The sequence below is a fragment of the Phyllobates terribilis genome, unplaced genomic scaffold (assembly GCF_046119375.1).
Source record: "Phyllobates terribilis strain yellow unplaced genomic scaffold, ASM4611937v1 Scaffold_2__4_contigs__length_985480577, whole genome shotgun sequence".
NCBI classification, from domain to species: Eukaryota; Metazoa; Chordata; class Amphibia; order Anura; family Dendrobatidae; genus Phyllobates; species Phyllobates terribilis.
Window position 1 is genome coordinate 865,332,548 of NW_027362762.1, and position 463,449 is coordinate 865,795,996.

The 463,449-nt window shown below is 45.5% G+C and overlaps 3 protein-coding genes across 4 annotated transcripts; 2 read left to right on the forward strand and 1 right to left on the reverse strand.

Annotated features, from left to right (window-relative positions):
• The first annotated feature begins 33,363 nt into the window (after nucleotides 1–33,363).
• Nucleotides 33,364–158,308, forward strand: LOC141234697 (transient receptor potential cation channel subfamily V member 3-like). The gene is made up of 16 exons (XM_073668034.1): nucleotides 33,364–33,621; nucleotides 64,199–64,279; nucleotides 65,994–66,133; nucleotides 74,477–74,653; nucleotides 97,340–97,480; nucleotides 102,629–102,909; nucleotides 105,965–106,141; nucleotides 110,804–110,959; nucleotides 133,135–133,233; nucleotides 133,999–134,072; nucleotides 136,253–136,418; nucleotides 138,787–138,853; nucleotides 139,770–140,041; nucleotides 141,010–141,122; nucleotides 154,680–154,759; nucleotides 157,562–158,308. The coding sequence occupies exons 1-16, from the start codon at nucleotides 33,437–33,439 to the stop codon at nucleotides 157,732–157,734; spliced, it is 2,382 nt and encodes a 793-aa protein (XP_073524135.1). The 5' UTR covers nucleotides 33,364–33,436; the 3' UTR covers nucleotides 157,735–158,308.
• A 1,809-nt stretch (nucleotides 158,309–160,117) lies between these two features.
• SPATA22 (spermatogenesis associated 22) lies at nucleotides 160,118–178,113 on the forward strand. Of its 2 annotated transcripts, XM_073670795.1 has the most exons (7): nucleotides 160,128–160,223; nucleotides 162,500–162,637; nucleotides 163,701–163,761; nucleotides 169,262–169,577; nucleotides 170,700–170,829; nucleotides 172,337–172,434; nucleotides 177,772–178,113. In XM_073670795.1, the coding sequence occupies exons 1-7, from the start codon at nucleotides 160,205–160,207 to the stop codon at nucleotides 177,964–177,966; spliced, it is 957 nt and encodes a 318-aa protein (XP_073526896.1). In that variant the 5' UTR covers nucleotides 160,128–160,204; the 3' UTR covers nucleotides 177,967–178,113. The 2 variants fall into 2 exon arrangements, with proteins under 2 accessions (XP_073526895.1, XP_073526896.1); XM_073670794.1 differs by lacking the exon at nucleotides 162,500–162,637 and having other exon boundaries at nucleotides 160,118–160,223.
• An 11,074-nt stretch (nucleotides 178,114–189,187) lies between these two features.
• On the reverse strand, nucleotides 189,188–456,718 carry LOC141234713 (LHFPL tetraspan subfamily member 7 protein-like). The gene is made up of 3 exons (XM_073668036.1): nucleotides 456,139–456,718; nucleotides 335,102–335,240; nucleotides 189,188–190,133 (listed from the first exon to the last, which is right to left on the reverse strand). Exons 1-3 carry the CDS (start codon nucleotides 456,460–456,462, stop codon nucleotides 189,907–189,909), a joined length of 690 nt encoding a protein of 229 aa, XP_073524137.1. The 5' UTR covers nucleotides 456,463–456,718; the 3' UTR covers nucleotides 189,188–189,906.
• Nucleotides 456,719–463,449: the final 6,731 nt, after the last annotated feature.

The following is a 463,449-nucleotide window of genomic DNA, read 5'->3' on the forward strand; positions in this document are numbered from 1 at the left end:
TAGCGTGCTCCAGCCACACTATCTGAGCAAATAAAAACTGATTGGTAATTTAGTGACAGGCAACTGACAGGTCTGGGCCTAGTGTTGTGAAGCAGCTGATTAAAGGAGGGGAAGGGTACATCCAACATGAGTGGGAAAAAGCGAGGTCGTGGTGGAAGGGGGAATAGGCTTGATGTTCAAGGTATACGTGCTACTGATCAAACACAGTCTCGGCCTATCCAAAGACAACCAACATATTCTATTACTGGATGGGCTACTCCACTCCCTTTCTTTGGCAGCCGCACAGTGGTACGCCTTGTAGATGAGGGCCAGAAAGAGCTTGTGTTCCAATGGATAGCAGGCGCTGCATCAAGTGGCCTCTCCTCCTCTTCCTCCACCTCAACATCACACACAGTATAGTCCTCAGAGCTGGCAGCCCAATTACCCTTGTTTCCCCCGCTTCACAACTCTCCAACCACCCAACTGAATATGGGGAACCACAGATGGGTGAGTCTGCAGAGCGGTTCATGGGCATCAAAGGTCTGCTCCAAAGATTCACAGACTCAAGAGGAGGAAAGCATCTGTACCAATGTCCAAAATTTTTTTCTTTTGGATCCAGGGCTGGACGAAGTAGAGTCCAAACAGAATCCAGACCTTTGTCACCAGACGTTAACTCCCGGGGTGGAGGTAATCCAGATGAGACTCAGATACCTGAGACGCACGCGGACTGTACTGTGCTGTCAGAGCAGGAGGTGGGTGACTCTCAGGGCGAGGCGTTAAAGAACAGAGAGGATGACGATGAGGTTGTAGATCCCACTTGGTGTGAACCCAGAGGCATGCAGCTGAGTAGTTCAGCAGAAGAGGTGGAGGAGGAAGACAAGGAGGTTATGTTGCGGCCTCCCGCACAGACACGGAGTGATGCAACCATGACAAGCACTGCATCCTCAGCCACAACTGTGGCAGTGATCAGAAGCGGTCGTGGGTCTGCAGTTCGCAGGGGCGACAAGGGTTGCCTAGCCTCGGCCTTTTTTGAGACCCAAAGGATGAGCCAGCTCACGTTATCTGTCAACTTTGTAAAATAGAGGCAAAAATTGCAATAATTTGACTACTACACTGGTACATGCGCTATCAACATGTATTAGTGTGGGAATCTCACTGCGATAAAATGCGGACTAGTGGGCCTCACCAACCACCGGCTGCCCCATCAACTACATCAGCTGCTTATTCCTCCTCCATCACCGTGGCAAGTGTTCTCACACAGGTCTCCGGCCGCAGAACCTCCACTTGTTTACACGTTAGTCGGGGTGAGTGAGAGTCCGTCAGCTGTTATGGAAGTGGACATGCCTACTGTTTTTGTTTCACTGCGCACACCACATCTTTCTCAATCCAATAGCAAACTGCTGATACAAAAGACTGATTTAGAAAAATAGATTGGATGTAGCAATAAATCAAAATTAAAATGTAACTTTTAATAATAACCATTAAAAATACCTGAATGGTAAAAAGTGCAAGTGCTCAGAGAACAAGACAAACAAGCAAAAATCTTTAAATGAGAAGGTGTGTCCAAACTTTTGGTCTGTACTGTATATAATATGCTATTATAACAGAGTCAATACATTATCACCATAATAGTGATCAGGTGTACACATCATGTAAATATACAGACCGGTCATTCCGTCTAGAGAGGTGGATATGAGAAAAGCATGGTATCAATCATCCACGCTGCAGCATTAGTGTTGAAATCCCTTCTCCTGGCATATACTATTTTCATAAACCAGTTACAAATATGTTCATGACGTAGGGATATTTAACCACACCAAGTCCTGTTCCTACATATGACCCTTTTAAATATATATGCATAGTAGGGTTCTCAATAAGGAAACTGTGGATGGATCTCACCCGAGGTAGTGGAATGCCATGAAATCAAAACCTCCTCAAGGTAAGCATCCTCTCATGTGAACCTCCCAACGCGTTTCGTCATACTAGACTCATCAGGGGAACAATGTTCATCGGTGAGTATTATGAGGGCAGAGCCGTAGCCCAAAAGCGATACCCTCCAGAAGTGATGGCTGTTGAGAAACGTGTTTGACTATCCTGGAGTCGTGGATTTTTAGTTAGTAGGTCAATCTTGGCCTTTTTGCTTGTTTGTCTTGTTCTCTGAGCACTTGCACTTTTTATTATTCAGGTATCTTTCTCAATCCACCATAACATCTCTGCCTGTGCCTCACTCATGGTCCAGCAGTTTGTCATATTCACCCTACCCCACCCTCTCTCAGCACAGCAGCCAGCCCTCAGTCCCGCAGTTGTGGTCACATAAAAGATTGTTTCCTCCTACACATGGCAAAGCTAAGAGCCTGATCTCCAATCTGTTACCCACGGAAATGCTGCCTTTCCACCTGGTGGATACAGATGGTTTCTGAAAGCTGATGGCTGTCGCAGTTCCCAAGTACCAGTTGCCCAGTCGCCATTATTTCTCTAACAAAGCTGTGCCTGCGCTACCCCAGCATGTTGCAGACAACATCACCCATTACTTAAAAAAATCTATGTCTGCCAGGGTGCATTTCACCACAGACACCTGAAAGAGGAGGAAGCAGAGGAAGATGCAGAAGGGATAACAATACCTGTAAGTTCTAGACTGTCATAGCAAAGGCGGATGCCAAGTGAGGGTGGATTCCAGTGATCAGGGTGGCTCATGCTACCAGACAAACTGTTAGTGAAGGTGCAGCAGCCGAGGACAAATGGAGGAGGATGAGGAGGAAGAGGTGATGGGCGTGCAACAGTCAGGAGATGAAGGGGATAATGATCCCCTCTCTGTTGTCCATAGTTGGAGGGTAGGAAGGAGGAAGCAAGCTTGAGTGTTACCCCGCCACCAACACACCATGGACTTGGACCTCATGGAAGGACCAGACACATGATCGCCTTCTTGCTGCACTATCTGCAGCATGCTCCCCATATTGTTAGGATTCTAAATAGCGCTTACTACTGGGTGGCCACTCTGTTAGGTCCGCAGTACAAGAGTCAATTTTTCCAGATGCTTCCCACCCTGGAAAGACACACGCGCATCCTGGAGTATCGACACACGCTTGTAGACAACCTTAAAAGAGTGGTTTTCCCCAAAACAGCAGTGAGGCACACAGTGTGCATCGCAGTGTTAGACTTTCAACCTCGGGAACGTCGAGTTGTCAATGCCAAAACATTATCTCAAGCTCATTATCAATGTCACAATGCCATCAGCGAGGGTTTGGACCCTTTTGCATTTTAGTCTTCAAAAATGGATGAGTGGCCTGAGCTCGCCTGTCACGCCTTGGAGATTTTGTCATGCCCGGCAGCCAGCGTTCTCTGAGAACATGTCTTCAGTGCTGCTGGTGGTGTCCTGACAGATAAGCGCATCCGGCTGTCCCCTGAAAGGGTAGACTGCCTAACTTTCATCAAGATGAACAAGTCATGGATCTCAAAGGACTTTTGCACCCCAGACGTAGACTTTGCAGAATAGGCGATGGTGTAGTTTTTAGTGTGCTGCAGCTGCATTGATCTCGCGTTATTGCAGTTTCTGACATGTTTGTCGTGGCTTCTGTGCCTGCTGTTGCTACTGCTGCTGATGTTACTAATAATTTTTTGAAATGTGAAGTCTCCAAGTTGGGTCTCCATCTGGTGGGTTGCCTGTAGTGGAAGGGGTGTCAGTGCTCCATCATACTAGTTCTACTCTGGTAAAATTGATGGCACTTTAGTGGTGTATGGCAATAATTTTTTTGAAATGTGAAGACTCCAAGTTGGGTCTCCTACATATGTGTTGCCTTTAGCAGTAAGGCTAAGTGCCCACGATGCAGAACTGCTCCGGATTTTTCCTGAGCGTTTCTGCATCTCCCTGGCAGAAAAAACGCATGTGGATTTTACATGCGTTTTTCCTGCCAGAGATATGCGGAAGTGAAGCGTTCTCCACATGCATTTCCGCATGCGGGTTGACAAGCGCTTTCCAAGCAATTTTAGCATCACTTGGAAAGTGCTTGACAACTTGGTCACACTATATAAATTCATGCAATTTATAAAAAATAAAAAAAATACTTACCTTCTGATGGCCCCCAATCTTTTCTCTGCTGCATCCGGTCTCTTGTACAGCTCGCGGTGGTGAGAAAGGACCTTCCATGACGTCATTTGGTCATGTGACAGGTCACGCAACCTCCGATGTCAGCGGTCGCGTGAACCGTCACATTACTAAATGACGTCATAGCAGGTCCTTTTAGACCATCGCGAGCCGTACAACAGACCAGACGCAGCGGAGAAAAGACCGGGGGCCATCAGAAGGTAAATATAATGTATTTTTTTATTTTAATTCTTCTTTTATACAGGTACCATGGTACCCGGGTCTGGAGGAGAGTCTCCTCTTCTCCAGACCCGGGTACCATCCGCACATTGAATTGCTTAATATTCGCATGTGCACAAGTAGTCATGCGGATATTAAGCGATTCAATGCAAGTCAATGGCGGCGAAAACGCCGCGATTCCGCAAAATAACTGGTAGTGCTGCGGATTTTTCCGCAATGATAATCCGCATCAGAAATTTCTGCAGCATGTGCACAGCACATGCGGATTATCATTGGGGAGCATGGCAGACCTTCTACCAAGCGTTTTTTAAGCGTTTCTGCAGCGGAATTGCCGCTGCGGAAATGCTTAAAAAACGCATAGTGAGCACACAGGCTAAAGCTCTCAGACCAGTAAGCCTGCACTTACTTTCAGTCAACTACCGTGGTTACCATCCTTACATTTTTCAAGAAATAGGAGTCTACGAAACTGATATTTGTGCCACCTGAGAGTGGGCTCCCAGCACAGCAGGCCTACACCGGTCCCTCACCCACCTTGTCTTAATTTGAACTTAAATTCAAAGGTGTAAATGCTGACCCAGACCTGATGCCTCATGCATGACCTATGGCTGATTGTTGCTGTGCCATTATAAAATTTTGACTGTTAGTCAATTGATACCACTTTTCCTGGTGTCTGCCCCTAATTTGAGCTGTCTTGGTAGGTTTTGGACCCTCCTGGAGGTGTTGTCAATGCATTTGGTTTTGCCTCCCATTGAATTCAATGGGGTTCGGATATGTTCGAGGAACTGTTTGGCGAACATTGGGACGTTCGCCGATCCAAACCTTGAAAGGTTCAATAGTCATTATCAAAATTCTCAATTCTGAGATAAAATCGGTATTCAGTGAAGACAGACTTTACCATTACTGAAGTAAGAATTGGCAGCTGCTACTGCTGAGATTCTATGTAGATAGAAGAGGGAGAGGAGGAGGGTGAAGCTCTGTCTCTAGCTCCTCCTTCCTCTCTGTCTACATAGAATCTCATCAGTAGCAGCTGTCAGCTCCTATCTCAGTAAAGTAATAATCTGTCTTCACTGAATACAGATTTGACCTCAGAATTGAGAATTTTGATAACGACTGATCAATTTTAGCAGAGAAAGAAGCACATTTTCCTGATAAGATATATTAAAAAGTTTCCTATTTTCACGTGTACTATTGATTTATGAAATGAAAATTAAAATGACGGTTACGCTTTAAACTTACAATATATACATATTTGTCCTCATGTGACCGAGCACAATAAGAAATCAGTCTCTCTTCTCCTATTCTGATATACCATAGAAACATAATGTAAGGCTGTGTGCCCACGATGCGTTTTTTAAGCGTTTGCGCAGCGGCAATTCCGCTGCAGAAACGCTTAAAAAACGCTTGGTAGAAGGCCTGCCATGTTCCCCAATGATAATCCGCATGTGCTGTGCACATGCTGCGGAAATTTCCGCTGCAGATTATCATTGCGGAAAAATCCACAGCACTACCAATTATTTTGCGGAAGCGCTGCGTTTTTGCTGCCATTGACTTTCATTGGAACACATGGAATCCGCATCACTGCATCTGTACATGCGGAATCCATGCGTTTCAATGTGTGGATGGTACCCAGGTCTGGAGAAGAGGAGACTCTCCTCCAGACCCGGGTACCATAGTACCTGTAAAAATAAAATAAAAAATAAACATTATACTTACCTTCTTATGGCCCCCGATGTCTTTGTCTTGGCTTGCCGGCAGATCGTGGTGGGCTCAAGGACCTGCCATGATGTCATTTATTCATGTGACGGGTCATGCGACCGCTGACGTCGGCAGGTCCTTTAGTGTACCGAGAGCTGCCGGCAAGCCAGGACGCATTGAATAAAGACTCCGGGGGCCATCAGAAGGTAAGTATATATTTATTTTTTATTTTTTACCATTCTTTCGGTCACACTATATAAATCCATGCCGGTTGCATGGATTTATATAGTGTGACCAAGTTGTCAAGCACTTTCCAAGTGATGCTAAAATCGATTGGAAAGCACTTGACAAACCGCATGCGGAAATGCAAGTGAAGAACGCTTCACATCCGCATGTCCCTGGCAGGAAACCGCATGTACAATCCGCATGTACAATCCGCATGTACAATCCGCATGTACAATCCGCATGCATTTTTTGTGCCAGGGAGATGCAGAAACGCTCAGGAAAAATCCGGAGCATTTCTGCATCATGGGCTCATAGCCCAAGCATTGTTTTTTTCTCTTTGAGCATGTATTTGTAACTGTAGCAACACATTATCTACATGTATCAATAGTTAACATAACTAGACTGCCTGAGTGCATGTCGACATACCTCTAGCTATATCTTTGCTACTAACTATTTAATCAACCATATCAATTATTCAAGGTAGGCGACATCTGATTGTGCTCACATGCACAGCAGGGATGTGACAAAGCTTCCACTCATCAACAAAGTATTTTATTGTATGTATTTTAAAGTTCATACTTTATATTAATTCATTGTTATTGCAGTGCTCTACTAAAGGGAAAATGACAAAAGGAGCCATTATAAAATTAGACCTAGACCTACAGATTTTCACTGATGACCTCCTGAGCCTTATAAGATATGAAAGACTTTTGTAATTAGTGATCATAATGATTCCACAATTAAGACCTTTCCATAAATGGTAAAAAACACAAAACTAGCATGTGACTGCAATACTATTGCATGGCAAAATAAAACTGCAAATGATCTGGCAAGAATTGGCAAAAAGCTGTCACATAATTGCTTGTGATTTTTTTAGGAGTATAAAAAATCACCGGGGTTACGGTGACATGATCTCGTTATGTTATGGCAACTGTGGGAGAGCAGGAGGGTAATGTCCTGAACGGAGTATATGTGTCACAGAGGCGCCTAGTCTCGGTGATGTAAAACCCGGAGAGGGGGCTTCAGGAGTGAGAGGTTTATTAATGGGGCTGGATTTTGGTTCCGGATTTTAGGAGCAGCTGGGAAAAATGGGTGGGACTGGCTATTCCCATGTCTCCAATTTAGGCCTGCCAGCTAATATAAAAGGGCTGCTGATCTGCTCCATAGGGGTCTGTGAGCAGAGGTGGAAGCACCTTTGATATGCTGGTCATTCTCTGGCAGAGTATATCCAGGTGTGGGTCTAACTTGCAAACAGGTGAAGGCCGTACCTGCTATGGGAATTGTTTTGTTGATTTGTAACACACTTGTTTTATGTTGAAGGAAGGCTATGTTTGTTTGTGTGCTGTGAACATTGTTGGACTTTGTAATAAACCGCACACTGACACCAGAACTGGATCCCTGAGTGTAAGCTACCGACTACCAGAGCTACTGAAATCCCTACAATTGGGGCTTGCAGTGTGGACAGAAATCGCAAGGAGCACAGGTGATGCTGTGTGGAAATTGTATGGCCCGGGTGAAGACAGCTACAGCATTGCAAGAACAGTTGGACAAAATGGAGGAGCTTGCGAAACATTTGGTATAAGCCAACATCCAGCAGCAGCAGAAATGGAAGCATCAACAGCACAACGAGCAAGAGACCAAGTGTTATGATCTGCAACAAGAACTAAGGAAAGATAGGGGAAAGCTGTCCCTACAGTAAGACTAAGCTGAATCCCTGCAATGTAGCGGGCTGCCTGTTCCTAGTGAACAGACCCGCCTTCGTCCTTGGCTAGTCTGAACGAAGACCTATAGAATTAAGGGAGGGGTCCCTAAAAGAACTAAGGACTGGGACAAAAAATGGGACACCTCCTAAACAGAAATTGCTGTAGAACGCAAAAGACAAACTGAAAAAAGTACTAGACGTCCAAGAGAACCAAGCAAACTGACAGAGAAAGGCACCGAAGCACCAGGCTAGCAAAACAGTCAAACAACACTGAAGTCTAGCAAAGCCAGAAGGACGGAGCTGGAATATATAGGCAGATGGTCACGTGACCGCAAAACACAAGATAGAAAAAACTAACAGGAGGGTTCTAACAGTACCCCCTCTTCTATGAGGATCCTCCGGATCCTCCAGGCCCAGGCCTATCCGGAAACCTCCTGTGAAAAGCTTTAACAAGCCTAGGAGCAGAGACATCATCCGTCCTTACCCAGGAGTTGTCTTCGGGACCGAAACTGTTATGATCTGCAACAAAAACTAGGGAAAGAAGGGGAGAGCTGTCCCTACAGTAAGACTAAGCTGAGTCCCTACGTTGTAGCGGGCGACCTGTTCCTTGTGAACAGACCCGCCTTCGTCCTCAGCTAGTCTGAACGGAGACCTATAGAGAAAGGGAGGGGTCCCTAAAAGAACTAAGGACTGGGACAAAAAATGGGCTCCTCCTAACAGAAGTTGTTGCAGAGCAAAAGATAAACTGACAAAAGTACTAGAGGTCCAGAGGACCAAGCAAACTAGAGATAGATAGGCACAAAAGCACCTGGCTAGAAAGACAGTCTAAACAACACTGAAGTCCAGCAAGGCCAGAAGGGCGGAGCTGGAATATATAGGAAGATGGTCACGTGACCGCAAAACACAAGATAGAAACAAAAAACAAACAGGAGGGTTCTAACAGAAACCCTTCCAGGAGACAAGATACTGTAATCTCCCTCTATGCCATCTAGAATTCAAGATACGCGAAATTTCAAATTCGCCGTCTTCCACCACAGGGGGAACTGTGACAGTGGCGTCCCTATCAGATACGTCAGCCTTTTTCAACAAGGAAACATGAAACACAGGATTAATCTTCCAGGAAGTAGGGACATCCAACCTAACAGCAGACGGGTTAACAACCTGAAGCACTTTAAATGGACCCACAAACTTAGGACCCAGTTTTTTAGAGGGAATCCTCAACCGCAGGTTCTTCGAGGACAGCCAAACCATGTCACCCACAGTAGACAAAACCTCTTTACGTTTCCTGTCAAAATACTTCTTGGACTTCTTGTTAGCCTCTTGAAGGTTGCAATGTACATTAGTCCAAACTCTCTCCAAATCACCGGAAAAATTCTCCTCCTCCGGCACCGCCGACCTTAATTTGGAGAACGAGCCAAAAGACGGATGTCTCCCAGTACAACAAAAAAAAGGAGAACACCCAGCAGAGGAGGATGTATGATTGTTAAGAGCAAATTCTGCGAGAGGCAGAAACTCAGACCACACCTCTTGATTGTCTGCCACAAAACATCGCAAAAACTGTTCTTTCAGTCTCTCCATTAGACTCAGGATTATAACCAGACGAAAATGACAAATGGACTCCCAACCTGTCACAAAAAGCACGCCAAAAGCGAGCCACAAACTGAGGTCCTCTATCAGAAACAATATCTGTGGGAACGCCATGGAGTTTGACAATCTCCTTAACAAACGCCTTAGCGAGTGTCTTGGCGCAGGGCAACTTAATGAATGGAACCAAGTGACACATCTTACTAAAACGGTCCACGACCACCCAGATGACAGTAAAACCCTCGGACAAAGGAAGATCAGTAATAAAATCCATTGTGAGATGCGTCCAAGGCGCACTAGGAACTTCCAGAGGGCAAAGCAACCCCGCAGCAGGAGTATGTGAAGCCTTTGACCTAGCACACACAGTACATTGACGCACCCACTTGATGACTTCCTTCTGCCATCCAGGCCACCAAAAACTGCGACTGATAAGTCTTAGTTTCCGAAATTCCTGGATGACCTGCCAACCGAGACTCATGACACTCCACAAACAAATCTCTCCTAAAGGCTCTAGGCACGAACAACCTCCCATGGGGAGTGTTAGATGGAGCATCATCTTGAGCTTTCAGAATCCCATTTTCCAAAACGGAGTCCAAAGCCACCACCACAACTCCTTTCTGTAACATACCTGGCGGCGTCCTTGCATAGTGGTCCATCTCCCACTGTGCAGGAGCGCGCACTTGATCTCCTGTCCAGAATGTCTCTCTGGCTTCCCTCCATGCTGTCTGTTTGTGTCTGTCTCTGCTGCCTAAGGGCGGCGCCCGATCACTTCCTGCTTTTTGTACCTGCTGTGGGTCACACCCCTTGTGCGTCCTCAGCCTATTGCTGTCTGACACTTGGTATATAGCTCAGCAGCTCCCTTCTATCCCTGCCTGAGCATAGTGTTTCCTTCAGTGTGTGCTTGCACTCTGAAGGTGCCAGGTCCCGTTCTTTGTTTCCTTGTCTGCCTTTCCTGGAGGCTGTATTTCCAGGCCTGTCTGAACTGAGTCCTGTATGTCTTCTGCTTTGCGGTATCAGCTCCCGTGTCTGAACTGAGTCCTGTATGTCTCCTGCTTTGCGGTATCAGCTCCCGTGTCTGAACTGAGTCCTGTATGTCTCCTGCTTTTCGGTATTAGTTCCCGTGTCTGAACTGAGTCCTTTCTGTGTTCTCTTGTCTGTCCTGTCTGAACACGCTCCTAGCCTGTTCCTCCTGCCTTCTAGGGGCCGATTACCTAGACCCGTTCCTGTATCTTGTCTGACCTGTCTGAACACGCTCCTAGCCTGTTCTTCTCGCCTTCTAGTGGCCGATTTCCTAGACCCGCTCCTGTGTCTGGTCTGTCCTGTCTGAACACGCTCCTTGCCTGTTCGCTCCGCCTTCTAGTGGCCGATTTCCTAGACCCGCTCCTGTGTCTGGTCTGTCCTGTCTGAACACGCTCCTTGCCTGTTCGTCCCGCCTCTCTGGGGGCCGTATTCCCAGACCCGCTCCTGTATCCCTCTGCAGTGTCGGTCTCCTCCGTACACTCAGTTCCAGTCTGAACTCTCTCCTGTCCTTTACCTGTTTTGCCTCTATGTCCGTTCCCTTCCTTTTTCTGCAGAGTCTGAACTCGTACCTAACTCCTGCTTGTTGTCTCTGCAAGTACTGTGTGAGTATCTGGCTCTGTCTTTCCCTTCCTGTCTGTTCCGTGTGAACAGAGCCCTGTCCTCCCTGCTCAGCCTTGTCTGCACTCTAGCTGTGCTTGCCTGTAACCCTCTGCCTGTATTGTTCCTGAGTCCCGGTGTGTACTGGGTCCTATCCCGCCTGTGTTCCTACCTGCTAGTGCCTCCCTGTCTGCACTCTAGCTGTGCTTGTCTTTACCCCCCTGCCTGCATACCCGCCTGCCTGCATACCAGTCGTGCCTGCCTATACCCACCAGTCTGTGTGCCAGCCTACCAGCCTGTTCCTGTATTCCCCTGTGTGGGTCAACAGCCGTGTCCGGGGTCTGTCCTGGAGTAGCACCTGGTCCCTCTGCTCGGTTCCTCCTTGGTGCACTGGCGTCGTATGCCGTCGTGCGACCCTGGTCGGATCGGGTGAATACTTAGTCACGCCCCTCCAGGCATTCACTCTCCGGCACGGTCCAGTGGAATCACTACCAATCGCACGCACACGCCGCTTAGCCCGGGCGTGTGCATAACAGCATGCTCAGGCCATGGTTCCCGTTGAGCCCCACGGCCTTCGCTCTTTGAGAAGTTTTTCCAGCGAATACATGCATTAAAATAAATAAATAAATTTTTTTCCCTTAGCTGAGTTCCAGGCGAATTAAGCACCGTCCAGATGGATCTATCAGCTCTCGTTCCTGCGGATCCGCCACGTTACTATGGGGATCCAAGACAGTGTCATGCATTTGTGGAGCAATGCATGCTACACTTTAAGGCCTACCCTCTCTATTTTCCTTCCGATTGGGCTAAAGTGGCCTTTATTATGTCTTACCTGGCGGGTGATGCCTTGGAATGGATCAACCCCCTATATGAAACACAGGATCCGATCCTCCTGGACCTAATGGCCTTCCTGGTGGCCTTTCTAATGGTCTTCGATGATCCTAACCCGGAGGCTCCTGCTGAAGCTTCACCTCCCAATATCCCGGAGCAGCCCCGATGGGTAATGTGTGTGGGTAGCGCAATAGTCCTCCAGCCCAATGAGACTACTGCCCACCCAGAATCCTCACAGGGTGACTACGCTTTCCGGAATACTTCTCTCAACCTCAAGAGGCAGTCCAGACGTGCTAGACTTAGAGGCAAGCCGTCACGCCAGGGTCTGTCCTCCCTGAGACCTCCTGACCCCAACCTTGAAGTCCCTACTGAAGCTTCATCTCCCTGTATCCCGGAGAAACCCCAATGGGTAATGTGCGTGGGTAGTGCACCAGTTCTCCTGCCCGAAGAGACTTCTGCCCATCCAGACTCCACACAGGAGAACTTCCTGCACCCGGCATCAGATGCTTCTCTCTCTTTAACCGGTGTGCATGTCCAAGGATGCTCCAAAGCTGTGGTTACCTCTGAGTCTGTGCACCTCTACTACCTGGCGGAGGATCCCCTGTTGCCTCCTGAATCCTCCGGGATACCACTCGATGACAAATGGAGAGAGACTTCTCTACACCCGGTACTCAATACCTTGTCCGCTTCGTCCTGTGAGCCTGACAATGGGTACCCCAAAGTGGTAGTTACCTCCGAGTCTCTACACCTCTCCGACCAGGCGGAGGATCTCCAATTGTCTCCTGAACCCTTCGGGGTGCTACCTGGTAGCGAAAGGACAGAGACTCTCCTATACTCTGTACCTGATACCTCGCTCGCTTCGTCCAGTGAGCCCAACCTAGTGTACTCCGAAGCAGAGGTTACTCCTGAGTCTCTACACCCCTCCGACCAGGCGGAGGACCTCCAGTTGTGTTCAGAACCCTTCGGGGTGCCACCTGGTGGTGAATGGACAGAGACTTTCCTATACTCTGTACCTGATACCTCGCTCGCTTCGTCCAGTGAGTCCAACCTAGTGTACTCCGAAGCAGAGGTTACTCCTGAGTCTCTACACCCCTCCGACCAGGCGGAGGACCTCCAGTTGTGTTCAGAATCCTTCGGGGTGCCACCTGGTGGTGAATGGACAGAGACTTTCCTATACCCTGGATCTGATACCTCGCCTGCTTCCTCCAGTGAGTCCGACCTAGTGTACTCTGAAGCAGTTGTTTTCTCTGAGCCTCTGCACTCTTCTGACCCGGCGGAGGACCTCCAGTTGTTTCCTGAATCCTCCGGGATACCACCAGATAACAAAGAGACAGTGACTTTTCCTCATTATGTACCTGATAACCCGTCTATTTTTTCCTGTGAGCTTGACAAGATGTACCTCGAAGCAGAGATTACCCTCAAGTCTCTGTCCCCCTCCAACCCAGTGAACGACTGGTCCTCGAATTCCCTGCGGAAGATTCTGGCAGGCCTGAAGAAGAGGGGGCATAAGGGGGGAGGTACTGTAACATACCTGGCGGCGTCCTTGCATAGTGGTCCATCTCCCACTGTGCAGGAGCGCGCACTTGATCTCCTGTCCAGAATGTCTCTCTGGCTTCCCTCCATGCTGTCTGTTTGTGTCTGTCTCTGCTGCCTAAGGGCGGCGCCCGATCACTTCCTGCTTTTTGTACCTGCTGTGGGTCACACCCCTTGTGCGTCCTCAGCCTATTGCTGTCTGACACTTGGTATATAGCTCAGCAGCTCCCTTCTATCCCTGCCTGAGCATAGTGTTTCCTTCAGTGTGTGCTTGCACTCTGAAGGTGCCAGGTCCCGTTCTTTGTTTCCTTGTCTGCCTTTCCTGGAGGCTGTATTTCCAGGCCTGTCTGAACTGAGTCCTGTATGTCTTCTGCTTTGAGGTATCAGCTCCCGTGTCTGAACTGAGTCCTGTATGTCTCCTGCTTTGCGGTATCAGCTCCCGTGTCTGAACTGAGTCCTGTATGTCTCCTGCTTTTCGGTATTAGTTCCCGTGTCTGAACTGAGTCCTTTCTGTGTTCTCTTGTCTGTCCTGTCTGAACACGCTCCTAGCCTGTTCCTCCTGCCTTCTAGGGGCCGATTACCTAGACCCGTTCCTGTATCTTGTCTGACCTGTCTGAACACGCTCCTAGCCTGTTCCTCTCGCCTTCTAGTGGCCGATTTCCTAGACCCGCTCCTGTGTCTGGTCTGTCCTGTCTGAACACGCTCCTTGCCTGTTCGCTCCGCCTTCTAGTGGCCGATTTCCTAGACCCGCTCCTGTGTCTGGTCTGTCCTGTCTGAACACGCTCCTTGCCTGTTCGTCCCGCCTCTCTGGGGGCCGTATTCCCAGACCCGCTCCTGTATCCCTCTGCAGTGTCGGTCTCCTCCGTACACTCAGTTCCAGTCTGAACTCTCTCCTGTCCTTTACCTGTTTTGCCTCTATGTCCGTTCCCTTCCTTTTTCTGCAGAGTCTGAACTCGTACCTAACTCCTGCTTGTTGTCTCTGCAAGTACTGTGTGAGTATCTGGCTCTGTCTTTCCCTTCCTGTCTGTTCCGTGTGAACAGAGCCCTGTCCTCCCTGCTCAGCCTTGTCTGCACTCTAGCTGTGCTTGCCTGTAACCCTCTGCCTGTATTGTTCCTGAGTCCCGGTGTGTACTGGGTCCTATCCCGCCTGTGTTCCTACCTGCTAGTGCCTCCCTGTCTGCACTCTAGCTGTGCTTGTCTTTACCCCCCTGCCTGCATACCCGCCTGCCTGCATACCAGTCGTGCCTGCCTATACCCACCAGTCTGTGTGCCAGCCTACCAGCCTGTTCCTGTATTCCCCTGTGTGGGTCAACAGCCGTGTCCGGGGTCTGTCCTGGAGTAGCACCTGGTCCCTCTGCTCGGTTCCTCCTTGGTGCACTGGCGTCGTATGCCATCGTGCGACCCTGGTCGGATCGGGTGAATACTTAGTCACGCCCCTCCAGGCATTCACTCTCCGGCACGGTCCAGTGGAATCACTACCAATCGCACGCACACGCCGCTTAGCCCAGGCGTGTGCATAACACTTTCTGTAAAATGCTCTCCTCTTCCTCGGCATCGACCGTAGGAGAGAAGCTGCGAGATAAAGCATCGGCTATAACATTCTTAGTACCAGGGATATAGGTAACAGAAAAATGAAACTGAGAAAAAAAAAGTGCCCACCTAGCTTGACGGGCATTTGACGCGCTCAGGGGATGGGGACGACTACTCGGCGCCCGGGCCTTGTTGTTGGTTTTGGGGGATGTCGCGGCGGCCTGCTCCCGGGCCCGTACCCTGGGGTCACTCTTAAAAGCAAAGAATGGGAAAGGTATATGGGATAGGGGAATTGTTCGTGACACCACCCGTGGTGTCTGGTGATGATCACCAGCGCTGCGACAGTCCTCTGAGGCCGGTGTTCAGGCAGCTTAGTTGGTGCAGCTCCCCACAGGTGGAGCGGGATCTCATGGCAGCGTAGAAGAAGGGTTGCAGGATAGAGCGTTGGCGGGTGCAGAGCCGCAGAGGAAAGAACAGACAGAGGCAGTATTTGAAGTCATCCAAGTCTTTACTCACGGTGGTGCTTTCTCAGCTCAGAGCTTCTCTCTGCTGTCACACGGCGAGCTGTGGCCGACAGGGTGGGGTTCAGCACACTCCAGGTTGTTCAGGAGTGCTTGACAGGACCCCCGCTCTAAAGTGTTCCTCTCCTTGTGAACTTCTCCCGCCTTGTGTCCCCCACTGTGTCCCGTACGGATACTGCAATGTCCTTGAGCGAAGAACAAACGGAGAACAAAAGAGTAGTTAGCAAAGAGACAAAATCTTTATTAGTAATTCATAATCACAGTGATAAAAAGCTATATAGAAAAATAATAACAAGGCAAGGGGATCAGGAAAAAACAGTGCCAGAAACAGGACAACCCCTGGCAATAAAATTGCTGAGCAATCCAAAATACAAAGATACAGATAAATCTACAGGCAGAGGGACACTCCATAAATATATAACTGCAAGTAAAAGCAGTAGATAAATATTACAGTTCACCCATTAAGGGATAAAAGTCAATAAGATAGGTATAGTCAACCATAATATATACAAGAATCGCTAAATAGCAACAATAAGAGAAGGATCCAAATTAAGGGTGAATTGTACAGCTACCCTATGCCTCGTAGTGTTAGGTGGAAGAGTATACAAAAGGTACCCGGAACCTAGATAGAATCACTCACCCAATGGCAGAGTGTCCGGGAGGCAGGAAGCTCGCAAGATGCCAGGGGAGCCACAGAACGTGCTGCAAGGTAAAAAGCGCGCCCCGACGCGCGTTTCGCTCTTCTTTATCAAGAGGCGCTGTATGTGTGCCCGGCAGGACCTGATTATATACGCCCACCACTAGTCACGTGATACATAACAGAGAAACACATTGGTATGTAGCGGTGCGTGTACCCGGAGCCGCGCCCCCCGCCGCACACGTCACAGCCGTCAAGTCCCGAGCGCGCCCCAGGCAGCGTGCCTAGGAAACGCCCCCAGGGGCGCGCCAGGGACAGAGGACAGCCGGACACGGGCACGGGTCAGCCAGGAGCCGGGAGACACGCATACCATCAATGTGTAAGAAAAAGTAGATATTGGAGATACAAACAGAAGATAGTAAGCAGATGACTAAATAGTGTAATACATATTAAATAAGACAAAAATGCTCTCAGGCACAAACAAATGCATAAGATAACTAAATGGAGCATAATTATAATAAGGATCCATCAAATAACTCCTAAATAGTTACAATAAATACCCAGAAGGGTAAATAAATATGAGTCCCGATATATATGTGGAGAGTAGTCAGCATAGGACCATTTCCCACAAGAATAGGAAGATGATAATCGAGGGGCTCTTGAAAGATGCTCCATGTTATCCGCTATAGGATGCCTTGAACAGTAAATAGAAGAAGGTGACGGAGGAGGAGGCTTTACAAAATCTGGAGGATCTTCTATCTGAACAAACCATTCCTCCCTCAGGTGGGTTACCACAGGTTAGGAATCCTAAGTCAACGAGGTTCCCTCCCCTGTCTATTTGTCCGGCAGTAGAAATTTTTGTTAATCTAGTGGCGGAGGATTTCAAAAAACTCTCCACACGGAGAAAGTTTGATAATTTAACCTCCGCCCAACGCCAAGCGATTCGACAACTTCAAACTCTTAAGGATACAGTCATTAAGCCGGCAGACAAGGGAGGGAATATCGTCCTGTGGCCCCACCACAAATATGAGAGGGAGGCTTTGCGACAGCTGAGAGATAAGGACACTTACTCTAGGCTGTCATATAACCCCACTGCCTCCTTCTCCGCCACCTTGCAGGGTATTTTGGCCCGGGCTTGTGAGGGGGGTATTATAGATAAGAGGACTGTGGAGGCTCTGACTGTACGTTCCCCCAAAACAGCTACTTTTTATCTACTCCCCAAAGTACATAAGGATGCCATTAACCCTCCTGGACGTCCGATCGTGTCCGGCCTGGGGGGTTTATGTGGTCCTATTTCACAATATGTTGATAGTCATTTGAGACCACTTGTGGGGACCCTCCCGTCCTATGTACGGGACACGACGGACGTCCTCACTAGGGTTGATGGCATCTCTTTGGAACCTGGCACTATTATGGTCACGGCCGATGTTGAGAGTCTGTATACCTGCATAGATCATGATCTTGGCGTGACTTCCGTCGAGCTTTTCCTTGGGGGTTCCGACCTGGACGGCCCTTCACGGGAATTCATCCTCGAGCTCCTCCGCTTTATCCTTTGCCATAACTATTTTCTCTTTAAAGACACGATATACCTGCAGCGACGTGGGACGGCCATGGGGGCGGCCTGTGCACCATCGTATGCAAACCTCTTCCTTGGTGCATGGGAGAGGGACATTTTTGGGGGCGATGGTGTGCGGGGCGCTGACCGGGTCGTGGCATGGCTCAGGTATATCGATGATGTCCTATTTTTCTGGCGGGGTTCGGCGGAGGAGCTTGATGATTTTATGAGGCGGCTTAACACCAATGAGTGGGGCATTAAATTGACGTATACTCACAGCCTTACACGCTTGGACTTCCTGGACGTCACTCTGGTGGTGGACTCACACTCCCTCATCCAGACTGACGTCTACAGGAAGCCCACTGCGGTGAACTCTTTGGTGCATGCTGCCTCTGGTCATACCCTCTCCACCATTAGGGCCGTCCCGGTCGGACAATTCCTCAGGATCAAGCGCATTTGCTCGACGGAAGCCAACTTTGAGAAGCAGGCGGCAGCTCTAACACAACGCTTTAAACAGAGAGGCTACAGTAATCGCTGCATCGGCCGTGGCTATGGTAGGGCCCGCAGCACCCCCCGCAGTTCTCTACTATATCCCCCCCCGAGATCATCTTCCTCCGGGCCTCCTGAGAGGACCCGCTTCATTTCCACTTACAATCATGAGTGGGTTTCTATGAGGCGGGTCCTCTCACGACATTGGAATGTTCTTGGGGCGGAGCCCTCCCTGAGGGATGTGGTGGGACAATTTCCACTTATGACTGCCAGACGTGCCAGAAATTTGGGTGATCTGGTCACTTCAAGTCATTATGTCCCACCAGCATCTAATCCTTTCGGGTCGCGCGGTCCCAGGGTTGGGTCCTATCCATGTGGCCATTGCAGGGCCTGCGCTAATGTCCTTCGCAGTTCGTCTTTTACAAGCTCAGATGGCTCCCGTACATACCGAATCCTCAGATATATTTCCTGTGGTACAACACACGTGGTCTATTATGCCACGTGTAGTTGTCAGAAAATCTATGTAGGTCTCACCTCAAGGGAATTGAGGATTCGGGTGCGGGAGCATGTGCGGGACATTGGCGCAGCTAAATCTGTGTCGGACCCCCGTGAGCTCAGAACTTTACCGCGACATTTTAAACAAGTTCACGATTGTGACCCACGCAGCCTTTTGGTGCGTGGAATTGATGTGGTACATCTGGGCTCTCGGGGGGGTGACTACAGACTTTGCCTTGCACAAAAAGAGGCCGGGTGGATTAGTACCCTGGACACCCTGGCACCGCGTGGCCTCAATGAAAATCTGAGCTTCTCCTCATTTTTATGATTGGGTCCTTTTTGCTTGGCTTTTCTCTCCCTCAGTGTTTACTCTTTCTGTTCTAAAGTCCGTGCTCCTGTTTTTAGCCTGTTTTTATCATTTGTTTTTAACCTTGTTGTTTCTTACCCTTCTAGACTCGAGGCTACTAACTCATTATCCTTGTGCACCATATGGACCTTCTTCTATTTACTGTTCAAGGCATCCTATAGCGGATAACATGGAGCATCTTTCAAGAGCCCCTCGATTATCATCTTCCTATTCTTGTGGGAAATGGTCCTATGCTGACTACTCTCCACATATATATCGGGACTCATATTTATTTACCCTTCTGGGTATTTATTGTAACTATTTAGGAGTTATTTGATGGATCCTTATTATAATTATGCTCCATTTAGTTATCTTATGCATTTGTTTGTGCCTGAGAGCATTTTTGTCTTATTTAATATGTATTACACTATTTAGTCATCTGCTTACTATCTTCTGTTTGTATCTCCAATATCTACTTTTTCTTACACATTGATGGTATGCGTGTCTCCCGGCTCCTGGCTGACCCGTGCCCGTGTCCGGCTGTCCTCTGTCCCTGGCGCGCCCCTGGGGGCGTTTCCTAGGCACGCTGCCTGGGGCGCGCTCGGGACTTGACGGCTGTGACGTGTGCGGCGGGGGGGCGCGGCTCCGGGTACACGCACCGCTACATACCAATGTGTTTCTCTGTTATGTATCACGTGACTAGTGGTGGGCGTATATAATCAGGTCCTGCCGGGCACACATACAGCGCCTCTTGATAAAGAAGAGCGAAACGCGCGTCGGGGCGCGCTTTTTACCTTGCAGCACGTTCTGTGGCTCCCCTGGCATCTTGCGAGCTTCCTGCCTCCCGGACACTCTGCCATTGGGTGAGTGATTCTATCTAGGTTCCGGGTACCTTTTGTATACTCTTCCACCTAACACTACGAGGCATAGGGTAGCTGTACAATTCACCCTTAATTTGGATCCTTCTCTTATTGTTGCTATTTAGCGATTCTTGTATATATTATGGTTGACTATACCTATCTTATTGACTTTTATCCCTTAATGGGTGAACTGTAATATTTATCTACTGCTTTTACTTGCAGTTATATATTTATGGAGTGTCCCTCTGCCTGTAGATTTATCTGTATCTTTGTATTTTGGATTGCTCAGCAATTTTATTGCCAGGGGTTGTCCTGTTTCTGGCACTGTTTTTTCCTGATCCCCTTGCCTTGTTATTATTTTTCTATATAGCTTTTTATCACTGTGATTATGAATTACTAATAAAGATTTTGTCTCTTTGCTAACTACTCTTTTGTTCTCCGTTTGTTCTTTATATTGGATATGAGTAGGCAATTTGAACCCGGTACTGGACTATTTGTCTTAGCACCGGGTTTTGTATTCTAGTATATAATTGGCCAGTTTTGTCTCAATGTCCTTGAGCGGTAGCGTATAGTTTCGGACCGACTGGGAGCCCTTCTTGGTTACTAGTGGTGAGAACGTGGCGTAAGGCCGGGTCCCTCTGGATGTGTTAGAACTCTCCTGTTAGGTTTTTTCTAGTTTGCTGGTCACATGACCATTTTTGCCTATTTAATCCGGCTCCGCCCTCCTGGCCTTGCTGGACTTCATTGTATTTACTACTCTTGAGCTAGCTTGGTGCTCTGTTACCGTTCTCTGTTAGTTGTGCTAGGTCTTCGGACCTCTATGTTCTTTGTTGTGTGTTTGTCTTTGACTGCTACAATTTCTGCTAGGAGGTGTCCAACTTTATCCCAGTCCCTAGTTCTTGTAGGGATTCCTCCCTTGCATCTATAGGTCTTCGTACAGACTAGCTGGGGACTTTAGCGGGTCTGATCGCAGGATTAGGTTCCCCGTTACACCGTAGGGATCCAGTTTAGTTCTATTGTAGGGACAGATCTCCTGTCTTTCCTTAGTGCTTGTAGCAGATCATAACAGGATGAACTCAGATTAGGGAATACGGGTGGCGACTCCGCTCCGTCCGTATCCCCCTGGGATCCACATAAGCCTCCGGACTTTTCCGACAGAGACGTGAAGTGCAAAGTCAGATAATCGGGGACCGGTACCCCCTCTTGCGGCGGGGTCTCTCTGGCTGGGCCAGAATAAGGTATGCAGGTGGCGACTCCACTCCGTCCGCACCCCCTGAGATCCTTTCGCCTGTGGAGCCTATCTCCTCTGCTCCCCTCCTGGGCCTTCTTGGTTGGACTCTGACCGGGGACAGAGCCAGTTATAACTCTGCCCCAATCCCCCGTCTCGAGGCCTGAGACCGGGAACCGTGGACCTTCAGCCGGCTGCAGCCTTGTGCTGACCTGCCGTCTCAAAGACCCACGACTAAAGATCCGGTTGTTAAAATGGCCTCCAATTATATATGATTCTATTAAGTGCAAAAGTAAAGTGCTTCCTCCACCCTCACTCACTACATGGTTCCCCCTAACTTTGGTTCCCCCCAACTCCTCCATTCCGGCCCGGGGCAGCACTATGGTGCTTTAGGCCCCCTTCAGAACTGGAGTGTTGTAGTGTTGAGTGTGTGGTTGGGGTCCTGTGTGGTGCTCCATCCTTACATTGGAGAGGAGATACCACACCTCATTCTGAGGTGCAGTACCCCTGTGGCGACTGAACCCTCAGGGGCGCCACACATTCAAGCGCTTGGCAGCATCCAGATAGATCAAATTCTTATGATCTGTGAAAACCTGAATAGGAAATCTAGCGCCTTCCAAAAAATGATGCCAATGTTCAAACGCAAGTTTAATAGCCAGCAACTCCCGATTTCCAACGTCATAATTCAGTTCGGTTTCCGAAAATTTCCTCGAAAAGGCACAAGTAAGTACTCCACCCTTGTTCTCCTGAGACAAACTTCTCCGACCCCTTCCGATGAAGCATCGACCTCGACCAAAAAAGGCTTGGTCTCATCAGGCTGCATAAGGATAGGGGCAGAACTGAACCTCTCTTTGAGATACTCAAACGCTTCTATGGCCTCAGTAGTCCACTGGGCCGTATTTGCACCTTTCTTGGTGAGATCGGTTAGAGGTTTAACAATTACAGAAAAATTCTTAATGAATTTCCTGTAATAATTGGCAAAACCCAAAAATCTCTGTATAGATTTCAAACCAATAGGCCTAGGCCATTCCTGCACAGCCTGAACCTTCACAGGGTCCATCTCAAAGCCCTCGCTGGAGACAATGTAGCCCAAAAAACTAAGTTTCTGCACAGCGAACTCACATTTCTCCAGTTTAGCAAAGAGTGAATTATCACTCAATAACTGCAAAACTTCACGTACACTCTGCCAATGGGACTCCAGATCTGGCGAATAAATCAAAATGTCATCCAAATACACAACCACATTCTTACCAATCAAAGGTCTCAGGATGTCATTAATAAGGTTCTGAAAAAATGCAGGTGTATTGGTAAGACCAAAAGGCATCACCAGATTCTCAAAATGACCTACCGGAGTGTTAAAAGCAGTTTTCCATTCATCACTCTCCTTCACTCGTAACAAATTTTATGCCCCCCGGAGATCAATTTTCGAGAACCACTTGGCTCCCACTAACTGGTTAAACAAGTCAGGAATTAACGGCAATGGGAAGGAATTGCGTACGGTAATCTTATTAATTTCACGAAAATCCAGACATGGACGTAAACCGCCGTCCTTTTTTTAACAAAGAAGAATCCAGCTGCCACAGGCTACTTAGAAGGTCTAATGTGACCAGCAGCCAGGCTAGTCTGTATGTACTCCTCCAAGGCCTTTCTTTCAGGGATAGTCAGATTAAACAAGCGACTTTTGGGAAGAGTAGCACCCGGAACAAACTCAATGGCGCAATCATAATCCCTATGAGGAGGTAAAACTTGTGACTCCTCCTCCGAAAAAAACCTCCAAAAATCTTGAACAGGTACAGGTAATTCCCCTTTTTCCACAGCCACAATGCGACCTTTACAACATTTATCATAGCACTTCGGGCTCCAAGACTTAATCACATTAGTAGACCAGTCCAATAAAGGATTGTGCAGTTTTTACCAAGGCAATCCTAGAACGACCGGAGAGGGTAAATTATCCAAAATAACCAATACCAAAATTTCTTGGTGACCTCCATTGATAGTGAGAGGAAATGCAGCCATCTTGTGAGTAATACATTTCAAAGGAGTGTTGTCAATTGCAACCACAGAAATAGGTGATGACAAAGGTTTGGATTTCAATTTAAGGTTTTCCAAAAACCCTTTATCAATCACATTAAGTGTTGAACCAAAATCCACAAATACCTGAAATTCAATCAAATCTCCCTGCAGAGTAGTACTCCCAGAAAGAAACTCTCCTGCAGAGCATAAACAGGCTATACGGGCGTAACTGACCTTTTTTTTTTCTTTACTTAAACGACGCTCACAATACTTAATCAAATGATCAGCTTTACCACAATAAAGACATAAACCCTCGGCGAATCTCCGGTCTCTTTCCTGAGAGCGGAGTGACATCGCCCCAACCTCCATTGGTTCTCCGCTGTCAGAGCAGATTTTCTGGGAACTAGGACCTGACGTTACAGGAGTTTTTACATCATTCACCCTGGACCTCAGTCTCCTGTCCACACGAACAGCTAACTGCATAGCTTCCTGCAGAGTCTCAGGTGCAGGGAATGCAATTAGCAATTCCTTAACCCTTTCACTCAGACCAGCAAGAAATAAACACCTCAGCACAGAATCATTCCATTTAACTTCTGAGGCCCATCTCCTGAAGTGTGTGCAATAATTTTCAACATCATCTGACCCCTGATTCAAACGTCTAAGTTCTGATTCAGCAGATGAGATTCGATCAGGGTCGTCATATAATAGCCCCATAGCAGAAAAAAATTCTTCAACAGACCTTAAACACGGATCATTAGGTTGGAGAGAAAAGGCCCACCCCTGTGGTTCTTTGCGCAAAAGTGACATAATAAAACCAATGCGCTGTGATTCATTCCCAGAGGATCTTGGTCTCAAATGAAAATATAACAAACAAGCATTTTTAAAGGAAAACAAATCTTGCTGTTTACCATATAAAACATCAGGCAGTCCTACCTTGGGTTCGACAAAATGCGCTCCAGAACAGCTACTCACGTGTTGCTGGAGCTCGGCCACCTCCAGAGACAATCCCTGCAAGCGTTCAGCCAAATCCTGGACGGAAACCATACTGATCCCCTTATTTTTTCCTTTAAGTTTTTTGGGCTGGACTTACTGTTATGATCTGCAACAAGAACTAAGAAAAGATAGTGGAAAGCTGTCCCTACAGTAAGACTAAGCTGAGTCCCTACGTTGTAGCGGGCAACCTGTTCCTAGTGAACAGACCCGCCTTCGTCCTCGGCTAGTCTGAACGAAGACCTATAGAATTAAGGGAGGGGTCCCTAAAAGAACTAAGGACTGGGACAAAAAATGGGACACCTCGTAAACAGAAATTGTTGTAGAAAGCAAAAGACAAACTGACAAAAATACTAGAGGTCCAAGAGGACCAAGCAAACTGACAGAGAAAGGCATCGAAGCACCAGGCTAGCAAAACAGTCAAACAACACTGAAGTCCAGCAAATCCAGAAGGGCGGAGCTGGAATATATAGGCAGATGGTCACGTGACCGCAAAACACAAGATAAAACCCTCCTGTTAGTTTTTTCTAACACCAAGAAACTCCTGATGCAGCAGTTCCAACTAAGGCAACAACAAATACTGCAGCAGCAACAACTGCAGCAGTGACACCATTAGCAGAGGCTGTCAGTGGCAAGGAAAACGCACCACCCCCATACCGAGGTGATAATATCCAGCTGAGGAAGATGCTAAGGGGGACGTTGCAAAAGATGACTCCTCTTGACAGTGTCGATGGCTTCCTGATGGTGTTCAAGTGGGTAGCAAATCGGGAAAAATTGCCTCCAGAGCAGTGGGTGGAGGCTCTGGCGTTATATTTGTCTGGGGATCCGCAGAAGGCTTATTACAATCTGTCCCTTCAGGATGCCAAGGAGTACAGAAAGCTCTAGGCCTAGATCTTGGCTCGTCTGGGCGTAATTTTTGCAGTCACGGCACGACAGGTACACCACTGGGGCTACCACAGGGACAAGCCTCCCAGGTCACAGATTTTGACTTACTGCACTTAGTACATAAATTGCTTCAGCTCGAGACTTGTTTCCCAGCGCAGATGGTGGAGAGAGTGGTGATGGATCGGTTCATCCGCACGCTGCCAAAGTGGGTTCGGTGCTGGGTGCCCATGGAGATCCTCAGAACGCAGATGACCTGGTGGGCCTGGTGGAAAAGTATCTGGACATCAAGAATTCCCTGGGGATTCAAGAGGGTTCTAGGTCACTTTACTGGAGTTAGTAGAGTACTGGGGTTAGAGTAAGTTCCTCATCATATGGCAAGTGTAGCACCCTGAGGATTCGGCTGCTACAGGGGTATTGCACCTCAGCCAGAGGTGTGATATTCCACTCCCGGGTAAGGATGGAGTGTGGAACTGAGCTCAGTAGGCTGCATGCACTACACACATCCCATTTCCGGGGGACAGACCAATGGTACTCCCACTAGAGAAATGTGCAGGTACGACAGTGTCTGTCCCTGGCTGGAGTGGGAGGGGGGTGGAACATCCCAGTAGTGTAGGGGCAGATAGGGGGAGCAGTCTGGGTAAGGCTAGGAGCTCATTGGGTGCTGGTCACCTGAGCTCACACATAGAGGGAGTATATAAGGTGGGCACCATCTTAGATCAGGGTCAGTCAGTCAGTCAGTCTTTTGTAGAGAGTGGAGCAGAGCAGAGAAGCTCAGCCAGGAGGGCTGACAGGGAGTTGTGGTTCCGGCTGGGCCCAGCTCCAAGGCCAAGTCTGAGAGAGAGAGAGAGGAGTCAGAAGGACCCAGAGAGAAAGAAGAAGGAACCCCAAGACCCCAGAATACAAACAGCAGGGTGAAGGGTTGGCACCCAGGGTACCGGATCCCAAGCTGGTGGAGGCCACTAATCCTCAGCCAGAAACCGGAGGTCGTGGGCAGGATCTGCCACGACCCTCACCAAATCCACTAGGAAGGCATACCAAGCATAGGGTCAGGGAGCCCAGAGGAGGCTTGACCACCAAGAGGCCCGAGGGAGCCGGACATAAGTGGATCCCTGGTGAGAACGGCCAGAAGAGAGGGAAAGTCAGACAGGAGCTCAGGACCACGCTCCAGAATTGCTTGGGGGTTGGCCGAGTCCGGGACCTGGTGGACGCAGCACGGCTCGGGTGGTCACTCAAGGCCAGAGTGACCACAAGAAAATCAGTAAGTAAAAACCCCTGAACTGCACAGCCCGACTCTGAGTCTTCTTGCTAACTCTCCTGCACCTCCACAACCACCATCCTCTACACCTGACCCCCTGAGGCTATACCCCTCCCGTTGGGGGTTATACTACCACAGCTGCACATATACCAACAGCCTCAGCGGACCCTGCTGCAGCGGCGGCCTTTTGACCGCAAATCAACGGGTGGCGTAGTCGACACTAAGAACATTTAATAACATCTGTAAAGACTGCCACACACTGAGCTTGACACCCTGGGCACGGACCGGGTCACCGCCACTCGGAGACTACAACCCCCATCTGATCCGGCTCCGGGTATCCCCCAAACAACACTGGCCCAGGGGGCGCGTCAACTTTGGCGTAGTCGGCAGGATAACGTGCCCGCAACAACCGGGTACTGCGTGCCTGAAGAAAAGTTCACCGTTACCTCAAAAAGAAGTCTCCCGCCGGTTCCGGAGGGTCCCCGCCAACGGACTCCATCACAGGTCGTTTCCCGCCGGTTGTCCGCCATTTGCAGCTTTTTCCCGCCATCCATGGAGTTTCCCGCCACTGGGAGACGATTCCCGCCATTTCCAAAGATTTCCCGCCTTGGAAGAGCGGACGCCATTATGGGCGTGCCAGAGGGTGGCAAGAGGCCACCTCCCATCGTGGGCCAGGTCGAAGAATGGCACCAAAAGCGGAAACCGCGCCCACCAACAGAGACTGTGATGCTGGAAGTGTCCATCAGCGTGAAAGAACTGCCCCTGGAACTGACAATCACAAAGTTGCCCCGGGACCACCCTCAATGTGGGCGGAGACAGAACAAAAGAGCAAAGATGGGTGCCGCCTGGAGCAGTCTGGAGAGAGCGCACCCGGAGACAAGAAGTCTGGAGAGGAGTCCAGAGAAAGCGTACCCGGAGATGGAGGGAGAGACAGGCAGCACCAACCCAGTGGTCAGGAGCCTGCTACAAGCCACAACCCCACTAGGCCTAGTGGAGATCCTGGCACAGCTCCCCCAAGACCGGGAGTGTGCGCAGACCGCGCTGGAGGGCCTCGCACGGAGGATGGCCCAGGTGCAGCGAGAGACGTTGGCGGAGTGGAGCCGAGAGATGGCCCAGCAGACCGAAACCCGTCAGCGGAGCACGCCACCCGAGATGAGGAGACAGACCGCCTCTGAGGATGGTGCAGGAGGACTCAAGGCCGGAGACGGCGCCGAGAAGGGAGCTGAACGAACGGAGGCAGGTAAAGGGGACGTCTCTACCCCGAGCCGGGAAACCGCGTGCCAGCCCCAGCTCCCCGTCGCAGAGCCCGAAGTTTCCCCTGCCGTGCCCGTCGCTGCATCGTCACCGCCGCAGACTAGGCCTCAACCGGAAGCCGCGGCCGCGACCCCTGGGACGTCACACGCCTCGACCCTGAGCGCGACCAAACAGGAAACACCACCGGCCTGGTCGCAAGGCCTAGTACCCCCGGGCGCCGCAATTCCAACAGCGCCCCCTACCTCCGCGGAGCTACCGGCCTCGTCGCAGGGCCGAGTAACCCCGGGCACCGCCGTCCTTACGGTGCCCTTTAACTTTAGGGTGCCGCAAGCCTGGTCGCAAGGCCTGGTCAACCCGGGCGCCGCTACCATCAACGCGCCCTCAACATCTCGAGTGCCGCACCTGGGCGAAGATCTATTTGCCCAGCACACGTGCCCGGATGGCCAGCCCTTTGTATGGCCCCAGGAGTACTACCAACTGGAACTCCAAAGAGCAAGGCCCCTGTGTGAGCCCCTGATTCCGGCTCCGAAGCCCGCTAGGAGGACTCAGCCCCCGCTAGAGGAGGCACAGTTTGAGTGGGACCCCACCGGAGAAGACCTCATGGGGTTCACTCAGGAGACTCGGGCGGCCGCAGCGGAGCGTGCAGAGAGCTGCCGCCAGCAGCTCGAGGTCTTCGGAGGGAGCGGAGAGAGAGGCGGGTCCGGGAACAGCAAGCGCAGATAAGGAGCGCGGAGCAGAAGAGCCGGACCAGGAGAGAACCCCGTGCAGCGCATGGTCCCCGTACCACCGGGACTGTGATTAAGTTCAACCTGCAGCATGGGTGGGGCTTTATTAGAGACCACCACACCCCCGGCGACGTCTTTGTCACCCGCAGAGACGTAGAAAGCCATCTGCCGGATTGACACAGAGGTCGTGACCTTTATGTAGGGGACGAGGTCACGTTCACCCGGCACAAGTGTGCCAAAGGACCCTACGCCCTCCATGTACATCGCCTGACGGAGGAGGAGCTGCGGTGTGAGGAGGAGCAAGAGGACCCGGACGGGTCTGAAACCAACCAACAAGAAAAAGCAGGAGGACGCCGTCATTGAAGTACGGTAGAGAGAGACTGTAAATAGTTGCCCGTAGGGGTACCAGAACTGTTGCTGCTTTAAATATGTTCCCCGTTGGGACAAAGTGTGAACTGTTACCCGTGTGTCCCTATTTCCATTACCTGGCCGAGGACTGAGAGCGGCCACTTTCCATTGTATATAGTTGCGCTTTCTAAGGCGCCCCCTACTGGTTTTATAGGAAACCATTTATCTACAAGAGGGACTGTCGCACTTTACCCGGTCACAAGTTGCATCGTGGCCGGAGGAACAAGAATGTTATTTATGAAAAGTTTTATAGCTGATAATATATATAATGTTTTATATGTTGATGTTTTATGAAAAAAAAAATTGTATGTTTTGGATGTTTATTCTCTTACAGCCCGAGGACGTGCTGTGGTTTACCAGGGGGGAATGTAGCACCCTGAGGATTCGGCTGCTACAGGGGTATTGCACCTCAGCCAGAGGTGTGATATTCCACTCCCGGGTAAGGATGGAGTGTGGAACTGAGCTCAGTAGGCTGCATGCACTACACACATCCCATTTCCGGGGGACAGACCAATGGTACTCCCACTAGAGAAATGTGCAGGTACGACAGTGTCTGTCCCTGGCTGGAGTGGGAGGGGGGTGGAACATCCCAGTAGTGTAGGGGCAGATAGGGGGAGCAGTCTGGGTAAGGCTAGGAGCTCATTGGGTGCTGGTCACCTGAGCTCACACATAGAGGGAGTATATAAGGTGGGCACCATCTTAGATCAGGGTCAGTCAGTCAGTCAGTCAGTCTTTTGTAGAGAGTGGAGCAGAGCAGAGAAGCTCAGCCAGGAGGGCTGACAGGGAGTTGTGGTTCCGGCTGGGCCCAGCTCCAAGGCCAAGTCTGAGAGAGAGAGAGAGGAGTCAGAAGGACCCAGAGAGAAAGAAGAAGGAACCCCAAGACCCCAGAATACAAACAGCAGGGTGAAGGGTTGGCACCCAGGGTACCGGATCCCAAGCTGGTGGAGGCCACTAATCCTCAGCCAGAAACCGGAGGTCGTGGGCAGGATCTGCCACGACCCTCACCAAATCCACTAGGAAGGCATACCAAGCATAGGGTCAGGGAGCCCAGAGGAGGCTTGACCACCAAGAGGCCCGAGGGAGCCGGACATAAGTGGATCCCTGGTGAGAACGGCCAGAAGAGAGGGAAAGTCAGACAGGAGCTCAGGACCACGCTCCAGAATTGCTTGGGGGTTGGCCGAGTCCGGGACCTGGTGGACGCAGCACGGCTCGGGTGGTCACTCAAGGCCAGAGTGACCACAAGAAAATCAGTAAGTAAAAACCCCTGAACTGCACAGCCCGACTCTGAGTCTTCTTGCTAACTCTCCTGCACCTCCACAACCACCATCCTCTACACCTGACCCCCTGAGGCTATACCCCTCCCGTTGGGGGTTATACTACCACAGCTGCACATATACCAACAGCCTCAGCGGACCCTGCTGCAGCGGCGGCCTTTTGACTGCAAATCAACGGGTGGCGTAGTCGACACTAAGAACATTTAATAACATCTGTAAAGACTGCCACACACTGAGTTTGACACCCTGGGCACGGACCGGGTCGCCGCCACTCGGAGACTACAACCCCCATCTGATCCGGTTCCGGGTATCCCCTAACAGCACTGGCCCAGGGGGCGCGTCACAAGGATCCTATGAGGTGGTGGAAAGTGTTGATGAAGGCAACTACAAAGTTCACCAACCAAGGAATGCGGATACCCTGTCAAGTGTGCACTATTGGTTGGCAGAGGGTGTCCAGCCCTCAGCTTTGGGCAGAGGGAGAGGGTATGTAGGAGAGCAGGAGGGTAATGTTCTATGTATATTTGTCACTGAGGTGCCTAGCCTCAGTGATGTAAAACCTGAAGAGAAGGATCCAGCACTGATAGTGCTGTGAGGTTTATTTAACCCCTTTACAGCCTGTGGCGTATTAGTAGGCAACAGACTGTAACCCCCAGTTCAGTGAGGGCTCCTGCGCAGAGCCCGCACTGAACCGGGCACATGTCAGCTGATTCTTACAGCTGACATGTGCCCACAACAGCCGTAGGTAGAATCGTGATCAACCCGCGGCTGTTAACATATTAAATGCCGCTGTCAATCTCTGACAGCCAACCAAGAAAGAAAGAATTGTGCGGTGTTAGTGAAGCGCTAGAACAACTAGACAGGGGATTAGGTTATAACACACAAACCTTTTATTGTTTAGTACGCTCTCTAACGCCACGACGCGTTTCGATAGCAGAAGCTATCTTCCTCAGGTAGATAGTAATCGGTGACCTTGTGACGTGATCGCGGGTCACCGATGCGTGGGCATGACAACCCTGGGTCTGCAGCAGACTCCAGTGGTTGTCATGAGCTGATCGCTATGAACGCCACCTACCACAGGACCATTTCTGCTACATAGAGGTGATCTGCTGATCACCTCTATGTAGCAGAGGTGATCAGACAAGTGCTGCTTCTAGTCTCCGATGGAGACTATAGAAGCAAGCAAAAAGTGAAAAAAAAAATGTTTTTAAAAATATTTAAAAAATATAAAAGTTTAAATCACCCCCCTTTCGCCCCATTCAAAATAAAATAATTAAAAAAAAAAAACACATACACATATTTGGTATCGCTGCGTTCAGAATCGCCCGATCTATCAATATAAAAAAAGAATTAATCCGATTGGTAAACGGCGTACTGAGAAAAAAATTCTAAACGCCAGAATTACGTTTTTTGGTTGCCGCAACATTGCAATAAAATGCAATAACGGCGATCAAAACATCGGATCTACCCCAAAATGGTATCAATAAAAACTTCAACTCAGCATGCAAAAAATAAGCCCTCGACCGACCCCAGATCCCAAAAAATTGAGACGCTACGGGTCTTGGAAAATAGCGCAATTTTTTAACATTTTTTTTAGCAAACTTTGGAATTTTTTTTCACCATTTAAATAAAAAAGAACCTATACATGTTTGGTGTCTGCGAACTCGTAATGACCTAGAGAATAATAATGGTAGGTCAGTTTTAGCATTCAGTGAACATGGTAAAAAAAATGTAAAAAAAAACATCTGTGGTATTGCACTTTTTTTGCAATTTCACCGCACTTGGAATTCTTTTCCCGTTTTCCCATACACGATATGGTAAAACCAGTAATGTCGTTCAAAAGTACAACTCTTCCCGCAAAAAATAAGCCCTCACACGGCCATATTGACAAAAAAATAAAAACGCTATGGCTCTGGGAACAAGGGGAGCAAAAAACGAAAATGCAAAAATGTAAAATCCCAGGGTTGCGAAGGGGTTAATAGCCCTGGTTTTGGGTCTGGTTTTAAGAGCAGCTGGGAGAGATGGGTGGGATTGGCTACTCCCATGTCTCCAATTTATGTTTGGAAGCTGAAATAAAAGGGCTGCCTTTAGATGATAATATTGTACTAAGTTTGGACTAAGTTTTTGTTCCTTCATTCATTTTCAGACCCCTGTTATGGAGTTTGGACAATATTTCAAGCTTCAGATTTATGTTTAGTGGGATTTTCTCTTCCAGTAATATAGGCTGAATGTGAGATCTATGTGTACCCGTGATGCTGCTGACTTCATTAGATTCTATCTTGCACTTATTTCCTTTTCAAATGTTTTCCTTATTTTCTCTGCCCTCCCTGAGACTGCAGATGCTTTCTATCCACTGGAGGTCTGTGTACAACCTCCCTCCCCTCCCTGCTGCTGTCTCTAATACTGAGAGAATCAAGGAGGAGAGTAGAAAGACATCAGAACCTGGACCAGGAGCGTTGATGGATTTGTATCTTTTGCATATCACTCAGCTCAATAAAGGACTTACAAGAAGGACACTCTACAGCAGAAAAATGGTAGAAAATATTGTTTAACTTTTGTTAACAAATTAAAAAAAATATGTGTGAATGTGTGCATTGTCTTTAAGTTTGATTGGCAAATAAACTTGCTGCATTAAGGCCCAAAAAGTTGAGGGGGGCACAGGATAGACTTACTTCTATCAGTTTGCGATGGGTGAGATGGGAGTTAGCTCATTGCTCCATTCAACTTGGATAATGGTTAAAGGTTTACAAATGTATTTACAAAACTTAAAGGGGTTTTCCAGAACTATTTAATTTTTTTTACTATGAGCATAAGAACTCACAGGCAGGTAGTTGCTAACTACCTGTCTGTTGTGCCCAGCGCCGATCTCAGACCACTCCTCCACTCTGCTCTGTTTATGGGGCGTGACTGCAGACATCATCCTGATTGACAGCCGGCTCCCCAATGCCTTCTTGCGTTGAGCCTTCTGTCAGTCAACATGATATCAGCAGTCACAGACCGTCAAGAAGAGCTGCTCTGTTGATGTAGACATCTGAATCTCCGGCAGGCGGCAGGAGTGGTTGGTTACTGCTCTGAGCCGGCACTGGGTAGAACATGCAGATAGTTTCCTCTGTCATCAACTACCTGTGTGTTAGTTTTTAGACCCATAGTAAAAATAAAAAAAAATAGTGCTGGACAACTCCTTTAACTCAAAGGCTTAGCAATGAGTTTATCATCTTTTTCTTCCAAACAGCATGCTGTTTATTATACAGCTTTATAATGTAATCCAGTGGGATCACCTGATGCATCAGTCATACTGTATCTGTTGAGGAATCTGAAAATAATCGGGAGCCAGACACATTGTTAGAGGCATTTTTCATGTCAAGGTGTGTCAGGAAACACCACCGCATTAGCCATAGAACAGGTTAGATCAGTCAGAAGCTGATCCTCCCCCATTACTCCACCTGTGTGTACTCGTATCCAGCTTTATCACATATACAGAGCACTTCCAATGGATTGCTCAATACGACGAACTGGATGCTTCGGGACCAATATATTAAGTGTATGCTTCTCAGTATCACAAGCTGACAAAATGACTTCTGAGAGCTCTACTCCCTCGGACTCTGCGGATGACCCAGCTTCTCCCATTTCTTCTCTTGTGCTTTCCAAACCTATGGACTCCAACATTACAGTATGGTAAATATCCTTATTCACCTTCCATGAACCTCTTGAACTACTAATCAGGATTTTGTTAGGGTAAGGCAACAGCCCCACTATCAGTATTTGGTCAGTATTCGGTCAGTATTTTTTCTCAGGAGTGGGAGCCAAAACCAGGTGAGGAACAATCAGAGAAAAGGTATAATAGAAACAAGTCACCAATTCTGCATTTATCACCCACTCCTGGTTTTGGCTCCCACTCCTGAGAAAAAATACAGACCAAATACTGATAGTGGGGCCGTGACCTTACAGGGATAATTCTGTTTTGGTAACTGTTACTGCAGCATTTAAGTAATTGGTACTGAGCTGAATTACATGGTACAGCTGCCACTACATAGACAAGATGCCTTGGTATACAATAAGGCTATGTTCACACGTTACATTTTTGTAAAACCTGCTCTCTAGGTATTAAAGAAGCAACGTCAAAAAATCAGGTTTTGCTGAGCTTTTGCAGCAATTTTTTGCGCCGTTTTGTTACTGTTCATTTGTCTCTCGTGCATGCCGATAAAGTTTAGTGCAGAAAAAAAATAATCTAATTCAACATCAGCAGGTTTTGGCACCAAAAACGCTGCAAAATCTGATATCTGTTTTTTTGCTGCATTTTTGCACTTACTCATTGCTTTCAATGGGTGAAAAACGCTGAAAGAAGTGACATGCTGCATTTTGCAAAAACGCAGCTTTTTGGCAAAACAGTCAGGAATAAAAAAACAAGGTGTGTGCATGAGATTTCTGAAATCACATAGACTTTGCTGGTACTGTAAAATGCAGCTGAAAATCTGCATTTAAAAAATGCTGCAAAAACACAACGTGTGAACATAGCCTAACAGGGGAAACACTTTACCAGGAACACAACAGCCCCTATATTGTTCTGATTGAACAGGGTTTCCAGACCTTAGCTGATTGAACATGCTGAAAATATAATTTTACTGGAGAGGCATAGGGATTTTAGTAATACCATTATTAGAATCATAAGAGTAATACAAAATATAAAACTAATCCAAAAATTAATAAATGGGTTCATTTTTAATTGTAATAGTGCAGCAATAATAAAAATGGTAATAATACATTTGTGAGGCCTAGTCCCAGTAAGTTAGTATGTTGGTGTAGTGTTGGTATGGGGAGTACAATTGGGGGAGAAAGGTTGAACTGGATGGACCTAGGTCTTTATTCAACCTACGTTACTATGTAAGTGGTGAGACTACTGGGGTCCTCACTCCCTTATTCATGGTGGAGAGGGCGCACAGAGTTCCTACAAGACCTGGGCCGGTGGGTAGGCCCCACCAACTCATTCTAATTAAAATTCTATAAAGACAGAGACATTATACTAAGAAAATCAAGGGAGAAGCAAAATATTCAGCTTGGTGGGAAAAAGATCTCAATATTTCCAGACTTCTCTGCTGAAGTCCAACGCAAAAGATCCTTGTTCCTGGATCTTAAAAAGAGAATGAATATGCTGGGACTATAAGTACTGTAGTACTTTGCTCTGGTCTGGTCAGGGTAGAGAAGTACGACTGCACAGGAGCGTAATGCCGGTGAACACTGTGTGAGTGACATAGGACGCATCATCCACATGAAGCACAGAAGGAGGACAGCTTCGAAAGAAGAAGGGAAGCGCCGGAGCAAGACCTGCGACACCCATCAGACCTGATCACCCTGCAGGTGAGTCTAATGAAAGGTCTTTTTCTTTTGTTGCAGGCGGGATTGGGGGCATATATGCAGCATATTAGAATGATGTATATGAGGGCTGAAAGGTGGTGGTCTTATCTCATATAGAACAAACCTGGTGACAGGTTCCCTCTAACACGGTTATAACCTCTGTAATCCACTTGGACCAGGCAGGCTTCATGCCTTCTAAACCTACAGCCATTAATTTACATAGATTATTTCTCAATATACAAGTGTCTCAAGAGGATCCAAGAAATAGGGCTATTCTTTCCTTGGATGCCACTAAGACCTTTGATAGTGTGGAGTGGGAATATTTATGGGCAGTTCTTAAGGAAATGTGCTTTGATCTTTTACTATATAGGGCCGCGACCACTAGTGAAGGGCTAACTGAGATATAGCTGACACTCTAGAACTGCATAGGGGAACAAGGCAAGGCTGCCCTCTGTCACCGTTACTTTTTACCTTCGCAATCGAACCTCTAGCCTATATTATTACTTTATTAGAAAGCATCCTGGTATAGAAGGCTTTAAATATGGGGGCAGAGAAGAAAAGATTGCATTAAATGCCGACGACCTTCTTTTATTTGTTAAAAAATGTTAATACTTCACATATTGTTTTGGTCCAAGGGCCACATTGTGATCCTGAACCAATCCCAAGGGCTGCAAAAAAATTAAAGGGGTACTTACATAAACATACACCCCCAGTACATGACTACATCACCAGAAATAAGTTCTGAGACTAGGAGGAGGATTTGGAGAGTTTCAACTCAGTTTCTACTGCAAAAAACTCAGTGTACACCCTAACTTTCACTGAACTTTTAGAGCAGAAATTGAGCATAATCTTTTCTTATTATCCTCAAAAAGTTTGGAGGAGTTTTGAGTTTTAACATAGTCATGTAGTATGTCATCTGATCAGTTTTGGATTGATGTGTATGACGCGCCCCCTGGGCCAGTGTTGTTTGGGGGATACCCGGAGCCGGATCAGATGGGGGGGGGGGTTGTAGTCTCCGAGTGGCGGTGACCCGGTCCGTGCCCAGGGTGTCAAGCTCAGTGTGTGGCAGTCCTTACAGATGTTACTAGATGTTCTCTTATGTCGACTACGCCACCCGTTGATTTGCGGTCAATACGGCCGCCGCTGCAGCAGGGTCCGCTGAGGCTGGTGGTGTGTGTGCAGCTCCGGTAGTATAACCCCCAACGGGAGGGGTATAGCCTCAGGGGGTCAGTTGTAGAGGATGGTGGTTGTGGTGGTGCAGTGAGGATGGTAATGAGACTCAGAGCCGGGCTGTGCAGTTCAGGGTTTTTACTTACTGCTTTTGTGTTGGTCACTCTGGCCTTGAGTGACCACCCGAGCCGTGCTGCGTCCACCAGGTCCTGGACTCGGCCAACCCCCAGGTGATTCTGGAGCGTGGTCCTGAGCTCCCTTTCTGACTGGTCCTTCTCTCTGGCCTTCCCCACCAGGGATCCACCTATGTCCGGCTCCCTCGGGCCTCTTGTTGGTAAAACCCTTGTCTCTGGGTTCCCTGACCCTATGCACGGTTTGCCTTCCGGGTGGATTTGGTGGGTGGTCGTGGCAGATTCTGCCCACGACCTCCGGTCTCTGGCTAAGGATTAGTGCCCTCCACCAGCTTGGGATCCGGTACCCTTGTGCCAACCCTTCACCCTTCTGGTTGTATTTGGGCTCTTGGGGTTCCCTCTTCTCCCCCTCTGGGTCCTTCTTTCTCCTCTCTCTCTCTCTTCTCAGGACTGCCGACCCTCTACACAAGGCTGACTGAACACTGTCTGCCTGTCTGACTGACCCTGATCTAAGATGGTTCCCACCTTATATACTCCCTCTATGTGTGAGCTCAGGTGACCAGCACCCAATGAGCTCCTAACATTACCCAGACTGCTCCCCCTATCTGCCCCTACACTACTGGGATGTTCCACCCCCCTCCCACTCCAGCCAGGGACAGACACTGTCGTACCTGCACATTTCTCTAGTGGGAGTACCATTGGTCTGTCCCCCGGAAATGGGATGTGTGTAGTGCATGCAGCCTACTGAGCTCAGTTCCACACTCCATCCTTACCCGGGAGTGGAATACCACACCTCTGGCTGAGGTGCAATACCCCTGTAGCAGCCGAATCCTCAGGGTCCTACATGTACAAAATTAGAACCACCATCAGTACATGTGTACAAGATCAGAACCACTGTCAGTACATGACTGTGGCATCAACTTAGTACAGAGATTAAATGCAATGTCAGGTCAGCTCTATATACAATTGTATCGCATGAACCTGCAACTCCCAGATTAACAATGATAAGGAGATGTTGGAAGTTGTTGTAACCAGCTATCATTAGACTGCAGACCACTCAGGAACCACAGTACTGATGAGACGCAGTAAATATCACAATAGTTACCAAGGTACCTTATAGGTGACATGTTCCATCCCTTTTGTCTCCATGTAGTACAAAAGCCATGATGAGATTTCACGTTCAAAGCTCGTCGCTCCAGACTTCCCTTTTCTCTGGTTTTCTGTAGCACATCCTGACACAGTGCCCTTAAAAATATCATTATAATGAATAAAAATATCTTCTATGCTGTGCCCCTCAATAAAAAAATTGCCCCTTACTGTGCTTCCTGCACAAAATATGACCCCTATACTGTCAACCTTATGATACATTGCCTCCACACTATCCTCTTTTATGAATTATAACCATCACACGGTCCTCCCTTATAAATTACTAGATGGTGGCCCGATTCTAATGCATCGGATATTCTAGAATATATATGCGGCCGACCGGGTGCGACTAAGCAGCGAAGCAGTATATAAATGGGTTGTGCACTACTTTAAATTAACCCCCCAATGTATCCCCCCGGGGCCCCTAATGAATTTTATCATTACGTCATGTTGTCAATCCTGCTTGTGACAACATTGCTGACGACGCACAGCCAGCACGTAATTCTCCCGGCAGCAGCCGTCTCTTGCTTCCGCTTACATCATGACTATTTGCGGCTGCAGCCAGGGGTCTCCTGTTCCGTGTACCACGGTGAATGACGGGCTGTGAGCGGGCTTATCCCTCATCGTGTCACACCCAGCATCCACCACGCGCTCTGTCAATGAATGCTCGTGCTGTGAATGCCGGGTGTGACGGGATGTGGGATAACCCCGGCCACAGCCCATCACTCACCGTGGAACGCGAAACAGGAGACTGCTTGGCTGCAGCTGCAAATAGTCGTGACATAAGCGGAAGCAAGAGCCAGCTTCAGGCGGGGGTACATGCTGCCTGTGCGCGGTGACCCGAGTATAAGCCGAGACCCATAATTTTTCAACAAAAAAAAAGGGACAATTTATTGAGTTGAGTATAAGCCTAGGGTGGGAAATGCAGCACCTACTGTTAAATTTCCATATGCTGGTATGTATAGCTCCCTCATTCTGTAATTGTGGTATGTATAGCTCCCTCATTCTGTAATTGTGGTTTGTATGGCTCCGTCATTCCTCTAATGCTGGTTTGTATGGCTCCCTTATCTTGGATTGTACGGCTTCCTCATCCTTGCTTGTATGGCCGCCTTATCCTGGTTTTGTATGACCTACTCATTCCCCCATCCCCACAGCACAGTTAAAAAACTAAACCCTAATCCTCCCCTTGTTTCCTTTCTCTGCTCCAGCGCTGTCTGTCCTGTTTTCAGCAGCTCCTCGCAGGAACGGAGGCACAGCACGCGCTCTCAGATACTGCTGAGATTAGCTGCTGTCTGTAGATTCGCTGCTTTCCACGCCGGGACTAAGTGCGTGGAGAGGCACAAATCTGCATTCACTTTAGTAGCACATGCTGCAGATGCCGCTATGAAGATTTAACAATAATACAATGAATACACAGAATTTTCTGGGTAAAATAATACTTCATTATTAAATATTATTGCTTATAGAACTTAATACAACTGAACAAAATTATTAAACAGATGATCCAAATATATAAACTATTCCATGAATATCTAACTATTTTTTTAAATAAATCATCGGACAAAAGAAGTACGACACTATAATATATTTTTTAACAATATCGACCCAAAATATTTTTGTACACTACATTTTTGGTGAATACTTTTGGACTATCTGTAAGCAACTTTCCTTGTAAATGGGTATCCAAAACTTGAACCTTGACATTGGATCTCATTTTAACTCTTGAAAACGCAAGAGAGTTGTCCATGACCAAAAACGGGCTCCGGTAAATATATGCCAACAAGGTGTAGAGTTTGACCTTGTGACTTGTTTATTGTCATGGCAAATGCTGGTTTTACTGGAAACTGTCGACGCCGAAGCCTAATTGGAAGACCGGTGTCTGAAGGACATAAATCAATGCGTGGAATGAACACTTCGTCTCCTTTTGCAGATCCAGTGATCACTCTTGATTGAATTATGTGGGAATGGAGTCCAGTAACAATAAGGCGAGTTCCATTACATAGACCATTTCTTGTATTTAGATTCCGCAGCAACATGACGATTGCTCCAACTTTAAGTTGTAGTCTGTGGGATGGCATTCCTGATGGCGTAACACTATTTAAAAATTCAACTGGATAATGCTCTCGTTCATCTTCATTGTCTACATCCACCGAATCATCACTTTTGTACAATTTATACTCTCCAGGCATTCTATCCTTCACACGGGAATTTAGCAGAGCTACGTCATCGTTCTTGTGACAGAGAATTCCATAGGAAGAGGCCCTCTCAACACTGCTTTGGTCGTTCACATCAATTTCAACACGTTGTCCAAAAACATCACTTACTATGCAGTCAGTGCACAACATGTCTTCTAGTATTTCAATAATGTCTTCTCCAAGGTTATATTCATTGCTAAGTTCACCATTATCAAGTTTAAGAAGCCAGTTGCTGTACTCTGGGTCAGAAGATCGCATGTTTTTAATTAGTTGGAGTTGATTAAACTCTTTCCAAAGGTCAGACATTTTTAAGGTGGACTCGATAATATTTGTTCTTGTTCCATTTGGTACAACTGGAAGGCATTGCCTAAAATCTCCGCCAATGACAAAAACTTTACCTTCAAAAGGAATTTCATTTTTTTCAGCAACATTTGTAGTTATAACTTCACGCAGAAGTCTGTCAATTAAGCTCAAAGCATATTTGGGTGCCATGGTGCACACATCAAGTATCAAAAGATTTGCACTGTTTAACTGTTTTCCTGCAAATGTGTCTTGTTTGATTCTGGAAACAGAGATTTCATTGACTGGAACTGGTATCCCAAAGAGTGAATGCATAGTGCGACCTCCTCGCAAAAGGTTTGCTGCAATACCTGTTGTAGCCGATGGCAATACGACTTTTCTCAACCCTCTAACGTGATGCATTAAAACTTCATAGAGGTATGTTTTACCGCTGCCTCCAGGACCGTCAATAAAGAAACATTTTGGCGTTTGATCGGCTTGGTTTTCTACAGTGCTCACAATAGTGTCATATGCAATCCGTTGTTGTTCATTTAAGGAGTTTTTCTTCTCTGTTGCCAACAATAATTCATAAGCTTCGTCATACTCTTGAATTTCTGGAACTTGACTTGCAGGCTGTGGCAAATTAAAGTCTGAAAATGTTTTTCCATGCAGTAGTAGGATATTTTGGACATCTTGCATGGCATAAGATTCGCAATTTTGACAATTTCCACTTTTGTTGTGAAGACGTAAGCAGTAATCTTCAATTATATGTTCTTTGAAATTTGTCCAAAGTTGAGCCGGATTTGTAGGCGGTCCAAAGACACAAATGTAGGCAAACAATTCGCGAAGTTTCTTACATATGTAGGGTAACTGCGTCTTCTAAAGTAAGTGTCCACACAGTGTCATCCAATAGAAGTCCTAAAGCCAAAGCTGCAGCTTTAAATGTATCATGCAATACTCCGTTAACTGTTTTCAAATCGTCGTAACTTCTAGCTCCTTTCACATGCAGTAGTAACAGCCGAAGGCAATATCTTTCTTGATCCTTGACACTAACAGTATACATGCGTCCAATTATTCTGCTAAGTCCTCGTTGTCTTGGATTCCAAGTTTTATTCCAAATGTAATGCTCTGGAATCTCTCGATACAAATACTGCCTTGCGTTTTTGTCACGTTGGTTCAACAAAAACCATTCCATTAATGTTGACGTTGTGGTTAAAATTTTTGAGACATCTTCGACTTTAGCATTTTCAAAGAAATAAAGCTGCTGTTGATTTGGTAAATGAATAGCTAAACGTATAATGGCTTGGGACTGTGAATGCATTGGAAATGCAAATATTCTCCAAGCAGCTTCTGGAGCACTGACCTATCTTGAGTCAACAAAACGTGATGATTCATCGTGATTGACTGTTTTCTGTTGTATTTCAACGTTAGCTTTGTCATGCCCCTTGTAGATGTACTTGAAAAGATATTTTACACTTTTTATTGAAGCGCAGATTTCAACGTTGATGTGACAGTTGTAGCGTTTTAATAAGTACGGGTTGTATGGAACTATCCATGAGTTATTTATAATTTTTTTGTTGTGTACAATGTTATCAATCAGTTGTCGCCGGTAGGATGGGTAGCCATCCAAATCTTTAACAGTGTGCTGTTTCAACTGCTTTGGAAACCCTTTTGTACACTTTCCGTTTTGCATGCATGGACTTTTTGGATTTGTTACACCACATGGGCCATGAACCATATTCCAGATTACAATATTATACAATTCAGGATACTTTTCTTGGTTAGCAATTTCAGCCCACACTATGTTGTCAATTTCGTCCTCCGTGCGAAATTTGGAATCCGCTTCTAAGATAATTAGTATATGCGCATGTGGGAGACCTCGTTTCTGAAACTCTATGATGTGTACCATTGCTATGACTGTTCCAAAAAGCCCATTTTTGATGTCTTTAAAAAGGCTGCTGAGTTTTAGTCGAAATACGCATGCAACTAAGTCCGGCCTGTGTTCAACTTGCTGCCAGGGTTGTAGATTTTCGGTAATTTCCGGCCATTTAGGATTACAGGTCATTGTTAAAAAAAATGTCAGGTCTTCCATACTTTGTTACTATTGCCGTTGCATCTTGATAACGCTGTTGCATGTTGCGGGGGCTACCTTCAAACGACGACTGGAGAATTACTGTTTTTCCAATTGGAATTCCTTTTTCAATGGATTGTTTTTGCAAATGTTCTTGAACGCAGTAGTCTTCAACTTTAAGTTGTTTTTGGTTCATTCGTATGAAATTGAGCCAATTAGCTTCAATTTTAACGTATGCGTCGACTAAGTACTGTTGTGTCAGTTTCCCACCATTTAAAATAGGATTGAAGTAATTTCGGACAGACAGAAGAAAACTGTAGTACTGTAGTTGTGTAATTCTTCTTGAAGTTCCTTGCTGGTGTAGGTTTTCATGCCACCCTTGATCACCGCTTGGAAAGAATAGCGGATACAGAAGAGCATCAAGGTTGCTGTGCAAAATGCTAATTCATTGTGTTTTAGGAACGAAATGGTTGTTTTGGTGTGGCTTAAGATGGACTAATATATCCCTTTGAAAAGGAGGCTCTCCATCATCGTTTTTAAAAACAACTGCGACCTCACTTACACGTGGTTTGTTGTAACATCGAGGATCTTGTTTACGTTCTTGTTTAATGGCCATGATAATAGAAGGCATTTCCGTCCGATTTTGTATAGCTCTCTGTTCCTCCTCAGCTTCGATGTCTTTTAGCATGCGATATGCGGCAGCAAATGGGTTGATTGTTTGTAAATGTACGGCAATTAGGTTCATCAGTTCTGCATTACACTTTTCATTTTCTTTCAGGTTCATCCTTTGTTCTGTAGCCTCATTTGGATCAAAGATGTATAATTGTGCAAATTTTGGTGGTTGTCCTAGTTCTGGGTGAAGTGTTCCAGTGCGGTGGTAGATCTGGCCATGAATTTTAAAACAATACGGTCCGAATCCAGGGGGCGGTGCAATGTTGGCACCAAATGAAGCAAACGCATGAGAACTGTTGATACTTCTGATATTTTCCATAAAATTTTTACTGTGTTCATGCGTTCCTTTCATCAACTGCTCAAACAGATCTGAGTAGTGACGTCTCGGTAGCATAACTTTTCCTTTTTGGCAGCATTGAGTAAACTGATTGTCAGATGGTTTTTCCTCGATGAAATTCAGAGAGTCGCATTTAGAACAAACTACATTCATATTCCCACAGTAGTGTTGAATAATTATAGTTTCATTGTCTGTTACGTAACATGCAAGTTGTTGAATATTCTGCTGGGTTTGCCTTAGTTGGTAGAGCATTCGTTTTTGATAAATTTGCCGATCGTGTTGTTCTCTGTTTGTCCTGGATTCTGGAGATTCATTCAGCCGACATTGTCTATGGAATTCCGCATCGTGTTCCTGTCTAGCTGCAGTGTGTTGCGGTGTTTCCCGTTCCCGACGTTGTCTGTGAGATTCCGTATCCTGGGCTTGTGTGGCGGCAGTGTGTTGTGATGTCTCTTGTTCCCGACGTTGTCTGTGAGATTCCGTATCCTGGGCTTGTGTGGCGGCAGTGTGTTGTGGTGTCTCTTGTTCCCGACGTTGTCTGTGAGCTTCCACATCCTGGGCTTGTCTGGCGGCAGTGTGTTGCGGTGCCTTCCATTCCCGACGTTGTCTGTGAGATTCCGCATCCTCGGCTTGTCTGGCGGCAGTGTGTAATGGTGTCTGTTGCTCTCGACGTTGTCGTTTTCTTGCTGCTTGTGCTGCTTTTCTGTCATCCTCCATGGCGTATTTTCGCTTATGACCCATTGGAAGACAGGAAGCGTCAAGAAGTATCTCTTCAGCGCGCTGTCACTGGCAGAACGTGTTCAGTAAATGTGACTGAAGTCCATCACACACTGTGACTGACAAAACATGTTCAGTACGTTATGGGCAGTTGGTGAGTCACATGACCACATGGGCGGAGTCAGCCCTGCTATCTCCGGAAGGTGGCGTATTTCTTTGTTTAAAATTCGGCGCCAATTTGCGGCCGTGCTGCGGCAGTCGCTGATTGATCGCGGCGGGCTGGGCGCGACCAATTAGAGAAGCGGGGTTTTAAATTTCGCGCCAATTTCGCTGATTAGTCGCGGCCGCGACAAATCCGCACAGTGGTGTTTAAACTTGGCGCCAATATCGCTGATGTCCAATCAGCGTCGTATTAGTGAGGACCAGGGAGCGGCGCTGCCTGTGCGGGTACTTCCGCTGTGAGCAGTTGGGAGATGAGCGGCTGCTCGCAGCAGAAGCATCCCGACCGGCAGCGCCGCTCCCCGGTCCTCCGTTCACACTTGCTGTCGGGAGATCAGCGGTCCTAGCTGCTGATCTCCCGACGGTAGCCGCATGGAGGTCAGCGGCACCGCCGGTCGGGGTAGTTCTGGTGCTAGCGCCGCTCATCTCCCGGCTGCATCACCGCTGACTTCCGTGCGGCAGATGAGCCGCTAACGGCCGCCATCTTTTTTCTGAAATCCCGCGTCGCTGATTGGCCGCGGCCGGACCAATCAGCGACACGGGATTTCCTAGACAGACAGACAGACGGGATAAGACAATTATATATTAGATAATTACCATGCTGTCTTTCTTTTCGAATTATGGTCTTCATAATTATGGTCCCCATCTTCAGTGTGCTGCTACATCTCCATACTTTCCCTTCACACTCCCACCTCTCCATACTATCACCACACACTTCCCCTTTCTATAATGTCCCCAACGCTGCTCTTTCTGTTACAGTTTTCCCTCCACTGGCAAATAATGTGCCCACACAGTACTACCACCTCCAATCTACAATAATAATCCATACATTCAATCTTCGGATACTTCATGGAGCAATTACTTTCTCTGCTGTGTTCACCGCGTCTTCTCTTCGCTGCCTCTGCAGTTACAGTGCAGTGTGATGAGGTCAGCAGAGTAATAACCTCATCACATCGCTGCACGTCAGGGCGAGTGCTCCTCTGCCCCTGTCCTGCGCTCAAGTGTAAAGTGGAACAGGCGTCTACCGGTTCGGTTCATTGCAGGCCATATGTTGTGCAGTTCTGCCTTAAACATTTAATCTCATCTTCATTGATGGGTATGTATTATTTTTATTGTTTACAGTTCATTACCTAGAGGATTGGCTACTGTAGGGGTCTAACAGCAGTGGCTATACATGTGCGTTGCTTATAACCTCTGCCGAATAGAGTTTGTAAGCTCTGCACAGAAGCTAGCTAGGATTGTCAGAGTTAACTGTTAGCTTCTAGTCCCAGACAGTTCCAAGGTTGCAGAATCAAAGTTTCTTCATATAGCAGCATCGGAGAGTGCACAGTTTGGACTAGGGGTGCAATTATGCTGCTGGTCCAAATAGTCGGTCAAGTAGGAGCATCCAACGGCCATCAATCTGGAAATTTGCAGATTTTTGCAGAAATTTGCAGATGCACACATGACACCTTGCCCGTCCGTCTAATTGAAAGAGGAGTACAGGGCAGTAAGGAGATTCGCAGGCCTCCTGTCGAGCGGTCACAGATTACTGACCTGGCCAATGAACTGGAGTCCTTCGAATTGATTCTCCCATCTCTAGTATCAACTGAATTGTACAGACCAGCAGAATAATATTACCAGGTAATTTTTACCACACAGGGTATGTCGTAAAAACATGATGACTATGGGCAGACAGGAAAGCGATTAAATGGAAAATGGCTGCATTAAAAAGGAGTTAAAGGAGTACTCATAACTGGAATAAAATGGATTAAAACTGCGCTTCCATCGAAAAGATGAAGGGGACACAGGAATGCCAAGATTGCGGTTTATTGGTCAATGCTTTTCGATGTCTCAAACTTCTTCATCGGGACAAACCACAACGATCTCCCATCAAGGAGTACTCTAGGAGAATATAAATAAAGCTCTTTCTAGATAATTCTATGAAGATGTGATGTTAAAAGAAAGTCTAAGCTCTTCTCCATCTACAGCCGCAGCCTCAATCCCCCACCTGAGATCAGGACTCGAGGACAGAATTCAACAGAAATGTTATTAGGAAATTAGAGGTTGTCTAGAAGCTGGAATATTTATGTTCTTATGGAGAACCCCTCTAATAACATCTTATGCCCTGAGGTCACCACGTTCTGTACATTCGGTTCACAAACACGAGATTGTATTATTTTGTGTTAATTCTACAATGCAGCAAAGTCTCAACTTCATTCCTGCTAAACACATTTCCATCCACCCAAATATATTACGGTACAAGGAGTAAATGGACCAGGAGCCGTAATGTGTTCTCTGCCCATGTACCAATTTCTAAGATCAGTGCAGCTGTAAATGGAGGGATCAAACATGAAACACTTTGTAATGGAAGTTGCAGGATAAGGATCTTTTAGAGCTAGATTTATCATTCCACTCACTGTTATAGGATAATTCAATAAATTAACCCTTTCATTACCGGAGTATTTTTGCCTTCCTTCATACCGAGAGGAAAAGTTTACCTTTTGTAATAATGAACTCTAAAAGGAGAATGATTTTTTTTATTATTTCTTAGGCCAGTGTCACAAGTCAGTTTTGGTTTTTTATTGTCATCCGTGAAAAACGGTTTGATTTTCATCATTGTTTTGGATCCGAGTTTCATTAGTGTTTAGTTCTCGTATGCAAAACAGAAAATGATAAAGGTTTCTCATATCCAACAGTCTGTGAAAAAAAGCTTTGTGATGAAACTAGAATGCCATCAGTCTGAGTGTTTCACTGATTCATAGACTTGTATGGGGGAGTGTAATCCATTTGTAGGATCAAAATCTGACATGTCTCCATTATTTTTTGACAACACCCACGCAAACACAGGGAGAACATACAAACTCCTTGCAGATGTTGTCCTTGGTGGGATTTGAACCCAGGACCCCAGCACTGCAAGACTGCAGTGCTAACCACTGAGCCACCGTACTGCCCTATCAATTTACGTGGGGTGGGCTGAAAAGAATTACCATCTAAGCCTATGTAAAATAGTACACACATGTAATTTTTGCCTGTTGTCTATAGAGTGCCAACATCTTTGGCAGACCTACATAGAGATTACCACCTTTTGCGTTAGTCTTTGTTCCCAATGGGGTACATAAAACAATCTCTTAGTATACTGTATATATCACCAATGTCATAGAAGCATAGTATGCTATTAGTGTGCATGAGAAAAATGGAGAGTCTATAAAAAATGGAACCATACAAGTATGGCCAAAACATAATTGTACTGTGAAAATCTGGCCATTTTTGGGGGGTTAAAAATAATTAAATAAAAATTGTAAAATGATTCCCAGCCTTCGAGGACAATTGTGCTGACCACGGAGCCAAACTCAGAGGATTTCAAGGGTGCACATGCTATAGAGAAAGTGTCTTTGTTGGGTCTCATAAAGATAGATTCCCCTAAAAAAGAAGTCCCCTTTGTTCTTCAAGAGATAGGTAGAGGAACTAACAAGCACCAGGATGGAAAGTGATCGAAATCAGAATCTCGGTCATTTATTTCTTGGCAGGGAGTCCACTCTATTCTCCTGGAGAACTTATTTAAGTAAAATGAGGGTATTTCTATTTGCTCTAAAATATTGTCTGCCAGCAGCAAACCCATAGAAATGCTCATAAAGCAGGATTTCGTGTCCTTCTCCCCTTTTATATTCATTATAAAAGCCTTCGATTCCAACAAGCACGGCTATAATATATTTGAGACTTTATAAAACTTTTATAGAGTGAATGTCTTTCACTACATCACAGAGTAATAGAAGTTTGCAGCAGTGATGTAAAAATCTTATGATCTGATGTGAAGGAAAATGTGGGTAATATTCTCCTATAAACTATATTCTGTAACCTTTGCTTCTGCATAATATACAGAACATAGGTGTACAGATGAAAAATAATAATTGTAGAGTACTGTATAATATAGGATGGCAGTGCAATCATTTCTAACACCGATTTAAATTTGGAGTTTTCTGCAACGAAACTCACAATGCATTTTTTGGAGGGTTTTCACATGTTTTTTGTGACTTTTTTTTTTATATTGTTTCCCAGCCTTTTTTTCCACTCTCTTTAGTAATGAAGTAACCACTTGTGTTTTTTAATCAAAAACAATGTCAAAATGTTCCAAAAAAACATCTCAGCATTTTTTGAGTTTTACCATTGACTTCTATTGTAAAGTACAGTCTGCCTTATATACGGAACCAATTGCCGTGGAGACATTCTAAACCCTGAACAAATGCTAATCATTTTTACATACAAATGCATATTTTCATTTTTTTGAGTGTTTTCTGATACATACCATAAGGGTATGTGCCCACGAAGAGCTTTTGGTGAGTTTTTGACACTGTAGAATTCCTGCACTATTTTGGCACCTATTATGTAAATTAAGTTACTTGCGTTTTTTCATTGCGTTTTTGTGTGCGTTTTTTTAACATGCGTTTAACATGGGTTTTTGACGCTGTGGTTTTTGTCTCTCGGTGTGTATTGCGTTAAATAAAGCCACTTTATTTTTGATACTTCCTGGCAGTGGTATAACTAGAGTCTCATGGGTCCAGTGCAAGATGTGGACCAGGACCCCCTACCCTGATTTTATACATCAAACTGTGCTTTAAGACTCAATCTCGTTCCTAAAAAAAACGCTCTGAGTTTCATCAGTGTTTTGGATCCAATTTTCATCAGTGTTTTGTGCTGGTGTCAGTTTTTACCATTAGTGTTTGATCAGTTTTTCTTACATAAAAAAAAAATAAAAGATGGAGGTTATTCCAGCTTCTCTTCAGTCAGTCAGTGAAAAACAGACAGCAAAAGAATGGCACCCGAGTGCTATCTGATCTTTTTCATGGACCCATAGGCTTGTCTTAGCAAGTTTCTGTGATTTTGTGCGGATCACTCAGTAAATAACTGTTGGCAGTGGATTAATCTCTGTAATCTTGATGATCTCCTGATTTCAATTTCACATGATTTTTCTGTTGCTTCTTCAGTGGTTGAAGAACCTTACCAAACTTCTACACCCTTTTCCTTGTTATTTTGAAATAGTGACTGAGATTGTTGTTGCTTCAGCTGGATTACTGGTATGATGTCATGAAACTTGAGCGACACGAAGTTCTCATCAATCATTTCATCTCTGCTTATTGTGACCTTGTTTGTTTCTGGGCACAGCATTCTATATCTTTTCTGGATTTCACCATAGCCCACCAGGATACTCTCTTTTGCATGAGATTCCCACTTGGTACATTTTTCTTTGGGAATATGTATACATATTTACTTCCGAATATTCTAATGTGTTGTAGTTTAGGCTTCTAGCTGTTCAATTGCACAAATGGAGATTTCTCAGTAGCTTTACCTGGTAATCTGTTTTGAAGATAGAAAGCTGTATTGATTGCTTCACCCCAACTTCTTCCACTTTCACAAAGTGTCTGGTTCCTTCTTTCTGCTACACCATTTTGTTCAGGGTTGTATGGTACAGTGAATACCACCAGAATACACACAATGGAGGACCACAAAACACCTTTGAATTAATATAACAGTTGTTAAAGCATAGATAATCAGTGTTGGTTCAAACGATAGCAAAAATGACCTCCAAAAATGGAGAACTAATAGCTCGAACTATATGTATTGCATAATGCCAATATTGCCAGGGCATTAACATATCGGATTATCACTAATGTAGAATCATGTATCTTATGGGTGTTTGTATGGGCTACACAAAATTGACATTGCCCTCACAAAGCACTAATGGCTCTATGTGTACTACTTAATATAAGTTTCTGGTGTTATATGCTTCGCAGAGAGACCCAGCAAGACTGGTACCAAACCAGCAAACGCACAGCCACAGACGCACTTGGCACAAGCTGCCCAGCTAGGCGAGCCCTTGAGGGTCGGGAATACTCTTCACCCAGCTCCCAGTAAATGGAAGGGGGACTTTGGCAGAGCCATTCCCAGGCCCACTGTCTGGTGACGTGGCTTGTGCCTAGTCAAGGACCAGGTGAGTAGCTCTGCAAGGACCCCAGGAAGTGAAACCAGAAGAGAAAATGAGAAAGCCCCTAAAAAGATATCAAAACCTAATGCTACCACCACTGTTAAAATATACTTATTTTTGTATATTTTTATAGAGGACTGTTTATCAGATGCAATTCTTCCAGAGAACAGATCACAATATTCTTATTAAAAAATTTATTGATTTATTCTTGGATTGTCCATTAAAAAGAATAATTGCAGTAGTTACATAGAATAGGTGAAATAGTTACAAAGTGATTGTCCATTTGTCCATAATTAGCTTATTAGTTGAGATTCACCCATATTTTCCTGGGATACTGGATGGTAGGTTGCGTCTGTCTGTGTCCATCATGTGTATCAGGGACTACCTGTCAGCTGCTTCCTCCAGCGCGTAGATCCCCTGTCTAGTGTCGTATGAAGTCCAAGAGAGAGAGACCCCTCCCTGTGACTGGCATGGGTTATATAGCCCCGTCATAGCAGCTGTTCATCATATATGGCACTAACTTACACTAAGCTAAAAATGCAAAAATAGCACATTGCAATGTCAGCTAAAAAACCCTAGCATGAGGCTGGTACAATCTTAGGCAATGTATGGATACAGAATTTCAGAATTAAGTATAAAAATGAATATCCATAATTAATATTTAACAATTCCCCCTTTTGAGGATGACAGACATCAACTGGAATCCTCAAAGTAGATAGGTTCATCATTGGGATAACAGGATCATTTTTCTTTTCTTATACTTCCTAGGCAATATAATTTAATAATTAATAATATCAATATCAGGTTACTGTTATACTTCCCTAAATCTAAATCGAAGCAATCACCGGCCCAATCGTCATCGAGTTTTCATCCCGTCTTCTTCTTTGTTCTCTTAAAACACAGTCTTTAGATGAAAACTCCTTTGAAATAAATTACAACGTGTAGATTTTGTACAGTCCATAATTGTATTCATTATTGTTCAGTCCATAAACTGTACTCTTTATTAGAAAGACCATGTGTGTCAATTAAATGTCTGAGCAGTGTCACCTGGATTGTCTTTGGATAATTCTGGAATCCTCCGTGTCATCCGCACTTGTCTCATGTCCCTTTTTGAACAGATGTGATGTCTTTGGTCAGTATAGTAAGGGTTACCTTGACACTTCCCTACTTAATATAGCACCATAACCAGTACTTAGTCTTTAATGCACAAGACAGGCATGTCAGGCTGGCAGCTTCTTGACAATTAATGTTTACCAGCTTTCATTGAAGCTTCCAGGTGATAAGAAACCACTGGAATGTAATGAAAACTTGAACACAACAGTTCATTTAGGATCATCGACCTGGTGATCAGTCGTGATTATCGATGGTGAGAATGTATTGTATGTAATGGACACAGTCTATTATCACTCAGCATTCACACCTGTTACCTTCTGAGACTTCCAGATATCGGCTCTTTCTTCTTGTAACTTTTGAGAATCTCTTTGATTTATAAATATGAAAAGTCTTTTTCAAAATATAATTCATAATTGCGATGTTTTGATTGAAGTGTTCATTCCCTAATATAATACCAAATCTGGCAATTTTTCTAACGTATAATATCACAGCGTACCATAGCAATCAGTAATATCCATCTAATTATCAAAATATTAATATAAATGATGTTTGAAATAATAAAACAATAATAGATAATAATTCATTATTAATCAGGTTCTTCATGTGATCGAACATTTTTATGTCATAGGTGTAATTACCTTTTCCAACCCGCAGGTGTCAGTGTGTTTGGATGTAACAAGTGTTTATATCCTTATTACTCAAACTTTATTAATTGGAGATATGTAATACCAAAGAATGTATACTCATGAACCAAAATTACTAAATACATGAATGAATGAAAGAAAGAATGACTTTTTGTATTTTCTCAGAAAATTTAAACATTTTTCTTCTTATATTGTAACCATATCATTATATTTAATGAAGCAATATTCTTGTACTAGACATTAGTTTATTAAATATTGATGTATTTTCTCAATTGTGATGTTGAACTGAAATAAAATAAAAATGAGAATTAAAAATTAAAAAAATAAGAAGAAAGTAAGAATAAAAATTTAAGAGTGAAAATAAAAATAAGACCTTTATATGTTAATGACAAATGCAGAGTAATAACCTTGTATTACGAAAAATAATTAAGTTATGCAACTTTGCATATAATACCCTTCTTAGTTATATCATTGTTCCTTATTAATATTTCTTCTTTATTAAAATATATGAAAAATAAGTATTGATCAAAAGTGATTATGTAATCAGGATCAACACATTTTCACCCTTAATGTCAAAAAATATTATTTTATAAAATAATTAATGTATCATAACCAAAATTAAAAAGAATTACTCTTCTATAAATATTTTGCATAAATTTCAAATCAATTTGTAGCATATATTGGTCTGAAGATGTGTGTACTTATCTGGGTAATCATTAAAAAATAATAACCTTGAATACTATAAAATTATCATGTGTAAAAATGATTCTAAATGTAAATTCTTTTATAAACCATTTTGATGTGTGGTTCCACTTATCCACAATTAACTAAATCAATAAATAATAATTACTAAAATATAGAAAAATATATATATATATATTATGTAAATAATACTTAATTATGTATCATAATATTCTCAGAATTAAACATATTTCTATGACTTCACATAAAACCAGTTTTTTTTTTGTTTGTTTTTTTCCAAACATACATAAGGCCACACACTCAGTCAGTCTCACAATAGATTTCAGCTGTTCATAAGCTTATCTGTCACTCTGACTGTCACAGATCTGTTCAACCCATACATTCAACATAAGGTATGAATACATATATATATATTTATTTTGTTAGCACAAAATTATTGAATCCTAATTATCGATGCGCATTGTAAACTATTACATTTAATATCTTAATATTTCTTTGAATGTTCCTCGAGGTACATATAATATAATATAAGATTTTTCTTTACGGAAATTTAGGATGCTTAAAGAATTTTTTAGAAATTTCTTTCTACTGGCTACAAGTTTTAAGTTACACCAACTAAAGATAGAATGAATGGAATCCATATTATTTGCTCACAGTTCAGAGGCTGCAGCTGTCACACGTCATGCTTGTCATGCAAAAAAAACACTTTGTGCACAGAACATATTAGCAGCACAAAAGAATTAATTAATAAATGTTACACATAACATCCAATTCGTTATATTGTTACTATTTTAAAAATGTTATACACATAAAATCATACAGTTATTACAACTTCCTGTGTAAATAAAGAAATAAATGCATGTAAAAGCTGTTTGATAAAATCCTGCTTTGAAATGAAAATTCTAAGGAAACATAAAAGATAAGATTAAATATCAAATTCATACAGAAACAGTATTATTTAAATATCTTATACATGTAATCTTTTTGTGGCGCAATAACTTGAGATGACAGATTTAAGAATTTTAATTTTTGTACAAAATTTGTTATCATTTGTTGTACTTTTCCATTTTTGATGAGAGTTTTGTACAACCATTCAAATATGGACATGAATGCATATGTACATTCTTTCCTACCAATACTTACATTTTAAAGATCCTCTTTGGGAAATCATTAGTGGCACAGTAAATCAAATATTTTAATCGGTCCAAATCATTTATCCATTGATTAGGAGAGTCATGTTCAGAGGACATTAAATTTAGACGTCTGGAAAATGTCACAGGAATCCACATTTTAAATAATTCATTCCTCTCCTCATTGGTTAAATCAAACGTATCAGCAAAGCTCTCAAATATCTCTGAATTTCTACAGACATGGATTTTGACATCATATTCTGGCATGATTTTGTATAATTTCAACAAACTTTTCCTAACTTTAATTTGGAGTTGGGCCTCTGTAGCTTCTACATTTTCTTCTATTTTTAGTGGCCCTTGTACGTCAGCTCCTCCTACAGCACTTACGTCAATAATCATGTCTCCTCCCAAATCACCTAATATGTCAGTTTCTCGTATCTCAGTTTTTCTATATCCATCTCTTTGTTACCTCCAGTAGTTGTCACAGACACATGTCTCACATGGCCAATTTCCACATTACAGTCAAAATCAGTAACATCATTAGTATTTGACACTATTTCTACAGAATTGTCCCTAGACTTTCCTGACACAAGATTATGAAATACATCAACCAACTGTAAAATATTTCTCAACTTCACCTTTTCTCTATGAAAGGACACAAGCTTAGAGTCTAACTGTAAATTCTCCAGTTCACATTCCCCATATAAGCTGAGCCATATAACTTCTAAGTCAGTTTCGTCAGTAGCCTTAAGATTAAGTTTACTTTGCTCAGAAAAAGAAGAAATTATATCCTTATTTTTCTTACCTTCAGATTTCTTAGTTTGTCCTTTTACGCTGGGCTTGGGTGATCAGCACATCTTATCCTCAGCTTGTCTGATCCTTGTAGTACCTCTGGTACTAGTCAATCCATCTGGCGCATCTTAGTCCTTACTCATCTGTAGGTTGTTTCTGATTTTTGTGACAAAGTTAGTCGAATTCCTGACACTTGGACAAAAACTCGTCTTCTCTCCCCCCTTGTTCAAGGAGAAGAAATTCCACTTTAAAAAACACAAAAAATCAGGACTGACGGCTCACCAAATGTTAAAATATACGTATTTCCATATATTTTCATAGAGGACTGTTTATCAAATGCGATTCTTCCAGAGAACAGATCACGAACATACTTATGAAAAAAATTATCGATTTATTCTTGAATTGTCTATTAAAAAGAATTGCAGTAGTTACATAGAATAGGTGAAATAATTACAAAGTATCTATTTGTCCATAATTAGCTTATTAGTTGAGATTCACCCATCTTTTTCTGGAATCCTGGATGGTAGGTTGCGTCTGTGTCCAGCACGTGTGTCAGGGACCACATGTCAGCTGCTTCCTCCAGCTCGTAGATCCCCCATCTAGTGTCGTATGAAGTCCAAGAGCGAGAGCGAGAGAGCCCCCTCCCTGTGACTGGCATGGGTTATATAGCCCCCTCATAGCAGCTGTTCATCATATATGGCACTAACTTACACTGAGCTAAAAATACAAAAATAGCACATTGCGATGTCAGCTAAAAAACCCTTAATTCAGAATTAAGAATAAAAATGAATATGCATAATTAATGTTTAACAACCACTCACTACCAAGCACATAGGGATCTGTAAACTGCAATAAACAGCAAAGGACTGAGCAGGGAACAGGGTTAAATAGCCCGCCTAATGATCAGGTGTTGATTACCTCCCAATCCTCCCCAGACAGCCACTCCCTACTAGCTTCAGCAGCAGACTGAACATAATCTCACCAATGCTCAGTACAAAACACAACCGCATCCTGCATACTCACACATCCCACAACACCAGAATGCAGCGCTCCACAAGATTGGGACCATTTCCCTACACGCGTAGTAGCTCGGCCTCCAGGGTCAGGACAATGGCGGCGCTTGCGACCCACGTAGTGTAGCACCGGACCTGCTTCATTCCCAGGTGGAAACACAGAACCACGATTCATATCAGCTGGTGAGACTAGTTCATACACTGATGCATCTTGTGTGCAAGAAAAATAGCTACAAAACAACTTACATGTCCAAATGGAGTGTTATGGAATGTGGTCTTAGTGCCCCGACAGACATTTTCACCCTTGCTTCATCAGTTGGCTCCCCCCAACATGGAAATCCTTTAGATCTTCTCCTATGCCCTGCAGACGCTGCATAATTTCATATGTAATTCTGCATATTTTGGCCCTTATTTAGCTTAGACTGATATAGAGCTTGTTGCTGAAATTTATCGTTTCATGCACTTTCTGCAGCTGTTCCCACATTTCTTTTCACATTTACATCCATGCACAATCTGCTCATCATCTATACTGAGGGAGATAGTGCTTCGTGATTTTTGATCCTTCTCTACCTAGTCTTCTGGTAGTGGGTCAGGTCTAGACTCATGTGTGTATTTCCACATACCTTTTCTTATCAGCAGCATCTTTACTTTGAATTTCCAGGATTGGTAGTTCTGGTTAGTCAAGTTCGGCACGGTAAACTTCACAGAGTTGCTGCTGGCAGCCAACTTTGCTTCTTCTTCTTAGTACACTGTTGTTCTCTCTCCTCTAGGCTGTTCTCTGGTTCTTTGGGTTTCTGGGCCCATAACCTGTTGGCAGCAGATTAATCTCTGTACTGTCCAGCCATTCAACAGTGAATATATGTTTATTCAGGAACAAAGATAACACCGCTTATAACTGGTAGTTCTTATAGCTTAGGATCTTAGCATCTTGTCAGCATTCAAAGTAAAACTAAAATGTGCTCCAGCTACACACACAGAGTGAACAGGGACTTCCTGTTCTTTTTTTTTCTTCTTAACAATGTATCATTGGAAATATAACACTGTTGCACTGTTGCTGGAGACAGAAACTCATGCACTATTAAACAGTAGTAGATAGTAGTTGATGCAATATATACAATAATAAGCACTATTCCAACAATAACCCCATAGAGTGTGTGCAGGCTTGGACTGGCCCACAGGAGAACAGGAGATTCCTCTGGTGGGCCCCTGTGCAAGAGTGGGCCACCATCCTCTTATATGAGCAGTACTTGGCACAATATATAGTATTTGAATCGCTATGTACAGAGAAAGGCAGCATCTTATTCATTTAACAAGCTACCCAGTTCATTGTTATATAAATTTGTGATTGAGGATAATGTCACATTTGCATGTAGTCGAAAAGTGGGGCCCTGGAGTTGGTTACTGGTGTGCCCTTGACACCCCAGTCCGACACTGACTGTGTGCATAGCCTCACAGAGTATATCAAATACAAGTCCTATCCATGAAAAACACAGATAGACGATGAACGTGAAAAATTCATATTTGAATGATCCTTAAATCACCCTCCTTGGCTCAGCACTGGACCCAGGGAGGGTGAGTGAAGCTCGTTTTTAAAAAAAAAAAAAAACTGCAGCCGGGAGACAACTGTTTTCAGAAAACCTCTTCAAGACCCCCCAAGGCTGTGATAATACATAGGGCTCCACATTTATGATCCGCACAAGGATAGTGTGAGTACTGTACCTTCTATAGATATAGCATGTGTGACACACAGTGCCCAGGGAACCCAGTACACTGGACATTGGTTGGATCCTCTGCGTCATCGGTGGTGGTGGCCTTGCCCAGTGCCTGGTGCAGTGAATAGGACACATGGCTGTGGATGTGCAGGGGTTGACACTGCCATTTTACTGTTCTCTCACATCTAGGTGGTTAGTAGTGTTCCCCGTGATGTGATGTGGTGGAGAAAACAGGAGAGGGTACGCAGGCAGGCATGATTTTAAACAAAAGCAAACTTTACTTTCAATGGCAGCAGGTGTCAAACAGAAGATGATGGTACATTTTCCTTTAAGGCAGATTCCAGGATACAGGCTGTCATCAGAAGATATAGAAACCAGGTTATGTGAGAAGTGCATTGCAGCAAGTCTGTCCAGGGTGTAAGCTAAAGTCCAGTACTGACACTATGGATGTTATCAACCCTTGTAGGGCCATGACCCCTAGCTGGCTTCAGTGTCCCAATACCTGCTAATCTTCATTACTTGTAGGTAGCTAACGTCCCTATCTGCTCTATGGGCGACTTACATCAGTGCTCGTCCAGCGTCCATGGCATACTTGTAACTAGACTGTGTGCACTCATGGACTGGGGTAATCCTCCTTTCCTGTACTGGAAGTATTCTATGTGCTGTCCAACATCTTCTCAGATTAGCTTTCTGCATCCAGCCTGCTGGAACAGGGAGAATAAATCTCCTACATGTTGCTGTGGCTGCTCTCTGCTCTTTTCCTACTACTCTAACTAGAAACCATGGTTGCAGCAGTTTTGTACCCAAACTCCATGCACAAACTTATTCCCTAGCTACCAGCCAAATGGTGAGTTTAACCCTTGGTGTGTGTGCTGCTGCATACCTCATGCAAAACAGTACAAAACTCCAAGTATTTAAATGCATGTATAAAATGTACTTCACATCAGGAGTACATCAATGCAATCCCCAACTTTGGGGCATTATACATGTATGTATATTACAGGTTAAGAACCTAAATGGTAGGAGACACAGAATCCCCTTACCACAGAGCCCGCAGAAAGTAAAAAGATGTGAGTGGAGACTCTGAAGCTTTAGTTTCTGCATATATTTTTTCTTAAAAATTAAAGGGGTACTCCAGAGAGATAAAAAAAAGTACTGTTCCTGCCTTCATAAACTATAAAGATGAGATGCCCAGTGCAGTTCTATTATCTTTATAACACTTGTAATTCAGTGATACAGCAGCTGCTCCTCACTGCTCTCCCCTCCCTTCTGGGACATTATGTCATACAGCAGTGTGAAGCTCCCTGCTGTGAGTTCTCTGCAGAGAAAAGGCTATTATCAGGAGACTGGCTGATCGTAACAGCTGGGAGCTGCACACTGATGTAATGTCCCAGATAGGAGGGGTGAGCTCCTGTCACACCAGCTCCCTAATAATGTCTCCTCGTCTGCAGTATGAGGTGAGGGGTGTGGCCCACTAGTAGCCCTGCAGCGAAGTAGACATTATCAGGAGGTTGGCTGCTACGAAAAGTCTAGATCAGGCCACACCCCCACCATGCCCCCTCCCTTCGGACTGCAGACAAGGAGACCATATCAAGGGGCTGGTGTGACAGGAGCTGCTCTTCACTGCTCACCCCTTCCATCTGGAATATTACAGCAGTGTGCAGCTCCATGCTGTTACTATCAGCCAGTCTCCTGATAATAGCTGTTTCTCTGCAGAGAACAGAGGGTGTGGCCACATCAACTCTTCTTGGACTGGTTGTTACTTACAGCGGGGAGCTTCACACTGCTGTGTGACATAATGTCCAGGGACGTACATAGAAATCATGGGGCCCCATACCAGAAGTTCTAATTTGTCCCCCACATATTGTAATAGCTCCACATAGCCTTCCATATAGTATAATGCGCCCCCATAACCCTCCATATAGTATATTGCACTCCCCATGGTCCTCCATAGAATGTAATGCTCTCCCCATGGTCCTCCATAAAATATAGTGCATTCCCCATGGTCCTCCATAAAATATAGTGCATTCCCCATTGTCCGAGAGAAGATTATATAAATGGGTAGGCACAGCTATATATGTGAATATCAATATGGTTATCAAAAGGGTGCTACGAAGGCCTTGCAGATAATTAGCGTAAATTAAAGAGAGACAAAAGCCGTGGCAAGAGACGAAAGCCGTGCACTCACATTATTTTAGAAAAATACAAAAGGTCTTTATTGAACATTTAGCAGACAAAACGTGCAAAAGACTTTTAAAAACATTTAAAACAACCAATATACAAGTTGTTCCAATATGCATAACGGGTTCAGGTATAATAACTCAAGAATCCTCTTAGTCTTGCAGAGCAGGAAATAGAATAATATTACCACAAATAGTAAAAATCATTATTGAAAACCTCTCCCCCCATAGGAATAAATTTAAAGGTAGTTCTTTTATTTAATCCAAATAAATTGAAACCTGGCGCACATAATAAACAATCACCAAACAACACCCCCAAAGGTCACAAAAGGATTCCTCTGGGTGAGTGGTGGAAATATCTCAAGGAGATTAACTAATACCCTATTAAAGTCCCATGAATAAGATGATTGGGGAAAGGTTTTCCCTGCAAGCTGAAACACCCAACGCGTGTCGCTGCTCCAAGGCAGCTTCGTCAGGGATAAGTTAGCATATGAGGTGTCTGCTTTTTATATCCTAACTAATTAGTACCAGTGACCAAAAAAGTGGCAGCAGCTGTCTATCTGTGATTAAGGGGAGGGGGTGGCGTAGCCCAGGATGCGGTGTGCGTTTCAGCTGGTTAGGCGCACTGACTTAACATATATGTTGCTTAGTGTTCTGCTGGCATCACGTCCGATATTCAGAGGCGCTCCAGCAAGCAATCGCGGCTGAGCGCTAGCCAGATGTGACGTCACAAATTAAAGGAACAGGAACTTGATCGCATAAGCTGGAAGTGAGAGATCTAATCTCAGGTTGGCGTCATATCCCATATGGCTGCATGGTATGCGTTCCAACTAAGGATCACGGTGGAACGCAAGCCGGATATGTAATTCTGCCTGTGGGCACCAGGCAGAAGGAAAAGAAAAAAAGGGGGAAAGAAAGAAAAACATTCCCCATGGTCCTCCATAAAATATAATACACCCTCCATGGTCCTCCATAAAATATAATGCACCCTCCATGGTCCTCCATATAATAAAATGCTCTCCCTGAGGTCCTCCATATAATAAAATGCTCTCCCCATGGTCCTTCATACAATATAATGCACCCCCATGGTCCTTCATACAATATAATGCACCCCCATGGTCCTTTATTCAAGTATAATGCACCCCCATAGGCCTTCATATAGTATAATGCACCCCCATGGTCCACACAATATTATGCGCCCCCCTATGGTTCTCCATTCAGTAGTATTCACCCCCATGATCCTCCATACAGTATAATGCACCCCCATGGTCCTCCACACAATATAATCCACTCCCCCCATGGTCCTCCACACAATATAATGCACCCCATGGTCCTTCACACAATATAATGCACCCCCATACTGTATTATGGCCACCAGTCACTGATTTAAAAAAAATTAACACAGTACTCACCTCTCTTGGTTCCACCCGATGCTCCAGTTTCCACAGCATGCAGTGTGAAGCGCCGGACATTTCAGAGCAGTGGGCGCCCTGTAATGATGTCATCGTGGCCAGTAGTCTGACACGTCAGATGTCGAGGAAGAATGATGGGGGTGGAAGCGTCTGGTGACACTCCCTCCTCCATCATTATTGTTCAGGCTGACCGTCAGCACAAGCAATGATGATGGAGGAGGGAGCGTCGGCAGATACTTCCACCTCCATCATTTTGTGCTGGCGGAAAGCCAGGTGCTAACAGGCGGAGGCGGGGCCCGGTGCAGGTAGGGCACGGTGCGGGAAGGGCCCACTATGAGCCCCATAGCAGTGGCTTGGCCTGCTGCCATTGGCGGTACGCCAGTGGTAATGTCCCAGATGAGAGGGGGGAGCAGTGAGGAGCAGCTCCTGTCACACTGAATTACAAGTGTTATAAAGATAATAGAACTACAGTGGGCATCTCATCTTTACAGTTTGAGGGCAGGGATAATACAACATTTTTTATCTCCCTAGAGTACCCCTTTAATATGATAATCCAATCCTGGAGGGGACAAATTATCACAATGTCACTGTACTTGGATGCTCATGACAATGCACCTTCCCAGCCGATGCTGATAAGACCAAATTCACATTTGTGTTTTGACTTTCTATGTTTCTATTCAATGGAATTAATATCAGAAACAGAGTAGTTGCATAATTCAGCCCTATCTATGGTGTGGTGCTGCACAGTGGGCCGCCAGCCCGTTTTTCCGTGTGGTGGCCCCTTGAATTCTTCAAGTACTGGGGGTGGGGCCCACACTCCTGTAGTGTTCATTAACTGGATGCCACAATGTACATGTGGCTGGAGGCTGGAACACTGACACGAGCACACGTCAGTATGGTCTTGGTGGGCGGAGTAACTTCTCTCTGCAATCCTGCTCCGGATTACTTCAAACAGCAGCTGCGAGCGCCGGGTAGGATCTGTAGCATCTCCAGCTTGGTGAGCATAGGCGGATTATAATGAGGGCAATCTGTGCTACCGCCCGGGGCCCGAGGCCCCAGGCCCCAAGGGGGCCCATGGCCCGATTGCCCTCACTCTAATGTTTTGTGTGCCATCATTGTTGGTGCAAGTGGTGTCGCGCCTCAGCCCCGGATCTCCTGTTACTTCCGCACTTAACTGTGTCGGCATCGCGTCAACATGACCAGAGGAGGGCTGCGCCTGCGCTGATCCCAGATCAGCTGTTGAGGGGTCTGCAGTCTTAGTAGCCGCTGGCCGGCACTGTACTCCTGTGTGCTGCTGTGCCCTGCCGGAGGCATCACTGTATAGTAGACGCGGTCACGTCACACACCACGCTATGTGCAGCCGCTAGCCATCATGACACAGAGCACGGGAGATCCGAAGAAGGGCCCTTTCTGCGGCGCTGTGGCAGGCGGCGGAGGGCCCTGACTGCGGTGCTGTGGCGGGCCTTGCATTAAACTCTACTCACCTGACCAATCCCAGGGATCCACTAATGCACACCTGGAGCTCTTCATCCTCCTCCATCTCAGGGATCTGGAGAGTGAGTCCCAACATGGAAACTTTTTTAATGTGTGTGTATATACAGAAGTTGCTGTATATTCAATATATAGATGATACTGCTTTATATATATTATGTACAGTACAGACCAAAAGTTTGGACACACCTTCTCATTTAAAGATTTTTCTGTATTTTCATGACTATGAAAATTGTACATTCACACTGAAGGCATCAAAACTATGAATTAACACATGTGGAATTATATACTTAACAAAAAAATGTGAAACAACTGAAAATATGTCTTATATTCTAGGTTCTTCAAAGTAGCCACCTTTTGGTTTGATGACTGCTTTGCGGACTCTTGGCATTCTCATGATGAGCTTCAAGAGGTAGTCACCGGAAATGGTCTTCCAACAATCTTGAAGGAGTTCCCAGAGATGCTTAGCACTTGTTGGCCCTTTTATCTTCACTCTGCGGTCCAGCTCACCCCAAACCATCTCGATTGGGTTCAGGTCTGTTGACTGTGGAGGCCAGGTCATCTGGCGTAGCACCCCATTACTCTTCTTCTTGGTCAAATAGCCCTTACACAGCCTGGAGGTGTGTTTGGGGTCATTGTCCTGTTGAAAAATAAATGATGGTCCAACTAAATGCAAACCGGATGGAATAGCATGCCGCTGCAAGATGCTGTGGTAGCCATGCTGGTTTAGTATGCCTTCAATTTTGAATAAATCCCCAACAGTATCACCAGCAAAGCACCCCCAGACCATCACACCTCCTCCTCCATGCTTCACGGTGGGAACCAGGCATGTAGAGTCCATACGTTCACCTTTTCTGCGTCGCACAAAGACACGGTGGTTGGAACCAAAGATCTGAAATTTGGACTCATCAGACCAAAGCACAGATTTCCACTGGTCTAATGTCCATTCCTTGTGTTATTTAGCCCAAACAAGTCTCTTCTGCTTGTTGCCTGTCCTTAGCAGTGGTTTCCTAGCAGCTATATTACCATGAAGGCCTGCTGCACAGTCTCCTCTTAGCAGTTGTTGAAGAGATGTATCTACTGCTAGAACTCTGTGTGGCATTGACCTGGTCTCTAATCTGAGCTGCTGTTAACCTGCGATTTCTGAGGCTGGTGACTCGGATAAACTTATCCTCAGAAGCAGAGGTGACTCTTGGTCTTCCTTTCCTGGGGCGGTCCTCATGTGAGCCAGTTTCTTTGCAGTGCTTGATGGTTTTTGCAACTGCACTTCGGGACACATTCAAAATTTTCCCAATTTTTCGCACTGACTGACCTTCATTTCTTAAAGTAATGATGGCCACTCGTTTTTCTTTACTTAGCTGCTTTTTTCTTGACATAATACAAATTCTAACAGTCTATTCAGTAGGACTATCAGCTGTGTATGGGGGTGGGGAATGTTAAAGTGTGTGGGCTGGTGGAGTTTGTGTGCCACGGCTGCTTTTTTTGACCGAGTCTGGCCCTGGTTATGTGTCCAATTTTAGAACGGAAGAAATAATAAATTGTAACTGATCTGTGTTTTTAGTTTTTACCTTTTTTGTATTTGAATATACTTAAGAACAAAGCAAACAAATGGAATGTCCAAATGGAAGTGTGAACATTGCCTAGAGTAACTGCTGATAATTTGTAATGTCATCGCCGGCCATGACTGATTACTACATTATGTCAATGTTATTTCATAGCATGGTAATAAATTCATTATTATTTCACACCTTAGTCATAAGTATTAATGACCAGATAAATGGTTTATTTCTATTAATTGTGCTTTTTTTCTCATAGTGACAACAGCAAGTGTGACAATATTGATTCCCCCTCAGAGGATGTGACCTCCTGCCTGCTGAAAGTGCACAACAAGAACCGGTAACTTCTTCTTACATATCGGTGATATAAAGGGTGACACTGCATGGGGCGGCTGCATGCAACTGAAACTCCACCCACGCATAGTGGCCAAAGGCCACATGATTTAGTCAAAAATGGCTTAAAAAAAATTTAACAATGTAAAAAATAATAATAAAACATAATTCATGTATAATAATAGTTTATAATAATTGATAATAATTAATTACTTAATGTGGGGGCACAAGTAAGCCATTGTGTGAGCAATCATGTGACAATTGTACATTTTTCCATAAGTGTAGGTAGGGGATGGTGTAACTTGGCTGCCACCCTCACTGCGGTCACAACTGTTTGCATGTTCCCTGTCCTGCAGCAGATTTTACAGATCAGATGGGGAAATACATTTAAGAAGTCATTTTAAAGGGATATGGCAAGTACTTTTAGAAAGTGACCAAGCATTCTTTTAAAGGCAACCTGTCATGTAAAATAACGCTATTAACCTGCATATATATGATTAATCTTCAGATTAATAACGTTCTGACACTGTGCGGCATCGGCACTGAGAGCCCTGCTGCCAGGAGGAAATTAACTTTATTCCTCCCGGAAGCTCCGGGCTTTCTGTTATAGGAGTGCGGCTGGTGCAGTTTCAGTCACCGCTCAGTGCATAGAGAGCGGCAGCTGTAACCAGGCATGGTTAGCATTAAAGTGAACTGTCAGTCAGTGCAGGGAGCGCTCTCTATACAAAGAGCGGTAACTGAAACCGTGTCGGCATGACCCTTACCCTTATGACTGAAAGAGCGAGCCTGCTGGTGGGAATAAAGTTCATTGCCTCCTGGTAGTGGGGCTCTCAGTGCCGGCAGCGGGGCTCTCTGTGCCGGCAGCGGGGCTCTGTGTCGGCAGCAGAGCTCTCAGTGCCGACAGCGGGGCTCTCAGTCCTAGCAGCAGGGTTTGCAGAGAATGTGCCGCACTGTATCAGAATAACCCCATATTTGCAGGTTAATAGCGTTATTTTACATGACAGATTGCCTTTAAAGACTACCCATCAATGTATGACAGATTTATCCACAGGGCACAACCAATTGCAGATTAGATCTAGTGATTTTGAAGCATTCGCCGTGCTAGTAAAAAGTTGTGCAGGAGCTTGATAACCATGGCATTACAACATTTGATAAATCTGATATTACTTTGTTATTTAAAGGGAACCTGTCAGCATGTTTTTCCATATATAAATAGTGGTATGGTTGTATAGATCCTTTCCACCTAATAAAAATGTTCCCTTTTCAGTTGAGATCCGATGTGCCCGTCATGAGAAATCCAGTGTAATAGTAATATGCAAATCAGGCTGGAAGTGCATTGAGGGCAGGTCAATGCACATGGAAGAAGGAGTGCAATTGTAGTGGCACGCCCACAGGGTGCTTTCAGTCTGATTTGCATATGACTTCTACGCTAGGTATATAAAGACCTGCACATCGGATCTTATATAAAAAAAAGTTTTTTATAAGGGGATACTGCTATGTACTACTTCCAGATGCTGGCCAGTTCCCTTTAATTATAATTGGCTTAAAATCAGTCACTTTTGTTATGATTTCTGCCTTTTAAGGTGTAAGTTTATTTCGAAGCCTTTCTATATTGAATACCATAGTAAAAGGTTTGGATATTTTATTTTTCAATGAAGTTGCAATAAAATGAATACAATTTGCAGATAATGTTCTAAAAGTCTTTTTTACAAACATTATAGTAAACCTGAATGCAACTTAATACATGAAAAGCAAAGTAATGACAACCTCATATTGAAGGCTATCACAGAAGGCGACATATTGTCACTAACCAGACTCCTGGAAGAAATTGAAGCATTGTGTGCAGATAAATCTGCTCCAGGTAATACAATGAGATGATGAGATGATATATTCTGCTCTATGTCACTGTGATTATCTACTAGTAGGGATATTTTCATGCTGCTTTTTTTTCTTTCCAATACATACATATGCTGAGAAAGCTACAAGTATATGCATTTAATTAGAAAGATAGCCCAAATATCAAAAAGTGGGTGTAAGTGGGGGAACAGGATCCTCCCGAACACCCTCCTATACCGACTCAAGAACAACATTTTTTACGAGAGAAAAAGAATCATCATGGTTTAGAAAAGAATACATATTTTATTGAAACATTCGTTAAAAGATATAACCCAAAAAGGACCAAAGTGAAAAGCAAGGTAGACAATGAAATATCCGATCTAGCCAAACAGAGCCTGCCTAAGTACTGGATATATTGATCAAATTGGCATAAATTTGCAAGTAGAAAAAATTAGAGCAATATACCATAAAGATGAAAAAACATGAAAAACACTGTACCCAAAATTCCTGAACAAGAGGGTAAAGATTATAAAGGATTTTTTGTAATAGACTTTAAAGTTTAATAAAGTGCATGATAATGTCAGGATTTAACAGGCTATTATTAGACTGACCATGTGGTGGCGCACTTTGTCGTGCACTGCTAAAAAGCAGTCAGACCAAGCCTGTCAAATAAGGTGCAGTGTGCATATTTTCAGTAGTATAAGGTTTTGCAGATAACAAGACATTTTAAGCGAGATTCCCCAAAGACAGAGAGGAAAATAGCCTCATTTTACTTGATAGCTTGGTACCAGGGGAAATAATTGACATAAGAGAAATGGTATTCTTACCAAAAGTGGCAGGCTAAGGTAGGTACATCGGACAAGGATCAGAATGCATCCCTCGACGCGCGTTTCGCGGCCCCAGCTTCCGCGAAATGCGTGTCGAGGGAAGCATTCTGATCCTTGTCCGATGTACCTACCTTAGCCTGCCACTTTTGGTAAGAATACCATTTCTCTTATGTCAATTATTTCCCCTGGTACCAAGCTATCAAGTAAAATGAGGCTATTTTCCTCTCTGTCTTTGGGGAATCTCGCTTAAAATGTCTTGTTATCTGCAAAACCTTATACTACTGCAAATATGCACACTGCACCTTATTTGACAGGCTTGGTCTGACTGCTTTTTAGCAGTGCACGACAAAGTGCGCCACCACATGGTCAGTCTAATAATAGCCTGTTAAATCCTGACATTATCATGCACTTTATTAAACTTTAAAGTCTATTACAAAAAATCCTTTATAATCTTTACCCTCTTGTTCAGGAATTTTGGGTACAGTGTTTTTCATGTTTTTTCATCTTTATGGTATATTGCTCTAATTTTTTCTACTTGCAAATTTATGCCAATTTGATCAATATATCCAGTACTTAGGCAGGCTCTGTTTGGCTAGATCGGATATTTCATTGTCTACCTTGCTTTTCACTTTGGTCCTTTTTGGGTTATATCTTTTAACGAATGTTTCAATAAAATATGTATTCTTTTCTAAACCATGATGACTTTTTTTCTCTCATAAAAAAAGTATATGCATTTAATGGACGGCTGTGGCAGATGTCATACAGTGGCATCCCACTCTCATTGGAATCCTTTGATAAATGAAAAAAAACAACATATACAGACCACAAAGATATTACGAGCGTCTTTTATCTTTAATCAATTGTCATCAAGATTTTCATTGCATATGTAGATATCTATCCATACATATACACTTATATAACAAAAAACAGAGTAAAGTGATATAAAGCAAAAAAATATTATTGACCTTGTAGGGCTCACATGTAAGCCGACAGTGCCAGTACTGAAAACATAATATTACAAGGACTGAAATGTCAACCCCAACCCATCCAACGTGATAACAGAGCTTGTGGAATATGTTACACCGCCTTCCAAATTATGCAAATACTTTGCTTTTCCTAAACGGTCGATGCAAATGAGTCAGTATAATGTTCAAATCATCATCCATTGGACTATAAATCACATTTTATTGGACAAACCTCCCAATGATAGCAGGATTTCTTTCAAAAGTAAAAAAAAAATCAAAACGCATTGTTCCAAATTATTATGCACAACAGGCTTACCAAACATTTTATAGGTTTGTAAAGAACTGAAAATGGTTATTTGTTGAATTTGCAGCATTAAGAGGTCACATTTACTGAAGCCAAAAACTTTTTCAATCAAAAACATTTAACAAGCTAAGTTACATGTTAACATAGAATCCCATCTATGATATCACCTTCACAATTCTTGCATCCATTGAACTTCTCAGTTTTTGGACAGTTTCTGCTTGAATTTCTTTGCAGGATGGACTGCCTCCCACCCTCCTAGATCTTTTTCTTGAGTATATGAAGGGGGGCACAGGGCCGGTTTCAACATGCGGTGGGCTGGAACTGAGTTCTTTGCACCCTGTAACCCCTCTTCTATAGAGGACGGAGTGTGGAGAGTTTTGTGTCATGGAATCTGTTTCTTGCTCACTGTTGCTTCGGGAGTCCCCGTTACCTCCCCGTCCTCAGGACCGGTACCGACTGCAAACAAGACAGGAGACTTGAAGTCCGAGTTAATAGGTTCGTTTTTACTGTGCAATTCATTTACACACGGCTGCAGCATACAGATTAAGACAGAGTCTTTTTGTGGTGATGTTCCCTTTCTTTTGTGTCCTGGCAGTCTTTGTCCCCATCCTGTCCTGAAATCCACTATATTTCTCTTCCCCTGCAACTCGGCTGACATCTTCCTCCTCTGAGAGACAGTCTTGATTGTCAGGCCCTCTTCCGAACTGTAAGCCCAAGACTGTCCCGGCGTCCAGTTGAAGTGTTAGATGTGCCCCCGTTCTTCTCATAAAACATACACTGACAGAGTACTTTCCTTTCTTGCTGTATCTGCTTCTAGAACCTGTTTTCCAGCTTCTTCAGTCTGCTTCCTCACACTCCACTCTCTTTTACAAGACTTGCACCAGTCCAGTGCTGTAAGGGTCATGGACCAAGAGCTCACTGTGGTGTGAGAGTCACAGACTCCACACCCTGACTAGACTACCTGCAACCCAGAAACTGTTTTCTCTAAAACTCCTCTAACCTCTCTCAACTGGTGAGCTAACCTATGTGTTAACCATCTAGTGTCTTATGCAATGTAGTGCAAATTGTATCCCTATCTATTGTATGATTCCCCCTAGTGGACAGACCTCCCGCATTCCCAGGAACGGCCTTAGGCAGAGCCTGTAGGAGAACCGTCATACAATAACGGCCATAGGGATGAATCTAAACAACTTTATCACACCTAAAACAATGGCATATTATACAGAGCACATATAAAAACATAACTTATAACTCTGTTAACCCTCCTGTTGCCATGGTGTCTTCTTCAGCCCTCCACCCTCCTTCATATACTCCAAAGGAGTTCTCAATAGGGCTGAGGTCTGGGAGGATGGTGGCCACACCACGAGTTTCTCTCCTTTTATACCTATAGCAGCCAATGACTCAGAGGTATTCTTTGAAGCATGAGATGGGGCCTTGTCAGCATGAAGAAGATTTTGTTACGGATGGCACGGTTCTTCTTTTTGTACCATGGAAGAAAGTGATCAGTCAGAAACTCTATATATTGTACTTTGCTGAGGTCATTTTTACATCTTCAGAGACTCTAAGGGGTCTAACAGTTCTTTCCTCATGATTCCAGACCAAAAAATGACTCTGCCACCTTCTTGCTGATATTGCAACCTTGGCCATCCACCAACCATCCACTACTCCATCTATTTGGACCATCCAGGGTTGCACAGCACTCATCAATGAACAAAACTGTTTTAAAATTAGTCTTCATGTTTGTCTGGGCCCACTGCAACCATTTCTGCTTGTGAGCAATGTTTAGGGGAGGCCAAATAGTAAGGTTATGCACAACTGCAAGCCTCTAGGGGATCCTACACCTTGAGTTTCGCTGGACTCCAGAGGCACCAGCAGCTTCAAATACCTGTTTGCTGCTTTGTAATAGTATTTTAGCAGTTGCTCTAATAATTATTATTAACCTTCCTCATTACGCCTTTATCTGCACAAACGCATCTGTGCTCTATCAGCCACAAATTTCTTTACAGTACGATGATCATGTTTAAGTTTTCATGAAATATCTAATGTTTTCATACCTTATCCAAGGCATCGCACTATTTGATGCTTTTCATCAGCAGACAGATCCTTTTTCATTTCCATGTTGCATGAATCCTGTGGCCTGCTTAATAATGTGCAATGTCCTTCTTAAGTAGTTTTCCTTTAATTGAGCTCACCTGGCAAACTAATTATCACAGGTGTTTGTGATTGATTTCAGTGATCCAAAGAGACCCGAGACAAAATACCATCCATGGGTTTATTTGAAATGCAAATAATTATATCTTTATGACACTTAAAGGTGTATTGGCATCTTCAAGATCCTATCCCAATATGTAGTAGGTGTAATAATAATAATATTAGCAAATGCCTCCAATTAGAAATGTAATATAGTTCTTCTGATTAGCAGTCCTGCAATGCCTGCACACAGCGTGAGCGACATAGAGAATCAGAAAAACTATGCTACATTTCTAATTTGAGGTATTTGCTAATATTATTATTACACCTACTACATATTGGGATAGGATCTTGGAGATGGGAATATACCTGTTACATAATAATTTGGAACTCATTGTATAACAATCATCTCAAACACTTAGGGCTAAGGTCAATGATAGCATAAGTGTAAGAAGAAAACATACTTCCCTGACAGGTAAGTACCCTTTCTAATTAAAGGGGTTTTCCCATGAACAAAAGTTAATTTTAATCATTAGATATTGGAATAATAGTAACTTCGACAATTGGATGTCATTAAAACTAATGTTCCTGTGCTGAGATAATTTTATAAATGTGCCCCTGCTGTGTACTGTGTAATGACTGTTTATGACCGTACAGGAACATGGTCTGATCATACCACATCTCCTGGACAGGAGAGGAAGCAAAAGAGTATACAGACATTAATGCAGGGGATCACAGCTGATTCTTTTTGTGAGGTAAAACATTTCCCTGCCTTTTTTTAAACAATGCTTTTCTTCAAAGAAAGAATCATTTGCGATCCCATACTGTAATGTCAAAATAGTTTGCCCCCCCTCCTGTCCCGGAGCTGTGGTATGATCAGACCATGTTCCTGCACGGTCAGACACCGCCATTACACAGTACACAGCAGGGGCACATTTATAAGATTATCTCAGCACAGGAACATTTTATTTAAACACATCCAATTGTGTAAATTATTATTATTCCAAGATCTATTGATTAAAATGAACTCTTGTTCGTGGGAAAACCCCTTCAAAGCTGACATTGGGGAAAATGGTTCCCAAAAAGGGTACACGGCTAAAATAAAGAATAGGGAACTTACCAGAAAAGAAGGAAAAGAAGAGACAGGAAAACAAAGTGGCTAGGGGGAGCAAAGAACAGGAAGAAAGGATCCCATAAATTAGTCATGACCCACTCCGCAAAACATGTGATCGGAACATACTCCTTGATGTAAAGAGGGTTTGAAAGTTTGGTGAATCCTTAAGGAGAAGCATGGTTGCCAGTTCATAGCGAAATTCTTATTGCTGCCAGAAGACTCTTCTCCAATTGTGCTAAGAATGGTAACTTCTCCTGTCATTCTGATAAGGGGGTTATGTGTGTATTTAGATATTACCGAGCATGCTCCTGTCACAGAAACCATTGTTATTGAAAATAGCTGTTCAGATTAGAGTTTTTTTGCACACAGATTAAAGCACCACTTCAGTGTTTTTTTATATTCTTTCAGTGCTTGGAGTGGTGCTGCCAATTTAAGTTCATTGACCTAGTTTTATACTTACCAGCCGCTGTCTTCAGCTCACGCTCCGCTACCGCGCCGCTATTTTGTGACCGCAACATCTGACTGGCTGGAAGTCAGAGGTAACGATCACAAGCTCTCAATTCAAGTCTATGAGTGAACCAGCAGGTCACAAACTGCTGGAGACTGACAGGAGCGGCGCCGATAAAAGATGAAGACCCGCTGGGGAGTATAATACTAGGGGCAGGGAACTTAGATTAATGGCACCGCTCTAGCGCTGTAATTGTGTGGTGCTTTAACCAATGAGTTTTGGTTAGTTTTTGATACTGCATATTTTCGCTACAAAAAAAATGCAGCTTCTTAACTTTTCCAGAAAAGTGGATGGGATTTTTAGAAATCTCATGTGCACTGTGAATTTTTTCTTACTCCGTGTAAACTGACCTGCGGTGCATGTTTCAAATCCGCAGCATGTCAATTTCTCTTGTGGGTACGCTGAGTTTTATGTGCCAGTTTTCCCCATAGACTTGCATTAGATCCAGAAAATCCGCAGATAAAAAATGCATGTAATCTGAACATGACTGTATCAATAACATTTTGTCAAAAGCAAATACCAGGAAGTATCAATAGCTGTATTTAAAACATGGCACACCAAAAAGACAAAAACCCGATAAAAACGCATGTAAAAAAACGCAATGAACAAATGCAAGTAACCTAATTTACATAATAGGTGCAGAAAATCTGCAACATCAAAAACTCGCCAAAAGCTCATTGTGGAAACGTAGCTTTATTGTCCATGTGACAAAAATTGGAGCATGCACTAATCACAAAAATAAGATTCAATATGGATCATCTGTATTGCATCCGGATGCATTACAATTAATAACATAGGAAATTGTATTTGGTCATGTTACTTTTTTTTAATATTGAAGTATAAATACAGATGCCACATGGATATAAAAAAACGGATAAAAATCATCTGACTTTTCTGTATGAAAAACATTACTTAGATGTAATACCAGGAAGACCAAGGGTGGCGCTGTTTCTGGAAGAAACCAGTCAAGTTTTCTAAACTATAAAACCACTACAAGGGTATGTGCACAAAATGTTTTTCATACGTGGGCGAACCTGGTCAGTTTTTCAAGCAGAAGACGCTTAAGGAAACTCCCGCAGTTTTTTTCCTGAAGCGTTTTTTTTTGCCTCTTTTTTTGGAGATTTTTTGTGATTTGTTCCCCGCTAGTATTTTTTTAAAACTTGCATTATAAAAAACAGTGAGTGGCTTCCAAGCAGAAGGATGCCTGAAGAAAGGATCGGTCACTTTTTTTTAACGGCAATATATCAGCCTGAAAAAGGTATTAACCCTGTTTTAGCAAAGCAATGTGGCCAGACTCCTGGTGCATATTGCTTTGAAATGTTACACAATTTTTGGGCAACTCATAGTTGAGATAAAATATTGTGATTTTTGCTGTTTTCCCTCCCGGTTTTCCCACCTCCCCCAAAAGCTGGGCTTTGCGGGGGTTTGACACCTCAGTCTAATTCTTGACAAGCCGCATCATTCTTTACGCCAGAAATATTACTCAAGTGGAGGACTAAAGTAAGATTTCTGGAGTGGCGCACGCCACTTGTCAGACACTATAGATTCATTAAGAGGGGTATGTCCAGCGTAGGACTTTAGTAGTTTGGGCCCACCTGAGAAAATCATTCTTGGGGCCCACCATGCATAAGTGGTACCAACAGCAAAGTCTGACATTATCTTTATCTCCCATCTTGTCAAGCTGATATTCGGAGAATGAGCATTCATAGGAATGATTGTTTCCAACTGTCGACCCTTCCAAAAATTCCAGTAATCACCCATTAGTTGGGTGCAGTGATTTTTAAGCTTGCTTTAAAATTCTCATTCTTGGCAGCATATCATTTTTTGTAAACAGCAAGTGAACTGCTGCAATATAGTGCTTGCCAGGGCCCACCGGAGGATGCTCCGGTCCTCTGGTGGGCCAGTCCAATGCTGTGTAAGTTCTCTTCATGAGTCAGGAATGTCTGACTCCAGCAGGCACTCTCATCAAAACCAGTGAGAAAATCAACAGCCTCTATGAATCAGGGCCGTTTGTGGGCACATACCCTAATTATCTGGGATTAAAGAACAGATGGAGAATTTTTGAGATGCCCCTCTCCTATTTAAGAAGCCTATGCCCAGTACATTTTGCAGCCATGCAGAAGTTATATATTGTATTGCCTAGACAGTAGTAGAATACGGCACTCCTATATGAAGGCGAAGGAGCTCGTATAGGATCCCTATCCGTAAAACCAAATACTAAGGAGAATCCAGCACTCAAGGTGAGTATGGTGAATAATAATTTTAATTCGGTGGTCAATTCAATGATGTATTTACAAATGTGACGTTCTGTAAATACATAATTGAATATACTGTATTGCAGTTTAAGAAGATATATTTTTTACATTTTTCGATTTATCATAAAGTTATATAATTTGTAATCTATAGTGTGAAATATTACAGCCCATACGCATAAAATAATATTTAGATGTTGTATTTCAGATTTTCTCATGCGTAAGCTGACATCAAAGGACACTGGAAGAACCTGCTTAATGAAAGCATTGCTGAACATAAATGGGAAGACTCCAAAGATCGTGCACATTTTGATATCATTTACTGAGAAACATGGTTTTCTGGACAAATTTATCAATGCCGAATATACAGAAGAGAATTACAGAGGTAAGTAAAATCAATAGATCTGTTTATTCATTGGTAGCATTCCCATCAACATTTTTAAGATCTTAGGTCAGCCATTGTTAAAAAAAAACAAATAACTTCCCTTCTTCATAGATGAATTTTGTTAGATTGTGTGAAAACAAGCACTTTTGTAATTTATTGTTTATTAAAATTTGCAGCCCTTCTTGAGATAGCAACATTTTTCTTTTCAAAGCTTGTTGCCTACGAGACCGACCACCGCTGCTGTCTAGCTTGCAAGCCCTCCCCTGAAGCTGGCCGGGATTAGAGGAGAACATTGCACTCTAGAGATCCAAGCCAGCTTCAAAGTCGTCCTTAGAACATCGATAGAAAGGAGCTTATAAGTACTGTGCAGTTCTGCCACCGTGCCTAGACAACAGTGGCGGCCAGTCACCTAAGCAACAAACTCTATTCGAAAGAAAAGTATTAATGTCTCAAGAACAGCTAAAAAATCAAATAGATAGTAAATTACAAAAGTGCTTGTTTAAGGCCACAGCCCCACTATCGGTATTCGGTCAGTATTTTTTTCTCAGGAGTGGGAGTCAAAACCAGTGAGGAGCAATCAGAGAAAAGGTGTAATAGAAACAAGTCACCAATTCTGCATTTATCGCCCACTCCTGGTTTTGGCTCCCACTCCTGAGAAAAAAATACTGACGGAATACTGATAGTGGGACCGTGATGTAAAAAACATTTCCAACAGTTCCCATCTCAGAAGATGGGAATAACCCCTTTAAAGGGGTATTGCCCTTCCAGATATTTATGACATAAGAACCGGATATGCTCTAAATGTCTGGCATATTCGAGCTAGGCTACTTTCAGAAGTCCCATTAAAGGGAATGTAACGAGCTGCACATGAGCAGCCACCTCCACATTTACAGTAGCACAAGGCAGGGATTCACTGTAAAGACAGCTACACCTCCCAGAGGCAGGACCCACATCTATTAGACAATTATGGCAGTTCCTCTAGGAAAAAGAAATACTATTTTTATACACAATTAAAGCTAACAATTCCAATTATAGTTTTAGTCTTCTCTGATTGTTTTTGCCGTAACCCATTAACCCCTTTACCCCCCAGGGTGGTTTGCACGTTAATGACCAGGCCAATTTTTACAATTCTGACCACTGTCACTTTATGAGGTAATTACTCTGAAACGCTTCAACGGATCCTGCTGATTCTGAGACTGTTTTTTCGTGACATATTGTACTTCATGACAGTGGTAAAATTTCTTCGATATCACTTGCATTTATTTGTGAAAAAAATGGAAATTTGGCAAAAATGTAGAAAATTTCACAATTTTCAAAATTTGAATTTTGATTCCGTTAAATCAGAGAGATATGTTACACAAAACAGTTAATAAATAACATTTCCCACATGTCTACTTTACATAAGCACAATTTTGGAAGAAAATTTTTTTTTTATTAGTGCGCTATAAGGGTTAAAAGTTGATCAGCGATTTCTCATTTTTCCAACAAAATTTACAAAACCATTTTTTTAGGGACCACATCACATTTGAAGTGACTTTGAGGGGCCTTTATGACAGAAAATACCAAAAAATGACTCCATTATAAAAACTGAACCCCTCAAGGTGCTCAAAACCATATTCAAGAAGTTTATTAACCCTTCACGTGCTTCACAGGAATTTTTGGAATGGGGAAGAAAAAAATGAACATTTAACTTTTTTCACAAAAATGTTACTTTAGACCCCAATTTTTTTATTTTTGCAGGGGTAACAGGAAAAAATGGACCCCAAAATTTGTTGTGCAATTTCCCCTGAGTACGCAGATACCCCATACGTGGGGAAAAAACACTGTTTGGGCGCACAGCAGGGCTCAGAAGGGAAGGAGCGCCATTTGACTTTTTGAATGTAAAATTAGCTTGAATAATTAGCCGACCCCATGTTGTGTTTGGAGAGCCAGTGATGTGCCTAAACAGTGGAAACCCCCCACAAGTGACACAATTTTGGAAACTAGACCCCTCAGGGAACTTATCTAGATGTGTGGTGAGCATCTTGAACCCCCTGGTGCTTCACAGAAGTTTATAACATGGCGCCGTGAAAATAAATTTTTCACATTTTTCCCACAAAAATGTTTTTCAGCCCCCAGTTTTGTATTTTCATAAGTGTAACAGGAGAAATTGCACCATGCAACTTGTGCAATCTCTCCTGAGTAAGCCGATACCCCAAATGTGGGGGAAAACCACTGTTTGGGCGCACGGCAGGGTTCGGAAGGGACGGAACGCCATTTGACTTTTTGAATGTAAAATTTGCTTGAATAATTAGCGGACGCCATGTTGTGTTTGGAGAGCCCCTGATGTGCCTAAACAGTGGAAACCTCCCACAAGTGACACCATTTTGGAAACTAGACCCCTCAGGGAACTTATCTAGATGTGTGGTGAGCATCTTGAACCCCCAGGTGCTTCACAGAAGTTTATAACATGGAGCCGTGAAAATAACATTTTCACATTTTTCCCACAAAAATGTTTTTCAGCCCCCAGTTTTGCATTTTCATAAGGGTAACAGGATAAATTGCACCATGCAACTTGTTGTACAATCTCTCCTGAGTAAGCCGACACCCCATATGTGGGGGAAAACCACTGTTTGGGTGCACGGCAGGGTTCGGAAGGGAAGGAGTGCCATTTGACTTTTTGAATGTAAAATTTGCTTGAATAATTAGCGGATGTACCCATGATGTGCCTAAACGGAAAACCCCCACAAGTGACACCATTTTGGAAACTAGACCCCTGAGGGAACTTATCTAGATGTGTGGTGAGCACCCTTAACCCCTAGGTGCTTCACAGAAGTTTAGAACATGAAGCCGTGAAAATAAAAAAATCTAACTTTTTCCACAAAAATTATCTTTTTGCCCCAATTTTTTTAGCTTCACAAGGGTAAGAGGAGAAAATGGAACCTAAAAACTGTTGTGAAATTTCTCCTGAGTATGCCAATACCCCATATGTGGGGAAAATACACTGTTTGGGCGCACGTCAAGGTTCAGAAGGGGAGGAGCACTGTGTGACTTTTTGAACGCAAAATTGCCTGGAATCCAGAGCGGACGTCATGTCGCATGTCGGGAGCCCCTGATGTGCCGAAATAGTGGAAACCCCCCACAAGTGACCCCATTTTGGAAACTAGACCCCTCAAGAATTTTATCAAGGGGTATAGTGTACATTTTGAACCCAAAGGTACGACAGAATTTGATAACATTAGGTCAACATATTGAATAAGTTGTCATTAGTCTTGAGCGCAAGTGCTCGCTACTTGAGTTTGCATCGGGTACTTGGGTATACACCAAGTATCGCGGTTGCTCGAATAACATGCTCGAGTCCCTGCCCCGCATGTTTCACGGTTGTTAGACACCCAAAAAAAAACATGCGGGGATCGCTCGTGCATGGCAGGCGATCCCAGTGACTTTTTTTTGGCCGCGAAGCATATGGGGCGGAGACTCGAGCATGTCACTTGAGCACCCGCGATACTCAGTGCATACCCGAGTACCCGATGCAAACTCAAGTAGCGAGCACTTGCACTCAACACTGGTCGCCATATTGTCATCATTTTTATTTCTTTACTTTTTAAAAAAAAACAACCCTAGCCCCAACCATAATACAACCCCAACCCTAACCCTAGCCCAACCCTAACCCTAGCACAACCGTAACCCTAGAGTTTATTTTTTTACACCATTCCCACAGTCTGCCGTCATCTGCTACCCTCTAGCCGCTTACATCTCCGGAATTTCAGGGCCCTATACTGTCAAAATTTTTGGGCCCCCTTAACACTTCGTCCAGGCTCCACTCCAGCTCCGCCTCCACCCCTTGAACCTTCCACAGTCCCACCGCCTACTCTTGGAAAAACTCTGCACCATCCTCAGCAACCACATATTAACAGTTCCCATCAAACACCATATCACATACATAGCCATCAGCTTTTGTTTTGACCAAAAGATTTTTTAAGCCTGCCACCACGACAAGGTAGACTCTTTTGGCAGGGCCCTACTCTACTCTAACCTATTTAACATATCTATTTTCAGCTATATTTTAATTTGTTTTTCTTTAAGGGAATGTGTCACATACATTTTTTAAAATAATTGAAAACAGATTATGATAATTTTTGTATAATCTGTATTTCTGATTGCAGATTATTGTATTCTGTTTCCTGTACATTTATGGAAGCTGCTCTTTTTCCTGTTTTGAGATATGGACTTTGGACATATGCATGAACTGTATGTGTATATATATATATCACAAGACATTAAGTGCCTTTTAATCATATCACAAACACATTGGACAACAATAACCAGAGAGTGGTCAATGCTCTTAACATAAAAGCTTTGTAACACATTCCCACTATATATTTTGGTAACTAAATCAATTTTTCATAAGAGTCATTTAGTGAAATCCTTTGGTCAATTAATTGGTAAAGTGCAAAATTATCATCTAACTAGTGTTTTTATGCACCTGGCGTGCGGCGGCCCTAAACTGTTGCCCCTGGGGCACGGTGAGCAGAAGTGAAGAGGGGATGGGCTCAGGCTTCCAGTGTGCCAGAACCTCCTCCCTCTTTGCTTCTTCTCAATGGGCCCCATACACTAGTAAGGGCAGTAATGCCTTGATGGCAGCCCTGTTCCTGCCTATCATGAAATGACACTTGTTGACAGCCAATACTACATGAAGTATGCAGCTACTTTGCATAGATCATGGGATGTCAGACATCCATTGCTGGCTACCCTATAGTTGCCATTTCATCTAAGCATTCACTCAATCTTTATGAAAGCATACATACAGATATATTCATTTTATCTATCTAATAGGATGACAGATGTGCAGGGCCGGCGTCAGCACCCGGCGCACCCAGGCAAATGCCGGGGCCCTGAGCAGGCAGAGGGGCCCACTGGCAGTCGCGCACCCTGCTGGTCTATGGGCGGAGGAGAGCGGTGTCAGCGCCCGCCCTTCCCCCCGCTTGCTCAGGGCCCCGGCAGCTGGATACTTACCTCTCCCCGTGCCTCCGCAGATCAGCTGTCTTCCTGCTCTGCGCTCCCTGTGACGTCTCAGGTCAGAGGGCGCGGTGATGTCTTTTCACCGCGCCCTCCCCTGGCCATCACAGGGAGCGCTGAGCGGGAAGACACCGACAACGCTGGAGTTCGGACCTGAGCAGCGGGCAGCGGGCAGCAGGTGAGGAGAAGGGAGGTGAGTATTTGATTTTTTTTTTTTAATGTATGGAGGCATGGGGCATTATAAAGAGAGGGGGGGACATCCTGCATGGGGCATTATTAAGAGAGGGGGGGATATCCTGCATGGGGCATTATAAAGAGAGGGGGGGACATCCTGCATGGGGCATTATAAAGAGAGGGGGGGATATCCTGCATGGGGCATTATAAAGAGAGGGGGGGACATCCTGCATGGGGCATTATAAAGAGAGGGGGGGACATCCTGCATGGGGCATTATAAAGAGAGGGGGGGACATCCTGCATGGGGCATTATAAAGAGAGGGGGGGACATCCTGCATGGGGCATTATAAAGAGGGGGGGGGGATTCCTGCATGGGGCATTATAATGAGGAGGGGTGACAGCCTGCATGGGGCATTATAAGGTGGGGAACAGCCTGCATGGGGCATTATAAAGAGAGGGGGGGACATCCTGCATGGGGCATTATAAAGAGGGGGGGCATCCTGCATGGGGCATTATAAAGAGGAGGGGTGACAGCCTGCATGGGGCATTATAAAGGGGGGGGGCAGCCTGCATGGGGCATTATGTGGGGGGTAACAGCCTGCATGGAGCATTAAAAGGGGGGGCCTGTATGGGGCATTATGTGGGGGGGAACAGCCTGCATGGAGCATTATAAGGGGGGGGGCAGCCTGTATGGGGCATTATGTGGGGGGGAACAGCCTGCATGGAGCATTATAAGGGGGGGGCAGCCTGTATGGGGCATTATGTGGGGGGTAACAGCCTGCATGGAGCATTAAAAGGGGGGGGGCCTGTATGGGGCATTATGTGGGGGGTAACAGCCTGCATGCAGCATTATAAGGGGGGACAGCCTGTATGGGGCATTATGTGGGGGGTAACAGCCTGCATGCAGCATTATATGGGGGCCAGTATCCTGTATGGAGCGTTATAAGGGGACCGGTATCCTGTATGGAGCGTTATATGGGGGCCAGTATCCTGTATGGAGTTTTATAAGGGGACCAGTATCCTGTATGGAGCGTTATATGGGGGTCAGTATCCTGTATGGAGCTTTATAAGTGGACCAGTATCCTGTATGGAGCGTTATATGGGGGCCAGTATTCTGTATGGAGCCTTATATGGGGGCCAGTATTCTGCATGGAGCCTTATATGGGGGCCAGTATTCCGTATGGAGCCTTATATGGAAGCCAGTATTCCGTATGGAGCCTTATATGGGGGGCCAGTATTCCATATGGGGGCCAGTATTCCGTATGGAGCCTTATATGGGGGTCAGTATTCCGCATGGAGCCTTATATGGGGGTCAGTATTCCACATGGAGCCTTATATGGGGGCCAGTATTCCGTATGGGGCCTTATATGGGGGCCAGTATTCCTTATGGGGCCTTATATGGGGGCCAGTATTCCGTATGGGGTCTTATATGGGGGCCAGTATTCCGTATGAAGCGTTATATGGGGGCCAGTATTCCGTATGGGCGTTATATGGGGGCCACTATTCTGTGTGGAGCGATTCACCGGTTTCTGAGCTATTGTGGAATTTACAATAGATATCACTCATGTAATGTAAGAAGTGAAATCTTTGCATTGTACTATATATATATATATATATATATATATATATATATATATATATATATATATATATATATATATATATATATATATATATATATATATATATATATATATATATATATATATATATATATATATATATATAATATAAATTTCTCCGCCGTATCTCTGCATCATGAATCGTGGTATGTGTTAAAGGGGCCCACTGAGACTCTTTCGCCCGGGGCCCAGAAAAACCTGGAGCCGGCCCTGCAGATGTGCACTAACTATGTTCTTGCCTATCATGAAATGACCCCTGTTGACAGCCCATAGTTCATGAAGTATGCAGCTAGTCTGCATAGATCATGGGATGATGACAACTGTCCAGACCTGCATCCCACCACAAGAACCACTCTGGAGAATGAAATCATCCTCAGTTCTCAAACTGTTGGGGTGCAGCTGTGGGACCCTATTTTCAGAGATGATGTCCTCCACCCAAGTCTCAAAAAGCTGAAAGGGTCTTCAGGAGAAGTGGGTAGTCGAGCTAGTCTAGGCCATCGGACGGTCACCTCTGTAGCGGTACTGTCATCCTTCCTATGGTTCCAATCAGGGGCACACACGGGCGGACGTGTTATTGGTGCAACTTTTGCGACTGCACACAGGCCAAGAGGTAAGAGGGCCCATTCCAACTCCAAAGCAGATGGAATTGTGCATTATGATAAGCTATTGGGCTGCAAAGGGCTCATATATTGTACTTGCACAGGGGCCCTCTTCTGTCTGTGTCCGCCAGTGGCTCCAATGTAAACTGAATTTCCTCCAATGAGAACACATCACATTAATAATTACAGGCAATCAAGATCAAAACAATCCTATCACAAACACTATGGGCTTTAGCAAAGTTGAGAGTATATTGTTTAACCAAACTCCAATAGACCCCATCCAGGAAAAGGGATTCCATCCCTCCTTGGATATATCTCTAGCTTTATGTTGCATCTCCTTTATCTTATCAATGTTTCTCTCAATTGAATCATATGCATCTTCAATATGGTAGCAGCATTCCTCACCTATAACAGCACAAGTTCAACCTTCAATTACTAACAGGTAGTCAAGAGCCATTCTGTTCAGAAGAGCTACCTTCCACATTTGGTATGACATCACAAGTAGAAATTAAAGGGGACAAAACCAAGAACGAAAACATTCGGTGACATCACAAGTAGTAACTTATGGGGGCGAAACCAAGAACCAAAACATTCTGTGAAATGACAAATAAGAGCTAATGTGTGCGGAGTCAACAACCATAACATTCTGTGACATCATATGAAGAATGAAAACCAGACCAAATAGGTAAAGGAGGTCCTAAACAAGTAAACAAAAGCAAGCAAGAAATAACCCCTTAATTCTTTATTATTATACTAGTTAAAATTTGGAAAATTTAGCAAAATATATAATCATACAAAAACCTGAAGATATATCGAGCAGGGTGACAGGGTGTTAAATTCTAAAGTCCCTAATAGGACCCTGTGTTCACCCCTACCCTAAACTATAAGCGATATGGTGCCCCCGCTCACCGTAGACTGAACCTATTGGTCACTATATGACCCTATTCTTCAATTGAGCATCAACCAAATATCAAAAGACACCTTAAACACTAAAATATCCCAATAGTGCTACTAGACCAGGTATACACATATATGTGTAGGCTAATACAATAAAAGATGGCCAACAAATATATCAAACAGGGTGAGGGAGTATTAAATATATTTTCTCTCTAAAGTCCCTAATAGGACCCTATTTTCACCCCTACCTAAAGCGGCTGTTGACACCCTAAATTATAAATGATATGGCGCCTGCTCTCTGTAGACTAACCCTATTGGTCCCTAAATAAAAACCCTATTCTTAAATTGAGCACCAACCAAATATCAAAAACATCTTAAACATTGAAATACCCCAGTAATGCTATAATACCAAATAATGAATCCAAAGATACTCCAGATACCATAATCCTAATGCATGCCCAATTTTTTGAGTAAAAAACCTAGGGATCAGACTCAATCCCTCTAATAAACAATGGTCATAATATATGGAGCTAATATGTATATACATTGGTGTTGTACAAGGATTTCCCAATATTGGTTGGACTTATATTTTTGATCTGGACTATATATTACTATATGTCTATATGTCTCAATAACACCCGACCATTACATAATTATCTTCAGGTTACATGTGTTCCCTTAGCAGGATATAACTTTAATCTCCCAGATTTGGATGATTCTAAAACAATACGTGGCCCAAAAATCCAGAAGTCGTCATGTCCAGTTATGGCCGAGGGGATTCTCTCAATTATAACTATTCTATGGATCTGATGAGCAAGAAAGTTAGAAACCAATAAAATGTGGTGGATAATCGGTAAATCATTGTCATTTCTGTGCTTGGAGATAAATCCTCTCACATCCTATATATCCCTCTACTACTAGAAGAAATGCTGTAAAACATGGACGTCACCTAATCTGAGGGGTTCACTATTTGTTTTGGACCTGCTTGTATTATATAGAATAAAGACTCCTTAAGGAATAAAACATAAATTAGAAATAGATGATAGAAGAGAAAGAAGGACACAACAAGGGGTACATACATAGGCGGATTATAATGAGGGCAATCTGGGCTACCGCCCGGGGCCCCAGGGCTCCAGGGGGCCCAGGGCGTCCATGGCCAGATTTCCCTCATTATAATATGTGCGGCGCCGTGGCACATACCGGCAGGCAGAGGCGGGGGGCCCCGGACCGCTCCCGCCGCAGCTGCGCACGGCCGCTGCTTCTTTGGCCGGGCCAGCACTGCACCTGTTAACTTCCCTGTGTGCTTGTGCTGGCCCGGCCGTGTCACAGCTAGGAGACACGGTGCTGTGCACGGCCGTGTCTGCTAGTGTGACGTCACGCAGTGTGCTCACTGCACTGCTGCACCGGAGAGGAGCTGGAGGACTGGAGCCAAGCCGGGAGATGGTGAGTGAGTGTGTGTGAGTGTGTGTGTGTGTGAGCAGGCAGATATCATTGTATGATGTCTGTTTATATGTATTTTCGTGTTTCAAATGTGTTTATGCGTGTATGTATATGTCTGTATATGTTTGTGTGTGTGCGTGACTGTGTGTGGCCTCCCACTGTCTCTGGGGGGGCACCATGCGGCCTCCCGCTGTGTATAGATGGCGCCGTGCGGCCTCCTGCTGTGTATTGATGGCTACGTGCGGCCTCCCGCTGTATATAGATGGCTACGTGCGGCCTCCCGCGGTATATAGATGGCTACGTGTGGCCTCCCGCTGTATATAGATGGCTAAGTGCGGCCTCCCGCTGTTTATAGATGGCTACGTGCGGCCTCCCGCTGTGTATACATGGCACCATGCGGCCTCACGCTGTTTATAGATGGCTATGTGCGGCCTCCCGCTGTATATAGATGGCTATGTGCGGCCTCCTGCTGTGTATAGATGGCTACGTGCGGCCTCCCGCTGTATATAGATGGCTACGTGCGGCCTCCTGCTGTATATAGATGGCTACGTGCGGTCTCCCTCTGTTTATAGATGGCACCGTGTGGCCTCCTGCTGTGTATTGATGGCTACGTGCGGCCTCCCGCTGTATATAGATGGCTACGTGCGGCCTCCGTCTGTTTATAGATGGCACCGTGTGGCCTCCTGCTGTGTATTGATGGCTACGTGCAGCCTCCTGCTGTGTATAGATGGCTACGTGCGGCCTCCCGCTGTGTACAGATGGCTACGTGCGGCCTCCCGCTGTGTACAGATGGCTACATGCGGCCTCCTGCTGTGTATAGATGGCTACGTGCGGCCTCCTGCTGTGTATAGATGGCTACCTTTGCTCAATATTATGCCATACAATTAATGTAAGGCTATGTGCCCACGATGCAGAAATGCTCCGGATTTTTTTTTGAGCGTTTCTGCATCTCCCTGGCAGAAAAAAACGCATTCGGATTTTACATGCATTTTTCCTGCCAGGGACAAGCGGAAGTGAAGCGTTCTTCACATGCATTTCCGCATGCGGGTTGTCAAGCACTTTCCAAGCGATTTTAGCATCACTTGGAAAGTGCTTGACAACTTGGTTACACTATATAAATCCATGCAACCGGCATGCATTTATATAGTGTGACCGTAAAAGAATGGTAAAAAATAAAAAATAAATATATACTTACCTTCTGATGGCCTGCTGACGTCAGCGGTCACGTGACCCGTCACATGACTAAATGACGTCACTGCAGGTCATTTAAGCTGTGTGCCCACGATGCGTTTTTTAAGCATTTCCGCAGTGGCAAAGACGCTGCAGAAACGCTTAAAAAACGCATGGTAGAAGGCCTGCCATGTTCCCCAATGATAATCCGCATGTGCTGTGCACATGCTGCGGAAATTTCCGCTGCGGATTATCTTTGCGGAAAAAAACGCAGCACTACCAATTATTTTGCGGAAGCGCTGCATTTTCGCCGCCATTGGCTTGCATTGGAACGCTTGGATTCTGCATCACTGCATCTGTACATGCGGAATCCAAGCGTTTCAATGTGCGGATGGTACCCGGGTGTGGTGGACAGGAGACTCTCCTCCGGACCCGGGTACCATAAAACCTATGAAAAAAAGAATAAAATAAAAAATAAATGTTATATTTACCTTCTGATGGCCCCCGCTGCACTCATCCTCCCTTGCCGGCAGCTTGCGATGGACTGAAGGACCTGCACTGACGTCATAGTCATGTGACGGCAGGTCCTTCAGTGTACCACGAGCTGCCGGCAAGGGAGAATGGAGCGAAGCAAGACTCCGGGGGCCATCAGAAGGTAAGTATAGATTTATTTTTTTATTTTTTAACATTCTTTAAGATCACAGTATATAAATCCATGCCGTTTGCATGGATTTATATAGTGTGACCAAGTTGTCAAGCACTTTCCAAGTAATGCTAAAATCACTTGGAAAACGCTTGTCAACCCGCATGCGGAAATGCATGTGAAGAACGCTTCACATCCGCATGTCCCTGGCAGGAAAAACGCATGTACAATCCGCATGCGTTTTTTCTGCCAGGGAGATGCAGAAACGCTCAGGAAAAATCCGGAGTATTTCTGCATCATGGGCACATAGCCTTAGTCTACTGCGAGCTGCCGGCAAGCGAAGACAAGCACACCGGGGGCCATCAGAAGGTAAGTATAATATTTATTTCTCAACATGCCTTCCACGACAGCATTGGAGGATGTTGTCCACGCCCTATCGGGGGACAGGAACACAGAGAGGTTAAAATCCCCTCCCCACCATCAATCCCCAGTGTTTTCCTGTCCCCCTTGGGGGCATGGAGAGGTCCTGTAGTGCTGTCGGCCGGCAGGCAGCATTGTATCAGGCTATACTTGCCGGGCAGTGGTTGGTCGGGGCGCTCCCTCCTCCCTCCATGCTGCTCCCATTAGGACCGTTCCGGGCTTCCTGCGCCCCATAGAGGGTAAAGCAAGCCGGGTGTGTTTATGCCGGGGGCCTGCTCCAGCTCCCCGGCATCTCCTCCTTCCGCCGGCGTTCTGGGCGCGTGCACCGGAAGTGACGTCAGCGCAGGTCCTGTCCCTTCCGGCATCTGCGTTCCACGCTGGGACGCACGGTGTGGGCGCCCCCAGAGCCGGCAGGCACGGTCTGGGCGCGCGCGCACCTGAGTGACGTTACCGCAGGTCCTGCTTCCGGCCTGGGTGCTCCATGCCGGGACGCTGAGATTGAGCGCGTCCCAGGGCCGGCAAGGCCCATATCGAATCGAAGTGGCCCTCAAAGTGACCGGAAGGGGGAGGGGACTGAGGTCCCTTGCTGGGAGGCACGGTTTTTCCATATAAAAACCCTCCTGAAGACGCCAAAGGTAAGGCTATCTCCACTATGGAAGGTGACAGATCCAGTATCCCTGCATCTGCAGAGCCCACCACGCCCTCGGCTACAGTGAGTAGTACCTGGGTGGTCACTAAGGGGTTATCTTAGCCTCTCCTTTAGATGACACTAGATCTCCCCTCCTTCTAGTTACATGGGTCCCCTTCTCTTCCCCTTTCTTAGGAAGACAAGGCCCCTGCTTCTAAGAAGAATAAAGACCAGCCCCGTAGTTGTGGCATCTGCGCTAAAAAGTTATCCTCATCTTATAGGAAGAAATTGTGCCGGCCCTGTACAGATAGAATAATTAAGGAAGAAAATCCCTCTCTAATTGAGAAACTTAGATCTCTTGTTAAACAGGAGGTCCAAGCCTCTTTTGCTGCACTGCCTGTCTACTCCTCCTCCAGGCCATCTCCCCCTAAGAAGAGGAAGATCCAAGAGTTAGACTCAGATGTAGTCTCTATTGATGTTAGTAGCTCTGCCTCTGATGAATTGGATGAAGTAGCATCCTTAGGGCCTGCCAAAAAAGTTGAAATCGGAAGATACTATTTTTCCTTGGACAACTTATAAGAATTATTGGACGCAGTTAGAGGCACTATGGGGCTGGAGGAAGTTGAGGTCCCCTGTTCCGTTCAAGATGAAATGTTTAGGGGCCTTAGATCAAAAAAGCAGACTGGGTTTCCTGTTCATGAGGTCATTAGAGATCTCATCCGACAGGAATGGGAATCCCCAGAAAATCGTCTCACCACCCCTTCGGAATTAAAGCACAGATTTCCGTTGGAAGGTGAGGAATTTGATTGGGACGTCCCTAAGGTGGACATCCAGGTGGCAAGGGTTGTGAAGAAAACCTCACTTCCCTTTGAGGATTCATCCCAACTGAAGGACCCATTAGACCGGAAAATGGAAAGTGTCCTTAAAAAATCATGGGAAACCTCTTCTGCCTCTCTCAAGACGAATATTTCATCGACTTGCGTGGCCAGATCCCTCTTCAAGTGGCTGGCCCAACTAGAGGAACATCTGTCTCAGGGCACCTCCAGGGCAGACCTGCTAGACTCCTTCCCTCTCCTTCAAAAAGCCACGGGCTTCTTAGCGGATGCCTCGGCTGAATCAGTCCGGATCGCGGCTAGAGCAGCTGTCCTATCCAATACTGCCCGCCGTGAGCTGTGGCTCAAAACATGGAGTGGGGATGTTACCTTTAAGATTAAACTCTGTTCCATTCCATTTCAAGGGAAATATGTATTCGGGCCAGCACTGGATGATTTCCTGGAGAAGGCCTCGGATAGGAAGAAAACCCTTCCTGAACAGAAACAACCTAAGAAACGTTCCTTTCGACCTTTCCAGAGTCACCCCTCACAATATAGAGAAAAGGGAAAGTCTGGGCGCTGGAGCTATCCTAAAGGCGGCAGGGGTCGTAACATCCTTGTTCCCCAGCAACAACACCAGCAGCAGGACAAGCAATGACCTGCGCCGTGTAGGGGGGGCGTCTCTCGGATTTCTTTCCCAAGTGGCAGGCAATTTCTTCCTGCCAGTGGAACCTCAATACTATCAAGGGGGGTCTTCTATTGGAATTCGAGAGTCGCCCCCCCCTCGGGTCCTGAGGGTCACATCCCTTCCCTCTCGGGGGGCTTGGGAGTTGCTCTCAGTTGGTTTACAAAACCTGCTAAAATCCGGAGCAGTGTCTCCGGTCCCCCCTGGCCAGGAGGGTACAGGTCACTACTCAAAAATTTTGCTAATAAAGAAACAGTCAGGCATCCCACGCATCACATCAAATACAGACGATTCAAGATGGAGTCCATAAGGTCAACTATTCCCCTAATAGGCAAGGATTATGTCATGGCAACCATAGACCTAAAAGATGCATACTTCCACGTGCCGATTCATCCGACCCACAGAAAGTTCCTGCGCTTTGCGATTTCCAGGGACAACATAACAGAACACTACCAGTACAACGTACTGCCCTTCGGCATCTCTTCAGCACCTCGGGTGTTTACGAAGATTATGGCGGAAGTCATTGCACTCATCCGAAAACAAGGGGTCTGCATAATTCCATACCTGGACGACATGCTGATCGTCGCCCCTTCAGTGGGGATTCTCAATCTTCATGTCTCCATAGCCCTAAAAACCCTCCGTTCATTAGGTTGGGTTCTGAACCTGGGAAAGTCGGAACTCTTTCCTTCGTCGAGGAGGAAGTTCCTTGGTGTCTTACTGGACTCCAACAGACAAATGTCCTTTCTTCCATTGGAGCATCAAACAGCTCTCAGAACCAAGATCTCAAATTTCAGACACCAGAAGAATCCAACATTGAGAACGGCAATGTCTGTATTGGGGTCAATGAGAGCCTGTATCCAGTCAGTATCATGGGCTCAGCCCCACTCAAGGTCTCTCCAGGATCATATCCTAAAATCATGGAACAGACAAAGGGACTCATTAAACAAATGGACCAGGACTCCTGGCCGGGTAAAAGCTTCCCTTTCTTGGTGGTTAAACACCCAAAATCTTCGGAAGGGGATTTCTTGGACCTAGGACCCTCTAATCACAGTGACTACCGACGCCAGTATACGAGGATGGGGTGCCATGGTGGCCCAGACTCATTTTCAAGGCAGATGGAGTCCCAGGATCAGTGCCAGATCCTCCAACTTCAGGGAGCTGAAGGCAGTAGAAAAAACGCTCAGAGCAGCAGTCAACCTAATCCAGGGTACTCACATCAAGATACTCTCGGACAATGTGACTACAGTCGCCTTCCTGCGTCATCAGGGAGGTACGAGGGTAGACAGCTTAAAACAAATCGCAAGTCGAATATTTTCCTGGGCAGAACATCATCTCCTGTCAATTTCGGCGAACCACCTGAAAGGCTCAAACAACAGGAGAGTGGAGCTTGAATCCTCAAATATTCCAGTCACTGGTAGCAAAATGGGGTCTCCCCGAAGTAGATCTCTTTGCCAGTCGCCTAAACGCAAAACTTCCCCTCTTCTTTTCATTGGACAGAAGAGACAATGCCATGAATCTAGATGCATTAGCCCATCCCTGGCATTTCAAACTGGTGTATGCTTTTCCTCCAATTCCTCTGATAGCAAGAACTATCCAGAAAGTCAGGTTAGAGAGGGTGCCAACAATTCTAGTGGCCCTCTATGGCCCAAAAGACCTTGGTTCGGCGCCATCACAGAACTTTGGACGGTCCCGTGATACTTCCACCGGTCAACGACCTTCTCTCACAAGGTCCCCTATTTTACCCAAATCCTCAGTGGCTAAACCTTGCAGCCTGGTTACTGATTGGATGAAAACCTATTCATACAACACTCAGGGCATAACAGGAGAAGAAAGGCAGCTAAATCCACTATAGCAAACTGGATTAAAAAAGCGATCGAGGAAGCCTATGTCAATCAACAGTTGGATCCACCGATCGCCTTAAAAGCTCACTCTACCAGATCCACATCAACTTCTTGGGCGCTTCTACGGAGCAGATTTGCAGGGCAGCTACATGGTCTTCCCTTCACACATTTTCTAAACATTATAGATTAGACTTATCGTCCATTAGGGATTTAGCCTTTGGTAGGAAAGTCCTACAAGCTATTGTCCCTCCCTAATAAAATATCGTTGGTATTCCTCCAATGCTGTCGTGGAAGGCGTATTGAGAAAATAGAATTAGTCCTTACCGGTAATTCGGTTTCTAGAAGCCTTCCACGACAGCACGAGTTTCCCTCCCTATGGATTCCATGTAACTGTCAGGTAACCATTTTTCCAGGAGATCTTGGTAAACACTGGGGATTGATGGTGGGGAGGGGCTTTTAACCTCTCTGTGTTCCTGTCCCCCGATAGGGCGTGGACAACATCCTCCAATGCTGTCGTGGAAGGCTTCTAGAAACCGAATTACCGGTAAGGACTAATTCTATTTTTTAATTTTATTCTTTTTTTTACAGCTTCTATGGTACCCGGGTCCGGAGGAGAGTCTCTTCTTCTCCAGACCCGGGTACCATTCGCACATTGAAACGCTTGGATTCTGCATGTACAGATGCAGTGATGCGGATTCCATGCAGTCCAATGCAAGTCAATGGCGGCGAAAACACAGCGATTCCGCAAAATAATTGGTAATGCTGCGGATTTTTCCGCAATGATAATCCGCAGCGGAAAATTCCGCAGCATGTGCACAGCACATGCGGATTATCATTGGGGAACATGGCAGACCTTCTACCAAGCGTTTTTTAAGCGTTTCTGCAGCGGAATTGCCACTGCGGAAACGCTTAAAAAACGCATAGTGGGCTCACAGCCTAAAAAAAATTATTTTAATTATTATAATTAATATATTAATATTGTGACAAATTAATTTCACGTGAACTATCATATGATCTATCACAGGGCATCATGTGACATTTGATACATCAGGTGTGTGTGTGTGGGGGGGGGCCGCGCCTTCTAAACTGCCTGGGGCCCTTGCTACTCTTAATCCACCCCTGGGTACATAGAGTCGACTTACCTTTCCACGATCAACAACCCTCAAATGGAATGTTGGCTCTGCAGCTCCTATAATGTGTGTGATGTCATAATGCAAGGGGGCGGAGCCAGAAACTGCAACATTCCGTGACATCATCAGCAGGAGCAACAGCTGTTATTTAAAGGGACCAGACCAAGCCATGAAACCAATTCATTACCACATAGATGAAATGGACTCTAGCTATCCACCTTGGCCTCTGAAACCTTTTACAAAATGCCACAATGTCGTTATTGCAATACAATGTAATTCCAGAGTAGTTTCTATTAATTTGAATAGTGATAAAATTCCACAATAATAACCCATATATCCCAGTAATACGGAAGATAAGATTATATGGATCGTTGGATGTGGAGCCGGATACACTACTGTAGGATAAATGGCCAGTAAATAGGAGAGGACACTATAGACAATGTTACTATATACCAGGGATGGGCAATTCATTTTCCCGACGGGTTACATTGTTGTGGGGGGGCTGAACTAATAGATTGAAACTAATTCTTCTCAATATTAATATTAGCATTTTAATTACAATTATTATTTTATATTATTTAATTGTATATATTACGTTATATAATATTATAGCACTTAATATTGAGCAGTATATTGTACTGTCATCTATTATATAGGTACTGTCAGGCCAGCCACCAGGAATTAGTACACCCCCTTCACTGGAACCAGTATCCTCAAAAATAAAATATGTAACAGCAGTAATAATATCCCTTAATTAGCCCCTACAATAATAATGTTCCACATCCTTGCCCCATGTCTCCATTCTGCCCCCAATGTCTCCATTCTGCCCCCATTGTCTCCATCCTGCCCCCATTGTCTCCATCCTGCCCCCATTGTCTCCATCCTGCCCCCATTGTCTCTGTCCTGCCCCCATTGTCTCCATCTTGCCCCCATTGTCTTCATCCTGCCCCCATGTCTCCATCCTGCCCCCGTTGTCTCTATCCTGCCCCATTGTCTCCATCCTACCCCCATTGTCTCTATCTGTCTCCATTCTGCCCCCCATGTCTCCATCCTGCCCCCATTATCTCCATCCTGCCCCCATTATCTCCATCCTGCCCCCATTATCTCCATCCTGCCCCCATTGTCTCCATCCTGCCCCATTGCCTCCATTTTGCCCCCATTGCCTCCATTTTGCCCCCAATGTCTCCATACTGCCCACAATGTCTCCATACTGCCCCCAATGTCTCCATTCTGCCCCAATGTCTCCATTCTGCCCCCAATGTCTCTATCTTGCCCCATTGTCTCCATCTTACCCCCATTGTCTCTATCTGTCTCCATCCTGCCCCCATTATCTCCATCCTGCCCCCATTGTCTCCATCCTGCCCCCCATTGTCTCCATCCTGCCCCATTCTCTCTATCCTGCCCCCATTGCCTCCATTTTTCCCCCAATGTCTCCATTCTGCCATGTCTCCATCCTGCCGCCATGTCTCCAACCTGCCATTTGTCTCCATTCTGCCCCCAATGTCTCCATTCTGCCTCCAATGTCTCCATTCTGCCCCCATTGTCTCCATCCTGCCCCCATTGTCTCTACCTGTCTCCATTCTGCCCCATGTCTTCCTCCTGCCCCCATGTCTTCATCCTGCCCCCATGTCTCCATCCTGCACACGTCTCTATCCTGCCCCCATTGTCTCCATCCTGCCCCCATTGTCTCCATCCTGCCCCCATTCTACCCCCAATGTCTCCATCCTGCACCCATGTCTCCATCCTGCCCCCATGTATCCATCCTGCCCCCATCCTGCCCCCATTGTCTCTATCTGTTTCCATTCTGCCCCCCATGTCTCCATTCTTCCACCAATGTCTCTATTCTGCCCCCAATGTCTCTTTTCTGCCCCCAATGTCTTCATCCTGCCCCCATGTCTCCATCCTGCACCCATGTCTCCATCCTGCCCCCATTATCTCCATCCTGCACCCATGTCTCCATCCTGCCCCCATTATCTCCATCCTGCCTCCCATTGTCTCCATCATGCCCCATTGTCTCTATCCTGGCTCCATTGTCTCCATTCTGCCCCCATGTCTCCATTCTGCCCCCATGTCTTCATCCTGCCCTCATGTCTCCAACCTGCCATTTGTCTCCATCCTGCCCCATGTCTCCATTTTTTTCCATTCTGCCCCCAATGTCTCCATTCTGTCCGCAATGTCTCCATTCTGCCCCCATTGCCTCTACCTGTCTCTATTCTGCCCCCCATGTCTCCATTCTGCCCCATGTCTTCATCCTGCCCCCATGTCTCCATCCTGCCTCCATTGTCTCCATTCTGCCCCATGTCTCCATTCTGCCCCTAATGTCTCTTTTCTGCCCCCAATGTCTTCATCCTGCCCCATGTCTTCTTCCTGCCCCCATGTCTCCATTCTGCACCAATGTCTCCATCCTGCCCCCCATTGTCTCCATCCTGCTCCCCCATTGTCTCCATCCTGCCCCATGTCTCCATTTGTTTCCATTCTGCCCCCAATGTCTGCATTCTGTCCCCAGTGTCTCCATCCTGCCCCCATTATCTCCATCCTGCCCCCACTGTCTCCATCCTGCCCCCCATTGTCTCCATCCTGTCCCATTGTCTCTATCCTGGCCCCATTGTCTCCATTTTGCCCCCATGTCTCCATTCTGCCCCCATGTCTTCATCCTGCCCTCATGTCTCCAACCTGCCATTTGTCTCCATCCTGCCCCATGTCTCCATTTGTTTCCATTCTGCCCCCAATGTCTCCATTCTGTCCCCAGTGTCTCCATTCAGCCCCCATTGTCTCTACCTGTCTCCATTCTGCCCCCAATGTCTCAATTCTGCCACATGTCTTCATCCTGCCCCCATGTCTCCATCCTGCACCCATGTATCCATCCTGCGTCCATAGTCTCCATTCTGCCCCCATTGTCTCCATCCTGCCCCCATTGTCTCTGTCTCCATTCTGCCCCTAATGTCTCCATTCTGCCCCTAATGTCTCTTTTCTGCCCCTAATGTCTTCATCCTGCCCCCATGTCTCCATCCTGCCCCCCATTGTCTCCATCCTGCCCCCCATTGTCTCCATCCTGCCCCCCATTGTCTCTATCCTGCCCCCCATGTCTCCATTTTGCCCCCAATGTCTCCATTCTGCCCCATGTCTTCATCCTGCCCCCATGTCTCCAACCTGCACCCATGTATTCATTCTGCCCCCATTGTCTCCATCCTGCCCCCATTGTCTCTATATGTCTCCATTCTGCCCCTAATGTCTCCATTCTGCCCCCAATGTCTTCATCCTGCCCCATGTCTTCCTCCTGCCCCCATGTCTTCATCCTGCCCCCATGTCTTCATCCTGCCCCAATGTCTCCATTCTGCCCCAATGTCTCCATTCTGCCCCCAATGTCTCCATTTGTCTCCATCCTGCCCCCATGTGTCTATATTATGCCCCTATGTCACTCCATCGTGCCCCCATGTCTCTCCATTATGCCCCCATGTCTTTCCATCGTGCTACCATGTCTCTCCATCATGCCCCCATATTTCCATCCTATCCCATGGTGCAGCTTTACAAAAAAAAGGTCAGTGACGTCATATGCCGGAGACGTGTGCGAAGACGTCAGCTAAGGTCCTATGATTGGCTGGCCACTGGCACAGCAATAGATTTCAAGTGAACGTGCGTCCGAGGATGCATGGTCAGTAACTGAAATGGCCGTTACCCCGCTGGGGCCCAGCGAACAGAAGAATGGGACCCGACTGGGCCCCTCTGCTCACCGGGTTCCATACTCCAGTAAGGGCAGTAATGCCCTGATGGCGGCCCTGTCTGTATCCATATGCTATGCTCCTTCAGAGTGATGGCACAATAAAACTGCTCACTTGACAACTTGCATGTCTATCATTAGGATTTTAAAATAGCCGTCCATGTTTCAGGAGACCCAGGGCATGCCATGTACTAGCCACTGCTCTGTTCCTATCTAGTATAAGACAGAAGGAACACAAATTATTACATCCTCATATGGGAAAGGGGTCAAAGCCCTTCTTTGGCTGCCTCCATGCTATTCACACTCTTGATTTGATGTTCATACTGTATATCATATCTATCACAAATTCTTCAGTGATCACTTTCCTTTAAGCTGAACAGCATGGTGGCTCAGTGGTTAGCACTGTTGCTTTGCAGCGCTGGGGTCCTTGGTTCAAATCTCACCAAGGACAACATCTGCAAGGAGTTTGTATGTTCTCCTCATTTTTGCGTGGGTTTCCTCCTGGTACTTTGGTTTCTTCTCACACTCCAAAGATATTTAGATAGTGTGCAGCAATGGGGACAGTGATGATAATGTCTGTAAAGTGCTGTAAAATTATAGGGGTTGTACAGCCTTAGGCTACAAGTCTGCAGTTTCTCTATATGAATGCAGACTTGTGAATCCACACTGTGCACTAACCACACATACTTTCAGACACATTCCTACTAGACTGTATCTAGCTCACTCAGTCTAGTCGGGAATGACTGTGTTAAGGGATGGACCAGCTGCCATATTTCCCCTGAAGACATCAATGCTGCTGTGGTACAGAATGTGAATAATGTTTTGTTCCTAATATGTTTCCTTGTGGGCTGCAGTATTAACTAACGATCACAAGATGTCACTGTTTAGAATGTAGGTGAAGGGTGAAGTTTGCCCGGTAACACAGCCTGCATAGAGACAGTATGAGAGTTAATTAAGTGTGAGGACAGCCCATAGTGGGTGGGCACTTTGGGAATCTCTGGTTAGTGTGAGGAACAGGAAGTAGAGTTCAGTCAGTAGTTGTGCAGTACAGCAGAAACCAGCAGGTGCTATAAGGGTTGCTAGGGTAGATTTGGGCCTAGTATCCCAAACAGTGGATCTCCAAAACATCCCTCCGCAAGAGTCTCATTAGCCGGCCTAGGAACCTCAAGATAGTCGTCAGGGGGCCTGGGTGCACAATCTGTCTGCGAGGCTGGAGAAGAAGTCAGGACTCAAGTTCTCAAAGGCCGAGTGAAATGGGATCCAGATATACTGTCAATTGTGTTGAAGGATCCCTGGGGCTAGAGAAGAAATCAGCAGGGATTCTTCACCTAGATTGGGAACCAGGGCTGAAGTTGTATCTGGTACCTGTGGGAAAGATGACATAACATTCTGTTGGGCCTTATCCTTTATACCTGCCTATAAATACTGTAAATACTGCCAGTTACCAAGTAAAGTTCTGGTTGTTTATATGAACCCTGTGTCCTCTGAATTGATTGCTACCCTGGTTCCAGAAGACGGATTCCTGGAATCAGAAGAGGACAGCTGGCCAGAAGTAAGTGGGAGACACCACATACACAGCAGCACACCAGAACGAGGACACACTATATCTGTAGGGTGCCAAGGCGAGCAGGGGCTACAGCTCGCCCATGACTACCTCACTTGAGCACCTTACAACTGCATGTATGCAAAATTGTGCTCCGTGGGCTATGTGAGGATTCACAAGTCTGCAGTCACATAGAGTGATTTTAGACTTGTAGCCTAAGGTCAGACAATCCCTTTAATGGTGATATATAGGCAAGCAAAATGAATATAAACATATCTATTTTGCAGTGAAATCTAGAACACTGCACACTGCTTGGTACGATGTCACATACATGTAAATTGAGAAATCTATGTCCTTGTCTTCTAGGTCAAACTGCTTTGCATATAGCAATTGAAAGACGACAAAATAAGATTGTTAAGTATCTTCTGGATAAAGGTGCTAATGTAAATGTACGCGCCCAGGGACTGTTCTTTAACCCAAAGAGTAGAAATTATGGATTTTATTTTGGTAAGTAACACATTTATGAGGTCACTAATGTAATCAGTACTAATTCTAGTAGACGTAAGGTTATGTATACGTTGTGTCGGATGTTGTGTTGGTGCCATTGTTGGTAATGACAAGTTTCACAGACTGTCCAGGTATAAAGTGCCAAATTTACCTTTATCTATGATTCCACTAATATACAGTACAGACCAAAAGTTTGGACACACCTTCTCATTTAAAGATTTTTCTGTATTTTCATAACTATGAAAATTGTACATTCACACTGAAGGCATCAAAACTATGAATTAACACATGTGGAATTATATACTTAACAAAAAATGTGTGAAACAACTGAAAATATGTCTTATATTCTAGGTTCTTCAAAGTAGCCACCTTTTGCTTTGATGACTGCTTTGCACAATCTTGGCATTCTCTTGATGAGCTTCAAGAGGTAGTCATCGGAAATGGTCTTCCAACAATCTTGAAGGAGCTCCCAGAGATGCTTAGCACTTGTTGGCCCTTTTGCCTTCACTTAGCGGTCCAGCTCACCCCAAACCATCTCGATTGGGTTCAGGTCTGGTGACTGTGGAGGCCAGGTCATCTGGCGTAGCAACCCATCACTCTCCTTCTTGGTCAAATAGCCCTTACACAGCCTGGAGGTGTGTTTGGGGTCATTGTCCTGTTGAAAAAAAAATGATGGTCCAACTAAATGCAAACTGGATGGAATAGCATGCCGCTGCAAGATGCTGTGGTAGCCATGCTGGTTCAGTATGCCTTCAATTTTGAATAAATCCCCAACAGTGTCACCAGCAAAGCACCCCACACCATCACACCTCCTCCTCCATGATTCACGGTGGGAACCAGGCATGTAGAGTCCATCCGTTCACCTTTTCTGCGTCGCACAAAGACACAGTGGTTGGAACCAAAGATCTCAAATTTGGACTCATCAGACCAAAGCACAGATTTTCACTGGTCTAATGTCCATTCCTTCTGTTCTTTAGCCCAAACAAGTCTCTTCTGCTTGTTGCCTGTCCTTAGCAGTGGTTTCCTAGCAGCTATTTTACCATGAAGGCCTGCTGCACAAAGTCTCCTCTTAACAGTTGTTGTAGAGATGTATCTGCTGCTAGAACTCTGTGTGGCATTGACCTGGTCTCTAATCTGAGCTGCTGTTAACCTGCGATTTCTGAGGCTGGTGACTCGGATAAACTTATCCTCAGAAGCAGAGGTGACTCTTGGTCTTCCTTTCCTGGGGCTTTCCTCATGTGAGCCAGTTTCTTTGCAGCGTTTCATAGTTTTTGCAACTGCACTTGGGGACACTTTCAAAGTTTGCCCAATTTTTCGGACTAACTGACCTTCATTTTTTCTTGCCATAATACAAATTCTAACAGTATATAATTCCACATGTGTTAATTCATAGTTTTGATGCCTTCAGTGTGAATGTACAATTTTCAAAGTCATGAAAAATCTTTAAATGAGGTGTGTCCAAACTTTTGGTCTGTACTGTACCAGCATCTTTAATGCGAAGGTTTATTCTGTGTGTCACATAAATAAAATGAACACTTGCCTATCTAGGCTATAAGTAAACTTTAAGCCTGCCATGTTGTAAACAGATCTTATTATTATTATTTATTTATATAGCATAGCACCATTGATTCTATGGTGCTGTTCATGAGAAAGGATAACATACAAAATACACATATCACTTACAGTAAGCAAACTAACAATGATAGACTGGCACAGAGGGAAGAGGACCCTGCCCTTGAGGGCTTACATTCTACAGGATGGTGGAGAAAGAGACTGTTGGTTGGGGGGTTGCAGCAGTTCCGGTGGTGGTGAGAAAGCAGCAGTATGGAGACTGTAAGATTTTTTGAAGAGATGGGTTTTCAAGTACGGTCTGAAGGATCCGAATGTGGTGGCTAATCGGACATGTTGGGGTACAGAATTCCAGAGGATGGGGGATATTCGGGAGAAGTCTTGTAGGCAATTGGGTGAGGAAAAAATAAGTGTGGTGGAGAGAAGGAGGTCTTGGGAGGACCGGAGATTACGTGAGGGAAGATATCGGGAGATTAGTTCAGAGATGTACGGAGGAGAGAGGTTATGGATGGCTTTGTAGGTCAGTATTAGTAGTTTAAACTGGATACGCTGAGGAATTGGGAGCCAGTGAAGAGATCTGCAGAGGGGAGAAGTGGAGGAGTAGAGAGGAGAAAGATGAATTAGTAAGGCAGCAGAGTTAAGGACGGAGTTGAGAGGTGTGAGAGTGTTAGCAGGGAGGCCACAGAGGAGGGTGTTGCAGTAGTCGAGGCGGGAGATGATGAGGGCATTAACCAGCATTTTAGTAGATTGAGGATTTAGGAAAGGATGGATTCTGGAAATATTTTTGAGTGGAAGGCCATAGGAGTTGGAAAGAGCTTGAATGTGCGGTTTGAAGAACAGGGCAGAGTTGAGGGTTACTCCGAGGCAGTGGATATCCAGTACAGGGGAAAGCGTGATGCTGTTTATTGTGATAGTTAGATCAAGGAGGGAAGATACGTGAGATGGAGGAAAGATGATGAGTTCAGATTTGTCCACGTTGAGCTAGAGGAAGCGAGAGGAGGAGAATATGGCTGATAGATGCTCCGGTATTCTGGACAGTAGAGAGGTGACGTCTGGGCCAGAGAGGTAGATCTGAGTGTCATCAGTGTATAGGTTATACCGGAAGCCTTGGGACTTTATGAGTTGTCCCAGGCCAAGGTATAGATGGAGAAGAATAGGGGTCCTAGGACAGAGCCTTGAGGGACTCCTACAGAGAGAGGGTGGGATGAGGAGGTAGTGTGGGAGTGGGAGATGCTAGATGTGCGGTTGGAAAGATATGAGGAGATCCAAGATAGACAAGGTCTTTGATACCAAAGGAATAGAGGATCTGTATTAGGAGGCAGTGGTCAACCATGTCGAAGGCAGAGGACAGGTCTAGAAGGAGGAGTATAGAGAATTGTCTGTTACCTTTGGCTGTAAGTAGGACATTGGTAATCCTTATAGACCCAAACCAGTAATTATACGCATTTATACCTAGAAGACATGTACTGTACACCTATATAGATAAAAGTCAGACACAAGACCTCCTGAGCTCCACTAAACAGTATGACGGGCGGTGCTGTTATACTCCATACACTGTTTACATCCAGTCATCAATATCAAAGAGGTGGAAAACCTAATTTAGTCTTGATTCTAATGCACTGTTTTAGAAAAAAATCTGGACTATTGTTACCTTTTTTTCTTATAATTACATTGCAACCATTGTTGTCATCATTGCATGTGCGGGAGAAAAGATCAAAGAAGTTAAAGGGAACCTGTCACCAAGAAAACGCTATTAACCTGCAGATATAGAGTTAATATGCAGGTTAATAACGTTACGTTACTAACCTGCCCAGTGCGCGCACTTAGTCGAACGCTGCGGGGAGAAAATTAACTTTATACCCCCCCATCAGCGTTTCGGTTTCAGCCCCCTGCCCTGACTGACAGCCGGCCCCAATGCAGAGCGAGTGTCAGTCAGGGTTGGGAGTGCAGTTACAGCTCTGTAGACTGAACCAGCGCTGGTGCCGCCCCCGTGACTAAAACCAGAACGATGCCGGGGGGAATAAAGTTAATTTTCTCCCTGCAGCGTTTAGCTAAGTGCAGGCAGGTCAATAACACTTTTAACCGGCAGATTAACCCCATATCTACAGGTTAATAGCGTTTTTTCTAGTGATGGGTTCCCTTTAAATAGCTAATTTGTGTAAACCCATAAGAAATAAATCCTAGTTCCAAACAATTGGCTCTAGAATTAGTTCCATATGGGACCCATTTCTAAGTCCGAGCCCTGGCCTTCAGATCTTCTGGTGCCTTGTTCGGCCAGCCTGACCTTGCATTTATGTTTACAGGAGAGAATCCAATGTGCATTTACCAGTCTTTTTTATTTCAGTAGTCATTGACGAACTGTACTGTTGCGATTGTTAGGCCACGGCCCCACTCTCAGAATTTGGTCAGTATTCGGTCAGTATTTTTTCTCCGGAGTGGAAGCCAAAACCACGCGAGGAACAATCAGAGAAAAGATATAATAGAAACAAGTCACCAATTCTGCATTTATCACCCACTCCTGGGTTTGGCTCCCACTACTGAGAAAAAATACTGACCAAATACTGACCAACTGATAGTGGGGCCGTGGCTTTAGGCAAAATAATGGAGGCGGTGGATATATATATTATGTGCCCAATTCCTGCAGCCTTTATGTGATTAATATAAACACGATGGGGGAGATTTACAAAGCAAATGCACAGGAATTATTGTGCAATTTGCACCAGAAAACTAAATTTTGTGACCTGCACCATATTTATTATGTGTTTTAGACAATCTTTACACCTTGTGCGACAATTTGCTATGGGTTTACTGAAAGCGTGTGTGGATCAAAAGAAGGGGCATGACCTAATATGCGACATTGTGCACCAAAATCTTCGCTAAATATCCTAGAAAAAATAGGCCAACTAAGGGTATGTTCACACGTGGCATTTTTGAAGCATATTTTTGGTACCGGCAAAAATGCTGCAATTTACTTGAATGAGACTTCAAGAATTTCATGCGCACGCTTGGTTTATAGTTCTCTGCATTTTTTGAGTCTTGTGGGCATTTTTTGGAAATCCACAGCATATTAATTCTTTCAGCGTTTTTCACCCATTTTAACTAATAGAAAAAAAACACAAGTAAAAATGCGGCAAAAATGTACAAAAAAAGTCGCCAAAACGGTGGCAAAAACTCACATATTTTAAGCAGCATTTGGTTCAGAAAAAAACTATGCAAAAACACTGTGCGTGAATGTACCCTAAGAGGTGATGTAAATGTTAGTCAAAAGATAGATGATACATTTCTAAATAGTATATCTAGATATACTGATTACATCCATACTATACTACTAATACTGCTTCACATCAATAAAGGAATTGTAAATACGAGCCTTTTTATAGGAATTCCGACCACCTTTGCACTCACCAAAATCTAATTCACCCCTTTTCCTAAGATGTATGCAAGTTCTATTGGTGAGACCTGTAACTACTATACATTTAATTTTAATGCTTACCAGTTAGCTGTTTACAACCTCTTTAATATATAAGCAAAGACAAACAATGAAGCTGTTTTCAAATTACCACACTTTTAAAATTTTAGGTGAAACTCCTTTAGCTCTTGCTGCATGTACCAACCAAACAGGCGTGGTTAAATTGCTCATGGAAAATAGCAAGACCGAAGTCACCATCCAGGACTCCTTTGGAAATACTGTGCTCCATGCACTGGTTACTGTAACAGAGAATGCAAAACCTCACAATACATCTGTAATAAATATGTATGATAATATCATTCGCAGCTGTAGAAACAAGTGTTTTGAAAAAATTCAAAATAAAGAGGGCCTCACGCCAATGCAACTAGCAGCCAAGACAGGTAAATTAGAGGTAAGAATTGCAATTCCATTTACAAATCACAGAATCATATAATGTTAGAGTTGGAATGCACCTCCAGGGTCATCGTGTCCAACCCCCTGCTCAATGCAGGATTCACTAAACCATCTCAGACAGATGTCTGTTCAGCCTCTGTTTGGAGACTTCCATTGAAGGAGAACTCACCACCTCTTGTGGCCGCCTGTTCTACTCAGTGATCGCTCTCAATGTCAAAAAGTTTTTTCAAATATCTAATCTGCATCTTCTCCCTTTCAGTTTCATTCCATTGCTTCTCATTTCTCTATGTGCATATGAGAATAAGGATGATCCCTCTATCTACACTGTGACAGCCCTTCAGATATTTGTAGACAGCTATTAAGTCTCCTCTCAGTCTTCTTTTTTGCAAGCTAAACATTCCCACATCCTTTAACTGTTCCTTGTAGAACACAGTATGCAGTCCACTCACCATCTTGGTTGCTCTTCTCTGAACTTTCTCCAGTTTGTCAATGTCTTTTTTAAAATGTGGTGCCCAGAACTGGACACAGCATTCCAGATGAGGTCTGACCAAGGAGGAGTAGAGGGGGATAATCACTTCACGTGATCTAGACTCTATGCTTCTCTTAATACATCCCAGAACTGTGTTTGCCTTTTTTGTTGCTGCATCACACTGTTGACTCATGTGCAGTCTGTGATCTATTAGTATACCCAAGTCTTTTTCACGCATGCTATTGCTTAGTTATAGTCCTCTCATTTTGTAGATGTCATTTTCGTTTTTCTTGCCCAGATTTAGAATCTTGCATTCCTCCCTGTTAATTACCATTATATTAGTTGTTGCCCATTGTTCAAGGTTATCTAGATCCTTCTGAATCCTTTCTCTGTATTCTCTAGTGTTAGCTATCCTCCTAGCTTTGCATCGTCTGCAAATTTGATTAGCTTACCTTCAGTTCCCTTATCTAGATCATTTATAAAAATGTTGAACAACACTGGGGTAAGGACAGAGCCTTGTCGTACACAACTTGAAACACTCTTCCAATTGGATGTTGAACCATTAATTACCACTCTTTGTGTATGATCACTGAGCCAGTTATGAATCCACCTAACCGTAGCCTTGTCAATCCCATACTTGGTCATTTTTTCAATAAGGATAGTATGAGATACTTTATCAAATGATTTGCTGATGTCGAGATATTCTATATTTACCTCATTTACGTGATCCACCCAGTCAGTGAATCCATCATAGAAGGAAATTAGATTAGTTTGGCATGACTTATTTGCTACAAACCCATGCTGGCGCTGGTTAATTACTGTATACTTATCCAAGTATTTACATACATGCTGTTTAATAACTTGTTCAAAGATCTTTCCTGGTATAGAAGTAAGGCTCACTGGCCTGTAATTTCCTGGCTCCATCTTCTTTCCTTTTTTGAAGAAAGGGAAAACATTTGCCCTTCTCCAATTATTTGGGACTTCTCCTGTTCTTCAGGAATTTTCAAAGATTCTGGATAGTGGTTCTGCAATTTCTTCTGTTATCTCTTTCAGTACCCTAGGATGTAATTCATTTGGACCAGGAGATTTAAGTTAATTTAAATTAGCTAAGTGTTCCCTCACAATTTCTCTGTTTATCGATATTGTGGATTATTTTTTTCCTTCGATAGCACAGTGAAGATCAGTTGATGTTACTTAATTTTGATAGTTGATGTTGCTTTCTTAGAGAACACAGATGAAAAATAGGAATTTTAAAAGTTCGACCTCCTCAACCTCATTTTTGATCACTTCACCCTTTTCATCCTGTAAAAATCCTATAGTATCTTTGATTTTTCTTTTGCATTTGACATACCCCCAAAATCCTTTTTTATTGCTTTTGGGCTCTCTTACAAGTCTCACTTCATTACTGGTTTTAGCTCTTTTAACGCTTGCCCTGCATTACCTGCAGACAGCATTATATTCTTCTTTAGATGTTTCCCACTCTTTCCATTTGATATACATTTCTTTTTTCCTTTTTAGCAAGTGTTTAAGTTCTGTTTCCAACCATCCGGGTCTCTGTAAATGCTTTGAAATATCCCATCCATCTTGGACATTTCTGTCCTTTAGAACAGGGGTCCCCAACCACCGGTCCGCAGACCAGGACCGGGCCGTTGTTTTGTTTTTTTTTCGGTCCATGCCGCCACCGCAGACAATCACTAAACATTGACAGTGTGCTCTGCTCTGCGGCGGCTCAGAGCACACTGTGTGGGGTGGATGCTGCCCGCCGTTCTAGACTCCCGCAGGGTAGACCGGTAGAGGACCTGTGATGACATCTAGGTCACATGACTGTGATGTCACCACAGGTCCTGAAGCTGGATGAAGTGAATGCAGCTGAAGAGCAGCTGTCAGGACACAGCTGCCCTGTCCTGCTGTAGGGCGTGACGGGGCCTCAGTGACGCAGCTCGCGGCACAGCACATTATGTGGGGCTCCTGGTATAGCTCCTGATGGGGACCTGCTCTACACTGTATGATAAGCATGCACTAAACTCCAAATCCCTCCATAACCCCGCCCCACCCCGCCATGGAAAAATGGTCTTACTTGAAGCCGGTCCCTGGTGCAAAAAAGGTTGGAGACCACAACTTTAGAACATCCAGCCATTGGACTTTTCCTACCCTCTTTCTGAGTCCATTAAAATCTGCCTTTCTGAAGTCCAACCTTAACGTCTGAGTCCTCGCAGGTCTTCCTCCTCTTGTAATCCAGAATTCGAGGATAGCATGATCCTAAATTCCCAGCCACCTTTACTTTCTCACCCATTGCCACCCTGTTGGTAAGAATTAGGTCCAAGATGGCAGATCCTCTTGTTCTCTCTTCTAAGAAGATAAGAATTTTCTGGACCCATTACTTTGCCTGAGAAAGATTCCCAACAAATATCTGGATAGTTAAAATCTCCCATGACCTCCCATGATCACAAAGTACAAAATAAATCTTACCACCCAAATGTCTTAGATCTCAAGGGATGGTCCCCACTTTTCTTTCAAATACCTATTACACTTTTTTCATTCGCATATACACATAATATTATTCTGATTTATTTTATTTATTCAGATGTTAAAATATATTCTAAGTAGAGAAATAAAGGACGAAGAAAACAGACTCTTGTCTAGAATGTTCACAGACTGGGCCTACGGACCTGTCTCCTCTTCTCTTTATGACTTGCAAGATGTGGATACTTCTTCACAAAACTCTATTCTGGAAATGGTCGTCTACAATACACGCATTAAAGTGAGTGCTGGTACTGAAGCTTTTTTTACACTGACTATAATTATAAATGCCATTACATGTTTTAAACAGATCTTTATAGACTCAAACTAATTATTGAGATCATTTACGTCACGTGAACACGTAAAGTATTTGGTGATTTTTTTTTTACCTCAGTATTTGTAAGCCAAAACCAGGAGTGGATAAAAAATCCAGAAGTGGTGACATGTTTCTATTATACTTTTTCCTCTGATTGTTCCACTCCTGGTTTTGGCTTACAAATACTAATGTAAAAAACTCACAAAATACTCACCATGTGCATGAGGCCTTATACATGGAATATAACTGTCAGACATAGTTAAATAAATCTCTAGAGTCAATTCTGTGATGAATTGTCAAGTAACATAAGTTCGCTTGCTGATCTAAGTGGTTTATGAACAAAGTGGGAGTTAAAAAACGGGAGTTGTTGAAGTTGAATGTGAATCCATGGGCTTATTGAGTGCTAGGTTTTGTTTGTACCATTTTTTATCTTGTGTAGTGTGTGTTGTAGTGTGTGTTGTAGCTACTGCCTTTATTTAAAACTCTTCTTTTACTGTGTACTTAATGAGGAGTAGGCGTTACCTAATTATTCTCAGGTTCTTTAATTAATCCATTAAACTCATTCTGCACTTGCTCAGCCAGGGCTTGCTAATTTAAGTGATTTGTGAATAAAGCAGGAGTTAAACAATGGGAGTTGAAAACAGGAGTATGTAATAACAAATAATATGTGGTGTTCTGTTTTACTAAAGACAGAAGTTCTAAAACTAACCTGATTAGTTTTTATGAAGTGCTGAGTTGAAACCTGGACAGAGAGGTAGCTGTGGATATAGTGATTTTGGACTTTGCACTGGCGTTTGACACACAGGCTTAGAAAGTAAGGTTTGTAATTGGATCGAAAACTGACTCAAACACCACACCCAGAGAGTTGTGCTGAATGACAGCTGCTCTGAATGGTCTTCGATTATAAGTGATGTACTCCAAGGTTCAGTGCTGGGTCTGTGATTATTCAACTTATTTATTAATCATATAGAAGACTGGATTAATAGTGTTGTTTCTATTTTTGCAGATGACACTAAGCTATGAAGTATAGTGCAGTCTATAGAAGATGTTCATAAGTTTCAGGTTGACATGGATAAGCTGAGTATTTGGGCATCCACTTAGAAAAATGAGGTTCAATATGGATAAATGTAAAATTAGGAATCTTGGTACTGATGATATGTGAGCACCATATGTTCTAGGGGGGAGTTAAACTAGGAGAGTCACTTGTAGAGAAGGATCTGTGTGTACTCATACATCAAAGAGTAAATAACAGCATGTAATGTCATTCAGCAGCTTCTAAGGCAGGCAGGGTATTGTCATGTATTAAAAGAGGCATGGACTTGCTTGACAGCGGCAAAGCATTCCTGTGCCCCTTCTGGAATATACAGTTGTCAGATGTGTAGCTATGGGGTCAGCTCAGGGGCAGCAAAACTTCTAAGTGGGCCCCTAACAAGAATACCCTGATTACAACAACAGTGGCGGACCCTAATTGTGGGTAAAGAGGAACCTCAGGAGATGACCGTGCTGCTACTGAAAGTAAATCACTATACAAAGACCAACACCAATATTACTGCCATATGGTGACCATATAGTGGTAGATACCTGTTTTGCAGAACATACAAGCAATCACAGTACAGTTATAGATAGTGTCTTATAGTTGATGTTCTTTCTGATGGGGTTGTTCATTTTTCCTGTCTTTTCCATCTGGCCCAGAGCGACATGACATCTTCTCCAGCCATGACTCATTTACAGAGTTTACAACACAGACACATTTAACTTTTCATATTTCCAGCACCGTCCCCATCTATTCCCAACCTGCACAAACTCCTCATCTTGCTGATACCCCAGTGCTGAGCCACTGCTGCCATATGTGTCCTTATTATTGTGCACCTGCTGTCTGGCACAAAAACAGGGCTTCTATTACTCCCCCACAAAATAATGCCCACTACTGTGCCAGTTACATAGTAAAACAACTCCTTTATGCCCTCTAGATGGTAAAACAGACCCCTAAAATATATTAATGCACCGTGTAAGTGCCCTAGAAAAGTGTCCACATCATGCCCCCTGTGTGCACCTTTGACAGTTTCAATACCCTAAGTTCCCCTATAAGAATAAGTACCCACTTAACATTTAATAAAGTCTCCTGAGTCCTCTCCTTATACAGCTCCCCTCTACACAATATGATGTCCCCACAGCTCCCCTCTACACAAGATGTCCTCACAGCTCCCCTATACACAGTATGATGTTCTCACAGCTCCCCTATACACAGTATGATGTTCCCACAGCTCCCCTCTGCACATTATAATGTCCCCACGGCTCCTCTCTATACCGTATGATGTACCTACAGCTTTCCTATCCACACTGTATGATGGCCCTTTAGTAGCCTCCACACTATATAATGGCCCCTATGTAGCCCCCACACTGTATAGTGGCCCCTTAGTAGTGGCACACTGTTTGATGGCCCTACTGTAATCCCCACAATATATGGTGGCTCCTACAGTAGCCCCCCCCTCCCATTGCATAATGTCCCTAAGCGGTACCATGGTACTACATTAGTCCACACACTTTATGATCGCCCCCACAGTATTCCCAAAACTGTATGATGGCCTCCAAAGCAGTCCACACAGTATATTGGCCCCCTTAGTAGCCCCCATTCTGTATAATGGCCCCCTTAGTAGCTCCCATTCTGTATGATGGTCATTTTAGTAGCCCTCACTCTGTACAGTGGGCCCATTAGTAGCCCCCATTCCATAGGAGGCTCCTCTTAGTAGCTCCAACACTGTATTATGGCCCCTTTTGTAGCCACATGCTATTCAATGGTCCCCCTTAGTAGCCTCCAAGCTGTATAATGGTCCCCTTAATAGCCCCTACTATGTCTGATGTCCCCGTGAGTAACCCCCACACTGTTTGATGGCCCCACTGTAGCCCCCACACTGTATGATGGCCCCCTACAGTGACCCCACACTGTATCATATCCTCACGCTGTAAGATGGCCCCACATTACCCACCACACTGTATGATGGCCACCACAGTATTCCCCAAACTGTATGATGGCCTCCTCAGTAGTTCACACAGTATATATATTGCCCCCCTTAGTAGACCCTATTTTGTATCATGCCCCCCTTAGTAGCACCCCCTCTGTATGATGGCTGTCTTAGTAGTCCTCACTCGGTATGATGACCTCATTAGTAGCTCCCATTCTCTAGGAGGGCCCCCTTAGTAGCCCCCACTCTGTGAGAAGGCCCCTTAGTAGCCCCAAATCTGTATAAGAGCCCACTTAGTAACCCCAACACTATATTATGGTCCCTTTTGTAGCCACCACGCTATATGATGGTCCTCCTTAATAGGCCAAATGCTGTATTATGGTGTCCTTAATAGCCAGCCAGCGGCAGGTCCTGGGCAGCAACAGACACTTGCAGGGGGGGTGCTGGTTTCTGCATGACACCGCGCTCTTACAGTGCGCTCGCCTCTGTTGCTGGCTCGTTACTGATGATCTTAGCCAGCAGCACTGAGCAAGCGCTGTGTCTGTGCACAACGCACAATGACAGCGCGCAGCGAAAGAGCAGGGACTAGCCCCGCACCTGAAATGAGTGTCACTGATGATGCATTGTTCAGGGAGCAGGCAGAGGCTGTAAGAGTGACCGCAGCCTCTGCCCCCTGCTCTGATGACTCTTCATTTATGTATCCCAGTGTGCACTGGGATTTTCAAACGAAGCATCATCACAGAAGAAGTAGAGAAACAAAATACAATAGCTGTTAGTGTAGTTAGGGAACAATAGGGAATTTTTAATGCAAGCATATTATAAATTAGTATATAATACGGCATCAAATAGATAGATAGGGATTTAGATTCAAATTTCTTTGGCCTCCGGACCTCCCTTTTAAGGGTAGCTGTAGGTTTGGGTGGACCCCTCTAGATCAGGCCCCCTCTGCCCGCCCGGTAGCTACTCTACTGAGTTCAGTTCTTGGCTCCAGTTCATAGAAAGGATGCTCTGGAGCTAGAAAAGGTACAAAGAAGAGCCACAAAACTGATAAGAGGCATGGATCTTGGTTATGAAAAAAGATTAAAATAGTTACATTTATTTAGAGAGGAGACACCTAAGGAGGTACACAATTAACTTGTACAAATATGTAAGTGGTCTATATAAAAAAGTTGATAAAAAAAACTCTCAAAAGACAAGACAATATTCCCCGCTGTCTGGAGGAAAAAAAGGTTGGGATCAGGAAAAAAAACATATTCTTTTAGAGCAGTCTGGATCGAGCATTATGGTTGTACCAAGGGGTGGACATATCATTGGTGCAGTCTGTGTGGCCGCACAGGGGCCCAAGAGATAAGGGGTCGCCTCCAAAGTAGGTGGACTTATGCATTGTGATAAGCTATTGAACTGCAAAGGGCCCATATATTGATATTGCACAGGGGCCCTTTTCTGTCTGTATCCACCAGTGGTTGTACCTATACCCCATTCCCTTTATCCTTTCCCATCCCTTGGTTGGATTTGATGGATATGTGTCTTTTTACAACTGTATTATGTAACTATGAAGCAGTCTGCATTAGTACCAATAATCTGTACATATTGCAAAATTAAACATTCTTTTTTTTTCTCCTAGAATCCTCACGAATTGTTGGCTTTAGAACCTCTCCATACTCTTCTTCAGATGAAGTGGATGAAGTTTGCAAGATACATGTTTTTAATGTCTTTTGTTTTGTTCTTTGCTTTCAATATTATTTTTACTTTCCTATACTATCGACCTCAAGGCATTGAGGTACAGTGCACATTTATTTAACAGTCTCTTTACAATGAATAGAAGTAAAATGTGTTTTTGCATTTGTATTTACATGGCTGATTACAGAAGAATGACAAAACCAATTTTTTTTTAAATCATTTTAATCAGCTGTAGAGCGTCATTACAGCCAAGTCTTCAGTTAAGAGTCCAAAATCCTGCTGAGAAGTCCCCTATAAGAGGTTGTCCTTTCTGGTTAACTTTTTTTTTTGTGGCTCTACGTTTGATAACCATGATTTCCAATAGTATCAGAATTCAGTCATACATGTAACGTTTTATCACCAAAGGAAACTGAAGAGCTGGACATCACCACAAAGGAGAGCAAAGAGAGTCGATTAGAACACTTTTTCAGGGATTTACATGAAAACTACAGACATAAGCCATGAAAGCACTGCTGAAGGCAGTGTCAATGTAGGTGTTATGATAGTGTAGTAAATCACTAGAGAAAAAAGGTAACACAAAAAAAAACTTGCAACTGACCCTGCCAGTTCCTGTACAGACTAGAAATCCTGACCCCACAGTCCCTAGTGGTAACTGCATAAGCCGAGATAGCCCTAACCACATCTACACTATGGCAACTTGGACCAATACAGCCTCGCATAACTTCGCAACCACGAAATAAAAAATAATGGATTACCGTATTTTTTGGACTATAAGACGCACCGGACCATAAGACGCACCTAGGTTTTAGAGGAGTAAAATAGAAAAAAATGTAAGCAAAAAATGTGGTCATGATGCCCTGTTAAGGGGGAGGGGGTCTGCTGCTGACACTGTTATAGGGGTAATGTTCCCCAATTCTGTTCCAATTCTGTTAATATCCCCCATCCTGGTATATATGGCCCCGTCCTTCCTGTTATACGTGGCCCTCATCCCCATCCTGATATGCATGGCCCCCAATCCACCATCCTGATATGCATGGCCCCCCAATCCACCATCCTGGTATGCATGGCACCCCAATCCCCCATCCTGGTATGCATGGCCCCCCTCATCCCTCTTTCTGGTATGTATGGCACCCTTCATCCTGGTATATATGCCCCCCCTCACACCCATCCTGGTATGTATGGCACCTTCATCCCTCTTCCTGATATGTATGGCACCTTCATTCCTCTTCCTGGTATGTATGGCACTCTTCATCCCTGTATGTATGGCCCCTCTCATCCTGGTATGTATGGCATCCTTCATCCCTGTATGTATGGCCCCCCTCATGCCTCATCCCTGTATGTATGGCCCCCCTCATCCTTGTATGTATGGTCCCCCTCATCCCTCTTTCTGGTATGTATGGCACCCCTCATCCCTGTTTGTATGGCCCCCCTCATCCTGGTATGCTTGGCACCCCCTGTTCCCCGTCACGCTGCATAGAAAAAAATAAACAATTATACTCACTTCCTCTCTCCTCAGGGTTCTAACTGCCATGCGTGCTCACACAGCGAGATGCTGTGCTGGAATCGTCACTACTCCCCATGCCGGGACTGCGTGCATGGGGAGCAGTGACCATTCATTCTCCCTAATAGCGCGCACACTGTAGCCGCAGCGCGGCTCCTGCTGAGATTGAATGGTCACTGCTCCCCACACACACAGTCCCGGAGTGGGGAGCAGTGACCATTCCGGCACAGCATTTCGCTGTGTGAGGGCTCATGGCAGTTACGTCATGTGCAGCTCACACAGTGAGAACCCTGAGGAGGCAGAGCGGACACAGTGATGGAGGAGAGAGGAGGTGAGTATAATTTTTTTTTTTTATTCTGTGCAGCGCGACGGGGATCGGGGGGTGCCAAGCATACCAGGATAAGGGGGGGCATACATACAGGGATGAGGGATAAGGGGGGCCATACATATAGGGATCAAGGGTGCCATACTTACCAGGAGCCACGCTGCAGGCTATTAAGGAAAATGAATATTCACTGCTCCCCACGCCCATGGGCGTGGGGAGTAGTGAATATTCATTTTCTTTAGTAGCGGGCACAGTGTAGGCTGCAGCAGGTTGCTGCTGCCTCCTGTGCTCCACTCATCCCCTGCTGCCGCTCCAACATATGTTCGGACTAAAAGACACACCCCCCACTTTCCTCCAAAATTTTGGAGGAAAAAAGTGCGTCTTATAGTCTGAAAAATACGGTAAATATGTACTGTTAGAAAATAAACTGCCTACTTCTTAAAAAGGAACAGAAGATAGGTGAAAGATAAAGAACATAAACAGCAAAGAGATAAATCCTTGCTGGTCTTTCACTGACAGGCTTAAACTACAGCAGTATGGCTGGACATCCAAATGAAACTATCAGCAGCAGGAAATACCAGCAGGGAAAAAGTATGTAAAGCCACACCCAAAAGGTGATAGGGCAGACAAAGGGCAGACAAATGAATAAATTGAAACACCTGTGACCCTAAAAAGACTGCAGCAAGGATGACAGACACTAAACACCTGGAGAAAAGGTGTATCTGCTGTGGCTCGGTGGACAGAGAAGCTGACCACAAAGCACAGGCACAGGGGTTCGAACCCAGAGGCATGACACAAGTCTTATATAGTGAAAAACAATGACTTAGAGCTGCTATTTATGTCAGAGAGTAGAGGGTTTCAAAAGAAGGACCCCCCTCTATGACCTCCTTATGCACCTTATAGAGATCTTTGATGGAGTCTCAGAATTGAGCCCCTGATGGACATCTAAACAAAGCCTTAAACAGGTGATGCACAGTGGATGGCTATCTCTATCAACCCCCCATACACATGTACATACAGCTTTGTTCTCAGTGAGGAGAGTAAGTTGCTGCCTAACATGTCTGGCTTATTGCACAATAAGTATTTGTTATTTTCTTATAAAAAAAACTAGATGGTGGCCCTATTCTAACGCATCGGGTATTCTAGAATATGTATGCATCCGACTGGGCGCGACTAATCAGCGAAGCAGTGTTTAAATGGGTTGTGCACTACTTTAAATTAACCCCCCAATGTATCCCCCCGGGGCCCCTAATGAATTTTGGAGGACCGGGGAGCGAGGCCGCCGGTCGGGGTACTTCTGCTGCAAGTAGCCGGGAGATGTCCGGCTAGCACAGGGTGAGCGTGTGAGGGAGATGACAGGCTAGCACAGGGTGAGCGTGTGAGGGTGAGCGTGGGAGCATGTGAGGGTGAGCGTGGAAGGGTAAGAATGTGAGGGTGAGCGTGGGAGCGGGTGAGCATGGGTGTGGGTGTGAGGGTGAGCGTGGGAGCATGTGAGGGTGAGCGTGGGAGCGTGTGAGGGTGGGAGCGTGTGAGGGTGAGCGTGGGAGCGTGTGAGGGTGAGCGTGAGAATGTGAGGGTGAGCGTCCGAGGGTGAGCGTCCGAGCGTGAGTGTGAGCGTCAGAGCGTGAGCGTCAGAGTTCGAGCGTGAGCGTCAGAGCGTGAGCGTCCGAGTGTGAACGTCAGAGCGTCCGAGCGTAAGCGTCAGAGCGTGAGCGTCAGAGCGTGAGTGTGAGCGTCAGAGCGTGAGCGTCCGAGCGTGAGTGTGAGCGTCCGAGTGTGAGCGTCCGAGCTTGAGCGTTCGAGCTTGAGCGTCAGAGCGTGAGCGTCAGCGCGTGAGCGTCAGAGCGTGAGCTTGAGCGTCCGAGCGTGAGCGTCAGAGCGTGAGCGTCCGAGCGCGAGCGTCCGAGCGCGAGCGTCCGAGCGTGAGTGTGAGCGTCCGAGCGTGAGCATCCGAGCGTCAGAGCGTGAGCGTCCAAGCGTGAGTGTCCGAGCGTGAGCGTCTGAGCGTCCGAGCGTGAGCATCCGAGCGTGAGCATCCGAGTGTGAGCATCAGAGCGTGAGCGTCAGAGCGTGAGCGTCCGAGCGTGAGCTTCAGAGCGTCCGAGCGTGAGCGTCCGAGCGTGAGCATCCGAGCGTCAGCGTCCGAGCGTGAGCGTCCAAGCGTGAGTGTCCGAGCGTGAGCGTCTGAGCGTGAGCGTCTGAGCGTCTGAGCGTCCGAGCGTGAGTGTCCGAGCGTGAGTGTCCGAGCGTGAGCGTCCGAGTGTGAGCATCAGAGCGTGAGCGTCAGAGCGTGAGCGTGAGCGTCAGTGCGTGAGCGTCCGACCGTGAGCGTCAGAGCGTCCGAGCGTGAGCGTCCGAGCGTCAGAGCGTGAGCGTCCGAGCGTGAGCGTCAGAGCGAGAGCATGAGCGTCCGAGCGTGAGCGTCCGAGTGTGAGCATCAGAGCGTGAGCGTCAGAGCGTGAGCGAGAGAGTGAGCGTCAGTGCGTGAGCGTCCGAGCGTCAGCGTCAGAGCGAGAGCGTGAGCGTCAGTGCGTGAGCGTCCGAGTGTGAGCGTCCGAGCGTCATAGCATGAGCGTCAGAGCGTCCGAGCATAAGCGTCAGAGCATGAGCGTCCGAGCGTGAGCGTCCGAGCGTAAGCGTCCGAGCGTAAGCGTCAGAGCGTGAGTGTGAGCGTCAGAGCGTCCGAGCGTGAGCGTCAGAGCGTGAGCGTCAGAGCGTAAGCGTCCGAGTGTGAGCGTCAGAGCGTGAGCGTCCGAGTGTGAGCGTCCGAGCGTCATAGCATGAGCGTCAGAGCGTCCGAGCATAAGCGTCCGAGCATGAGCGTCAGAGCGTGAGCGTCCGAGCGTCATAGCATGAGCGTCAGAGCGTCCGAGCATAAGCGTCAGAGCATGAGCGTCAGAGCGTGAGCGTCCGAGCGTGAGCGTCCGAGCGTAAGCGTCAGAGCGTGAGTGTGAGCGTCAGAGCGTCCGAGCGTGAGCGTCAGAGCGTAAGCGTCCGAGTGTGAGCGTCAGAGCATGAGCGTCCGAGTGTGAGCGTCCGAGCGTCATAGCATGAGCGTCAGAGCGTCAGAGCATAAGCGTCAGAGCATGAGCGTCCGAGCGTGAGCGTCCGAGCGTAAGCGTCCGAGCGTAAGCGTCCGAGCGTGAGTGTGAGCGTCAGAGCGTCCGAGCGTGAGCGTCAGAGCGTAAGCGTCAGAGCGTAAGCGTCCGAGTGTGAGCGTCAGTGCGTGAGCGTCCGAGTGTGAGCGTCCGAGCGTCATAGCATGAGCGTCAGAGCGTCCGAGCATAAGCGTCAGAGCGTGAGCGTCCGAGCGTGAGCGTCCGAGCGTAAGCGTCCGAGCGTGAGCGTCTGAGAGTCAGAGCGTGAGTGTGAGCGTCCGAGCGTGAGCGTCAGAGCGTAAGCGTCCGAGTGTGAGCGTCAGTGCGTGAGCGTCCGAGTGTGAGCGTCCGAGCGTCATAGCATGAGCGTCAGAGCGTCCGAGCATAAGCGTCAGAGCGTAAGCGTCCGAGCGTAAGCGTCAGAGCGTGAGTGTGAGCGTCAGAGCGTCCGAGCGTGAGCGTCAGAGCGTGAGCGTCAGAGCGTAAGCGTCAGAGCGTAAGCGTCAGAGCGTGAGCGTCTGAGCGTAAGCCTCAGAGCGTGAGTGTGAGCGTCAGAGTGTGAGCGTCAGAGCGTCCGAGCGTGAGTGTCAGAGCGTGAGTGTGAGCGTCTGAGCGTGAGCGTCCGAGCGTGAGCGTCCGAGCGTGAGCGTCAGAGCGTGAGCGTCAGAGCGTGAGCGAGAGAGTGAGCGTCAGTGCGTGAGCGTCCGAGCGTCAGCGTCAGAGCGTGAGCATCCGAGCGTGAGCGTCAGAGCGAGAGCGTGAGCGTCAGTGCGTGAGCGTCCGAGCGTGAGCGTCCGAGTGTGAGCGTCAGAGCGTCATAGCATGAGCGTCAGAGCGTCCGAGCATGAGCGTCAGAGCGAGAGCGTGAGCGTCCGAGCGTAAGCGTCAGAGCGTGAGAGCGTGAGCGTCCGAGCGTGAGCGTCAGAGCGTGAGTGTGAGCGTCTGAGCGTCAGAGCGTGAGCGTCAGAGCGTGAGTGTGAGCGTCAGAGCGTGAGCGTCAGAGCGTAAGCGTCAGAGCGTGAGTGTGAGCGTCAGAGCGTGAGCGTCAGAGCGTGAGCTTCAGAGCGTGAGCGTCAGAGCGTGAGCGTCAGAGCGTGAGCGTCAGAGCGTAAGCGTCAGAGCGTGAGTGTCCGAGTGTGAGCGTCAGAGCGTGAGCGTCAGAGCATAAGCGTCAGAGCGTGAGTGTGAGCGTCAGAGCGTGAGTGTCTGAGTGTCAGAGCATGAGTGTCAGAGCATGAGCGTCAGAGCGTAAGCGTCAGAGCGTGAGCGTCAGAGCGTAAACGTCCGAGTGTGAGCGTCAGAGCGTGAGTGTGAGCGTCAGAGCGTGAGTGTCCGAGTGTGAGCGTCAGAGCGTGAGCATCCGAGCGTAAGCGTCAGAGCGTGAGTGTGAGCGTCAGAGCGTCCGAGCGTGTGAGCGCCAGAGCGTAAGCGTCAGAGCGTGAGTGTGAGCGTCAGAGTGTGAGCGTGTGAGCGCCAGAGCGTGAGCGTCCGAGCGTGAGCGTCTGAGAGTCAGAGCGTGAGTGTGAGCGTCCGAGCGTAAGCGTCAGAGCGTGAGTGTGAGCGTCAGAGCGTAAGCGTCAGAGCGTAAGCGTCCGAGCGTAAGCGTCCGAGCGTGAGCGTCAGAGCGTGAGCGTCAGAGCATAAGCGTCAGAGCGTGAGTGTGAGCGTCAGAGCATGAGCGTCAGAGCGTAAGCGTCAGAGCGTGAGTGCCAGAGCGTGAGCGTCCGAGCGTGAGCGTCTGAGAGTCAGAGCGTCCGAGTGTGAGCGTCAGAGCGTGAGCGTCAGAGCGTGAGCGTGTGAGTGCCAGAGCGTGAGCGTCCGAGCGTGAGCGTCTGAGAGTCAGAGCGTCCGAGTGTGAGCGTCAGAGCGTGCGCGTCCGAGCGTAAGCATCAGAGCGTGAGTGTGAGCGTCAGAGTGTGAGCGTCAGAGTGTGAGCGTCAGAGCGTAAGCGTCAGAGCGTGAGTGTGAGCGTCAGAGTGTGAGCGTCCGAGCGTGAGCGTCCGAGCGTGAGCTTCAGAGCGTGAGCGTCAGAGCGTAAGCGTCAGAGCGTGAGCGTCAGAGCGTGAGCGTCAGAGCGTGAGCGTCAGAGTGTGAGCGTCAGAGCGTGAGCGTCAGAGCGTGAGTGTCCGAGTGTGAGCGTCAGAGCGTGAGCGTCAGAGCATAAGCGTCAGAGCGTGAGTGTGAGCGTCAGAGCGTGAGTGTGAGCGTCCGAGCTTGAGCTTCAGAGCGTAAGCGTCAGAGCGTAAGCGTCAGAGCGTAAGCGTCAGAGCGTGAGCGTCCGAGTTTGAGCGTCAGAGCGTGAGCGTCAGAGCGTAAGCGTCAGAGCGTGAGCGTCAGAGCGTAAACGTCCGAGTGTGAGCGTGAGCGTGTGAGTGCCAGAGCGTGAGAGTCCGAGCGTGAGCGTCTGAGAGTCAGAGCGTCCGAGTGTGAGCGTCAGAGCGTGAGCGTCCGAGCGTAAGCGTCAGAGCGTGAGTGTGAGCGTCAGAGTGTGAGCGTCAGAGCGTCCGAGCGTAAGCGTCAAAGCGTGAGTGTGAGCGTCAGAGCGTGAGCGTGTGAGCGCCAGAGTGTCCGAGAGTCAGAGCGTGAGTGTGAGCGTCAGAGCGTGAGCGTCCGAGCGTAAGCGTCAGAGCGTGAGCGTCCGAGCGTAAGCGTCAAAGCGTGAGTGTGAGCGTCAGAGCGTCCGAGTGTGAGCGTCAGAGCGTGAGCGTCCGAGCGTAAGCGTCAGAGCGTGAGCGTCCGAGCGTAAGCGTCAGAGCGTGAGTGTGAGCGTCAGAGCGTGAGTGTGAGCGTCAGAGTGTGAGCGTCAGAGCGTGAGCGTCAGAGCGTGAGCGTCAGAGCGTAAGCGTCAGAGCGTGAGTGTGAGCGTCAGAGCGTGAGCGTCAGAGCGTGAGCGTCAGAGCGTGAGTGTGAGCGTCAGAGTGTGAGCGTCTGAGCGTCAGAGCGCAAGCGTCAGAGCGTGAGCGTGAGCGTCAGAGCGTGAGTGTGAGCGTCAGAGTGTGAGCGTCAGAGCGTGAGCGTCAGAGCGTGAGCGTCAGAGCGTGAGCATCAGAGCGTAAGCGTCAGAGCGTGAGTGTGAGCGTCAGAGCGTGAGCGTCAGAGCGTGAGCGTCAGAGCGTGAGCTTCAGAGCGTGAGCGTCAGAGCGTAAGCGTCAGAGCGTGAGCGTCAGAGCGTAAGCGTCAGAGCGTAAGCGTCCGAGCGTGAGCGTCAGAGCGTGAGCGTCAGAGCGTAAGCGTCAGAGCGTAAGCGTCAGAGCGTAAGCGTCAGAGCGTGAGCGTCAGAGCGTGAGCGTCAGAGCGTGAGCGTCCGAGCGTAAGCGTCAGAGCGTGAGTGTGAGCGTCAGAGCGTGAGTGTGAGCGTCAGAGTGTGAGCGTCAGAGCGTGAGCGTCAGAGCGTGAGCGTCAGAGCGTAAGCGTCAGAGCGTGAGCGTCAGAGCGTGAGCGTCAGTGTGAGCGTCTGAGCGTCAGAGCGCAAGCGTCAGAGCGTGAGTGTGAGCGTCTGAGCGTCAGAGCGTGAGCGTCAGAGCGTGAGTGTGAGCGTCAGAGTGTGAGCGTCAGAGTGTGAGCGTCAGAGTGTGAGCGTCAGAGTGTAAGCGTCAGAGCGTGAGTGTGAGCGTCAGAGCGTGAGCGTCAGAGCGTAAGCGTCAGAGCGTGAGCTTCAGAGCGTGAGCGTCAGAGCGTAAGCGTCAGAGCGTAAGCGTCAGAGCGTGAGCGTCAGAGCGTAAGCGTCAGAGCGTAAGCGTCCGAGTGTGAGCGTCAGAGCGTGAGCGTCAGAGCGTGAGCGTCAGAGCGTAAGCGTCAGAGCGTGAGCTTCAGAGCGTGAGCGTCAGAGCGTAAGCGTCAGAGCGTAAGCGTCAGAGCGTGAGCGTCAGAGCGTAAGCGTCAGAGCGTGAGCGTCCGAGCGTGAGCGTCCGAGCGTGAGCGTCAGAGCGTGAGCGTCAGAGCGTAAGCGTCAGAGCGTGAGCGTCAGAGCGTAAGCGTCCGAGTGTGAGCGTCAGAGCGTGAGCGTCCGAGCGTAAGCCTCAGAGCGTGAGTGTGAGCGTCAGAGTGTGAGCGTCAGAGCGTCCGAGCGTGAGTGTCAGAGCGTGAGTGTGAGCGTCTGAGCGTGAGCGTCAGAGCGTGAGCGTCAGAGCGAGAGCGTGAGCGTCCGAGCGTGAGCGTCAGTGCGTGAGCGTCAGTGCGTGAGCGTCAGTGCGTGAGCGTCCGAGCGTGAGCGTCCGAGCGTGAGCATCAGAGCGTGAGCGTCCGAGCGTCAGCGTCAGAGCGTGAGCATCCGAGCGTGAGCGTCAGAGCGAGAGCGTGAGCGTCAGTGCGTGAGCGTCCGAGCGTGAGCGTCCGAGTGTGAGCGTCAGAGCGTCATAGCATGAGCGTCAGAGCGTCCGAGCATGAGCGTCAGAGCGTGAGCGTCCGAGCGTAAGCGTCAGAGCGTGAGAGCGTGAGCGTGAGAGCGTGAGCGTCAGAGCGTGAGTGTGAGCGTCTGAGCGTCAGAGCGTGAGCGTCAGAGCGTGAGCGTGAGCGTCAGAGCGTGAGCGTCAGAGCGTGAGCGTCAGAGCGTGAGTGTGAGCGTCAGAGCGTGAGCGTCAGAGCGTAAGCGTCAGAGCGTGAGCTTCAGAGCGTGAGCGTCAGAGCGTGAGCGTCAGAGCGTAAGCGTCCGAATGTAAGCGTCAGAGCGTGAGCGTCAGAGCGTCAGAGCGTGAGTGTCCGAGTGTGAGCGTCAGAGCGTGAGCGTCAGAGCATAAGCGTCAGAGCGTGAGTGTGAGCGTCAGAGCGTGAGTGTCTGAGTGTCAGAGCATGAGCGTCAGAGCGTAAGCGTCAGAGCGTGAGCGTCAGAGCGTAAACGTCCGAGTGTGAGCGTCAGAGCGTGAGTGTGAGCGTCAGAGCGTGAGTGTCCGAGTGTGAGCGTCAGAGCGTGAGCATCCGAGCGTAAGCGTCAGAGCGTGAGTGTGAGCGTCAGAGCGTCCGAGCGTGTGAGCGCCAGAGCGTAAGCGTCAGAGTGTGAGCGTCAGAGTGTGAGCGTCTGAGCGTCAGAGCGTGAGCGTCAGAGCGTAAGCGTCTGAGAGTCAGAGCGTGAGTGTGAGCGTCCGAGCGTGAGCGTCCGAGCGTAAGCGTCAGAGCGTGAGTGTGAGCGTCAGAGTGTGAGCGTGTGAGCGCCAGAGCGTGAGCGTCCGAGCGTGAGCGTCTGAGAGTCAGAGCGTGAGTGTGAGCGTCCGAGCGTGAGCGTCCGAGCGTGAGCGTCCGAGCGTAAGCGTCAGAGCGTGAGTGTGAGCGTCAGAGCGTAAGCGTCCGAGCGTAAGCGTCCGAGCGTAAGCGTCAGAGCGTGAGCGTCAGAGCGTGAGCGTCAGAGCATAAGCGTCAGAGCGTGAGTGTGAGCGTCAGAGCATGAGCGTCAGAGCGTAAGCGTCAGAGCGTGAGCGTCAGAGCGTGAGCGTGTGAGTGCCAGAGCGTGAGCGTCCGAGCGTGAGCGTCTGAGAGTCAGAGCGTCCGAGTGTGAGCGTCAGAGCGTGAGCGTCAGAGCGTGAGCGTGTGAGTGCCAGAGCGTGAGCGTCCGAGCGTGAGCGTCTGAGAGTCAGAGCGTCCGAGTGTGAGCGTCAGAGCGTGAGCGTCAGAGCGTGAGCGTGTGAGTGCCAGAGCGTGAGCGTCCGAGCGTGAGCGTCCGAGCGTGAGCGTCTGAGAGTCAGAGCGTCCGAGTGTGAGCGTCAGAGCGTGAGCGTGTGAGTGCCAGAGCGTGAGCGTCCGAGCGTGAGCGTCTGAGAGTCAGAGCGTCCGAGTGTGAGCGTCAGAGCGTGCGCGTCCGAGCGTGAGCGTCAGAGCGTAAGCGTCAGAGCGTGAGCGTCAGAGCGTAAGCGTCAGAGCGTGAGCGTCAGAGCGTAAGCGTCAGAGCGTGAGCGTCAGAGCGTAAGCGTCAGAGCGTGAGCGTCCGAGTGTGAGCATCAGAGCGTGAGCGTCAGAGCGTAAACGTCCGAGTGTGAGCGTCAGAGTGTGAGTGTGAGCATCAGAGCGTGAGCGTCTGAGCGTCAGAGCATGAGCGTCAGAGCGTAAGCGTCAGAGCGTGAGCGTGTGAGTGCCAGAGCGTGAGAGTCCGAGCGTGAGCGTCTGAGAGTCAGAGCGTCCGAGTGTGAGCGTCAGAGCGTGAGCGTCAGAGCGTGAGCGTCAGAGCGTGAGTGTGAGCGTCAGAGTGTGAGCGTCAGAGTGTGAGCGTCAGAGCGTGAGCGTGTGAGCGCCAGAGCGTCCGAGAGTCAGAGCGTGAGTGTGAGCGTCAGAGCGTGAGCGTCCGAGCGTAAGCGTCAAAGCGTGAGTGTGAGCGTCAGAGCGTCCGAGTGTGAGCGTCAGAGCGTGAGCGTCCGAGCGTAAGCGTCAGAGCGTGAGCGTCCGAGCGTAAGCGTCAGAGCGTGAGTGTGAGCGTCTGAGCGTCAGAGCGTGAGCGTCAGAGCGTGAGTGTGAGCGTCAGAGTGTGAGCGTCAGAGCGTGAGCGTCAGAGTGTAAGCGTCAGAGCGTGAGTGTGAGCGTCAGAGCGTGAGCGTCAGAGCGTAAGCGTCAGAGCGTGAGCTTCAGAGCGTGAGCTTCAGAGCGTGAGCGTCAGAGCGTGAGCGTCAGAGCGCAAGCGTCCGAGTGTGAGCGTCCGAGTGTGAGTGTCCGAGTGTGAGCGTCAGAGCGTGAGCGTCAGAGCGTGAGTGTGAGCTTCAGAGCGTGAGCGTCAGAGCGTAAGCGTCAGAGCGTGAGCTTCAGAGCGTAAACGTCCGAGTGTGAGCGTCAGAGCGTCAGAGCGTGAGTGTCCGAGTGTGAGCGTCAGAGCATAAGCGTCAGAGCGTGAGTGTGAGCGTCAGAGCGTGAGTGTCTGAGTGTCAGAGCATGAGCGTCAGAGCGTAAGCGTCAGAGCGTGAGCGTCAGAGCGTAAACGTCCGAGTGTGAGCGTCAGAGCGTGAGTGTGAGCGTCAGAGCGTGAGTGTCCGAGTGTGAGCGTCAGAGCGTGAGCATCCGAGCGTAAGCGTCAGAGCGTGAGTGTGAGCGTCAGAGCGTCCGAGCGTGTGAGCGCCAGAGCGTAAGCGTCAGAGCGTGAGTGTGAGCGTCAGAGTGTGAGCGTCTGAGCGTCAGAGCGTGAGCGTCAGAGCGTGAGTGTGAGCGTCCGAGCGTGAGCGTCCGAGCGTAAGCGTCAGAGCGTGAGTGTGAGCGTCAGAGCGTAAGCGTCAGAGCGTAAGCGTCCGAGCGTGAGCGTCAGAGCGTGAGCGTCAGAGCGTGAGTGTGAGCGTCAGAGCGTAAGCGTCAGAGCGTAAGCGTCCGAGCGTGAGCGTCAGAGCGTAAGCGTCAGAGCGTGAGTGTGAGCGTCAGAGCGTAAGCGTCCGAGCGTAAGCGTCCGAGCGTGAGCGTCAGAGCGTGAGCGTCAGAGCATAAGCGTCAGAGCGTGAGTGTGAGCGTCAGAGCGTGAGTGTCTGAGTGTCAGAGCATGAGCGTCAGAGCGTAAGCGTCAGAGCGTGAGCGTGTGAGTGCCAGAGCGTGAGCGTCCGAGCGTGAGCGTCCGAGTGTGAGCGTCAGAGCGTGAGCGTCAGAGCGTGAGCGTGTGAGTGCCAGAGCGTGAGCGTCCGAGTGTGAGCGTCAGAGCGTGCGCGTCCGAGCGTAAGCGTCAGAGCGTGAGTGTGAGCGTCAGAGTGTGAGCGTCAGAGCGTGAGCGTCAGAGCGTGAGCGTCAGAGCGTGAGCGTCCGAGCATGAGCGTCCGAGCGTGAGCTTCAAAGCATGAGCGTCAGAGCGTAAGCGTCAGAGCGTAAGCGTCAGAGCGTGAGCGTCAGAGCGTAAGCGTCAGAGCGTGAGCGTCCGAGTGTGAGCGTCAGAGTGTGAGCGTCCGAGCATGAGCGTCCGAGCGTGAGCTTCAAAGCATGAGCGTCAGAGCGTAAGCGTCAGAGCGTAAGCGTCAGAGCGTGAGCGTCAGAGCGTAAGCGTCAGAGCGTGAGCGTCCGAGTGTGAGCGTCAGAGCGTGAGCGTCAGAGCGTCAGAGCGTGAGTGTCCGAGTGTGAGCGTCAGAGCGTGAGCGTCAGAGCATAAGCGTCAGAGCGTGAGTGTGAGCGTCAGAGCGTGAGTGTGAGCGTCAGAGCATGAGCGTCAGAGCGTAAGCGTCAGAGCGTGAGCGTCAGAGCGTAAACGTCCGAGTGTGAGCGTCAGAGCGTGAGTGTGAGCGTCAGAGCATGAGCGTCTGAGCGTCAGAGCATGAGCGTCAGAGCGTAAGCGTCAGAGCGTGAGCGTGTGAGTGCCAGAGCGTGAGAGTCCGAGCGTGAGCGTCTGAGAGTCAGAGCGTCCGAGTGTGAGCGTCAGAGCGTGAGCGTCCGAGCGTAAGCGTCAGAGCGTGAGTGTGAGCGTCAGAGCGTCCGAGCGTAAGCGTCAAAGCGTGAGTGTGAGCGTCAGAGTGTGAGCGTCAGAGTGTGAGCGTCAGAGTGTGAGCGTCAGAGTGTGAGCGTCAGAGTGTGAGCGTGTGAGCGCCAGAGCGTCCGAGAGTCAGAGCGTGAGTGTGAGCGTCAGAGCGTGAGCGTCCGAGCGTAAGCGTCAAAGCGTGAGTGTGAGCGTCAGAGCGTCTGAGCGTGAGCGTCAGAGCGTGAGCGTCCGAGCGTAAGCGTCAGAGCGTGAGCGTCCGAGCGTAAGCGTCAGAGCGTAAGCGTCAAAGCGTGAGTGTGAGCGTCAGAGCGTCCGAGCGTGAGCGTCAGAGCGTGAGCGTCAGAGCGTGAGCGTCAGAGCGTGAGAGCGTGAGCGTCAGAGCGTGAGCGTCAGAGCGTGAGTGTGAGCGTCAGAGTGTGAGCGTCAGAGTGTGAGCGTCAGAGTGTGAGCGTCAGAGCGTAAGCGTCAGAGCGTGAGCGTGAGCGTCAGAGTGTGAGCGTGAGCGTCAGAGTGTGAGCGTCAGAGTGTGAGCGTTTGAGCGTCAGAGCGTGAGCGTCAGAGTGTGAGCGTCAGAGCGTAAGCGTCAGAGCGTGAGCGTGAGCGTCAGAGTGTGAGCGTCAGAGTGTGAGCGTCAGAGTGTGAGCGTCAGAGTGTGAGCGTCAGAGTGTGAGCGTCAGAGTGTGAGCGTCAGAGTGTGAGCGTTTGAGCGTCTGAGCGTCAGAGCGTAAGTGTGAGCGTCAGAGTGTGAGCGTCAGAGTGTGAGCGTCAGAGTGTGAGCGTCAGAGTGTGAGCGTGAGAGCGTGAGCGTCAGAGCGTGAGCGTCAGAGTGTGAGCGTCAGAGCGTGAGCGTCAGAGTGTGAGCGTCAGAGCGTGAGCGTCAGAGTGTGAGCGTCAGAGCGTGAGCGTCAGAGCGTAAGCGTCAGAGCGTGAGTGTGAGCGTCAGAGTGTGAGCGTCCGAGCGTGAGCGTCCGAGCGTGAGCTTCAAAGCATGAGCGTCAGAGCGTAAGCGTCAGAGCGTAAGCGTCAGAGCGTGAGCGTCAGAGCGTAAGCGTCAGAGCGTGAGCGTCCGAGTGTGAGCGTCAGAGCGTGAGCGTCAGAGCGTGAGTGTCCGAGTGTGAGCGTCAGAGCGTGAGCGTCAGAGCATAAGCGTCAGAGCGTGAGTGTGAGCGTCAGAGCGTGAGTGTGAGCGTCAGAGCGTGAGCGTCTGAGCGTCAGAGCATGAGCGTCAGAGCGTAAGCGTCAGAGCGTGAGCGTGTGAGTGCCAGAGCGTGAGAGTCCGAGCGTGAGCGTCTGAGAGTCAGAGCGTCCGAGTGTGAGCGTCAGAGCGTGAGCGTCCGAGCGTAAGCGTCAGAGCGTGAGTGTGAGCGTCAGAGCGTCCGAGCGTAAGCGTCAAAGCGTGAGTGTGAGCGTCAGAGTGTGAGCGTCAGAGTGTGAGCGTCAGAGTGTGAGCGTGTGAGCGCCAGAGCGTCCGAGAGTCAGAGCGTGAGTGTGAGCGTCAGAGCGTGAGCGTCCGAGCGTAAGCGTCAAAGCGTGAGTGTGAGCGTCAGAGCGTCTGAGCGTGAGCGTCCGAGCGTGAGCGTCCGAGCGTAAGCGTCAGAGCGTGAGCGTCCGAGCGTAAGCGTCAAAGCGTGAGTGTGAGCGTCAGAGCGTCCGAGCGTGAGCGTCAGAGCGTGAGCGTCAGAGCGTGAGAGCGTGAGCGTCAGAGCGTGAGCGTCAGAGCGTAAGCGTCAGAGCGTGAGTGTGAGCGTCAGAGTGTGAGCGTCAGAGTGTGAGCGTCAGAGCGTGAGCGTCAGAGCGTGAGCGTCAGAGTGTGAGCGTCAGAGCGTAAGCGTCAGAGCGTGAGCGTGAGCGTCAGAGTGTGAGCGTCAGTGTGAGCGTTTGAGCGTCAGAGCGTGAGCGTCAGAGCGTGAGTGTGAGCGTCAGAGTGTGAGCGTCAGAGTGTGAGCGTCAGAGTGTGAGCGTCAGAGTGTGAGCGTCAGAGTGTGAGTGTGAGCGTCAGAGTGTGAGCGTCAGAGTGTGAGCGTCAGAGTGTGAGCGTCTGAGCGTCAGCGCGTGAGTGTGAGCGTCAGAGTGTGAGCGTCAGAGTGTGAGCGTCAGAGTGTGAGCGTCAGAGCGTGAGTGTGAGCGTCAGAGTGTGAGCGTCAGAGTGTGAGCGTCAGAGTGTGAGCGTCAGAGCGTGAGTGTGAGCGTCAGAGTGTGAGCGTCAGAGCGTAAGCGTCAGAGCGTGAGCGTGTGAGCGCCAGAGCGTGAGCGTCCGAGCGTGAGCGTCTGAGAGTCAGAGCGTGAGTGTCAGAGCGTGAGCATCCGAGCGTAAGCGTCAGTGCGTGAGTGTGAGCGTCAGAGCGTCCGAGCGTGAGCGTCAGAGCGTGAGCGTCAGAGCGTGAGCGTCAGAGCGTAAGCGTCAGAGCGTGAGCGTAAGCGTCAGAGCGTGAGCGTCAGAGCGTGAGAGCGTGAGCGTCAGAGCGTGAGCGTCAGAGCGTAAGCGTCAGAGCGTGAGTGTGAGCGTCAGAGTGTGAGCGTCAGAGTGTGAGCGTCAGAGTGTGAGCGTCAGAGCGTAAGCGTCAGAGCGTGAGCGTGAGCGTCAGAGTGTGAGCGTCAGAGTGTGAGCGTCAGAGTGTGAGCGTCAGAGTGTGAGCGTCAGAGTGTGAGCGTCAGAGTGTGAGCGTTTGAGCGTCTGAGCGTCAGAGCGTAAGTGTGAGCGTCAGAGTGTGAGCGTCAGAGTGTGAGCGTCAGAGTGTGAGCGTCAGAGTGTGAGCGTGAGAGCGTGAGCGTCAGAGCGTGAGCGTCAGAGTGTGAGCGTCAGAGCGTGAGCGTCAGAGTGTGAGCGTCAGAGTGTGAGCGTCAGAGTGTGAGCGTCTGAGCGTCAGCGCGTGAGTGTGAGCGTCAGAGCGTGAGCGTCAGAGTGTGAGCGTCAGAGTGTGAGTGTGAGCGTCAGAGTGTGAGCGTTTGGGCGTCTGAGCGTCAGCGCGTGAGTGTGAGCGTCAGAGCGTGAGCGTCAGAGCGTGAGAGCGTGAGCGTCAGAGCGTGAGCGTCAGAGCGTAAGCGTCAGAGCGTGAGTGTGAGCGTCAGAGCGTGAGCGTCAGAGCGTGAGCGTCAGAGTGTGAGCGTCAGAGCGTAAGCGTCAGAGCGTGAGCGTGAGCGTCAGAGTGTGAGCGTCAGTGTGAGCGTCTGAGCGTCAGCGCGTGAGTGTGAGCGTCAGAGCGTGAGCGTCAGAGTGTGAGCGTCAGAGTGTGAGTGTGAGCGTCAGAGTGTGAGCGTTTGGGCGTCTGAGCGTCAGCGCGTGAGTGTGAGCGTCAGAGCGTGAGCGTCAGAGCGTGAGTGTGAGCGTCAGAGCGTGAGCGTCAGAGCGTAAGCGTCCGAGTGTCCGAGCGTGAGCGTCCAAGCGTGAGCGTCAGAGTGTGAGCGTCAGAGTGTGAGTGTGAGTGTGAGCGTCAGAGCGTCAGAGCGTGAGCGTCAGAGCGTGAGCGTCAGAGCGTGAGTGTGAGCGTCAGAGCGTGAGTGTGAGCGTCAGAGTGTGAGCGTCAGAGTGTGAGCGTCAGAGTGTGAGCGTCAGAGTGTGAGCGTCAGAGTGTGAGCGTTTGGGCGTCTGAGCGTCAGCGCGTGAGTGTGAGCGTCAGAGCGTGAGCGTCAGAGCGTGAGTGTGAGCGTCAGAGCGTGAGCGTCAGAGCGTAAGCGTCCGAGTGTCCGAGCGTGAGCGTCCAAGCGTGAGCGTCAGAGTGTGAGCGTCAGAGTGTGAGCGTCAGAGCGTGAGCGTGTTTGCGCCAGAGCGTGAGCGTCCGTGCGTGAGCGTCTGAGAGTCAGAGCGTGAGTGTGAGCGTCAGAGCATGAGCCTCCGAGCGTGAGTGTGAGCGTCTGTGCGTGAGCGTCAGAGCGTGAGCGTCAGAGTGTGAGCGTCAGAGTGTGAGTGTGAGCGTCAGAGTGTGAGCGTTTGGGCGTCTGAGCGTCAGCGCGTGAGTGTGAGCGTCAGAGCGTGAGCGTCAGAGCGTGAGTGTGAGCGTCAGAGCGTGAGCGTCAGAGCGTAAGCGTCCGAGTGTCCGAGCGTGAGCGTCCAAGCGTGAGCGTCAGAGTGTGAGCGTCAGAGTGTGAGTGTGAGCGTCAGAGCGTCAGAGCGTGAGCGTCAGAGCGTGAGCGTCAGAGCGTGAGTGTGAGCGTCAGAGCGTGAGTGTGAGCGTCAGAGTGTGAGCGTCAGAGTGTGAGCGTTTGGGCGTCTGAGCGTCAGCGCGTGAGTGTGAGCGTCAGAGCGTGAGCGTCAGAGCGTGAGTGTGAGCGTCAGAGCGTGAGCGTCAGAGCGTAAGCGTCAGAGTGTCCGAGCGTGAGCGTCCAAGCGTGAGCGTCAGAGTGTGAGCGTCAGAGTGTGAGCGTCAGAGCGTGAGCGTGTTTGCGCCAGAGCGTGAGCGTCCGTGCGTGAGCGTCTGAGAGTCAGAGCGTGAGTGTGAGCGTCAGAGCATGAGCCTCCGAGCGTGAGTGTGAGCGTCTGTGCGTGAGCGTCTGTGCGTGAGCGTCCGAGCGTGAGCGTCCGAGCGTAAGCGTCAGAGCGTGAGCGTCAGAGCGTGAGTGTGAGCGTCCGAGCGTCCGAGCGTGAGCGTCAGAGCGTGAGCGTCAGAGCGTCCGAGCGTGAGCGTCCAAGCGTGAGCGTCCAAGCGTGAGCGTCAGAGCGTGAGCGTCAGCGTCAGAGTATGAGCGTCAGTGTGAGCGTCCGTGCGTGAGCGTCTGAGCCTCCGAGCGTGAGTGTGAGCGTCTGTGCGTGAGCGTCCGAGAGTGAGCTTCAGAGCGTAAGCGTCAGAGCGTGAGTGTCAGTGTCAGAGCGTGAGTGTGAGCGTCAGAGTGTGAGCGTCAGAGCGTAAGCGTCAGAGCGTGAGTGTGAGCGTCAGAGTGTGAGCGTCCGAGCGTGAGCTTCAGAGCGTGAGCGTCAGAGCGTAAGCGTCAGAGCGTGAGCGTCAGAGCGTGAGCGTCCGAGTGTGAGCGTCAGAGCGTGAGCGTCAGAGCGTCAGAGCGTGAGTGTCCGAGTGTGAGCGTCAGAGCGTGAGCGTCAGAGCATAAGCGTCAGAGCGTGAGTGTGAGCGTCAGAGCGTGAGTGTGAGCGTCAGAGCATGAGCGTCAGAGCGTAAGCGTCAGAGCGTGAGCGTCAGAGCGTGAGCGTCAGAGCGTAAACGTCCGAGTTTGAGCGTCAGAGCGTGAGTGTGAGCGTCAGAGCGTGAGCGTCTGAGCGTCAGAGCATGAGCGTCAGAGCGTGAGCGTCAGAGCGTGAGTGTGAGCGTCAGAGCGTGAGCGTCAGAGCGTGAGCGTCCGAGCGTGAGCGTCTGAGAGTCAGAGCGTGAGTGTGAGCGTCAGAGCGTGAGCGTCCGAGCGTAAGCGTCAGAGCGTGAGTGTGAGCGTCAGAGCGTCCGAGCGTGAGCGTCAGAGCGTAAGCGTCAGAGCGTGAGCGTCAGAGCGTAAGCGTCAGAGCGTGAGTGTGAGCGTCAGAGCGTGAGTGTGAGCGTCAGAGTGTGAGCGTCAGAGTGTGAGCGTCAGAGTGTGAGCGTCAGAGTGTGAGCGTCAGAGTGTGAGCGTTTGGGCGTCTGAGCGTCAGCGCGTGAGTGTGAGCGTCAGAGTGTGAGCGTCAGAGTGTGAGCGTCAGAGTGTGAGCGTCAGAGTGTGAGCGTCAGAGTGTGAGCGTCAGAGCGTAAGCGTCCGAGTGTCCGAGCGTGAGCGTCCAAGCGTGAGCGTCCAAGCGTGAGCGTCAGAGCGTGAGCGTCAGCGTCAGAGTGTGAGCGTGTTTGCGCCAGAGCGTGAGCGTCCGTGCGTGAGCGTCTGAGAGTCAGAGCGTGAGTGTGAGCGTCAGAGCGTGAGCCTCCGAGCGTGAGTGTGAGCGTCTGTGCGTGAGCGTCCGAGCGTGAGCGTCAGAGTGTGAGCGTCAGAGCGTGAGCGTGAGCGTGAGAGCGTGAGCGTGAGAGCGTGAGCGTCAGAGTGTGAGCGTCAGAGTGTGAGCGTCAGAGTGTGAGCGTCAGAGCGTGAGCGTCAGAGCGTCCGAGCGTGAGCGTCCAAGCGTGAGCGTCCAAGCGTGAGCGTCAGAGCGTGAGCGTCAGCGTCAGAGCGTGAGCGTCAGAGCGTGAGCGTCAGAGCGTGAGTGTGAGCGTCAGAGCGTGAGCGTCAGAGCGTAAGCGTCCGAGTGTGAGCGTCCGAGCGTGAGCGTCCGAGCGTAAGCGTCAGAGCGTGAGTGTGAGCGTCAGAGCGTAAGCGTCCGAGTGTGAGCGTCCGAGCGTGAGCGTCCGAGCGTGAGCGTCAGAGCGTGAGTGTGAGCGTCAGAGCGTAAGCGTCCGAGTGTGAGCGTCCGAGCGTGAGCGTCCAAGCGTGAGCGTCCAAGCGTGAGCGTCAGAGCGTGAGCGTCAGAGTGTGAGCGTCAGAGTGTGAGCGTCAGAGCGTGAGCGTCAGAGTGTGAGCGTCAGAGTGTGAGCGTCAGAGTGTGAGCGTCAGAGTGTGAGCGTCAGAGCGTGAGCGTCCGTGCGTGAGAGTCTGAGAGTCAGAGCGTGAGTGTGAGCGTCAGAGCGTGAGCCTCCGAGCGTGAGTGTGAGCGTCTGTGCGTGAGCGTCCGAGAGTGAGCTTCAGAGCGTGAGTGTCAGTGTCAGAGCGTGAGCGTCAGAGTGTGAGTGTGAGCGTCAGAGCGTGAGCGTCAGAGCGTGAGCGTCCGAGCGTAAGCGTCAGAGCGTGAGTGTAAGCGTCAGAGCGTCCGAGCGTGAGCGTCAGAGCGTAAGCGTCAGAGCGTGAGTGTGAGTGTCAGAGTGTGAGCGTCAGAGCGTGAGTGTGAGCGTCAGAACGTGAGCGTCCGAGCGTGAGTGTGAGCGGCTGAGCGTGAGCGTCCGAGAGTGAGCTTCAGAGCGTGAGCGTCCGAGGGTGAGCCACTAACGGCCGCCATCTTGTTCTGAAATCCCGCGTCGCTGATTGGCCGCGGCCTGACCACTCAGCGACGTGGGATTTCCTGGACAGACAGGCAGACGGGATAAGACAATTATATATATTAGATATCTATGACTTTTTGAAACCATGGATAGTTCTCGCTGTCATCAGCTCTAGAGGTCGGCTGAATAAATCCAATGGCCCAATCATTATTTAAAGAAGACAGGAGCCTCCATATGCATTATATGGGCAATCAATATTCAACCAATTTACAGTCATGGTCGAACGTGTTTTCACCTTTGATATTGTCTCAGAAAATAAAGTATTTCTCCCAGAAAATTATTGCAATCATGCATGTTTTGTTATACACAGGTTTATTTCCTTTGTGTGTATTGGAACAACACAAAAAAACATAGAAAAAAAGGCAAATTGGACATAATTTCACACAAAACCCCAAAAAAGGGGCCGGACAAAATTGTTGGCACCCTCAACTTAATATTTGATTGCACGCCTTTTGGAATAAATAACTGCAATCAATCGCTTCCTATAACCATCAACAAGATTCTTGCACCTCTCAACTGGAATTTTGAACTATTCTTCTTTTGCAAACTGCTCCGGGTCTCTCATATGTGAAGGCGCCTTCTCCCAACATCAATTTTAAGATCTCTCCTCAGGTATTCAATGGGATTTAGATCCGGACTCATTGCTGGCCACTTCAGAACTCTCCAGCGCTTTGCTTCCATCCATTTTTGGGTGCTTCTTGAAGTATGTTTGGGGTCATTGTCCTGCTGGAAGACCCATGACCTAGGACGCAAACCCAGCTTTCTGACAATGGCCACTACATTGACACCCAAAATCCATTGGTAATCTTCAGATTTCATGATGCCTTGCACACAGTCAAGCCACCCAGTGCCAGAGGCAGCAAAACAACCCCAAAACAACTTTGACCCTCCTCCATATTTGACTGTAGGTACTGTGTTCTTTTCTTTTTAGGCCTCAATTCGTTGTCTGTAAACTGTAGAATGATGAGCTTTACCAAAAAGCTTTATCTTGGACTGATCTGTCCACAAGACGATTTCCCAGAAGGATTTTGGCATACTCACATACATTTTGGCAAACTACAGTCTAGCTTTTTTATTTCTATGTCAGTAGTGGGGTCTCCTGGGTCTCCTGCCATAGCATTTCATTTCATTGAAATGTCGACGGATAGTTTGTGTTCACACTGATACACCCTGAGCCTGCAGGACAGCTTGAATTTCTTTGGAACTTGATTCAATCTGCTTATCCACCATCCGGACTATCCTGCATTGCAACCTTTCATCAATTTTTCTCTGCCATCCACATCCAGGGAGATTAGCTGCAGAGCAGTGGGTTGTAAACTTCTTGATTATGTTGCGCACTGTGGGAAAAGGAACATCAAGATCTCTGGAGATGGACTTGCAACCTTGAGATTGTTGATATTTTTTAATAATTTTGGTTCTCAAGTCCTCAGACAGTTCTCTTCTCCTCTGTCTGTTCTCCGTGCTTAGTGTGGCACACACTGACACACAATGCAAAGATTGAGTTAACTTCTTCCCTGTTTATCTGGTTTCAGGTGTGATTTTTATATTGCCCACGCCTGCCACAGATGAGTTTGAATGAGCATCACATGCGTGAAACAAACTTGTTTACCCACAATTTTGGACAAGCCCATTTCGGGGGTTTTGTGTGAAATGATGTCCAATTTGCAATTTTTTTCCTCAGTTTTTTTTTTTGTGTTGTTCCAAACACACAAAGGAAATAAACATGTGCATAACAAAACATGTGTAATTGCAATCATTTTCTGAGAGAAAAACTTCATTTTCTGGAACAATTTCAAGGGAGCCAACACTTTTGGTCAACTTTTATGTTGGTGACGACTCCTTCTGATCTCAGAAGAGGTCATTCAAATACAGGAAAGTTTGGAGATTAACTTCAATTAGTAAATGCAGACAATGTTGCTGAAGACTAATTTATGTTATATTGGTCTCAGTCTCACTTTTATTATGCATTTTTATTACCCATTTTCTTTTGTTTCTAATTATGCCACCTGAAGATATAGTAGAATTTACCACATATAATTAGAATGTTTTTCTCACTGCAGGGTCTGATTACATTTAGTTTATCCAGTACAAGTGGAGTCTTTCAGCTTATTGGACACGTGTTAATTGTCATTTGTGCTGCATTCTTAATAATTCACGAGGTATAGTACATTATCAATCAATGAATTATTCTTCCTGACCATGAGATCAACTGTTGAAACCCTCAAAGTGAGGAAATGTTGTCTATTGCAGATCTTAGACTATCTAATGATGCTGTCAGTGACTTTTCACAGAAATAAATATGCATATTTTTGATAACTCAATAGTTTAAGGTCAGTATTATTCTGTATGAGTTTGTAATCCATTTTCCTAATCCTCACAATCTGTTATAGAAATTTAGATATCTACTTTAGGATCCTTCACGGTTCCGTTGAAATGTCCAGAAGGAAGCCTTTCAAAAGTGTGAACAGAACCTTATATAGAGGGCTTAGTTATTTTCTGTACTATGGTGGTGTTTTATATGTTTTAAATTGAATATGTCGCCAGATTTTTGATATATAATCTGGAAGCAACATAATGTAAAGACAGACCTTGAGTCCAGCGATGTATCACTTACTGGTCGGCTTGGTGCGGTTTTGATAAAATCACTCTTTAATCTGCTGAAGATCTATCAGATCACTGAATGCCCACACCACTGATTGGCAGCTTCCTGTGTATACTGTGCATTGGCAGAAAGCTGCCAATCGGTGGTGGAGGTGGAGTTATACAGAGCATTAGGACTACACGGCATAGTGATAATTTGAAGCTACAACAAGCAGCCCAGCAAGTGACACATCACTGGAATAAGGGTATCTGCCCCCACATCCTGCTGCTCTCAGATTACATATTAAAAGCCTGCTCACAAATTCCCTTTTTTCATTTTGTAGGGTGTTGCAATTTTCCGGTTGAAACCTTCTGACCTACAATCAGTGGTGTCTGATGCGTGGTTCCATCTTCTATTGTAAGTCCTAACTTTTAGCAATATTTAGGTTTTTTTAGGTACATACTGTTTATTTTCCATTAGGTAGTATAATCTACATAATATTCTCAAGCAGGAATTCACCTGCGACATGTCCACCTGCAGGAATCAGACATGGCCACAAGCTGCAGTACCAAACACAGCCACAACAAGGTGTATTGTGTCTAGTACACATCAAGTAATGTCTCACAAAGAAAATCTCATCCATTAAGTTATATACAAATTGACAGATTGGCACCATACAATACAACTATAAGTCCTGGGCCATAACATCAAATCAGGAGTAATAGGTAGGTAGGTAAGGAAGGGAAGAAACTGAAATCCTTTAATTAATCATTTTCCCTCATAAATCACTGTTCCTGACTGCGGAAGTTGGCACCCTAATAAAGGCATGACAACCCCTCACTAGAGTAAATATCAAACCAAACATAGTTTTGGCAAATAGAAACCGCAATCAGCCAAGATATCCATAATTGCAATGACAATGCATAAACTTAAATGTAGATTATACTACATATGAGAGGTCTCCAATAAGTTCAGAGGTATAATTCATGTCTTTTCAGGACAATTTTAATAAAGTGCCCGTGCCACTAATAAGGTGCCAATAGTGCTATAATGTTGTCCCAACACACATACTGCATTTTGGATAGGCTCACTATTTACATCTTGATTACAAGGTTCAAAAGTATGTGTGTTGGGACAACATTATAGCACTATTGGCACCTTATTAGTGGCACGGGCACTTTATTAAAATTGTCCTGAAAAGACATGAATTATACCTCTGAACTCATTGGAGACCTCTCATATGTAGTATAATCTACATTTAAGTTTATGCATTGTCATTGCAATTATGGATATCTCGGCTGATTGCGGTTTCTGTTTGCCAAAACTATGTTTGGTTTGATGTTTCCTCCAGTGAGGGGTTGTAATGCCTTTATTAGGGTGCCAACTTCCGCAGTCAGGAAGAGTGATTTATGATGGAAATTTATTAGGGATAGGATTTAGGTTTCCTCCGCTCCCTACCTACCTATTACCCCTTATTTAATATTATGGCCCAGGACTTATAGTTGTATTTTGTGGTGCCAGTCTGTCAATTTGTGATTATTTGGGGACATATGTGGTAGTTCGTTTTTAAAGGTGTTAATAAAGTATTTAACTTTTAATGGAGAATTTCTTTGTGAGACATTACTGGTGGTACTCTCCTATACATCTTATAAATGGCTAATTTGTTTGGTATAGATCAAGGCTTAATCCTACTATTTCAGTTGGAACCAGTAATACAGGAAATGCTTGGCGTGTGTATTCTACCATTTCCTATATATAAGGGTCTGTTCACACTAGACTTTTTTTCAGCGTTTTTTTCTGCAGCAAAACCTGATCTCTTGGCAGTAAAGAAGCAGCATCAAAAAGGCAGGTTTTAGTGCGTTTTTTTGGTGTGTTTTTGTTGCGTTTTTCAGGATCCCAAAGTTCAGCTTTGCTTCCACCACAGAAGCATGAACACAGGTCACCAATGCAAGACATATGTGAAACCATATTAACCAGAATTACAAATGTAACAGTGGGGGGGAGGTTAATTTTTCAGGAATAGTTTACCTAAGACACTGACAGTGCATTGAGTTTGTAGGACACTATTTATTTTCACACTATGATCTGCCATTGAGTTGCACAGGGACTGTTTAATTTCACACCTTCGTTTATTTTGTATGCATCACTACTTTAATTAAACTGTCCTAATCCAAACTGCCATCTCTTGTGACTAAGACAAGATGGTAAAATCACAAAAATGAATTTGTTTCACATACTGCTCTACTTGCTTTTTTTCACTAAAAGCGCAGCAAAACCTGATAGCTCTGTTCACACTAGGTGTTTGTTCAGCACCCATTACTTTCAATGGGTGAAAAACGCTGAATGAAGTGACATGCTCTATTGTGCAAAAAAACACGCAAAGCACAAAATACTGATGACACAAAAACCAATTTGTGTGCATGAGATTTCTGAAATCTCATAGACTTTGCTGGTACTGTAAAGCGCAGCTGAAAATTTGCAGAACAAAACAAATGAAAAAACGCTGAAAAAACTCCTAGTGTGAACATGACCTAAAGGTTTTAGCGAACCACTAAAATGACCGCCAGTTAAATATATGAACATTTTTTTTACTTTAGCTTCATACAAGCCGTCCTGGTTATCATATCAACTTTAACCTTTATATCTGGAGTACAAGAATATCTGACCTTCGTTGCCATTGCTGTAGCACTTGGATGGTCAAACATGTTGTTCTACACAAGAGGATTTCAGTCTCTGGGTATCTACAGTGTTATGATTCAGAGGGTAAGTAGTAAAACTAATTATTCAGTGTCAAGAAGATGTAACCGCTCTATAACTGGTCAACAAGTGCAATGTACACATATTTTGGAGTTAGATACAGTAATTGTAATACATTGGGATGTAAGAAAGTTCAAACCCAAGTTGTTTTTTTCATAGTAAAACTAGAGCTGCATTCTTCTATTTTCTCATCTTCAAAAATACTGAAAGGACCAAAACAAATTTCTGTTCAAATCAAATCACACTTGTGGAATAAAAGATAAGCTTTGTGCACACTCTCGGCTGCACTTAAAACAAATTTAGACAACAGGATTTCATCTTCGAGGCACATGACTACTAGACTTACAAGTTCTGTGGTGTAATTCAGCTTCTATCTTCTGCAATGAGATCCTCATAACGGCTAGAATCCCATATGGGCCAAGGTGCCTTTCTGCTGTATTATTAAATATGCAAATTGTCTCTTCAGAGAGGAAGAGGACTATAACTCTAGTGCCACCTACAGGAAGTAGCAATCCTAAAAGTCAATATCGACCCTATAACGAGCCTTGCCACATGACTTAGGATAAAAGCCAAATCAGAATCTTAATTTGCAGACACAGTACCCCCAAAACACAGTGTCTGCAAATCGAGATTCTGGTTTGGCTTTTTCTTATGTCATGTGGCAAGGCTCGTTATAGGGTCGATATTGACTTTTAGGATTGCTACTTCCAATAGGTGGCACTAGAGTTCTAGTCCTCTTTCTCTCTGAAGAGACAATTTGCATATTTAATTTCCCAGAGGAGCATTGCAAGGCTTAAAAATCTCCTCACCTTGGCATGCCAGGCTTGGCTTGTTACTCTCCAAAAGGAGAAATGTTACTCCTTGGATCCCTGCTGTATTATTTGAAATTCATTACAAACTGCTAACTTATTGTTAATGGCTCTGCCATTAAGTAACAGCCAATAACAATAATCAAGCAATTTGTAATGAATTTCTACTACAGCGGAAAGGTGGTGCGACTTATATGAAGCCACTGCTGAGCACCGGCACCTTGGCCGTGCTCTATGAAACCTCAACCTAAAAGCTGGGCCATACTGAAGGATAATAGTTCATTATGACATTTATCTGGGGTGTAACTAGTACTCAGGCACCCGCAGCACAAACTGCATGGTGATGCATTGAACAATGGATTGCACAGACTGGAATCCAACATGTCTGATCCTTGCAGCCTCTAAAGGCAGAGATCAAAGCACACTCTGGCAGCCCCTATTGTGCATTAAATTGCCGGTTGATCCAAAAGTGATATGTTTGACTAATATTTATTGCAATTGTATGGATAACTCTAGTACTGTGCGCTGACATTTAGGCTATGGGCCCACGATGCAGAAATGCTCTGGATTTTTCCTGAGCGTTTCTGCATCTCCCTGGCAGAAAAAAACGCATGCGGATTGTACATGCAGATTGTACATGCGGATTGTACATGCAGATTGTACATGCTTATTGTAGATGCGTTTTTCCTGCCAGGGACATGCGGATATGAAGCGTTCTTCACATGCATTTCCACATGCAGGTTGACAAGCGCTTTCCAAGCGATTTTAGCATCACTTGGAAAGTGCTTGACAACTTGGTCACACTATATAAATCCATGCAACCGGCATGGATTTATATAGTGTGACTCCAATAATGGTAAAAAATAAAAATATACTTACCTTTTGATGGCCCCCGGTGTCTTTATTCGATGCGTCTCGGTACACTGAAGGACCTGCCGACGCCAGCGGTCGCGTGACCCGTCACATGACTAAATGACATCATGGCAGGTCCTTTTTAGACCATCGCGAGTTGCCGGCAAGCCGAAACGCATCGCTAAGGACACCGGGGGCCATCAGAAGATAAGTATAATGTATATATATATTTTTTTTTTACAGGTTCTATGGTACCCGGGTCCGGAGGAGAGTCTCCTCTTCTCCAGACCCAGGTACCATCCGCACATTGAAACGCTTGGATTCCGCATCTGCAGATCCAGTTATGCGGATTCCATACGCTCCAATGCAAGTCAATGGCGGCGAAAACGCAGCGCTTCCGCAAAATAATTGGTAGTGCTGCGTTTTTTTCCGCAATGACAATCCGCAGCTGATATTTTCGCAGCATGTGCACAGCACATGCAGATTATCATTGGGGAACATGGCAGACCTTCTACGAAGCGTTTTTTAAGCTTTTCTGCAGTGGAATTGCCGCTGCGGGAACGCTTAAAAAACGCATAGTGGGCACACAGCCTTACCCTAACCATCCACTGCCGAACACCAGAAAGAAAAAAACATACTGCAGGCAACTCTTCTGATGATAAATATGTATGATTATAAATGTACTGATAAAACAACGTATATTTATTTCGCAGGTCATCTTGAATGATGTCTTGAAGTTTTTATTAGTGTATGTCCTCTTTCTATTTGGATTTGGTGTAGGTAAGCAGCTCCATGTCTTTCTCTTATAATCATAAAGCTAAACAATTACAGATGAATCATTTATCTTTCATTTTAGCCCCACGTATCCCAAAAAGTGTGATGATGTGTCATACATATAGACTACAAGCAAACCTGTATGTAGTTTACTTTTCAGTAACACATGACTGAAGGATCAACCTGTCAGCAGGATATCACACATCAAACTATTTATATGCGCATGTAGCTCTTTCAAAAACAAGTCCAGCGATATTTTTTACATGACCAGTCCGTTCCTCTGTTACTGAGAAATCGACTTTCAATTGGTATGCAAATGAGGCTGTGCATCTGAAGCCTCTGTCACTCCAGCTCTATTCCCCGCTCAGCTCCGCCTCCTCCTGCTGCTTGACTGACAGCCTCTATGCTGTGTGATTTTAAGCAAAGGAGACATCAGACAAGCAGGAGGAGGTGGAGCTGGGTGGGGAATAGAGCTGGAGTGACAGAGGCGAGCAGGGAATAGAGCTGGAGTGACAGAGGCTCTATAGCATCTTTACATATCAATTCAAATGCTGAGTTCTCACCAATGGAGGAAGGGACTGCCCATGTAAAGGTATTGCAGGACTTGTATTTGAACGAGCTACATGCATATATAAATAGTTTGGGGTGTCAAATCCTGCTGATAAATTCTCTTTAATCCATCCCTACTGTCCATATGTTAGCAAGTGTTTTCATTGGCTGTAAGCCATAATCAACATTAACAGAAATAACCACTTGAAATAGATCACTCTGATTGTAATGACTCTATATAATACGAGTTTCACTTTTTGTATTGAAGATCTGGAATAAATTAACTTTTTGATGATATTCTAATTTAGTGAGAAGCACCTGTATATCAAAAAATAATCTGCCAGTACATGAAATGTTTGCTTTATTTCCCCAGCTCTTGCTTCACTAATTGAACAATGCACTGAAGGGAACGTGTGCAGCTCCTATAGCAGTTTTAAAACCTCTACCGTGGAACTGTTCAAGCTTACCATAGGGTTAGGAGACTTGGATTTGCATCAGGACTCAAAATACCCAACCCTGTCTCTGCTTATTCTGATTGTTTATGTCATCTTAACATTTGTGCTTCTCCTTAATATGTTAATTGCATTAATGAGCGAAACCGTGGATGCAATTTCTAAGGAAAGTGAAAACATCTGGAGGCTTCAGGTGTGTACATAGTATATTTAATTCATGAGCAAGCGAGTATCTAGAACAAACCTCTCATGTTAAAAAATTATTAAATGGGATCAAGTTGTGAGTGTAGTTATCAAACATGCGATAAGTTATTTCAAGGGAATCTGTCACCAGGTTTTCACTACCCACTCCTGATAAGTGGAGTGTGACTCGCCACCAGTCTTACTTGATGAAGACCTGATATAGGTCGAAACGTTGTTTTTTTGAATATAGCAGAATAAATCATGCCTTGATCAGCTATCACCTGTTTTGGATACTGACTGTTATACTTATATGGTTTCTTGATCTTTTGGACTTTGTGTCCTTCTGGAGAGTGCTGTGAGCTACAGTACATATTTTCTATGGCTGCCACCAATCAGGGACTGGAGTAAGATTTCTACTGTAAGGAACACCACAGCTCGTCCTGAATATGGTATCAAGTACCCAACTCCCCCTTTTCCACCACAGCTCTGCCCATTTTGGCAAAACTGCCATGAAAACGTCAAAAGTAGCAAAATTGGAGTTCCACAAAAAGTTTGCAAATTTTCAAAGGGATTTAAGCATATTAATTGCTTTGATGAATTGGGGGTCTCTGGGTAAATAACACTGGGTAAAGTAATATTTATTTTGTTAATGTAAAGCATTACCTACCTTGGTTCTAATTTTGTTTGATCCTGGACAACTTCTTTAAAGCAAATCAGGGTTTTGATGTTCTGGAGTCCACATACTTTCAGCCTGTAATGTATACTAAGGTAAACTGTATTTGTGGTATTATCACTAATGGCTTAATTCATTGTCACAAAATCCATGATCTTTTAGGCTGGGATTCTTATCCCCTGGTAAAAAGTATGACCCCCTGTCCACTATGAGCCTGAGGATGGATATCCGACAGGGGCAGCACATACAAAGTCAAAGCAACATATAATCAATATCACTCAGTCTTTTTTTTTTCTTCCTTCCAGAGAGCAAGAACTATATTGCAACTTGAAAAGAGAATTAGGATATTTTTTAAGGATATTTTTAAACTTGGTGAAAAGTGCAAATTCTCTGAAAATGACATCCGATCATGTTTAAGGTAATACAGAGAGATGGAAACTTAATTAATTGTACTGTCGATCTGTCAGATTTCCTGACTTGGCTGTTTCAGTAAAAAAAAATGCCCATAAAATAACAATTCTAGAGCATCTTTTATTTATTTATTGATATTATTGTGTCATTCTTCTGATATCCTTAACAGATCCATATAAATACATTTCTGTTTTTGTTTTAATTTCTTCTTCATCTTCTTCCCAGAGCCATAACTTTTTTTTATTTTTCTGTCCACATAGACATATGAGGGCTTGATCTTTGCGGGACGAGTTGTACTTTTGAATGACACCATTCATTTTACCACATATTGTACTGGAAAACGGGAAAAAAAATTCCAAGTGGGAAGAAATTGTGAAAAAAAAAAACCCCCACAGTTCTGACAATGGTTCTTGGAAATTGTTTTATACATTTTGTGGTAAAAATGACCTCGCAATATGATTCTCCTCATCATGCGATAACAGTAATACCAAACATGTCCATTTTTTATTTTAGTGGTGAAAAAGCAATCAGAAGTTTTGAAAAAAAAAAAACATTTGGGGGATGTGTTGCCATTTTCCGAGACCCGTCACATTTTCATTTTTCGGTTGATGGAGCTGTTATTTTTTTACACTACATCCACAAACTTAAATGTATTTTGGGGGATTTTATGTGATATACCAACACAAAGTAGCAAGTAACTGTGAAGTGTAAAGGAAATGATACATCAATTTCTAATTATTTTAAAAATATAAATCTGAAAATTGTGACGTGCATTTGGTTTCAGCCCCCCTGAGTCTATACTTTGTAGGACCACCTTTCGCTGCTATTACTGCTGCAAATCTTTTTGAGTATATCTCTACCAGTTTTGCACATTTAGAGGCTGAAATTTTTGCCCATTCTTCTTTGCTGACTCGCTCTAGCTCAGTGAGATTGGATGGAGGCGTCTGTGAACAGCAATTTTCAAGTCTTGCCACTGATCAATGAGATTAGGTCTTTACTGTGACTGGGCCATTCACAAACCCGAATAAGCTTTGATCTAAACCATTCCATTATAGCTTTGGAAGCATGTTTAGGGTCATTGTCCTGCTAGAACGTGAACCTACTCCCCAGTCTTTTGCAAGCCTCTAACAGGCTTTCCTCCAGGACTGCCCTGTATTTAGCGCCATCCATCTTCCCATCAACTCTGTCTGGCTTTCCTGTACTTGCTGAAGAAAATCATCCCCATAGCATGATGCTGCCACCACCATGTTTGACGGTGGGCATGGTGTTTTCAGGGTGACGTGCAGTGTTAGTTTTCACATAGCATTTTGCATTTAGCCCAAAAAGTTCTGCTCTGGCCTCATCTGACCAGAGCACCTTCTCCCACGTGCTGTGTCCCCAGCATGGCTTTTTGCAAACTGCAATCGAGACTTCTTGTAGCTTGTTTTCAAATGTCTTTCTTCTTGCCACTGTCGCACCCCCGTGGGCCTTACTGTTTGGGGACAGTATATATATATATATCACGGTGGCTGGCCCAGGGCGGACAGTGCACAAAAGGGGTAGCAATTACTAATAAAAGTTCTGAAAATTCGTGACGCCACCTGTGGTGTCTGGTGAAGGTCACCAGCGCTGCAGCAGTCCTCTGAGACAGGTGACAAGGCAGCTAAAGATGGTACAGCTCCCCACAGGTGGAGCGGGCCTCAGGGCAATGTAGATAGATAGATGGATGGTGGGTGCGCTGGGCGTTGTGGTCCAGGTAGATGGTGCAGCCGGAGTAACGGACAGAGACAGGGGGTTTTGCTTCATTACCTTTACTGGTACAGCTTTTAGATCTGGTCCAGGATACTCTAGGTGAAGGGCGCACTTCTGGACTTCTCCCCAGGGAGAGGGTATAAGGCCTCCTGATCTGTGTCTGCCTCTGTGTAAGCTCCTGGCCAGCCTGCAACTGTGTTTGGCTTATGTGTCTTGCTTTTTCTTCTACCTGTTGCTCTGAAGTAGGACCTCCGGTTGGTGACCACTTTCCCTGGACGTCGGGGCCTTCGTTGTTTCTGGTCCTGTATGTGTCTAGCTTCAGGTTTGCCAGGGACTTGTAGTCCTCCTGGGATTCCGGTTATCCCTACTGGGGGTAAAGGGTCCCTGTAGGCTCGGACCCGGTGTCCGGTGTATATACTGGGGTGAGCCTGGTATGCTCCTCTGCCCCCTTTATCACTCCTTTCTTCCACTCGCCTTCGGCCACGCTCGGGGCCCTCACTAGGCTTCAGTGCTGCTGGAGGCCTAGCTTGCCTCAAACAGCAGTCTGCGTGCTCCTCTCTGAGCACTAACTGTAGACTTGACAACTTAACTGAGCTGCCTGGCTCCACCTTCCCTTTATATATCCCTATCAGGGCTCCCTCTGCTGGTATGAGGTGGAAGGTGGAGGTGTTTGCATGTAGTGAGGGCTTCTTGTGGAGAATTCCGTCCATGCACCCTTCTGGGTTCTGTGGCACCATGCGCAGCAGGGCGCCACACCACTGTTCCATAAAGGCCAGACTTGTGGAATATATGACCAATAATTGTCCTGCGGACAGATTCTCCCAACTGAGCTGTGGATCTCAGTTGCTCCCCCAGAGTGACCATGGGCCTCTTTGCTGCTTCTCTAATTCGTACTCTCCTTGCTTGGGATCTCAGTTTAGATGAACAGCCATGTTTTGTTAGGTTTGCAGTTACATCATACTTCTTCCATTTTTGTATGATGGATTGTGTTATGATCTGCTACAAGCACTAAGGAAAGACAGGAGATCTGTCCCTACAATAGAACTAAACTGGATCCCTACGATGTAACGGGGAACCTGATCCTGCGATCAGACCCGCTAAAGTCCTTGGCTAGTCTGTACGAAGACCTATAGATGCAAGGGAGGGATCCCTACATGAACTAGGGACTGGGATAAAGTTGGACACCTCCTAGCAGAAATTGTAGCAGAAAAAGACAAACACACAACATAGAACATAGAGGTCAGAAGACCTAGCAAAACTAACAGAGAAAGGTAACAGAGTACCAAGCTAGCTCAAGAGTAGAAAATACAATGAAGTCCAGCAAGGCCAGGAGAGTTCTAACAGTACCCCCTCTTCTAAGAGGATCCTCCGGATCCCCTAGGACCGGGCTTATCAGGAAACCTCCTGTGAAACGCTCTGACAAGTCTGGAAGCAGAAACATCATCCGCCCTCACCCATGAGTTATCCTCGGGTCCGAAACCCCTCCAAGCGACGAGATACTGCAAACTCCCTCTATACGGTCTAGAATTTAGGATGCGGGGAAATTTCATATTCCCCGTCCTCCACCACCGGAGGAACAGTGGCAGAGGCGTCACCAACCGACACATCAGCTTTTTTCAACAGAGAAACATGAAACACCGGATTAATCTTCCAGGAGGCAGGAACCTCCAACCTAACAGCAGATTGGTTAACTATCTGAAGCACCTTAAAGGGCCCTACAGACTTGGGACCCAATTTTTTCGAAGGAATCCTCAATCGCAGATTCTTAGAGGACAACCAAACCATGTCACCAATAGCAAACGAAACCTCTTGCCGTTTCATATCAAAGGAAGCCTCCTGAAGATTATCACGCACATCCGTCCAAACCCTCTCCAAATCACCGGAAAAACTCTCCTCCTCAGGCACAGCCGATACCAATTTGGAGAATGACCCAAAAGACGGATGTCTCCCAGAACAACATAAAAAGGAGAACACCCAGCAGAAGAGGATGTATGGTTGTTAAGAGCAAATTCAGCAAGTGGCAGAAACTCAGACCACCCCTCTTGATTGTCTGCCACAAAGCAACGCAAGAACTGCTCAACATCCTGATTCTTTCTTTCTGTCTGGCCATTAGACTCAGGATGATATCCGGATGAAAATGACAAATGAACTCCCAACCTGTCACAAAAAGCACGCCAAAAACGAGCCACGAACTGAGGTCCCCTATCAGAAACAATGTCAGTAGGAACGCCATGTAGTCTGACAATTTCCTTGACGAAGGCCTTAGCAAGTGTCTTAGCGCAGGGCAGTTTGATGAAGGGAACCAAGTGACACATCTTGCTAAAACGGTCCACGACCACCCAGATGACCGTGAAACCTTCAGAGGGGGGAAGGTCAGTAATAAAGTCCATAGCCAGATGTGTCCAAGGTGCACTAGGAACCTCCAGAGGGCAAAGCAACCCCGCAGCAGGAGTATGTGAAGACTTAGATCTAGCACACACAGTACATTGACGCACCCACTTAATGACTTCCTTCTGCCATCCAGGCCACCAAAAACTGCGACCCACAAGTCTCTTGGTCTCAGAAATTCCTGGATGACCTACCAACCGAGACTCATGACACTCAACAAACAAATCTCTCCTAAAGGTCCTAGGCACAAACAACCTCCCATGGGGAGTGTTAGATGGGGCATTCTCCTGAGCTTTAAGAATCTCATCCTCCAAAACGGAGTCCAAAGCAGCAATCACAACACCTTCTTGTAAAATGCTCTCCTCCTCCTCCTCAGCACTGACCATGGGAGAAAAGCTGTGAGACAAAGCATCCACTTTAACATTCTTGGTACCCGGGATGTAAGTAACGGAAAAATTAAACCGCGAGGAAAAAAGTGCCCACCTAGCCTGACGGGCATTCAAGCGCTTGGCAGCATCAAGATAGATCAGATTTTTATGATCAGTGAAAACCTGAATGGGAAATTCAGCACCTTCCAAGAGATGACGCCAGTGTTCAAATGCGAGTTTAATAGCCAGCAATTCCCGATTACCAATATCGTAATTAAGTTCAGTCTCAGAAAATTTTTTTGAAAAAAAGGCACAGGGATGTACTCCATCCTTGCTTTCCTGAGACAACACCGCACCAACCCCCACCGAAGAAGCATCAACCTCAACCAAAAACGGCTTAGTCACATCAGGCTGCATAAGGATGGGAGCAGAGCTGAACCTCTCCTTTAGATACACAAAAGCTTCAATGGCCTCAGAAGTCCACTGAACCGTATTAGCACCTTTCCTAGTGAGATCGGTCAGCGGTTTGACAATAATAGAATTTTTTTTTATGAATTTTCTGTAATAATTGACGAAACCCTAAAACCTCTGTATCGATTTCAAACCAATAGGCCTAGGCCATTCCTGCACAGCCTGAACCTTCACTGGGTCCATCTCAAAACCTTCACTGGAGATAATGTAACCCAAAAAACTAATTCTCTGTACAGCGAACTCACATTTCTCCAGCTTAGCAAAAAGCGAATTGTCCATTAATAACTGTAAAACCTCACGTACGCTCCGCCAATGAGACTCCAGATCAGGCGAATAAATCAGAATGTCATCCAAATACACAACCACATTTTTGCCGATCAAAGGTCTAAGGATGTCATTAATAAGATTCTGAAAAAATGCTGGAGCATTGGTGAGACCAAAAGGCATAACCAGGTTCTCAAAATGACCCACAGGAGTGTTAAAAGCAGTCTTCCATTCATCACCCTCTTTCATGCGCAACAAATTGTATGCCCCCCGGAGATCAATTTTAGAGAACCACTTGGCCCCCACTAACTGGTTAAACAAATCAGGAATCAATGGCAGTGGGTAAGGATTGCGTACAGTAATTTTATTAATCTCACGAAAGTCCAGACAAGGACGTAAACCGCCATCTTTTTTTTTAACAAAAAAAATCCAACAGCCACAGGAGACTTGGAAGGCCTAATGTGACCAGCGGCCAAGCTTGTCTGTATGTATTCCTCCAAAGCCTTTCTCTCAGGAATAGTAAGATTAAATAAACGACTTTTAGGAAGAGTCGCGCCAGGGACAAATTCAATGGTACAATCATAGTCTCTATGGGGAGGCAAAATTTGTGACTCCCCCTCAGAAAAAACTCTCCAAAAATCCTGAATAGGTACAGGTAATTCCCCTTTTTCCACCGCAGCAATACGTCCGTTACAACACTTGTCATAACATTTAGGGCTCCAGGACTTAATTTCATTGGTAGACCAATCCAGTACAGGATTATGCAATTTTAACCAGGGCAACCCCAATATTACTGGAGACGGCAAATTATTCAATACTACCAAATCCAAATTCTCTTGATGAACACCATTAATAGTGAGGGGAAATTCACAGACCTTGTAACACTCTTCAAGGGGGAGCCATCGACAGAAACCACAGCAATAGGGGATGACAAAGGTTTAGGTTTTAACCGCTTCCCGACCGCCCACTGTAGATAAACGTCGGCGCTTGCTGGGCTCTGTGCAACGCCGACGTTTAAAAACGGTGGGTGGTCTCGCAGCGCTCAGGACCCCCAGGGTCCTGCAAGCGCTGTGGGAGCAGTGCAGAGCGTTAGCTCTGACAGGGAACATCATCGGGACCTGATTAGATCAGGTCCCAGTGATGTTAACCCTTTGCTGTCTTCTATATGCCGCGATCTATAGTGATCGCGGCATATAGAAGACAGCAGGAGGAGAGGGGGTCGTCCACTTACCTCTCCGACGACCCCTTGATTCCTTTCAGGACCTGGCGTTGCTATGGCAGCTGGAGGTCACATGACCGCCTCCAGCTCTGCCATATATGGTGTCCTTCCTGCCTGGCTTCAGCCTGCAAGCTGATGCCAGGCAGGAGACTGTGAAACAGTCAGTGAAGATCTCATATAATGTAATACATGTCTATTACATTACATGAGATCAGGGATCAGAAAAATAAAAATTAATGTCCCATACAGGGACTAAGTAAAAATGTAAAAAAAAATGTTTTGAAACTGTTAAAAAAAACAAAACAAAATAAATAAAAATAAATAAATAAAATATTAAACCGATAAATCCATATATTTATGCAAAAATAAAAAAAAGTACACATATTTGGTATTGCCGCGTCCGAAACAACCCGAGCTATAAAACTGTCACACTAATTAACTCCTTCTGTGCACACCGTAATAAAAATAAATAAAAAACGGAGCAAAAAACTATGCTTTTTCCTCATATCGCCAAACAAAAAGTGGAAAAAAATGCGATCAAAAAGCAAAATGGAAATAATAATGGTACCGCTGAAAACGTCATCTTCTTCCGCAAAAAACAAGCCGCCATACAGCTCCATCAGCCAAAAAATAAAAAAGTTATAGCGCTCAGAATAAAGCAATGCAAAAAAAATATTTTTTCTATAAAATTGTTTTATTGTGTAAAAGCGCCAAAACATAAAAAAATATACAGTACGTGTAGTATCGCTGTAAACGTACTGACCCGAAGAACAACGCTGCCTGATCACTTTTACCACACGCAGAACGGCATAAAAAAAAAACTCAAAAAACAATTCCTGAATTGTTGGTTTTTGTTAATTTTACCTCCCAAAAAACGGAATAGAAAGCGATCAAAAAATGTCACGTACCCAAAAATGGTACCAATAAAAATGTCAACTCGTCCCGCAAAAAACAAGCCGTCACATGACTCTGTCGGCCGAAATATGGAAAAATTATAGCTCTCAAAATATGGCGATGCAAAAACTAGATTTTGCAAAAAAAAAGCGTCTCTTAGTGTGTGACAGCTGTCAGTCATAAAAACCCGTTATAAATCTGGTATCTCTGTAATCGCACCGACCCGAAGAATAAAGTAATCTAATCAGTTATATCACACTAGGAACGGCGTAAAAAAATAAATAAAACCAATTCTTCACCTGCTACTGATTTGTTTATTATGTCTCCCAAAGATCGCAGTATGGCTCAGCACACATTTATCCTGCACTCTGCGCTGAGCACTTACGCCAGAGTTTCCGTGTAAATCTCTGAAATACGTGATTCAGACGGAACCCATGACGGAAGATTCCCTGTAATGAGGCAGATATAGGCCACTGTGGATGCCGTCTGGCCTGTGATCCCACTGTGTCATTTGTTTTCAGGCGTGCATAAAAGTGCGGTTGGCTACAGTTTTGTGCACTTCTGAAAAAAAGGACACCGCTAAACAGAGGCCAGACGGAGTCCAGAGTAACTCTGCTGCCTCATTACAGTGAATGGATCCCGCAGGGGTTTCATCTGAATTACATCACTTGGAAATTTAGATGGAAACCCCGATGTAAGTGCTCAGCCTAGAGCGCCGGATAAATGTTACGTAAAATGTTCCCAATAAAAGCTTCAACTCAGTCCTCAAAAAAAGCTAGTCCCCACTCAGGTCCATCATCTGTTAAAAATATAAGGGACTTCCAAGTTACTGGTAGCAGAAAGGCTCTGGAAAAGCGAAATGGCCCTTGCCCCCCAAAAGAAATTCAGAAAATTTTGTGCTCCCAAATCCAAATGCCTATTCTACAATAATTTGTTCTCCAATTGTCAAATAGCGCTCCGTCCCCCCCAGATCTCGCCGTATGGCTGAGCGGTACGATACAGCCACATATGGGCTATTGCCACTTTTAGAAGAAATTGTGTGACATTTTGGCACCATTTTTACCCACTGCCCTGTGTGAAAATGTAAAATCTGAGGGTAAAACATTTTTTATGGTAAAAATATAATTATGCTTTTTTCACTGCCCAATGGTATAAATTTAAAAATTAAAAAATACTCACTACTTCCCTAGATGAATTCCTTGAGAGGTGTAGTTTACAAAATGGGGTCACTTGTGGGGGTTTCGGCTGTTTCGGCATGTCAGCAACTCTTCAAATGTGACATGGTGTCTGCTGCCTATCCCAGCCAACATAGCGCTCCTTTCTCTTCCGAACCCTGCCGTACACCAAAGCAGTGGTTTTCCCCCACATATGGGGTATCGGCGTGTTTAGGAGAAATTGAACAACAAATTTCACGGTGCAATTTATCCTGTTACCCTTATGATAATACAAAATTAGGGAATGAAAAACATTTTTTGCGGGAAAAATGTGAAAATTTTATTTTTACAGCTGATTATTATAAACTTCTGTGAAGCACCTTGGGGTTCAAGGTGCTCACCACACATCTAGATAAGTTCCCTAAGGGGTCTAGTTTCCAAAATGGTGTCACTTGTGGGGGGTTTCCACTGTTTAGGAACATCAGGGGCTCTCCAAACGCAACATGGCGTCTGCTAATTATTCAGACAAATTTTACATTCAAAAACTCAAATGGCGCTCCTTCCCTTCCAAACCCTGCCGTGCGCCCAAACAGTGGTTTTCCCCCACATATGGGGTATCGGCGTGTTCAGGAGAAATTGCACAACAAATTTCATGGTGCAATTTATCCTATTACCCTTATGATAATGCAAAATTAAGGGATGAAAAACGTTTTTGTGGGAAAAATGTGAAAATTTTATTTTTACAGCTCAATATTATAAACTTCTGTGAAGCAACTTGGGGTTCAAGGTGCTCACCACACATCTAGATAAGTTCCCTAAGGGGTCTAGTTTCCAAAATGGTGTCACTTGTGGGGGGTTTCCACTGTTTAGGCACATCAGGAGCTTTCCAAACGCAACATGGTGTCTGCTAATTATTCAGACAAATTTTACATTCAAAAAGTCTAATGGCGCTCCTTCCCTTCCGAACCCTGCCATGCGCCCAAACAGTGGTTTTCCCTCACATATGGGGTATCAGCGCGCTCAAGAGAAATTGCACAAAAAATTTTGGGGTCCATTTTTTCCTGTTACCCCTGTGAAAATAAAAAAAATTGGGTCTAAAGTAATATTTTTGTGAAAAAAGTTAAATGTTAATTTTTTTCTTCCACATTCCAAAAATTCTTGTGAAGCACCTGAAGGGTTAATAAAGTTCTTGAATGTGGTTTTGAGCACCTTTAGGGGTGCAGTCTTTAGAATGGTGTCACTTTTGCGTATTTTCTGTCATAAAGACCCCTCAAAGTGACTTCAAATATGATGTGGTCCCTAAAAAAATGTTTTTGTAAATTTTGTTGGAAAAATGAGAAATCGCTGGTCAACTTTTAACCCTTATAGCTCCCTAACAAAAAAAAATTTTGGTTCCAAAATTGTGCTGATGTAAAGTAGACATGTGGGAAATGTTATTTATTAACTATTTTGTGTGACATATCTCTCTGATTTAAGGGCATGAAAATTCAAAGTTTGAAAATTGCAAAATTTTCAACATTTTCGCCAAATTTCCGATTTTTTCACAAATAAACGCAAGTGATATCAAAGAAATTTTACCACTATCATGAAGTACAATATGTTACGAAAAAACAATCTCAGAATCAGGGGAATCCATTGAAGCGTTCCAGAGTAATTGCTTCATAAAGTGACAGTGGTCAGAATTGAAAAAATTGGCCCGGTCACGAAGGCAAAAACAGGCTCTGGTGCGAAGTGGTTAATATAAGTTTTTCCAAGAATCCCCCATCAATCACATTCAGAGTAGAACCACAATCCACAAATACCCGAAATTCAATTAATTCTTCCTGAGCAGCGGTAGTAGCAGATAGGAATACTCCCTTAATATTTAAACAGGCTATACGTGCATAACTGACCATTTTTTTTTCTTTGTTCATACGAAGCACACAGTTCTTAATAAAATGACCAGAATTTCCGCAATAGAAGCACAAACCTTCAGAAGATCTGTGGTCTTTTTCCTGAGAGCGGGGTGTCATCGCCCCAATCTCCATCGGCTCTCCTTTTTCAGCACAGACCCTCTCAAGACTCGGAGCTGACATATCAGAGGATTTACTCTCATTAACCCTTGCACGCAGTCTCCTGTCCACCCGTATAGCTAATTGCATTGCCTCCTGCAAGTTTCCAGGTGTGGGATAAGCAATCAGCAAATCCTTAACCCTTTCACCTAGCCCTGCAAGAAACAAGCTTTTCAAAGCTGAATCGTTCCACCCCACCTGGGCAGACCACCGACGGATGTGAGAACAATATTTTTCCACATTACCTGATCCCTGCCTCAAACGTCTCAATTCAGACTCAGCAGATGAGACACTATCAGGATCATCGTACAACAAACCCAAAGCAGAAAAAAAACTATCCACTGATCTAAAGCACGGATCACTAGGTTGGAGAGAAAAAGCCCATCCCTGAGGATCCTTGCGCAAAAGTGACATTATGAACCCTATGCGCTGGGATTCATCACCAGAGGATCCGGGTCTTAAACGAAAATACAATAAACAAGCATTTTTAAAAGAAAAAAAATCTTGTTGTTCACCAAAAAATAGATCAGGCAGACGTACCTTTGGCTCCACAAAATGTGCTCCAGAACAGCTACTCACGTGTTGTTGGAGCTCGGCCACCTCCAGAGAGAGTCCCTGCAAGCGTTGAGCCAAATCTTGAACCGAGACCATGATGGAAACTGGAGGTCTTTCCTTAGAGAAATTTTTTTGGCTGGACTTACTGTTATGATCTGCTACAAGCACTAAGGAAAGACAGGAGATCGGTCCCTACAATAGAACTAAACTGGATCCCTACGATGTAACGGGGAACCTGATCCTGCGATCAGACCCGCTAAAGTCCTCGGCTAGTCTGTACGAAGACCTATAGATGCAAGGGAGGGATCCCTTCAAGAACTAGGGACTGGGATAAAGTTGGACACCTCCTAGCAGAAATTGTAGCAGAAAAAGACAAACACACAACATAGAACATAGAGATCAGAAGACCTAGCAAAACTAACAGAGAAAGGTAACAGAGTACCAAGCTAGCTCAAGAGTAGAAAATACAATGAAGTCCAGCAAGGCCAGGAGGGCGGAGCCGGATTAAATAGGCAAAAATGGTCATGTGACCAGCAAACTAGAAAAAAACTAACAGGAGAGTTCTAACAGATTGAACAGTGCTCTGTGAGATGTTCAGAGCTTAGGCTATTTTTTTTTTATAACCTAACCATGCTTTACTTTTCTCCACAACTTTATCCCTGACCTGCCTGGTGTGTTCATTGGTTTTCATGATGCTGTTTGACCCCTAATGCTCTCAAACAAATCTCTGAGGCCTTCGCAGAACAGCTGTAGTTATACTGAGAATGCATTTCACATAGGTGGACTCAATTTACTAATTATGTGACTTCTGGAGACAATTGGTCACTCAGGATTTGATGTAGGGGCATCAGACTACAGGTGGGCTGTATACAAATGCATGTCACAATTTTCAGATTTATATTTTTAAATAAATAGAAAACTTTGTATTGTGTTTAATTTACACTTTACAAGCACTTTCTACTTTGTGTTGGTTTATCACAAAAAAAATCCCAATATAATCAATTTAAGATTGCGGGTGTAATATAAAAAAATGTGGAAAAGTTCACGGGTTATGAATTCTTTTTTTCTGGCACTATTTCTATGCAGAAGTTTTAGGCAAGTGCCGAAAAAGTGCTACAAAGTAAGAATGTTTTAAAAATAGAAGTGTTAATAAATTATTTTTATCAATTAACAAGATGCAAAGTAAATGAACAAAAGACAATTCTAAATCTAATCAACATTTGGTTCTTCTAGATACACTTGCAGTTTTTGAAGGAATTCGGTAGGGAGGTTGTGCCAAACATCTTGGAGAACTAACAGATCTTCTGTGGATGTCGCTTGTGCAAATCCTCCTGTTTCTTCATATAATCCCACACAGATTTGATGATGTTGAGATCCGGGCTCTGTGGGGGCAAATTGTTCTTCTTTATGCTGAGGATAGTTCTTAATAATTGTCTGTATGTTTGAGGTTGATTTCTTGCTGCAGAATAAATTTAGAACCAGACGCCTACCGAATGGTATTACATGACGTTGTCATGTTGAATAACGACTTCTTTGACACTTTGGAGAAATGGCCGTATTACCAATTCTATGATCAAATCAGTGTATTGACAAACTGTTAGTTTACCTAGAATGAAGACTAGAAGGCCATCATAAATTATTCTTCCCCACACCATAATCCTGGGAGTAGGACTGGTGTGATGCTCCCTTGTGGAGACCCATATGGTCTCGTCAGATTGGAAGAACAACACATAGTGATCCATTCTGTACTGCAAGTGAAATTGGAGGTCACATACAAAGCCGAAGGGTTCAAACATTGTCTACACAAACCATCAGAAGGTATTTGCACCACACGGGGATAGGAGCCAGACGTCCAATTACAGGTGCTCCATTGACCTCATGCCACCCCTCATAAAGGCTATAATGGGGCAGAGAATGGAAATATAGGCTGAAAATGAGGTCTATCATTTTCAACAATGTCTTGGATGCATTGATAGCCGAAAATTGGTCCGGAAACTATGTGGGCAACGCCATGAAGATGCCTTCACGAGGGAACATGAATGTGTCCCATAAATCGTTTTTGAACATGACAACGCTAGGCCACATGTTGCTTTGTGCTACTGTGAGTATCCTGCGTGGTCTAAATGTGCAACCATGGAGCACTCTTGGATGGCATTGGTCAGAAATTGCAAAGGGAGCTGCCAGCAGCTGATCTTGATGATTTGTCCAAGTGAATTCAGTGTGGCAGAACATTCCTCAGGCAACCAAGTGTGTGTATTTCTGCCAGGTGCACTCATAACTAATACTGAATAAAACAAGATGTTTTGAAGATGTTGTTTCCTTTTTTCATCATTTGCATATCTTTAAAATGTCTACAGATCCTCTGATTTTCATAAATCTACTACTTTTCTTTTTTGGTGTTGCAATCCCAATGTTGAGAAATGTGCATGTATATACATATATATCAATAATGTGTCTTTTCATTAACAGAATTAACAAAGTTAAATGGACTGAATGGCACAATCAAGTCACGTGTGTATCTGAAGATAATGGAATCTCACCAGCAAACGGTTTGTTTCTCTCTTTGTGGTACTGCAGCAACTAAAGTTACCAAAGTTATTGTTCAATCTGGTTCATTGAAAAAATGATTAAACATAAGTAATCGGAATGCTTTACTGAAGTTAGTAATTTCAAGGCTGGAGCCAAACTAAAATAATCAAATTTCAGTCAGGTGACGTATCAGAAAAACTCTTTTGACGTTTCAGCTACTCTGCATTCACTCACACTATAGAGCTGTAGGCCCCTCGCTCTGCCGTCTGGTGCTCCATTTGATAGAGAATAATAAGGTAATAAGGTGTCGGATGGGGCATAAGATTTCTATTGGGCAATGCAACCTTCCTATGAGAAGAGAGGCATTCTGTTATGCGTATCTACAGTATGGCTGCTATATAACAACTAATTTTATCAAATTAAAAGGCATAAATTTACAATCCTATTGATTTGAATAGCAGGCTAATGTGCAGTACCCTACCACGGCCACTATCAGACGATGGAGCGGCTCCGCAATCAAGCAGTTTCGGACACCGACACAGATAACACCTGATCGGCAGGGGTGCCGGACCCCGACCAATCAGACATTGATGACCTATCCTAAGAATAGGTTATCAATGAAAAAGTAGTAGACAACCTCTTTAAGAATGAAGTTCTCGCCCTTAAAAGAATTGTCCCTATTATATGAAAGCTTTGTGTTTTTAGCCCTATTGTGCCTTATTCAGAATTCACTTCACTTAAGGCTTTATTCACACATCAGTATTTGGTCAGTATTTCATCAGTATTTGTATGCCAAAATCAGGAGTGTCTCCAAAACACAGAACAGGTGTCAATTTTTCGATTATAGTTTTTTCTTTGTATGTTCCACTCCTGGTTTTGGCAAATTCTGACCTAATACTAACCTGTAAATGAGCCCTAAAGCAGCACTCCGGCATTTTTTTTATTTCACCGACGGAGTGGTATCACTAATGCATGTTCCTTATCTATTGTAATAGTCTTACTTCTGCTGTTCCCAGTGCCGCGCCGCCATCTTGCGACCCCAACTTGTAAGTTAGAGGTAACGGTCACAAGCTCTCAATGTAAGTCTATGAGAGTCTCATGATCGCTCCGTTCTGGCTCTAATGGACTTACATTGAGAAGTGACCTCTGGTTCACACAGCGATCCAGCAGGTCACAACCAGCAGAAGACGACCGGAGCGCCGATGAGAACAGAAAACTAGGGCAGCCGGTAAGTACGATACTAGGGGCAGGGAACACACATTAGTGATACCACTCTGGTGGTGAAATAAAAAAAAAAAAAAAAAAAGCTGGAGTGGTGCTTTAATCCCTATATTCTCCCAATGTGTTTCCCCATTCCCTATCTTCTCATAACAATGTATCAGAGAATCCTGCAAGAAAACATCTAGGCAACAGTGTGACATAAGTACAACGGCCTCCACTGCTCATCAGTCCCCACTCAGCTGAGTGGCGGAGGTTGTTCTATCTATATCATGCCGCTCTCTAACCTAAGGATATGTTCAGTTTTGTCACACAGAAATCTGCATGTATTCTACACTATATCCATGTGAAAAATGCCTACAAAATGCATTCATCCCATTCGTATGGCTATTTTTCCGAAGCGGTTTCCAAATATTTTTGATAAGTGACGTGTTTCCCAGACTCTGAATGAGAATCATGACGGTTGTGGTGCACAGATTCGCCCTTTTAAATGGGGCTAACCCTAGTGCAATCCTGCCGCAGATCATACTGTTTTGGATCGCTGACGCTGATTTTGGAACAAACACTTTACATTTTTCTTGCATAAATTTTCTCAGTCGTAACACACCCTAATAATAACACGTACAGAACTCATAACTGAGCAAAACTGAAATTGTACGAGATTTATGAATTGCTTTACACAAAACCATTGAGCTGCTGTGACCTACTGTACGTCCTCTAGTCACAGCATGCCCTTTTCCAACACTGGTTTCAATGTGGACAAATAGACAACTAGGAGGAAATATATTAAAACATTCAGCATAAGGCTATGTTCACACGTTGCATTTCTACAGCATTTTTTTTTTGAAAATTTTCAGCTGCGTTTTACAGTACCAGCAAAGTCTATGTGATTTCAGAAATCTCCTGCACACACTTTGTTTTTTTTTCCTCACTGTTTCGTCACTTTTTTCAGCATTTTTCACCCATTGGGTAGTGCAAAAGTACAGCAAAAAAAGCAGGTATCAGGTTTTGCTGCGTTTTTGGTCCCAAAACCTGAGGGAGTTGAATTAGGTTATTTTTTATGCACTAAACTTTGTCAGCACAAGAGGCAAATGTACCCTGACAAAAACGCAGCAAAAAATGTGGGAAAAATTCAGCAATAGCAGTTTTTTTACGTTGCTTCTTTACTGCCAAGAAAGCAGGTTTTGCCTGCGGGAAAAAAAACGCATAAAAAACGCAATGTGTGAGCATAGCTTTAAAGAGGTTTTCTGGTTTCAGAAAGCCCATCCTTGGGCTTCAGTTTGTTTTAAAGTTAAACAACACGTGCTTTACTCACCCTGCTCAGGTCCAGTTCTGCGATGCTGCTCCCAGTGTCTGCAGCACTGACATCAGTGAGCTCAGCTCAGCGACTCTGTGCAGCTTGTGCTGTGAACTCGGGCAGGTATTGGCTGTCATGGATGCTGAGTAAAGCACAGCTAAACAATTTTAAACAAACTTCATTGGCAGACAGGGTAAGTTCAAAACCGGAAAACAACTTTAAAAATAAATAGGTAGTTTTATTGTTGGTTTAAAAAAGTATTAGTAATTAGCTATTAATCACTTTTTTTTCTTTTTTTTTTTACAAGATGAAGAATCTGTCCGCTCCAGTATACCGGCCATTGATGAAACGGATATATCTAAACGAAAAGTAGAAACTTCAATTCTGTGGGAAAATGAAGAGGATGCGTTCCTGGAAACAGTTTTAAGGTTGACAGAAGACACAAGTCCATCAAATTCAATTTATAGCCTAACATGTTGATTAAATGGAAAGAAAAAACCCTAAGGGGCAGATGCTAATAACCCCATATTAGAGGAAAAGTTCCTTCTCGACTCCATACGGCAATCAGACTAGTTCCCTGGATCAAAGTCTCATCACAGAATCTAATACAATAGCCTGTAATATTATATTTATCAAGTCATCATCTGACATGCACGCCGAGCACCATCTGACTTCCGGCCGGCGGCCATAGACTGAACAGCTGCAAATGCTGTTCCAGTGATCAGCAACCCCTATATATAACACACATCACACATCGCGCTCCCTGAAGAAGGCTGATGAAACGCACGTCGGATCGTCGTTTGTTCACCCCCCCTATTCCACCAGGTAATGGACACCATGGCAAACACTGTATATGGGATTATATGTAGATTGGGTTTATTTTAAACCATGGATGTGAGCTATTAACACCAATTCCATGTTGTAAGATTGCTGTGCAACTTCATTTATTTTTTTGGTATGTTATAGCTACTTTGTTGTCAGTGTCTTGTGATCCATTTGTATGGTAACGTGATTCAATGCCATTTTTTGACGATACCCACCTCATGAAGTTACTGGTGTGCTTTTTATCAAGTTTTTATTGTGTTATGACTTTATTCAATAAAAGTTAAATTTTATGATCAAATATACTCAATTTCTTGCTTTATTTGGATTAATATCCTATATGCAAGCAGTCGCTACATATCATTGTAGCCAGGTAGATTATTCTCTGAAATGCTTTGGCGTTTCAAAGAGAATGTACTTTAGAGATCCGGCACTGCTGCTCTAGGTCATTGACAGGTTCTCACTATGTGAGAAAATTAGTGAATCACCAATTGCTGCCCCCATACAGCACCTACCACAGAGACCCCATATGGAACCTGCCAGAGATGACCCCAAAGCAGCACCTACCACAGAGACCTCCATCAGTCGCCTGCAGCAGCTGCCCCCATACAGCGCCTACAACAGAGACCCTCATATGTTGCCTGCCACCGCTGTCACCCATATAGCGACTCCCACCGTTGCTCCTATCCAGCGCTTGCCACAGCTACCCTCATACAGCACCCGCCACTCCTATTCAACCAATGCCACAGCTGCCCATATACAGCACCTACCACAGAGACCTTCATATGGTGCCTGCCACTGTTGTTCCTATACAGCACTTGCCACAACTGCCCTCATAAAGAACCTGCCAGAGCCTCCCCTATATAGTGCCTGAAACCCTTATTAAATGCATGTCACAGCCGACCCCATACACTATCAAAGACCCCCATACAGCACCTACCAGAGACCCCATACAGCACCTACCAGAGACCCCATACAGCACCTACCTGAGACCCCATACAACGGCTACCAGAGACCCCATACAGTGTGTACCAGAGACCCCATACAGTGTGTACCAGAGACCCCATACAGTGTGTACCAGAGACGCCATACACTGTCTATCAGAGACCCCCATACAGTGTGTACCAGAGACCCCATACAGCACCTACCAGAGACGCCATACACTGTCTATCAGAGACCCCCATACAGTGTGTACCAGAGACCCCATACAGTGTGTACCAGAGACCCCATACAGTGTGTACCAGAGACCCCATACAGTGTGTACCAGAGACCCCATACAGTGTGTACCAGAGACCCCATACAGCACCTACCAGAGACGCCATACACTGTCTATCAGAGACCCCCACAGTGTATACCAGAGACCCCATACAGTGTGTACCAGAGACCCCCATACAGCACCTACCAGAGACCCCCATACAGCATGTACCAGAGACCCCTACCCCATACAGCACCTACCAAAGACCCCTACCCCATACAGCACCTACCAGAGACCCCATACAGCACCTACCAGAGACGCCATACACTGTCTATCAGAGACCCCCATACAGTGTGTACCAGAGACCCCATACAACGGCTACCAGAGACCCCATACAGCACCTACCAGAGACGCCATACACTGTCTATCAGAGACCCCCACAGTGTATACCAGAGACCACCCATACAGCATGTACCAGAGACCCCTACCCCATACAGCACCTACCAAAGACCCCTACCCCATACAGCACCTACCAGAGACCCCATACAGCACATACCAGAGACCCCCATACAGCACCTTCCAGAGACCTCATACAGCGCCTGCAGCAGAGACCCCCATCCAGAGCCCAACACAAGCAGAACTGATATTGTCACCGCAAGACTAAAGTACTCCATATGTAGAATCACTGTGCTGTATATTATGGGATACCAATGACACAAGTCTCCATCCTGTCCTGTATGACGGGTCCCACACTGCACCGCGCAGCACTACATCCCAGCTGCAGCCGTCACACAGCAACAAGCAACAAGTCCCGCGCAGTCAATAAGCGGGGGGCGGAGCCTCTGTCGGCAGTTACACGCCCCGCCCTACTCGGCTCCGTGCGCGCGGCCTTGGCGGGAAGAAGCAGAAACTCCGGAGCGTCACGCGGGGAAGATGAAGAGAAGCCTCCCAGGTGGGCGCGTGTTCACAGTGACGTGGGCGGGGAGGGTAGTGTCATGGGGCGGCCCATTCAGTGAGCCCGTGATGTATAGTACATGGTGGTGGGCAGTGTCCTCCTCATACACCCCGGCTTATACTCTCCCACCGTCATTGACAGATCCGCGGAGTTTGGAGCTTTGTTTCAGTGGCCATGATAAAGTGATGTGGGATGAAATGGTGAAAAACAACAATTCTACCATTAAATTTTAGGCTTTTGTTTTGCGATGATCATTGTGTGGTAAAAAATCAGCTGGTGACAGGACCTCCAGGTGAGGACACGATGGCGAGGCCGGACTGGTGACAGGACCTCCGGGTGAGGACACGATGGCGAGGCCGGACTGGTGACAGGACCTCTGGGTGAGGACACGATGGCGAGGCCGGACTGGTGACAGGACCTCCGGGTGAGGACACGATGGCGAGGCCGGACTGGTGACAGGACCTCCGGGTGAGGACACGATGGCGAGGCCGGACTGGTGACAGGACCTCTGGGTGAGGACACGATGGCGAGGCCGGACTGGTGACAGGACCTCCAGGTGAGGACACGATGGCGAGGCCGGACTGGTGACAGGACCTCCGGGTGAGGACACGATGGCGAGGCCGGACTGGTGACAGGACCTCCGGGGGAGGACATGATGGCGAGGCCGGACTGGTGACAGGACCTCTGGGTGAGGACACGATGGCGAGGCCGGACTGGTGACAGGACCTCTGGGTGAGGACACGATGGCGAGGCCGGACTGGTGACAGGACCTCCGGGTGAGGACACGATGGCGAGGCCGGACTGGTGACAGGACCTCCGGGTGAGGACACGATGGCGAGGCCGGACTGGTGACAGGACCTCCGGGGGAGGACACGATGGCGAGGCCGGACTGGTGACAGGACCTCTGGGTGAGGACACGATGGCGAGGCCGGACTGGTGACAGGACCTCCGGGTGAGGACACGATGGCGAGGACGGACTGGTGACAGGACCTCCGGGTGAGGACACGATGGCGAGGCCGGACTGGTGACAGGACCTCCGGGTGAGGACACGATGGCGAGGCCGGACTGGTGACAGGACCTCCGGGTGAGGACACGATGGCGAGGCCGGACTGGTGACAGGACCTCCGGGTGAGGACACGATGGCGAGGCCGGACTGGTGACAGGACCTCCGGGGGAGGACATGATGGCGAGGCCGGACTGGTGACAGGACCTCCAGGTGAGGACACGATGGCGAGGCCGGACTGGTGACAGGACCTCCTGGTGAGGACACGATGGCGAGGCCGGACTGGTGAGGACACGATGGCGAGGCCGGACTGGTGAGGACACGATGGCGAGGCCGGACTGGTGACAGGACCTCCAGGTGAGGACACGATGGCGAGGCCGGACTGGTGACAGGACCTCCGGGTGAGGACACGATGGCGAGGCCGGACTGGTGACAGGACCTCCTGGTGAGGACACGATGGCGAGGCCGGACTGGTGACAGGACCTCCGGGTGAGGACACGATGGCGAGGCCGGACTGGTGACAGGACCTCCGGGTGAGGACACGATGGCGAGGCCGGACTGGTGACAGGACCTCCGGGTGAGGACACGATGGCGAGGCCGGACTGGTGACAGGACCTCCGGGTGAGGACACGATGGCGAGGCCGGACTGGTGACAGGACCTCCGGGTGAGGACACGATGGCGAGGCCGGACTGGTGACAGGACCTCCGGGTGAGGACACGATGGCGAGGCCGGACTGGTGACAGGACCTCCGGGTGAGGACACGATGGCGAGGCCGGACTGGTGACAGGACCTCCAGGTGAGGACATGATGGAGAGGTCAAAGTTTGGTATTGCTGCAATTGTACTGACCTGGTGAATCAATTTTCCAGGTAATCTTTACTGTGCAATGAACTCCGTTAAAACAAAACACAAAAAAGTGATAAAATTGTAATTTTTTTTCACAATTTCATCTCATTTGGCTTTTTTTCCTTCCATTTTTTTTCAGTACATTCTATGATAAAATAATGGTGTACTGCAAAACTACAACTTGTCACAGAAAAAACAAGCCCTCATTTGGCTATGTTAACAGAAAAGTAAAAAAGTTATGCCTCTTGGAAAAACTAAAGAGCAAAAATGAATAAAAAAAATAGCCCAGGTGTTAAGGAGTTAAACTGTTGATGTAAAAAAAAAACGGATGCCATAGAGCTGTCAGATTGACGTAAAAACAGATACAAGGATGGTATATACGGATACAAGTTTTCTTCCTACCCAAAAAAGTTTTCTCCTGCAGCCTGTCTTCAGGTGCCTATCTTCAACCAGAAGAAAAGGAATAGACAGCCACTCACCTCAGCTCCTCACATAAAAGAGCTGACTTCTGATGGGGCTCATCCTGCCCATGAAAGTTGTCACTTACCTTCTCTGCCAACAGGTGATTTGAGCATTTACTGCACATATCAAAGCTCTATGAACAGGACATGTTTCTAATGTTTTCTCATAAATAGCAATTACTTAAAGGCGTTTTCCACTGCAATGGCATGAGCAGAGATCCTATATATCTCAGATCAGCAGGGATCCTATATATCTTTGGGACCCCACAAACCCTGACAATAGAGGTACCACAGTGTTTATGTCTTTTCACCGTTCTTCTCTGCACATTAGAAATTTATGCACCAAATTTGCAATCTTTCCCTTAATCGCAACAGTTGTCACCCACTGTGCAGGGAACTGCAGCTGCCTCTATGTACTTAAATGGGACTGCAGTGCCACAGTGGGTGACTGAACTGCTGCGATCAAGGGAAAGACTGCAAATGAGATGCAGCACTACACTATATTTGCAGATTATTTAATTCCCAGTATAGGCTCCCAGAGATTGATACCCTACTGATCATAAATTCCTAATAATAGGATAACCCTTTAAGGTAGTAAATTTGATATCACTAGTATATTAAAGGGAATTTGGCAGTAGGATCAACCCTCCTAAGTTGTCTACATGGGCATGTAGGTCATAGGAAGCTGAATAAAATTTAGTATCTGCGATCCGATGTCTTGTTCCAGAGAAATCCATGTTTTTCTTATATGTAAATGAGCTGTTTAGATTAATGGGCTGGACACAGATCTCCCTGAGAATCTGCCTCCAGAGGTTATTTTAATGAAGGTTTTATTTTATTCAGCTTCCTTTGACCTGCGTCCCCATATAGACGGCTTAGGAGGGTTGATCCTACTGACAGATTCCCTATAAAGGGTATATTTCCCAGAGGATAGGTGATAACTTGGTGATTACTAGAGGTCATACTGCTGGGGCCCGCACCGATCCTGCAACGGGGCTCTAAAATTCTCAGAATGATATTTCAATAACTTAAAATTTTACATTAAAATGTTGTAGTCTATAAGGTTCAGTACAGACTTGCATACATTTAAGTGATTTACCTACAGTTTCAAGTACTTTAAATGCTGTGACGTTTGTACTATTTTTTTATTATATTCTCATTCAGACTCTATTTGGGAAAGCCGAATCTCTCAGCTCCAAAATGCTGGTAAAAAATTGGAGTTCAGGTAAGCTGTTATAAGGCTTTATGTTTAATACATATTTATTAAATATTTTTATGAGGACAACACAATTTATAGGATTGGTCCAAGATAGATTTTTATTTGGGGATAGGTTTGCAGACATCGAAAATAGCAAACACAACAATACTCACCCTCCCCAGGTCAGGCTCTGCATCATTGATGTCCACAGCACACATCACAGGGGTGATGCAGATAGCACGAGCTGCTAAGCCAAGTGATTGGCTACAGCGGTCCCATGCACTGTAGTCATGGCATCAATGCTGCTGCCTGTTAATAAAGACCAGAGCAGCAGCAGAAAAACACTTATGGAAGTGGGGTGGGTGGGTATTGGTGTTTATTTTCTAGATCTCCAAACCTCAGACCAAATAAAAAAAAATTCCTATGCCTTCCCTGGGATGTCCCTCGCAATACCAGTCTCTCGCAGCCCCAGGTGCTGTTTTTTTTTTCTTTATATGCATCCGTCACTCCTCAACTAGCGTTACTGACAGTGCCGGTGTCATGACTGGGTGGTGGGCTACTGACCCAGATTGTCATTTAGTAAAAACTAAGATGTTTTCATTCCCCTCTTAGTCTCTTCCTGCTGGGCAGTTTAATTACCCAGGTCTTATTTTATGAAATTTTCATATATACATCAGCTCTTGCTGACCATCCAGTGGCTTGGCAGCCAATAAGGGTGCATGACATTCCCTCTGAAATTATAAGCAGCCCTACTGCTTCTGCTGCAATGTTCTTGATTGCTAGTGATGGTACTAGGGGGAGAAAGCGTTGTGGCCGTAAATATTGAAGCAGTTCATAGATAAGGTGTGTGAAAGTTTTATTGTCCTGTGATTGAAGTCTGGTCCATGGTTGTGATGACCCCACAGGTCAAAATGAAATTGATTAAAGTGTTGATGGAACATCTTCAGCTGGTGCTCAGACTCCGTCCAGATGATTGACGATATTTTAATGTAACGGTAGTAGGCCAGAGGCCTGATGGGATATAAGGACAAAAAGTCACTTTCAAGCCTAGCCATGAAAAGATTTGTGTACTGTGGAGCCATTTTACTTCCCATTGCTGTATCAGTCTCCTGTAGATATATGTTGTTATCAAATTCAAAATAATTGTGGGTGAGGATGATTTTGTAAGTTTCACCACAGAATCAACATCAATTCCTAAATTTTCCATGAAGACTTTGCAGGCATCTGATCCATCCTGGTGTGGGATATTAGAGTATCCTTGGTGGCCAGGATGGTTCCTTCTGGTAGAGGACCTATTGTTGCTAGTTTATTCAATAGGTCTGTTGTGTCCTTAATGTAGCTGGGTGTATCCTTTACCAGGGGTTAAGAATACCCTCTACCCACCTAAACACTTGCTCGGTAAGGCTATGTGCACACGGTGCGTTTTAGCTGTGTTTTTTCCACGCAGAAATGGGACTAAAACGCTAGGTACTCATACAATGATTAAGGACCATAAGGTTTGAAACGCGTCTGCACGTCACCTCCTCCCATGGGGGCTGTGACTTTTCTACATATGATTTTTAAAATACTTTTCCAATAAAGGATTATTGATTTTAAAGAAGACTTTTGGATGCTGTATCACTCCTTATTTTTTCCTATTAATCTCCCGGGGCACTGCTGGCTGTTTCGTGCACCTGATGTCTGAGTAAGCTGAGCTGACGTTTTTTCCTCTTTTGTTTCAAAAACGCTAGGTAACCCGTGCGCCAGATAATGCAATGACAATCCTGAAGTGCTGTGCACATGATCAGGAATTTTCCTGTCAGGATTGTCATTGCGTTTAAATCTGCAGCTTGTCAATTCTTTGTGCATTTCTGCAGTGTTTTTTACCCACTGACTTCAATTGAGTCAGTCAAATACGCAAATATTTTTATTCCTGCATTTTTGCTGCGGATTTTTGCTACGTATTTGACTGCCTCAGTTCAAGTCAGTGAGTCAAAAATGCAGCAAAATCGCACAAAGAATTGCCTGTGGGAGACTACTCCTCCCATCACCCTACGGCCGCTCCCATTGATAATAGCGGGAGCAGGCGTGGCTGAGGGGAGAAGTAGCCTCCTCAGCTGGCGTCTGTGCTCAGTGTAAAAAAAAAAAAAGTCAAAATAAAAAACACCTTATATTCTCACCTGTCCGCCGTACCCCGAGTGTCCCACGGTGATCCGATCACCTGGCAGCACTCTATACACTGACAGAAGTTCTATCACTCACGGCAGTGTATAGCGCTGAGCTGCTGGGACTGAGGTCACTTGAGTTCACCAGCTGAAGATCAGCTGAGAACTCCTGTGTCCTCACTTACAGCATCGGTGCTGCGTGAGAATTTTCACTTATACCAACTTGTTTAGTTCCTTGTTGTAGTCCTGTGTAGGGTCAGACTCCAATTTTTTGTAGTAGCGTGCGTCCATCAGTTGTCTGAGCAACAGCTGAAGATGTTCCATCAACACTTTAATCAATTTCATCCCACCATCAACCTAACACTCAACTACTCCTGCATTAAAATGAACATTTTGGTCACCATCATCAAGCTGCAAAACAATGAAAGAGAGACATGCCTGTACCAGAGACTGATTGACCATCCAATGTACCTTAAATGGGACAGTTTTCTTCCAAAACACATAAAAACCTCTGTATCTGATGGCTTGACTGCAGACCATAATCGGATATGTTCCAACCTTACGGATACAGACAAACAACATGGTGGCCTCAAAAATACCTTTTTGAATCAGGGCTACCATCCAAGAACAATTGAGAACCCGATTACAAGAGCCACCAGAATATCAAAGAATCATCTCCTACATTACAGAGGAGCATTGCATGGAAAATAAGTCTCCTTACCTTGACGTGCTAGAGCTGGTATGTCACTCTCCATAAGGAGGAAATGTTACCCCTTAGACCTCAGTCCAGAGCCTCTCACCTAGCCAAATCAGTTCTCATACTTTGCACTGACGAGGGCCAACAGCCCGAAACACCGTGTCTACAAATTGAGATTCTGATTTGGCTTTTATCCTAAGTCATATTGCACGACTCGTTAAAGGGTTGATTGTGACTTTTAGGATTGCTACTTCCAATAGGTGGCGCTATAGAGTACAAGTCCTCTTTTTCTCTGAAGAGGCAATTTGCATACTGCTACATTACAAAACTAAACAAGAAAGCAACCGGGTGCCTCTAGTATTCACCTACAATCCAAATTTGGAGCTGCTAAGGGGAGCTACATGTAAACTACAACCTTTACTACAAAAAGATGCACGATAGCAATCCATATTTCCAGACCCCCCACTTCTGTGTTTTAGGCAGCCCCCAAATCTAAGAAGCATCATTGTCAGAAGCTCCCTGTCCTCTCCACCAGCTACAGGAACCTTTCCCCGCAACCAGAAAAAGTGTAAAACCTGTCCGTTTATAATGACCAGGAACAAGATAAAGATCCCCAACTCACATCAGGACTACAAGATCCCAGGTACTTTCAGCTGCATCACATCTAATGTAGTGTACTTAATTATATGTAACAAATGTCCAGCTCGGGTCTGTATGTTGGGGAGGCAAGACAAAAACTTAGAACAAGGATGAATTTGCATCGCAACACAATAAAAGAAAAAAGAAGAGATCGATCTACCTGTAGAAAACATTTTTGTATCCTTGATCACAGCATCATGGACATGAAGTTACTGGTATTAAAAGGTACTTTCAAATACCAGACAAACAGAAAAATTTGTGGTACATTCTGGTGTCCTCCATTTTTTGGAATACAAACTCATGACAACCTTTGACACTCTCAATGCTGGAATGCATGGATTTATGTCATTCTACATCAACTAAGGAACATGCTGCTCAGACCTGTGGAGTCATCACAACCATGGACCAGACTTCAATCACAGGACAATAAAACATTCACACTCCTAATCTATGAGCTGCTCCAGTATTTACGGTCACAACTCTTTCTCCCCCTCCCATACTCATAGTTCTGCTTCACATCACTTGTCTTATCTATTGCATTATTCTTGTGCCCTGTTGTGTATAAATATATGATTTTTCAGATTTCATCTTATACTATGCCTGAGTAGTCTCGGAAGCTTGCAATTTGTTACCATCTTTTCAGTTAGCCATTAAAAGGTATCAATCAATGAGGACTCTCAAATATTAATATTTTTCTATCTACTGGCTAACACGGTACAAATATATATCTTTTTCAGATTTTGCAAAACAGTTCCCTTTAAAATGTTTACCTTTTACAGTAAGGCCTAGTGCACAGGGCTGTATAAGGACCCTGTATTGTTCAGAGCTGTAAGCCTGTGTGCTCACTATGCGTTTTTTAAGCGTTTCCGCAGCGGCAATTCCGCTGCAGAAACGCTTAAAAAACGCTTGGTAGAAGGTCTGCCATGCTCCCCAATGATAATTCGCATGTGCTGTGCACATGCTGCGGAAATTTCCGCTGCGGATTATCATTGTGGAAAAATCTGCAGCACTACCAATTATTTTGCGGAAGTGCGGCGTTTTCGCCGCCATTGACTTGCATTGGAACGCATGGAATTTGCATCACTGCATCTGTACATGTAGAATCCAGGCGTTTCAATGTGCGGATGGTACCCGGGTCTGGAGGACAGGAGACTCTCCATCAGAGCCGGGTACCATAGAGCCTGAAAAAAAAAAAGAATAAAATAAAAAATATACATTATACTTACCTTCTGATGGCCCCCGGTGTCTTTAGCCGATGTGTATTGGCTTGCCGGCAGCTCGCGGTTGACTCAAGGACTTGCGGTGACGTCACTTAGTCATGTGATGGGTCACGCGACCGCTGACGTCGGCAGGTCCTTAAGCTACCGCGAGCTGCCGGCAAGCCAGGACGCATCGGATAAAGACATCGGGGGCCATCAGAAGGTAAGTAATAGATTTATTTTTTACCATTCTTACAGTCACACTATATAAATCCATGCCGGTTGCATGGATTTATATAGTGTGACCAAGTTGTCAAGCACTTTCCAAGTGATGCTAAAATCGCTTGGAAAGCGCTTGTCAACCCGCATGCGGAAATGCATGTGAAGAACGCTTCACATCCGCATGTCCCTGGCAGGAAAACGCATGTACCATCCGCATGTACAATCCGCATGTACAATCCGCATGCGTTTTTTTCTGCCAGGGAGATGCAGAAACGCTCAGGAAAAATCCAGAGCATTTCTGCATCGTGGGCACATAGCCTAATAGATGTTGTGCTTGGTGAGATGAAACACAGGACCCCACACACTGGACCTAAACTGAATATTTTGTGGTCTCAAATGTCACTGCATTGTTCAGCTGATGTCAAAAGATTTACCCCAAAATATTGGTTTATATGTAACGGATGAGGTTCTTACAACCAAAATAAGTAATGTACAAACAAGCTGCTATTAAGATACTTTAAAATCACTTCTCAGAAAATTGTTGCTATTATGTAAAATGCGAAAAAACTGTTTATGTAATCTTAATGTCGTATTCTGTAATAGTTTAATGCACTTTCATGTTGCAGATCAACAAATATCTGCCCTAGAGATGAAAATATGTTTACCAACTTCAGTAAAGATTTACTTTCTGGTCCTAAAAGGCAATATGGACAAATGGAGCGTGGGAAAGGCCAAAGTGTAAATGAGAAGTATCCTCCTCAAGCCCATTTACCAGCACAGCTCTCTCAGAAGACATCTGTATCATCTTACAAGAGGTCACATTATTCTTGTGCTGTTTCACCAGGAACAAAAGAGCAACAGCCTGCATATTTCTTTCAGAGTAATGCCAAATTCAACAAAGATAATGCATTTGCTGATATGCCAGAGGAAGAAATGATACAGGTACAAATATTTCCATTTCAATAGATAACACTTAATGGAACAAAAGAACATCTCCTCATTCTATCAAAAATTCCCAAAAGGTTCCCATACACATTAGGGGAGGTGCAGACTGTAGAATCTCTCATCCGAGACAATCGGGTCGATTATGCAAATCACACGCTGATAAAACTGTGATAAAACTCCAATCAAAGTGTTATCATAGTGTGCTCTGATTCTCTCAGATGAGGAGAAGATGGAGACATTTTTTTTCCATTTTGTCAATCTGTGGAAATCGGACTGCACTCAGATATCATTCGAGTGCACTCTGATATTTTCCATGCACTCATGGCCAAGTGCAATCCGAGTGTCGGATCAAACTTGGGCATTCTTCGATTTATTTTTCATCAGGCTTTGTATATGTAACTTTATATATGTTAGTACATGTTCTCTCCCTGCTGTATTTCTTACCATTGGCATTGATAGATTTTTTGAGGTCCGTTCAACTCACTGTACCTTTGCTTACTTTCTTCTTTATTGGTCTTTACAAACTTTTTACTTTCATGCTAATTCCTCGGTTTACTTTTAGATCACAAATCTAATCTTGTTTCTGTTGATTGGGATTACATTCTTATTGATACAATGTAACATTATTTTTTATTTTGGGTTACTTTTTACTTGCGGGTTATACTTCGTACATGTATGGCAAAAATCAGGAGCAGGTATATGGAGGGAGCTCAGGAGCTGAACACTATTCCTAGTAGACGATGGCTGTGTTATACAGCTGGAGTCTGCCTCTAACCGAGGGGAGGGGAGCTGAGCTATGCCCGCTACTGTAAACCCTTTAAATGTCAAGATCTAACAGTGGCTTTTAAAGTCTGCAGACAGTGGGGTGCCCCAATCCACCCATTCATTCTCTCCCCTCCTAAAACAATTGCAGAGTGACTATGGGTTGCCATGATGGTGCTTCTGTGAAACCCAGAGCAGAAAAATTGGCTGTGTCGGGAAGGGGTTAAATAAAGGTTTTTGCTTTTCCCATATTTTTGGGGGGTTTTTTTTACCACTTTTTACTGAAAGATTTTTTTTTCTGAATCTATTTTGAAGTATTTTCCATGTGTCACTGATAAAATTATGTCTCCTTTAAAGGTTATACCTCTTTACCAAATGACTTTTAAAGAAAAGATTAATTCTTTAAGGATCCTATCTGCTTCAATAGAAAGCATGAAGTACTGGAGTCAGTACAGTGACAGAATCCCTCTGTTGTTTGAAGTAATAGGTACGTGTCTTTTGGGTGTATGATACAATGTCTATATTATTAGACTGATCTACTAGAAATTGCTTATCATGTGTTTTAGCCAGTATCTTAGACTATTAGCGACTTATAAAAGAAACCTGTTTTTGCACTTAAATGCACATGTTCAGCACCATATTTTTCTGACTATAGGCCACACCTTACTATAAGAAGCACCCAAGGTTTAAACAGCTGGAATTTGTAAAAACATATTTCCTACTAATTTAAAATTTCCCTGATGGTGTAAAGTGGAGGGTTAATACCACAAAATGTAATGCACCGGGATAGAATTTGGGAACTTATCTAATGTGATTGCTCTCCTGGGCCGTTAGCCTACTTTTATGTGCCTGTGAGCTGCGCTATCGCAACTGGCTCAGTCTGCATCACATGACCCCTGGCTGACCCCAGTCGCAGCCCAGTCAGTCAGGGGGGGGAGTTCATGCGACTGGGTCATGCCTGGGTGATTAAAGGAGCAACTGCGCCCGGGGGTCACGTGATGCAGACTGAGCGAGTAGAGATATCACAGGCCCCCATGGCAACTGAAGGTATTTACAAAAAGACTTGTTTAAATCAATGGGCGCATTATACTGTGTAGTGGACAACCTCCTTAAATGACGAGCAGGTCCTGGTAGGTTTCTCTCCCGCTCTGCTCTGTTCAGCCTAATCCATGTCAGACAAGAGGAGACAGATAACTCTGCCCTACTAATTGTAGTTCTCTCAGTGATTGGGAAGGACACTGTCACCATTCTCCTTGATCATTGGAAATTGCTTCCAGACTAGAAGATGAATATATATATTATTTTTTTTTAGCAAGATTTTCTTTCTTGCTTGCTAATAAGTGCGTCTTATAGTTCAATAAATAAAGCCTGGTCTTTCTAAATATAGTATTATGACCACCGGCCAGATCCCTGATGCGGAAATTGTACATTTTATATCAGTCAGAAGTCGAGTCTCTTGTTTTGTAGGGCCTGATTGGAGAAGTTTGTGCATTTTTTTTTTTGCAGAATACTAGAACTTTTATTTTGGCATCAAGAAAACAATTGCAGAACTCTGACCAAATCTGCACTGTGTAAATGTTTGCCGAGGCCACACACAGTCTGGGCTCCATCTCCAGCGGTTTCCTTGGGTGGACAGGACCAATCAGGAAGAGGTCAAACTCTGCCCTCATGCAATACCCAGTTTTCTGTCCATGAATTTCAATACCTGGCCTTGTGGTTTGGTAGTTTACGGTCACACAGTGCATTGTAAATTCCAAAACCAGGAGTGAATCCTAAACACAGAAAAATTACAATGGTAGAATTTATCCTTTTCTTTTTTTAAGCATACAAAAATGTTTATTTTTGTCCAAACGTTTATGGGGACACCTCATACTGTATTTGTACCTGCATTGATGTGAACTTTTGGGAAAACTCTTGAAACTTTGCTCAGTACTTTTTATACACGCTAGAGTTGAAAAAATTTCAATTAAAACTCCTGTTTCTCTAATTTATAGCGACATTAGACTCTGCCGTCACCTCAGGTGACTACGGATCAAAACTCTTCCTTCTAAGGGATGGCAAGAATTACGCTCAATGTATATTTTATGAAATTGTAAGTACTTCAATATTTTATTCTTTACTGCTCCCTTCATAAATTTACATAACATCTATAATTCACAGTATTATTAAATCTTATTTCTTATTTTAGTTAGGGCACAAATAATTTTCATCTCCTTTTCACGGATCAGCAAATACTGGTCTGATAAAAGTTCTGCACTTTTTCATGTTTATTTACTTTAAGTATAACTTTTTATGGTTTTCAAAATCTCTTCTTGCAATCATATACAAGTAACTTTTGAGTCTGTAATTCAGGTGAGTAATAATCTGTCCTGGTCATGTGATGGGCGCACTGGTGCGTGGCTCATTCTAGTACAGTTATTGGAGTTGCTTCTTTTAATGAGCCAAGCTCCATGTGTCCATCATATGACAGAACAGATTCCCTGAACTTGAAAACCGAAGTAATTGAAACAGAAATAAATTGAAAAATTGTAGAACGTTTCATTATACAATAACTAACCTTGATTTGCTGAAATGCTGATACTCCTTTAAATCTTTTTTACACTGGGAGGAGATTAGATTTTGTGTCACACTGTGCACAATTTCTAATATGGCAAGTCCTATGGACGTTGATTGGAGCAGTAGTCATGCAAGCACCATGCTGCTCTATTCACAAGGCCTCTTTCACACATCCGGATATTTCCGGTACTGGAAAAACCAGTACCGGAGATGTTCGTGTGTCTGTGTGCACACTTTTGGCAACCGTGTGCCGCATCAGGATCACACGTATCGGTGCTTGGGAATCAGCTTAAGTTAGCGCTGTTCTCAAGCACTGGGTGCTGAACGCTGCCCTCATCATTGTCCCCTGCCAGCGCTGCGATCAGCACCAGTAGGGGACAATGTTGAGAGATGTAGTCTGCTCCCGCTGTAATCCATGCGACCGCTCACGCCGAGGAGACGGGAGAATGACTCGCTGCGCTGAGCTCAGTGAGTGATAGGACACCACTCACTGAGCGCTGCTTCGGGGCCTGCTCGATGCAGCGCATCATTTTCCCCGGCACCTCGGCGTAAGTGGTCACATGAATTACAGCGTGGGATACTTAGAACAGGTAAGTATATGTATTTTTTTATTTTATTCTTAATTTTACAGTGGGAGCAGATTACTACTCTCAACATTGTCCCCTGCTGGTGCTGATCGCAGCGCCGACAGGGAACAATGATGAGGGCAGCGTTCAGCACCCGGCACTTGAGAACAACACTAACTGTACCGCTGATTCCCAGGCTCCGGTACGTGTCACACGGATGACACACGGATGTCATCAGTGTGCACGTGTGCGGGGCGTATTGCGGCCTGTGCTGCGAGAAAAAAACGGACATGTCAGCGTGTTTTGCCTACGGACACACGGCCCGTGGAAACACACTGACCTGTGCAAAGACCCATTCATTTGAATGGGTCTACTTGTGTCAGTGTCTCCAGTACGTGTGGAATCTGTCACCACACGTACCAGACACACTGACGTGTGAAACAGCCCTAGAGGGGACTTTCGATAGGGCATCAATATCAGATCTGTCATGTTTCCACCCCACAGTGTTTCTGGGATGCAGTTACTGATGGCTCAGCCGTCCAATCTGATACAGGGGCGTGCTGAAGCTGTCAGTACTTTGATTGACAGTTCAGTATCCAGTCTGGTGCTGGGGCGTGCTGTTCTATCAGTGTTTTGATTGACAGCTCAGTTGTCCAATCTGAGACTGGGAGGCGCTGGCTGTATTCAGGTGTTCATTGTCCCAGGTGATTGCCTGGCTATTTATAGTGGGGCAAAAAAGTATTTAGTCAGCCACCAGTTGTGCAAGTTCTCCCACTTAAAAAGATGAGAGAGGCCTGTAATTGACATCATAGGTAGACCTCAACTATGAGAGACAAAATGAGAAACAAATGCTGAAAATCACATTGTCTGATTTGTAAAGAATTTTTTTTCAAATTTTGGTGGAACATAAGTATTTGGTCAATTACAAAAGTTCATCTCAATACTTTGTTATATATCCTTTGTTGGCAATGACAGAGGTAAAACGTTTTCTGTAAGTCTTCACAAGGTTGGCACACACTGTTTCTGGTATGTTGGCCCATTCCTCCATGCAGATCTCCTCTAGAACAGTGATGTTTCGGGGCTGTCGCTGGGCAACACGGACTTTCAACTCTCTCCAAAGGTTTTCTATAGGGTTTAGATCTGGAGACTGGCTAGGCCACTCCAGGACCTTGAAATGCTTCTAACGAAGCCACTCCTTCGTTGCCCTGGCGGTGTGCTTGGGATCATTGTCATGCTTTAAGACCCAGCCACGTTTCATATTCAATGCCCTTGCTGATGGAAGGAGGTTTGCACTCAAAATCTCACAATACATGGCCGCATTCATTCGTTCATGTACACGGATCAGTCGTCCTGGTCCCTTGGCAGAGAAACAGCCCCAAAGCATGATGTTGCCACCCCCATGCTTCACAGTAGGTATGGTAACTCAGCATTCTTCCTCCTCCAAACACAACGAGTTGTTTTTCTACCAAACAATTCTACCAAACAACTCTTCTTTGGTTTCTTCTGACCATATGACATTCTCCCAATACTCTTCTAGATCATCCAAATACTCTCTAACAAACTTCAGACGGACCTGGACATGTAATGGCTTAAGCAGGGGGACACTTCTGGCACTGCAGGATCTGAGTCCCTGGTGGCGTAGTGTTACTGATGGTAGCCTGTGTAACGTTGGTCCCAGCTCTCTGCAGGTCATTCACTAGGTCCCCCCGTGTTGTTCTGGGATTTTTGCTCACCGTTCTTGAGATCATTTTGACCCCACAGGGTGAGATCTTGTGTGGAGCCCCAGATCAAGGGAGATTATCAGTGGTCTTGTACAGTACAGACCAAAAGTTTGGACACACCTTCTCATTTAAAGATTTTTCTGTATTCTCATGACTATGAAAATTGTACATTCACACTGAAGGCATCAAAACTATGAATTAACACATGTGGAATTATATACTTAACAAAAAAGTGTGAAACAACTGAAAATATGTCTTATATTCTAGGTTCTTCAAAGTAGCCACCTTTTGCTTTGATGACTGCTTTGCACACTCTTGGCATTCTCTTGATGAGCTTCAAGAGGTTTTCACTTCACAGGTGTGCCCTGTCAGGTTTAATAAGTGGGATTTCTTGCCTTATAAATGGGGTTGGGACCATCAGTTGTGTTGTGCAGAAGTCAGGTGGAAAACAGCTGATAGTCCTACTGAATAGACTGTTAGAATTTGTATTATGGCAAGAAAAAAGCAGCTAAGTAAAGAAAAACGAACGGCCATCATTACTTTAAGAAATGAAGGTCAGTCAGTCCGAAAAATTGGGAAAACTTTGAATGTGTCCCCAAGTGCAGTTGCAAAAACCATCAAGCGCTACAAAGAAACTTGCTCACATGAGGACCGCCCCAGGAAAGGAAGACCAAGAGTCACCTCTGCTTCTGAGGATAAGTTTATCCGAGTCACCAGCCTCAGAAATCGCAGGTTAACAGCAGCTCAGATTAGAGACCAGGTCGATGCCACATAGAGTTCTAGCAGCAGACACATCTCTACAACAACTGTTAAGAGGAGACTTTGTGCAGCAGACCTTCATGGTAAAATAGCTGCTAGGAAACCACTGCTAAGGACAGGCAACAAGCAGAAGAGACAAGTTTGGCTAAAGAACACAAGGAATGGACATTAGACCAGTGGAAATCTGTGCTTTCGTCTGATGAGTCCAAATTTGAGATCTTTGGTACCAACCACCATGTCTTTGTGCGACGCACAAAAGGTGAACGGATGGACTCTACATGCCTGGTTCCCACCGTGAAGCATGGAGGAGGAGGTGTGATGGTGTGGGGGTGCTTTGCTGGTGACACTGTTGGGGATTTATTCAAAATTGAAGGCATACTGAACCAGCATGGCTACCACAGCATCTTGCAGCGGCATGCTATTCCATCCGGTTTGCGTTTAGTTGGACCATCATTTATTTTTCAACAGGACAATGACCCCAAACACACCTCCAGGCTGTGTAAGGGCTATTTGACCAAGAAGGAGAGTGATGGGGTGCTAAGCCAGATGAGCTGGCCTCCACAGTCACAGACCTGAACCCAATCGAGATGGTTTGGGGTGAGCTGGACCGCAGAGTGAAGGCAAAAGGGCCAACAAGTGCTAAGCATCTCTGGGAACTCCTTCAAGATTGTTGGAAGACCATTTCCGGTGACTACCTCTTGAAGCTCATCAAGAGAATGCCAAGAGTGTGCAAAGCAGTCATCAAAGCAAAAGGTGGCTACTTTGAAGAACCTAGAATATAAGACATATTTTAATGTGTTAATTCATAGTTTTGATGCCTTCAGTGTGAATGTACAATTTTCATAGTCATGAAAATACAGAAAAAAATTTAAATGAGAAGTTGTGTCCAAACTTTTGGTCTGTACTGTATGTCTTCCATTTTCTAATTATTGCTCCCACAGTTGATTTCTTCACACCAAGCTGCTTGCCTATTGCAGATTCAGTTTTCCCAGCCTGGTGCAGGGCTACGATTTTGTTTCTGGTGTCCTTCGACAGCTCTTTGGTCTTCACTATAGTGGAGTTTGGAGTGTGACTGTTTGAGGTTGTGGACAGGTGTCTTTTATACTGATAACAAGTTCAAACAGGTGCCAGTACTACAGGTAATGAGTGGAGGACAGAGGAGCCTCTTAAAGAAGTTGTTACAGGTTTGTGAGAGCCAGAAATCTTCCTTGTTTGTAATTGACCAAATACTTATTTTCCACCGAAATTTGAAAAAAAATTCTTTCCAAATCAGACAATGTGAGTTTCAGGATTTGTTTTCTCATTTTGTCTCTCATAGTTGAGGTCTACCTTTGATGTCAATTACAGGCCTCTCTCATCTTTTTAAGTGGGAGAACTAGCACAATTGGTGGCTGACTAAATACTTTTTTGCCCCACTGTAACTGGGCTGTTAGTCCCAGACCTTTACCAGACGTACATTCAGCTTGTGTGTGGTCTGTCTCTCTGTGCCTTGTGTTCTGTGAATTTATCTTTTGTTGCCTGACCTTGGACCTCATTCTGACCATCCACCTGTTTAACCCCTTTGTTCTGATCTGCTGTCTTCCTGGTATATGACCTCGTACCGTTACCTGATTGCACCTTTGACTCTTCCTTCTGTTTATGACGCATCCTCCTGGCTTCTGACCTCGGACTCATGGCTTGTCCTTGAGAAGTGACTCACCATCACTAGATCAGTGGGTGTCTGATACCTTTTATATGTTATTTATAATTCCAGATGCAATGTAACGTACATTAGATACAGCCATTGAGTCGTTCCTCACAACATAAACATGTGCATTTCTATCTCAGGACCGGGAGTTGCCAAGACTAATCAGAGGCCGAAGTCATAGAGCAATGGGGAACTATGACCAGAAAAGAAACCTGTTTAAGTGCGTTTCTGTAAGAGCGGCATTGGCAGCAGAACAGCAGGTCTTTGTAGAATATATCACCGCTGCTGATAAAGAGATGGAGAAGTGTGTTGCAAGTCTGCAAGACACTAAGTGAGATGTAGACCTGTCTACGAATGTGCAGTCTGATGAATACGGATTGATTATTACACAACGTTATTTTGTTTTTGCAATATAAACAGAAAGTTAAACATGTTATACCCACACTATATCCAGAAATGTGTGATGTATATTCTATTCGAAATGAGGGAGTTATAGTAATAAAAATGTTGTTTGTTTCTGTTAACCAAATGTATTCAATTAATGTGTAAAACACTTGTCTATGTCGATCTGTGTCATTTTACGTGGTGTGTCTCAATCAAGGCTTCACTTTAGGTGCCATTACAATAGCCATTCTTTAAGAAAAATAAGAAAAATCACCTTTGTCATGGGACACGGTCACTTTACAATACCTTCATAAATGGGCTAATGAAGTGGGTGTGAAGTCCTGCTGCAGTGAAACAAAATCCCCACTTATTTCAGTTTATAGTAGTCTGACTTTTAATGAATACAGATATTTTTTCTACACTTTTTGGATCTGGGTGTTAAGCAATGTGGCACATCTTATAGTAAAGCAGACTATACCTCTGTACCATTAAGTACAATAATGGTTACCGCTAAAGTGTATTACTACTAACTCACAATGTCATGGGACTTCCTAAGATAAGTCTGTTTATAGTATACTTCATTAAATGTTTGTGCCTTCTTTTCATAATAGACGCATAATTGAACCTCATCGAACACAAAATGAAGGGACCGGGAAGGAAAAGAAAACGGCACAATCTAAGTACAATATAATGAAGAGTCAGTACACTTTAAAGGGAATCTGTCAACAGCAAGATGTGGGAACAGAGACCCTGATTTAAGCGATGTGTCACTTAGTTTACTGGGTTCAGCAGTTGTAATAGTCAGTTTTCTCGGCTGTAGGTCTAGCAGAGCTCAGTTCTTAAGCTGTGTATAACCCGCCAACACCACAGCTTTCTGTGTATATTGTATAGTGACAGAGATCTGCTAAACAGTGCTGGTGGTTTGGTTGGACTAGGAGGTACGAGGCCAGTTGTCCTGTAGTGATAATGTCTAGCCGATAAAACATTGATTGTATTTAAACAGCAAAACACAGCCTAGTATGTGACACATCACTGGAATCAGGGTCTCTGCTCCTAAATTATGGTACTCTCAGATTACATAGCAAAAACATGGTGACAGATTCCCTTTAAATAAAAAAATAAACAGTTGGCACACTGAGCGCATTGAGAAACAAACAGCTACCAAGCCGGAGTCATCATGTGGATCTCTTTCCAGAAGGATTATTGATTCAATAGAAAATGACAACTCTCATTGGCGATGCCCTGATGGAGTCCTATTTGAATAACACTTTACTGTGGTTTTTCCCCTTCTCCCATGACAGCACCACCTGAGAGAGGGTATCTGCCCACCAAGGACAGGAACCTACTGAATAAAAAGGCGCTGCCTCTCTTCCGCATCAGTTTTGGTTCCTGTCCTTGATGGGAGCCTCTCCAAGGTGGTACCTCGTACCTGTCGTGGGGTCTGGAATGGATCCCGGGATCGATGCGGCCTGGAGGCCATGAAGAGACAGCAGATGGCCTTCTGTTCCCAGCCCCATCTTGCTGTGCCCGGGTCTTCGATTTCCGAGTCATCCCCGTGCAGGCGCGCCGGGATCTGCTGGGCTGCGCACGTGCAGGAGGGATCCTGCGGCATAACGCGCCAGCCAGCAAAGAAAAAAAAAGAAAAGGAATAATATATGTATTTTTATGAATTAAAAAAAAAATAAGATAATCAGCTGTTGGCAGTAAGATATGCGCTAGTAGAGTTCAGTTCTCTTCTTCAGGGTCATCACATCCGAATAATGTCGGATAACCGAACGACAGTCGCCTACATCAATCATCGGGGGTACCAGATCCCTCCCTCTGTTAGTAGCGGACCAGATCCTTCGCTTTGCGGAGAGTCATCTATTCACGCTCTCGGCGCTGCATATAAGAGGAGAGGAGAACGTAAAAGCCGATTTTCTAAGCCGACACATCTTGAGAGAAGGAGAATGGGAATTGAATCCAGCGGTATTCCAGCAGATTGTCGGCAGATGGGGACAACCTCAGATAGATCTGTTTGCGAACAAACACAATCGGAAAACCAAAATCTTTTGGTCCCTGAATCCAAAGGAGATGCCGTTTGCGGTAGACGCGCTGCAAATTCCTTGGGACTTTACCCTGGCCTATGCCTTTCCCCCTCTAATGCTGATCCCTACTATCCTGAGGAAGATCCGAGAAGAACAGGCGAGGGTTATACTGATCGACCCGTTTTGGCCCAAGAGACCATGGTTCACTTGGATGATGAGAATGTCCCAGGCGGATCCATAGGTGCTTCCGGACACCCCAGATCTCCTCAGGCAGGGCCCAGTCTTTCATCCCCAAAGATTGGGCCTGCATTTGACGGCCTGGATTTTGAAAGGTCACTACTAACGCAGGAGGGGTTCTCTCCAGGTCTAGTTACTACTCTACTGGCGAGTAGGAAGCCGGTGACTACTAGGATCTATGGCAGAACCTGGGCTAAGTTTCTGTCTACCTCGGGTCATTCCGCCAAAGGGAGGGTTCCTATTGGGGCCATCCTGGAGTTCCTTCAGAAAGACTTGAGCATGGGGTTAGCCACCAGTACCCTTAAGGTACAAGTATCCGCTCTGGGGGCACTATATAATTATGACTTAGCAGCGAATAGGTGGATTATTAGATTCATTAAAGCTTGCAGTAGATCTAGACCTATTCCTACTCCAAGGATGCCTCCTTGGGACCTTAATCTGGTTCTAGAAGCACTAACCAAACCCCACTTTGAGCCCTTATAGGAAGCTTCGGAGAAAATTCTCACCTTAAAAACAGCCATGCTGGTAGCTCTAACTTCAGCTCCTAGGGTTAGTGATCTGCACGCGCTGTCACTTAACTATCCGTTCACGCAAGTGTGTATGGATAGAGTAATCTTAAGACCAGACCTGGCCTATCTTCCAAAAGTGGCCTCCAAATTCCATAGGACACAAGTAATTACTCTTCCTTCCTTCTATCCTGACCCTAGAGATTCAGGGGAACAAAAACTTCACACTCTAGATGTTAAGAGGGTATTAGTCCAGTATTTGGAGGTAACGAAGGCCTGGAGGAAAAGTGACGCCTTATTCATTTCATTTCAAGGGGCTAGGAAAGGGCTTAAGGTTACAAGGGGGACCATAGCTAGGTGCGTCAGGGACACCATTGGCTTAGCATACTCTTCTAGCAATCTGCCAGTTCCAGAGAACCTGAAGGCCCATTCCACCAGAGCTGTAGCTGCTTCCTGGGTGGAGAAATCGGATGTACCCATCAACATCATATGTAAGGTGGCAACTTGGTCATCCCCCGCTACATTTTACAAGCATTACCGTCTTGACCTTTCCTATTCTGCTGATCTGTCCTTTGGGAGGAAGGTGTTGCAAGCGGTGATCCCTCCCTCTGGTGTCTGATCTCTCTAAATCTCTCAGGTGGTGCTGTCATGGGAGAAGGGGAAAAGATCCTAGTTACTTACCGGTAACGGTATTTTACAGAGCCCATGACAGCACCCTATTAATTCCCTCCCCTTTATCACTTATGGTGTGCACTTCTGAGGGTGTTTTATTAAGAAATGTTTAGGTGGTACTAACCTATTTTTCGGAGGCCCTCTCATGCTCTGAAACAAAACTGATACGGAAGAGAGGTACCGCCTTTTTATTCAGTAGGTTCCTGTCCTTGGTGGGCGGATACCCTCTCTCAGGTGGTGCTGTCATGGGCTCTGTAAAATCCCGTTACCGGTAAGTAACTAGGATCTTTCATAAATGAATCCTGCTGCTTCACTTGCTATATACTGTGTGGTTCAGCTCTTGGGAGCATAGGTAAGTATAAAATAAATATTTATATATTTAAAACCTGTAAAACAAACATTCAAATTGCTCACATTAAAAATGGAGTTGTGGGTATATATATAGGTTTTATATGTATCTTTATTAAACCATCACTCCTTTCAGTGCCACTGTACTCCCCTGATGCTGCAAAAAGCAAAACTGCCTCTGATATCAGTATGGGAGAGCATATTTCGGGCGAGTGGCTAAGCCATGCTGCTGGGCCTTTACTGTCAATCTTCGAGTGCACCGCCACTCGGCATGCAGGAATCTAGGAGGCAGAGGAGCGGTGCGCTCCTGATCTGCAATAATAAGACAAAATCCTTTCAACACTATAACATACTAAAAATTGGAAGTTAAAACTCCAAATTCAATACATTTTACTATGCCATATGCAAAGCATAATGGCTGGCGCTAAACATAACACCGTTGCCCAGTTTTGTCTGGCTTTTTCTTTTCAATGTCCGGTCAGTGGTGGGTCGGAGGCTGTAAATGACCAATAATGGAGGTGATTATTAGCATTATGGAGAATCAGGAAACCCGATGATGTGTTTTATAAATCACACACCTTTGTTATCATTTGGTTTCTTACCTTTGCTGAAAACAAAAATAGGCATTTTGAATAAAAAGTACTTTATTAATGTGACAAAATCAATGAAAAATATATTTTAGTTACCAGTTTATAACATCATAATCCAAACATCTGAGTATAAATAAAAAGGAAAATCAAAAGAGACATTTTCTTTTCTTTTTTTTTTTTTTTTTGGGAGACACTAAAAAGGAACATGACTTTAATTGTTTTATTCTTTACAAATATCCACTGAACTGTCGCAAACAGACGAATACAGAATCGAAATAGTATTTTACAGAATGTACAACATCTTCAGCTAATAAACATCCCTGGTACATAACAATTTGTTCAATTGATCTTTTTTTTTTATATATATATAAAGGCACAGGATGGTTAGGTGGCAACTTTTCCTCCATAGATGTAAATCTGTCTGTCTATCACAGTCATCAGTTGTTGTAAGTGACATATAAAATATCATAGCAAATCAGCTGATTGGTGATTATATCATACCTCTCAATGGTTACATAGAAAAGATTTGCTACGGCATACAGAAGCAGCCATCAGAAGAGAACTGATTTTCTTTGACTTTCCATGCCCTCCTCACTGTAAAAATTGTATATGTAGTAATAATGCAATATCTAATAGACCACTCAAATAACATATATATTAAAAGGGGAAAGGTGAACCTGAATATGGTTTTTTTGTGTAATACTGAATCAAATTCTGTATAGGAAGCCAGCAAAAGAAAATATACAATAAAAGAAGAGCAGACAGGTCATTGAAAATATCCTACATTACTTGAAAATAAGCAGCATTAAACTCCAGCAAATTCTCTATATATTATGATAAATATTGATATATACAGTAAAATGTCTTTATGACACCATCAATGGGCCACAAAGGTGCTGGAATATCATGTTTTCTGGATTGACGATCAAGTATGCAAAGGTCATTTGAAAGGGTAGGGAAACTTGGTCTTGTGAAATTCTACTTTATATTACAGTTCTGTGCTGGATTATTGGGAGCCAGATTAAAGGAAATTCACTGCATTTTAGACAACTGTAAGAAAACAGGAGGTAGGGTCCTGAATGGCAGATATGTGTCACCGAGGTGGTTGGCCTCGGTAATGTAAAGTCTGTAGCAGTAACACTAGGCTACTGAGAGAGTTTTAATTTCACTAGATTTTGGCTCCAGGATGTAGGAGCAGTCAAAGCAGTCTGGGTGGGAAAGGTTGTTCTCATAATTCAGCCCTGGGCTTACAGGCCTAATAACAGCAGCTGGGTAAGCTCAGCAGAGTCGAGTTTGGGCTGAAGCTGAACAGAGATGTTTGGTGACCACATTTAAACTGCTGGAGCTGTATCTTAAATACAGAGATTGGTGAGACTGCTATATTTACCTTGTTTCATTGTGCCTGAAGAAAGGACTGTTTATCTTATTCACTTGTACTGGAGAAAGGCTGTTTTTGTTTTGATATAAAAACCTTGTAACTGTGCGTATCCAAGCAGCTACCAGAGAGCTGAATCCCTACATAACATACACTCCCTGACAGAAGTTATGTCGCTTATCTATGTTATGTAAATAAAAGCTTATAACCTGACGTTAAATTCATCCATTGGTTTTATAAATTACTCTTTTGAAAGCTGAAACCCTCCCAAATTTGGTTTAGGTTAAGAAAATAATTTGCCATCAATGCTGAAATATTGATCATTTAATGAACACAGAATGGTCAGATTTTGGCAAGACAAAAGTTTTGTCGCCTGGTCATATAATGCACCCAATCCTAGTTTACATCCTCACCAGTGCTCGGTAAATGATCGGTTAATTAGTGGGTGTGTATAAAAAGAAACCCAGCACCCCAGACCTTCACTTGAACTGCAACTTGAGCTCTGACAACATGCCAAAAATCCACCCTGCGACCAAAGCCTTCATTATCAAGAGGCTGAAGACCAGATCCACTGCAGAGGTGTCTGGCACCTTTAATGTGTCTCAGCGTCAAGTACAAAGAATTAAAAAAAGATTTGAAGACTGGAGATGTGTTTGACAAACCCAGGTCCGGCAGACCCCGCAAGACAACTGCTCAGGAGGAACGCTTGTTGGTTAGAAAATCCAAAGCAAGCCCCTCTTCCACTGTAGCAGAGCTCCAACAGGCCTGGTCACCTCAAGACCCTGTGTCAACTAGAACAGTTTGTAGGATTCTGTCTTGAAATGGCCTCCATGGTCAAATCAGTGCCCAGAAGCCTGCACTAAACAGGCAAATAAAAAACCGTGAGGCATTTGCAAAGTCCCACAGCCTGCTAAACAGATGGACGCTGGAAAAGTGGCAGAAGGTGGATTTCTCTGATGAATCTTCAGTAGAATTGCACCACAGCCACCGCAAATACTGCAGGAGACCTACTGGAGCCCGTATGGATCCAAAATACACCCAGAAAACAGTTAAATTTGGTGGTGGAAAGATCATGGTCTTGGTTACATTCACTATGGGGGTGTGCGAAACATTTGCAAGGTGGAAGGCAATATCAATAGCCTAAAATATCAAGAAGTATTAGCTACCTCTTACATTCCAAATCATAAAAGGGGTCAAATTCTGCAGCAGGATGGTGCTCCGTCTCATACATCCATCTCTACAACAAAGTTCCTCCAGGCAAAAAAGATCAAGGTGCTCAAGGACTGGCCAGCCCAGTCACCAGACATGAACATCATTGAACATGTTTGGGGTAGGATGAAGGAGGAAGCTTGGAAGACAAAACCAAAGAATCTAGATGAACCCTGGGAGGCATGTAAGACTGCATTCTTTGCTATTCCTGATGACTTCGTTAATAAATTGTATGAATCATTGTTGAACCGCATAGATGCAGTTCTTCAAGCTCATGGAAGTCACACAAAATATTAAATATGACTCGAATAGCACCACAACTTCATTCACCAATGTTATGCAACATATATTTGTATTTTAAGATAATTATTTGTTTGAATATCACATTACTTTCTGTGGGCGACAAAACTTTTGTCTTGCCAAAATCTGACCATTCTGTGTTCATTAAATGATCAATATTTCAGCATTGATGCCAATTTATTTTCTTTACCTAAACCAAATTTGGGAGGGTTTCAGCTTTCAAAAGAGTAATTTATAAAACCAATGGATGAATTTATCGTCAGGTTATAAGCTTTTATTTACATAACATGGATAAGTGACATAACTTCTGTCAGGGAGTGTATGGATTTGCCTTCCAATCCATATGTGGCAATAGGGCTATCTGCAACTTTTGTAGAGTCAATTAGGACCACAAGGTGATATCTCTGGACTTCACTTTACTGACCTGAAAGTTTAATTTTACATGTCCATGCCATAATAAAAGTAGTAATAATCTTTATGTAGCGCCAACGTATTCTACAGAATACATTTCAGAGGCAACATGTGCAAACAAAATCAGACATCAAATATTAACAAATAATTCAAAGGAGCAATGAGGGATGCGTGCGTGCAGTGTGTGTGTGCATTGTGGTACTCAAAGTATCAGGGCTCAGAAGATAGGGAAAGAGATCATTTATTCATTCTCCATGCTCATTATTAAGTCCAGCACAATAGTTTTAAAAGATTATTCAGGAAAGGGCTACATACAACCTAGTTGTAGTTATCTGTAACATGGAGCTTGAAGACTTCTATACCTCTACGTACTAAGGTATAGAAAGACTGTTTATATCTTATTCTGTATGAACTGAGACATGCTCAATTGGACGTGTGTGTGTTACTTGCTTCTAGAGAAGTATATCTTGGTACTATGGCACCATATGGTGCATGATGTGGTGGCACACCGCGGGTCTACAGCTCTGTCACACGGGCTCTGTGTGCAGTTACTATTACAATAGTTAATAGGGGCTTAGTTAGGTATTTACTTTGCGATTGGTGACTGTAATGCAGTAAAGTGGTTCCTCTTCATCCACATTGTATATGCACAATGTATGCAGCAATGTGACTGAGTGCAGCAGTTGACTATCTCTGTCAGTCCCCCATAGACAAGAATGAAGCAGTGATCATGCGTGCCACTTCATTCAATCCTATATGCAATGAGACAGAATTAGGGATCAGGACCCCTTTTGTAGGGATCCAGAGGATTCTCAGCGGTGGAAAGTCAGTATATATTTTTTTGATAGGGGGTGTATATAGCAGCACTTCAAAGGGACAAATGTAACAGCTACAAATGGCCTTTTTTATGCATGCTTGATAAGGGCTGCTTGTATCTTAAACTTTCAAGAAAGTCCAAAGTTTGCAGTGTGTTCAGATTTATATATACAATCAGTCTGGAACCATTATATTTTGTGATACCCAGTGTTGCTGCTTTTCTTGATTTATTTTCTATATATCAGGCACTGATAAGACCTTGTTTTCTTTCTTACATATGAGGTAAATGTTGGGTGTTACACATGAAGCCTCCAACATACTCCACTATATAAGACAATAGTGCTATACGTCAGCTGGTGACTCTCATTGTAAAAAAAAATCCAGAGTCTTATTAAACTTTGGGGGCCTATAGATACGTTCGGCTGATGTGCTGAGTGCCAAATGTAGCATAAGCACTAAACAATCGAGTAGCCAAAAACCTAGGCAATCAGCAGTAAAAAAAATAAAAATCCCTCTGTCCCTCAGATTAGAGAGGACTTTCAATACGTAAATTGCAAAGTTTCTTGTTTTTACAAGCACATTTGAAATTTTACCATTTATTCTGTGGAGACAACACTTTTAATTTTCTATATTGTTTGCATAAGAAGTGGAAGCAAGTAGTGTATCGTAGGTGGGTAAGACATGTGGTGTCCAATATACAAATCTGACTACTGTTAAATGCTTATGTACTACAAGTAAATGGTATTCATTTTAATAGGTTCACACGTACAGAAGAACATATCAAACAAGAATATAATGCAGAATTATAGTGCAGTCTTCTTAATAATGTTGTACGTAGCACCAAACATTATCACATTATATTGTGGTAATGGAGTAGATACAGTAGTCATCAAAGCAAAAGGTGGCTACTTTGAAGAACCTAGAATATAAGACATATTTTCAGTTGTTTCACACTTTTTTGTTAAGTATATAATTCCACATGTGTTAATTCATAGTTTTGATGCCTTCAGTGTGAATGTACAATTTTCATAGTCATGAAAATACAGAAAAATCTTTAAATGAGAAGGTGTGTCCAAACTTTTGGTCTGTAATGTATATACTGGAAGCACATATACTGGTAAGTGACCAACCAACACCTATAATGTTAAGCATCGATATCATTTCCGTCATACCCCCTTTTCATGTTCGCTTTCACATAATATGGGTGTATATTACCTACTGTGTTACCGCGCCAAAACTTGAACTCCACAGTGATCCATGTTTGCTTCACTAACTCCATATGGACACAAAATACAGCCCATAATACTTAACCGTATCGGCCTATCACAATTAGAAAAAAAGATGGCGGAGCTGAAGTAAAAAAAAATCAAAATTTTTGAGAAACTATGAAATATAGATTTTGCAACGTTTTAAACAGTTTTACACCAGATTTATGAAAAAACTTTGAATTGGCCAAATAATATAGATGGAAGCACTAAAACATTCTCAACTGATCCCCTCATATTTACTGTATATATTGTAATTGTAGAGAAGTGATAATGATGATGTGGAGTCAGCAGCTCTGCAGAACTCTGAAGACATTACATGTATCTCCTCAGTTCACGCACCGCTACATTCGTCTGCCAGTCAAATTGGTGCTATTTGCTTAAACTAAACTAACTTTTAAGAACTTTTTTTGTTGTATTTGCAGTATGTGCATATTTTTTTGCATTGTGATTTAAGTACACAGTGCTCTGGATTCTTTAATTTCTATCATGCTGATTGTAAAAATAAATGTCCTCTATAACCAGTGTTAATGAAACATGGAATTATCGAATATTGTCCATTCTCTCATTGTATCTGAATATGTGTAAGCCCATAAAATGGAACAATAGTCCAGTTATATATTATCAGCTTGTATAATATTATTATTGGAGTGCAGGAGCGCTCAGATCATAACAGTGCTGGGCTGGTGCTCCCCTCCAGCCTCCAAAAACATAAGGCAATTTATGGCATCCTAAATCCTGTTAATGGACTGCACAGAGGTCAACAGATTACAGCACCTGGAGGGAGCAGAATTCTTTTAATCAGGTATTAACAGGACCCATTAAATATTTTCAGGCTGCAATCTTCATTCATTCTCAGACTTCTGATATGCAGTGTACAACCCACTCCTAGCTTTTCTCACAAGATTGTATCCCATCTATTAATATGTGCTGAATGGGAGGTCTGTGTGCCCAGGATACTGCAGTCTTCCATTGCTCTCATGTATCAGTACAGCTTCATAGCTATATTGATTTTTTCTTCTAGACCCCATGAGGGATCTCTGTTCACCTATACAGACTTGTTGGCACGGTGCTGAGGAGTGAGGAGATCCCTCATTTGAGGCTAATCGTCTACCTCTTCCCCATCCACTGTAGATGCTGTGATGGGTACCCTCCTGTCAGTGCACAGTTCTGAGCCAGGTTCTCTGGCTACACAGTCTGCATGATCTCTCCCCCCCCCCTCCCGGGTTCTTTCTTCCCTCCCTAATAACTTTCACTGCTGGGTACAATCTCCTCTGCCTCCTTGCTGCCTTCTCTAATGTTTGAGAGAAGGGGAGAACAGGTACAAGTAAGAGCCGTGATCTGTCAGATCATTGTTAAAAAAAAAAACTTCTGCAGAGTCAGCTGTGTGAAGGAGTGGCACAGAGTCTACGGCAGAAAGGTGGAAACATTTTAATAAAAAGCTATTTAGGAAGTTTAGCACTTTGAAAGCAAATGATCAATAAAAAAGTCAGTGCAAAAGTGTACATGTCTGTCAAGGATATTCTTGATTGAAACCATTTTCAAAACCCTATCAGGGAATGTAAGATCCTCATCTATTAGCCAGTACAAAAGTCTTACATTGGAGGAAACAATATACATTTACATGTTTAGCTCATTGATTTTAACTAGAAATGTGATGCAAGGAAATTTTAAGTTGAAAATCCTATGCTAATTTTGTCAGTAGTGGCCATATTGCCCATAGCATCACTCTTCAGGTTTCCAGACTAGGTTGAAACATGGTCACTGACCACAGGTTGGATATTAAGGGTAGCATTGATATAATTTACCGTATAGGACCTTGTGTATCATATAATCAATAGTCTCTGATAACTGACTTCCAGCACAGAATTTCTCATTATTGGGCAGGAGCTGATTGGGAGGTAGCCATCATGAAAGTAAATAGCATACAGAAAGACAGAAGCAGCGGGAAAACTAAGAAAATCTGTGTCAAGTAATGTTAATTAATCCCAAGCTAATATTTTGTCATGCTTCAGGAAGACGATCAATGCAATATCCATCTGATCTATAGGTTACGCTGCACGGCTGCAGAGAAGTGCTCTAATACCTTTGTCTATTCGTCATTTGTAGACAGGAACTTTGCAAAAAATAAAATACTATAAAATAGTAGGAATCGGGGTTGGGGATATGTGTTCTTTTGGTGCGTATTTAGCGAAAAATGGCAAAAACACAGATAACATGACCCCAACAATCGCAAGCATGTATCCCCATCCGATCTGACAGTCTCCTGCATAGTATATACTTGAGTTCTCACAGTACTTTTTCACAGTAGCTGAGTTGAGGCCGAAGGGATAGACCAAGAGTCCTGATGCCATGATGAACACTGTAAATGCAAAACAGAGAAAAACAAATGAGACTGTCATGTAGTATGCAAGAATAAAACGCTAAATTCAATGTGGAGAACATTTTTTTTTGTTATAAATTATTTAATGATTTATTTTTTAACATGTCTTCATAGAGGTTGGAGCTTCCTTTTGGTTTAAAGATGCGTCAGGCATATCAAACAGCATGAGCCATTATAAATCTGGAGCAGTTTAACCCCTTTACCCCCAGGCCATTTTACGTTTTTGGAAGAAGCGGCGCTGGGCGGAGAGTAGAGCTAGAGTGACAGAGGCTTCAGATCTACAAATAGTTCCTCAGCCTCATTTGTATATCATGTCAAATGCTGGTTTCTCAGTAACGAAAGAGTAGACTGGCCATGTAAAGGTTTTGCTTGACTTGTCTTTGAAAGGGCTACATGCACATATAAATAGTTTGGACGGTGAAATTCTGCTGGCAGATTCCCATTAAAATGACCTTTCAGTATTAAAACTTTTAAATCCATACAGTATTGTGTCCCAGTGAGTGAAAATCAGTATATTAAACAATCCAGTACTTTACATTGCCAGGGAAGTTATTAGTAGGATATACGTTTACCTGTCTAAACCTGGGGTGCGTCTTATAGTAACATTTCTCCTATTGTGTGAACAATACAGTATATAGAGATTAATAAGCCAATAATTATTTAATGTTCACATTATCAGTTGCTATCATATTTTATAATACTGTTCTGTTTTTATGGCATTATTCCAATGTATGTCATTGTATATTCTTTCCCATTTATCTTCATGTTTCCATTGAATCGTTATTTTCCACGACATTATTGCTCGACACACGCCTCTCCAAGTATCATGGGTTAGACCTCCCCACGAGCATGGAAACTTAATGGAAAGGAAACTAAACTCTACATTCATCCAAAGAAATCACTGAGGTTTCAGTCTGTGAGACTGCTCCGACCCCTTGCGGTAGATATGGCTTCTCTTATTTATGACATCTACTAGCACATTTTCCAGCTACAGTTATGCTGCTCAGATTCAGGCACAGCTGATGTCCCTGTAGTAAGCACCCCTGATCTAGACCCCGGTACTGCAGCGAGAGTGGACTACTTACATAGTACATTATACAGCAACAGTTCCCAAAATCTATATACAAAAACAAATGTTATTTATTTATTATGCTTTGCCTATATAGCATCAGCCTATGCCGCAGCACTTTACAGATATTATCATCGCTGTCCCCATTGGGGATCACAATCTAGATTCCCTATCAGTATGTCTTTGGCATGTGGGAGGAAACCGGAGAACCCAGAGGAAACCCACACAAACACGGGGAGAACATACAAACTCCTTGCAGATGTTGTCCTTGGTGGGATTTGAATACAGGACCCCAGTGCTGCAAAGTAACAATGTGAGCCACCGTGCTGCCATGATATAAATATTACCATTAAAAAATATAAGCACTTTTAAAGAGGACCTGTTACCAGATCTAATATAATCAGTATCTGTCAGGGGTGTGTCAGAAGTGACTGACAGTCGTCCTGCAGTTGGTTGCAGGAGATCTCTTCATTTGGAATTACAGACACCTTCTTAGAAGCAGTCTTTCTAGGACCCAGTGGCTACCTTCCTCTTGCTAATTAACACCCTGGCCTGGGTGTATAAATACCTGCTGTTTGCAAGTGGGAGATGCCGGTGATACTCACATGACCCCTTGTGAAGGCTTGGAGCAAGTGCATTACTTCTTCCTCTCTGTTGCTGAGGACATGTGTTCATCTCTCTGAAGACGATTAAAGCTAAGCTATCTTCTCTTGTTTGTTCCCCCTTGTTGTCTTTAGTTGTCAGTGGGGATCGACTAGTGCTCATCCCCTCCCTTCCCTAGCCAGGGCCAAACGCGAGGGAAAGACAGGGTGAGGTTCCTGTGCAGCGATTGGTGCGGAACCAATATAGGTACGTTAGGGGAGACAGGGTGATATAAGGTCAGCCTAGGAGGTCTACCACTTTCCCTAGAGTCTGGGCCCCCTTTTCCCCCGTCCCTTCGTGTTGCACTTAGTCTTTCTTTACATCTTGCGTGACAGTATCCTTCATACAATAGGTCACCTGTTCCTGATGAGTATGATTAACTTACTCTGCAAATATATCCCAGATTGACTCTTTAATCTGTTGTCTGATCTTTTGAGTCTTACCATACATTGCCAGATTGTGTGAACCCGTGTATTTAGGCCACCCACTTAGTTTGATTGTGGGGGCATAATATGTGTGGGGGGGCATCTTACTATATAGGGAGCACAGTGGGGACCATGAATGGGGTATTATAGTGTGTGGGAACACTAACGGACTTCACTAGGAGAATATTTCTGTGTGGTGTTGTATAAAGAACGAGGTACAGGTTTAGCGTAAAACAAAAAAAACAGTAAATGTTCCCCTTATTTATTTTTCAAAGTTGGGAGGTTTGTGTTCAGTGTGTAATAATTGTTTTTTTACAGCAGATTGTGTTAGACACTGAGTTCACCAAGGGTAACCTTGCATATGGCTGCACATATGGTGCCAACCGCTTAGATCAGTAGGCAGTAGTGATGCGTGAACGTGCTCAGATAAGGTGTATCCGACCATGCTCGGGTGCTAACCGAGTAGCTTCGCCGTGCTTGAATACTAGGTTTGAGTTGCCTGTTTGTTAAACAATCCCTACATGTGTTGGGGCTGTCTAACAGCAGCGAGACATGGAGGAGTGGTGACGCGAACATAGTATTCGAGCATAACAAAGCTGAGCACATTCGCGCATGACTAGTAGGCAGGAATAAACTGTCCACACTTATAATCCAGCTGAGCACATTTGGAGGCAGAGAGTTTTGCTATGCAGCACCCACTTTCTAGAAGGGCTCATTCAAATGTCAATGATTTTCTTGTTCGAGAAACTCAGTCAGAGCTTCATTAGTGATTTTTATTAGTTTAATCAGAGTTTGGTCAGGGTGTCAGTTTTTGCCATCAGAGTTTGGTCGGAGTTTCATCAGTTTTTCTTAGATGAGATATCAGCAACAAAAGGTTTCTCTATGATTTCCTATTTAGCAGTCCATGAAAGTACACAGATGACATCCGAATGTTGTCAGTTTTATTTTTCACGGACCCATAGACTTGCATTGCCAATTTTTATCCGACACTTGGATCAATATCAGACACGTTTTCATAATTTTGTATGGATCACTCGGTCAGTAAAAAATCACGGACATGTGAACGGTTCCATTTACCATTATAGGTATGAGTGCTATCTATGAAAAACATGGGTAGCACATGTATGCAAAAAATGGACATTTGAATGAGCCCTTACCTGTATCAAACAGGGAGATATTGTACCGGACACATTGACATCACAACTCAAGAAGCACTTGTTCAGTTTGGCGTTTAAAGACAAATAACGCACACGCCCTCCACATTGGACATTATACAAAATTGACCAATTTACTGTCCAAATGCGCTTTGAGTCTATTGTGAGAAAAGCACAATATAAATGTTGTTTTATTGTTGATATGTGAACATTTTGTCTAAGGTAGCACAGGGTAGATGTGTCCAGACTTCAGGGAGGTCTCAGCTGTCGATCACAATGTTGTGAGGGATGGGAGAATGAAAAAGACTAAACTGATTATTGATGAAGCAAAAGCCTGATTAACCACCCAGTAATCAGCAATAAATGTTTTTTAAAGGACAGAGTCTGGAAACCTTACAATGAGCACTGTGAGTAGAGCTTAAAGGGGTTCTCCCCTTTCAAAAAACTTTCATTCATAGTATACGGTGGATAAAATAAAACACAAGCCAAGTATTACTTACCCTCCCTGGGTCCAGCGCCAGTTCTCCGCTACTGCCCCAGTCCCTGTTGATGTCATGTTGTCAGTGCTGCAGCCAATCAGTGGCTTAGTGTAGCCGGCACGAGCTGCAGAACTCACTGATTGGCTGCAGTACTGTTGACATGACATCAGCACTGCAACCAAACAAAAAGATCTGAGCAGGGAGCGCAAGTACCGTAATACTGAGTTTGTTTTTTTATAGCTACCCTGGCCTATGAAAGAAGTTTTGTGAAAGTTGACAACTCATTTAATGAACTTGACACTGGGACGACATTAGATGACTCTGGCTGTTCTAGTGACAGATCCACTTTTAATATTTTGTTTTATGACCCCTTTAAATACAATAGTTTAGAAAACTTTTACTACTTGATAACAATATAAGGTTGTTCTGTTTTCATCTCTCGGCTACAAATGAAACAAAATCCTCCTAATGTAGCCCTCTCCTAAAGGGGTTGTCCGGTGAAAAACAAGTTATCACCTTTCCACAGGATAAGAGATATTTTGTTGATCGGTAGGGGCCTGACTACTGGGTTCTGCACCATTCATTGGAAACTTTTATCCCTGTTAGGGCTCTTGCAGGCGACCGTGTATTTTCTTATCTGATGCAAATGACAGTGATCCGAGTGTCAGCATAGTGCGATCCAATGAGAGAATCAGAGCACACTGTGAGGAGAAGATGGAGAACAAAATTTCTCCATCTTCTCCAATGTGTCAGTGCACGGGAATTGGACTGCACTCAGATATCATCTGAGTGCAGTGCGATAATTTCTAAGCACTCATTGACTTCTGATCAAATACGGACATGCGATTTTGTCCTTGGACAGACTCTGTCCAAGGTTTAAAAAAAAAATCGGGCAAGTGCGCCGCCCCATAGACTAACATTGGTCCGAGCGATAATGCGGCCGTCTGCACCTGCTCTTAGAATGAAGCAGCAGTGCACATGCTTGACCTCATTTATTCCCTATGAGGCTGTTGAGCCTTGTGCTTTGCTTTTTCCAGCAAACTCATAGAGAATGGCGGTCGGGTGTTCACCCTGCTGCGCCTTTTTTACAATAGGGATAAGAGTTCTTCATTGGCAATCTGCCGTAATCTGCTGGTAGTGGTTCACCCACCGATCAAGTTATCAGCTATCATGTGGACTTGTTTTCACTGGATAACTCTTTTAACTATTCGATAACATGTGTTTAATCCACCCTTTCAACACTAGAGCTTTTTAGAAAATTAAACATAACCTTTCAAGTGCACATTTTTGTTACCTTTTCTCAGTACCTCAAATATCCACAAGGTGGCATTTAGGTACAAGAAATTTGGAGTTATGTTCAGGTTTTTACTACTTTGATTTTTTACTAGATTAGTAGTAGTAGATTAGTAAATTGTATCTTTGTTTTTGTATTATAGTGTCATATGTATGAACAAGTGCTGTAGCATACCTCTCTCATTACAGTGAACATATTGAGAATTTGCGACATACCACGCTCGTAGAGGAAATCTGCTCTGTAGATGGTATGATAGAACAGATTCTCAGATAATTGTGCCGCTTTGCATCTTACTACACCATATTGTTTGCCATATGCAAGAACTAGATCCCTGTACATTGTGCAAAGTAGCTGGTTATAACACCCAAGCTGAGCCGTTATCTTTGTATATAGCGTTGTTTGTCCCATACTATTAGATTTTACTGCTTGAACTAGCTTAAATAAAAAATTGAAAGTATAAAGCACATTTTTTTCACCATGAAGAGCAGTTCATTTATTAAACATGCAAATAGGCTTTGAGGTTGGACTTCAGAAAGGCAAATTTTAATAGACTTTTAATGTAAGAGGGTAGGAAAGGTCCAATATTGGATGTTCTAAAGGACAAAAATGTCCAAGAAGGATGGGAGATTTTGCTAACTGAAATTCTCACTGCACAATCAGTAACAATCCCGAAAAGAAGGAAGAATTTGAAGCATTTAAAGAGACCAGGATGGACGAACACAGAACTTAAACACAAAGGAAAAAATGAAATGTATATTAAATGGAAAGGGGAGGACATATCTAAGGAAGAATATAATGCTGTCTGCAGGGAATACAGGGCAAGTGTTAGAAGAGCTAAAGCCAGTAATGAAGTGAGGCTTGTAAGGGAGACCAAAAACAATACAAAATAATTTTAGGGGTATGACAAAAGCAAAAGAAAAGTCAAAGATGCTACAGGATTTTTACAGGCTGAAAAGGGTGAAGCGGTCAAAAATGATGTTGAGAACTTTTAAATTCCTATTTTGCATCTGTGTTCTCTAAGAAAGCAGATGTAACATCAACTGACCTTCACTACTATTGAAGAAATAAAAGAATCCACAATATTGATAAACAGAGAGATGGCGAGGGAACACTTAGCTAATTAAAATGAATTTAAATCTCCTGGTCAAGATGAATTACATCCTAGGCTACTGAAAGAGATAGCGGAGGAGATTGCAGAGCCACTAGCCAGAATCTTTGAAAACTCCTGGAGAAATCCCAGAAGATTGAAGAAGGGCTTCTGTTGTCCCTATCTTCAAAAAAGGAAAGAACATGGAGCCAGGAAATTACAGGCCAGTGAGCCTTACTTCTGTACTAGGAAAGATTGTTGAATAAATGATTAAACAGCACGTATGTAAATACTTGGATAAGAATACAGTAATTAACCAGAGCCAGCATGGGTTTGTAACAAACAAGTCATGCCAGACTAATCTAATTTCCTTCTATGATGGAATCACTGACTTGGTGTATCAGGCAAATGCAGTAGATATAGTATATTTTGAATTCAGCAAAGCATTTGATAACGTATCTCATAATATCCTTATGGAAAAAATGGCCAATCATGAGAGTAACAAGGCTACGGTTAGGTGGATTCATAACTGTCTCAGTGATTGTACTCAAAGAGTGGTAATAAATGGTTGCACATCCAATTGGAAGAGTGTTTCAAGTGGGGTACCACAAGGCTCTGTCCTTACCCCAGTGTTGTTCAACACTTTTATAAATGATCTAGATAAGGGAACTGAAGGTAAACTAATCACATTTGCAGACGATGCAAAGCTAGGAGGATAGCTGACACTAGAGAAGACAGAGAAAGGATTCAGAAGGATCTAGATAACCTTGAACAATGGGCAGTGACTAATAGAATGGTATTTAACAAGGAGAAATGCAAGATTCTACATCTGGGCATGAAAAACGAAAATGACATCTACAGAATGGGAGGAAAAGAACTAAGCAACAGCACATGTGAAAACAACTTGGGTATACTAATAGATCACAGACTGCACATGAGTCAACAGTGTGATGCAGCAGCAAAAAATGCAAACACGGTTCTGGGATGTATTAAGAGAAGCATAGAGTCAAGATCACGTAAAGTAAGTATCCCCCTCTACTCCTCCTTGGTCTGACCTCATCTGGAATACCGTGTCCAGTTTTGGGCACCACATTTTAAAAAAAAGACATGAAGAAACTGGAGCAAGCTCAGAGAAGAGCAACCAGGATGGTGAGCAGACTGCAAACAAATAAAGGATCTGGGAATGTTCAGTTTGCAAAAAAGAAGCCTAAGAGGAGACTTAATAGCTGTCTACAAATATCTGCAGGGATGTCACACTGTAGGGGGATCATCCTTATTCTGCACATGGAAACACGAAAAGCAATGGGATGAAACTGAAAGGGAGAAGATACAGATTAGATATTAGAAATAACTTTTTGACAGCGAGGGTGATCAATGAGTGGAACAGGCGGCCACGAGAGGTGGTGAGTTCTCCTTCAATGGAAGTCTTCAAACAGAGACTGGACAGACATCTGTCTGAGATGGTTTAGTGAATCCTGCATTGAGCAGGAGGTTGGACACGATGACCCTGCAGGTCCCCTCCAACTCTAACATTCTATGATTCAAATAAATTCACAAGTAGCCACAAAGTTTCTCATTACATGATATCTCCGTATCACTGGACTACGGCTTATACAATAACACAAAAGGTGCACCAATGTCTGTGAGAGATATGATAGACACAAGCATTGCATATGCGGATTCATTCAACATTTATTTCACTTTCTTGTCACCATCTTGGCCACCTACTCTCCTCATCTGCCCAATGCTGTTATTAATCATAATAGAATACATCTGGATCCTACCACCCTGAGATTATTCAGATATGTTCACACTGGGATTTTTTTGCATGTATTTTGAAGCAGATCCACTCCAAAATCTACATCAAAAACCTCTTCAAATACCTATACTTTTTATGTGGATTTTGGAGCGGATCTGCTTCAAAAAGCTTGTAATTAAAAAAAAAAATCTGCGTGAATAGTGAGTTTTGGAGCTGATGCTGCTTAAAAGTCCACATAAAAAATAATTAAGAATAATTGTCCTATTGATTTTAATGGTAAAACACCTATAGAGCACATTGTGCTGTTTTTTCCATTTTTTATTTCAATCCACATATAATATTCTGCAAAGAGGTGAATCTCTTTAGTGGTTACCATGCCATGGCAGATGGGTTTTGCAAAATAGGATTAAAATGAGCATTACTAACCTCAATTTATAAGTATAGTAAATGCAATAATAATACAATTAAAAATAACCCAAAAATTCAACGGAAGCCAATATCTTATGCTTGTAAACTGCAGCTACACTTTTTGCAATTGTTTGCTTTGTATCACAGACAAACCTTTTTTTTCTTTGCTAGGATCTGATGACTGAGGCCCCGTCTGTGTTTTTCACAGATGAACACGACCCCATAATAGTCTGTCGGCATGTTCACATGTCTGAGCCAATGTAAGTCAATGGGTACCTAAAAAAACCCAGACATCACTTGTAATGTAATTTGTCATTCGAGTGCTGTGGTTTTTATACTGTCCAATGGAAAGGAGAAGCCTGGAAACAAGACGCATGTCACCCTGATGGTAATAGCTGACTAAATGAATGAAACTGCATAAAAAACACTGATCAAGATAGATCAATATGACGATCGTATGAAGCAGAAAACGCTTCTGGAATACACGTTGAACCCATCCATAAGGCTATGTTCGCATGCAGCGTTTTTGCATCATTTTTTTTCTGCAGACAAAATCTACTTTATTGGCAGTACAAACGCTGTGTGCAAAACACAGCGGATTACATGTGTGCCATGTCTACAGGGCATGTTTACTAAAGTTGGTTTCATTCACCAAAAACGAAGCAAAAAAAGGCTGCAAAAATGTTTGATGAGTGTTTTTTACTTTATTTAGCTCACAGGGGTCAATACAGGGTCCTTTTGGCTTCCGTAAGGCCGGAGCATGTTGGAATACCTTTTTAAACTTTATACAAAAACCTTTGGTCAATATAATAATCCAAGAGTCTTGTCCGGGCCTTGCAACATTTGGAGATAGAGAATGTATAGGGTAAAGTTCAGATGAGCATTGAGCTGTGCGGGACAGTCACGTCCATCTGGATTTGTGTGTAGTTCGGTGCACTTGTCCCCATAGGAAAGGTGCAGGAGCTGCTTAATATTTACACACTCTAGTCTGTTCCATAGACTAGATCAGGGCATGCTGCCATTTTTTATTACATGGCCCTAAAGTCAGCTTTGAAAATTGCCCATGTGTGCAAGGACATAGGCTACAACTGGTCCGAGTACTGTTCGGACAGCACAAGGAGTAAAAATACATTTGTGTGAACATACCTGTACTTTAATGAAGATCGAGGAGGGAAAGAAGAAACGGCGGTGGTCACAATGGACCAGATGTTGAGTAATGGATTTATTTTAAAAACAGCACATTTCGGAGTTGGATCAACTCCTTCTTCGGGTCCCTTCAGACATCCTCCCTCTGGGTGCGAGTGCAGCGGCCGGAGCAGCAGCCTTCCATTGTTTGGTTTTGCGCATATCGGAGTTGTGCCGCACACCACTCACCCAGGTGAGCAGACATCCCATCACCTCTCCAATCACCCAGCGGTTTTACAAATGGAGCGCTCCCTTTCTTTTTTTTTTCGTTGCGTGTATTTTAAAGAAATTGTCCGGTACTTTTTTTTTTAAGTTGCCCAATGTATTCAGCATGTGGGCATAAGTATATTCGTAAATACCTTCTGTTGCTGATAATGCCTGTGAGCGGCGCTATCACTGACCGCTCACAGGCATCACGTGACCCCACGCTGACGTCACGACAAGAGAGGCGTGACTCAGCGCTGGGGTCCCTGCGGTGGCTGCAGGGTTGAGGGCGGGGTTATTTCCCGCGTCACACCCGGCATCCACTGTGCGCTTTCCCAATGAATGGGGAGAGGCAGAGCGCGTGGTGGATGCCGGGTGTGACGCGGGGGGTAACCCCGCCCACAACCCAGCAGCCACCGGTGGAACATGGAAGAGGGACCCCCGGCTGCAGCCTGGACTTGTCGTGACGTCAGTGGATGTCAGAGTTGGTTGCAGCCGGGGGTCACGTGATGCCTGTGAGCGACCAGTGATAGCGCCGCTCACAGGCAGTATCTGCAACATAAGGTATTTGCAGAGATACTTATGCCCACATGCTGAATACATTGGGCAGCTTAAAAAAAGTACCGGACAACCCCTTCATTGAAAACCTCATCTGAAAACGTTTCTTCCTACAGGTGCAACTTCTTTTTTGATGTTAACTTGTATGTTGTTGACTTCATAAGAATATCCCCCTAGGTGCTGTACACTCGGCATTTTTTAGACGTGTGCAAACCCCGGGAGTTTTTCAGGATGAAGACACTTCAGGTCACAGCGGCATCTTTTGTCCTGAAGTGTCTTTTTTCTTTTTCATCTTTCTGGTTATATTTTGCAACATATTTGCCACCATCTTATTTTTCTTCTTTCTACCTTGTAGTATATAAACTAGTGAGCGGATTACGAGCGGAAGCCTCCTGAAGAATGGTCAGGTCACTTCTTTTTAACCGCTTTGTATCTTTCGAAGCCTGAAGTGGTTAAAAGATGCTCAAAGGCTGAACATATATATACACAGCAAGGCATTTCTAGATTGCAGTGCAAATGTTCATTCTTTTTAATATTTATTTAACACTTTTTCAGGCAGGTTCTGGAGTGCACCTGACGCGCCCCTGGGCCTGCTGTGTCGTGCGGCATCGCGCGCACGGGGGCTTACCCGGAGCCGGATCAGATGGGGGTAGTAGTCTCGTGGCGGTGACCCGGTCCGTGCCCAGGGAGTCAAGCTGAGCGGCAGTGTCTTGAATAGTAGGGTGTTGTACGACTACGCCACCCGTTGAATGCAGCTTTAGGGCTGCTGCTGCAGGACAGTCCGCTGAGGCTGGTGATATGGTTGTGCAGCGTAGATGGTATAACCCCCAACGGGAGGGGTACGGCCTCAGGGCAGCAAGAGTAGATGATGGTGGTAGCGATGGTGCAGCAAGAAAGCTCAGAGACATGTGATGCAGTTTCAGGGTTTTTACTCACAGGTGTTGCCCCGGTCACTCCGGCCTTTAGTGACCACCCGAGCCGTGCTGCGTCCACCAGGTGTGGGACTCGGCCAACTCCCAGGCAGTTCCAGAGCGTGGTCCTGAGCTCCCCTCTCTTCCTTCCTACTGGCCGTTCCCACCAGGGACCCACCTTTGTCCGGCTCCCTCGGGCCTCTTGGTGGTAAAACCTTCTCTGGCTTTCCTGACCCTATTCGTGGTATGCCTTCCTGGTGGGTGTGGTGAGGGTCGTGCCAAAGCTTGACCACGACCTCCGGTTCCTGGTTAAGGATATCTTGCCTCTGCCAGTTTGGGATCCGGTACCCTCTTCTGCCAACCCTTCACCCGTTAACTTGTGGGATCTCAGGGTTCCCTCTTGTCCTGCGTCTCTGGGCCTTTCTTCCTCCTCCTCTCCACTACAGGCCTGGCCCTGGAGCTGGGCCCAGCCGGAGCCACAGCTCCCTGTCAGCCCTCTCTGGCTGAGCTCCTCTCTGAACTCTCCCTCTGACTCTCTAGCCCTGTCTCAAGATGGTGCCCACCATATATACTCCCTCTATGTGTGAGCCCAGGTGACTAACACCCAATGGGCTCCTACCTCTATGCCCAGAGTCCCTCCCCTATCTGCCCCTACACTACTGGGATGTTCCTCCCCCCATCCCACTCCAGCCAGGGACAGACGCTGTCGTACCTGCACATCTATTTGGTGGGAGTACCGTTGTTCTGTCCCCCGGAAATGGGATGAGTGTAGTGCATGCAGCTATCTGAGCTCAGTCCCACACTCCATCCTTACCCGGGAGTGGAATACCACACCTCTGGTTCGAGGTGCAATACCCCTGTAGCAGCCGAGTCCTCGGGGTGCTACACACCCACCTGAGAAAGATGTCGTGTGCACATACCCTAAGGGTATGTGCACACGATGCAGAAATGCTCAGGATTTTTTCCTGAGCGTTTCTGCATCTCTCTGGCAGGAAAAAACGCATGTGGATTGTACATGCGGATTGTACATGTGGTTTCCTGCCAGGGACATGCGGAAATGAAGCGGTCTTCACTTTCATTTCCGCATGCGGGTTGACAAGCGCTTCCCAAGCGATTTTAGCATCACTTGGAAAGTGCTTGTCAACTTTACACTATATAAATCCATGCAACCGGCATGGATTTATATAGTGTGTGAATGTCAAAAAATAAATATATACTTTACCCTCTGATGGCCCCCGGTGTCCGGCTTCGCTCGGTCCCGGCTGCCGGCAGTGAAGACTTTAGGACCTTCCGACGTCAGCGTCACGTGACCTGTCACATGACTCTGACGTCAGCGAAGGTCCTTCTTCATTCAACCGCGAAGTGCGGGGAACCAAGCAGGAGCGCTGCGCGGGCCGTCAGAAGGTGAGAATATATATATTTTTTATTTTATTCTTTTTTTTTTAATGGTACCTGGGTCTGGATGAGAGTCCTCTCCTCCACACCCGGGTACCATCCGCACATTAGACCGCATGAAAAGCGCATCAACATATACAGTGATGCGGATTCCATGCGGTCTAATGCAAGTCAATGGCGGCAAAAGAGCAGCGTTTCCGCAAAATTAATTGACATGCTGCGGATTTTTGACCGCAGCGTTTACGCTGCAGAAAAATCCGCATCATGGGCACAGCACATGCGGATTTCAATTGGGGAACATTGCTGCCCTTCTACCATGCGTTTTTAATGTGTTTCCGCGGCGTTTACACAACTGCAAAAACGCCGCGGAAACGCATGAAAAACGCATCGTGTGAACTCAGCCTAACACGGGTAAGAGATTTCTACATAGAAATATCCTATATGACAGTAAAGTGGGCACCACTGCAGATTAGTAGTCACCTTGCCAGAGGAAGCCGCACATAAATCCTCCTATAATAAGTACTGTAGGTACAGGTAGGTCGGTCAGTCTTTTCCTATGTGGCCAGGAATAATTAAAGCTGTCTCTCAAAATTAGGAATATTTCAGCAAAATAGGCAATGAGAAGCTAAAAGATGAGGAACACCGCATTGATATACAATTTAGGGACTGGAAATTTTTTTAGGCAAAACATGAGCTAAAAACATCAGTATGGACATAACACCAGGATAGCTTATATTCAGTAGCACATTCCTGTACACTTGTGTGAATAATGCCCTAACGCTGGTACAGGACCAGCCATTTCTTCACAACACCTTTTCTGTCCAGACGAGAGGAGATGAGAAGGGTCAGTACAATGCGTCCATTCTCCACAATGGCTTCTGTTCAGCACGTCCCAGACAAGCAACAAGGAATCTGCCACATTCTTGGCCATTCCCCAGTAAACTGAAGCGTTTGCCAATAGTCTGAGCCGTCATCTGGAACAAGTTACAACAAGGCGCAAACAGAGGCAGTTGTACTGCAGCATACTTCACCTGTCATCACAATCACATCATCCCCATATTAATTATTAGATCTGTCATTTTCTGCTGTCAACGGTGTTTGCACTTGTACGATGCCGGAGTTCAAAGCAAAGCAAATATTGTGGGAAGGCCGCCGCCGCTCTAATGTGGGCACATTCTGATACTTTAGGAACCCAAGAGACGTGAGGATTGTTCATCCGAACCTGACAATGGCCACACACAGACAGCACCAGTTTGCAACGAACGGCGGGGTTATATTACGGGATAGCACTTCCTCTATTACATTTATATTGTAAAACAAAACCTAAAATATTTATCACACTGAACCAAATATTCGTAGTTTTATTATGTGCATCTAAGCTGAACTTTAACGTCTTAAAGGGAATCTGTCACCGGGTTTTTGCTACTCCATTTGAGAGCAGCATGATTTAGGGGCAGAGACCTTGATTCCAGCAATGTATCTCCTACTGGGCTGCTTGGTGCAATTTTGATAAAATCTACTGCAAATCTACCAGTCCTTCAGAAGGCTTCCGGCTGCACTAACATCCAGTCGGCACCCCCACGATTGCATTGACATGTTGATGCCTGTTAAATGCTGCTGTCACACTTGATAGCAGCATTTTAGAGGTTAAACTCATGATACTGGTGCTAGCTAACTCCGATCTCATTAGCTACATTTGGATAACGGCTAAGTAACAGCATGGAGCAGGCTCAGCTCCATTGTGCACAACCGTACATCTGCAAACATCAAGGGGTTAACATTTATAATAAAATACATAAAATAAGGTTAAGAAAATAATTTTGAGATGTATTCCCAACCTGTTTGATCTTTTAAATTATTTTGTAATAAATTGAGGATTTTAATTATTTTTGGGACTCACCAAACTTATTTTCTTATGTGAAGCCGTAAGTCACGGCTACTGGTTGGAGACCCACAACATTGTAAGACCGACTGAGTCATATAAATAGGACACGGTGAGGCGGCTTTTTTGTTTATAAAATAAGGTTGTATGTCTATGAGCATACTGGAATAGACAATCATGGAGTTTAATTTTTTTTTTATTTTTGCTCCATCAATCATGTTAATATATCTAATGGGCACATCATAACACTAGTAATCGGCAGAGCTGGGGGTGTCATAAAGCAGTAGAAAAAAAAAGAACCCAACACATGGACAGGACCAGGTGGTCTTTCTCCTTGGGCAGACAAGGCAAATTGTGCCCCTTCCGTCTATGAACTGTTCAGTTGAGTGTCTATCACTTGGGGTCTGACTCTTGAGGATACACTCACCGCAGCGTTTGCCTAATATACACAGTATCCCACCATAAAGTGCCTCTATATACTTGGTCTACCAGAGAGTGGCCAAAAGACAATGCCCTAGCCAGAGAGCGCCCCCCCCCCCCCATGTACAGTGTTTGCCAGACAGAGGCAAATACAAAGTCCCTGCCAATATGACCTTACACTAAAGGATTAATCTCATCACTGTAAATGGGTAAATGGTCTACTGCTTATGAAAACATGCAACTTTACTGTATACTTGTTATTAATAACTGTCTCCGTTCTTTTCATTTTATTGTTTACTGCTTGTTGTCGGTCCGAAGCTGCAGAGTTAACGTTGCCTCTGATTGCGGCATCAGACAGAGCACAGCATCTCAGCAATGTAGCTGGTCTGAACTGTGAATCAATCAGGAGCGCACTGCCCCCCGGTAAACAGGCAGCTGGGAGGCAGGGGAGCAGTGCGCTCCTGATGGGACAACCTCTTTAAAGGTATTATATGTACACATCACACTACTAATTGGCAGTGCCCGGGGGTGTTATATAGTAAACAGAACAGACAAGAAGTAAGATTTGATGGATTGTTGCCAAGAGCTCTGTTATAAGTAGTAGTGGAGAATTGCTTTGAAAAAGTCTTCACACATAATTTGGTCTCTTTACTGACAGCTGGTACCCACCACCTCCTGAGCTGCATCTAAGTATCTCACACAGTCAGCCAGCACCATGCTTTGTACTGATGAGAGGCAAAAGCTAATGTCTATAGATGGGTCTCTGACTTGCAAATATGAGTAACTTTGCACTAGTGTAATTGATGATTAATGGTGGTTCAATATTCAACTTGAATCCAAGCTGCATATACTGGGGCTTAAAAAACAGGATGACCAACCATATATTTAAGATGGGCAAATATTTAGATGCTAAGAAAAACAAGAAGAATAGAAGAGAGAGGAGAAAATAGAACAAACAATGTTAATAGAGATGATGGGGCCACGACCCTATCAACACCTCAGGGGCTGGACAACCTGTTTTAGTGTCCGATCACCATAATAACTGTCCTATGTCTACTATGCCTAGTCATTGTTCCTTTCTTCCCAACTTGGCACTCATTCAGCTCCACTCTTTCCATACCCTGTGTGAAGTCTTCCGTGGGCGTAATACTACTCAGACAACACAGCGTGGCAATACTTTATTGAACCACAAAGTGGACAATAAACACATAGAACAGTCCCAGCAAATGCCCAAGATGGTACAACATTACACAGTCTCACCCTTCCGCTGGCCCGCCTGGGATAGAAGAGCAGCGACTTTGGGACTTCCAGGACCAACTACCTCAACCAGTGGCCCCCCGCTTCTGGCGGGCCCCCACAGATGAGCTAGCTGCAAGCTTAGGAAGCTAGCAGTCCATCGAGGTACAAGGCCAGGAGATCCAAGGTTCCCACCCTGGCCTCTCCAAGAGTTTCCATGGGGCCAGATGACAGGCTGGTCCAAATCTGTCTTCACCAAATATCTCCATGGGTTCCAGGTGACCGGAGGGTCCCACCTGGCAACACCAAACAACATATCCATGGGGCCAGGTGACTTCATCGTCAAACCTGGTCTCCCCAAATGTATCCATGGGTTCTCTTATGATCAGTGAAGCAGATCCGTATCTTTCCAGTCAGGGCCATATACTTAGGCTGGAATCATGTAGAATCCAAATCTGTGTCTCTTTGCATAAAGCCATACTACCAAGCTGATGGTCTGACAAGTGTCTCTCTGATTCTCTTTGTAAAGTCTGTCTGGTACAGAGGCACATGTCCTTTTTAAGTACATATCCACAGGTCAAGGGTTAGGGATGATATTATTCCACAGGGCTCAGGTCTCATTGTTTGTGCACTTAATCAATTTACGTAGTTGGTATAGCAGGGGGCTCTTGTAAATATACTAGCTAGCTTAATATAATATGCAATTAGCATAGTAACAAACATCATTGTTCACAGACCAATAGAAGACAACATTCAGTTTTATACAAATACTGGTCTGTCCTTCTTGACCAGCCACAGGAATACACATACATTTACAAGTCAACAAAAACACAATAGTGTATTTCTTTTGGCTTAACAAATCTAATAGTCGGGCTGATTAAGATTATAAGCTGTGTCTTCACACCCTGTAAGACCAAAATATAGAAAAAAAGTCAGCTCACCCTTTTCTTAGGATCATGTGCACGGATCCATGGAGTCACGTAGAAGAGTATTCAGCAGAGGAGGAAAATCCAGCAAGACCTCCTCCAGTACACATAAAACATACAATATTAAAAACTATATAAATTGTAATATCTCATACGTTATATATCTTCTCGCATGTAATATATGCAATGTTCAATACGTAGGATGTACCACCAATTCATTAAAAACTCGAATAAGATGACATCTATCAGATGGCAATAATAAAATGATAACCAAATGCTCAGCAGCATCCACACATTTCAGTGTGGAACATGGAGGTAATACTTCCAGCTGCGAGGTAATTGGGATAGGAAAAGGTTAGGAAACCACATAGGGGTGGAGATTATCGGAGAAAACTCAACAGAGAATCCTCGTGGATCTACGAACTTGATACAAGATCTCCAAAAGGAATGAATTTAAGACAGGACATGATCTATTAATATGATTAATTGTATCATTTCACATTGTATCTTGTATATGTTATTTTTTTTTACTTGTATGGATATGTTTTTTAAAAGTTGTTTCATTGGAGGGGGCTAATCATGTGACCTGATAGGATATGACATAAAATGCTGCCCCGTGAATACATGCGGCTATGCAATGTCTAAGGATTAATTTCCAAAACGCGTCTGCTGTTCTCCCATGTTTGGGAAGGTTGTGACCTAAAAAACCGCATCTACAGTGCTGGCCACAAGTATTGGCACCCCTGCAATTCTGTCAGATAATACTCAGTTTCTACCTAAAAATGATTGCAATCACAAATTCTTTGGTATTATTCTCTTCATTTAATTTGTCTTCAATGAGAAAAACACAAAAAGAATTGTCCTAAAGCCAAATTGGATATAATTCCACACCAAACCTAAAAAAGGGGGTGGACAAAAGTATTGGCACCCTTTGAAAAATCATGTGATGCTTCTCTAATTCGTGTAATTAACAGCACCTGTAACTTACCTGTGGCACCTAACAGGTGTTGGCAATAACTAAATCACACTTGCAGCCAGTTAACATGGATTAAAGTTGACTCAACCTCTGTCCTGTGTCCTTGTTGTACCACATTGAGCATGGAGAAAAGAAAGAAGACCAAAGAACTGTCTGAGGACTTGAGAAACCAAATTGTTAGGAAGCATGAGCAATCTCAAGGCTACAAGTCCATCTCCAAAGACCTGAATGTTCCTGTGTCTTCCATGCGCAGTGTCATCAAGAAGTTTAAAGCCCATGGCACTGTGGCTAACCTCCCTAGATGTGGACGGAAAAGAAAAATTGACGAGAGATTTCAACGCAAGATTGTGCGGATGGTGGATAAAGAACCTCGACTAACATCCAAACAAGTTCAAGCTGCCCTGCAGTCCGAGGGTACAACAGTGTCAACCCGTACTATCCGTCGGCGTCTGAATGAAAAGGGACTGTATGGTAGGATACCCAGGAAGACCCCACTTCTTACCCCGAGACATAAAAAAGCCAGGCTGGAGTTTGCCAAAACTTACCTGAGAAAGCCTAAAACGTTTTGGAAGAATGTTCTCTGGTCAGATGAGACAAAAGTAGAGCTTTTTTGGAAAAAGCATCAACATAGAGTGTACAGGAAAAAAAAAGAGGCATTCAAAGAAAAGAACACGGTCCCTACAGTCAAACATGGCGGAGGTTCCCTGATGTTTTGGGGTTTCTTTGCTGCCTCTGGCACTGTACTGCTTGACCGTGTGCATGGCATTATGAAGTCTGAAGACTACCAACACATTTTGCAGCATAATGTAGGGCCCAGTGTGAGAAAGCTGGGTCTCCCTCAGAGGTCATGGGTCTTCCAGCAGGACAATGACCCAAAACACACTTCCAAAAGCACTATAAAATGGTTTGAGAGAAAGCACTGGAGACTTCTAAGGTGGCCAGCAATGAGTCCAGACCTGAATCCCATAGAACACATGTGGAGAGATCTCAAAATGGCAGTTTGGAGAAGGCACCCTTCAAATATGAGGGACCTGGAGCAGTTTGCCAAAGAAGAATGGTCTACAATTCCAGCAGAGCATTGTAAGAAACTCATTGATGGTTACCGGAAGCGGTTGTTCGCAGTTATTTTGGCTAAAGGTTGTGCAACCAAGTATTAGGCTGAGGGTGCCAATACTTTTGTCTGGCCCATTTTTGGAGTTTTGTGTGAAATGATCAATGATTTGATTTTTGCTTCATTCTCTTTTGTGTTTTTTCCTTGCAAGCAAATTAAATGAAGAGAATAATACCAAAGAATTTGTGATTGCAATCATTTTCAGGAAGAAACTGAGTATTATCTGACAGAATTGCAGGGGTGCCAATACTTTCAGCCAGCACTGTATTTGGCGATATACAATATTTTGAATGAATTAATAAATATGGCTTTTATTGGAGATCGTCTTGCTGCATTTCCTCCTCTGCTGAATACCCTGTAAGACCGGTCTCACTACAGTTCGAATGCTGACTTTGGTGCCAGGACTGGCCACAGGTTTTCTTACCCAAACTCAACAGCCTCAAAGACCCAAGGCTGGTTGGACATTGTGGTCCAAACTTGTACCGATGTGTGAAACTGGCATAAGGGTGAGGATTCGGGCTCTCCAGTACTTAGTTGCTAATGTTGTACAGTGTCACTTGTCCCATGAGAAATAAGGGTAAAGCCCCATAACAGTTATAGGAGCTACCTCTGAAATACACGTAAACTGCAATGTAAAATATTAAATGGAGCGAAGAAGCAAAAGAACAGAAACAAAGTAGTGTGGCCTTAACATGACACCATTATTAAAGAAGGAGTATATTCGTGAGGAGTCCTTTACAGCACGTCCTTCTTCTCTTCTATATTATTCTAGGTAGCTGCAGAAAGAATCAATATGATTTAATATTCTGCGATGTTCCTAAGGTGATTGTATTTCATCACTGGCAAGGTTACAAAAGGTGGCAGCAATTCATCTGAATGGAAAAAGATATAACCAGTAACTACACAATCACAAATATCCAAATAAATCACAGTGTGACACAACCTCAGACGCATCTTGTATCTTGTCAGGAGATGGAGCCGAGGATTGAAACTGCTCCAATTATTGCAGAACTGGAACACAAAACCAGTAAAACGGAGTGCCGCAATAATAATAATGGAGCCAATGCTGCAGTCCAGTAAATCAAGCACACACTGAGTCATATAGCATTATCTGGGGCAAAACTAGTCGGAACTGCAAATCCCATCCTATCATATTGGCAGAGGCTAGGCTGCATACAGCCACTAGGACGCTAGTTGGAAAGCAGAATCTAGACATTTAACCAAAGAGTATGCAAACCTCCATGATGGAAGTATATAGTGTATTTTATATGATATATTATTAATATATTTGAATTATTCCTAAATCCAACCAGTTGCTTAGCCTTGGGGGGCCCCAGGGGTCAAGTTCTATTAGGTGCATCTGCCATCGCTGTCACTTCTTTTTGGAAGAAGTCTTGTGACCGGCGAGCTAGATGAGTAAAGCAGCCATGGTTGTTTTGACATCTCGGTCAGTTCCGCTGCGCTACAAGTTCCGATGCAGAGCGCAGCAGTCAACATTAGTTTGTTTGGCTGCTGCTCTCTGCATAAACAGTGACCAAGATGCCAAAAATCTCCATATCATAAAGTAAGCTTTGTCCTCTTGGTCACTGCCTATGACAAACTGATCTCGACTGCTCTGTCGTATTTATTCTAGGTTTTGTTCACCCAAAACTAGCTCCAACTCCACAACTCTGACTCCGTAGCCCGATTATCAGACAGAACACCACCGTCAAACTGCCCATAGAGAAGGACAGGAAATGGGTGAATGGGGAGTGGAAAGTGGTTAGGGGGCAAAAAGGGGGCTTGGTTTCATGGAAAAATAAAATCTAAATTGTGTTTGCCACACTGATGACATCTCCTGAGGAAGGCTTCAGTAAAAGTTGCCAAGTATGATATACAGTGCCCAATCAAAGAGTGACTGTATACACAAAGCTAGAGCCGGAAAGTGTCTTTATATACAGTTTCTACTAGAGGGTTTCTAGGGCACACCTCAATTTTAATATGGTCTCATGTATACTGCCTTAGTTATAGAATATGCAGCCACTATGGCCCTATATAAAGTGCCACAGCCTGAGAGCCCATCAAAGCGTGTTTCTCTCATTCCCATAACTTCTACATGAAAGTTAACTAACAGCAGCCTGACAGCAGGTTCGCCCATGTAATTCCTCATATAGGAGGTTGTAGGATCTGTTACAACAGTTACAAGACAGGAAATATTTTATTCTCTTCTGCATTCTTGGGAAACTCCCTAGGAAAAAGTCACAGGTCCTGCCATTGACAATAATATTGATATTCAACTGAGATTTTCATTTGAGTCACATGTGATATCAAAGAGGATCTGGCTGGTCTCCTGGCATGTCTATGTTAGTAAATATTTGTATACCTCTTGCTTTTTTAGAACTCTGTGATGTACTCTGTGGTATTCGTCTTGGAAATGTACAGTGGTGGCCAAATATTTGGAGACTGACACAAATTTTGGTTTTGAAAAATTTTACTGCTTAAATTTTTATTGTAACAATTTACATTAACTGTTATGTGTAAGCAAATGAATAGCAAAAAAACAGTCAATTCTTGCTATGAAAATGAACTTAATCACAAAAAAAACAATTTCCACAGAATTTTTGCTCTGCCACAAAATGACTTGCTTGCATAATTTCAGTGATCTTCTTGTTAGATTAGGAGAAAGTGTTAACAAGCACAAGGCAGCTGATACCACTCTGTCCTGCTGATTGAATTATAAGAACAGAATGCTCGCTTTAAAAGTTGTCTGGTACTTGAAATCATTGTCTTCTTCTATTAACCATGGTTATCTCCAAGTTAACATGTGTAGTCATCATTGCTTTGCATCAAAAGCGCTTTACAGGCACGGACATTGCTGCATGCAAGATTGCCCCTAAGTCAACGATTTATCGGAACTTCAAATAGAGCGGTTTAATTGCAGTGAAGAAAGCTTCAAGGCGGTCAAGAAAGTCCAGTAAGTGCCAGGACTGTCTCCTAAAGAGGATTCAGCTATGGGATCTGTTCTACAGCACTGCAGAGCTTGCTATGGAATGGCAGCATGTGAGTGCCACTGCAGCTACACGCACAGTGAAGTAAAGGCTTTTAGAGGCTGGTCTAGAGTCAGGAAGAAAGGAAAAGAAGTCACTTCTCTCCAAGAGAAACCTTAAGGATAGACTGACATTCTGCAGGAAATACAAGGACTGGACTACAGAGGACTTGAGTAAAGTTATTTTCTCTGAAAATCTGATGAAGCCCCTTTCAGACTGTCTGGAAAGGTAAACGCTACTACAAGTTCTGTGTCATGCCAACAGTAAAGTATCCTGAGACCACTCATTTGTGAGGGCTTTTCATCCATGGAGGGGGCTCACTCACAATTTTGCCTAAGAACACTACCATGAATAAAGAATGGTATCTAAACATCCTACAAGAGCAACTTCTCTCAATGGTCCAGGAGCAATTTGGTGATGAGCAATTCTTTTTCCAGCATGATGGTGACCATGTCACAAGGCAAAAGTGATAACTAAATGGCTCGGTGAACAAAACAGTGAAATTTTGAGTCCATTGTCAGGAAATGTCCCATTGAGAACCTGTAGCCAATCCTCAAAAAGTGGGTGGAAACAATAATACAGAAACTGTGATAACTTCAAAGCATTGATTAGACGAGAAGGGGTTGTCATCAGTCAAGATTTGACCCAGAAGCTGATATCCAACTGCCAGGGTGAAGGGCAGAAGTCTGGAAGAATAAGGGTCCACACTGTAAATATTAAGTCTTTGCATAAACATAATGTATTTGTCAATAAAAGTCTAACAATTTATGAAATCCTTTTAATTCTACTTCAGTAACCATAGAAACATTGGACTAAAAGATCTAAGAACACTGAATCAGCAACACTTGTGAAAACCAAAATATGTGTCAGTCTCAAAACGCTTGGACACGTGTGAGGAACACGGCCCCAAATTGTAACACCTAGTTGTCAATTTATTCATAAATTTCAAGGAAGAATAACAGAGGATCTAAGAATAAATGCTCCAGAATTGTTAAATTGTAAGGAATATAAGTATTCACTAAAACAGAAACATCAGGAGAGCGGACCGATCATCTCTAAGTTGCCACTTTCCAGGGAGCTCTCGGGTAAATGAGACAAAAATTTCACACATTTTCTAAAATATGCCTGGTGTGAACTCGTTAAAAAAGTTACTAAATTTGGGGGGACTAAAGTATTTTTAAGATATCCAGAAGAGTAGAGTGAAGAAATAATCATAATCTCATTGCATTCATTTTAACGTTTGGATATTTATCTATGAAGCTGCAGAGGCCGAATGACGCCGTTATTTCTTGGTAATGACAGCAATGGCATTTAACAGAAATGCCTCCAATCTCCTTATCATAAACCATCAGCTTCATTAATCATCTGGAAACAATAAACTACAGGTTCCCATCCACCTGCGACATGTAGCGTGTGCCCATCCCATGTTGCCCCACCAAGGGTTGCGTGGCGGTGCGGTCCTGACAAGCTGTCTCTTGAAATTGAACTGAAAGTCAGCAAATAATATAGAAATACGGCGTCAGGATCACAGGGAAAGATTCCTATTTATCATGTGCTCAGGGCTGGGGAATCTCATTATGGCCGGGGGTAGTGTAGCCTTTGCCAGTAGATCATGTAAAAGTGATCAGTACCTTATCCTCATTTCACGCTTTGGCTGCTGACAAGTCATTTATCAGTATCAGGAGGCTAGTGGTAGGAATTTATTTTCACTGTACATCTCCTCCTACCCTTGACTTTTCTATTTATTACAGATCAGGTGCGGGTCTGTGTTCCAGGATGTTCATTGCCCATTGCAAAAAAAAATTAAAAAATCCACAAAATTAAAACGATGTGCAGTTGAGGTTATTACGAAATCTCAGGCCAAAAAAATATCTAAATGCAACCAGAATGATTGAACTTGAGTTGGGCACATATAAAGCCTCATCATGGCATGTCATTCGTCGCCTTATATCATCTCAAAGCATGTCTATTATCAGTGTACTTTCATTAGAAGGTAATTTAATGCATCAGAACCAAAAAAGTAATAGACTGTAATGATGTCTCCTGATTACACTAGGGCTGCGGCTGTAAATGAGCTCAGCCAGGGACTGTAATGGTGTTATAAAAAGTAAGATGAGGTCAGAAATCAGAACATTATGTCAGCAACTTGATATACCCCTGTATATAAACACATCTGTGGGCACGGACAGCAGTGGTCCCATCTGCAAGAACTGTACATATAACAGAATAGAGCACCCCTCCACTTAAAGAGGAGCTGTCATCTTCCCTCACAAGTCAGTTTAGGTTCAGACTCGCACTCCTCGCCAAGTAACTTTTCTTAGAACTTTTGCATTGTGCTGTTCTTATCTTACTTCTCATGTAAATAGCAGCATAAATCGACAAGTAGGTGTCACAATTTTTTCTTATGTCCAGATCTAATCTGGCACTGTTCAATCAGAGCTTTCAGACTAGTAACACACCCTATTGCCTATTAATACTCTTCCATGAGGAATAACTGAGAAATGGCACAACCAGTGCAATAACTGAAAGCTTATGGGCCCCAGTGCAAAAAATCTCCAACAGGGCCCCCAACTATCAAGAATCTTTACTAGTATTGGTGTTCTCATATGTCTCATAAAGGCTATAGGGACAATAGTCTCCGGAAGCAGACTCTACAGACATCAGTGTCCGACCCATAGATATTAACAGTTCATTTACATATAATAAAATGTGGAGTTCCCTGGAATAAGACACCGGATTACAAATATCAACATACCACTTTAGTCAGCTTTTTATGACCTACATGCCCATATAGACAATTTTGGAGGGTTGAGCCTACTGACAGATTAACTTTAAAGTTGCCTAAATCTGTCCATATCAGCAGGATCAGGACTCTCCCACTAAAGATGATGTCGGGATAGAGAAGAATCCAACAGTTGAACTTTCAATGACCGATCCTTTTGTTCGGCACAGAGATAAGCCTCTATTAGAGGAATCTGGCATCAACTCTCTCATATAAAACACAGTAGCGCCCTGTGTATGGGGGAGTCAAGAAAAATAGCAGTCGAACAAACCATCGTTCGCCGGACAGCTACTGTATCTATTTTGTATGGGGGTCTTAATGCTCTGTTCACATTTCATTTTTTTCCCTTCTTTAAGATAAACAACTCATAGATATTTCGGAAAACTGTGATACATGTGACTCTGAAGCAGGCCAGCACAGCATAAGGCCCCATGTACGACCTGCAGAAGGATGTTGTGCGGCCCGCGGAGCTGTCTTGGAGATGCCGCTCCCTTCTTATTTGAACACATTTTGAGCATTTTAACACTGTGGCGCGGGGACTGGGGGAGAGGAGCGCGCGTCAGTCCTGGCCCCAACGTGTAGCGGCGTGATGAGGTCACACTGCTGACATCTCAGCCCCGACGCACCGCAGAAGAGAAGAGACGGCGCGGCCAATAGTAAGAGCTCCATGAAGGAGCCAAAGATCAAATGCTTTATTATTGTGGATGAGGAGTAAGGAGTTAATGTCACAGTGAGGGCACATAATGGAGGTGACAACTGTGAAAGAGGAACAATTTGGTGAGAGGCAGTAGTGTTGGTGGGGTACTTTATTCAGTGGGGCATGGTGGGGGATATTTTACAAAGGGGCAGTGTGTGTGGGGGGATATTTTGGAGAAGGTCGGTGTGGGGAGGAATATTTTACAGAGGGACAGTGTGGGGGGGATATTTTGCAGTGGTACAGTATGCAGGGGGGGATATTTTGCCGAGAGGCAATGTGCAGGAGAAAATGTGCAGGGTGGCAGTGTGTGGCGATAATTCGCAGAGGGGCAGTTTGCCGAAAATATTTTGCAGAGGGACAGTGTGCAGGGGGATATTTTGTACTGGAAGCATAGATAATTATTTATTCTGGGATATACTTTTATTTTTGGGGCAGTATAATGATATTTTTATTTTCAGCACTGTGTTGGGAAGTGCTGCTGAAGATGGAGAAGAGGGAAGTCTTCGGGGCAGCACGGTGGCGCAGTGGTTAGCACTGTAGCTTTGCAGCGCTGGGGTCCTGGGCTCAAATCCAACAATGGACAACATCTGCAAGGAGTTTGTATGTTCTCCCTGTGTTTGTGGGTTTCCTCAAGGGTTCTCCAGTTTCCTACCACACTCCAAAGACATACTGATAGGGAATGTAGATTGTGAGCTCCAATGGGGACAGTGATGATGAACTCTGGGCATGAAATCTCATCATGGCGTCTGTTCTACATGGATCCAAAAGTAATGGGAACAACTTCAATCAGAAAAGATGTCACCTATAAGGTACCTGAGAGTAAATGTCTATTTGTGATATTGTCTGTGTCTGATCAGTGCTGTGATTCCTGCACAGTCTGATGATGACTGTTAACAACGCCCAGTGTCCCCTTACTATTGTTGAAGACATAGGGAGTTGTACGTTCATGCGATACAATTGTACATGGGGCTGACCTGACATTGCAGTTGATAGCTGTACTAAGCTTGGTGATTTATTCATGTACGGATGGTGGTTCTGGTGCTGCATTAATTTATGAATGGTGGTTCTGGTGCTGCATTCATTTACTGACAGTGGTTCTGACGCAGCGTTCACACAGGTCCAGGTTCTTTGTCTAAGCAGGCAGATTTATTAGAGTTCATAAATCTTTTACAGCAAAACAGTTAAACAGCCTTTCGGCATCAGGCAAAACAAAGTAGTCCATACAGTAGTACAGGGCTATCCCTTTCACAATATTGCTCAGATTCGCACCGCACAGTCTGAACAGAAGAGGTCTCTCTCCAGCTCAGAGACCAGGTCTCAGAGATGTTTCCACCTCTACATACAGACCATTATGAGCAGCTCAGCCGCTGCACTTTCTGGATTGGAGGATGGGAATGACCAGTCTCACCCATCACTAACCAATCATGTTTGACACATAAACCAGTACTGCTCAACTAACCAAAACCTCTCAGCACCCTATCAGTGCTGGAGCCTTTTTCAGGTGTCACATCATGGAGGCCAGGTACCACGGTAACACATCCACTCCAAACAGGACTTGTCCAGTTGCAACCTTACAACTTGTAGCAATCCAAATTGTGCTTCAAGGCCGGATCATGCAGCTTTATATGAAAATCCCTATTTATTATAATTGCCAGACCTGAAATAACAAGCACTTCTCACCTCTTGTCCCCCCCCATTTCCTTGTAGATTGTAAGCTTGTGAGCAGGGACCTCACTCCTGATGTAACTGTTTAAACTGTCTTAACTGGTATTGAATTTATTGTCTGTACATGTCCCCGCTTAATTGTAAAGTGCTGTGGAATATGTTGGCGCTATATAAATAAAAATTATTATTATTAGTATGGCTATGTTAAAACTTAAAAATGCTCAAAATTTAGAGATTTGAGATTATGATGAGGATTTGGCGAGATTCTGCTCAGTTTCTGCTCCAAAAACTCAGTGTAAGTTAGCGTATGCTCACACATTATTTTTGGAGCAGAAACTGAGCAGAATCTCTCCTCAAATTCTCAATACTTGGTTCTGGAGAAATATTAATGTACTGATGGTGGTTCAGATGATGTCTTCGTGTAAGTACCCCTTTGAAATTTTTGTGGCACTTGGGTTTTTTTCAGTATGGCATTGCTGCCCTTGGACCAAAAAATGTTGTGCACCTCTGCTGTAAAGCCATACAATGATGCATATATACCATACAGTTTTTTTTTTTTTTACTGTATCCATCAGTATAGGAAAAAGTAGTTGACTACTTTTTTCTATACACTCAATAAAACTATGCTGATGCCCACTAAATTTAAAAAGGACATTCTTTGGCATACGCCACGTTAATGGGGCCCTATGGATATGTTCGACATAAACTAAAAGAGCTCTATTAACGAGATGTGAACAGAATAAGTACATATGACAATGTTTGAATTGTTCGCTTTCATGGTATTCTCACGTCCCATTAAAATATCCGAATATCTGTTGTACACTGTATTCATGTTTCCCTAATAAGTTTCCCATCCTAGAAACCTTGAAGTCAAAAGCCGTCTATGAACCGAAAGAATTTTTTTTTTCCAAGCCATTGCCAGTTGGGTAGAGCATGGAACTGAAATCAAGGATAGTAACAATGGGAAGAAAACAGCATTGACTTTGCATACCCCCTAATACTGATTTGGCGCACATTGTGGTCAAGTCCGCCAGCAATGTCCACTGTGAGGATGACCAATCTGAAAACAGTCAGTGTCCATGAACTGTATTTTTGAATATTCAGTAGTCTGTGGGCCGAATCCACTTATATCAGTGTGTTCACCCTACAGTTTAAGGTGTATGAGGGTCCCCGACAGATGATAGTTGGGTGAGATAAGAATCCAGCTTGTCCGATTTTGCACTGCCAATCCTATTGTTCTCAGCAAGATGAGCCACCACCAGAGATATTTGGCAAGCAGGTCTTTTTATCAAAACCAGTACATAATATATTCATGTTGTACAAATGGATATAAGAGTAACAGTAGTTTTCATTTTTATTTCATAAATCAATAGAACACAGTAAAATAAGCAACTGTGTAATATATCTTACCAGAGAAAACTGCTTTTTTCTCTTCTTTTCACTCTCAATTCATGGGTAAAATCTGTATTCAGTGAAGACAGATGTTGCCAATACTAAGATAGATGACAGGTGGTGCTTCTAAAATTTTATGGAGAAGGGAGGAGCTAGAGACAGACATTCTACTGTAAATAATGAAATGACAGTTACAGTTCTCCATAGAACTTCATGAGCACCAACTGACCTCTCTTATCTCAGTAATGGCAAAGACAGATTTTGCACATGAATTGAAAATAATGAAATGAATAATCAGTCTAGGAAAATAAAGAAGCAGATTTCTCTGGTAAGATACAGTCATATGAAAAAGTTTGGGCACCCCTATTAATCTTAAGCTTAATGTTTTATAAAAATTGGTGTTTTTGCAACAGCTATTTCAGTTTGATATATGTAATAACTGTTGGATACAGTAATGTTTCTGCCTTGAAATGAGGTTCATTGTACTAACAGAAAATGTGCAATCTGCATTCAAACAAAATTTGACAGGTGCATAAGTATGGGCACCTCACCAGAAAAGTGACGTTAATATTTAGTAGATCCTCCTTTTGCAAAAATAACAGCCTCTAGTCGCTTCCTGTAGCTTTTAATGAGTTCCTGGATCCTGGATGAAGGTATTTTTGACCATTCCTCTTTACAAAACAATTCCAGTTCAGTTAAGTTTAATGGTCGCCGAGCATGGACAGCCCTCTTCAAATGATCCCACAGATGTTCAATGATATTCAGGTCTGGGGACTGGGATGGCCATTCCAGAACATTGTAATTGTTCCTCTGCATGAATGCCTGAGTAAATTTGGAGCGGTGTTTTGGATCATTGTCTTGCTGAAAGATCCATCCACTGCGTAACTTCAACTTTATCACTGATTCTTGAACACTATTGCCAAGAATCTGCTGATACTGAGTGGAATCCATGCGTCCCTCAACTTTAACAAGATTCCCAGTGCCGGCATTGACCACACAGCCCCAAAGCATGATGGAACCTCCACCAAATTTTACTGTGGGTAGCAAGTGTTTTTCTTGGAATGCTGTGTTTTTTTGCCACCATGCATAACGCCTTTTTGTATGACCAAACAACTCAATCTTGGTTTCATCAGTCCACAGGACCTTCTTCCAAAAAGAAATAGGCTTCTTCAAATGTGCTTTTGCATACCTCAGCCGACTCTGTTTGTGCGTACTTGCAGAAACGGCTTCTTTCGCATCACTCTCCCATACAGCTTCTCCTTGTGCAAAGTGCGTTGTATAGTTGACCGATGCACAGTGACACCATCTGCAGCAAGTTGATGCTGCAGCTCTCTGGAGGTGGTCTGAGGATTGTCCTTGACTGATCTCACCATTCTTCTTCTCTGCCTTTCTGATGTTTTTCTTGTCCTGACACTTCTGGCCTTAACAAGAACTGTCCCTATGTTCTTCCATTTCCTTACTATGTTCCTCACAGTGGAAACTGACAGGTTAAATCTCTGAGACAGCTTTTTGTATCCTTCCCCTGAACAACTATGTTGAATAATCTTTGTTTTCAGATCATTTGACAGTTGTTTTGAGGAGCCCATGATGCCACTCTTCAGAGGAGATTCAAACAGGAGAACAACTTGCAAGTGGCCACTTTAAGTAGCTTTTCTCATGATTGCATACACCTGGCTATAAAGTTCAAAGCTCAATGAGGTTACAAAACCAAAAAAAGTGCTTTAGTAAGTCAGTAAAAAGTAGGCAGGAGTATTTAAAACAAGAAAATGATAAGGGTGCCCATACTTATGCACAGGTCAAATTTTGTTTGAATGCAGATTGCACATTTTCTGTTAGCACAATAAACCTCATTTCAAGGCAGAAACATTACTGTGTCCAACAGTTATTATATATATCAAACTGAAATAGCTGTTGCAAAAACACCAATTTTTATAAAACATTAAGCTTAAGATTAATAGGGGTGCCCAAACTTTTTCATATGACTGTATATTACAAGTTTCTTATTTTCATGTGTATTATTGATTTATGGGAGAAAAAAATCAAACGACAGTTACTTTTTCAGCTTTATAGTACTGTATTAGTAGAACAGGGGACCCAGTTTTAGAAGCACATGGAATTAGGCCTCTTTATCTCATTTCTCTTAGCTTGCACATGACTCATCTGCTATTCCAGCAGCAGCAAAAAATAGACAAATGTATGGAGGGCAATAAACACATAATGTAAATTAGGATCCTGCCAGTATAAACAAATCACTCTTGTATTTTGTACAAATGTGTCGCGGGAATAAAAAAATATACATATATAAAACCATAAATACATTTCTCAGCAATTTCTGGGAAAAGACCAAAATATACGACAGAAGTAAAAATAGTCGCAGTGACTTGCTCAACATAAAATCATCCAAACGGATGTAAAAATGGCCTATAAAGCATGTGCTCCTCTGTCTGGTGGGGACCCGTGACTCCCCAATTTGCATTTATATTGCACCATTCATCTATTTAATATGTTAAACCATTAAAGGGACATAAGAATGTGGATGAGGGCACCTCTAAGGCATAAAGTCATTTCATACATCTCACATAATGAAGACCTGTATCTGATTATTAGGTACAATGCATGATGAAGGATAGGACGTAGAGTTCACACGCAGCTTGTATAAACCAACTAAAGATCAAGAGCAGATGAGATACCCCAACAAGATCGTTCTGCGCTTTTACTCCATTTCCTGATAATTTCCATAAGAATTGTTCTTGGTATTTAGTGACTGATAACAATAAAAGCAAATTCCCAAAATTTATCCACAAGGTAGATGATAACTTGTAGTCTGGTGCTAGTCCATTGGGACCCCTACCGGATGTACTCAGCTATCTCTGGTGGGTCCCAGTGGTCGGACCCTACTTATCTTGTGGATACGGTTGTTTTCTGCTGGTCCTTTGCAGTCTATCACTGTATCGGCACCTGAGTCTCTAAACCAGGGGTGGGGAACCTCAGGCCATTTACGGCCCGCGATGACCTTTTCTCCAGCCCCTGGGCAGATTCTTGGAGGCCATAGTGCTTGTGCTGACAGCTGTGTTTTAATGGTCACCAGCCTTTTAATTGCTCCTTGCTCTGTGAACACACAGCTTTCACTACTGAACGCTGATGCGCTTGCAATGAAAGATTACGTCCTAAGACCAGTGCCGGTATCAGGACATACTTTGTGGGCGGAGTTAGTGCACAATTTGCACGGCCCCCAAAGGATGGTATAAATATCCATATGGCCCTTGGCAAAGAAAAAGGTTTCCCACTGGATATTTAACGGGAATCCATCAGCATGATTTCACCCCCCAAACTATTTATATATGCTTGTAACTCTTTCAAAGACAAGTCTAGCAATACCATTACATGGCCAGTCCATTCTTCTGTTACTGAGAAATCAGAGTTTGAATTCATATGTAAATGAGGCAGAAGGACTATTTGTAGCACTGAAGCCACTGTCACTCCAGCTCTATTCCCCACACAGCGCCATCTCCTCTTGCTTGACTTGCCTGAAGTCAGACAAAAAAGAAGCTGTGAGGTAGGAGTAGAGCTGGAGCGACTGAGGTACTAGGCTGTAAGACTATTTAGTCTCTAATTGAGGCTTCCGAATAACAGCTAGCCATTTTTTTCATTTTGCCACAAATCATTTTTATTGTATTATTGAAGCCACCTAACAAACCAAGGTAACCAAATAGGAACAGCGGCTCCGACAACTTAGTAGTCAACTAAAATTTGCATGCGAGTCTGTGAGTCACAGTCCTAAGTAAACTTCTGTAATATAATATTTGGAATTGGCAAGATCAGCATGTGCTATTTCGATATAGAAGTCACAATGTAGCTGGTAATAAAGTTGATCACAGGCCGTCCTGGTGTTTGGATCCTCAGTAACCAACAGTAATCTATGGAAGATCCAGCAGAAAGTGTTCAATTCCATTTCAGCACTTCTAGAGCAGAAATAAAGCGTTACACAGTGTCTACTGAAGTACCTGGACTTTTTATGTAATTAATGGACAGATCAGATCAACCAGACAGTGTTCATGACCAAAATGGTTGTTAATGAGAGCAAACAATATCATTTGGCTCCTAATGTTTTAGACTTAGGAGCTATATATGACGCGCCCCCTGGGCCGCGTGTGCACGTGTGTGGGATACCCGGAGCCGGGTCTCTGGGGGTTGTAGTCTCCGTGGCGGCTCCCCGGTCCCGTGGCTCAGGGTGGTCAAACCAGTGGCAGTCTTTATAGGGTTTTTGTGGTTTAATGTCCGACTACGCCACCCGTGGATTGCGGTCAGGGTGTACCGCCGCTGCGAGGCAGACCGCTGAGGCTGGTGTGGTGTGCGCAGCAAAGGATGGGATAACTCCCCACGGGAAGAGTATAGCCTCAGGGCAGGGAATGTGGATGATGGAGGTGATGGTGCGCGGGCGTCCCAGTACTAGTAGTGCTGTATGCGGTGAGAAAGCAGGAACGACTCAGAGTCTTTGCAGTGCAGTTCAGGGTCTTTACTGACGATATTAAGGCAGACCCTCCCGGGAGTACTGGCTAGCATAAGGGGCCTGGTCAGTCTGCGAGCAAGCAGGAGTTCCCCTGGCCAGGTGGAGTTGCAGGCCTCCCCGTCTATCTGCACTCTTCCTGGCTACCTTGCTGTAAGCGAGTGGAAGTAGCCCACGTCCCTAAGTATACCGTGTGGTGCTCACCCGTATGGCTGGTGACTTGGGGCCTTCTGATAGCCTCCGCTCCTCGATGGCGGTGCTGGTCCCTTCCTTGTGACTGAGCCTCCGGGCTTCTATGGCCAGAGTACCTGGAATCCCCTGCCGGCTGGGTTCTGCTGCTGGACTTATAGGTTCCCACAGCATCGGACTCCGTTGTCCGGTCGTAGTCTCTTCAGCCAGTACGAGCAATATCTGCTTCCAGTCCCTGGCACTCAGCTCCTGCTCCTACAGAGCTCCTGGCTGTCTCTTGCCCTGTGTCTGGAACTTCACTCCAGGCTCTGACTGACTAATCCCACCCCAGACCCAGTTTATAAGGGCAGATTCCTCCCCTCCCAGGACTGGGCAGGAGGTGTTGCATGCTTAAGGGCTCCTGACCAGGAAACCTCCCACTTGCTCTCAGACGTAATATTTCTATTACTGTGGTAACCAGACCCCTGGGGTGCCACATATACACCCAATGAATTTTTTACACCTTGATGAAGATATATGTGAAACGTGTGTCTCTGTACTTGGCAGTGTGTTTTTTTTCTTGGACCACGAATAATGGCATGCGGTAGGTACTTTCGCTTCTGTGTTGCAGAATACTGATAGGAGCTCTCCATGAGTGGTGTGTGGTGCCAATAGGACTTCACGTAGATCGGCGGGGAGCAGTATATGGGTGGTGCCAGAATGGCAGGAGATACAATAGGTACAAGTACAACTTATTTTATTATTTTACTCCTTTGCCCATTTAACCAAACAAGAGTTATGTGTTGAGACTTTAGGACTCTGCATGTTACTTATTATGTAATGCAATAAGAACAAACAAATAAATTTTGAAACAAATCAAGCCAGACATATCACTCACAGCAAGGATTACAAAGCTACGACTTGTCCACTTTGGACACATAATACGAAGAGAGCAATCACTGGAGAAGGCAGAATGGTCGGAAGAATAGAAGGAACGAGGCGAAGAGGAAGACCACCAACCCGATGGTTTGATACCATCAAGATAACGGTGGAGAAGACCCTGGTGGACCTATCTAGGCTTGCACAAGATGGATCTTCCTACAGAGCGTTCATCAATCAAGTCGCCATGGCTCAAGAATGAACCCAAGGCCGTTATTATTATTATTATTATTATTAATAATAATAATACAGCCCCTTCTATCAGCATTAAAAAATGGAAAAAATTCAGGTCATCATCAACCCCCTCTTTTCCAAAGTTTCCAGAATATAAGCAAAAACATCATATATGTTCTGTTAACATATATAAGACAACACATTTTATAGCGGAGTTAAAGATGTTCTCTGTAGAACAATAACTCTCATCTGCTGGAAGCTAAAAGCCAAGGAAACAGCTGGACAGAAGTGATAACGTATCTGCAGGCCCTTACAGCTTGTCCCTTTGATAAATCTACAAGAAGCATAGTCTGTGAAGGGAAGCGGAACATCGATGTAATTTTCCCAATGACTTGGAGGAGTCTGATGCTGAGAGTGTTAGAAGTGACCATTGCTTCATATATAGGCAACATCCCGCCTACTGTGAAGCCGATCTGACGGGAGCCATTCTCCACGGTGGGAGAGATAAGTGACAGCTAAATCGTCAGCTTACACTTCAAGAGCTGGATGTTACAGATGGGATCTCCTAGTGAAACATTGATTTTCCTTACATTGTTGCTTTTGCTATTTGGAGATTATTGGTCAGGGATTCACAATGACTGAACGTTGCAGAAAGAGCTTGGAGGGAAAGCAGCAAAAAGAGGTCAATCAAAGTTTTCCAGACAAAACAAGAAAAGTATTTGGCCTTTAATAGACAACAATACAGCAAAGGAAGACAATCAATGAGAGCCCTATATCGGATTACTCTGTACGCTATTCCCTGCCATATGTGTGCAGTGTAATTTCCCTATAGGTTGGGCTCACACTGGCGTTTGGACTTTCAATTCTTTCTCTTCCATTATAGTAAATAATATTGGAAACGGATCCTTCCATTAGGTTGTCAGACATTTTAAAGGGAATCTGTCAGTAGGATCAACCCTCCTAGGCCGTCTAGATGGGCATACAGGTCAAAGGAGGTTGAAAAATTACACCGTGATATCTGCGATCAAATGTCTTATTCCAGAGAAAACTACATTTTACTTTATATAAATGAGCTGTTAAGATCTATGGGCCGGACATAATCTATGGTGGCAGATTCACAGGGAGATCTATTTTACAGAAAAGGGGGAGTTACCAGCGTGAGACATGTAATGACTGACAGTCTGCTCTTCTGATCTACATGTCTCACACTGGTAACTCTCCCTTTCATTTAAAATAATCTCCGGAGGCAGATTCTCGGGGAGATCTATGTCTGGACCATAGATCTTAACAGCTCATTTACATATTATGAAAAATGTTGGATTTCTCTGGAATAAGACATCGGATCGCAGATATCAAGTTATCATTTTATTCAAGTTTCTATGACCGACATGCCCATACAGACGGCTTAGGAGAGTTGTCTCAGCAAAACAGAGCTACAACCACTACAAAGATATATAAAAAAATTTACAGAAGAGACCTAAAAACAGTATGATGTTAAGGCCGTGACTTGGCTGCTGTCTGCCATTTACATGCACTACTGACCAAACTAGAGCATGCTACAATTTTCATCCATGCAGACCATTGGTCCGTGTGGCAAATTGGTCATGTGCACTGGCTATAATGGGTGCATGCACTCTCCATATGCGGTACAGCATAATATGCTCGTCGAACAAGCCCTCAAAGCTAGAGATTCCCTATAAGAATGTAATTAATACAAAACTACTGCACAATATAAACACTTGTTGACATGGCCTTATGATTTAATATGGCATAAGTGACCTCTGCCGTTTCCTGGGGGTGATAATCTAAATAATTGGTTATAACCATGAAGACATAATTATACAAAAGGCGCAGAAGTTTGACACACTCTATTGATCCGGAGCGCAATTTAAGACAAGACGGTAAAGCAGAAGAATACTGAAAGATAGTGTAGCAGAGGCGTAACAGGCGACATTAGCATTCAGGGCAGGATTACAGTGAACGACTGTCTGATCACAGACCGGCAATGTAGAGTGAATGGAGATGAGTGATCATATTTCCAGCTGCCCTGATCTATAATGTTATCTTGTGGATCTTTGCACCATCTTTTGTCACCTTCCAGTGCTGTGGATCTATATTGTATAGAAATACTGAGGGTTACTGCAGGCAGTATTTATTGTATAAGGGAGGCTAAAAATGGGACTTGTATGTATAAAATATAGACAGGGATATTGTTTAGGGCACCCAGTTCACCTCCATTCATGTGTCTTTTCTCTATAAATGGAACACACCTATACGTGCTCCACTACCATCCTACTCACACAGATGTTGTCTTATCCATCATGGAGGATGTCCTCAATCAGGACCTCACTGCTCTTTAGAAACACCTCACGTTCTGGTCTTGAGCTGAACTTATATTACATAAAGGACAATTCATACGAATGGCTGCCACATAATACTGCATTACCCCTGCAACTGCTATTCTGAACGCTGTTGTCAGAGATATCGGAAGCAGGACCCAGGACAATCAACAGGTCGGCATGGTGGCCTCATTCTGATATGGGATTGTCTATATTGGTAGGAAGTATTAAAATCATAAAATCCTAGAATGTTGGAGTTGGAAGGGACCTCCAGGGTCATCGTGTCCAACCCCCTGCTCAATGCAGGATTCACTAAACCATCTCAGACAGATGTCTGTCCAGCCTCTGTTTGAAGACTTCCATTGAAGGAGAACTCACCACCTCTCGTGGCCGCCTGTTCCACTCATTGATCACCCTCACTGTCAAAAAGTTTTTTCTAATATCTAATCTGTCTGATTATCAATATCAGACCGACTCCTTACACCCCCACCAATGACCTGTGACCAGCTCCAACACCAGCCAGATATAAACTGTATATGGATCGGAAAAGTACTGCTCCCTAAACGGTTTAATGGCCACTCCAGGGTGCTGAAGCTCATCTCCTGATCTGCAGTACTGGGAGTGGCCACTACACAGCGTGACGGAGCAGTGGTGTACGGCTCACTACACAGATCCGTCCAGAGCTGGAAACGGGGCGACAAGTGTTGGATCTCCACTGATCTGATATTAATGAGCTTTTCTAAAAATAAGTCATCAATATCCTACAAGTGGAAACCTTCTTTAATCAAATTCACTTAGAAATCAACATTTTCATTTTTCCTTTTTAAAGTAAGCTAAATAGCAAAGTCAGGTAAGTCACACACCAGGAACCACATTTGTGAGATTAGAATGGTCTTATCTTATAGACCGATGGTCCTGTCTATTATATATGCTATTCTATTACACCAAAACATTGATGTCTACAGATCTCTGGTTCAGTTGGGGCACTACAATGGGTCATTGAGTGAAGTTAGTGATCTATAGGTGGCACTAGGCCAAGAGTTTTCTTCCAGGAGTTGATCTATTTTACATTTTTTCCTCCTAAAGAGAATTGCCCTAAAGACTACCTCATCAGCTGTATCTCCACAGGGAGAGTCATTACCTTCCAAGAGTCCATATCCATAATTAAAAGACTCCATCTTAGGACAAGCTAACAAAAAATACAAGTGGTTAATTGAACTATAATGAATATACCTTCCCTAATTGAGGTAGTTTCATGCCTTTCCACACACAATTGATGCCCCCTATTAATAGATATTGAATACAGCAGCAGCAATCACGTGCAACATTGATGTCCATCTCTACCATCTTATGACCACAGCTCTGACTGTTAACAGTCACTATGTTTCTTAAAGGAGTTGTCCAGGCTTTTCACAAAAGACTGGTGAATTCCTCGCAGCATGCGCTGTGAGAATTCTCTGATGACGATGGCGAGACCGAGCAGTGATGTAACCGCAAGTTTGCGATGAGAATACTTCTAGCCACATTCCAACTAGACGTTTGAGGCCTCGATCAATACAAGTGAATTGAGTGAGGCCACGCACATCTAGTCAGACTGTGGCCAGAAGTATGCATATCGCAAACTTGCGGTCACATGATCGTTTGGTCTCGCTGTCGGCATCGGAGAATCCTCACAGCGTGTGCTGAGAGGATTCACAAGTTTGCAGTCACATAGAGTAACTGCAGACTTTTGTGAAAAGCCTAGACAACCCATTTAATCTAAGTCTATGAGACCTCGTTCTGAGTCTCATAGACTTACATTGAGAAGTGACTTCCGGTCCGCTCAGCAAACACTGGAGTGATCTGGCCAGTCACAACTCCCATCACGAGGTGCAGAGGAGGACCGGAGTGGCACTGGGAGCAGCAGAAGACAGTGGCCGGTAAGAATTATACTACACGCAAGAAATCTAGATTACTGATTCCATTCCGGTGGTGAAATAAAAACAAATCCCGGGGCGCTACTTTAAATAAAGGAATCTTAGGTACTGTTATAAGTTACGTTTTTAACCATTTGCGTGTTTTTTGCTGTTCATCTTGTTTCAATAATACCAGTTAGAAGTGGCATCTCAGATCCAACCATGGGCAGAGTAACAGAATTCCTCCCTGGGGAGATGTTTTTTTGTACACTGTCAGGACTGTCAACGAGCGGAGCCACGACCCTTAAAACAATGTGTGTAGTCAATTCTTCTGCCTAATGAAGCCTGAAGCTATTATCAGGGAATATGGATGAATCACTGATTGATTTATAGATACTCGTACCACTTTAATGTATCAAACCCCTAAAGAGCTTAGAATTATGCTGTGAACATAGCACTGCATGCCTAATCGGACATTAAACTGAGATGCATTGGATATAACATGATATCGGATACCCAAAATTATAAAACAGGTTTCTCTGTATCTTGTGACAAGGACATTTGAAGTGACTTTTGACAAAGTGTTAATAGCAGGTTGGATGCAATCAAAATAATGATCCAACCCTGCAGAAGAGATGTAATCTTTCACATATAAAGAAGCTATTATCCACCGCCCTTCACTAAGTGTCTAATTGCACAGCAAAGACCTCATAAATAATCGCTTGTTGTATTAACAGCGGTCTTCTTTTGCACTGCTCCAGTCCGTGGACATGAAAGTATTATGGCTCCATGCTGTACAGATATCTAATACCGCAATAATAAGCCGCTACTCTGTGCCTCCATGGACCCAAAGTATTGTGCCCCCTGAGAGTCAACAGTGACATGTTCTTATTCTAGTTAAGATCTGTTGATTTGCCCAGAAATTACAGAACAGCTATCACCATATTTTTTTTCTTAAGTGTAAGCCACATACAGGTTACAACAGGATACCCTAAAAATCTACGAGTCCATTACTATGACAGAAGTGCCGTTTGACCATAGATATCAAATACGTATGAAATCTGAGATCAAAAATTTTCCCAAAAACCTTTGCACCTTATAAAGCGGTTCTGTCACCAAATTTAATGAAATTATATACATTATTAAATAGATGTCTTACATCTGATGAGACTGGTGTACTTAAGTTGAAAATTGAGGTCACAACTGCTGTATAATGCTTTAGGAAAGTTTATCTCTGATCTCTGCCCACTTCGCCTCATTTACAGCCCCTCAGTGTCCCTCTTCCCTGCTGCAGTGGAGATCTCACACTGCTCAGTACAAGCTGCAGCTGTCAGTCAGGCCGGGTGAGTGGAGATTGAATACACTTGGACTCAGGAGGTATTTAACTCTATAGCTGAATTATAAAATGCCTATTGTCACATCAGGATTATATACAACCACTATAAACTGGATTTTCTAAGTAAGTACCTCATCAGATCTAAGAAATCTATTTAATAATGTATGCTGTTTGTGTTGTGAAATTTGGTGACAGATCCACTTTTAAAATTTTACACAATTGTGAATGTTTTTTTTTTTTGCTGTTACCATTATGAAATAATAATAAAATGAATTTACAGAGGAAATAGTTTAACCCCTTCCCGACATATGACCTACAGTTAAGTCACATTTTCGGCTCCCAGACACAAGTCGACCCTGCATCTTGTTCGAATTATTGAGCCATCATCTGCCTCTAACAGCTGCAACATTGTGCTGTTGTAACAATGCTGAATTCTCATTACCATACTCCTGTGAAAGCAAGCCTGTAGCACTGCTGTATATAGTACAAGTGATCGATTGATCACAGCTTCAAGTTTTTCTCCAATAAGAAATACAGTAAAAAAGTGTTTCTAAAAATATGAAAAAATAAAAAACACAAGAGTTCAAATCACCCCCCTTTGTCCCATTAAAAATAAAGCAATTTAAAAAAAATACACATATTTGGAATCACTGCATTTGTAACAGTCCGATATATCAAAATATAAAATAATCCAATCAGTAAACGGCAAAACGAGAGAATGAACTGAATTGCCAGAGTAACGTTTTTTTTGGCTGCCGCAACATTGCAATAGAATGCAATAAGAGGCGATCAAAGCATTGTATCTACCCCAAAATAGTAGTAGTAAAAACGTCAGCTCAGGGCTCAAAAAATAAGCCCCTACCCAGCTCCAAATTCTGAAAATTCAAAACGTTACGGGTCTCGGAAAATGACGACACAGACAATTTTTATATATATATATATATATATATATATATATATATATATAAATTTCCGAATGTAACCACTTAAATTAAAAAAAGCTATACATGTTTTGTATCTGTGTACTCATACTGACCTGGAGAATCATAGTGGCAGGTCAGTTTTACTATATAATGAACGTGGTAAATAAAAAACAATTGAGGCTTTGCACTTTTTTTGCAATTTTGATGCATTGAATTTTTCTCGTTTTTCAGTACAGTACATGATAAAATACATGGGGTCATTCAACCTCCCGCAAAACACAAGCCCTCATATGGCTATGTAGACGAAAAAAATAAAAACAATATGGCTCTTGGAAGAAGAGTAGGAAAAAAGGAAAAGAAAAAAATGGAAATTAGCCAAGACGTGAAGAGGTTAAAGGGGTTGGCCACTATTCTTTTATTTGTGGCCTATCTTTATATCTTTAGGATAGGTGATCAATATCTGATCGCGGGGGTGCTACACCGGGCAAAGCTGTTATCGGTGGTGGCTGAACCTTCTCGGAAGCTGCTGTAACATGGTGACATGTCTTTTTAATATTTAGTTCATATTACTGACAGTATAAATTTCTCTGGAATGACTTAGTCTGGCCATTAGGGGTCAGCAAGGAACAAGTAAAGAAAAAGGATCTGTAAAAAAACCCAGGAAACTCAGAACCAGGAAGTCCTCCGAGGAGATGAGACATGTCTGATGCCCAGGGGGACGTTTGGGAACGTGTACAGACTGCAGCTAGATGGTGTGTCCAAGAAGAAGCTGTGCCTTGTGAGTAACTGAGATATGTGACCGGTCACCAACTGTGTAGTCAGTTAGGGAAAGCTAGTTAGTGATTCCAGTAGTGCTGAGAACTGCCTGGTGTATATCACTGCTGATGGACTGATCAGGCTTGATCCAGAGATTGTGAAGGATCAGGTATACTAAGACTTTGTGTACGTGGAAACTACAAAGGAGCCCTGTTGTGAACTACATTTTGAGATTGACATTGATTCTAATTCCTGCTTACACCTGAATGTGCTGAAGAGCTTGGTGAGAAGGAGAATCTGATCAAACCCTGTGGCCAGAGATCAGGGTCTAATAAAAGGTTAAGTTTGTTAACTGTTTGTATATGTATTAAGTCTGAGAGATTTCTGTTTGCTCTTGTAGGAAGAGAAACTGTACACTGTATAGGTAACACGTTGGTTAAATATATATATATATACGAGTGTTCTCTAAGGGGAAAACAAGGGTACCCAGATCCCATTGTATTAGTGTGGGAGGGGGGTGTAAGGTTATATTCCTGGGAGGACCACGTGCCACATCAGCGGTAACATCATGGGTAGGCCCTGTACTGAATAAGGGTGGGAGCGGCATAGCCCAGGGGTAGTTTGGCTCATTCCCACGAGATTAGCACTTGGGCTCTCTCGGGCTGCATAACTTGTATTTTGTGTTAGTGGCTGTTGTGGCCCATATTTTGTAGAATCGTTTAACCCTGTCATTTGTGTGACCAGTATAAAGAAAGTTATTTGCCACTATACGAGGTCGGAGTCATTCATAGCAGCGCCGTATCCCTTATACACATTCGACCGGCATTCCGGTCGTTACACTGCTGGAACATAGCAGCTCAGTCAAAGCTATATTGGCCACGGCCGGGTACAGTAGATCCATCCTCTATTCATTGGAATTGGGGGTGGATCTGGAATTGGGGGTGGATCTGGAATTGGTCGTGGATCTGGAATTGGGGGTGGATCTGGAGTACCTGGCCACGGCCACTATAGAAATGACGGAGCTGCCATGTTCCAAGAACTTCTGGCCACTGCCAATAGCAGATGATCAGTCGGGTGCCGGTTGTTGCACCCCCACCGATCAGATATTGACGACCTATTCTAAGGATAGGCCATCAACAAAAAAAAGTAGTGGCCAACCTTTTTAAGCATTAAGGATGTGTTGTTTATTGAGAAAAGTCAAGCAGTACTTAAGTAGAAACTTCCAGACCGGCATTCATTGATATGCAGAACTAGCCGCTCGGCAGGAGTGAAGTTAACTTAGTAGACACATAAAGAAGTGACGAAAGGAAATGAAATACACACTCGGAGCCTGAGAACCTTCTACTGTACGAGTCCTATTGAAATGTGTCAGAGTTTAATTAGCTGCTTCCATTCCCAATCTGCATTGAACTGAGGTTAATGAAATGGCACGGTGACGTCTATTGTAATAGACTGGAGAATACCAGTCATAAGGATTAATCTGGGGCATGCTGTACTTATGGACTGTGGCACGTTCTTTTATTCTAGGAAAATATTAACACCTTCTACACAGTATTATTCTGCTGTAGAGTTTTTGTATATACTGTATATAGCATGGTAGTCAATATCTTATATATCCTTATAAACTCTATAATTTGAATTATTGTAACATTGGAAACAAATAATTATCGGTACATAGTAACACAAAATGTAAAATAAAGATGTTTCTTCATCACAATAAAAGTCCTTTAATATGGGGCTGCAACATCAGTTGGCTAATTACCACCGCCCTAGACTATAGCTAAAGAGCCACCTTTTCCAACGTATGTGTTAGGCTCACCGTGTGAAGTGGACCCACTAAGTCCCAGCTCCGGGTGGTATACGGCCCCGGGCATCGGTGCAGCTGGCAGGATGGCATAAGGGGAGCAAGGACGAGACAATCTTGGGAATCTTGGGAGCAGCAGGACAGATGAAGTGGAGTCAGCAGGGCAGCAGGGATAGAAGCAGGATAAGCACGGTGTGCACAGGAGGTGGAGTATACCAAACTAGAGTCTTGAATCACAATCCGAAGACACGGGTGTGTGTCCTAATGGGCCATAAAAGGCTTAGGAAGATGATGTCACTGAGCCATGCCTGGCAACCAGCAAAACCCGGTGTGGAGCACAACAGGGCAGCAGGCTTATGTGAAGGAAACAGAGCTCGGGACACCCAGGACAAGTATGTAACATTAAGTTTCTGTGAGAAACTTATTTACATTATGGCCCCTTGAGGGCAAATATAGCATTACATACAGCTATTCAGATGAAGGGCTGTCCATGTAACACATGGGGAATCCAGGTCCACCAGATCAACATCCACTGCAGATAAAAGTTCAGCTATGACTCAAAGAAACGGTGCAAGTGGGGAACTAATTCATATTCACTGACAATCATAATTTCTGTTAGGGCTTAAGGAAAGAGTTGTGTAGATGAGACAATTTCTACAAACCGTTGCAGCAGATTATTACACTAAGTCCATTGCCCCATTATCAGTATTTGGTCAGTATTTGGTCAGTATTTTTTCTCAGGAATGGGAGCGAAAACCAAGAGTGGGTGATAAATGCAGAATTGGTGACTTGTTTCTATTATACCTTTTCTCTGATTGTTCCTCATCTGGTTTTGGCTCCCACTCCTTAGAAAAAATGCTGACCGAATACTGACCAAATACTGATAGTGGGGCCATGGCTTAAGAGGGAGACTTCTGAATTTAAACCCTCTTTACGTAGCTTAAGAGTATTAACAAGCTTGTAGATTTGCTGAAATTTTGAATTTTGCATATAGTGTCCCATAAGTAAGGTCAATGGGAATTCTTCTACCAAGTGCTCCTACCCGTTATCCTTGATCTTTTCTACTAAAAGGGATGGGTGATAGCACAGCTCAGGTCTCCTCCCTGTTAGTCATGTTTAACTTAGACTTGGGGTCTTCTAAATCCCTAAAGGATTGACACTATGTCTGCAGATTACATACTGGTGTATGCACAAATATCTATGGACTATGGATCCTAGAGACATCTATTACCCTAAAAGGAGGAACCAATTTTCTTTGGAATGGATATTACTAGTTGTTTTTCTTATACATGTCAGACACAACAGTGTTGTCTGTTTTAGGATGGCTACTTCATGTAGGTGGCACTAGAGTTCTGGTCCTCTTCTTCTCTGAAGAGACAATTTGCATATTTTCCAGAGGAGAATTGCAGCTTTAAAAGTCTCCTCACTGTGACATGCTTAACATGTCGCTCTCCGCAAGGAGAAATGTTACCCCTTAGATACCGGTCTAACGCCTCTCACCCAGCCAAACCAGAACTCACACTTTGCACTGCCGAGGGGCAGTACCCTGAAACACAGTGTCTGCAAATTGAGTTTCTGGTTCTGGCTTATATCCTAAGTCATGTGATAAGTCTTGTTAAAGGGTCACTATTGACTTTTAGGATTGCTATTTCCTGTAGGTGGCACTAGAGTTCTGGTCCTCTTCTTCTCTGAAAAGACAACAGACACAACAGTCTCATAACTTACCGAAAACCATGGCATTGACATAATGTTACAATCATACAATGACATAAACACGGGTTGTCAGACACCCCACTGATTGGTTATTGGTGATCTATCCGATATTCAAGCCATCAATATTAAAGTCCTGGAATACTTTTAATATCCATTTTTTGTGTCACCCTGATTTTCCATCAACTCACATACAGATGACAGTCAGTATATAATCTTGCACATGGTTATCATACTGACTGTATGGTGTTATACGCAGTAAAGCATGTTTAAGCAAGTATCATCATGTAATATGTCGTGCTTCATCACTGCTTTAAATTATGAAATTAAGAACAAGAAAGATCTGCAACATCACTTCATAATTCCAATACCCGGCAATCATGGTTGATTGCACTTTTGTGCCAACTTGAAAAGGCAGATACTGCCGACAAAGAGGTCAGATTTGACTCCAAGAATTAAACTTCCAAAAGGGTCCACCAAGTTGGCATTACCCATACAATATTTCGGCAGTAAGAAATGTTTTCTATGATGTCGGTGTGGCAATCAATCATAATAGGTGGTTCTTAGTAAGTAGACAGTGAAATAATCGTACTTCACATAGTAGAGAAAAAATTAAATACAAAAAACGCTTCTTTTATTAGTACAACCTGGAGAAAATATAGGGTTGGAGCGGACTCCCTTCTGACACAGCACGACAGCCGTTTCGCCTCACTGATGATGCTTCATCTGATGTTTCAATGGGCACCGGATGAAGCGTAATCAGTGATGCGAAGCGGTTGTCGTGCCATGTAAGGAGAAGCGAGTCCGCTCCAACACTATGTTTAGCTTTTCCAAGTTGTACTAAATAAAAGAAGAGTGTTTTGCATTTATGGTGAGTGCCACAGTCTTACTTTTTCTCTACTACTTGAAGTACAAAGTGACTCAGCCTGTTTTATTAAAGCTAATGGCCCCATCGGCAGATACCCCTAAATCCCGTTTCTCAGGACTTCACATGGGAACCCCAACAGGGCCACAGATGTGTGGCTAAAACGTGATGTGAACCCGGCCGTAGGATCAAGTACATTATTCCAGCCATATATAACAGTGTACGAGCGGGTCAGGCAGTCAACCATAATGTAAGCAAGCAGAATCTTTTGTTTTCTAGCAGATGATACAATGTATGACTATATTTCTGACATATTTTATCCTCTTGTACAGATTCATCATAATAATAATAGTTATTACATTACATCTCTCCTTGCAGGAATATTTTCCAGCGGACAATGGCTTTTTAGCCATCCGGCCTTAGACTGTCATTTCCCTCACAGCCCTAATCACAGCTATGACACGAACGACACTGCCTTGATTTCATGGCTACTGATAAATTGGTGTCACCGGCGGTTCTCATTTTACATGGAGTCTTGTAAATCAGCCTGAACATTATTTACTGTGTGCCGGTAGAAAGATCAATGACAAGGTTTCTTTCCGCTGTCATTCAGGGTTAGGGAATGAGAGACCCTACTGTCAGTGCAGTGACATTGCCTTTATGTTCATCTTGGACCTCCATTTAGATAGTGTCCGTCTATATATATGACTCGCCCCCTGGGCCGTGGGGTACCCGGAACCGGGCTTCTGTACGATGGTGGGGGTAGTAATGGTGGCAACCCGGTCCCGTGGCTCAGGGTGGTCAGACCAAATTGTGGCAGTCTATTTATCAGTGTTTTGTGAATGTCCGACTACGCCACCCATGGATTGCGAGGCAGACCACTGAGGCTGGTGTTGGTGCGCAGCACAGGGATGGGATAACTCCCCACGGGAAGAGTGTAGCTTCAGGGCAGTGTAATAGGATGCTGGGGTGATGGTGCTGGCGCAGCAGAAATCACACAGAGTCCAATAATGCAGTCCAGGGTCTTTTACTCACAGTTGTTATCCAAGTCACTTCTGTCAGCAATGACTGCCCAAGCCGTGCTGCGTCCACCAGGTGAGGGGCTCGGTCAACCCGCAGGCAATTCAGGAGTATGGCACAGGACCCCCTTCTGTCCTTTCTCTGGCCTCTCGTGCCCCACCAGTGACCAAACTTCTGTCCAGCTACCGCGTACCGTGTCGGGTAAGCGTTGGCCTCCGCTTCCCGCTATCCTATATGGGGCCTTCCTAGCAGGTTTGGCGGGGGGGGTCGCACCAATAAATGATCATGACCTCCGGTTCTTGGCTGAGGGATGATTTACCTCCACCAACTTGGGAATCCGGTACCCTTCCACAGCCTGACCCTTCTCCCGATATCATGGGGTATGCAATGGTTGCTGTCTGTTCTGCTCTCTTAGTGTCCCTTCTGCCTTCTTGTTTCTGGAGCCCTTCCACTCCTCTGTCTCTTCTCCTTCCTTCCTTCTCCTTCTCCTCTCTGGCCCCGGCCTTTTCTCTAGGCCTGCCTCGTGGAGCTGAGCTCAGGCTGAGCCTTGGCTCCCTGTCAGCTCTCTACTCCTTTTCTCTGCTCTGCTTCTCAACTGACCTTCTAAGATGGCTCCCACCTTTTATCTGCTTCTCTGTGTCTGAGCTCAGGTGACCTGCACCCAATGAGCTCCTTACTATGCTCGAGAAACCGTCCCCTCTGCTCCTACATCACTGGGTTCTCTCCCCCCTCCCCACTCCAGCCAGGGACATGGTCAGTTGTGCCTGCATAAATGGGAGCACCGTCGAGCTGTCCTCCGGAAATGGGGTGAGTGTGTGTATGCAGCTAACTGAGCCCTGGTCCACACTCCATCCTTACCTGGGAATGGAATATCACACCTCTGGTTGAGGTGCAATACCCCTGTAGCAACCGAACCCTCGGGGCGCTACATATACACAATACAGCTTGTTATATTGTGTCTGGTCCTTTTCCTTGGAACAGGTGAAAACGACACGAAGGTACTGTGGCGCGGTGCAGACGAGCTATAGACCACTGTTACATTCGCACTCACTATGTTGCATCAGTATAAACCAAAAACCAGACGTGGATCATAAAAAGAGAAAAACTAAGGCAAGGTTTGCGCCTCCTTTGTTTTTGGCACCCACTCCTAGATTTGGCTTGTGTCGATACAAAATAGTGACCACAATACTGCCACGTGAAAGCCATCATTTGGGGAACGTGCACACGTTCAGTATTTGCAACAGTAAAAAAATCTTCTGCAAATACTGGAGTGTTGGCAGGATAAATCGTTGTGCAAAATACGTACGGTTTTGATTCCTTTTTTTCCCCATTCATTTGAATGGGTCAAAATCGCTGAAAGAATTGACATGATGCAGATATGAAACTGCTTTAACTCTGCAAGGAAAAAATAAGCATGGGATTTCAGAAACCTCATTTACATCGCTGGTACAGTAAAACGCTGTATTTTTTCACGTGGCAAAAACACAGCGTATGAACATACCCTTAGGCTACGTTCCCACGTTGCGGTCCCAAAGTTATACCAGCAGTAGTATTTATATAATTGCGAAATAAGTAAGGGGAAGCCGCACATTTCACCCTTTACATGGCTCTCATGACTCTTAAATGGATCTCAAACCCGCAGCTCCTGTCAATTTACACTGCGGATATATCTCACAACTTATGCATGAGGTTTCTTAAAGGGAATCTGTCACCAGGTTTTTGCTACCTCATCTGAGAGCAGCATGATGTAAGCAAAGAGATCCTGAATCCAACGATGTATCACTTTGTTTACTGGGGGCAGTCGTTCTGACACAATCAGAGGTTTTAGATGTAGCATGAAGCAGAGCTGAGAAAGCTAATCCTGCCCACACCACAGCTAACCCCGCCCACACCAGGCTCTGTATGCGCATTGTCTATTGACAGTGAGGAGGGGGCGTGGTAGGACCAGTGCTCATGTGCACATCAGACCTGGCAGTGATAATCTCCTGGTGATAAAACCTTCATTGTAAGCAAACAACAGCACACAGCCTGATTCTGTGTTTTAACCCTTTCCTCGTGCAGTTGTCACATTACATAGCAAAAACCTGTTGACAGATTCCCTTTAAAATCCCATGCTGTAGGTTGGCCACTATAAAACACAGCTGATTTTTCCACAAACTAAAGCACTTAGCTTTAGCTCCATGTGAATTTAGCCTTAGAATGTGACCACACTTGGAAGTTTTGGCCGCGTTCAGCTAAGTGTATGAAAATCAACTGATCCCCATCCAGGAAAGATGGACGATTCTTCATCCATATAGTATTCTGTATGTTCATTCTTAACATCCGTTATAACATACGTTATTCACATTCACAAATAAGAAATAAAAGAATAAATTAAATAAAAGTCTGATACGGTTTCCTGTGTAATCTTTGCAATAGATCAGTTAAAATGCATACCATATGGATGATGTTCGTATGGCATCCATTATTTTTATATATTAACTGTATTGCGTTTATTGTCCAAATCTTCAAAAAAAAAAACGCGACATGAACTACTCACTTGTGCTTTTATGAACACACACTTGTCTGAACTAGTCCATTATATTACATTGGCCTTAGCGGCTGAATGGAGTCTCCCACCTTCCTGCACAAGGACCGGTCTTGCTTTGTGATCTGTGGACACGAGTAATAATAAAAGCTGGTAATCTGGCGCTACCCATCGAGGAAAATCTCAAACCAAGAGGAAAGAAAAGGAAGGACATGTCTAGATGCAGATCTATCAATTACTAAGAGGCAATATTTAGTATCCCGATTCTCGCAGCACACTGCCCTATCATTGCTATATTGTATTGACATAATCCATAATTATATGGCAGACTAACTAGTTCTGGAGTATTGTAGTTTGCATTGGGTACATTTTCTGTTGAGGCCATACTTCTTCAGGAAAGCACATTTCTAGGCAAGTAATAAAAAGCTTCGTGCAAGCAGAAGTGACACCTAATAAACACAGACCTGATGTCCCATTGCAGCTCATTAGGAAAAAAATGATGCTGGATGAGGACGTATTGCCTGGGGGAACGGGAAATACAGTAGATCTGTTGCTTCATCTTTAGGGACAAGTAAAAGTATCCAAGGCTAGGCATGAACTGAGTTTTAAGGTACAATTTCAAGGACAATAATATACATCTAGGACTTACAGGCACAACAGTCAGTGTCATATACTCACCTGTCGCCGCTCCTGTGACAACTGTCAAGACTCTGTTGTAAGATATCCCAGAGGCTAGGGGCTCCTTCCCTGTCCCATAATGCTAGGGGCGCCCTAGCTATCCCTGCTTCCTGGATTACTTCTAATGGTGAAGACGCCGAGGCCGTTAATCTGTTCCCATCCCCACTAAGTAGTAGTGTATAAGAATACACAAACCAGACTAACAAGGGAAGACGTACAGGCATAAATAAAAATACCAATCATACAAATATGCACTCACAAACAACAGAGTGCAACACCGGGGAGTGAAGGAAGAAAACAAAATAAAAACAGGAGAGCAAGATTCGCACACAGCCAAATCTCAAAGCAACAGTCTTTAGATAAACTCTCCAAACACCTACTCAAAAAAACAACTCCTGCAGCTCCAGAACCAGGCAGCATGCAACTAACACTGGCATCCCCGATTGCCATGGGCGAGCATATATAGCAGAGTGAAGTGGCCAACACTGAACAGCTGAGACCATGAATGCTGGAAAGCTCTAGAAGGTGTCAACTGAGCAGGTTAACTCCTGAAATGCTAGAAGAAACCTGCACCATTTAATATGATGGTGAAGTGCTTCTAATCAGTTCAAGAGTACGGGAAATGAGACATCGCGGTCTTCTGGCCCCTCTCTGTCGCAGTAAACCCGTGGCAACAACTGTCTGTCTCAGATGCTACTATAATCCCAGTGATGGCGCTGACCGTGATGCTGGTCTAGAGCAAGCACAGTCCAGCCAGAATGACTGATGATTATCTCGGCCAATTAGGTGTCCAGCGATCACAAGAGCTGGTCAGTGGACCAATGAAGAATTGGGTTAGCAGACATTCCCGGCTTCTTGCACAATGTATGCCCTGTCACCAGAGTCAGCTATTGTATACCTTTTTGGATACAAACCTGGTGCCATTTTATATCCTTATTAATTTATTTCTAAGCATTCTTCTGATTAACCCCATGTTATGCCCTTACCGGTTTAAACCCTTAGACTGCCACACTTCCCTCTGGCTGATCTGTATGATGACCTGACTTCCACTGACTATACATTTAGATCCGATTTTGTTCTTGCACCCACTTTGTTGGTTTTCACATTAGCTCGCTCCACCTGTCAGCAGCCACTATACAGAGACAACCTAAGATTCCCTGCAGTGAAGGACAGATCCCTGCATGGAGGCTAAAGGGTAAAAAACAAGGAGTCCTCAGACCACAATAAGCTAGCACAAAACCTGACAAATGTATCAAGAAAACACTTGCTTAAAGTCTTATTAGAGAAAATGCACATGGAAGAGAGAGTAATCTGCTCATTCTCCTGTGGCGGAGAAGGCCCATCCATGTATCACATGGTGAACCATTCAATTGAATGTCAGCATGTAGTACTACATAATCACACCTGCTGAAGAAATGTATTGCTGGAGGACTTTACCTAATCAATAACAGCTAATAGCACGAGGAACTAAGAACCCGAGCCTCAATAATCAGCTAAACATCAGGTGGGCTTCACTGAAAATTAAAGCGTACCGGTCCTTCCATATGACGCGCCCCCAGGGCAGTGGGGTACTCGGTGTCCGGGCCTATGGATGCTGGGGGGGAATATGTCACAGTGGCTGGCCCGGTCCATGGCCCAGGGCGGTCAACAAAAAGGGGATAGTTTATATGGGATTTGTAGTTTGATCGTGACGCCACCTGTGGTTTCTGGTAATTTGTACCAGCGCTGCTGCAGACCTCTGAGGCAGTTGATAGGCAGCTAGGATGGAACAGCTCCCCACAGGTGGAGCGGGCCTCAGGGCAGTGTAGAGTTTGATGGTGGGTGGTGATGCTGGGGCTTGTAGTGCAGTCGGGATGGTGCAGCTGAAATAACTGATGGAGGCAGTGGAGTGCAGTCATCCGAGTTTTACTCACAGTTCTCGTTCAAGGTTCTCAGGCCTCCGCGTCGCACTGCGTCTACCAGACCAGGGGTTCAGCACTTTCTCAGATATATCAGGAGCGCTTGACGGAACCCCGCGTTCTTTATGTTCCCTACTAGACCGACTTCTCACGCTGGGTCTTCTCCCTCCTGCCCTGCGCTTCCCCACACTCAGTCCCGATCGGGTGCTCTGAAGTCCCTCTGGGCAACCTGGAGTTCCCGGACCTACTTGATGCCCTTCACGGTGACTAGGGTGAGACTGTGGCAACTGCACCATGGAAGTGCAGAAGCCTCCGGTTTTTCCAGCCGAGACCTGGAGTAACACGGCTGGTTCAGGGGCCGGTCGCCTTCTTGCGGCCTGATCCCTCTGACACTTGGCAGATTCAGGGCGTACGGGTGCCGTCCTGCACTCACTGTACCCTCTGGGATCCCTTCTATAAAACGGAGCCTTTCTCCTCTGCTCCCCTCCTGGGCCTCTATCACTAAGCCCCACTTGTGGAGCAGAGCTCCTAACGAGACTCTGCTCCCCTCCTCTCCTTACTACTCACTCTCTGTCCTCACTGTCCTGCCACCCTAAGATGGCTTCCATTTTTATACCTCCTACAATGGTGCTTCCCTACTCTACATCCTCCACCCACACCCACTACTGGTTCCCCCTCTCTTTGGTTCCCCCCACTCCAGCCAGGGACAGGGCTCAGCAGGAACATAATGCATCTTGCCCTTCCAGCCGGCCTGGAGTAGTGTAGTGTTGAATGTGGGTGTTGTGGTCCCTGGCAGCACTCCCTCCTTACCTGAGAGAAAGAGACACCACACCTCTGGTTGAGGTACAGTACCTCTGTGGCGACTGAACCCTCAGGGGCGCCACACATACAGCTGAGCCAATGTGGGCAGCACAGTGGCTCAGTGGTTAGCACTGCAGCCTTGCAGCACTGGGGTCCTGGGTTAAAATGCCAACAAGAATATCTGCAAAGAGTTTGTATCTTCTCCCCGTGTTTGCGTGAGTTTCCTCCTGCTCTCCAAAGACATACTGATAGGGAATTCAGATTGTGAGTCCCAATGGGGACAGCACTTCTGATAAGTGTGTCAAATAAAACATTAATAATAACCTGTAGAAAAGCAAGATCTTGCTGCCCTCAACACCCTCTACCCTTAAGTTAAAACTACTTTTGGTGCAATCTCGAGTTTTATATATCTCGGAAACGTCACAATTGTCATGTTCTGTATCTTGCCATCCATCCTTTGAGTGGACGGTTTCTCTTTATCAGCATTCTGCCAGCACTATAGGTGCTGATATTTTCACTTACCAGGATGCATTGTTCCTGCCAAGGTTTGATTGACCTAATCTAAAATCTGGCCTCTCCATTATGGTTGCATGCAATTTGACAGGAGAGTAGGAGCAGAGAGAGAAAATATCCCGTTTCTGTAATCCGTCTTGACGTCTGCATCTCTGCTGCTACAGATGGATTACACTTGACAGCAGGCAGTGGACGGGAAGGGACGGGAAGTTGCACAGAACAAAGACACCTAGTGGTTGACACTTTGAAGTGATTTTTCCAAGGTAAAACATAATTTATAAAGAAAGTAATTTGCAGATTGTCGTTGTAGTAGTGCAATAATTATCAAATCAAATCAAGGTGTCTGTAAGTTCAGTGACTTTTCAAACTAACGTTAGAATTATAATGGTTTCCATTTATCAAAGCTTTGGATGTAAAAAGAAAAATATGTAATACAAATAAAATGTGGTAACAAATAAGTCAAGAATATGGTATAAAGTTAATACACTTTTATGCATAACCAAAGTGTGAATTGGGGTAAAAAATAGAGTTTCACTTTATATCTGGAATTCTTACTAAAGAGTTAAACATTCTTGTTCAACAGAAAAAGTACTGAATTGGAAATCATTACCTTAAAGATAATCTACTTTTATTGTCCAGCGGGACAGCATTAATTGTCGGTAACACATGCTGAACTATTGGAAAATGTACAGGATTTGCATATATTTTCCCAATGGTAAGCACTGTCCTCGCTCTTCTTTGTTCTTAATGCCAGTGATAAATAGCAACTTGCTGACCTATTCTGTGCTGTGCAGTTTTACAATTGTATTTATCTGCAAGGTATTAATAATTTATATGATATATAAAATGATAAATCTGCATAATTAGCTTGGTAAAATAATCTGCCTAGATCATTCAGCCAATATAATCTGAATCAGAAATAAGTGATTCATCTAATGCATGCGGATAGCCAACAAATTGCATCATAATTTACAGATTTTATAATCAAAAATTGCTCAAAATATACAGCAAATATATATATATCACTAGATCTTCTCTTATAGAATACCATAACTGCAGAAAAAAAATCCAAATTTTACACATTGATCTATTATGGCAAATCAAAATTTTCAACACTGAGCATTAAAATTTTGATCAAAGTGAATAAGCCCACTGCCACGTCATGGTGACCTCTGCAGTGGTTCCATGCTCTGATAGGTGTGGCACAACCACTGCCCTCTCTCGTTGTGATTAACTATGAAGGGAAGCTAAGAGAGGAGTGAGACTCCTTGGTTGTCTGGTTGACTGATAAATAAGCCCCTTGATACCTGACAGACTGTTGCAGTCAGGAAGCTACTTTCTGTCCTGTTAAAAAATTCTCAGGCAAATAAATAAATGAACTTCAAATAGTAAGTTATATAACTGAGTAATATTGTTCAATTAGACCAAGTGCCTCCATTTGCCAGTAACTGTTCCATTTCCCCATGATCCCAACCACTTCACATTTGGTCTTGTGCTCAACAAAAGAGAGCATCACCTGTGTCAAACAAGCAGAATAGGTAGCACAGATAAAACAGAGGCAAGTGTGTAGATACACACAGGAACAGCATCAATATAGGGAATTAATATCTTTCGGAAAGGAAAGAGTTAAAAACAGGTATGCAGCCTGGTGTCTTTCAGCAGGGCAATGGTAAAAAGCATCAATGTAACAGAGAAGTAAATGAAGTCTGGTATAATCAAGCAAGGCAATGATTAATCAAAGGAATGCAATGAAGTTTAAGCAAACTGGAGATTTTCTTGAAGAGATGTGCTACCTTGATTGCAGAAGCCAAGTGTGAACAGTTGTGAGAAGTTGGTAACTTGCTTAGAAGTTTGTGTGGACAACACATAAGCTGTTCAGGCACCATGAATCTATTGACTGGTTTCCTTTAATACTCAAGCACCTGGCCTCTGGCTAAGCCAGACATAAAAGGCCTAGTTTGATGATGTTAGAGGAGATTGCTTGAATACATGAGGAATCTGGCTTGACTACTACAAATTAAGGCTGCCGTAGGAAAAAGATGCTTGATCCAGCACTTGTGAGTAACACTACAGCTATATTGAAGACATGAAGGGAGCTGAGCAAGCCCATCACCTTTTCGGTGGAAGATGATTAATGGCTTTCTTTGCTATACTACATTTTATTTATCTTGAAGGTGGGACTTATTCTAACTGTTATGCCGGATATCCACATTGCAGGTTCAACACAACTAAGGTGCTGCCAAAACTGTACCACCATGCAGATGCAGTTTCCAAATGGACAGTAGCCCAGTGATATACCCTGAAGAGGAGTCGTTGGCTATTCACTATCATAGGTAAAGTGTTTGAAAACTGAAAAAAGTGATTCTGTAGAAACACTTACAGTATATATTGTGTCTAAAACCATAGATAGCGTTTCGAAAGCTTTCCTCTTACTTTGTAGATTCTGTTAGAATACATTTTGCAATTTATATTTAAGAATACACAGCCATTTCACATCATTTATCATATATCTGAGTTTATGGAAATGGCATGGTAATGTAATTGTTTTTTTGCACGTTATATCTTCTCGTCATAGAAACTTATTTTCAACTTGGCATTTCACAGCATTAAATCAACCAACACAGTAATGCCATTCCTCAAAAAATCTTCAAGGGAGTTTAATAGCACAAAATGACTGTTCAAACCAAGCTGAAGTACTACTCGGTGCACACTCGGTGTGGTGAAATAGTTCAGCGCATCTTAACGCCTATTTGTTTCCCAATCTGGTTCCTATAAAGCCAGAGCTGCCAATCAAGGAAGAGGGGAGTGCAAAACAAGAACTGCTGGCTTACGCCAAGAATGAACTGAGTGTCTGCTTGGTTTGAACAGTCATTTTGCACTGACAAACTCACTTTAAAGTGTACCAAGAGCTTAAAACAGAGAGAACGGACACCCATATAGTATGTTCTGTTGATTCTGGTTGCTCCTTAGCAGATCACACTAGAAAGACACATGACTTGATATGTCCTATGTGTGAGATGAACACAACAAAGAAGATATATTGCAATTAAAAGCGGTCATTAGGGGTGTAGCTATGGGGGGGTGCAGAGATAGCAGTTGACATTGTGCCTAAGGGGGTGCTAAAATCCTGTTTTCCATTTAAGATATCAGTATTATGAGTAGCACATGATGGGTGAGGAGCTGCTTAGGATTTTGATCTGGTGCCCGGGAGCTTTAGGCTATGCCCCTAGTGGCACATGTTCTGCTCCTCATGCACCAGGGCTCAGGTGCCGCTGCTTATTTTGGACCCCTATAGCTACTTCAATACTTCAAAGATGACTGCTCTGGAGAGGAAAATGTTAATACATTCCTATTGACCAAATGGTATTGAAGAGTTGCCAAAATCTTGACACTGAAAATAGATAATTTCTGAGATTAGTGGGAATTTATCATCTGTGTCCCCACAAGGACACTATGCAGTTTCCCAATTTCATCCTTCATTTCACTGGCAGATGTTCTTAGCTAAGAAATTCTGTCACTTACAATTATCAGTTAGCTTTGGAGAAAATACCTGTTATATGACAGTCTGCACCCAAACTGCTCCGCATCTGAGAGGGGCGGCACAGCCGTCACCCGATCTGTTTATTAATATACCTCTATGAGATAATTAAAAAAACGTAGTTCTTTGTGCAAAATTTCTTCTTTTTTCACTTATCAATCATATGTCAGTATATTGGAGCAAAGACCGTTACAAAAACATTCGTGATCGTCTTAGGCGCAGAAAATAATTGATAACCTAGAATATTGAAATAATAATTACATGAAGTATACATGTACATACCCCCCAACAAGCTGTGTTATTACACTCTGACCCCAATTCATTGTTTGGGGTTTTTTAGTCACTTTTCTTTTTTGTTTTGTTTGGAATTTTTGCGCCAAATTTGTCAAAATGGCCCACACGATTCATGAATTTGGTGCAAAGTCAAAAATGGTATTTTTGTCTGTCTTGAACTGTTTTTGTGACTCTTTTGGTGCCGAAAGTCGAACATTTCGTAAAATGTAGCACAAATTGTGCCCAAAATACTGGCATGTACAAAAATATACCATGGGGGTTGCTGGAATGGAGTTGCGCCAAATTTTGCAGTTGGAGATTTTATCAGCCTTCAATAAGTTCACTTTCCATCATTATCCCTTTACAAAAAAAAAAACATCTCTTAAACAGAACTACTCTGCTAATTAATTAATGACAGCAAGGTGGCTCAGTGGTTAGCACTGTTGCTTTACATCACTGGGGTCCTGGGTTCAAATCCCACCAAGGACAACATCTGCAAGGAGTTTGTATGTTCTCCCCATGTTTGCGTGGGTTTCCTCTGGGTTCTCTGGTTTCCTCCCACACTCCAAAGACATAGGGAATGTAGATTGTGAGCCCCAATGGGGACAGCAATGCTGGTGTATATAAACAGCTGTGTAATTACTGGTGCTATATAAGTGAGTAGAATAAATATTTAAAGACCTGTCTTCCTCTCTAAACTCCTGTAACATTTGGTCTGCTCTTTTCTGCTTGACACGTTACAATACAGTTTTTACTCTTTATATTCTTCAGCGACTGCCCTTAATAAAGTCTCTGATAATCTACTAACAGCTAAATCTAATGGTCACTGCTCCCTGCTGATTCTCTTAGCTATATCTGCTGCTTTTGACACTGTGGATCACCAGCTCCTCCTCACTTTGCTCACCTCTATCAGACTCGAGGATGCTGCTCTCTCCTGGTTCTCCTCCTATCTCTCTGACCGCTCCTTCACTGTATCTTTTGGTAGCTCTTCTATTCCCTGTACTGTTGGGATTCCTCAGGGTTCAGTTGTAAGTTCTTCTTTCTCTATACATATTTCTCCCATATTGGACAGCAGATTTGCTTTTCAGTACCGTCTCTCTGCTGATCACACCCAATTATATATTTCTTCTCCTGATATAACACTCGCATTACTACAAAATACCTGGATATCTATAAATTCTTTTGGGAACCCTTATCTGTTAATAGCCAATATGGCTGTCCCCCCCACCCCCACCCTCCTCTGATGAGTTCACCAACGAAAGATTTTGCTTTCAACTATCTTTATTTTGCCCTACACACACCACACGTACACAGAGACACACACACATAGACAGATGAACACACAGACACAGACAGAGTAGCACACACACTCACACAGATGCACATACACACATACGTACATAGACACACATATAAAGACGCATACTCCCTCACACAGACAATTGCACACACACAAACGGAAACACACACATAGAAAGACACAGACACACACAGAGACAGGCAAACACAGAAAGAGACGCACACAGACACACACACAGACATACACACACACTCATACAGACACACATATAGGGAGAAAGACAAACACACAGTGTAAGAGATTGAGGCCCTTTAAGTCCTTCCATGACAGTCTGATTGTACTTTTTTTCCAGAGGATATTAGTTTTGTATGTAAATGTGTGTGTGTCATATGTGCCGGATTGTGACAGTAAAGGCCGTTGTTAAAAATTATACCACCATAGTACTGGCACACAAACCTCACCAACAGCCACTTTATGATCCATACGTCTGTATTTGGTGCCCGGCTCTGCCTATATGGACTGTGGGTAAACTATTCTCTGAAAATGTGAACACAGCCGTAAACATGGACGTCTTCCAGCTATTCTATGCACAGATAATTGATCTTGAGTAGTGTTGAGCGAACATGCTCGACACTGCTCGGTACTCACCCGAGCATCACGCTACTCGGGATGTTCGGCGAGCACTGAGCATTTCCGGGTTACTCGGGCGGGAGCTCGGGTCTCCGCCCTGCATGTTTGGCGCTCTTTACAGAGCCAATGAACATGCAGGGATTGCCAAACAGTCACTGTAATGCCGCAGCCATGTTGTTTGTGGGCATTACAGTGATTGGCTGGCCGCACAGCGTCACCTCGAGTATTTAAAACCGGGCACCGCCATCTTGGACACAGTCGCTCCGGATCAGACAGTGTAGGGACAGCGCTGCTGATTTAGGGAGAGATATATCCTGCAAAATAGTTAGTGTAGGGTCTGTAAAGGCTGCCAGATCAAACAAACAGTCCTTCTCAGGACTAATATCCATCCCAGGTATATCAGGCAGGCAGGCAGGCTGTATAGGAGACGCAGTGGTTATACCAGCAAACGCTGCATTACAGTCCTGTGTGCTGCTCCTGTTGCTGAAATTGCTGGACTTAGCTCCAGGTCCCGGGGGCCAGGAAAAATCCTTTTTTTTTATCTAAATCCTCTTTTTTTTTCCTCCTTCACAATGTACAAATACCCATCTTATTAACCTTTTGGTGCCCCCCCCCCCCCTCAAAAAAAAAAAGTGTGCCTCTGATTTTTCAGACACAAATATATCTGTTGAAAATAGTCTGGTGTAGGCCAGAGAAATAGAAGTGTGGTTTTGCAGTTCTATGGGCCATTTGTATCTAAAAAAACAGTTTGAGTGTGTCGCTCACTGTTCAGCCGCAAATATATATATATTTTAAAAAGCCTGGTATACACCAGTAAATTATAACTGTGGTTTTGCTGTTCCACGGTAAAAAATCTCTATTATTCAGGTTTTGGTAGTTTTTTCCGTAAAGAAAAACAGTAGTGTCTCCTGACTGTTGTGACACAAAAATATATCTGTTGAAAATAGTCTTGTGTAGGCCCGACATCCCAGTGTGGTTTCGCAGTTCCACGGGTCAAATCGCTGTACTATCCAGTTTTGGGCCTTTGGTATCTAAAAAAAAAGCAGTTTGAGTGTGTCGCTCACTGTTCAGCCGCAAATATCTCTATTTAAAAAAGTGTGGTATACCCCAGTAAACAATAACTGTGGTTTTCCTCTTCCACGGTTCTAATCTACTCTTTCTTACCCTTTTTCCATTGATAGTGCAAGTGTAAGCTATTTTACTTCATTTACAATGGGCAAGGCGCGTGGCAAGGGACGTGGAAGTGGACGTTCTGGTGATGGTTCGTGCAGAGGACGGGGCCGTGGCCAAGGTGAAAATGTGCCACAACCAACAGCCACATCTTCTCGCTCCCACTTCTTGACCGAATTACTAGGGAAGCACAGAACAACACCAGTATTGAGAACTGATCAGTGTGAACAGGTTATTAATTGGATAGCAGACAATACTTCCAGTTACCTGGGCACCACCACCTCCGGTTTGTCTTCCACACGGTCAACTCTTAGTAGCCGTGAGTCTCGATCGCATACTCCTCCTCACCCTGATGCTCCTTCCTCCCACCATGCCGAGTGTCGTCAGACAGCAAGTGATCCCACACTTGGACACTCTGAAGAGCTGTTCACTGGTCCATTTCCATATTTGGGCCCCTCGCCTGATACGCTTGAAGTGGTGGAAGAGGAGATCCCATGTTGCGATGCCCAAATATTTGAACAGCCACGGCCACAGGAAGTCGACGTTGGCAATCTGTTACAAGAGGTGGACGATGACGAGACACAATTGCCAGGAAGTGAGGAGGAGGATCGTGGTGCGCAAGTGGAAGAGGAGGAGGTGGTGGATGATCTAGTAACTGACCCAACGTGGAAGGAGGACATGCAGAGTGAGGCCAGCAACACACAGGGGGAGGGAGGCAGAGTATCCCAACAGGCAGGAAGAAGCAGTGTGGTGTCCGCAGACAGAAGGCAGGCAACCGTTCCCCGTAACACCAACACGAGGGACGTTGCCAGTACAAGCGGTAGGTCTTCCAGAGTCTGGAATTTTTTTAAAGACTCTGCTGATAACCCCAAAAAGGCCATATGTTCCACCTGCCATGCCAACATCAGCAGGGGTGACAAAACTACCAGCCTGACCACCACCAGCATGATCAGGCACATGGCAGTAAAGCACACGACTTTGTGGGGCGAAACCCAGGGTCCACGACCAGTGTCAGCGGGTGTCACCACTGCTTCTTCCACTGTTGTGCGTGCAATAGAACCCCCTGTTGTGTGTGCAAGGCAATCCCCTGTCCATACTGCATGTAAAGATGCCCCCTCCTCTCAGTCTTCACTTGTTATGGCAGTTTCTCAAGAAACAGCATCAACGTCCACGTCCACGTCCCACCGCAGCGTTCAATTGTCCATATCCCAGACCTTTGAACGAAAGCGGAAATTCGCAGCTAACGCCCCACAGGCCACAGTCCTAAATTCGCACATTTCACGACTGCTTGCATTGGAAATGCTGCCTTTTAGGCTGGTGGAGAAGGAATCCTTCCGCAATCTTATGGCGGTGGCCGTCCCTCGGTACTCGGTCCCCAGCCGACACTATTTTGCCCGGTGTGCCATCCCCGCACTACACAAGCACGTGTCCCAAAGCATCTGCCGTGCCCTCAACAACGCAGTTACTGGGAGAGTCCACCTGACAACGGACACGTGGACAAGTGCTTGTGGCCAGGGACGGTACATCTCTCTGACGGCACACTGGGTAAACATAGTGGAAGCCGGGACCCAGTCGGACCTTGGGACGGAACACATCCTCCCCACACCGAGGATTGCGGGCCCTATGTCAGTCAGAGTTGCCCCCACAGTGTACAGCTCCTGCGCATCCTCCTCCTCCTCCTCCTCCTCATGTTCAGCCTCCATCTCAGATATCACCACATCAGTTACAAGCTGGAAGCATTGCAGTACTGCCTCCGCCAAGCGGCAACAGGCTGTGCTGAAACTCATAAGCTTAGGTGATAAACCTCACACTGCTTGTGAGTTGTGGACAGCTGTGAAAGAGCAGGCAGATCTGTGGCTGAGACCGCTGAACCTACATCCCGGCATGGTCGTGTGTGACAATGGCCGTAACCTGGTGGCGGCTCTGAGGCGAGGTGAGATCACACACGTACCATGCCTGGCTCATGTGCTTAACCTCGTGTTTCAGCGGTTTCTTAAATCGTACCCCGAGTTGCCAGATCTGCTCGTGAAAGTACGCCGCCTGTCAGCTCATTTTCGCAAGTCGGCTACAGCTTCCGCCGCCCTTGCTGTGTTGCAGCAGCGTTTGCAGCTTCCGGCACACCGACTGGTGTGTGATGTCCCCACACGTTGGAACTCTACCCTCCACATGTTGCAAAGGATTTGTGAGCAGAAGAGAGCAGTTGTGGAGTACCAGCTGCAACAAGGCCGTCGATATTCAGGTCAGACTCCACACATAAGACCTCAGGAGTGGACCTGGATGTCTGACATATGTACCATCCTGACAAACTTTGAGGAGGCCACCAAGATGGTGAGTGGCGATGACGCCATCATTAGTGTCAGCATCCCACTTGTCTGTCTTTTGCAACGCTCTCTGCAGAGAATTAAAGAGGAGGCATTGCAGCCAGAGTATGATGAGATGGATCAAGAAGCCGTAGCGGGCGATTACACACAGCCCAGCCTCATCTCATCCCAACGTGCATTGGGGGACAATGAGGGAGAGGAGTAGGAAGAGGAGGAGGAGGAAGAACAGGAGCTGCTATCATGCGCTGTAGACGGTAGTACCTGTACAAGTGTCATACCGTCGGTTCAGCGTGGGTGGCCTGAGGACAGGGGGGAGGAGGAAGAGGAGGAGGAGGAGGAGAGCATGGTCAGTCGTCATCTTGGTGAGGACACGGAAATCTTGCCCGTTACCAGTCTGGCACGCATGGCTGACTTTATGTTACGCTGCCTTAACCGCGACCCTCGCGTTGTCAAAATGTTGGGTGACAGTCATTACTGTTTGGTGACACTTTTAGACCCGCGCTACAAGGAGAACTTTCACTCTCTTATTCCTGAGGTGGAGAGGTCTACAAAAATGGGGCAGTAGCAGAAGGCCCTTGCTGCAGAACTCTTAAAAAAATTCCCATCTGAACACGCTAGCGGCAGAGGTCACAGTTCGTTGCCCAACCAAGGCGTACAGGCGAGAGAGATGCAACTCCAATCCAGCAGAGGCAGGGGAACACTGTCAACGTTCTGGGACAGTTTTCTGACACCCGCCCAGCTTACAGGCCCTGAGGCGCGGGGTACTCTCACAAGGAGTGGAAAGTTTCAAAAGATGGTGAGGGAGTACCTTGCCGATCGTACCAGCGTCCTCCGTGATTCCTCTGTGCCTTTTAATTATTGGGTATCCAAGCTGGACACTTGGAATGAACTCGCTCTGTACGCCTTGGAGGTCCTGGCCTGCCCTGCCGCTAGCGTGTTATCGGAGCGTGTTTTTAGTGCCGCTGGGGGAATTATAACTGATAAGCGCACTCGCCTGGCAACTGACAATGCTGACAAGCTGACCCTTATCAAAATGAACAAGGGCTGGATTGGGCCAGACTTCTCATCACCACCAAATGACAGCAGAGTAACATAAAGTCAAATCCACGGTGTTATTTCGGGAGGTGTATTCACATGCACCACTTCACACCCACACATGGGTATACGCTTCCTCGTTTCGGCTGTTTAATCTTCTTCTTCTTATCCTCAGCCTCCACCACCACTATACCACCAGGGTGCCAGCATTGCAAGTTCCTCCGTCCTAATTTTTGGCAGCTTTTGCTGGGAAAGCATAAGCAAATACCATGGGACACCCACTCCCCAATAATGGGACTTATGTTTGTAATATGCTGTACTGCATGGCTCTTGTAAGGGGCATTGCAAGTTGCTCCGTCCTAATTTTTGGCAGCTTTTGCTGGGAAAGCATAAGCAAATACTATGGGAGACCCACTCCCCAATAATGGGACTTATGTTTGTAATATGCTGTACTGCATGGCTCTTGTAAGGGGCATTGCAAGTTGCTCCGTCCTAATTTTTGGCAGCTTTTGCTTGCAAGGCATAAGCAAATACTATGGGACACCCACTCCCCAATAATGGGACTTATGTTTGTAATATGCTGTACTGCATGTGACGCGCCCCCTGGGCCGTGTGTACATGTGTGTGGGATACCCGGTGCCGGGTCTCTGGGGTCTGTAGTCTCCGTGACGGTGACCCGGTCCCGTGGCTCAGGCTGGTCAAACCAGTGGCAATCTTTCTTAGGTTTTGAGGTTAATTGTCCGACTGCGCCACCCGTGGATTGCGGTCAGGGAGTATCACCGCTGCGAGGCAGACCGCTGAGGCTGGTGTTGTGTGCGCAGCATAAAATGGGATAACTCCCCTCGGGAGGAGTATAGCCTCAGGGCAGTGAGTGTGGATGATGGGGGTGATGGTGCACGAGCGCAGCAGGAGTGACTCAGAGTCTTTGCAGTGCAGTTCAGGGTCTTTACTGATGATTATAAGGTAGACCCTCCCGGGAGCACTGGCTAGCATAAGAGGCCTGGTCAGTCTGTGAGCAAGCAGGAGTTCCCCTGGCCAGGTGGAGTTGTAGGCCTCCCCGTCTGTCTGCACTCTTCCTGGCTACCTTGCTGTAAGCGGGTAGAAGTAGCCCACGTCCCTGAGTGTACCGTGTAGTGCTCACCCGTATGGCTGGTGACTTGGGGCCTTCTGTTAGCCTCCGCTCCACGACGGCGGTGCTGGTCCCTTGCTTGTGACTGAGCCTCCGGGCTTCTATGGCCAGAGGACCTGAAATCCCCTGCCGGCTGGTTTCTGCTGCTGGATATCTAAGTCCTCACAGCTTCGGACTCCTGTGTCCGGTTCCTATTGTCTTCTGCCAGGGCGAGCTCTGCTCAGCTTCCAGCCCCTCGTCTTTAGCTCCTACAGAGCTCCTTGCTGTTACTTTCCCTTGCTCTCACTCGGACTCTGACTGTTCTCTGTTCTCTGACTCACTCAACCCCACCCCAGATCCAGTTTATAAGGGCAGAATTCTCCCCTCCCAGGACTGGGGCAGGAGGATGTTGCATGTTTAAGGGATCATGACCAGGAAACCTCCCACTTGCTCTCCGACGTAATCTCTATTACTGTGGTGACCAGACCCCTGGGGTGCCACACATGGCTCTTGTAAGGGGCATTGCAGTACCTCATAATTTTTGGAAAGCATTCCATTCACTGCTTAGGCCAACAGTGCACAAGAGACCCAGTTGCTATAAATGAAAAAAAAGGTTTAGTTAACGCCCTCTGACCTCCATGTTATTTCCAAGGGGCATTGGAGTGCCTCGAAATTTTTGTTAGGCATTGCACCTGAAGCTTTGTTTTAACGGGAGTCATAGAACTGGGATAGTAGCAGGAAAACATCCAGCAATCCTCGGAGGAGGTAGGATATGCGTCAAAACACTGACCTCCTCAGGCCTAGCCGCTACTACATACATGCGCTTGCATTACAACAAAACAAAGCAGATGCTAACTTCTATTATCCTCATCATGCTCCTCACCTTGGCACTCTCAACTCCCCTGATGGAGAAGCCAGGGCCCACCGGAGGAGTCTGATAGTCCGGTGGGCTCGGCCAATGCTGCCCTAAAGCAGGCCAGGCTAATAAAAGTGTGGGAAAGGTTACCGGTACAAATAGGGGTGGCTGGGGACCGAGTATGGACACCCGGCCACCCCCTGGAGGCTGGGAAGCAAGCGGGGACACCCGGCCACCAGGCGGCTGGGGACTGAGTATGGATACCAGGCCGCCGACACAGCCATGGCGTGGTGGCCAGATTCCGCCTTCACATGCCTAAAAGGCCCAATTTAAAGAGCAAGCAAGCAGTATGGTATTGCAGCCTGGGGGTGGGTGGGTGGCCGGGCTAAGAAAAGTGTGTGGGGGGATGTTCCAAGGAGAAATGGGGGCGGCTGGGGACCGTTTATGGACACCCGACTGCCCCCAGGCGGCTAGGGACCGTGTGGACACTCGGCCGCGGGGCGGCTGGGGACTGAGTATGGACACCCAGCCGCCGGACGGCTGGGGACTGAGTTTGGATTCCAGGCCGCCAACACAGCCATGACGTGGTGGCCAGATTCCGCCTCCACATGCCTAAAAGGCCCAATTTCAAGTTCAAGCAAGCAAGCAGTATGGTATTGCAGCCTGGGGGTGGGTGGGTGGCAGGCTGCATACTTGCGCTTGCATTGCAAGGAATGGGGGAGGTACAATTGAACACTGCCCTGGGACTAGAACTTGCATGGGGATAGTTGCAAGTCTGCATCTTCTGATGCGGCAAGGATCACTTATGATGGGCACACTTTTAGACAGTGACCTGGGAGTCAGAGATGCTTCCAGGGGTCTTCCCCATGCTGTTCCCATGTCTTTTCAACACTTTATGCATGTGTCACACAGCACATGGCCAGATAAGGTTGTAAAATGTTAAAATGACATTTCCCGGTGAATGCATTTGTCATAGTTGAAAGCAATACAAAAGTGCAAAAACGCATAAAAGATGCTACTTGTGAACATAGCCGAAGGTGTGGAGGAGTATTTTTGGTCATTTATTTTAACTTATACACAATTCTTTTCCCTGGAAAGGATGTTCCTTAACATATTTCACAGGAAAAAAGTTTCACTTTCGTTTTATTGTGAGCCTGTAAAAGTGGCTTAATACCTCTGACCACGTTGTTGACAGCAGTGACCTGGGGGTCAGAAATGCTTCCTGGGGCGATCCCCATGCTGTCCCCATGTCATTTGAGCACTGTCACTATCGTTTTGGGCACTTGTTAGGCTTTTAAAAGACTGCCGGGGGTGCCACCGCAAAAATGCTCGAGTCTCCCATAGACTAACATTGGGCTCGTTGCTCGGGTCGAGCACCCGAGTATCACGGCTCGCTCGGCCCGAGCTTCGAGCACCCGAGCATTTTAGTGCTCGCTCAACACTAATCTTGAGTATTGTTTCTTTCAGCAAAGAACAGGTTTCTGTTTTTTTGAGGCCGACCCAGTATATTCAATACCACCATACTCTTGGATTTAATAATTCATGTAAGTTCTTGGTTATATTCTCAGACATTACCATCCGTTTTATGAAGTCTTGTTACAACGCAGGAATTCAAACCTGTGTGTAAATCTTTATTTTCTTTCTATCTTCCTGCTTCTTTTCTGGAAGCTTTTCCATTACCTTATAACTCAGAAAATAAGTGTCAAATCTCTTTCTGCAGCACGTTCAGACTCAATATCCGTTTCTCCTGGATAGATTGTTTTCTCAGCATATCAAAATTCTCATTTACCTAATCTAGCTCTAGTGGCGTCTGCTATTAAGTAGTGTCACCAGCTCCAACAACATGTACAAAATGCAAATAATCCTGCTCGTACTTTCAATCCCTTTTAATAGTCATAAAAGTTTTCCTGTAAGAACAATAGTTTTCTTGTGAATATAGAAAACTGACAATGGTTCATGCAAACTGAGCAAGACAGGAAAACAGACACTGAATTCTGTGCTGCCACTTAATGCACACAGGCATCAGTAGTGCAGAAGTTTAGCTGCCATTAGGCTCAGTAGGAGCAGGTGGATTCACTAAGCTTTAGGTCCGGGTGGGCACACAGACCCCGGGCGTCGATGTAATCAGGGCCGGCTCCAGGTTTTCGTGGGCCCTGGGCGAAAGAGTCTCAGTGGGCCCCTTTAACACATACCACAATTCATGATGCAGATAAATATATATATAGTACAATGCCGAAGATTTCACTCATTTCTTACATTACATGAGCGATATCTATTGTAAATTCTACAATAGCTCAGAAACCGGCGAATCCTCACAGCGCACAGTGCAGACCGGACAGTAGAGTCCTCCATACAGTATTGTGGGCCGCATATAATTCTCCATACAGGATACTGTCCCTAATATAATGCTTCATACAGTATACTGTCCCTCATATAATGCTCCATACAGTATACTGTCCCTAATATAATGCTTCATACAGTATACTGGCCCCCATATAATGCTCCATGCAGGTTGGGCCCCATATATTGCTCCATCTTGTATGGGCCCCATATAATGCTCCATCCTGTATGGGCCCCATATAATGCTCCATCCTGTATGGGCCATATATATTGCTCCATCCTGTATGGGCCCCATATATTGCTCCATTTTGTATGGGCCCCATATAATGCTCCATCCTGTAAGGGCTCCATCCTGTATGGGCCCCATATAATGCCCCATGCCGCCATACATAAAAAAAAATTAAAAAAATCAAATGCTCACCTCACCTCTCCTGCTGCCACTGCTCCGGACTCCTCAGTGTCGCCGGCGTCTTCCCGCTCTCTTTACTGTGACTGCTCAGCAGAGGGTGTGCTGGAAAGACGTCATCGCGCCCTCTGACCTGAGACGTCACAGTCAAGAGACGAAAGAGACCAGAGTTGCAGAGGCACGGGGAGAGGCAAGTATTGTACCGGGCCCCTGAGCAAGCGGGGGGGGGGGGAGGCCCACGAGCGGGCGCTGGCACCGCACTACTCCACTCACGGGTCCCATAGCACGCCGGTGTGCCCGACAGCGAGTGGGCCCCCCACCTGCTCAGGGCCCCGACACTTGCCCGGGTACTGACGCCGGGCCTGGATGCAATAAGCAGGAGGGCACGTGGACAGCGAGGACTTGGCACACACAGGAATATTAGAAGCAGCAGGACGGATGAAGTGGAACGCAGCAGCGATGAAATACAAGCTCAAACAGCACAGATGGTGGAGCACACCAAACATAGGACTGGAGTCTCAATCCCAAGACACTGGTTGTGTCTAATTGGACCTTAAATAGGTCTAAGGAGATGATGTCATTGGGCCACTCCGGACATCTGGCAAAACCAAATATGGAGCACAGTAGAGGGCAGTGGACCCAAGGGAAGGAAACACACCCGAGAAAGGTGTGTAACAGCTGGCAAAGGGCAGTCAGTCAGAGGACCCAATTACTAATAGTTAATGGATGGGGAAATGAAAAAAAAAAATCATACTGTAATGTTTTATGGTGTTTTATATATAAAACTATAAATTGTGTTTTTGATACTTTATTCTTTGGTGTGCCTCCGTTTTTTTTTCTATTCTTTTTCCAAGGGATTCATTCTTTGTGAGGCATGAGTTGAATATCTTTGAAAAGTAAGGGTGGACAGTGAGGTGTAACTATAGTGGGTGAAGGGTTTACAGTTGCCCCTGGCCCCAATAGGACCCATATGAGAAAACCAATAGTATCAAAGACCTGTAATAGTTGGGGCCCCTTTTGGAGATTTTACATTGAGACCCACAAGCTTCATGTTTTACCACTGGGTGGACATATCTACAGAAGGAGGACCAAGGTGACCCTCTCCATTGAAGTTTATGTAATTTTGTCTGCTAGCGTATTAGAATATTCCTTCAGCTGAAGAATATATTAGGAGTTTATTATTTTAGGAAACCCGTGATACATTCTTGTAAATTCATCAAGTATAATCTTGCTGCACCATATCCATTTCCGGGTCAGTTTGTATACTCGTTGGCCACCTGTAGCTCTTGCTTTTACCATTATAGAACATTCAGTACATTTTGTGCCATTAATGTTACAGCTTTGGTCGGACTTTAGCACAATGATATAATGTTCATTACTGAATGTACGATGCGGCTATAATGGCTGAATAAAACAGTATGTGGCCTCATGATTAGGAAACCTACAGACATTGCTTTAGATTTCTGTGAAAGTACTTGATCCTTCTTAATAGTACGAAGCCATCAGGGAAATATCAGACAACTGAAGAGCGGCGTGTACAGTCGAGCGGCGGAGCTCTTTTTCGGAAAAGTATTAAATCGCAGAATAATGTTTACTGAAGGAAAGTGCCTCTTATACCAGCGAATAATCCAGCTCTACACAAGTGCGCCATGATGATTGATTTCACAAAGAAAACATACAGTAGAGTCTATCCTACTTTTTTACACAGTAGAAAAAAAAAAAATAATAATGTTTCCAGACATTTCGTCTGTGATTCATATTGTAGGACAAACTTTTGGGAAAGTTTTGGAGCAGAATAAAGAATGACATCCAGATGTTAAATATAAAATATATATTATTAAAATAGAAAGTTAAAGGTAAAGGGGTCAATATTACCAATTCACAAGTCTGTAATTAGTTTACTCTGATTTCTCCATGATAACAGTCCCGACCTGGAGAGTTATCATCCAACAACTGGTGGTCTATGGTATAAAACTTATTTTTGGTTCCATAAAAATTACATCTAAACATTTCAGAATTTCTTCCTTAATCAAGATCGTGCATAAAAAATTCTCAAAATCCCCAAAAGTTCGAATTAAAAATGGATGGACTTACATACAGCTGATCTATCCATAGGTCATCAATATGAAATTGGCCAACACCGATAGCTGATGTACAAGACAAATAAAGAAAAGTGACTTCAAGGGAACCTGTCATGTCCAATTATGCGATTATCCTGCACATATGGGGTTAATAGCGTTCTGAACCTGCCCGGCGCCTGCACTTAGACCCCCGCTGCTGGGAGGAAATTAACTTTATTCCTCCTGACAGCGTTCGGGTTTCAGACACCAGCGCAGAATCAGTCACCTCTCTGTGTATAGAGAGCAGCAGCTGTAACTGCGCCCCGGCACTGACTGACAGCCGACCCTAATGCTGAACCGCTGTCAGTCAGTGCTGGGGCCGTGGTTGCAGCCGCCACTTTCTATACACAGAGCGGTGACTGAACGCATGTTGGCGCCACCTTGTGGCTGAAACCAGAGTGCTATCATAGGAATAAAGTTAATTTTGTACTAGCAGCGGGGGTCTAAGTGTCGGTGTCGGGCAGGTTCAGAGTGCTATTAACCTGCAGAATAACCCTATATTTGCAGGTTAATAGCGTTTTTTTCATGTGACAGGTTCCCTTTAAGTGTAATCTGTTTCTGATATGCCATGTTTGATTATAGGAAGTGGGGCAGGTGTTGGTTTCTGTCCACTTGCTGTCCTGTCTGTCAAACGTCATACAGGCATAATAGGTGGTCTTTCAATTTGGGGCAGGCAAGTCATTGGACAATGGTAGCAGCAACACATACATGCTGGGAAGTGAGGAGGAAGAGGAAAATTCAGCTCCTATAGTGCTGGAAGAATACTGATTTAGAAGAACTTTTCACTGAACACGAATGAATGGCAAATTATAGATCATACATGTCAAACTCTGGCCCGTGGGCCAAATCTGGCCTGCAGGGTGGTTTTATTTGGCCCACGACACAAGAACCCCTATGTGCGGCCGATTATACTGTATGGATCGCTATGTGGAGCCCATTATACTATATAGAAGACTATGTGGGGCCCATTATTATGTATGGAGCACTATGTGGGTCCCATTATACTGTATGGAGAACTATGTGGGGTCCATTATTCTGTGTGGAGAACTATGTGGGGTCCATTATTCTGTGTGGAGAACTATGTGGGGCCGATTATTCTGTATGGAGGACTATGTGGGGCCCATTATACTGTATGGAGGACTATGTGGGGTCCATTATTCTGTGTGGAGGACTATGTGGGGCCATTATTCTGTATGGAGGACTATGTGGGGCCGATTATTCTGTATGGAGGACTATGTGGGGCCCATTATACTGTATGGAGGACTATGTGGGGTCCATTATTCTGTATGGAGGACTGTGTGGGGCCCATTATTCTGTGTGGAGGACTATGTGGGGCCCATTATACTATATAGAAGACTATGTGGGGCCCATTTTTATGTATGGAGGACTATGTGGGTCCCATTATGCTGTAGGGAGGACTATGTGGGGCCCATTATTCTGTACTGAGGACTATGTGGGGCCATTATTCTGTATGGAGGACTATGTGGGGCCCATTATTCTGTGTGGAGGACTATGTGGGGCCATTATTCTGTATGAGGGACTATGTGGGGCCCATTATACTGTATGGAGGACTATGCGGGGCCCATTATACTGTATGGAGGACTATGCGGGGCCCATTATTCTGTATGGAGAACTATGTAGGGCCATTATACTGTATGGAAGACTATGTGGGGCCCATGCTCATGAGAATCAGGACAGTTACTGGACACATTAGACTGATCTGTGCACGAAAAACAGTTTTAAAGGGGTTGTATCAACTTTTTTCTTCAGGAGAGTGCAGTTTCTCAGCCTCCCTGCTTCCTGCCTGCCGGGGGCAGTGTGCTCCTGAAGTTTAACAATTTGCACCAGTTCCATGGTCGCACCCCTGATCCAAACCACGCATTGTGCTGGATATTAGCAGCAAGATCTTGCTTTTCTACAGGCTTTGTGAGAACGTAGATGTAAGCTTTAACTACATTCTACCTAATACATATGATATGACATAAGATTTGCAGTTTAGACACAGACAGAATCCCATTGTTCTTACAATATCTTGACACTTGAAGTATCTTCTGAAAGACAATCTCACACACACAATAAAAACCATTCAGAAGAAAAAATCTGACAGAGATAATAGTAAAATGCAATATATAATGGCTATAATAGGATCTAGCAGTTTATGAGGCACACTATGCCACACGTCAGTGTGACGGCCACCATGCAAATGCGCTATTAAATGGATTCAGCAAACACAATGACATAATGATTAGTGGACCATTTCCACAAATTTATCACAGAGGGATAATATATACTGCCAGCAGCACAGAGCTCCTGATTCCTGCCACTTAGACATGTCATATAGGACCCACCATAAAAATGGATTTCTGGGTTCACAATATAAATAAACTACAAGTTCCTCTTGGCGTCTAAATCCCATGAAATTGCTCTCATCGCCTGTGTGAAGTGGCCATTTAAAAGCATTTAATTGCTGATGACTGTTGTAAAGCAAGACAATTGTCTACTGCTGGAGAGACGTGTTATCAGCAAGTCATCACGGTCCAATGCTGAGAACCCACACATTATGCCGAGACGCTCTCGACAAACGCTGCTCCGCTCCATAGTAGCAGATGGTCTGGATGCAGTCGGCGTCCTACTTCCAGGTCCCTCCTGTTCTGTTTGTTTTTCATGTGCACCATTTTACATGTCTTCCCTCCATCCTAACAGGCTGTTACTAGAGTAAAGGCTGAGAAATCGCTGCCATAATCCATGAATGTGGAGCTGTAACCCAAATATAATGAAGATATTGACTGAGAAATTCATAAGTCTGTTATTACCAGTAGCAGCTCTAAAGCTGGTGCAAAACCACAACTCCCATAAAGTCCTAAGAGCAAGCGACTGATCAACTACATTACACACATTGTTTGGTCTTCATCATCCATGAAAATGTTCATGACCATTACCGGCAACTACTGGTAGCCACACAACAAACATGCAAGCACACTGCTCTGTCGTCATCAGCTTTATATTAGAAGGTAGTCCGAGGTGGGAAACATGATTTATCCTATTAATATACTATGTGCAACTCCTTCACCTAGCTGGCTGTCCTGCTGTTTCTAACACAGAACCCACAGCACACTGCTGCTTGTCGTTTCTGCTATTTCTAAACTCTCCCTGTCTTCTCTTAGCATTAAAGATGGCAGCAGGGAGGTAATGAGGTGATAAATGGTGTTTTAGAGTGTGGAGAGGAGGGAAGGCATCCATGTCTTCTGGGATAGCAGACCACACAGGCTGTAGTGAAATACAGTGTACATAGGCAGGAGAGAACACATGGGAAATCTGCAAGGGGAGAGATTTCACAAAATGTGTGCTATTATAAAAAGAAAAGTAAGGAGAGCACTCACTGCATACTCTACACGAGGGAGGTGTTACACACCTGTCACGAGTCCGGACTCTTCTCACCTCCCCTTGGTATGCTGCTCTGTGTTGTGCTCTACATTGGGCTCTGCAGGTTGCCCGGCATGTGATATGTCCCTAGGTCTTTTAGGCCCATTAGGATGCACACCAGTCTTTTGATTATTATTCAAGACTCTAGTTCTGTTTTCACCACGTCCTGGGCACATTGTGCCTTACCTGCGTCTATTCCTGCATATTGCACTTCTTCCATCCTGCAGCTCCCAAGACTCCTGTATGTGCCAAGCCCTCACTCCCTATGTGCCATCATTTCAGCCGCAGAGATGCCTGGGGTTTTGGTACCCACCTGGACCTGGAGCTTAGCGAATCCACTTCACAAGCTTAGCATAACAGGAGGAAGCCACACACACGAGAAGATGTTCCCCGTGAGGTGTACAAAAAAAAAAATCAGTCCAGGAATGAAGCTGTGCTGATACAAAAGAATTAGTGAAGAAAGAGCACATTGGACACACAGACCTCACATCCAGCCTGTATTACTGGGAGGGACATGCACATGAGAAAAGCATGAAACTAGGAGCAGGCTGTACTGGGTCTAAAAATGAATGAAGGGATGGAGATTGCAACCTGCAACTTTTTTATCTCAATCTCTGACATATAGAGAAAGCTTTTTTTTCTATTTCCAAGTCGTCGTTAGCTTTTAAGACTAGGTTCACATCTGCACTATTTTTTGAAGAAGCCACAAAAACCATGACAGAAACCTCATGGCCAATGGGGTCCATCTACTGTCCACCATGTGAAGAATATGTCCCTTACATAAAGTCCATATTTCTGTTACCAATATGGAACAGAAATAAAACTTCTCATCTCCTAGTGCTCTATCTTTCCCTTTATCATATATTGATAGAAGATCTGACACATCTACAAGGAATCTGTCTGCTGATAGCTGTCCTTCATTTTTCATGGTACCCTTGTAGGCAAAATCAAATGTAATAATCCACCCACGATTAGACATCAGTGCCCTGTTAGGCTCTATTGTTTACATGGCTAGACTGCTCGCTAAGGCTCCTCTTTGGTACCTGGGGTGAGGATTTTAAGGTCCATTTGAGCTGTATTTACTTCTGGCTGAATAAAGAAGAAGGTGAAGCTCTATGGGGGGGGGGGATGTACAGAGCATGGTCATGAGTATTCAGTCTGAGGCACGCTGGAGCAGATGCATCCAGGAAATGCAATGATGCATTAAATAAAACTATTTCATAAAGAATTAAGTCGGAAGGTAAATGATAAAACAGAATTGTCTCGATTTTCCCTGCTGTGAGTTCACACAGTTGGAACTGATGTTTCTGCAGTGTGAGAATGGCGTTGTAAGGGAATACTAAAGAGTGGCTGGTGATTTGCTATTTAATGCTCGCTGCTTGGTTTTCGGCTAGATATAGAATAAATCACCCCGGAGCAAAGAATTTTCATAAACAATAAAATCATCTTCCAGCTCGCTATCCGGTCTAGTACTAAAAATAATAAGCGCATCTGTCAGCCAAGCACACAATGCCAGTGTGCCGAAACATCAGGGGCATTGCCTGGGAAAAAGAGATTACAGAGATGATGACATATTTCGTATGCTGTGACTTCTAGTTCCTAGACATTTTTTAAGGTATAGTAGGACAAGCAGTTAAAATACTACATATTTTTAAAATTTCAGGAGAAATATAAAATTAAGTTAGAAATGTAATATGATTTTTGCCTTTTACGTCACATCAGGGGCCTCCAATTGATGACAATTTTCTTGCCTTTGTGATATTAATGTTGCTATATCCTCTGCTATCTATGGGAGACAACTGACATTATCTGCAACCTTCATTGTTGCCCCCAGCAGGACAGAATATGTTGCAAATGACTGTTATACTGGACAAGCTGTTCACTGTGGCGCCACCTTGTGGTCATACAGCATGCTGCACTTTTCCATGTAAGTTAATCATTTAACTTTCTGAACTAGTTTTATTAAAAATCAGCCTAAATTTACTAATTTTGATATGTCAAGGGATGTACTGGAGAGTTCCAATGATAAAAGGTGGGAATCATTCTAGGAGCCATTTGTGGTCCAACAGACCCCATAGGTGTTATATTCTGATATTGCCACCCTGAGACTGAAGAGTGACTATAAATTTCTCATGTATTATCACCTTTCTGCATTGGTTCATAAAAGTAAGGGCTCATTCACATTTTCGATGTTCGATGTGGTTTTCACAGATAGCACTTGTACATGGGATTGCTATGGGGCCATTCACGGGTCCGTGATTTTCCGATCGCGGAGACATGTTTGATTTTTATCCGAGTGTCGGATCAAAATCAACACTGCAGGTCTATGGGTCCATGAAAAAATGGGACCGCACTCAAATGACATCCGAGTGCAGTCTGCTTTTCTCAGACTGTCAGAAAGGAGAAACTTTTTTTCTTTTTGTTTTCATGTACGAGACAAACTGATGAAACTCAGACCAAACTGATAGAACTCTGATCAAAATAATTGGTCTGTTTTTCTCGTTCGTGGAAAATACTGAGATGTGAATGAGGTTAAATGCACTGAAATGAACAGAGACGCCATGATTGGGTATTTTGGCACAGTGCTAGGGCTTACTCGTTAGAGCTTATTCACACACTGCATTTTTGCCATGTTTTTTTTTCACGTGTTTTTCAAGGTTAAAAAAAAGGTTTCACTTTACAGTATGAAAAAAGTGAATGAGATTTCTGAAATTTCATGCACATGCTGCTTATTTTTTCCTTGCGCCTTTGAATCATTCAAGCGATTTTTCCAAATCTGCAGCGTGACAATTCTTTCAAAACGTTTTTGCAGCGTTTTTAACCCATTCAAATACATTTATTTAAAAGCATGTAAAAAACGCATAAGAAAATGCATTTAAAACGCATTGCCAACAGAAAAATCTGCTGCAAATACTCAACATGTGCACATGGCCTTATCAATCAGGGCGATGGCATCCCATGCCAGCTTGTTCCCATGTGAGTCTCATCATACTCTCAACAGAGCACAAGCAGAAAGAGCCACCGAAGATCATTCGGAATAATTATCCCCTCGCTCTGTATACTATTGATCCAGTAATATTTTAAAAGTGGACGGTCAATAAAGTATTTATATGTCACTTTTTGCTATTACATGATAAAAGGGTAAATTAATTTGTTTCCCTTGCTATGACAACACATCAATCATTATGCCATTCCATTTTCCTGCCACCCTGGGCATGTAATTTGCACAGCAGCACATGCATTTGTCAATGTGTTTATAGAAATATCACAAAACAGCAGGCGGTACTCAGCGCCCACATTCACCGCGAGAGTAATGAATCTCTCAGCCCCATCAGGCGGCGTCCCACCAGCTCAGGTGTTTGATTGCAGTGGGGAAATTAACCCTTTTGAGACACAGTTCAGACGCAGTTATTTTTTTTATTGCCTTCAGGCTTTCTGTAGTAAAACTTTAATAAAACAGGGAAGTTTATACAGTGAAAATGGAGCGTCCTTTCCTGATTTGTCATTGGGGAATATTTTTCACAGACTTAAGGCTCTTTCACACGTAAGTGTGTCCGTACTGGAGACACTGACACATGCAGACCCATTCAAATCTATGGGTCCGCGCACATGTCAGTGTGATTCCACGGACCGTGTGTCTGTGTGCTCCACACGCTGATATGTCCGTTTTTTACACACTGCACAGTCCGAAAAATGTCTCATGCTAAACACACACGGATGACATCCGTATGTCAGTGTGACATGTACCGGCACCTGGGAATCAGCGGTACAGTTAGCGCTGTTCCATCTGACAGCTCACGCCGAGGAGCCGGGGAGAATGAGCCGTTCCAGCGAGTGGGCCCCGGAGCTGCACTGAGCTTAGGAGCGGAGTCCTGTCACTCAGTGAGCTCTGCTTAGTGCAGGGGCCTGCTCGCTGGAGTGGCTCATTCTCCCTGGCTCCTCAGCGTCAGCGGTCAGAGGATTACAGCGGCGGACATCTTGAGACAGGTGAGTATAAGGATTTTTTAATTTTATTCTTATTTGTACAGTTGGACACCGCTACTCCCAACATTGTCCCTTGCTCGTGCTGATAACAGCGTGAGCAAGGGACAATGATGAGGGCAGCGTTCAGCACCCGATGCTTGGGAATATCGCTAACTGTATACTAATTCCCAGGCACTGGTACGTGTGCTCCTGATGCGGCAAACATGGTTGCCACATGTGTGCCACACACGGACACATAGACACGGGTATCTCCGGTACTGTTTTTTTCCGGTACCGGAAAAATCAGGAAGTGTGAAACCGCCTTAAGAAATAATCCGTTGAGCCACAGTTAAATATTTTTGGACTGCTGCTTAGTAATGAAAGGTTTGGTTACAATGCCGGATGCCCTAGAAAAGGGGTTTCAATTCAGCCGAGTAAATGGGCCGCTCACAGAAAAAATTTGAATATGAAGGGCCGTGTTCTTTGTGGAAGATGTCATTTTCAGTGATACCATTATTTTTCTATGTGACTTTTTGATCTTCATTTTTTCTTAATTTTTGGCATGTTTTTATTCTTTTAATGGTGTTTATCATGGGGTTTATGGTACACGTCTTCTCTTTTACTTCAGTTTTAACATAAAACATAATTTTTAGTGGCCAAATATTTTTCCGTCAATTTTTAATACTTTACTTTGAATTATTTTTTAAATGTTTTCCTTTTTTTTTGTCCCCCCAATCGGCCCCATACAGTATTATTGTTTTACAATTAGCCCCTTATAGTAATTCTGACCCCCATCCTGTAATAATGTCCCTTTCCTGTAATAATGTTCCCAGTCCTGTAATAATGTCCCACCCCTGTAATAATGTCCCCAAGCCTTTAGTAATGTTCTTCATCCTGTAAAAATGTCCTCAATTCTGTAATAATGTCCCTCATCTGGTAATAATGTCTCCTGTAATTTTAATAATGTCCCTCAACCTGTAGTAATGTTCCCTCGTCCTGTAATAATGTCTCTCATCCTGTAATAATGGTCCCCAACTTGTAGTCATGTCCCCATCCTGGTCCCATCTTGTAGTAATGTCCCCATACTGGTCTCCAACTGCAGTCATGTCCCCACACTGGTTCTAATCTTGTAGCAATGTCCCCATTCTGATTCCCAACTTGTAGTCATGTCCACATCCTGGCCCTCATTTTGTAGTAATGTCCCCATCCACATCTGGATGGAGGACTATGTGGGGCCCATTATTCTGTATGGAGGAGATTCTGACGTCAGCTGCCAGCCTCTGATTGGCCAGTGGCTTGTACTGGTATTGCAATGCAGACAGTCGGTCTCTACGACGCAATACATTTCAATTGAATGTGCGTCCGAGGAGGCGTCCTGGACTGGGCAGCAATCATCTCAGGGGCCCAAGAGCCGCACAATGGAGCCTCGGGGGCCTCATGAGGCCCTCGGGCCGCGTGTTTGAGACCCCTACCCTAGACCATACATGTCAAACTTCGGCCCGTCAGCCAAAACTGGGCCTCAGGGTGATTATATTTTGCCTGCGACACCATAAACGCCACCTCTATGTGGGGCCCATTATTCTGTATGGAGCACTAAGTGGGGCCTTTATTCTGTATGGAGGACTATGTGGGGCCCATTATTCTGTATAGAGGACTACGTGGGGCCATTATCCTGTATGGAGGACTATGTGAGGCCATAATAGTGTATGGAGGACTATGTGGGGCCCATTATTCTGTATGGAGGACTATGTGGGGCCCATTATTCTGTATGGAGGACTATGTGGGGCCCATTATTCTGTATAGAGGACTATGTGGGGCCCATTATTCTGTATAAAGGACTATGTGGGGCCCATTATTCTGTATAAAGGACTATGTGGGGCCATAATACTGTATGGAGGACTATGTGGGGCCCATTATTCTGTAAGGAGCACTATGTGGGGCCCATTATTCTGTATGGAGGACTATGGGGGGCCCATTATTCTGTATGGAGGACTATGTGGGGCCCATTATTCTGTATGGAGGACTATGTGGGGCCCATTATTCTGTATGGAGGACTATGTGGGGCCCATTATTCTGTATGGAGGACTATGTGGGGCCCATTATTCTGTATGGAGGACTATTTAGGGCCCATTATTCTATATGGAGGACTATGTGTGGCCCATTATTCTGTATGGAAGACTATGTGGGTCCCATTATTCTGTATGGAGGACTATGTGAGGTCCATTATTCTGTATGAAGGACTATGTGGGACCCATTATTCAGTATGGAGGACTATGTGGGACCCATTATTCAGTATGGAGGACTATGTGGGGCCCATTATACTGTATGGAGGACTATGTGGGGCCCATTATACTGTATGGAGGACTATGTGGGGCCCATTATACTGTATGGAGGACTATGTGGGCCCATTATTCTGTATGGGGGACTATGTGGGGCCATTATTATGTATGGAGCACTATGTGGGGCCATTATTCTGTATGGAGGACTATGTGGGGCCCATTATACTGTATGAAGGACTATGTGGGGCCCATTATACTGTATGAAGGACTATGTGGGGCCCATTATTCTGTATACTGGTTGGCCTGCAACTTTGTCCAAGTTTTTCATTTTGGCCCTCTATGTTTTTAAGTTTGACATCCCTGCCCTAGACCTACTGCATTGGGAAGAAATGCTGGATTAGGTTCAGATCATGACTGATGGAAAAAAAAATATAGTAAAGGAAATCCCTTCTTTAAAGGGAGTCTGTCAGAACATGACTGTTCAAACCAAGCACAGGGGCTCGGTGCACCCTTGGTGTGGCAGAGCAGCTCAGTGCACTTTCCCACATACTTGTTTTCAATCTATCTCCGGCGATGGATGCTAAACAAGTAGGTGAAGGTGCTCTGTCACACCAGGGGGTACCAAGTGTCTGTGCTTGGTTTGAACAGTCTTTTTGTGCTGACAGATTCCTTTACACTCAGATGATGACAACATAGGACATGCATACACCTAAGATGGTATTGCAAATCCCACAGAATTAATAGAGAAAGTGACAAACTCTCTGTTAATTACCTGTTTGCATGCAGCATCAGAGGCAGACATATCATTGGTGAAACCTGTGCACCAGCGCAGAGGTCCAAGAGGTAAGTGGACCACTTCTTTCTCCAAAACATGGATAATTTACATTATGATAAGCCATTAGCTATTTCCGCCCATATATTGTGCAGCATCAAGTCGGATAGGCTTCAGATGACCCTTGTGACCAAGGTCAAGCTCATTAGGTCCAATACAAAATCTCCAACAGTATTCATCTTCGTGGAGGGGCCCCTATCTCTTAAGGGCAACTGCGAAACTTGCATCCACTATAATTACACCCCTGTCTGTGACCTGTGTTTCCTGTGAGATAAGCAATCTGGAAAGGAAAGAGCTAAAACATATTATTGAGGTCAATGAGCCAAATTGGAGAAATACCCGTTTGCAAAGTGTGGGGTTTTTTTTAACGTTTTTATTTCCAGAGCGCACAGCTTTGATGAAACAGTACCTCTGACCCTTGAAATAAACTTTAAAAGGAATCTGTCACCAGGTTTTTGCTATGTAATCTGAGAGCAGCATGATGTAGTGGCAGAGAGCCTGATTCCATCCATGCATCTGTTAAGTGTAGTTTTGATAATCTCCTGGTGATAAAACAGTGATTCTATCATTAGAGGACAATTAAACCTACTGCCAGGTAGTCCTCCATATTCGTGAGTTTTATATAACCCCACCCACCAACACTGATTGGCAGCTTTCTGCCTATGTACAGTGTACACAGAAATCTGCCAATCAGGGGTGGGGGCAGGGTTATACACAGCTCAGCCTTCAATGAACTGCTAAATCTGCAGCAGAGAAACAGGGATTTTATCACTATGTCAGCAAGCAGCTCAGTAAGTGACACATCGCTGAAATCAGGGTCTCTGCCCCTACATCATGATGCTCTCAGATAGGGGAGAAAAAACCTTAAAACCTTTTCAACCTCCTCTGTTTTGCTGTTCAAAGTGTCTGGAAAGGAAACGGGCAATTGCTTATTTAGCCTTTCCTATAATCTGGAGGATGTTTTTGCACAAAGTATCAGGGAGAGGAAGCAAAAGGCAATGACCATTGACCTTTCTTCCCTTGATTTTCTCATTATACACTGGCCAAGGCCAAGTTGCCAGTTGACATCCAACCTGGCACCCCGTATCCAAACCCGCTCAGCCCACACCAACCAAACTACCCCTAAAAGAAATTATTATAGATGGTAACATTTAAAAATCACTTGTTTAAATTATTTCCTATACGTTTATGTGATGTGGCTTCACTATAAGAACAAATGGAGGGTCAATATATATTAATTGGCCGATTAATGGCAATTACCAATCAGCACCTGCTTCCTGTGATCCCAGGGTTATTACTGACCACTGCACGGGGCGGTAATGATGTTGTGACAGTACTAAGAAGCTGTAAGTGGTGCCGTTAACATTCTTCCAGCTTCCAATCAATCATCCCCCGCCGTCCTCGCTCGCATCTGAATAAGAAGCAGCCAGAATTCTTATCTTCTATCTAAAGATTAACGACAGAGCCAAAATGCTGTTTATTCCCTCCAGTATGGGGTAAAGCAAAGGCAATGATCAGATTCCCTGTGCTTAGCTGGCACATTGTGGAGGAATATACATGAATTATATTTGTCATTCCAAAATAGAGTGTCAGATCACAGATGGTTTCCTGCGTAGAATAATTTGTTTATGCAGCATAAATAATTTGGAGACTTTCATAGACTTTGTATCACACACATATTTTGCATTTCGAATGCCTTTTTTTTCCTCCTCTACAAATTGGGTTAGTGCAAATTCACACAACCGTAAACCACGCACATGGTAAATAATGGATAATTCTGCAGTCACACTGTACTCTGAGACTGTATGGCCATTTTTCATCCAAAATAGGACAGGATCGTAGTACAATTTAGGAAATCTGCTCACCAGACAATCCCCTGATCATGGTGGGAATGACTTCTTGGAAATTGTAACCAGCTACGGATATCCAATATGGTATTACCTGGAAGCCATCTCAGTAAGTACAGTCATGGCCAAAAGTTTTGAGAATGACACCAAAATTATATTTTCACATGATCTGCTGGCCTCTGGTTTTTATTAGTGTTTGTCTGATGTTTATATCACATACAGAAATATAATTGCAATCATATTATGAGTACCAATAGGTTATATTGACAGTTAGAATGAGTTAATGCAGCAAGTCAATATTTGCAGTGTTGCCCCTTCTTCTTCAAGACCTCTGTAATTCTCCCTGGCATGCTCTCAATCAACTTTTGGACCAAATCCTGACTGATAGCAGTCCATTCTTGCATAATCAATGCTTGCATTTTGCCAGAATTTGTTGGTTTTTGTTTGTCCACCCGTCTTTTGATGATTGACCACAAGTTCTCAATGGGATTAAGATCTGGGGAGTTTCCAGGCCATGGACCCAAAATCTCTATGTTTTGTTCCATGAGCCATTTAGTTATCACCTTTGCTTTATGGCAAGGTGCTCCATCATGCTGGAAAAGGCATTGTTGGGCGCCAAACTGCTCTTGGACGGTTGGGAGAAGTTGCTCTTGGAGGACATTCTGGTACCATTCTTTATTCATGGCTGTGTTTTTAGGCAAGACTGTGAGTGAGCCGATTCCCTTGGCTGAGAAGCAACCCCACACATGAATGGTTTCAGGATGCTTTACAGTTGGCATGAGACAAGACTGGTGGTAGCGCTCACCTCATCTTCTCCGAATAAGCTGTTTTCCAGATGTCCCAAACAATCGAAAAGGGGATTCATCAGAGAAAATGACTTTGCCCCAGTCCTCAGCAGTCCACTCCCTGTGCCTTTTGCAGAATATCAGTCAGTCCCTGATGTTTTTTCTGGAGAGAAGTGGCTTCTTTGCTGCCCTCCTTGAAACCAGCCCTTGCTCAAAGAGTCTCCGCCTCACAGTGCGTGCAGAAGCACTCACACTAGCCTGCTGCCATTCCTGAGCAAGCTCGGCACTGCTGGTAGTCCGATCCCACAGCTGAAACAGTTTTAAGATACGGTCCTGGCGCTCGCTGGTCTTTCTTGGGCGCCCTGGAGCCTTTTTGACAACAATGGAAGCTCTCTCCTTGAAGTTCTTGATGATGCGATAGATTGTTGACTGAGGTGCAATCTTTGTAGCTGCGATACTCTTCCCTGTTAGGCCATTTTTGTGCAGTGCAATGATGGCTGCACGTGTTTCTTTAGAGATAACCATGGTTAACTGAAGAGAAACAATGATACCAAGAACCAGCCTCCTTTTAAAGTGTCCAGTGATGTCATTCTTACTTAATCATGACTGATTGATCGCCAGCCCTGTCCTCATCAACACCCACACCTGTGTTAATGGATCAATCACTAAAACGATGTTAGCTGCTCCTTTTAAGGCAGGACTGCAATGATGTTGAAATGTGTTTTGGGGGTTAAAGTTCATTTTCTGGGCAAATATTGACTTTGCAAGTACAGTAATTGCTGTTAAGCTGATCACTCTTTGACATTCAGGAGTATATGCAAATTGCCATTACAAAAAATGAAGCAGTAAACTTTGGAAAAATTACTATTTGTCTCATTCTCAATACTTTTGGCCATGACTGTACTAATACTTAGATACTTTTGGTTCTGGCTCATCGAGATGAATCCCAAGTGAGGTGCCCACTTTTATAATGGTAGACCCTTCTCTATTTTGTTGAGATTAGTTTCCATTTTGATGAAAAAAAAAGATGTAGAGATCTTCCAACCACGGTGTGGAAGCAGCATTATAGACGTCCATGTAAATAACAAGACCATGGCAGGAACACTAGGACCATCACACAGATGCATCACATCACAGGCTCCAAAATCTTGGCTAGTCAAAGATGAACACTAGCTTTATACAAAGGTTGTGTGTGGTTTTGCAGCTCAGCCTTGCTTTCTTGCATCCAAGGCATAGATTAAGTTTGGAGTCCCACCGGTCCACTACTGGGACAACCCTTCCTTAGTAATAAAATCACCAATGTAAAATAAACTTTCATCTAATGTGAATGGGGGCTTTAGGGTAAGGCCTGACAGAGCGGCTGTGCATTGGCAAGCAGCAGTTTTTCAATTGCAATAGAGCATGCGTTTGTGTAGGTAACACAATTGTTGTATTGAAAATCAAGCGATTTTTAAAGAAATCAATGAATAACTACAGCCACCACAACTACAACCCCGCCATCTCACAAAGTAGTAGTTAACAGCTTAGTTTCACTAGCTATGTGTGTTGGGCGATTGTGGATGAGTCTGGTGGCTGCTGAAACTCAGCTGATTACTGCTGCAGCCACCCCACACACAGACGCTTCCGGCCTTTATTTAAAATAAATGATTACTGCTGACAGAGGTACCTCTTTGGCCCCACCACCACCCACCCATCCCTTTGCTGCTACCTAATAACATGTCCTACCCTCCATCACCTCCATTTATACTAGTGGCTCAACCCATTCACTTTGCAATTCCAAAAACAGCTCAAGAACATGTGTGCCACTACCTCTGGAAGAAAGAAGTCATGTTTTTCTAATCCTATGCAACCCCTTTCAGCACCGACAGTGATTCCCACAAGAACTGCCATCAGATCTTAAGAAAATCCTTATTTAACATTTTACCTCCGTGTAGACCAGATCCCAGATTTTGCGGAGAATGCTTTGGGTGACTCAACTAGGATGTTGGACTTTTAGAACAACAGCCTGTTCGAGTTCAATGGAGAGAGTCACGAACATGTGCAGATACTTTTCTTAGTATAAGGCCACGTTCCCACCTTCAGTATTTGGTCAGTATTTCACATCAGTGTTTGTAAGCCAAAACCAGGAGAGAAACAATTGAAGGAAAAGTATAATAGAAACACGTCACCACTTCTGCATTTATCACCCACTCCTTTTTTTGGCTTACAAATACTGATGTGAAATACGGACCAAATACTGAAGGTCAGAACGTGGCCTAAGTCTTCGCCTTTATGTGATTTCAGAGCATTCCCATTCTTTCATAGGAGGCGTGTTCTCGCACATTGTTTTTAGACATTTTTATCATGCGGATGTAGCATGTCTGACGTGATGACCCACTGGTAAAGATGTTATTTTTCATAAAGGCAATTTTTTTTAAACAGAAAACACTAAGTGTTCATCTGTTCTACAGCCGGCCATACACATTAGATGGCTGTCAGTTGGCCGATCCTTTGGCTGGCAGGAACTTCTGCCGGCTCACCCATTAAAAGGAGTGCTCACTCTCCTGAGTGCTCCTGTGGTCCTTTATGGGAGAGCCGCCACCAGCTTAACTCCAGGAGAACCAGAAACGCGTTGGGGTTTATGCTCACGGATGGCTTTGAGACGTACTGATGTTTTTACCACTTTTCAAGTAAAACTAAAGATTTTATATCCTTCGAGACTGATCTTTTTTCCGGAATGTTAAAGTAAAACTACCCAAGATTTATAATGTCATGAGCTTGTAGGACCTCTGTAGAACCCCATTGCATTTGATGACATTGCTAAGGTAATGATATCACGGAGTCTATAATGCCACTGACGTGACCTAACGTGTGCCCTTTGAGATGCTGGAATACATTGTGATGTCACAGAAGGAATGAGTATAACGGTGACATCACAGGGGGTATGTGACCTGATATCAAATATAATTTCTGCTACTACACTCCAATAACAACAAAGATTACTAACAATAAAACAAAGAAAGTTTTCAGCCTGGTGTCCTTACTTGGACTCTAGCGGCTTTGTGAAAATCCTCATTGTCATACATGAAGGAATCTGTCATTAGATGTGCTTGTAGTATAAAATTATTGTAGTGTAAAATTAAATATGATGGAGCACGATGATTTCTGCATTATAATCTCGCAGAGTTTGGATTGTATTTTCTTTGTTGCTGCGATGTTCACTCTCCTATGTGCACAGCGAGAATCAATCTTTGGCAGCTTCATACATCCATCATTCACACAAATAATGGAAGAAGGAGCTAAATGTTATGAACGCAACACACACTCACTCATGTGTAATGGAAAAAGGGGAGACCTACTACAGGGAGACGTCGCACCCACACCCAACTAGTCCCTGTACAGACTTGAAAGACCTAGCCACACAACTCAAAAACACAACCTTGGACTTGGTTCCCTAAAAGGCCATGAAGGGGTTTCTCGTACCTCCTGAAGAACCAGAGGAGAGGACGCAACACACTGCCAACAATAGGAGAGCAAACTGTGCAGGAAGATACAAGACCCATGGTGAGAAAATGAAAACATATTCAGATAGGGTAGAGAAGGAAAGCTAAGGAGAGCCAAAAATAAACTGAACAAGTATAACCTCCGAGAAACCTAAAAAGGTGAAATGAAGAGGAATTGGGAAGGAAAACAAACAGACTCACTGCAGGAATTCAACTGATGTTTACCATGCAAGGTAAACTCCTTAGCTGAAGGGCTGGAACTCCTAAACCAAAGTCCACCTAAGGTATAGCCAGCAAGGAAGTGCAGTGAAGGGTGAACATATAAAACCCAACCCAGAATGTGATAGGGCAGACCAGAACAGGAAAATGGAAAACACCTGAAGAGCAAGCCAAGAAAGGGAGAACAAAGACAATTACAACCATAAGCATTTGGACAGGGAAGGAAAGGCAATAGTTCAGCTGACAGGGGAACCGATCACACAGCAACAGATCAGGGGATCAATCCCCAAAATGAGCCATGACACTAATGAAACAAACAACATTCACCATTATAAAATGGTGATAGAGTTTTTACCAATGTTTTCATCTTATAAATACAAACCTTCCAAAAATAAACTCTAAATAAGTCCAGAACCCGAGCTGCTCAAACTATACTCATGGACGTTCCACCCATATCCACGACCAGCATGGCATAGACAGATAACAGTCTATGCAGATAAAAAAAATCACTGAAATGTGTACATAATTTAGAAATAAAATAATATATTTATATGGATCCATTGAGCTGGACTTTGACTTGGTATACATGCAACATATAAACTCATGTTCACATTGGCCATGAAACAGACAGGACCTGCCAGAAACAAAGTGAACATCAACCCTGCTGTAACTAAATAAGGAAAAAGCAAAAGTTAATTTAAATAACAAAGGGTTCTTGGTAACACTGTTTTCGATCAAAAATAGCATAAAAGCCATCCCAAATAGCTTTTATGCCATTTTTGATCAAAACGGTGTTGCTAAGAATCCTATGTTATTTAAATGCACTTTTGCTTTTTGCTTATTTAGTTACAGCAGGGTTTATGCTCATTTCGTTTCTGGTAAGTTTTGTATATGGTTCCATGTAAAGTCATCTGCAAGGTTCAATTTGAGTATCTGTTTTGATGCAGTAAAAACTGACACATACAGTCAAAAAACATACCAAACATAACTTCACAAGTGCAGTTTGTGCAGGTACCAATTCATTCAGATTTCTCATTTAGTTCTGGACTTAAAAGGAACATGTCATGTCTGCTAATGCTATTAGTGTGCAGATGTAGGGTTAATCTGCAAGTCTATAGCGTTATAAAGATGTCCGGCTGCTGTACTGAAAGTGCGGCACCCAGGAGAAAATGAACTTTTTTTTCTCACTGGAGCCCTCGGCTTTCAGTTATGTAGGCGTGCCCGGAGCAATTAGTCACTGCTGCCAGGACTGAGAGCCGCTGCTGTAAGCACACCTCGGCACTGATTGACAGCCGACTCTACAGTGCATCAGTTTAGAGCCGACTGTTAGTCAGTGACAAGTATGGTTACAATAGCTGCTCTCGGGGCTGTAAGTAGCGACTGTAATTGCTCGGGGCAAACCTGTATGACTAAAAGCCAGTGGCTTCCAGGAGAAATAAATTAATTTTCTCTGGGGTGCCATACTTTCAGTATAGCGGCCAGGTACCTTTATACCATTATTAACCTGCAGATTAACCCTATATCTACAGGATAATAGCATTATCTAATATGAAAGGTTCCCTTTAAAGCCTAAATCTGCTACATAAAGAAATAAAAAAATTCTGTATAAATAATGAAAAGAGCACAAGACCACCATCCATGTCTGACACACAATAAAAAAGTAGTCAGAATATCCATACAGACCCTGCAGTGGGGAGACATCCTGACCCATGTTTCGCCTCGCTTGATCAGAGGGAATAGTCAGGAATAGTTTTCAATGTAATTTAATCTTCTGTACATGCGTTATTTATCATTTGCAAGCCCTTTGGTGGTTTCCTTGGTGTAATTCTCCCAATTTTATAAGATAAGATCAATTTGCATATATTTTTTTGTCCAAATTGTTTTTGGTTCATTACAGGAGTCTAAAACATGCAACTTTGAGGTTTTATTTTGTCATATCCATCAATAAAGTCAGACTTCAAAGCTCAGAATCCAAAGTTGCATATTTTGGACTCCAATATAAAATCAGGGGCGCTGGTAGGTAAGCTCAGTATATCTGCTGCAGATGGTATGTGTCACCATAGACCACTATAGAAAATAAAGCCAGAAATATATAAAACCACTGCGCTGATATACTGAGAGGAGTAGGTACGGATTACTGGGGGTAGCAATGGAAGAATACACGAACGCCGATGAACATCAATATTTCCACTTTCACTTTGTGAACCAATAGTAAAAAATTTTATGGATACATATTAGCATTAAAACAAAGGTTAAAAATAGAGCAGTTTGTTACATAAGAGAAGAGAGTAATCACTTCAATATTTTATCTAATAAGAAGATCTATTATTCCGCTCCTATTCTCCTCCTCATCCTCCAATAAGATCCTCCTGCCATCCCAGGTTCCAAACAGCTCTGGATCCCTGGAGGAACTACCCAATGCTCTATTTTTAACCTTTGTTTTAATGCTAATATGTATCCATAAATTTTTTTACTATTGGTTCACAAAGTGAAAGTGGAAATATTGATGTTCATCGGCGTTCGTGTATTCTTCCATTGCTACCCCCAGTAATCCGTACCTACTCCTCTCAGTATATCAGCGCAGTGGTTTTATATATTTTGGACTCCGTTTTATAATTGAAGTCCATGGTTCTCTAAGGGGAAAGTCCGAATCACATTTTTCAGGGGTACAGATTAAATTGTCAATGGAGTGTGGCCCAAATGTTATGTGAACATTCCTTAACTAGTGGCTATCCTCTACTGTATATTGTTGAAAGATAGTCGGCGGTCTTGTGCTTTTTTTATTGTCTGCTGCTTGTTTAGGGCTTGCTTATATCCACATTGTGTTTGTCTGTCTAATTTAGATTCTGTATAAATATAGGTGGAAAGGCAAATTGTATGGCAACCTTTAATCAAACATTGTAAAGCTGAGGGTGTTAGATTCTAACATGGTACCGTGGTCTTCAGCTCTTTTTTGGAGCATATTAATCCTGGAATTTTTGACATAGGATATATTGTATAATAAAAGTTGTGTTGTAGGCTTACTATTGGCACAACTTGATAAAATGAGTGTTGAGGAATTGGATTTGGGGGTTGCAGGCAGAAACATAAATTGGTGTAGGCTCACTAATGGAGAGCCTATTTGTTTGAGATTTTGAATTGGAGCCCAAAAGCTTTAAAGGGGTTTTCCCCAAGAACAAAAGTTTTTATTCACTAGATCTTCGAATGAAAATAAGGTCCGCAATTGGATGTCGTTAAAAAAAATGTTCCTGTGCTGAGATAATCTTATAAATGTGCCCCTGCTGTGTACTGTGTAATGGCTGTGTCTGACCGTACAGGAACATGGTCTGATCATACCACAACTCCTGGGCAGGGGAGGAAGCAAAAGAGTATACAGACATTACAGCACAGGATCACAGCTGATTCTTTTTGTGGGGTTAAGGATTTCACTCTGTTTTTAAACAATGTTTACTCCAAAGAAAGAATCACCTGTGGTAGGCTGCTGTAATGTCTGTATACTCTTTTCCTTCCTTCCCTGCCCAGGAGCTGTGGTATGATCAGACCATGTTTCTGCATGGTAAGACACAGACATTACACAGTACACAGCAGGGGCACATTTCTAAGATTATCTCAGAACAGAAAGACTTTTTTAATCACATCCAATTGTGGAACTTTTTATTCCAAGATCTAGTGAATAAAATAAACTTTTGTTCATGGGAAAACCCCTTTAATTTTCGCTATTGGCTTCAGCAGGATATACAAAAATAGGGGAAAGCCATCAGACGTCAAGGAGAGGAGAAACAATGTATCTAAACTTGTGACTGAGGTGTGCAAGCACTATGACATAGCAGACACAAAAAAATTATGTCCAGAGATTTTCAGTATGTCACGAGAAGTACTGATTGCAGTTACAGTGGATACAGAAAGTATTCAGACCCCCTTACATTTTTCACTCTTTGTTTTATTGCAGCCATCAGGTGAATTCTAAAAAGTTCATTTTTTTCTCATTAAAGTACACTCTGCACCCCATCTTGCCTGAAAAAAACCCAGAAATGTAGAAATTTTTGCAAATTTATTAAAAAAGAAATACTGAAATATCACATGGTCATAAGTATTCAGACCCTTTGCTCAGCATTGAGTAGAAGCCCCCTTTTGAGCTAGTACAGCCATGAGTCTTCTTGGGAATGATGCAACAAGTTTTTCACACCTGGATTTGGGGATCCTCTACCATTCTTCCTTGCAGATCCTCTCCTGTTCCGTCAGGTTAGATGGTGAACGTTGGTGGACAGCCATTTTCAGGTCTCTCCAGAGATGCTCAATTCGGTTTAGGTCTGGGCTCTGGCTGGGCCAGTCAAGAATGGTCACAGAGTTGTTCTGAAGCCACGCCTTTATTATTTTAGCTGTGTACTTAGGGTCATTGTCTTGTTGGAAGGTGAAACTTTGGCCAATTTTGAGGTTCAGAGCACTCTGGAAGAGGTTTTCATCCAGGATCTCTCTGTACTGGGCCGCATTCATGTTTCCTTCAATTGCAACCAGTCGTCCTGTCTCTGCAGTTGAAAAACACCCCCACAGCATGATGCTGCCACCACCATGTTTCACTGTTGGGATTGTATTGGGCAGGTGATGAGCAGTGCCTGGTTTGCTCCACACATACCGCTTAGAGTTATCACTAAAAAGTTCTATCTTCATCTCATCAAACCAGAGAATCTTATTTCTCATAGTCTGGGAGTCCTTCATGTTTTATTGAGCAAACTCTATGCAGGCTTTCATATGTCTTGCACTGAAGAGAGGTTTCCGTCGGGTCACTCTGCCATAAAGGCCTGACTGGTGGAGGGCTGCAGTGATAGTTGACTTTGTGGAACTTTCTCCTATCTCCCTACTGCATTTCGGGAGCTCAGCCACAGTGATCTTGGGGTTCTTCTTTACCTCTCTCACCAAGGCTCTTCTCCCACGATTGCTCAGTTTGGCTGGACGGCCAGGTCTAGGAAGACTTCTGGTGGTCCCAAACTTCTTCCATTTAAGGATTATGGAGGCCACTGTGCTCTTAGGAACCTTGAGTAATGCAGAAATTCTTTTGTAACCTTGGCCAGATCTGTGCCTTGCCACAATTCGGTCTCTAAGCTCCTTGGGCAGTTCCTTTGAGCTCATGACTCTCATTTGGTCTGACATGCACTGTGAGCTGTGAGGTCTTATATTGACAGGTGTGTGCCTTTCCAAATCAGTTTAATTAAATACAGCTGGACTCCAATGAAGGCGTAGAACCTTCACAAGGAGGATCACAAGGAAATGGACAGCATGTGACTTAAATATGAGTGTCTGAGCAAAGGGTCTGAATACTTATGACCATGTGATATTTCAGTTTTTCTTTTTTAATAAATTTGCAAAAATTTCTACATTTCTGTTTTTTTTTTCAGTAAAGATGGGGTGCAGAGTGTACTTTAATGAGAAAAAAAATGAACTTTTTAGAATTTACCAAATGGCTGCAATGAAACAAAGAGTGAAAAATGTAAAGGGGTCTGAATACTTTCCGTACCCACAGTATTTGGGAGAACAGGACGATATGTGTCTAGACTGTGATGCCTGGCTATGGAATGCCTTTCTCTACTTCTTTTGTTCCATTTCTTACTCAGAAACCTGCTACATCATCTTTAAAAACCCATGCCCTCCTAAGCATCAATCTATTCCTCTACTACCCTAATTAGTGAGCCTGCTGTTAGGATTTACCTCTGGGACATCCAATAGATTTGCCACAACGTTGCCGGAGGAGCCTTTTGGCATGTTCAACTCTTCCGATTCTTTGTATGAGGAATCATCAAAAAGCACAGAAGCAACCCATCCAGGCATTTCATTACACGCAAAACATCCTCCCTGCCAACACAGCAGCAGCTCAAGGGAATCCTCAAAACCGTGGACGCTGCTATGAGAATTCACCGTTATGCAGACAAAGCTTCTTCTGAAAATCTGCTAAAATTCTCTGAAATCCTCATTGAGCAGAGATACAATTGTCACATCTGCCAGAAGGATTGCTTCAAAGTTGTTCTCAGTAATGTCACCTGAAGATGGTAGCTTCTGGAATTATGCTGCAAACAGGCCGCCTTGGAGACTACCAGCAAATCACTAAGAAATCCCGTCATTATCTACTTTCGACTCTTCATTAATAATACATGTACAGCAAGGAAATAAAAAAACCTGTCTTACAGTCATAGAGTGACTGTACAATGCTCATATACCCTGTTCTTATAAGAGAATTATTTTTCTTAACTAAGACGTATTTCAATGTTATCAGACTATAAGATATATCAGAGATCATATAATGGGTTTTGGGGTTTACCAATGGAAGGGACATAAGGTTCAGGTAATTGAAAATGAATGGGGATCTGTTACCAAATTACGCAATACAAACTGCATATATCTTCCACCTGATGAGCCTGCTGTATTTACTTTGAAAAGTCATGTCAGAATGACAAGTTTTACTTATGTGTCACCCTGGCCTGGATGCCACAAATATAATAAAGCTGTGTCTGAGAGCAAGGGGGAGGTTCTCTGGTCAGGGGAACATTAGCATGCAACACCTCCTGTCTCAGGCCAGTAGGGGGAGCAGGCTGCCCCTATAAAAGCTGGAACTGGGGACAGGGTTAGGGAGAACTGGACGACCTGTCTCTGGATTGAGAGGTGTCCCAGAGCAGAGAGGGACAGTTGTATTGCACCCTAAGAGGACGTGTGGCGGTAGGAGAGCCACAAGCCAGGGACAAGAGGTGAAGTACGCCTGTCCTGGCAGACAAGAGACTAATCTACCAGACTTTGGTGTCTGAGGCTGTGAGGATTCCACGTCCCACAGCAGAAAACCAGTCCACAGGGGACTGTACGTTCCTTGGCCTAAGAAGCCCGGAGGCTCCGCCACAGCAGAAGGGACCAGCAGAGCCGTACCAGGCCGGGAGTAGAAAGGAACCCACGTTGCAAACCATACGGGCGAGAGGACACGGTGAGCTCGGGACCATGGGCTGTTACCCTACAAGGAGGAGATAGCCAGAAGGAGCGCAGAGAGCACGGTAGGCCTACACCCTCACCCTGACCAGGGCCAATCTCCCAATTGCTCTCAGACATCCAGGTCCCCTCCTAGTCGGGACTGTTTGTGGGTCAGTTCACCTGTTCTAGTAAAGACCCTGGACTGCAACCTGTTGTCTGTGTGCTCCTTGCTCCTCCAGCACTAACGGTACTGGGACGCCCTACACCATCACCCCCATCTTCCATTATACTGCCCTGGGGCCGCACTCTTCCCGTGGGGAGTCACACTATCCCAGCTGCATACATCATCAGCCCCAGCGGTCTACCTGGCAGCGGCGGTCCGCACTGACTGCAATCCACGGGTGGCGTAGTTGGACATAACCAACAGCGCATGGCAGACTACCAATGGTCTGACCACCCTGAGCCACGGAACAGGGTTGCCACTACTACCCCCATCGTTTCCCGATTGCCCGGCTCCGAGTGCCCCACAGCTCAGGGGGCGAGTCACTTAATCTCCACATCACCTTGTTAACAGCTCCTCAGGGTCCCTCCTCCCTGCTGAGGCCTCACATTGCTCAGTACAAGTCAGGCTGTGTACTTGTGAAGGTGGAGAGGATTGGGATAAATCTGCGCTGCCGGTGGACTTGTCTCATGGTTTGTCCTGATGAAGAGGTGTGTTACTTTGAAACGCGTTCACAAATAAACCGCATTTCAATATATCATTTTATTCTGCTCATCACTGTACCACCGGCAGCGCAGATTTAACCCACACCTCTCCAGCTTCACATGTTCCTTACACCGTGGATCTGCAGCAGCCTTTTTAAGCTTTTAAAGTGGTTGTGACTTCACAACCCCATCAGGTGAGCATTACTCCTGTTTTGTCTCCCTTTTTTTTCTTGGGTAAGACCCTATTGTGCTCTTTGCTTTTCCAGCTATCCTATGTTCAGTCAGGCTGTGTAGGCAGAGACTTGGACACATGAGCGATTTCATCCTATAGCTGCACTAAAATTCTCATCTTAATAGCAGGATTATTCAGCCATTCCGATATTGATTTGCAAAGTAAATACACCAGTCTCATCAAGTCTAAAAGAGCTATGTAATAAAGTACACCGATTGAATTTAAAAAGCTGCTGACAGATCCATTTAAAACTGGCTGAGCACTCATGTGTATGGGGGAGGAGGTTGTTGTGCGTTTTGACAACAACTATATCATGTGAATGAGCACCTTATGTAAATATCCTAGATAAATGGGCCATATTGTCATAGCCATCAGTTTTAATTTTATATAGCCCCAAAATGCCCATATAATGTGAACATAACAATATCCCTAACAATCCCTAAGAAGTGCTCATGTGTATATGAGAGACAGAAGTAACATCTGCAGTGACATCACAAAAGCAGTGTAGGTAGCCCACACTGACATCAAACGGCAATATGGAGTATTAAATGGGTGTCATACCACATTATTTAAATGGCCAGCAATTGTGATGTGACCACACTGACATCATCACTCCTGTGATGTCATTACATGCACTGGCAGCCTACAATTTAACCTTATAGCTGTCCAGTAGGGACGAGTGGACCTGTGAACTTGAACCTGAACCCATTGAAATTAATGGTGACCCGAACTTTGGAGCTGGAAAATCTCTCTCTCTCTTTTTATTTCTCTCTCGCTCTTTGTTTTACTCTCTTATTCTCTCTCTCTTTCTCTTTTTCTCTCTCTTTCTCTTCACCCGGAACTCCAAACACTGAAATGGACTTCCTGTAGAAGTCCGCGTTTCGAGCTGAGCACCAGACACAGACCCCAAACTTTAAAGTTCGGGTTCACTCATCTCTATTGTCTAGCAACTAAGGGTATTGTTGTTTAACATACAGAGCTTTTGCTGGGGCCTAAAGAAGGACAGGGTGTTGTCAATTATGACGGCAACGCTATGATGTCATTGTTGACCATGGAGCCCTAAAATAGACATACTACAACTCTGCAACAGACCACTATTCCTTATGGATGCAGCCACAGTTGAGATCTCAGCATTTATTTTAAAGCGTTGACACTTCTTGTGATGCAACTTACTGCCACACCACCATGTTTCACATTGTCATCTGTGGGTCATCCCATGTTCTGGGGCCTTAAAGAGAACCTGGCGGCAGGATTTTGCTAAGTAAAGTGCACAAATGGCCATATTGGCGCTGTAATACTGATTAAAATTATACCTGTGGTGAAGAAATCCCTTTTGTGGATTTTGTGTAATCAGAGTTTGAAGTTTTCTTATATTCATTGCTTCATGCATCAGGGTGTGACTGTGGGTAAGGTCTTCGGCTCTGTCACGGCCCCTTTTCTGCTCTTGTTGTCTTTATTGTCCTCCTGGTTTAAACTTTGCGCCGGCGCTATCCTAGCCACAGGCGGCGCTTGCGCACATTGATCTCTTGGCAGTCATCAGAAAAAATGGCACCAGTGACCAAAATGTCAATTTGCACATGTGCCGCCACCGACGCCATTTTACCAAAGACCACCGAGGGGTCAATTTGCACATGCACCGCCTCCGGTGCCATTTTCCTGAAGTCTGCCACGAGATTAATGGGCGCAAGCTCCGCCCGCGGTTAGGACGGTACCGGCGCAAAGTTTAAACCAGGAGGAAGGTAAAGACAACAGGAGCAGTGGAGGGGCCGTGGCAGAGCCGAAGACCCTACTCCCCCCGTCCCACCGCGGTACACAAAGCTATGATTATAAGAAAACTTCAAACATTTATTACTCAAAAAACACAGAACAGATTTCTTCACCACAGGTATCGTTTTAATCAGTATCACAGCACCAATATCACCATGTATATACTTTACTTAGCAAAATCCTCCTGACAGGTTCTCTTTAAAGGAGTTGTTCTGTATTATTTATTAACAATAAGAGAGTTTTTGAAAGAAGGCATGTGAAGACAAGCATTGCTAGAGGAAAATGCCCATTATGTTGCCATACAGGGACAACGAACAGATCAAACCTCTTTGACCACCGTGCAACACATGCATGAGGCCCCTGTTGATGCATTTCTCAGTCACAAACTGTATAAATAAGAGAATGTTCTTCCTTTATCCAAAATGTCCTCCTTGACTCTTTCTATTTATGCATTTGAAAAACACAAAGTTATAGTTTTTTTTGAAAATTTTATTGAAATTGTTGAAATTGTAGGTGAAACACAACGTAAAAAAAATCTCCAAACCCCTATGTGAATCCTGCCAAATGCTCATCATTCTACCGCCCGAATCTGACAAACAGCGACTTGAGATTGTTCTGACGTTCAGCACAGTGCGGCGCCCATTCACGTTCTAACAAGCGACATACACTGGACGCCATACGTCTTCTTTACCGTATGAGACTCTGGTGTAAGTTATGAGATGTACTCTAGATGATCATACCGCGCTGTTCACCGCCTCATACAAATTGCTCCTTCTCTGTAAAATCCAATTTCCGTTGGGGAAGACAATTTCCAGAATTTCAGCCATAAAACATTGAGGCTTTTAGTCACCGCTTCTCTGACATTTAGTGGAGAAATAGCATTTTACACTTTCTGACAAATCTTTGCACTTGGGGAAATCTGATTCGACGTCGATATGATTTCTCCAAGATGTAATATCACATGAGATAGAAATATACTCGGGTTACATACAGGAACGTACAGGATAAGACGGGCGATCTGTAAACTATCCAGTTATTTCTGGGGCCATCCTTTATATATATAAAATATCAGAATTGTGAAGCATTTACCTTTGGCCAAGTACATGGATAAATATGGATATTCATTGCTTGATATGCAATTTTAAATTGTACCTATCACTGATGTGTCTAAGGGTGTTCAGTGCTCAACAGGATCTCATACGGCCCAATGTCTGCTAATATCTGCCTGTAAAGCTGCAAGTTTTGGCCTTTCACTACTGTTTCTGAAACATGTTAGATCAGACGTTGAACTTGATGGACTTTAAAATTTAATTTTTACTATTACTTATCTCTGTTCATTTTTAACTCTATAGATTACTGCTTGTTGGGTACCAACTACTGCAGCTGTCTATCTGGAGGTAGCCAGTCTCCTAGGAAAGGAGTGAAGAACTTGCATGCACTTTGCTGTACAGCTTTTTAGCTCTGAAGCTGGATCTGGCCGGGTTGGGTCCTCAGATGCTGCAGAGGAAAAGCTGCCTCTGCTTGCAGAACCTGAAAACGCACATTTTGGGCCAGCAGCTTAACCATTCCACTGGCCCAAACTGGTAGTCTTCAGGAGTGCACCACCCCTGCAGAAGGCAGGAAGCCGTAAGGCAAAGGAGCAGTGCAGTCCTAAATGTTGATCTTGAGAAAAATCCTTTAAAACACATACTTGGCTGCACTTTTTAATACAGTTGAGGCTGAAAATTATAGTTTTTTCTGCTATATGTTTAGCAAATACGTCAGAGTACTGCAGACAGGATGTAAATTAATTCTCCACTTAAAGGGAATCTTGTCAGCAGGTTTTTGCTATTTAATCTAATAGCAGCATGATGTGGGGCAGAGAGACTGATTTCAGAAATGTGTCACTTACTGGACTGCTTGCTGTAGTTTTAAGCAAATCAGTGTTTTATCAGCAGGAGATGGCTGCTCTGTATAACCCCACCCCCACCACTGATTGGCAGCTTTCTGTGTACACTCTCCATTGGCAGAAAGCAACCAATCAGTGGTGTAGGCGGGGTTATACAGGGCTCAGCATTCAGAGCACTGCTAGGTCTGCAGCAGAGAAAACATTGATTTTATCAAAAAAGACAGTATGCAGACCAGTAAGTGATACATCATTGGAATCAGGGTCTCTGTCTCTACATCATGCTGCTCTCAGATTACACAGTACAAATTTGCTAATAGTTTCCCTTTATATTTTGTACTTTTCTACCCCTTTATGCATTTGGGTATTTTTACTTGTTTGTTTTCCAAGAGAGTAGGTTTCCATAGCATGATTTTTGCTCTTGCTTTGGTGAGTTAGTCCCATAGTGCTGTATACTCATGGGATGCTTTTTTTTATTACAACAGTCCCACAGAAGCAGAAAAAGAGAGAGAAAGAGAGAGAGAGAGAAAGCAGCTGCATCCCCCTCCTCCTCAGAAAGTGATTGCTAGGATAACCGATCAGTGGGATCCCCCACCGATGCTGGATATGGAGAGCGATCATAGTGTTGTAGCACCGATTTACAAATGTGTCCAAAAAAAGGTGTTGTTTCACTACTTTGATATTGATTACCTAGTTTTACAATAGGTTTATGATAGATCATCAATAGGTATGAGCGGACCCAATGGAAGATTGGGTTCTGGTACTCGACCCAAACTTTAGTCTAAAGTTTGGTTCAGGTACCAGAACTGTACCCGAACTTGAACCAGACCCTTAGAACCTGAACCCCATTGAAAACAATGAAGACCCGAACTTTGGATCTGGAAAAAAATCTCTCTCTTTTTCCTCGGAACTCCAAACATTGTAACGGACTTCCGGGAAAGTCCATGTTCGGCGTTTAGCACCAGATACTAACTGTCCGGTACGAACACCGAACTTTTAAGTTCGGGTGCGCTCATCTCTAGTCATCAATATGATATTGTGGGAGGTCCGACAACTGGCACCCCTACCGATCAGCTGTTCTTAACACCGGTGGCGGCCAGATGTAAGCAGTTGAAGAGCTGAACAGCACAGATCTCTCAACTTTTTAGTGGTTGCTGCTGAAAACTGATTATCTGATCATAGTACCACAGACACTTATGTCTAGGGGCTGCCGTATTTGAAGTGTGTAAGTGTCGTGTCCAGACACTTACACATCCCCAAATGCAGCCCCCCAGTGGTTAATCTAAAAATGTATAAATAAAAAACTACTAAAGTGGTTCATTTACGTTTGTATTAAAAATAATTATTTAATCAATAATTATTAATTCAAAAATAAAAATTGCGGCACCTTCCCTTTAAGATACCTAATTGACAATCACCAAACATATTTGGATGAGTTGCGCTGACAATCAGCTCTGCTACATCTGCACAAAGAAGCGATGTCATCTGATTGACTCCATCCGTGGACCGCCATGATCAGTTGATCTACAACACGAAGGATGGTGGACAGAATATTATTATCTTGCTTATTAATTCCAATTTGCTTATTAATTCCCCCCAGAACTGCGATTTATCACACTGGAGTAGTAGTCCAAGGCAGCCAATTAGGTTGCCGTTTTTATTTTCTAGAAGGCCTCTGTAAAATAAAAGGTGGAATCTGATTAGTTCCACCAGTTTCGATAAGTTTCGGGAAAATGAAATTCATTAGACGTCTTATTTAAATCTTCTACTTTATATGTAAATGATTGCAGCTCTTTCTTTCTCCTTTACCCTGACACAAAGGCTTATGTCCTACAAAAAAAGAAAAAAGGAGCTGAAAGACTTAGAGATATTAAAGGGCAAATTTCCCATGCTTTTCTAGACGGATGTAAAAAAAAGAGGGACGGCTAATCATACGCTCTCATATCGAGACGTGCTCTTTGTGTGAGATGAAATCCTAGGAACATTTTTTTTGAAGTTGCACTCGAGGGTATATAGAAAGCCGCGCTCACTCCAGCTTTATTATGCCTGCCAACAGAGCGTCGGGGCGTTCTTACAAAGCTGTTCTCTGCACGAGCATCCAAGAGTAATTCAGACCATTAAACGCCTGAGCAGAGTTAGCCATCTGCTGCAGGTCTGTACAGAGCACCTCTCCGTAAGTCAGTGCAGAATAGAGAGCCATAAATACGTATAAAGCCTGCCCGAGCGACTGGCTGCTAAGTCATTGTCACAGTCATTACATTTTATGTGCCACCAGGCTCTGGGCTCGGTTTGTATTATTTTCCTCTTAACCAGAGCAATGATCTGCGGCAGCTGTGTGCAGAGCAGAGGAGGAAGCCACTTTCCCTGGATAAACACGAGACGCTTTAGTGTTCTGTGCTCTATGTATGTATATATATATACATATATATATATATATATATATATACACACACACACACACACATCTGCGGGGTATAAAATTGTGCAATAGCGTCTGGCCTGGAAACATGTGTTTAGCATTCAGCATAATAGACCTGCTTTCAGACGGCAGCTCCTGTTCTTTCATCTTTTAAACATCAAATATAAAAGTATATACAGATGTGCCCTATTGATTTGACGTATCCTGGGATGTGTGGCGTAAGACGAGAAAAAAAAAATTCTAGATACTCTGCCGGGAGATGTTTATGCTATATGCATTTGTGTGTGTGTGGCCACCTAGTGGTTGTTCTGTGAACTCCAGATTATCTAGGGTTTTGCTAGAATGTCAGGAGATTTGTATTCTGAGAAACTGCAAAGATATAAGGGGACACTTCTGTAAAGATATAAGGGGACACTTCTGTAAAGATATAAGTGGACACTTCCGTAAAGATATAAGTGGACACTTCTGTAAAGATATAAGGGGACACTTCTGTAAAGATATAAGGGGACACTTCCGTAAAGATATAAGTGGACACTTCCGTAAAGATATAAGTGGACACTTCTGTAAAGATATAAGGGGACACTTCTGTAAAGATATAAGGGGACACTTCCGTAAAGATATAAGGGGACACTTCCGTAAAGATATAAGGGGACACTTCTGTAAAGATATAAGGAGACACTTCCGTAAAGATATAAGGGGACACTTCTGTAAAGATATAAGGAGACACTTCCGTAAAGATATAAGGGGACACTTCTGTAAAGATATAAGTGGACACTTCTGTAAAGATATAAGTGGACACTTCTGTAAAGATATAAGTGGACACTTCTGTAAAGATATAAGGGGACACTTCTGTAAAGATATAAGGGGACACTTCTGTAAAGATATAAGTGGACACTTCCGTAAAGATATAAGGAGACACTTCTGTAAAGATATAAGGGGGCACTTCTGTAAAGATATAAGGAGACACTTCTGTAAAGATATAAGGAGACACTTCTGTAAAGATATAAGGGGACACTTCTGTAAAGATATAAGTGGACACTTCCGTAAAGATATAAGGGGACACTTCTGTAAAGATATAAGGGGACACTTCTGTAAAGATATAAGTGGACACTTCCGTAAAGATATAAGGGGACACTTCTGTAAAGATATAAGGGGACACTTCTGTAAAGATATAAGTGGACACTTCCGTAAAGATATAAGTGGACACTTCCGTAAAGATATAAGGGGACACTTCTGTAAAGATATAAGGGGACACTTCTGTAAAGATATAAGTGGACACTTCCGTAAAGATATAAGGGGACACTTCTGTAAAGATATAAGTGGACACTTCTGTAAAGATATAAGGGGACACTTCCGTAAAGATATAAGGGGACACTTCTGTAAAGATATAAGGGGACACTTCCGTAAAGATATAAGGGGACACTTCTGTAAAGATATAAGGGGACACTTCTGTAAAGATATAAGGGGACACTTCCGTAAAGATATAAGGGGACACTTCTGTAAAGATATAAGTGGACACTTCTGTAAAGATATAAGGGGACACTTCCGTAAAGATATAAAGGGACACTTCTGTATTAATCCTGAGTTTATTACTTGTTGGTTATTGTTCCATAGAATAAACAGATTAAACACTCAATTTCTTTACCAAACATGGACGTCAATGTAAGAGAAGAATGATGGAAGAAGAAAACTCCATGCTCATGTTGTTCTTGAACCCAAAACCCCAGGGCTGCACAGCAACACTGCTAAGTACTGAGCTGCAAAGCTGAGATGACAATTGTGGCCACTTTTACCAATATGCCCACTTTTACAGTTACCATCAAGGCCAGAAATATTGAGAACGTGTCACTGCATAACAGAGCAGATTTGCCATTCATGATGGTGAAAAGTGTCCAAAACACGTTTATTGCTCTTCTACAATGATGTCAGATTGCCGTGGTATATCACATATTATGTGTCCCTATGGAGCTGTATAATGTTGCGTTCAATAAAAACAGTGAAAATATATACTATACAATCAACAGTATATTAGAGAATTAATAAAAATACAATTCCGTAAAGTGTGAATTAAATGTTACTTCAGGTGTAGGCATTGACATATAAGAGCGGGGCCAGAAATTACATAGCTGATTTGTAGCCGAGAAAGGTGGCGTGCAGCTATTACTTTTTTAAATTAATTATTAAGTGGGTGTGTGATATTTCTGAAAAACAGATGTTTCGGCCGTAAAAAATTATGTAAGCATTATAATTGGCTGCCCGGTTTGGTAGCGGTTTTCCTGCAAATCTATCTGTGTAGCTGCTGCGCTTTTCACTCACGTCAATGCTGCCCCGTGTGGTGACGTTCACCTGTTACAATCACGCTGCAAAAAAGCTTCACAGTGGTCGCCGCATTGCAGTCACAACATGAGATTTAAGATAAGCCCTGTCCATATGCCCTATTCAGGCTGGGTTCACACATTGTGCATTTTGTGCCTTTTACGATACCAGCAAAGTGGATAAGTTTTAACCTAAAGGGAATCTGTCAACAGGATTTCACACCCCAAACTATTTATATGTTCTTTCTAAGAAAAGTCCAACAATACCATTATATGACCGGCCTGTTTCTCTATTCCTGATAAATCAGTGTTTGAATTTATATGCACATGGATAAAGTAGATCTGAAGCCTCTGTCACTCGAGCTCTATTCCCTGCCCAGCGCCGATTTCTCATGCTTGACTGACAGCTCCTTTGTCTGAAGTCAAATAGCATAGAGGCTGTCAGTCAAGCAAGAGAAGGCAGCGCTGGGCGGGGAATAGAGCTGGAGTGATGGAGGCTTCAGATCTACACATAGATCTTCAGCCTCATTTGCATATCAATTCAAACGCTGATTTCTCAGTAATACAGGAGCGGACTGCTCATGTAAAGGTATTGCTGGACTTGTCTTTGAAAGAACTATATAAGCTTGGATGAGGGGGTTAAATCTTGCTGACAGATTCCCTTTAATTTCATTTACATGCTCCTTTTTTAGTGCAGAATCTGCAGAAATCATCTTTGGTTGCATGTTTGGAAATCCCTAGCATGTCAATTTCTGTTGTGGAAACTCAAGTTTTTTTTGGTGTGGATTTTACTCATTTGTCTTACTGGAGACTCTAAATCCGCAGGTTAAACTGCTGACCTGGTATTGCTGCATTCTGCAACAAAAATAAATGTGCTTACAAATGCATGAATGAGTGCAGACTTTAGATGCAGAAATGCTGCAGATTTCAGTTTAGAAATCTGCGCCAAATATGCAGTGTGTGATCCTAGCCTCATGGATATGGACAACTCAGGCCTGTTTCACTCGTCCTGCTATTTCTGGTACTGTAAAAACCAGTACCGGAGATATCCATGTCCGTGTGCCACATCAGGATCACACGTACCGGCGGCTGGGAATAAGCGGTACAGTTAGCACTGTTCCCAAGCGCCGGGTGCTGGAGGAATCTCTCATCATTGTCCCCTGCTTGCGCTTTTATCAGCGCCAGCAGGTACAATGTTGAGAATAGTATTCTGCTGCCGCTATCTCCTAGTGTACAAATAAAAATAAAATAAAAAAACACATTATACTCACCTGGCTTGAGGTGACCGCACATGCTGAGGAGCAGAGGAGAAAGACTCGCGCAGCGAGGGGGCCTCTGAGCTGAGCTCACTGAGTGAAAGGACACTGCTCAGTGAGCTCAGCGCAGTTCAGGGGCCCGCTCACAGCAGCGTGTCATTTTCTTCTGCTCCTCAGTGTGTGCGATCACCTCAAGCCAGGTGAGTATAATGATTTTTTTATTTTATTCTTATTTTTACACTAAGAGACAGTGGGAGCAGAATATTACTCTCAACATTGCCCCTTGCTCGCACTAATTGCAGCTCAAGCAGGGGACAATGATGAGAGATTCCTTCAGCACCTGGCGCTTTGGAACAGTGCTTAACTGTACCGCCGATTCCCAGACACCGATACGTGTCACATGGATGTCATCCATGTGTCATCAGTGTGCACGCGTGTTGGATGTTTTGCGGCCCGTGCGGCGTGCAAAAAACGGACATGTCAGCGTGTTTTGCCCACAGACACACGGTCCATGGATACACACTGACAAGTGCACAGACCCATTCATTTGAGTGGGTCTACAAGTATAAGTCTAGTGTTGAGCATTCCGATACTGAAATATCGGGTATCGGCCGATATTCGCGGTATCGGAATTCCGATACTTAATTCCGATACTTTTAGAATATCGAATACCGGAATCGGAAGTTCCCATAATGCCTGCGCTCTGCAGTGTCTCTGAAGGATGACAAGCTGGATGGCAGCGCTCAGCTGCGATCCAGCCTGTCATCAGAATGCCATCCCAGCGTGAGAGAATTCTCCTGATTGTTTAAAGCCGGCGGGCGGTAAAAAGCTGCCGGCTTTTAAACAATCACACAGCCCCATACTGCTTCCCCGCAGCCTCCCACCCCGATCCTCCGCTCCCCTCGCCACCTCCCATCCCGATCGTAAGTTAGGACCGGGCGGGGAGCACAGCACCAAGGAGCGGGGAGCGAAGGACCCGGGCGGGGAAGCCGGCAGTGAAAAGACTTCACCGCCGGCTTTCCCGTTCTGTGCTGCGCTTTCCCGCCGGTTATTTCAAATGAACAGCTGAGGTATCAGGTGATGCTGATCAGCTGTTCATTTGAAGTAGCCGTGGTGCCCTCAGAGGGTTCATGCGAGTTCATGCTTGACTGCATTGCATGAACTCACATGAACTTTCCCACGGCCGCACAGGTCAGCCTCACCTCCCAGACCATCAGACCCGTCATGATTAGTGTGTGCGAGGTGTCTGTGCGATGTCTGCGGGTGTGCGCAGTGTCTGTGCGATGTCTGCTGGTGTGTGCGCGGTGTCTGTGCGATGTCTGCGACTGTGTGCGGGTGTGCGCGGTGTCTGTGCGATGTCTGGGGGGTGTGTGCGTGCAGGCAGACATAGGCCGATGTGACACTACTACTCCCATCGGCCTATGTCTGTCCCCCGTCCACTCGTGCCAGCAGGATCAGCTCGATGGGAGCAGTAGTTCCCATCAGCCTGATCTTGCTATTTAAATTGCCCTACTGTGTCCCCAATAAATTTTAAATACATTTCATTGGTGGCCAGTGGTTACCTACAATAAATTAGTTCATACATTACCTGTCCCCGCCGATCGCCACCTAAAATAAAGTAAAAAATAAAAAAATACACCTATACTCACCTAGACACCTAATTCCCCGAAGCCATCGATCTCCTGTAATAAAATATAAAATAATAAACCACAACCTTATCCTTACCCATCCGTAGTAGTCCACGAGTGTCCCACGATGATCTCCAGTTTAGAGCAGCCACATAGAATGTGACCGCTCTGAACCGCTGCCGCCGCTAGAATGATGGGGCCGTAAAGCAGCCCCGCCACTGCATAAGCGGGTTCGCCGGAGTTCAGGCAGCGCTGCTCCGGTCAGCTCCTTTACGGCCCTGCTGTATCGTGAGAAATTCCCATGGTACAGCAGTGCAGTAAAGGAGGTCTCCGGAGCTGCGCTGCCTGAATGCACTCTGGTGACCTCAGTCAGTGGCTCCCGCTGCCGGGAGCGGACGTGTTCCCGGCAGCGTGAGCTTACAGCAGCCATGCACAGCTGTCACCATCTCCAGATGTGACAGCTGTGCATGGGAGATCAGCGCAGGAACGTGGACAGGTAACTATTTTTTTTTTAGTAAACTAAGAATTAAATAAAATGGTGTGTTTTATTTCAAATAAATTATTTTTTTCTGGGTGTAGTGTGTTTTTTTTCTTTTTAACACTTTGTAGATTAGTAATGGGGGTGTCTTATAGACGCCTATCATTACTAACCTGGGCTTCATGGCAGCTGGCGCTGACATGAACCCCAACCCTATTACCCCCTGCCACCGCACCAGGGCAGCGTGGAAGAGCGAGGCTAAGTGCCAGAATTGGCACATCCTATGGATGCGCCATTTCTGGGGCGGCTGACGGCTGGTGTTTCTAGCCTGGGAGGGGGCCAATATTCATGGCACCCTTCCTGGGCTATTAATATCAGCCCCCAGCTGTCTGCCTAGCCTTTGCTAGCTATTAAAATAGGGGGGACCCCACGTCATTTTTTTGGGGGGGTCCCCCATTTTAATAGCTAGTAAAGGCTAGGTATTCAGCTGGGGGCTGATATTAGTAGCCTGGGAAGCTCCGTGGGTATTACCCCCTTCCCAGGCTTCAAACATCTGCCCCAGCCGTCTGCTTAACCTCCGCTAGAGACTAAAATTACGGGGAACCCCACGCCAATTTTTTTTTAAATAAATCCTTTATTTTAACACTAAATGACAAGTACAGTAATCAACACTGTCACTGTACTTCATATATATGTGAGTGACATGTTTCTATCTATCTAATCTATGTGTGATGCTCTATTCTTTCTATTCTAAATTGTCGGGTACCGCTGCTGAATTGCTGGCCGGCTTTTTTAAAGAGACGGTGCATGAAAACACTAATATTTTTTTTAATAAATCCTTTACACTAAATGACAAGTACAGTAAGCAACACTGTCACTGTACTTCATATATGTGTGACTGACATGTTTCTATCTATCTAATCTATGTGTAAAGCTCTATTCTTTCTGTTATAAATTGTCGGGTACCGGTGTATGCTGCTGCTGAATTGCCGGCTTTTCATGTTTCACTGTGAGCACTGTTCCCATCGATTTGGGCAACCACCTCCCCCAATACATTCTACATTATTGTTAGTTGTTTTCCTTCATGTGGAATTAACCTACAAGGAAAGAAAGGGTTTATTTTCATTCCGATATTTCTGTCCCATTGACTTGCATTGGTTTCCGGTATCGGAATCGGCGATATCCGATACTTTTTGGGTATCGGCCCGATCCAATCCGATCTGATATTTCCGGATATCGGAAGGTATCGCTCAACACTAGTCACCACACATACTGGAGACACTGACATGTGAAAGAGGCCTAAGAGAGAGGTTCCTCTGGAGCAGAACTCTTACTATGGAGAACTTCAGTCCTCCATGTATGGACTGCTATAACAATATATCTGTCTTGTAAGTGGCAGCATGCAAAATCAGCTGTAGGTAGTGGTCAGGCTCATTCCACACCTGATTCCTTCCGAAAAGGGGCTATCATTGTAAACAGATGTAACATAATATGTCCATAGATTATAAAATCAGCATAGTAAAAAGGCACTGAATGGGTTCTGATCTTTTCCTTAAGTCTAGCAACTCAGCAACCTATAAAAACGCACAAAACTGAGGCACACACAAAAACCACAGGAATAAGAATCAAAACAGTCATTATGGCTATTTTATGCTCCATAACTAACAATATCTCAAGGAGCCTGTGAGCACAGACTAATGCTTCCCCAGGAGCACAGAAGCCTGCTTCATGTCAAATGTCAAAACCATGCAGCATAAGCATCTGCAATCCACTATAATCAATGTGACGGGCCCCGTGCAACTCACATTTAAAAGAGAAACGCACAATTCTATGGGGACTGAAACGCCAATCGATACCTGGAGCTTGTGAATGGGGATTTGTATCTCTTGTACATCTAACACGTTATCAATCACTGTGTTAAACACAGAAAGGTCAACTGACTAACTATGGAGAAATGCGTTATGCTCCATTGTACAGATGAGGCTGCACACTTATTAGTGTGGTAAAGGGGTTTATCCAGGATATTAAAACTGGGGACCTACTATTAGGATTTATTTATTTATTTTTATTTATTTATTTTACTCACTTATACAGCGCCATTAATTCCACAGTGATTTACAGACATCATTATCTCTGTCCTCATTGAGCCTCACAATCTACATCCCCTATCAGTATGTCTTTGGAGTGTGGGAGGAAACCCACGCAAACATGGGGAGAACATACAAACTCCTTGCAGATGTTGTCTTTGGTGGAATTTGAACTCAGGACCCCAGCGCTGCAAAACAACAGTGCTAACCACTGAGCCACCATGGTGCTCGTTATATGACTTATATCCTTCAATTTTTCACCAGTTTTTCCCTCTACAATCTCTATCTAAAATTTTCAGTTGTATCTGAGCTTGTGTGTGCAGACAGCTGCTTCGATGTCTCTTCTATAGCATGTAGCACATGTTCTATGGCTACACTATGGTGGAGATTATACAACAGTTCTAAGCAGTGCAGCTGTGAATCCAGTTTTGGCAGAGATAAAACACTTACTAGAAAGCATCGGCACTGGTCTGTGGTCCTCTTTCATTTTTCTTGCTCTGATCATCCCTCCTACTTCCCCTCTATTCTCGATAGCCTTCAATAGGCGACTGTAATCTGATCCCTCAGTTAGCCGATAGTCCATTTTGTTTTGAGCAGGACAGATTTTAATTGTTTTTCTTTTTTTTAGAGTAAATGACAGGCTGGGCGTAGACAGAGTGGCTTATCAATATAGAAAGAAAATTTCTCTGAAGAGATATATTACAAACGTTCTTATACTTGCTTATACTATTGATATATCAAAAGTTTGTTGAAAAGACAGTGACCATTTAAAGGTCAATGACAGGAGTGTTTCTGGCCTGATGGTTGCCTGGGGTCAAAGTTTTAGTTGTGTATTATGCACTTTTAAATATATACATTTTAGGAACTAACAGAATAGTTGTTTTTTTGTTTTCAGAAACAGCACCACTCTTGTCCATGGGTTATGTCTGGTATTGCAGCTCAGCCTCATTCACTGTCTAAAGCTACTATATTTGGAGTATTCTCAACCAATAATAGATTTCTTGAGAAGAAATGCTGCATAGGGAAAACGTGTATTTATATGATACTGCCAAGCGGGTCAGCAATATTCTAACAAGATAAATAGTGGAGGTAAGCAAAGAAACCATTGCAAAAAGCAGTTCAGTGTTAAAGCTTAAAGGGATAGTCCAGCTTCAGTCAATGTAACCTATTCATTATATTATAAATCTATTTACAATTTTCTAGATAATTGGAGGCTCATTACATATACAGTGTAAGCTGCGTAGGCGAGCAAATGTGTGTGCTTCCCATGACTAGGTCAGATTTTTATCCAGGGTCCTATTGGATGAGATCAAGCAGAAGTCCAACAGTTTTAATTAATATAAAAAAAAAATAATAAAAAAGGAATCTAAAAATTAATATAAAAAAGTTAAAAGAAAATAAATAATTAATATACAAAAAGTACAGTATTAATATAAAAATGTAATATGAAAAAGAATATACAAAAGTATAGTATGTTTGAAAATTGTTTAATTTTTTATTATACAAAGAAAAGGATGTGATGTCCCATAACCAACACCCAACCCAAATCACAAGAGTCCCAGAGCAATAAAGATGTAGGACACTCATTATTTGTAGCCTTGGTGAGACTCATTACGTCAGATTCTGTAATACACTAATTCTAGGGAACTGAACATGAAATCACCGGATTCCATATTAGAATGTTTATAAATATTAGCAGGAAGCGTCAGATAAACATTGCAGGACACAAGTATATACAGCGAGGAAATTGATGTATACACTGAGCAGTTTATAAATGTCAAACTTCCGATGGGTAAAAAAAGTCATTGTTGAGTTTCTAGTCAGTAAGTGAATATATATTACTGATCTGCACTAAACTGCACTTTAAATTTAGGAGACTCGTTCACACGTTCAGTATTTTACATCAATATTTGTAAGCCAAAACCAGGAGTGGAACAATCATAGGAAAAGTATAATTGAAGCTAAATGCATATGGCATATGGTATCGAACAGCAAGGTGCTAATAAACAATTTCACAAATTCATATACCAATAGACATGGAGTACCAGCTGAGCAGGCTCTCTGCACCTTGATGTACATTTTGCGTGTTCTTCTAAGGGGATCAGATGTGCTTCTACCAAGAGGTTACAGATGGTAACATTCCAGCTTGAATAGTTAAAACGTTTTTAAGACATTTTAGAAGAAAGAGGAGCAGCTCTCCTGACATTTCTGCTTTAGTAAATGTTTGCATTCTCCATTAAATAATTCTAAATCATGTTCTACAGAGGTCCCACAACGAATGAAGCAGAGGTGTGCATGGCCCACTACCCCTCCATTCGCGCGGGGTTCTTCAGGGTCCCGATTTTCAGGATCGGTGGGGTCCCAGAAAACTTGATAAAAACTCTTTAATTAATAATCATTTATTTCTACAGTTCTAGGATATCTTTTTTATAAGCTTGTGCTCAGAACTCTACAGTCTTTACCAACATGTTTTGTAAACCACAACACTTTTTTGTCCAGATTATCCCCGCAAAAATGGGACTGTTGTAAGTATGTTTAAGGCCTCATCCAGATGTCCATGTTTCCAGTAGATGTGGCATTTGCTTTTCTCACGCATACAACACGTACCCATTATAACCTATGCTGCTATTCACATGTCCTATTGTTTACACGGACCTTGTGCCCATGCAAAATACATGGAGACACTTCCATTTTTTTCCGACAGCAGAGATGACAAGGGTCAAAACAAGTCTATGGGTTCGTAAAAACACATATAGCACACGGGAGGTATCTGTGTGCTTTCCGTGTTTAACATTGCAAAATATAGGAGAAGCATTATTATTAATTAATTTATTTATATATCCATACATGAAAAATACTGATGGTAAAAACGGACGCAAGAACCAAACACTGATGACACCAGTAGCATTATTTCACATACGTCTTTAAACATGGACGTGTGAATGAGGCCTACGGTAAAGAAATTTTTCGTTTTTAAAAATGTACCAATATGATATTCTTAGGCCATGTTCACACATTCAGTATTTGGTCAGTATTTTACATCAGTATTTATAAGCTAAAATCAAGAGTGGAACAATCAGAGGAAAAGTATAATAGAACCACGTCACCACTTCTGTATTTATCACCCACTCCTGGTTTTGGTTTATAAAATACTGATGTAAGATACTGAACATGTGAACGTGGCCTTATAGAAAATGCCATTGATGGCGATTCAACTGCTTGGCTCTTCACCTGCTTCATCTGTAGAGTCAATGGCACCATCACTTATTCTGCTTTTTGGCCACACACTGTACAGGAATTTTACGTTTATGGTGCTGTATTATACATCTATTTACAGCTTTTGTATGGAATTGTAGCTGTGCTAAATACTGCAATATTGCCCCATATATCTGAATGGGGCTGAGCTGCCATTTTTGCACAGGTTAGAAGGAGCACTGTCCAGAAAAAAAGCCAAAAGTCTGCTGCGCTGTACGAGCTATATTAACCCTTCATACAAGGGAGGTCCCGCAGGTCATACATCTACCGATGATTAAGTGTTTGCGTATTTTAACAATCTACCATAATTGCTTATAATAGAAGAAAAACAAACACTGAATGGAAATCATGAAGCAAAATAAACTCCAAGAAGCCAATAGAGGTGAAGCTAGCAATGAACATGGAGTAACCTATCCGTCTCTACTGTATCTTCTGCACAAGGATGAGTCAATAAAAGGGACAGGATTGTTTCAAGAGGCATGAGATTCAGTTATAAGCCACGCTCCATTTAGCATCAGAAGATAATCAGGTACCGAGGTGCGCAGAGGATACAATGGAGGAACCACTGGGAGGGGGGATTTTCCTTCCATAGATCATGAGAACATTGCTATGGTATTAACACTCCCTGAAAGGTCCCTGTAGGAACAATGCATTTACAAGAAGTGCTAGCATCACTGTCAAGTCAGTCATCCTCCTGGGATAGGAGGAACGGGCCGTGCATTAAATGATGCTTTCTCCCAGGTTTTCATTTTTTTATTCACTGCTGGCCGATAAAGCGCTGGAAGGGTTAAGCACTAAGATAATTGAACTATCATCCCAACTCAGAAGTCTCCTCACATCGTAGTGTCCTTCTAATATAAATTGCTCCCTGCAAGTCACCAAGAACATATACATCAATTACGTTTACGGTGCTGAACGGCTTGTTATAGACGCAGGCTTAAGTACAACTGAAGGCTAATACACATTTAACCTATGGCAGGCAGGCTGCCCACTAGGAGTCGTGCCAGGCCGCCCTGCTTACACAGCCTCATTTAAGGAGCTGTCGGGCGTCCATTGTGTCTTCTACAAATAATGCCATGTTGTGCAACTGCTGGCGCCGTTCACGTTAGAAAACGGAGAAGCTATTCCCTTCACGGTCATACCTATGGCTGGAATGATAGGTTTCCTTACACTATGATGGCATATTAAAAAGGACCTGTCACTTGTTTTTGTTTTTTTTAAACCAGGTCTAAATGCCGCCGTTCCCCTGATTTTGGAGCTGGTTTTCTTCTGTTGCTGCTCCTCTCTGTTCTTGAGATATTATGGACTCATCCTCCTTATATGTAAATCTGATCTAGTTAGCTAAGGAGGCATGGCCTCAACTCTTCCTTGTGGGAGTCTTTGGAGGATCACGCCCACTTGGCTAACAAAACTATATTATTATACATAGGAAAGGAGGTCATATCTCAGGAACGGAGAGGAGCAGATTAAAAAAAAAAAGCAACTCCAGATTCAGGGGAACAAGGTCATGTAGACCTTACTAGTCATACGTGAATATATATCTATATCTCTTATCATGTTTAAGACATACATTTATTTATAATGATCACTGCAATGCCCAAATGTTTCTATTATACTACTGTATTCATTTACTATGTTTAAGACAATTATATGGAAGTGTACTATTCTTAATCCATTGATATATGTTATGTACATAAACTTTTTCCATCATTGTTTGTTTCCCCTGTTATTATTTTTCATTCACTGCATTAATATTGTTTTTATTAACTTTCTCCTGTGTTTTTTCCTTAAAGATCCCTCTTTTTTCTTTTTTTTTTTATATACTTACCTCTGAACTCTGAATCAGGTGTTTTCAATCTAATTTATATGCTGATTCTGCTCTCCTCTATATATACCACTCCTTTCCACTAGCGTCTCATAAGACAGTGTTCGAAACGCGTTTGTTTTTCTCTGCCTATGGTTTGGATTTATTAACACGTTTCATATATTTTTTAAAATGTCTAAATAAAGTTTTTTTTATATTTTAAACTGGAGCTGGATCAACCTTCTTCTGTGCAAGACCAGGTAAAAGTTACATATTAATGGCAAATGTCAGGTCCTCCTTAAAGGAGTTTTCCTGCAGTCGATATTTATTACTTATCCGCAGGATAGGTAAGTAATAGGGATGAGTGGTCCCGTAGAAGTTCGGGTTCTGGTACCCAACCGAACTTTAGTTCAAAGTTTGGTTCGGGTACCAGAACTGTACTCGAACTTGAACCTGAATCCCATTGAAATCAATGGGGACCCGAACTTTGGAGCTGGAAAAAAATCTCTCTCTCTCTAGTCCCGAACTCCGGACATGGACGAATGATAAAAAGGACAGAAGTCCGTGGTCAGAGTTCAGCACTGGTACGAACCCTGAACTTTAAAGTTTGAGTTCGCTCATCTCTAGTAACTAAATGTCAGAACACTGGGAGCCCAGCTGCTGTACCCACCTGTAACCTAAAATATTGGAAATATTTATTAAAGGAACCTGTCACCTTGAAAAATATTATTTAACTATGGATATAGGATTATTCTGCAAGTAAACAGCGTTATAAAGCTGTGTGGCTGCCTTACTGAAAGTGCGGCTATCATGGATATATATGTGGTAGGTGTAATAATAACACAGATAGTGGGCCCGTGGCCTAAAGGGGTATTCCCATCTCCAAGATCCTATCCCAATATGTGGTAGGTGTAATAATAATATTAGCTAATACCTCCAATTAGAAATTTAGTACAGTTCTTCTGATCCAGTATGTCACTTACCCCATGTACAGGGCATTGCAATAGCTTCAGTATCCATGGTGTACGACCACTAACAACTAACTGTTACTATATGAGTGGTCATAACCATGGATACCTAAGTCACCGCAATGCCCTGCACATTGGGTAAGCAACATAGAAAATCAGAAGAACTATACTACATTTCTAATTGGAGGTATTTGCTAATATTATTGTTACACCTACTACATATTGGGATAGGATCTTGGAGATGGGAATACCCCTTTAGGCCATGGCCCCACTATCAGTATTTTTTTCTCAGGAGTGGGAGCCAAAACCAGGTGAGGAACAATCAGAGAAAAGGTATAATAGAAACAAGTCACCAATTCTGCATTTATCACCCACTCCTGGTTTTGGCTCCCACTCCTGAGAAAAAAATACTGACGGAATACTGATAGTGGGGCCGTGGCCTTCAAGACTATACCAGAAAATTGTTGACTGTTTTCAACGATGAACTGCAAAGGTGTTGGGGAAATAGAAGAAAAAAATGTTAACAGAATAAATCTGGTCATTTTCGGCAGCATGTTTTGTGTCTATGGATTCCAGGTACCGGCTGTTATAAAAACCTATTGATAGATCTGCAGAGCTAGCACTGGAAATTAGATATTCCCTGCACACTGCAGAGAAAAAAAAAGTCTTATTCCAATAAAAACATAATTGGCATCCTACCCTAAGGATAAGAGTTCTCCATATTACCTATTATATGGAAGTCAATGGAGTTGCTGTTTGCATGGAGGTTGCAAGGAGGCACATGGGGGCAGATTTACTATTGTGACTGCACCTCGACTTTGATGCTTAATGAACCAAGTTTGTCACAATTTGTTGCATCTAGGTTTAAACCTATTTATCATGAGTTTTAGAGACTGTGGCTCATTAGATAAGGGGCTGTGGGGTGTGGCATAAAGGGAACAGGGCTAAGCTAAAAATGCACCAAAAGTCAGGATGAAAAAGTGGAGTCTAAAAAAGCCGTTGTGTGCACATGCCCTGAGGGGCTTCACTATGGCCAATTTTTCTGTGCATGCTAAAAAAATAACTTTTCGGGGTCAGGGGTAAGGCTTAGGGCTCGTACAGATGGCCGTAGATTCTGTCATCAGAAAGAATCGGGCCAATTATGTAAATGACACTGATCAGAGTTTGATCAGAGAGTCAGCATAGAGTGATCCGATTTTCTTAGATGACACTGTGAGGAGAAGATGGAAAATAAAATGTTTCCATCTCCCGCATTCTGCAGAAATCGGACTGCACTTAGATGCAATCCGAGTGCTGTCCAATGTTTCCTACACACTCATTGACTTGCATGGCGGATCAAACTTGGGCATGCAGTGATTTTTTTCCTCGGCCAGACTCTGAGGAAAAAAATCGGACATGCGCCCAGCCCCATAGACTAACATTGGTCCGAGTGCGATCTGATGTTTTGATGGATCGCACTGACTGATAATATGCTCGTTTGCAGGAATCCTTAGGCCATGTTCACATGTTGAGTATTTGGTGAGTTTTTTACCTCAGTATTTGTAAGCCAAATCCAGCAGTGGGGGATAGAGAAGTGGTGACGTGTTTCTATTATACTTTTCCTCAGATTGTTCCTCACCTGGTGTTGGCTTACAAATACTGAGGTAAAAAACTCACCAAATACTCAACGTGTGAACATGGCCTTAGGCTGTGTGCCCACGATGCGTTTTTTAAGCATTTCCGCAGCAGCAATTCCACTGCAGAAACGCTTAAAAAACGCATGGTAGAAGGCCTGCCATGTTCCCCAATGATAATCCGCATGTGCTGTGCACACGCTGCGGAAATTTCCGCTGCGGATTATCATTGCGGAAAAAAAAGCAGCACTACCAATTATTTTGCGTAATCGCTGCGTTTTTGCCGCCATTGACTTGCATTGGAACGTATGGAATCCGCATCACTGCATCTGCACATGCAGAATCCAAGCGTTTCAATGTGCGGATGGTACCCGGGTCTGGAGGACAGGAGACTCTCCTCTGGACCCGGGTACCACAGAACCTGTAAAAAAAAGAATAAAATAAAAAAATAAACATTATACTTGCCTTCTGATGGCCCGCGGTGTGCTTGTCTTGGCTTGCCGGCAGATCGCGGTGGACTGAAGGACCTGCGCTGATGTCATTTAGTCATGTGACGGGTCACGCGACCACTGACGTCGGCAGGTCATTCAGTGTACCGTGAGCTGCCGGCAAGCTGAGATGCATCGAATAAAGACTCTGGGGGCCATCGGAAGGCAAGTATATATTTTTTTATTTTTTACCATTCTTTTACGGTCACACTATATAAATCCATGCCGGTTGCATGGATTTATATAGTGTGACCAAGTTGTCAAGCACTTTCCAAGTGATGCTAAAATCGCTTAGAAAGCGCTTGTCAACCTGCATGCGGAAATGCATGTGAAGAACACTTCACATCCGCTTGTCCCTGGCAGGAAAACGCATGTACAATCCGCATGTACAATCCGCATGTACAATCCGCATGTACAATCTGCATGTACAATCCGCATGCGTTTTTTCTGCCAGGGAGATGCAGAAACGCTCAGGAAAAAAATCCGGAGCATTTCTGCATCGTGGGCACATAGCCTTAGAGTAAAATGGGTGCAGAAATGGTGCAGAAAATCTGCAACATCAAAAACTTACCAAAAGCTCATCTTGGGAACGTAACCTAAATCTCCTTCTTTTCTAGATTTCATGGTTTGGTGGGGTATGCCTTTACATTGTCAAACAGCTGATATATTTTGCTTCACTTTAAAAATAGAAATGTCAAATTACAATGAGAACCATAAAAAAAAGTTCTGAAATAAGTCAAATAGAGTAAAAATCAAAAAACAAATCCTATTTACATTTTTGCTGTACTTTAATTACAGTGGGTGGTTTACTCTTCCATGGCTGGTGGGGAAGAAGGAGCAAAACATAAAAGGTCTCTCACACAGTCCTGACCTCACCCATCACTTACTGCACAGAAAGGAAATCCTGGATCTTCCTTTGGGAGGAGACTTCATCTATATCGGGACCTTCACGTAAACATCAAGGATGTGCTCTCTGCTAAAGGAGGACAAGGCATTTGCTTTGGCTACAAAGATTCCTGTGGAAATATGCATCCACCAAAGACACAATAAGAAATCAACCATGTGCCACATAGTGAGAACTCTGTTTTTAATACTGTAAAGTTTTAGGAAACTGCGTAAATAGCAAACTCCTCCTGTAATCATCAGAATGACTCCATGTACAAACAGGACCTCACCTACAGGTTAGCTAGGTTGTCCAGGGGAGATATAAATTATATGTGGTTGCAAATTATCTGCGTAGCTTCATATTTCTTATTAATGTTAAAAATGTATACAGACATATAATAATAAGAGTGCTGCAGAGGTAAAAGGTTGCGACTGCAGAGACCTCATAGGTTTTTCTGTCCACCCTTTTGCAATTTTTGCTTTGGTGCTGTATATTCAATGTAATAATCTGGGCATTTTTCATCTGTTGCAGACTGTTGTATTAATTGATAAAATGCTGACAAAATATATGAGAACTCCAGTGCAATGACCACAGATTATGAGTCATTAAGAAATAACCTTGTAAACTTGAAGCACGGAGACTTTTTAATAATTACTCCGTGCTGGATTATATCACCAGTAAAATCCCAAAGAGAGAAAGATTGTATGCGGCTTCTTCTCCTCCATCAGTAGAGACTGGCTCAGCCTCGGAAACGTGCTGGGCCATGATGACTATTTTGTGCTAAGATCTACATTTATCTTGCTTTGTTGGTCTATTTTACTGTTGTGTTACTGTTTTTGTTGGTCTTTTTTGCATTACTGTTCCATTTACATGCACAATGAAGAAGCATAAGGCGACTTGAATAAAATCATTCTATGTACTGTGCTGTAGATTATTTTTCTTCCGGTAAAGCAACAGTCCTGATTAGTAAGTAGATCAGACAAGTGCGGAGTGATACCCAAAGGCATTTTCTACTAGGAATGGTGGCATCTGAATGTACGTCCCTCATTCTCATCCTTAGGGGTGAGAGCAATTACAAATGACTCGTTAATACAAGCACATGTAGTCTCCATAAGCTGAACCGACACTAAATTTTCACATGGTGGTAAATTCAGTCTTCTTCCTTTTATAAAGAAACATAAAAGGTCACTGTAGCACCCCGAGGACTCGGCTGCTACAGGAGTATTGCACCTCAAACCAGAGGTGTGGTATTCCACTCCCGGGTAAGGATGGAGTGTGGGACAGAGCTCAGTTAGCTGCATGCACTACACTCACCCCATTTCCGGGGGACAGAACAACGGTACTCCCACCAGATAGATGTGCAGGTACGACAGCGTCTGTCCCTGGCTGGAGTGGGGGGGGGGGGGAGGAACATCCCAGTGGTGTAGGAGCAGATAGGGGAGGGACTCTGGGCATAGGTAGGAGCCCATTGGTTGCATTGTCACCAGGGCTCGGGTGTCAGAGGGAGTATAAAAGGTGGGCACCATCTAGGAACACGAGGAGTTGAGTCTGAGGAGGAGCTGAGGGAGAGTTCAGCCAGAGAGGGCTGACAGGGAGCTGTGGCTCCGTCTGGGCCCAGCTCCAGAGCTAGGCCTGAAGCAGAGAGAGGAGAGAAGGAAGAGGAGAAACACAAGGAAAGGCCCAGAGACGCAAGCAGAAGGAACCCTGAGATCCCACGAGTGAACTAAAACGGGTGAAGGGTTGGCAGAGAAGGGTACCGGATCCCAAACTGGTGGAGGTCAATCATCCTTAGCCAGGAACCGGAGGTAGTGGTCAAGCTTTGGCACGACCCCTCGCCACATCCACCAGGAAGGCACGCCACATAGGGTCAGGAAAGCCGGAGAGAGGTTTTGCCCCATAAGGCCCGAGGAAGCCGGACATAGGTGGGTCCCTGGTGAGGACGGCCAGTAGGAAGGAAGAGAGGGGAGCTCTGGACCACGCTCTGGAATCGCCTGGGAATTGGCCGAGTCCCTGACCTGGTGGACGCAGCACGGCTCGGGTGGTCCTACTGTGCACAAGGATCTGATAAAGAACTGTGAGTAAAGCTTTTGAAACTGCACTTCCTGCCTCTGTGTTCCTGCCGTCACACCTGCACCCTCAGCACTGGGACACCCGCACCATCACTCCCATCATCATCTCTAACAGATCTACCCTGAGGCCATACTCCTCCCGTGGGGAGTCGTTCCATTCTCAGCTGCACCAACAACACCAGCCTCGGCGGTCTGCACTGCAGCGGCGGTCTCATGACCGCAATCCACGGGTGGCGTAGTCGAACATTCTAACATCTACTGCTAAATACTGCCACTCAGTTTGACTCCCTGGGCACGGACCGGGTCACCGCCACAAGACTACTACCCCTATCTGATCCGGCTCCGGGTAAGCCCCCGTGCGCGCGATGCCGCACGACTCAGGCCCAGGGGCGCGTCAACTTTGGCGTAGTCGGCAGGATCACGTGCCCGCAACCACTGGGTACTGCGTGCCTGAAGAAAAGTTCACATTTACCGTAAAAAGGAGTCTCCCGCCAATTCCAGAGGGTTCCCGCCATCGGACGCCATCTCGGGTCGTTTCCCGCCGTTTGCCCGCCATCTGCAGCCTTTTCCCGCCATCCACGGAGTTTCCCGCCATCTGAGACGATTTCCCGCCCTGGCAGAGCGGACTCCATTATGGGCGTGCCAGAGGGTGGCAAGAGGCCACCTCCCATCGTGGGCCAGGTCCAAGAATGGCGCCAAAAGCGGAAACCGCCCCCACCAGCAGAGACTGCAATGATAGAGATGTCCATCAGCGTGAGGGGGCTGCCCCTGGAACTGACTGTCACCAAGTTGCCCCGGGACCACCCTCAAGAGGGGCGGATAGAGAACAAAACAGAGAAGATGGGTGCGGCCTGGAGGAGTCTGGACAGATCGCACCCGGAGATGGAGGGAGAGTCGAGCAGCACCGACCCTGTGGTCCGGAACCTGTTGCAGGCTGCCACCCCAGAAGGCCTGGTGGAGATCCTGGCACAGCTCCCCAGAGATCGGGAGCGTGCACAGACCGCGCTGGAGGCCTTGGCCCGGAAGATGGCCCGAGTGCAGCAAGAAGCACTGGCCGAGTGGAGAAGGGAGATGGTCCAGCAGGCTGGAACCCGCCAGCAGAGGACGCCACCCGCAACGTGGAGCATGTCTGCCCCTGGGGATGGTGCAGGAGGGACGAAGGCCGGAGACGACGCCGCGGAGGGAGCCGCAGGGATGGAAGCAGGTAATGGGGACGTCATTACCCCGTGCCCAGTAGCCGCAAGCCTGCCCCAGCTCCCCGTCGCAGAGCCCGAAGTTCCACTCACCGCGCCCGTTGCTGCACCGCCGCTGCTCCCGACTAGGCCTCGAGCGGCAGGAGCCGCGGTCGCGCCCTCTGTTACGCCACGCCCCTTGATCCTGAGCGCGGCAAAAGAGGAAGTGCCCCCGGCCTGGTCGCAGGGCCGAGTACCCCCGGGCGCCGCAGTCTCCACAGCGCCCTCTACCTCCACAGCGCCACCGGCCTGGTCGCGAGGCCTAGTGGATCCGGGCGCCGCTGCCCCTCCAGCACCCTCTTTCCCAAAAGTGCCATACTTGAACCCAGACAGGATGCCTACGGCCTGGACGCAAGGCCGAGTACCTCTGGGCACCGCTGCCCCTCCAGTGCCCTCAACTTCCACAGTGCTGCCCCTGGGCGAAGATCTGTTTGCGCAGCATACTAGCCCGGACGGGCTGCCTTTCGTTTGGCCACCGGAGTACGTCAACCCCCGACTCCGGAAGGAATGGCCTCTGTGTGAGCCTCTGATCCCGGCTCCGGCACCCGCCAAAATTGTTCCGCTCCCGCTGGAGGAGGCCCAATTTGCATGGGACCCCACCGGTGAAAACCTCATGGGGTTCACCCAGGAGACCCGGGCGGACGCAGCCCGGCGTGAGGAATGCTGCCGTCAGCAGTTAGAGGTCTTTGGGAGAGAACGGCGAGAGAGGCGGATCCGCGAGGAACAGATGCAGGTCCAAAGCGCGGAGCAGAAACGCCGGGCCCGACGAAACCCCCGTGCGGCCCACGGTCCCCGCGCCACCGGGACCGTAATAAAGTTCCAGTTGGAGCATGGCTGGGGCTTTATCCGAGATCACCGAACCCCCGGCGACGTCTTTGTCACCCGCAGGGATGTTGAGAGCCACCTGCCGGAGGGACACCGCGGACGTGACCTTTACCCGGGTGATGTGGTCACCTTCACCCGGCATCAGTGTGCCAAAGGACCATACGCCCTTCACGTGCACCGGTTGACGGAGAAGGAGATACAGGATGAGGAAGATCAAGAGGACCTGGACGGGTCTGAAGACTACCCTCAGGAGGAGACAAGGGGAGGACATCGCTACTAAAGGGAAGTAGCATAAACAAAGTACTGTATATAGTTACCCGTCAGGGTACCTGAAACTGTTGCTGAGCGAAGTGTGGTCCCCGTTGGGACTAGTGTGGAACTGTTAAAGAGTTGTTTCCCGTGTGCCCCTATCCATTACCAGGCTGAGGACTGTGAGCAGCCGTTCCCCCTATTCCCACTGGCCGAGGACTGAGAGCGGCCATACCCTGTAAATAGTTGCGCTTCTTAAGGCGCCCCCTACTGGTTTTATAAGGAACTGTTTTGCTACTAGTGACTGTTGCACTTTACCCGGTCACAAGTTGCACCGTGGCCGGAAGAACAAGAACGTTTTATATGAAGGAGTTTTATATTGAAAGTTTATGCTGCTAAGATTATAATATAAGAAGTTACCTGTAATGTTATATTTTCTGATAATGTTTTCGTAATGTTTTATACCCGTAAAGTTAAAAGAGAAAAGTACCTCCCATAAAGGGATGAGTTTGTAGTTAATGTTTTATATGTTAGCGTATACTTTAAAATTTTGTATGTTTATTATGTTTTGCTCTTTTCCAGCCCGAGGACGTGCTGTGGTTTACCAGGGGGGAATGTAGCACCCCGAGGACTCGGCTGCTACAGGAGTATTGCACCTCAAACCAGAGGTGTGGTATTCCACTCCCGGGTAAGGATGGAGTGTGGGACAGAGCTCAGATAGCTGCATGCACTACACTCACCCCATTTCCGGGGGACAGAACAACGGTACTCCCACCAGATAGATGTGCAGGTACGACAGCGTCTGTCCCTGGCTGGAGTGGGGGGGGGGGAGGAACATCCCAGTGGTGTAGGAGCAGATAGGGGAGGGACTCTGGGCATAGGTAGGAGCCCATTGGTTGCATTGTCACCAGGGCTCGGGTGTCAGAGGGAGTATAAAAGGTGGGCACCATCTAGGAACACGAGGAGTTGAGTCTGAGGAGGAGCTGAGGGAGAGTTCAGCCACAGAGGGCTGACAGGGAGCTGTGGCTCCGTCTGGGCCCAGCTCCAGAGCTAGGCCTGAAGCAGAGAGAGGAGAGAAGGAAGAGGAGAAACACAAGAAAAGGCCCAGAGACGCAAGCAGAAGGAACCCTGAGATCCCACGAGTGAACTAAAACGGGTGAAGGGTTGGCAGAGAAGGGTACCGGATCCCAAACTGGTGGAGGTCAATCATCCTTAGCCAGGAACCGGAGGTCGTGGTCAAGCTTTGGCACGACCCCTCGCCACATCCACCAGGAAGGCACGCCACATAGGGTCAGGAAAGCCGGAGAGAGGTTTTGCCCCATAAGGCCCGAGGAAGCCGGACATAGGTGGGTCCCTGGTGAGGACGGCCAGTAGGAAGGAAGAGAGGGGAGCTCTGGACCACGCTCTGGAATCGCCTGGGAGTTGGCCGAGTCCCTGACCTGGTGGACGCAGCACGGCTCGGGTGGTCCTACTGTGCACAAGGATCTGATAAAGAACTGGGAGTAAAGCTTTTGAAACTGCACTTCCCGCCTCTGTGTTCCTGTCGTCACACCTGCACCCTCAGCACTGGGACACCCGCACCATCACTCCCATCATCATCTCTAACAGATCTGCCCTGAGGCCATACTCCTCCCGTGGGGAGTCGTTCCATTCTCAGCTGCACCAACAACACCAGCCTCGGCGGTCTGCCCTGCAGCGGCGGTCTCATGACCGCAATCCACGGGTGGCGTAGTCGAACATTCTAACATCTACTGCTAAATACTGCCACTCAGTTTGACTCCCTGGGCACGGACCGGGTCACCGCCACGAGACTACTACCCCTATCTGATCCGGCTCCGGGTAAGCCCCCGTGCGCGCGATGCCGCACGACTCAGGCCCAGGGGCGCGTCATCACCAGATATAATTGGGTCTCCACCGTTTAGTGTGTACAGGCTGATGCAATGATGTAACATCAACAGCGCTGCAGCCAATCACTGAGCTCAAAGGGAGATGACACAAGCCACAAAGCCCAGTGATCAGCTGCAGCGCTGTTGCTGTGACATTACCACATTAGTTCTTCTGAAGCAGCAGCAGTAACGCAGGTTTGAACTTGGGGAGAGTGAATTCTGTCTTGATTTTATTATTTTTAACAAGGCCACAATGAACTTGTAAAAATAAAATTAAAAGGGGAAAACCCCTTTAATTCTCCAATGTTTCTCAAAATATACTTAGGAAACATACATGCATAAACATGCATAACAGTTCAGGGCAGGCACACCATTGGACAATGGTAGGAGAAATCCATGTTGGGCAATGAGGGAATTGAAGTTCCAGCTCCTCTAGTGCTGGCAGAATGCTGATAAAGAAAAAACAGACACTAAAAAAAGCAGATAGCAAGTCATAGAGCCGGAATGGGAATACTTCAGTAAATACACCTTATGTATGCCTCCATACCTCACGGCTACATAGCCTATAACAAGTCACCATGTAGAATGGACCTGAAGACCCATATATATCGTTTTCCAAATGCTGCAGTCACAGACATCTCCCCCAGATTGAGATTTCCAAGAAATGACAAGTCCATATTGACATAATGGAGTGATTTTGTAGCATTCGACTTGCTATACATTTCTGTAACAAAAGCAGATTGTTGAACTGAAGCTTCTACACGTTGATAATATTAATGAGCGCTGACATTTAATTAAATGTTTCCATGTTTTGTAGCAGGTGGAGAGAAATTTATATCATCCACCTCTAAGAAGCGGCACTCAACTCCAAATGTATCATTTCCTGAGCCTCTTAAAAAGTGCTGGGGAGGGACAATATATCACTAATTGCTACACTAATTGCCGTATGAGGATTTGATCAATTTATGGCACAAATTCATTCTTGGGATGAACCACGCTGCAGCACCTATTTTTATGTTTTTATTGCTTCCTTCTATTTGCACGGTCATTTTTCTTTTTTTTTTTCTGGCTCCCTTGAAGGAATAGTCATTTTACAATTTCTTTTTGCCAGCCTGTCAAGTCGTTCGATCAAACGCAATGTGACAAGCTCCGCGCTCGGCTGACATCAGTAGTCACAGTCTGTCCTCCAGGGCTACCATAGACCTTACTGGTCTGCGAGCTTTCTCTAGGTAAAGAAACATGTGTGTTATGTGAACCATAATATTTCTGTATAGTACATATACCGCCATTTAGATATGTATTATGCAGCTATTTTTTTTTTCAAATACTATTAAATTATATATTATTACTAAGAACAAGTCCATTGTGCAGTGGAGTATTGGCTTTGTATGGCCCTGGCTCAATGTACAAGCTCTGACCTCAATTCATCCATAATCTTCTCCCTCATTAACCAAATGGAAATGGTAATTTACAGAGCTACTTAGTGTTAGAGCTTTTAAGGTCACAAATATCCGGTACACGTAGCGTCCTGAAAGCCAACGGTGGAGTCTGACCCATTATCCTGATCAAAACCACCAGTAAATATTCCGCTGTCGATACTCAAGTGCTCAGTCTTTCTTTTATATATAATGAGCTATTTTTTCGAGAAAAAAAATGCAAAGTGCTACACTCATATATTCCAAGATGTGTCTCATTTGCTTCAGTGAAGTGAAAGAGTGCCAGAATCAGCAAGACCCAAGATCTGGCAGACTCCGTTTGGCAGGCTGTTAAGTCCTTAATATCCGGGAAATGCTTGGGTCCAGTAAGAGATCATTTGGAGGACAGACGTAATGGCACAATGTGGTTGGAGAATCAGCAGAAATATGAGTGTATGGCAAGGTGGGAATGAGCCATAAGCGGATGGATGACTGAAATAACAGTATAATATGCCATGTACAAAACAAACTATATAACGTATATACCTCTATTGATACAGTCATGTGCAGATTACATGGGTTTTTAGTGCGTTTTTTTATTACTAAAGAAAGTAGCAGTGACACTGCAAGCACCGAAAATCGAGGGCAGTGCAGATGCCCCGGACACTTGGCCTGATGCCCTAGACTCCTGGCCTGATGCCCCGGACACCTGGCCTGATGCCCTGGATTTCTTGGGAAGTGCCACTTTGAACTGTATTGACGTTAGCATGACACCGATATGAAAAATACCTATAGAAAAAATTGAGTGCTACAGTACTAATAAAAATATATATCTTTTATCCACAAATTTGATTAAAAGTTACAACAATAGAAACAGCAAAGTTCGGACAAAGCTAATGCGAAACGCGCGTCAGGGGCACATCCTGCGGTGCCTATTCAGGTTTTTTTACTTTATTATATATTACTTGCATTTGCCACACTATTGTTTTGAATTATGTAATGGATGCACAATAGGCCACTTATGTCTCCAGTGGTGGGTAGGTATGGTTACTGATAGCCTTGACTAGCATATGTTTATGTGATTATGCAGTAAACCCAATACCACTTAGTGATGTATTCTGCATTTAAGTAGGAATTTGTTTCACTATTATTTCATTGGCCCTCAGCAATCCTATTTTTTATGTAAAAAATAAGTGTGGTATTGGCTACAGTGTATATATATCTTGGTTGTAACTGTTTTTCTGTGGCTAATGATTGATTTATTTTTCTATTTTAGTCATTAATACTGTATATGACCCTCTAATCTGTACTATCTCTTCATGTTTTTTAATTATGCTGTTTCTATTGTTGTAACTTTTAATCAAATTTGTGAATAAAAGATATATATTTTTATTAGTACTGTAGGACTCAATTTTTTCTATAGGTATTTTTGGCTAATTGGAGTAGTACAATGATACAAGGTCAATAATAGGAATTTATGACACCGATATGGTTGGATCCTGTGGTGGAGCAGGGAGCCATAGGCTCCAGGATATCTGCCCCACCATACTCCATACTGTAGGCCTATGGGCTGGTGTAGACAAAAAATATTCTCTTTATTCTACATATTTCAGATGAAACTCACCTATTCAAGTCTATGGGTGAGCAAAAAAAAAAAATTGAACCACTTGCGGATTATCTGTATAGCATCCGATTTTTACAGATACATTGCAATTATTTACCAAGGAAACAGTATTTGATCATATACATTTTAAACTCTTCATGTATGAATGTCACATGGATGTGACGCACCCCTGGGCCTGTGTCGCACAGCGTTGCGCATGCAGGAGCTTACCCGGAGCCGGATCTGTTGAGGGTTGTAGTCTCGTGGCGGTGACCCGGTCCGTGCCCAGGGAGTCAGACTAAGTGGCGTTGTATTAGCGGTAGATGTTGGACGACTACGCCACCCGTTGAATGCAGCGAAGGAGCTGCCGCTGCAGGACAGACCGCTGAGGCCGGTGGTAGGATTGTGCAGCGTGATAGTATCACCCCCAACGGGAGGGGTATGGCCTCAGGGCAGCCGACGTGGATGATGGGGGTAGCAGGAATCACTCAGACGATGCGGTGTAGTTCAGGGTTTTTACTGGTGATAAAGATAGACTCTCTCGGAGTACTGGCTAGCGATCGGGGCCTGGTCAGTCCTTGAGTAGATGGGATCTCCCCTGGCCAGGCGGAGTTGTAGGCCTCCCAAACTGACTGTACTCTTCTGGCTACCTTGCTAGAGGCGGGTATAAGTAGCCCACGTCCCTGAGTGTACCGTGTGGTGCTCACCCGTATGGCCGGTGACTCGGGGCCTTCTAGTGGCGTCCGCTCCACGACGGCGGTGCTGGTCCCACGCGTGTGACCGTGCCTTCGGGTTTCTTGGCCAGAGGACCTGAAATCCCCTGCCGGTCGGTTTCTGCTGCTGGGTAGGAGTTAGTCCCCACAGCCTCGGACTCCGGGTCCGGTGATAGCTTCCCAGTCAGGGCGAGCTCTGCAGCTGCCAGCCCCTGACTCCTTATAGCACTGCTCCCACAGAGCTCCTGATGTTCTTTTCCTATATCTGCTTCTCTTCTCTGTCTCTACTCACTAACCCTGCCTCAGCCCTAGGTTTATATAGGGGAAGTCCTTCCCCTCCCAGGACTGGGCAGGAGGTGTGGCATGCATAGGATCCCTGACCAAGAGACCTCCCACCTGCTCTCAGACATAACATTGCTGTTACTGTGGAAACCAGAACCCTGGGGTGCCACATTCCCCCCTAGTGAAATTTAGTACTCCGGGACTAAACATATTTTTAGAAAAACATAACAAGGTATAAACAATAATAATACAATAAGAAAAACACATAAAGATGGTTACGGCGTGTCCGCAACCGGGTGCAATTTTGAAGAAAAGCAAGGTGTCCATTTCACCAAAACAGGGAGACGTAACCAGGTAGGGGTCTGTCCTGCCCCGAGTCCTTAACAGTCTTTAGTCCATTCCTAGGTTACGCTCCAACCAATTGTACAAGGATTCCCGGTAAATCCACCAAGGACTCCTAAAAATAACTAGAAACACATAATTATTTACAAGTAACAGACAGGTGACCTCAATAAAACAATTTAAACACTTCAAATCCTCCAACGTGCGGGTAACTGGCCTCTAGTGGCCCTAGTGGACCTACGGAGCTGACTGTCTGGCCCTGAACTACAGGGTGTAGGAGCTGTCAAGGGTAAAATGGGCAGCTGTTTACGGGCTCTTTGGCTCACTAGGGGTACGGCAGGCTCACTATGAGCAGAGGGTTGATCCTCCTGTTCTGCTTGTGTGGAGTCTGCTGCCTCCTGGATTGGCTGCTCTTCCAGCTCTACCTGTTGCTCCGTAGGCACTTGGGATGCTGGTTGGAGGAACGTGAGGACGGGTACCACAACTGCACCATTGACTTGAGTCCAGGACCGAGGGAAGTCTCCGAGCACAGTACTAACCATATCTTCCCTTTCCTCTACGGGTCGAGGGTCTTCTTGCTCTCCTTCTGGGTTCCGTAGCTTTTCGGGACACTTCTTCAGGTGATCCCGGGATACAATGGCTGTGGTTTCCCCTCCGTCTTTACTGATGGTACAAACCTTCGGGTTGTCGTGGCTTGAGGGCAGTACGGTGTACGGGTCCTTCTCCCACTGGTCGTCCAACTTGTGGAGCCGTCTCTTCCTCTTCAAGACCTGCTCTCCGGGTACCAGGGGAACAGCGGGAGCATACTGGTTGTAAGTTTTCTCTTGTCTTTCCCTAGCGAGACAGAGACTTCGCTCCACGCTCTCCTGTACTTTCCGGTACTGCTGCTGCCTCTCTGTGTCCCAGTCTGCTTCCGGTGAAGTGTCCTCGGGTGTCAGGACTCCCATCTCCAGGTCAACAGGTAGCTTACCAGGCCTTGCTCTCATTAGGTAAGCCGGGGTACAGTTGGTGGAACCTACAGGGATGTAGTTGTATAGGTCCACCAGGTCGGGCAGCTTCTCAGGCCACAGACTGCGTTCTTCCAGGGGCAACGTTTTCAGAAGATCCATTACCACCTGGTTCATTTTCTCACAAAGTCCATTAGTTTGCGGATGATAGGGTGTCGTCCTTATCTTCCGGCAGCCATACAGATTGCAGAATTCCTGGAAGACCTCCGCTTCAAAGGCAGGTCCTTGATCCGTCAGCACTTGGTCCAGGTACCCGTGTGGACGGCAGAAATGCTGCTGGAAGGCTCTAGCTGCCGTTTGAGCTGTTAAGTCCTTAACGGGGACGACAACCAAGAACCGGGAGTAATGATCCACAATGGTTAACGCGTAGACGTAGCCACTTCTGCTTGGGGTCAGTTTTACATGATCCAAGGCTACCAGTTCCAACAGCTGCTTGGTGACGATGGACTGAAGGGGGGTCTTCTGGCTGGCACGGTCCTTCCTTCTTAGGTTGCACGGGCCACAGTCTCTGCACCACCTCTCGATGGTTCCCCTCATGCCTACCCAGTGGAACCGCCCGCGCAGCAGGAACTCCAACTTCTTCCATCCGAAGTGTCCAGCCCCGTCGTGGTATGCCTCCATCACCATGGCTGCGTCTCTTCGTGGCACCACTACTTGCCAGATTAGTTCATGCGTCCGGGAGTTAACCATTCTGCGGCACAACTTCCCCTTGTAAAGGAACAGTCGACTCTTCTCAGCCCACAGTTGTTTGGCTTCCTCCGGAGCGTCTGGGTCAAGGCGAGCCTCTGGCCGAGTCAGCATCTCCTTCACCAGTCGGACGGCAGGGTCACTGTCTTGCGTTTCCTCCCAGTTGTAGTGAGGCAAGGGGTTAAACGTAGCGGCTTGCTTACTCCTTACCCGATGGGAATACTGGATAGTCCCATGACGGTGGAACGCGGGGAGTTCGACTTCTTCCAGTCCCTCTGGATCTTCTCCTACGTCCGGTAGGTTTGGCATCCTGGACAGGGCGTCCGCGTTGGTATTGGAGCGTCCTGCCCGGTATTTGATTGTGAACTCGTAGTTGGACAGACGGGCCATCCATCTCTGCTCTAGGGCACCGAGTCTTGCCGTGTCCAGGTGTGTCAACGGGTTGTTATCCGTGTACACGGTGAACCGGGAAGAAGAGAGGTAGTGCTTAAAGCGTTCGGTGACTGCCCACACCACTGCCAGGAACTCTAGCTTAAATGAGCTGTAATTCTCAGGGTTTCTTTCGGTGGGTTGCAGTTTTCGACTGGCGTAAGCGATTACTCGTTCTTTCCCCTGCTGGATCTGGGACAGTACGGCTCCTAGCCCGATGTTACTTGCGTCGGTGTAGAGGATAAAGGGCTGGCTGTAATCAGGGTACGCCAGGATTTCATCCCCCGTGAGGGCCATCTTCAGCTGGCGGAAGGACTCTTCTTCTAACTTCTCCCATTTGAAGGGCGGCTTCTGGTTCTTGGCCTTCCGGGACTGGCCTATCAGGAGGTCCTGCATAGGAGCTGCCTTTTTGGTGAAACCGGGGATGAATCTGCGGTAATAGCCTACCAACCCGAGGAACTGCCGCACTTCCTTTACACTGGAGGGACTTGGCCATTCCTTAATTGCGGTGATCTTATCAGGGTCGGGAGCCACTCCGTCAGCGCTCACCACGTGTCCCAGGTACTGCACCTTTGGTTTTAGGAGGTGACACTTGAAGGGTTTTACCTTTAAGCCGTAGTTTGCCAGAGCTTCGAACACTTCCGCCAGGTGTTTCAGGTGGTCCTCATAAGTCTTGGAATATACGATGACATCGTCCAGGTACAACAGGACCGTCTCGAAGTTTCTGTGGCCCAGACAGCACTCCATTAATCGTTGAAAGGTTCCTGGTGCGTTACAGAGTCCGAACGGCATGCAGGTAAACTCGCTAAGTCCCATCGGGGTGGTGAATGTGGTCTTCTCCCGGTCCGCCTCTGCTACAGGAACCTGCCAGTACCCGCTAGTGAGATCCAAGGTAGAGAAGAAGTTAGCAGATCTTAAAGCAGCCAAAGACTCCTCTATCCTTGGTAAGGGGTACGCATCCTTGTGTGTGATACGGTTGATTTTCCGGTAATCTACACACATCCTCATGGTGTTGTCTTTCTTTTTGACTAAGACTAGTGGAGCTGCCCAGGGGCTACAGCTATCCCTGATCACCCCAGCCTCCTTCATGTCCCTAAGCATCCCCTTGGCGTGTTGGTAGTGTGCAGGGGGTACGGGTCGATACCTCTCTTTTATGGGAAGATGGTCTCCCGTGGGGATGTGGTGTTCTACCCCCTTGACTCGCCCGAAGTCTAACGGGTGTTTACTAAACACTCTCTCGTACTCTTGAACCACCCGATAGACTCCCTGTCTCTGGTGTGAGGGAGTGGAGTCAGTACCCAAATGTAGTTGCTGACACCAGTCCTCCATTGTTTCCTTAGAGCCGTTACTTTCCTCCGGGGAAGATGGAGGCAAGGGTTCTACGGACTGTATGGAATTTTGATTGATGGTATACAATTTGGCTAGCGTGGCATACCGGGGCAGGTACACTTCCCTCTTCCCGATATTTATTATGCGAACGGGCACCCTCCCATGGCGTACATTGACCACCCCCCGTGCTGTCAAAATGGTGGGCCTACTGTCTGAGTAAACTGGTTCTACCATTGCCTGGTAATCTCTACCTCTCAGACCAATAGCTGCCCGGCACCAAATCATCATTTCACTTTTTGAGGGCATGGCAATAGGGAAAGGGTCACACATTCTTACGCTACCAATCTCACCACCGGAGAGTTCTATCTGTTGCCGTCGCATCAGTGCCCGGATCTCTTTCTGGAGCACTCGCTGCTGGCCGGAGCTGGCGTTCTTGGCAACCTGCTGTAAAAGGAAAATCACCTCTGCAAGACAATTTTCAATTACATTAGTTCCTAGAGTTATCTTTGGGTGACTCTCGTGCTTGTCAATGTCTACAATGATCAGTCCCTGTGCCGCCAGTTCAACTCTACCGATTTTAATGGTCACCTCTTTAAATCCAATCTGTGGCACGGGCTGACCATTGCTGGCGATGATACTCAAATCGTCGTCAGGGTAGCGGGTGATATCCGAGTCATTCCAGTACTGCTTGAAGAGCACGTACGGGATAGTGGTAACCTGTGACCCGGTGTCCAGTAGGGCACTCATAGGGATGTCATCCAGTACCACAGGCAAGACTGGACGTCCTCCCACATATTTGTCGCGCCAGTTCGATGGGCCTGATGATCTTTTTCCTGGGGTTTGGCCCTCTACCCCAGGTTGTGCCAGTTTAAAGGACAGTACCTTGCCATATGTCCGGGTTGATTGCAGCGGCGGCAGATGGGTTGTCCGTCCTCGTTGTATCGGTCGCTGGGTCTTCCTCTGGCCGGTGGGGTCCTCCTTGGTCGACGCCACGGGATGTCCTCCGGTCCGGATGCCAGCTGGATCTTCCCTGGAGTGGAAACCTGTAAAGACTGCACAGTTCGGGTTAGCGCGGCAACGCTTTTAGCTAGCTCTTGGACCTGATGGTGCAGGTCTGGAGCCGGGTCATTGTTCAAAGCCTGCGCATCAGCTCCCACAGGCCCTGCCGACAAGGGCGCCGCCTCCTGGTGGTAAGTGGTAGTGGGGCGTCTGTGGGTCACAACGCCACCTGGTGCCGGTTCTCGGAGCACCCGGATGGCTCTGTCCTTGAACTGTGCAAATCCCAGATGAGGGTCCTGTAAGGCCATTGCCCGCAACTGGGTTCGGTGGGCATTGCAATATAAACCCTCTATAAATTGTTCAGTCAACAGCCTGTCCTCGAACCCCACGCCGTCAGGGTCGGTCTGCTTAATGGCTCTCAGGGCCTCTTGTAGGTTCAGGGCATAGTCCCTTATACTCTCGTGTGCTCGCTGCTTGCACCCGTAGAATCTAAGCTTGATCTCGGCTGAGGTGCGGGTATCAAAGGTGTCCCTCAGCCGGGTTAGTATCCCTGCAACAGTCCTCCCCCCAGGTGACCAGGACTTTACCTCCCTTTGGGCTGCCCCGGTTAATTGGGCCACCAGGATGCTCACTTTTTGCTCTTCTGTGAGGGGATACACCTGGAAGAGGCTATCCAGCTTTTCTCTAAAGTCATGCAGGGTATGTGACTCCCCTGAGTACTGGGGTAGCCAGGCCGCTCCCGGGATATAGGGCATGGTGAAAGGCATGACTGCAGCAGCGGTGGCGCTGGCGGGGGTTGAGGCAGTGAAGCTCTCCTCCGTATCCGACATCTTCCTCCCCCCTAGTGGACCGTGGCCTACCTTGCGATGATCCTCTTCCGTAGGCCGCGGCTCCGCAGTGGATCGTCAGGGTTGAGGACCTTCCGTCGCGCTCCTGTGACGTCGGCGTCTGCTGGGCTCCTTCCAGGACCTTACGCAACGTCCGGACGTGAGGCGGGGCTTCAGTTCTCGCGCGCTTTCGGAGTCCACGCCCCTCTTCTTCCCGCGCGGCGTCCTCAAGATGGCGCCCAATGGCGGGAAAACTCCACGGATGGCGGGAAGAAGGCAGAAGATGGCGTCGGATGGCGGGAATCGGCTCCGGATGGCGGGAAACGACTCCGGACGGCGGGAAACTTCACCACAGGTAAGTAAAAAGTCTCTTTTTCAGGCACGCAGTACCCGGTGGTTACGCGCAGGTTCGAATCCTGCCGACTACGCCAAAAGTTGACGCACCCCTGGGCCTGTGTCGCACAGCGTTGCGCATGCAGGAGCTTACCCGGAGACGGATCTGTTGAGGGTTGTAGTCTCGTGGCGGTGACCCGGTCCGTGCCCAGGGAGTCAGACTAAGTGGCGTTGTATTAGCGGTAGATGTTGGACGACTACGCCACCCGTTGAATGCAGCGAAGGAGCTGCCGCTGCAGGACAGACCGCTGAGGCCGGTGGTAGGATTGTGCAGCGTGATAGTATCACCCCCAACGGGAGGGGTATGGCCTCAGAGCAGCCGACGTGGATGATGGGGGTAGCAGGAATCACTCAGACGATGCGGTGTAGTTCAGGGTTTTTACTGGTGATAAAGATAGACCCTCTCGGAGTACTGGCTAGCGATCGGGGCCTGGTCAGTCCTTGAGTAGATGGGATCTCCCCTGGCCAGGCGGAGTTGTAGGCCTCCCAAACTGACTGTACTCTTCTGGCTACCTTGCTAGAGGCGGGTATAAGTAGCCCACGTCCCTGAGTGTACCGTGTGGTGCTCACCCGTATGGCCGGTGACTCGGGGCCTTCTAGTGGCGTCCGCTCCACGACGGCGGTGCTGGTCCCACACGTGTGACCGTGCCTTCGGGTTTCTTGGCCAGAGGACCTGAAATCCCCTGCCGGTCGGTTTCTGCTGCTGGGTAGGAGTTAGTCCCCACAGCCTCGGACTCCGGGTCCGGTGATAGCTTCCCAGTCAGGGCGAGCTCTGCAGCTGCCAGCCCCTGACTCCTTATAGCACTGCTCCCACAGAGCTCCTGATGTTCTTTTCCTATATCTGCTTCTCTTCTCTGTCTCTACTTCTTCTCTACTCACTAACCCTGCCTCAGCCCTAGGTTTATATAGGGGAAGTCCTTCCCCTCCCAGGACTGGGCAGGAGGTGTGGCATGCATAGGATCCCTGACCAAGAGACCTCCCACCTGCTCTCAGACATAACATTGCTGTTACTGTGGAAACCAGACCCCTGGGGTGCCACAGATGCAAGGGGTAACGTTTCTTCTTGTGAAGAGTGACAGGTCTGGCATGCCAATGTGAGGAGGCTTATAAGCAATGCAATGCTCCTCTTGGAGAATAAATATGCAATTTGCCTCTTCAGAGAGACAGAGGACTTGAACTCAGTCAGAAACCTCTCATACAGCTTCATCACATCTCATGCTTTGCACTGACAAGGGGCAAAACCCCGAAACATTGTGTTTGCAAATTGAATTTCTGGTTTGGCTTTTATCCTAAGTTGTATGGCAAAGCTTGTTAACCACTTCACGCCAGAACCTGTTTTCGTCTTCGTGACCAGGCCAATTTTTTCAATTCTGACCAATGTCACTTTATGAGCTAATAGCCCTGGAACGCTTCAACTGACCCCCCTGATTCTGAGATTGTTTTTTCGTGACATATTGTACTTCATGATAGTGGTAAAATTTCTTCGATATCACTTGCGTTTATTTCTGAAAAAATCGGAAATTTGCTGAAAATTTTGCAATTTTCAAACTTTGAATTTCCATGCCCTTAAATCAGAGAGATATGTCACACAAAATAGTTAATAAATAACATTTCCCACTTGTCTACTTTACATCAGCACAATTTTGGAACCAACATTTTTTTTTGTTAGGAAGCTATAAGGGTTAAAAGTTGACCAGCGATTTCTCATTTTTCCAACAAAATTTACAAAAACATTTTTTTAGGGACCACATCTTATTTGAAGTGACTTTGAGGGGCCTTTATGACAGAAAATACCCAAAAGTGACACCATTTTAAAAACTGCACCCCTCCAGGTGCTTAAAACCACATTCAAGAAGTTTATTAACCCTTCAGGTGCTTCACGGGAATTTTTGGAATGTGGAAAAAAACAATGAACATTTAACTTTTTTTCACAAAAATGTTACTTTAGACCCAATTTTTTTATTTTCACAAGGGTAACAGGAAAAAATGGACTACATAATTTGTAGTGCAATTTCTCCTGAGCACGCTGATACCCCAAATGTGAGAGAAAACCACTGTTTGGGCGAACTGCAGGGTTCGGAAGGGAAGGAGCGCCATTTGACTTTTTGAATGTAAAATTTGCTTGAATAATTAGCGGACGCCATGTCGCATTTGGGGAGGCCCTGTTGTGCCTAAACAGTGGAAACCCCCCAAAAGTGACACCATTTTGGAAACTAGACCCCTTAGGGAACTTATCTAGATGTGTGGTGAGCACCTTGCACCCCCAGGTGCTTCACAGAAGTTTATAATATTGAGCCGTAAAAATAAAATTTTCACATTTTTCCCACAAAAATGTTTTTCATCCCTTAATTTTGTATTATCATAAGGATAACAGGAGAAATTGCACTATGAAATTTGTTGTGCAATTTCTCCTGAGTACGCCGATACTCCATATGTGGGGGAAAACCACTGCTTTGGTGTACGGCAGGGTTCGAAAGAGAAAGGAGCGCTATGTTGGCTGGGATAGGGTGCAGACACCATGTCACATTTGAAGAGTCGGTGACATGCCGAAACAGCAGAAACCCCCACAAGTGACCCCATTTTGTAAACTACTCCTCTCAAGGAATTCATCTGGGGAAGTAGTGAGTATTTTTTAATTTTTACATTTACACCATTGGGCAGTGAAGAAAACATAATTATATTTTTACCACAAAAAAATGTTATAGGCTGTGTGCCCATGATGCGTTTTTTAAGCGTTTCCGCAGCAGCAAAAAAGCTGCAGAAACGCTTAAAAAACGCATGGTAGAAGGCCTGCCATGTTCCCCAATGATAATCCGCATGTGCTGTGCACATGCTGCGGAAATTTCCGCTGCGGATTATCATTGCGGAAAAAAACGCAGCACTACCAATTATTTTGCGAAAGTGCTGCGTTTTCGCCACCATTGACTTGCATTGGAACGCATGGATTCTGCATCACTGTATATGTAGATGCGCATTCCATGCGTTCCAATGTGCGGATGGTACCCAGGTCTAGAGGAGAGGAGACTCTCCTCTGGACCCGGGTACCATAGAAACTGTGAAAAAAAGAATAAAATAAAAAATAAAAGTTATATTTACCTTCTGATGGCCCCCGGTGTGCTTGCCTTGGCTTGCCGGCAGCTCGCGATGGACTGGAGGACCTGCGCTGACGTCATAGTCATGTGACGGGTCACGCGATGCTGACGTCGGCAGGTCCTTCAGTGTACCACAATCTGCCGGCAAGGGAGAACGGAGGGAAGCAAGACACCGGGGGCCATCAGAAGGTAAGTATAGATTTATTTTTTTATTTTTAAACATTCTTTAGGGTCACACTATATAAATCCATGCCGTTTGCATGAATTTATATAGTGTGACCAAGTTGTCAAGCACTTTCCAAGTGATGCTATAATCGCTTGGAAAGCGCTTGTCAACCCGCATGCGGAAATGCATGTGAAGAACGCTTCACATCCGCATGTCCCTGGCAGGAAAAACGCATGTACAATCCGCATGCGTTTTTTCTGCCAGGGGAGATGCAGAAACGCTCAGGAAAAATCCGGAGCATTTCTGCATCGTGGGCACATAGCCTTACCCTCAGATTTTACATTTTCACACAGGGCAATGGGTAAAAATGGTGCCGAAATGTGTCACACAATTTCTTCTAAACGTGGCAATACCCGATATGTGGCTGTACCGTACCGCTTAGCCATACGGCGAGATCCGGGAGGGACAGAGCGCTATTTGACTCTTGGAGAACAAATTATTGTAGAATAGTTTGCCGACTCCATATACACAGCCCCTAAGTGCTAGAAGAGCAGAATCCCCCCTCAAGTGACCCCATTTTGGAAATTATACCCCTTTGGGAATTTACCTACAGGTGTAGTGACGATTTTGACTCCATGGGTCTTTTCCAGAAACAAGCCGCAGTGGATGTTGCTGAGTGAAAATTTCAAACTACTGTTGAAGTGACCAGTACGCTGTAGTGACCAGTACCTTGTGCCCAGATCGTTCTTCTGGAGACATGCACCTGTAAATTAGGCAATCTCTCATCGCTACAGGAATGCCAAACATGTGGACCCTAAATGTAGTTTAGGCACATTGTGGGGCTCAGAAGGGAGGGAGGCATTTGGATTTGGGAGCACAAAATTTTCTGAATTTCTTTTGGGGGGCAAGGGCCATTTCGCTTTTCCAGAACCTTTCTGCTACCAGTAACTTGGAAGTCCCTTATATTTTTAACAGATAACGGACCTGAGTGGGGGCTAGCTTTTTTTGAGGACTGAGTTGAAGCTTTTATTGGGAACATTTTACATAACATTTATCGGGCGCTCTAGGCTGAGAACTTACATCGGGGTTTCCATCTAAATTTCCAAGTGATGTAATTCAGATGAAACCCCTGCGGGATCCATTCACTATAATGAGGCAGCAGAGTTACTCTGGATTCCATCTGGCCTCTGTTCAGTGGTGTCCTTTTTTTCAGAAGTGCACAAAATTGTGGCCAACCGCACTTTTATGCACGCCTAAAAAAACTGACACCGTGGGATCACAGGCCAGACGGCATCCACAGTGCCTATATCTGCCTCATTACAGGGAATCTTCCGCCGGGGGTTCCGTCTGAATCACGTATTTCAGAGATTTACACGGAAACCCCGGTGTAAGTGCTCAGCGCAGAGCACAGGATAAATGTGAGCAGAGCCTTACTGCGATCTTTGGGAGACATACAAATCCTGGCAAAAATTATGGAATCACCGGGCTCAGAGGATGTTCATTCAGTTGTTTAATGTTGTTGAAAAAAAGCAGATCACAGACATGGCACAAAACTAAAGTCATTTCAAATGGCAACTTTAGGGCTTTAAGAAACACTAAAAGAAATCAAGATTAAAAATGTGGTACTCAGTAAGGGTAATTTTTTTCAGACCAAGCAGAGGAAAAAAATTTATGGAATCACTCAATTCTGAGGAAAAAATGATGGAATCACCCTGTAAATTTTCATTTCCAGAACTAACACCTGCATCAAATTAGATCTGCTCGTTAGTCTGCATCTAAAAAGGAGTGATCATACCTTGGAGAGCTGTTGCACAAAGTGGACTGACATGAATCATGGCTCCAACACAAGAGATGTCAATTGAAACAAAGGAGAGGATTATCACACTCTTAAAAGAAGGTAAATCATCACGCAATGTTGCAAAATATGTTGGTTGTTCACAGTCAGCTGTGTCTAAAATCTGGTCCAAATACAAACAACATGGGAAGGTTGTTAAAGGCAAACATACTGGTAGACCAAGGAAGACATCAAAGCGTCAAGACCAGAAACTTAAAGCAATATGTCTCCAAAACAGGAAATGCACAACAAAACAAATGAGGAACGAACGTGAGGAAACTGGAGTCAATGTCTGTGACCGAACTGTAAGAAACCGCCTAAAGGAAATGGGATTTACATACAGAAAAGCTAAACATAAGCCATCATTAACACCTAAACAGAAAAAAACAAGGTTACAATGGGCTAAGGAAAAGCAATCGTGGACTGTGGATGACTGGATGAAAGTCATATTCAGTGATGAATCGCAAATCTGCATTGGGCAAGGTGATTATGCTGGAACTTTTGTTTGGTGGCGTTCCAATGAGATTTATAAAGATGACTGCATGAAGAGAACATGCAAATTTCCACAGTCATTGATGATATGGGGCTGCATGTCAGGTAAAGGCAATGGGGAGATGGCTGTCATTACATCTTCAATAAATGCCCAAGTTTACATTGATATTTTGGACAGTTTTCTTATCCCATCAATTGAAAGGATGTTTGGGGATGATGACATCATTTTTCAAGATGATAATGCATCCTGCCATAGAGCAAAAACTGTGAAAACATGCCTTGAAAGAAGACACATAAGGTCAATGTCATGGCTTGCAAATAGTCCGGATCTCAATCCAATTGAAAATCTTTGGTGGAAGTTGAAGAAAATGGTCCATGACAAGGCTCCAACCTGCAAAGCTGATCTGGCAACAGCAATCAGAGAAAGTTGGAGGCAGATTAATGAAGAGTACTGTTTGTCACTCATTAAGTCCATGCTTCAGAGACTGAAAGCTGTTATTAAAGCCAGAGGTAGTGATGTATTGGAGTGTTCTTTTGTGTGTTTGTCTTTCATGATTCCATAATTTTTTCCTCAGAATTGAGTGATCCCATAATTTTTTCCCTCTGCTTGGTCTGAAAAAACTGAGTACCACTTTTTTAATCTTGATTTCTTTTAGTGTTTCTTAAAGCCCTAAAGTTGCCATTTGAAATTACTTTAGTTTTGTGCCATGTCTGTGATCTGCTTTTTTTCAGCAACATTAAACAACTGAATGAACATCCTCCGAGCCTGGTGATTCCATAATTTTTGCCAGGGGTTGTAATAAACAAATCAGCAGCAGGTGAAGAATTGGTTTTATTTATTTTTTACGCCGTTCCTCGTGTGGTATAAGTGATTATACAACTTTATTCTTCGGGTCGGTGCGATTACAATGATGCCAGAATCATATCGGGTTTTTATGACTGACAGCTGTCACACACTAAAAAACTTTTTCTTTTGGAAAATCTAGTTTTTGCATCGTCATATTTTGAGAGCTATAATTTTTATATATTTTGGCTGACAGAGTCATGTGAGGGCTTGTTTTTTGCAGGACGAGTTGACATTTTCATTGGTATCATTTTTGGGTACGTGACATTTTTTGATTGCTTTCTATTCCGTTTTTTGGGAGGTAAAATGAACAAAAACCAACAATTCAAGAATTTTTTTTTAGTTTTTTTTTTATGCCATTCTGCGTTTAGTAAAATTGATAATGCAGCGTTATTCTTCGGGTCAGTACGTTTACATCGATACTACACTTATATCTTTTTTTATGTTTTGCCGCTTTTACACAATAAAACTATTTTATAGAAAAAATAATTTTTTTGCATCGCTTTATTCTGAGAGCTATAACTTTTTTATTTTTCGGCTGATGGAACTGTATGGCGGCTTTTTTTTTGCGGAACAAGATGACGTTTTCAGCGGTACCATTTTTATTTCCATTTGTCTTTTTGATCGCATTTTATTCCACTTTTTGTTTGGCGATATGATGAAAAAGCATAGTTTTTTGCTCCGTTTTTTATTTATTTTTTTACTGTGTGCACAGAAGGAGTTAATTAGTGTGACAGTTTTATAGATCGGGTTGTTTCGGACTCGGCGATACCAAATATGTGTACTTTTTTTGTTTTTGCATAAATATACTGATTTATTGGTTTAATATTTTATTTATTTATTTTTATTTATTTTGTGATTTTTTTTTAACAGTTTGAAAACATTTTTTAGACTTTTTTTTTTACATTTTTACTTAGTCCCTGTATGGGACATTAATTTTTATTTTTCTAATCACTGTTCTCATGCAATGCAATAGACATGTATTGCATTGAATGAGAGCTTTGCTGACAGTGTAAAACTGTCATTATCTCCTGCTAGACACTAGCAGGACACCGTACGTGGCAGACCCAGAGGTGGTCATGTGACCTCCGGCTGCCATGACAACGCCAGGTCCTCTCAGACATCAGGGGGGCCGTCGGAGAGGTAAGTGGACGACCCCCTCTCCTCTCACTATCTTCTAAATGCCGCGATCGCTATAGATCGTGGCATCTAGAAGATAGCAAAGGGTTAACATCATTGGGACCTGATCCAATCAGGTCCCGATGATGTCCCCTGTCAGAGCTGTTGCTCTGCACCGCACACGCAGCGCTTGCAGGACCCTGGGGGTCCTGAGCGCTGTGGGACAATCGACCTTTTATAAACGTCGGCGCTGCACAGAGCCCAGGCAGCGCCGACGTTTATATACAGTGGGCGGTCGGGAAGTGGTTAAAGGGTCAATATTGACTTTTAGGATTGTTACTTCAAATAGATGGACCTAGAGTTTAAGTCCTCTTCCTTTCGTTTGCAAATTCGTTTGCATATTTAATTTCCCAGAGGAGCATTGCATGACTTATAAGCCTCCTTACACTGGCATGTCAGTCAGGCATGTCACTCTCCACAAGCAGAAATGTTACACCTTAGATCCCAGTCAGAAGCCTCTCATACAGTCAAATCAGATCTCATGCCTTGAACTCAGTCGGAAGCCTCTCATACAGCTAAATCAGATCTCTTGCTTTGCAATGACAAGGGGCAAAACCCCGAAACACCCTGTCTGCAAATTGAGATTCTGGTTTGGCTTTTATCCTAAGTCATGTGGTAAGGCTCATTAAGGGGTTGAAATTGACTTTTAGGATTGCTGCTTCCAATAGGTGGCACTAGAGTTCAAGTCCTCTTCCTCTCTGAAGAGGCAATTTGCATAAACTGTGTAAAAAATGGACAATCGGATGACAATATGGAAGAAAATCATCAGAATTTTCTACAAGACAATCAAATTTTCATACTCTCATCTGAACCCAATCCATGGATTATCAGACATCAGACATGTGGCGCAATAATGTTGCTACATTGTGCTGCCTATGCTGGCCCGTTCTCGTTCTATGTGAAGGTGAGATGATGACTCGGTGATTGTCAACTTTATTTTTTTGTGAAGTAGCACAAAGGTGGCATTATTACTTTTGGAGGGAGCATTCAGTGGGCATACTTACTTTTTTAGGGGACACTAAAGGGGCGTTAATACTTTCTAAAGGGAGCACACAGGGGGCATTACTTGTGTTTTAAGGGTTATTACTTGGTTAAGGGCAATGCACACTAAGCCACAACATATCAACTTGCAAAAACTGTTAGTGATACAGAAAATAATACAATGAATTTTCAGCTTCTGACCAATTGTGCTCTCATGGCATAAATGAGGCTTATACACCACAGCTGCCCACTATGTCTGGTTACCATATTACATATCCATATTACATATGCATAATATTGTATCCATAATTTGCCAGAGATCCCTACTGCTCCATTGCATGCCATATGGTAGAGAATATGTTTCACGATTCCTCCACTCAGAGTTGTGAGTGACAGTCCAGTCGCCCAATCAGCGCTGGGGCGTTCAGGATTTCTTACAGATGTCTCCTGTTCTGAGTGATTCCCTGATTATTTAGCTGGCTGTCTGCCTCTGATTAATGCCAGTTGTAGACTAGCTCAGTTGTCCATGTTTGCCTTGTTCCTAAGTGTTCTGTCTCTGATCTATTGCTGTCTGACCTTGGACCTTGCCTCTGACCATCCGTTTGTCTAGCCCCTTTGTCTTGATCCGCTACTTTCCTGGAATTCTGACCTCGGACTGTGACCTTACTACTCCTTTGCCTTACCCCTTTTTTATGACAAATCCTCCTGGTATCTGACCCCAGGCCTCTTGACTACCCAACCTCTCATCTTGTCCGACTAGCATCACAATATGCTTAGCCTCCATATCATATCTTCTTCACTTGCTGCTATACAAGATCCACAAAAAAAAATCTGGATTGTGCTGCATTTTGCAAAAAAAAAAACATTCCCCATATGGTGGAACAAAAATAAGCATGATTCCAGGGCATGCAGTAGAGTTTCACATCCTCAGAATTGCTGCAGATTTTTAACCTTTAGCAAGGTGAAGGAACAAATCTATGACAAATCCATGGCAACATTTGTATATAACTTATTCATTCCTTGTTTTGGCTAACACTGCACTTGTGTGAACACGACAATACCAAAGCTCTCGCTGCTTTCTGCTCTTTAGGGAATCTTCACATTCTGAGCAGTGTCAATCAAATGTCTTTTTGGAGATACATTTTAAGTAAACATGGAATTCAAATCTATCTATCTATTGCAATATATAACTTAAAGGGAATCTGTTACTGCTGAGAGCAGCATGATGTAGGGGCTGAGACCTTGATTCTAGCGATGTGTCACTTGCTAAGCTGCATGCTGTAATTTTTATGCAATCACAGTTTTCTCTGCTGCAGTCTAGCAGTTCTCTGAATGCTGAGCCCTGTATAACACCGCCCACACCACTGATTGGCAGCTTTCTGTGTACACTGTGCATAATCAGAAAGCTGCTATTCAATGCAGGGGCTGTGGTTGGACCAGGAGGCATGAGACAAGAAGTCCTGCAGTGATAATCTCCTGCTGATAAAACACTGATTGTATTGAAACAGCAACACGCAGGCTAATAAGTGGAACATCTAAACCATGGTAGTAAAAGGAGTTCTGTAGGAGTCAAGAATAGGAAATATTGTCAGATAAGGTGTCAGCTCTTGAAATCTCGTCAGTCTACAAGCTAAGATGCGTGTTTTTGTTGTGAGTGTGAATTTTGATCATATGAAATATGGATACAATCTGAACAAAGTATAAAAAGCAAAGCCATTCCTCCATAGTAGTGTGCCAAGTATTAGGGGGCTACAAGTCCCAGCATATCTTGTCATTACACTTCATCTTGAGAGCTAGTGTATGCCTACGTGTGAGAAATAAATTAAATCGTTCACATTGAGATATTTTTCTCTTTTTTGGCATCAGTCAGATGGTTACCTGCTGCTGTCTGCATGTATCCTGCGAGCGTACATAGCCGTCTTTCACACAAGCCGCTGGGAAGAAACAAGGTCACGATGGCGAGCAGACAGCTCATAACCAGGAGAGCACAACCTCCACAGCAGAGCACGGCGCTGGTCTGGAATGACAAAGAAGACAGAGCCATGATTTCATTATTAACTCACATTAATGCAGTGGAGATACAGTATTCAAGGATCTGTTATATGTGATAAGCCAGCGTTAGGTAAGATGTATGTGCAACGTCCTCTGCACTCGGCAGCACGATGCTTGTCTCAATCTCCAGTTTCTCCACTTCCATGACAATGTTGACATCCATGGATGCCTGATGCAACATACGGCAAGCTTATCAACATGAAAGCTTCTTGTATGTGATGAACCTACGACCTGTTCCTCCATGACATGAGAAGAGACATGGCGGAGCAGAACAAACTTTGCATACTACATCCTAGCCTGTCAGTGGGCGCAATTGATTTTTTTCTCTATTAAACCCATAAATAAATAATGTAATAAAAATGTAATACCTAGGCCGTGTTCACATGTAGTGTAAATGCTGTGTTTTCTGTACTGCTTTTTTCTGCAGGTGTCAGCACAACACAATCTTCTCCGATTATTGTGTGTTTGCTGTGTTTTTTACACTTTTTCCCCATTATTTGATGTGTTTTTGGTGTAGATGTGAAGTCATGTTTTAACGCTTTTTTAATAGTACAGAAAAGCTTTGATTCTGCGCTTAAAAATGACACTGCAACTATTTTTACATGTGTTTTTTTCAAGCACCACAAAGAAGTCTATAAAGAAAAAAGCACCAAAACAGCACAGCTCTGCGCTGTCTTTAGAAGCACGGAGGGCAGGAGTTTTCATAAAATCACATCCACTTTCCTTGGACAATGTTCACATGTAGCGTAAATGCGGCATTTTTTCTGCAGCTTTATTTGCACCAAAATTCCTCTACTACCCTAGACAACCAGGAAACTGATCATTAACCTCTATACTGTGTAGACCACCAGGAACTTTATGATTACCTCTACTAGCCTAGATGCCCCAAAACTTCATGTTACACGCACGCCGCCTAAGTTCAGATAGGGGTGAGACCGGTTACATGAATTCTTTGGAATTCTGGGGAAACCATTACTCAGGGCGACCATAGACCATGTGCTGCAGCTTCTCTCAGGAACACGATAGATTCAGTTACTGACCAGACACATCTGACAAGAGTCTTCATAAACAGTAGAACAGTAACATGTAATGAGGCATGGCCAGTGCAATGCAAATGTCTCTTTGAGCAACATGCTCCAGTAATAACAGTACAGTCTCCTTTGCAGCACAGCAGTACACAGTCTATTATCCAGTAGCACAGTACAGCACAGTTTTGATGCATACACAACCATAGGCTTTTCCTTCACAAGGACTCAATAGTACTCAGCATTCTTTATCCTGCATGGAGATGGAGGGGGGGGAAGGGTGTGATGAGGGAGATGATCTCTATGACAGGCTTCCTTCCAGTCCTTATCTTCCTGGCCAACAATACTCCACACTGTTAGCTCAGGGAGTCTAACTGACCTTTGATTAGCTTACCTCCGGACCTGAATTCTGTTCCCTTGCCTTCTGTGAGATACAGATCATAAGCCACCTTTCTCTTCGACTCCGGCCAGACAGTAAACAACTTCCCTACAATCCTCTTGGGGCTCTGCTAAAACACTCACCTTCTCCTGTGACTATGGTAACCCCTCTAGTTGCTGGATGCTTCTGCAGCACAACACTTCCTGTCTCCTGTGTTCGTGTTACTTCTAATAGTTGCTGAATGCTCTTAAAAGCAACAGCACTACTTCTTCATGTCACACTCTGCAACAGCACTACTTCTGCATGTCACATTCATCATTGCCTATACACTATCATAGACCACCAAAAATGTTATCATTCATTACCTCTAAATTTCCATAGACCACCAGGAAGTTTTGTATTGCCTCTACATTACCCTTGACCACCGGGAACTTTATCATTACCTCTAGTGGTCCTAGACCACCAAAATTGATCACTACCTCTTTACACTGCATAGACCACCAGGAACCTCATGATTTATACACTGCCTTACAGCTCCAGATCCTTCAAGGACAATATAATAACTAATTTTTGGGGGCATTGTATGGCAGCATTACTGTACTTGAGCAATATATATTAGTTTCGGCAATTGTTCTACATGGTAGAAGTACTACTTGAATAGTATACAAAGGCATTATTTTTGCTGCAGTATTTACAGCAGTATTATTTGGAGCATTACTTCAATACTGTATGAAAGTATTATTTAAGCACTCACTGTATGGCAGTATTTTTTAAACATAAATGGCTGTTGTATTATATGTTTAGTATTACTTGGCATTGTACGGCAGAATATTTAAATGCATCTTTTGAAATTAAAGCAAGACTCCATTCACACGACCGTGCTTCACATATGTGTCCTATCCGTTTTATTATTTTTTGTAGATAGAACACGTGCCCATTATTCTATGGGTATGTTCTGGTTTGTTTATTTGAGCTTCAGATGTCCACAAAAACTGAGACCTGTCTGACTTTAATCAGATTTAGAAATCAAAATCACTCATTTATTTCAAGGGGTCCAAGAGAAAAAATGGACAGCACATGGATGTCAAGTGTGTTGAATTCAATTGATGTCAATTTTTTACTGTCTGGTAGATGTTTGACATTTTTTTTTTTTGCATATAAGAAAAAGGATGCCACGCTGATGGTGAAAATGATATTTGAACCAAAAAAAAAACAGTTGAAAATCAGATAAAAAGCATGTTCTTTTTGTATGCAACGAGCCCTAAGCTGCATAAAAATGGCAATGAGCCAGCGTTGACTTTACTTGTCACCCACAACCACATATATACTATAAAACCTCTGATTACAGAAATACTGCACAGAATATCCCGTTATATTTGAGATATAAAATCATGAACCAATTCATAAAAAATATATTGTAGATGCAACTTTTGAAGGAGTATCTATAGATCATAAAATTAATTTATACCTAGAGAATAGCAATCACACAATGCCCTATTATATACTGTGTTAAAGACACATAGTGTCCTGTATACCTATAATATCCTACGCTATTGTTTTTAGAAATATAGATCACAACTCATTTTTACTGTGTATATATATATATATATATATATATATATATATATATATATATATATATATATATATATATATATATATATATATATATATTATAGTTATAGTATATTATAGTAAAGGGACTCTTTGAGAAAGCTAAGGCGAAACGTCCGTTGGAGTTCTGGGGTGTCCATCTCTCTGGTCAGTCTCTCTTCTTATATGGTATGCTCACATTTGACATTTAGATTGTATATACATATATCTCGTTTTTTACTGATTTATGATTATATCTTAAGTTTGTTAATACTATGTGTCCAATGTATAGCCCCTTGATCTATTATAGAGCACAATACTAACCATTTATTTAATACTGGTATCTGATACGTTTTCCATGAATTTTCTTTTGTGGCTTCCATCAGATTTTAATGTAATTTGTTTAATATTTCAGTAAAATTGTTATTGTATTTATTTATTTGAGTGGCTAGTCATTTTGTTTGCATTTTATAATGGAAAATGTGCCCATAGGCATAAATCCAATCTATGTACCATGTAAACAGAACCGAAATAACAAAGTACAAGAAGAAATGACACAGATTGTCCGCCTGCTACCTCTGAGATTAGCAGCTGCTCCTTCGTTTCCATTTAAACAGAAAAACCAGGGAACAGAAAATGTGATATCAGGATGATACCAAATTGGCTTCCTCATAAGTCTCAACCAGCAGGAAGCCTGGAAAATCACTTAACAACTTGACCTGCAGCATTCAGTGACAGATAATCCTGGCTTCGGGAAGGACACCAAATATCTTCTGCCAGGTGGGAATCGGGAGTAACGTATAACTGACTGTAAATGGCATCTAACAATCCTTACAATCTGGCTCTTAAAACACAGTAATCTGCCTAGGAAATTAAAGGGGTGAATTAAAATAAAAGTCAGAATGGATGAAATGTGGAAACGAGACGACAAATCACTTGGTTATATGTCAATCTCCTAATGTATTTTCTCCATTTGTCACATGGCTACAGACAGTAAAGGCCAATATTCAGCCAAATCAATGTTTCTTAGGCATTCCTCACATGTATTAAAGCTGTCAAACAGTCACAACTCATGCGCACGGAGTGACTGAAACATAACACCCGAGCACGCTGAAGATACTCGGCAAGCACCCAAGCATGCTCGCCGAATGGGTTAACAGAACATACTCGCTCATCACTAATACTGAACTAAAAAATTAATTTTCAGTAGCTATGCCGTCATGTAAACAGGGATGTGCTCCTGACAAAGATGCAAACAGAATCGAGGTGAACGATCGCTCTTCTGATCCCAATCATTATGTTATATCAATGCGACAGCACATTTAGAGGGGCAGAGAATCGGTAACAATGCTCATTCCGAATTATTGGGAACATGCCGGTGATCACCAGACAACAAGCAAAACGCTTGACAGATCAGATTGTTTCTGTGGGCAAAAAAAAAACATCATTATTTGCAGCACATCGTTCCGTGTAAACAGGTAATGTGCTGCCGACAACATGATGCTGTATGAGGACGAAATGATTGTATTAATAGATTATTCTGTTACTATCCGTTATTGGGATCCAGTGAAAATAGGACAGAAAACGAGCGCTGATCAACTTTTTTGTAGTTGACCGGCGCTTATTGAAAGGCCAAAATCGGCTCATCTAAGTGTGCCATTCCTCTGAGGAGGAAGGATCCTACTACCGTACATGGAAAGATAAATTGCCCAAATGCATGATGTTTGTCGCATGTAAAACAAGCACCGACTGACTTCCTATATCGTCAATCGTTGCATGTTTTATATGCAAAAATCATCATGAATTTCCAAACTGTATGTGATAAAGAATAGTTACTAGAATTATTCTACCCCACACAGTTTCTACCACATCTCTGATTACATGAGAGGATGTGCTGCCGACAACCAGTTTCATACCCACATAAATTGTCATATCGCTAGTTAGGTTTACACGCTCCCATGAACGTTTGTTCTGCTGATCATAGGTGCTTGTAAAAAAGCAGCAAAATGGAAAAATCCAGCATCGGCAGGAAATGAGGTAAGTATATTAAAACATTATTATATTAGCAACATAGTTAAAAAAAGGGAAAAATTAAAAATCAAAACGTACAAAGATAATAAAAGGACACGGATCTACACTTTTTGACCAACTTGATCAACTCTTATGCTCGAAACGCATAGACCTGTGTCCTTTTATTATGTTTGTATGTTTTGATTTTTAATTTTTCACTTTTTTTAACTATGTTGCTAATAAAATAATGGTTTAACGTACTTACCTCATTTCCTATGGATGCTGTATTTTTCCATTTTGTTGCTATATGTACACCCACTCGAGCCTCTATGCCCCACACCCCAAGTCAAGGCATTTTTCAACAGTTGGTGAGCCGATATACAATTTTTCTATTTTTTGCTTGTGAAAAAAGCCTATGCTTATTACAAACTTACTATAGTAAAGCTAAGTAAAAATGAGAATAAAGAGCAAGATACTGTAGAGTAGGTGGTTGGGCATGTGCCCGGGGTTCTGGTTGGCAGGGGAGGAAATAAATAAGCCTCTAAGGTTCTGTTTATTTTACTCACTTATATAGAGCCATTAATTCCACGGTGCTTTACGCAAACATAGGGAGAACATACAAACTCTTTGCTGATGGGGTCTCAGGGCTGTGGAATCGGAGTCGGTGTCCATTTTGGTGGAGTCAGAATCGGAGTCGGTATAAAATGGACCAACTCCTAAAATATATAATAAATTGGGTACAGTAGTTCAATGCAGTTTGTGGGGAATATTTTTTCATAAGAATTTGGGAAAGTTATGAAATGTCCTATAAATGTCTGTCCTATTCCTGATCTAAGGGTCTAGACTTTTAGCTGAGATGAATCTGTGCTACAGTAAATTTATCCCTTAAACATGAGCCGTGTGTGAGGGAGTCGGAGTCATGGAAATTGAGGAGTCAGAGGTTTGGCTTACTGACTCCACAGCCCTGTGGGGTCGTTGGTGGGATTTGAACCCAGAACCCCAGTGTTGCAAAGCAACAGTGCTGACCACTGAGCCACCGTGTTGTTCTGTTTAAATGTCTGCTTGAGAGTTCCATTTGTTTGTTCTGTTTTAGAAACAGACAAATGAAATTCATGCCCAAAATGGATCTGCTTGCTCAAATTCAAACTGAAGAAGAGAGACCACATTGAATATGGGCTCTGTCTGGTTTCTCCTTGATGACAGTTTTTACAATGGAAGAAAAAGTGCAGCATGCAAAACTTTTTCTTCCGTTCTAACAACTTGACAAAGGGAAACCAGATGGATCCAATAGTAATCAACGGGGCCGCTCCCTACAGAAAAACGGAATTCCCACAGGGACATGTGAACATAGCCTGAGCAGTGATCTGGGTTGTTAGATACAAGATTAAGGAAGCCACAGTTGAAGGAATACCTAGATCTTCCATCATTACTTACTAGACACCACTTTTCTGGGGGGGCAAAAAAATGACAACGGCCAAGAAAAAGTGAATGGCCAACATATAATAAATGGACGAGCCTTGTCTGCCAGAGCAAGAACCACTCTTAGGGCTCACTCACACTGCCATATATGCTCTCACGTGAATCAGGCCTGTTTTGCTAATGACACTCGGTTCAAACTGTCAAGAAGCATGGGCCTCTTTTTGTCATAGCATCTATATCTCGAAACAACATACATCCCGGCCTCCTGATGAACCAATAAAGGGGAAATGCGTCGAGGCAGAGGCATGAAAATCATCTCCGTTTATGGACATCTAAACGATAAGTAACAAACCTCGATCCCCCTCTCGCCCCTTACTAGATAGTTGATCTATGTCTAACCTAGGCTCTCGTAGTGTATACTAGGGACATACAGGGAGAGTAGGGGTCAGCCGTTGTGGAGCGGGGGTTCCAAAAATCTCATCATCAAGGGTGCCAACCTCCGCTGATAGGCAGGGCAGATAGATATTGGCTCCAGGGCTATGTAGGTCCCATGTGGTTTCGTCTGGGATATATTTAATATTCCACATTTTTATTTTGGCTAGTCTATTGTTTGTATCTGACTCTTATAAGTATCTACTACACCTGTTTTTTTCCCATTATATGGCTTATTGGGTCTAGAGGCAGTAGAGACAAGACTAGCTACATTTGTGGATTCTTGTATATCTATTTTTTTATCTATCTGGTTTTCTATCAGATTATACCAATTGGTCAAGCTCTATATGCCAAATCCAGTTTCTCAACGTTTCTAATCCTAGCCCCAAGACCATGACAATACACCATACTGTTTTAAACCTGTAGCATGACCATAAAACAAGAATATATTAGTGATATGACAGCAAGGTGGCTCAGTGGTTAGCACAGCGGCTCAGTGGTTAGCACTGTTGCTTTGCAGCACTGGGGTCCTGGGTTAAAATCCCAGACATCTGCAAGGAGTTTGTATGTTCTCCCTGTGTTTGTGTGAATTTCCTGCCACACTCCAAAGACATAATGATAGGGAATGTAGATTGTGAGCCCCCGTGTGGGCAGTGATGATGATGTCTGTAAAGTATTGTGGAATTAATGGTGCTATGTATGCAAAATAAATAAAAATATAGCCATTAAGGTACAAGAAGCTAGGAACTAGATCACTCCTTCAAAAGGAAGATAGAACCAGTGGGGAAATTATTCCAACTAGAAACAACGATATAAAGAACAAAAACGCAACATTAATATAGTCCTAGAAAAGTAGCATCCCCTCATTTCAGAGCCATTTGCAATGACTAGTATATAAAGACTAGCATAATACAATGAATATTGCACAATGTCCCTGAAATTAAAGGTGAAGCGATCTAGATCTCTGGGAGTAGCCTAGGACGATTACTGCTATAACTCATTTTATGTCGCGTGACTTTATGATATCCTGTGATAGGGCCTACATGTGAAGCCCAGATACAGAGTCCCATCACGGAAAATGAAGCGGTACTTTATATGACAGAGAATGATATCGATCACTTCCCCTTCACCACACAAATAATATCTTTCAGACAGAAGTGGGGAATTTCCATACAGCCGCATAACTTTACAGGCACAATAAAGGAGGGCACTTCCACTGAAATATGACTTTAATATGAACAGTCATGAAATTGGGAAAGTACGGCTTCAGCTTTTATTGATTTTCTTTTAATTTATTGTTTTGCGAGGGTAAAAGTGAAGGTCACTGCTTCGTTAATATGTAAATAGTCCAGAAACCAATATGTGCCAAATGATAGCAATGGATTCCCCAACACATAAAAAAACGGCTGTTGTTGTTGAACTGTTCTGCCAAAATAAGATCCTACCTTACACAGTATCTCCATTTTATTAACTTTAGCTATATGTCAGGAAATCTAGAACATCAACTTTTTGTTATTTTACTTGTTACTTTTTTGTTCCTGCTGCTATCGCACCACCATATTTCGCAGCGCTGTACAGATTGTAAACAGACAATCTGTTTTCATCATCACACTCATACAATTGGCAATTTAATCTTTCAGTTTGTTTTTAGCGTGTGGAAGAAAACTTCCACTGTATATTGACAGAAAGCTGCTTGGACTAGGAGGCACGGGACACCTAGTCCTGCAGGGATAATCTCTTGCTGATAAAACACTAATTCTATTGAAACAGCAAAACACAGTCTAGTAAGTGACACATTGCTAGAATCAGAGTTTCTACTCCTACATCATGGTGCTCTCAGATTACATAGCAAACATCTGCTGAAAGATTCCCTTTAAGTATGATATGTCGTGCAACAATTAGAAATTAGAAAAATTTCTCATGAGTTATGTAAGTAAAAGATCATTTACATGACAGGATGCTACTGATAAATATTTAGAGGTCTAAGGTGCTGCTCAGAAAGAGGGTTATGCTATGTACTTAGAGCAGGGATGTCGAAGTCAAACACACAGAGGGCCAAAATGAAACACTTGGACAAAGTCGGGGGCCAACCAGTATAGAGTATAATGGGCGCCACACAGTCCTCCATACAGAATAATGGGCCCCACACAGTCCTCCATACAGAATAATGGGCCACACATACACTATGTGCAGAATTATTAGGCAAGTTGCATTTTAGAGGATTATTTTTATTATTGATCAAAAACTATGTTCTCAATCAACCCAAAAGACTCATAAATATCCAAGCTTAATATTTTTGGAAGTTGGAGTGTTTTTTTTTTAGATTTGGCTATCTTAGGAGGATATCTGTTTGTGCAGGTAACTATTACTGTGCCGAATTATTAGGCAACTTAATAAAAAACAAATATAATCCCATCTCACTTGTTTATTTTCACCAGGTAAACCAATATCAGTGCACAAAATTTAGAAATAAACATTTCTGACATTCAAAAACAAAAACCCCAAAAATTAGTGATCAATATAGCCACCTTTCTTCATGATGACACTCAACGGCCTTCCATCCATAGATTCTGTCAGTTGCTTGATCTGTTTTCGATCAACATTGCGTGCTGCAGCCACCACAGCCTCCCAGAAACTGTTCCAAGAGGTGTACTGTTTTCCCTCCCTGTAGATCTCACATGTTATGATGGACCACAGGTTCTCTATGGGGTTCAGATCAGGTGAATAAGGGGGCCACGTCATTATTTTTTCTTCTTTTAGACCTTTACTAGCCAGCCCCGCTGTGGAGTAGTTGGATGCATGTGATGGAGCATTGTCCTGCATGAAAATCATGTTTTTCTTGAACGATACGGACTTCTTCCTGTACCACTGCTTGAAGAAGTTATCTTCCAGAAACTGGAAGTAGGTCTGGGAGTTGAGCTTCACTCCATCCTCAACCCGAAAAGGTCCCACAAGTTCATCTTTGATGATACCAGCCCATACCAGTACCCCACCTCCACCTTGCTGGCGTCTGAGTCGGAGTGGAGCTCTGCCCTTAACTGATCCAGCCTCTGGTCCATCCATCTGGCCCATCAAGAGTCACTCTCATTTCATCAGTCCATAAAACCTTTGAAAAATCAGTCTTAAGATATTTCTTGGCCCATTCTTGACGTTTTATCTTATGTTTCTTGTTCAAAGGTGGTCGTTTTTCAGCCTTCCTTACCTTGGCCATGTCCCTGAGTATCGCACACCTTGTGCTTTTTAATACTCCAGTAACGTTGCAACTCTGAAATATGGCAAAACTGGTGGCGAATGGCATCTTGGCAGCTTCACGCTTGATTTTCCTCAATTAATGGGCAGTTATTTTGCGCCTTTTTTGGCCAACACACTTCTTACGACCCTGTTGGCTATTTGCCATGAAACGCTTGATTGTTCGGTGATCTCGCTTCAAAAGTTTGGAAATTTCAAGACTGCTGCATCCCTCAGCAAGACATCTCACAATTTTGGACTTTTCAGAGCCCGTCAAATCTCTCTTCTGACCCATTTTGCCAAAGGAAATGAAGTTGCCTAATAATTAAGCACACATATATAGGATGCTGATGTTATTAGTCAACACCCCTCCTCATTACAGAGATGCACATCACCAGATTTACTTAACTGGTAGTTGGCTCTCAAGCCTATGCAGCTTGGAGTAGGACAACATGTATAAAAAGTATCATGTGATCAAAATACTCATTTGCCTAATAATTCGGCACACAGTGTAGTCATCCGTACAGTATAATGGGCCCCACATAATCCTCCATACAGTAGAATGGGCCCCACATAGTCCTCCATACAGTAGAATGGCCCCACATAGTCCTCCATACAGTAGAATGGGCCCCACACAGTCCTCCATACAGTAGAATGGGCCCTACATAGTCCTCCATACAAAATAATGGGCCACACATAGTCCTCCATACAGTATAATGGCCCCACATAGGGGTGGTGGTTCTGGTGTCACGGGCCAAATCTAATCACCCTGCGAGCCAGATTTTGCCCACGGGCCAGAGTTTAATCCGTGTGACTTACGAGTTTATATGGCATAAAGTTGCTGGTAACACGACTGGGTAACAGTGATATGAGTAATATGACAAAGTCCATAAAAAAGGTCTTTATTCCTGCCAGACAACTGCTGATGTATAGAAACAGATGCCTGGATTGCATACGGATGACAATTGATTGAAATTCTGCCTTTTTTTTAGGTTTAAACATGAATGATTTTTTTTTATAGCGATTTGAATGCCTATAATTATGATGGATAAAGTGTGAGCCGGGAGTGTGGAGGCTAAGTATGGAGTCTGGTCTGGAGTCTTTTATATACAATCACGTCTTTCCAAAAAAAATCTCCTATTTTTGAGGTCTTCTACTGCTCACATGTCACCATGTGAATTGCTCGCCCATGTGGCCATGTGAATTGCTCGCCCATGTGGCCATGTGAATTGCTCGCCCATGTGGCCATGTGAATTGCTCGCCCATGTGGCCATGTGAATTGCTCGCCCATGTCGCCATGTGAATTGCTCGCCCATGTCGCCATGTGAATTGCTCGCCCATGTCGCCATGTGAATTACTCGCCCATGTCGCCATGTGAATTGCTCGCCCATGTCGCCATGTGAATTGCTCGCCCATGTCGCCATGTGAATTGCTCGCCCATGTCGCCATGTGAATTGCTCGCCCATGTCGCCATGTGAATTGCTCGCCCATGTCGCCATGTGAATTGCTCGCCCATGTCGCCATGTGAATTGCTCGCCCATGTCGCCATGTGAATTGCTCGCCCATGTCGCCATGTGAATTGCTCGCCATGTCGCCATGTGAATTGCTCGCCCAGTTTGACATGCTCATGGTTTTATTGCCACATGTATATTAGGCTTTTTTATGAAAACTAGCTGAAGATACTTGATAATAATCTGTGCAACATGCTAGTTTTAGTTCCAATGCTGGAAGGATGGAGACACAGATTTGTGTATTTGTACATGATGATGCGTCCGAAAACTGCAGCATGAGCAAGAGCCGGAGTCACACTGCAGGCATTTCTCGAGCGGGAGCATCATCACTTTGTGAATGCCGTATGATTGAGCACAGATGGCTCAGAGAGACATGCAAACGGAATGTAATCACCACCTGGCTGGTAAGAGCCGATTTCTACAGGGATGTCGGACTTAGTTAAAAATCCAAGTCTTCCAGGCTCGGTCTGGCTTTATGATCCAGTTCTGTGTCGCCAAGGCAACCATGGAACCCAACCTAATATTAACCTCTCTGCATCTTCTTTATCATTGACTAGGTGATAAATCAGTCTTGTAAATTCTGCAATGGAAAATAAGTATTCATCCCCCGTATTGATCCAAAACCCCCTCTGCTTGACCTTAAACATAGTTCACGACATTATTTATTTTGAGAATTTTTCTATGTGGCTTGTACTTCATCCCCTCTCCTAGTGTTGTCCGGGACTAACATATCGATGACTTTGGCTGAGAAGAAGTTCTTTTTTACAAACATTAAGAGACAGAGAATCAGGCATGGACACAGCAGAAACAGTAATAGAGGTCCAAGTAGAGTGGCAGTCGCAGCAGGGCACCACTCCTAAAGTTCGAGGGAATAGAAACGTGGAGCCGGGAGTAAGAAATCGTGACACTACACAACACAATGCATTACAACAGCTGTGCTAATTGGTTCTAGGTGTGTCTGTCAACCTGATTTTGACTGTTTCCATTGGCAACAACTAGAAATCAGATTATAATTTTAGGCTAAATTTACACAAGCCTATCTTTAGTGTAACATGAGCTCAGGCGCAATGGGAAACTGGAAGAAGTGTCCAGTCCTGTGCAGAAAATGTAAATACGTAATTAAATTGCAAAGTTTCATGTGAAGACCTCGTGTTAGAAGAAATTGAATAAAAAACTTTGATAAACTGTGGTCTTGTGATGTGGCTTCTTGTCGGGGCTCCCAATATAGTGTTTGTTTCTTACTAGAAAACATACATGTCAAACTCTGGCCCGTGGGCCAAATTTGGCCCTCAGGATGATTATATTTGTCCCGGGACGCTGGCACTGCCCCTGGCATTGCACCTTCAACTGTATCGATATCATGGCTTTTGTTTTGTGCTAGTGTTTTTGGACCCCCTCCCACTTTGCCTTGGATTATGGGTTTTGAACTGTGGGCTTGACAAGTGGCTTCTTGCCAGTGGTCCCAGTATAGTGTTCATTTCTGACCATAGAGGGTGTTCTACTCATGCTCTCCTCCTACAATTAGATGGAGCCCTGACCTTCAAGGGCAGTGTGGAAGAATCGTGGCCTGAAAAAAGCACTCGCTATCAGGGAGTAACATCCAAGCCAATACCTATCCCCTCTGTTTCCACATCAGTGGCTTGGTGGCGCCGTACCTTTGATGCTGGTGATGTGGGGTGGGGATGTGGCAGTCCTGTTTAATTCCTGGAACTTTAGTGCTGCTCAGTCATGGAGTTAATTCCTATCTTTTTAGACTTCTGTAAGCCTTGAGTGAGGCTGTCTTCTATTTAAAAGCCTGAACCTCTGACTCCCACTGCCAGTTAAAAGTTTATCTACTCGAGTTCAGTTCTGTGCTTTCAGCACCTGGTTGGCTTGTTTGTATTTCGGTTGTTTCTTGACTATTCTTTTGCCTTCTGATTTTGTACCTGTACCGTGGGTAGTCATTTTTAGAGCTACCAGGCGACTAGTGACAGACTTTTGTAACAACTGAAAAATTCAGTTGACTAGATTCTCTATGAGCAACATCCCTAAAAGTTGTCAAGTAAACCCTTAAACAAATTTTCTCCCCCAAAAATGCAAAATCTCTGAAGAAAGGAGACGATAGCAGGTCCTCAGAACTTAATAGCAAAGAGATAGGGCCAACAAAGGCCCAGCGTAGACCTCATTGACTACCGCTATTTCATGCATACTGTCAAAGGTGTGTCAGAACTGACAGACAGTTGCCCTGCAGTTGGTTGCAGGAGATCTCTTTGTTTTGGCATTACAGACACTTTCTTAGAAGCTGTCTCTCTAAGACCCAGCGGCTACCTTTCTCTTGCTAATTAACACCCTGGCCTGGGTGTATCAATACCTGCTGTTTGCTAGAGGGAGGTGCCGGTGATACTCACATGACCCCTTGTGAAGGCTTGGAGCTAGTGCAGTACTTCTTCCTCTCTGGTGCTAAGAGGACGTGTGTTCATCTCTCTGAAGTCAACGAAAGCTAATCTATCCTCCCTTGTTTGTTCCCCCTTGTTGTCTTTAGTTGTCAGTGGGGATCGACTAGCACTCATCCCCTCCCTTCCCTAGCCAGGGCCAAACGCCAGGGAAATACAGGGCGAGGTTCTTGTGCTGCGATTGGTGCAGAACCAATATAGGGACGTTAGGGGAGACAGGGTGATGTATGTCAACCTAGGAGGTCTCCACTACCCGCTTTCCCTAGAGTCTGTGCCCCCTTTTCCCCCTTCCCTTCATGTTTCACTTCGTCTTTCCCGCACCTTGCGTGACACATACTGTACATATGATCTGTAAACACTCCTTATCCGTGGACGCTTGTAGCTGCTATCTGTAAGATTTCATGACACACAAAGTAGTTTGCTAAGTGTGAGGACTCAATGTGATAAACTCTAGTTGTTAGTCCCTGAGAACCCCTTTAAGAGAATCCCTGGCATCGGCTCATGTTAAGCAGATTAGATTGACTATAAGTAATGCATTGGCAGATCTGAGCTCGATTTGCTCTGCTTCTCTTACAAGGAAATCCAGGAGCACCTGCTTCATAAACACTCTGAGGTCCAGGCCATTAAATATTCATTCAGATAAATATTTCAAAGCAAGAAACACCCGCCTCCACAATGCTTCTACCACCACGTGAGATAATTGTTTTATCTCCATTATGGTCGAAGCAATCGCCACTTTCTCTCCACATACGGATCTAAATAATCTGCTTCCAACATCACGGCTAAGGGAGAAACCTTGTGAATGTATACCCTATATTCATGTACTAGCCCTCCCAAAAAACTTCAAGTTCAAATTGCAGCCTATATCTTGCTGTAAGGTCTTTGTCACAATTCCTGTTTTTAGTGCAGAATGTAAATTATGTGGAAATTTAATCACATGTTTTGATGAATACATTTTTCATTCTGTATTTTATTCCCATCAAGCCTCATTATGGATCACAGACAAATCTGTTACAGGATGGGTGGTGTTCACTATGCTCCTTGCTGCCCCCTGCTGAGTAATGCACTCTCTATGACCCGCTAAGAAGAGTGTGGGATGCGAAAAGTCGATTCACTCTGAGCACTTTTCTAGTAACTTTTTAAACTTATTTTTGGCTGTAATACTGACAAACTCAGATTTTTTGAGACTCTATTATGGAGATGGGGGCATATCATGTGCTGCCATAAAATGCTATATATAATGCTGTATTACAGGGTTAATCTCCCAAAGAAACATAACCTTGTTTTATAGCATCCCATGGGCCATCATTTTCTATTGGAATAGCTCTACAGCCCTCCGACAATTTCTAAAAAATAAACTTCGAAACTTTGTATTACTGTACTTCACATCGGAGAAAAACGGTCCGATTGTGATCAGACTCTGATCAGAGTTTGATCAGAGTGACATCTGTTTTTTCGGACATGGAGAAAAAAAAAAAAAGGTCTCCACCTTCTCAGTTCTGTCAGTCTGTGAAAATTGGACCATATTTGGATGTCATCCAAGTACGGTCCAATGTTTTTTATGGACCCATCTGACAATCGGATCAAAATTGGACATGTCACCGATGTCACTTAGTCTGCGAAAAAAATTGACATGTGCACAGCCCCATAGAATATCTTAGGTACGAGTGCTATCCGTGAAAACCACGGATACCACTTGTTCAAGAAAATTGGTCATGTGCACGAGCCCTAGAGGAATACTTTCCATTACCTAAGTATTACTTCTTCAGCATTGTGAGAATTCTAGAAACCAGCCATCTCAATATCAAGTCCAAGCATGACTTACCACAACGATGCTATTCAATGGCTGCCTACTTACATTCCAAATAAAACAGGTTCGGGTGACACCCGTCGTGTAGGGGGAAGCTTGAATTTTAATCGACTTTGATCCTCTCATCTTTATTAAACAAACAAAAGTTTTCAAAGCTGCAAAAGTTCTTCTGCATATTAGGAGATGGCCTTCTGCTGACACTGTGTGTGGGAGAAGTCTATGAGTTTAACCACTCTGAGAACCACAAAATCAGGATGAGCATTACACAGTGTAATATTAAATAGATTAGAACCGAATTTTATAGATTTTTAGATATATCATATCAAATCAGAATGTCACACCGGCTAAGATCCACAAATACTAATGTTTCCACAAGATAATGTCACTATGTATAAAATTCCTAAATATCTTTAATTAGCAAATCATGATAGTTGTAGCATCGACGTCCCTACACGCTTCCCTCCTCCCCCGGCAGGAACACCGCCGCAGTCTACATCCCGCACTTCCTCCTCCTCTTGCTTCTGCTCGGGGTCTGTGCACCGCTCGCAGATCCCCGGGCACTGTGCTTAGGGCGCACGTGCGCTTCCGATCTCTTAAAGGGACAGCGCACGCCGTCCTAAAGTGTCCCCAGCCAATGGCTGGGAGACACTTATTATTTAAGGTGTTATGTCAGTGGTCTGCACGCTTTCTAGTTCTCAGGTCCCCTGTACCTGCCAGTAAGTATACCTACCTGTGCCTGTCTGCCTTTACTTGCCAAGTGTTCCTGTACTCCAGCGGTGCCTGCCAGCACCTGACCGCCTGTATATCAGCTGTGCCCGCCAGCATCAGCCTGCCTGTATATCAGCCACACCTGACAGCACCTGCCTGCCAATATATCAGTCGTACCCGTCAGCACCTGCCTGCCTGTATATCAGGCATGCCAGTCAGGACACATGCCGTTCCTGTTCACAACTGCCACTATACCAGCTGTACCTGTCTGCACCTGCTGTGCCTGCCTGTATCCCATCGGTCCCTGCCAGCACCTGCCGATCCAGCTTCCTGTCCCTTTGGGGGGTCAGCGGCCGTGCGTCCGAGGTCTGTCCTGGAGTAGCTCCTGGCATCCATCCGGAGCCAAGTCTAACCCCATCATCGCGGGCTCTAGCAAACAGTCGGGTGTTTGCTTAGTCACCCCTCCAGGCTCACCTCGGTGGTTCCACCACCCATCCCGTTACAATAGTTTTGTCTAGTGAGGTAATCACTATGGAATTAAAATGGCCACCATCCTGTTATACTGACAGAAATCTGTACTAGAATGTTAGGACAGGAGTCTATGCGCATGTGACGCGCCCCTGGGCTTGTGTCGCGCTGCGCTGCGCATGCGGGAGCTTACCCGGAGCCGGATCTGTGGAGGGTTGTAGTCTCGTGGCGGTGACCCGGTCCGTGCCCAGGGAGTCAAACTAGACGGCAGTCCATTAGTAGTAAATGGTTGATGACTACGCCACCCGTTGAGTGCAGCCAGGGGGCTGCTGCTGCAGGGCAGACCGCTGAGGCCGATGGTGGGATTGTGCAGCGTGATAGTATAACCCCCAACGGGAGGGGTATGGCCTCAGGGCAGCCGACGTGGATGATGGGGGTAGCAGGAACCACTCAGAGACGGTACGGTGTAGTTCAGGGTCTTTACTGGTAACAACAAAAGACCCTCCCGGAGTACTTGCTAGCGGATGGGGCCTGGTCAGTCCTTGAGCAGATGGGATCTCCCCTGGCCAGGCGTAGTTGTAGGCCTCCCAAACTGACTGTACTCTTCTGGCTACCTTGCTAGGAGCTGATGTAAGTAGCCCACGTCCCTGAGTGTACCGTGTGGTGCTCACCCGTATGGCCGGTGACTCGGGGCCTTCTAATGGCTTCCGCTCCACGATGGCGGTGCTGGTCCCACGCGTGTGACCGTGCCTTCGGGCTTCTGGGCCAGAGGACCTGAAATCCCCTGCCTGACGGATTCTGCTGCTGGGTAGGAATTAGTCCCCACAGCCTCGGACTCCGGGTCCGGTAAAAGCCTTCTTAGTCAGGGCGAACTCTGCAGCTGCCAGCCCCTGACTCCTTGTAACTCTGCTGTTTCTTCCTATGCTGTCTCTACTTCTTCTCTTCTTCTACTACTCACTCACCCTGCCTCAGCCCCAGGTTTATATAGGGGAAGTTCTTCCCCTCCCAAGACTGGGCAGGAGGTGTGGCATGCACAGGATCCCTGACCAAAGGACCTCCCACCTGCTCTCAGACATAACATTACGTTACTGTGGCAACCAGACCCCTGGGGTGTCACATTCCCCCCTAGTAAAATTTAGTACTCCGGGACTAAACACATTATAGAAAAACATAACAAGGTAAAAACAACAACACTAAAATACAATAAGGAAACACAATAAGATGGTCACGGCGTATCCGCAACCGGGTGCAGTCTTTGAAGAAAAGCAAAGGTGTCCATTTCACCGAAACAGGGAGACGTAACCAGGTAGGGGTCTGTTCTACCCCGAGTCCTTGACAGTCTTTAGTCCATCCTGGGTTACGCTCCAACTATGTACAAGGATTCCTGGTAAATCCACCAAGGATTCCTAAAAACAACTAGAAACACAAAATTACACACAAGCAACTATAGACAGGTAAACATACAAAATAGCTTAAACATTTAGATCCTCCAACGTGCGGGTAACTGGCCTCTAGTGGCCCTAGTGGACCTACGGAGCTGACTGTCTGGCCCTGAACTACAGGGTGTAGGAGCTGTCAAGGGTAAACTGGGCAGCTGTCTACCGGCTCTTTGTCTCACTAGGGGTAAGGCAGGCTCACTATAAGCAGAGGGTTGATTCTCCTGTTCTGCTTGTGTGGAGTCTTCTGCCTCCTGGACCGGCTGTTCTTCCAGCTCTACCCGTTGCTCCGTAGGTTCTTGGGATGATGGTTGGAGGAAGGTGAGTACGGGTACCACAACTGCACCATTGACTTGAGTCCAAGACCGAGGGAAGTCCCCGAGCACGGTACTAACCATATCTTCCCTTTCCTCTACGGGTCGATGGTCTTCTTGTTCCTCTTCAGGGTTCCTCAGTTGTTCGGGACACTTCTTCAGGTGGTCCCGGGATACAATGGCTGTGGTTTCCCCTCCGTCTTTACTGATGGTACAGACCTTCGGGTTTTCGTGGCTTGAGGGCAGTACGGTGTACGGGTCCTTCTCCCACTGGTCGTCCAACTTGTGGAGCCGTCTCTTCCTCTTCAAGACCTGCTCTCCGGGTACCAGGGGAACAGCGGGAGCATACTGGTTGTATGTCTTCTCTTGTCTTTCCCTAGCCTGACAGAGACTTCGCTCCACGCTCTCTTGTACTCTCCGGTACTGCTGCTGCCTCTCTGTGTCCCAGTCTGTTTCTGGTGAAGTGTCCTCGGGTGTCAGGACTCCCATTTCCAGGTCAACAGGTAACTTACCAGGTCTTGCCCTCATTAGGTAAGCCGGGGTACAGTTGGTGGAACCTACCGGGATGTGGTTGTATAGGTCCACCAGATCGGGCAACTTCTCAGGCCACAGACTGCGTTCTTCCAGGGGCAATGTTTTTAGAAGATCCATTACCACCTGGTTCATTTTTTCACAAAGTCCATTAGTTTGCGGATGGTAGGGTGTCGTCCTTATCTTCCGGCAGCCATACAGATTGCAGAATTCCTGGAAGACCTCCGCTTCAAAGGCAGGTCCCTGGTCCGTCAGCACTTGGTCCGGGTACCCGTGTGGACGGCAGAAGTGCTGCTGGAAGGCTCTAGCTGCTGTTTGAGCCGTTAAGTCCTTGACGGGGACGACAACCAAGAACCGGGAGTAATGATCCACGATGGTTAACGCGTAGACGTAGCCACTTCTGCTTGGGATCAGTTTTACATGATCCAAGGCTACCAGTTCCAACGGTTGCCGGGTGACGATGGACTGCAGGGGAGTCTTCTGGCTGGCCCGGTCCTTCCTTCTCAGATTGCACGGGCCACAGTCTCTGCACCACTTCTCGATGGTTCCCCTCATGCCTACCCAGTGGAACCGCTCGCGCAGCAGGAACTCCAGCTTTTTCCACCCGAAGTGTCCAGCTCCGTCGTGGTATGCCTCCATCACCATGGCTGCGTCTCTTCGGGGCACCACTACTTGCCAGAGTAGTTCATGCGTCCGGGAGTTGACCATTCTGCGGCACAACTTCCCCTTGTAAAGGAATAGTCGACTCTTCTCCGCCCATAGTTGTTTGGCTTCCTCCGGAGCGTCTGGTTCAAGGCGAGCCTCCGGCCGAGTCAGCATCTCCTTCACCAGTCGGACGGCAGGGTCGCTGTCTTGCGTTTCCGCCCAGTTGTAGTGGGGTAAGGGGTTCAACGTAGCAGCCTGCTTACCCCTTACCCGGTGGGAATACTGAATAGTCCCATGACGGTGGAACGCAGGGAGTTCAACTTCTTCCAGTCCCTCCGGATCTTCTCCTTCGTCCGGCAGGTTGGGCATCCTGGACAGGGCGTCCGCGTTAGTATTGGAGCGTCCTGCCCGGTATTTGATTGTGAACTCGTAGTTGGACAGACGGGCCATCCACCTCTGCTCCAGGGCACCGAGTCTTGCCGTGTCCAGGTGTGTCAACGGGTTGTTATCCGTGTATACGGTGAACCGGGAAGAAGCGAGGTAATGCCTAAAGCGCTCGGTGACTGCCCATACCACGGCCAGGAACTCTAGCTTAAATGAGCTGTAATTCTCGGGGTTCCTTTCGGTGGGTCGCAGTTTTCGGCTGGCATAGGAGATTACTCGTTCTCTCCCCTGCTGAATCTGGGACAGTACGGCTCCTAGCCCGATGTTACTGGCGTCGGTGTAGAGGATGAAGGGCTGGCTATAGTCCGGGTACGCCAAGATTTCATCCCCCGTGAGGGCCATCTTCAGCTGGCGGAAGGACTCTTCTTCTAGCTCTTCCCATTTGAAGGGCGGCTTCTGGTTCTTGGCCTTCCGGGACTGGCCTATCAGGAGGTCCTGCATAGGTGCTGCCTTTTTGGTGAAACCGGGAATAAACCTTCGGTAGTAGCCTACCAACCCGAGGAACTGCCGCACTTCTTTTACGCTGGAGGGGCTTGGCCATCCCTTAATTGCGGTGATCTTATCGGGGTCGGGAGCCACTCCGTCAGCGCTCACCACGTGTCCCAGGTACTGCACCTTTGGTTTCAGGAGGTGACACTTGGAGGGTTTCACCTTTAGGCCGTAATTCGCCAGAGCCTCGAACACTTCCGCCAGGTGTTTCAGGTGGTCCTCATACGTCTTGGAATATACGATGACATCGTCCAGGTACAACAGGACCGTCTCGAAGTTTCTGTGGCCCAGACAACACTCCATTAGGCGTTGGAAGGTTCCTGGTGCGTTGCAGAGTCCGAACGGCATGCAGGTGAACTCGCTAAGTCCCATCGGGGTGGTGAATGCGGTCTTCTCCCGGTCCGCCTCTGCTACAGGAACCTGCCAGTACCCGCTAGTGAGATCCAAGGTAGAGAAGAAGTTAGCAGATCTTAAAGCAGCCAATGACTCCTCTATCCTTGGTAAGGGGTACGCATCCTTGTGTGTGATACGGTTGATTTTCCGGTAATCTACACACATCCTCATGGTGTTGTCTTTCTTTTTGACTAAAACTAGTGGGGCTGCCCAGGGGCTACAGCTATCCCGGATTACCCCAGCCTCCTTCATGTCTCTAAGCATCCCCTTGGCGTGTTGGTAATGTGCAGGGGGTACGGGTCGATACCTCTCTTTTATGGGAGGATGATCTCCCGTGGGGATGCGGTGTTCTACCCCCTTGACTCGCCCGAAGTCTAACGGGTGTTTACTAAACACTCTCTCATACTCTTGAACCACCCGATAGACTCCTTGTTTCTGATGTGAGGGAGTGGAGTCAGTACCCAGATGTAGTTGCTGACACCAGTCCTCCATGTCTTTCTTAGAGCCGTTACCTTCCTCCGGGTGAGATGGAGGCAAGGGTTCCACAGATTGTATAGAATTTTGATTAGTGGTATATAATTTGGCTAGCGTGGCATACCAGGGCAGGTACACTTCCCTCTCCCCGATATTTATTATGCGAACGGGCACCCTCCCATGGCGTACATTGACCACCCCCCGTGCTGTCAAAATGGTGGGCCTACTGTCTGAGTAAACTGGTTCTACCATTGCCTGGTAATCTCTACCTCTCAGACCAATAGCTGCCCGGCACCAAATCATCATTTCACTTTTTGGGAGCATGGCAATAGGAAAAGGGTCACACATTCTTACGCTACCAATCTCACCGCCGGAGAGTTCCACTTGTTGCCGTTGCATCAGTGCCCGGATCTCTTTCTGGAGCACCCGCTGCTCGCCGGAGCTGGCGTTCTTGGCAACCTGCTGTAAAAGGAAAATCACCTCTGCAAGACAATTTTCAATTACGTTAGTTCCTAGAGTTATTTTTGGGTGACTCTCATGTTTATCAATATCTACAATGATCAGTCCCTGTGCGGCCAGTTCGACTCTACCGATTTTGAGGGTCACCTCTTTAAATCCGATCTGTGGCACGGGCTGGCCATTGCTGGCGATGATACTCAAGTCGTCGTCAGGGTAGCAGGTAATATCCGAGTCATTCCAGTACTGCTTGAAGAGCACGTACGGGATGGTGGTGACCTGTGACCCGGTATCCAGTAGGGCACTCATGGGAATGCCATCCAGTACCACAGGCAAGACTGGACGTCCTCCCACATATCTGTCGCGCCAGTTCGATGGGCCTGGTGATCTTTTTCCTGGGGGTTGGCCCTCTACCCCAGGTTGTGCCCGTTTAAAGAACAGTACCTTTCCATATGTCCGGGTTGATTGCAGCGGCGGCAGATGGGTCGTCCGTCCTCGCTGTATCGGTCACTGGGTCTTCCTCTGGCCGGTGGGGTCCTCCTTGGTCGACGCCACGGGATGTCCTCCGGTCCGGATGCCAGCTGGATCTTCCCTGGGGTGGAAACCTGTAAAGACTGCACAGTTCGGGTTAGCGCAGCAACGCTCTTAACTAGCTCTTGGACCTGATGGTGTAGGTCTGGAGCCGGGTCATTGTCCAAAGCCTGCGCATCAGCTCCCACAGGCCCTGCCGACAAGGGCGCCGCCTCCTGGTGGTAAGTGATAGCTGGGCGCCTGTGGGTCACAACGCCACCCGGTGCTGGTTCTCGGAGCACCCGGATAGCTCTATCCTTGAACTGTGCAAAGTCCAGATGGGGATCCTGTAAGGCCATTGCCCGCAACTGGGTTCGGTGGGCATTGCAATATAAACCCTCTATAAATTGTTCAGTCAACAGCCTGTCCTCGTTTCCCACCCCATCAGGGTCGGTCTGCTTTATGGCCCTCAGGGCCTCTTGTAGGTTTAGTGCATAGTCCCTTATACTCTCATGCGCTCGCTGCTTGCACCCGTAGAATCTAAGCTTGATCTCGGCTGAGGTGCGGGTATCGAAGGTGTCCCTCAGCCGGGTTAGTATCTCTGCGACAGTCCTCCTCCCAGGTGGCCAAGATTTTACTTCTCTTTTGGCTGCCCCGGTTAGTTGGGCCACCAGGATGCTCACTTTTTGCTCTTCTGTGAGGGGGTACACCTGGAAGAGGCTATCCAGCTTTTCTCTAAAGTCATGCAGGGTATGTGACTCCCCTGAGTACTGGGGTAGCCAAGCTGCTCCCGGGATATATGGCATGGTGAAGGGCATAACTGCAGCAGCGGTGGCGCTGGCGGGGGTCGAGGTAGTGAAGCTCTCCTCCGTATCCGACATCTTCCTCCCCCCTAGTGGACCGTGGCCTACCTTGCGATGATCCTCTTCCGTAGGCCGCGGCTCCGCAGTGGATCGTCAGGGTTGAGGACCTTCCGTCGCGCTCCTGTGACGTCGGCGTCTGCTGGGCTCCTTCCAGGACCTTACGCAACGTCCGGACGTGAGGCGGGGCTTCAGTTCTCGCGCGCTTTCGGAGTCCACGCCCCTCTTCTTCCCGCGCGGCATCCTCAAGATGGCGTCCAATGGCGGGAAAACTCCACGGATGGCGGGAAGAAGGTCGAAGATGGCGCCGGATGGCGGGAAAACTTCACCGATAGCGGGAAGAAGGTAGAAGATGGCGCCGGATGGCGGGAAACCTCCACGGATAGCGGGAATCTTCACCACTGGTAAGTTTGAACAGTCTTTGCTTTTCAGGCATGCAGTACCCGGTGGTTGCGGGCACGAAATCCTGCCGACTACGCCAAAGTTGACGCGCCCCTGGGCTTGTGTCGCGCTGCGCTGCGCATGCGGGAGCTTACCCGGAGCCGGATCTGTGGAGGGTTGTAGTCTCGTGGCGGTGACCCGGTCCGTGCCCAGGGAGTCAAACTAGACGGCAGTCCATTAGTAGTAAATGGTTGATGACTACGCCACCCGTTGAGTGCAGCCAGGGGGCTGCTGCTGCAGGGCAGACCGCTGAGGCCGATGGTGGGATTGTGCAGCGTGATAGTATAACCCCCAACGGGAGGGGTATGGCCTCAGGGCAGCCGACGTGGATGATGGGGGTAGCAGGAACCACTCAGAGACGGTACGGTGTAGTTCAGGGTCTTTACTGGTAACAACAAAAGACCCTCCCGGAGTACTTGCTAGCGGATGGGGCCTGGTCAGTCCTTGAGCAGATGGGATCTCCCCTGGCCAGGCGTAGTTGTAGGCCTCCCAAACTGACTGTACTCTTCTGGCTACCTTGCTAGGAGCTGATGTAAGTAGCCCACGTCCCTGAGTGTACCGTGTGGTGCTCACCCGTATGGCCGGTGACTCGGGGCCTTCTAATGGCTTCCGCTCCACGATGGCGGTGCTGGTCCCACGCGTGTGACCGTGCCTTCGGGCTTCTGGGCCAGAGGACCTGAAATCCCCTGCCTGACGGATTCTGCTGCTGGGTAGGAATTAGTCCCCACAGCCTCGGACTCCGGGTCCGGTAAAAGCCTTCTTAGTCAGGGCGAACTCTGCAGCTGCCAGCTCCTGACTCCTTGTAACTCTGCTGTTTCTTCCTATGCTGTCTCTACTTCTTCTCTTCTTCTACTACTCACTCACCCTGCCTCAGCCCCAGGTTTATATAGGGGAAGTTCTTCCCCTCCCAAGACTGGGCAGGAGGTGTGGCATGCACAGGATCCCTGACCAAAGGACCTCCCACCTGCTCTCAGACATAACATTACGTTACTGTGGCAACCAGACCCCTGGGGTGTCACACATGTGCAGTAGGAAGCTTCGCTGCTTTGACCTAAAGATAATTTATAACACGTACTCTTCAGTCACAGCAGCGGTGCTTCCTACTGCACATGCTCACAAGCACCAATCCTATTAACATTCTTGAACAGGTTTCTGTCGATATAACTCGATGGCAGCCATTTTAATACACTATAGTGATTACTTCCCTACACAAAATGAATTAGAATTGCTAAATAAAAGGTATTTAAGAATTTATTCATAATGACATATTCTTTCTTTTCTTACATTCTTTATTTATTCCCAAGCAAACCCTTTAAATATGTCATCCATTGATTGACCCCATTGAAAAGCATGTGTAACATACCTGGCGGCGTCCTTGCATGGTGGTCCATCTCCCACTGTGCAAGAGCGCGCACTTGATCTCCAGTCCAGAATGTCTCTCTGGCTTCCCTCCATGCTGTCTGTTTGTGTCTGTTTCTGCTGCTTAAGGGCGGCGCCCGATCACTTCCTGCTTTTTGTACCTGCTGTGGGTCACACCCCTTGTGCGTCCTCAGCCTATTGCTGTCTGTCACCTGGTATATAGCTCAGCTGCTCCCATCTATTCCTGCCTGAGCATAGTGTTTCATTCAGTGTGTGCTTGCACTCTGAAGGTGCCAGGTCCCGTTCTGTGTTCTCTTGTCTGCCTATCCTGGAGGCTGTATTTCCAGGCCTGTCTGAACACGCTCCTAGCCTGTTCCTCCTGCCTTCTAGGGGCCGATTACCTAGACCCGTTCCTGTATCTTGTCTGACCTGTCTGAACACGCTCCTAGCCTGTTCCTCCCGCCTTCTAGGGGCCGATTACCTAGACCCGCTCCTGTATCTTGTCTGTCCTGTCTGAACACGCTCCTTGCCTGTTCGTCCTGCCTCTCTGGGGGCTGTATTCCCAGACCCGCTCCTGTATTCCGCTGCAGTGTCGGTCTCCTCCGTACACTCAGTTCCAGTCTGAACTCTCTCCTATCCTTTACCTGTTTTGCCTCTATGTCCGTTCCCTTCCTTTTTCTGCAGAGTCTGAACTCGTACCTAACTCCTGCTTGTTGTCTCTGTACTCCCGTTTGTGAGTTTGTGGTCCACTCGCTACTTCTCTGCTAGTACCCTGTGGGTGTCTGGCTCTGCCTTTCCCTTCCTGTCTGTTCCGTGTGAACAGAGCCCTGTCCCCCCTACTCAGCCTAGCCTGCTCTGACTCCTTTGCTCACCGCTCCGGCGGTTCTAGCCTGCTCTGACTCCTTTGCTCACCGCTCCGGCGGTTCTAGCCTGCTCTGACTCCTTTGCTCACCGCTCCGGCGGTTCTAGCCTGCTCTGACTCCTTTGCTCACCGCTCCGGCGGTTCTAGCCTGCTCTGACTCCTTTGCTCACCGCTCCGGCGGTTCTAGCCTGCTCTGACTCCTTTGCTCACCGCTCCGGCGGTTCTAGCCTGCTCTGACTCCTTTGCTCACCGCTCCGGCGGTTCTAGCCTGCTCTGACTCCTTTGCTCACTGCTCCGCAGCCTTGCTCCGCTCTGACCCTTTTGCTCACTGCTCCGGCAGCCTTGCTCCGCTCTGACCCTTTTGCTCACTGCTCCGGCAGTCCTGTCCTGCCCTGCTTCTGCCCGCTGCTCCGGCAGTCCTGTCCTGCCCTGCTTCTGCCCGCTGCTCCGGCAGTCCTGTCCTGCCCTGCTTCTGCCCGCTGCTCTGGCAGTCCTGTCCTGCCCTGCTTCTGCCCGCTGCTCCGGCAGTCCTGTCCTGCCCTGCTTCTGCCCGCTGCTCCGGCAGTCCTGTCCTGCCCTGCTTCTGCCCGCTGCTCCGGCAGTCCTGTCCTGCCCTGCTTCTGCCCGCTGCTCCGGCAGTCCTGTCCTGCCCTGCTTCTGCCCGCTGCTCCGGCAGTCCTGTCCTGCCCTGCTTGTGCTCGCTGCTCCTGCAGCCCCGTCCTGCTCTGTTCTTGCCCACCGCTTCGGGCGTTCCCTCTCTGCTGTGGTTGTCTACCGCATCTGCGGTTCTGTGACCCAGTCTGTACTGGGTCTTAACCTTTCTGTGCTCCAGCCCGTCCTTTCGGCCAGTACCTCCCTGCCTGCATACTCGCCTGTATCCACCCATCTGCATACCTGCCGTGTTTGCTTACATCCACCAGTCTGTGCCAGCCTAACCTGCCTGTTCCTGAGTCCCAGTGTGTACTGGGTCCTATCCCGCCTGTGTTCCTACCTGCTAGTGCCTCCCTGTCTGCACTCTAGCTGTGCTTGCCTGTACCCCTCTGCCTGTATTGTTCCTGAGTCCCAGTGTGTACTGGGTCCTATCCCGCCTGTGTTCCTACCTGCTAGTGCCTCCCTGTCTGCACTCTAGCTGCGCTTGCCTTTACCCGCCTGCCTGCATACCAGTCGTGCCTGCCTATACCCTCCAGTCTGTGCGCCAGCCTAACCAGCCTGTTCCAGTAATCCCTGTGTGGGTCAACCCCCGTGTCCGGAGTTTGACCTGGAGTAGCACCTGGTCCCTCTGCCCGGTTTCTCCCTGGTGCACTGGCGTCGTATGCCGTCGTGCCATCTTGGTCGGATCGGCCAGATACTTAGTCACGCCCCTCCAGGCACTCTCCGGTTCATGGTCCAGTGGAACCACAACACCCGCACACGCCAGTCAGTCCGGGCGTGTGCATAACAGCATGTTTTACTACGTTTTCCCATAGAGTTAAAATAAAAAATATTCTGACACACACACAGCCTGAAGAAATGGCAAAGCTACTGTGGATAAATATGGTGAGGGACCACCCTTTGTTACTGTGGATAAATATGGTGACGGACCACCCTTTGTTAGAGTTATCCTTTAAATTGAAAGAAAAAATACTGAGAAGAAAGAAACTAGACACAAGTGAGATGTAAAACAAAAAACAATGTGCACCTGTCAAAAAGGTAGTGGCCCTTTTAACAATGCGGTAGTAATAAATCATGACAACACACGAGACGCTCCTGTACCAGTCTCCAGCTGGCGTGGGAAGGGGCACCGAATATTCTTCCTGTGTCTAATTTAGCATTTCAAACCTCCATGCCTCTTCCTTGCTTTGTCACGGCGTTTCCTGATATTTCCCTCATCACTACGTCTGTCTTCATTAGCGACATATCGCGTTATTTCTTCTCAGCACATCTGGGGCTCATATTTCTATTTTTGGAGACAATATTAGGATGCACCTGCATAATCTAGACAGCTAAAAGGGGACATCTCAGCATAAATGCAGAAACGGCGCGATCATTCAGCGCAGAGTTTGGCCTTTGTTTCACTTAGCCTTGTCTTTTGGTGAGAAGTGCAGATGGCAGACTGTGTGAAAATGAGAGAAAAGGTCATCACAACTGTTCCAGAATAAATGTGTTGACTTTTCTCTTCATGCTGGTGATTTACTGCATCCTCCAAAGCAAGCAAATATATGAAGTTAATTCACATTTGCCAACTCTCCCAGAACATCCAGAAGGATCCTACAAAAAAAGGGGGAAACTTCCGAGACTCCTGGGAGGGCTGGCGAAACTCATGAAACCTCCCAGAGAGCAGTCTCCATGCATGACACCCAGATCTTTCATTATTACACTGATCCTTGACATCAAGAGACGGGAACTGGGTATTGAGGGGGTAGACTTTAAAAGGGACATGTGCCAAAAACTTTGAAAATTGTGCCAAATTTTTGGTTCTCTTGCCAGTGCATTTCAAACAGTTGGCAATTAGGAGTTAATCTATTTTCATTCCATATATTAGAAAAATGAAGATGGCAGCGCTGCAGTTATTAGTGTAAAGTCCCCAGTGGGCACTGGCTTAGGGTCCTATCCAATCAATCCAAAAAAAACTAAAAATGAGGCATAACTTTCAAGCCACTTCTTGACCACTGAGGCCTGTGATTGGCTGTAGCGGTCAGGTGACAGCAGGTGAGGATGACTGATTTTATTAATTTTAAGCCATCTATGCATTTTGCAAATGTTCTTTTGAGGCTGTACAATCCCTTTCAGGAGATCTTCTTGAATATCTATATTTATTCTTTTAAATCATGACCCTAAAAGGGGTCATCATAATGATAAAGGGTTTATCAAGATATTAAGAGCATATTGTATGGGCTGGCCTGATTCTTATTCATGAGTAACGTGAATATTTACAGGGCTGTTCGTAGGCAACATAAAAGGAAGCAAAGAAAGCACCTGCAAGATTTATCATCCAGTTCTCTTATACAGGGGACAGAAAGAAGGGTACGGGTGCAAGAATCCACTTGAATTGGATATGCAATTGCAAGAAATTAAACCATTACCACAAGTGGTCTCATTTTGATTTTGACAATAGTTCCCGCTATGGTGAACATGTCTATTCTAGATCGACTGTCTTTGGGTTAGTCTGACTAAGATGGGCTTAATGGTGCTTTCAGTCACAGTTTTGTTTTATTTAAAGTGAAGGTCGCATGAGAAAATGTTGGAAAATCCCTTAAATAGCAAGTTAACTTAAGGTTAATGTGAGGCTAGTCACTACTCTCGGACGAGCCGTGAGGCAGATAGTCAAGCTTTCCGAGGTCATTTACCAAGAGATCGCGCAGTACACTAAAGAGAAAAAAAAGACAAAGGTGAAGTCAGGTCACGGTCCAAGGTCAGGTCACCAGGAAGATGGCAGATCAAAGCAAAGGGGATAGGCAAATGGATGGTCAGAATGAGGTCCAAGGTCAGGCAGAGATAGATCAATAACAGAACACAGGAATACAAGGTAATCCACTGAGCAAATGCTACGTCTGGCAGAGATTTGGGACTGACAACCCAGCTAAGTAGCTGGGCAATCACCCGGGACAGGGAACACATGAAGACAGCTCAGCACCTCCCAGTCCCAGATTGGACGACCAAGCTGTCGATCAAAACATCGACAGCTCAGCACGCCCCTGCACCAGACTGGACAACTGAGCTGTCAAAGTACTGACAGCTTCAGCACGCCCCTGCACCAGATTGGACAACAGAGCAGTCAGTCACTGCGTCCATGGGGTTTAAGACACAGATTATATTAGGAATTATTACAGAATTGTACATTTTTGTAATTCCTTAATATGTATTACCATAGGTTCACACCCTACTAGAAATTATGGAATCAGCCAAGATTCGAATTCAAATTGTGCAGATTTTATAGGGAAATTTGATGCTCAGAGAAGTTGTTTGATACAAATTGAATGTTCTTTATTATCCCCCAGAGCATTATAAATGTAAGGTGTTAAAAAGAAAGAATACTCACCTCACTGCTCACCTGTCCCACTATCTCCACAGTCTTCCGTCTAGTTCTACGTGTCTCTTCTTTTCACCTACCCCCATTGCAAGCATCCTCTTTAGCCTCTTCACTCCAGGCCCCTGGCTACCTGCTTGACTAGGCCTGGAGTTAAGAAGACGAAGAGGATTTGTGTGATGGGGTAGGTGAAAAGAAGACTTTTGTAAGACCGAATGGCGGGCTGTGGAGATGGCGGGACAGGTTAGTGGTGTGGAGAATATTATTTTTTTGGTTAACTGTTTGCCTGGCCTTCCATATTGCAAAAAATCCAGAGTTTGGAGAATATGCTTTTCTTTAAAATTTCAGAATTGAATTCCACTCAAATAAATGTGCTCGTCTATTTGCTACAGCCTACCATATGCATTATTTGAAAAAATCTTTAAGTCTTAAGCTTTTTTATGTAATTTCCAGTAATAATAAACTGACAATTAGTGACAATTGATTTTTTTTTTTCCTTTCGTTCTTGAAAATAGTCACATTTTTATACAATCGGATCAAGATTACATTTCCACAAGGCTGCTGTGACGTGACAGTTCTCCTTAGCACAGACACTAAGTAGACACATCCAGCACTCAGCATCAAGTGTCTACTGGGATCCCAGGAACATTTGTGCTTGGCAAACTCTGAGCCAGAAGTGACAGCCATTATATTTAATTACCATTATTGTTTGGTGTGTGTGATACCAGGCAGAGATATAAAGTGGGGGGATCCACCAGCTACAAGCTGCTGGTGATTGTTCCCCTGCTCAATTATATCCTACCTAAGTGCCATAGACTGCAGGAGGGTCACATTGCAAATAATACGGCCATTTTTTTTCTGTGTCATTAGAATTATGCATCTGGCCCCCATCACAAAATGCAAGTTAACCTGGACTTCTGGGAAGCTGACAAAGTCAATTATTATGCAAGGATCGTGCTGACTCTAGGGCACGGAGGTTAACTGCTACAGTAGGTTAGCAATTATACAGATTTCCATTTGTAATGCTATTGATATTCAAATCTGATGTAACCTTTAATAATGGGTTCACTTCTCTAAAGTAAAGAAAATGCATTTTACATCAGATTTCTCAATTGCTCCCTGGAAATCCTAACAGTCGGACAATTAAACTATCTAAAATTAATTAATTTCCTGATGCTCTCCTAAAATACAATGCAATATGAATGGAGCTTGTGATAAAACTTCTGGGAAGTACAAAGTATAAATTGCAATTTGAAAGTTCTTATTAAATACGAATTATTGAAAATGTAAGTAATTACTGTATATAAAATAACAAAATTACCAACCTGTAATAGTCAATAATTTCTTTTGTCTCCATGTGCTGGATGTTAGCTTTGTTCCCTACCTGTATGAATGTTTCCTCCCATAGATGAGTATACAGCAACTCATGGGGAACAAAAGGATCTAAAAAATTGAAACAAAAAAAAAGCCCAAAAAACCCAACAAGCCAGATCATTGTGCTCCCTGACACACTGGCTACAGTGAATCTACCCCATTACACAGCACTAGTTCCTGTTTTCATAGCTGTAATTGAAAAATACCAAGCTCCACTGCAATATCTGTGCCTTGTCCCCCACCTAACATTTATAATGCTGGTACATTTGTATTTATTACTTCTGCACCCCTCAAAGTACACCCGTGCCAGTTTACATACGCAGGCAGTCATTAAAGGTAAATTATTTTTCCAGAATTAATTTGTATTTTCCCATAGCTTTGCAGATATAGTAAAACAAGGCAATACTCAACCCTCCCCATGTCCAGCGCTGCCCCACTGCCAATGCCCCAGACTTTGTTGACAAGCTAAATAGACCATGAAATCATGGGCTCTCTCATAAATCAAGAAACCTATACAAGAACTAGGAGTAATAGCCAAAATTATATCATATTAAAAACTAGATTTTATTGGTACATATATATAAAACAATTGTAAACACATGATGAAATACAATTAAAAAGGAGAATATCAGACAAAGGCTTTAACCAAACAGGCAGACCCCAAGATAAAGTGTCAGGCAAATATATAGCAATATTAAGTTACAGACACTCAAGGAGGTTATTTATGAAATAGTAAGTGGAAATTAATCCTACACAGACATCTACAAGTAGTGCTGAACTTAATAAGCAATGCTTGCTACGAAAATATACCTAGCGTTCAATAGATTTATTATGGTACATAGCCCACAGAAACCATAAGTCTACTGTGAGATTAAAAATCTCAAAGGGTCATATAGCCAGTCCAAAATTGGACATAGCAGACATTTAGAAAAATATCCTTCAAAGATAAACACTGTGGGTGAAAGTACAGTAAGTAAATTCAGTAAGTATAAAACCTGTATGGTGGCGAAGGAAACCCCTGATGTGCGTTTCGCATTCTGCTTCCTCTGGGGGGCAAGGGGGGGGTGACTCTAGGGATGTCCAAGCAGGTTCATATATGCATACCAATAAGTGGCTGTATGCGGCGTTCGCTTCCCCCCGGACCGCCGACCTGAAGTCCTCCAAGATTTTTAATCACAGTAGATTTATGGCTGCGGTGGGCTATATACCATAATAACTCTATTGCTTTATATCAGAGGTCTCAAACTCGGCTGGGTATATGGGCCGCACATGGAAACAATTAGAATTTGGGGGACCACATTCTTTGAAGGTCAAAGTGACATTTTTAGTGATACCTATTTTTTTTGTATACAACTTTTGAACATTTTTGCTGTGTTTAGTTTATTTTTTTATAGCTTGGGTTGTAATGGATGTTGCGATAATAAACGTGCACTTTGTGTTTACTTTAGTTTATATATAAAACAGCATTTTTAGTGCCAAAATATTTTTCATACTTTATTTTAAATTTTTTTTTTTAACTTTTACAATTTTGTTTCCCCCAATTGGCCACATACATTAATATTGTCTTACAATTAGCACCATATAGTAATTCTGGCAAACACCTTGCAGTAATGTTCTCCATCCTGGTCCTCATCTTGTAGTAATGTCCCATACTGGTTCTCATCTTGCAGTAATGCTCCCTATCCTGGTCCTCATTTTGTAGTAATGTGCCCCATCCTAGTCCCCATCTTGTAGTAATGTGCCCCATCCTAGTCCCCATCTTGTAGTAATGTGCCCATCCCGGTCCCCATCTTGTAGTAATGTGCCCATCCCGGTCCCCATCTTGTAGTAATGTGCCCATACTGGTCCCCATCTTGGAGTAATGCTCCCATCTTGTAGTAATGTTCCCCATCCAGGTCCCCATATTGTAGCTATGTCCCATCCAGGTCCCCATATTGTAGATATGCCCCCATATTGTAGATATGCCCCCATCCCGGTCCCCATATTGTAGATATGCCCCCATCCCGGTCCCCATATTGTAGATATATCCCCATATTGTAGATATGTCACCATCCAGGCCCTCATCTTGTGGCTATGTCCCCATCAAGGTCCCCATATTGTGGCTATGTCCCCCCATCAATGTCCCCATGCTGTGGCTATGTCCCCCATCAATGTCCCCATGCTGTGGCTATGTCCCCCATCAATGTCCCCATGCTGTGGCTATGTCCCCCATCCAGGTCCCCATGCTGTGGCTATGTCCCCCATCCAGGTCCCCATGCTGTGGCTATGTCCCCCATCCAGGTCCCCATGCTGTGGCTATGTCCTCCATCCAGGTCCCCATGTTGTGGCTGTGTCCCTATCCAGGTCCCCATATTGTGGCTGTGTCCCTATCCAGGTCCCCATATTGTGGCTGTGTCCCTATCCAGGTCCCCATATTGTGGCTATGTCCCCTATTGTACTGTTCTTCACACACATAAAAGGGAGGAAAAAAAAGATTCTCACCTGTCCTCCGTTCCCTCTGCGTCCTTTCTGCTCATGTGGCCCGCAGGCACCACAGAGTCAGACCCCTTGACGATCCCGACCTGGTCCAGGAGGAGCCGCAGACCACAGCGCTGCATTGCAGTGCACTGCGCAGAGACAGTCTCCCAGTACAGCATTACCAATGCTAGCCGCTGACCAATCAGAGGCCAGCAGCTGATATCTGCGCATGGCAGTGACGTTATACGCCGCTGCGCCGGCATGCAAATGACAGGTGCTGGCCTCTGATTGGTCAGCGGCTGGCATTGGTAATGCTGTACTGGGAGACTGTCTCTGCGCAGTGCACGGCAATGCAGCGCTGCGGTCTGCGGCTCCTCCTGGACCAGGTCGGGATCGTCAAAGGGTCTGACTCTGTGGTGCCTGCGGGCCACATAAAGCAGCCTCAGTGGCCGCATGCGGCCCGCGTGTTTGAGACCTCTGCTTTATATATATGTACCAATAAAATATATTTTTTGTTGACAAGCTGCATAACTATAATGCACCTGACAGCTGCAGCCAGTCAATGGGCTCAGTGCCTTGTGCTGTTTATAAAGAAAGGGGCTGGAAGCAAGGGAAGCCCCACATGACAGGGATAGGCCACGAGGATGCAATTTTTGAGATAAAGGATCAGGATTGGGTATTAGAGCAGAGGGGCGGGCAGTTGGTGGTGGGAGGGTGAGTATATCAAGAAAAAGTGCGGGAAATTAGTCAGTCCGGCAGGGAAGTTACAGGAGAAAGTTCACAAAAAAAAAAAATTTAATAACCGCTCACCCATTGTTCTGGACACTGACCGGGTGTAATGGAGACCGTGGAATCTCTGTTTAGAAGACTGCGGGATGCGGCTCGATCCAGGCGTGGAGGGTGGCTGGAGGCACAGCTTGAAGGGTTGCTGCATGGCTCATCCGAGGAATCGGCGGCGGGGTCAGGAAGGAGGGCAAGGAAAACGCGCCCCCCCGAGAGGCTTTTGCCTGAGACTCCCACGTGCCGCAGGCTGCGAAGCCCCTCATGGAACCCTGCGCCAGGTGAGCCCGGCGGCAGAACCCCCTGCCGCTGCAGGAATCCGTCCAGCTGGCCTGTGGGTGCTTCCGCCAGCGGATCGCAAGCTGGGTCTGGCCCGAGGGCCCCACCGGAAGTGCGGCCTGCTCCGGCGGCGCGCCGCAGTAATAGAGCCCAGGCCGCGCCGGAAGCAAGGCCCGCACTAGAGCCACGTCACCAGTCCGGGGGCGTGGCTTCGCACGTGACCGGGCCGTGACAGGAAGTCGCGGGGCAGCGATGACGCTGGCCGCCGCAACCAGGGCCAGCAGCGGTTCACGGCGGCGGACGGCCGTTAAAAAAAAAGGCCAGGAGGAGCAGCAGCGCGGCAGGCACACCTGGCGATGTACCAGTCGGGGTGCCTGCCAGTCAAATCGACAGTGGAGGACAGTATGGCATTTTTTCGGGCAGCCAGCAGCAGTTTGAAGACCTGTTGCCTGGCCCCAGTCACCGGAGTCACGGTAGCAGAGCGGCGGGCAGCAGCATGGAGCTGCCTGGCAGCCCCCCACAGATCAGCACGGACTGGGCTGGGGGGCCGGGGTCCAGAGGTCGTGCTGGATCACGGACGGCAGGAAGGATCGGTGCTCAGGTCCCCCCTGGTGACGAGGAGGCCAGGGGCGCGGGCCTTGAGCAACAGCGAGAGGGAGGATCGGAATACGGAGAGGATCAGGACGACCCAAGGAATCGGCAGGACTCAGGACGTACGGCTGGCGGGGACACAGCACCTGCGCAGCTCCGTGAGTATGCGTCTATGTATGGTTTGTCACCCGCGGGGTCGGTAGCGGATGGGGTAGGGGATAGGCAGTTGGCAGGGCCCTGTGGTGTAAATGTTAGGGGGAGGCATGGTTCAGATGTCGTGGGACTCAGGGATATTTTGGCAAACATGTCACAAATCCTGGCTAGTTTAGACGCTGGTGGAGCCAGCGAGGCAGGGTTATCTCCGATGGGGGCTTGGTTACCCGGTCGACCTGTGGCGTCGCAGGTGGGGAGTGAATCGGCAAGGGCGGCGGTGTGTACAGAGGGGGACCTTCGGGGGTATCGGTTTCTGTACAGACAGAAAAGGATAAAGCGGATGCCGTAAAACTGGATGATAGGGCTAAAGGGGAGGTATACGTGTGCTTTGAGGGGCAGCTGGGCACATTTAAAAAAAAGAGGTTAAAGAAAAAATTTGGCGGGATGAATATGTAGAAATTTTTTCCCTACTTCCTTTGGAAAAGTTTAATTTGGACAAGGGAAAAAAAGGACGACAGCAAAAAAGAGGAGGAAGAAAAGCTGTAGGTGGAGGTTCATTCCTCAGACGTTTGTTAACTGGTTGCAAGCTTTTGCAATAATGGCTAGTGTCATTGGGGAAAAAGCTCCGGATAATTGCTCAGGTTTATTTTGCTACCTGGATGCTATAGGGGAGGCTCATCGTACTTATGGGGGCCAGACATGGTTACGATACGACGAGCAATATCGGCAGAGGAAGGCAGTCCGCCCGGAGATTAGATGGGATCAAAGGACATCGGGTTGTGGCTGAAAGTTATGGCTCTGGTGAAGTATGGGCAGTCCTTTCACGGGAGCAGCGGTAGTGGGAACCAATCGGCAGGACACGGGGGAAGTAGCCAGGGTGCACAAAGCACTAAGAAGGAAGCGGGATCTTGCTGGCAATTTAATGATGGCCAGTGTAAGCACGGGAACTCCTGCAAATTTAAACATGTGTGCTCCCATTGCAACGGTAGTTCACACGGAGCATCTAAATGCTTTAAGAAGGGTAAGGGAAAAATGCCAATGGGTACCGGTCAAGGGGGTGACTCCGGTGAGGGTTCACGAGATGGCCCCCTTTCTAAGTAGGTATCCAGATCAGTTGAAGGCTAAGGTCATTTCAGATGGTTTTAGAATTCCTCCTCCTGATCATGAGGTCCCCTTTTCTGTTAAAAATTTGATGTCGGCTTCCCTTCATCTGGAAGTGGTTAGCTTGAAACTGGCAAAGGAGGTGGAATTGGGCAGGATGGCTGGTCCGTTTTAGGATTTACCTAGCAGCAAGGTGATTGTTTCGCCGTTGGGGGTCGTGCCCAAAAAAGAGGCTAATAAGTTTCGTTTGATTCAGCATTTGTCATACCTTAAGGGGTTTTAAGTGAATGATGGCATTGCTTAGGAATTATGTTCGGTGGAGTATTCATCATTCGATGCGGCCGTGGGATGGGTACGGAGATATGGGCCAGGATCGTAGCTAGCTAAAACTGATATCGAGTCGGCTTTTAGATTGCTGCCAGTACATCCGGATAGCATTCCATTATTAGGTTGTTTTTGGAAAGGGGAATACTACGTGGACAGGTGTTTGCCAATGGGCTGCGCAATTTCGTGTTCCCTGTTTGAAACATTTAGTACCTTTTGGAATGGGTGGTGAGGGACCTGGCATCAGTTCAGTCGGTCTTTCATTATGTGGATGACTTTGTTTATAGGCCCTCCGCAATCGTTGTTGTGTAGGACTTTGTTAGGAACTATGGTGTGGGTAGCGGAGCATTTTGGCATACCTTTGGCAGAGGAAAAAACAGAGGGACCTTGCACCTTGTTAAGTTTTTTGGGCATCCTAATTGATACGGAGAGGATGGAGTGTCGGTTACCTGATGATAAATTGAGTTTGCTCAAGCAGGAGGTCGATAGAGTCAGGAGGTTGCGTAAGGTGACGCTGAAGGAGCTACAATCCCTGTTAGGTCGCTTGAATTTCGCATGCAGCATTATGCCAATGGGCAGGATATTTTGTCGCAGGTTGGCAAGGGCGACAGCAGGAGTGCGCGAGCCCCATAATTTCATTCGTTTAAATAAGGATGACAAGGAGGATTTGATGGTTTGGAAAATGTTTTTGGAAAATTATAACAGCAGTTCATTAATTCAGCACGAGTTTTTGAGCAGTCGGGATTGTGAGATTTTTTCAGATGCTGCAGGAGGTGCTGGTTATGGGGCCTATTGGAGGGGACGTTGGAGTGTTGGGGTATGGCCGAGTGGGTGGAAGGAGAGTGGGCTTTCAAGGAACCTGGCATTTTTGGAATTGTTTCCTATGGTAGTGGGGGTTTCAGAGTGTTTTGCGAACAGGAGGATACGTTTTCATTGCGATAACATGGGAGTAGTGTCTGTCATCAACAGCTTGTCGGCCTCGTCTCCTTCGGTGATTAGGCTGCTGAGGGAACTTGTTCTTTGTTGTCTTAATTTGAACGCTTGGATTACGGCAGTCCATGTTCCAGGTGTGCAAAATTCCATCGCAGATGCCTTGTCTCGTTTTCAGTGGGATCGTTTTCGGGCGCTAGCACCAGTGGCAGAGGACGTGGGACAAGAATGCCCTTCGCATTTGTGGCAGCTGATTATGGAGGAGCGGGACGGTTAATACGGGAGTCCATTACGAGGCAGACCTGGTCCTCATACGAGGCATCGTGGCGAGTATGGAAAAGTTGGATACTACAGTGGGGTTTGGTGGAGAATGACGGTGATAGGGAGATGGCAGTGTTGTTTCTTGTAGGTAGGGCAGCGGAGATTGGATGGTCTGTTTCAAAAGTGGGCAAATTTGTTGCAGGCTAGCGTTTGGTTTTAAGTTGCAGGGGATAAGAGATGTTACAAAGTCCTTTTTAGTGTAGCAAGCACTCAGGGGCTTTAGGAGAGGAGATAAGGTGCTGGATAAAAGAAGACCGGTGACTTTTAACATCTTGGAACGTTTGGGTTTAGTGTTAGACGAAATTTGTTGTTCAGTTTTGAAGCTACATTGTTTAGGTTAGCCTTTTCGTTAGCGTTTTTTGGTGCGCTGAGATTGGGTGAATTGGTGGCACCAAGCAGACTAGCAATTTTGGTCTGGGAGAGTGGGTCCCTTATTAGGTCATGAAAATGGGGACTTTTTGTCACGTTTTCAATTCATAGCAGTATTTAAGAAAGGAGTTCGGGAGTTGGGCCTTTGCCCGGAGGTGTACAGGTCACATTCTTTTATAATTGGCGCGGCGTCAGAAGCCAATGGTATGGGCTTAGGCAAGGATGTGATAAAGCGGATAGGGAGGTGGAGTTCTGATCGTTATTTGTCCTTTGTACGGCATTAGGTACGGGGGGCTTAGGTTGTTTTCATCTTGTTAAGTATTGAATACATTGTGGTTGTTTGTTGCAGATGGTGTCCCATTGTTAGCGTGGATTCTGGGACAATCCTTCGTCCACTGGGGGGTGATGCGAGCGGACGGGAGGCCAGACGGTGGGCAGTTGGGTTTTAGGAGACAGCAAGTTGTGGTTCGGTGGATCGTCTTCAGAGGCATGGTATGGAGAAGGGTGCTGCCTGAATTTCATAAGGCAGCCCGTTTGGGATATTTTGGTGGTGCATATGGGGGAGAATGACTTGGGGGCTCGCCCAGTCAGGGAACTGATGAGGGACATTCAATGTGATTTTTTAAGGTTATGGACATCCTTTCCTGAGGTGTTGATGGTCTGGTCTGACATTGCGCTAAGAAAAAAGTGGAGGGAGGCTAGATCTTTGAAGGGGATTAATAGGACGAGAGTGAAGTTAAATAGAGCCATATCAGCCTTTGTGTCAAGGAACGGGGGAGTAAGCGTTCGACATTTTGAACTCGAGGCGGGAGTTGGAAATTTTTGGGCAAAGGATGGTGTACGTTTGAATGACATTGGTACCGATTTGTGGGCATTGGCTATACAGGAGGGGATTGAGAGGGCTTTGGCGGTTTTGGGGCACTCACGAGCCTGAGGTGGTCAGGGCTGTTCGTTTGAGGCGGGGGGTGGGGTTCTTGGAGTTGGCACAGAAGTGTCGGTGGGAATAATTTGGTTAAAATTACAGCCAATTGGTTAATTGAGCGGGGTGATCTGGCATTTGGTTTTTGGGCTCTGGACGGGGTTTTACCCTGGGAGCTTTTGGTGCCCTTGAGCTGGTGATGGACGGCTGAGGGTAATATGGTGGTTCGAGTTCGGTTTAATTTATGCCAGATCTAATTTTTAACTCCTCTGCTGATCTGGCCTAGAGCATCAGGATAAGACCTGTCTACAGTCCCGCCCCGGAGCACGAGCATATCATTAGCTCAAAACTGCAAACAATGATTACACAAGAACCACAAAATGGATTTCTTCACCTCAAGTATCATTTTAATCAGTGCAGCAGCCCCAACATGACACTGCCTGTAGTTTACTTAGCAAAATCCTGCTGACAGGTTTGCTTTAATTTCATCTTAATTTCCTTTCATTATTTAATCTCTTGCAGGTACGTTATTCTTCCTCTGACTATAGGTAGGTTTATACTTTTATGCTTCAATACACACTGAATCATTGATGGTTAAAGAGATATTATAGAAATGTATCAAACCCTCATGAGGTGACTAGTATCTCAGTTACTTTTATAGTTGACAGAAGGTTGATGTCATTGATTTATGAAGCTATTTTTGTAGACACCAAGAGGGTAACAGGTCACAGATTTCATTAGTAATGCCTGTCTTCAGTTATCTCCAACCCATCATAACTGCTGAGGGAATGAAGGAGGCCATGCCGTATTTAACCTCAAACACTAAACTGGGTCACTGTAAGCAGCGTACGGGAGATCCGCGATTTAATGCCTTTCAGCTCCTGTGAAGGTGGCTGTTGCTTTCCATTACTCCTGTTCAAAATCCATATTGTGGAAGATTGAGCTAATATTGGGGTTTCCCAGATGATAACCCCCACTCTAGATTAGATCTCCTTTTCTCAGCTTCTCTTAAGGGAAAATATCTTGGCGACACCAGACGAAATGTACCTTTAAAGAGAATCCGTCAACTCTTTCGCCTTGTTTGTTTTTACTAAATACTTGTTCCTTTTTTTCAATTCCGGTGTATGTTTTGCTAAAACGCTTTTTTTTATGCCATTCCTCTGTTATTCCTCCTAGAAATGTATAAATTGACAATTGGGTGTTACCAGTTGGGGGTTTGTCCTTACACATTCACACTGTCCAATCAGGGCTGACATTAGCAGATGGTGTAGGGACACACCCCTTTGACAACTGGAATTGTAATACCCAACAAAAAATTATACTTGTACCCTTAGGCCTCATATAAATGGTCGTATTACAAATATGTAACACAGCAGTCGCAAAGATCTATGGCACCACTCTGTACCCCAATTTCATACAAACAATTGTTTTAGGTTTGCAGATGAGGCAAATCGAATTCATAAAATATTTTTCGCAAATCAACTTCTGCAAATTCAGTCAGCATTTTGCTGGATGGAAAACAGCCTAAAAGAGGTTGCAAAAAAAAAAAGTTAAAAAAATTATACTCACCCAGCCCGCTTCTGTTTGCTTTGGTCCACCGGAGGTGCAGTTTTCACTGGGCATCTTCGGTGTGTCCTACAATGACTAGGTTGTGACCAATCATTTTATTTAATAGACTGCATTATCCATAGAGTCTGTTATATAAAAAGTACCAGTGGCATCTATAACCCAAAAGAGAGTGACCTGGAAAACCCAGTAAGCCACAGGGGAGAGAAAAAATATCCTATTTATATCTCCATCGTAGTGATAGTTTATTTCTCTTCTAAATATCCTTAGGCTATGTTCACACACACATTGTGTTTTTTTTTCTGCTACAAATCTGCTGCTAACTTTTCTCTGGCAGGAAAACAGCTGCGTTAAAATGTAGGTTTTGCTGCGTTTTTTTGACCATCCATTACTTCATATGGGTGAAAAAACGCTGCAAATACGCAGCAAAAACACATGTGCATTTTCTGCTGCAAAAACGCTGAAAGAAGTGACATGCTCTATTTCCAAAAACACAACCAAGTCACAAAATACGCAGCAAAAAACAAACAAACGTGTGAACAGAGAATTCTGGTTTCTCAGACTTTGCTGGTACTGCAAAACGCAGCTGAAAATTTGCATGAAAATCTGCAGCAAAATTCGGTGCAAAACCCAACATGTGTGAACATAGCCTTATAGTTTCCTTGTTATATTATATGGTTTCTAATTAATTTCCATTTTTTTAATTTATTGAGTCTATGTATCTATTTTTTGTATTTTTTTTTCTGGTAAGCCTTTCTCTTAGGTTACGGCCCCACTATCAGTATTTTTTCTCAGGAGTTGGAGCCAAAACCAGGTGAGGAACAATCAGATAAAATGTATAATAGAAACAAGTCACCAATTCTGCATTTATCACCCACTCCTAGTTTTGGCTCCCACTCCTGAGAAAAAATACTGACCGAATACTGACCAAATACTGATAATGGGGCCGTGGTCTTAAAGTAAATCTGTCACAAGTTTTTTGCTATATAAGCTGAGAGAACAATGTAATGGCAGAGACATATCACTTACTGGGCTGCCTGCTGCAGTTTTGATAAAATCACAGTTTTCTCTGCAGCAGCTCTAGCAGTTCTCTGAATGCTGAGCACTGTATAACCCTGCCCACACCACCGATTGGCAGCTTTCTGTGTACACTGTGCATAGGCAAAAAGCAGCCAATCAATGGTGGGGGTGGAGTTGTATATAGCAGGAGGACTACATGGCATGAGACAACTAGTCCTCCAGTATTAATCTCCGGCTGGTAAAATACTGATTTTATTGATACTACAACAAGCAGCCCAGTAAGTGATATATCGCTGGAATCAAGGTATCTGCTCCTACACCATGCTGCTCTCAGATTACATAGCAAAAACATGGAGACAGATTACCTTTAATTCAAGTATAGGATGGGTTATCAATTCTGTCCACTATTAGTTACAAGGACTAATTACTTTATACTTGTCAGTGTGTATTTAAATGTTTTTAAATTTGTGGGTTTCTATGTCATTTTTCTAAAGATATTGTAATAATCTGTTATCTACTAGGATGTGCAACCTCCTGTTTATACATGCCCCTTTTATTCTTTTCGGTTGTTAACAGGGGCGGAACTACCGCCCGTGCAGCCGGTTCATTGAACGGGGGCCCCGAGGGAGAGGGGGCCCCTCCAGCCTCAAGCAGGGCCGCCATCAGGGCATGTCTGCCCTGACTCCAGTATGGGGCCCAGCCGGTAGGGGCCCCCCTCTTGTGCGTCTCTCTCCTCATGGGGCCCCCGGCCCCATGCTAAGCGCCGGGTCCGGGACATCTCAGCGCTGCGCTGCGCTGCTGCGGCAGCGCCTTCATGATTCCCCTGACTTCCGGTCATGTGACGGCGCAGTCACATGGCCGGAAGTCAGGAGAACCTGGTGTCAGCGATTTGGATGAGCGCCAGGATTCTGCAGGGATCGCATGGGGGTAAGTATAACAAGTTTTGTTTTTTTCAAAATACAATTTACTAGGAGTGGGGGGAATGGGAGATGCACATGTGTGTGTGTGTGTGTGTGTGTGTGTGTGTGTGGGGGGGAGATAAGAGATGCACATGGGGTGGGGGGGAGATAAGAGATGCACATGGGGGGAGATGATAAAAGATGCACATGGGGTGGGGGGGGATGAGAGAGGTGCACATGGGGTGGGGGGGGATGAGAGAGGTGCACATGTGGGGGCGAGAGATGCACATGGAGGGGTTATGTTTACATAACTTTGTTGCCTTATGAAGCGCAGGGGGGGGGCCCCCAAAAATTTCTTGCACAGGGGCCCACTACAGTCTGTGTCCGCCCCTGGTTGTTAACACATTGTAGCTGTGCATGTTGAACCTTTATTTATTCAGGCTGTGCCCACCCACCTCTACTATCAGTGATGTCACATTATTAGGCCTAGTCAGCCCAGGAGAAGCTGAAGACCCTGAAGATGCCAAGCCCTGGCAGGTTATGAAGATAGTCCTGCGAAGACCTCAACAATGACTAGTCAAAAGAAGACAACCAGAGCAGGGCTGCGAGGAGGGAACGGTGAGGGCTTGGGTAAGTGTCATTTCTTTTTAATTTATGTGTTTTATATTCTGGGTTCAGAGAAAAATAATGTATATTAGATTTGGGCAGTACAGTGGCTCAGTGATTAGCACTGTTGTTTTGCAGCGCTGGGGTCCTGGGTTCAAATCCCACAAAGGACAACATCTGCAAGGAGTTTGTATGTTCTCCCTGTGCTTGTGTGGGTGTCCTCCGGTTTCCTCCCACATTCCAAAAACATACTGATAGGAAATTTAGATTGTGAGTCCCAATGGGGACAGTGATGAGAATATTTGTGAAGTGCTGAAGGAATATGATGATACTATAGAAGTATGTAAAGTAATTAATAAAGTAAAAATAATAAGAAATAATAGATGCAAATCAAGTTTCTTGGCCAGATTCGTGCAAACTGCGGAATTAGAGTTTTGGCATGTTTGCTCATCAATGGTCACGTTCCTTTAATCAGATGTTCTATGGAAGGAGAAAGAGCACTGTACAGAGGCACATGCAATTCACATGGCTCCAAAATATGGAAATGTAGGGTCGGGTACTGCCAAATGTTAGAGAACTTTTGATATCTATAATTAATAAATTCCTTTTGCACCTGCATTATAAAAAAAATCAAAATCTATTAGGAAATTCTACGCTGAACCCACAATAGTGAAGTAAATATAGGATGTCTCCTGATTTTCATTCATGGCATTCTTGTGGAGGCTTATTCATTCTGTAGTCATTGTCTTCTGCCTCTTGTCTGACAGCTGCGTGATTTAGTCTGTGTCTAGTTCCATGCACTGTTCTTTCCTCCCTCTGCTAACCATTTGCATTAAAATTCAAGATCTTCAACTTTCTTAGCAAAAAAAAAAGAAAAAAGAAAAATAGTCACAGCCTCTGAGCAGCCTGTCGATAATTCCAGACACTGAATTTAGCCTCTGCCATCAAAGCGTTACCACTGGGAGTTCTTAGCTCTTTTAAAAACAAATTACTGGTAACTCCCTACTGAGCCGAGAGCGGCAGCGCACTGTGGATTTAGCACCAAGGACTTCTGGAAGATGTTCTCCATGGATTCTTGTTTTTTTTTTTATCCACTTAAATACATGAAACCTTTTTAGAAAACACCCATGTCTGGTGGTTTGATGCTACAGAGGGATCTGGAACCAGATTACACATTTGTTAAGGTTTTTTATTAGTTTTTTTAGTGCCAATTTGTGCAGGTGTCACATGGCTGAAAACACCTGGCGTTCAATTCCACAGCTCGAAAACATCAACCTGACAGGCGGCAGTGCTGGCAGCGGGACAGAGAAGAACTGCAAGGTATCTTATGTCTGGCACTAATTAGTACATAACTGGGGACCCACCCAGTGTAATCATCAAATACATGTTCAATAACTGTATCCATCTTGTTGGCTTATTTAAATGAGCGATAGCATTTCCAGCTAGGCTCTGATATGTTATACAGCTGTTTTTTAGACTAACGCGTTTAGGGTATATCCATACATAACAGTCAGCAGATCAGCAACTGGGGATCTAGCCAAACTAGTGGTATTGCTGTATAGATGGACGTGTGTGTGTGTGTGTGTGTGTGTGTGTGTGTGTGTGTGTGTGTGTGTGTGTGTGTGTGTGTGTGTGTGTGTGTGTACACACATACATACAGTACAGACCAAAAGTTTGGACACACCTTTTCATTTAAAAATTTTTCTGTATTTTCATGACTATGAAAATTGTACATTCACACTGAAGGCATCAAAACTATGAATTAACACATGTGGAATTATATACTTAACAAAAAAGTGTGAAACTATGTCTTATATTCTAGGTTCTTCAAAGTAGCCACCTTTTGCTTTGATGACTGCTTTGCACACTCTTGGCATTCTCTTGATGAGCTTCAAGAGGTAGACACCGGAAATGGTCTTCCAACAATCTTGAAGGAGTTCATAGACATGCTTAGCAAATGAGAAGGTGTGTCCAAACTTTTGGTCTGTACTGTATATGTGAATATATATATATATATATATATATATATATATATAAAATACATACATACATACACATTGTAAGGCGGCGGTGTTCACACCGTGCAGTAACTGAGGCAGTGACCCAAGCAAGTCCCACATAAACAGCTTTTATTCAGCAACTCACGGTTAAACAGACAGTCCTCCGGTTCGCAGCTGGGTTGACATGAGTCCATAAACAACGGTTGCTGGGGACAACGGCCACGCCGGGCGTCTCAGAGCCTGACAGGTGCAGAGCCTTCCTAGGCGGTGGTTCAACCACACTCAATCCTGCTGAGCTTTCCTGCTGTGCTCCTAGCAGGTTGCAACATAGAACAACACTAATCCTTAGTGCAGGGTTTTTAAAGGATCTGTGGCAAGAGCCACTGGAAAACCCGGGTTGGAGGGAGGAGGCCGCCCCACTGCCTCCTGTGACCTCCTCCAAGAAATGAAGGCCCTGCCGGGTTTTACTTAATCTGCCTTAGCCAGGTAGTCTGACCAGGTGATTGCTCACCTTCCGCAGCTGTGTCTGTGACTGCAATGCACTCCAATGGATTTAATAGGTCTCTGTACACATTCTGGGGGATATATAACGTCCCTCGTATACGATTCCGGTCACTGCCTCACAATATATACACACATATTGTAAGACGGCAGTGTTCACACCGTGCAGTAACTGAGGCAGTGACCCAAGCAAGTCCAACATAAGCCGCTTTTATTCAGCAAAACTTACAGGTAAACAGAAAGTCCTCTGGTTCGCAGCTGGGTTAACACAAGTCCATAACAACGGTTGCCAGGGGCAAAGGCTGCACCGGGCCGCTCAGAGTCTGACGGGTGCAGAGCCTTCCCAGGCGTGGGTTCAGCTGCTCACAGGCCCGCCGAGCTCATCTTCATTCCTGCATTGCAGCCACAGCTGTGTCTGTGACTGCAATGCACTCCAATGGGTTTAATAGGTCTCTGTACACATTCTGGGGATATATAACGTCCCTCGTATACGATCCCAGTCACTGCCTCATGTATCCCCCCCCTCTGTTCAAACTTGTGGGGTTGAACATTTCTCACCATATAGTGTGCCCGGGACAGGGAATCCTCGTTTGCCTGCGACTTCTACAGAGAAACTGAAATTTTGCAGTGACAGAAACCGCCTGGTGACTCACAAATTCCTCGATGACTCCTAACTGGAGAATTTGTTTTCCCTTAGCAGTGCCGGCTTGCCTCCGGGCTTCGGGTACACGGTACTGTCTCATTCGTACTCTTGCCCCAGGTCTGGTGACACTGTCATGTTGGAGAACCGCAGTCCTACCCGGTAGCTCTGAGAACACGTCGGTATTCTGCTACACCAGCGAGCGAGCCTCCCCCGTCGCTGCTGTTTAGTGAGAGCATCACTTATCCAGACTTCTCCCCCGGACGTACCCCTGGCTGAGGGTACGCGTACTACCACCCGATCACCCTTGTTAAAAGACCTGACTGTGGCTCTTGTATTATATGTGCGCCTCTGGGCTGCCTGGGCATCTAACAGATGTTCTTTCATGATGGGCATGACCTCCGCGATCCGGTCCTGAATACTAGCCACGTGTTTAATTATACTCCTATGTGGAGTCGGCTCTTGTTCCCATGTCTCTTTGGCTACGTCCAACAGACCCCTAGGGTGTCTGCCATACAATAACTCAAAGGGAGAGAACCCTGTGGAAGCCTGGGGTACCTCACGGACGGTGAACATCAAATAGGGTAGCAACATGTCCCAATCCCTTCCGTTCTTAGAAACCACCTTTTTAACATGGACTTGAGGGTTTTATTGATCCATTCTACTAGCCCGTCGGTTTGAGGGTGGTACGCTGAGATGCGCAATTGTTTTGTTTTTAGCAGTTTGCACAGTTCCTTCGTCACCTTGGACATAAAAGGGGTCCCTTGATCCGTCAGGATCTCCTTATGTAGTCCAAGACAACAGAACATGGCAAACAGCTCCCGTGCAATCAGTTTCGCCGAGGTGTAGCGTAGCGATATAGCCTCCGGGTACCGGGTGGCACAGTCGATGACCACAAGTATATGTTGGTGGCCACGAGCGGATTTTACAATGGGCCCTACCAAGTCTATTGCAATCCGTTTAAAAGGTACCTCTATCACTGGCGGGGGTACCAATGGGCTATGGAAACTTGCAGTGGGTGTGGTCAGCTGACACTCGGAGCAGGATTCGCAGTACTTTTGAACCTTCGCATAAATCCCCGGCCAAAAGAAGCACTGCAACATACGCTCTTGCGTCTTTTTAACCCCTAAGTGTCCACCCAGCAGGTGTGTGTGCCATCTCCAGAACTGCCTGACGGTACGACTGAGGGACCATTAACTGTTCCACGACCTCGTCCTTGATTTTGTCTACCCTATAGAGCAACTCATCGTTGACCACCATGCGTGGAAACACAGTATCTACACCGGGCTGTTGAGCTACACCATTTGCCTCTAACACCCTTTTCCGCGCCCGAGTCAGGGTGGGATCCTGTAGCTGAGCTGTCCCAAACGTGCCCCGGGACACCTCCAGCTCCAGGATCAATGGAGTCTCCTCGACCTCTCCTGCCAGCACCTCTAGGGGAAACCTATCGGGGGTTACACTCTGTCCCTAGGTTGGACACCCCTAAGGCAGGTACCCTTAATACATTTTACCGGGGAAGAGTGGTTTTTGTTTTTCCACAGAGTCCAGAACAGGGGCAAGTCTCTTCCCAACACAGTCCCAGCGGGAAGAGTTTTTACCACCCCCACCACATGTTTCATGTCCCCACATGGCGTGGACAACACTACCTCCGCGGTTGGATATTCTCAGAGGTCCGCATGGATACACACAACCCCGACGGTCCGTCCTCTGGGGTTGTCTCCTGCCACCAGCGACTCATGTACCAAAGTCACTAGGCTACCTGAGTCTAAGAGGGCCTCCGTTGGGTACCCATTAACCAGTACCTGGCACAGTTGGGGTTCACTATCCGGGGAGTCGGCACTCGCAGAGCAGACGGTCTGGGTGTACAGTGAGACCTGGTGGTTATACCCGCAGTTCATGGGCTCTGTAGTCAGGGGGCAGTTAGCAACCATGTGTCCCGGCCCCTGACACCGCCAGCACCTAATGTCGGAGGTACTGTTAGATCTTGTGACCTTTTGGGAGGGAACCGGTCTCCTGCCACTCTCACTCCGGGGTTCCCCTTCAGCAGGGGTACGGTGCTGACTGTCCTCAGCAGAGGGACACGACCACTTTCCCGGTTCCTGGTCTGGCAGTGTCCGGCATGACAGCCACGAGGGGCCAGAGTTCCGTATAAAGTCCTGAGTGGCCGAGTACCGCTCAATCAGGCTGACCACCTGGTCGAGGGTGCCGGGGTCCCCTTGCCCCCCCCAGCGTTGGATAGCGGCCGGCAGAGTCCTCACCAGCCGGTCGACCACCTCCCTCTCCACCATCTGGGCTGGAGTCAAAGTCTCAGGCTGGAGCCACCTCCTTACCAGCTGCAGAAGGTCAAAAGCCTGAGACCGGGCGGGTCGGGTCTCCACAAAGGCCCATGAAAATATTCGCTGAGCCCTCACATATGTATTGACCCCCAGTCGGGCAAGGATCTCACTTTTGAGCCTCTGGTAGTCCTGGGCGTCCTCCCGACTGAGGTCGAAGTAGGCCTCCTGGGCATCGCCGACTAAAAACGGAGCCACCACTTCTGCCTACTGGCCGGCTGGTAGGTTTTCCCGCTCTGCCGTTCGTTCATAGATGGTAAGGAAGGCTTCCACGTCATCCTCCGGTCCCTTCCTCAACGCTGAGCGAACCTTGTCCCGGGCCTCTTGACGTTCTCGGGCTGGTGCCGTCGGCGTCTCCTGCAGGGCTGTGAGCTGCTGCACGATCAGCTCATTGGTGTGCTGCTGCTGCTGCTGCTTGAGCTGCTCCTGATGCTGCTGCTGTGTGAGGACCAATGGCCTTAACAGCTCCTCCATTTTGTCCACGGGGTTGGGCTGAAAGGTGGCCGGCCGGATTGTGGTCATGCAGCTGCCGGTGGGGTATGCCTCAGTCACAATGCCCGCATTCTCCACCAAGCTGTAAGGCGGCGGTGTTCACACCGTGCAGTAACTGAGGCAGTGACCCAAGCAAGTCCAACATAAGCAGCTTTTATTCAGAAAAACTTACAGGTAAACAGAAAGTCCTCCGGTTCGCAGCAAGGTTAACACAAGGCCATAACAACGGTTGCGCCGGGCTGCTCAGAGCCTGACGGGTGCAGAGCCTTCCCAAGCATGGGTTCAGCTGCTCACAGGCCCGCCGAGCTTTCCAGCTATGCTCGTAGCAGGTCTCAACGCTGAACAACACTAATCCTTAATGCAGGGTTTTTAAAGGACCTGTGGCAAGAGCCACTGGAAAACCCGGGTTGGAGAGAGGAGGCCACCCCACTGCATTCCTGTAGCCTCCTGCAAGAAATGAAGGCCCTGCCGGGTTCTACTTAATCTGCCTTAACCAGATAGTCTGACCAGGTGATTGCTCACCTTCATTCCTGCATTGCAGCCACAGCTGTGTCTGTGACTGCAATGCACTCCAATGGATTTAATAGGTCTCTGTACACATTCTGGGGATATATAATGTCCCTCATATACGATCCCAGTCATTGCCTCACAATATATATATATATATATTTATTGTGAGGCAGTGAGGGGAATTATATTTGAGGGACGGTATGTATTCCCCATAATGCACATATAAGCATATTGAACTCGCTGGAGTGCATTGCAATCACAGACATGGCTGTGGTTGCAGTGCAGAAAAAAAGTAAGTTTGGACTTGATCAAGCTATTTGACCAAGGCAGATTTAGTAAAACCTGGCATGGGCTTTTATTCTTGGAGTGGACTACAGGATGGCAGTGGGCAGTCCACTCCCTCCAGCCCGGGTCTTGCATGTGGTTCATGTCCACAGTTTTCATTTAAAGACCTGCAGCAAAGGTTTGGGTGTGTCAGTGGTTTGTTTGCAAGCTGCAGAGCAGGAGTCTCTGTGCACAGCAAGCTTGTTTATACGGACTGTTTGGACCACCCGGCTGCGATACGGAGGACACCATTTGCATTTAAGTTGTGACTTTTTGAAAATAAAGACATTTAAGTTGAACTTTCCTTGGGTCACTGCCTCATTACCCCACAGTGTGAACACTGCCGCACTACAATATGGTGGAGAATGCAGGCAGTGTGAACTGAGGCATACCCCAAAAGCTGCATGTCCGTGGTCAAGCCTGCAAAGCTACAGCTCAGGCTGGCTGGCAACATGGAGGAGCTACTAAAGCAGTTAGTACTCACCCAGCAGCAGCAGCAGCTGCAACAACAGCACAATCAGCAGCAGCTACTGTATCAACAACAGCAGAAAACTAATGAGCTGATTTTGCAACAGATTGCTGCTCTGCGAGAGAAGCTCCCAGCACCAACCCCGATTCGTTCTGAGGCCCAGGACAAAGTCAGGTCAGCACTGAGGAAGATGAGTCCTGAGGACGACATGGAAGCTTTCCTCACCGTGTTTGAACGCACAGCAGATCGAGAGAGCTTGCCAATTGCTCATTGGGCTGAGGTTGTGGCCCCGTTCCTGATGGGAGATGCCCAGAAGGCGTACTTTGACCTCACCCGGGAAGATGCCTTAAACTATGGGAAGCTGAAAGGCGAGATCCTTGCCCGACTGAGGGACGCGTGTACCAGTGGTCCTTTGCGGAGTCCTGACCCGCTAAGTCTCAAGCATCTGACTTGTTACAGTTGGTCAAAAAGTGGCACCAGCCTGAGACCTTGAGCTTAGCCCAAATAGTAGAGAGGGTGGTGGTGGACTGGCTGGTGCGAAGTCTGCCAGCAGCCATACAGCGTTGGGTGGGGCAAGGGGACCTGGGTAACTTAGACGAGGTGGTTAGCCTGATCAAGCTGTATACAGCCACCCAGGACTTTGTAAGGGACTCTGCTCCACTGCGGGTAGCCTGCCGGCCCCTGCAAGTCCAGGAGCCTGGAAACGGGTCACATCCCTCTGCTGGGGACAGTTGGAACCAAGCCCACTCTGAGGGAGTACCCCAGAGTGAGGGTGGCAGGAGACCAGTTTCCCTTAAATCAGTCTCGAGGACTGGCGGTGCCACCGCTATTAGGTGCTGGCGATGCCAAGGGCCAAGACATGTGGCTGCCAACTGCCCCCTGACTGCTGAACCCATGGACTGCGGGTTTACCTGCTGGGTGTCTATGTATGCTTGGACCGTCTACACAGTGGACCCCGTCAATCCAAAGGGTGAACCCCATCTGTGTCAGGTGCGTGTCAATGGACATTGGGCTGAGGCTCTCTTGGACTCAGGGAGCCTAGTGACCCTCGTCCATGGTCATTGATCTCTGGGTTAGTGGGTTAGAACCCACTGGGGGTAAAGTCAGGGACGTGTGCATACATGGCGAACTCCGCGAGTATCCGGCGGCGAAGGTTACCTTTTCCACTCCGTGTGGAGAGGTTAAATATGTGGTGGGAGTGGTAAAGACTCTTCCTTACGCGACTGTGCTGGGAAGAGATTTACCACTGTTTTGGTCCTTGTGGGAGAGTAAAATTAACCCTCCCAGAATAAAGATGTGTCCGAGTGCGGAACCCGAAGATCCCGAGTCAGGGATACCTGTCGTAGGGGGGTCGCCAAACTAAGGACAGAGTGTGAAACCGATAGGGTCTCCTCAACCTCTCCTGCCAATACCTCTAGGGGAAAGCTATCGAACCCAGAGCTGGAAGTGTCCTGGGGAGTGTTTGGGACAGCTCAGCTACAGGATTCTACCCAGACCCGGGCACGGGAAAGTGTAATAGAGGTAAATGGGGTGGCTCAGCAACCAGGTACAGAGACAGTTTTTCCGCGGATGGTGGTCAACCAAGATTTACGCTATAAGGTTGACAAGATCCAGGACGAGGTCGTGGAACAGCTAGTAGTGCCTCAGTCACACCGTCGGGCGGTACTCGAGATGGCTCACACACACCTGTTGGGGGGGCATCTAGGGGTTAAAAAGGTGCAAGAGCGCATCTTGCAGCGGTTCTTTTGGCCTGGGATTTACGCTGAGGTACAGAGGTAGTGTGAATCTTGCCCGGAATGGCAGCTGACCACACCCACCGCAAACTTCCGTAGCCCATTGGTACCTCTGCCGGTTATAGAGGTACCTTTTGAACGGATTGCGATAGATTTGGTGGGCCCATTGTAAAGTCCGCTCGTGGCCACCAACACATACTTGTGGTCGTCGATTATGCCACCCGTCACACCTCGGCTAAACTTATTACACGGTAGCTGTTTGCCATGTTCTGTCACCTTGGCTGCCTAAGGAGATCCTCACAGATCAGGGGATTCCTTTTATTTCCAAGGTAACGAAGGAATTGTGCAAGCTGCTGAAAATAAAACAGTTGCGCACATCGGTGTATCACCCACAGACCAACGGTTTAATAAAACTCTCATATCCATGTTAAAAAAGGTGGTTTCCAAGGATGGGGGGAATTGAGACATGTTACTGCCCTATTTGATGTTCGCTGTCCGCGAGGTACCACAGACTTCCACGGGGTTCTCACCCTTTGAGCTATTGTACTCCAGACATCCTAGGGGGTTGCTGGACGTAGCCAAAGAGACGTGGGAACAGGAGCTGACTCCGCATAAGAGTGTAACTGAGCACGTGGCAAGTATGCAGGATCGGATTACGGCGGCCATGCCTATAGTAAAAGAGGATCTAATGGATGCCCAGGCAGCACAGAGTCGCACGTATAATAAAAGGGCCACAGTCAGGTCCTTTAAAGAAGGGTATCGGGTATTGGTACTAGTGCCCACTGCAGAGAGTAAGCTCTTGGCCAAGGGGCAAGGGGCATATGAAGTCCGGGAGAAGGTTGGGGAAGTAAGTTACAGAGTGTACCAAAGAGAAAACCGGAACAGCTGTATCATGTGAACCTGCTAAAAGCCTGGAAAGACTGGGAATGTTTGATTGCGGATGAGACTCCGGTCGTACTGTCTGGGAACCCTCTGTCACCGGCCAGGGATGAGGCCAGAGGAGAGGTAAAGATAAGTGATTCCCTCACAAAGCAGCAGCGGCGGGAGGCTTGGAAATTAGTGCAGCAGAATACGGACGTATTCTCCGAACTGCCCGGCTGCACCTCTGTCATCCAACATGACATTGTCACCGAGCCTCGGGTGAGGGTGCGAATGAAATCATACCATGTACCAAAAGCCTGGAGGCAAGCCATTGCGGCAGAAGTAAATCAAATGCTCAAACTAGGAGTAATCGAGGAATCCCGGAGTGAGTGGGCTAGCCCCATTGTGCTGATTCCGAAGCCGGACGGATCGTTACTATTCTGTAACGACTTCCGAAAATTGAATGAGGTCTCAAAATTTGACCTTTATCCAATGCCCCCGGTGGATGAGCTGATTGAGATACTGGGGCAGGCCCAGTACTTCACCACGTTCGATCTAACCAAGGGTTACTGGCAGGTACCTCTGACAGAATCGGCGAAGGAGAAGACCGCCTTTATAACCCCAAAGGGCCTTTATCACTTGCCGTCTTGCCTTTTGGGTTACATGGGGCCCCAGCTACATTCCAAAGGCTGATGGACATAGTTTTGGAGCTCCATCAGAAGTTCGTGTCTGCATGTTTGGATGATATTATCATCTTTAGTACTGATTGGCAGACCCACTTGTCCCAGGTACAAACAGTAATGGATTCGTTCAGAGTAGCGGGCCTGACAGCGAACCCAGAAAAATGTGCGATAGGTCTCGAGGAAGCGCGATACTTGGGGCATGTGATTGACCGTGGGGTTATCAAACCCCAAATAAACAAGATCGAGGCCATTCAAAACTGGCCAAAGCCTGTGACTAGTAAACAAGTGAGAGCGTTCCTCGGCGTCGGGTACTACCGACGATTTCTACCTAACTTTGCTTGGAGAATGGCGCCCCTGACCGATCTGCTAAAGGGTAAGAAGTCGGTTATGGTTCAGTGGAACCCTCAAGTGGAGGAAGCGTTCCAGTCCATGAAGTCGGCGTTGTGTGGACAGCCTGTCCTCACCAGCCCCATCTTCAAGAAAGTCTTCATTGTGCTAATGGATGCCTCTGAGGTAGGCCTGGGAGTGGTACTGCTGCAAGAGGTGAACAGACAGGAACATCCGGTCATCTACTTGAGCAGGAAACTTACCTCAGCGGGAAAAAATTATAGCATGGTGGAGAAGGAGTGCTTGGCTATTAAGTGGGCCTTCAAAGGTGGCTACTTTGAAGAACCTAGAATATAAGACATATTTTCAGTTCTTTCACGCTTTTTTGTTAAGTATATAATTCCACATGTGTTAATTCATAGTTTTGATGCCTTCAGTGTGAATGTACAATTTTCATAGTCATGAAAATACAGAAAAATCTTTAAATGAGGTGTGTCCAAACTTTTGGTCTGTACTGTATGTTCAAGTGACTTCAAATGCAATTGTTCTCTTGGAATATCTAAATGGCTATATAGGTCAAAGAACAACAATAAAAATTATATCTGCCGTGCAAGAATCCGACCATGCTTTGAAGTCACATGTGATTTAGACTGGAAGATCTTTGGGGGCGTGCTGATGTGCACTTACACACCCACTATGCACTTTTGTACTAATTTGCATATGGCTTCAAAGCGTAATTGAACAGAGACATCGGATTGCAACAAGATCATTTTACTTCCGATAAATCCGATACCACTAGCTTGAGTACTAAAATTGATTAGTAAAATTATCCTAACAGGTTTCCTTTAACTTCAGAATTAAATAAGTTGTCCACTACTTGGACAACTGCTTGTCATACCCCAAGTTTGGCCTTGATAAAATAAAAAAGCTTATACTCATCTCCCGTGCTGATACCGTTCCAGCGGCGTCAGCACTCGCGGTACCGGGGCTCATATGCGGTTGTGATGACACGTGAGCTTGGTGCCCAATCAGCGCTGGCGTCACTGTCTCCGCCTTTTGACAAATTAAACATGAAGAGGAAGTCAGGGATCAGCTGCAGCCTGGACTTCCTCTTCATGTTTGATTTGTCCAAAGGCGGAGACTGTGATGCCAGCGCTGATTGGGCACCAAGCTCACGTGTCACAACCACACGAGAGTCCCGGGACCACGAGTGCCGACACTGTGCCAGCACCAGAGGTGAGTATAAGCTTTTTTAAGTTTATAGGGGCCAAACATTTATATCAGGAAGGGGTTGTCCTAGTAGGTAGTGGCCAACCCCTTTAATGTTTTAGATTTGTCTTTGCCTAAGTGTAGGAATGAAACCTTACATGACCACATGAGACACAGAAAGGATGGCAGCTTTTATAAAAAAAAAAAAATCTAAAAGGGCTCATACAAAGTTATAATGGACTCCGTATGCACAGGGGTGATCTTCACTAAGTAAAATCTCTGCACTCTTGGGAATCTGACAGTCTGTATAGCCCCAATCTAAGGGCGCAGTCAGACGGACTGGCCGGCGGCTCTTCTGACCTGAGCATGACATCTGCATAGAAATACGTGCTGTCACGCATGGGTCAGGAGAGCCGCCGGCCAGTCGGAGCACTGCGATGCGATCGTCGTCCATTTTATACGGCTGCCTGACTATGCCCTAAAGGAGTCATACAGAGTCTGTGTCGTACAGACCCCGTGCCAGTGTGCATTTACCTACATACTGCAGGATAATTAGAGTATGTGCTCGTTCACACGACCGTATTTTCAGTCTGAGTGCTGTCCATGAAAAAAACGGACAACTCAGACCAATGTTATTCAGTGAGGCCGTGCAGATGAGCAATTTTTTTTCACTGACCGAATCGGTGTGTTTCTTCCATAAACTGGATGAGACTCTCCCATTGAAGTCTATGGGTTCGTAAAAAAAAAAATTAAAAAAAATTGGATGGCATACGGAGCCGCAGTATAGGATCTGTTTTTTATGGATTCATTTCAGTTCTGTAACTTAGGAAACTGTAAATGGTCTTGTAAATAATTAATTGCCGTTGCTGTAAAAAAAATGGATTGCACACGGATGACAAGTGAGAAAAAAAATCGTCCCACTTTTCTTGATGAAACTTTGAACGATTTTTGATATGTTCATGTGAATATACCCTATTAAGTAAACTATGTTCTCTAAGGCTACATTCCCATGATGAGTTTGTGATGTTTTTTTTTTTTTTTTTAGTATTTTTGAAAAAATGCAAGTAACCTATTTTACTTAACAGGTGCAGAAATGGTGCAGAAAGTCTGCAACCTCAAAAACTTACCAAAAGCTCATCATGGGAACGTAGCCTTGTACCATTTTATGATATTGCAGCTGAACTCGATTATCTTCAGAATTCAGTGAGTTCACGCTAAATGTAAGATGTAGTTTATGTATTTATTCTAGATAACATCGGAGAGGGCAGATGATCTCGCCTGGAGAATAGTTGGTCCAGTTCCACAGTCACAAAGATTCTTATTTGGACTTTATAAACTCAATGCATCGTCTCAGGTCTTCTTGCAGACACTGCCGGCTTTGTGGTCCAGATGAAAGGGGTATCTGTGTATGACTGATTGTATGATGGTTCTGGTCTGCACAGTTAATGAAGAACACTAGAAGGAAATTAGAGCACAGGACGGCAATGATGGAGTCTGCATGCCACCTTTTGTATGACCCCGTTTGTGCCACTTGGGCATCTCGGGAAACAGAGCACTGAAGCACACACGCAGTTGGTAAATAGAGCATGAAAATGCCATGCCTCTCTCTACAGCATAATTTAGTAATCTCGCCACGTCAGGAATACAACATTAGCTCCTTAGGCAGCTGAGACACCCTGTGCCTGCAAGCAGGTTTCTCATTAGACTTATTTCTCAAGTCAATCTGACAGCAGACAAACATATCTCCAGACTAAAGACTCATTAGAGATTTAAACAGCCTGCAACACTGGAAATCTAAATGTTTATGATACAATTAGACTGTTTAACTATCTGAGTAATTACTTTATGTTAAAATATTCCTTTTAAACTCGCTCCGATGCTCTGACATCCTTAAATTATTCACTTAAACTGGGGCTACATGGCGACTTTGGCTGCAACGCAGGTCATGCGGCCAGAGGTCACTGTATGCCGCTAAATGGGGCCACATTGCGACCCATAAGCAAGTCGCAAAAAATGCAACTGGTTCCGACTTTTTTTTGCAACTTGCCTCTCATGGCACCTTGTAGGTCACAATCTGACGACACCATTCATTTGCATTGTGCTGCGGTGTAGCAGCGACATAGTGAGCTTCGGCAGTGGGACATTGTCACACAAGGTGTGGGAAAAACTAAGTGCAACACAAAGGGAAGAGGGGGAGGAAGCCTAAACACTAGGGAAAGGGGGAGTGGAGACCCCTAGGCAGATCTAATATCACCCTGCCTACCCTATTATCCCTATATAGGCTCCACACCTATCGCTGACCAGGACCCTAAGCTCTGTATGTCCCTAGAGCTTGGCCCTAGAGAGGGAGGGGGAAGGATGAGCACTGGTCAGGCCCCACTACAAACTAAAGACAACAAGGTAGACAAACAAAGGGGATCAACTTAGCTTGAGCAGACACCAGAGGAGTAATGCCAACTGTCCTCCAAGTGCACCAGAGAAGAAGATAGCCGACTGCTAGTGCGCCAAGCCTGCACAAAGGTACATAGAAGTATCACCGGTTATTCCCTGGAGCAAACTGAGTGTTTTTAACTCCCAAGCAAGGGTGTGTCAATCAGCAGCAGGAGGGAAGTCGCTGCTTGGTCCTAAAGGAAGAAGGATTAAGAAGGCGTCTGCAATGCCAAGCGCAGTGATCTCCTACAGCCAGATCCAGAGCGACTGTCTATTACACCGGACACACCCGTGACATACCTGGAATTGAAGCTGAAGTTACCTTCAGGGTTGCCAACTTGACTTTTTATTTTTTCTGGACCGCTTCAAAAAATCACAGACAGACTATATATTTTTTACGGACACATTGGAAACCCACAATAAATCATCAATCAATAATTATTAGTGATCCATGACTACAGCCCATGATTCTGATATAAAGACATCAGCTGCATCACTGGAAACTGTAAAATGATAATTACAGTAAAAATAATCTGTATGAATTTCTTCAGCTTCAAAAAAATCATGGACACCTGAATTTTTTTTTTTTACGGATGTGGCTGAAAGTGTCCTATTTTTTACGGGCTGTCCTGGACTTTCTGGACAGTTGGCAACCCTGGTTACCTTGTAGCCTTGAAGGGATTTTCCAGAAAAATAAAAATGTAGCTAAATGATCTTTAGTAAATTAGTAGCTAACTAACATAGCGCTATTAACTCAGGTGCCCAGAGCTTGTACATTTTCAGTCCCAGCCATCTCAATTTTGGTTCTTTGTTGGACACAGGAAAGAACTTTGTGAGTCGGCACACGACGGGGGCAGTGAGGTGAGGGGTTCGACCAGCCCCCTTCTCTGATGTATAGACAGAAAAGGAAGGCGGTTTAGTTATTGAATTTAGCAGTCAGCCGGCCTCACTGTTCCAGTCATGTGCCAACATAGAAGACATTGTCCTGGAAGCAGGGCGACAAGGGCTGAAAGTGCAAGAGCTACCGGAGGAGCGGGTCATCTGGGATAACAGGACTGGATTAGTAATCAGTTAATTAGGTACAATTAGGTACAAGTTTGGTTCACTGGCTAACCGTTTTAATAATTATATAATGGTCATGTTTTGTGGATATTTCCAATTAAAGAAAAGTTTTGATGAAAAAAAGCAGTAGTAAAGAAATATACCTAAACTATTCTGTTAGGTGATGATGGAGGGGCACAGTGACAGATATATGTCCATGTAATCCCGACCACCTTATATAACAACCGTCTGTCTCTTTAGTCAATAATGCCCCCCTTCTAACAGTAGTTTGTCTGTGTAATCCAGACCACCATATATACCAGCAGTCCGCCTCTGTAGACAAGAGCACCGCTGTTATCAGTTTGGTTGTGCAGTCTGGCAGTCCACCATTAGTTTGTAGCTTCTCCTATGACAGCACTCTGTTTTTTTAGTTTGGAGTGCCTCCCATACAGCAGTGTCTGTGCAGAATGGACCATCCACTACAACAAGCGACCCCTATGAACAGTAGCCAGGGCCCCCTATAACCTTGGTGTCTGTGTAGTTGGGAGCACCCAACTAACATTAGCCTGGTGGGTAATCTGGCAATCCCCGGGTACCTGATAACAATCTAGCAGTGTGGTCGATGTCAGACACCTTTGGCCTGTGCTTATGATAGTGGATAACTTGCAGATTGCTTCACTGGTGATCCGTCTGCTGTGACCCTCACTGATCTCTGGAAACAGGTATCCAGCAACAGAAATCCATTACATACATTTCTTTATTTTATGTGATTAAAACACACAGATATCCACCACATGTGTCACGTGAACTGTAATACAATACGCGTTTGGAATCAGTCCTTCAACATGGTGCTACTTATCTCTGAATAATTTTTAACAAGGAGAAATGCAAAGTCCTACATCTGGGCAAGAAAAATGAAAAACGCATATACAGAATGGGAGGAATAGGCTAAGCAACAGCACATGTTAAAAAGACTTGGGTATACTAATAGATCACAGACTTAACATGAGTCAACAGTGTGATGCAGCAGCAAAAAAGGCAAATACAATTCTGGGATGTATTAACAGAAGCATACAGTCTAGATCACGTGAAGTCATTATAGGACTTTACTCCTCTTTGGTCAGACCTCATCTGGAATACTGCGTCCAGTTCTGGGCACCACATTTTAAAAAAGACATAAAGAAACTAGAGCAAGTTCAGAGAAGAGCAACCAGGATGGTGAGCGGACTGCAAACAATGTCCTATGAAGAACGGTTACAGGATCTGGGAATGTTTAGCTTGCAAAAGAGAAGACTGAGAGGAGACTTAATAGCCGTCTACAAATATCTCAAGGGCTTTCACACTGTAGAGGGATCAGCTTTATTCTCATTTGCACAAAGAAAGACTAAAAGCAATGGGATGAAACTGAATGGGAGAAGATACAGATTAGATATTAGAAAAAAATTTTTGACAGTGAGGGTGATAAATGAGTGGAACAGGCGGCCACGAGAGGTGGCGAGTTCTCCTTCAATGGAAGTCTTCACACAGAGGCTGGACAGACATCTGTCTGAGATAGTTTAGTGACTCCTGCATTGAGGAGGGGGTTGGACACGATGACCCTGGAGGTCCCTTCCAACTCCAACATTCTATGATTCTATGAATGGACCAATGTTGCACATGAATGACAGCTGCTCCATTCCAATAGAGCTCAGCAGAGCCCCTCTTTTAGGATCGGTGGGAGTCCCAGCAGCCCGTTCCCCAGAAATCAACTGGTTATCACCTATCTTTTGGATAGGCAATCACTTCATACCTTGGAACAGATCTTTTACATAAGATTTTCAGATTTTAAGTTTATAATAAACAGTACAGACCAAAAGTTTGGACACTCCTCATTTAAATATTTTTCTGTACTTTCATGACTTTGAAAATTGTACATTCACACTGAAGGCATCAAAACTATGAATTAACACATGTGGAATTATATACTTAACAAAAAAGTGTGAAACAACTGAAAATATATCTTATATTCTAGGTTCTTCAAAGTAGCCACCTTTTGCTTTGATGACTGCTTTGCACACTCTTGGCATTCTCTTCATGAGCTTCAAGAGGTAGTCACCGGAAATGGTTTTCACTTCACAGGTGTGCCCTGTCAGGTTTAATAAGTGGGATTTCTTACCTTATAAATGGGGTTGGGACCATCAGTTGTGTTGTGCAGAAGTCAGGTGGATACACAGCTGATAGTCCTACTGAATAGACTGTTAGAATTTGTATTATGGCAAGAAAAAAGCAGCTAAGTAAAGAAAAACGAGTGGCCATCAGGTGTGTCCAAACTTTTGGTCCGTACTGTATGTTTTTTGAACAAGAAGAATAATAAGAAATCTGAAAAACAGTTGTAGATCAGTACAGATCACTGAATAATTGTTGCAGTCCTTGTTGTGACTTTTCGGTAATGTAGATCTTATCATTATTATTTTCTCAGTTGCAGAGTGTAATAATCACTTCTCCAAACGAGGCAACTGACTTCACATGGATAATTTCAACAGCAATTGAATCCTAAATGACTACAATTCCCAGTATATGGTTTAATGACACAAGATCTTCATTGTTAAAGAGAACCTGAGAGCCGATTCATGCCGCACAAAATGCGGGCAGCATGCACCAGACACCGGTTTTGTCATTTTAGCCTGGTATCTTAGACTCTGAAACGCTGCGGCATTTCAGAGAAAATACTTGTTTAACAACCATGCTGTGAACATGCCACTTGGATGACTAGATAGATACATGTGTGTATAGGGAGAGATCTGTCATTCAAGGAAACTGGGGAAGGGGGAAGCAACCCGATGACTGACATCTTGGACTAGTTACTTGAGCGTTTTGATGCCGGACTGGCTTTAAAACATAAGTTCTCTCTGAAAAGTTGGAGAGTTTAAGAGTAAAACATACCTGGCCGAAATGATACATTGGATGCATGTTGCCCGTTTTTTTTGTTGCAGCATGAATCAGCTGTCAGGTTCCCTGTCTATAATTCACTCTATACACTGCAATTATATACAAGACAAGATATATATTACAGAACTACATGTGAAATTTTGTTTTCTGGTGTAAACGCCTTTAAAGAGGACGTGGCACCACTCCAGACAAGTCTGTTATAGAAGATACTTGTAGCATCGGCGTCTCTGCCTTCTTCCAGGCAGAGATGCCGTCCCTCTCGCCTCCTCGCTCCCCGCTCTCCTTCCCAGCCTGCTGTCGGCGCGCGCAGCCCTGTAGCTTCGTCGTCTCAGCCTCCTGCCGGGCAGAGACGCCGTCCCTCTCACCGCGCTCCCCGCGCTCCTTCTCAGCCTGCTGTCTGCGCGCATAGTCCCCCGGGCACTGTGCTTAGGGCGCGCGCGCTCCCCCCCTCTTAAAGGGGCCGCGCGCGCCGTCCTAAGGAGTCCCCGGCCAATGGCCGAAGGTCCTCCCATATATAGGGCACCTCCTCCAAAATGGAGGTGCCCGAGCAAAGTTGTTGCACAGTTTCTGATCTCGGCTTCAGCCCTCAGGTCCCGCTGCTAGCCTGCCTCCTCGTCCTGCCTGCCAGCCTGTTATCTGCCCGTTACCTGCCGAGCCTGCCAGCCTGCTCACCAGGAGCGCTCACCTGTTACCTGCCTGTTACCTGCCCTGTCTGTCAGTCCGCTCACCTGGGAGCATCCGTCTGTTACCTGCAGAGTCCGTCAGCCCGCTCACCTGGGAGCGCTCACCTGTTACCTGCTGTGTCTGTCAGTCCGCTCACCTGGGAGCACCCGCCTGTTGCCTGCTGTGTCCGTCAGCCCGCTCACCTGGGAGCGCCCACCTGTTACCTGCCTGCTACCTGCCTTGTCAGTCTGCCCGCTCACCTGGGAGCGCCCGCCTGTTTCCTGCCAGCCTGCCTGGAGGCTCTGCCGTCACTTGCTGTGACCACCTGCCTGGTAAACCTAGAGACTACTACCTGCTCTGCTGTCACGTACCGTGACCATCTGTCAGCTACCAGAGACTTCTGCCTGCTTGCCGTGTCCATCCGTCATACCGGTCAGTCCCAGCCATCTGACCCGTGGGAGCCACCTGCTCTCTTACAAGGTCGTCCCCAGAGTAGCACCTGGTCCCTCAGCCCGGATCCTCCCTGGTCACAGTGTCGTTTGCTGCCGTCCGACCAGGGTCGGTTCGGGTTGATACTTAGTCACGCCCCTCTGGGTCCCTCCTTGCACCTCGGCACAGAGGTTCCACCACCCGGACCCGTAACAGTTTGCTCAGGCCATGGAACCCGGTGGCACCCAAGCTCCCTCGCTCTCTGACCTTTACCACGAAGTCTCCCGTCAGAGATCCCAACAGGAATCCATCCTGCTCCACCACTAACCACCGCTAGTCGCACGACTCGCACCCCGGCAGCGCCGCTGCCCACCAATACCATGGCATCCTGCCCCGGACCCCGGCTTTCTGCACCTCCTCGTTTCGGAGGTGACCCCGCTCTAGCTCGGGGCTTCATAAACCAGTGCACCCTGCACTTTGAACTCTTGGCTCATCAGTTTATCTCCGACCGGGCCAAAGTGGCATTCATCATGTCCCATCTCACTGGGGAGGCACTGGCATGGCTTAACCCCCTGTGGGATAAAGGGGACCCCCTGGTGTCCGACCTGTCGTCTTTCCTCACTGCTTTCCGGAGAGTCTTCGATGAACCGGGACGTAAGACCTCATCAGCCTCCTCTCTGCTACGTCTCCGCCAAGGGAGTCTCACCGTGGGCCAATATGCCATACGGTTCCGCACCCTCGCTTCTGAGCTTGCCTGGGATAACGAGGCCCTGGTGTACATCTTCTGGGAGGGCCTTTCCGGTCAGATTAAAGACGAGCTCGCCGGTCGGGACATTCCTACCACCCTGGATGACCTGGTGTCGCTGGCTACCCGGATTGCCATCCGGTTTCAAGAGCGCACCAAAGAGACCACCCGTGAGAGGTTTCCCCGCCTTGCTCCTACTTTCCAGAGACCTGTCTCCTCTTCTGTCACTCCCCGGGCGCACTCACCCGAGCCCATGCAGATCGACCTGACTAAGATGGTCAAATCTCGCCAAGAGTCACGCCGAGCCGAGGGGAGCAGCTTCTATTGTGGCAGTAAGGAGCACCTGATCCGTTCCTGCCCGGAGAGGCCGGGAAACTCCAGTGTCTAGGACCGCTCGGAGAGGTCGCCCTAGACAAAAGTAAGCCCTCTCCATCCCTGACTTTGTCTGTCTCTATCTCCTGGGGAGAGAACCGTCACTTTGAACTCGTCCACCTGGATTTTGGAGCCGCTGGAAACCTCATTTCCCAGTCCCTGGTTGAGAAATACCGTATTCCCACTAAGTCTCTGGCTGAACCATTGTCAGTCGCCTCCGTGGATGGAAGACTCCTTCCGGTGACCATCCTGCTCTTCACGGAACCCATAACCCTGCAGGTGGGAATGCTGCACTCTGAGGTAATCTCCTTCCATGTGCTACCCAGACTCTCCCACTCCCTATTGCTAGGCCTACCAGACACATGAACCCGTGTTGAACTGGCAATCCGGTGAAGTACTCCGGTGGGGGCCGGCCTGCCATAAGACCTGCCTGGTTCTGGTTCGTCCGGTTCGTCCACCACCCACCCCAGCTAATTTACCCGGTCTTCCGGCTCCTTACTGGCCCTATGCTGACGTCTTCGGTAAAAAGGAAGCAGAGACATTGCCACCTCATAGGCCATATGATTGCCCGATCGACCTGGTACCTGGCGCCACTCCACCCCGTGGGCGTATTTATCCGCTGTCTGCGGCTGAAACCCGGGCCATGTCTGAGTACATAGAGGAGAATCTGGCTAGGGGATTCATCCGGAAGTCTACTTCCCCGGCTGGAGCCGGATTCTTCTTTGTCAAAAAAAAGGATGGCTCGCTATGCCCCTGTATTGACTATAGAGGACTCAATCAGATCACATTTAAAAATAAATACCCCCTGCCGCTCATCTCCGAGTTATTTGATCGCCTTAACAGCGCCAGGATCTTTTCCAAGCTGGATCTACGTGGAGCGTATAACCTGGTCCGTATCCGTCAAGGAGACAAGTGGAAAACGGCATTTAATACCCGGGACAGACACTATGAGTACCGTGTGATGCCCTTCGGCCTCTGCAATGCTCCCGCCGTCTTCCAAGAACTGGTCAACTACATCTTCCGTGACCTTCTTTACTCCTGCGTGGTGGTATACCTGGACGACATCTTGGTCTTCTCTCCGGATCTTCCCACACACCGGAGGGATGTTCGTCAGGTCCTGCTTAGGCTCAGGCAGAACCACCTCTATGCTAAATATGAGAAATGCCTTTTTGAGCAGACCTCTCTTCCATTCCTGGGCTATGTTATCTCCCAGACAGGCTTGCGTATGGATCCCGAGAAGCTCTCTGTTGTCCTAAAGTGGCCCCGTCCGGAGGGGTTGAAGGCGATACAGCGATTCCTGGGCTTCGCTAATTACTATCGTCTCTTCATTCCACACTTCTCGTCTCGGGCTGCTCCCATATCTGCGCTCACCCGTAAGGGAGCAAATCCCAAGGTATGGCCACCCGAAGCTGAGGAGGCCTTCCTTTCCCTGAAGCAAGCCTTCTCCTCTGCCCCTGTGCTGCACCGTCCGGACTGCAACAAACAGTTCTACCTGGAGGTTGATGCCTCCTCCTCTGGAGCCGGAGCGGTGCTCACCCAAAAGTCTTCATCCGGGAGAATGGTAACCTGCGGCTTTTTCTCCAAAATCTTCTCCTCTTTTGAGCGCAATTACTCCATAGGAGACCGAGAATTGCTAGCCGTCAAATTGGCGTTGGAGGAGTGGCGCTATCTGCTTGAAGGGGCTCTATACCCAGTGATCATCTACACAGATCACAAAAATCTGGCATATCTCCAAAATGCCCAGAGACTTAATCCACGTCAGGCCCGGTGGTCTTTGTTTTTTGCCCGCTTCGATTTCATCCTTCATTTCCGCCCGGCGGACAAGAATGTCAAAGCTGATGCCTTGTCCTGATCCTTCCTGTCCTGCGATCAAGAGGAGGAGCCTATGCACATTATCGACCCCTCCAAGGTGATGAATATGGCCCCCTTGGATTTGACTCGTCTTCCACCCGGCAAGAGGTTCGTAGCGGTTCCTGACCGTGAGAAGGTTCTTCGCTGGGGTCATTCTTCTAAACTAGCAGGCCATGCCGGCCAAAAGAAGACCTTCCTGCTCATTTCCCAGCATTACTGGTGGTCTACCCTGCATAAGGATGTGGTAGACTTCGTCGCTGCCTGTTCATCTTGTGGCCGCAACAAAGCTCCCAGACACTTACCAGCCGGTCATCTCCTGCCGCTTCCCATACCTGTTGCCCCGTGGCAACACATCGCTATGGACTTCATTACCGATCTCCCTGTTTCTGCCGGGTGTACTGTCATTTGGGTGGTCGCGGACCGCTTTTCTAAAATGGCCCACTTCATTCCCCTGCCTGGTCTCCCGTCTGCACCTGAGCTGGCTAAGGACTTTATCCGCCATATCTTCCGTCTCCATGGCCTACCCCTCCACATCGTGTCGGATCGAGGGGTTCAGTTCACCTCACGCTTCTGGAGAGCCACATGTAAACTGCTGGATGTCACCCTGGATTTCTCCTCCGCTTACCACCCTCAGTCCAATGGTCAAGTGGAGCGGATCAATCAGATCCTTACCAGCTACCTCCGGCACTTTGTTAATGCCCACCATTTAGATTGGGTGGACCTCCTTCCTTGGGCCGAATTCTCTTATAATAACCACGAGAGCGAATCCTCTTCCAAGTCCCCGTTCTTTATTGTCTATGGCCAACACCCCCGGATTCCGTTTACCGTCTCTGCTTCTGTGGACAACCCTGCCGCGGACTCTCTTGTCAGCGAGTTTTCTACCATTTGGGAGAGTACTAGGTCCGCACTTCTTCAGTCCTCCGAGCGGATGAAGAGATATGCTGATAAGAGACGTCTGGATCCGCCTCAATTCCGTCCGGGAGACAAGGTTTGGCTCTCCTCCAAACATGTGCGGCTCAAGATACCCTCCTACAAGTTAGGTCCTCGCTTCATCGGCCCTTTCGAAATCCTCAAGCAAATTAATCCAGTGGCCTACAAGTTAAAACTCCCGGCCACCTTACGGATTCCCAACTCCTTCCACGTATCTCTCCTCAAACCCGTTGTCTTTAACTCTTTTTCCAACAATCCAGGTACTTCCCCTGCTCTGGTTTCCGCTGAGGACGTCTTTGAGGTAGAGAGTATTCTGGCTACTAAGAGGGTAAGAGGGAGAACTTTTTTTCTGGTGGATTGGAAGGGGTTTGGCCCAGAGTAGAGAACTTGGGAACCCAGGGAGAACATCCACGCCCCGCTTCTCCTTGAAAAATTCCTTTCTAGCCTAAAAAAGGGGGGGCGTAAAGGCGGGGGTACTGTAGCATCGGCGTCTCTGCCTTCTTCCAGGCAGAGACGCCGTCCCTCTCACCTCCTCGCTCCCCGCTCTCCTTCCCAGCCTGCTGTCGGCGCGCGCAGCCCTGTAGCTTCGGCGTCTCTGCCTCCTGCCAGGCAGACACGCCGTCCCTCTCACCGCGCTCCCCTCTCTCCTTCTCAGCCTGCTGTCTGCGCGCGCAGTCCCCCGGGCACTGTGCTTAGGGAGCGCACGTGCGCGCTCCCCCCCCTCTTAAAGGGGCCGCGCGCGCCGTCCTAAAGAGTCCCCGGCCAATGGCCGAGGGTCCTCCCATATATAGGGCACCTCCTCCAAAATGGAGGTGCCCGAGCAAAGTTGTTGCACAGTTTCTGATCTCGGCTTCAGCCCTCAGGTCCCGCTGCTAGCCTGACTCCTCATCCTGCCTGCCAGCCTGTTATCTGCCCGTTACCTGCCGAGCCTGCCAGCCTGCTCACCAGGAGCGCTCACCTGTTACCTGCCTGTTACCTGCCCTGTCTGTCAGTCCGCTCACCTGGGAGCATCCGTCTGCTACCTGCAGAGTCCGTCAGCCCGCTCACCTGGGAGCGCTCACCTGTTACCTGCTGTGTCTGTCAGCCCGCTCACCTGGGAGCACCCGCCTGTTGCCTGCTGTGTCCGTCAGCCCGCTCACCTGGGAGCGCCCACCTGTTACCTGCCTGTTACCTGCCTTGTCGGTCGGCCCGCTCACCTGGGAGCGCCCGCCTGTTTCCTGCCAGCCTGCCTGGAGGCTCTGCCGTCACTTGCTGTGACCACCTGCCTGGTAAACCTAGAGACTACTACCAGCTCTGCTGTCACGTACCGTGACCATCTGTCAGCTACCAGAGACTTCTGCCTGCTTGCCGTGTCCATCCGTCATACCGGTCAGTCCCAGCCATCTGACCCGTGGGAGCCACCTGCTCTCTTACAAGGTCGTCGCCAGAGTAGCACCTGGTCCTTCAGCCCGGATCCTCCCTGGTCACAGTGTTGTTTGCTGCCGTCCGACCAGGGTCGGTTCGGGTTGATACTTAGTCACGCCCCTCTGGGTCCCTCCTTGCACCTCGGCACAGAGGTTCCACCACCCGGATCCCGTAACAATACTCGTATTCCGTGAAATAACAATTGTGGATAATCTTCTTTTTATAATTCTACATTGTTCTGTTCCTTTGATATTCCTCCTCACAATTCATGGGGGAAAATGGACAACTGGGTGTTACCATTCTCCTTGTTAAAGGGGTGTGTTGCTACATTATCTGATGTTGTTGGCAATAATTGATCATTGTCAGGGTGTATAGAGACACCCCCCCCAATATCCAGTGTACATGTATTCATAAATGTCTTGTAGTGATAACATAGGAATTGTAAACTGTAGCATTATAAGAAAAGATGCTCCAGGATTGTTAAATGATAAGGAATGCAATTATTTACTAAAACAGACGTTTAGAGCACTGACAGGTCCTTTTCAAGAGACCATTATTTGTAACCGTCTATATTAAAGGGGGTGTAATAGCAGCCATGTTGGTGGTATGTTTGTTGTGTACATTGCTTACTGGAGGAAGAATAGGTGCAGCAGGTAAGTAGATTATTTTTTTTGCAGAAATCACCTTTAAGGGTATGTGGACATGATGTCTTTAAGACGCCAGACAACCCGCCAAGTCTCTCTGTTTTTTCTTCGCTGCCATCTTTTTTCTGTCATTTATACTACAGCTAGTGAGCGACTTCCTAGAGGTTAAAATAAGTAACAGAATACTGAAAATACGGCATTTTTACATTGCTGTGCATTATGTTCACTTTTTCCTGCGCTTTTTCAGGGATTACAGATGGAATCTGCCTGAAAAAGATGTCGTGTGCGCATACTCTAAGTATTATGATTTGTTTCCAATACTGAGAAGAATTAAAGGGGTTTTCCCACAAACAAAGTTTATTTTAATCAATAAACCTTGGAATAATAATAACTTCCACAATTGGATGTGTGTAAATAAAATGTTCCTGTGCTGAGATAATCTTATAATGTGCCCCTGCTGTGTGCTGTGTAATGGATGTGTCTGACCGTGCAGGAACATGGTCTGATCATACCACAGCTCCTGGGTGGGGGCGAGCAAAAGAGTATATAGACAGGACAGCAGGGGATTGCTAATGATTCTTTCTTTGAGATAAAACATTGCTTAAAAACAGGCAGGGAAAGGTTTTACCTCACAAAAAAAATCAGCTGTGATCCCCTGTCGTAATGTCTGTATACTCTTTTGTTCCTCCTCCCCTGCCCAGGAGATGTGGTATGATCAGACCATGTTCCTGCACGGTCAGACACAGCCATTACACAGTACACAACAGGGGCACATTTATAAGATTATCTCAGAACAGGAACATTTTATTTAAACACATCCAATTGTGGAAGTCCTCAATTTTGTCTCCATTCTTGTACCGTGTACAGGGTCGGACTGGGCTGGCGGGATACCGGGAATTTTCCCGGTGGGCCCCGCCCCCTGCTGCAGAGGAGAGGGGGAGAAGAGAGCAAAAAAAAAAATCCTGCGGTTTTAAGGGGCACGGGCCCTTTAAAAGCGCAGGCACAGTGTATGCGGGGACGCGCGCACGCGGCGTTCATTACCTGAACCACCGCGGCGCACGTCCCTGTGAAGCAGCTGAAGCTACGCGTCTCCCTTCGTCGGCCGGCTTATGACGTCATCGTCATGCACCTGCTGTGAAGGAGGCGCGCAACTCAGGAGAAGGAGGACGCCGCACGGGATCGCAGGAAGGTAAGAGGTGTATGTGTGTGTGTGTGTGTGTGTGTGTGTGTGTGTGTATGTAATGGTCTGGGCCCCTGGCTGGACACACAAGGGGGGAAGCCCAGCTGGACAGACACACAAGGGGGGAAGCCCAGCTGGACAGACACACAAGGGGGGAAGCCCAGCTGGACAGACACACAAGGGGGGAAGCCCAGCTGGACAGACACACAAGGGGGGAAGCCCAGCTGGACGGACACACAAGGGGGGAAGCCCAGCTGGACAGACACACAAGGGGGGAAGCCCAGCTGGACAGACACACAAGGGGGGAAGCCCAGCTGGACAGACACACAAGGGGGGAAGCCCAGCTGGACAGACACACAAGGGGGGAAGCCCAGCTGGACAGACACACAAGGGGGGAAGCCCAGCTGGACAGACACACAAGGGGGGGAAGCCCAGCTGGACAGACACACAAGGGGGGAAGCCCAGCTGGACAGACACACAAGGGGGGAAGCCCAGCTGGACAGACACACAAGGGGGGAAGCCCAGCTGGACAAACACACAAGGAGGGAAGCCCAGCTGGACAGACACACAAGGGGGGAAGCCCAGCTGGACGGACACACAAGGGGGGAAGCCCAGCTGGACGGACACACAAGGGGGGAAGCCCAGCTGGACGGAAACACAAGGGGGAAGCCCAGTTGGACGGACACACAAGGGGGGAAGCCCAGCTGGACGGACACACAAGGGGGGAAGCCCAGCTGGACGGACACACAAGGGGGGAAGCCCAGCTGGACGGACACACAAGGGGGGAAGCCCAGCTGGACGGACACACAAGGGGGGAAACTCAGCTGGACGCACAAGGGGGGAACCCTGGCTGGACACACTCGGGGGGAACCCTGGCTGGACACACAAGGGGGGAACCTTGGCTGGACACACAAGGAGGGACCCTGGTTGGACACACAAGGGGGGACCCTGGCTGGACCCAGGCAAAGGGGGGGTGGCCAGGATGGATATATGGGGGGGCAGGCTGGACTCATGGAGGCCAGGATGATATATGGGGGCAGGCTGGACATATGGAGGTCAGGATGGATATATGGGGGGACATGCTGGACACATGGGAGGCCAGGACGGATATATGGGGGGGCAGGCTGGACACATGGGAGGCCAGGATGGATACATGGGGGGGCAGGCTGGACTCATGGAGGCCAGGATGGATATATGGGAGGAGGCAATCTGGACACATGGAGGCCAGGATGGATCTATGGGGGGGGGCAGGCTGAACACATGGAGGCCAGGATGGATCTATGGGGGGGGGCAGGCTGAACACATGGAGGCCAGGATGGATATATGGGGGGGACAGGCTGGACACATGGGGGGCTAGGATGGATATGTGGATGGGCAGGCTTGATACACGTGGGCTAACATAAATATATGGAGGGGCACGCTGGATATATGGGGGGTGTCAGGATGGATATATGAGGAGGCAGGCTGGACACATGGAGGCCAGGATGGATATGTAGGGGGAGCAGGCTGGACACATGGATATATGGGTGGGGCAGGCTGGACACATGGAGTCCAGGATGGATATATGGGGGGGCAGGATGGATATATGGGGAGGTGTCAGGATGGATATATGCAGGGGGGGCAGGATGGATATATAGAGGGTAGGCTGGACACATGGAGTCCAGGATGGATATATGGGGAGGCAGGCTGGAAACATGGAGGCAAGGATGGATATGTGGGGGGGCAGGCTGGCCACATGTGAGGGGGCAGGCTCGATACACATGTGCTAGGATAAATATATGGAGGGGTCAAACTGGACAAATGGGGGCCAGAAGGGATATATGCAGGGGGGTGTCAGGATGGATACATGGAGTCCAGGATGGATATATGGAGGGGCAGGCTGGAAACATGGAGGCAAGGATGGATATGTGGGGGGGGGCAGTCTGGCCACATGGGGACTAGGATGGATATATGGAGGGGGGAGGGCAGGCTCGATACATGTGGGCTAGGATAAATATATGGAGAGGCCACCCTGGACATATGGGGGCCAGAAGGGACATATGGGGGTGCCTGGCTGGACAAGGGACTTAATTACTGTTTGGGGGCCAGATTGAGGAACATACTTTATTAGTTTATGGTGGCCAGTGGGGAACATTATTACTTTAGATTCCAATTATTATTATTACATTATTACTTCAGTAATATAATTTACTTTTTAGGAAACTGTTTTCCATGGGATGGGACAAAAGAGGAGTCCTGTTACTGTGCTGGATGGCACTATGTTGCTTTTTTTCTTCAACTGGTGTAGTGTAGAAGTCGGGGGGGAGTGGGAAAATTCTCTAGAAGAGATCAGTTATTGATAACTGTGTGTTATTTTCTGCATAGTCGATTCCTGGCTGGAAGAAGTGATGGCCGTCTGTGCCTGATGAAGAAGAAAAGCGAAGATGAAGGACTTCACCTAGAGACGTCACTGGTGAGTCAGTGTATTACATGTACACTTACACTACACACGTGGTCAAAATTGTTGGTACCCCTCGTTTCATGAAAGAAAAACCCACAATGGTCACAGAAATAACTTGAATCTGATAAATTACAAACTTTTGAAAATGAACAAATGAAAGTCAGACATTGCTTTTCTGCTTCCACAGAATTTAAAAAAAAATTAACCTCATGAAACAGGCCTGGACAGAAATGATGGTTCTTCTTAACTTAATATTTTGTTGAACAACTTTTTGAGGCAATCACTGCAATCAAAGGATTCCTGTAACTGTCAATGAGACTTCTGCACCTCTCCACAGGTATTTTGGCCCACTCCTCATGAGCAAACTGCTACAGTTGTCTCGTGTTTGAAGGTTGCCTTTTCCATGTTTCAGCTCTTTCCAAAGATGCTCAATAGGATTTAGGTCAGGGCTCATAGAAGGCCACTTCAGAATAGTCCAATGTTTTCCTCTTAGCCATTCTTGGGTCATTATCCTGTTGCAAGACCCATGACCTGTGACTGATACCAAGCTTTCTGACACTGGGCAGCACATTTCTCACTAGAATCCCTTGATAGTCTTGAGATTTCATTGTACCCTGCAGAGATTCAAGACACCTTGTGCCAGATGCAGCATAACAGCCTCCCCCATGTTTCACAGTAGGGACAGTGTTCTTTTCTTGATATGCTTCATTTTTCTGTCTGTGAACATAGAGCTGATGTGCCTTGCCAAAAACTTCCATTTTTGTCTCATCTGTCCATAGGACATTCTCCCAGAAGCTTTGTGGCTTGTCAACATGTAGTTTGGCAAATTCCAGTCTGGCTTTTTTATTATTTTTTTTTTCCAACAATGGTGTTCTCCTTGGTCGTCTCCCATGAAGTCCACTTTGGATCAAACAATGACAGATGGTGCGATCTGACACTGATGTTCCTTGAGCTTGAAGTTCACCTTTAATCTCATTAGAAGTTATCCTGGGCTCTTTTGTTACCATTCATATTATCCGTCTCTTTGATTTGTGATCAATTTTTCTCCTGTGGCCATGTCCAGGGAGGATGGCTACAGTCCCATAGATCTTAAATTTCTGAATAATATGTGACACTGTAGTCAAAGGAACATAAAGCTGCTTGGAGATGGTCTTATAACTTTTACCTTTAACATGCTTTTCTATAACTTTCTTTCTGTAGCGCTGGCGTCCCTGCCCTCTGCTAGGCAGGGACGCTGCTCCCCTCACCGCTCTGCTCCGTGCCCGGCGTCCTCTCCCCGCTCTGCTGTCAGCGCGCGCTCCTTCCCGGCGTCCTCCTCCCGCTCTGCTCTCAGCGCGCGCTCCTTCCCGGCCCCTGTGCTTAGGGCGCGCGCGCGCTCCCCTCCTCTTAAAGGGGCCGCGCGCGCCGTCCTAAGGAGTCCCCGGCCAATGGCCGGAGGACTTCATCATATATAAGGCACCTCCTCCAAAATGGAGGTGCCCGAGCAATGTTGTTTGCACCTGTGTCTCACCTGTGCTTCAGCCCTCAGGTCCCGTTGCCAGTTACCTGCCAGTTACCTGCCAGTTTCCTGCCAGTTTCCTGCTAGTTACCTGCTTGATTCCTGCCTGAATACTTGTTACCTGTCTGCCAGCCTGAGGTCCGACGGTCTGCCTTACTACTCCTGTCAGTCTGTCTAAAGGACCAGCCTGCCCGCTCACCTGGGAGCGCATATCAGCTACCTGCCTGCTTGCCTGAGGTCCGACGGTCTGCCTTACTACTCCAGTCAGTCTGTCTATGGACCAGCTTGCCCGCTCACCTGGGAGCGCTTCTCCGTTATCTGCCTGCTTGCCAGCCCGGAGGCTCCGTTGTCACGTGCTGTGACCACCAGCTATCTCAGAGACTCTTGCCCGCTCACCTGGGAGCGCATCTCCGTTACCTGCCTGCTTGCCAGCCCGGAGGTCCCGTTGTCACGTGCGGTGACCACCAGCTATTCCAGAGACTCTTGCCCGCTCACCTGGGAGCGCTTCTCCGTTACCTACCTGCCTGCCAGCCCGGAGGTTCCGCTGTCACGTGCCGTGACCACCTGCTATTCCAGAGACTCTCGCTTGCTCACCTGGGAGCACACATCTACCATCTGCCTGCTAGCCTACCCGGAGGCTCTGCCATCACAGGTCGTACCTACCCCTTACCCAGAGACTGCCCTGATCACTTGCCGTAACTCCCTGTCCGTTCACCCAGAGACTGCCACCCGCTCCCTTACAAGGGCCGCCCCCTTGTATAGTAGCTCAGAGGTTCCGCCTCCCGGACCCGTTACAGTTTGCTCGGGCCATGGAACCCGGTGGCACCCAAGCTCCCTCGCTCTCGGACCTCTGTCTTGAACTGTCCCGTCAGAGGTCCCAACAGGAGGCCATCCTGGGTCACCTGCGGAATGTTAATACTCGCCTGAACACTCTGTCTGATCCACCAACAACCTCCGCCAGTGCCATATCTTGCAATCCGGCAGCTCCGCTGCCCACTAATACTATGGTATCCTACCCCGGACCCCGGCTTTCTGCACCTCCTCGCTTCGGAGGCGACCCCGTCCAGGCTCGGGGCTTCATAAATCAGTGCACCCTGCACTTTGAACTTTTGTCCCATCAGTTTAATTCCGACCGGGCCAAAATTGCCTTTATTATGTCCCATCTCACCGGGGAGGCCCTGGCCTGGCTAAATCCTCTATGGGAGAGAGGAGACCCCCTGGTGTCCAACTTGCCTGCTTTTCTCTCGGCTTTCCGGAAAGTCTTCGACGAACCCGGACGGAAGACCTCATCCGCATCCTCTCTGCTACGCCTCCGTCAGGAGGGTCTCACCGTGGGCCAATATGCCATACGGTTCCGCACCCTTGCCTCGGAGCTGGCCTGGGATAACGACGCTCTGGTATCCGTCTTCTGGGAGGGTCTGTCCGGTCGTATTAAAGATGAACTTGCTGGTCGGGACATTCCTACCTCTCTCGATGATCTAATAACCCTTGCCACCCGGATTGACCTACGGTTCCAGGAGCGTGCCAAAGAGGTCACCCGTGAGAGAAGGATTCCACGTTTAGCTCCTACTTTCCAGAAACCCGTCATTCCCTCCATCTCTCCCCAGGTACACTCTCCTGAGCCTATGCAGGTCGACCAGACCAAGATGGTCAAAACCCGTCAGGACTCACGCCGTGCCGAGGGGAGCTGCTTCTACTGTGGCAGTAAGGAGCACCGGATCCGTGCCTGCCCGGAGAGGTCGGGAAACGCCTGTGTCTAGGTTCGCTCAGAGAGGTCCACCTAGACAAGAATAAATCCTCTCCATCCCTGCTGTTGTCAGTTTCGATCATCTACGGGGAGAACCGTTATTTCGAACTAGCCCAACTTGACTCTGGAGCAGCCGGGAACCTTATTTCACAGTCCCTGGTTGAGAAATACCGCATCCCCACCAAACCTCTGGCTGTACCCTTGTCTGTCGCTGCCGTGGATGGGGGCCTCTTACCTCGCCCCATTCAACTCATCACCGAATCCATTACCCTGCAGGTGGGAATGCTGCATTCTGAAAGTATCTCCTTTCATGTTCTGCCTGGACTCTCTCACGCCCTCTTGCTAGGTCTGCCCTGGCTCCAGAGACATGCACCCGTGCTAGACTGGCAAACCGGAGAGGTCCTTCGCTGGGGACAAGACTGTCATAAAACCTGCCTGGTTCCCGTCCATCCCGTCCGTCCCTCTCCTACCCCAGCTAATCTACCTGGACTTCCGATTCCTTATTGGTCTTATGCAGATGTCTTTAATAAAAAGGAGGCAGAGACATTACCACCACATAGACCATACGACTGTCCCATCGATCTGCTACCCGGTACTACTCCTCCCCGTGGGCGTATCTATCCTTTATCCGCTGCTGAGACCCGGTCAATGTCCGAATATATTGAGGAGAATCTGGCCAGAGGATTCATCCGGAAATCTACCTCCCCGGCGGGAGCAGGCTTCTTTTTCGTCAAAAAGAAGGACGGCTCTCTCCGTCCCTGTATAGACTATAGAGGCCTAAACCTGATCACGGTGAAGAATAAGTACCCCCTTCCGCTCATTCCAGAATTATTTGATCGCCTGAGGGGGGCTAGGATCTTCACCAAACTGGACCTTCGTGGGGCGTACAACCTGGTTCGTATTCGTCAGGGGGATGAATGGAAGACGGCATTCAACACCCGGGACGGCCACTATGAATACCTGGTAATGCCCTTTGGTCTCTGTAACGCTCCTGCCGTCTTTCAAGAGTTGGTCAATGACATCTTCCGGGACCTTCTCTACTCCTGCGTAGTGGTGTACCTGGACGACATCTTGGTCTTCTCTCCGGATCTCCAGACTCACCGGAGGGACGTTCGTCAGGTCCTGCTCAGGCTAAGGCAGAACCATCTCTACGCTAAATTTGAGAAGTGCCTCTTTGAGCAGACCTCGCTTCCGTTTCTGGGCTACATTATCTCTCAGACCGGCCTACAAATGGATCCTGAGAAACTGTCTGCCATCGAGAAATGGCCCCGACCGGAGGGGTTGAAGGCCATTCAGCGATTCCTGGGCTTCGCCAACTACTACCGCCTCTTCATACCACACTTCTCTTCCCGGACGGCCCCAATTTCTGCGCTCACCCGTAAAGGTACTAATCCCAAAGAGTGGCCACCCGAAGCAGAGGAGGCCTTTCTTTCCCTTAAACAGGCCTTCTCTTCCGCCCCGGTGCTGCATCGCCCAGATGGCAACAAACAGTTCTTCCTGGAAGTTGACGCCTCCTCCTCTGGAGCCGGAGCGGTACTTACTCAAAAATCATCTTCCGGGAGGATGGTAACTTGTGGCTTCTTCTCTAAACTCTTCTCCTCCTCTGAGCGCAACTATTCCATAGGAGACCGAGAGTTATTGGCCATCAAACTGGCATTGGAGGAGTGGCGTTACCTGCTCGAGGGGGCTCTTCACCCGGTAATAATTTACACTGACCACAAGAACTTGGCTTACCTCCAGCATGCCCAGAGACTTAACCCGCGCCAAGCCCGGTGGTCCTTGTTTTTTGCTCGTTTTGATTTTGTCCTTCATTTTCGCCTGGCTGACAAAAACGTCAAGGCGGACGCCTTGTCTCGGTCCTTTCTGGTGTCTGATCTCGAGGAGGATCCGAAACATATCATCGATCCCGCCAGAGTAATGCAGGTGGCTCCCGTGAGTCTAAATCGTCTTCCTCCTGGTAAGACGTTCGTACCAGTACCTGATCGGGAGAAGATCCTACACTGGGGTCATTCTTCTAAACTAGCTGGCCACGCCGGTCAGAAAAAGACCCTCCAGCTTATTACCCGGCACTACTGGTGGCCTAACCTGCACAAGGATGTAATAGACTTTGTTTCTGCCTGTGTGTCCTGCGCCCGCAACAAAGTTCCGAGACACCTGCCGGCCGGCCGCCTTCTACCACTGCCAGTACCTGCTGCCCCCTGGCAGCATATAGCGATGGACTTCATTACTGATCTACCCGTCTCTGCCGGTTGTACGGTCATTTGGGTGGTCGCTGACCGCTTCTCCAAGATGGCTCACTTCATTCCACTGCCAGGTCTTCCGTCTGCACCCGAGCTGGCTAAAGACTTTATCCGCCACATCTTCCGTCTTCATGGCCTGCCCCGTCACATCGTGTCGGATCGTGGGGTACAGTTCACTTCCCGTTTCTGGAGAGCCACTTGTAAATTGCTGGACGTCACCCTGGACTTCTCCTCCGCTTACCACCCACAGTCTAATGGTCAAGTGGAGCGGATCAATCAGAACCTGACCAGTTACCTTCGGCACTTCGTTAATGTCCACCATTCTGACTGGGTGGATCTCCTGCCATGGGCCGAATTCTCGTACAACAATCACGAGAGCGAGTCTTCCTCCAAATCCCCGTTTTTTGTAGTCTACGGTCAGCATCCTCGGATCCCGTTTCCCGTCTCCACCTCGGCGGACAATCCGGCTGCGGAATCTCTTGTTAACAAATTTTCCTCCATATGGGAGAGTACCCGGTCCGCACTCCTTCTGTCATCCGAGCGTATGAAAAGACACGCTGACAAAAAACGTCTGGACCCTCCTCATTTCCGCCCTGGGGATAAAGTCTGGCTCTCGTCCAAATATGTCCGGCTCAAGATCCCTTCCTATAAGTTAGGGCCTCGGTTCATCGGCCCACTGGAGGTCATCAGTCAGATCAACCCGGTGGCCTATAAATTGAAACTCCCGGCCAACTTACGGATCCCTAACTCCTTCCATGTGTCTCTCCTCAAACCTGTGGTGCTTAACTCTTTTTCCAAGTCTACAGGTACGCCTCCTGCTCCGGTTTCTGCTGAGGACGAGTTTGAGGTAGAGAACATTCTTGCCACCAAAAGGGTAAGAGGAAAGACCTTTTTTCTGGTAGATTGGAAGGGGTTTGGTCCTGAGGAGAGAACGTGGGAGCCCCGGGAGAACATCCATGCCCCTCTCATCCTAGCTAAATTTCTGTCTGGCCTAAAAAAGGGGGGGCCTAAAGGGGGGGGTACTGTAGCGCTGGCGTCCCTGCCCTCTGCTAGGCAGGGACGCTGCTCCCCTCACCGCTCTGCTCCGTGCCCGGCGTCCTCTCCCCGCTCTGCTGTCAGCGCGCGCTCCTTCCCGGCGTCCTCCTCCCGCTCTGCTCTCAGCGCGCGCTCCTTCCCGGCCCCTGTGCTTAGGGCGCGCGCGCGCGCGCTCCCCTCCTCTTAAAGGGGCCGCACGCGCCGTCCTAAGGAGTCCCCGGCCAATGGCCGGAGGACTTCATCATATATAAGGCACCTCCTCCAAAATGGAGGTGCCCGAGCAATGTTGTTTGCACCTGTGTCTCACCTGTGCTTCAGCCCTCAGGTCCCGTTGCCAGTTACCTGCCAGTTACCTGCCAGTTTCCTGCCAGTTTCCTGCTAGTTACCTGCTTGATTCCTGCCTGAATACTTGTTACCTGTCTGCCAGCCTGAGGTCCGACGGTCTGCCTTACTACTCCTGTCAGTCTGTCTAAAGGACCAGCCTGCCCGCTCACCTGGGAGCGCATATCAGCTACCTGCCTGCTTGCCTGAGGTCCGACGGTCTGCCTTACTACTCCGGTCAGTCTGTCTATGGACCAGCTTGCCCGCTCACCTGGGAGCGCTTCTCCGTTATCTGCCTGCTTGCCAGCCCGGAGGCTCCGTTGTCACGTGCTGTGACCACCAGCTATCTCAGAGACTCTTGCCCGCTCACCTGGGAGCGCATCTCCGTTACCTGCCTGCTTGCCAGCCCGGAGGTCCCGTTGTCACGTGCGGTGACCACCAGCTATTCCAGAGACTCTTGCCCGCTCACCTGGGAGCGCTTCTCCGTTACCTACCTGCCTGCCAGCCCGGAGGTTCCGCTGTCACGTGCCGTGACCACCTGCTATTCCAGAGACTCTCGCTTGCTCACCTGGGAGCACACATCTACCATCTGCCTGCTAGCCTACCCGGAGGCTCTGCCATCACAGGTCGTACCTACCCCTTACCCAGAGACTGCCCTGATCACTTGCCGTAACTCCCTGTCCGTTCACCCAGAGACTGCCACCCGCTCCCTTACAAGGGCCGCCCCCTTGTATAGTAGCTCAGAGGTTCCGCCTCCCGGACCCGTTACACTTTCTAATCTCCCGAGACAACTCTTTCCTTTGCTTCCTCTGGTGCATGTTGAGTGTGGTACACACCATGTCATCAAACCTCTCAGTGAGTATCTGTAGCCCTATATACAGGCCCACTGACTGATTACAAGATTGTAGACACCTGTGATGCTAATTAGTGGGCACAACTTGATTTAACATGTCCCTTTTGTCACATTATTTTCAGGGGTACCATAATTTCTTTCCAGGCCTATTTCATGAGTTTAATTTTTTTTTAAATTCTGTGGAAGCAGAAAAGCAATGTCTGACTTTCATTTCTTCATTTTCATAGATTTTTAAATGTATTATTACTTTTGTCAGATTCAAGTTATTTCTGTGACCATTGTGGGTTTTTCTTTCATTAAACGAGGGGTACCAACAATTCTGATCACGTGTGTGTATAGTATATACAGAGCTCCTGTGTATGTCACTGGTGATCACTGTATTACGTATACACTATATACAGAGCTTCTGTGTATAATGTCACTGGTGACCACTGTATTACCTGTACACTATATACAGAGCTGCTGTTTATAATGTCACTGGTGATCACTGTGTTACCTGTACACGGACACTATATACAGAGCTCCTGTGTATAATATCACTGGTGATCACTGTATTTATTACCTGTACACGAACACTATATACAGAGCTCCTGTGTATAATATCACTGGTGATCAGTGTATTACCTGTACAATGACACTATATACAGAGCTCCTGTGTATAATGTCACTGGTGATCACTGTGTTACCTGTACACTAACACTATATACAGAGCTCCTGTGTATAATGTCGCTGGTGGCAATAACAGTGTTGTTAGTATTGTGGTTTGTATTCATGATCAGTATTGTAGTATTTGGTCACTTTGGGGTGGTAATATGTGGTCTGGTCATGGTGTGGCCGTATTTGTTCCTTGTATGTGGTATTATTCAGTCACTATGTGGTGGTAATATGTGATCTAATCATGGTGTGGCGATATTTGTCCCTTTTGTATGTGGTATTATTGGTGTTGATATAGTGAACTGTGTTGTGTATGGCGGTCATTTTGTTCTTGCTGATATTAACTAGGAAAAGATTTTTTTCCATTAGGCCACAGCCTCACCATCAGTATTTGGTTAGTATTTTTTCTCAGGAGTCGCTGCCAAAACCAGTAGTGGGTGATAAATACAGAATTGGTGACTTGTTTCTATTATACATTTTCTCTGATTGTTCCTCATCTAGTTTTGGCTCCCACTCCTGAAAAAAAAATACTGACCGGATACTGACCAAATACTGATAGTGGGGCCGTGGCCTTAGAGATTAAATACTTGGACCAGAGCGGCAGAGATGCACTTACAGGGGTTCTCCAGGGAAAACAAGTAATCACCTCTCCACAGGATCAGTGATAATATTGATTGGTGGGGGTCTGACTGCTGGGACACAATTGGCAGAATGTGGAGTTTTTCTCCCCATTAGACTGGAGCGGCATGTGAGATGCGACCACTGATCCATTCATTCCTAAAGTGGCTGTGAGCACTGCTCTTTTTTGGAAGCCCCCAAGAGAATGAATGGAGCTGCGGTCAGACGTCCCACCTGCCGCTGCATTTTAAAATGGGGATAAGTGTCCTGTCAGGGATAAAACTTCCCCATTCTTCTGATAGGTGCGTTTTCCAATGTTCGGACCCAAACGATCAATAAGTTACCACCTATCCTGTAGAGCCCATGGATCGGTGATAACTTGTTTTAACCAAAGAAGCCCTTTAATGCAAACTACCGTAATTGTACATCCCAGTTAGTGTCGCACAGTAGATGTGCAGGAGCCGCCAGTCAATGCTCCACTATAACAGGGATAGCGAATAGCAGATATTTGCATATGGCTGTAGGTGGGCCCCTAGAGTCAGTTCTCCCTGTGGGCCCCAGACACCCCAGTCCGACCCTGACCGTGTATGTCCAGGCATCACCAGATCAAAGAAAAACAATATATCAGACATCAAAGAAAAGATTTCCTTTTGGGGGAAGAAGTTATAACTTTCCTTTCATACTGAAGCAATCAAAATGTTGCCTTAAAGCCTGGCTAAATTCAGCAGTGTGATGGGTCATCTTCAAAGTGCATCTGCTCTCAATGGACAGGAGACAGGAGCAAGATTCACAAGAATTGGTACATTGTTGTTGTCAAGAGTCTATGAGCTCAAATCCAAAGAAAAGTTCCTCGTGATCTGTGATCCCACTTGACTTTATTGTGCAGCGTAGAATGAAAAAAAACAAAACACATGGCTGATTTATTTCAGAAACAGTAACATCTCTCTTCATAACTTGTGCATGATATTGCAGCTTGGCGCCACTGAAGAGAATGAGATTGAATTGCAATACGACACACAACCCGTAGATAGATGTGGCACTGGTTTTGGTAGAAAGCAGCCATGTTTTATAATCCTCTACAACCAATTTAATGAAAAGCCCACTTGAAAACAATATCTTGGAGGTGGACATTGAGATCTGAGGCATGACAATAAATCGTGAAACCGTAGAGTAAGACAACCCAAAACCTCTACACTCATTCTTCTGTACACAAAGTTTACCTATCCTACTTCCGCCATTGGGCTCACTCTTGAGGAGGCATGTGTCCTCCTGACTGTGAGGTCCCATAGAAGCTGCTCACCCTGTGTCCATTCTTGATCTGTCATGGGACAAGGACTGTCGCTAAAAATCACCACGGTGTGATAATGATACAGAACAATTACCAGCGACAACCCATCCATTCTTCCTCTCTATTCAATAGATAAAGAAGCCGAACAGTTCATGGCAGAAGGAGCACAGAGAACAATGGCTATAATCCCCGTGTAACAATAACTTGGTATTCTAAGCAGTTTGCTCATGAAAAATGAGTCTCGCAAGCTTTCAAATCATTCTTGACTGAGGCTCGGCTCTGTTGTGTGTATGGAAGATTTTCCCAGGTCTTAAGAGCTTATGTAAAACAACATTTACTAAGAGCAAGGATATATACCCAAGACAGCACATGAATTTGTTGCTTGTGTAGCTGAATTTCAATCAGTTATATTTATATCGATGTTCTTTTGTTTTTATTAATCCTATATATTTTACATATTAAACTTGATGTCATTAAAATATGCTGCACTAAGGCCCCATACAGAGTAGACTAATATCATCCAAGCCCACTGATTTCAGCGGGACAGTGCAACCATCTAATGTGGAGGTCCACCTGATCCTCCAGAGACATGATGTGAAAAGAGAAAAGGATGGGGAATGTATTATTTCCAAACTGTTTATTTGCCCAGGAGATGAATAATTCCAAGACACCTCAGATGCCAGCTTTGGCCATGCACACTTGTCCGGTCCATATAGAGGAATCCGGAGGGATAGCTATCAGTAATTTGTGTGGCCTGTTGTATTCATAAGTTTAGTGCTCCAATCGCCTTTACTTGCCTCCTCCAACCTTCTTGTTACATGCCTCTGTACATCATCAGTCATAATTAAGGGTGGGTTTACTCTTGCCATCCTTTAGCCATTAGACAAGCGCTGATCAGATAAACGCAAGGTGATCGGAGGTCGGTTAATAGCCTGCTCAGCCCGATCATTCTGGGCGCACAGAATATCATTGCTATCAGAAGCACTTGTCCTGTTTACACTGGTCAATGTGCTGCCGAGAATGAAGATTTGTAAGTAATTAAAAATCAACTCACCCTACGAATAATCTTAATGGACGTTTGGCAGGTAATTGGCCGCTTGTTCCAAGCGCCAATTATCGGGAATAAGCTTTCCTAGGAAAACTCGTTCACGGTAATCGTCCAGTGTAAATGCACTATAAGAATAGAAGAGGACATGAGAAATTGGGGGACCTCTCCGCTCATGAATTTAGCAAATTGATATGAATGAGCATGCTGTAATATTTCTAATAAGTCATTATGCAAATAGCACAATATCATAGTCAACACACCTGGCAACATCATATGTAATGCCTAACGAGAACAGATAGGCTTTAAAACAAACCCAGGGCCACACATGATGGGGGCAGTAAACATGGGCCTTTGAATCTCTACTAATGAGAATATGGTTTTCAACAAAAAGTATTCATTACAAGCCGCCCATGCAGCTGTCATGAATCAGAGGTCATATTTTGGGTTGACTTCTTTCTTTTTTCGCTATGGGTGGTGGGGACCAGCAGAAGGTTAACACTCAACGGGAGGGAAGCATTGCCCTGGTAAGGGGTGAGAACACGTGCTTGACCCTCATAACTTCAGAGAGAAGAAGGTATGAACCAGAACCAGATAGAGGACTGACATACTGAATCCCTTCAACACACCTGAAGTCATTAGGATGGGGTGTATGCTGCAATTTACTGGACTGAAGATGGATAATATCCTATTGGTCTTCAAAGGAAGGCTAAATTTGTAATGCTGGAAGGAGCTTCAGATAAACTCAGAGACAATCATTTAAGAAGGTTCAGAGACAGTGCCTTCAAGACCAATACAACTGTCTTCAACAGAAATATAAGTTAAGAGTTAAGACGCTTCGTTTTCGACCAATGGATCTCCTGAGCAAATAACCTGAAATCCTCACCACCATCAAGAGTCGTCATCTCAAGTAAATATGGATTTTTTTTTTTAGATTTCAGTTTGTGCAATTTCCTAATGGGATGTTGTGGTTCTGAAGGTTTAGGCTGCGCTCACTCATCTTACATCTTTTACAAGTAACAGCCCTGTACCGCTGAGGTGTTCTTACAGTTTCCCTGCAGAATCTTTTAATCTTGCAGGCAAATTGTTGTTTCACTTGCAAGTGTCACGATGATATTGGGACTATGGACGCTAATCAGGTCCCTAGAACTAGGGGCACCCCAGTTTCTCTGTCTCCCGGATTCCTCCTGAAGGTGGAGACACTGTGTTCATGTGCCTTGCTCAGCTCCTATATCAACCCTTATCTGTCCCCTCCCCCACCCAGGCTAGTGGGAAGCTGAAGTGAATAGGAACACACTACCCAGACAAACAAGGAAAGACAGGCAGGCATAAATGAAAATACCAACCATACAAAATACACACACCAAACAACAGAGTGGAACACAGGGAAGTTAAAGGAAGGAGAAACCAAATAGGAAAGGATGAGGATGTACACGGACAAAACTCCAAGCAACAATCTCCTGAACAAATCTCCAAACTCCAACTCCAACCTCCATCTCCAGAACCAGGCAGTAAGAACTAACAATCCCTAAGTGCCAGAGGCGAGCATATTTAGCAGAGGGTAGTGGCCAATACTGAACAGCTGAGACAATCCAGATAGGAAAGATCCAGGAGCTTCAACTGAACAGATTAACCCTTGCACTGCTAGCAAGGAAAAAAACTGCACGGTTTAATCAGATGAAGTACTTCTAACCAGTGCAGGAGTTCATGAAACCAGACACCGCAGTCTCCTGGCCCCTCTCTGTTGCGGTATATATCTCTGTGATAGCAAGACTGCGAAGCCAAATCATAACAGTCATGCAGCTTTTTAAGTGACACAGCTGTTTCCCTGCAAGATACAGTGATTGTGTAGGGTAACAGTAAAAAGACCACAGCAGTAGGGCTGTTTCAACCAAAAATTGCAAAATGACACCAACATGTGAATGGAGCCTTAGGACCTCATTCAGACATCCATTTTTCAAGTAGGGCAAAAAATGGTAATAGTGTGATCAGTTTTTTCGATCCACGTTTCATCAGTGTTTGTAATTTATCTATTTACCCATACATGAAAAATGCTGATGAAACAGGACAAAGCTCCTATCCATTAAAATGATAACCATGGACAGCACACGGACTGTACATTCATGGCATCCTTGTGCTGAACGTGTTTTTTCACAGTCCCATAAACTTGTATGGATGATTTTCATCCATGATGCTGATAAAAAACGGACATGTCTCTGTGATGTTTTTGCAGACACTTGGTCTGCAAAAAAAAATGCACATGTCTATAACACCATAGACTTTAATGAGTACATGCCCTTTCAGTGAAAACCACAAATAGAACAGATACGTGAAACTCAGACGCCTGAATGAGGCCTGACGAGGTGTAATTATTTTTTTATGTCACACATTCCATTAAGTAAGAATGTATATAATTTGCACCAATAGACTTTATTTTCTTGCCATTTTTATACAATATATCATAATTTTTCGTTACAATGTGTTTCTATTTTAAGCAACAGAAGCTTATTCATTGTGTAACAAGGTTTCTATTATACACTGCTCAAAAAAATAAAGGGAACACTCAAATAACACATCCTAGATCTGAATGAATGAAATATTCTCATTGAATACTTTGTTCTGTACAAAGTTGAATGTGCTGGCAACAAAATCACACAACAATCATCAATGGAAATCAAATTTATTAACCAATGGAGGCCTGGATTTGGAGTCACCCCCAAAATTAAAGTGGAAAACCACACTACAGGCTGATCCAACTTTGATGTAATGTCCTTAAAACAAGTCAAAATGAGGCTCAGTATTGTGTGTGGCCTCCACGTGCCTGTATGACCTCCCTACAACGCCTGGGCATGCTCCTGATGAGGTTGTGGATGGTCTCCTGTGGGATCTCCTCCCAGACCTGGACTAAAGCATCCACCAACTCCTGGACAGTCCGTGGTGCAACGTGACGTTGGTGGATGGAGCGAGACATGATGTCCCAGATGTGCTCAATCGGATTCAGGTCTGGGGAACGGGTGGGCCAGTCCATAGCTTCAATGCCTTCATCTTGCAGGAACTGCTGACACACTCCAGCCACATGAGGTCTGGCATTGTCCTGCATTAGTAGGAACCCAGGGCCAACCGCACCAGCAAATGGTCTCACAAGGGGTCTGAGGATCTCATCTCGGTACCTAATGGCAGTCAGGCTACCTCTGGCGAGCACATGGAGGGCTGTGCGGCCCTCCAAAGAAATGCCACCGCACACCATTACTGACCCACTGCCAAACCAGTCATGCTGAAGGATGTTGCAGGCAGCAGATCGCTCTCCATGGCGTCTCCAGACTCTGTCACGACGGTCACATGTGCTCAGTGTGAACCTGCTTTCATCTGTGAAGAGCACAGGGCGCCAGTGGCTTCTTTGCCAATCCTGGTGTCCGGTGGCAAATGCCAAGCATCCTGCACGGTGTTGGGCTGTGAGCACAACCCCCAACTGTGGACGTCAGGCCCTCATACCACCCTCATGGAGTCGGTTTCTAACCGTTTGTGCAGACACATGCACATTTGTGGCCTGCTGGAGGTTGTTTTGTAGGGCTCTGGCAGTGCTCCTCCTGTTTCTCCTTGCACAAAGACAGAGGTAGCGGTCCTGCTGCTGGGTTGTTGCCCTCCTACGGCCCCCTCCACGTCTCCTGGGGTACTGGTCTGTCTCCTGGTAGCGCCTCCAGCCTCAGGATACTACACTGACAGACACAGCAAACCTTCTTGCCACAGCTCGCATTGATGTGCCATCCTGCATGAGCTGCACTACTTGAGCAACTTCTGTGGGTTGTAGAGTCCTTCTCATGCTACCACGAGTGCGAAAGCACATCCAACATTCAAAAGTGACCAAAACATCAGCCAGAAAGCATTGGTACTGAGATGTGGTCTGTGGTCCCCACTAGAGATGAGCGTTGTTCTACTCGAACTGTTCGCCAATCTCAAATTCGAGCTGTTTTGGGCGGTGTTCGAGTCGTTCGGCGAACACGAACAATTTGAGAAAAATTCGGCTGTTCGAGGTTATGTTCGATAACTGTTCGTGCACCAAAATCATAACTGGATTTTTTCTCAGTAATGATGAAAATTAATGTTAATACGCAGTTTGAGTGTACAGCGGGGTGGGGGGAGGGGCAGGGGATGGATCTCTGCAGGAACAATGAAGATCTCCATTTTTTTTTCTCTTTCCCGCATTTGCAGTGGGGAGGTGCAATCTGTCAGCCTATCAGCAGCGCACACACGGAGTGAAGTGCTTTTTTTCACACAAGCAAGGGCATGTGTCATTGGCAGAGTATGTCACATGTCCTTGCCCTATAAGACCAAGCCATTTTCCGCGTCGCCACCATTTTCTCACTGCTGCAGCTGCGTGTTAGACGGCACCGCTGTTGCTGTGTGCGCTATACCTTGTTAATTTCAAGCCAATTTTCGCACAAATATACAGATAGCTTGGGAGTAGGGAATAGTTGTGATTGCAGTCCTTTTAAGGACTAGGTTACAGCATTTCCTACGACTTTTATCAGGGAGGTCTGTGCTCTTAAATAGATAGGTTGTGGGAGTAAAGACTAATTGTAATTGGAGTCCTTTTCAGGACTAGGTTACATCAGTTCCTATCAGTTTTTGCCAGGCAGGTCTGTGCCAGTGCTGTGCAAGTTTTTTTCACAGCATTTGGCTGAATCTAGCAAAGCTAATCCTTTTTGGCCTATTGCAGAGTGTGTTAGTCAGTGGAGTAGCCTATCTGTGTTGCAAGATATACCACCTGTGTATAGAATACCAATTTTTTTACTGCACCTAGTGAAGTAAAATCTTTTGGGCATAGCATCATTCTATTAGTCCATCTATACTGACCTCCATCAGGTTGCAAATTAAAACTAATTTTTATCTGCATCTACAGTACCTCTGAAAAAATATTTGGGCTTCTAGCTGTGTGTGGGACTTGTTGTATTAGTCCATCTATACAGACCTCCATCAGGTTGCAAACTGAATATATTTTTTTCCTGCATCTACCTCTGAAAAAATATTGGGCTTCTAGCTGTGTGTGGGTCTTGTTCTATTAATCCATCTATACTGACCTCCATCAGGTTGCAAACTGAATATAATTTTTTTCTGCATCTAGCTCTGAAAAAATATTTGGCCTTCTAGTAGTGTGTCGGACTTTCTCTATTAGTCCATCTATACTGACCTCCATCAGGTTGCAAACTGAATATAATTTTTTTCTGCATCTAGCTCTGAAAAAATATTTGGCCTTCTAGTAGTGTGTCGGACTTTCTTTATTAGTCCATCTATACTGACCTCCATCAGGTTGCAAATTAAAACTAATTTTTATCTGCATCTACAGTACCTCTGAAAAAATATTTGGGCTTCTAGCTGTGTGTGGGACTTGTTGTATTAGTCCATCTATACTGACCTCCATCAGGTTGCAAACTGAATATATTTTTTTCTGCATCTACCTCTGAAAAAATATTGGGCTTCTAGCTGTGTGTGGGACTTGTTGTATTAGTCCATCTATACTGACCTCCATCAGGTTGCAAACTGAATATATTTTTTTCTGCATCTACCTCTGAAAAAATATTGGGCTTCTAGCTGTGTGTGGGTCTTGTTCTATTAATCCATCTATACTGACCTCCATCAGGTTGCAAACTGAATATAATTTTTTTCTGCATCTAGCTCTGAAAAAATATTTGGCCTTCTAGTAGTGTGTCGGACTTTCTCTATTAGTCCATCTATACTGACCTCCATCAGGTTGCAAATTAAAACTAATTTTTATCTGCATCTACAGTACCTCTGAAAAAATATTTGGGCTTCTAGCTGTGTGTGGGACTTGTTGTATTAGTCCATCTATACTGACCTCCATCAGGTTGCAAACTGAATATATTTTTTTCTGCATCTACCTCTGAAAAAATATTGGGCTTCTAGCTGTGTGTGGGACTTGTTGTATTAGTCCATCTATACTGACCTCCATCAGGTTGCAAACTGAATATATTTTTTTCTGCATCTACCTCTGAAAAAATATTGGGCTTCTAGCTGTGTGTGGGTCTTGTTCTATTAATCCATCTATACTGACCTCCATCAGGTTGCAAACTGAATATAATTTTTTTCTGCATCTAGCTCTGAAAAAATATTTGGCCTTCTAGTAGTGTGTCGGACTTTCTCTATTAGTCCATCTATACTGACCTCCATCAGGTTGCAAATTAAAACTAATTTTTATCTGCATCTACAGTACCTCTGAAAAAATATTTGGGCTTCTAGCTGTGTGTGGGACTTGTTGTATTAGTCCATCTATACTGACCTCCATCAGGTTGCAAACTGAATATATTTTTTTCTGCATCTACCTCTGAAAAAATATTGGGCTTCTAGCTGTGTGTGGGACTTGTTGTATTAGTCCATCTATACTGACCTCCATCAGGTTGCAAACTGAATATATTTTTTTCTGCATCTACCTCTGAAAAAATATTGGGCTTCTAGCTGTGTGTGGGTCTTGTTCTATTAATCCATCTATACTGACCTCCATCAGGTTGCAAACTGAATATAATTTTTTTCTGCATCTAGCTCTGAAAAAATATTTGGCCTTCTAGTAGTGTGTCGGACTTTCTCTATTAGTCCATCTATACTGACCTCCATCAGGTTGCAAATTAAAACTAATTTTTATCTGCATCTACAGTACCTCTGAAAAAATATTTGGGCTTCTAGCTGTGTGTGGGACTTGTTGTATTAGTCCATCTATACTGACCTCCATCAGGTTGCAAACTGAATATATTTTTTTCTGCATCTACCTCTGAAAAAATATTGGGCTTCTAGCTGTGTGTGGGTCTTGTTCTATTAATCCATCTATACTGACCTCCATCAGGTTGCAAATTCAAAATAATTTTTTTCTGCATCTAACCTAGCCTATAGTTTTGGCCTAATACCACAGTTTGGCCACTCAGCTCTGCTCGGTTACCATCCATTGTTTTTTTGTGCAAACAACTCCAGAGTTGTGAATTAGTTAACCACCAAAATGAGTGGAAAAAGGCCTGCTGCTGGTGGAAAGGGGAATAGGCGTGTTGGGAAGGGGAAAAAAGGTTGTGTCCGTGGGGTAGGTGCAGAAGAAAGACCATCTTCCAGCCAAACTAAAATGTCTACTTCTTTTAGCGGACAATGTGATAAGATCCCTTTCTTACGGCCACGCCAATCGCTACAAATTCCAGATGAGGCACAAAAACAGCAGGTGCTTCAACGGATATCAAGTGCTCCTTTAAGTGGGCTCTCCTCCACATCAACTTCAACATCACAAATACTCCAGTCCTCAAAGGTGTCACCCAAATCGCACTTGCTTCCTCACAGCTCCCAAATCTCCAGCTGCCCGTCTGAGTATGAGGTAGAACAGATGGTTGAGTCTGCAGAGCTGTTTACTCATACTATAGCCTGGGAATCAGAGGTCGACTCCAGCGCTTCTGTGAATCCAGACGAGGAAATGATCTGCACTGATGCCCAGAATCTTTATGAGTCGGATCCAGGACCAGACGCAGAAGGTTCTGACCATAATGTAGACCCTCATTCCCAAACTGTAACTCCTGTTGGTGGAGACAATGAGGAAGACGATGATAAGACTCAAATACCTGATTGGAGCGACAACTTTAGTTTTTTGTCAGGGCAGGAACAGGTTGGCTCTGAGGACGACGGGTGTGATAACGCACAGGGTGATGATGATGAGGTCGGAGATCCCACTTACTGTCAACCCACAGTCAGCCAAGAGATGAGGTCAGCAGAGGAGGTGGAGGAAGATGCTAGTGACGACGAGGTCAGGTTGCGCCTTCCTGGACAGAGACGTAGTACTGGAAGCACGTCAACAACTGCATCCTCAAACACAACTCTGCCTCTCACCACAAGTCGTGGTGGCTCTTCAGGTCGCATGGGTGCTAAGCCTTGCATAGCCTGGGCATTTTTTCAGATCGATAAAGATGACCCAACTCGTGTTATCTGTAACATTTGTCAGCAAAAGCTAAGTAGAGGCCAAAAAATACATAGTTTGAGTACTTCATGCATGAACCGGCACATGGACATGAAGCATAAGTTGCAGTGGGAAGCTCAGTGTGCTACAATGCGGCCTAGCCGGCCGGGCCAACCACCGTCTGCCATATCTTGTGCATCCGCGGCCTCTTCATCCTCTGTGACTGGGGGGACAGCAGTCACACCTGTTTTGGGGCGCAGACCTGCCACCTCTTTACCCGCAACAGCCAGCGTGATTGGCAGGTCATCATTTTCTTTGGAGGTGGTAACACCAGCTGGTGTTGAGCGCTGTCCGACATCGATAGCACCACCTTTGGATCAAGGCAACCTAACATGTCCGCCTGCATCTTCCTCACAGACCGGCAGTTTGCCGGGGACACCCTTATCAACCCCGTCTAAGCACAATAGCCAGCCCTCGGTCCCTCAGATGTGGACAAGTAAAAGACCATTTCCTCCTAGCCATGAGAAAGCTAAGAGGTTGAATTTCACCATCTGCAAGCTCTTGGCTACAGAAATGCTGCCTTTCCGCCTGGTGGACACAGAGGATTTTCGAAACCTTATGTCCGTCGCAGTGCCCCAGTACCAGATGCCCAGTCGGCACTACTTCTAAAAGAAAGGTGTGCCTGCGCTCCACCAGCATGTCGCACATAACATCACCGCTTCTTTGAGAAACTCTGTGTGTGACAGGGTGCATTTCACCACAGACACTTGGACGAGTAGGCATGGACAGGGGCGTTACATGTCGCTGACTGGGCACTGGGTAACTATGGTGACAGCAGGACAAGGGGCTGCTGTCCAAGTCTTGCCGTCCCCACAAGTTGTGCGTCAATCCTCTTTATGTCAAAGTTCCTCCACTGCTTCTGCCTCCTCAACCTCCTCTCGGTCTTCCACCTGCACCCAAAGCCTGTCTGGTCATGCCACAAGCTTTCTAACTGCGCAGAAGGGATCCTGCACACCTCCTTACTATGCTGGCAGTAGGGCTCAACGTCATCAGGCGGTTTTTACATTGAAATGTCTGGGAAATGTGAGTCACACAGCTGAGGAGTTGTGGTCAGCTCTGGAGAACCAATTTCATGAATGGTTGTCTCCACTGGACCTGAAACCAGGGAAGGCCGTGTGCGACAATGCTGCAAACCTGGGTGCGGCCCTTCGCCGGGGCAATGTCACACACGTGCCTTGTATGGCTCACGTGTTGAACCTGGTTGTCCAGCAATTTTTGCCCACTATCCCAGACTAGATGGCCTTCTGCAGAGGGCACGGTCGCTGTGTGCTCACTTCCGCCGTTCGCATCCCGCAGCTCAGCGACTTACATCTCTACAGAAGTCGTTGGGCCTGCCACTTCACCGGCTAAAATGCGATGTGCCTACCCGGTGGAATTCAACTCTGCACATGTTGCAGCGACTGTGGCAGCACCGACAAGCCCTGGTGCAATACGTTCTGACGTATAGCCTGGGCCAACGAGATTCAGAGGTGGGGCAAATCACGCTGGAGGAGTGGTCTCAGATCAGGGACCTATGCACCCTTCTGCACAGTTTTGAAATGGCGACGAAGATGTTTAGTGCTGACGATGCCATTATCAGCATGACTATTCCGGTGATTTACATGCTGGAGCACATGTTAAACAGAATTCGGAGTCAGGTGGTGGCACAAGAGGAGGTGGAGGAAGTAGAGGAGGAGGAGTTGTATGCGGAAGGGCTAACATCTGCAAGGTCCAGACGGTCGGCAGCACCAAGGCGGCAGGCATGTGAGGGTGGGGGAGATGGTTTTACCAGGGCGCATGGTAGCAGCCAAACTAGTGAGGAAGGTGCAGGAGCCCAGGAAGAAGTGGAGGACGAACTGATGGAAGACTCATCAGATGAGGGAGACCTTGATCACATTTCTGTTGTGCGAGGTTGGGGGGAGAGGACAGAGGAAGGAAGCATGATTGTTACCTCGCCACCAACACAACAGGGACTTGGTGCTCCTGGATGCGCAACACACATGAGTGCCTTCTTGCTGCACTACCTGCAACATGACCCTCGAATTGTGAGAATTAGAAATAATCCTGACTACTGGGTTGCCACACTGTTAGATCCCCGGTACAAAAGTAAATTTGCAGAATTTATTCCTGCCATAGAAAGGGATGCACGCATGCAGGAGTATCAGCAGAGACTGTTGCAGAATCTTACATGTGCTTTTCCACAAAATACCAGTGGTGCACGTAGTGAATCTCACAGTTCCAACTTGCCAACCGTGGGACCGTCAAGTGTTCAGCACTCAAACCGTAACAGAACCACAGTATCTGCTGGTAACATCAATTTTGCGGAATCATTTCACCACTTTTTTAGCCCATCCTTTGCAAGGCCACAGGAGACAAGAAGTCTGACACATAGTCAACGCCTAGAGACGATGGTACAGGAGTATCTCCAAGTAAACATTGAAGCCACGACTGTGTCACTGGACCCTTGCTCTTTTTGGGCTTCCAATCTGGATAAATGGCCGGAGCTAGCCACTTACGCCTTGGAGATCTTGTCATGCCCCGCAGCCAGCGTTCTGTCTGAACGTGTGTTCAGCGCTGCTGGTGGTGTGCTGACAGATAAGCGCACGCGGCTCTCCACTGATAATGTAGACAGACTCACGTTCATAAAGATGAACAAATCATGGATCCGAAACGACTTTTCTACCCCTGTGTCATCCTGGGGAGAGTAAAAGCTTGATGATTGGTTAAAATCACCCTACCAACCGTTTTAAGCTTTCAAATTACTAATCATGTTTATCTGTATCTTGACTGGAAAATAATTTGGGCTTTGTAGCAGTGTGCAGCACTGATCCTATTAGGCGATCTATACTAAAGCTTCACCAGATTTAAAATTAAAAATAATTTTTAGCTGCATCTAGCCCGGAAAATAATTTTGGGGCTCCGAGATGCGCAAGGCACATAAGTGCCTTCTTGCTGCACTACCTGCAGCATGACCCTCATATTGTCAGAATTCGAAGTAATCATGACTACTGGGTTGCCACACTCTTAGATCCCCCAAACTTTTCGATCAACCTTTTCATTTTAATAAAGACCAAAAAAATGGTAATTTTTGAAATTATAAGCATTAGCAGGTTGTTAGAAACTGAAATCAAACAGTTTTCAACTCAAAACTTTATTCTAGGTGATGTTACATTTTCACATAGGACCCCTTGTTCGAAAGGAGCTTCTGAACTCTCTCGTCCATTGAATTTGTCAGGTTTTGGATGGTTTCTGCTTCAATTGTTTTGCATGAGGACAGAATACCCTCCCAGAGCTGTTGCTTAGATGTGAACTGCCTCCCGCCATCATAGACACTCCTTTTAATGATGCTCCAAAGGTTCTGAATGGGGTAGAGGTCAGGGGAGCATGGGGGTCACACCATAAGTTTGTCCCCTTTTATGCCCATATCAGCCAGAGATGCAGATGTTTTATGTGCAGCATGAGATGGTGCATTATCATGCAGAAAAATGATCTTGCTGTGAAATACACGGTTCTTCTTCTTGAACCATGGCAGGAAGTGCTGTTTGAGAAAATCCACATACATTATGGAGTTCATCTTTAGCGCCTTCAGGGATCCTAAAGGGGCCGACAATCTCTCTCCCCATGATTCCAGCCCAAAACATTACTCCACCTCCTCCTTGTTGGCGCTGTAGCCGTGTTTGCGTGGGGTGTCCATCAACCAGCCATCCTCCACTCCATCCATCTGGACCATCGAGCGCTGCACGGCACTCATCCGTGAACAAAACAGTTTTGAAATCAGTCTTCATGTAATGTTTGGCCCACTGGAGCCGTTTCTGCTTGTGTGAAGTGGATAGAGGAGGTCGACAGGATGGCGCATGCACAGCTGCAAACCTCTGAAGGACCCTGCATCTTGTTGTTCGGGGGACGTTGGAGGCACAAGCAGCTTCAAAAACTTGTCTGCTGCTATGACAAGGCTTTTTTGCCGCTGCTCTTTCAACCTGACGTAATTGCCTGTAGGAAAGAGTCCTCAATTTGCCCTTATCAGCACGCACACGTGTGTACTGTGAATCAGCTACATACTTCTTGATTGCCAAGACACTTCATCCTGATCATCGCACAATGTTGATTGTAGTCATGCCTTGACCTAAACACTCCACAATTTGTTGCTTCTCAGCAGCCGACACATCCTTTTTCTTTCCCATTTTGGCAGAAAATGTAGGCTGCTTAATAATGTGAGAGAGCCTTCTTAAGTAGTCTTGCCTTTCATTGGACACACCTGCCAAACTAATTAGCACAGGTGTCTGCAATTGCTTACAGTGATATAAAGAGCCCTGACACACATCACCATCAATGAGTTTAACTGACAAACAAACAAATTCTTCCCTTATCACTCCTAAACACTTTTTGCATAATAATTTGGAACGCAGTGTACATGTGCTTTTCCACAAAACACCAGTGGTTCACGTAGTGAATCTTACAGTTCTAACTTGCCAACCGTGGTCTGTATGGAGTTGTTCAATAAAGGGCCCAAAATTAAGATAACATAGATGGGAGAAGTCTCTATGAATAGGAATTCCTAAGTATTTGATACCCTGTGAGGGCCAGGCAAAGGGAAAGTTGGACTGGATGGAATCCTATATGGATTTGGGGAGGGAGACATCGAGGGCCTCAGACTTCGCTGCATTGATTTTAAAATTTGACCATGTAACAAAGTGATCTATTTCAGCCATAACAGCATGGATGGATATATGTGATTGAGTGATATATACTAGGACATCATCAGCAAATAGAGAGCACTTGTACTCGGTGCCTCCCACCTCAATCCACCTAATATTGGGGTTATGGCGAATTGATGAGAGCAGGTGCTCCGTCACTAGGATGTATAAGAGAGGGGACAGAGGACATCACTGCCTTGTCCCATTGGTGATTGTGAAAGGTGATGAAAATGTTCTGACGCACCCCCTGGGCCTTGGGACACCCGGAGCCGGACCCTTTTTGGTGGATGCTGGTGGTTGTAGTCTTCGTGGCGGCGACCCGGTTCCGTGGCTCAGGGCGGTCAAACCAGTGGCGGAACTATTTATGTGGTTTTGATGTTTAAATGTCCGACTACGCCACCCGTGGATTGCGGTCAGAGTGAACCGCCGCTACAGGGCAGACCGCTGAGGCTGGTGTTGTGGGTGCAGCAGAGCGTAGCATAACTCCCCACGGGAGGAGTATAGCCTCAGGGCAGTGTATGCGGAGGATGGGGGTGATGGTGCAGGGCAGCAGCAGTAACGACACGGAGTCAGTGATGCAGTTCAGGGCCTTTACTCACAGTTCTTATTATCCAGACCACGTCTGCAGGTAACGGCTGCCCACGTCGTACTGTGCTCACCAGGTGAGGGGCTCAGACAACTCCCAGATAACTTTGGAGCACTTCACAGGACCCCCTTTGTGTGTCCTTTGTCTGGCCTTTCTTACCAACACTTCTGTCCGGCTGCCTCGGGCCTCCTCTTGGTAAACTTGGCGCCAGTTTCCCTGACCCTATGGGGTGCCTTCCTAGCGGGTGTAGCGAGGGGCTGCGCCACATAAAATGTCAGAGCCTCCGGTTTCTAGCTGAGGGTCGTTTCCTGCCTCCACTAGTTCGGGGACCGGTCTCCCCCTTTGGCCTGACCCCTCCACGCAGGTGGATTCGGGCGTGCGGTGGCGACTCGCCCGTCCGCACCCCTGGGATCCCTTCATTCCTCGTTCCTGGAGCCTTCTCCGCTCCTCTTCCTTCCTTCTCCCTCTTCCAGGCCTGGGCCTCTGTTACTAGGCCCGCCTCCGGAGCAGAGCTCATGCAGAGCCCCTGCTCCCTGCCACTTCTGCTCAGACTTCTCTGCACTGAACTAAGATGGTGCCCACCTTTTATACTCCCTTCTCAATGCACCCAGGAACTGCTTCCTCCCTGCTCCTGCACTACAGGGTTCCCCTTCCTCAGTGTTCCCTCCCCCCACTCCAGCCAGGGACAGGGACTGTCGTGCCCATCTCAGGGGCATATTGGTCGCCCTGCCCCACGGCAATGTGGTGTAATGCATGCAGGTGTCGGGTCCTGATCCACACTCCATCCCTACCTGAGAGTGAGATATCACACCTCTGGGTGAGGTGCAATACGTCTGTAGCAACCGAGCCCTCAGGGTGCTACAGTTCCATTTATTTTCAGCCTAGGTGACGTATTGTGATACAGGGCCGTGATTTTGGCTATAAAAGGGTCCCCTAGACCCCTACCCCAAGCTTTTTAAGAGAATCATATATGGCGTGCCAGGAGACTCTATGGAATGCTTTCTCAGCATCCAACGAGAGTATCTAATTACAAATTTTTAACTGCATCTAGCCCAGGAAATACTTTGTGCCTAGTAGCAGTGTCTGCTAGTCAGCGGATTATCCCGGCTGTTAAGCAAGCTGCACCACCTGTAGTTTAGACACTTAATTTTTTCAAAGGAAATGCTTCGGGACCATGGGATACTTAGTGAAGAGCATCAGGAGGCACCCCAAGGCATAGGGGCTGGGACTGGCAGTAGGATGCCTTGCGGTGGACAGCCGAGCTCGATCCTTATAAAAGCTTTTTAACTGCAGCAGCTTTAGTGGACGCTACTGGAGCTGGAATTACCGCGGCTGCTGGCATGAGACTTGCCCTCCAATAGATCCTTGTAAATGGATTTAAAGTGTATTCATTCAAATTAGAGAGACAATTTAAATTAAAAAGCTTAGAGCTGCCTCCACCACAGGGGGGCTCGCTCGACCCACCAGCGGACAGGCACCAGTATTGGGAGAGGGGGGCTGGCCGTCAGGGTTCACCGCGGCTCTGGCACAAACCCGGCGACACGGAGGTGGCACGGGCAGGAGCGGACTGGCCGTGTCGGCTTCTCACTTTTTGGATTTTAGAAGGGCATGACATGCCTATATCTGTGTCTCCCCCTCCTTTTACTCCTCCACCTCTTTTATTTTCGCATGACTATATGTACTTGTCACTTTTCCATGTGTTAGTTATGTCTTCTGAGCAGTTTGTCAGCTTTTGGACACCTTTGAAGGTGTTTTCTATGTGTTTCTATGTGTTTTTGTTTGCCTGCCATTGGTTTTAACGGTGTTCGAAGGTGTTCGACGAACAGTTCGACGAACAGTTCGGCGAACACACGGGTGTTCGACGAACCGAACCGAACTCGAACACTACGGGGGTGGCTCAACACTAGTCCCCACCTGCAGAACCACTCCTTTATTGAGGGTGTCTTGATAATTGCCAATAATTTCCATCTATTGTCTATTCCATTTGCACAACAGCATGTGAAATTGATTGTCAATCAGTGTTGCTTCCTAAGTGGACAGTTTGATTTCACAGAAGTTTGATTTACTAGGAGTTATATTCTGATGTTTAAGTGTTCCCTTTATTTTTTTGAGCAGTGTAGTTATTTCATTCCTGTCGATTGTACACTTGGGGAAAAAAACTTTTTTTGTGTGTTTCTCACTAAGGGTATGTGCGCACAATGTCTTTTTCAGGCGGTATCCACCCAGAATCTGGGTCACAAAAACCCCCCATAAAATAAACATAGTGCACGGCCATGTCAAAACAACATTGCGGTGCACATTTTCTGTCTCAGGTCCCTTCTTTTAACCATTTTAGGGTTTGAAAACCCTGAAGCAGTTAAAAGATATGACAAGTTCATTCTTTGGCGACTTCTGCTCAGTTCACAGTAAAAATTAAAAAAGACACCGGTGAAGGAGCTGCAACAAGAATGACAGCAAAGCGGCTTCAGAAAAGGAACCGTCGTCGTTTTCCTGAAGTGGTGTCGCCTGGGAATACTCGGCGGTTGCGTTGGTGTCTAAACTCTAATGCTATGTTCACTTTTTTATAAGTGGATCCTTTCAAAAATCCTCCTGAAAACCTCTTCCGATTCATTTCTAGGGGAAGTCCACTTTGCTGTAGTGTTTTTTCTGAAAAGGTTAAAAAAAAAAAAACTCTTCCAAAACTGCTTCAGAAAACATTTCAGGAACAGTAAGGGTATGTGCACAAGTGTCTTTTCAATGACGGTGTACCCGAGTTATTTTGTTGTAGGAAGACTCTTCAAGAAGACAAAAGCGGTGTTTTTCCTGAAGTGCTTTCTTTGACATCTTTTGGCTTTTTTTAAATTCATATATAAAAGAAATGTACAAGTGACTTATTTTAGCCTCTTCACGGCTTTCAAAACCTGGAGCGGTTAAAAGAAGTTACAAAAGACGGAACAAGAGCATACTGTAGCAAGTCGTTTTGACACTGCTGTACATACAGTCATATGAAAAAGTTTGGGCACCCCTATTAATCTTAAGCTTAATGTTCTATAAAAATTGGTGTTTTTGCAACAGCTATTTCAGTTTGATATATGTAATAACTGTTGGATACAGTAATGTTTCTGCCTTGAAATGAGGTTCATTGTACTAACAGAAAATGTGCAATCTGCATTCAAACAAAATTTGACAGGTGCATAAGTATGGGCACCTCACCAGAAAAGTGACATTAATAGTTAGTAGATCCTCCTTTTGCAAAAATAACAGCCTCTAGTCGCTTCCTGTAGCTTTTAATGAGTTCCTGGATCCTGGATGAAGGTATTTTTGACCATTCCTCTTTACAAAACAATTCCAGTTCAGTTAAGTTTGATGGTCGCCGAGCATGGACAGCCCTCTTCAAATGATCCCACAGATGTTCAATGATATTCAGGTCTGGGGACTGGGATGGCCATTCCAGAACATTGTAATTGTTCCTCTGCATGAATGCCTGAGTAGATTTGGAGCGGTGTTTTGGATCATTGTCTTGCTGAAAGATCCATCCACTTTGTAACTTCATATTTATCACTGATTCTTGAACACTATTGTCAAGAATCTGCTGATACTGAGTGTAATCCATGCGTCCCTCAACTTTAACAAGATTCCCAGTGCCAGCATTGACCACACAGCCCCAAAGCATGATGGAACCTCCACCAAATTTTACTGTGGGTAGCAAGTGTTTTTCTTGGAATGCTGTGTTTTTTTGCCACCATGCATAACGCCTTTTTGTATGACCAAATAACTCAATCTTGATTTCATCAGTCCACAGGACCTTCTTCCAAAAAGAAATTGGCTTCTCCAAATGTGCTTTTGCATACCTCAGCCAACTCTGTTTGTGGCGTGCTTGCAGAAACGGCTTCTTTCGCATCACTCTCCCATACAGCTTCTCCTTGTGCAAAGTGCCTTGTATAGTTGACCGATGCACAGTGACACCATCTGCAGCAAGTTGATGCTGCAGCTCTCTGGAGGTGGTCTGAGGATTGTCCTTGACTGATCTCACCATTCTTCTTCTCTGCCTTTCTGATGTTTTTCTTGGCCTGCCACTTCTGGCCTTAACAAGACCTGTCCCTGTGTTCTTCCATTTCCTTACTATGTTCCTCACAGTGGAAACTGACAGGTTAAATCTCTGAGACAGCTTTTTGTATGCTTCCCCTGAACAACTATGTTGAATAATCTTTGTTTTCAGATCATTTGACAGTTGTTTTGAGGAGCACATGATGCCACTCTTCAGAGGAGATTCAAACAGGAGAACAACTTGCAAGTGGCCACTTTAAGTAGCTTTTCTCATGATTGCATACACCTGGCTATAAAGTTCAAAGCTCCATGAGGTTACAAAACCAAAAAAAGTGCTTTAGTAAGTCAGTAAAAAGTAGGTAGGAGTATTTAAAACAAGAAAATGATAAGGGTGCCCATACTTATGCACCTTTCAAATTTTGTTTGAATGCAGATTGCACATTTTCTGTTAGTACAATAAACCTCATTTCAAGGCAGAAACATTACTGTGTCCAACAGTTATTACATATATCAAACTGAAATAGCTGTTGCAAAAACACCAATTTTTATAAAACATTAAGCTTAAGATTAATAGGGGTGCCCAAACTTTTTCATATGACTGTAGGTTCATTCTTTCTGTCATTTTTTTTTTAGTGCTTTTTCAGGTGGGTTCCAGGTGTATTCTGCCAGAAAAAGACATTGTGTGCACATACCCTAAAACTCCTTCAAAAACTCCCAAAAAAGAAGGGTTTTCTGAAGCAGTTTCTTCTTGAAAAGAGCGGTTTCTAGCACCTCAAAAAACTATGTGAACATAACCTAATAATGGACCAAAATTTCCCATACGCCTTAGTCAAATGAGTATTGGGTCAACAGCTATTGTTCTCTTGTCCCCAATACACGTGTTGCCAATAGGGAGAGAGGAGAAAGCTGCTGCCTAATTTTTTTAACAAATTATCTCCCAGGAGAGCCAAAGGATTGGGCATGTGAAATCAAACTGATCATGCTACTCTCCTCGACATTATCTCTTAGGAAAAATCGAGAGAACCCCATACACATAAGATGGTCAGCCGGCCCTGCCAAAATTAGGTGGTTTGCCATACCTAATCTAATATATACAAGTAACTTTATTTCTGCAATAAAGCAGATACAGATGGTGTGCAAACTCCGACCATGGATTAAATTATCATTAGAAAACCCGTCATGATCATGATCATGTGGTCTGGACGCAGGTGGAAGCCACAGTTAGGGGAGACGTCCTGGACTCAACTATATGCCCATGTCTGCTGTTTCCCTTATATGCTAACGACAGGTTGATGGTTCGTACTGTGCAATTAGCATAATGTGCCCACAAGTGTTCGGAGATTCAACAAATTAGATCATTAAGGAACGTTCTTTGATATTTATGGGATTATGAATTTTTATGTATGATTATGGCATCTTGTAATTACGGTACTCTGTGAACATTATACTTGGATGTTTGTATTTTATATTAATATGTTGCACTTATAATATTATCATGTCTCTTAATTGTTGTAAATTGATGCTTACCCTTTTGTATATCCCCACATTGCACACTTTGTTATCCTTGAGAAAGAATCATTACTTTTTCTTTCCTACTAGAGCCGAAATGACACATTAAGGGCAGGTGCAGATGAGCGTATTATCGGTCTGAGTGCGATCCAACAAAACATCGGATCAATGTTGGTCTATGGGGCCGTGCACATGTCTGTTTTTATCCTCAGACAGAGACTTTCCAAGGGAAAAATAAATCGCTGCATGCCCGAGTTTGATCCTTTATTCAGATTGCACTCGGCCATGCAAGTCAGTGAGTCCGTGGAAACCTTCGGACTGCACTCGAATGATATCTGAGTGCAATCCGATTTCCGCGCACTCACAGAATGGAGACGATTGAGACATTTTTTTCTCCATTTGGGAAAATCATAGTGCAATATCAGAGTCTGATCAGAGTGTAATTTGCATCATCGGCCCGATTCTCTCATATGAGCGAATCTACGGCCGTGTGCACCAAACCTAAGACTTCTAGAATAAACTTCTCCCACTTTTTTGCACACTTTATTTGCTGTCTGCTTTTTTCTATTTCATTAGAAAAGTCAGATAAATGGATGAACCCAGATGATACGGACCGCTATTCTATTACATAAGCCGATGTTTGCATCTGAAGATTCTCACTGCTAATAGTATGTGACACAAGGATGCTTATTCTCAGACTCAACCTCTTCGTGCACAGTAGTAATGACCTGTTATCACCTCCCCCTGAATGCCATAAAACACAAAACCCAGGGTAATTTACTGCAGTTTCTGATGTACATCTAAATTTTTTTCTTAAAAAAACAAACAAACAGCATAAACAACGACGTGAATCTAGCCTTACAGGGGTCTCTGGAACATTAAAGGGGTTAACAGTATTAGAAAAACATATCTGTGTACAGATTGCCTGTGGTATTACAGCTCAGACCCATTCACTTCAATGAAGCTGAGCAGCTTTACCACTCACAACCTGTAGACAGGTGTGCTGCTGTTTTTAAGGCTAAGGATTAAGGCTATGTTCACACACGTTGTGTTTTTTTTTCTGCTGCAAATCTGCTGATAACTTTTCTCTGTCAGGAAAACAGCTGTGTTAAAAACGCAGGTTTTGGTGCGTTTTTTGATGCATTTTTTTGACCACCCATTACTTCCTATGGGTGAAAAAACGCAGCAAAAACGCAGGTGTGTTTTTTTGCTGCAAAAACGCTGAAAGAAGTGACATGCTCTATTTTCCAAAAACACAACCAAGTCACAAAATACGCAGCAAAAAAAAGCAACATGTGTGAACAGAGAATTCTGGTTTCTCATAGACTTTGCTGGTACTGCAAAACGCAGCTGAAAATCTGCGTAAAAATCCGCAGCAAAACACACAAAAGTGGTCGGCGCAAAATTAAAGAGACATGTTCAATATTGATGCGAGTGTAGGATCAAAATTGCCAGTCTATGGGTCCATAAAGAAACCGGACAGCACGCATATGCCATCCGAGAACTGTCCATTTTCACAGACTGCTAGTTGGGAGAAGGTGGAAAACTTTTTTTTTACTCTTTTTCTCATCATAAACTGGTGAAACTCGGACCAAACTTTGTTGGTAAAAACTGACACACTGACCAAACTTTGATGAAACTCACACCAAACTCTGAACGAAATGACTGATGAAACTAGGACCATTTTTCTAGTACGTGAATGATCCCTAAGACACAGACACCATAATGTAGTTCTGAACTCAGTAAGACACGTTGATAAAAATGTTTAGGGAATGTCCTACCAAGACAGCCCCTTATCATTGGCTCTATACAGACATATGGATGTGATAGAGGTTGTTCACTGGTACGAACAATAATGGAGACCTAAGAGGGCTACTCTGGTGGACCTGGCCTATTCACGTATTACACGGTCAGTCATTTATTTCAGCCAAGTGTTGCAGGAGCTGGACCTGCCACAATCAGCCATTATAGCTGTAATTGGGTTGTACTCACAAGTTGCACATTTGTTTCTAAAATTTCAACTAATTTGAATGAGACTTGCAGACCTCAATGTGCTTGCCACCAATGCAACCCTAATGAGATGAATGGATATAATTTAGTTACAGAAATTGCTGACTGGTGTGATATCCCTCATGAATACGTTTCAAAGGGTATTCCCATCTCCAAGATCCTATCCCAATAGTAGGCGTAATATTAATAATGTTAGCAAATACTTCCAATTAGAAATGTAGTATAGTTCTTCAGGTTCGCTATGTCATTTACCTCATGTGCAGGGCATTGCAGTAGCTTAGGTATCCATGGTTACGACCATTAAGAGTTGTCTGTCACTATATCAGTGGCCATAACTATGGATACCTAAGCTACTGCAATGCCCTGCACATGAAGTAAATGACATAGCGAACCTGAAGAACTATACTACATTTCTAATTGGAAGTATTTGCTAACATTATGAATATTACACCTACTACATATTGGGATAGGACCCTGGAGATGGGAATAACCCTTTAATGCCTATGATCAACTCAGTTCAAGAATGTGCAAAATGTGTCCTTATCATTTTAAAGATACCCTGTCCAGCTATATTCACAAGGGACTGTCCTGGGTGACTGCTCATTTCCATAGCTGAGGCTGGACAGAGATCCATACACACAGAAGGGCACTGGCTTAGCTATTGTAATGAGCAGTCAGCCAGCCCCTTTTTATTCATTGCTCTAGGCATGTGCTGAATCCGGAGACAGGACCGAAATTGAAGCTACCAGGATCGGAACAGCTACGAAGATGAATAAGACATTATTTATAGCCTATTTATTTTATGGTGCGGGACAATCTCTTTAAGCAACCGATGCATGTATAATAAGGAAAAAACAAACCATCCTGATATTAATACCACACATCAGAAATCGAAATATATAATTTGTGACTTGATATTTCTGGTTCACGCAGCATTTTTGTCAACTCCCTAGATATTTTTCCGGGTTCCCAAAGAGCAATATTGGTCTAATCAGGAGAGTGCAAGACTAACGAGAGCAATTATAAATGAGGGTGAAACGGTAGATGCAATTTTAAGCAACCGTACGATTCCATCTGATGCTAACTATGCCTTAATTGGCCCTGAGATGTTTGTCTCATTTATAGAATGATTAGCATACGCCCCAGGGAACATAAACACAAATAGCATTTAAGGATCACTTGGAGGATTCAGATAAACTGGTTCATGCTCTGTCACACAACACACCATACATATACAGTACAGGATTCAATTGGCTGTCATCGTAAAGCCCCATTTGGATGATACACACTGAACTGGACCTCTCATCCCCCCCACACAATTTTAAAATTATGCCGCCCAACATACAAAAATGTCTCCTTGAAAAAGCCAAGGCGAAACGTACATTGAAGTCCTGGAGATGCAGGCTGCAGAAGTGAAAGGGTAACTATATGGTCAAGTAACTTCTCAGAATATGCTATCATGTGTGTGTTGGCGTGCTGTCCAGCCACCTTATTAAAAGTGCGGCCATCGGTAGAAAATGGAATTTATTCTATCCAGGAACTGCCGGCTTTCAGTCATAGAGGCATGCCTGAGCGGCTACAGTCACCGTACACTAAACAGTGTGCACGACTGTAAGCATATCCTGGCACTTGGATTGACAGCTGGCTTTGCAGCACATCTGTACAGAGTCAGCTGTCAATCAAAGTGCTGGGGTGTGCTTACAGCCGCCGCTCACTGTGTACTGGGCGGTGACTAAAGCCGCTCCAGCACACCTCTATGACTGAAAGTCGGCGGCTACTGGGAGGAATAATATTCATTTTCTCTTACAGTCAGGCATTAGGGCAGCATCGTAACGCTATTAGGCCACGTTCACATGTTCAGTATTTGGTTGGTATTTTACATCAGTATTTGTAAGCAAAAACCAGGAGTGGGTGATAAATACAGAAGAGGTGACGTGTTTCTATTATACTTTTCCTCTGATTGTCCCACTCCTGGTTTTGGCTTACAAATACTGATGTGAAATACTGACCAAATACTGCACGTGGCCTTAACCTGTAGATTAACCCTACATAGTATATAAACTCATATTGTTTGGGGGCGTGACAGGTCCCTTTAAATATTATAAAGAGTCCAAATCCATTTGCCTGTGATTTTTCACTTTACTTTATTCTTTTGCTCACGTCATGACGCTGCTCTTGCCACAAACAGCCTTGTCCTCATTGTCATACATAAGTCACTGCCTGCTACATGATAAACACGCTCATGTCCTGCTGCTGTGACAATTCAGATCATCAATCTAATTAATAAAAGAAAAATAAATTAGCATCAAAGCACCTTTAGAAATGTAAAAGATCAGATATTTAACCATTTGTTGTCTAGAATCTTACACCAACATTAAGCCAAACATATTCTTTAAAAAGCGCTTTCACGCAACATTATACTATACTCGCTAAATCAATGGAGCGCTAAGTCCAAAGAGTATTTGATTTGGAAAGGTCCAGCCACTTTTTTCCTCTTCCTGGCACAAATACAAAAGAGCTTTGCTTCTGCAGCCCCAGCTGGAAGCAAAGTTTCCGTCGTCCATCTGTTCCCGCAAATCAGTAAAAAACATATTGTTGTGTTTTCATACCGTTCAGTTGCACAACATGGGGCAGTTGTAAGCAATTAGCGGATGGCTGGGGTCTACAATAAGTAAATCTACAGCTAACCCCCACTATCGGCAGCAGCAATGCCTCCAGCAACATCAAGGAGGTTGTGTGATTATTCCATCTTCGAAGAGCAATGTAAAGCTCATTGTAGACTGAGGATAGCCTGCAACACTCGTGACTCATAAAAACAGCTTTCATCTCCATTAACAGGACAAAAAGGTTATTAATCCCTCTATGTCTGTTCACACTCGTATCACAGTATGTTTGACGAAGGATTATTAGCTACAGTGCAAATATGACTACAGCAAACCCTTCACGTAAAAACAAGCAGAGATCGAAATGTAATTAAAACATTGCACCTTTTTCAAATTATAAAGTAAAATAACAAAGTTATTAAAACGACCAGTAGATTGTAACTGTAAGGTCTCGCTCACAATGGAGTATGTTCTCTCATGCAAGAGAATCAGAACGATTGTACTAATATCCCTCGGATCAAACTCTGTCTGAGTGTGATCCGATTCTCTCACATGAGAGAATTGCAGCATAGGTGTGGAGAAGATGGAGAACTTATTTTCTCCATCTTCTCCATTGTCGCTGTGAGCGTACTTCGGACTGCACTCGGATGTTTCACACGCACCCATAGACTTGTATCAGAGCCACTCGCAGCATGCTGCGAATTGTTTTTTCATGCCGAATCAGCATGAGAAACTAATAGCAGATCTGCACTGCCCCACAGTATAACATTGGGCCAAGTGCTATCTGATAAAACATCGGCAAGCACTCAGCAGTGTGAACGAACCCTAAATAAGAAGCTTCTGAAAGAATTGGTCACGAATGGTTTTGCACGGGGAAATAATAGGGAACGAGCATTCTTAGCGATATTCACTTCTCTATTATTGGTCTGTCTAAACAAGCAACCGATCACCCAATGAAGGAGCAAAACACTCCTTCATCAGGTGTAAGGATTTTTAAAGGGAACTGGACATCTGATACATGCTGCCCAAACATCTGACAGGTTCCCTTTAAGCTTGCTTAAAAATCAAAATTCAGGCAGCACATTGTCCAGTGTAAATTAGATACGTGCTGCCGAGAACAATGATATTCAATGCACACAGAAAGATCGTATGCGTGTAGCTGATTGGTGGTCATTTAACAGCGTCAGTCCGCCCATGTGAATGCACCTTAAGTTAAAGAGATTTTCCACTTTTAGAAAAGCAAAAAAAAATGATTCCAGTAATGTAAAATAACAAAGACATACAGTACTACTCTCCCTGATCACAGCTCTCTACCACTGCTCCGGTCTCTGTTTTGACGTCACGTCAACAGCTCACATCACCACTGCAGTCAATCACTGAGCTCAGTGACTCATGCTGTTCATCTGCAGAGAAGTTGAGCTCAGTGATTGGTGATGTGAGCAGTCGAAGTGATGTCACCGCTGCAGCCAAAGCATAGAGACCAGAACAGCATTGGAGAGGGGGAAGCTGAGTACTGTTTGCCTTTGTTATTTTACATTACTAGACTTGTTTGGCGTCCACTTTTCTAAAAGTGGAAAACCTCTTTAAAAAGGAGCTATCCAAAATTAGGAAGTTGGGACCACTGTTGGGACCTCCTCTAATCCCGTAGGCAGGGCTGACGTGCCCAAATTGGAGACATAGAAAGAGGGGGGGGACACCAAGCGCAATAGGGTCTTACCTGGTGAAGAAATTGGTCTTGGTGAGAGGTAAGGGAATTTCTCACCCTTTGAGGTTGTTTAACCCACAACTGAGGAATCAAGGTGTGACAGCTGCTGCAATACCCTCGGGTCAGGAAATCCTGCTGTGCAGAACAATTGGTGGAGGATAGAGGTAGTAGTCTGTGCTGCTGTGCTAGATTCAAAAAATCCAGAGGATGCGACGAACTATTAGATCATTTAGTTTAGTCTCAATTTCAAAATTGAACCAATTTCCTCATCAGGAGAACCACAATGTTAAAACATGAAGAAGTTGAGAATGTTCCAATTAGAGAGATGGTTGTGCATGCCCACTGCTACTCCATTCATTGTCTATGGGACTGGCAGAAAAAATGGGTCCCCTAGAGATCAACCAATTATCCAATATCTCAGGCATCCTGGGGCTGCCACGCTGGTGTGCTACAAGTCCCAGCAAGCTCTAGTTACCAGCTGGAATAGCCTGAAATTTATATTCATTTACCCCTTTACTGCATTGAATTCCGTGGGGTTTTTTTTAGGGTCCTTATATCTTGTAAATGTAAGAAATGTAAGCGGCCGATACTGGTGCCGACATTACTTTTGCTTACAAGTATATTACATTTTTCTGGTGCCTTCCTTTTATCCATGTTTAATACAATACTTACTTCTTTATCGAAGAAGTCATAAACTATTAGCTTTCACACTGTCATAGATGAATAGATGAGACTCGATTAGTTGATGTTTCCAACCATTGTGCCCTGACTATTGAGACAAGACTAAACCCAAATATGTATTCCACCCAAGTATAATGAGAGAGGGATATCCAAACATTTTCTATTTTCAAGGACACTTCTAAGAAGTAATGGAGAGACTATGCACAGAACAATTGTTTTGCACCCGCATTGTATCTGCAGAAGTGAGGACCAATTAGCAGTCAATGCGTCTAATCAGGGTAATGGATTTAATGAAATTACACAGATGAAATGATTGTTATGGATCACCCGCCCTGACATTGGGCAGACGTTCAGCAATAGATGGGGATGGAAGTTTGTTGGCTTCAATATTCTCAGGGTTGGACGAAGGCCACCGAATGTTCAGCTGCTTGACGTCTTGTATCTTAGCGAATCTCAGTATGAACAAAACCACTTGCGGCCGCCCCTGCCATACCATAAAGCACTTAGATTAATTGAAGCACCGTACACTGTAATAAACAAGGGTGATGCATGGAAAATATCAGCTTCTAGGAGAAATGCTGCGAGATCATTAGTAAACTGAACTGATAATGGTCTTTCAGCAACATTAAGAACAATGATCACCTTCTTACAGGAAAAAGTCCTTGGTTCCTTCGATGCCTTTAAGATGACTTTTAAGTGTCACGTTGTGACATTTAAAGGGAATATGTCAGCAGGCTTTTACTATGTAATCTGAGATCACCATAATGTAGGGGCAGAGAGCCTGATTCTGGCGATATGTCACTTACTAGGCTGTGTGTTGCTGCTTCAATACAATCAGTGTTTCATCAGCAGGAGATCATCACTACAGGACTAGGTGTCTGGTGCCTCCTAGTCAACTGCTCTTTGTAACTCCTTCCACAACACCGATAGGCAGCTTTCTATCAATATACAGTGTACACAGTGTACACAAAAACTGATGTGGGGGGGTTATACAGGGCTCAGCATTTAGATCTCTGATAGAGAAAACATTCATTGTATCAAAATAACAGCAGCTGACCAGCAAGTGATACATCGCTGGAATCAGGGTCTTAGCCCCTACATCATGCTGCTCTTAGATTATATTGGAAAACCCTGCTGACAGTTTCCCTTTAAAGAGGTGTGCTCAAGATACCGTAACTTTTCGATTGTTGGGGGTCCAACGGCTAGCACCCCCACAGGAGAACCGGACCTCTTTGAATGGAGCGGTGGTCGACCATGTGCACTGCTGCTCCATTCATTCTTCATGGGACCGCCAGAAAATAAAAGCTATGGGGTGACCATATTTCCTGCAACTTCCAGATCATAGACGTTCAGGAAAATCCAAACTGTATTTCAGAAGTAATCTATAGCATCTGTACCTCGAAGTTGTTCTACTAAGACAGAAACCCATGTCTGAATGACCTACAATGGTGCACAAACGTCATTGTGTCAGGATTCTGCTGTCCTTCTACGGATTGACCACTAGTGGCTGCTATTTTTCACTTTGTTAAATTGTGCTGCAATTTCATTCCTTACCACTGGAGGCTGTTATTGTATTGTGCTGGGTTAAACCAGTGGATGCCATCTTGTTTTCCTAATTGGGCCTACTTAAAGACACATGAAACATTTACTCCTTGCTTGAGTATTGAGTCTAGCTGTTAGTCTAGTTCCAGTCTGCAGCTCCTGAGAACTTTCTTACCCAGACTGTTCCCACTCCTCTCCAGATCGTTTCCTACAACTTCTACTGCTACTCCTAAAGTAAACTTTTATTAGTCAGAGCAGAATGCACCGGCATATGGTGGTTTTTGGTCTGGAGAATTTATCATGGCTGTGTAATTAATATGGCTGCCCATTGGATCACACCATGCGGCCGCCTGCAGTTACTCACCAGGAGTTTTTAGCTGATGTCTCAATGTTGATCAGATGATTATCAGCAGTCCCATTGATATACAGATAGTGCAGCAAAAATGTAGCCCCAACTAATTCAATAGCTGATATCTGGGAATTGGGTTTGCCATTTTGGCCATTATGCCAATCTAATATGGGTGACAAATACAGACTATACAATAGTCTTCAACACTTCAACAATCATTCATGTAATCTAAATAAATCTTACAGGAAATGATCAGATCAATCGCACTCATAACACGATATAATCGTGGATCTAACTAGCAGCCATAGCAATTGCTATGGGATCAAGCAAAAATGTTCCCCTCTATTCACAGACGAGGTGCAGTTTGTGAAGATTACAGATGATAGGGAGGGATAATACAGGCAGATTACTGGTAAACTGGGACGGCCTTAGTGCTGTGCAGCCATTGATATCCAGCCTCAATTTAAAGGGAATCTGTCACCAGGTTTTTGCCACCTAATCTGTGAGCAGCATAATGTAGAGTTAGAGACCCTGATTCCAGCGATGTGTCACTTACTGGGCTGCTTGGTGTAGTTTTATCAGCAGGAGATTATCACTAGAGGACTAGTAAACCTGCTGCCATGTAGTCCTGCACATTCATGAGCTCTGTGTAACCCCACTTCCCACCACTTATTGGCAGATTTCTGCCTATGCCCAGTGAACCCAGAAAGCAGCCAATCAGTGGTGTGGGCGGGGTATACAGAGCTCAGCATTCACATAATGGCTAGCTCTGAAGCAGAGAAAACAGTGATTTTATTTAAAAAAAAAGACAGCAAGCAGCCCAGTAAGTGACACATCTCTGGAATCAGGGTCTCTGCCCCTACACTATGCGGCTCTTATATGGGGTAGCAAAAACCTGGTGACATATTCTCTTTAAAGAGAATCTGTCAGTCGTGTGAATCCTCTTATATGGACATGTAGGTCATAGGAATCTGAATAACATGATACCTTGATATCTGCAATCCGATGTCTTGTTCCACATTTTCTTATATGTAAATGAGCTGTTAAGATCTATGAGCCGGACATAGATCTCCCTGAGAATCTGCCTCCAGAGCTCATTGTAAATGAAAGGGGGCGTTAGGTACAAGGGTGGCAAAGAAAACGCCAGTCTTTATAAATTCCACCCTTACTTATGGAGTCATTTATTAATAAATTTGGTGCATGTTTACAATGTGCATATGCCAGAAAATTAAATCCACACCAGCCACAATCTGGGGTAGATTTCAGCTACAACCTATGCAAGTTTTCTGGCATACGTTACAGTAAATATTTTGTGCGGTGGCAGGCGGAGCCCCTTTTACTTTGCCCCACCCGCTTTTTGGAAAAAGGGGCTGGTGCTAAAAGGCAAAGTCACAAAATTTGTCACAAATACCACATGCAACAAATTTTGTGACTTTTTAAAGCCAGTTTTCTGGCATGCAGGGGATGATAATTTGCCCCCTTTGTCTGTTGTGCACCATGATCTCTCGCTAAGGTTAAGTTCCCACTATGAGTTTTTGATGCTGCATATTTTCTCTGCGCCAAAAACGCAAAGTCTCACTGTTCTAGAAAAGTGGATGGGATTTACAGAAATCTCATGTGCACGGTGCTTTTTTTTTATGCAGCGTAATCTGACCTGCGGTGTCTGTTTCAACATGTCAATTTCTCTTGCGGGTACGCTGAGTTTTCTGTGCAGATTTTGCCCATAGACTTACATTAGATGCAAAAAAATCTGCAGGTAAAAAAAATGCACATGTGTTTTCAGTGCGTTTCTGCGGCGGAAACGCATCAAAACTGCATGTTATTAACCCCTAAGTATATCAATAAAGTTTTGTTGAAGCCAAAAACCAAGAAGTGTCACAAACAAAGCAGCTTTATTTATAGGATGACACACCAACCAGAGACAAAAACCGCAGCGTCAAAAACGAGATAAAAACGCAGTGTTGGGTTTCTTTATTTAGCCATATCTGAGCGACGTTTCGGCTCTAAATACATGATTCTTTCTCTGGGAAATAAAGAAACCCTCTCTTATTATATTGGAGTACTGCCGATTTTTTCCTATAATGGTGGAGTAGTTGGGATCTCGGGGCCGTCACCCACCCACAGTATAATGATGTCTGCTGTTTTTCTTCTTTTATGTATATACAGTATTATGGAGAGAGAGAGCAATACCTACAACTGACTACCACTTAACAATAGTAAGAAGCATTGTGTGCAGCGGGGGTCACGGGGTTATGGGGGACCTCCTATCATTCTGGAACGTCTCAGCCCTGACTCCATCCACATAGATGAGAAACTGGATGCTCACAATACCATTACCAAAAGGATTGTGTGCTATTCTGACAGCTCGGCCAGGAAGACAATGGTTGTATATAAAGCTGGCAGGTCCCAGTGTTCTGCGCACACAGTGATGTAACGGGCCCCGTGCGCGGACTCACTAATGATGCTCCTGTTTTCAAACAACTTATCAGCATCACAAAAGGTGCACTGGGCCATCCTTATGGGGAATAAAAAAAACCCTTTAGATTTGGGCACAATTCACACAGAAATAGGCGACTAATAGAGGGACAAATCCCATCTTCCCACAATCAGACTCTTTTTTTGTGCAGTCATGAAATTAGTTGTGCCAATCACCTGCTCTACATTCCATAGCACATAGTGGCGGTATAGCAGCGTGGCGGTAAATAGTCATCCCTGGGCTATGCAGATATTATAGCAAAGCTGAGTTTTGTATCTGACACATAGTTATATTATAATGTGTTTTACATAGGACTCCATGCAAACCTACTGCATTATTAGAGCCCAAAAGAAGTATCTCAAAGTAGCTCCAAACAATGACATTACTAACTCAGCTCTGCTCCATCTTCACATATACCACCGATGTGTTATAGATACAATGCTGGCAACTTTTATATCATTAACATTGGAAAAGTGCTTTAGCCAGGAGCCAGATTGTTCTGTAGTAGCTGCCAAAAAGGCAGAGAAATTCAATTTGCTTCTTCTGGAGCGCAGAATGTAAAATCTCTTCTTGCAGACCAACTGGTGTGAAAGCGCACACCTCCAATCTTCTCTGGGGGTGTGCGCTTTCACTCCTCCCTCAAATCTCTGTAGCATCTGAGACTGTAAATTGGCTACTTAGCTGTGATTGACAGCTTCTTGGAGGAAGGGGTGAAAGAATGCACCCACATAAAAGACTCCCGGTCGGTCTGCAAGCAGAGATGTCACATAATGTGCTCCAGAAGAAATAAAATGTGAATATCTCTGCAATGGAGTGACGCAATGCAAAATGGGAAAGAGCAGCAGAATCCTTAGGGAAACTCAAAGATTTTTACAAGATATTTACCTCTAGTAACGTAGTAACCTCGTTTAGATCAAGTCAGAAAATAATAGTTACACAGTTCTTCTAGGGGGAAAACCAAATGTCTTTTCAGGACAAAGAATATCTAGTTTGGGGGCCTTCTTAGAGTAAGCCAGAAATACTATTGCCAATGCTTCAAGAGAAAACTAAGTTTGCAAATTACGGTAGTTTTCTTTTGTCTTTGGTGAGAGCTATCTAACAAGTGCAACTTATTGGCAATAGCTACTTCCTCTAGGTGGCACTTGTGAGACAGGTTTTGTTCTGTTCTGGAACAGAGCTAATTTGCATAAATAATTATGGAGTGACTGCAGACTTGTGAGTCCTCACATCGCGGGCACTACACACTGCGAGGATTCTCCGGGAGAGGGCAGTCATGTGACTGCAAGCATACGATTTCCATACTCCCGGCTACATTCCGACTAGACTGTATCCGGCCTTGCTCCATACACTTGAATGGAGCGAGCGTACGTCTAGTCGGCACATGACTGCATGTATATAAATCACATACTCCTGCGACCGCCGCTGGAGAATCCTCGCAGGTATAAAAAAAAACCTCTCTAGTCTTAAATATTTTTGTATATACTTTATTTTTCATTGTATAGGATGGTGTGTAAAATTACAATATTCAATGCATGTTGGGAGTTGTAGTTCTTCAGCGGCTGGAGAGTTTGCTGACCACAGATGTAAAACAGCAGAACATTTGCACTCGGGACAAGAGGACAAATATAAGGAAGCCACAGAAATGATTGTAGCTTCTTCTTCCCATGTAGTTCAGTAGAAATCTTTCCCGGTTATAACCCTGAGGACCGCACAGTGAGGTCACCATAAGTAACGCAGCAGGGAAAAGCGCGATATTTACTCACAGGGCTACACATTCACAATGCTGGCGGGGATCAGTTAAAGAGTCATGAACTTTATACAAATCAGCGTTTTTCAAGTAGAAACCGCTTCAGGAAACTTTCCTTTTTGGGGAGTATTTAGAAGAGTTTTTCTTGTCCTGAAGAGTTTTAGAACAGTTTTCTTTCTCAAGATTTCTATTCAGCTTTTTGATTAGACAGTGTCTAGTTAGGAGCAAAATCCAACAGGATTCGCTTCAAAGAGGTGACATGTAATGTTTTTTTTCCATTAGTCATTTTTCAAAACCTTTTTAGGAACAAAAAAAACTTTGAAAAACTCCTCATACAAACAACAAAGTGGAGTATCCCATGCTTTTTTGGACATAGTTTTTTGAGGAGGATTTTAGACAGAATCTCCTCCATGAAACTCCTCAACAGCGACATATGAACATAGCCGACAAAACAATAGTGATCAATTCAAATACTCTATTTAATTTGGATACACTCCGATCTCAGTGATTTAGCTGCCGCGGTCACGTTATGTTGGGAGGTCAGATCACCGCTGCAGGCAATTACTGAGCTCAGCGGCTGTGCCGAAGTAGTCAGCATGTGCCTCCACCAAGCTCAGTGAAAACAGTGGGCTACGACAGTGATACGCGCTGTCGACATGACATTACCGCTGTGGTCAGAACACCGAGACTGGAGCAGTAGTGGGGAGCTTTTGCTGGACCCAGGAAGGGTGAGTACCTGCTCTACTTGTTATTTTAGGTATTTTACAGTGGTTGGCGTCCACTTTTCTCATACATGCTGGCCGACAGCTATCACTCCCAACATACCCATACATGGGAACATTGACTGTTAAAGGGGTTGTCCACTACTCAGACAACCTCTTCTGAATCCTTATTTTTCCCCCAGTAAAATAATAACATTTATATTTACCTCCGGTCGTTCCAGTAGGGTGTCAACACTGGCTCTCCTGGGGCTCGCGTGACATTATAACCATCTCTGGCTTCACTCTCCCTTCCTTCGGACAAATCAAGACATCAGCTCTCACTTCCTCCGGATGTCAATTTCGTTTGTAATACTAAGTGCCCACGATGCAGAAATGCTGCTGATTTTTTCCACTTCTCCCTGGCAGGAAAAACGCATGCGGATTTTACATGCGATTTTCCTCCCAGGTAGAAGCGTTTGTCAAGCGTTCTTCACATGCATTTCCGCATGCGGGTTATCAAGCAATTTTATCAGGACACACCGGAGAGAAGACCGCGGGCCTTCAGAAGGTGAGTATAATGTATATTTTTTATTTGAAATTCTTTTTTTTAACAGGTACTATGGTACCCGGGTCTGGATGAGGGTCTCCTCTTCTCCAGACCCGGGTACCATCCGCACATTGAATCGCTTAATATCCGCATGTGCACATGTATTCATGCGGATATTAAGAGATTCAATGCAAATCAATGGCGGCAATTATGCCATTGATAATCCGCAGTGGAAATTTCCGCAGCATGTGCACAGCACATGCAGATTATCATTGGGGACCATGGGGCACGTATTACCAAGCGTTTTTTAAGCGATTTCGCTGTGGAAATTCCGCGGCAAAAACGCTTCAAAAACGCATAGTGGAAACGCAACCTAAGAGAAGAGAGTGAAGCCAGCGCTGATTGGCTGCAGTGATAGCATGACATAACATTGTCATGCAATCCCTGGGAGAGACTGTGCAGACACCGTTGGAACAGCACCGTCACCATGGGTGAGTATAAGCATTATCATTTTACTGGGGGAAACATAAGGATTCAGAGGGGGTTGTCCAAGTAGTGGACAACCCCTTTAAAATTTAAACTTCCTGACCCTGATTATGTCAGTGAGGAGTCAGGAGTTCCCTATACAAATTAAATTATCAGCCTATCCTGCTGTTATCGATGGGTTCAACCAAATTTAGTCTAATGTGTATGGAGACCTTTATAGAATACTTGGACAAGAATTCATGAGTGTCTGGCACAAAGTAAATCCATATTTTCTGTACTCAATGAGCTTTTCACCATCGGCTAATGATTGTCTACCCTTTTCCCAAAATCAAAAGTGTGCAAGTCCCTTTTTATAGATTAAGAGGATGATGAAGATGATTATTATTAGAATATTGTAAAACTGCACAATAAGAGGGCGCACTATGGTTCATCCTTTATTGCTATACTCTTTTATTAAACCTCCAAAAGTGGGAATGAGAGATGAGCGTATAGTTACGGTATACAGGAATACAGACAGATCGCATTCTGCACGGTGACATATTAAAGTGCCATCTGCAGATATAGGATGGTGACAAGTGTCTCTTAATCTACTCCTACATAATGCCTATCCTCCTACGGAAGACTAATTGGCGACACATTATCGCTCCACTTGTAGACGTGTGGGCACAGAAGTGTAGTGTTAATGAGTGAGATGGCAGCTTTCCTCCATGTAGCTTGTTTGTTGTTTACCCACTTTGGAGCAATGAGCTAATTACCCCGAGCGCCGGACCCTCAAAGTGCTGTCACTAGCATTGTGTGTTACACCCATCTACTAATGGATATGACATGATTAAGAGGAGGAGGAATGTGAGGCTTTCTCTCCGGGTATGTCGACTATTAATGAAACGATTTTTCAGGATATCATAATAGTGACTCACTGTGGTAACACTATCTGCAGCTACGACACCGCAATGATAAAACAACCCAAACCATTGAATAACTAATTGAATCTATTTCAGAGTGCATATTCCCCTGAAATAGTTAATTATGGAGATGGGGGGTCCTCATTGTCAATCACCCACTGCCTACATGGGAATTGTTGGGGGAGTTTTGCTCTTTGAGATGGAACTGAAGGATGACAAGGTGCCAACCGAGGGCATAAAACTGGAGCCAACACCGGATATGGTCCCAAACCTGGCGCAGCCTCCTATTACCAGAACAGGGAATTCCTATCTGACATATTGCTCACACACACTAAGTGGGGGTCAAAAGGAACCAAAATGCATTCAGATTTCCACCTGCAGAGTGGCGCTCTCAGTCACCGACTATACTGGGATCACCATATTCACACAATATGGCTTCCCACTGGCACAGGGTTTATGTGGCTGCACACGTTACAAGTAGGTTGATGGTCGTTTCGACAATGCTGCCATAAATATTTATTTACCCCATGAAAGTGATAATAAATTGCCAGAAATGACTTTTGCTATAGAAAAGTAAAAAAATCTTTCACGGAATGATCTTTCATACAGATGGGAATGTGGCATCAGTTGACCACAATGATTGATTTTTGGTTATTCCCACCTGTCGAACTTTAGCGCAACGTTTATGACCAAATATCGTGTATTATGACTTCATGGGACTGCAGGGGGGTGGCGAGTGCCACTTTGGCTATTGCCCCCCTTTCATATAATATAACTATGGATGAAAAGTAACAGCGACACCACGGTCACGGCTTGCCGTCACAACCAACTGACCTGATGCCGTACGGATGCCATATCAAGTCTAGTGTACCAGGAATGTCTGGAGGAAGTGGGATGTTATACGGAAGTTATTTTAAAGTTTCTTTTTGAAGGAGCTACACAGGTTTTTTTTTTAAAACTGAATGTCCATGATCTATATAACAAGAGCTTGTCATATGTCTAAAAACTGCAATTATTTGTAAATCGCTTAATTATGACATTGTGGCAATGTAACTGGCAATCTGACGAATCATGAACAATAAGTCACCGAAAAATTGTACATCCTGGTTGTGGAGTATGAGCATAAATACAATTTGGTTCATGATAGAATAGTAATAAATTATCTATGTGCACAAATGAATATTTTACAATAATGTCGCCTCTGCCTGGTTTACTACAGTGTTTAGTCACGCAGTGTTTTTTATATCCTACTGATCATTGCTCAGTGTGAATGGGCAGAAATGATTAGTTACTTACAACCCATAAAAAGATCAGAAAATATACATCATAGCTCATTCTCCCCGCTTATTGCCAGGATTGCCAACTAACTGAAAATTCTGCAAATAAAGGGTCATTCTTTTTTTTCTCATGTTCCCCCAATTTTTTTTCATATCTCCGTGATTTTTTAATTAAGTTATATATATATATATATATATATATATATATATATATATATATTATTTATTTTTTTTAATTTAGATATTTTTATTTTTTTAAATATTTTATATATTTTTTAGATATATTTATATTTTTTATTTTTTTATATAATATATATAATAATAAATTACATATAATTTATTATAGATTACTGTGATTGGCAATTATCATTATTTTACAGTGCATAGTGAATGCAGGTAATGTCTACATAGACATTGCACCCTATGTAGAGAGATGTATAGAAATTGGCGACATACAATATACTGGGATCAAGTGTATTTATAACCACCTAGGGTGTATTTGAGTATTTCAATAATTGCAAAGTATTTCATGGATCATGCAACTTATGGGATGACTGATCACTCTGCAAAATGTAAAGTGCACGTTCTGATGATGGTAATGCACAGTATGGTATTCCTGATCGTCTGCGCTGCCTGTATTAATTGTACCAAGCACAATCGCCCGATAATAATTGCTGTCACTCACCTGCCAAGAGCTGGATGGGATGTCATTGAATCTGCCTAATCCCCCGAGGGTGTAGCAGCTGGACATGAACTCCAGGCTGTCAGAGCAGTGCCACAATAGCCCAAAGCTGACCGGCTCCGGCAGCTTCTGGTCGCCAGATCTCACTATCCAAGCCGGGGAGAGGAAGCTGAAGCTGCAGACGGCCACCAGGCAGGCGGAGAGCAGCACCCAGAAGCAGGACACACAGCCGAACATCCTGGGCTGCCGCTGCCGCTGGGGAACCAGCCCCAAAGCAACATCCAGCCCCGCGCTGCTCTTCTTCTTACTGTCCAGCAGCGAACGCATCTGGGAGGTAAGAAATAATCCCAAATCCTCCCACCTCCTTCCCCCCCTCTAAAATGCAATGAGGTCCTCCTATCTCACCATCAGGATGCACCCGGGGCACTACTATTACCCCAATACGGGGGTGGGTGAGGTGAGCTAGTTACTCCGGTGCACTAGTGACTGCGGACACGCTGTAACTTCCCCGGGCAGCGACTGAGAGAAGTCACAGGCAGGATGCAGGATGCTGCTGTACATGACAGCGGGGGAAGAAGGGCCGGTCCTGTGTCCCAGCCCTCCTCCTCCTCCTCCCTGTGTGCAGTCTGAAGGAATGGAGGAGGCTGCACCACAACCTGCCGCGCGCACAGGTGTCCCCGGGGCTGTCACTGACAGATCCTGTGCCCTGCTGCCTGTCACTGCTGCCTGTCACTGACAGATCCTGTGCCCTGCTGCCTGTCACTGCTGCCTGTCACTGACAGATCCTGTGCCCTGCTGCCTGTCACTGACAGATCCTGTGCCCTGCTGCCTGTCACTGCTGCCTGTCACTGACAGATCCTGTGCCCTGCTGCTCTCACTGCTGCCTGTCACTGACAGATCCTGTGCCCTGCTGCCTCTCACTACTGCCTGTCACTGACAGATCCTGTGCCCTGCTGCCTCTCACTGCTGCCTGTCACTGACAGATCCTGTGCCCTGCTGCCAGTCACTGACAGATCCTGTGCCCTGCTGCCTCTCACTGCTGCCTGTCACTGACAGATCCTGTGCCCTGCTGCCTCTCACTGCTGCCTGTCACTGACAGATCCTGTGCCCTGCTGCCTCTCACTGCTGCCTGTCACTGACAGATCCTGTGCCCTGCTGCCTCTCACTGCTGCCTGTCACTGACAGATCCTGTGCCCTGCTGCCTCTCACTGCTGCCTGTCACTGACAGATCCTGTGCCCTGCTGCCAGTCACTGACAGATCCTGTGCCCTGCTGCCTCTCACTGCTGCCTGTCACTGACAGATCCTGTGCCCTGCTGCCTGTCACTGACAGATCCTGTGCCCTGCTGCCTCTCACTGCTGCCTGTCACTGACAGATCCTGTGCCCTGCTGCCTCTCACTGCTGCCTGTCACTGACAGATCCTGTGCCCTGCTGCCTGTCACTGACAGATCCTGTGCCCTGCTGCCTCTCACTGCTGCCTGTCACTGACAGATCCTGTGCCCTGCTGCCTGTCACTGCTGCCTGTCACTCACAGATCCTGTGCCCTGCTGCCTGTCACTGACAGATCCTGTGCCCTGCTGCCTGTCACTGCTGCCTGTCACTGACAGATCCTGTGCCCTGCTGCCAGTCACTGCTGCCTGTCACTGACAGATCCTGTGCCCTGCTGCCTGTCACTGGTGCCTGTCACTGACAGATCCTGTGCCCTGCTGCCAGTCACTGCTGCCTGTCACTGACAGATCCTGTGCCCTGCTGCCTGTCACTGACAGATCCTGTGCCCTGCTGCCTCTCACTGCTGCCTGTCACTGACAGATCCTGTGCCCTGCTGCCTCTCACTGCTGCCTGTCACTGACAGATCCTGTGCCCTGCTGCCTGTCACTGACAGATCCTGTGCCCTGCTGCCTCTCACTGCTGCCTGTCACTGACAGATCCTGTGCCCTGCTGCCTCTCACTGCTGCCTGTCACTCACAGATCCTGTGCCCTGCTGCCTGTCACTGCTGCCTGTCACTGACAGATCCTGTGCCCTGCTGCCTGTCACTGCTGCCTGTCACTGACAGATCCTGTGCCCTGCTGCCTCTCACTGCTGCCTGTCACTGACAGATCCTGTGCCCTGCTGCCTCTCACTGCTGCCAGTCACTGACAGATCCTGTGCCCTGCTGCCTCTCACTGCTGCCTGACACTGACAGATCCTGTGCCCTGCTGCCAGTCACTGACAGATCCTGTGCCCTGCTGCCTCTCACTGCTGCCTGTCACTGACAGATCCTGTGCCCTGCTGCCTGTCACTGACAGATCCTGTGCCCTGCTGCCTCTCACTGCTGCCTGTCACTGACAGATCCTGTGCCCTGCTGCCTCTCACTGCTGCCTGTCACTGACAGATCCTGTGCCCTGCTGCCTGTCACTGACAGATCCTGTGCCCTGCTGCCTCTCACTGCTGCCTGTCACTGACAGATCCTGTGCCCTGCTGCCTCTCACTGCTGCCTGTCACTCACAGATCCTGTGCCCTGCTGCCTGTCACTGACAGATCCTGTGCCCTGCTGCCTGTCACTGCTGCCTGTCACTGACAGATCCTGTGCCCTGCTGCCAGTCACTGCTGCCTGTCACTGACAGATCCTGTGCCCTGCTGCCTGTCACTGGTGCCTGTCACTGACAGATCCTGTGCCCTGCTGCCAGTCACTGCTGCCTGTCACTGACAGATCCTGTGCCCTGCTGCCTGTCACTGCTGCCTGTCACTGACAGATCCTGTGCCCTGCTGCCTCTCACTGCTGCCTGTCACTGACAGATCCTGTGCCCTGCTGCCTCTCACTGCTGCCTGTCACTGACAGATCCTGTGCCCTGCTGCCTGTCACTGACAGATCCTGTGCCCTGCTGCCTCTCACTGCTGCCTGTCACTGACAGATCCTGTGCCCTGCTGCCTCTCACTGCTGCCTGTCACTCACAGATCCTGTGCCCTGCTGCCTGTCACTGACAGATCCTGTGCCCTGCTGCCAGTCACTGCTGCCTGTCACTGACAGATCCTGTGCCCTGCTGCCTGTCACTGCTGCCTGTCACTGACAGATCCTGTGCCCTGCTGCCTGTCACTGGTGCCTGTCACTGACAGATCCTGTGCCCTGCTGTCAGTCACTGCTGCCTGTCACTGACAGATCCTGTGCCCTGCTGCCTCTCACTGCTGCCTGTCACTGACAGATCCTGTGCCCTGCTGCCTCTCACTGCTGCCTGTCACTGACAGATCCTGTGCCCTGCTGCCTCTCACTGCTGCCTGTCACTGACAGATCCTGTGCCCTGCTGCCTGTCACTGACAGATCCTGTGCCCTGCTGCCTCTCACTGCTGCCTGTCACTGACAGATCCTGTGCCCTGCTGCCTCTCACTGCTGCCTGTCACTGACAGATCCTGTGCCCTGCTGCCTGTCACTGACAGATCCTGTGCCCTGCTGCCTGTCACTGCTGCCTGTCACTGACAGATCCTGTGCCCTGCTGCTCTCACTGCTGCCTGTCACTGACAGATCCTGTGCCCTGCTGCCTCTCACTGCTGCCTGTCACTGACAGATCCTGTGCCCTGCTGCCTCTCACTGCTGCCTGTCACTGACAGATCCTGTGCCCTGCTGCCTCTCACTGCTGCCTGTCACTGACAGATCCTGTGCCCTGCTGCCTCTCACTGCTGCCTGTCACTGACAGATCCTGTGCCCTGCTGCCTCTCACTGCTGCCTGTCACTGACAGATCCTGTGCCCTGCTGCCAGTCACTGACAGATCCTGTGCCCTGCTGCCTCTCACTGCTGCCTGTCACTGACAGATCCTGTGCCGTGCTGCCTGTCACTGACAGATCCTGTGCCCTGCTGCCTCTCACTGCTGCCTGTCACTGACAGATCCTGTGCCCTGCTGCCTCTCACTGCTGCCTGTCACTGACAGATCCTGTGCCCTGCTGCCTGTCACTGACAGATCCTGTGTCCTGCTGCCTCTCACTGCTGCCTGTCACTGACAGATCCTGTGCCCTGCTGCCTCTCACTGCTGCCTGTCACTCACAGATCCTGTGCCCTGCTGCCTGTCACTGACAGATCCTGTGCCCTGCTGCCTGTCACTGCTGCCTGTCACTGACAGATCCTGTGCCCTGCTGCCAGTCACTGCTGCCTGTCACTGACAGATCCTGTGCCCTGCTGCCTGTCACTGGTGCCTGTCACTGACAGATCCTGTGCCCTGCTGCCAGTCACTGCTGCCTGTCACTGACAGATCCTGTGCCCTGCTGCCTGTCACTGCTGCCTGTCACTGACAGATCCTGTGCCCTGCTGCCTCTCACTGCTGCCTGTCACTGACAGATCCTGTGCCCTGCTGCCTGTCACTGACAGATCCTGTGCCCTGCTGCCTGTCACTGACAGATCCTGTGCCCTGCTGCCTCTCACTGCTGCCTGTCACTGACAGATCCTGTGCCCTGCTGCCTCTCACTGCTGCCTGTCACTCACAGATCCTGTGCCCTGCTGCCTGTCACTGCTGCCTGTCACTGACAGATCCTGTGCCCTGCTGCCTGTCACTGCTGCCTGTCACTGACAGATCCTGTGCCCTGCTGCCTCTCACTGCTGCCTGTCACTGACAGATCCTGTGCCCTGCTGCCTCTCACTGCTGCCTGTCACTGACAGATCCTGTGCCCTGCTGCCTCTCACTGCTGCCTGTCACTGACAGATCCTGTGCCCTGCTGCCAGTCACTGACAGATCCTGTGCCCTGCTGCCTCTCACTGCTGCCTGTCACTGACAGATCCTGTGCCCTGCTGCCTGTCACTGACAGATCCTGTGCCCTGCTGCCTCTCACTGCTGCCTGTCACTGACAGATCCTGTGCCCTGCTGCCTCTCACTGCTGCCTGTCACTGACAGATCCTGTGCCCTGCTGCCTGTCACTGACAGATCCTGTGCCCTGCTGCCTCTCACTGCTGCCTGTCACTGACAGATCCTGTGCCCTGCTGCCTCTCACTGCTGCCTGTCACTCACAGATCCTGTGCCCTGCTGCCTGTCACTGACAGATCCTGTGCCCTGCTGCCTGTCACTGCTGCCTGTCACTGACAGATCGTGTGCCCTGCTGCCAGTCACTGCTGCCTGTCACTGACAGATCCTGTGCCCTGCTGCCTGTCACTGGTGCCTGTCACTGACAGATCCTGTGCCCTGCTGCCAGTCACTGCTGCCTGTCACTGACAGATCCTGTGCCCTGCTGCCTGTCACTGCTGCCTGTCACTGACAGATCCTGTGCCCTGCTGCCTCTCACTGCTGCCTGTCACTGACAGATCCTGTGCCCTGCTGCCTCTCACTGCTGCCTGTCACTGACAGATCCTGTGCCCTGCTGCCTGTCACTGACAGATCCTGTGCCCTGCTGCCTCTCACTGCTGCCTGTCACTGACAGATCCTGTGCCCTGCTGCCTCTCACTGCTGCCTGTCACTCACAGATCCTGTGCCCTGCTGCCTGTCACTGACAGATCCTGTGCCCTGCTGCCTGTCACTGCTGCCTGTCACTGACAGATCCTGTGCCCTGCTGCCTCTCACTGCTGCCTGTCACTGACAGATCCTGTGCCCTGCTGCCTGTCACTGCTGCCTGTCACTGACAGATCCTGTGCCCTGCTGCCAGTCACTGCTGCCTGTCACTGACAGATCCTGTGCCCTGCTGCCTGTCACTGCTGCCTGTCACTGACAGATCCTGTGCCCTGCTGCCTCTCACTGCTGCCTGTCACTGACAGATCCTGTGCCCTGCTGCCTCTCACTGCTGCCTGTCACTGACAGATCCTGTGCCCTGCTGCCTGTCACTGACAGATCCTATGCCCTGCTGCCTCTCACTGCTGCCTGTCACTGACAGATCCTGTGCCTTGCTGCCTGTCACTGACAGATCCTGTGCCCTGCTGCCTCTCACTGCTGCCTGTCACTGACAGATCCTGTGCCCTGCTGCCTCTCACTGCTGCCTGTCACTCACAGATCCTGTGCCCTGCTGCCTGTCACTGCTGCCTGTCACTGACAGATCCTGTGCCCTGCTGCCTGTCACTGCTGCCTGTCACTGACAGATCCTGTGCCCTGCTGCCTGTCACTGCTGCCTGTCACTGACAGATCCTGTGCCCTGCTGCCAGTCACTGCTGCCTGTCACTGACAGATCCTGTGCCCTGCTGCCTGTCACTGGTGCCTGTCACTGACAGATCCTGTGCCCTGCTGTCAGTCACTGCTGCCTGTCACTGACAGATCCTGTGCCCTGCTGCCTGTCACTGCTGCCTGTCACTGACAGATCCTGTGCCCTGCTGCCTCTCACTGCTGCCTGTCACTGACAGATCCTGTGCCCTGCTGCCTCTCACTGCTGCCTGTCACTGACAGATCCTGTGCCCTGCTGCCTGTCACTGACAGATCCTGTGCCCTGCTGCCTCTCACTGCTGCCTGTCACTGACAGATCCTGTGCCCTGCTGCCTCTCACTGCTGCCTGTCACTCACAGATCCTGTGCCCTGCTGCCTGTCACTGCTGCCTGTCACTGACAGATCCTGTGCCCTGCTGCCTGTCACTGCTGCCTGTCACTGACAGATCCTGTGCCCTGCTGCCTCTCACTGCTGCCTGTCACTGACAGATCCTGTGCCCTGCTGCCTGTCACTGCTGCCTGTCACTGACAGATCCTGTGCCCTGCTGCCAGTCACTGCTGCCTGTCACTGACAGATCCTGTGCCCTGCTGCCTGTCAATGCTGCCTGTCACTGACAGATCCTGTGCCCTGCTGCCTCTCACTGCTGCCTGTCACTGACAGATCCTGTGCCCTGCTGCCTCTCACTGCTGCCTGTCACTGACAGATCCTGTGCCCTGCTGCCTGTCACTGACAGATCCTATGCCCTGCTGCCTCTCACTGCTGCCTGTCACTGACAGATCCTGTGCCTTGCTGCCTGTCACTGACAGATCCTGTGCCCTGCTGCCTCTCACTGCTGCCTGTCACTGACAGATCCTGTGCCCTGCTGCCTCTCACTGCTGCCTGTCACTGACAGATCCTGTGCCCTGCTGCCTGTCACTGCTGCCTGTCACTGACAGATCCTGTGCCCTGCTGCCTCTCACTGCTGCCTGTCACTGACAGATCCTGTGCCCTGCTGCCTCTCACTGCTGCCTGTCACTGACAGATCCTGTGCCCTGCTGCCAGTCACTGCTGCCTGTCACTGACAGATCCTGTGCCCTGCTGCCTGTCACTGCTGCCTGTCACTGACAGATCCTGTGCCCTGCTGCCTCTCACTGCTGCCTGTCACTGACAGATCCTGTGCCCTGCTGCCTCTCACTGCTGCCTGTCACTGACAGATCCTGTGCCCTGCTGCCTCTCACTGCTGCCTGTCACTGA

Excerpts from the sequence above, each read along its gene's own strand:
- LOC141234713 (XM_073668036.1), bottom strand. The coding sequence starts at position 456,462 with ATGCGTTCGCTGCTGGACAGTAAGAAGAAGAGCAGCGCGGGGCTGGAT. Across the intron at positions 335,241-456,138 it reads TCCCATCCAGCTCTTGGCAG|ACCAGCGCCGTGCTCTGCTG; the intron begins GTGAGTGACAGC and ends TTGTCATTCCAG. Across the intron at positions 190,134-335,101 it reads ATACATGCAGACAGCAGCAG|TGTTCATCATGGCATCAGGA; the intron begins GTAACCATCTGA and ends TTGCATTTACAG.
- SPATA22 (XM_073670795.1), top strand. Across the intron at positions 163,762-169,261 it reads GGTAAAAAATTGGAGTTCAG|ATCAACAAATATCTGCCCTA; the intron begins GTAAGCTGTTAT and ends TTCATGTTGCAG. Across the intron at positions 169,578-170,699 it reads CAGAGGAAGAAATGATACAG|GTTATACCTCTTTACCAAAT; the intron begins GTACAAATATTT and ends TCTCCTTTAAAG.
- LOC141234697 (XM_073668034.1), top strand. The coding sequence starts at position 33,437 with ATGGATTGCTCAATACGACGAACTGGATGCTTCGGGACCAATATATTA. Across the intron at positions 134,073-136,252 it reads GCGTGGTTCCATCTTCTATT|CTTCATACAAGCCGTCCTGG; the intron begins GTAAGTCCTAAC and ends TTTTTACTTTAG. Across the intron at positions 154,760-157,561 it reads TGGAATCTCACCAGCAAACG|ATGAAGAATCTGTCCGCTCC; the intron begins GTTTGTTTCTCT and ends TTTTTTTACAAG.